This window comes from Sceloporus occidentalis, unplaced genomic scaffold (assembly GCF_023333645.1).
Source record: "Sceloporus occidentalis isolate IW3139 unplaced genomic scaffold, rSceOcc1.0.p SCAF_20, whole genome shotgun sequence".
Lineage (NCBI taxonomy): Eukaryota > Metazoa > Chordata > Lepidosauria > Squamata > Phrynosomatidae > Sceloporus > Sceloporus occidentalis.
This window is the reverse complement of record NW_028317000.1, coordinates 194,418-743,709: the sequence shown is the minus strand read 5'-3', so window position 1 is coordinate 743,709 and position 549,292 is coordinate 194,418. Positions and strand designations below refer to the sequence as shown.

At 41.2% G+C, this 549,292-nt stretch overlaps 5 protein-coding genes, 1 non-coding gene and 2 pseudogenes across 16 annotated transcripts; 4 read left to right on the top strand and 4 right to left on the bottom strand.

Annotated features, from left to right (window-relative positions):
• Nucleotides 1-40,270: 40,270 nt before the first annotated feature.
• On the bottom strand, nucleotides 40,271-40,411 carry LOC149301693 (U4 spliceosomal RNA). Its single transcript, XR_016272183.1, has one exon. It is a non-coding gene; the product is annotated as a U4 spliceosomal RNA (small nuclear RNA).
• A 12,709-nt stretch (nucleotides 40,412-53,120) lies between these two features.
• On the top strand, nucleotides 53,121-70,916 carry LOC149301692 (matrilin-1-like). Its single transcript, XM_089483581.1, has 8 exons — nucleotides 53,121-53,175; nucleotides 57,112-57,458; nucleotides 62,706-62,928; nucleotides 63,051-63,058; nucleotides 63,687-64,131; nucleotides 67,025-67,177; nucleotides 69,065-69,145; nucleotides 70,864-70,916. Exons 2-8 carry the CDS (start codon nucleotides 57,207-57,209, stop codon nucleotides 70,914-70,916), a joined length of 1,215 nt encoding a protein of 404 aa, XP_089339707.1. The 5' UTR covers nucleotides 53,121-53,175; nucleotides 57,112-57,206.
• Nucleotides 70,917-116,795: 45,879 nt separating this feature from the next.
• LOC149301690 (receptor-type tyrosine-protein phosphatase U) lies at nucleotides 116,796-448,989 on the bottom strand. 9 transcript variants are annotated; one of them, XM_089483669.1, is made up of 32 exons: nucleotides 448,794-448,989; nucleotides 326,264-326,392; nucleotides 306,978-307,249; nucleotides 304,193-304,274; nucleotides 300,181-300,296; nucleotides 295,524-295,698; nucleotides 292,883-293,176; nucleotides 268,759-269,067; nucleotides 242,408-242,517; nucleotides 234,569-234,770; nucleotides 220,888-220,990; nucleotides 219,069-219,342; nucleotides 214,433-214,469; nucleotides 212,223-212,361; nucleotides 190,357-190,386; nucleotides 184,063-184,220; nucleotides 181,644-181,834; nucleotides 175,357-175,429; nucleotides 173,230-173,306; nucleotides 169,392-169,409; nucleotides 164,815-164,851; nucleotides 163,724-163,821; nucleotides 163,507-163,623; nucleotides 160,305-160,459; nucleotides 158,184-158,319; nucleotides 154,063-154,212; nucleotides 150,972-151,148; nucleotides 143,887-144,027; nucleotides 136,391-136,516; nucleotides 129,805-129,962; nucleotides 123,822-123,957; nucleotides 116,796-118,801 (listed from the first exon to the last, which is right to left on the bottom strand). In XM_089483669.1, the coding sequence occupies exons 1-32, from the start codon at nucleotides 448,864-448,866 to the stop codon at nucleotides 118,739-118,741; spliced, it is 4,356 nt and encodes a 1,451-aa protein (XP_089339795.1). In that variant the 5' UTR covers nucleotides 448,867-448,989; the 3' UTR covers nucleotides 116,796-118,738. The 9 variants fall into 9 exon arrangements, with proteins under 9 accessions (XP_089339795.1, XP_089339796.1, XP_089339804.1 ...); XM_089483670.1 differs by having other exon boundaries at nucleotides 150,972-151,145; XM_089483678.1 differs by lacking the exon at nucleotides 448,794-448,989 and adding an exon at nucleotides 337,165-337,212.
• LOC149301691 (uncharacterized) lies at nucleotides 285,848-291,447 on the bottom strand (annotated as a pseudogene).
• Nucleotides 448,990-481,073: 32,084 nt separating the features above from the next.
• LOC149301689 (enoyl-[acyl-carrier-protein] reductase, mitochondrial-like) lies at nucleotides 481,074-505,579 on the top strand. Of its 2 annotated transcripts, none has more exons than XM_089482728.1 (10): nucleotides 481,074-481,291; nucleotides 484,754-484,851; nucleotides 485,958-486,089; nucleotides 486,423-486,566; nucleotides 487,566-487,668; nucleotides 494,898-495,000; nucleotides 498,759-498,832; nucleotides 499,698-499,758; nucleotides 499,983-500,055; nucleotides 505,495-505,579. In XM_089482728.1, the coding sequence occupies exons 1-10, from the start codon at nucleotides 481,119-481,121 to the stop codon at nucleotides 505,509-505,511; spliced, it is 978 nt and encodes a 325-aa protein (XP_089338854.1). In that variant the 5' UTR covers nucleotides 481,074-481,118; the 3' UTR covers nucleotides 505,512-505,579. The 2 variants fall into 2 exon arrangements, with proteins under 2 accessions (XP_089338854.1, XP_089338853.1); XM_089482727.1 differs by lacking the exon at nucleotides 505,495-505,579 and adding an exon at nucleotides 501,129-503,835.
• LOC149301687 (putative transmembrane protein 244) lies at nucleotides 505,508-521,810 on the bottom strand. Its single transcript, XM_089482729.1, has 6 exons — nucleotides 521,647-521,810; nucleotides 520,500-520,585; nucleotides 517,646-517,719; nucleotides 511,911-512,036; nucleotides 507,516-507,560; nucleotides 505,508-505,602 (listed from the first exon to the last, which is right to left on the bottom strand). Exons 1-6 carry the CDS (start codon nucleotides 521,680-521,682, stop codon nucleotides 505,508-505,510), a joined length of 462 nt encoding a protein of 153 aa, XP_089338855.1. The 5' UTR covers nucleotides 521,683-521,810.
• On the top strand, nucleotides 505,815-506,872 carry LOC149301688 (cilia- and flagella- associated protein 210-like; annotated as a pseudogene).
• A 3,918-nt stretch (nucleotides 521,811-525,728) lies between the features above and the next one.
• SRSF4 (serine and arginine rich splicing factor 4) lies at nucleotides 525,729-547,133 on the top strand. Of its 2 annotated transcripts, XM_089482772.1 has the most exons (6): nucleotides 525,729-525,910; nucleotides 536,047-536,189; nucleotides 537,076-537,188; nucleotides 538,920-539,134; nucleotides 544,589-544,678; nucleotides 545,705-547,133. In XM_089482772.1, exons 1-6 carry the CDS (start codon nucleotides 525,804-525,806, stop codon nucleotides 546,507-546,509), a joined length of 1,473 nt encoding a protein of 490 aa, XP_089338898.1. In that variant the 5' UTR covers nucleotides 525,729-525,803; the 3' UTR covers nucleotides 546,510-547,133. The 2 variants fall into 2 exon arrangements, with proteins under 2 accessions (XP_089338898.1, XP_089338899.1); XM_089482773.1 differs by lacking the exons at nucleotides 525,729-525,910; nucleotides 536,047-536,189 and adding an exon at nucleotides 536,546-536,718.
• The last annotated feature ends 2,159 nt before the right edge of the window (nucleotides 547,134-549,292 follow it).

The window sequence follows — 549,292 nt, the reverse complement described above, 5'->3', positions numbered from 1 at the left end:
ACATGGAATAGATAGAGAAGAAGACCTCTCTCCCAAATGGTGCAGGAAACATCTGACTGTTTGGTTGACAGGTCATCCATAATTACTGGGGTCCAGAGGTGTTTCTACGCTGCAAAATTAAAGCAGTATAATGCCAGTTTAAATGTCATGGCTCCATTCCATGAAGGTCTGAGATGATGATGATGATAATAATAATAATAATAGTTTTTATTTATATCATCCTGCCTCTCCCGATGGATCGAGGCAGGATCACAACGGAGTTAAAAACAATTACAATATTACAACTTTAGTTACCACATAATTAAAACCACAGCTAAAAACATGAAATCACAGGGTCAGGTGCTCTCGTTCCATACCAACAGTCTTCATAGGAGGTCAGGAGGATATGCGCGGTGAAAAAGCTCTGTCTTTACCGCCTTCTTGAAAATTTCCAAGGATGTAATAGGGCGAGTCTCCTCTGGGAGTCCGTTCCATAGTCTAGGGACAGCTATGCTGAATGCTAGAAACCATTTTCCTGAAGAGCTACAGGGTCCCTTTTCCCACTCCTCCAATGCTGGACCTCTGAGTCCTTGGGTCCTTTCCATAGCCTTATGGCTCATTTCAACCTAGTGGGAATCAACAATATAGTCTGAGAAGGTAATGAAAATATTATAAGGCTTCATCCTCATTGCAGAAATAATCCAGTTTGACACCACTTGAACTGCCATGGATCAATGCTATGGAATTCTGGTAATTGTAGTTTGTGGCACCAGAGCTCTCTGACAGAGACATTCTCTTAACTTGTTAGAGAAAATTCTATAGCATTGAGCCATGGTAGTCCAAGTGGTATCAACCTGGATGTATTTCTGAAGTGCAAATGCAGCCTATATCTACTTTCCTAGCCTAGAACATTAGAGTTTACTTGCATAGAGTATTAACTACTTCCTGAAGTTACAGCTAAGCTCCAGCACTGTGAGTACTGCTATGGCCTAAGTGTGAAGTGTTGCTAGGACCCTAGAAAATGCCAGCTGGAAGGAAAAGCAATCCTTGCTGTTCAGTCATTGCCCTTCCTTCCTTTCCACTTCCATGGCCATTTAAGGGCTGTAGTAGTATCCCTCCCCAGATTGAGGGGATCGAGGAGAAGTATAGTGTTGTAGGCATGCAGTGCTATGCTCCATGCCAGCAATGCAGGATCTTTGTCACAGCCTCATGAGGAGTTGGAATTCCCTGTAGAAAGCTCTAATGCTCCTGTACCAAAAATTATTCTGGTGGGCAATGATCAGCTGTTACTTGGTTCAGTCAGCAGAGGGAACAGTTTAGCCAGCAATATAAGTGATAAGGAAGCTGGGGAGGGGGGAAAGGGGGTTGAAAACAAGCCATAGAAGAAAATTAAACAGGAGGAAGAAAAAGTTAGGGTTGAAGTGTTCAGTCTGTGTTCCTAATGGATTTCTGTGAAGCCACCCATGCTAAAAGGCAGCAAGGTTCACTCGGGGGAATTTCCCAGGCAATTGTAGGCCTGAAAATTCCCCAAAAGAATTTTTCTGAAATTGTTTTCTTTTTCCTTACATGCTCCTGAAAACATCTTTTTGCATTATGGAGAATGTATTCTCCACAATTCAGTAGCAGCGGCTATCCTTAGAATCATAAAATTGGAGGAGACCACAAGGTCATCTAGTCCAACCAATCTGCCATGCAGGAACACACAAAACACCTCTGGCAGATGGCCATCCAGCCTCTGTTTGAATGCCTTTTACCTGAAAAACTATCATGAAACAATCCAGAATTAAGTTATCCCTCCCCTCCCAATCCCTCATTATCTTATGATGCTGCTACAAGTCCAGGCAATTGTGGAAGTTGCAAATGGTGACCAGCCTGTTAACTAAAGTGCCATCAACACAAACAAAGTAATAAAGAAAGAAGCTCTACTCCTTCCACTGCCAGTGGTAATAATTTTTAATGTTCCCCATCCCCCAGTAAATGCAGTGGAATGGTCCTTCCAATATTCATTCATTCATTGTCTCACAGATAGATGTCATATTCTATTCACACAATGATTGGCTAGTTGTCTACGAGAAGCCTACCAGTAAGGCATTAATGTGAAGAATCCTCTGCCTCATGATTGCCTACAATAGATACTCTACAGAATAGTGTCTCTGATGTGGGAGAGGATGTATAGCTGTCCTAACTAGTCACCATTGATGGTCCTAAATTCTGTTAACTTATCTAATGCACTTTTAAAGTCATCCCAATTGGAAACCATCTCTATATCTTGTTGCAGTGAATTTCAGTTAAGTACATTCTTTAAACTATCCTGAATTTACCTTCATTGGATGATCCCAGGTTGACTATGAAAGAGGAAGAAAGGCTTCTCCCTATTTTCTCTACTCCATGCATAGTTTTATATACATTATTTTTTCCACATTAATGTCATAAATAGGAAAAAAACAGTATTTGTAGGGGAGTTCCCTGAGTTCCTTGATAATTTTGGCTGCCCTTTCTGTACCTTTTCAACTTCTACAGTATTTTTTAAAGATGTAGTAATAGTAGGGGTGAGGTAGTGGTTGTTTTTCTGCCATAGTGACCCTATCAGACCCTTTCAAAAATTATGTATGTCTTTTGGATACCTGTTAAGAATGATTGATGATGGGAAGGGGTGAGGTCACTGAATAAGTATGGCTGCCTGAATAGAGAGCTTCTGTGCTTAGGCATTAAAATCAAGTGAAAGCTACCATCAAAATACTCAACTTAACTTACCCTGCATTTTTCACTGGGGGGGGGGGGGAGGCTCAAAAGAAAAAGATCTTACTTGTTATTTTGGATCTTGCTTTTAGTTTGAAAGAAGAATAAATTGTGGAGAGTGGTTCTAGACTTGAAATGGTTCAATCAGTTTATCAAGAGAGGCAAATTCAGAATGGAGACTCTCAAAACAATTCTGAAAGCTGCAAGACCCCCCTCCCTCCCAGATTTTCTTGTATTCCTTGATTTAACCAAGGCGTACTTACACCTTCTGATTCCTCCACCACACCATGGGTTTCAATACAACTTCAAGTACAAGGCTACCATTTGGCCTTTTCTCTCCTCGAGGGTGTTTACCATGTTTATGTTGCTTTGGTGGCACATTGGAGGCAGCAAGAGCTCCATGTCTTGCTTTGGTGATGTACTAATTAGATCTGCATATCTTCCACAGGGTCTCAGAAATGTAAAATTTGTGCTCTCCACTCTTTCCAATTTCTGATAAATTGTTGGAAGAGCCACCTCATTCCATCACAGTGCCAATAACATCATGGGGCTGTTATAGACACATCACTGGGGCAAGTTTTTCTACCTGAGAAGAAAGTAAAACCTATTCAGGTATGTTGTTCCAATTCATCATGTCTGTTGTTGTTGGGATGATGATTTCTGCAATAGACTGTGTGCCTTGGGCATAGTTTCATGCTATAATATAGAGAAATACATTTGCAAAGAACCTGCAATGGTTCTTACTTCTATACCAAATTATTATTATTAGCCAATAGCACAAGCAAAACATGTGCATCTTCCTGTTCCCAGCCTGGTGAAGGGAACGGATAAATGTCTACGGCAATCCAGATTGGTCATTCCATTTGAACCCTCCCAGAACTGCAAATAAAGCTAGATTGCAGACTGAGGGGGTAAGGAGCAATATGCAATTCACATTATGCTTGAGGAAGATGGGATCACCAAAATCTATTCCACAGCAAAAATTGACTGAAGGCAATACACCCAGAGTTATTAGCATTCTATCAGCTAGTCTGGAAAAGAGAGGTTCTCATCTGGACAGAATATGTGACAGCCAAGGTGCATGTGAACTTAGAAAGGAGAACATGATCAAGGACTCTGATGCAGGAGGCAAAGTCACTGGTCTCATAGGTAGAGGCGAATCTGCTGGCTCTAAAAGCAGACCACATAAACAAATACATTCAGATACCCGAAAGCACTGAGTACACTCAGTATAGACTTTCAGTGCTCTCCATACATACAAAGTGTGCCTTAACTTTTCTAAGTACTTCTTTAGATTAGGACAAAAATATGATAAAATTATTTCTTGAGCTCTGTGAAAGGTTGTATTAATGAAATGAATGTATGATTTGAATGTAATATCACAGTCCTGATGGAAATGCATAATTCCTTCCTAACTGAAAGAGCTCCCCAGGCTGATGTGATGGCTATCGGAAATCAAAATTCAAAATGACCTTAAAAGATTAGAAAGCTTGGCCAAATCTAACACAATTAACTTCAACAGGGAGAAATGACTCAGAATCAGATCCATTTGTGGAAATATGGTCCACTTTTATTTGTTTTACAAGTCACATTGTCTCCCTGCATCTCTCCCTGCTATAATATAGAGAAATACATTTACTTATTTTACTGTCTCTTTGTCCCATACAATGATATGTAATTGTAATGCTGTATTTCTGTTGCTTGTTTTTACGGTTCATATTTGTACTGTATTTGTAATTTGAAACTTTAATAAAAGGTATTTTTTAGAAAGGAATAATTGATGACTGTCAAGAACAACTGATACCTCCTCACTTGAATGTTTTTCCTGCTAGGGTAGGACATCTAAAATTAATAATAATAATAATAATAATAATAATAATAATAATAATATAGTTTATTTATGCCTCTCCCACGGATCGAGGCGGGATTACAAACTTAAAATACACTTAGTACAATTTACAATCAATATAACAATAAAATACTAACACTGAATTTACCAAGAATTCCTATTAGTTCTCTAAAAATTAGAATTCGTCCATTAGCCAACAATCAGAGTAAAGAAAGAGCAGTCATCATAACCTTTTTATATGCAATTCAGTGGATAAACCCTCCGGAAGAGATCCGTTTTGAGTACCTTCTTAAAGGCCTCTAAGGTAGTAATCAGATGGATCTCTTCCGGTAGGTCATTCCATAATCTTGGGGCCGCGGCAGTGAATGCCTTATGTGAAGTTGTCATTAACCTGGTATTATAATATTCTAGTAAGAACTTCCCAGATGTTCTGAGAGTGCAGGGTGGATTATGTAGGGAGAAGTGCTCCCGCAAGTAATTCGGGCCCGAGCCATGTAGGGCTTTAAAGGTAAAAACCAACACCTTGTATTGCACCCAGAAGCTAATTGGCAGCCAGTGAAGAGGTTTCAGTATTGGTGTTATATAGTCAAACCTAGATGTCCTGGTGACCAATCTGGCTGCTGCATTTTGAACCAATAGAAGCTTCCGAATTTGGTACAAGGGTAGCCCCAAGTAGAGCGCATTGCAGAAATCTAAACGAGAGATTACCAGTGCAAGTACTACTGCTTCAAGGTCCTTTGGGTCCAGGTAGGGACGCAGCTGGTGTATCAACCGAAGCTGATACCAAGCACTCTTGGCTGTCACATCTATTTGGGATGTCAATTGTAAGGACAGATCCAGGAGTACTCCCAAACTGCGAACCTCGTCCTTTAGGAGAAGTGTGACCCCATCCAGGACTGGGTGACAAAACTCCATCCCTGGACTTGGGGTACCTATCGCGAGTACCTCCATTTTCTCTGGATTCAGTCTGAGTTTGTTTTCCCTCATCCAGCCCATTACCGATCCAAGACAGGCATCCAGAGGAGAGATGCCATCCCTAGTCACTGCAATAGTCGGGGACATAGAGAAATAAATTTGGATGTCATCAGCGTACTGATGACAACACGCCCCATGTCTCCGGATGATCTCTCCCAGCGGCTTCATGTAAATGTTGAAAAACATAGGGGACAGAATGGCGCTCTGAGGGATGCCAGATGTCAGCTCTCTCTTGGAACAGCAGCTGTCCCCCAGCATCACCATCTGGAATCTGCCTGAGAGGTAGGAATGGAACCACTGGAGTGCAGTGTCCCCAATACCTAACTCCCTCAGGCGTTCCAGAAGGATACCAAGGATACCAGGCGTTCCAGAAGGATCATATGAGCCCTCCCAGAACTCACCCCCCCAACACATAGGAACTGTTTTTGGATCCCTCAGACCCATGTAGTCCAACCCAACCAATCAAGATGGATTTCCAGTTTGTGCACAGATTGGTCCCAGCAGCAACATGTGATTCTTCTACCACCCCTAGCCAGTAGGGTCTGGTTTTGGACCCCTTGGAACCTCTGGTGACACTATGGGGGGTTCAAGGGTGTGGCCTGCACTCGGTGTCACCCCAGAAGGAAGGTGACACCTGGTCCAACCCTCCACTTCATGCTGTCCCTGCACACGTTCCCATCTCCTCTTCATGTACTCCCACCCCTGTGCTGTCCCTGTCCTGCCCCACATGTGTTTGCACCCCCGTATGTGCTTCCACTATGCCCTCTGTACACTCCCACCTCCATGCACTGTTTCATCCTTTTCCTGAACAAGAAAAGCATGTGATGGCATGGGGAGAGGGATGTGTGATGCCCCCCAAAACATCACCCTTTGCACCAGGTAACACCTGGTGCAGGGACACCATTGCTTGTAATCATGGGGGCCAATCTGGCCAATCAGTAGAGAGCCTGCCAAGACATCTTGGCCTCAGAGGGAGTCATCAGGCAGACCCAGCAACATCAGGGACTGCCTGAAGGAAGAGGCCCCTCCCTCCTCAACTGTCATCTTGGCCTCAGAGGGAGAGATCAGGCAGACCCAGCAACATCAGGGACAGCCTGAAGGAAGAGGCCCCTCCCTCCTCAACTGTCATCTTGGCCTCAGAGGGAGTCATCAGGCAGACCCAGCAACATCAGGGACTGCCTGAAGGAAGAGGCCCCTCCCTCCTCAACTGTCATCTTGGCCTCAGAGGGAGAGATCAGGCAGACCCAGCAACATCAGGGACTGCCTGAAGGAAGAGGCCCCTCCCTCCTAAACTGACATCTTGGCCTCAGAGGGAGCGATCAGACAGACCCAGCAACATCAGGGACTGCCTGAAGGACGAGACTTCTCCCTCCTTTGTCACCTTGTATTTTGTATTGCATTATGATTTTTACTGTACACCGCTATGATCATTGCGGAATAGCGGTCTATAAATAAAACATATTATTATTATTATTATTATTATTATTATTATTATATGTTCCAGAGGGAGAAGCCACTAATTTTGCCTTCCCAGACACATTCTGCAAGGACAATATGGAAGTGCTAAGCACCCCTCAGACACTTACAGAGGCAACCACCCTTCCAACAGACCTGAAACCTAAGTTCCTAAAACACTATATGATCAAGAAAACTGTAAGCCACAGTTTCTACAAGAAGAAATGGCAGACCATATTGGAGAACTCTATAATGGAGGTAAAAAAATGTCTGGAGATTTTTGTGCTACCTTGGTGGAGACAAAAAACAATAATCAGTGTCAATTTGTAGAAGTTTGGAACAAGTTGTGGTGTTGAAACAAATGTCCCAGGATGAGCCACAATTTATGTTTTCATCATTTTCTATGTTCTAATGAGAATTGGCATGAAAAATGTTCCACATAGCAAGGATTCATTAGGCCTCTTTTGCAGGACATGAATGTGAATACATCTTCGGTGGAGATGTGCATCACTGGATATGTGAAGCTGGGACTTTTTGTCCCAAAATGCATCAATTTATAATTGCTTACATTGAATTTTATTTACCATTTTGATGCCCATTTTTCGGGTTTGAACAGATATTTTTGGAGTTGTTCACAGTCCTAAATTGTTCTCGTTACCCTAAATAATTTCAAATCATCAGCAAACTTGGTACCTATGTACTGTATGTCTGTTCATTTACAAATGAAATAAAATAAAAAAAAATCACACTGAACACTGCAAGGCTGACAGCTCTGTTATGAGATCTAACCATTTGCAACAATATTCTGCTTTCTATTCTTTAAACAGTTTTCAACCAAAAAGAGGACTTTGGCGTGTTACAGAGCGCCGAAGAAGGGCACTCTGCGGCCGCCGCCTGCTGCTACGTCCGGGAACCGCAGCGGCCAAACTGCGCGGCTCCCGGGCACAGCAAGAAAGAAGCGCCGAAATGGGACTTCTTTCTGTGCCCTGGAAGTGGCGCCGCGAGGCGCTAGTCGCGCACTCACGGCGTCACTTCCGCCGTGCGACATCCGGATGCTACGCGTCTGCGACGTCAAAATGGTGGCATCTGTGTGGACGGGCGCTGCCATTTTGTACGGACTCGGTCCGTATTAGGGTTGAGGGGCGTCCAGAAGGGACGCCCCTTCTCAACCCTAACATGCCCCTTTCTAACCCTAGTACACCCCTTCGGCGCATCTGTAACACGCCTTAGTCTGTTTTACCATGACTGCTAAGTACTGAAGGACTTTTTCAAATTGCTTTTAAAAGTCCACACAAACAATGCCTACCGCTTCAGTTTTATAGATATTGTTTGCTTGGATTTCCAACTGGTGACCTGAACAAAACCCATACAATCTAAGAAGTATGCTGTTTAAAAATCAAAATGTGGTGAATTGAAGAATATTTCATTTTTTCATGATTAGCAACATCCAAATGCCCCTAAGTTTGCAAGCTTAACTATTACTAAATACCACTATTTATTTATTAATAGTTAAATTTCTATCCCACCATTCCTCTGAGAAGTCCAAGGTGGTTTACATAGCTCTACTGTTCTTCACTTTGTCATCACAACCACTATGGTAATGTAAGAGAGGCTGAGAAAAAGTAATAAGTTCAAAATCATTCAGCTTCATAGCACAGTGAGCACCTGAATCTGGATCTCCGAAGTTCAAGCCTAGCACCCTAAGCATTACATACTATACCACATTAGGGTAAGTAGATATACAAGTGGAGGCTATAAGCAGATGAAAAGGTCAGTGGGGTTGAATAATGCCCACCAGGCCTTCAAAGGTCTCACAGAATCTGTTCCTTGTTCAGTGAAAGCAGAAAGGATCATATGTCCCATTTCCTATTTCCATGATCTGGATCCAAATACACAGAGAGCCAAAGGGGTATGAGAATATCTGCTATCAATCATAGATGTAGGCATTATTTGAAAATGAAAGGATGTAAAAGCTTGCCTAAATTTTGGAAATGTGAGCTTTGCCAGGTAAACAGCTCTTTGATGGTCAAATATATAGAGCCTGTACCTTTTTGAAAATTTTGGCCCGTTACAAACGGGCCGTTTTGTGCGTGCAGAGTGCGCACTAAGGTTAGAAAGGGGCGGTCCTTCTGCACCCCCCTAACCCTAGTGCGCACTCCGCATGCACAAAATGGCAGCGGCCGTGAGGATGTCACGACCGCGCCTGCTCTATCCGGGGCGGTGCAGACGTGACATCCTAGCTCCGCACCAGGACGCTTAGCGCGGAGCAGGAAGGAGCTCCGTTTCGGAGCTCCTTCCTGGTTTGGTCCGCTGGGCGCAGCCTTCAGACGGCTGCGCTCAGTGGACCAAAGGAGAAAGGGGCCAAGCAGCCCCTTTCTCCTCCTCCCCGCCGCCGTGGGGTGTCCTTGGGGCTTGAAGCCCCAGGGACACCCCTTTCCAGGCTGCGGGGAAGCGGCCTGTTGCCGCTTCCCTGCAGCCCGGAAAGCGGCGGATCGGGGCCTCAGCGGCTGCCGTTTTGGCCACTGAGGCCCCTATACTCTGGGGAAAGGGGTGGGTACAGCCCGCCCCAAATGGGCAGTCTATAACCCGCCTTAGAGTTGTTAATTGCCATGGTCACAAATGTATTCACAAAATTTCTCTTTTGAATTCAAAATAGAAAAATTGTCAAATGGAGTGGGATACAATTCAAGCAACTTTGTGATATCTTGAACTCCAAACTTTGCAATTTGACAGCTGTTCAAAAAATGACTTGGGGGAAACCCTAACTGAGGAATCTTTTACACTTCTCCAGTAGTTAAATAAAATAAAATGGATATGAGCTCTAATGGAAGGAAAACCAATATCTGCTTGGACCAGAGCTGCAGGAGTACCAGGTGAATGCCAGTTGGAAGAATGAACTGTTTCTTGAGAAATGTATTCTGCAGGGCCATCGGATGAGCCATCAGAGAGTCATCCCATCTCTGAACAGCATCAGAATCTGGCAATGATTTTGCTCTGAAACAAGCAGGTGCCCAACAGATAGATCTCAGGGCCATGGTTCTGGTAGTCTCTATACGGGGCTTCCCCAGGAGAGGTTTTCTGTAAAATGAATGCCAAGGTACTTAAATGCCCAGCATGGTTCAACCTGGTGACCACTGACAGACCATCAAAAATCTGAATGTCTAAAATATTTAGGAATAAATATAACGAAGGATTTAAAGGAAATGGAAGGGAAAAATTTAGTAGCATTAAGGAAGGAAGTAGAGAAAAAATTGATAGAATATAAGAAAATCCAATCATCATGGTTTGGAAGAATAGCATTAATTAAGATGAAAATACTAGACTTCCGGTTGCGAGGCGGAACGAACGGACGTACCTTGAGGTTGTTCTCAAGGGCGCGTTCCGCGAGATGCGGTGTTGGGGTCGCCCTATGGCCGACTAAATCTTTCCCAGGCAAGGGAAAGTCGGACGGGGCTCTACGAGGACACCCGGTGGCTTAGAAGGGACCGAAGGGCTTTTTATCATCAAGCCTCCTTCCCAAAGCCAAGGGGCCGAAGAGATTCCGCGGCCGCATCTCTGCTGCGTTCCTGGTAACGCGAAGAACCGCCTGCAATTTTTCCTTTTAAATTTTTGTTGTCCGCCGTGATGCGGATGTAAAGCATGAAGTTTGGCTATTTGACACATGGACTGAGGAGTTATGGGACATACTAAGTATATTTACTAGTGTGGCTTTCTCATACTATGTTTTTGAACTCTGTGGTGAAGCTTTAAATCTGAGAAGCGTTGCTCTGAAATTGGCTATAGAATACAACAATGTGGCGGCTGTTTCCCTTAAGGAGGATAAACTTTTATTTCAGTTAGAAGATTATTCAATCCAGTGAAATTTACTTTGCTCTGCCTTGTTTTGTTTGGAGTATAACAACATATGTTCTGTGCTTTGATGCCGGTGTTTGCAAGGGCTGAGGCTCTAAGAGGATACAGCTGAGGTGGCTTGATGATTCAGCTAAGGACTTGAATAATTAACCAGCTGAAAGCACTGGGCTTGATAGTGCTCTTTTCAATAGAGGCAGTGAAAGTAGCCTCTTTTGTTACTTTTTACGTTACTTAGTGGCTTTAAACAGTGAGTGGCTTTTAAGCTTCTGTAGCTTTCTCTTCTTAGCAGCTTGAGCCAGATGGATGTAAAAAAGAAGGCGCAGATAGCTAAACCTCCAGTGGCACCCTCCATCAGATGTCCGTCATTAGAACATTCTCAACTGGTTGGAGAAAGCAGTTTGTATAATATGACAGTTATGGATGAACTTAAAAAAATGATTATGGATTTGGGGGACAAGGTTTCCAGTTTGTCAACAGAGGTAACATCTTTTAAGTCTGAAATACGAATGGAAATGCGTGATGACTTTAAGATCATGCGGGAGGCTATGGACAAAACGTCTTTGGAATTGGCCAAGATTCAATCTAAACTGGACTCTGTAGAACAAAAGTTTAACCTACGTGAGGAGAGAATTAACGAAATTGGTGGAATTCAAAAGGCTCAAATGGAGGACAATTTAAGATGGGAATCTAAGGCAAGAGAAAAATCGATTAAAATAAGAGGCCTAAAGGAAAGTGAAAACGAAAACCTGATGGTCTCCTTGGTCCCAAAAATTGCAGAATTTTTACAATGTGACGCAACGTTTTTCTCCTTCGGTATTGATCGTATCTTTAGACTGAACTCTATTATAGCTAAACAAAAAAAGGTGCCTAGAGACGTTGTGATTGTTTTTTTGAGAAAAATCTCTCGGGATCTCTTGCTGAAGAAATGCAACGAGGAATCATTAATTATCGATGATCAAACCCTGCAGGTATATAAAGATGTCCCATCGAAAATTCTTCGAAAACGTAGGGATTACTTTTTCTTAACATCTCAGCTGAGAAGAGTCAATGTGCAATATCGCTGGCTTTTTCCTGAGGGCCTTTCGTTTTGGTATAAGAAAAAAAGACATGAGATAAGATCAGTAATGGAGGCTAAACTCATTATGCAATCTATATTCAGAAACTCAAAGAAAGATGATAAAGCCGATCCTACCGAATCTATGCCAGTGGCTAAAGACTTTAAGACAGTGGGGGATTATAATTTGAGATTCCCAAGAAGAAAACCTCGAGTTGAGGATACTCAGAAAGATTCGTCACAAAGCAAAACCGTGCGTATAGTTGGTAACCGGGAGGAAACAGAGGTGGAAGATCGTCTAATTTCTGATAAAAGCTTAGAAGAAGGAGAGGTTGCGTTGCATCAGGATGAAGAGGTAGTAATTGATCTGCAAGATAGAAATAGACCCGTGATGGAGGACTGCATATTTAATAATTCCCCTGTGGACTTACAAGCTTCTGATCTTTTAGCGGCTTCCTTGACTTATGGAACCGAAGACTAAGATTATATCTTGTGAAAGGTATTAACAGAAATGTTAAGCGAGCTAGAATTTTTCAATATTTGACAAGTTTGTGATTTTGTTTGCTTGCAGGAGACACATGTTAAAAAAACAGGATATACATTATTTAAGAAACCCTAGACTTGGTCAGCATTTTGTCTCCGCTAATGTGAAGCGTAAAAAAGGGGTTGTTTTATATGTTAACAACAAATACGAGGCTACTGAGGTTATAAATGATGAAAATGGTCATTATATTGGGGTCACGGTTGACCTGTTAAATCAAAAAATACTATTGCTAGGAATTTACGCCCCTACGGATAACAAAGATAATTTTTTTAGAAAAGTAGCATTGGCACTTAAAGATATTTCTTTTGATTCAGCTATCTGTATGGGCGATTGGAACGGGGTTTGGACTCCCTTGGTTGATAGGGCATCTGTTAAAAAAATTAAGCCAAAGCAAGGGAGATTGCCAAAAAGTTTTTTTCAATTGATGGATATGTACTAACTTAAGGATATTTGGCGCTTAAGAAATCCTGATGCCAAGGATTTCTCTTTTTACTCTCCAGCTCAAAAATCCTGGGCAAGGTTAGATATGTTTTGTATCTCGTTTGGCTTGTGTACTAAGGTTATAGATATTGAGATGCTTCCAAATTTTACCTTGGATCATAAGCCGATTACGATGACTTTGAAATCTGATCGCGGAAATTTTAATTGGAAACTTAATGATGCTCTTTTGAATAGTGAAGATGTGAGACTGGAAGCTAGTACAGTCCTTAAAAATTATTTCAAGGAAAATCTAAAGGAAGAGGTATCTATAAATTCTGTATGGGAGGCTTCTAAAGCAGTTTTGCGAGGTTTTTTTTTTTATAAAAAGAAGGGGCAGAATTAAAAAAACAAAGGGATAAAAATTTAAGGAGTCTTCAGCAACAATTAAAGGAAAAAGACAGAGAGCTCTTAAAGGACAGTGGCAATTTGAAAGTCTTAAAAGAACTACAATTGGTACAGAAGCAAATTTCCTTAATTTTAACTGACCAAGTAAACCGTAAACTTAAATTCGTGAAACAATTTTTTTTTTAAGCTAATAAATCGGGAAGATTCTTAGCCTATAAATTAAGAATTGAACAGAGTAAAAGAGCCATTTTGAAAGTAAAATATAATGATAAGATTTGGTCCAGACAAAAGGAGATTGAAAACGCCTTTTGTAAATTTTATACCAATCTGTTTAAGGCGGATTCTATACCAACTGAGGAGATTAATAAGTATCTGGGTGATAAATGGATTCAAACTATCAGTCAACAACAAAGGGAAATACTCAATAGAGATTTTACAACACAGGAAATTATGAATGTGATTCGAGGGTTAAAATCTGGAAAAGCAGCGGGCCCCGATGGCTTTCCTGCTGAATACTATAAAATATTTTCGGAAATATTAGCTGCACCACTGGTACAAGTTTTAAACCAGGTGGTTACAGGTGGTATACCAAATACATGGCGGGAATCTAATACCACCCTGATTCCTAAAACAGATGAAGAGATAAAAGAGCCAAAAAATTTCCGCCCCATAGCATTGCTTAATGTCGACTATAAAATTTTTGCAGCATCTCTTGCTAACAGACTCAAACCAATATTAAATGATTATATTAATCCCGATCAGGTTGGTTTCTTACCGGGCCGACATCTAAAAACTAATGTGCGTTATATGCTGGATTTAATTGAATATTGTGAAAAGAGATGTGATAAACCCTTGGCTTTGTTGTTCATTGATTTTGAAAAAGCCTTTGATTGGGTAAATTGGAAATTTTTGAATGCAGTATGTGATCGAGCTGGCTTAGGTAACAAATGCACTAAGTGGATCGAAACTGTATATAAAAAACAAGCCACCTCTTTAATCATTAATGGACAAAAAACCAAACACATCAACCTCCTTCGGGGGACTAGGCAAGGATGTCCGCTTTCGCCTCTGCTATTTATTTTACTTTTGGAAATCTTGAATAACGAAATCAGAACGAACAATAGAATTAGCGGCATTAAAATTAAAGAGTCAGAGATTAAGTTGCGTGCATACGCCGATGATTTGGTTTTAATTCTCTCCAAACCTGTGGATGAAATTATTGAGGTGACCAAGTGCCTAAACCAATTCTGTTGTGCATCTGGATTAACAATTAATATTGAAAAAACTGCCATTATGACAATGAATCTGAATAATGGCGACAAGAAAAAGCTGCAGGAAAATACAAAATTTAAAATTGTAGATAAAGTTAAATATTTAGGAGTTTAGCTATCAACAAAAAACTCAGATTTGTTTAAAAATAACTATACCAAAACCTGGCAAAAGATTAAACAAGACCTATCACGGTGGGAGAAAATAGGCTTGTCCTGGATGGGAAAGGTAGCAGTTGTAAAAATGATGGTCCTACCTAGAATGCTTTTTTTGTTCCAATCTATACCAATTCTGATTAACGATATTCCCTTTCGTTCATGGAACAAAGATATAAGCAAATTTTTGTGGGGAGGGAAAAAACCTCGGGTTCGTTTTAGATACATGCACAATGATTGTAGACGAGGCGGTTTGGGTCTACCTAACTTAAAGCTTTATTTTTATGCCAGCTGTTTTGATTGGTTAATCCCATGGTTTAATTTAAATGATAAAAGGTTGTTAAATTTGGAAATGGCAGGGTGCATTTTTGGTGCCCATGCGTATTTATTTTATGACAAAATAAAGGCCAACAATGCTTTTACTTTACACTTTGTCAGAAAAGTCTTGCTGAGAATATGGCTTAAATTTAAGTTTTTGATCTATCCCAAAATCCCGCAGTGGACCTCAATCAATGAGGCATTTCATCGAAATGACGAAATAATAGGCAATCGATGGGCCACATATAAGGATATATTAATTCGTGATTCAATAACACATCAGTTAAACTTAAAATCCCTGGAACAACTAATGGGAGAAGGTTTCTCGGTCAATTGGTTTCTATATCGACAATTAAAAGAAAGATTCACAGCAGACTGCAAAGTAACTGGCATTTATTTAGATTCTCAGGATTTTGATAAAATCATTTTAGGAAAAAATAAAGGAAGAATTTCAAAATTATATAAATATTTGTTAAATCTTGATTTGCAGGGTGAGTTAATCAAACCCACCATGGTAAAATGGGCACAAGACTTAGGCGAAAATTTAATGTTAGAACAATGGGAAAAGAATTGGACTACTAGATTGAAATATACGGCCAGCGTAGCAATCAGAGAAAACTACTTAAAAATGCAATATCGATGGCACTTGACTCCCTTAAAATTGGCTAAGATATATAAAAACCAAGACCCAACTTGCTGGAAATGCAATAAAGCTAGTGGCTCTTTTATTCATTTGTGGTGGTCTTGTGATTATGCGAAGTCATATTGGAAAGTGATCCATCAAAAGGTGCAAATCATTTTGCAACAGATGATTCCGCTTGATCCTAAAATGTATCTCTTGAATATGATTATGAATGATAAACTTGAAAAAGCTCACAGAAAATTACTGTTTTATATAATTGCAGCAGCTAGAACTGTGTTTGCCTTACATTGGAAAACAACCCAGCATCCTTCATGGAACGAGTGGGCTATGAAGATGTTAGATTATGTGCAGATGGACAAACTGACTTGTTACATAAGAAATCTGGATTGGAATAAGGAAAAAAAAGTTTGGGAACCATTTATGCAGTTAATGAAAAAAGAAGATCTGCCCTTAAATTTTGTTTGGTAATTTTCATTGTTAAATTCTTATTTGCTAAATATACGTTAGGGCAGAAACAACATAGCATAGAGTCAAATACCTAAGAAATGTAGCTGATTGGTTCTCTTTTTGGAATATGTAACGCTTATGAGAATTGAGTGAGACTACTACGATTAATATGTAATAGGGTTTATTTTTATTTGAAGCTTCTCATCTGCTTGTCCCTTCCCCTCAGAGGAAGTTTGGATTATAGATAATTGATACCTATAACGTATAGGCTATATCTTGTTGTATCTGCTTTCTTTTTTAGGCATCGAATCGGAGCCTATATGTTATTTGTAGATTTGTCAGTGTGACTCTTTCTGTATTTAGACTTGCATTGTTTTTAAAGAGAAAACTCAATAAAGATTATTAAAAAAAAAAAAAGAAAGAAAGAAAATACTACCAAAATTAAATTTTTTATTTAGAATGATACCATTAAAAGTGTCAGAAACTGAATTGAATAAATGGCACCAATTATTGAATATATATTGTGATGGAGGGAAAAGAACTAGATTAAACAAACAATTTTGGTATAAATCACAAATAAAGGGAAGGTTAGGCCTTCTCAAAATAAGAGGATATTATGAGGCTAATCAATTGAGATATGGGATAGAAGGTATGTTAGGGGTATCAGATTTGGAATGGTTAGAATTAGATAAAGAGGAAATAGATATGAAAATATAGAATATTTTTTAGGGAAAGACATTAAGGGAAGTGGAAATCCACTTATGAAAAATATATTAGAAATATGGAGTAAATATAAAAAGGAATTAATGAACAAAGACTCAATGATAATACCAATAATAATGGAAAAGAAATTCCCAAAGAATTTGAGAGGCTTGTTAGATAAGGAATTAAAGGAAAGGAAAATAGATAGAATAGAAAATTGGATAGATGTAAGGGTAGAAAAAGAAAATATGAAAGAAAAACTTATGGGAATAAAAATGTCTTGGTTTCATTATATTGTCCTGGACTGCAGCCAGCACACACAAACAACGCCGATAAGGATGGCTCAGCTGGGTAATTAGCAAGCAACTGGAAACAGTCCACAAACCTGCAAGGAGTGATAGTTAAGGAGCAAGCCGAAAGCCAGAGCCGAAGTCAGGAAAACAGAGGTCAGAGTAGTCAGTCCAGTCCAGGGTCAGGGCAACCAGAAGTAGCAAGAGTTCAGTCCGTTCCAAGGTCAAGAGTCAAGGCAACAAGGAGTCAAGATACAGGGAGCCTGTGCAGGCAGCAATCACACCAAAGGATCATGCAATAAACTCTGGAATTGAATTGGTGTCTCCCTGCTTCTTAAAGAGGAGATTCTCTCCTCGGTGCCAGCTGAGGCTTGTTTGCCAATTGTCTCTCAGCAATCCTCCTGGACCTGCATCTGCCAGCACTCTCAGCCCTGCGTTGTCTAAAGGAGGGAACCTCCAGGCCTGGTTCCTCCCCAGAGTCACCACTAGGCTGCTGTGCCACCAGAGGAATCCCATCAGCACTAGGACCTGGCTGTAGGGGTCATAGTAAAGTGTTCCATGGAACAGGCTTCATTGGACCTGAACAGATAGGCCAAAATTAAGCTGCTTCGGGTCACTTTGGAAATCACTTTTTAAATGAGGCCTGCATCCTAAGAGGCCAGAAGCCGCGCCAAAGCCATGCTTCAGTCCTAAGGACTGGAGTGCCTCTTAAGACGTGTGTGTCATTTAAACAGCATACCTCCCAAAGCTGACCCAAAGCAGCTTTATTTTGGCCTGTCTGTTCGGCCCATTATCAGAACAACCTCTCCCCATTTCTTCCACATTGTTACAATCATAAAAGGGTTACCCAAGATATTTTGTGGCCTAAGGCAAAGGTCAAGATGACACCTTCTCCCATCTCATGTGTCAAAGTCAACAGAGCTTTGGAAATGTTACTGTTTTGGACAATAACTCCCAGAAACCCCAGCCAGCATAGGCACTGGACATACTGGCTGGCAAATTCTGGGAGATGTAGTCCAAAAAAAGAGAAATGTTTGCAAGCCCTATCTTCCTCCTCCTCAGTGTAATTCAAGCAGATAGCCATGTTAGTCTATATTTTAACATGAAAAGACATAAAGGAATAGCAGTTTTGAAATTAACTGGGAGGAAGTGATTTCTAGTGTAAGTGTTCATGGACACAGACAGTCCATGTGATAGAGAGGACTGCATCCTCAAAAACTTAAGCTAGAATTTTTATCTTTCTAGTTAGTCTCAAAGGTACTGCTCTTGCTTCTTTTATGTTATTTGGGGGGGGGGGGCAGGGGCCTTCCCTTAAGACAGTACTCTAGTTCACAGGACTCTGGGGAATCAATATGGCACACAACATGCTCCTCCAACACCTTGCTGCCACCTCACAGCATCAGCCCATGCTGGCCCTGGTCATATGCCCACATCAATGAAAGGATCATGTGAGATTGCCCACACCTAGAGAAGTCCTGCCAGGATTCTGACTCCCCAAATATTCTGCTTTACCCATGAAAAATTGAGATTACTGTCTACTCACTTGATTAGAATCCAGGTGCTTTATTTACATTTTGTCTGAAATTAATTCAGTTGATTCTTTGAACTGCAAATGGTTGGAATGCTATCATGAAAGGAAAAGTGGAGATTTGTCCTTTGAGGAATGATGTGCCTACTATTTATAATTAACTGGTGGTTCAAAAATGCACAGGTAAGTGTATTCAGCATTGCTGTAAAGCCCTCCAGAAAATGGGAGATAGCTTGATGTCAACAAGAAGTGAGAAAGCCTATAACAAACAAGGTACTGTTGGTAGCCCTTCCTCCTAGGTTGCTTTCTGTAATGAAAAGAAAGGCAGAGAAAAATGTGTGATTTAATCTGCAATCACCCCGATCAGCAGTGCAAATTTAAAGAATGTTTCATGTGCTCAGAACAGAACACAACCAAGGTAATATTTGCTCTCCACTATCTCTGCTAACACTTTTTTTCTGTTTTGAGCCTTAGTGTAGAGGGATCAGACAGCAGACAACTGAAGAACCCATGAAGACAGCTCCCCTGTTTCAGGGGTGGGCAAGCTCTGGACATCTGGAAATGAGGTCAGCCTCTCAAAACAAACCCAGAAATAGAAAAAGTGGGGCCTTGTGGCATATTTTAATGCAAAATCAATACTTCTGTGGGCTTCAAGAAACAGAATTAGACTTTCTTCTCCCCTCCCCCCCCATCCAATACATCCAGCTTATGTGCCATACTTTGCTCATTAAACTTTCCCCAATGGTGCCAAAAAATACAGATTTAGAAAGTTCATAAGCATGTCATAAAGGCAGTTGCAACTAGTTGGTACTTTTGTTATACTGTTTCTGGTATTCAGTGGCAATGTTCTCATCCAGCTGAAGATACATGGTCTTCATTCTCTCTGATTACGATATTGTTGTTCCGCATGTGGTATAAGTGGTATAAGATACATACATAAGATGGAGATTATTAACAAGTGTAAAGGATACTAAAAGTTTTTGAAATCCATAAAGTTTTCTTCCCTGGAACTCTCCAATGTAGACTAATGAGGATTCATTGGTTACAGAATAGTAGCTGACTGTTGGTAGGAGGCAAGAGAAAAGAAAGCCACAGGTGGAGAAGGGATGGAACGGACTGGCTAAGAGACTAAGGAGCAGTATTTTAAAGATCCCAATTATAAACAGGAATAATTGATTGAATCTCTATAACATTGTATAATATACAATGTTGTATAATATGCACTTTAAAACCTTCTACATCTGTAATCATATATACCATTGCTTGAGGGTATATCCCATTGGAACAGTTCCATATGTTTAGTTATTTATTTACTTGGTGTAGATGTTATGTTTACTGAAGTAAGCATTGCCATGTTCTGGAATATATAAACATGTATAAGAAGTAAGTCAGGACCAAAGAACAACCCAGGAAAGAAAAACATGTCAGCGGTCAGCAAGGCTCAGGCAGAACGTGAAGTTCTCCTATTCTCCTTTCTTTTTAGGGAGACCGAATGCCTAGTCAGGGTGGGCAGCATCAGTCCATAACTTGAACATATTTCAAAGTATAATAGAATTATAGATTTGAATGGAACTGGAACTCCAGTTAGACCCTTTTTTATGAGACCCAGGGGAAAAGACCCCCCTTCCCCCCTTTTAAAAATAATTTGTTCCATTGCAACTCATTCTTACCACCAAGAAGTTCCTTCTGATGTTCAGACAAAATTGTATTACTTTCATCATCTTTGCTTCGGGTAGCAAAATTCTGAGGCCAACCCCACTGAGAATCCAAATATTTGGAACCCTATATTTTAGATTGGATGCATAACTCTCCTTGGAAGGATTCCAAATTATGTACAACAGCTAATGCTTCAAGAAACAGCACTATGCTGAAGAAGATGACACAAATTAGGTTTTGCCATTGAGTCAAACTTAGGTGTATGAGCTACAGAGATAATAACTTATCAAGTGGTGGAAACAGCAAGTGGAGAGTATAAGAAAAAACAAAACCCTGAAAGTATACAATTGTTTGTGAAGTTGAAAGGTTTCACAGCAGGAATCTATGGACAATATACCAACACAGAGACCAACATGTACATCACTTCCTTTCAACCAAGGGTCCCACAGTATATATAAATCCCAATCACTTCCATGCCAGCATTCTTTGAAGACGCCAGCCACAGATGCTGGTGAAACATCAGGAAACCCCCCCTCAAAAAACCCTTATATAATCCTTTGTGAAATTGAAGGCTTTCATGGCCAGCATCCATAGTATTTTGTGGGTTTTTAAGGCTATGAGGCTGTGTTCTAGAAAGGTTTTCCCCTGACATTTTGCCAGCAGCTGTGGCTGGCATCTTCAGAGAAATCCTTGTTTGTATACTGTCCAAATATTTTAGGGAAGGAAGGAGTGCTTGGTATTCTGGGAACTGTAGTTTTGTGAGATGTTTAGATGCCTCTGTCAGAGAATTCTGGTGCCACAATAAACTACAACTCTCAGGATTCCCTCACACTGAGCCAGGGCAGTTAAAGAAGTGTGAAACTGGATTGTTTCTGAAGTGTGTTTTGGAGCATAGATAACCTGTACTTAATCATTTTTGGCTGGAAATCACTATCAGTGATTTTTGTCTTCCTGGGCTGAAATTGGTTTGGCTGGACGGAAATCACTACTAAGGTCCATCTCATATTGGCTGTGAGAACAGAAACCCACCCAGTTCCAAATCTTCCTGCAACTACTTGGTGATTGGTGTACTTAGTACAAAATACTCAACCTCCTTTTCCCTTCCCTGAAAGATACTACTGTGCTCTCAACTCTACATCTAACTCTGGGCCTGAACAGACAGGCCAAAATAAAGCTGCTTTGGGTCACTTTGGAGGTATGCTGTTTAAATGATGCATACATCCTAAGTGGCCAGAGGCCATGCCAAATCCAGGCTCCAGTCCTAAAAGCACTAGAGTGCAGCTTTGGTGCAGCTCCTGGCCTCTTAAGATGCATGTGTCATTTAAACAGCATACCTCCAAAGTGATCTGAAGCAGCTTTATTTTGGCCTGTCTGTTTGGGCCCTCTATTGCTGTTACCTGCTGGCTACATCCTCTAATGCACACCGGATTTGATCTTCTCCTCTCCTGCTGCCACTGAAGCAAGGTTATGAAGCCTTTGTCCTACAGTATGCATGCAGCCCTCCTGATGGCATCCATGGATTTCATCCCATTTCCCACTGTGAGACACACTGCAACTTTCAAATAACACTCCCCTTTGATGCTTCTGCAAACTTACTGTGATTACCAGCACTTGGAAAAGTTTATGGGGGGGGGGGGGATGGCCCCTGAATGCTCCAGGCCCTATGAGCAGAGTGAACAAAGGACAGAGTCCCCTCAGTACACCTAGATTTGGGAACAGAATTGTAATTATTGGATTAAGAGGCATCTTTTGTAGTTTCATATTATTTGTATCGTGTTTTGTTATGTTGAATAAATATACCTGCTGTCAAATATCCAAACTGGGATTGTGGTTTCCTGTGTAGAAGGGCTTGAGCCAAAACTTAATAGGGGAAAAAAAAGAGTAAGAACTTTGTTGTGTCTGTAGAGTTATGTAGGACCTGCTGAACATCAACATGACATTAGTATCAGCCTTCCAAAGCAGTGGGCACAGGCTGATCTTGTACCAGGGATAGTCTGCTGTGCTTTGCATTTATTTGGCTGTGTAAGGGAGGGGAAAGAGGGCTCTGACAGCAGTTGCATTCAGGCATTCCCCAAATTTATTAGGAGATGCTGAAAAGTGGGGGCATTTCCGACAGAACACTTGGCAGAACATACTGTATGAATACCAGCTGGAACATTCAAATATTTAGACATGCATAAAGTTTTCTTACTGCTTCCCGCCTTTGCAGACTTCCAAACTAGATGAGAAAGATGCATGTAAAGGCAGTATCCCACCTTTTTCTTTTTCAATAGCCTGGTATTTCCAAGAATGATCAGAAGGTTAGATTAAAAACATACAAGAATGGTTGTGTGCATATAAAGCATGCTGTACGTGACTAATGCCAGTTTGTATGGGGCGGTGGTTCATATATGTGGAATGAAGGATGCTCACACCAAACCTGTTTCTAAAACATGTGTATGGAGAGATTGCTGGTGCTTATAGTGAAGGGATTGCTTTAGCACTTCCTCCTTTTTCATCCACCCATCTGGATATTCTGTAGTTTTCCTTCCTTTCTTGACACACCTGCTTCTGCTCACCACGATTTTAAGTGCTTTCCTTAAGAGTTTTATGGCTCATTATGTACCCTGATACCTAGTTGAACATCTTTGTGGTATCAGATTTAATTATTTTAAGGTTTCTAGTCAATATGGCTAACATGCATGGCAGGGGCTTGAACTGGATGATTCTTGTGATCTCTTCCAACTCTATGATTCTATGTATGTAAAAAAGCCAGAGAAAGGCCAGATTGGTGTTTGCAGTAGTCAAATAAAGTGTAGGGCATCAAGGCTTAGTTTAGAAATGACATCAGCCTCTTCTTCTATCCAGGAATCACCTAGTAAACCCAAATGTCCAAATCTGCAAGGCCAGATGAATTGCATCCCAAAGTACTGAAAAACTTGCTGATACACTCTCTGAACCACTTGTGTGCGCACATACACTCACACACAAATACATACATACATACATACATACATACATACGGGGAAGGACATGAGGGGGCAGCCAGCACCAGGTAAGGGGGGGGCATGACACCACTGCTTTCAAAACATTAACCTTTTGGCAGAAATAGCTATGGTGTTTGCCTGCATCTCTTTATGACTCTGGAGCCCAATGAAAGAGATGATGCGAGTGGGGCAAGGCTCAGTGGAACAAAGAAGAGGCCCCAGGTTTTAAAAAAATATTTTAAATTGTATTTTAAAAATATATTATTTTAAATTTTTCTTAAACATTACATCTTACCAAATGTTCACTTTAACCACATGAAACTATGTAAATACTTTTTGGCTGTGTGCGTGATATTTTAATCTAAAGGTATTATTTTAATTTTGATAGTTGTTTATGCCACAACGGTTGTCATTGCATTCAGTGGTATATGGGGATTACGATTTATTACTGTAATACAAAAAATATTACTAAGGATTCTGTACTGTGTGGTAGGAGGTCACATGGGGAATGGATGACACTATGAATTACTGCACCAGGTGACACCAGCCCTAGTCACACTACTGTGTGTGTGTGTGTGTATTTTATACACACGGTATTTTATGCCCAGGATGGTTTGTGGCATGTTCTGCTACTGCTGATTTTTAGAAATGAGGTAGCAATGGGAAGCCCTCTAAGCCCTGTGTTAGCAAACTTTTATATGGAACACTTTGAAAAGCAAGCCCTGGAAACAGCACCGAAAAAGCTGGTTCCGATACGGAGATGACACTTTCACTATTTGGAGCCATGGAGAAGAAGATCTGGCTGTGTTCCTGAACCATCTGAACAACATCCACCCCAACATCCAATTCACTATGGAAAAAGAAAAAGAAGCAACGCTGCCATTTTTGGATGTCCTTGTCATCCGCAAACCGAACCTACACTTCTTGGGTCACACAGTATACCAAAAACCCACACATACAGACCGATACCTGCCCAAGAATTCCAACCATCACGTAGGATAAAAAAGAAGCACAATCAAAACACTGGTAGACCGAGCAAAACGCATCAGCAAACCCCACTTCTTGGAAGATGAACTGAAGGATCGGGCTCTACAGGCCAATGGATTCCAGCTCAGACATCAGAAGGGCTGCCAGGCCCAGGAAAACCCAGAGAAGTGAAGACAAGCAGCCACCCAAAGGGAAGGTATTTTTACCATACATCAAAGGAGTCACAGACAGAATAGGCAAAGTGGTGAGGAAGCACAACCTTCAGATGGTTTACAAACCGATGAAGAAAATCTAGCAAATGCTTCACTCAGCCAAGGACCAGAGAGACCCTCTCACAGCCGCAGGAGTTTAACGCGTACCATGCAACTGCAGACAAGTCTACATAGGCACCACCAAATGCAGCTTGCAAACAAGAATCAAGGAACACGAGAGACATTGCAGACTGAGCCAGCCAGAAAAATTAGCAGTAGCAGAACATGCCACAACCATCCTGGGCATAAAATACTGTTTGAAAACACTGAAATTCTGGACCATGCCAACCACTACCATGTCAGGATGCACAGGGAAGCCATTGAAATCCACAAACACCTGGACAATTTCAACAGAAAAGAGGAGACCCTTAAAGTAAACAAGGTTTGGCTACCAGTCCTGAACGATAGCAAGATAAAGACTCAACAAATGCAAATGAGAACTCTCCCAGCAGACAATGAGAACCATCAAGCAGACATTAGTCCTCTTGTGCAGACCCTCACACCCTGAGGACTGCCATGAGCAACAAAACAATATACATGCAAATCACTCCTGCCTTTCCAGGTCACACAATATATATAGCCAAGTCCTTTCCAGGCAAACATTCTCTGAAGATGCCAACCACAGATGCTGGCGAAATGACAGGAAGAAACTCTGCTAGAACATGGCCACATAGCCCGAAAAACCCACAAAAAAACTACCTACTAGCTGGTCACAAGTGATTATAATCCCTATTTATAGTAAGGGAGACGGGAATGATCCATCCAACTACCATCCTATAAGCTTACTTTCAGTTGTGGGTAAACTGTACAGCCGATTTCTTTAAAATCATCTTTCCAAATAGATAGAGAATGAGAACATTATTGGTGATGAACAAATGGACTTTAGGCCTGTTACAGACTGCCAAAATAAAGCTGCTTCGGGTCTCTTTGGAGGGATGCTGTTTAAATGATGCATGCATCCTAAGAATCCGGAAGCTGCACCAAAGCTGCACTCCAGTGCTTAGGAATGGAGTGTGGCTTTGGCACGACCTCCGGACTCTTAGGACCCATGCATCATTTAAATAGCATACCTCCAAAGAGACCCAAAGCAGCTTTATTTTGGCAGTCTGTAACAGGCCTTAGAAAGGGTAAGTCAACTTATGATCATTGCCTGGTCTTGAACCATCTGGTTGAGAAATATTCTAATTTCCAAAACAACAGTTTATACGCTGCATTCATTGATCTGAAATCAACTTTTGATCTAATCCCAAGAGAAAGATTACGGACCTAACTTCTTGCCTCCTCTATTGACAGGAGATTATTATGGCTTATTATGAATCTGTATAAAAACAAGACTATACAAGTGAAATTTGGTATCTAGGGTAATCTCACAAAATCTATTCCTGTTGATATGGGTGTGCATCAAGGTTGCATTTTGGCACCTTTATTATTCAGTCTATATCTTAATGTTCTCTCAGCCTTTAGATGATTGTTTCAGTCATCTCAGAAGCCCATCACCCACTCAAACTGGGCTCAGTTAGAATTCCCTTCTTGCTATATGGAGACGATGCAATTCTCCTCTCATTTATTAAAATAGGTTTGAAACAAATGTTGAGAGCTTTTTGGGGTTAGTGTAAAACTAAAATCATGTTTTTTCCAAAAACTAAAGTTGGTCCAATTGGGTCATAAATGGAAATAAGTTAGAGCAAGTTAAACACTTCAGGTACTTAGGAGTTATATTTCAGTCCACGGGTGGCTGGGTATTCCAGTGGTCTGCTGCTGTTCAGTCAGCAACTAAAAGTGCTAAAGCATTAGTTTGGGTTTTTTACACTAAAGGAGGCCAATTTTTACATGCTGCAGTTAGGGTGTTCCAGGCTAAGGTCTTGACACAATTGTTATCTGGCATCCCAATTTGGATCCTAGGTTTTTCTTTAGTATTAGAACGGATCCTTTTGGCCTACCATCAGAAATTATTTGGAGTACCCAATTGTGTACCATCAGCCGTTTTACGACTTGAAGCAGGTTGTCATTCTGTACTGCCTGGACGTGGGCCTTAAAGTATTGGCTCAAACTTTTCTATGCTGGCCCTGAGTCTGGATATTTGTAACTTGTAAGGTAAGGAAATACAATTGTACCACCCTCTTGTCTAAAATAACAAGGAAAAATGGCAGAGATCGGGCTTTTCAAAGAACTTCCTCATTACACATGATTTGCCCAAGGTGCAACAGATTCTGGCATGCTGTATAAAAGATATTGATATACAACATCTCTGCCCACACAACTTGTTCTCCCATCAGTCTAGGGTTGCAGTTCAATCTTGAGAGGGAGGCACGTTATTTACAAAATTTGACCATGCCAAAATACCAAGCTATGTTTACTAGAGCACAATTTAATGTTACCCCCTCTGCCTTGTTAAAGGGCTGCTTTAAGGGAATCCATTATAATGAACATGTCTGCCCTTGTGGTGAAGGTTCTGTTGAGTCTCTAAATTATGTTCTATTTTCCTGTATTTTTTATAAGGATGGAAGACTAAGGGGCTGTACACACAGCCCTGTTACAGCCAGATTGGGGCTGCGGCAACCACACGCCACAGCCCCGATCTGGCCATTGCAAGGTGCAAAAGGGAGCCACAAAAAGCGGCTGCTTTTTGCGTCCTGCAGTGTGTGATAGCTGCATTGCTGCAGCTTGGTGGCACTCCTTCATATGTACCATGTGGTGTGGTGTGCGGCATCACACCACCCTGGGGGCAGAGCTGGGGCATGCATTGTGGAGACACTACGCCCCTACTCTGCCCTCAAGCTGGCCCAAACTGTTGGTCTGCACAGCCCCTAAGATTAATTTCAGTCCTCCTGCTCAAGTTTCCAGGTATACCATTCAGTTGGTATCTGGTGTACTTGTTCAATGACGCTGAGAAAAGTAAAACAGAAACAGTGGCAAAGTTCTTTGTCTCCGCTGCTGAAACTCATAGGATTATGACCCATGCATAACAAACAGCCCTGTCTATTGTTTTCTAAGTACCCATACAAATATCCACTTTGTCCCAGTGTCATGCAGCATAGTAACACCTAATGTATCTGTAAGTGACTTTATATATGTATACATACGTGTGTGTATGTGTGCGTGTATACGTGCGTGCATATGTGTATATATAATTTATATATTATTAACACTCTATTAGGATTGTAAGTATGTTTGTCTTGAATATTTGTTTTTATAATGTAATTTCAATATTTAATCATCATTTATTATTACGAGTATGTTATGAATGTTTGTTTTATAGTGCTATTTTAAAATGTTTTATATATATTCTGTTGTCTATTGGCTGAAATAAAGGTATGGCTTGGATGGACAGAGTGCTGGGCTAGATGAACTGAAGTGCTGACCTAGACTAAAGAAGCTTCCTATATCCTTGTGCAAAAATCAAAGAAAGAGGAACCAATCTCTCAGAACTCATTCATTTAATGAGCTCCTTGGCAAAATTCCTTTGCCTCTGTTTATTTTCACCACTGTTCATTGGTATGACCCAACCTTCAACATTCTTTGGGATCTGTTAATATTTATTTAGTACTTTTCTACTGTGGCTGGAAGAAAGACAACACACACCAGTTAAACACTGCCAGAATGTTTGGACTGGCAGAGGGCTATCAAAGCCTCACTTCTCTCTGTGAATTTCAGCATTCATTTGCATATATCTGTGATTTCATGTTCAGTTGAAATGAGGACAAGACAGTCACCAGCCAAAGTTAGTATCCTGATGGATAAAATGGGGCTCAGAGTACTTCCACAGATATTGCAATATCAAAATGGTGGAAACAAGGGTGTTTTATGATATACTGATCAACATGTGTACAGTGGCCTAAATCCAATGTAATGTTAGCAGAGGAAAACAGTACTATACTGAAACCCAGCTCATTTTTTTTCCCCAGCTGAGCAAGTCGTTTTTATGGTCCATCTATATGATGCTTTGTCCAATCCCCATTTCATTGTAGGATCTACAGCTAAAGAATCCCCAGAAGATAGTTGTGTGACCTCTTTTTGAAGGCTTCCAGAGAAAGAGACCCCACCACCGCTCCAGGTAATTGGTTCCATTGCCAAACAGAACTTACTGTAAAAAGTTACTTCTAGTATTCAACTGAAGTCTGCCCTCCTGTAACTTAATACCATTAAACCTGGTCCTACACTCTGCTGGAGTGGCAGAGAAAAATACTTCACTCTCCTCTCTGTGACAGCCCTTTAGATAGTTAAAAAGCTGCAATCATATCACCCTGTAATTTTTTTTATTTGCATCATGGGAAAGTGCAATTGTTTCCCCCCTTCTATGGAGTCTGAAACCATGAGCGCAATGTTATTTGAACAAGTGGAGTGGCACCATTGGATACCAACTCTTACTGCATAGGAACTCCAGAAGAAACAGAAGAAGAGTATGTGGCAGCAACCTGGGAGGAGAGGAGTGAACTGTGGAGACTGGAAGATCTACTATGACTTGAAAGCACACAACAACAACCACCAAGTATATAAGGTATTGAATTAGATTTAAGACAATCTAAATCTTGTTGTTGTTGTATGCCTTCAAGTCATTTCCAAGTTATCCTAGGGTTTTCATGGCAAGATCTGTTCAGAGGAGGTTTGCTGTTATCTTCCTCTGAGTCTGAGAGAGTGTGACTTACCCAAGGTTTCAGGGCTGAGCTGGGAATTGAAACTAACACTGGGTTGAACACTGAGCTGGGTTCATAGTTCAACACTGAACTATGCCACCTTGGCTCTCAAATCATACTTTGGACATATCATGAGACAACATGACTCATTGTAAAGATGATAATGCTTGGCAAAGTAAAAAAGGGAGACCACACTACAGGTGGGTTGATATAATGAAGGAAACCATGGCCCTGAGTTTGAAAGCCCAGGGCTCTGAGTCACTCATTCATAGGATTGCCAGAAGTCAAAGGTGACAGCAAATAACAACAAAGTGAATAACTAGTGCAGAGTAAAGTAGCACTCTCATTTTCAGCTATTTGCACCTTGCTCTGGAACCAGGTGTAGTTCCAGGCTTTCCAAGAGTTCTCTCAGTGCTGAATGTTGCTGCTATAGTATAAGCTTTATTGACGATAAATTATGTTGTAGGTGCTACAGGACAGATAATTATTCCAGCCCTTTTGCTGATAGGGTCCAGTACTCCTCACATCGGACAGTAGCATTGGGCCCCTACACAATATTACACTGACTTATCCCTGAAGCTGGCAATGAAATCAAAGCTCTGTCACTGGACAAATGGAGCACCTAGATTGGTGTACACTCCCAGGTTGAGACAAATAGATGATAGACTCTCAATGGTTATATTATGTAGAAACAAACAAAAGAAAATAAAAGTACTCAAGTGTGACTCATCTCTCATTAGTTATCTCTAATAACTATGAGAACTGTGCAAGCAGATTAGTAACAGAGAAAAGTTAACTGTACCATGTATCCCCAAGCCTTCATATCTTTTTCCAGCCTCAAACTTCAAAGCAAGTGCAAAAAGTATTCAACAAGGTCACTTATACAAGTGAATCCTTTCATGTCACTGCTGTTAATGTTTGGGTATGAATGTGTAGTCATCTATTACAGGATCTGTAGTACACTCCCAAATTGACATCACCATTGTTTCTCTCCCACTTAATTTTTACCCAGTTCCTCTCAACCTGGCTTCTATATTGATTGTTTCCAATCTGTCGACCATTGTTTTGTTTTCCAAATTTGTTGGCAGATTTCCGTGAGAACTAAAGTTGATTTTGTCTCTGTAGATTGTAGCAGTTCTATTGGTGTGTCATCTGGTCCTGCTGCTTTATTCTTTGCAATTGCTAGCAGTGTTGTTTTTACTTCCCTTTCTAGAATATGGGGCTTGTCTTCCTATTATTATTCTTACCATCTGCCATTCATCCCTTCTACTCTTTTGTATAGCTCTTCTGTGTATTACTTCCATTTTCTTGTACTGATCGAAGAGCATCTCTATTCTTCATTTAAATTACCTGGATCTTGTGGAATAGGTCTCTTTTTTTCTCTTGCTCTTCCTATTTTGCTGTTGGTTTCTATTTCATAGGACTCTGGTGGCCCTCAGTATCAATTCTGGTAGAAGCCCTATATGCCTGTTGAACAATTATATGTGGGGGCCCAAACCACCTCTTTATTTTTATTTCAACTACTTTCTCACTATAATTGCTCACTCTCCCTATCCACAGATTTTTTATTCATGGATTCAAGCATCCACAGCTTGAAAATATTCAGAAAAGCATAAATTCCAAATAGCAAACCTTGATTTTCCATTTTGTATAAAATACACCATTTTGTTATGCCATTGGATTGGATGGGACTTGAGCATCAATGGATTTTGTTATCCGTGTGTGTATGTGTGTGTCTGGGAACCAAGCCCCATCAGATAACAAGGCCCCACTGTATATTCCAAAGCGTGTGCCATATCAGATATGACAAGACTGAATTTTGGGGTTTCAACTTTCTAGTCCTACTCTTTTCAAGTTTCTAGTTTATAAAGCTCAAAAGTTTGCCATTTACCCCATTGTGGGAAAATAAATGGGGCAAAACAACAACTACAGCTTTTAAATAATAAAATAAATAACATGCTGTAATAAGATAACAAAGAGTTATAGAATGGAAAATAAATAAATAAATAAATAAATAAATAGGCAATCACTATGAATGAAATTAGAGAAGGGAGGAACATATATATGCAATATACCCTAAACTGAAAAGATTAGGAATTTAGGTAAGGATTAGGTATGTATATATGATTATGTATGCATAATATACTATATATGGAATGCTGTTATTTTACTTTATTCCTTTTTTAATATAAAAAAAATGCATAGCTGGGAATATGAGCTGGAAATCTGAGAAATAGGAAGAAAAGGAAGAACATAAATTATAGGAACAGTATCAGTGGAAAGAAGAACAGAGATGAAGAGATATAACTATTAGCATTAGTATGTATATCTAAGCTGATGTGGTTTATGATTTATAGGGTATAAGAATATGAATTATTATTTAATTTAATTATAGTTTATTTCATTTCCTGGAGTTTTGCTGGAGTTTTCCTATTGTTGTCCTGTCTGCATCTATTTGTTCCTTTCTTTTTGGGTGGGAGTGTGGTCCCTGTGTGTAGCACTTTGTTCAGTCTGCACTAAGGCTCTTCCAAAGGTGTTTTTTCTTTCCCCATCCCCAAACCAGGGACTAGTGGTCTTTAGGATTCAATGGCCAAATTTCCTCCACTTTGACTCCTTTTTTTCTTTTCATTTTAGATACAGTTATTGTTAACTGCCTTTAAGTCGATCGCAACTCATGGTGACCCTGTTGATGAGACCTCTCCAAGACCCTCTGTCCTCCACTGCTCTGCTCAGCTCCTGCAAACTCAGACTCATGATCTCTTTAATAGAGCCCATCCATCTTGCATGCAGCCTTCCTCTCTTTCTACTTCCCTCTACCTTTCCCAACATTACTGTTTTTGCCAATGATTCATGCCTTCTCATGCTGTGTCCAAAGTACTACAACCTGAATTTTGTCATCTTGGCTTCTAAGGAGATTTCTGGGTTGATCTGTTCCAGGACCCATTTGTTGGTCTATTTGGCTGTCCATGGAATCCTTAACACTCTTCTCAAGCACCACATTTCAAATGAGCTGATTTTCCTCCTATCCTCCTTCTTAACTGTCCAGCTCTCATGGCAATAGGGAATACAATGACTTGTATGATCCTAACTTTTGTGCTCAGTTGTATATCCTTGCATTTTAAGATCTTCCCTAGTTCGTTCATTGCTGCCATTTTCATTCTTAATCTTCTTCTGATTTCCTGGCTGCAGTCTTCATTTCTATCAATGTTTGATCTGAGGTATGAGAATTCTTTTACTACTTCTATTTCTTCATTGTCTAATTCAAATTTGTGTAGGTTCTCTGTGGTCATTATTTTTGTTTTCTTTATGTTCAACAATAGGCCTGCCTTTGCACTTTCTTCCTTGATCTTTCTTAGTAGTTGTTCCATTTCTTTGAGGTTTTCTGCTAGTATTATGCTGTCATCTGCGTATCTCAGATTGTTGATATTCCTTCCCCCTATTTTCACTCCTCCTTTTTCTCTGTCCAAGCCTGCTTTTCTTACAATGTCTTCTGCATATAAGTTGAACAAGTAGGTTGATAAGATGAAGCCTTGTCTGACTCCTTTACCAATTGGGAACCATCCTATTTCTCCATGTTCTCTTCTGACAGTAGCCTCTTGTCCTGAGTACAAATTTATAGGATATAAGAATATGTGCTTTGGTGCAAAACAAGCATTTCACTGGTGCACATTAACTCTGAAAAGTTAAATACAAAGGCGCAAAGGATACTTTTTTGTTGTGATATGTCTCAGAATTAAAAAGAATCTCATTCAAGAGTGGGGATATAATGTTGCAGCAGGTGCCAGAAACTGACAGAAAATGGGCCAGTAAAACAGAAATGTCAAATTCTGTGCTGCATGGTTTGCACTGAAAACTGACACTGTATAGCTGAACTTGTGTTAGAGGGATGTTTAAACATTTAAGGATCAAAACCTGCCAGAATGTTCAAAGCCAAGTTTTACTGAGGGAATGGAAAGTTACATTTGGTTATGAACAAGTTCTGAGGAATTGTTAAAAATCATTCCCTTGCAATCTCATGACTGGTGCAACTATTTCTTGGTGGGGACTACAGGATGAATTTCATATACTGATTTGACCAAACCAGCTAATAGCTTGATTTCAGACTTTGAATAATTTATAGAATTAGTGTGCTATGAAGAATCAAGAGCTACATTATGCATAAAGATGTATTTTGATTTTTTTTAGCCTAAGATTACTCAGTAGTTTAGCTCTGTGTACTTGGCTTTATAAATGGACTTCATGTTCTATGGACTTATGAAGCCATGTGATTGCTTCATTCCTAATATTATTTTAGACCCAGAACTGAAAATAGTTTCTCATACACAGCTGTCTCAAAAGAGTCTTGCAAAATCTGATAAAAATGTATGGATGTATTGTACGTTTCCCAGTCAGGTCAGGGGCTTGATGCTAGACAGGAAATGATTTTGGTTTCACGAAAGGTTGGATGGTTTGGCCAACCCAAACTAAATGCAAGCTGTCATGAATCTGCTAATAGTAATTCAAACGGTGGGTGTATCAATGCTCTATGTGAGCATGATAAAATGGTCCCTTTTGAAAGTGCTACAGTTACACTGTTTTGCTTGCTGATTGGATTTTTCTTAAATGATAGCTGGAAGCAGATCTTGGGTAACCAGTTCTGGAATAAGAAAGAAAGAAAGAAAGAAAGAAAGAAAGAAAGAAAGAAAAGAGAGGGGGATAACCAGCTGTTGAATATCCAAAATGAAATGAAAGGCAAGTCATGTAGCTGCTTTCCTAAGCAACTGAAGATTTCAATGAAAAGGAAGTTGAAATGGCAAAGAAACAATAATCTTTTTTAATAATTATATTATCTTACTTCAATACTGAGGCCAGCCATTCTCGATGGTGGTGGAAAGGACCCCAAGTGATCTTGGGCAAATGTGTGATCAATCAACTCCCATGTATTAATTCTAGATACTAACAATTTATTTTCTTGACCCAAAAACATCTTAGTATTTCATAGATGTTTTAAATGTTCCTAAAAAGGAGATTAGTAGCTGGCATGGTGTCGTAGCTTCAGTGCTGGACTATGCTGGACCCTAGGGACCAGGGTTTGAATCTCAACTTGGCCGTAAACCCACTGGGTGACCTTGGGAAAGTCATACTCTCTCAGCCTCAGAAGTTGGCAATGACAATCCTCCTCTGAACACATCTTGCCAAGAAAACCCCATCTTAGGGTCACCATAAACCAGAAATGACTTGAAGGCACATGACAGCAACAACGGGAGATCAGGAGATGCAAAGAATAGACTCAAAGGGATCCATGGTTCCAGACTTCACCTGTAATATTGTGTCCAATTCTGGGCTGTACAGTTCACAAAAGATATCAATAAGATGAAAGATGTTTAGAAAAGGTAACCAAGGCCTCATACAGACAGGCCAAAATAAAGCTCCTTCGGGTCACTTTGGAAGCCACGCCAAAGCCATGATGCAGTCCTAAGCAATGGAATGCAGCTTTGGTGCAGCTTCTGGACTCTTAGGATCCACGCATCATTTAAACAACATACCTCCAAAGTGAACCAAAGCAGTTTTATTTTAGCCTGTCTGTATGGGGCCTAAGATAATCAAAGATCAGGAAAAGAAGCTTTATGAGGAATGACTGAGGAAGCTTGGTGCTTGGTATATTTAGCTTGGAGAAGAGAAGACTGAGAGTAGACATGATTGCTATCTTTAAATATTGGAAGGAATGTCATGTAGCTGATGGAGGCAGCTTGTTTTCTTCTGCTCCAGACACCAAGGGATTCACTTTACCAGAAAAGAGATTCCAAACCAAACATTAGGAAGACTTTTTATTTTGTTTGTTTGACAGTGGATTGCCTTGGAGGCTGGGGGACTCTCCAGCTTTTAAATAGAGGTTGGATGGACATCTTTCAAGAGTACTTTAGATGTGTATTTGTCATGTATAGGATTATTTGGAACGACCTGCCCGATGAGATCCATCAGATTACCACCTTGGAAACCTTTAAGAAGGCTATTAAAACGGATCTCTTCCGGCAGCAGGCCTTTCCAGACTAGGTCCACCTCTATTTTCCTGCCTCCCCCCCCCCCCCACTTCTCTCTCCTTTTCTCCATCCCTTTTTCCATCCTATCTGGTCCCCGCTATACATTTCTTTTTTACAAATCTTCCACTGATTTTAACTGTGATTTTAACTATTGTTTTAACATCTTTCTGTTTTAATCTCTTTTTAGTATCACTACGTTTTTATACTGGGGGGGGGGGGGGGAGGGACAGGGTTTTTTAGAATTTTAACTGTGGCCGGTTACAGACCGGCACTTGGGACGTCTGCAGGACGTCCCATTTTAAAAAAGGGGCATCTCTTCTAGACGCCCCTGGCTCTAATACGGACTCTGTCCATACAATATGGTGCCGGCCGTTCCACACGGCCGGCGCCATCTTTACGTATCGGATGCTGTGCGTCCGAACGTGTCGCGGCGTCTGTGACATCGCGAATGCACCCCTGGCGCCTCGCGACGTCACAGAGGCTCCGCAAGAAGCAGCTCCATTTTGGAGCTTCTTTTTCAGTCTGTGCGGGAGCCGCGCGGTGTGGCTGCTGCGGCTCCCGCACGGAGCAAACGGCGGTGGCGGCAGACCGCCTCAAAGCGGCGGTCTATAACCCGCCTGTATCTTGTTTTATTGTTGTAATCCACTTGGATTCCAAGTGATTAAGCGGAATATAAATTATTATTATTATTATTATTTCAGTTCAGAAATTCAAGCTTCAGTAGTGGGAAAGGTGGAGGGAAGTAGGAGGAGAAGAAGGCTGCATGGCAGATGGATGGACTCTTTTAAGGAGGTCACAGGTATGGGTTTACAGGACCTAAGCAGTGGAAGACAGGGAGTCTTGGAGATATCTCATCCATAAGGTCACCATGGGATGAGATTGATTCATGGGCAGTTAACACCAACAAAATGAACTAGAAAACTTTATTCAGAAACCAAGGATGTTTTCCTTAGACTTATGTTCTGAGTACAAGGGGTTACCCAGCAGAACTGAAACACACAGCACTTTAAACTTTGAGCAGGCTGACACCTTATTCACCCATAAAGCAAAACACTTTCACATTCTGTCTTTCCCAGGGTTTCCTCTCCTTCTGGTCCCATAACAGTTGTTCTCATGAGGCTGGCCTTGAAACTCCCTGCACAATCTTTACTCGCCACACATTTGCTTGTTAACTGTCCCAAGAGATTTGAAGACATCTTGTAGCACCTTCCAGACTAAGGAGATTATTGCATGGCCCCCAAAAAGTTACTTACCCCTTTTGGGATACACTCACTTGTGGGATGCAGTTGGGAATTATCAAATTAAAAGTGCCTCTGGGCTACTGCTTCCTGGCTGCATCCCAGCAGCACTCAGCCATCTGATTTGTAAACAGGAGTTTTTTAATGTGATAATTCCTGACTGCATCCCATAAGTGACTGTATCCCAGGGTAAGTTGCTTTTTTTACCATGTGATGAGCTCCTAAATGTGTGAAAGAAGTGTATCATAAGCTTTCATAGGCGCGTTACAGACCGCCCAAAACAGGCAGTCTTGCGCCGCTGCCGGTTGCTCCGCTAGGGAGCCACAGCAGCCAAACTGTGCAGCTCCCTCGCAGAGCAAAAAGAAGCCCCAAAATGGTGCTTCTTTCTGCGGTGCGGATATGATGCCGCAAGGCGCCAATGGCACACTCGCAGTGTCATATGCACTGTGCAATGTGTGGACACAGCACGTCTGCTACGTAAAGATGGCGGCCCCCATGAGGAACGGGCGCTGCCATTTTGTACGGACTCAGTCTGTATTAGGGTTAGGGACATTCAGAAGGGAAGCCCCTTTCTAACCCTAATATGGACCCAGTCCGTACTATTACGCCCATTTGTAACGGGCCATAGACACTGGAGATTATCACACTGATGGTAAGAATTGGAGCAAAGAGGGTTGCTCCCATCCTTACCCCTTCCCAGTCGCACGATCAGGGCAAAGATTATCACACTCCACTCACCTCTCCCATCAGTGAAGTGTAATGGACCCGTCATTTGGTATTAATAGAAACTCCTGTTAATACCAAATAGGATAGGAGCAATCTGCTTTGCTCCCATCTGAATCCCTCTGTGTGATAATATCCTTTGCCTTGCATCTTGCTACAACTTCACCAGGCCTAGCCTAGATAAAGAAGAAGAGCCGTCCCTCCAGTCCATCAGCCATGGTCCAGCTTCAGAAGGAGAGAAGAACCACTGGACGTGATCCCCTTCCCCACTGGTATTCTCTTCTCCTTTTGTGTCATGTCTTTTTTAGATTATAAGTTTGAGGCAGGGAACTGTTTAATTAACAATTTGTAAGCTGCTCTGGCAGAAGAGCATGGTATAAAAACTCAGAATAAATGAATTAAAGGTGCTACAAGATTTCTTTACATCCCAAGGAATGTAGCCAGTCAACACCATCAACCCTTCTCGTCACCCGATATTAACTAATACAGCTTTAGAACAATACAAGCAAGCAAAACATTTTTCTGTCTATACATCATGGAAGGAAATCTGAGGGACTTGGATCCTGACATACCTCCAAAATATATCTCCCCTTTTCATAAATGGGTGTCATCTTAATTTTTAAAAGTTGCCATTTATTAATATACATTTACTCCAGTCCTAAGGGTTGTCCACACTGGCAAAATAAAGTGGCTTCAAAACAACTCAAAGCATAGCTGTCCAGATGGCATACAAGGAGAAACTGAGTAGAAATCAAAATGAAGTCGCACACTGGGGCAAAAATCCAGAGCAAAAAGAAGCCCAGATGCTCCTTCTCAATGCGGAAAAAGTGCATCATCACACATGCATATATACAGCAAGGTGTGAGCGTAGGAAGCATATGAAAGCAATTTGGAGCATGTGGCCTGGGACCGGAGAGATGTAGCCACCAGTGCCATTGCTCACTATACATTTTCCCCCCAGTTTAGCATATAGGCACATGAATGGCCAGCTGCACCATCGACTGATCACACCACCTACATGCCACACACCTCAAGATGCGAAAGTACAACAAACACAGCAGGTCACCAGTAATGCCATGTATATGATTAAAACTTACACAAACTAGAGAATCCAAGAGGGGGTCATGGAGCAAAGAGGGAGAAAGGGGGCATGTATGGCTTTGCTGATGTGTTATTGGGCATACTGATGCACAGTATGGGTGGTGTATCACTTGTGTGACTGTGTAGGCAGTCAAGCAGGGCACCCAATAGGATGGCAGCTGGGCAGGAAGAGGTGTGTTCATCCTGTAGTGCACATGCATGGTAGAGAGGCCAGGAAAAAATCCAAGAGGTGCAGTTTAATGCCGCCTGGTGCAGATTGGCCATGGGTGTTTGGTCCTCCTTGGGAGCAGCCATGCAGACAGCAGGGTTTAAAACCAGTTTTGGTTTTATCAGTCTGCTTTTTCCTGTCTGTCCTCTCAGCCCCCTAGTTTGTTTGGATATCACACATGGCTTTCAGGTGCTTTCATATGCTTAGAGTTCACCCACTCCTGTTCCCCCATCAGAAGGTGTTTGATCTTTGATATTTCAAAGATATTTGATCAAAAACTTCGATATTTCAAAATTCAATCATAAGAAGAGGCAAGGACAAATCCTTTTGATGCCACAAACTGTTCTCTGAGGCTGGTTTAAGTAGGCTGAAAGGAAATAGAGGATGAAGGTGATTATAAGTCTTAGGTAATATAAAATCTGCCATCACTTCATTGACTAGTCTTTTCACAATAAATGGACCCACAATTTTAGGAGCCAGCTTTTTAGAAGGCTGTAAAGTTTGTAAAAATTTGGTGGACAGGTATAGACAGCATATTTTTATAAGTGTCTCTAGCATAGCCCAATGTGGCCACACTGTGAAGCAAGACAGCTCAAATTCATTGTGTCTGCTCAGCTAAAGGCACCAGGTCAGACTGGATGACCTCAAGACTCAGCAATGTCTGAAGCCCCAGACTGCACATCATTTTGTATGATGAATGTCCCATACTTTGCTGTACTTGAATTGTTCTAAGCCATCTCCACTTAGGGGAGTAATTCTTGTTGGCTCCCCTCTGTGTGCTGCAGGTGTGCAGTGACAAAAACAAGCTAGGCCCAAACAGAGGTGCCAACATTCAGCACTGTCTGAGATGCTTAACCTCATCAGTAGCTCACAAAGCAGAGTGCAGAAACGCAACCCAGTGTGCAGTATCTGGCAACCAGGCACTGACCAACCTGAAATAAGACACAGACATGGTTGACTTCTTCCAAAGTCCTTGGAGGCTTTTATTATCAAGGTGCAGTATGTACAACAAAAGCCCTGACATATACTGCCTGTTATATTTACAATCCACACTATCCAAACTCACCAAACCAACTCCTTTCTCCAATCCATTCTTCTCAACCCACACCTGTTCTGTGTTTCAGTGTCCACACACACACACACACACACAACTAATTACAAAGGATTGGCACTTGGTGTTGCAAAATGGATGAGCAACCTAGTTTGGGAGCAGCATTTTTCCAGTTCTATCTTACACATAAATTCCCTAGTCAACCATTGTTAATGCCCCAAATATTAAGACTTCTTTGGAGTTTTTTTCCTCACCTCTACTTCCATCATAGTCATGTTTGGTGGGGACATGGAAGAGAACATTCTCAGTGGCTGCTCACAGGCTGTGGAACTGCCTTCCACTGGAGGTCAAGTTAACCCCCATCCACTCTCCTTTCCAGGAGGCAAAGGCCTTTCTATTAGAATCATATAATCATGGTGTTGTAAGAGACCACAAGGGCCATTCAGTCCAACCTCCCATCAGACAAGAACACAGTATCAAATCACCCTGAGAGATGGCCATCCAGCCTCTGTTTAAAGACCTCCAAAGAAGACGACTCCACTACACTCTGTGGAAGGAGTGTGTTCTACTGTCAGGAAGTTCTTCCTAATGTGAGCTGGAATTGGCTTTTCTGAATCCATAGCTCCATGTCCTATTCTCTGGAGTAGCAGAAAACAAGCATGTTCCATCCACAATATGACATCGCTTCAAATATTTAAACAGCGCTATCACATCACCCCTTAACCGTCTCTTCCCCAAGGCAGACCATTAATTTTTAATCACATGACAGAAAGTTGTTTGAAAGTGGTGTGCTGTGTTTTTTAAATCTTGCATCTTTTCAACTTAGTTTGAAATTGCTATTGCCGACTATATTTCAAGTCGTCATAGTGGGGTATCGGGAAAAGTTTTCAATTAGCAATAATCATGCCTCGGATTAACCTCATTGGCTATGATAGTGCCACTGCGCAAAGCTAGTTTTAAAGATATTTTAAACTGTTTTTAACCATGAGCTTTCAATAGAGTCCCTATATTGGGAGAAAGGTGGGATAATAATAATAATAATAGTAATAATAATACCTTTTTTAAAAAAAATCAAATTAAAATTTTAGATAAACTTTTCTTTTTAAAATATAGTAGGCTGCTTTGATTTCCAGGCTGAGATATAAGGTTATAAATTGAATAAATAAATAAATAAAAAACAAAAGAGTATTGTATTGTTCAGTCTTTACATTCAGCATATGTTTACACTATGTCAGGGTTGCCAAAATTATGGCTCTTCAGATGTTAGAGTTTCACAGCATAGCCAGCAGTGGCTATGGACTTGTGGTCTAACAACACAGTACTCCATCCTGCCGTATGAACAATCATTCGTATGACTGAGAATCTCTCTGCTTGCATCCATTCCTGATTTTTATGCAGGTACTAGAATCCCAGAAAGGATACACTACGTACTTGTATTATGTAGCCAAGTATATTTGGGATGGAAATAATGGGGCCCTCCAGAGATCCTAAGTGTGCAACTGATTAATTGGGCTCCATCTCCTATTTTTTTGTTTAGTCTTGAGACTTAAAGTTCTGTGAATTGTTCTACTCATTCCCTCCTTCTTTCCTCCTTATTAAGTGAAGCCTTGTTGACAAATGTTTTGGCTGGTCATTGACAGTTCCATCTTTAACGTTTAATAAAAGTGTTTTCAGTGGATAGATAAGTTTGACTATACCAGAGGTAGGCAACCTTTTTGAGCCGGGGGCCGGGTTGCTGTCCCTCAGACAACTGGGGGGCCGAAGCCAAAAAATAAATAATTAAATATATTTTTTTAAATTAAATAAATAAACCGGGACAAATATAGGACAACATTTTCAAATGGTGGACACTTTTTTTAAAAAAGTGGAGGACACGCAAAAAAATTTGCTGATTTTTTAAAAAATGTTAATATAAATGCATGTTTCTGAGGCGTCTATAGACAATTGCCCCCCTTGCCCCTGCGCGCAAGAGGCAAAAGGCCCCAGCGGCAATTGGTGGCAGGACCAGGCTGGGGCCGGTCCCAAGGCCTCGCCAGGCCGCATCCGGCCCGCGGGCCGCAGGTTGCCTACCTCTGGACTATACCAACCACAGTGCAAGTAAGGATTACAACATTCTGTCATACAAGGTGAAGAAATGCCCTTCACCAGAAAAAGGAAACACTCTGTACAGGTACAATATACACATTATTATATGTGACCAGCTGTCTGTGTGCACATATGAATAATTTACATACAGTGTATACATGTTGAAAACAAGACCCTGTTTTTAGTCATTAAGAGAAGAAGTAAAATAAATACTATTCTAATCCCCCTCTGACATAATTTCTGTCAATCTGTTTCTTCCAGGAGTCTTCCCATGCAACCCAGTATCCTAGAAATGTAGCATTCTATATCAAATGAAAAATTTTGTCAGATAACAATTCCCTCCCCTTCATACAGTCACTTTCATATGAAGAGAGCAATATCATAGGGGGTTCTTGCATGTTTATTTGATCTGCTTTGTATAACATCCTGAAAAGTGGTTAACATAAGACCGGGCAGCCATGGTTGCATTCAAGGGTTTGCACCTACTTCCATTTTGCACAATCTCTGGGTCTCTCTTGGGCCACACTGATCTATTTCCCCAAAACATTGACAAGATAGTCACTTGAAAGATTTGAAAAGTCTACTTGGGTCCCCACAAGGTGTAAAATATTCTTAAAATGGAGACTCACATCCTACAAAGGTTTGAAGGGGAGATGTTTCTCCTTTTCAATGGGATCAAAAATTTGGGCAATAGTACAAGTGTAAAGATCAACAATGTATGCACACATGCACACAGACTTTAGACATGTGGGATATAAAGCTGTGGCTGTCATTTTCAATTGTTTCATGTCTTTATTTTGGGATGTCACAAATGCACATGTAAAGTAAAAGGTCCAAGTTCTCTGCACAAATGAAGTAAAATTTTAGATTGTACATCGCAGGCAGGTTTTTAATCTGTATCTTATTTGATAACTATGTAAAGCACCGTGTAAAACGTACAGTACTATATAAGTAAACTTTAATAATAATAATAATAATAATAATAATAATAATAATAATATATTCCTAGTTCTCATTTTAGTATCATCGTAACAGGAATTAAAACAACTTCCCAGTCTAAATGTTAGAGAAAATGTTATATATCCTGCCAAATGTGTTGGGGCGGTTTGAGGGAAAGAAAGCTATGTTTGCTATTTAGTAATGCTGAAATGTTTTTTAAAAACATGTTACATTGGCTTGGCTGGAGAAAACCAACCATTCTTCCTCTTCCACCTTGGTGGCCAATTAGCATGGCCCAAGCATACCTCAGCATTCCTCTTCAATGGTATTTATCTTGGTGGGCTGAAAGCACAGGCCTTGATACATCCTGCTAGGACTGAGCTGGCGCATAAAATTAGCAGCGTTTGGCTTCAAAGGTCAAAGCTCATTCCCATCTGCAATGGTGACACTTAAAAAAGGGGGTCAATTTTAGAAAATTAGAGAAAAGCCACTTTGATCTATGAAAGGCTTTCCTATTACCTGTATGTTTATTGATGCACCCCCACATCTTTGAAGCAGAACAGTGTTGTGACTATTTTAATGTTTAGATTAACAGCATGGCTGAATGATTTACATGTTGAGACCAATGAGGCAGAAGAATGCAGAGTCTAGATATGCCCACCTAGAAATAAGTTTAGTAGGGATCTATATAAGTGTTCTTAGTACTGTAACCTGGTACTCCATGAACTCAAAATATGATCAAGATGTTATTACTCCATCTATTAGTCTATTTTCACATATGCCTTTTATACTTATCAGTCAGCCAGGGACGTCACTAGGATTGGTGTCACCTCGTGCGGTAATTCATGGTGTCACCTCCCCCCATTGACCTCCTCCCATACTACTCCATACAGAACCCTTAGTAATTTTTTTGGTACTAATGTTACTCATAGGTTGTAATTCCCATATATCACTGAATGTAATAGCAATAGTTGCGACATAAACAGCTAGCAAAATTAAAATTATACCTTTAAATTACAATATCATTCACACAGCCTAAATGTATTTATTTATATGTACATAGTTTCATGTAAGGGATGCGAAGGCTCAAGTAGTTAAGAAGCTGACTCTGTTGATTGCAAGATTGGCAGGTTGGCAAATTAAGGCCCAAGTGCCACTTGATGGGGTGAGCTGCCATCATTTGTCCCAGTTTCTGCCAACCTAGCAGTTCGAAAGCAAGCAAAAACAAGTCGATAAAAGGTACCACTCTGGTGGGAAGGTCAACAGTGTTCTGTGCCATCACAGATCACAGATCCACATGATCACAGAGTAGTCTCTGATAATGCTGGCTCTTCGGCTTAGTAACGGAGATGAGCATCACCCCCTGTGGTTGGACACGACTTGACAAGCTTGCCAATGGGAATACCTTTACCTTACCTTTACCTACATGGTGGCTAAAGTGAACATTTCGTAAGATGTTAGGTTTTTTTTTTAAAAAAAGAAAATGTTAATAGTATAATTAAAAAAAATAATGTAAAATTTAATTATTATTTTTTTAAAAAATTAAAACCTGAGGCCTTGCCTTTCTCCTCCCGCTGATCCTTGCCCCACTCACACAATGTTCTGCATTTTAAAGGGATGACAGTGAATGTTACAGCATCTTTCTGCCAAAAGGCAGATGTTTGGAGAGCAGCGGTGTCATCCTAAAATGGCTTAGGTTGTCACCTGGTGCAGCCTGCAGCCCTGTAGTGATACTACTGCAGTCAACAAAGGGAATATCCTGCTAATACCCACTACAGAGATTGCACTCTTGGTCCTGGCCATGATGTTGAGCATAGTAACCTGCACTGGATACAGATGTCTGTGTTTAAGAGCAGTAGTTGGCAAGTAAAATTCCATCATATGAACAACTGTGCATATAGATTTCCATGCAATTATCTTGTTTTCAGTTGGCAGCTACCATAAGTTGACCTATTTGCGCTCATACTAGGGCTGGATGGATGAGAGAGTAGGAGGTTGGTGCTTCCAGGGCAGATTAAACTCTTGCCTTTCATCAGGGGATGGTGTTTGTGTGTGTATACACATATACATATTCATATGATTTAAAGTACAGTACTTACATTGACCCGTGACTAAGTCGACTCAGTTTTTTTGGTTCAATTTCTTAACCTAAATTTCTAGACTTATACATGAATATATACAGTATGTGATAAGCCGGCAGAATCTTGTTAGAGAGGTGGAGTAGAAATAATTTTGTTGTTGTTGTTGTTGTTAAGATCAGTGAGAAGACAGTTCTTTTTTCTTTTTTTATTTATTTTTATTATTATAGTAAAAAAACATATAGAAACACTGTTCACATAGCAAAAGTTATACATTACAGAAGAAGAAGAAATAAAAAAACAAAAGAGATAAAAAGAGACTTAGAGGCGTTACAAACCGCCGCTTTGAGGCGGTCTCCCGGCGCTCCTGTTTGCTCCGTGAGGGAGCCGCCGCAGCCAAACCGTGCGGCTCCCTTACGGAGCAAAAAAGAAGCTCCAAAATGGAGCTTCTTCTGGCGGTGCGCTCATGACGCCGCAAGGTGCCAATGGCGCACTCATGACCTCATTAGCGCCGCGCGACGTGCGGACACACAGCGTCCGTTACGTCAAGATGGCGGCGGCCGTATGGAACGGCCACCGCCATTTGTTACGGACAGTGTCCGTAACAGGAATAGGCGCATCTGGAAGAGACGCCCCCTTTTTAAACTGGGACGTCCTGAGGACATCCCAAGTGGCGGTTTGTAACCCGCCATACTTACTCACATCTAAAACACTTAACTAAAAAGTACTCCCTTACTTTACTTTGGATATTATATTATAGACTTTTGACTTTCTGATTTTCCATATTCTATATTTCTATTCCTTAGTATTAGTTAAATATATTATTTCCTTTTTTAAAAATTCATTGACCATTCAACAAGCCCCTATTCTTATATCTAAGGTGTAGAATATTCACATAATTACCCACACATTTTATAATCATATAGAAACAGGAGAATTAAATTAATTTCCTATTCCTTTAAGGCAATTACACTTTTCCCTCCTTTTTCTTTAGAAAGATAGTTTACTACCGGTAATCAGTCTTTATTAAATTCATTAATGCTGCCTTCTCTCATCAGTATTGTCAGTTTGTCCATCTCCAGTATTTCGTAGATTTTTAAAATCCATTCTTCCTTTGTGGGCTCCTCCTTATTTTTCCATTTTTTCGCCAGTATTAATCGTGCGGCTGAGATTAAGTAGAATGTGACTTTTCCTGCTTTAGATTCTAATTCCTTATTGGTCATGCCCAATATAAATAATGAAGGTTCAAAATCCAACCTGATACCTATCATTTTTTGCATTTCTTTGTTGATGGTTGACCAAAATGTTTTTGCACGTTGACATTCCCACCACATGTGGATCATGGTGCCCTGTTGTTGCTTTTTGACAATTCCAGCATGTGTCTGTTGTGTTTTTGTAGATTTTTGCTAATTTTTCAGGTGTGAGGTACCATCTGTATTGAATCTTATGAGTCTTTTATGTCATAGCTTAATATATGTTTTATTCTTTTATGCCAATTTCTTTCCCATTCTTCAAGTAAAATTGGTCTTGTGCCCATCTGATCATGTATTGTTTAATCGATTCCCTTTCCAACTCAAACTTTAGTAACAGTTTATATAATTTTGATATTCGATGTTGTGTACCTTGTTGCATTAGTTTCTCCACCTCCGTTTCTTCTTTTTCAATGTGGTAAGTCTTCATCTATCTTGTACCTTTCATTAATTTGTCTATATAGAAACCAATTGTAGTTGAAGCCTTCTTGTTTTATTTCATCTGGTGATTTTAGACTATATTTTCTATCTTCTTTGATTATAAGATCTTTATGCATTATCCATTTGTCTTTTATCATGCGTTCTCTTCGAAAGAAAGCTTCGTTTACTGAGGTCCATCTTGGAATTTTTGGTATAAATCTCGGTTTATATTTAAGCCAAATCCAAATTAAAGATTTTCTAATAAAGTGGTTTTTGAATTCTTTGCTGACTTTTAATTTATCATAGATTAAATATGCATGCCAGCCATATAATAGTCCATATCCTTCCAATTGTAGTAATTTTTCTTCTTTTAATGTAACCCAATTGCTGATCCAATCCAAGCAGCATGCATGGTAGTAGAGTTTAAAAATTTGGTAGACGGAGACTTTCTCTTTTGTATCTTGCAAAATTTTTAGTCTAATTCGTGTTTTTTTCTTGTTCCATATAAATGCACTGAGGTCTTTTCCCCATAATTTGAAGGGGTTGTCATTTGTAATAATGGAAAGAGTTTGGAATAAAAATAACATTTTGGGTGTAACATTCATTTTTATTGTTGATATTCTTCCAGTCCATGATAATTTTAGTTTTGCCCATCTTTGGAGATCTTGCTTTATTTCCTTCCATGCTGATTCACAGTTGTTTTTGTATAAGTCTGAGTTTTTTGTAGTTATGATAATTCCTAAATATTTTACTTTTTTCTTAATTTTGAAATTTGATATCTGCCGCAGTCTCTCTTTTTTGGAGTTTGTCATATTCATAATTAGCATTTTTGTCTTTTTCTTGTTAATTTTTAGACCTGCAAACTTTCCATATTCTTTTATTGTTTTTAATAAGTGGTTGATACTTTCTTCTGGGTCAGATAGTGTTACCACCATGTCATCTGCATATGATTTTATTTTATATTCATTCTTTTTTATTTTTATTCCTGTAATTTTTTCTTCCTTTCTTATCATATTATTTAGAATCTCGGAGACTGTAATATATAAAAGTGGGGACACAGGGCAGCCTTTCCTTGTGCCTTTTTGTATGTTACACTTTTCTGTTGTATCACCGTTTATTAAGATTTTTGCATTCTAGTTTTTATAGATTGCTGATATCCAGTTAACAAAGTTTTCTCCTAATTTCATTTTTTTCAAAATTTCTATCATAAAGTCCCAATTTACGTTGTCAAATGCTTTTTCCAAATCAATGAATATTAAAGCAGCTTTTTGATCTGATCTTTTTTCCAAGTATTCCACTATGTCAATTATGTTTCTGATATTTTCTTTTAGATGTCTGTTGAGGAGAAATCCTACTTGGTCTTTGCTTACCCAATTATTTAGTACTTTTAAATATCTTTCTGTCAGTATTGTTGTGAATATTTTGTAGTCGGTGTTTAACAGTGCTGTTGGTCTATATTCTGGGGTTTCTAATAATTCTTTATCTTCTTTCGGGATCAGAGTTATGAAAGATGATTTCCAAGTTTCTGGTATTCTTCCTTTCAATATTTCGTTCATTGTTGCTTGAAGGGGTTGGGCAATAATTGTTTCAAATTTGTTATAGTAACTTGCTGGGAAGGCGTCTGGGCCTGGAGTTTTCCCCATTTTTAATTTCCTGATTGTTTCTGTAATAGTGATACTTTTATTTAGATCCTCTTTTTGTTCTTCTGTAATGTGTTCTATTGTTTGGTTACCTAAGAATTCTTTACTATCCTCTTTGAGGGGTTTTGAGAAAATAACTTTTTATAATAACCAAGGAAGTTTTCTTAATTTGTTTATGATCTGTGATGATTTTATCTCCTTCTTTAATTTTCCATATTCTTCTCTTATCCACCTTTTCCCTTAACTTCCAGGCCAGCAGTTTCCCAGGTTTATTTGCGAATTCGAAGGATTTTTGTTTAAGTTATCTAAGTTTTTTCTCCATCTCTTCAACAAAATAATATTGAAATTTGTTTTTTCATTAATTGAATTTCTTCCAGCAGTTCTTTTTCTTTTGGGCATTTTTTAAATTTTGTTTCTTTATCTTTAATTTCCATTAGTAATTCGTTAACTTTTCTCCCTCTTTTCTTCTTTTCCTCAGAATTTTTTTGAATAAAGAATCTTCTCATGACTGGTTTAGAGGCGTCCCAAACATTCTGTAATTTCACTTCTTTATTCATATTTTCTTTGAAATATAAGTCTAGGTGATCTTTTGATTGTGAGGTTATTTTCTCATCTTTCAATAAGTATTCGTTCAAGCGCCAATTATGTCCTCTGGAGATATCGCTCAACTCCATTGTTATTGGGTTATGATCTGAAATTATTTTAGGTAAGCAGTCCATCTTATCAATTTTGGGAATTAATGATGTCGAAGTTAGAAACATGTCTAATCTGGACCATGATTTATGCGCCTCTGAATAATATGTAAATTCTTTTTGAGATCCATATTTTACTCTACAAGCATCCATAACAGATAAAGTATTTTTTAACTCAAAAAATGAATTTGGCAGTTTGCCTTGTCTTTTTTAAATTTTCTTAGATCAGTGAGAAGACAGTTCTGAGGTACAAACTCAGGATGAGCATATGAAGCAAGGTCTAAGAGCTGACTTGGGATGTAGGAGACCCATGGGATTCTGTTGTAAAAGATCTACTTTGCATTGTGCAGAATGATGAGGCTTCTTGTTCCAAAATAAGTGCCTTAACCTACATTTGTCTTACAAGTGGCCTTAACCTACATTTGTCTTACAAGTGGACTGGAAAGGAATCCATAAATGCACATTTTCCTTTAGATAAATTGGACATAACGTTCTTACCCTTTGAAACCTGTGGGGAAATTATGTTCCCAATTTTGATACCAAACATGTGTTTTTCTTTCACACACCTGTAAATACAGCTGTACACAAACTGGACCTCTCTTGCCCTTTCTCTCCTCCTGAAATACTTTTTTTACAGCTTTAATGTTTCTTGTGTACCACAAGCTGTGTTTCTGAGAAGAAGAGAACCCTCACCACTCCCAGAAATGTATTTATCTTTCTTTGCTCATTAGCAGAAAAATGACACAGAGGAAACTCAGATATTTTTTCACAGTAAGAAAGCAATAGAGACTTCATTTATAGCAGGATGTGAATGAACCCCTTTCATGCCTATATGTCCTGTCTATACCAAAAGGGCTTTGTGTGCAAGGTGGTGGGTGAAAAAAAATATCATATAGCTTTGGAATAAGGGCAGTTGTTCCGTACATTTGGAGATCACTTTGTCCCCTGATAATAAAGCAGAGTTTGTACTAGCAAATTGGTAGAGTTTGTTCTAGAAAATGAGTGCTGTATTCATATGGTTAGAACAAGTGTCTCGTATCATGCATTCACCAAATATTCAAACATACTTTTGTGAGAGAATGTAAAGCACAGATTTCAGAGAGAGAAAGTAATGAGACCCCCTACACAGTCCTGCCTGTGCTCAACTATCATTTTGCTTATACTTTACCAGAATTGCTTCCAGCAGTTGCCATTAGTGTAAAATTCATCTCAGACTAAGATTGAGGTTGCATCTATACTGTAGAAATAATGCAGTTTGGCATTACTTAAGTCTTATAGTGCCCTCCTATGAAATCCAGAAATTTGTCGTTTTACGAGGTCCTTGGCCTTCTCTGTCAAAGAGTGCTGGTGCTTCACAAAACTACAAATCCCAGGATTTTGTAGGATGGAAGCATGGCAGTTAAAGTAGTGTCAAAATATATTCTTTCTACAAGAAACCAGGATGGATGACTAAAGAACTGAGCTAACTTTTAAACGTAACATGTATAAGAAATGGAAAAAGGGGGAAAACACCAAAGAGGAATTCAGACAAATAGCAAGCACATGTAGGGGTAAAGTCAGAAAAGATAAAGCGCAGAATGAACTCAGGCTTGCTAGAGAGGTTAAAAACAATAAAAAGGGATTTTGGGGTATGTTCATAGTAAAAAGAAGAAGAAGAGGGAAATGGTAGGGCCACTAAAAGGAGAATATGGCAAAATACTAACAAAAAACAGAGAAAAGGCAGAATTACTCAAGACCTCCTTTGCCTCAGTCTTCTCAGAAAAGGAAAAGGGAGCTCAACCTGAGGATAATGGAGCTGAGGACAGAATAGGGGAAATTCAGCACAGAATAAGTAAAGAGATAGTACAGGAATATCTTGTTAATCTAAATGAATTTAAGACTCCAGGACCAGATGAACTACATCCAAGGGTATTAAAAGAACTGGCAAATGTAATATCAGAGCCATTGGCAACTCCTGGAGAACAGGAGAAATGAAATGCACAGATATAGGATGGGTGACACCTGGCTGAATGAGAGTACATGTGAAAGGGATCTAGGAATCCAAGTAGAACACAAGTTGAGCATGAGTCAACAGTGTGATGTGGCAGCTAACAAGGCCAATGTGATTTTAGGCTGCATCAATAGAAGTATAGTGTCTAGATCAAGAGAAGTAACAGTGCTACTCTATTCTGCTCTGGGATATTGTGTCCAGTTCTGGGCACCATTATTTTAAAAGGATGTGGAGAAACTGAAGCGTGTCCAAAGGAGGGTGACTAAAATGGTGAAGGGTCTGGAAACCATGAAGCCCTATGAGGAACGACTTAGGGAGCTGGGGATGTTTAGTCTGGAGAAGAGAAGGTTAAGAGGTGATATGATAGCCCTGTTTAAATACTTGAAGGGATGCCATATTGAGGAGGGAGCAAGCTTGTTTTCTGCTGCCCTAGAGACTAGGACCCAGAACAATGGCTGCAAGCTCCAGGAAAAGAGATTCCACCTCAACATTAGGAGGAACTTCCTGACAGTAAGGGCTGTTCGAGTGGAACAAACTCCCTCAGAGTGTAGTGGAGTCTCCTTTCTTGGAGGTCTTTAAGCAGAGGCTGGATGGCCATCTGTCGGGGATGCTTTGATTGAGATTTCCTGCATGGCAGAATGGGGTTGGGCTGGATGGCCTTTGTGGTCTCTTCCAACTCTATGATTCTATGATTCTAAGGCATGAGCTTGTACTGATGTACATGCCATTGTATTCCATATTACCATGAATGGATGTGAGAGCTGGACAGTTAAGAAAGAAGATAGGAAGAAAATCCATTCATTTGAGTCGTGGTGCTGGAGAAGAGTGCTGAGGATTCCATGGACAGCCAAAAGGCAAGCAAATGGGTCCTAGAGCAGATCAAGCCGGAAACCTCTCTGGAAGACAAGATGACCAAACTGAGGCTATCATACTTTGGACACATCATGAGTAGGAAGGACTCACTGGAAAAGACAGTAATGCTGGGAAAGGTGGAGGGAAGTAGGAAGAGGGGAAGGCCACATGCTAGATGGATGAACTCTATTAAGGAGGTCACAAGTATGGGTTTGCAGGAATTAAGCAGAGCAGCGGAGGACAGAGAGTCTTGGTGATATCTCATCCATAGGGTCGCCATGAATCAGGATCGACTTGAGGGCAGTTAACAACAACAAGGCATGAAAACTGGAGGAAGGAACATTCATAAAGACCAGTCTTAGAATGATGTGGTTTAGGCGCCTGTGTATGATCCGCCTGAGGAAGAGAAGGTCAAGAGGTGACACAATGGCTATCTTTAAATATTTAAAAGGATGTCATATTGAAGATTGAACAAGCTTGTTTTCTGCTGCTGGACACAGAGCAATGGACTGATACTACAGCTGAACTGCTCCTTATGCGGGCTTGCCTTTCACGGACTTGAGATCACGCGGAAGGCAAGCCCCAATCAAAACAATGGGATGTTTGCCCATAGCGCATGCACCACGATGCACTGCAGGAGGTATGCTTTGGAGGTATGCTGTTTAAATGACACACACATCTTAAAAGGCCAGAAGCTGCGCCAAAGCTGTGTTCCAGTCCTTAGGACTTGACTGTGGCTTTGGCGCGGCTTCTGGCCTCTTAGGACACATGCTTCATTTAAACAACATACCTCCAATGTGACCCAAAGCAGCTTTATTTTGGCCTGTCTGTTTGGGCCCTATATCTCCTGGTTAATTTGAGATTAATTGCTGGGAAGGGTATTGGAAGTAGCAACCATTGCATGCCTATACTCATTAACTGAAGTTTGTATCTTTGCAGCCTTGCTGTTTCTTTGCATCACTCATCACTCTTACATGCTGCCACTTTCTCTTTCCCCCATAAGACCATGTATTTGAATATGAACAGGTTATTTCTAAGTAATGTTGCCATGGCTTGTATTCTTTAGCTAGTTTTACATCCTTTTCCAGCTCCCTGTTGCAACCCCTCACCCACTCTTCTAAGACCACTAGTAGTAATAAAAACAACAAAACCCACAAGAAATCTGCTGGTTTGAAATGCCTAATGTGTGGAATACATTTCATATCTCCATGTGCTTATTTACACAACTCAACCCAACACGTCCTGTCCCAGTCCTCCGAGGTTTCAAACTCAGGGGGGACATTGGCCAAACACACTGGAGATAGTTTACTTACTGTGGCAGACTCTAGATTAAAGCTCTTGATTGGCAGGTAAACTCCTTTCTTCAGGTTGATTTGACTGGCTTCACTGTTCAGATCCAAAATTCCTCACATTCCAGCCTTTTGCTGGTCACTTTTACTACTTCCCACTTCCTAGTCAATGCAACTGTTGTCACCAATCCAGGCAATGGAAAAGGCCAAGGGACCTTTCCTTGTCAATATCTATCCTTCCATCCTTTCATTCAACCTCCTCCCTCTCAGCTCCACCCCGTCATACACCCGTGTTATAGGTTGGCCCGCTGCCCTTCTAAGGAATGGTCCATTAATACCTCAAGGCCAATGCCAGAGCCTACCATTCGACACTCTGCCTGCATCCCAGCAACCATGGCAATGCCTTTTTCTGCCTTCTTCCTCTCTTTACTCCTTTTTGTTCAGGACCAGGGAGTTAATGGGGTCCCCCCACAGCTGAAAGGTAAGTAATGCCATATATTAGTCTTTGTGGTCCCATTTGAGCCAGCATGCTAGGATAACAGGGCAAAGGACACAGAAGGGAATTCTAATTCTAATACAGAAAGATTTGTAAATCATGGGGGGAAATTACCACCCAAGGAACAGCAGCTGAGATGAAAGTATACATACTTATATCTAACAGAGTAGCACTTTTCTCAGGTATAACATTTTGTTCTCTCCCTGTTTCCTCATCCTCATACAAGAACTTCATTCTTGAACGGTTCCTCCAACCTTTGCTTTGGAGTGGGGTCAGGAGTCTCAATAGAATGACATCTTTGTAGAAATTTAGCCTATTCAACTGAGACACTGTTACATTTTGAGTCAGCAGTTTCCCCACCTGTTCAGTATTAATCCTGTTAATTTATGGAAACTTGAGACTTTTATGCCTTGAAAACCTTACTCATATTGTACTCATGAACTGGCATCTTGAAATACAATTAAACGAATTGAACGAAAATCTCTTCAACTGCACTCTTCATCTTGATTAAACCTATTGACATTCCCATGTCTGATTTGGCTTTCTGATAGCACAAATAAGCTCCCCATACCATAGTCATTTTTATCAACTAACTTTGGAATTTGGACACCTAGGATTGTCTATATTTTGAGATATGATTTACATTCAAAGGAATCATCCCACAGCAGAAGGTCATATAGTGAAAAAGTTTATAAATATAATAAAGAAATGAATCAGTCTGGAAGATTGTGTAACAGAGAGAACAGGTTGATCTATACAAATTGCCTGAGGTAGCCTCTCTTCCTTTTTCCTTCTCTCTGCTTGATTTTTGTTTTGTTTTGCAAGATCTTGTGATGAAAATGTTGAATATTTGTACACGTTGCGCTTCATTGGTTGCTCCACTTCACAAAGACATTAGTATGTTATAGGTATAGTCAATTTGTAAATTTACAGTCAGATCTCCATTTTCATGGGGAATCTGTTCTCAATCTCCCCCTCCCCGTGAAAATAGAAACTCACAGATATTCAAGCCCTATAGGCGGCAGCTAAAAAGGCCAATGCTATTTTAGGCTGCATCAATAGAAGTATAGTGTCTAGATCAAGAGAAGTAATAGTGCCACTGTATTCTGCTCTGGTCAGGCCCCACCTAGAATATTGTGTCCAGTTCTGGGCGCCACAATTCAGAAAGGACATTGAGAAACTGGAGCGTGTCCGAAGGAGGGCGACAAAAATGGTGAAGGGTCTGGAAACCATGCCCTATGAGGAACGACTTAGGGAGCTGGGGATGTTTAGCCTGGAGAAAAGAAGGTTAAGAGGTGATATGATAGCCCTGTTTAAATATTTGAAAGGATGTCATATTGAAGAGGGAGCAAGCTTGTTTTCTGCTACTCCAGAGAACAGGACCCGGAACAATGGATGCAAGCTACAGGAAAAGAGATTCCACCTCAACATTAGGAGGAACTTCCTGACAGTAAGGGCTGTTCGACAGTGGAATGCACTCCCTCGGAGGGTGATAGAGTCTCCTTCCTTGGAGGTCTTTAAACAGAGGCTGGATGGCCATCTGTCAGGGATGCTTTGAATTGGATTTCCTGCATGGCAGGGGGCTGGACTGGATGGCCCTAGTGGTCTCTTCCAACTCTACGATTCTATGATTCTATGATTCTATGAATGGGGGCATGTGCCCTTGAGCAGCAAAGGGTGCGCACCTCAGGCGCATGCCCCATTTCAACTCCCTTCATTTGCTCCTCGTGATGTCCATGAAAATGGAGGTGCAACTGTAATCACAGAAGTACAAAATGGTAAACTTCTAAAGAGGGTAGTGGTTCAAACAATAAAAGTGATAGGGGAAATGTGATTGTGCAGGTTCAAGCAAGGAATGACGCAAACTGTCATCTTTGCTTTCTTCTCCACGCAAAGATTTTGAATTTCATGTTCTTTCCATCCTAGGTATGAAAAGTTTTTTTTTAAATTAATTCTTCCAATATTAATGGAAACAAAATGCTTACCCTTTGGGGAAGCCAAATTGAATCAAAACAGCTATTATAGCCTGAATGCTGAGAACCAGGTTGTACCTGCTGATTTACAGATGTTAAAATATGCAGGCTTTCAGGAGGGTGGAGTCAGAAACCCAAATCAGCATTAATATGGTTTAATATTTAGAGATCCAGACATAGACTTGAGCTAGACTGGACAAATCTGTCAGTTTCAGTTTCTCCCACATTTGTTAATTTTTTTTTTTTAAAACCTATTTCCATCAGAAATACGAAGACATTTCCAGATGCTGGTAAAATCTTACAAAAATAAAATTTTCACTCCTCTCTAGTTTTATTTCCTATAACAGAATTCCTTTTTATTCAGACCAATGTATTAAATCAGCATCTTTTTTAAAAAACATAAGAAGGCCTCACAACAGACAAAGTTTATCACTGGTTACTAAGAACAATAGCTTAATTTTCAGAGTAAGTCTTGATTTCCAGACTCAATATGCTGCTGATATCACTAGCAACAAACAGGTCTGATAGAGGATTATTGCCATTATGCTCTGCTTCTCCTAGGCTGCATCTGCACTGCAGAAATAATCCAGTTTGATACCACTTGAACTGCCATGGCACAGTACTGTGTAATTATGAGAATTGTAGTTTGTTGTAGCACCAGAGTAGAGCACTGGTGCCACAACAAACTACAATTCTCAGAATTCCATAGCATTGAGCCATGGCAGTTCAAGTGGTGTCAGACTGGATTATTTCTGCAGTATGGATGCAGCACCAGAAGCATCTGTCTGACCACTAAATTATATAGGACTGGATTAGGAACACAAAATGTTATTTTATCCTGTATCAGACCATTGGCTCATTTAGTCTATATGTGGTATGGAAAAACTGTACCCCTCCAGATATTTTTGGATTTCAGTTCCAATCATCCATTGCCATTGTTCACCACTGATAATTTTACTAAAATTGGTGGAAGTCATAGTCTAACAACATTCGAAGTATCACACATTTTCTACCCTTGTCTACAAAGCAGCTCTTCTGGTTCCTTTCAAGTTTCTCATGGGAATCTTTCCTTGGTGGTGCTAGGGACTGAAACACCTTCTGCAAACAAAACTATGGCCTGTTACAGACAGCCAAAATAAAGCTGCTTCGAGTCACAGTGGAGGTATGGTGTTTCAATGATGCATGCATCCTAAGAGTCCAGAAGTCGCACCAAAGCCATGTTCCAGACTGGAGCATGGCTTTGGTGTGGCTTCTGGACTTTTAGGATGCATGCATCATTGAAACACCATACCTCCATTGTGACTCGAAGCAGCTTTATTTTGACTGTCTGTAACAGGCCTATGGTCTTTATGCCTGTTGGCCAAGGGAGTGTGCATCTGCCCATTGCAAGGCAGAGGGAAGACATTCACAAGAAGCTACTGAATACCTCTTTGCACAACAAAAATTGAGGGATATGTGTGGGTGGGAAAGTGTGCCTATTTCACTAACAGGACTCCAGCCTGTCTTTGGTTGGGGTATATATCTAGCATTTTCTGAATTATAAAGTATGTCTTGTAACACATGCACCGCATTCTAAGAGGTGTCATGGATCACAATTCAAACATCCCGAGGAGGCAAAGATGTTTTTATTCAAGCAGGCTTTTAGTATATGATCATGTCAGGGAGGCTTTCATATAGGGGGTGCACTTCAGTTATGTTTTTAACTTTTGTATGTTTATGTAATTTTATACTATTTTTAGCTAGTTGATTTTGATATATTTTTTTTAAAAATGGTAAAGTTTTTAAATGGTTTTATTTGTGAGCCGCCTTGGGTCCTTTTCTGGGAGAAAGGTGGCATAGAAATAAAAGGAAATAAATAAATGATCATGAAATAAATAAATGGTCATAGCACTGTACCATAAATTTCCTTCTTGAAGTTTGAGGAGTGCTGTTCACTTTTCCCACGCAGGTGCAAACTGCAGGACAAGGCCCACAGACCTGATATTCATCATTGACAGCTCTCGAAGTGTGCGTCCCAATGAATTTGAGAAAGTCAAGGTGTTCATGTCCCAGGTCATTGAGTCACTCGATGTAGGGCCAGATGCTACTCGGGTTGGTGTTATCAATTATGCCAGTGCAGTCAACAATGAATTGTCCCTCAAGACCCATCGTACAAAGGCCACCCTACTGCAAGCCGTACGCAGGATTGAGCCCCTCTCCACTGGGACCATGACAGGTCTGGCTATCCAGTTTGCAATCAACAGAGCATTCAGTGAAGGAGAAGGAGCCAGAGTGCGATCGCCAGAGATTAACAAGGTATGAAGACTTTGGGCTTTTTGTAACTCTGTTCCACAAGAATCTTCCATTATTTTGGTTTTCTGTTCCTACATGAATAATATAAACGTAGATTGCATCCACACCGACTACAAGACGCGCTCAGATGGCTGATTTGCAAAGTTCCCAACTTTGCAAATCGGCCAAGAGTGACTTGTGGGCAGGTTTTAGGCGAGTTGCAGTCGAGCGGCAGCACTGGTGGCATTTTGCATGAGATAATACCCGACTGCATCCTTGACTTGAACACGGTGGGGATAAATCGGGGGGGGGGGGGGGGTTTGGAGTTCAATAAACTCCTTAACATGTATATGGAAAATGGATTCCAATAATTATAAAGTCCTTTTGGAAAAACTAATTTACATGTATTTGGTTGGGGAATATGGTATGGGCATCTGCACTGTTTACATACATATGTGTCCTATTAAGTTAAGTAGGCTTTAAACCTAACTAAATGTTCCTTTCAACTCTATATATTTCTATTGATATGGGATACCATTTCTTAGCAGCTATCAATATAGAAAGCATTGCAGTATAATTTTAAAAAGCATGGTATCAGTCTATATGCAGCTCATAGGATCATAGAATCTCAGTAGCTTATCCCACTACACCCTTAATACATTGCTAGTCCACTCTGACTGCTCCCTGTTGCATTTTGAGGTTTGTAGTTCAGGGAGGCCTGAGAATTCTAAATGCCGCTTCCTAAACTACAGGTTCCAGAATGCAACAGGAGGCAGGTAGAGTAGTTAAAGTGAATTAGTAATGTTTTAAGAGTGTAGTGTGATAATCTCCATAGAGTCTAATCCCCTGTTCAATGAAGGATCTCCAGTTAGAGCATCCCTAGCAGGTAGCTATCCAGCCTCATTTTGTAGACATCCAGAGAAGGAGATAGAGCACCATTGCCAAATTACTCTTACTGTAGAAAAAACAACACCTCTTTCTGATGCTTAATTGTAATCTAAACTCATGTAACTTAAAACCATTAGAGCTGGTTCTGCCTTCTGGGGCAGTAAAGACCAAGCCTGCACCTTCCTCTTTGTGACAGCGCTTGAGATATTTAAAGAGTTCAACTGTGCCACTCCTTAGCCTTCTCTTCACCAAGTGGTGGGACGAAGACTCTCCTGCAGATCTTAAAACATGAGCTGGCTTGTGTAGGGAGAGACAGTTGTTCAGACAATCTGGATCCAAGCCATGTAGGGCTTGAACAGTCAAAACCAGCATTTTAAATTCTTCCCAGAAATGGACTGGTAGCCAGTGAAGCTGTTTCAACCCTGGAAATACATGATCCCTGTAACCAGCCATAGGCGGGATACAAACCGCCATATAGTACGTATAGGATACGTACTAGGGTTAGGAAGGGGCGGTGCTTCCGCACCCCCCTAACCCTAGTACGTATCCTATACGTACAAGATGGCGGCGCCCCTTCCACATGGGCGCCGCCATCTTTACGTACTGGACGCATAGCGTCCAGACGTGTCGCGTCCTTTGTGACGTAGTGAGTGCGCCCCTGGCGCCTCGCTACGTCACAAACACGACTCCAAAAGAAGCTCCATTTTGGAGCTTCTTTTTTGCTCCGCGCGGGAGCTGCGCGGTTTGGCTGCTGCAGCTCCCGCGCGGAGCAAACGGCGGCGGCGGGGGAAGCGCCGCAAAGCGGCAGTTTGTATCCCGCCATAGTCAACAAGTTAAAAAACAGCCACAGGTAGAGCATCTTACTGTTGTTCTTATTCCAAACAATACTAGTTTTGACTAATGATGTGCCATTTAAACAATAGCAGAAATATATTTTAAAATTCATCTAGCAAGGTAAGATTCCCAAAATCAGATTTAAAATTTTAGAAGGCAGAAAACAGAGGGATTGGAGTCTTGGGCTCCCAGATTCAATATTGTATTTTTCTGCCTGCTGTTCAGTTTGGTAATAGGATTGGATACATCTGGAGAAAAAGAGATTACTACAGTTGGACTGGTTTGATTTGAGACTTGGATGGGATGGTTTTTCTGATATGGTAAAATTAAGGCAAGTACTGATTTTAATAATCACTATATCAGAAATTCATTTTTTTTATATTGAACAAATATTGAACAAATAGCAAAATAAAAATAAAGACTATCGAACAAATATCAAATACGTAAGACTATATCCTAACATGCCTTTATGGATCTCACCCCATGAAGCTTTATATAGAATAGAAACAGTATTTAAAGGCAAATGGGTAATTTATTGAGATCTTTTAAGAGGAGCATCACAGAATAAAAACAAATGAAGAAATAGAGTCAAAAGAATATAAATTTCAATGGCACTTCTATAGACAGGTATTTGAGAGATCCAAGATATACAGGAATTGATATGGTTTCAAAGTAACAAAATCAGAATATTAAACACAATTGTCTACAGATGATGAGTATTTAATTGCTAAAATGTATAAACTACTGTTGAGAATGGAAATGGAAGATGAACAAGTAAAAGAATGCATGATAAAAATGAGCCCAGAATATAGGTCATAATAAACAGATGGATCAATAGGAGAGAATGTGGACAAAGATTCTAAAGTTTACCTTAAGTTATGATCTTAAGAAGGGTTTTTATATAATGATGTATTGATGGTATTTGACACCAGACAGACCAATCTAACTTCCCATCATGCAGGAATAGACAATCAGCATTCTCCCAACAGTTGGCAATCCAGGCTATGTTTAAAAACCACCCAACAAAGAGACTCCACTACATTCCTAAGCAGTGTATTCCACTGTCAAACAGCTCTTACTGTCAGGAAATTTTTCCTAATATTTAAGAGGAATCTCTTTTTCTGCAGTTTTAATCCATTGCGCCATGTCTCTGGACCAGCAGAAAACAAACTTGTTCCATCCCTCAATATGGCATCCCTTCAAATATTTAAACATGGCTATCATGTCATCTCTTAACCTTCTCTTCTCCAGTCTAAACATACCCAGCTCCCTAAGCTGCTCCTTATAGGGTTTGGCTTCCAGACTTTTCACTGTTTTGGTCGCCCTTGTCTGGACATGTTCCAGCTTGTCAATATCCTCTTGAATTGTGGTGCCCAGAATTGGACACAGTATTCCAGGTGAGGTCTGACCAAAGCAGAAGAGAGTGGTACTATTACTTTACTCAGTCCAGATACTACAATCCTATTGATGAACCCTAGAATTATATGGGGTTTTTAGCTGCTGCATCACACTGCTGACTCATGTTTAGCTTATGGTAGACTAGATCCCTTTTTATAAATCCAGGTGTCACCCATCTTATCTCTGTTCATTTCATTTTTTTCTCCATTAGTGTAGTACCTTACATTTCTCCCTGTTGATATTCATTTTGTAAGTTTTGGCCCAAGTCTCTAATCTGTTATGGTCATTTAGAATTCTGGACCTGTTTTCTAGGGAACTGGCTACCCTCCTAATTTTGTGTCATCTGCAAATATACAAGCATTCCCTTGTTGTCAATGATGTTAGAAACAGGGTCAGAATCTTGAACACAACTGTTCAGCAACTTGTGCACAGGGACAAAGAAAACTACTATAATAATTAGAGAAACATAAAATAACAACCAAAACAAGAGATTTTATCTGCAAGATCTGAGAAATCATTGGAAAAATTAAACCAAGAGCAGGGATGCTATATGACCAGCAGGAGAACACACAGCATGATCAAGAAGGAATAAAAAAAAAAGACGGAAACAATACACGGAAAACATGTAATACAAAAGATGAAATGATGACATAATCATTCAAGGAAGAACAATGTGATGATGAACCCACACTTTTAGAAAGTGAAGTAGAAGCTGTACTCAAAGTGCTTGGGAAAAATAAATTACCAGGAACAAATGGCAAACCAATAGAGCTGTGTGGAGCGAAAGATAGAGTCCACTCAAATCTAACTAAAATGTTCCAAAAATTATGGGAAACTAAACAATGGCCTAGAGGCTGAAAACGTGCAATATACAGTCGCCCCTCCCAACTCATGGGGGATACGTTCCAGGCCCCCTCCCCATGAAAATGGCAGCTTGCACATATGTGAGTCCCACAGAGAATGGTGTGCGCATCTGTGGTGCACACACAGGACTGTGCATGGGCGCGGACACCCATTTTAAAGATAATAGCTCATCCCTCCCATGAAGAATGAGACTGCAGACTCTAAGTCCGAACATATGGAGGGATGACTGTACATGCAAATCTTCAGGAAACAGGACACCAGTGATTGCAATCACCTTTGGACCATTGGATTAATCTCTGATGGAAGCAAAGTGATGCTCAGAATTTTAACCATATATGAAGTGAGAAATGCCAGTTATCAAAACTGAGTTCAGAAAAGAACGAGGCACTAGGAATCAAATTGCAAACATATATTGGATGAATTTCTCTCCTTTAAAAAAAAGCATTACTGTAATTTAAATGTGTTAATCCATCCCTTTTTTTCTTTTTTTATTGTAATATTTATTCCGTTCATTAGTTTAATTAATTAGTTAAATTTTTTACTGATGTCATTATATATACAAGTTCAACAGAAGATAACTTTTGCTATCTGCTTTCTTTTCTGGCCATTATTATTATTTGATTTACTTCATGATTATTACTGAATCCTATTTTGGGAGAAAGGTGGGATATAAATCCCTTAAATAAATAAATAAATAATAAATACTGAAATTAAGAAATGAGTGATTAAAAATATTCTGCACCTGGTGTTTAAGTATGCCATTGGTTGGGACAAACCACTGGGATTCCAGCCATGCAGTTTCACATTCTTGGATGGTGCCAAACTATTTGTCAGTGCCTTCAGTGTACCACTTTATTCACTGCAATTGGAGAAACAGCCATGAAACCAACTTCATAATTGGATAATAAGTAGACACATTGGCAGATACACAGTCAGTTGCATAATGGTGGTATTCACTAGAAGGATTATATAGCACAACCACTGTGTTATTATGTGATCACAGATTTAAATCATGCAAGCATAATGTAGGATTCAGCAAATGTTCTTGTTATAGAATTATAGAATTGTACATTGAGAATTTATGCAGTATTAATTATTCCTGATAGTATGAAATGAGTAATTTTCATGAATGATTGGATTGCTCAGTTCTGATTATAACTGAGCAGCAGGCATCAATCTAATTGCATCTGATGCTTTCTGTTGGACACCATCATAGTGAAAACAGAATTAGGAAACAATCTTAGGTTGAGATGCCAGTCTGTTGAGTCTTCACTCTTTTACCCTTAGGTGGCTATCATAGTGACTGATGGGCGCCCCCAGGATGGGGTAAAGGATGTAGCAGCAAGAGCAAGAGCTCTTGGAATTGAAATCTTTGCTATTGGTGTGGGCCGTGTGGATATGCACACTTTGCGGCAAATGGCCAGTGAACCCCTGGATGAGCATGTGGATTATGTAGAAAGCTACAGTGTAATTGAGAAGTTGACCAAAAAGTTTCAGGAAGCATTCTGTGGTAAGTCCTAAAGGGAAATTCAACAGTGGAAAATAAACACTTCCCTTGATTTTGGGCCATGCTAGGGTCACCTAGGGATGCAGTGGCTTAGTAGTTAAGACACCAATTCCGATTCTCATAAGGTCAGAAGGTTGGCAGTTCGGGGCCCAAGTTCCACATAACGAGTGAGCTCCCATCACAAGTCCCAGCTTCTGCCAACCAAGCAGTTTGAAAGCATGCAAATACAAGTAGATAAATAGGTACCACTTTGGTGGGAACGTAACAGTGTTCTGTGCAATAATGCTGGCCACATGAACACCAGAGTTGTCTTCAGACAACGCTGGCCTTTCGGCTTAGTAATGGAGATGAACACCACCCGTTATAGTCAGTACGACTAGACATACATGCCAAGGGGAAACCTTTACCTTTAGTTTTACCTTTAGGGTCACCACATCAAAAGAGATTCAACAGTGAGGCAAAACCACTAGCACAAAATTATATTTATTGGTATATGGATGAATCAGGTATTTACACGAGAGAAAACCCATCACTAGGCAATAGCCAGGTGCAGGAAGGTGGTGAGACAGTGCCAGAGAACCCGTTAGGACACAGAGAGGCATATCTTTCACATGCCCTCAAGCCAACCTCAACCTGTGGTGGCCCCATGAATTCAAGTCAAGACCTCCAAATAGGACTAAATCCAGATCCAAGCCCTATGTTTGATAAGATGAGCATTTCAAAATTATTCTTATTTTTCAGTGAGGAAGTAATTGTCTCAGCCCCTGCTTTTTGTTTCTGTTGCTTGCTTCTGCCCAGCCTGCACTGGAGGGACTGCCACTGACCTTGTGTTCCTGATAGACGGATCAAAGAGTGTGAGGCCTGAGAACTTTGAGCTGGTGAAGAGATTTATTAACCAGATTGTGGAATCTCTGGATGTTTCGGACAAAAATGCACATGTGGGCCTGGTCCAGTATTCTAGTTCAGTCAGGCAAGAATTCCCACTTGGGCAATACAAGACTAAGAAAGACATCAAAGCAGCAGTAAGAAGGATGTCCTACATGGAGAAAGGCACCATGACTGGCCAGGCTTTGAAATACCTAGTGGACAATTCATTTGCCATCTCCAGTGGAGCAAGGCCTGGAGTTCCCAAGGTAGCAGTTGTATTTACTGATGGACGGTCACAAGATTACATCAATGATGCTGCGAAGAAAGCCAAAGACCTGGGTATGCTTACAGAAATAAGTATTATTATATTAGTCCAATTCAAACATAACCTGTTTCAGCTTCATTTGTTGTTGTTAACTGCCATCATGGTAACATTGATTTCAGGTGAAACTATGAATAAGTGACCTCTCAGTCACTCTATCATCAATGGTTCTGTTCAGGTCTTGCAGACTCAGGGCCACAGTATCATTTATTGAATCTATTCATCTGCAATGTTATTTTCCTACCACCTTTCACCATGCCAAGTGTTATTGTTATTTCTAGTAAATCATATTTCTCATGATAGTCTCAGTTTGGTCGTCTTGGATTCTAGGGAGAGTTCAGGCTTGATTTGCTCTAGAACACATATATTTGTCTTTTTAGCTGTCCATGGTATCTATAGAACTCTTCTCCAGCACCACATTTCAGATGAGGTTTTCTTCCTATCAGCTTTCTTCCCTGTCCAGATTTCACAACCACACATGGAAATAAGAAATACAATGGCATGGATAATCCTAACTTTAACATTCAATGACATATCTTTCCTCTTCAGGATCTTGATAGTTTACCTTCCAAGTCCTAGTCTTCTGCTTTTTGACAGCAGTCTCCATTCTGATTAATGACTGAACCAAAGTATGGAAAATCTTTAACTATTTCATTGTCTTCATCATCTACTTTAAATCTGTGGCCATTATTTTTGTTTTCTTCATATTCAACTGTAAACCTGCCTTTGCAATTTCCTCATTGATTTTCTTCAGTGATTGTTCAAAATCTTTGCTATTTTCTGCTAGTAGTGTGGTGTTTGTTGACAGATTTTAACTTACAACTAGAGTAGATTCTGTCTCTGTAGCTTGAAGCAGATTTATTAGTATTCCATATGCTTCCAGCGATTTATTTTTCCCAAGTGCCCTGAGTGCAGTTTCCATTTCACTTACTAAAACTTCAAATTATTATTCTTTGAACGACTGTGTCATCTTTACTTCTCTTTGATATAGTTCTTCAGAGTATTGTTTCCACAACTTTTTATTTGTACTTGGTCATGTAGTGTGTTCCCCTGACTGGTCTTGGTTTAAATTGCCTTCACAACCTTGAATTGGTCTTTCTCCTGCTTCTTTTTGTATCCTACATAAAATTTAGCTACAATTTTTGAGTCTGCTATTTCCTACTTTTGCATTTAAATCACTTGTGATTACCAAGAAGTTCTTTTTTGATATGTGGTCAATTTACTCCTTGACTCCAGGGCGAATCATTCAATTTCTCTTTCTTCTGCCTCTATAGTTGAAGCATAAACTTGGATTATGGTTATATTGATATGTTTTCCCTGAAGTCTTGATACTTTTTGGCCAGACTTTGACTGCTTTTGCTACATTTTTCCTCACTATTAATGCCACCCCATTTCTTCTTAGATTTTCATTTCCGGTGTAAATCACTATGTAATTATCTGACTCAAAATGTCCCTTTCCTGCCCACATTAGCTTGCTTACACCATGTATTGCAATGCTTATATGTCCATGATCCTTTAATATGTGATGTGCACCTTCAGACTTTCCATTCACCTCTGAGTATGTCAACAGCTGAATGTTCTTTCAGACAGAGTCCGGTTGCAACACAGAATCATAGAATAACAGAATCATAGAGTTGGAAGAGATCACAAGGGCCATCCAGCCCAACCTGCTGCCATGCACGAGTCCATAACTAAAGCACTCCTGAATGATGTCCATCCAATCTCTGTTTTAAGACCTCTAAAGAAAGACTATACCATGCTCCAAGGCCATCCATACCAATGTCAAACAGCTCTTACAGTACTTTCCAATGTTTAGGTGGAATCTCTTTTCCTGCAGCTTGAATCCATTGCCACAGTGCTACTTGTCCTCTGCTGTTCCCCAGTAGTTTGTTTAGTGCCTTCAAACCTCATCTTCTGGCACTATATCCTGTTTCATTTTGGATTGTTTCATCATAGAGTTTTCATGGTGAAAAACACTTAAAAGGGGTTTATCCTGCCTCCTTCTGTGCAGTACTAACATGTGTTAGTCCTTTCTGTTGTCTCTGGGTGATCCTTTGTCAGTGTCACTCACACTACTGGTGCTACTCAGTAGCTGTTGGGTATTTAGTCTGGCTCTTCAGCCTGTGTTACATAGGAGACTCTACCACAGCACTGCTACTGTCTGCATGCCCTCTTACCTGACAGGAGCATGTAATGCCATCACCATGGAAAGGTAATATATTTCATATATTCTGTAAGCATCTGATGCATTTGGACCGTAATCTGTATCAGTCATTGTCAGCATAGCCAGTGGTGAAAGTTGAGGATAATGTGGGATGTCCAACAGCATCTGGATGGCCACATTTCTCATGCCTAAATTACTGTTCATTTCTATGGGAATGAGTACAAACAAGCCACAGGTTTACTTGCTCCCCAATCCTCTTCTGATGAGATAGGAGGCCGACTTCCTACTTGTAGGCTTCTCTATGCCAGCCTATGTTGGAAACAAGATATGGATCATTCTCTGATTTTCTTGACTGTAATGTGCTCCTGATTCATACCTTCATGTATCTGCACCTTATATAGATCACAATCACAAACAGTCCTTTATGTCCAGGTTGTGAGAGCTGTTGGTTATGTAGTCAAAATGGTGCCACTCATGCATAAGAGGATGCAAAAGCATAAAATATATGGGGCAGGGAGTCCCTGTGGATGGGAGACATGAGAACTGACCATGCTCAATGGCCATGGAAGGCTGATAGACTAACTGTGGGTGAGGATAATGAATGTGACAGAGTCCAGTAGAGTACAGCTGGCTGGCTGGAATGGTGAACAGGAGCACTGTACATAGCAACATTTCTTTTCATTGTGTCTTAACTGAAAGAGAGCAGAAATGACAACAGATATATTAGCAATCTTTGTCCATTTCAGGTTACAAAATGTTTGCTGTTGGAGTAGGCAATGCTGTTGAGGATGAACTTAAAGAAATTGCCTCTGAACCAATAGCTGAGCATTATTTCTACACTGCTGATTTTAGAACAATAAACCAAATTGGGAAGAAACTACAAAGTAAAATCTGTATTGGTAAGTTATATTTAGCACGGTGGTATTTACAACACAGCCAGTACCCTACTGTCATGGCAAATAAAAGAAAACAATAACCTCTATTGCATGTCAACCTGTTGTTGTTGTTGTTGTTGTTGTTGTTGTTGTTGCACCTGTTCCTTGGGACACTGGATCTGGCTTCAGTGGTACATGCCTTGGTGACATCCCATTTGGACTACTGTAACGTGTTCTACTTGGGGCTGTCTGTCTTTGAAGACTGTTTGGAAATTTCAGCTGGTCCAAAGAGCTGCAGAAGGTTACAGAAACCACACACTGCCCCTGTGGAAAAGAACTGCACTGGCTGCCAGTTTGTTTCTGGGCACAATTCAAAGTGCTGGTTATGACCTATAAAGCCATAGATGGCTCAAGTCCAAGCTATTTGGCAGACTGTACCTCTCTGTATGAGTTGGCCTGAGCTCTGAGATTATGTAGAGAGGCCCTTATTTCAGTACAATCACCATTGCAAGCATTGCTGGTGGGGACATGAGAGAGGGCCTTCTTGGTGGCTGCTCTGAGACGCTGGCACTCCCTTCTCAGGGAGGTCAGAATGACTCCCTCCTTGACGTTCTTCCACAGCTGGTTAAAGCCTTCTTATGCAGACCAGCTTTTAAAACAGAAAGTTTTTAAAGTGAGGGCTGGGGTGTTGTATTGTTTTAAAGTGTTTTAAACACTTTTATCTCTTTTAACTGTATTTTATTCTTTTAATCAGCAATCTGTTTTAATATTGCAATAATTTAATTCTATTTTAATGTATCCTTTATGTATGCTTTTCATTGTACTTGTTCTTTTAATATTGTGAGCCACTCTGGGTCCCAGTTTTGGAGAAAGAGTGGGATACACATAAATATAACAACAACAGCAACAACAACAGTTGTTAACTGCCCTCCTGTCAACCTTGACTCATGGCTACTCCATGGATGAGACATCTCCAAGACCTCCTGTCCTCCACTGCTCTGCTTAGGTCCTACCCATAGCCTCTCTGACTGAGTCCAGCTCTCTGGCATGTAGTTGTCTCACCCTCTTTCCACTGTCCTCTGTCTTACCTATCATTATAGTCTTTTCTCAAAGTGTGATAGCCTCAATTTAGTCATCTTGATTTCCAGGCAGAGTTTGGGCTTGATCAGTGTTGGAAATTGGTGGGACACACTGGACTGCAGAGGAAGTTTATATGGCTTGTTCTTTCTCAGTTGAATTATGGTGGAGGGTCCCTCAATTTTTTAGGTTTAAGGGCATACGCAAGGTACTACAGAAAGAAGAGAGAATCAGTTCCATTGGCAGTTTCCATTCTACTGCACTGGTCTTCATAGGGTATGTGTTTCTTCACACATCAAATTCATATATCCAAAAGTTAAACATGAACGTTAAACAGTTAGTGACCAAAATCCATAAATTTCTTTCTATAAAAAAGAGTTTAAAATGTACATTTGCAGAAAAAAGAGCACAAATTTATAATCTTTAAATATTAGTACTTTTTGGAAAAAATGTGCACAAAACATGGTAATCTAATCATTCTTATTACTTGGGAAAATGCTACAGTTGAAATGTATACAAGAAAGCATATGAAAAATGTGCTAAAATATTTTATTCAACCTTTAAAAAAACACCCCAGTCTTATGCAGCAATTGGAGAAAGCAGCATTTAGAGAAATTACAATCTGAATAAAAACTGAGCAGAACAGAATCAGACACTCTTAGATATGGCACAGAAACATTGTGTTACTTTGGGTTCATTGTCTAAAAACATGTCATACTGTTCCCTTACTCCTGGCTTAGAGAGAGAGAGATTTCATTAGTGTCCATTACTGTCCTACCAGAACAAAAGTACCCTGTGATTCTTTTACTGTGTTTTCCTCCACAGAAGAAGAAGAAGAAGATCCATGTGAATGTGGAGCCATTGTGAAATTCCAGAGGAAGGTAGATAACCTCATAAAGGCATTGACACAGAAGCATATCCTTTGAAATGGGGTGCAAGAGAAAATGTTTATGTGGGGAGCAGGATGGAGGAGAAAAAAGTGGCCGGGCAAGTGACTTGTCCAGTCTGCTTTGAAATCCAATGGGAAGAAGCAAGGATATTACTCTTGCTTCTTCTCATGGATGGGATCTTCTGCCTTCAGAATGGCATGGAAGAGACAAGCCTAGCATTGACACCTTTCTTAACTACTGTATATAGAGGCCCCTTCATATCTGTAACTCTAAGGAAGGAACTTATAGTAGGAAATACTCTATAAGGTAGGTAGCTTTGGTAAAGACTATTCAAATCTAGCTGAATGGATACTTTGGATGAGGTTGTGTCCACACTGCAGAAATCAACCAGTTTGACACAACCTTAACGGCCATGGCTCATTGCTATGGAATTCTGGGATTGGTGGTTTTGCGAGGTATTTAGCCTTCTCTGTCAGAGAGATCTGGTGCCGCAACAAACTACAAATCTCAGAATTCTGTAACACTGAACCATGGTAAATAAAATGGTGTTAAACTGGATGATTTCTGCAATGCGGATACAGCCCCAGTAATAGGTTTGAGTGGCTTGGCATTCTCAATCAACAACAAACTTTATTACAGCCATTTGGCCAGCACAATTACACAATTCCAATTTAAAACATAACTTAGTTTTATACCATAGGTTCATGTACAGGCAGAGAGTATAAACAAATGATAGTCTGTAAAAAGTAAGGATAGGACTGCACGATCAGGTAAACACACAACAATAAGCAGGCTGCCATCACCTCGCAAAAAATTCTATTATATTGTGTTATAGAGCACCACATTCAAGACATATTAGTTCAAAACCACAGTCATATCCCCTGTCCAAGTAAGAGTTAAACTACAAAGTGCCATTAATCAGATGCAACTGGTTGGGGTAACTTCATTAGACTTTGGTCCCCAACTAGGTTAGTTTGATGGTATGGTAAAATATGGTCATACCTCCTCATTTGCAAATTTTACCATTAAATCAAGCCATCTATACAGATTTTGAGATTATATTATAACATATTACAGCTGTTTAACAAACTGTTTACGATTTGCAATGGCAGCTGCAAAGAATTATGCAACTGCTTGCGCTATACCTTCCTTCTGATCTGCAAGTAGTAAATTTGTATAAAATTTCTCTTGTCTGCCTGGAAACTGCAACCCAATTGGTGTTTTATATATAAAGCACGTATTTCTGTGTACAAAGAACAGCCAAAGAGAACATGATTAATATTTTCGATTTCCTCCAAGCCACAGGGACAGGCATTCTCAATCATGCATGACCAGGACTTGGAAAATATGCTGATTGGAAGTTTCTAGAAGCTGTAGTCCAAAACCACCCAATATTTCCAAGGTTTGGAGCAACCTTTGGTAGTTGCTTCATCCCATGGGCTAGAGAGAAGCTTTAGGACCATGGGCAGAAGTCTTGATGGATAGGAGAACAATAGGAGCAAAGAGCAGAAGACAACTGTTGTCCTCACACAAGTAGAGGCATCTTATTTGCAAGGGTGCAAAAAGGGACTGGATGGATGCTTGGTCTTAATTCTGCAGGGCTCTTGTTATATTGCCATTACATGCTCAAGTTTCATGCCTTTGATTCAACCTGTCTGTATTGGCATGGTTTGGAAGGAATCTTTTATCTTGTTCTCATACTTCTCTGAAGTTGTCCACTGTTATTCCTTAATCCTTGTTCACTGGAAGCTGTGACAAGAAAGCTTGCTGCACTAGAAAACAGGATCACCGTTTAAAAAGTAGAATAATTTGATTCCTTTGCAACTTCAAATTACATATCAGAGGACTTTGGCTACGGCAGCTCTTCTTCCGTGTTACGTTAACCCTGACTGGGTCAGCTGCCTTTGTTTTGAGAGGTGGAATTGTGTAACAGTAGAAGTGTAAGCAATGATAAAGCACTAGAAGTCATGTACCAAACTACATTAAACTCTCTTTGCATCATAGAATATACAAATATGTTTAATACCTGGAGAACTGGTTTTAAACTAAAGCTCAATATAGACATCTAAGATATTTAAATAACATCTTTTTAAATGAGTTCTGTGAATGCTCACTTGATTCTTTCACAGATTTTATGTTTCTCTATATACTCTCATTGTCTTTAAGAACTGAATTTGACTCATGTGACTCTGAATATTTTTTTTCTAAGAAGAGTAAATATATAATTTATGCTAAAGCATTTATCTATAAGTAGATGAAATAATTATGGAATGTTAAGTGTGGCATACTGGACAATGTGCCTCCTGTTGCAAACTCTAATTTTGGGTATAGGAAGAAGGAAGGTACAGATGTTCAGAAAGCTGTCGTCATTTTCTGCTCACCAACAAGAGTAAAGTCAAGTCATGGACTCATTCACAGTTGAGCAAATTATCTTAACTAGTAAAATGGGATTTTGCTCTTTTTGAGTTCTTGCCTAAATGTTGCCTAACATCAACAGTAACCAAACTTCAAACAACCAATAGCTTCATACACAAGACAAACAGTGCAGGTCACTGCTAGTGGCGGAGACTCGAGCCATGATCCATTTTTAACATTAACCCTTTGGAATGGCACCACATTTGCATCATTTTTGTCATAGCTGATGGCTCTGTGTTTAGCTTATATTGAAGCCATACATCAACATAGGCACAGCCTGGGGTATCCAATATTCAACATGAAAAAATCCCTGCCCTCCATTGGTCAAAAAGTGACAAGCACCCCTAAAAATGTGATCACAAGTTGTTGGCCTTTGGTTAATTCTGTAGGGGTTTATAACAGAATATTTATACACGATAATGTAGAAAAGAGTTTTTGGAATAATAAAATATTGAAAAATGTCATAATAAAATATGATTTTATGAGTAGAAAAATAAAAATTTGAATTGAATTTGGTGGGTTTTGTTGAGTTTTCTTTTAAACATCATGGGGACTAGCTAATAGGGCAAATTGTGTTAAATATTATTTGTGCATAGCTTGGAATGGTTACTTTTGGGGGCTATGATGCCACAGTCTTGAAATAGGCATGGTTCTCCATTTCTATCTCTTTAGACTGAGAGATTGAGGGTTCTTTGCCATTTTCCAGCTCCCTTGTATCTGTCTTGAGTTCCTTTATTCACCTTCTTGTTCCCTGGGCATCCCACCTATGACCAGTGGGTAAAATCCAAACAGGCAAACATCAGTACTTCTCTTAAGCATTCTTAAGTTTTAGAAACTCAGGATATTTTTATGGGGAAAGGAGTAGACTCCCTGTTTGTCTTTTTAGCTATAATATGCAGTCATTGGCTCTAAGCAGACAGGCCAGGATAGCATAGTCTGAGCCTGTGCTATTCTGGCCTCAGTGCTCACTTGGGTCAGCTCCTGGGCTGGTGCAAGGATGGGCAGGTGTTTCCTTGCCCATCCTCACACTGACCCAGGGACCTAGAATCATAGGATCGTAGAGCTGGAAGAGACTGCAAGGGCCATCTAGTCCAATCCCATTCTGCCATGCAGGAAATCTCAGTCAAAGCATCCCCATTGACAGATGGCCATCCAGACTCTGCTTAAAGATCTCCAAGGAAGATCTTTAAGCAGAGTCTGAGGAAGAAGTGTGTTCCACTGTCAAACAGCCCTAACTGCCAGGAAGTTCCTCCTAATGTCGAGGTGGAATCTCTTTTCCTTTCATCCATTGCTCCGGGTCCTAGTCTCTGGAGCAGCAGATAACAAACTTGTTCTCTCCTCAATATGACATCCCTTCAAGTAAACAAGTCTATTATATCACCTCTTAACCTTCTCTTCTCCAGGCTAAACATCCCCAGCTCCCTAAGTCATTCCTCATAGGGCTTCATGGTTTCCAGACCCTTCACCTAACCCTAACCCTAACCTGATTCTGGCATGTGCTCTCCTTACCTTTCTGTGCTGTTGCTTCTACAGAGAAGTCCCTCATTGCCACATCTGATGCGGAAACGGGACAGCTGGCTGCATTTGACCGCATTCATGTGTCCTGGTACTCATTTCCACATCAGATGCAGTGATGGAGGGCTTTTTTGGTAGGAGCAACATTCCAGGAAAGGTAAGGAGCCCAGCCAGGGGACATTTGAACTGCCAGGGTTTTCCATGGAGTTTCCAGGAAACTCTGTGGCAAACCTGCACTCAAATTGGCCCAGGGTAAAGGTTGTTTTCCCCAGGATCTGGCTGAATCCATTAGTCCAGTTTGCCAGGATCAATAATAATAATAATAATAATTTATTTGTATCCCACCCAATCAACGAGGAATCTGAATGGCTAACAACAGTGGAAGTACAATAAAAATACAACAAAACAGCAAACTCATCCCTTCCCAGCCGCCCCAGCCATATAAAGCAGACAATAACAATAATCAATATCAGTACAGTGGCAATCAATAGGAAAACATAAGAACGTTACAAGTCAAACAGGGTTCATAGAAAATCCTTTCCCCAAACCCTCAGCACAGGTCCACATAAAAACAATATTAAGCAAATTAAATATAAACATAACATAATACCTGGCCCTGGGGTTTTGGCTTACGTCATCCAAGCAACACGGAGCTAGGGGGGAACACGGGCCTTTTGGCCTGTACAGGCAGCCCTATAGATATACAAACATATGCACTCCCCATAGGGAGAAACACTAAGAAATTCCACCTCATCTGTTGACACACTATATAGCTCTAAACTGGCATATGTGAACACACAGGCATCCAAGGGTTAATACACCTGGGCATTGCTACATCAAGCAGCATCCATTACTACATTGGCTTGGGCTATCTAACAGCTGCATCTGTCTGTCTCCTTTCAGCTTCTTTGATATCTTTTTATGGACCATTCAGCTGACTTATCTTGTCTAATGATATAAGAGACACTCACTGCTCACAGCTTCTGTAAACAGTTAGTCTCCTCCCTAGAAATGACAACAACATGTACATCAGACATCTGGTTGCATCAACCCATATTCTTTAACACAACATCTGTTTAGGTTCATTATGGGTCAAGTCACTTTTGGTATTTTCTTATCATTGTTTATAGTTTTGTTGGTTTTTTTGAGGAGGACAAAATTTGTACATAGGATCTGTATGCTCCCCCCCCCCCCCCCATTCACACCTGAATCTGATGCCATATTGCAGATGTAGGGTATAATTCTTCACTCATTTAGTTACACAATGGTTGTACAATGGAAGAGCTCATGCAGAGATCACCCAGATCGATGTACAAATACTGGGATATTAACCCCAATCCAAGGAGTGGGGGAGAGGGGAGTGTTCACTTAATTCTCTTAATTTTGTGAGTCCCATTGATTTCAATACATCCTGCAAATCTCTGTGCCAAGCCTCTCATTCTCCTCCTCCTGTGGCTTATATATGCTTTCCATGATCAGGTACAAAAAGAAGAATTGGGAAAGAAGAGAGGGAATTAGACAAGAGTGACAGGAATATTTGCAGGATTTATTGAAGTCAATGGCCCCATACAAACAGGCCAAAATAAAGCTGCTTCAGGTCACTTTGGAGGTATGCTGTTTAAATAATGCATGCGTACTGAGACCCCGGAAGCCACACCAAAGCCACGATCCAGTCCTAAGGAGTGGTGCACAGCTTTGGTGCCACTTCCAGACTCTTAGGAGGCATGCATCATGTAAACAGCATACCTCCAAAGTGACCCGAAGCAGCTTTATTTTGGCCTGTCTGTATAGGGCCAATGGAACTCGTAAATTTAAAATGGTGGGAATCAAACTAACACCATCTAACCCCCCCCCCTTCCTCCTCCACACTAGTCAATCTATTCAGAAGACTCAAAGATCAGTGTATGGAAAACCCTATCATCTGGATGTTTACCCCAATCTAAGATCTTTGGAGCAAAATCCCCTCTTCTTCTCTCCCCTTCCTCCACCGCCTCCTCCTCCTCCAAATTAGTCCATGAGAAGCAGAAGTCTCCCAAATTATCATTCAAATAGTGGAATATTAACCCTAATTGAGGAGATTCTGTTTCATAGAAAATGTATTTCAGAAAAGTGCTGCATTGACAGTGAGAGGAAATTGTGTGGCTCTCTCCAGAAGTTGTGGAGTTTCCCCCAAAAGCTGTATAGTTTTTCAACCAAACAGGAATAAAATATCCCTGTGTTTCTCAACTTTTAGGGGAGGAAAAATTGAATTATGCTTCCCAACAGATTTACCGTCACTAGGTCAAACCCTAAGAAAGAATGATTTGGACCCTATTTGTATGAACTCTGGATCAAAATGGAATGATCCAGTTTGTTCTGGAGTGCAACATTTTGCATTGATCTAGAGATCCAGATATAAAAGATGTGAGAAAGATCCAAACAGTATGTCTCCAATGTGGCCACGTAATGAATGGACTGATACAGTGGGGACGGGAGCTGACAGCTCTGGCGAGGGAGCAAGAATGTCATCAGTGTGCACCAGTCACTGTGTCTAAGGGACAGAATTTTTTATGTGAAGCCATTAAAATTATATAATCCCTTATGTTGCCATTCTATATCTGATCATTAAAGAGTTGTGGGGAGGTATGTACATGGTTTCTGAGTGTCATCCAAGCTTCTTCCCAGAATAGGACTCGGCCACGTAAAGGTCCCCCCACAGACATATACAAGTGAAGACTCTGCCCACCATTATTCTATTATTCTATTATTGTTTTTAGATTTTATTATCTGTAATTTTAATGGTTAAAATTGTTTAATCCTTTTTTAAGAGTGTGTGTGGAAATTGTATATATTGTATTTTTTAAAGGTTGTATGCAACTTTGATTGTGGCAACAAAAAGCAGGATTTAAATTAAATTAAAGTTTTATTTTTTTATTTTATTTTATTTTTTCTCGTGCTGAGTCTTTTTATTTCCCCTTGTTTTGTTGAATAGCGGTACTTTATCTCCTGTTTGCTGTTCTTAATATGTCTGATTTAATGAGTGTGACTGTAGATTTAGATAGCAAAATAAATTCTTCCCCCTTTCCTAAGTGTCTCCACCATCATCTCCACCGGCATCTCTTCTTCTTTCTCCTCCTCCTCCTCCTTAAATGGAAGGCAGGTGGTCTGAGCAATCACCAAAAAGACAGAACATTATCTGGCACCATGTTGAAGCCCCAAGATGCTTTCTGCTTTCATTGTAAGCTGCAAATGAATTGGGATAAACACTAGTAGTCTGTTCAGTGCAGCATCAAAGTGATACTCAGAACGGAAGCAGCAGAGGAACAATCCATGAGACAGAAAGAAGGCGTGATGAATCCCTTGGTTGCAGCAGCTCTCAGTGTCTTCCAATGACTACCCTAACAGGTGTATGTAGGCAACTCTGGAAGAGATAGGATGGGAAGTCTGGGACCATGAGAGCGAAGCTTCTAATACATCATCAAAGAGGGAGTAAGGAGATTGTCAGGGCAATTTCATCACTTGAGCTATCAGTAATAAATAAAGCCCACGTCACCAAACAACTTAAGAAGGAATAGGAGGATTGTCAGGGTAATTTAATCAGTTGATTAAATTATAATCAGTTATATATGTGTCTTCAAATCACCTGTTGACATATGCTGACCCTTTGAATTTCATAAGGATTTCTTAGGCAAGGAATAGTCAGAGGGGATTTGCCAGGTCTTTCCTCTGAAATATAACCTACATCACAAATTCATACAAATAGGGTCCTACATCACTACTTCGCATTCATTGGCAGTTGGCCATACAAGTCCTAATAAGGACTGACCCTGATTAGCTTCCAAGATCTGATGGGATCTGGTGCTTTTAGGGTATTTTGGCCCTGTCATTAGTTTACGTACCAGTAATAAATAAAGCTCATGATCATTAGCCACCCAATTTATTATGGTGGCATTGGTTTGCTGGTTAAAAAAAGGAAAAAAGCACCCAAAAGTATCCTATTATGTTGCTATCATTAGCAATAGCAAGTACATTTCTATACCACTTATCAGTGCACATAAGCACTCCCTAAGCGGTTTACAATGTGGAAGCTAATTGCCCCCAACAAGCTGGGTACTCATTTTAGCAACCTACAGAAGAATGGAAGGCTGAGTTGACCCTGAGCCCTTGGTTGGTATTGAACTCACAACCTTGTGGCTTGTGAATGAATGGCTGAAGTACAGGTATTAATCACTGCACCACCAGGGCTCCTTATCATTATCACATCTCTTACTTTTAACAGACTTAGTTGATTGATGCTGCAGGGGACTGTACCAAAATAAATGCAAAATGAAATTGATTGTCAAGGTTGTGACATCAATAATAGCGTTTAAGAATAGTTTTTGTTTGTTGAAAATCAACAAAATTTATAGATGTTCAGTACAAAACCCCTGGAAATGGTCCTGTCTTAATCTTCTGGTTTGGATCTACAGTGGAACCTCGCCATACGCGGGGGATCCGTTCCGGATCCCGCCGCGTATGGCGATTTCTGCCTATGCTCGAGCCCCATTGTAAACAATGGGGCTCGTGCATGGTGGCGCGGAGGTGCGCGGGGCGCAACAGGCGCGCCCGCGCCCATTCAACTGAATGGGACGCGCCACCCCTTCCGCCCCGTGCGCACCCAGCGGCTTGAGCGCATACGCTCAAAGCCGCTTAAAAAAAGTCCGCGTATGCGGAGGCCCCCACTGTATTGTGTCCCCAGATTCTGTGCAGATGTGTTGAGAAATGGCTTTCTGGATCCATGAATGTTGTTCTCATGTGCCTTCAGATCAATTCTGACATAGGCAACTCATAGGGTTAACTGATGTTTTAAAGGAGGGTGAGATATTGGGACATGGGATTCTGTATGTAATTTTTAAATTGTAAGATGCCTCGATTTTCATGTACAGAGAGGCGGGATATAAATAAAGTTTTATTATTTATTATTATATTAATCAACCAGCTGCAGTGTCTGCAGTTCCAAACTTGGCACAGAGGTAGCTTAATGTAGAGTGAATTGCAGAAGTCCAACCTTGAGGTCAGCAGCACATGTACTGCCCTCTTTAGGTCTTCCAGCTCTAGATAGGGGCACAGAGCCAAAGCTGATAGTAAGCACTCCTGGCCATTGCATCTATCTGAGCTGTCATTTGGAGCGACATGTCCAGAAGCACCCCTAAACTGTGACTACAGTTTTTCAGGTGGAGTGTAACCCCATCCAGGACTCTTTGACATACCATTTGGAAGTACCTTATAGTGGATTCCCATTTGGAACTGCTGTTGTGTATGCACAACAGCACTTCTGGTTTTTCTGCTCCCATATATCATAGGAGCACATTTTCTAGCAAAGCAACCAAGCAACTGATTTGAGTTTGTCTGAAAGGGATGGGTATCACACACTCAGAAGAACAATATGCAAAATATATGTTTGTCTGAAAAGTGTTGCTGGCAGTCACTCATTCAGAACAACAACAGGTTATAATGTGTAAGAAGATAGGAATAATATCTTCAAGTAATACATTCCAAGTGGTATCAACATTATTTTTTTAAAAATATGCCTCTTTAAGACATGCCGTGTTGTGAAAAGCTGCTCTTTTTCCTGCTCTATTAATTCCAGTTTTCACTGACCACTAGATGGTAGCCTTGGAATATAAATATTGGAATGGTGCTTTCCTTCTTTCCAATATAAACTAACTCTTATTGTTCTCTCTCTCCGGTGTCACTGTGATTAGTTGTCATTCTTGCAGAGTGCTTCAGAAGAGAAGGGCCAGACTGTATCAGCCCAAAGGTCTATCCAGTGAAGCATTCTGTTCATACAGTGGTCAACCACATGTCTGTGAGACACCCATAAGCAGGACACAAGAGCAACAACACCCTCCACTATTGGACAGTATATATCCATCATGATTGTCTTATTAGATCTGGGTCAGGGTCATAAGTCCTGCTATGCTTGCTAGCCATTTATTTTGTATTTGTATATGTTTTGTAATATTGGATGATGGGATCACTAGGGCAGTGTAGCTCCTGTCAAAAGGTGATTTGTGGCTTTTTAATCACTTGTCAAGAATGATTGCCTTGTCAAAATGATTGACTGATGACCTGTCAAAAATGATTAAGGCCTACCAAAATGATGGGCATGCTCTCCCTCCCAGAAGTACTCTGATGAGACATTCAGAATGAGTCATATGAACTCTCTTGGATCTATGTCACCAAGCAATAGAATCATAGAATCATAGAGATGGAAGAGACCACAAGGGCCATCCAGTCCAACCTCATTCTGCCATGCAGGAAATCTCAATCAAAGCATCCCTGACAGATGGCCATCCAGCCTCTGTTAAAAACTTCTAAGGAAGGAGACTCCACTACACTCCGAGGAAGGAGTGTGTTCCACTGTTGAACAGCCATTACTATCAAGACGTTCCTCCTAATGTTAATGTGGAATCTCTTTTCCTGTAGGAAATGGTTTCAGACTCCTCAGACCCACAGGGACCAATTGTGGTAGATTTCCAATGCACACTCCAATTAGCCTCAGATAATGGTCATGTCAACCATTGTCCTAAAGTGCAAACATATACAATTGAAGTTAGAATTGTCCAAGCCATTATATTCCTCACTACCAAGTATGCATTTGAGAGCTGGACAGTGAAGAAAGCCAACAGAAAGAAAATAAACTCATCTGAGATGTGGTGCTAGAGAATAGTGCTGAGGACACTGGACAGCCAAAAAGACCAAAAAAAAAAGGGGGGGGGGTCCTTGAACAGATTAAACCTGAAGTCTCCCTAGAAGCCAATGTGACAAAACGGAGACTGTTGTACTTGGCCACATCATGGGAAAACATGACTCACTAGAAAAAATGATAATGTTAGAGAAGATAGAAGGCAGTAGAAAGAGAGGAAGACTGCATGACAGATGGCTGGACTCAATCAGGGAGTTCACAGGCCTGAATCTGCAGGACTTAAGCAGGGCAGTGGAGGATAAGGGTTGGGTTCGTTTGGAGATTTCTCATCCACAGGGTGACCATGAGTCAGGACTAACTCAAGGGCAGTTAATAGCAACAACATAGATGCTGGGGGAGGAGGGGCTGTTTCCAGAAACCTATCATAGCAATAAATGGGGGTTCAAATCCCTCAGTTAACCTTTCTGATGCAGCTTACCCACTGCACTGTTGACTTATGAAGCTGTACAGTGGGAGCTTAAACACCAGAAAGCATGCCTTCCAAGCAACAGAAATGTGCCTCAAATGTCACTGAGCATGTTTTTTTTTAGGGGTGGGGGAAGAGTAGGTGAGGGTGCCTCCCTTCCAGGCTGACTGTAGCAGCGAAAACCCCTTTTCCTCTTGTGTTGGCATTTGTTGTGCTCCACAATACAAATATTTGCAAAAGAAGGGGATATGTGTTACATCATAACACTGAGGCTCCTGAAGAGCTGGAGCTTGCTCCTACTCAGGAACAATAGGCGGACAAGGGAGGGCAAAGCAGTCAGATTTGCAGCTATAGCTGCAACGTTGGCTGAATGGTGACGGGCATTTTCAGTTCTGCAGAGTCATTACATTGATTTGCTCGGTGTTTCCATTTGCTACTTCTGTTATGTTTGTTACAATGTTTGACCATAAAGCATTTTGTGTATTAAATCTGTGCCTAATATTGACTGCAAGAGTCCCTGTGGGAGGGGAGTAGCTAGAGATGAATGGGAGTGAGGGGCTGAGTTGATAGATGGGGCACATGAACCCTAGGGACTATATAGGGAGTCCCTCACCATACTGCTCCATACTGCTTTGCCCTCCCCATAGCTGTGACCTCCTTAATAGAGTCCATCTATCTAGCATGCAGCCTTCCTCTCTTCCTACTTCCCTCCACCTTTCCGCATTATTGACTTTTCCAATGAGTCCTTCCTTCTCATGATGTGGCCAAAGTACGACAGAATGCGGCCGCCTGATTCATCGGGCAGGCTGTGTTGCTGCCGGGAGCTTTGCCGCTGCAAGGCTGCGAATGATCTTGGTCGCACCCCAGTGTGCCTTGCTGGGGTGCTCAGGCCTGGGATTGGTGGCCAGGGTGGAAATGGGAGGGACATCCGCCTCTCGAGGCCTCTCCAGGAGGCGTGGGGTTCCTCTCTATGGTCGCTCCGGGATCTCCAGGGCGGCCAATTCGTCGGCTGGCCTTGGGGGCAGGGTGATTTCCCTCCTGGCTCCTCCCACATACTGGCTTTTTAAATGCCATGTGGCTTCCTTCTCGGAGCCATTTTGTTGCTCGCTGCTATTGCTGCTCGGTGCCATCTGCTGCTCGGCTCACACACCCTCCCTCCCTTGGGTGCGTGGTTTTTCATGTCACAACTTCAGGGGTGGCAGCATAGGTCAAGGATCTGGTGGGCGTGGTTTCCAGGGCTGCATAGCACTGGTTCGGAAGTCCCTTTGGGACACGGGAGCCCTGAGGGCATGTGTTGTGGCCATTGCGGGGCCACAGCATGACAGTATCTCCTGGTGACTAGGGGCTTGATTAAATACATGTGATTGGATGGTTGCATGGACGGATATATGGCGTTCCCTTAGCCCCTAGGCCATCCCGAAGCCTGGTCATTACCAGGTATTACGGTTCATCATACAACAGCGGGTTGTATGATGATCCAGATCCAGACCTCATGCTTTGGGCCAACTCTACTTTGCTTGCTGGTTGCTTAATAAAGTTGTGGCCTTTCCTCCATATTGCTGGCTCCTGTTTTTCTTGTAGCGGTGGCCTCCCAGGCAACCTCAGTTTGGTCATCTAATTGTCTTAAAGCAAACTTTGTTTTAAAGTAAAAATGCTAGGGAATATGTCTTGGAAGCTGTCAGAGTGTGTCTCTTTTCTGCTTCTGATGCTGCCCCTTTTCAGATCAGTCTCCAGTCTGCTCCCATTCTTCCTCCATCAGTGTGGAACTTGAAGGATTTATTGCTATGACCTGCTCTGTCTTTGAAAACTGCATTTGAGGAGTGTGTATTTTTGAGAACAACGTTTGGGCAGCAATCTTTTTTTACAGTTTACTTTGGTCAGTTTTGGAGCTTGGTGTGTGCCAGGGCACACGGAAGCAATGGCTGAGGCAGTGTGACTATTTGGGAATGGACCAACTGTATTTACATCAATGGTTGTATGCGGGTGCAACAAAGGAAGCCTTTTGTGCTCTCATTAGGATTTTTGCAATTTCTATAAGAGAGTGCATGAAGTCTATCATCTCTCTTCTGTCTTCCTAACTGGCCCTTGAATCCTTTCTCAGGATTTTCACTACATATCACAGAACGTTAGAATTGCTATCCATCCTCTTCATGTACCTTTTACAAGATTATTGTTGGGCTGCATAAGCTTGACATGCTCAATGATGGCCAATATGATTGCCTCCCCTCTGTGACCCCTCCGATCCCTGTTCTTTGGCTGTTGCATATGTGTCCCTAGGGACAGCTATGCTACCGATGGACTGTCATGTCTAACTGTTTTTGGGGTGAAGTGAAGTAAAACATGAAAAGGAACAGAAAGTGTGAGGTTCATACATATACACGTTCTTCTTTGACAAGTCTCCAACATGCATGACAACGCAATAAATTTCTTGTAAGCAATGCATTTACAATAAGGCTTGCCTGATGGGTATTGCAACAGACCTTAGCAGAGGTATGATAAAGAAACAAATACAGCCCAAAATATGTACTACTGTTCATAGAATAATCATAGAATCATAGAATCGTAGAGTTGGAAGAGACCACAAGGGCCATTCAGTCCAACCCCCTGCCATGCAGGAAATCCCAATCAAAGCATCCCCGACAGATGGCCATCCAGCCTCTGCTTAAAGACCCTCCTCAATATGACATCCCTTCAAATATTTAAATAGGGCTATCATATCACCTCTTAACCTTCTCTTCTCCAGGCTAAACATCCTCAGATCCCTAAGCCATTCCTCATAGGGCATGGCTTCCAGATCTTTCACCATTTTAGTCCTCCTCCTTTGGACACACGGCTCCAGTTTCTCAACATCCTTTTTGAATTGTGGTGCCCAGAACTGGACACAATATTCCAGGTGGGGCCTGACCAGAGCAGAATATAGTGGCACTATTACTTCCCTTGATCCAGACACTATACTTTTATTGATGCAGCCTAAAATTGCATTGGCCTTTTTAGCTGCCGCATTGCACTGTTGACTCATGTTGAACTTGTGGTCTACTTGGACTCCTAGATCCCTTTCACATGTAGTTTCATTCAGCCAGGTGTTGCCCATCCTATATCTGTGCATTTCATTTTTCTACCCTAAGTGCAGTACCTTACATTTCTCTGTGTTGAATTTCATTTTGTTAGCTTTGGCCCAGCTTTCTAGTCTATTCAGGTCATCTTGAATTTTGATCCTATCCTCTGGGGTATTAGCTACTTCCCCTAGTTTGGTGTCATCTGCAAATTTGATAAGTATGCCCCCAATTTTGTCCTCCAAGTCATTGATATAGATGTTGAATAACATAGGGCCCAAGACAGAGCCCTGTGGGACCCCACTGGTCACTTCTCTCCAGGATGAAAAGGAGCCATTGCTGACCATCCTTTGGTTTCGGCAGGTCAACCAATTACAAATCCATGTAACAGTTGCCTTTTCTAGCCCACATTTTACAAGCTTGTTTGCAAGAATGTCATGGGAAACCTTGTCAAAGGCCTAACTGAAATCAAGATATACTATATCCACAGCATTCCCTTCATCTAACAAGCTGGTAATTTTATCAAAAAAAGAGATCAGGTTTGTCTGGCATGACTTCTTTCTCTGAAACCCGTGTTGACTTTTTCTGATTATGGCATTGCTTTCTAGATGTTCACAGACTCTCTTTTAATGCTCTGCTCTAGAATCTTTCCTGGTATTGATCTCAGATTAACTGGATGATAATTGTTGGGATCCTCTTTTCCCCCCCTTTTTGAAGATGTTCATTGTAAAATGACTGAAGTGGTATATCATAAGCTTTGTGTAGGTACGAACCTCCCATCCATCAATCCATGTGTTGTTACATATGTGTTGTAATATTGCTAAACTACACTCATGCACAAATACAGTCTGCACAGTGTTTGTGCTGGTAGGATTAATAGACACAAGACAACAGCAGCTTGCTTTGGATCATAAAGTCTGAACAAGACATTTACACATATCTTTCTCTGTCTCTTCAGCTTGCATTTCCTACTCTTCTTCTTCAGTGGGAGAACAATCATCATCATTGTCATACCCTACCAATCTTTAAAAAGCATTAGATAAGTTACATAAGTCTTGTAATAATAAAGTTGGGAAGCAAAACTCAAGTAACTGTCTGCTTTCTTCACTCCAGCAGCATGTGACAACAATTTGCGGGGAGAAGAATTAAATAAACTAAGGATACTATATTGCATAAGTAGTCTCCTTTCTTTGGGAAACCAGCGCTGACTTAGAGATGTTTGTGAAGAACAGTCTACAGTCTATAGATGTAATAGACACTCCAAATGTGAATTTCACATTTTTCCTATACTGACAATCTGTGCATCAAATTTGCAGCCACTTTAGCCAGGATTGTTGTGAAGGACCCATGGGTATAATTTGAATCCATATTTTTGGCAGCCTTTGGTTCCTCCAACATAATGTCATGAGAGAGGAGTTGCATGTGGTAGGGAGAGAAGGAGTCAAAGAATGGAGGGACTGGGAATGTCTGGTGAGAAGTGCTCACCCAAGGGCCTTCTGCACCCATGTTAATCTTTCTCTACTCATCTCTTTTAAGGTGCCTATGAGGAATGGAGGGTTGGGATGGATTTCATGGATCAGGACCCAGCTTATCTGGAGCCTTTAAAAGAATGGGGTGCTAGAGAGGGCATGGAGACCTCCTGAGAGGGGACAAAGAAGGGTCAGAGGACAGGAAGAGGGTAGACATTGCTACCTGCTTGAAGCTTGGTCAGCCAACATGTTGGAAGACAGAGGAAAGCCAGTGTGTGAGAGAGAGAATGGCTGATACCTCTCCTAGCTGCAGTGGGCAGATGTGATGGGTTCATGGGGACAGTTTTTGGCCCCTAGGGCTTTCTGGGGGTGCATAGATTGTCAGAAATGCCCCAAGCAATCCCCTCTGGATTTTCTTGGAGGAATATTTAATAGTACATGGCAAGCTGCAAGCTATTAAAAAGGCAAATTGTTGCTCCTGGACCCTTCCAAGAGAGGCAGTTTATCTTTTCTTGTGGCCACAAATGTGCAGCCAGGACAGACTAGAGAGGTCAGTGGACACAAAAAACAGATTTGGTGGGACACATATGGCCCCAGGTAGTTTGGCAGTGAGCCTCATGCAGCCCACTCTTCATACTATCAAAATATTAATAGTTATTTAAAAATTTTCCAAATGTTCACTTTCATAAATTGCTGTATTACCACTGATGTTGCAAATATGATATGTATGTATATTGTTGTTTTTGTGATATTGTTTTATGCAAAGGCCATTGGCCAAAAGCAATAAAATCTGACTGACTGGCTGACATTTGGTCCTAGGGCCAGATATGGTCCACCTGGCTCCAGGGGCTGCAGAAATTACAAAGTGTGTATGTGTGTATGTGCCTCCAAGTCATACATCAATTTTCATAGGTTTTTTTTAGGCAAGCAGTACTCAAAGGTGGTTTTGCCACTTCCTCCCTCTAAAATATAGCCTTGAGCACCAGGTATTTCCTTGCTCAAAATGAGTCCCATTTGGCTTTAAAAAGGAAAAGCTGTATATTATATCTCACATCTGTATTGTCCATTAAGTTTCATATATTACAGTATCCAAGGAAGAGAGACAGAGAGAACTAGAGCTTGGAAACACTGGACTACAGCTGCCATAACCCCGCATCCAGCTATGATAGCTGTAGTCTAAAAATGCCAGTTTCCAAGCTCTGACAGATATTGATCAGTACAACTGCATGAGTATTTGGGGTCTCTTCAGAGGAAGCTTTGAGGACTAGTACTATGTTACAATGTGTGTGTGTGTTTCCTAAGCGACACAGAACACTTCTTCAGCAGACCATTTTGACTTGGTTTACAACACATACGGAGCTGAAGTGGAAAACTGATACTAGCCTGTCTCACCATATACCTCCACTATACCAAGATACCTTCCCCCTCCCCTGTGTGATATTTTCTGATTTCGAGTTGACAAATTTGAATCCAGTCATTTGCAAACAACAACAACACACATTTTCAAAATATCATTGTCAATATACCAAAATGAGCTTCCTATGTTGCTGTATCTTTCCAGCATGAAGATGCATATACGTCAATGCACCCACACTGTTTAAATGCTCAACATACATAAAGTACTGAAATAATAAAGCTATAAAAACATCCAGAACATTGAGTTTCAAATGGAAGTGCATGCCTGTCACTACTACCAATTGGATGGTTTAGTGAGGTCCTCGGAATTGGAATGGATCAGGTCTGGCCCAGGTAAGAGATAAGGCTTTCTAATTATCTCACAATTCATATGTGGGTGAACAGTAATAAAACCTCCCATCCTTCTTCAGAGATGGGAAGAATTATGAGAGCAGTTTATACCACTACAACCACTACAAGAGAATTCTAAGTGAGCAGTGACCAAATTTGTATCATGCAAGCGAGATGGAGTCAAAAATATCACGATTTGAAATACATGGGCTAGTCACAATATGTTATCAAACTCTAGGCAGAGATTTTTCAGAAGCATAATGTACAATGTTATGATATGTACACCAATTTGTATTCATACTGGCTGAGACTTGGGACCAGAAGGCAAATTATGTCAGTGGAAGATTTACGGGAAGTTAAAATGATTTTTAAGAGCTGGAAAAGAAGATTGGTTTCATGCAGCACCAGTTGTCCCAGTTGCCCTCTAGGTCAGGAAGAGATAGGTTTATGGATCTATGCCTGGATTATCCACCACTTTAAGGTCTGTTAACTCACATTGTCCCTGTGGAGGCAGAGGTGCTTGGAAAGCCAGCATACATGGCAAGAAGTGCTGTTCTTGCCGATTATTGAGGCTATTGTTTGTTAAAAGATTACTTCTGAAAATACGCTCCTGAGGGATTAGGGGAGTTTCAGAGATAATTAAAACTCTGATTATGTTTCTTCCTCAGAAAGCTGATTTTTTTTTAAGTTAAAGTTCATTTTATCACTTTGGGTTCAGAGATGTGGAATAAAATCTAGATTGAAATCCCCCCCAGGTACTTCTATGGCTGTTCATAAGATGCTTCTCTTCTTTTCTACTCTCTGCACACACACACACACCATTTTAAGGCTCCAAATGCTCATTATATTATTTGCCCCAAGCTTTTCAAATAGAATGACTAGCAAAGAGGTAGAAAATAGCTACCATATATACTCGACTATAAGACAACCTCATGTATAACTTGAGGGTAGGTTTTGGGGCCAAAATTATGGATTTTGATATGACCCTTGGGTAAGTTGAAGATAAAACTCAGACGCATGTAACAAAGGATGTAAAGGATGATGAAAAGGAAAATGATGCCAAATTCTGGCAGGCATAACTGTTTGTGCTCATCCTAAAGGCTGGATGGATGAGAGAACAGAGGGGATCCATGCTTCTGTTTGGTGTTCTCAGGATGGATTACGCTCTTGCCTTTTACCACTCTGTTCAGAGAAAGGGGATGGCTCCTTTTTCATACATATAAGAATTAAAGTACAGTACTTACACTGACCTGTGGATAAGTCGACCCAGGTTTTTGGAGTCAATTTTTTTACTAACATTTCTAGACATATACATGAATATATACAGTAAATATGTATGCAGTGGTACCTCGGGTTACGAATTTAATTCGTTCCGCGGCGCCGTTCGTAACCCGATACATTTCGCAACCCGAAAAGGCGCTGGAAACCGCTAGCCGCGGCTTCCGATTTGAATTTCGCGCCGAAATAAATTTCGTAACCCGAAAAATCCTTCGTAACCCGGAACAGTTTTTTCCAATGGAACTTTTTCGTACCCCGGAAATTTCGTAACGCGGTGAATTCGTATCCCGGGGTACCACTGTAATTGAACGTGTTAATAGCTGTGTGTTATTGTTGGTTGTTGTTGTTGTTATCCAGTGGGCATATGTAGCTGCTGAGCAAAATAGAAGGGTAAAACCAGAGCTCCTAGTGAAGGCAGGTACTGGAAGGCCAGACCTGCTGTGCAACCCGGGATGGGTCTGCGGACTGCAAGAGACCCCTGAATCAGTGAGGAAAGGCACTCATATACTATCTTTGATCAAAGAGTCTCCCAGCCACAAGAACAGAATATTCAGGCTGCTTTGTCAAGAGTCAAGAGGAACAGTTTATTAATTTCAAAATAATTAATTTTTAAGTTCAAATTGCAGTGACTTAATTTTGATTGACAGCACATATGTTTGCACTTTTGCTTTCCTATGATTAGTTAAAATGAATGAAAAGTTGAAAAGTTACAAAAAAGTTTCAGGTGGGCAGTCGACATGTTCAGAATGGTTACAGTTTTGGAGCAATGGTGGAAATATAATGTTCTGTTACTAAAGGAAATAACAGGATTTCTGGAAATTGCTTTTAGCATCTCTCATCCCTAAAATCTGCAGATTTTCTCCTTCTTTCTAAAGTAGGAAAAAGCTGGACACACTGAATGAGGTTTGTGTTGACTAAATGGAAACACATATTGCTGGACTTTGGTTCAGATTAAAGATATAAAAACTAGCAAACTCTAAATTAAATTATCTTTGGCAAGAACCTAATTTTCAAGTGATAACAACATTAATTAAAAATTCTGTTATCAGCTGCAACAAATATAGTGCACATTGGCAGGCAGATATGAAAATGAAGGCAGCTGGCACAGCTTTGCACATGAATTAAAAAAACCAATGTCATGAAGTTCAAACATCTTCCAGAACAATTCCATCCGTTTCTTTTTGGAACTGTAGAAGTGTGGTTGGGCAGAACTAAATCTTTCTGTTCCATTGTTTTTGTGGAAGAATCACTCCCACATTTAACAGAGCTACCTCAGACCAGGCATCAGAGAGGCATCTCCAGGAAAGATGCCAATGTAAATTGTGAAACCATTGCTTCTGGAAGTATTACTTCTAACCAGATTATCACTTTTTACAAGGCAAATATTTGACCTGCACATTCTTTGTGAACTCATAGCTCCATCTACAGGCTGTCCATTCAGACACAAAAGGCAGGCTGCTTCTGCCTAGATAACCCTAAGAGGTTTCCAATGTAAAGTTGAAGGCTTTCATGGCCGGCATCCATAGTTTTTTGTGGGTTTTTCGGGCTATGTGGCCATGTTCCAGAAGAGTTTCTTCGTGACATTTTGCAGGCAGCATTTGTGGCTGGCATCTTCAGAGAATGCTTTGCCTAGAAAAAGTTGGGTATATATATACTGTGTGAGCCTGGGAATGCAGGAGTGATTTTCACGTGTATTGTTTTGTGCTGATGGCTGGCCTCAGCCTGGGAGTCTAATGCAAAAGAGGATTAATGTCTGCTAATTGGTGATCATTATCTGCTGGGAAAGCCCTTGACTCTGAATGGTTTCCCATCTGCATTTGCTGAGTCCTTATTTTGCTATTCTTCCTGACTGGTAGCCAAATTTTGTTCACTTTAAGGGTTTCTTCTTTCCGGTTGAAATTGCTCAGGTGTTTGTGGAGGGGGGGGGGGGTCCAAAACACACAGGAGAAATAATCCTGGCTCAATGCTAGGGAATCTTGGGAACTGTAGTTTTGCGAAACATTTAGCCTTCTGTCAGAGAGCTCTGGTGCCACAATAAACTACCATTCCCATGATTTCCTAGCACTGAGCCAGGTCTTGAACTGAATTATTTCTGCAGTGTGTTCTGGGCCAGAGAGAGAGAGCATGCTACAAGTCTTTGGTCTGCTGCTTTCTTTAGGTGATGGACTGATTCTGGCCACCATCGCCCCTTGAATTAGAAAGATTTCAAGGGTTCTAGGACAGGCAAAGGCAATCTAACAAGAATACTGTTTCCCTTTGACTCCTGCCTCTGATTCATGACTGCTTTCTATTCATCTCTCAGAATGAAGGATGGGAAAGTTCACAGATAGATAGGATGGAATGTGGCACCACTCATCTAATCCACACATAACACCTCAGCAAAGAGATTCAGACCTTTCTTTTACATTTCCAACTAGCCCTAGGAGATTATTGCATGCCTTTTTTCACAAGATGGGCACAGGCTGGGCATGGGCGTAAACCCCTAAAAAACTAATGCTATCACATGCTTCCATGACCAGCTCAGAGGCATTGCATGCCTGATCCAGACTTCTCCTGGACCTCGCAAAGAACAGGAAAGTCTCGTTCTTTGCGAAGTCTGGAAGAAGTTTGGCTTGCTTACGCGATGCCTCTGAGCTGGCCACGGATGCATGTGATAATATCTGTTTTTAAGCGGTTTAAGCCCATGCTGAGCTCGGGAAAAAAAGATGTGCGATAATCTCTTTAGTATTGAGAGGGCTTCAGAGAAACAAGTCAATTTCAAATAAACATTTACAGTCCTGGCTTGTTCCCCCAGTACCAGCAGATGTCCTTAGACTGTTGTGTGACAAGCAGCACATGCTGAAGTTCCTTCTTCCACACAACCGTTAAAAGTACCGGATCCCTCTCCAGTTTTCAATCTGGCAATCCTGTTTTACTAATGTTATTTTACCTTTTAATAGCTGTCTGAGGCCTCAGTTCAGACAAAGGTCCCATGGATAAGAACAAAGCATAATTCTGTGATTCAATGAAACATGCAATAAGAGGCAATTTAAACAAAAGAGACTACAAAAAAGATTATAGTAAAATCATAGCTTTTCTCTACCTTTCAATATCATTTGGAAGAGTATAGAATTGGACCGGAGTTTGTGTGTGTGTGTGTGTGTGTGTGTGTGTGTGTTGACCTATGCACAGGGCACCACCAGCCTATAAAATAATGCAGATATTTAAAAATACACTTGAAGGCTAAAAGCATATTCACATTAAAAATGGCAAATACTGTACAGAATCAACATCTTTTCCATGAGCCAGTGAAGGGTTTAAAGCCATCCAATTACTGTAATGTGAAAGAGAAATGACCCCATTGATTCAGCTCATTACTAAACAAAAAAGTAATTTCACACAGGACTTGGGGCAATATACAAAAATGTAAAGAAACCCTCTTTCTTTAGAAAAACAAAAACGAAAAACAAAAACAGTCTTCACTTTTGCTATGCCTAGTTCAGGTTGAGAACAATGGGCCTGAAATCTTAATCTTCCCAGTTTGCAAGACCCGGGGCATCCTTAGGGGGCTGTGGGCCACACTGTGTGATACCCTAAGTGGGGTAATAACACTGGTCTCCAAACATCTACCTTTTCCTGTTTACCACATTCCTTTAAATGCAGAAGAGAAGGTGTTGGGTGAGCAAATGAGGCATCTCCTTTTTTCCACCATGAAGAAGTGGGGTGCAATGAGGTGAGCGACACTGTGCTGGCAGACAGTGTGCAAGTGTGTGTGTGAGTGAATGGGAGAGACGGAGGGAGGTGACCCCTGGGATTCCCAGGTAGAAGTGACAGCGATGAGGGATGACAGAGGCCATGAGGGCTGGTGACCCACCAGGGGCATGTGCAGAAACCCTGGGGAGCCCCAAGGGCACGGGTGGGCAGGGACATTACTGTTTAGAAAGTGGCAGGAACAAGGCTGGATCCCCTCTGGAGTGGCGCCCCCTGATTTGGCTTCATTCTGTGGTCAGTCTTCTACAGCAGGCCAGGTAGATTATATTCCAGCAGAGGGAACTGTCAGTTTACTCATAGTAGCTTTCCTTTATAGTGACCTCTTACTGGGCCAGTCCTAGGAGCTTCTTAATGTTTTTCTCCTTATGCTTAGGTATTATAGGAGTTGGAGTTTTGTAATTCTCTCCCCACTCCCCGTCTTTCCTTCTATTTTTACTATTTAGTGCTTGCACCTGCTTTTCAACCCCCCCCCCTTTTTGTATTTTTGCTTTGCTGTTTTCCCAGGACTGCTGAAATAGCTTGGATACCTTATTCTTTCCCTGAATTCAATTCTTCATCTCAGCACTAATTCACTCTGCATTTCAGCATTAATTCACTGTTTGGTTATTCATATTCTCCCCAGATGACATCCGATTTCATGTATATTCATCCTAATTATTCTAAAGAATTTATATTTATTGTGATTATTCTAACAACTTAGTTATTGCTATTTGACTGTTATAACTAACCAATTTGCAGTAAATACTTACAATTAATTAATTTATCTAGGATAAAATTTCAACTTGGTCCATTCTGATTTGTATAATTAAATGATGTTCTGATTATATTGTGAATAATCAATCTGGGATGAGTTGTATACTAGTTGAGGTAAATTTCTTGCAAATCAATTATAGTTATGTTATTATGTTGGGAATTATTTTCCACAATCGTTTTCTAAAGAAAGCTTAGAATTGTTCCTCTTCTAAAAGTAAAAAGATGGTCTGCAACACAGTAAAAGTGAATTAAGAAACAGGCCAGCAGGGGAAAATCTACCAAGTCAGCATTCAGTTTTACACCCATTTCCTTTGTATTGTACTGTTGCCATCCGTGTTTTCAATAACTATTAAGCCCTGTCTTCATGGGTCAAATAAAACAGCCCCCCCCCCCTTCTTGGCAGTGAGTCCAGATGGTGCAGGACCCATTCCCTGAGTCTGCTGCAAACAATCTGGACAATGTCTAGACTGTTCAGCCCCAACCCATGTATAGCATATTTACTCTTAAAACATATTTACTGCTTGTTTGCTCTGGATCCCCATGGAAGATCCGAAGCCCTCCACTGTAATGTGGGCAGCTTATGTCCCACTGTACCTTTCACTTGTCGCTAGCTCTGAGGTGAGAACAAGGTGTCCAGTCATGTGATTGAGGCTGGCTGCCTTTCTCTGGTCTCAGAGTGATGTGACATGCCATGGCAGTGGCTCCGCTGGATGGCACAGAGGGACACGTGTGCAAATAGCCACCCCATGTCAGAATGGAGGAGAGGTCAGGGCAGCTCCAGGGCAAGGACACTCTGGGCTGTTCCCAAAGTGCCCTTGCCAGGCACACACCACTATAGTTCAGGCTCTTGATATTGGCATTCTTTGAACTTCCATCATACTTATGCAGTACATTAATTCTGAACATGATTTTAAAAATTGATTAAGTACTCTTTATATTCTGTTTTTTTCTATCTCTAGACTATTGGAAGAGTAGAGACCTGTTGAGTGTTCATCTTCAGGTACATCTATATCTTCTCATATCAGGAAGTAGATCAGGAACTTCCTGATCTAGACTAGAAAGCTGGGCCAAAGCTAACAAAATGAAATTCAATACGCAAAAATGTAAGGTACTGCACTTAGGGCGGAAAAACGAAATGCACAGATATAGGATGGGGAACACCTCGCTGAATGAGACTACATGTGAAAGGCATCTAGGAGTCCAAGTAGATCACAAGTCAAATATGAGTCAACAGTGTGATGCAGCAGCTAAAAAGGCCAATGCAATTTTAGGCTGCATCAATAGAAGTATAGTGTCTAGATCAAGGGAAGTAATAGTGCCACTGTATTCTGCTTTGGTCAAACCCCACCTGGAATATTGTGTCCTGTTCTGGGCACCATAATTCAAAAAGGATGTTGAGAAACTGGAGCCATGTGTCCAAAGGAGGAGGATTAAAATGGTGAAGGGTCTGGAAACCATGAAGCCCTATGAGGAGAGACTTAGAGAGCTGGGGATGTTTAGCCTGGAGAAGAAAAGGTTAAGAAGTGATATGATAGCCCTAGTTAAATACTTGAAGGGATGTCACATTCAGGAGGGAACAAGCTTGTTTTCTGCTGCTCCAGAGACTAGAACACAGAACAATGGGTACATGCTCCAGGAAAAGAGATTCCACCTCAACTTTAGGAGGAAGTTCCTGACAGTAAGGGCTGTTCAACTGTGGAACACATTCCCTCAATGGAGACTGTGGTATAGTCTCCTTCCTTGGAGGTCTTTAAACAGAGGCTGGATGGCCATCTGTTGGGGATGCTTTGATTGAGAGTTCCTGCATGGCAGAATGGGGTTGGACTGGATGGCCCTTGTGGCTTCTTCCAATTCTATGGTTCTATGATTCTATGAGGAAGCTCTTGGATTCCAGCAGAGAATTAGGACATTTGCCTCTATCCAGTGGTTGGGCAGATGTGGGATCCGGGGGGAGCACTGTGGTTAGTCTAACATCCTGCTTTCCACAAAGACCAACTGAGTGCCTCCGAAAACCTGATAAAACACCACACTCTCATTTGGAAATATCTATTGTCTCTTCTTCTAAATTTGTTTTTCTTGAATGGCAATCTAAGGAAGAGCTCAGTGTAATGTTGCATTACAAAATTATTTGATTGTCATAAAGGCATTATTATAATTATAATATTATAATAATATAAATTCCAAATCAATTGGATTTATATCAACCCCACTGTGCTGATCTAATTTGACTAAGGACAGTTGACATCCCAGTAGTAGTCACATTCCTGACACCTTCCTTCAATATGTTGGATGTGTCTAAATCCCTTCCATATTTATACCACCATAACAGAAAGAAAAATCAGCATTTGCAAAACAGCATGAGTTCCTGGGAGGATGAGAAAGTAAGTTCTTTTGGAAGCCATAAAAAGTGAACAAAAGGATAAAAATAAATTTCTGTGCTGTGCATGATTTTCTCAGACTATGTTAATCATCATCATCAACAACAACAAAAAGAAAATTGCAATGATCTTTTTGGTGAAATGGTTTACTGTTTGCTTCATTTATATACAGAGGGTTTACATTTGAAGGAATCTGACAGGCAGAAAGGTTCTTTTCAGACTATTGAGAGACAGGGAGGCAGAAACCTTCAATGCTTTGTGCAACTGTCTTTTTACTTTTTGCTATTTGATGGTTCATTATTGTCAGGGGCATCGGTGCTATTGTTTGGAGCCCATAATCCAGAATTGTGCATTTGCTTTTCTTCTTTACTCTGCCAGTCCTTTTTTATATCCTTTTTTCTCTACTGAATGGATCCTTGTATCTTTTTTTCTCTACTGTTTGGATTGTAGCATTCTTGTTTGTCTGAGTTCAGTTTGCTTTAATGGGTGGATACAGCCAACTGAAAGGATAGTCAATGTATGAAGAGAAAATATGCAGATGCATATATTTCTACTGTAGCAGACTATTGCACTGAAAAAATACTTGAGATCAGCCCTACCACTGAGTAAAGTGAGATATCTCAAGGAGATTTGGGCCAGCAATGGCAGCACCATCACTATTTCCCATGGGATCCCTGGTTATTTGTCTCTCTTGAAAGCAGGGTTGTCAGAAGGAAAAGTGATGGCAGCTCCTTTACTTTTAATGATTGTATTAAAAAAGGGAAATTCAGTGGGCTGCTTCTTACCTGGTGAAATTGCTGAAATTCCCTCTTCTGCACAACCATTAAAGATACAGAAACTAAGTCCTGTTTTCAGTCTGGCAACCATATTTGGAAGACAAGGCCAAATGTTCCCTATGCATTATCCTGCACTGCCTAAACCTGGACTGCTGCTCTTGGATGTGGCGGAGGATGCTATCCCATTGCCAGTATTGAAGTAAGGGTCATCTGTGGACTAGAGGTCTATGGATTTGTCCTTTGCTTTGAAAGTATGAGAAAACATTTTCTTAAAAACCTATTGCCTAAATTATAGTAATGAGTAAATAAGTAAATATATTATGATGGTCATAAACCAGTGTATAAAAACCAGTTATAAATATGATTGAAACATTTAAAACATTCTAAGTAAGTAAAGCAAGGTAAAATTACATATTGAGTAGATAAAAGAGAAAGCAATACCAGATAACATTTAGCTGACAGGGATGAAGTCCTACTCACCTAAAAGAAACCAGCACTTAATTATTATATTAATCCTTGATGCTAATCATTGTTTTGATCGCTGCAGAGCACAGTTTGGCCACCTTGCATGTCATGGTAAGATTAGGACCAGAAACTCACAGGAAGACCAGAAACTGCTCAATGTGTCCAGAATACATATGGAGTATTGGCAAAATAAGAACAGATCTTAAATAACTATAGAACAAGCACTAAAGAAACACATGTTCCACAGTTCAGTTTGGCCAGAGTCACATAAGCAGTATCTCTCCAGATATAGTATTTTCCTATAGTATCCTTTGAGAACATCTGAAGGAAGAGCACAGCATTGAGCCAGGCTGAAGGCATTACAATGCTTAGGTGGTTCTAAATTGCTTAAATATGCCACAGGAGTTGTAGGATACCTGCAGTATTCACTGACAAGAAAAGAAGAGAATCACTGTCAGTAATACACTATTTTGTAGTTGTTTTAGCTTGGTCAAAACTCATACTTGGTAAAAACCCAGGGGAGAAGCCCAAAGCTAGAATTTTAGTTGTAACTGCTTGGTTCCACTTAGATTGAAATTCATCTTTCAAGACAAAGGGAGCAAGCCCAACAGGAAAAATGATACTCTGAACCAGTAATTGAGAGTGATGATTCCAACTCTGGGCTCAGAAAACAAGCCACAAGATAGAATTGGAGACACATCTGGGGACCTGAAGAACTGATCTCAAGAATTTAGATTGTATACATTCCAGTGTTGCAAAATTAGAGAAGGACCAAGCTGAGCACCATATAAGAACAGAGCTATTGTCTTTGCTACAAATAATTTCAGAGCTGCCACTATATAGTAGCCGCCTTTAGATCTTTTTGTTTTTGTTTTGTTTTTGTATAGCCAATGCCCTCCTCTGAGCATTGCTGGCAACATAGTCACAGTGCAATTTCCTGCTTCCTGAAGCATGGAAAACTACACCCAGGTAATTGAAGCAGGAGATCTGTTCTCTCTTGTGACCATCTATAGTCCAGGAATGTCCCCTAGGCTTTCTGACAAATGTCATAATCTTGTTATTTTGATAGATAAGCACTAAGTGGTCTTTTCTGCAAAAGAGAAACAGTGCTCTCAATGCTCTTTTGAGACCAATAGGCTGCATCATCTGCATAAAGCAGCACAACAATGGAGCTTTTTGCATGGACAAAAACCCAACTGCACCCCAATGGGATGCAGCCAGGTTGTGGGATGCAGGCGGGAATTATTACATGTAATTTGCCACTGATTCTACCCTGCAAGTGCAGCCCGGGTGCATTTCAGAGACCACTATTCCAAGTCAGAAAAACTCCCCGGCTTTAAAAAGCGGCCTCCAAAGTGTGCCGGGGAACCAGGATGTAGCCGGGCTGCACTCGGAATCAGCGGCAAATTATGTGCAATAATTCCCACCTGCATCCTGCAACCCGGCTGCATCCCATTGCGGTGCAGTCATGTGTTTTTGTCCATGAGATAAGCGCCAATGTTTCTTCCACCTAATTTTGAAAGATGAAAATTAATATTGTGGAGGTAGCCCACCGTAAAATTAATGTAAAAATTAAACAGAAGTGGTGCCAGTATGCAACTTTGCTTTACTCTTTTCTCTGCTTTAATTGCTCTAGTAAAATGGTCTGTAGTTTGCTGGATTGTTCTTAGACCCATTTCTGAAGATGGGGACAATGACTGCCAGCCCCCAATCTGAGGGAGATTGACCATGTAAATCAATGCAGGTGAAATGAGAAGCCAAAATAGGAGCCCAAAAGTCTATATTGTTTTTAATAGCTTTTCATGGAATTAGGTCTTCACCTGAGGCCCTCACAGTTGGGTGACTAGACTACTAATTTTGGACACAGACACTGCAGGCCAATGTAGGAGATTATCTATGGGTTGTCTAAGATCATCATTGCCAGCATCAGAATCTGAATATAATTCGTGAAAATGTGCTTCCCAAGCTTTTGGAGAAATGAGACATTCTACCTGAATTGCGACATTACACTGTATACCTGATGTAATGTGCCAGAAAAGCCATTGGATTTAGCAGCCAGAAGGCGACGATAGTAATGAGAATGTCAAGCAGATTTCCCTGAAGGCATTTCAGAAATAGGGAGATGATATCACTGGCACTAGAACCACTACGTTGCATAGTGGCCACTATCTGACAGTCTCTTAGTGTCATTCCCAGGGTGTTGGGTCTCCAGGTGACCACTACTGAATAGGTTGGAAAACATTCAGAGGAAATCTGTCCCTCCAATACCACAATACTGTACTATAAACAACACAACACTATAAACACAATACTATAAACAACACACACAGGAAAGCCCCTTTCCCCTGAACACGTCAACCTTCAAAGGCCTGCTGGCACAAAAATATATCCCCCTGCCTATGAAACCATGGCAAAAAAGACATCAGTCTAGGAAGAGGGTTCCAGACCCTGAGAGCAGCCACTGAGAAGGCCCTCACACTTGAGAGACAAATTGTTTCTCTGTCTCACACCTTCAAGCCTTACCTGTCAGTGGAATGAGAACAAAGAGGGGATCAGCCAAGCATGCAATGCAAGGAAATTACACGGACTTGGAGCAGTCACCAAAAGGCTCTCTCCTTACTAGATGAGCCTGCTATGATTGCGGGACTGAGAGAAAGCTGTCCCCTGAGGAAAGTTTTGGAAGGTTCATACATGGGAATACAGTCTCAGCCTAAGCCATATGGGACTACATAGATCATAACCATCTCTTACAGTTGTGCTTGCAAATGCTGCTCTAGCCAGTGAAGCTATTTCAATAGGGGAATTATACGATCCTTATAACTGGCCCTAGTAAAAACTTTAGCATTTGTGTCTATTTAAATTGTAAGATGCTCTTGCACTTATGTGCCAGTCAAAAATATCAAGTTTAGAACCCACTCAGAATTATGTTTGAGGTCATTGTGTCTACCCAAAGATGCTTTAACTCGCATGGTCAGGTTGGAAACTTGCATGCTAAGCATAGAGAACCAAGTAGACAAAGGAATTACATGTTATTGGCTTAAGGTACAGGGGATGGATAATACTAGGCTACCCAAAAAATGTTTGATAGAACTATCCAATGGCATACCTATTAAAAACTGGGTGCATTATGCTGCCCAACTGAACATCAAATATGGAGTTGTATCAAATGAGCTTAAAGGACTTCAACCAGATGCACAGAAAAACAGCATTAAAAATAGAATAAGGGAAGTAGTCACACAAAAAGATTTAAATACTGTCTATTTTCCCCCATGTGCACCATTATATCATAAATTAAAGGAGATTTGTGAACATGCAGACTACCTAAACAATTTAACATTGTACAATTGCGGAAAGCCTTCACAGAACTAAGATTGAATATGATGGACACAGCATAGAGAGTTGGGAGGCATAGAAGCATCCCAGTGAAGGAGCACACATGCATGTATGGATGCCTGGAAATAGAGGACCTTGTCCACTACATATTGTTTTGTCCACTATATAGTGGACCTAGGGAGCGATTTGTGACACCTTTAATTGAAACTAACCCTTGCCAGAGTCCACAAGAAGTGGGTTTTTACCTCCTAGCAGATTTGGACAAATATGTGATCTGGAGAGTAGCTTTGTATGCCCTAGCAGCCAAAAGAATTAGGAAGAAATACATAGCAGAAATAGCCATAAGTTGTAAAGGTGATGATTATATTTAATAAGTTTATACTAGCTATATATAGTTACCTTAAATTTTTCTAAATGTTCAGTTTTATAAATCATAAATTGCCGTATAACCACTGATGTTGTAAATATGATAATATGTACTTTGTTGTTGTTTTTTTATACTGTTTTATGCAAAGGCCATTGGCCAAAAGCAATAACATTTGACTGACTGATTATGTGCCAGTCCTAAACACACATCTAGTTAAGAGTTTTTCTTGCTTGGAGGTTTCTATACTCCTTTTCTACTCCTTTTCTAAAAATTCCAGCTTCCCTCCGTTTGTAATGTAGCAATGTTGGCCCAATGTATGTGCTCCAATAAAGGCCCCTCATTACCATTCCCTTCTTTACTGATCTCCCTGCAATCTTCCTGTCTTCCACATTTGCTAGACCAGTCAGTACTTTGAATCACTCATGATCATACTTTGCAGAGCCTCCATGTGTTTTTTCTACTGTGGGAACAGAAAGGCACAAAAGAGATGGTATCCAAATACAGATTCAAATGCAATTTCTAGTTTGTGATTTTGATTTCATGACATCATTTGGGAAATGCATATACACTATTGGAAATATATTGGGAAGTTTCCTGTCTTTTAAAAATATCCTTAATCAATGTGGGAAAGCAAGTGTGCATATTAAAAATGTGCACAGAAATACATGCAAACTTCCATATAGTTTTGGGGGTGAGGCTCATGACGCAGTCTGGATCTGAATCAGAATGAACTTGACAGTCAACAAAGGAAAACTTTGAGCAGTTTGAGCTTGACAGATTTATACATCCCTTGTTGCAAAACAAATAGCAGAAAAATAATCAGGCTTGATGAGACAGTTAAGCATTAATTCCCCTTTGTGTTTGGTTCATAATTTCAGTTCCACTGGTTTAATTAGCAGTAATTAGCTCTGATGCAATTTTACGGAGGTGGAGGAGAGATTAAGAACAGAGGGAAAACTGATACTCTAACTCTGCACTCTTCAACTCAGACATTTTCTAGCTAGTGTCTCTATCCAATGATCAGAAAGGTATTATTTCCACATAAAAGGCAATGGGATGGGGGAGGACACAAGGAAATATGAAACAGGCCCAGTGCCTATGTCACATGCTAATTCTCCTTTGGAAACTCTGCTTACTGGATTTCTATGCTTGAATTAGAACAAGAAAACTAACACAGATTCACTACCATTTATCACTTTCAGTAACTTTAATGCTAGTCCAGCATGATTCTTCCCACTTTGTTTGAAAGTTCTGTTATATTATTTAACTGATGCTACCCTCTGCTACTAAATTCTAGCTACTAAGGTCTTTTTTATTATTCCATATTAATCTGAATTTTTTTTTTTGGGGTGGGGGGGCAACTAGAAGCCACTTTCCCAGGCTCTGCAAGAGTGACCCACCAGCAACCGTCCATCAGGCTGCAGTAATTTGAGAGATGGGACACAGGACATCAGCTCTGCTGAGACAGCATATTTGGATAGCACTTTATGTGTAACACAAACCAGGATTGTTTTCCTATTACCTCATTTTCAATTGCTTATATTTTGTGTAATATGTTTTAGACAGTAATCCTGAGGGCAAAATCTGATGTTTATTTACCCACACATTTTTTATCTCAAGGTGTCCAAGTCTATCCGCATGATTCCACCACTCATTTATCCTCACAACAATCTTTTGAAGTGGGTTGGATTGTCGGTGACTGGCTACATGCTACTCTGCATTAAGCAGAACATTAATGTGGTTCCTTTCCAGTATTCTCTCACCAGTACATTTTCTGCGCCTTTACTGTTCAGTTGACATTAGCGATGTGACGATGAAAGCTGGCCATTGTTTGTTAAACTTGTGGAATTTTGGTTTCTAGATGCTTGAATCAAGTCTTTTATAAGCTGTGAAATTTGGCACCTGCTTGACCAAGGTGTAAGAATTTTCATTTTACATCATTTGCCAATGAAGCAAGAACTTCAAAGGAAAATTCGATGTGCAGGGTTAGTACTTTATGTAAACAGCCATTCAGTCAGGGTCTTAAAATCAGAGAGTGCTGCTATTAATTCTGCTTCCATAAAGACAAAAGGATCTGTTTGGTTTAAAGCTTATTGCTGATCATCATGTTACCCTTTTCCTCTGTGTCTCTGGAGGGTCCTGTCTGTGCATGCAGAGAAATCGCATGCAGAGAAAATTAAACTTTATCCACACTTGGCTGCAGAAATTAGTCCCATTGTGTTTATCTTTACAATGCAGTTCCTCCCCTCACACTTTTAGTTCCCTTATAGCTATCTGGAAGCCCTGAACTGGAAGAGTGTGTAGCTAACAGTCTTGTTTACTCCAAAGTAAATTTCAAAGCAAATTGAAAGCAAACATAACAAAGACCTGACTGCATGCCAGCCTACTCAGAATAAAGCCTCTAGGCTTTGCCTTACTTCTGGGTAGACCTATGTAGGATTGCATTGTATTGTAATATGAAGCAGGGCAACTTGGGCAAATTACACTCTTTCAACCTGATAAGGCGGCAAAGGCAACAACACTCCCTACACACACACTCTGAACTAATCTTGCTAAGAAAACCCCATTGGAAAGGTGAATTGGTCCAGGGTACATGTCTTAAATATTTCTACTTGCAAGCAAGTTTATATCATGCCAATAGGGTGTGCACTCCATGTCTTAGTGGAAAATAAGATGCTGACATTCCTATATATGCTTTGCTGTTGTTGTTAACTGTCTTAACCTTAATTTCGACTCATGGCAACCTTGCTGATGAGACATCCCCATTGTCATCCTGGCTTCCAGGAGATTTCTGGCTTGACCTGCTCTAGGACCCATTTGTGTGTCTTTTTGGCCATCTATAGGATCCTTAGCACTCTTCTACAGCAACCACTTGCAGTATTATGGTGCTGTCAGCATATCTCAGATGGTTGATATTCCTTCCTCCTATTCTCACTCCTCCTTCTTCTGTGTTCAAGCCTGCTTTCCTTACAATATGTTCAAGGAGCCCTTGTGGCACAGTGGTTAAATGCCTGTACTGCAGCCACTCACTCAAAACCATAAGGTTGCGAGTTTGAGACCAGCAAAAGGACTCAAGCTCGACTCAGGCTTGCATCCTTCCGTGGAGGTCACTAAAATGAGTACCCAGATTGTTGGGGGCAAATTAGCTTACAGTTGTAAACCGCTTAGACACTGATTAGGCGGTATGAAGCGGTATATAAATGAAGCTTGTTTGTTTGTATATAAGTTGAACAGGCAAGACAATAAGATGCAGCCTTGTCTGACCCCTTTGCCAGCTGGGAACCATGCTGTTTCTCCGTGTTCTCTTCTATGATTCTATAATTCTAAGCTCTGATTAGGACCAGCTGGTGTCAAGCCATTTAAGAGCTGAGTCTACCTAAGGCTAGTGCTGGAAGCAACTCATCTGTTTCCTGGCCAACATTCCTAGTACCTATACCTGTTTCCAGAGTCCTATTTCATACTTTGGACTTCCTGGCTTCTTCTATCCTTTGATCGTAATGACCTTGATTCTAGTTGCCTCCCTTGACCTGGACTGCTTGACGATGCCTTTTTCATAACGGACTCCCACAGGCAACAGGAGTTGGGTGAACCAGGACAGAGAGAATCCAAGGGGTTTGGGAGGTGGACAAAGACTAGGTCAGTTGTGTGTGTGTGTGGGGGGGGTGTCTTTCCCCTTGTACTCAGCTGTCTTTCATTGCCCTAATTTCTCTGTGTCTGTGAACCATAAAGCCATAAAACCCTCCATAAAACTCTTACAACAAAAATGATAGCAATGTAATTTGATCATTGGTTGTCCCTCTTATCATTATTCGGGAATTTTTTTGGAAACAGGTCATCTCACCTGGGCAAGGAGAGCCAATGGAATTTTCTTACAACACAGAGAAGCCGAGAACAGCAATTAAACTTTTTCCGCCACCTTCAGATTTGGGAAGAATAAAGCCAGCAATTTACATCACTAGCTGACACCATTTATTTCACATAATTCTGCTCTCCAAGGAAAATTTTAGTCCAGTACATAATAATTTATGCAGGCTGCTTAATCAGCAGATTTTGTAAGCATACTATTAAAGCCTATTCAATTATCATTTATTTAATCTATTATTACATCCCTGACCCCCTTGGGAATGGAAACCTTTCACCTCAGAGTATCAAAATTCTCCAAGTACCTCATCTTTCATTTTCCTTTAAAAAAAAAAACATTTCAGGAACAATAATTCATATTCAGTACAGCAGAGTTCATTAGTTCCCCCCTTGCGTTCTGTGAGAATGTGAAAAATATACAAATAATATTCCAGAAAAATGGGGTCAGCTCAGATTAAGCCTCCTTCCTATTTGCCTTTAGCCATTAGCATTAATTATGCCATAAATAGTAGGAGCAAATTTTAATTTTCCACAACATTGGGCAATATCTTTTCCTTAAAGCATAAAAGAGCGTTCATTAACATTCTCAACTACTAATTCAGCATGTGATAGCCTCCTCATTTGCAATTAAATGTAAAATCTGCTACTAATGGAGAATCAGGTGAACAGCTATAATGTATGTGTGAATTCAAATGATCCGACCTTATGTTTGGAAATGCATCATTTAACTGGAGTTAGAGGAACATGTTCACAGGTATTCAGGATACCTTTGATGGCAACACCAGCCATGTATCAGGAGCTCTGGGCTTGCAGTTAATGTTCAGATTTTCAGGCAGTACTGTGCCAGATCTGGCTTGCCATGCCTCCCCATATGGTCTGCCATTTCTCCTACCAGGTCATTCCACTTTTCATTATGCCCCTATATAGCATTTACATTTCTATACCACTTCATACTGAACTAAGCAGTCTCTAAGTGGTTTACAATGTGTAAGCCAAGCTTACCAACTTTCAAAAGGATGGAAGGCTGAGACGAGTCTGGAATCCTTCAAAATTGAACTCACAACATTGTGGCTGCAGCACTGGCATTTAACAATTGTGCCACCAGGGCTCCCCTTATGAGCCCTTTTCTACATAGAGCTGACTGTTTTCATGCCTCAAGTCCAGACTGGGCAACTGGATAGCTAGGGGGCTGTTTTAGCCCCCCAGGGCCATGCCTCTCATTACGCACCTTGCAAAAATTTTTTTGCCCCCTTTCCATTTTTCCCCTTTAGGGGGCATTTTCACTGTGCTTTAAGGCTTTTTTTGGGTCATTTTAGGCCCGAGAAAGGCTTTAAAAAACAGAATGTGAGCAGCCCAGCATGGCCTCCTATATGCCTAAATTGTCCTGCCCTACCCTGTCCCACGTAGTAGAAATGTCCTGGCAGCCCCACAGGGCATTTTTTTTATTATGGAGGTCTCAGACATTGTGGAAATACCCTCTACCTTTGGGGGCAAAATGTTCTTTTTTGGGAGTAATTCTCCTCCCCGGGGGGTCTGGAGCCACAAAAATTGTTATTGGGGCTGTATGCAGCCTTTTGGGCCATACTTTGCCAACCCCTATTCTAAATGTATGGAGAAAAGCTCTGGTTGCTTTCTTGGTACACCAAGAGAAAACCATAGTGATTTTCTTTATGTTCTCAATCCCAGCCTTCCCCGAAGGAGGTTACGACATAGGCTTAGGAGCAGTGGCGTCCCTAGGGTTGGTGTCACTTTCATCCCTCCTCTACAACGTCCTTGGCCGCATTCTATTCTACAAAAATAGACCTGTTTTTAAAATGGGAAATGTCAGGAATGAATAGGTATCCAAAGCGTGCAAGGAATGTTCTCTCTCACGGGTGTAGATTCACTGCTTCAGTGCATAGGCCCTTAGCTGAGCTTTTAGGCCATTGTGCCCATGTGTGCTGGGGAGCCGTTTCCCTTTGTCCCTGGGAATTTGCTCTGGGAACTCATCCAGGGCCTGTTCTCTCTGGCCTGGTTGCCCTTTTGTCCTGAGTACTTTGTGTCTATTGATACTCAACTTTAACCCAGGTCAAATCTCCTTAGAGCTACAGCAAGCTTTGTCAAAGAATATGTGTCCAAAGATATACATGTCTGCATATCCTACCAGGATTTTTTCCCTTTCCCAGCCCAGAGAATTTTTTTTTCAAGCATGGGTCAGTGAACCAGAAATTATTCAAGTTCCATCAACATGAATAGGAATGGAATCTACTGTGGTCTCTACGTGAGGATTTGAATATATAAGCATGTACCATTTGTAATCATTGCATGGGGCCCCTGTAATTCCATGCAGGAACAAAACCAACTTTTCCTTCTACACCAACTTTCTCCACCTTGGCATCCTTCAGATCTGACTACAATTCCCATCATATTTATGATGTCCCAGGATTATGGTAGTAAAACACATGGTGTGTGTGCCAGGTTGGGGAAGACTGTCTTAAATTTAAAGACCTTAAAAATATAGCTTTACTTTCTTGAAAGAAACCAAAGCCTTCCTCTTTGAATAGAAATCAACTTGCCATTTTAAATTTCTGGAAAGGGTAAAACTGCACACGTCTCAAGTCACCCATACGGTAAATAATGTACTTCTACTCTCTGAATTGACTTCCCTTCATTGTGCTGGAAATGATTCTCTGAATTCAAATGCTTCATCTCTTGGGAGGGAGGAGAGAAAAATGTTCCCTGAAGATACAAAGCATAATAGTCTATTTTATTTTCCATTTTCTACATCAGTGATGAAAAGGGACATCCAGGGACAGCTGCCAACATTTGCAGCTCTTACCTCAGCAGTATGAAATCTGCCATCTGTACTGGTGTCTCCAATACATGGTCATGAAATACACCAACCTGATTAAAAATTATTATTTTAAAAAAGCATGTCTAAGGCCACACTGAGCCTGAGGTGGTTTGATGCCTGAGTCCCCAAGAAGTGTCTCCTGGAAGGCTGGTATTTGAAGCAGCTTCATTTTATTTTAAAGAATGAATTTGGTAACTGCATCACCTATGGATACAGAATGGAACAGAACTTGAATCAAGAAGTGATATGCTGAAGCAAATGCCAAATACAGCTTTTTAGAAAGGTAAAAGATTTCATTTGGTGGTATTAGCAGGTGTCAAATGCAAAGGCTTGCATTCCACCAAATTTCGCCATTGAACTGTATTGAAAGTTCAAATTCAGTTATTTACAATGAAATTCTATTCTATCCTTGCTTCAGACTTCCACTCAGCAATTGAATGGACAGTTGCAGGTACACATTATTAGGCAAGTCTCTTTATCCAGCATCTCTATCTATCTATCTATCTATCTATCTATCTATCTATCTATCTATCTATCTATTTTCCAGACAGAGGTCTTTCATGTCATCTGATGATATTTTTATGGAGATGCCAGATATTGAACTAATACCTCCTATCTATGTGTAAAGAATATAGTCTAGCTACAGTTCCTCTGTCATGACCAGCCACGAGGAGGACTCGGAGGACTCGGAGGAGGACTCAGCTCTTCAGGTGCAAGAGTAACCTGGGGCTGTGCCAGGCCCCAGTTCTGCCCTGCCAGATCGCAGCTCTGCTCTCCCAGCCCCAGTGGATTTGGCTCTGTGGGGTCTTCTCCAGTGGAGCCTGAGGCTCAGCAGCCCAGCCTTGCCCCAGTGGAAGTGCCAGATTTGGGAGACATAGAGCAGCAGAGCATTGAGGTTCCTACCTTTAGCTAGAGGAGATCAGAAAGGGCGTGCTTTTGGCATTCCAAGAGGCTTGCTGAGAAATGCTTATTAGCCACCCAGCAGCTGTGATAAGGGAGCTAGATATAAGGCACCTGGCAGACGCTGAGCTCTCTTATCAGAGTTTATTGGTTCTCATTAGTGAATGCTGCTGGATCTGACTCCTTGATTCGCAGACCTTTGACTGCCTTTGATTCTTTGACCTCAGACTGGACACCTTGACCAACCCTCTGGCATTCTTGATCTTGGATTGGCCTGGTAGTATTGCTCTCTGTAATCCTGAACTTTGGATTGGCTTGTGGCTTATTCTATTTGGATGTCATTTGGCATTGTTGCTTGAGGAACTGCTTCTTGGCAGCTCAGCGTGCTTTACTTTTGCCGAGCAGGCTCTTGTTACCCATGTGAGTGTGTGTTAGCAGCATTCCCAGACACCCTCCCTATACTTTCAGGAGACAAACTGGAAAGGGAAATGGTCAGAGAAATTATCTGTAACAACAAGAAGGACCACATGAACACTGATCATTTTAGTACATAAGCCAATATATGAGTCCCCCAACCATGTCATAAGTTGTAGCTTTTTCTCTTCCCTCCATTTTCAATGCCATAAATATGGGTGAGAGGAAAGTGGAAAAATAAGGAAGGAAAAATGAAAGACCTTTTATCCTTTTCCTTCTCTATCATCTGGTATTAGTATCTGAAATATTGAGAAACTGTCATTTACCTACCACAGTTAATAGGTATTGATGAGGCTCCCCCCCCCCATGCATTTCTCTAAATGTTTGAAAAGTGGTCATCATCAAGTGCTCACTATTGCTCACCATCATGTTTTGTGGTGTATCTCCACAAGTGACTGGTGCAGTTTTAAAAAGGCAGTTTTATTGATGCAAATGTGTGACCAAAGGATAACAGGAGAGGGAGTAAGATAGACAGTTGGACCTAAATACTCTAAAGGCATCAGATCCTGATTGCTTTTGGAATCTAAGCATGGTCAGTCCTGGTTACTACTTGGATGAGAGCCCACCAATGAATGTCAGGTGCTGTGGGCTATATTTCACAGGAAGGAAATGGCAAACCACTTTTTAGTATTGCTTGCCTAAGAAACCCTTATGCATGACGCAGTACCGCATCCTTTGAGTTAACAAGCAAAGTTTCACTTCTATAACCTTTGCAGATTCACCCCCCTTCTCCGTTCACACTCCATTCCCATAAACAACTAGGAGCTCTATGATCTTGGCTCACAAACAACAGTTCTACTGTGCACCCATCTCTCACACTGAGACTCCCAACATGGCTACAGCATGGCAAAAAGACCCAGCTTTAATAGCAATAGCAATAGCCGTTTAATTGCAAAAGCAAGAGCTAAAAGTACATTTCTATACCACTTACTGATGTACAGTACTAGGCTCTTTACAAAGTGTAAGTTAATTGCCCACAACAAGCTGGGTACTCTTTTTAGTGACCTATAGAAGGATGCAAAGCTGAGTCAACCCAGGGCCCATGACAGGTATTGCACTCACAACCTTGTGGTTTGTGAGTGAGTGGCTTCAATATAGGCATTTAACCACTGTGCCACCAGGGCTTTAACATGGCAGAGGGAGCTATGGGATGACTCTGACATGAGGCCACCATACACACAAAAAACAGAGAGACAGATGACATCAAGAAAAAAAATCTATGTCAAAGGTTTATAGGGAAGATGAAGATTGTGGATATATATCTAGATCTAGGACAAAAGTAGAACTGTTATTATAGGATCCCCCCCCCCCCCAATTATCCTTCAGTTAATTCCTCAATAGGACTAATAGTACTAGGGATATGGTTTGGGAATCAGTATTCTGAAGCAACATAAATAGCAAAGACTATTTTGCTCTGCATCTGGACTAGCTCTCAGTATCCCAGGTAATGAAGTTTTATCATCCCTAGAGAACAGCTTGAAGACTAATGCAATTTCTTCAGCATCAATGGGTGTCTAGCAATATGACACAATGCATGCTGTTTCCCAAAATGCAGCCTCGTACAGCTCTTCCAGTGATATACATGGGAAAACACAGAAGATCTCCAAAGCGAGAGATTTTGTCTCAAGGGAAATACAGAAAATGAAATAAAAAGGAGGCAATGAAACACTTATTTGCTAGAGGGTAGAGCAGCTTTCCACCAAACTCTTTCTGCCTTGACATTCTTAACTTCTTTAAGGTCTATAGTGCTTTCTCGTGGTAAGTATGATGCACTAAAAAAAAACTGTGTTAAAAGGGGTAACCAGGACAAAGAAATAGCCCAAGGTAGGGGTTATATACCTTAACAAGGCTGTATTTCTAAAAGCTACAATGATTCTTACAATGATCCTGTTCTCCAGGAGTCATAGAATCATAGAGCTGGAAGAGACCACAAGGCCATCCAGTCCAATCCCCTGCCATGCAAGAACTCACTATCAAAGCACCCCCTTATTATTGGCACTGAGGATGCCTTGATCTAATATGGGATACACAGAGGTTTTAGATTACATCTCATAGGTAATGGGAACTCTTTAGGGCTACACAAAGTTCAAATAGAATAAACTAATCCTAGATAATAGCATATGTCAGCCGCAAAACAATATAATACATAAAACTTCATTATGAAAATAAGACATCTTACAGAAGAAGCCCAATAACTTGCCAATAACCTTCTGAAAAATACAATACAGTAAAGATCCATGGGCGGCAATTGTGCATCATGCTTAAGTAGTGTAAATGTATTGTCATGCAGTGATTGTGCTACACCACCCCTCTGCTGCATAACAATCACAATGAATTGTGGGTTTACCAATACTCCAGTTTATTGTCCCATTGTGATTCATACACAGTGACTGTTTTTGCAATCCTTATCAATAACATGACATATTATGCCGAAAAAAATAATTATGTGCCACCAGTCCAAGAATGTGCAACAGCATGGCTGAAATCTTGTTGTTTAGTCCCAACTAACCAACTGAATTAATTGCAGAATGCCAGGTCAACATATAGCTAAATCCTACTGATCAAATTCAGAAGAATAGAATAGAATTTAGGCCCATGTAAAATCAAATACAGAACTCTGTTTATCCAATGACTTACTGAATACCAAGCAGAATTCCAGCCAAAATCTGGAAAAAGGAGTATTTTCTGTTTTTGCTATATTCGGGAAAGAAAGAAGATGAGATGTTGTTTTTGTTTAATATAGGATGAATATGAAGGGATTATGTGGTAGAAAAGTGCAAAAAATTGTGGGTCTGAATCTGATGGCGGTGGTGTCATCTGTGGAATTACTTTAATAAGCAGAATTAGGAGGAGAGGTATCTGCTACCATTGTAGCCCCCCAGCACCCCCCAATAACTGGAGAACTGGAAATAACTGGGACAGGAGAAACCCTGAAAATCTTAAATATGACAATGCTGGGTGAATTTGATTGTAAGCACTCTCTTGTGCTGTATTATAGTACTTGCAGAACCCTTTCCAAGACATCACTTTGCAGAAGGATATAAAATGAATATGGTTGATTTTGTGTGGCGATAATAGGTTTGGATGCTGGCATTAAGAAAGATACCAGCACCCAACCCCACTCTGGCTACACAAAAAGCAGAAAGTAAAAAAGAAATATGCCACTTCACTAAACACAAGATCAATTTATTATGATATCTACCATGATGAAAAATGTCTAAGCTTTGTAATGACTATATCATTTGATTCGTAAGTTTAAATGTCATTGAACACTGATCCATCACACAAAAGCTTGTGATGACAGATCAAATATGTTAGAGGAACCTCCCATTATACCAGTTTATGAACCTTTCAGGCCATTATGGAAGGTGGTCCTATGCACACATGGAATCTCAGCAGATATGGTGAATCCTAACACAATCAGTGCCCAGTGGATTCAACAAGGGGGCTCCCAACACCATCCCACTGCAGTTTTGAAGTGGGAGGAGGAACCGGAACCATCACTATATTGATGTTCCAGGGTGTATCTCATCCCCATCCATTACTTAGTGTATGTACCAGCTTGGATTGTGAATAGACATAGAATGGGAAGCCTGGGAGATGAACAGTGACAGAACCATAGCAGTGAAAGAGACCACAAGGGCCATCCAGACCATTCCCCTGCCATGCAGGAATATACAACGAAGAGTGAAGGCACTCTTGACAGATGGTCATCCAACCTCTGTTTATGAACCTCAAAAGAAAGAGACTGTGGGAGCCTGTTCCCTTCCACTAAAATGTGCCTTACAATGTGATGCCTTACAAGCAAGCAGATGTGCAAATTACCGTCACATCTCTATTCTGTTTATCACGATCTGGTGTTCAGCAGAATTACATACTTCATTAGTTCTGCTCCATATTACTCTTGGCTGAATTTCTGAGAAATCTCAGAAAAAATAAGATCAAAAGCCAAAATAAAAGGCCGTTTTTATACTCTTTCCCAAATAAGACATATTTGCTAAGCAGCTAGACTCTCCTGAGAATGTCATGAGAATCTGTGGGAAATATGGAAAAGGAGATTGCAAAGAAAAATCCTACTTATCTTACTAGTGCTATGCACACTGTGGAAAAGGAAATAACATTTTTTCCCTCCAGTTACTATACTAAAGAAAGAACATCTTCCCATGCTCACCTGCTAGAGATGATATAATTAACAGTGCAATTTTCTACATAATTTATAATTGGACTTTACTCCCAGGTAGCGGAATCTTAATGATGCTTTCAAAATGTTTCACTTACTATGTCTCCCTTGATACCCAAACTTCTTTGCTATTTTATCCAAACTAGAATGGGAGTACTGATACATCTTCATAGAATCATAGAGTTGGAAGAGACCGCACGGGCCATCCAGTCCAACCCTGATTCTTTCAATGCAGATTCAGGTAGGAATCCAATAGAATTGTTACAATTTGTCTCGTTAGTTTTGGACCAGTTCTCAAAAGAGTTAAAATTGTTATTTCTGCTCTGCTTTGATGTGAAGCATACATAAATTCAATTAACACCTGGTGACACCTGATTCAGTCCTCCTCCTTCCTCAGGAGTCACCCAGTGCAGTCTGCACCCACTCTCTGCACACTCCTATTGATGCCACTGAGACTTTTCCCATCCATTACTTAGTGTATGTAAAAAACAAAAACAAACAGCTTCATTTATATACTGCTTCATAGCGACTAGCAGTGCCTAAGTGGTTTACAACTGTAAGCTAATTGCCCCCAGCAATCTGGGTACTCATTTTAGCAATCTCTTCAGAAGGATGCAAGCCTGAGTCAAGCTTGAGCCCCTTTGCTGGTCTTGAACACAACCAGCTTTTCTCTTCAGTTTCTCATTATACAGAAGCTAAACTGCTTTTCTGTTTTTGCAAGCAAACAGACTAACAGAAGAAGTGAGGAATCCAGCCCAGAAAAATTCTTTAATTCCCCCTCCACTTCCACCTGAAGTAAAAGTCAAGGTTTGCTTTTGGGATTTTCTCTCTCTCTTTCTCTCTGTGAATGTGAATATTTATGAACCATGGTTGGTTGAATCCATGGATGTAGAATCCATGGATATGGAGGGCTGATTACCTTATATACTTGCATACAAGTTGACCTCATGTATAAGTGGAGGGAAGGTTTTGGGACCAAAATTTTGGATTTTGATATGAACCATGGATAAATCAAGGATATAACTTAGGGGCATGTAACGAAGGAGGTAAAAGACAAAGCCCAAACACACACACATGCATCCTCTCCCCAGCTCTTTCCCTGCTCCCTGTGAAGGCAGGAACACTTACACAAACTTCTTGGCTGAGCAGCAGCTGCTGGTAAAGAGAATGGGATATTTGGCGGTACTTCTTTCTGAACAGTATTACTGTATTGCCCTGTATATAAGCTGACCCAGGATTCTCATACACTGAAATGGCCACCTAGATGGACACCAATTCCACAATTATTAAGACCCAATTCCACCAATAGAGTCCTCAAGGTTGCCTTCATGCTTTCAGATGTTTCAGGTTCTTCTCCCTGGTCCTGGTCCTTGTTCTGATAATCACTGATTAAGGGAACAGCTTGAAATTGATTGTGACATTCTAAGCATGAAACATCATTCTTCATAGTTCTGTTTCTGCTTCACATTTCCTTCAAGTATCTCCCTCATATATTTGGGAATTGTTGCCCTCCCTGGAAGAGGAAGAAATCCTCCTTTTCTTCCTCTTCCAGGAGAGTCTGTTCTACTCTTTCCAAAAAAGCATCATCCTCCCTAACATATTGAAGTATTGATACATGGGCCTTGAGCTTCCGCATCTTTTCTTCCGTCAGAAAAATCAGTTTGCACTTGTTGCATGTATAGCACAGCAGATCCTCTGATAAGAAAACAAAGATTGCACAGATGTTGCAGATGACTGCAACAATTTGGTCACTATCCATGTTTATTATCTAAACTCCTCCAAAAATGTCCACCAACACACCTGTTTCCCTCTTCCTGTTTATTAAAGTCCAGCAACTGAGACAACAGGGAGCTGGAGCTAATGGGTGCTAGGTCTGCCCCAAGGGAGTGACTCAGTAGACGCATTGCCTTCTTAGGCCATGGGCTCAGGGAATGCAAACAAGCAAAAACACCTACATAAGCCTCCAAACAATGCACCCAAACAATAACAACGTCTCTTCTCCAAGATTCATAAGTTCAAATCAGGTAATTTCATATAAAAAAGGAATGGGACTCATGTGACTTTCTCTATGATATTGGTGTACAACCACCAGGAGCCTTAGGCAGGATAGCCAATGGCAGGTAACGCTGGGAATTACAGCCTAACAATTGTAGGGCTTCCACCTAACATAGAAATTCACAAAGAACCAATTCCTTCAAAACAGTAGCAAGAGAAAGGGGCAGTTTAGGGTCAAGGTTTGGCCCTGTAGCTACTGGTCCCTTCTTAGTCTGGAAAAATAACAAAATTAGACTACCATGTACTTTCTGAACTTTGATCTCAATGATATAAATGGATGGCACAATTATTTCCCACTCCATAGAAATAAATTTGAGCCTACCTCCCATACATTTCACACTAATTAAATGTGAGATGAAATGATGCAATTCCCTTTTGCTGACAACAGGGCAGCATGTCACACTGGTCCACCTTCTCAAATTCTTTCCTGCTGATAGTTTTTGGTGGTGTTTTCAGGCTTTGTGGCTGTGTTCTGGAAGAGTTTATTTCTGACGTTTCGCCAGCATCTGTGGCTGGTATCTTCAGTTTCCTGCTGAGGTATAGGACTAGAAAAAGCTCAGAAATAGAAACTGATATGCACCTCTGATGTGGTTGTTTTTCCTATTTAGTGTCTTACTTTTTAAAACTTTCTCTCTTTAGAACTAAAACACAATCCCCTGTAACTACCAAAATGAAAAATATTAAAATAATTTTGACAGGTAATTTTCACTGCTGAGGAATGCAAGGCAAAGGTCTGTCCCTGTTAGACAGCTGCATATGAAAGTTAACAAGTGGGCAGATGGCGAGAACAGTTCTATCTGTAAAAGGAAGCTCTCTTTCAATGAATAGGGACAATCCTTTTCACAAGCAGTGTTGCCAACAAGCCTTGAAGATATTCCCTGGAATATTTTACCAAAATCCCTGGAATTCCCCAATATTTATTATTATTGTTCAGTCAAAATCCCCAAAAAGAAATCAATTACATTTCTCAGATTCTGGGGAATTCCCTGAAAATTGGCAACACAAGCAGCTAAACACTGACACAGGCAGTTTCTATCCTTGTTAAGTATATCATGAGAAAAGACCTAGTGCAAGAATACTTGGGAAATGGAGGCTGAAATCCTGAATCAGGAGACAGCTATGCCAAAGTAGCTCTGATGTCATCGCTACATCTTCTGACACCCCCCCCCCCCCCAAAACCACCTTAGAAATCAGGCAGCCATTCCAACAGAGTGATGTGGCAGCTAAAAAGGCCAATGCAATTTTAGGCTGTATCAATAAAAGTATAGTATCTAGATCAAGAGAAGTAATAGTGCCACTGTATTCTGCTCTGGTCAGGCCTCACCTAGAATACTGTGTCCAGTTCTGGGCACCACAATTTAAAAAGGATGTTGAGAAACTAAAGCATGTCCAAAGGAGGGTAACTAAAATGGTGAATGGTCTGGAAACCGTGTCCTATGAGGAACGACTTAGGGAGCTGGGGATGTTTAGCCTGGAGAAGAGGTTAAGAGGTGATATGATAGCCCTGTTTAAATACTTGAAGGGATGTCATATTGAGGAGGGAGCAAGCTTGTTTTCTGCTACTCCAGAGACTAGGACCCGGAGCAATGGATGCAAGAAAAAGAGATTCCACTTTAACATTAGGAGGAACTTCCTGACAGTAAGGGCTGGTTGAAAGTGGAACAAACTCCCCTGGAGTCTAATGGAGTCTCCTTCCTTAGAGGTCTTTAAACAGAGGCTGGATGGCCATCTGTCAATGGGGATGCTTTGATTTGGATTTCCTGCATGGCAGGGGTTTGACTGGATGGCCCTTGTGGTCTCTTCCAACTCTGTGATTCTATGATTTCAGAGACCCTGGGGAGTTGGTTGGTGCCTGGAGAAACATCCAGCCCTCTTCTGGTACTGAGACACTTTACGATGGGAAGCTATAGCAGTTGCCTGTCTCAAAGTGCTTCACTGACAGAAGAGGGCTGGACACTTTGTCATTCACTACCTCATTCCCCAGTGCCATGGAAATTCTGTTGTTGAGGCTGTCTGTCTTCTAAGGTAGGTTTTGGGGGGCCCATTTTGATCATTGCATCAGTGAAACAACCATAAGCATGAATTCCAAAACATATGATGTTGAGTCTGGTTTATGTTATTATAAATACTGAACAAGACGCAAGCCATGGTTTTCTTATTGTCTACTCCTATTAAGAGATCACATTACCCTGGTCAATTTGCACCTGATGCATTGACCAGACCGTGGAGAAGAACTTCTCTTTGCTTCTTCCTAGATTCCACCTCCAGAGCAACAGGAACCGCCACCACATAAGTGAGCGGAAGAGGGCTTAGATGGTCAGAGATGAGAAGAAGAAAGTGAAATGGCTTTACATTTTCTTCCTGTTCAGACTTTAATCTGAACCAGAAAATAATTATGGAGTCACAATTTTCTGTATTTGAGACAAGCATTTCAAATTCTCCCAAACTCTCTCTCGAGTCAGGAAATATGAGCTGTGGCCAAATCTGCAGAAATACTTGCTTCTCTTTTATTTATAACACAAAAAGATACTGAACACAGTGGGAAAGTGATGAATTCTAACTAGATGCTTTCAGGAATTAATCTGCTATGCATATAATGGAGTCTAACGGTAACATAAGGAACATTCTTTCACATTTATCAGTGAGGATACAAATGCCTCTTCCCCTGGATTGTATTAAATCCTTTTTGTAAAATTGACTTGTATGTAATTTTTTCAGCAAAATCTTAACTGCCAAGGTTCTGAATTTGGCTATCTCAGTGATGATCTTCATTGCTATCTCTAGAATAACTTCACCTGAAAAACTAGAACCTGTGATAGCTGCTAAAGTTAAAGCACAAGTAAAGCACAAATAGAGATTGTGACAATGACTTGCCAAGGTGCAGCTATTCCTTGGTTGATTTGCTTGCAACCCCCCCCCCCCCCCCCAATGTACTGCAAGTTAGCATTATACAGGCCATCACCATTGACAGAATGTGGCAGATGCCATTTACAACACACTCTGCTTCTTTAGATGTTAATTTTAGTATAAATTCCTTCCAAGGAGAGTTGTTGTATGAACTATCTGACTTTATTGAATGGTCTAGCATTTTCATACAAAACGTGTTTCTTCAATGGGAGCCCATTGCATCTACTCATATTACCAAGTGTCCATAAAGAGAATAAAAGCTTGCAGCAACATGACAGAACGGGTAGAATTGAGGAATGTTATTTTCATCTATGCATCTGACAAACACAAGATAGAAAGAAAGGAACAAGTATATCAGAGGAGGCAACAAATTTCATTTTGTTATCTCATTTTCTGTGCAAGTGATCCAAATGGTTAATTTCCTACATCTTTAAAATGAACCACTGGCACTGTTCTTCATTGTATAGGACCTATGGCAACCCTAAGGTGAACCTAATCATGCGGTTTCTTGCCAAGATTTGCTCAGAGGGGGTTTGCCTTTCCTTTTTCTGAGGCTGAGAGAATGTCACTTGCCCAAGGTCACCAGTGTGTTGCTATGGCCAAGCAGGGATTCATAGTCCACTACATCACACTGGCTCTCTAACTCATCACAATTCTCTCCTCTTAAGTTCTGACTCACTGCAAGGAGCCAAACTGCACAAAGGAAATGTATAACTATTACTTCCAGAACACTCATAAGCCAAACTCATCTGTTCCAAGGCAAAATGACCTCCAACCATATTAGCCCTAAGTGCTGAAATCAAGCAATAAAAAGCAGGGCCAGCAAGCACCCTGAGACTTAAAAAGAAAATCTCTAGATATATTTAACTCTTTACAATATGAGCCAATCCAATGAAGAGGAGGGAGAATTCTGTTTAACTGCAATCTGATGATGGCCCCAAACACTGTGTGTGTTTATGAGTGTGAGTCAGAGATTTTGAAGACTGGTGTGACATTTAGGATGCTTCAGGGTTGGACAACCACCTAGAAAGTGACTTGAAAGGACTGGAGGAATGAAACCTACCCTCTGAAAAATATGGTAAGTCACTTTCTCACACACACTTGATCTTAGCCAAAAGGCCTTGAAGCGATCTCTTTCTCAACATCTGAAGTTTAGAGTGGATAATATGTACAGAAAGACGTAGTGGTTACTAAGAAAACCTGGTCTGTAACAGATCCTTTGAGCAAGCAGCCTGTATGCTTTCCATTTATTAAATGTCCACCAGAATTGAATCATTGTTGGTGATAGGGAGAGCCATGGTTCCTGCCAACTGTTGGACAGGGAAAAAATCAATAACTCTTTGGAAGTAGGCATTAAGTCTAGAAACAAGAGACCTAGGGATATAAACAGAGAGCAAAAACTGTACAAGAGCCATTTAGTACTTCTAGTTCATGTCGTTTCCCAAATAAAAGTGACTGTGAAGATCTTAGAGCATCACTCTTCATAAAACTTCTTCACTTTTTAAACATAAGATCCCAGTGCTTTTTTCAATGTTGTGTTGCCATTTTATAAGATTTTAGCCTTTGCTGCTCCTCATGTTCTCTGCAGTCCATTTCAGGCTGTGACTGGTATGATCACAAGGAGATCCAGTTTGATGTATGGGATCTGCACACCAGGTCCCATACATATACAGAAACACACAGTTACCAAACTCCCAGCTGGCACATACACACTGATGTGTATATAGGATGAGTTTGTGTAGGCTTTGGTCTGCCAGCCTCTACAGAGGCAGGAAAGAAGGTTAGGAGGAAGGATGAAGGGAAGAAATGGTTGACATGCCCCATGTCTTGCTTCTGAATTTTTCATTCTTTTCCTTTTCTTTTCTTTGTTTTGTTTTTCTCCTCCCTCTTGCTCTCATGCAAACATCTGGGGTCAAAATGCATATTGAGCCCAAACCTTGAAACAAATACATGGCTTTGTGTGTTCTTCGTAAGGTGCTATCTTGTCTCCAAGGACTCCAGATATTCTAGGGCTATCTCATAGCAGAAGTGGTACTGTTCCTATAAGAGAAAGAAGAAAGGAAAAACTGATAAAGAAGTGGGCTTCTTGTTTTGCCAAGTTAATAGTAGCAAATAAATAAAATCATCATGGTCTTTGAACACATCTCCTTTTTGTAAACCTGAGAAAGGGTCTTTCTTGTGTACTCATTTATGTCTATAGGGCTCCTGATTGTCCCTGGATGAACCTCTTGTGTGAGGCTTTCTATTCACATAAATGTGTGTAGGGCAGGATGTCCACATGTCCTCCTTTTTCTGGATATGTCCTACATGTCAACTTTCTGTCCAGGAGGAATTCCAGAATATCCTCCACTTTGAATATGACTAAAAAGCCATTGAATAATACCACATTTGCTGTTTCCATTAAACAAATGCATCTACTTGGCAGCCTGTTTTTGCTGCAAATAGGGGGATAGGATGGATCCTTCTGAAGTTCTTTATTCCTATAAGTAGCAGCAGACAAGACTTGCACTCAGAGCTCAGGGCACATTTGTTGCTAGTAAAGTACAACTTTAAGCATTTGTCTTGCTCAGAGTTCTATAAATATATTGCAAGGCAACAAGATATTTTAAAGAAGCTAAGTTCATCAGAAAAATATCACTGAGTACATAATGTAATACATTATACATAATATAGCTGTAAATAAACCACTTGAAATGAATTTAAATTTATATTTGTGTTTTTAGCTTTTATTTTGTAATGTCCTATACTGTATTCTTCTTGAATGGCCTACATTTTGCAGTGCCTTGTTCTCCTTTGTGGTCACCCTGGTGTAGAGACCTTTTTTTTGCTCACAAGTTGGGCAGTTGGTAAGCATGCCAAATGACAGGGCTACAATAGCTCCACAAACCATTTGCATGTGCTATGAGCACAAGGAAGAAGGGGCATTCTTTCAATTTCGATTTCTCTATGTTTCCATTCTTATATTCTGTTCAATTTTTACTCTAAATTTTTTTAAAGGCTGAATGGACATTTGCATCCATTTTTCTGCAAATACACGTATCCTGGTGTGCAAATTTTCCTAGGAGGAAAGCAAGAAGTTTGAGTTGCTGTGTGCAAGAGGCCAGCTAGGTGTGCATTGCAAGGGCACAAGATGAGGCAAGGCAAGGAGTAGGAGAGATGAGAGAGTGGCAAGAGCAGAAATGTGTAAGAAGAAAGCAAGGGCCATTCTACTACAATGTGAGCTAGGGCAAAAGAAAGAGTAGGAGAGATGAGAGAGTGACTGGGGTGAACAACAGTGAACAAGAAGCAAGCAAGGGGTGCACTGCACAGGTGAGAGATGAGATGAGGGAGGGAGTTGGAGAAACAGGAGAGTGAGCTGCATGAATGATGGTGGGCAAAAAGCAGTGGAGTGGCACATGCAATGCTGCAAAGTAAGGCAAAGAAGGAAGTAGGAGAGATGAAAAGAGGGAGCTGTATGAACAACAGTGTGCAAGAAGGAAGCAAGGGGTGCACCTTGAGGGTGCAAGGTGAGGTAAAGGGAAGAAGGAGGAGAGATAAGAGAGGGAGCAGTGTGAGCAGTGATGCATAAGAAGCAATCAAAGGAGGAGGAAAAATGAGAAGATGCAATGGAGGGAGTAGGGGAAATAAGAGAGTGAATAGTGCGAGCAGTGGTGTGCAAAATGCAAGCAAATGGCAAGTGACTCACTGCAAGGGCATGAGTGAGACAAAGAAAGAAGCAGGAGGGGTGGGAGTCAGCTGTCTGAAAGAAGCAAGTGATGGGCACAGCCTAAGGGTGCAAGTTGAAGGAAAGGAGGGGTAGAACAAACAAAGTGAGCAGTGTAAGCAGTGCACAAAGCAAGTGAGGGGCATATTACAAGGGTAGGAAAGGCAGAAAGTGGCAGTATAAGCAGCAGTGTACAAGAAGCAAATGAGGGGCACACTGCATGAGTTCAAGGTGAGGCGAGGGAGGAGTAAAAGAGATGAGAGAGAGAGGAGTGCAAGCAGTGGTGCACAAAAGCAAGTGGGGACTACTGAAAAGATAAATAAATGAGTCCCAGAGCAAATCAGGCCTGAACTCCCCCCTAGAAGACAAGATGACTAAACTGAAAGTGTTGTACTTTTGACAAGTCATGAGAAGGTATGACTTACTAGAAAAGGTGATAATGCAGTAGTAAAAGAGGAAGATCACATTCTTGATGGATCAACTCAATCAAGGAACCCACTGCCCTGAATCTACAAGACCTGAGCTGAGTGACCTGGGGTCTCTCATTCACGAGGCCACAATAAATTGCAGTCATCTTGATGGCAGTTAATAACAACAAGATATCTCAGATGAGAATGTCTTCCAGCAAAACTCTACCTAGGTATATGATTCCTTGGAATGCTGATTTCCTTTCAAATGGAATCCAATTAGTTTTGTGTGGGTTTGAAAAGCAAGACCCTAATGCCCCAGGTGTAGGGAACACCAGAAGGGAAGAGATCAACAAGGTTAGTGAGATTAAAAACACATAATCTTTTTTTATTATAGCAATGAAGAAGAAAAAATAAAAAGGTCTGTGCCAGAAAGGATGCACAGAGGGGTCAGATCTTCTATGGCTGAAGATCAGTAAAGTTCCAGTAATAGCAAAGAGCAAAAATTGTATTTACTCATTAAACTGAGTCTCACAAAATAGATTTGCAGGTTCAACTGAGGTTGGGAGAAATTGTATTCTGGTTGAAAACTCTTGTTTGCATTAGTTAATACCCAGCAATTTAGCTCTATAGGTTGTATAGTTCCTTGCCAGTTACTGCATTTTTATTGCTTTTACTTAATTCTACTGGAGTAGAATTCCATTTAATTCTACTCCTGTTGTACTCTCCTCCCTCCCTACATAATTACATCCATCTTAAAATATACTTCATTTTGCAAGGTAGATATTTGATAATTCACGCTTTAGAAAAATGTCATCTTCCCTCTCCTTACGTAATTCTATTACTGATATGTCTCCTTATAGAAATACTCCTAGTATTGTAGAGAATACTGAATAGAAGAATATTCCTAGTGTTGTAGAGAATTTGGTTGTCTTGAGAGGGCATCCACAACCAATATTTAATAGGGGAATTTTATTAGCTTAGTTACAGCAGCTAAGGGGGCTTGGGCAAATCAAAGCAGGAATCAACCCTCTGTATAACAGTTCCAAGAAACAAAACTCTAGAATGCAAAGTCCAAATGTAGTTTTATTTGTAAAAAGAAATTACTACTCACACAAAAACACACTCAAAGAGATATTTACAACAACTACTGATATAAAAAGTGGTAGCAGAGAGCACTTGGATTGCAAAAGGTAATACTATACCGATTCCAGAAGCAAAAGTTCCAGTTGCGGAATTCTGTAAAGTGAACTGGCTCAGCAGTCGACAGCGATGCTGAGGAGTCAAGTAAGATACTGACAGAGTGTCTGTCTGAATCTCAGACAAAACCAAACTGGAGGTGCTTGGCAGTCATATTTTTAGGGCAAAACATATCCTGGGGCAGAGTTTGGGATTAAAATGAAGTTTCCAGGAGAAAAGAATGAGAAGGGAACTTGCAAATGAGTGGACAAACAGTGCAAATGTCTCTGGACAATGGAGTTTCTCCTCTGAAGGAAAGTATACTAGAGATTCTGTTCATTTGTAAGCACAAGCTCTATCACATGACTAAAACATCCCTTTTAATATCAACTTGATATTGAAAAAGAAGAGGGGTGTAAGGACTTAGACCTTGGGGTAACATGGCTATGAGAAATATCATGAGATTGAAATGTCATGATGGTCTTCCACATCTCAACAATTATCAACACCACACTGCAGATGGATGAAACTGTATTCTTATTTTTCCACATTAAGTTCATCTCATGCTTTCTTTGTCTCTGATTATGGTTGGGGTTTTTTAAGGCATCTGTGAAAATCTACACATATATTGTACAAACTTGTCCTGACAGACACATTTCCATCTTCTTAAAGTACATATTTTCTCCAAGAAAAATGTGGTTTTTGTGTGTTCTTTCCTAGGGTGTACCCCTCTAGGGTATATGTTTTGGTTTTAAAACTACAGTAGATCAAAACATTGGGGGATATTGACATATAACTGTTTAAGGAGAAATAAAATATTGCACATGGAGTTCTTGCAGATGAAGGAAAAAGGGGAAAAAAAGAAAGATTACAAGTTTTTGCACATATTCCCTTTTTTGCATTTGGATATTTTTGGGCTGAAATTTCATTTTTTTAAAAAGCCTAGTGCTTTCACAGACACAACATAATTTTATTCAAAAGCTCTATATGATGTGTGAAAATGTTTTCATGACAAAGTCCCATGATATAAAAGAGAATCATTGAAAAATGTACAGTAAATCTTATGCCAGACATGGCAATCCAATGTCAAAACATCCTTTCTTACAGAGAACAAGAATATCTGACCTTTTTTTTTAGTTTGTTCTAGCTTTTGTATAGGATTTAGAAATTGTGAATTTGAATTGTGAATTTTTCTTATCCCTACAACTGGGATTCAATGCTATAAAAAGTAAAGGTTTCCTCTTTGATGTGATTGTCTAGTTGTGTACAATTGTATGGGGTGGTGCTCATCTCTGTTACTAAGCTGAAGGCGCCAGTGTTGTCAAGAACGACTCCATAGTCATGACTGCATGGAATGTTGTGACCTTCCCATGATGGAAGTGGTACCTATTTATCTACTTGCACTTTTACATGCTCCTGAACTGCTAGGTTGGCAGAAGCTGGGACTAGTGATGGGAGCGCACTCTGTAATGTGGCGCTTTGGTCTTGCGCTGCTAATCTGCTGACCTTGTGGACGTCAGAATTGGTGTCGAAACCGCTAAGCCACCACGTCCCACTCAGTGTTACACTGCCTCTGCATAATGATATTCCATAGAACCACCATGTTTGATAGCTACTAATCATTCATATTTTTTGTCCAATTCCCCTTTTAGGATCATTCCTGCATTTTATGGCAGAGTGATTTTCATTACTTCAAGAAAATTTCATAAAATGTTCAGAAATTTCATAAAACTTTAAAGATCAGGAAAAGGAAACACTTCTTGCTACTTACAAAAGTCTCAACCATATTTGGTTTGTAGTTTCGCAGGGTCTTTGCCGCAAAGAAAACATCCACCAGTTTGTGAAACTTGATCATCTCTAGGATCATGGTGCAGGCACAGAAAGTGCCACTCCGGCCACCCCCATTCCTGCAAAAGAAATAAAATGCATGGGGATTGTCAGCACATAGAACCAACCCATCTCTCATTTCTCATTCAGTTGCAGCAGTACAAAACAGTACAGAGGGAGGTGAGCCCACAGGAAAATAGACTCCACCTCAACATTAGGAGGAACTTTCTGACAGTAAGGGCTGTTCGACAGTGGAACAAACTCCCCCGGAGTGTAGTGGAGTCTCCTTCCTTGCAGGTTTTTAAGCAGAGGCTGGATGACCATCTGTCAGGGATGCTTTGATTTGGATTTCCTGCACGGCAAGGGGTTGGACTGGATGGCCCTTGCAGTCTCTTCCAACTCTATGATTCTATGACTGATTGGACTATGACTCTGGAGACCTGGGCTCAAATTTCCACTCAGCCATGGAAACCCACTGGGTGACCCTGGGCAAGTCACATTCTCTCAGCCTCATAGGAAAGTAATGGCACACACACACACCCCATATTGCCAAAACCCTGCAAAGAAAACCCTGGGTCACCATAAGTCGGAAATGACTTGAAGGCACACAACAAAAACAGGGTGAATGAAACCAAGGCAATTAATGATGATGATGATGTCAAGCTGAGGCCTGCTAGAGTGCAGAAGTGGAAAGAAGGCACAGAGGCACTTGATTTTGGTGTTTTTGTGGACACCTACGCTTTCCCTGCAGACAGGTGAGCAGTGGGTAGAAGCTGCCTCTCATGGACCACTCACACTGTGAGCTGGAGCGGGCTGTTGGCGAGAAGGGAAACAGAAAAAAAAGAACGGCAAGGCTCAGTCCTGCCATGGCTGCTGTAAAAATCTCTTTTAGTGTTTCTTCTTCAAGGACATGTTACCAAGTTTGGTTTTAATAAAATTTTGGGTACATGCGGTCTGTCCTATGTCCCCTGACTGACCCCAGAAAGGACCCGCCATTAACCTAAAGGCGAGGAGACCACGTAGACAGCTCACCTTGCAGAGGCAGAGCCCTAGAAAGAGATGGAATTGGAAATTTTCCTCAGGAAGTTTGGGAGTCGGCAAACCAGAATTGCCACTGCTTGTCCAAGTAAGACAATAGACTTGGCCTCACACCTGATGAACCAGTGATCAGCTTAATGACTTAGTAATTAAGTCGGATGCCCCTCTGAATTTTGTCCAGACCTACTAAATGCATTGTGCAACACTTTACTTGCTCTCGGCTTAACAAAGCCCAAGCAATCAACACCTTTGTCGAGCAGATTCCCATAGCCTCCAGATACGTTTCACACTATAAAAACCCCGGGTTTTCGAACCCTCCTTGTGCTAGTTCCTGGGTGCAAACTGGTCCACGCCAGTTTGAACTCTGCTCTTAGCTCCTGCGGCCCTCTTCCCCCACTCCCGCGGCCGTGATTCACTGTCCACCCAAGCTTCATCAGGACTTCCCGGAGAAGACTTCTAAGGTAGTATTCCCTAGTGGTGCCTCTCTTTCTCAAACCTATCTCCCGAACTCACCCCTCCCCTGCTGTAGCATTGAGTGTGAGTGTGAGTGTGTGTGTGTGTATGCTCCCCTTTTGCTGTGTGATTTTCCCTGTGCTGTAATAAACGATACCCTTTTAATTGGACCTAGTTGGTATCAGCGTCTCTTTCTCTTGGGGCTTGCTGGTGACCTCTGGTATACACTATTGGGACTCGATTCCGGCACGTGGCGTTGTTGGGGCCGCCTCTCAGCTATATTTGAGCTAATTAAAATTCCCCTAATTAGATCCTTCCTAACAGACAGCAACACTGAAGGAGATTTTTGCAGCATTGTCACCATCCTAGGAGGTGCAGAAGGGAAGGCCAGGAGGCAAAGAAGGGAACAAAGGGACAGTGGAGGCAGCTTAAGAGCAAGAAGTATATTTTTGCAGCAGCAGTCTGCAGCATGCATTGTGTGTGTGTGTGTGTGTGTGTGTAAATATTAAGGTTTTTTTCCACTTTTATTGGGATCCTCTGACCCAACCCCCATGAATGTTGAGGGCTGTCTGTACAACACATGGATAGGTTATAGTCACATAAAGAAGGACAGTTTGCAAAAGATATCTTTTTGATGGTAATTTGAGTATTCCAGAGCTACCGTGGCTACTGGTCATGCTGGCTGTAGACTTCTGGGGCTCTATTCCAAACAACTTGCTTTCTGCTGCTCCAGAGAACAGAACATGGAACAATGGATTCAAACTACAGGAAAAGAGATTCCACCTCAACATTAGGAGGAACATCCTGAAAGTAAAAGTTATTGGGCAGTGGAACACACTCCTTCAGAGAGTGGTGGAGTCTCCTTCTTTGGAGGTTTTTAAAGAGAGGCTGGATGGCCATCTGTCGGGGATGCTTTGAGAGTTCCTGCATGGCAGAATGGGGTTGGACTGGATGGTCCTTGTGGTCTCTTTCAACTCTATGATTCTATGTAATTATCCCAAGCATTATACAGAGTACCATTTTTGACTCTTGAAAGCTTTGAACAAAGGAGTTTCATGTTAGTTTCCCCCCCTTTGATATTTAGTTTTCTCTTTTTGTCTTTTTAAAAGCTCTGTTTAGTAATTCCACCAAGTCAGGCAGGGAAGAATGAAACCTGCCAAAGTAATCCTGTTTTCCTACTTCTTCTCTAGAATGATGATGATGATTACTAACTATTATGATAAATTATTTAATAAGATATCTATCTAAAGGTTTTCAGAAACTACAGTTGTGGTTTACACATGGAACTGCCATGACTGCCTGGCTGAATGTTTTCATCGAAAGCATCTTATGTCCAGACTGTTCTCTCATCCCCTTGATGCAAGCTGGCTCTAGATTAGGGTAACTCATTTCAACACACTGAGGCCAGGGGTGCCTATCTTTCTGATCTAATGAAGTATCAGCTGGTGGCAAAGACTGAGAAATAATCCTTGCTAAGAGATTAATTTGCTCAGCAAGCTTTGAGAGAATATTTTACGTCTATGAAAATGCATATAGGATATTACACAGTATCTAATATTCTCTAAATAAACTTGAGCATCTCCATCTATTCTTTCTCAAGCACCTATCTGGTCTCACATAAACTAATGGCACTTAGTAAAGATCAGTCAGTCTTTCTGTTTTCCCCAGAGTGTACAGGATAAGCATGTTGCCAATTTACACTATATATTTTGCAGGAATGAATTCTTACCAGAGCTTATAAATCCTTGACATCTGATATAATTAAAATAGTGTGTTGTATCCAAAATTGCTGTTTGTATCCACTACTGCAGCTTTCTATTCTTGTCCCGTGGAGAACTTGGATATTGCAAAGGGTCTGCAAGGGAAGACACTTGGCAGTACTGCCCAGATCCTTCACCATTATTGCTACTATCTTACAATCACTTTGTAGCTACAGAGATTATGGGTAAGGTATTGTGGATGAGGTGGTCACAGACTTTGATTGTGCTACTGCAGCAGAGGGCTAACTCAGCCACAATGCCTTGACCAGAAAAAAAGCCTGCCTCATCTTAAAAGAATTCAAGTTTAGTTTGTTCTTTGGAGAGTCATGCCAACTGCTTTTCTGGGTTAGCATTACTTGCCAGCAAGTGTGCACAGCTACTGTATAGCTCTGAGGGTGAATTGTCAGGTGCTTTGGAAAAATGTGTCACATGCTTGCATGCTATAGATTTTGCCACAATATTAGAAGGGTCAACACTGCACAGCAGTGGCAGAAGATAACAGAAGGCTCTTCTGATGGCACTATTATTTGAACTGCATTTTCCCATACCATCCAAAACATGCAGCTGTCATTTAATCCATGCTACCTAATATATTTTCATATCCTGGTTTATAATGATGGTTTACAAGGATACTGTATTTACCTGATTTGGGGTGTAACACGAAAGTGTGACTTTCCTTAATATGAAAGTACTGTATCAGCACTGAAGAGAAAAGGGTGAGGGCAGAAGATGTACATAGAATCATAGAATCGTAGAGTTGGAAGAGACTGCAAGGGCCATCCAGTCCAACCCCCCTTTTACCATGCAGGAACTCTCAATCAAAGCATCCCCAACAGATGTCCACCCAGCCTCTGTTTAAAGACCTCCAAGGAAGGAGACTCCACTACACTCCGAGGAAGGAGTGTGTTCCTCTGTCGAACAGCCCTTACTGTTAGGAAGTTCCTCCTAATGTTGAGCTGGAATCTCTTTTCCTGCAGCTTGCATCCATTGTTCCGGATCCTGTTCTCTGGAGGCTTGTTCCCTCCTCAATATGACATTCCTTCAAATATTTAAACAGGACATGGGTCTTTTCAAATTAATAAACCATAGCTTATCAACGCAAGGGCCTATATACAAGGGCAAGATGCCACAGACCAACCCTATCCCATCCATTGCTCTGAACCATTTCCATTGCTTGGCTGGTGCATGAATGGATGTGTGTTCATATGCCCATCACTTCTGCACCGTGGAGCTGCCATTGTGGTGAAGCCCTTTCCAGTGTGTTCCCTCTGAAGGCCCCTGCCATCAGTCATAAGGGCAGGAATGGGGCACCTAGCTTCATCCATGTGGCCAAGGGCCCCTCCGCATATCACAGGTGATGCAGTGATGTGGTAGGGAATGCAGTGATGTGGTAGGTAAAGGGACAGTCACCTGTGTGGTCTGCTGGCTGTTGTGGCAGAGTTTCCAAGAATGGCTAGAAATGTCAACCCACAAAAAACAGTTGGCATGGCTCTCCAAAGAACAAACCAAACTTGAATTCTTTGAGCGGAGGCAGGCTTTTTTCTGGTAATGCCATTGTTTCCTGGAAACTCCACCACACACAGCCAGAGACTAATTGCGGCCTGGGCCTATTGGCTATTGGCCTGCATGATCTGTACTGGATGGCACCATCCAGTACATGATCTGTACTGGATGGCACCAGACTCGAGGGATCATGGGCCTTTTGGTCTGTGTGTTCACCCCCCAAGCCAGTTCTTATCTGAACCAAGGCAATATGTAGATAGTTAATTTTTTTTAAAAAAATATTTTAAGTATTCTTTAGCGCCCAGATCGAAATCTATAACAGTTTTGCTTCCCAAGTAATTGTTTTTGTGCTACAACTTAAAAAATGATGATACACTAGGAATTATTATATGAAATGAGTCCTTACTCAAACCAGGACTCAAAAAAGTTTAGGATTTCATTATTTTAATATTCAGAAACAGAAGTGCTGAGTTCATTTTCTTTTACCACTCACAGCTGAAAAAGATTAGACAATAATAGCAGGAGGCAGGCAGAGATATAGGGAGCACATTGTGTCAAATAAAAGAAGATTCTATCCATCCCATCTACCTCATTTTTCTCCACAGGTGGCCATGGATCACACCATTCCAATTCCTATTTGTACACCCAGGTCCCACTCATTAAAGGGTTTGGAATGCACAAATGAAATAGGAAACTATAACAGCACCATGATAGAGTTCACCTACATTACTTACTAGGGGCAGAAAATAATTCTCTTGGCTTCAAAATTCCTCATGAAGGGTACCCACACTTGCAGGTTTGTTTGAGAAAACATGCACACATTTTAAAACAAACAATTGAAACAGCATACAGTTGCAAAATAAGAATAAATATGTGGGGGTATTTTTTTTCATTTCAAAAATGAAAAAATTCACACAAATTCTCAGATGAGACTTTAAAAGAAAGCCTTACAACCTGATATAAACTAAGTACAGGACAAGAATATGGTGGGATCTGGGGAAATGTTACATCCCAAAGGAAAGATTTTCACATCGTCATTTCTTGCACATGCTGAAATCTCAAAGACTTTTGTTTGTATTCTCATGATGAATGATATTATTGGTCAAAGTTAGCTGGTAAACACCTCTCTGCAGTTGAAAAGGCCAGTAGTTGTCCCCTTCAGGTGATACTTACAAACAATGCACAATTGTCCTTCCGTCACCACTCTCCCCCTGCCACTTTCCCACTTGCGTTAATAAATGTAGGAATGACTTCTTAGAATCAGGAGTATCTCTGTATGCAGACCACCGCAAGTACTGGAAATGTCGGACCATCAGGTGTCCCTCCTGTAACTAAAGAAACACCATAATTATTTCCTTTCAGTAGTATCACGCCTGATAAGAGCCTGCTGGGAAAGATAAACACGCTGAGCGGTTCCTTCACAACGCTAAACAACGTCCAATAGAATAAGCCACTAGCCAGTCCAAAGTTCAGGATTACAGAGAGCCACATTACCAGCTCAGTCCGAGGTCAAGAGTACCAGAGGGTTGGTCAAGGGTCCAGTTTGAGGTCAAGGATTCAAGGGTCTAGGAAGCCAAGAGTCAGATCAAGCAGCATTCACTAATGAGAACTAATAGTCTCTGGCAAGAGCACAGCGTCTGCCAGGTGTCTTATATCTAGCTCCCTTATCACAGCTGCTGATTGCCTAAAGAGCATTTCTCAGCAAGCCTCTTGGAACGACAAAGGCACACCCTTTCTGATCTCCTCTGGCTAAAGGTAGAAACCTCAATGCTCTGCTGCTCTATGTCTCCCAAATCTGGCACTTCCACTGGGGCAAGGCTGGACTACTGAGCCCCAGGCTCCACTGGAGGAGATCCCACAGAGCTAGGGTCTGGCTGAGCCAAATCCACTGGGGTTGGGAGAGCAGAGCTGGGACCTGGCAGGGCAGAACTGGGGCCTGGCGCTTCATACACCTGAAGAACTGAGTCCTCCTCCTCCTCCTCCTCATGGCTGGCCATGACACCTACGTTTTGTCTCTAAGAGCTTGTTGCTGGTTGAGCAGCGATATAAACTCTGTTCTCCATAGTCCTAGTCCAATGCTCCAACCACCACACCATGCCTGCTTTCTAGAGCAAGCCATAATTCATTTCAAAGTGTGATTGGTCAGCCTTGCTGCTGGGCCTCATTCTGCTGAGCACAACACTGGACCTTTTCTCTGAAATTCTTTCTCTGATTTTGCTAGCCACTACTTTGGCATGCAGGAGGTGCCTACAGAAATCCCCCTTTCTGTGGGTATACTAAGGATTCCAGGATCTGTGTGTTTGGATTTCATTTAATTGACAGAAAAAGAAATAATTGAACATTGGGCCAGGTGGAGACATGGTGCAGGTGCTGCATAACTTATCTTGGGTTACACTGTGGTTTAGATCAGCCATCCAGTTCAGCTGCTGAAAATGTATGCCTTAGTTTACATTATAGCAGAGAAGATTGTGTAATGTTTTATTTATGAAAACAGAAAACAGTTATTCAGAACAAGGTGAGCCACAGATAGCTATAGTCAGGAACTCCTAGACTAGACAGTAACACACTCAGAACTTGGAAAAATATTTTTCGGATTATAAATTCCACAAGTAGCTCCAGACATAACTCTTCTAAGCTTGGACCAAACTCCAATCCCTCTAACTGAAACATGAAAATAAAAATCTAAATTTGATAGGCAGCATTGTCAGACAATGAGAGAATGATAAGTGTAGCAGCTTATCAAGAATCTTTCTGCTGGATGTGCTTTTGTACATTGAAAAAGGGAGTGGGGACAGCTGATAAAAACAAATAGAGGGAAATTAAAATACTGCACTCTCCCTTTCTTCTGATTTAACACAAAGCATTCCTAAAATTAATTCTCCAACCAGTACATGAGTACATGTGCATGTACTGGTTGGAGAATTAATTTTAGGAATGCTTTGTGTTAAAGCAGAAGAAAGGGAGAGTGCAATACTGGGCCACGTGAACGCATGGAACAACAGTGGAATGAAAGAATAGAGATCGGTGTTCCTGTTATCTTGCCCATATGTTTTTCTCACAAAAAAACCCACAGGGCACAACGTAAGAGTTGGCTGCAATGGATGGCAGCAGCACCTACCTCTATTAGATTTCACTTTAAACTTTAAAAATGAAAAGAAATCTTAAAAGGCAAAGAAGAAAGGGAAAGGGAAAGGATGCCCTTTAATACAGTGGTAATCTAGTTAGCTTTGCAATCAAATGTGGTCAGAAAGAGAGGGATTATGTATGCATAGTTATGTAAGCCCATGGTTTAAAGCAAGTGGAGGCAGAGCTTCAGCACCAAATCAGAAGCTTCTGTGGGCAGATGAAAATACTAAGAGAATCAAAACTGGTTTATGGAATGGTCTCTGGGGCTAGCACTCAAACTGTCACTAATCCTTTAGTAATGGGACTGGGACAAGAAAGTGTGGGACTGGAAAAAAGGTGATCAAAAACAAATTTCAGAGTGATCAACAAAGAATTTTGGATCTATTTCCTAAGCTTAATGTCTGGTCCACTTGGAAGAGTTAGGATGAATTTTCAACTAAAAAAGGGATGCAACAAGGAATAGGCAGTCAAAGGAGTTCAGTAAATCAAACTGAGGCCCAGTACAGACGGGCCAAAAGCAGGGTGGTGCCGCCAATACTAGGGTTCGGGAGCGTGCAGCAACTGCATGCTCCCAAATCCTAATATGTATGGGCACCGCCATTTTGGTGCACGTGTGTTTAGACAGCCGATGATGTGTCTTGTGCGATGTGTCCAAACAGCACGGCGCACAAGACACATTACCACAACGTCCCAGGTCACAAATGGCACCAAGCCGGCTTCGTAGGAAGGAGCTCCATTTCAGACCTCCTTTTTGCAGCAGATCATTGTCGTGGCTGTGCGGTTGCCGTCACAATGATCCGGAGGATCTGTAGCGGGCCTGAATTATCTTTCCTGTACTAATGAAAGCAGTTATCCTTTGATTTTTGCTGTTCTCTAGATCTTGGGATGCAGTTCTCCACTAAAAATACATTCAATTCAATTCAATCTTTATTTATAGTCAATAGCCCAGCAAGACATGCTATAACTTAAAACCATATAAAATAGAGGGTTACATATAACTTAAAATCATATAAGAAAATGATAGTTGGGGCAAGGGCCAAAACAGGCCTTGGGGACTCCATGCACCACTCTATGCCCATACTCTGACAAAAATGAAAACGCTTGAAAAACCTCTGATAGCACTCTTTTCTAGTTGATTGTGGTAGTAATCTGTTTGTTGCACTTGGATATTTTTGTTTGTATTTCCACTCTACTGTTTTGTGTGAAACATAAACATAGCCCTGCTGGCTATGCAGCAAAATACAATAAAATCCACAAAACAGATATACCTTTATTGGACAAGCAAAATGCAGAAAATAATCATGCAAGCATTTTAAGGTCCACAAGCTTCATCAGAGAAAAGATGTTAAAAAGCATACTGGAGAAGAAAAATAAGCTGACGACAGAGTCACAGGCTTACATTTTATATCAGATGTTGTTTCTATTGTACTTCAGTTGTTCTGGAGAGATTTCATTGTAAGCAGAGGAGTGGTGTCCCCACACCAGGTGTCACCCGGTGTGGGGTAGTGGTGGAGCTTCCAGGGGTGGCACTCTCTCCATTCCTCTGTGCTGCCTTGCCCTTTTCCTAATGAGGAAAAGGATGGGGGGGGAGCATAGGACTGGCACAAAGGGAAACCGCAAGGGGCACTGTCACTCAGGGAGGACTGTGCAGGGACAGCATGGGGGAGCATGTGCAAGGACGGTATGCAGCACAGATTAAATATTTGTCATTGGAACTTATCACATGGGGAAAATCAGGGGGAAATTGGAGGTTTGAACAGCAATTATTCCGTGCAATATCGCAACTAAGATTTTCAGACACATCACTATTAAACAGGCAATAGACAGCAACAAATCATTTTTGGGATTTTCCCATTAATGATTTGTTGATGTTTATTGCTTACTGACTGCCTGTTTAATAGTGATGTCGTGTGAAAATCTTAATTGAGATATCACGTTTTGCATGGGATAATCACTGTTTAAACCCCTGATTTTGCCTGAATTTCCCTGTGCGATAAAGTCCTAAGTATTCTCCCAAAAGGAAAACAGGAAAACAGAGACAAGTTCTGATTGGTTATTCTCTCCCTGGAGAGAATTGTATCAAGCTTGTTACTATCTGTGGGACGTCCAAGTTTCTGTACCGCACAAGGTCCATATTGGACAACTACTTGCTTACTATTACTGGATGTCTCCACATATTTTGATATACAGTCAGCCCTTCTTATACACGGATTTTTTATACACGGATTTAAGCATACACGGTTTGAAAATGTTCCAAAAAAGTATAAATTTACCTTGATGTTCCATTTTTTATTAAGGACACCATTTTGCTATGTCATTATATTTAATGGGACTTGAGCATACACGGATTTTGTTATACACGGGGGATCTTGGAACCAAACCCCAGCGTATAACAAGAGTCCACTGTATATATTTCAAGCTGTAACACCAGTTAATCCCAACCACTGATGAAGACTCTTAGTTGAAACGCGTTTGGTCTTGCTTGGTTTATTTCTCAGTTGTAATGGGCTTACTGTGTTATCCCTTTTATTCATCTTCTTGGAGGTGTAAAGAACCTTATTTGTATCTGTACTAGTACTCTGTATGTATGACACTTCCATACATCTGATACATTATTTGGGATTTACAGTTTTCTAGCCTAGTACATATTGGTAACACCAGCCTTTTATTTACATTTGGGCTTTGCACACAGACCAAAACAAGTCAGTCTGTCTGCAGGATTGTATACATTTTATCTTTTTAATTCTTCTCACATGCTATCGCTTCATTTAGTCCTAATAAAACTACTGTGTTTGCTTTCAAACTTGTTGTTTTTGGGTTTAGGGTATCACCTTTTTGCTCTTTTCAGCTTAACAATGGATAACTGGTAGCAGAGGATACAGGATAGTTTGCTAATGGAAAAATTGTCAGACATGATAAATAACTACTATTGTACTTCTTTTGAAGAGAAATAGTGTCCTTTTAAAGAATACATTAACAATCATTTTTGTCAGCCAAAACTGTCAGACCAGCATTTAAATCTCTGGAAAAGAGCGCTTAGGGAAAACTAATAATAATAATGACTTATACTTAAATGGTTGTCTTTGTAAAACAACTTCATATATCCCTCCTTAGTAGTGTTTTGCCTGTGCCCTATCTTTTTCTGCTCTATTATGATTTCTTGTAAATTACAATAAAGAAAAATAAAAAACAAAATTATAATTATAATTTTAAAAAATGTCAAAAAAGAAGGCTTGAGAACCTTGACTAATCAGATGCATCTGAGGAAGTAGATTTAAGTCTACAAAAGCTCATGCTGCCAACTTCTTTCAGGTGCTTTCTCTCAAAGGTGCTACAAGATCTCTCTATATAATGATTGTACAGACTAACATGGCTATATCTTTGAATTCTGGCTAATCAGTGTGTTAGTCTCAAAGGTGCTCTAAGATCACTAGACAAGGATGTCCTATATTTAGCTACAATAACTGCTCCATTTATCCAACGTTAAAGGAATTAATTATAAGTAAGGAGTTCCATGCGACTTGCTATTTCCAAACTCTGATCATCTGTATGCCCAACCAGTTATGCCCAATATTGACTAGAGTAATCAAAAGGGAAACAGAAAAGCTCACCATGGGGCAAAGAAGACGGGGCAAAAGGAGTGGCCAGAGACCACTCCCGCCCCAATCGTTCAGGACCGCGACAAGCAGACGGTGCAGTCCTGAGGGCAACCACTGCCATGGTCCCGAGTGGGCTGTGAAAAGGAGCAGTAAGAAACCACTCCGGATGGCCCTTGCGGTCTCTTTCAACTCTATGATTCTATAAGTTTGGGCCACATTAGATGGCCCTTGTGTGGTCTCTGCACAATCTGGGAGTATGCATCATGTGCACGTCCCGTGCCTGGATTGGCCTAATGGCAGCCCTTTGAGGCCATGTGTTTGAGCCCCACGATCGATTATTTAAGCAAACTAACAGGGTGGATGGGGGGGGGACAGTTTTATATTATTCTGTCAAATGGCGAGGTCATTCCATAAACATCTTTCACCAAGGTTTTGTGATGTTCGGAAAGGCATGTGTGTGCATGTGTTCAGGTTGCCTGTCAACCTATGGCGATTCCATGAATTTCATAGGTTTTTCTTAGGCAAGGAATATTCAGAGGTGGTCATGCCAGTTCCTTCCTCTGAACTGTACCATACAGCACCTGGTATTCATTGTTGGTCTCCCATCCAAGTACTAATGAGGGTTGACCCTGCTTACCTTCCAAGATCAGATGGCATGTAGTGCCTGTAGGATTTTTAGGCTGTGGGAAGGCATATTGTGTAAGAAACCTTCTTCTACAGCCTTTCAGATCCAGATTTGACAAAAAACAATATTTGCCACAATCACTATGCAAAAAGGCCCATGAAGGAGGGGAGATATATCACACTCCACACATGTACACTTGGGAGGATAATCTGTTCTGAAACGCTGGTAATCTCCCTGTCGATTAAATATCTAGAACCATTCTTTTAACACTATATTTAAGAACAAAAATCAAATTGAACTCATTTGTTGTTAATGCAGGGCAAGTAAGCAATTTGGATTTTTTTTAAAAGGCGGCAGGAATAAACATGCTCTGAAAACCAGAAAAAACATGGTATTTCAAGTTTCTTACCCGTGTTATATTTTGCACCCGGAAAAGACGCGTAATAACATCTTCATCAGCTGTTCTAGAGATGTATTCCACTTCCACTGGCCCATACTGCTGCAGTCCTGGCTCAGGCCAATACTGTAGACAAGGCTACAAGGAGAGAATAAATACAGAGGCATGGGCATTTGGCACAATTTGCAATCGGTTACACTACAAGTCTTGGAAAATAAAATCCACAGAGGTCAAAACATTCTCTTCTGTCTTTCTAAGATGAATTTGAACTTAATAGTTAATAGGAAATTGTTGCTATAAGAAAATTTAAGAATATTATCTGCCATCCAGTTCTGACTAAAGATATATCTCACAGCAACTTGTATGTTCAGCAACTTGCATGTACTGACATGACAAAGAGAACTATTATAATAATCCAAGCAGAGAAATAGAAGAAGACAACAAAAAGGTAGAACAAGAGATCTTTTCCATAAGATCTGTGAAATTAAAGGGAAATGTAAACTATGAGTAGGGATACTATGTGACCAGTAGGGAAATATGATCAGGATAAAATAAAAAGATGACGGAAAATACACTGAGTATCTAAAGTACAACAGATTCCTACAAGGAAGAATATGTTGTCAATGAACCCACTATTTTAGAAAGCACTTGGAATAAATTACCAAGAGAAGATGCACATCTATAGAGCTATTTCAAACTGTAGAAACACAATCCATTCAAATGCCAACAAAAATCTGCCAACAAATATGGAAAACAAAACAATTCCTGCATATTTCCAAGTTCTATATATTCTATATATTGTGAAAGCCGGACACTGAGGAAAGCTGACAAGAAGATAATCAACTCATTGAAAACATGGTTGATGAGGGGAACCAGACACCTCCCTATTGAACATCACCCCCAGCCCCAAATGCACTGAAAAATATTGGTTAACAAGAGAAATTCACTTTGTAGTTAGAAAAAAGAGCCAAGACGCAGAGGCAATGGGAGCCTGAAACATCTCCCAGAACAATGGGCTAATCTGCATGATCCATTAAAATCTAGGATAGTTCAAGAAACACTGTATGGGTGACTAGAAAGACAATCTACAGACTGGTAATACAATGGGAAGTCAAGAATATATCAATGAATGGAGGAGGTGTGGTTTGCTGTTTCTGGAGATGGTGGCATAATCCTATCTCTCTGCTCTCTCCCTGCCTAATAACTAACTGTTAAGAGAGCAAAACAGAATAGGTCAGCGAATAATTAGCAAAGAACAGAGGAAGGCTGTGAAGGCAGAATAAATCAGCAACAGTACACTGGCCAGATGAGGCAGAGTTGGAAGATGAAAGTAACTTTACTGACGGAAATGATGGAAGGTAAGATGACACGAAGAAAGTAAAACTGCAGCGTAATGCCCCATCTCTACCTAACTCAATGAACAGACTTCATAGATGAAACCAGAAGCTTATTCAAAATCTGGTTCAGCATAGTAGCAGTGCATTGTCAGAACTAAAGCTATTTCTTTCAGCGCTTTCCAGATTTGTCAACTTGCTCAACTAGTTAGAAATGATTACACAACCAAATGGGTAAGACTAGAATTAGAACATGACCTCTCTGACGGACTGGGAATTCTTTTTCCCCAAGTTAATAATAAAAAAACCTTTTTTAAAAAATAAAATCCATTTTTACATCTACACTGTCAGCATGGGAGGAAATGCTATCATATTTTCACTCCTTATTCCAATTTACTCCTCAATTAAGCCTTTTTGCCTCAATCCAAATGTTCATAGCCCTGATAAAATTTGTCAGTTTAACGTCTGGAAGGACAAAGGGCAGGAGATAAAGAGAGAATAGATAGGAGAGAGCCCTTCCAGAAAAGAGTACACAGAGAGATCTTGTACCACCTTTGAGACTAACTGAAAGAAATAAATGCTTTCTTTCAGTTAGTCCCAAAGGTGCTACAAGTTCTCTCTATATACTGATTCTACAGACTAACACGGCTATATCTTTGAATTCTTCCAGAAAAGAGGTTAAAGAAGTTAATAGAGAGGATAATCTTAACTGATGTAATAAAGGTAAGGAAGAACTATGGTTAGGGGTTAACAGGAAGTTAAAGTGAGCATGGAGGAGGATGAATGAGGGGTGTGTGGATGTGAAGGAATGGTGAAGGGTAGATGTGATTAGTAAGAAAAGGTGAGATAGGAAATGTTTATGTAATGTGTAATAGATGTATGTATAGAAGAATGAAGACAAGAAATCTACAGAAGCCCCAAGATCAGAGGAAGAAGTAAGAAGAGAAAGGATCTTATGACTGAAAAGAAAAGAGAAGAGGATGAAGAAAGATCAAGAGAAGGAAGAATTGTAGAATGAGTATGGTTTTTGTTTTGTCGTTTTACTCTAAGATAGAAAAATGTAATAACAATCAATTGGTGGGGGCCGGGAGGACTTTATACTATCCATGGCATATTCTACAACTCACGTGAAACCATGAAATGAACTAATACAGATTTTCTTTACACATTTTTTTAAAAACACATTCAAAAATTCAATATTTTTATACACCATTGAAATAATAGGGTGTAATCCATAAAGCTTATAACAAACTAAAATGACAAAGATGTTAATGTATATTTAAGGTAAAAATGTTCAGATGTGACAATGGATGCAGAAGTCTAAACTGGCTGCAGCTGGAGCCCAGAGGCCAGAGCCACAGATGGACATCCAAGGTCAACTGAACAAGACTAAATGTAAACATGATATGTCTTGAGTCTGAACAGGGATTGGTTTCTATGTTGCATAGCAACTTGTACAAAAAGGAGGCTGGACTTAGTAGTCACATCGTGGGAATATTGTATATGAGAAACAAACACTGTTCTAGTGAATTCTGGGAGTTTGGAGTCTGAGGCCTGTTACAGACTGCCAAAATAAAGCTGCTTCGGGTCTCTTTGGAGGTATGCTATTTAAATGACGCATGGGTCCTAAGAGTCCGGAGGTCGCGCCAAAGCCACACTCCATTCCTAAGCACTGGAGGGCAGCTTTGGTGCAGCTTCCGGATTCTTAGGATGCATGCATCATTTAAACAGCATACCTCCAAAGAGACCCGAAGCAGCTTTATTTTGGCAGTCTGTAACAGGCCTGAGAGTTGAAGATAGTGTGGTGTGACAGTAAGAGTTTTTGTATAGTAGTAACTAGCTCGTGTTATTTAGAAACAAGAAATAAAGCCCTCTAAGGAGTGAACTGCTGGAGTCTGATTCTTTAATTAAACAGTTGTTTCACTAGGCATTGTTCCAGCAAACTGAAAAGCCTGTTTGGAGTTTTGCTTTGATCCTGAGTTGCAGAGGAGCCTGCATGTGCATCCAGTTGGCACCAGACCACAGACCACAGGCAAGGTTCATCACCCAAAATATCAACAAAAGAATTACACCCAAGTAATCTCATGAAAAAGCAATGGCATGAAAAAATTGAGCCCAGATCATAGACCAACAATAAATGAATTGTTTTCAGTAGTAAATAGCTGGGATGTTCCTGGCTTTGTTCTCATAACTTCATAATGAGCAGCCAAACTGGAGAGGAATATCACCCAAAGGTCTGAACTACAATCTGGTTTAATGAAGAAAGTTATAGTCTTTATCAACTGCAAATAGAAATGAATATGAAGTGTCCTTAGAGATAAGCACCAATATTGAGTAACAACACTACTCTTGAGGATCCATGGACAGCAAGGTCCACAGAGTTTGTTTTATCATAGTACACATATCTTTTCATATTTAGACTTAATTCCAGGACATTTTTGTCTGAGAAAAACCATAAAGATAGTGAGAACTGCAACAAAATTCAGGTTATACAGAAAAGTCTAAAGGTGGGTGGGGTTGGCAGATGGTGCCACTATTCTTGCTAACCAAGAAGTCCTCCCGTCTATATCTCCCAAACCTTGCTCCACTTAACTGTTGACTCTTTTTTGCCAGTTCCAACTTGGACATACCTCAGCACTAGGAAATGCCCAGCAATAGACATTAGAAATGCCAGAGGAAAATGGCTGATAGGAAGAGACTCTATCCTTCCTATCTCTCATCCAGCAGAACAGCTGAGGTATTGTTCAGTTCAAGGACCATATATGTGATTGCTTTCATGCCATGACATCCAGAAAGGGGGCATCATTATAAAATATATGATGTTTGTCATTGCACTTTTAACAGAACATTTAGCATTTTGAGACACCGAGCCATTCACGCCTTACTGTGTAGCAAGTGTGCTTGAGAAATAATTGGTTATTAATAGGAGCTATAAATCTCTGTGATCTCAGTGCCTTCCAGACTCAGGGCTATAATTTGGATATTAAAATTTCCTCCAGCAAGTCCAAGGGAGGGATATATACTTTAAGACGCCTTTGTAAAACTGTTTGCCTGTAAAGACATTTATTAGCTGTTGGCATTGTATTCCCCTATGGAATACTGTCTCTCTTCCCTATGTATATGAGTTTAAAACTCTCCTGGTCAAGATAAGATGCCTTCCAAATTGTCTGCTCAATACAATTTTAGAAATATATAACAGAATGATGGGGATTTACCATGTGATGCAAATCAGATTAAGAATATGGAATTTGAGAACCATCCTAAAACTAAGCCACATTAATCACTGAAAGACTTTTTTCCTACTCTTTTCAAATTTTAAGCAATCCAAACTCTAAATATTCCCTCCTGTAGCAGTTAGCTGCCTGAATGTCCCTTTTTACGCCAATTACTCCCAGAGTTAATTTCACTCCTGAGTAAATTCCCTATGGTTTTGCAGACCTCCTTGGTATGGTAGCACAAAGGATAATATTTAATTCCTCATTCTGTTATCCAAGCACACAGCAGCCCTCTTTAACTCAGCAAGTAAGACTGATGAAGAAATAGCTCTCTTCACCCAGAGTGCCTTTGATTCATTCATCTCTGTATTTTTATGTCAATGTTACAACTGTATATTTGGGCCATTTGCACCAAAGTCTCTGATCTTGACACACAAAGGGCTGAAGCACATGGCCTGGAAGAAATGGCTTCATGCTAGGACCACAACAACTGCCCGACCTGCTTCCAAAGTGGGCCACTACCGCAGCTCTTGCCGCCTTAGTGCAGCCTTACAGCAGCTTATAGCTGCTTTGGGGATGTGCGTCATCTAAACACCATGCCCCCAAAGTGCCCGGAAGCCACTTTATTTGGCCCGTGCGTTTCAGGCCACAATAATATTTCATGATTGTCAGAGTATTTTATATCTAAATCCACAGTTTTGTGCAGCTTATCATTAGAGCATGCTACTAAATCCACAAGAAGTTTTTTTGCAGCTTTGCTCAGCAAACCATATTAATTTAGAAATTTACTTCACCATCATGCCTTACACCTTGTTGCCTTATCAAGATAGGAACAACTACCTCTTGGCCTTTGCTTTCCCTTCCCATAGCATCTCCATCTGCTGTTACTCCCTTTGACTTATTAGAAGGAGTGATGAGATAACATGGCCTCCTCTACTAGCCTCCTTTTGGGTCGAGTAGAAGGCAGTGAGATATAGCTTAAGATACACATGATTTTGAGAATTGTTGGCTTCAAGGGCCAGCTGTTTTAGGACACATATATTATGGTCACAGATGGTACCATTTGAAAACCATATCTGTATCATCTGAAGTTCATGAGCTATTTTCTATGCCACTTAGAGCATATTATAGTAAACTAATCTAGAAATGACTAAAGCATCAATTATGGGTAGAAGACCGTTGTCTCTCATAATTTTTAATCAATCCTGTTGTGTTCCAGCTTAATTCTATGCTGTACATGGAACAGGTGCAGAAACTATTTTGTCACACTGTGCACGGTCTTGCAGCCAACTGCACTTATTTGGTAGGCGTAATATTGTCCCTAGAATAACAGAACAAATTGGGTGTGTTTACTGGATTGAAATATGTTTTGAGAAACCAAACAGCAATTCGGACAAGAGTGTTAAATGATAATTAAATATACACATTATGGAAAAGAAATGGAACTTCTTTTTGGTCTTCTTTTGATCATAGAGTTGGTCTTTTCCAATTCTATGATTCTCTCATACTCCCTGTATATTGAAGAGATGAGCATATATCTTGAATATCTTGAATATATTTTCTCCTAAAAAATTTTGCTACACAATGGCACTACTGTCTGCTAAAAGTGGATTATTCATAACAATACTGTATTTATTCAATAATCTTCTGGGCTGCAATATAGACCAATATCCTCACAAGGCAGTTTGCAAACACAATACAGCCATCACAAAAATAAATAAATACAACAAAATAGTGCATATGATGACATATGAGAATCAAAATGTGTAATAAAAGAGAAAAACATAGCAACATATCTTTTAAGAATGTTCATTTTAGCTAAAATATAATTTTCATATACAATCCAAAATCTAAATGCATAGCATAAGCATGTTGGTGGCAACAAATCATCACACCTGTGAACGACTTCTTCCAGCTAAATAGTGTAAACAACAAGTTAGATATGTGACAGACCACAGGACAATGGCCATGGCCACTGAATAGGAACACCACAGTACCAACTGCTGAACTCATCCCTTTAGGTATAACCATAGTTCTCTGACTGTGTAACAATACTGATACTGTTAAGTAGTGTAGCTCTACCAAACACAGAAGTGCAAAGTCTGTATGGTATGCACCTCAAACAATCTGAAATGATTATATAAAAAACCAGGGCTACCAAGGCTTTAAAAACACGGATAGGTAGTGCAGTCCTATGCAAGTTTACTCCAAAGTACATCCTCTGAGTTTAGTAAGAGCTCATTCCTAGGTACATGTGCATACAACTGCAGCTTTTGGTTTTGTTGTGCATTTACAGGAGCACTAGAAGGTCAGTGAAGATGTACAGCCATCCATCTCCTGTCCACAATAACTTAAAGCATTAAGAAAACCTATTACCTTTCAATTATTTTGGGCATATTTGGAACTAGCATTGGTGGCTATTGGAGGATCATGAACTTTTTTTAATCACAGAGTTGGAAGAGACCATGAGGGCCATCCTATCCAACCTCTGTGACTCTGTTTAAAACTTTCAAAGAAGGAGACTCCACTACACCCCAAGGCAGTGTATTCCACTGTTGAACAACACTTATAATCAGGAAGTTCTTCCTAATGTTGAGGTGGAATCTCTTTTCCTGTAGTTTGCATCCACTGCTTTGGGTCCTATTCTCTGGAGCAACAGAAAACAAGTTTGCTCCATCCTCAATATGACATCCCTTCAAATATTTAAAAATGGCTATTATGCCTCTTAAATTTCTCTTCCCTAGGCTAAGCATACCCAGTTGTCGGTACAAATTTTTAGGTTGCTTTATTATAAGTGTGCACTTCAAAGAATAGGAAGCAATGGTTGGAAGGCTACTAAGCAGATTCACTTTTGAATAAATGTGAAAATTTTAGTAAATTCTTATTAAAAAAATTAACTGAAATGACATCCTCAACCATCCTTACAGCAGCAATTGGCAAGTTATTCACTGTCACTCACCCAGGCAGAATTGGATTGATTGAGCTGGTTGAGCATGATGATGCAGGTGCAACCATAGTCATACACCAGCCTCCAGAAGTCTGTGGTGGTGTTCTGAAGGGGATGTAAGGTCACAATGAAGGCAGCACTCTTTGTATAGCTCTAAAAGAGAACAAAAAGAAAGGGAATAAAAACAGAGCACCACATTAGAGACATGAGCCACAGCAAAGAACATCGAAGGGTGACATTGGGGATTTGGCAACACCATGCAAGCTAGTAGTGGTAGAGAAATCAAACATCCACAGTGTGTAACTTTGGGCATGCTTCAGGGAATCCATGACATTATGGCATTGTTCATATCAGTGAGAATAAGGGACTTGTGTTATTCATTAGAGTATTGGCCTGGGATCTAGATGATCAAAGTTCTAGTCATGACTAAGGCACTGGGAGCCTGTAGGCCAATCAGTCTGACATACCTACATGAAGATAAAAGATTTTCATACTTGGCTGAATCATCGCTCAAACATCGCTCAAAGGTGGAGGAAGTGCATGTGTGTGGAAGCCAGGTGCGCTTCCTCAATTGTCGTGGAAATGTTGCTCCCTCTAATGCCCCTGAATCATCTCAAGGAGAGTGGATTTCCTATGAATGCAAAGTTTGCACAGAGGAAATCTACTCCCCTGGATGGAATGATTCAGGGGCGCTAAGAGGGAGCAACGATTGCATGACGATAGAGGAAGTGCACCAGCTTTCCACACACGCGCACTTCCTTTTATTCCTTTTAGATATCCTTAGAAACAATACTCACTGGGAGTAATAGTAAGTTTTATTTTTAGTAAGCTACCCTCTTGTACACAGAAAATATCACGCGAACAGCAGGTTGAGACTCTCAGAAGAAGGAAAGTGTAGGTATAAGGAAGTAACACTAACAATCTAAGATATGCAGATGATACCATACTACCAGTGGTGAACATCACAGACTTGAAACAATTACCGAGGAAAGTTAAAGAAGAAAGTGAAAAGGCTGGCTTACTGCTGAAAATAAAGAAAACAAAAATAATGACCATGGAGGATCTACATAAATTCAACCTAGATAGAAGAAATCAAAATACTCTAAATCAAATATTGATCAGAATTGAGACTGCAGTCAAGAAATCAGAAGAAGGGCAGCTATGAAAGAACTAGATAAGATCCTAAAGTATAAAGATATACAACTAAGCACAAAAGTCAGAATCACTCAAGCCATTATACTTCCCAACACCATGTATGGATGTGAAAGCTGGATAAAAAGAAAATCAACTCATTTGATATGTGTTGGTGGTGGAGAAGAGTGATGAGGATACCATGGGTCCTAGAACAGATCAAGTATTTGATCTGGAAGCCAAGAGTATTATTATTATTATTATTATTATTATTATTATTATTATTATTATTATTAACCTTTCTTTATAAAGCACTGTAAATTTGCATAGTGCTATACATACAATCTTTTAATTAGACGGTTCCCTGCCCTCAGGCTTACAATCTAAAAAGACATGACACAAAAGGAGAAGGGAGAGGTGGTGGGGAAGGGGATGAGGTCCAGCAGTTCATCTCTCCCTCTGAGGCCTGGACCAAGGCAGATGGACTGGAGGGAGGGCTTGGCTTCTTGGAGCTAGCCTGCCTCTCTCTTCCTCAAGATGGTGGATGAAGGGAGGGCTTGTCTTCTTCCAGGCAGGCCTTTAGGAGCTAGCCTGTTCTGTCCACATCATGCGAAGGCATAACTCATTGTGAATAATGTTAGAAAAGATTCAGGGTAGTAGAAAGAGAGGAAGATCACATGCCAGATGGCTAAACTTAACCAGGGAGGTCACGGGCCTGAACTTGTAGGACCTAAGCAGAGCAGTGGAGGATAGGGGGTCTTAGAGATGTCGCATCCACAGGGTCACCATGAGTTGGGGTCAACTTGAGGGCAGTTAACAACAGCAACAACAATTGTCTTGGATGACAACTTGCTTGACTAACAGCTGGGGAGATTCTAGGAACTGTAGTCCAAAAGGCTAGCTCCTAAAGGCCTGTCATTTTTTCGAAGGGGTGTACAGTATTCCTTTGCCAACTGTTCCATCCATACAACAAGGCATGGCGAGTGGGTTAATCTGAGATATAGTGACAATTCCTAGCTAGGGTTCCAATTTATAGATGATAGCCTTCTATTTGAAGACAACTTTCTAAAAGATAATGAACCAAATGAAAGAAGAGAAGTGATACTGATGATGCCCATCAACCCATTGAGCATTTTGATAGCATACTGAATAGGTGGGCACATGGGTCAAAGTCTCTCCACTACAAGGAAATGTACTGTATTGATAGATTTAAACAGATAGTTTGAAAGCAGCCTATGTGTAAGGGTTATGCGCCTCTGTTTCATTGTTCATCCTCTTTTTGCTGAATCATTTCTTCTTTTTTCTGTTTTATTTACTTTTAATTGGTCTAACAGGATAATAACACGTAGTTCCATATAATAACAGAAAAACACTGAAGCAATAAAGTCAAATAGTAAACAACAACAATAACAACAACATGTGGATTTCTTGAGGAAGAAAGAAGAGATACATAATAGTCCATTATGTTGATTGTTAAAGTTCTGATTGATAGCACATCTTTCCATTCTCTTCATTTGATTATTTTAATTGCTGCAAGTTACTAGCAATACAGCCAATAAAAGGAAATAATTTCTTAACAGAAGATGTCACTTGTGATGTCTTTTGTGAATCTTGAAATATCAGATTATTTCTCCATTAACCATGCCCCCCACACCCAGCACCACCAGTTTCTAAAGAGAGGTCTCCTGTTTTCCAGTGTGTGGCAGTTTCTAATCTGGTAACAGCTAATGGAAAACAATTCGCAGATTTAAGTTGCAGACTCTTATTTTCTCTCAGGAAGACAGTAAGTGCCAAAAGCCCTGGACAGAATTTGATCTTTTGTTTCATAATATCTGAGATAATTGGAAATACAGCAAGCCAGAACTAATTTACCTTTGTGCATTCTACCCACATGGATAAGTAAATCCCCTTGGTGTCACAAACCTCTCCAGCACTTTGTGTTTGCAGTCCATGTGTTACTTGCCTCATGATTATTGATTGTGTGGCCCCTTTATTTTCAGGTTGTCTCTAATATAATTTGCTAATGACTCTACTTCTATGACAAATAAGAATGGCAAGAGGGAGCATTCATGTTTCATCCCCCTTTGCAGTCTAATTGAATCAGAATCTCTCCTATTAACATGAGATTTTATACAGACTTTTAACAAGCATCATAAAATTCACAAGTGTTCTTTGGGTCTAGTTTTGCCACAAGGTGGGAGAGATAGCTGGGTAACTTTCCACAGCATGGTTAAATAATACTCACAATGAATGACCTAGAGCTGACATCCTTTGTCTATGTATGTGGGGGCGACTGCTCCTGTACTACCATCTTCATGCAGAGTATTCCATACTCAATGCATGTCTACACATGCATGTATCAAAGTAGATATAACCATAACCAAACTAACAAAAACAGATACCATAGAAACTTAAACCATGAGGAGGAGAAACTTGTCTAACTGAAAGTGCTCAACTAATACTCTGGGTACCTAAAATAAATTGAAGTGAGACTATGTTGCTACAGAAATGCTGGATCGTAACCTCTGATACTTCATAAAGCATCCGAGTTGAAGTTTGCTTTAGAGAGGGGAAGTAAGACTAAAATTTAGCAACTTTAAATGTTTAGAAGTAAACCTGGTGCATGAAGCTTTTCAGCTACTTCTTCTCCATTCTTCCCGGGAATAAGATCAAATTGCTTGTTTATTTAATGATGATGGGAAGAGTCACTACTTTATGCTGGCAGGAGAAGAGCCTGTGAAAATGGTGTCTCTGAAACCATGCACCAGGGATAGCTTCATATCTCACACCCCCAACTGTAACTCACATTGCCCATGCTCCAAGCTGTCGATACAGAGAAAGTCACTCACTAAAAATTAGCAAAAATTAGCAAGGAAATATATGAAAGCCTTGGTTGTCAATTCCTCCAATAAGAGTCCAAGGAAAGGGTATTTGTAGAGACACATTTCTGTAATGGTGAAAAAGTTGTTATCATGCATCCAGCATGTCCTCTTTTAAAAAATGTTTGATTTTTATAATAGATACAAAAGTGAAGGAAGAAAAGGAAGAAGAAAAGAAGGGCAAAAGGAAAGGGAAATTACATGGATTTCTTATGGATATAGGTTAGGAATATAGATTAATATATATTAACCTGATCCTACTGATGATGGAATGGGATGTAGTGAGAGAATGTACTTTCTCATCCAATGTCCTTCCTCATGTTATAGGAAAGTTAATCCCTAGAGCCTCTTGGCCTTTCTGCTTCTTCCCCTCACTGCTGACCTTTTTACTTTCTCTCTCCAAAAGAGCAAGGAAAATAACAATTTGCAAACCATATACTTGCAAACCATGACCTATTTTACTCTGGGAGATGGTGTGGATTGGGCCCAAAGAAAAATGTAAGTGAATATTCAGGCAATGAGCAAGGGCCACTTTCTCTAAATTCTGCCCAGTCCCTTCAAAAATCTGGAACAGAAATATTTCTCTGCTATGGAAATGAGCAACTCTTCCTGGGCAATTTTGAATACACTGGATATATTTTTTTTTATCATTTCTCACTGAAATCTTTGATTTTAGGCTTTGTTCCTACCCTGTAATTCTAGGCCTGTAACAACTAGTCTACAGGGAGAAAACCTACTGCTGTGATACTGAGCAGAGCCCTACTGTGGGTCAAACTAAATTGGGAGTAAAGCAAGCTCAGATATATGAAACCATCTAGTTCCCACAGAGAATCTTTAGATGAGATTCTAAATTGTACACACACACACACACACACACACACACAGAGAGAGAGAGAGAGAGAGAGAGAGAGAGAGAGAGCAATGACCTGTCTTTACCTAACTTGATAAATAGACTTCATGGATGAAACCAAAAAAAGGTTATTGAACATCAGATTTGGCACAGTAGCAGCCCATTGCCAGATCTAAATCTACAGGATAAGTTTCACTTCGATCATCCTCTTGACCACTCCCTTTCCCAACAGACAATATTTTTTCCCATTTGTATCAGACAGCTATATGACCTTGGTTCTCAAATAACAATCCCTTGCAACTGCTCTCTCTCCACACACCTCACATACTCTTACTTTTAACAAGTCTACAGCACAGCTAAACTGGCCTGACTTAATGAGGCAGAGAGCCAATATTTTGTGCAATAAAAAAGCAAAGCATCGAAATTGATAACAAAGAAAAAGAGACACTCTTAAATGAACTAGACAGATCAGAAAAGCAAATATGACCAGAACATATCAGCCAGGTTTGTCAAAATACTTCCCATGGAAGTCCGGAACCAATTTAGGGGCCCAAATGTTCTCCAACCATTCTGAATTTCCCATGGGAAAATCTTTCCTTTGCACAAAATATCAGGGATGGCCATTGTGTTGTCTGGAGTCCAAGATTTGCTTGCCCTTGAAGCATTGTTGGTCAATAACTGTCAGAAGGGGTGGAGCAGAAGGAACGTGATGCCACACATTCAATATGTTCACAGGCTTCAATAGGCTAGAATGAAACACGGGATGTATATGATGGTAGGCTTGGGCAGGACCAACTCTACTGCCACAGCATTGTTAATCCTCTTTGTGGGGAAAGGGCCAACGTACTTAGGCCCAGTTTCTTTGAGGGTTGAAAACATTGTTAAATTTTGGTTGACAAATAAACCAAGGGCTGAAACAAATGACCCTAAAGGAGTGGCTTGATGTTATGTCTTTTATCATCGGATTGGTGCTACAGTAACCACACAGCACGGCCTTGATCCAGTGTTTTTCTGGCACAAAAAGAAGTGGCAAAATGCTGTTCCTTTTTGCACTGGAAAAAAGGTACTCTTTCCTCCACTGCCGTGGCTTTTTGGCACTCCTGCAGTGTGCAGTGTCTAAACACTGTGCTGCCAGAGTGCTGAAAAGCTGAAAGCCGGGTGGCTTCACGGCAGCTTCTTGTTGGCCTGGTGGCATGTGTCATGCATATACCACACCCCCAAGCTGCTGAGACATCGGCTTTTTTCGCTGGTCTGTTCCAGCCCCAAGACCCTTGCTTTAAATTTCCACTCAGGTGTCTTTTTCTGGTCTGCTTATTTTTTGTAAGTGTCTTTAGCAAAGTCTAGGATGCAATTTTTGGCCAGGAGTTCTTAATGCAGTTAATTCCACCTCACTAAGGGAATGGGGTCAGAATGCTCCATTATCCATCTGGAGAAGGAGTTTAACTCCTGTCAATATACAACCTGAAAAGGTGAATGTCCTATATTCTGGTATAGTACAACATTATTATAGGCAACATCTGCAAAGGGCATGAAATCCATCTAATTATTCTACTGAAAATTAATATAACATCTCAAGTACTGCTCCAAAACCTGATTAATTCTCTCTATCTGACCATCCATCTGTGGGTGGTGAGCTCAACTCAAAATGTGCTCAGTGCCTAACAGCTTCACAAACGTTTTCCAAAATTGAGGTGTTAATTGGACCCCTGGCTTGAAATGGGTTCTCCTTCAGAATTTTGCCCTCAGCATGGTGGACCAGTATAGCCCTCAGCACAGTTGGTCATTGCAGCACTGTTGGAGGTACAGTGTTCTTCATTGCTGTAACAGTGTTCTAGGTGCCGCCACTTTTTCAGCTACTGCATCACATTATTGACTCATGTTTAGCTTGTAGTCTACTAAGAATATTGTATGTATTGTTGTCAAATGAGGTGTCACCTATCCTATATCTGTGCACTTCATTTTTTTTCCTGCCTAAGTGAACCATCTGTTAAGGTAATTTGAAATTCTGTTCTCTAGGGTATTAGCTCCCCCTCCTAATTTGGTGCCATCTGCTAATTTGAAAATCATCACCTGGTACTAGAAAAGCATTGTGAAGATAGAACTGTTTTGATGGCTCCAATCTTGATTGGGTGTTGTATTGTTTCTTGTACCAGGCAATGCTTTTTTCACTTCCCAAACAGTAGGTACAAGTCTTGGCACTTTCTAATTCTTGCTACTACCTAGTAGAACATACTTACATCAGTTAAGGCTGCATTGATGTAGTTGTTGCTATCTCCATCCATGGAGATCAAAAAGGGGAGGCACCAATCAGGAGGCAGCACATCCATACTGCGATTCTTTTCCCGATTGCGTGGTAAAAGGGCAATGCTGCACTCCTCCACATCTAGGTGGGGTGTTACAGAATTCAAAGTCTGCTGGACACAAAGAAACCAGGTTAGGCAGCATTTCAAAATTTCAGGGAGAGGAGAGATTCACAGAAATAATGACGGGCAACCTTCTTTTATATTACCAGTGATATTAAACAAACCATGAGCCCCAGGCATATTTCTGGAGGGGTTATAGCTCACTGGCAGACCACATGTTTTGTGTGGAAAGCATTACGTGTTTTCATTATTGTTTGACTTGTGAATCTAAGGGGTTGTTCTCACTAGGTGAAACCCCGCGTTCTGAATCGAATCCAAGGAGTGGCGTTCCTATTAGGATCCGATTTAAACCTAGAACGGTTCTAGAGCAACCCGCAATCGTCTCCACTACAAATCGAATTGTAGAGCGGAATAAAATTTTGATTCGAGTTTTCCTCATTTAACACGTGTTAAAAAAACACTAGGGTCTGACCTACGTTTTTCCATTGATTCGATTTAGGAACCGGAGCATTTAAATAGGAACGACAGCCTTTGAAAGCGTTAGATGAATGGGAGGAGCGGAGTGCGATGGGGCTGTCCTTGGGGGAGTTGCCCTTTCTGTCCCCATCTGTCTGGCTGTCGCCATTTTTGCTTCCCTCACCCCTTTGTCCGCTGTGGTCTTTCAATAAGAGATAAGGATTATTTTTATTTTTTATTTTAATGGTTTACAGGCGCTTAATCTCTTCAGCGCTTTAAACACCTGAAGTCCCGGCTGCTCAAGGCTTCCCCCGGTGGATTGCAACCTCCCCTCTGTGTGGGGAGAGCCCATTTCTAACGGAGGAGAGGCAGGGAAGGGATGGCTCCTCGTGAGGAGACATTCCCTGCCCGCTTGGGCACTGATCTCGCCCAGACAGGGAAGGGAAGGCTCCTCGCGAGGAGGCATCTGATCTCACCCAGGCAAGGAAGGGCACTGATCAATGGGGGGGGGGGGGGGATAGAGCCTTTCTCCCTCCATTTCTCAAATGGAATCTGCCTTCTCCTCCAACCCTGGAAAGAGAATCTTTGGGAAGAGTGCTCCCTCCCTGCTTTTCCAGCAGCCTCCTTCATTGATCTCTGTGCTCTCTGAAGGGATTCTCCCTGGCTGTCTTGGGAGAAAGGATGCTGCCCTCCAAAACCTATCCCATAGTTCCTCTGGAAAGAGCTTCGCTTTTTGCCAGAAGCCTCCTTCTTCATTGATCTCTGTGCTCTCTGAAGGGATTCTCCCTGGCTGTCTTGGGAGAAAGGATGCTGCCCTCCAAAACCTATCCCATAGTTCCTCTGGAAAGAGCTTCGCTTTTTGCCAGCAGCCTCCTTCATTGATCTCTGGGCTCTCTGAAGGGATTCTCCCTGGCTGTCAATGAAATGGAAACGATGCCAAAAGATAAATCGCTTCCAAATATTCCGGATTAACGTTACGTCATTCTGACGTACTATTGATTGACAGCTCCAAATAAGGTATGGAGGAGAAGAATCGCTTTATTTAAACACCGATTTCATGCCAAGTAGGAACGCTTGCAGGTAAAAACTTCGATTTAAACAAACAGATGGGAACGATGAACAAAGCGATTCGGATGGCGGGATAAGAACAGTGTTATTTTGAATCGATTTTATTAAAAACGTTGTATTTTAAATCGTTTCAAATCTTAAGTGGGAACAACCCGTAAATGTATCACAGGCCAATTCAACAAGGAAGGCCTATTTGAACACATAATATATATATATTCCTTACATTGAGAGGGAATATTGGTCCAACTAGCTCAATAATGTCTAAGGTGACTGACAAAGGGTGCCCAGGATTGAAGACAGGCACCTTTGTTAGTCTACCTGGGGATGTCAGGGATGAATTTGGGACTGTCAACATGCAAATAATGTGATTTAATGTTTAGCTTGGGTTAGTGATGGAAATATGATATGAGCTAGGGGAGTTTGGATTACATACTCTTCCCATTTGAAAAGCATTGTACAGTTTCAGCCCAGCATGGAGCCCTTCCAATATAGCTTTAGTTCAGCAATGGATTTTGTTCTTAATACCACTTCTAAACAGCCCCCTTGTCATTCTTCCACCACCTGGATGCCATCCACCAATAGTGATGGCCACCTCCCCAACTCAAATTATTTTTAACTTTATTTAATGCTGATTTCTATAGCACCTTACCACAAAAATCATCTTACCACAAAAAACACCTTACCACAAAAAGATCAGATAAACAGCAGCAAAAATTGAGAGTCAGAATAAAGTAGAAGCTCCAGTGCTAGACTGGGACTTGGGAGATCTAGTTGTGGACACAACTGAAATAGGAAATCCTGGAGACTTGAATTCATTTAGAGTGACTAGGTATTCTTTTACCTACCCTCCTACCTATTCTGAGTTGCAGTCCCCTTACTGAATGATATATTATATTCTCTCTAGTTAGATCACTATCTTCTTGTAGATTCAAAGCATCTCCCAAAATAAAAAGGCCTGCAGAAGTTACCCATCCTTTCTTTGTACTTTTCTCACTGCTTGATCATCCACGGATGGCAACTAAAGAGACAGCAAAAACATCAGGCCTGTGATGTCCCAGAAATTGGTAGCAGAACCCCGCAATGGTGTGCAGACTTGGTAGATGCCTAATGATGCCATCTGTTGATGCTAAGCCTGCAAATATTGTCATTTTGTTGTTTGATTTATCCCACTTTAACAGTACATGAAAGGGCTGAAATTCAAGAGTGTTGTCCAGTCATTGCATCTTAACACTGGAAACAGCTCTGAACATTTGCCAGTCATGCAGCTGGTGTCCTTGTCTGGAAATAAGGTTGGATCTCAACTCAAGTGGCTGCTTCTGATTAATATTTAAGCTGCATGCACATTAGACTTCGGGTGTGGTTATCTTGGGCCTATGGACTAAATACGTATTTTGAGATTGTTTCTTATATTTAGGAAAGCCTCCAGTTTTCATTCACTCACCTGGAACTCTTCCCGTAGCTGTGATGAGTTACTCTGTGGATCTATCCTGACCATCTCTTTAAATGCAGATCTGAATTCACTGACAGGGATGCTGGTTTCTCCACATAGGCAGGCTTCCAAGATGGCATCATGGATGAAGACATATTGCTCCTTTAGCAGCAGTGGAAAAACATATCAAAGCATTATGTATTTATTATATTTATATTCCACTACTCCGTTATAATTTTTAAGTTGTATACAACAAAACTAAACCAACAGTTGGGGCTCAACCCAGTAAACACTTTAAACATTTAAAAAAAAAATGATCTAAATGACTGAACAGACAAACAAACCAGCTCTATTTTATTTTGTTAATTTCTTCATTAAATCATTTATTCCATGTATGAGTCACATCTTCCACAAACATATCTGGAATAGCCATGTTGACCATGTAGCAAAGCACAATAACATTCAAACATAACAAAACAGCAAGGCCTTTATTGGCACAAAACAAAATACATGTTTCAAGCTATATTAAAGGTAATAATCTATAATTAATTTTACAAAATAAAACAGCGATGTATACACAATCAATAAAACATCATTAAAAATTACTGAAAATGCCCTCAAAATAGTCATCTACAATGCTGATATTTACATTTCCTCCTCATCCCCATCAATAACAATCCAGCATGAACATCGCAAGGGTCCAAATACCTAGGAGAATATGCTGCCTTGGAGTGTAGAGGAGCCTCCTTCTTTGGAGGTTTTTATACAGAGGCTGGATGGCCATCTGTCGGGAGTGCTTTGACTGTGTATTCCTGCATGGCAGAATGGGATAGGACCGATGGCCCTTGTGATATCTTCCAACTTTATGATTCTAGGAGAATAAATATATCTTCAGCTTGTGCTGAAAGGATTACAGTATCACATCCAGGCAAACTTTCCTGAGGAAAGTTTCCTTATCAACTTTCCACAACCTTTTCATTCAAATATTTTGGACTATAATTCTCCAGCTAATATGATTCATATCAATAGATAGATATGGAAATTATTGACAAACAGAACTGGAAAAAATATAGCATAAGCAAAATGTTTTGGTTTCCACCTACTTCCGTTGTGAAAGAGGAAACTGAGCTACATACAACATTCAGAACATTCTGTTATCAGCATTCTTTACTGGATGATAGTATTATTCTCTAAAGTAAGGTCATTTAAGTCTATAAATTCAAAAATCCTCCCTTTTGTCCAAAATGTCTGAAGGAGAAGGCACCCACTATCAAACAGGAAAAAAACCTGAAGGGCCATGATGTTCTAAATTGAAATGCCTAGCCACTGATTGCTCTATTTTTCTGGTCAGGACTGCAGATTTATGGCTGCATCCATACTGCATCCATACTGTATTTTCTAGTGTATAAGACTACTTTTTAACCCAGGAAAATCTTCTCAAAAGTCAGGGGTCATCTTATACACTGGGTGCTGAAACCTCTGAGCTGAACTGGAGAATCTGCGGTCACCGCATATGATGGGGGGAGCTCAAAAACGGCCGCGGCCACATCCCCGTCATATGCGGCGATCGTATGAAAGCAGGAAGGGTGGCACTGTACATTTACGGTAGAAGAAAATCCACTCACTAGGATTCATAGAAAGAAGTGACTTAACGCGGTCCCGATGACAAGGTGAGGGGGCGCCTCACCCAGAAGGTGTAAGTGAAGGCCAGAGCAAGTTGCAGGCATCCGGGATGCTTGGGGTATGAAAAAAAGAGCCGTGTTTGCATTACCGCTCTGATAGTCTTGGAGACAGGGAGGGCTGGGCAGGCAGGGAGAGCTGACCAAGCCAAGCAGGCTTTGTATACAACAAGTTTTCCTGCTAAGTACCTGCATGTCATAAGCATTTGAATTTAAATTACCATATTGAAATCAAATCTGATGTTTTTAAAAAAAATTATTTGGTGTGCGCTGGAAGAGGGGTAGTCTTATACGGCGAGTATATCCCAAACTCTATATTTTAACAGGAAAAGTTTGGGGTCGTCTTATATGCCGGAAAATATGGTAATCCAGTCTGACATCACTTTAACTTCCATGACTCAGGGCTAAAGAATTCTGAGAAGTGTAGCTTTGTGAGTTGTTTAGCTTTCTCCATCAAAGAGCTCTGGGACTACTGTCACAGTTTTGTTGTACTACTTCAACAAACTACAGTTCCCAGAATTCCATAGCATTGAGCTATGGCAGTTAAAGGGTGTCAACCTGGATGATTTCTGCAGTGCAGATACAGACTTATGATTTCTGAAGCATGTATGCAGGCCAATGGCTATTTTGCCCATGTACCACAGATGGCATCCTGTACTTGGCATTCAATCACATAACTAAGATTGCAGGACCAGCAGGTGATGTGCAGGTTCTGCCAGTCACTGTGTTCCTAAAAATGACCGTCTGGTTAAGGTATTTACAGGTGATGCAACACTTTGAATCACAAGGCTGTGATCCTGGATTACTGACTGGTGTTTTCAGGACAGTTTTTAATCAGCTATTTCTGGTGATTTGGTGGCTGGTGAAAAAATATAACTTGAAGCTATCTGATGGTTCTAGCAAGATGTTAATAATTTGTTAGCAATGAATAGCTTTCTCTAATTGCCATGCAGTAGCTGACAGATGCTGATGGCAAGCTACCACCAATGGAATGTGTTATTGATGGTTACTTCTGTGGAAAAGATTTTCTCTCAAAATGATAGTTGCTCTACTGATGTTGTCATCAATTATATAAGGATATCCCCTTTGAAGCAGATGTTGCTTGAGTTTAATGGCCCTTTTACAGTAGTTTTCTTCAGCATTACAGATGTGTCTGATTCTCAGAGCCAGCTTGTAGACACTATTTCTTCTAATGTGCTTGGGGTGGTGGGACCTCTAATCCATGTCATGAGGATCAGTGGATTTTCTAAACCACTATCTTTTAGGCAGTTCAGTTTCAATTTTAGCAACCCAAGGTGGAATCCAAAATATTTTCCCTATATTTTCCACTTCTGTTTGTTAATTGCTTGTGTGTGTGTGTGTGTGTGTGTGTGTGTGTGTGTAGTAATAGCATCCCTCTCGGATCCAGGACAGATTTGGGAAAAGTGTAGCAGGTTTGCATTTTTAATCATTTATAGTATATATACAGATGATGATCCTTATACCATTCTGCAGGCAAGAGAACACATTCTGGCACATATACTGGTTTTTGGATCTCATGACCTTGAGAAATAATATTTAAAACCTTATATACTTTGAGATGTTCTATAGTGAACTGACATTTAGGGGCAAAACAGATGGCCCCAATGGGGTGTCTTGGAGCCGGCCGATTTAGACTGGATTGGGGCCATGGCAAACAGACGCGCAGTCCCCATCCAGCCATCTTCCACCCCACATAGGAGCAGAAAATATCCTTTCCTATTTGAGGCAGGAAAAAGCTGCTGCTTTACCTCTGGAGCCAGATTTTCGCTGGCTCTGGGGCATGTGGCATCTAACTGCCACGCGCCCAAGTCACCCGGAAGCCGCCTAGCATGTAATCACTGGTACGACTTCCAGGCTACTTGGGGTGTGGCACGTGTGAACACTATGCGCCCAACCTGGCTTGAAGCCAGCTGCTGGTCTGTTTTGGCCCTTAGTTATTTTCTCTTGTAAAAATATAGCATACTTTAGATTAAACAAGATGGCCAGTAAAACACTTGAAAAAAAGATAGCTGGATACAAACTGGATGCAAATTGCTTGAGTATATATGTATACAAGTAATTAAAGGGCAAACCAACAGCACTTTTCCCAGTTTTTTCCTGGACCCAAGGAAGATGCAGTTAATCACTGAAATATATGTTTCTCTCTCTCCCTCTCCCTCTCTCTCTGTTATAGGTTATTAACAAACTGAACTGGGAATGCACTCTGTATATAAACACAATTTCCAAGACTTAGTAAAATGGAACATAGTGCAAGGCAGATGTACATACAGTATCTGGTCTTTAATCCTCAGTCAGTCCTCTGAGGTGCTGCTTTGCCAAAACTGTGTAAGCCAAGCCTCCTATTAAAATAACCCACAGCCAATCCCTTCTAACTGTACCAGAGTATATAATGAGCAAAGCATATAGGATCCTTTCCTCCCATTCCCAACTCACCTCAGTCTGAATCATGTTGATTCTCCGTGAGCACAACGTCTTCACACAGTTGTAAATATCCACAACACCTTCACACTCTGCCATATCCAGCATCACATCCAGAACAATGTAGCAACCTGTCCTCCCAGTCCCAGCACTATGGGCAATTGGATGTAAAAGGGAAAAAAATGGTAGGGCTTAAATTTCATTTATTTCTCATTTATTAAAACACTATGCACCCCTTACCATAGGCTCGTAGGGTATACAAAATGCATAGGCTGAACACTTGTTCAAAATTCATTCACTTCTGTTTGCACCTTACTTTAATAGAAATGGGTTAAAATTTGTCGGGACAGCATTTCAATGTGACTTGTTTACACTAATGGGTTCAAAAATGGTATAAAGGAAGAATGCATTTGTGCATTTCAAAAATGCACACAAATGTCACTCTTTGTGAAAATTGTTTTTGCTCACCCTAAAAGCTAGATGGATGGAGAGGGAACTATGGTAAATGGTGGCTGTGCCACTTTTGTGGGAAGCAACCAGAAGCAAACGTAGCTATGAAAATCTACAGTTGGCACCTCAGTATCCATGGACTTGCCACCTACAGATTCAAGCATCTGCAGATGGCAAGTCCACGTTGTCCCCAATGGCAGTGCATGCACATGGCTGCACCACCATTTGGGATAGCCCCCCTTGTCCTGTGGCAGTGCATGCACACCGCTGCACTGCCATTAAGTCCTGTTGTCCCTAATGCGGCCGTGATGCCCCTGGGGACAGTGGGGGCTGTGCCTAATGGCAATGTGGGCATATGCATGCACTGCCACTGACATTCTGTTGTCACTAATGGTGGTATGGCTGCAAGCACATGCTGCCATTGGAGACAACGGAACTTGAGCATCTGCAGATGTTGGCATCTGTGGCAGGGTCTGGAATGGATCTCCCCTGGGATACTGTATGCAAAAAGAAAAGAAAGGGGCAACTACATTAGCAATGGTTATCATAATGTGATAACTTTTCCCAATTTTAACCCAGAAAAGCTGAGAAGCATACACAATTTATTCAAATCCTTCAGAATCCACTTCCTCTCAACATTCCTTTGAGGGGGGACACCAAACAGCTGCCATCACTTCTTTGAGGTGCTCCCTGGACTGATTAAGCTCTCACCTTTTGCCACTCTATTCGAAGAAAGGGATGGTTCCTTTTTTGATAAGCATTAAGTTCCATTGACTCCTGGATAACGCAACCTAGTTTTTTTGGATCAATTTTTTGGCTAAAATTTCTAAACTTATATGTGAGTATATACAGTAAATAACTATCTTTCCCCCTTTCTCCTTACTGCTATAGCTTGATTTTTTTAAACCCACATTCCCATGCTGATTAAAACAACATCCCTCTCCCATGTAAAGCCTGCCTGTTGCACAGGACTGAATCCAGATTTCCCCTCTCACAGAAGATCAGCCCTTCAAAGCTGCAACAGAATCATAACACAGCAAAGTGGAACCCCTTTTCCATTGAAGCTTTAACAGGCAAATACACTAATTTCTAGGGCTGCTGAATCACTTGTTGTGATTATCAATGATTACAGGCTGAGGAAAATAATTACATTTGTTCCTGATGAATGAATCCTGATGAAGCAATTGAGAACTTTTTTAAAAAGGTGTGTGTGGGTGAGAGGAGAATTTCCCTAGCTTTCATTCATCAGTCTTTGTTGTTCTTGCATAGAAAGAAGTGTAATACAGAATTTATGAAGAATAGCTGTATGGTGAATATTCAAAGAGAAAGAGCAATTTTGATGGATTCTCTTGTAGCTAGGGGTTGCTTCACAAGCAAGCAAAAAAAATGAAAAGCAGGTTTAAGAGCACTTGTATAAAACTGTGTGATTTTCATAGTCATTTGTTATTTTAGCAAAATAGCTTGTGTAGTAACTTTGGACGTGAAATGGGTGCAATTTTTTGGAGCTATTTCTTCAGAAAGTTAATCAATGATACAAACTGACAACATTTAAGTTCATCTATAAAAAGCATTAAGTAACTATCATCATTAGTATTCATCAACTAATTCAGAAATCAATAACATGTGGATGCAATTAAAAAGAAGAAGAGAAAGGAGATAAATGTGATGTGGTATACTTGCTTTTACCTGCAGTGAATAACAATGGGTCCTGCATCTGGAGGCGTAGAAGCCTTCACCCTGCGAATGAATGCCAGTAGCCCCGTTGCATGGTAAGGCACCCCATGTTCAGGCCATGATGTGAAGTGAAACTGCTTTACCTCATGCCTTGCTGAGTAGCCCCTCTGAAAAAGATTGAGTGGGGGGACATTTCCATTTCTGCATCCATTTCTGCTGAGAGATGGAAATCAATGCTTCTGGAATTTTCCTCTCTGGACCTTCAAACTATTAGGTCCTGTTTCTCAATTCAAAATACAGTTCAAAACACTGATGACAAACAACCAGACGGAGTAATTGGAGTGGCCTTGAGGACCCACCTGTGTTCGTGGAGAGTGTGGTGTGTCAAGGAGGAGGAGGAGGAGACGTGGAACTATTTTTTAAACTATTTAATAAAATTTAATAAATATTAAAAAAAATTAAAAGAGGTGTAGGATCTCTGGTATATAGATGAAATATTACCCCTCCCCAAGAAAGAGACAGTAAAATTAATACTTCCTGTTCAGGAAAGCAAGATTTTAGAGAAAGTGGGTAAGGTTGGCAGAGTTTGGAAATGTTACTTTTTTGAAAAACAACTACCAAAAGTTTCCCTCTAGCAGGGCTTTCCGGTTTTGGAACAGCATTTATCTGCATTGACAAGTGCTACCCTCAGGACCAGAGCTGGTTAATCTGTGCCAAATGTATCACATCCCCTGTAAATGGGACAGGGTGGCACTTTCCAGTGTTGATACAGCTCTAACAACCTAGACTATGTCTGCAAACGTAATGGAAGAGTATTTGATCCTGCACCTTCATCATGTAAAAAACTGTCTCTTTTTCATATATGCTTATAAACTATAAAGTATATGAATTATAACATGCATATTCCTATATGGAAAAATACACAGTTTCCACAAACAAATGGAAAGAAATGAATTTACACAACCAAGCAATCCAGGAGCTGCAGTTAATCAGCACTGGGAGGCAGAATTAAGTTTGCAGAAGAATTTAATAGTGTGGAATTCTGTGTCTCCTGCAAGGGAGGACATTAAAGCAAACATAATCATAAATACCAGTTTTTACCCGTGATGACTAATAGCATGAAATAAGCATACAACATGTTCCCCTTATTGAACAATAGCAATTGTGGAACAGTGCCTAAACAGTTTTCCCACACTGAAGTCATGATTTCACTTTGCGATTCATCCCAGAAAATGTCTGTCTCTTTTTCCATATTGATGCTTCCCCAATTGAACCAGAATGCTTCTGGGCATGACTCTGAGCAAATCTAACCTGCTTCACCAACTTTTAAGAGGTCTGGGTCATGAGTCAAAATCACATATATTAGACTGAGTTCACTGAAGGAAAACTGGGATATTAATTTAATAAACAAAGTAAAAAAAATCATTTGCAAAATCAGGCTCACCCCCATGACTGCCTGCCATGCTGCCTGCTCTTCTTTACATATTATACCTGCCTTCATCCTTGTCATAGTAAGTTGAGCTATTATCATACAGGTTTAGTAAAATCGGAATACTAGCTTGTAGGTTCTTAGTAACTATTTTATGCTGGCTGTATGCCGTAATAAATTCATTCAAGTCTTAGTAACAGAATTAGCATTTCTTGGTAGAAAAATCCCAGACTACTGATTAAGGGGTCTTTGTACTGAAGATTTTGGCAAGTGCATTGGAATTATTCTGAGGTAACTAGATCCCCAAGGCTCTTGGCATTTCACTTGTAACAAGTCTGTGATTTAACATTCCTGAAGATTAAGGGGTGAATGACAGTTGTGGATATCCCAAGATACAGTACAACTGCTCAGTAATTGCCATGGAGCTTTCAACTGCTGTCTAGAAAACAGAATAATTGCCCATCATTACATGATGCTTAGCCTGAAATCATCAAGAAAAACCACATTAATAGACGCTGCTGTCATACTGCAGAATTAATGCAGTAACACCGCTTTAACAGTCATGACTCCATGCTATGGAATCCTGGGATTTGTAGTTTGTTGTTGTGCCAGAACTCTCTAGACAGACACCAGACAGAGAAGGCTAAATTTCTCACATAACTTACCAATTTCAGAACTGAGCCATGACAGTTAAAGTGGTGTCAAACTGCATTAATTCTGCAGTGGAGTTGCAGCCAAAGTGTCACTCTATAGTATTATTTTACTGAGAGGACATCCTTCAATGGAGTATGTAAAAGTACATATAACCCAGGAAACCTGAGATGGTGGAATTCTGACCATCAATGTACAGTTTTATAGGAGATGATGTTAGGATGGATCTTAAAGCAAAGCAACAGAAACTTTGGATAGCATAATAGAAGCTTTAAGCAGACAAAAGAAAACCCTCCCTGTAAACCTCAGAGACATTTGTTCTATAGCATAAGCAAACGTCATGGTACCCAGGCACACAGAAGACATGTAGAGCTGCTACTAAATTTGCAAGCTCCTACATGCTATAGTCATGTTAGAGATTTTTGATCAGCTTAAGTAAACTGATTTAAATCACACATCCCAGACTGATAAGCTATACTTGTGCATTTTTCTGAAATTTATGATATGAAAACACATATTTTAGGAGTAATGTGCACAGAAACTAGTATCCTAAGAAGACATGTGTCCATATATTTATACTGAGGAGAAGCATAAAAATATTTTACACAAAAACGTGCTAAATTCAAATTCAAATGTGAATTTCCATGAGGTTTTGTAATTACAACATGATGGAACTGATTTATGATTCAATGTGTCTACACCTAATATAAATCAGAAATAGAGTGATCCATTTGCAACTAGCAAATAGGATGCAGAATTCCAGTAGGTACATTTCTACTCAGTCATGAAATATCCACAAAAATAGTAAGGAAGACCTTATGCAGAAGTGCTGCATGTTCTTCCAAGCACAGCACAGTAGAAAAGAAAGAGCCTGAGCTGAGAGATGATTCCCAGGCTGTGTGTTGACTTCACTCTAGTGAAAATGGCTCCTGACTGCTTACTATTGATAGCTTAAGTATTTTCCTTATAATCCTTGCATTCTTCTAATAGATTCACCAGGAGAAGGTCTCGGAGAGATAGCTCTCACACTCTTGTAAACTATTCTGATTGTAGAAGAAGCATGACTAATATAGCATGATTCACAACATTTCCACAGCAAGGAGAGTGCCTAATCTGGAAGCGTGAAGTGCTTACCCGCTCCATAGTGAATGTCCTTACGACATATTCTGCCAGGGTTTCTGACTTCACCTGGGTAATTTTAATGTCTCCATACATCTCTGAGTCATCTGGCCAGTATTTGGAGCACTTCACCTACACAAAATAACAAAAACAGAACAGTGTGTGTGCCTGTGGGCAGAGGCAGTAAGAAACATCCAAAGATCCATCTGTAGCCACTTATTAAATCACTTACCCTCCCCACTTCCACCAGTTTTGTTATCATCACAATGCTGCAACAGTGTTCCTGCCACACCATCCTCCAGAAATCATAAATCATCTCCTGTTTGGGTCCTGAAAAACAAAGGGAGAGAACTGAAATGTCACAGTGGTACAGGGAGTCAAAGGGGATCTATCAAAACACAGTGGTGATATATCTCAGAGTGGCTTTGAATCACAGAATCATAAAGTTGGAAGAGACCTCAAGGGCCATCCAGTCCAACCCCCCTGCCATGCATGAATACACAATCAAAGCAACCCTGACAAGATGGCCATCCAGCCTCTGTTTAAAAACCTCCATAGAAGAGACTCCACCACACTCTGAGGGAGTGTCTTCTTACTGTCAGAAAGTTCTTCCTAACGTTTAGGTGGAATCTCTTCTCATTGCTCTGGGTCCTGTTCTCTGGAGCTGCAGAAAACAAGCTTTCTCCATCTCAATATGACATCCCTTCAAATATTTAAACAGGGCTATCGTATCACCTCTTAACCTCTTCTCCAGCCTAAACATACCCAGCTCCCTAAGTCTCTCCTCATCAGGCATGGTTTCCAGATCCTTTGCCATTTTGGTCACCCTCCTCTGGAAACACGCCAGCTTCTCAACATCCTTTTTGATTTGCATTGCCCAGAACTGGACACAGCATTCCATGTGAGGCCTGACCAAAGCAGAATAGAGTGGCACTATTACTTCCCTCAATGTAGACACTATACTTCTCTTGATGCAACCTAAAATTGCAATGGCTTTTTTAGCTGCCACATCACACTGTTGACTCATGTTCAATTTATGGTTGACTAGCACTCCTAGATCCCTTTCAAATGTACTGTTTTCAAGCCAGGTATCTCCCATCTATGCATTGGGAGAATTTTGTGATGCATTTGGTGACCTATAGGAGAGGAGGAATAATTTCCATTAGCTGTGTTTACAGTGAAACATCTGAGCAGTGCCACATTTTGGGACCTGCACACCTCTTCTTGTGCAGCTTTCTCTGAGGAAATGGAAAGAGGGGGGAGGAGAGGGAAAGGGAGCAAGTCACTGGCATGTCATAGCAAGAAGTTGATGGAATGATTTACCTTGGGTTGCTATGAAGTGGTTAGATCTGTGGTAACCCTGTGAAATAATAAAATGATGTGTTATGATCTCATGAAAGAAAAACAGTCCCCCCCCCCAAAAAAAAACTGGTCAAAAACATGGAATTTGCTTCAACATCTGCAAGCTTTCAAAACTGCATCTGAAATTCTCTCTTGCTAATTCCTTTTACCACCAAATATTTTAAAACCCACAAGGATCCAAAACACAATGCAGAAATAATCCATTTTGAGACCGCTTTAACTGCCCTGGCTCAGTGTTGGGAATCCTGAGAAAGCCGCAGCAACCATCTCTTTGTGAGTCTCTTAAGCAATACTATTTCCCAAACCCTTTTAGAGTCCATGTATCCCACTTCTTTGCCACAGAATGCTTTTGGCTTTTAACGGGGGAGGTTGCAGCCATCACTCCAAGAGTATGTTGTTTTTGCAAACAGCCTCCTAAAAATGAATATTTCTTTTAAAAATATAAAAGTATAGTAGCACCTTAAACACTATCAGGTTTTATTTGCCATAAACTTTCATAGACTGCAGCTTACTTCATGACATGCAGCTGCTCATGCGGCAGATATTTGCATGGATGCTTGGGTAGGAGGCAAGTGGGAGGAAACTGAAATGTAAACGATATAAACACTAATACTTAAAATGAATATTAATAAGCAGTAGTAGCTGGGAGGTAACATGAATGTCCAAGCATAGAAATGCAGATGAACATGTGATGAAAATGCTCTGTTCTATCCATGTTACTTGTTAGTCGGTCGGTCTGTCTGTCTATCTAATCTTTCAAAAATTAAAATTTCATGTCAAATACAGATTCTTTATATAACATTTACAATGACATAAACATACTTCTCAACTTCAGAGAATCAGTGTTTGATCCCTTGACTCCAGTTTCCATTTCTTTCTCCTCATTTTGGCTTCTATTGAATCTTGAGAGATTATCACACTAGCGAATAAAACGAGAGCACAGCCGTATGCTCCCGTCAAATCATGTACAATAACGAGAAGATTATCACATGATATCAGGATTATCCCATGATTACCCTGTGAATAAAAAAGAATTCTAACACCACTTTTTATTCACTGGGATTTTCCTAGAATTCCTGTTTATTCATGGGATTATCGCGGGATACTCACAATGTTGTGTAACAATCTTCATGTTGAGTCGAAGGCTTTCATGGCCGGCATCCATAGTTTTTTGTGGGGCTATGTGGCCATGCTCTAGAAGAGTTTCTTCCTGATAGAGAATGCTCTGCATTCTCTGAAGATGCCAGCCACAGATGCTGGCGAAACGTCAGATGAAACTCTTCTAGAACATGGCCATATAGCCCAAAAAACCCACAAAAAACTATAATCTTTATGTTTTTAAGGGATAATGACGGGAGTATACCACTATGCTCCCGTCTTTTTTGCAGGTGTGATAATCTCCTAAATTACTTAGCCTAGCCTCTTCATTGGTTTTGTTGGGACAGTTTAATTTGGCTCCTATCATGGAAATTGTCTGTTTTATATTTATTAATGTTTCAGGGACATCTTATGGGTTCAATTCCTGCTAGTTCAGTATCAGCAGTTGGCATCCTTGGGCAGATACTGGGCTCCAGGAATCTGGGTGCCTATCACTGACAAATGTCATGTCCCTCCCTGCTTTAAATCTCTCCCTTGCTCTCATCAGTACCAGCTCTATGGGCCTGGAAGCCAGGATTTAAATTTATTTTTCACAGTGTCCCAAAGCAACACTATGTCAGAGCATTATGAGCACCAGGCAATTACACTAACATACAGTGCTCCTTTCTGCCCACCCCCCAGCGTAAGGGGGAAATCGTATGCTTGTGCCCCATTGAAAATAATGGGGCGCAGGCATGCACACCATTCTCCCACGGCTTCAGTGTATGCTGAAAGCCATAGAAGTGAGACCTGCGTACGGCGCGGGCTCATTGTACCACTGCAGTGTCCTTCCATCTTTCATGTTGAGCAATCTTTCACACATCACCATATGCATATGCCCCTTTAGCTAACCAGCATACATGTACATGGGCCAGAAAGCAGGATCACAACACAATTCATGCCGTGAATAACACAGATATTTTCAAGGTGTTTTTGTGTGTAGTGGGGAGGTTGTCTGATCCACCTTTTATAAATGTCTACTCAGAAGTAAGTCGAATTTAGCTTAACAGTCCTTACTCTTAGGACTGCAGCCCAAGTATCCATGAACTATTGTCATAAGAAATATATAATTGAATAAACAGCATTATTTTTTAGTCTTCGGACCATTTAACATGTTTTTCTTGAACACCACCCCTTAAAACATAAATGTTAATTTAAAAATGGGTACAGTGGATGACATTTTGTAGTCAAGTAGAATGACAAATTAAGTACAAACACCTTCGTGGAAATGCTTGGTGTCTTTTTTTCTTGTTTATAAGAATTAAGAACATTACCAGTATACAATGAATAAGGGTTAATAAAAACATATGAAAGTCACATATACTGTATATACTCATGTATAAGTCTAGAAATTTAGGTCAAAAAATTGACCCCAAAAACCTGAGTCAACTTATCCATGGGTCAATGTAAGAACTGTATCTTAACTCTAATTTAAAAGAAGGAACCATCCCCTGGTGAAAAGCAAGAGTATAATCTGCCTGGAAGCACTGACTCCCTCTACTCTCTCGTCCATCCAGCCTTAAGAGTAGGCACAAAGAGTTATGTCTGCTGGAATTTTGTAAGTTCTTTGACATTGTTTTGCTTTGCTTCTTCCTTTAAAATCTTTGCTATGTGCCTTTAAATTTTACCCTCGACTTATCTGCAGGTCATAGCAAAATCCCTAATTTTGGCCCCAAAATTTGCCCTCGACTTATACATGAGGTCGACTTATAGTGGAGTATATATGGTACTAATATTACGAAGTGAGAGGAAAAGTTATAGCTCAGTTATGCAATATTGGGTCATCTTATTTCACAGGGCACATTTTAAAAAAAAGATTAAGAGTCTAATCCAAACAAAGTCAAGCCTCTTCAATTCCCTTTGTTTCAATGGGGAGTGGTACTAAGCACAATGACTTGCTCCTGAATATTTAACTTCTTGCAAGACAGATTTGTTTTGCCTAGCAACTGGAAAAGGCATTCTGCTGTGCACTCATTCTAGAAGAGATTTAGGACTTGACCACACAGACACCACAATTGTATTAGTGTAGGAAATGCAAACAGGCTATACTAGTAGACATATAGCCTAAGTTATTGTGAAGCAATGTGCCCCCTGCCACTCTGCACATGCATGCACATGTGCATACATACACACAGCACACACACGGAAGTTGCATGGCTTGATGTATATGGAATAGCACATTTTGCTAATCCAGTAAACAAATAAAAGAAGTATGCAGCTTAATTTGCCTTAAGGACCAACTTTCACATTTGCATAACTCAAGTGGACTGCATCGCTGTAGTTACTATGAAATGGCATTTTGTCATATTTTTCCAACAGAATTTGGAAATCCCTTGTTAGATCTCCTTCCCAGTAAGCCTTCCTGCATCATACTCACTGTACTCCACTGCATCCTAGCTATGTTCAGGCATTCATCCCTCCAAAAACGTTTGCATATAGAAGAGGTAGTAATGGTGTGAAGCAGCATGTTTGAGAATAAAAGCATGACAAGAGGAGTAGAGAGGCACCTCCTGTCTCTGCAAGCATCTCCTGCTGAATCCTTATTCCATAGAATTAAAGGATCATAGAGTTGGAATGGGCTTCATGGGTCATCAAAGCTAATCTTCTGCTCAATGCAGGATCTCCAGCAAATGCATTCCCAGCAAGTAGCTGTCAAGAGTCTTTTTGAAAATGTCCAGAGAAAGAGACCTCATCACTTTCTAGGCATTTGGTTCCATCGCTGAACCACTCTTATTGTGAAGAAGTTCCTTCTGCTATTCAAATCTGTCCTCCTGTAACTTAAAACCATTAGACCTGGGACCTACCTTCTGGGGCAGCAGGGAACAAACCTGCACCCACCTCTCTGTGACTATTTAAAGTCTGTTTTAAATAGACTTTAGAGTATTTAGAGTATTTAAAGACTGCAATCATGTCATCCCTCAGTCTTCTTAATGCCCAGTTCCTTCAACCTTTCCTCATATGTTTTATTTTCCATAACTCTGGTCATCTTAGTTGCTCTTCTCTGACTCCACTCTAACTTGTCTATAACCTTCTCAAAATGAGGTGCCTAAAGCTGAATGAAGTACTCCAGATGAGGCAAAATGTTGTCAGCTTCATGCACAGGCTAACGCAGGGCACATCCTGATTTTATTCCTGCTCTTTCCAATTTTATGATGGATTAAAACCAAGTAACCTCTGATGCTACCAGAAGCTGACAGAAAATATTATGGGATAAAGAAAATGGATTGTCAAAATAAAAACAGAAAAAATGGGAATAAAATTTGGAATTTTATATTCTTTTCATTCATTCTGGATGCTCCCTTAGTAAATTAGAAGTGCCCCTCTTTCACTCCAAGATACATTTTTAGAGTCATAAATGGAAGAAAGCTGAAAGAAATGAGAGGGATACAGCATATACTTACTTCTCGGTTTATCCGAATCTTAGAAGCCCAATTGGACACAGGTTGAAGAGAAAGAAAGATCAGAGACAGACAGATTAGTGAGACACAATCAAAGGAAGACTAGAACATATTTAGTAGAGGGAGTGCATTAGAGAAGCACAATGAAACACAGATGAGAAGAAATAAAGCAGCAGCAGCAGCAAAGCACACAAGAAGTAAGCATGGCTCCCTTCAGGTCAAGCTAAGTGATTTGGAAAACCTTTAATAGACGAGATCAGAAATAAATATTGACAAATATTGATATTTATATCAGAAATTCATTTTTGTCTGCCATTCAATATTTAAATTTAAATTCAAATGTGAATGTTGAATCTGACACTGGAAAATTTCATTTTTTTTTAAATACTGGCATTTTTAGTTTAAAATTTAAGTTATCAGTTCTCAAAGACTATCATATCCATCAGATCTTAATTACCAAACTAAACAACACTGATTATTGACTTTATTTATGAAAAACTCCTGGAAAAATCATAAAATATTTATAGATTATCAAACTTTTTGACATCAAGATGGGCAGAAGGAACATCTGAGATATTTGGGGAGAAAATTAGATTCCATTCTAGAACAAATTATTCCAAATGCTTTGCACTATTGCTAGCAATTCAGGAATCTTTTTAAATCTTTTATTTTCTGTATTATGGTTTTAAAACTAATATATTTGTAGAGATGGAGAGATTAGCTTATTTCCATTTCATCTTGAATTTAATTCATAAGCCTTTCAAAATCCCCTTTCCACTTTAACCTGCTTTTTAAAATGTCTATATGCAGCTTATATACTAAAATCATATTTAAATGTGTATTTTAAACATGTTTCCACACAAAGCATATATGTACAAATGCATTTTATATCAAGGTTATGAGTTTTGTTGTTGCTAAGTGCCCTTGAACCAACTTCAACTCATGGTGACTTTGTGTAGAAGACATCTCCAAGACCTCTGTCAGATCTTGGGAATTCAGGCTTGTGACCACTCTGAGTCTATCCATTTCTGTGCAGTCTTCCTCTCTTACTACTACTCTACCTGTCCTAGCATTATTGTCTTTTCTAATGAGTCCTGGCTTCTCGTGATGTGACCAAAATACAACAGCTTCAGTTTGATCATCTTGGCTTCCAGGGAGAGTTAGGCTTGAGTTGTTCAAGGATTGATTTGTCTTCTTGGCCATTCACAGTACCCTCAGCACTTTTCTACAGCACCACATTTCAAATGAGTTGATTTTCTTCTTATCTGCTTTCTACATTGTCCAGTTCTCACATCCGTACAGGATGATGGGGAATACAAGGGCTTGGATAATTCTAACTTTAGTGCTCACTTTAGTGCTCATTACACTTTAGGATCTTGTTTAGTTCTTTCATGTCTGCCCTTCCTATTCTAAGTCTTCTTCTGATTTCATCCCTTCTGCTCCATTCTGAGCAGTTTGATACAATTATTTAGGCTGAATTTATGTAGAGACTTCATGGTCATTATTTTTCTTTTCTTTATGTTTAGCATCAAGCTGTCTTTGTACTTCCTTCTTTGATCTTCCTTAGTAATTGTTCCAAGTTTATGATGTTTTCCACTAGTAGTATGGAGTCATCTGCATTTCGTAACATTCTTCCTATCTTCACTCCTCCTCCTTCTAAATCTAAACCTGCACTTTGCATAATATTTTCTGTGTACAGATTGAACAAGTAGGGTTCAAGTAGCAACACAAATCCCTGCCTGACTCCTTTGCCAACCGGGAACCATTCTCTCTTTCCATATTCTGTGCTAACAGTAGCCTCTTGTCCTAAGTACAGATTTCTCATCAGGACTATCAGATATAGTGGCATTCCTATGTCCTTAAGAACCATCCATAGTTTTCCTGGATCTATGCAGTCAAAGGCTTTGCTATAGTCTATAAAACAGGGGTAGGCAACCTGCGGCCCGTGGGCTGGATGCGGCCCGGCGAGGCCTTGGGACCGGCCCCAGCCCGGTCCTGCCGCCGATTGTCACCGGGGCCTTTGGCCTCTCGCGCACAGGGGCAAGGGGGGCAATTGTCTATAGTCGCCTCAGAAACATGCATTTATATTAACATTTTTTTAAAAAAATCAGCAATTTTGTTTGCGTGTCCTCTATTTTTTTTTTTAAAAAAAGTGTCCACCATTTGAAAATGTTGTCCTACATTTGTCCCGGTTTATTTATTTATTTAATTTTGAAAAATTATTTAATTATTTATTTTTTGGTTTCGGCCCCCCAGTTGTCTGAGGGACAGCAACCCGGGCCCCGGCTCAAAAAAGTTGCCTACCCCTGCTATAAAACAATGCTGATTTTCTTCTGGAATTTTTTGGTGTGCCCCATTAACTGTTGTATGTTTACAATGTGGTCCCCAGTGCCTCTTCCTTTCCTAAATCCTTCTTGCATTTATAGGATGTCCTTCTCCATGTGTGATTGGAGTCTATGCTGCGGAATTTTGAGCAAAATTTACTTTTTTGGGAAATTAATGCTATGGTCCTATAGTTGCTGCAGTCTTTTGTGCCTCCTTTCCTGTGGGTAGGGATGTATATTGAACATTTCCAGTCTTTTGGACAATGTTTTGTTTTCCATATCTGTTGGCATATTTTAATTAATACTAGAGTTGTTTCTGTCTGTGTGGATTGTAGCAGTTCAACTGGAATATCATCTGTTCCTGGTGATTTATTCTTTCCGATTTCTCTTATTGCAGATTCTATCTAGCTTGCTAAGATTTAGGATTCATCTTCATATGGTTCTTCATTCCATGTGTTATTCATTTTTCATCTCTTTTATATAACTCTTCTGTGCATTGTCTCCAGTGTTTTTGTATTGCTTGTTTTTTAATTTCTTCTTGATCTTGCAGTATGTTCCTCTTCTTGTTAAAGAGCATTCCAGTCCTTTGAGTTATATTCAAACTTCCCAGCTGCCCTTTGAGTTCCAGGATCTTTTGAAAGAGGTTTCTCATTCTAGTCAAAAACATTCTTATTGTTCATATCAGGGTGCAAAAATCAAATTTTACTCTATCTGGCAAATGCCCGCTTTAAAACATATTTTGATATATCTTTGTATAAGAATTGTACCACAATATTTGGAGAATTCCAAAATTGGTCTAATAATTATGTTCTCATCTGCACATTAGTCTGGGAAATTCAGACAGCATAATTTGCAGAGGCTATTATATCCAAACATCAGTGCTAGGGACAAATGGGTCGGCTTGCTTCTTCATTGTGTCATGAGTTCGGTTTAAGCAACCTTTTGGACAATTCCAATTTAACTAAAATAATAATAATAAATTAATTCTGGAACTAATTGATCCTGCAGAGATGACTACACTTTCCAGTCCTTTTGGTTAATTGCCATGGTTTTCAGACTGATATGGAAATATTATGCAAGTCCACTCTTCCATGTACACACATGGATTTTGCATATAGTTTTGCACATATAGCTGTTCCTAGCCTGATCTACTTCTTCATCTTAATACTCCATTCTTTGACTAAAATCAAAGACAGGAAAGTGCAGGAAAAGGTTAGCCTTTGGGGCTGAGGAGAATTCCAAACCAGAAAATGAAGAGACATAACATCAAGCTGAGTGAGAACCATAAATTTGTAGGTTGTGTGAGAAAGAGAGTCACAGGGAACAAAGAAGACAAAGATTGCCCCACACAGCTAAGAGGGCACCTAAAAACCTCCCCAAAACACAAAACAACCCCCCAAGCAAACAAACCTGGAACAAAAGGGTGGGGGAGTTCAAATTTTTATGAAGTGAGATTTTGTTGAACCAGAAGCTGTTGGTAAAACAAGGAAAATTGGTTCCAGCATCAATGCACTTACATCAATATAGTTGGCATTGATATAGTCTGAGTTTGGATCACCAAGAAGTGGATGCAGTTTAACTCGATGTCGATCATCTGGGGAGAAAAATCAGACAAGAGCCATCAGTCCACAGTATGCAAAAGGACACTGGAAGACCTTAATCTCATAATTCCTCATGGTTTATATCAGGGTGATTTTTCCTTTAAACTTTCAAGCACTTTCTTGAGACAAGGCAAATGAATGTTTCTATAAAATCAAAGACATGATGATTGAAATTCAGTCTTGGGTTACATGTTAAGACAGATAGAGGTAAATCAATTTAGTAAGCCATGGGATAAGCTCCTGCAATTCTAGTACAGATTTGCTATTAGAAAAACAACAATAGGCAGTGGGCTTCACCTGGCACAGATGAGCTTTTTTTTTGGCCATGTTCTTCTTCATTATATGAAGCAGGAGAAAATAGGCAGCCTCTTCAGCAATGGCAGAATGTACTAGTATCTGAAGTGAGCATATGTCTTTGGCAAACCTGGCAATATTCTCTGAGTCATGATTTCTCATAAACAGCTATCTATAAATGATTTATAAGACATTCATACACCATGAACGGATGTCTCACATAAATATTAAGAGTCTATGTTAAAGCCTATTAATGACGCAGAAGGAAGGCGTTAATAAATTACCTTCCTAGTTAGAGATACTCTCTTTAGATGTACACTAGGATGCACATAACGGCAAGGGTCCAAAACACACTGCAGAGATGTGGCACCAGAGCTCTGACAAAGAAGGGTAAATGTCTCACAAAACTACAGTCTCCAGAATTCCCTAGACCTGAGCCAGGGCAGTTAAAGCAGTCTCAAACTGGATTATTTCTGCAGTGTGTTTTGGACCAGAGATGATAAATGTGGTGGTGGTGATGAGAATGATGTAAATTTCTACTAATGAGCCCAGGGCCAAAAAAGCATGCCCACTAAAATTAAACTGTATTAAAGCTGTTAATATTTGCAGAAGTAAGGATTGTAAAAGTACAAAAATATACTTAAGCCCTGCTCTTGATCTCAGGGTATTCAGTAAGCAGGAGTACTGAGTGATCATGAAGAAGGGGGATCATGGAGGAAGAATGCAATGGAGCCTCCTAGGAAGCTAGCAAAGTTGGCTGGCTAATTTGAATCCTGAACATGAGTATAACATACTGATTGATTAGACCCATTTAACTCATTATCATCTGCAGTAAAGGTTCTCCAGTCTCTCCTTTACAAAAAGGTCACTTTTCTTCTGCAAAGAGATCAAACTGGGAACCTCTCAGAAAGGCTTCACTCTACACACAGACCTCATATGAAAGCACCTTACAATGCCAAGTAAGTAAGCCAAAAGGAAAAGGGTTAGGGGAGGGAAGTGCAAGAAACATTCAACAAGGAAGAGAGGGCATAGATGCACTGACTTCTGTTTGGTCCAAGCCCAAGAAGAACTGGAAAAATTGCATGTGGATGTTTATTTTAATAATACATTCTGTCTGTTTTTAACTCATGACATCGTATGTGGCTTATGTATTTTTATTAGTATTTGTTTTAATTTTTGAATGCTGCTTCAGTCCCAGTTTTGGGGAAAATGTGGGATATGCGTGAAGAAAAGGAGGACTTATGACTGAACATTTTGATGAAAATCAGTGTTTAAATATTCTAGTTAGACAGATAGATAGGCAGGCAAGCCTGTAGACAGACAGACAAATAGCCTAAACACGTACAGTCATTCACTTTTGCATTCTGGAGGCACCAAATCAGATTGCTAGCACTTTTACCCCAACATGCAGAGTTTCATCATGTTATAAATTTGAAGCCCATAAAACTCTGCTGCCAGTGCACTGGAGACTTACTAATTATAGACAAAGGATGACATCTGTCAAACCACATGGAACTCCAAAGGTGTGAACTGAGTTCTGTGGGCTATTACAAAATGATTGCTTTTGCAGACTGAAGCAAGACTGGACTTTTGTATATCTGACAGGAAATCAGCAATTCTAGCAAATGACAACTCAAATGTAAATACTTTCCAGGCTGTGAGAATTTTCAAGACATTTTGGGATCCAGAAATGAAAGAAAAGGATATACATTTTCTTTTTCTTTATTTCAATCTTTAAAAGATACTTACAGGTAGGGATGTGATCCTGCCTCCCCTTGGTCTTGTCTTTCTTCTTTGAAGCATCCCAACCGTCAAAGAAACTCTAGGAATAAAAAAAAAAGTCTATTATGGAGAACTAACAAACATTAATTTATTTAACAGCACAGATGCCTAATGGCTTCCCTGTGTGTTGATTTCATCATGCAGACCTGGTTATATAGGCACAGTGTGCAGGAACATTACTGTGGTAATGCAGAGTATTAGGAGGTGCTTTAGTCTTAAACTGATAATTAATATCATTAGCTTTCTAAAAGACTTATTATTGGTGGACATGAAAACGTGGTTGTTATGGTTTAACACAATTCTCTTTAAAATTTATTGTTAGGTTTTAGGTGCTTCTTTTTGTGAGTCACCTTGAGTCCACGCGGGGAAAAAGGCAGCAAATAAATAAATATATAGCAATCAGTGTAAACGGACGAACTTTGGGGACTAACATGATGAATGCCTGCAAAAACAAACAAACAAACACTGACCACGGAATATATTAGCTTCGATACACACCATATAGAATATCTGTCACAAACATCAGTGTACTTTCTATGTGTTTAGTGGCAATAATTTATTTTCACATAACTGGGGGAGGGGGGATTCTAAAAGATGGAGACTGTTATTTCAGTAGCTTAAATAGCCCAGGGATATTTACAGATACGATTTCTGTCTTGCAGGGACAGAGAAACCTGCATCTCAACCCAAAGAGGGTCAGTTAAGGACTGAAGATGCCAGCCACAGATGCTGGAGAAACGTCAGGAATAAACTCTTCTAGAACATGACCACATAGTCCGAAAAACCCACAGAAAACTATGGATGCCAGCCATGAAAGCCTTCGACTTCACATCACAGGGATCTTCTGCAGAGCATGGAAGGGGAATAAATGTCCTTAGATAACAAAGAACATAAAGTGCCAAACTCATAGTTTGCATAATGATCCCAAGGAGGACTGATCCCAGCAAGGACAGTAACAGAAATTTCAGGAAACTTAAAAATCTAGGATTGACAGAGCAAGAATTGGCAAGAGGACCTAGTAATTGAAAATCCATAAGTTTATTTCCAATTGTCGACAAAGGAAAACAATGAACTCAGTGGAATTCAAGTTCCAAAAAGCTGAGACCCCGAACAAGACAAAATGGCTCTTTTTATATTATTCAAGACAAAAAAGCTTCTTCAATACACCTGATTGGCTAATTACAATTTAAACATACAGAATTCTTACAATCAGAACAGAAATACATGCATACAGTGAGCGCTGGGGCCAGGATAGCACAGACTCAGCCCATCATATTTGGCTGATAGGAAAAAAATAAATTCCTTTGAGAGTGCATCCAAGCTGGAGTATATCAAGGAAGGCAACGAAAATGGTGAAACGTCGGGAAACTATGTCCTATGAGGAACATTTTAGGGAGCTGGGTATATTTAGCCTAGAAAGTATGATTGAGAAATGACATGATAGCCCTGTTTAAATATTTGAAGGGATGTCATATTGAGGATGGAGAAAGTTTGTTTTTGCTGCTCTAGAGACTAGGACATAGAGCAATGGATTCAAGCTACAGGTAAGAGTTGTTCAACAATGGACCATGCTACAGTACTAACTCTTATTTAAAAAGAAACCATTCCCTTCTCTGATGGTAAGAGCTTTTCAAAAGTGGAACATGCTGCCTTGGAAAGTGGTGGAATCTCTTTCTTTGGAAGTTTTAAAACAGAGGCTGAATAATCCATAGGGGGTCACTTTAATAATGGATTCATTCCACAATATTTATTTTGTAAGCTACTAGAAATTCCACACATCCCCCGAAGGATTAAAAATCCACTACCCACCAGGATTCTTTCCCCCACCTTTATTCTGCAGAGTAGTCTCTGAGCAAAAGACTGAAAGTGTTGTTGGTGGTGGGGAATTTTCCTTCCATGCTTGTAATATTCAAATACCTGTACTTTGTAAAATGTATAGTATCCAAAAGGAGACTCTCAGACAAGCACAACAACTGAACATCACAGTAATTTTGTGGTAAGGAAGGGGGATTTCAATAGAAAATCCTGTGAGACACAAAACATATTGTGATGATAGTGTTTTAAAGCATAGGCACAGCAAATGTTTTCTTTTGACATAGGATAATAGGCAATGTCATTGTTTAGGAACACAATGTCCTTTCAGCAAAAGTTTAAAAAACTACAACCTATAGATAGAGGCTTGCTGCCAATTTTTAAACTGAGCCTGCATCCCGGGCACTTTGCCATGATGACACAAGAATTCCTGACAAACAAAAGTAATTTGCCACGCTGGGGGGGGGGGGGGGCAGCTGAAAGTACATCTTCACAATGCAGATTGGAGTTTGATGCAACGAGTATTGCTATTTTTTCTTTAATAAATATTAACTTTTTCCCCCAACCATTCTTATTCAATTTGAGTGAAAGAAAATGCTTTTTCAAAATTCAAAGGATACAAATATTCAGAGAAATTATAGTGGCTGTGTGGCAAAGTTCTTAATTGTATCTAAATTTCATGTGGTCAAGGTGAATGTGTGGACCCAGTCAGCATTCTCGCTGCAGTGTTCTGCATATGCTAAAGTTTCTGAACAGTTTCCAAAGGCTATACGGCCATGTTTCTAGCTGTATGCAGCCTTCCCAGCTTCTCACATTCAATGCAGTCCCAATGGAAGATGTTATGAGGTAATGCCTCCCATGGTCTTTTTAAACAGGTGTGCCCCCCCCCCCCCCGACCGCCTGTTTAAAATGACTATAGGAAGAGTTATCTCATGACATCTTCAATTGAGACTGAATCGAATGTGGGACGCCTGGAAGGCTAGTCTCTAGAGCAGCAGAAAATAAGCTTGCTCCATCTTCAGAATGACATCCTTTCAAATATATCCTTTCAAAAGCAACCTTAACTTCTACACGCTAAATGTACCCAGCTTCCTAAGCCATCCATCATAGGGCATGGTTTCCAGACCTTTTACCATTTTGGTCGGTTTCATCTGGACACACTCCAGTTTGTCAACATCCTTTTGGAATTGTGGTGCCCAGGACTGGGCACAGGATTACAGGTGATGCCTGGCTAAAGCAGAATAGGGTTGTACTATTACATCCCTTGATCTAGACACTATATTTCTATTGATGCGGCCTAGAATTGCATTGGCTTTTTAAGCTGCTGCATTACACTGTTGAATCATGGTCATCTTGTTTTCTACTAAGACTTCCAGATCCCTTTCACATGTACTGTTGTCAAGCCAGGCATTACCCACCCTATATCTGTGCATGACCTGTTCTGCCTATAGACATCTGAGAGAAAAACACAGACACGTCAATGTCCAGATGTTTGCTTTCATCCTATTACATTACACTGCATGTAAGGCATCATATGGCCATTCAGGTCCTTTTATAAAGCCTTTCATAAGGACTTTAATAAGGACAGAACCTTCTTTCTTTAACAGTCTTTGTAATACTTAATACATACAGTGGATCCTTGTATCCATTGGGGTTTGTTTCCAGGACCCACTATCGGATGGTCAAGACCCATTAAGTACAATGGCATAGTAAAATGGAGGGGGAGAATCACTGTTTGTTTTTTGGAGTGTTTATGTGCATGTGTGTGTGAATATACAGAGAGAGAGAGAGAGAGAGAGAGAGACAGAGAGAATATTTTCAAGCTGTGATTAGTTGAATCTATGGATAATGAATCCATGGATACAGAGGGATGACTGTATATGCATTTTATCATCCTGTAAATAGTATAGTTCAGCCATATATCCATCATCATCATCATTAGGTTCTTTCATACTTTTCATAGTGTCTGTTCAGGCATTTTACAGACATTTAATAAAGGCTTTCATATGTATAGAATCCTGTCCCTTGTATCGTATCCATCAAAGAATTAAATCACAGGCATTCAAGGGTTTTCCCTCTTTATCACTATTAAAATCTTAACAACCTCTGTTATAACCATAAGCATCTATAACAGGCTTCTGTTATGTTCATACTGAACATATATCTATTTCTTCTTATCCTAGAAATTTATTTATACATGTTTGGGCAGATTATCAGCCTATCAGGAACAGCCCAACTGTCTGCGACAACAGTGTTTGTTGGTGACAACATGCCTAAAGGCAATCTGATATGTAGATTCATTTATTCTCATCTTATCCTTGTGCATTATCAGTTGTCCAATCAAAATAAATCAAAACAAAGGTGCCGACTATACCTGGCTTATTCTTATTCACTCAAAGCAAAGATGTTTAGATAAGGGGGTACTTCAGGTCCACTTGGATCCTTTGGCTGGCTGCCCTTCTAACATCAACTACAACAGCTCTTGGTGATACGTTATTCTTGATCAGATCTTTTTATCTCAATAACAACTGAGCACATTACATCTACTAAAAGTATTACATATCACTTCTGCTCACATGCACAATATGTTTTATTCCCTGTCATGTCTTATTGATATCTGAGTAGGTGTCTTCCCACACTTAAGTTGAAGCCACATTTTTACTATATCTGGCTTTATGTATTATATTTTACATGCTATACTTTATATGATATACTAGGCTACACTCTGTACTTTACAAATATATTCCCAGGCCTCAAAAGATGTCAACCAATACATCTGGCCTGTAACACTTTCTCCTCCATGGGCAGCTGAGGAGGTGCAGAGTGAGGAAGACATGCACAGCTGAAAAAAAATATATGTGCAGAAAGCACACACATGTATAACATGCTTAGCTGCCTTAACAATAGCAACAAATGCTTAAAAATCTTACTAGAAAAAAACCATACTAGATTCTAAGCACCCTGAGAACGGGGGAGAAAAGTCAGAGGCTCTTTTCACAGTCACACTAGCCATGAGATGAAAAACCAGGCTTCGATGGGTTTTTTAAAAAGAGGAGGCAAACTGTGGAGGGGTTGGGGTTAAATTGAATTTATAAAATTCTGAAGCAATATGATTTCTGAAAATCAGTTTCTAAGTTGCTTCCCTTCTTGTACAGCCAGCATAGAAATTGAGCTTATTGTCTCACGAGAGACTGGACAGATCTACACTTACCAGAATACTCTGGGTTGTCTCCAGAGATTTCTGGATCCTAATCCCTCTCCCCTTCTACACAGCTGCTCTCTTTTGCTGTGGGTTTCATCTCTTGCAATGAATAACCAATAGCTGCCTTCCCATGCACTCATTGCTCAGCACTGCTTCCCCAGCCTTTTCTTGCATGACACTGCTGCTGAAGTCTGAATGAGACACCCAGCCACACTATTGATCCTGAGCGTCTCATTCTACCTTAGAGCAATTTGTGCCTGCAGCAGCAGCACTGGATAGTGAAAATGCAGCTGCCATTGTTGCTGCAAAAAAGCTGGAAATCCACAACAAAAAGTGAGTTGTTTAAATGTGGATTAGGGGGAGGAAGTCTCAAATCAGAAACGAGTGTCACCATGATAATCCAGATATGATTCAAGATTTTGATCCTCTGTCATGTAAACAGTATACAATGAAGGGGGGGGGTGTCCAGGTAAATCACTCATGCAGACAGGGTCAAATACTCCCATCTCTTTTTAGCCAGTTCAAAGTCATGTCCTTACACTGACTGATGTTGGCCTGTCTGGAACAGAGTTGTCCTTGCCAAACAGAATCAAGAGCCGATCAAACAGTCTATCAAAGCAAACAAACACCCAGGGGCTCCACTTGTTTTCCAAATTGAAAAAGAATTCAAGTTATAGTCACTCTTTTCTGGCTTATTTTTTAATATGCAGTCATAAATGAAGTAGCTGAATAGAAAAGAAGCCAAGAGAAGCAATGTAGAAAGATTGGTTGATAGAAGAATAAGACCAGGGTGACTAGAGGTTCTCCTTTTCCAGGACATGTCCTCCATTTCAACCTTCTGTCCAGTAGGAATTCCAAAATGTCCCTTATTTTGAGCATGACTGAGAAGCATGAATTTATATTTATATGAGTGTTTTATTTTGTAATATCCTACATTTGTCTTGAATGTCCTACATTTCACAGTACCTGGTATTCTTTTGGGATGAAGACATCTGGTCAAACTGAGCAAAACTGAGGATCTATGTCTGCAGGTTCATGGAGAATTGAGAAACGTATCAAATAGTATCCAGTTTGTTGTATTGGCTGAAAAGAAGGTAAGTTGTTTCCCTATTCTGAGTAGAGATAATAGACCAAAAACTGACTTTTTATGAGTCAGTCTTAGAAGAATGGGGTTGAGGGGTGGGCCTTGTACACTATTACAAGGATGAACTTCAGGCATGGTCTGATGTTAAGTTCTCACCTCATATTCCTGTTTGAAGCCATAGCCTTCTGCAGTCTTCATCTGGTTTATGTGCTGGAGGAGATCAGCTACTCGAACAGCAGGATGAAGTTGCCCAGTGTGATAGGGAGAACCTTTGCGCCCACACTGCCTTCGAGGGGAGCCCCCTAACAAGCTGCTTGACTCATTGATGATACTACTACGCTGGTCACCTGTGAATGACAGAATGAAATGTGATAGGAAAGTATGAAAGAAATCTCTACAGCTGGACAGGTTACAGGGAGTCTCCCTCCTTGGAGGTCTTTAAACAGAGGCTGGATGGCCATCTGTCGGGGATGCTTTGATTGAGAGTTCCTGAATGGCAGAATGGGATTGGACTGGATGGCCCTTGTGGTCTCTTCCAACTCTACGATTCTATGATTCTAAAAAGCTATGCAAATATTAGATATAGTAAATACTTGAATGGAAGCTAAATGCTCTGCTAGAATATTAGATAGAAACACGTGGCCTAAGCATTTTCGTAACCTTCAATCTGTTGACTCTAACCATCTTGGTCAGACCCTGGATTCATCTCTCTCTTCCCTAAATCTTGGGGATTCTGCTGACTCAGCAATGCCTTTATTTAACTCCACTCTTTCCTAGACTCTTGACCGCTTTGCCCCTATCTCTGTACGCACTTCTTCCTCCAAGACTAGGCCTCAGCCTTGGATTACCCTCATTATCAAGTTTCTCCGGTCCTGCTCTAGAGCGGCCGAACGTCTTTGGAGAAAGTCCAAACAGTGGGCTGATTTTATTCATTACAAATTTGTTCCTTCTTCCTTCTCATGTGCCCTGTCTATGGCTAAACAAACTTATTACAAATCATTGATCTCCGCCAATGAGAGGCGCCCGCAGCGTTTGTTCTCCATCTTCAACTCTTTGCTTAAACCTCTCTCTCCTCCTGTCTCTTCATCATTCTCTCCTAATGACTTTGCTAATTATCTTGTCTCAAAGATTACCACTATTCGCTCTAAGATAGTCCCTCCTGATTCTTCTTCTGCTCATAATCTTCTATCGCCCTCGCCTAAAAAAATTTCTGTGTTTCCTCCTGCTTCTTTGGATGAACTCTCTATACTTCTGAACTCTTCCAAACCTGCAACCTGTTCTCTTGACCCAATTCCTACTCGTCTTCTAATTTCTATAGCTCCCTCTTTTCTGCCCTCGCTTCTCCATATCTTCAATCTCTCTCTCTCTACAGGCTCCTTCCCTTCGGACTTCAAACATGCTCTCATTTCCCTAATTCTGAAAAAACCTTCTCTTGACCCCTCCTCTTTGTCTAGCTATCGTCCGATTTCTCTTCTTCCCTTTCTTTCTAAGGTCTTGGAACGCGTTACTTATTCTCGCTGTCTCGAGTTTCTTGAAGCCAACTCCATTCTTGGTCCCTTTCAGTCTGGTTTCCGCCGAAGGCATTCCACAGAGACAGCTCTCACTAAGATCTCGAATGACCTTTTATGGGCCAAGGCTAATGGCCTTTACTCTGTTCTCATCCTTCTTGATTTGTCTGCTGCCTTTGACACCGTTGATCACTGTCTTCTAGTTGATATACTTTCTGACCTTGGGTTCTCAGACTCTGTTCTCAACTGGTTTAGATCTTACTTGTCAGGCAGATCTTTTGCAGTGGTCGCAGGCAGTCAGACTTCATCTCCTGTTCCCTTATCTGTTGGAGTTCCCCAGGGCTCTGTTCTGGGTCCCCTTCTGTTTTCTCTCTACACACTGTCCTTAGGTAAACTCATTAGCTCTTTTGGTTTTTCCTACCATCTGTATGCCGATGACACCCAGTTGTATCTTTCCTACTAGAGAGGCCCCTTCCCCACCACCACTCCCTTTGTGTCATGTCTTTTTAGATTGTAAGCCTGAGGGCAAGGAACCATCCAATTAAAAAGATTGTATGTACAGCGCTGTGCAAATTTACAGTGCTTTATAAATAAAGGTTAATAATAATAATAATAATAATAATATGCATCCAAACAATTTTACTATATTCAGTCTCTATGTCATATATAGTCATGACCACCAGTCCTGAGCCCCAATTTATTTCAGAAATTTTAACCCATTTCTTGGGATACTGCAATTAACCAAATAGGAATGAACACAAAACAAGTGCCCCTGCTCCATTAGTGACACAGTTTCTAAGCAGGCAGAGCCAACAAGCATCTGTTGAGAATGAGGAATTGTTACTTTGCAAAGTAACTTATTATATAACTAGACACAAACCCCACAAAGTAATTTGTTAACATTGTTCCTCAAAAGGTACATGCACTTTTGGGATCAGGCCCCATTCCTTATTGGCCTTCATCCTGCCAAATGCTGCATTGTAACCGCTCACCCCAACAGGTTATGCTTGTGGCAATCCAGCCTTCTTCAACTGAACAAACCTGCTCCCTGCTGGATTACAATGTACCTTTGTTGCTGTAGTTGTGTGCATCCATGAAGGACAAACCCAGCCGTTCATCTTCTTGCAGAGTACTCTGATCTGTGAAACTCCTATCAATTGCACTCATCATGTGTGTCTTCTCATTGCGATAGTTGGTCGTAGCTTTGGCCTTGTTGACTGGTTTCCTAATGCAAAATTACACATAATGGGAATATGTCACACTAAGTCATCTGCTTTGACACTTACCTACAAGTATGTTTTTTAATAGTGAAAAGAAAAAAGAAAGAAAGAAAAGAAATTCAGAGGTATATTTAGTGAAAGTATTTTTCTCTGCTGTCATGGACTTTTATATTACAGTAAGCTAAGAAACATAGTTAGATTCGTAGGACTTGTCTGCACTGGCCTGTAAGTCCAGGGCCAGTCCAGTACATTATGCTCTGGAACTGGACTGGAATTGGCCATGAGACAACTGCATCCCTTACCTACAGGAGCTCTGCCATTTTTCTGGAGAGTGTGTCACCTGTGTGATCAATTAGACCAGAGGATATGGGGACCCCCTGTCAAAGGCTGCCGATAGATGCGAGATGTAACTTTAAGAAGGTGGATTTTATCACATTTCCCTGTCACCAGGGAGCACGCAGCCCATATGCAACCCAGGTTTCTCCAGGCCTCCCCCCCCCCCCCCCCAATCTCTTCAAGAATGGGATTTTCCCATTCTTGAATAGATGTGGCAGAAGTCTGGGTTGCATATAGGCTGTGTACTTCCCAGTGACAGGGAAATGTGATAAGATCGCCTTCTTAAAGTTAAATCCCATGTCTATCATGGGAGCAAAGCTAATATGTGTCAGGGTGAGCATAGGACTTTTTTTGCCTGTGCAGACAAGGCCTTAGTTTCACTTTTAATGGAGCTGCCAAACCATGAAGATAGAGGCTGGTAGAGCCAATGTACTGAGCTTAATTGGGGATGTAGAATTCAAAAGCATCGCCAGTTCCTTTAAAACTTGGGCCACAACATGGAGCTGGTTCACCATCTCAATGACATCAGTCACCAGCCTCCAGAGCTTCATGACATCAAAATGAGCAATCGAATGGCACTCACTCTGTAAACCAGTCTCATTCCTCAGAGATTACCTGTGTGAGTCCTTTCAGCTGCTTCTGAAAATAAATCTTAGCTTCTTTTTTATGTGATACAGGAACACACAGAAACCTACATATGGGAATATGGCTAATCCCTTACCAGGGAAATTTAAATATACCAGTCTCCAGCAAGAAAGAAAAAAATATCTTATGGAATGAACATGCAAATGCAAAGCCAAAACCATGCTGCTGCTGCTGCTGCTAGATCCATTTCCAAAAAGGAGGTGCCGGCTCCCGTTTACCTCCAGTGAGTACACAGAGCTTCTTTGAGATTAATGATAGCCAATGTGATGGCCAATGCATATGAGGGATGGCACCAGAAGCAGTGCAGTATTATTTCCCTTTCATTCTTTTAATTACTATGTAAGAAAAATGTTAAACAATTTATTTAATCTGCAACAAGCATTGATTTAAAACATCCAACATTTTCAACCCAGCACACCTTGGGTGACAGGGCTCTGCTTTCCTGAGCCAGGTCTTAAATGATCTATGCCTTTTATCACCTAATCTCCTTAATGGAGAGTCAAAGGGTCACCTGACTGCTCCATTTCTGTTCCACACCCTCCCTTACTATTGGATAGTATTTAGTATTTAGCAGGGAAAGGTCTCTAGGTCAACTCCTTTTCCTTGAAATATCCAGCAGTGAAATACAGGAAAGTATGGAAGTGGCTGAAGAAGATGCTCAACAGGAGCAAGCACTGATCTTAATCTCCTTTTGCATCTGCACTACTCACCAGGTGTGATCAAAACAACTGTGCTCTCTACATCCTTGCTTGCCTTCACATTATGGAATAGGTGGAAGAAAGATTATCTCTTTGCCCAGTTATTAAAAACATCCAAAAATTAGCAAAAATTCTGATCAAGTGCCAGCTGAGATTGAATAATTCCCCACTGCTATACTGGAAGGGATTGCCATGCTAGATGCAAAGAGGCTTAGTGTGGAAGGGCTAAGCATTATTTCTCAACTGCAAAAATTAAATTTGATTTTAATAATACTGAGGTGACAAATAATTTTAAACAGTTTTTTAAAAATATATAGTGTATTTTTCATACGTCTTTTCTCACCCCATAGCTACCACCACAAAATTTCTGGCCACTAGCCTGGTTCTCATCCCAAGAAAACTGCATATTAAAATATTTCTGTTCTGAAGGCAACATGGCTATTTAGAAATCATTAGGACTTTCCCCATCTCATTCTTCTTTCCTTGCAATATTACCCCCCCCCCCATAATTTTCTCCTTGATGTAGATCGACTAGATGAAAATATGCAGTTGTCAATGTTCATATTTTGCCAAATTTTTAGATTTCTATTTCAAACTCTCCTTATGTCAATAGAAAAGACTAAGCTTTCAAAATGGCAAAAACATTGTAACAGGAGGGAAATCCTTAAGGTTTACTAAGAGCACTAAATATGGTCACACATCATGGGGAGGATGAGCTCTGTCCAATCTGGAACTGCCTTATGATGTAGTTGGTTCAATTAGGAAATTTGTAAAAGATGAGAATTCTCTTGCTTGGATACAAATAGAGAGAAATACGTTATTGAATTATCTGGTTGGAAATATTTTTAAAAAACAGTTAAGAACTCATTTACAGAAGGGATGCTTAACATATAGCTACAAAAAGCAGTTAGTACCAGCACCTGCACCCCCTGTCTGTTCTGGAACACCCTCTATTTAAATAGGAAGATAAATTTAATCAATTTAGGGCGTGGAAAGAAAGAAGAGTATATAGAATAACCCATTTATTCCCAATGTGTAAATCTATAAAATTGGACTAATTCAGAATTAAATTGGAACTAATAAAAACATCACGGCAGCAATTAATGTAAATAAATGCTTTCCAGGCTAAATCAAGTAGAACAGAGGGACCCTATACAACAATAGACTAAATAATACAAGAGGACAAATTTCCAAATTCTATTAATCAAGACAAGAAGTTAAATTTGGCAAGTCTAAAGGAATAAGATTTGAGAATCAGAGTTGGGGACAAAAATAGTTAAAAAGAAATGGATTTCAGTTTGGTAAACCTGACTTTATAATTCAGTATGTACTCAAATTAGAGAGAACATATTTAAAATTATCCATAAATGGTACTATTACCCACTTAAATCGCACAGGATTAATATTGGAGTAGCTCAATTATGCTAGAGAGGAAGTGAAAAATTCAGAAATTGGAATCATATATGGCTTTTATGTCCAAAGATATGAAAATTTTGGGAAGAAGTCTTAATATGGTTAAGGCATATAATAGGAGGAAAAAGTTCACTTCAGAGGAGCATTACTTCTTATTTTTTATATGAAAATGAGAATTTACCAATGAAGACTATATTATCTTGGGTCTGTGCTACAGTGATGAAGATAGTCCAAGTAGGAGGCTGGGATTGGAGAACTTTTAGATACAGAATTGGTTAAATAGAATATAGGCCACAGCTTTATCTGAAAAATTAACATATAACATAAATTAGAGAGAGGAGAAATAAAAGAGAATTTATTCAAGCCTGTATGGAAACTATTTTCTAGTTATATGTGATGGAGTAATAGCAGATTCACACCAGCATTAGATCAAGTGAGATTTTAGATAAATGACTAGTGGAATATAGGAATAACGTTAATGAAAACAGATAATAAGATAGAAGTAATTTTTAAGTAAAAGAATTGACAGGGAAGTGTCTTATACATATATATGATTGGGGGAGGGGAAGTTTTAGATTATAATTTTATTGTATTATTATAGTATATGTAAACAAAAAAAATAAAAAAATAAAAATGGTATTAAATAGACCCACTGCTTCTTTGATTAGATCTGAGAAACTCTCCATGATAAGGCATTTACACATTGTGTACAACCACTGATTCACCAACAGTATTTTATCAGTTTTTAATGAGACAATTTACCCCAAAGTTGCCCCAAATTAAACTTAACAGAACCTATTAGTTTATATGTCAAATGTTAATTTATTTCCCCAGCATTTCAGAAGATACAATTTGTTTTGCCAGTTTTCCAATATTTATTATGAGATGAATACTTAGAAAATAGGAACTTCAGAATGTGAACTCTACTGTTCAGCAACTGTCCCCAATTCAATTCAGGTCAAGTCTTCTAGAAGATGGATCTGATTGAACAGAGATGCAAATTCCACCTTCATCATGTTCTCTGATGCTTATTTGCTCCCCTGTTTACACAGCTCAGTGGCAGAACATATAGGTTGCATTCAGAAATTTTTTGGTTCCATCCTTGGCATCCAATCCAAAGAGAGTGTTTTTGTGCCTTTCAACCTGACCAGACTCCCCAGACTTTCCATTTTCTGACAAAAGCGGGAAAAATGGATTGTACACCTGGAAGCCTCAGCAATTCATCTTATGAACAAGTTTTAGGGAACCCTGTACTGTTTAACATTTTAAAATTTTCAGTTGTCCAGAACTATTTGGGGGGCAATTTTGGAAGTCTATATGGCCTGGGGCAAGGTTCCTCCATTCAGATCCAGTTTTCAGATCTGGCACAGCTGCTCAATGCTGGGTTTAAAAAACTGGGTGATGGGAAAGACCCTACTTGAGAATCAGGACAACTGGGGCCAACCAGAGGTGACAATTCTGGGCTAGATGAACAAGGTTTGATCTAGTATGATGTGGCTTCTTGTATTTCTATTCCAATCCAGAAATACTAACTTTGGAGTCATGCAGGCAGACTTGAGAAAGAGTTGTGCGCAGCCGTGGCATGCTGGTACTGATCACACAGGGGCTGGGGCAACCGCATGCACCAAGCCCCGATTCGGGCCACTGCCACTGTCCTCAACCTGGCTGCAGGCAAGGAGTGGCTTTTCACTACTCATTTTTGTGCCAGCTCTTCTGGGTTGGGGTTGGCTTAGTGCAGCTTCCAGCCACGTCAGGGTATGCATCATGTAAACGCCACACCCCGACATGGCACTTTGGGCTATTCTGCTTTGGACCAGGAACTACTAACAGTTTTCAGACATAAAAGGACCAGCACTTTGGCTGCAAATTACATAAGCACCATTATCTCCTACTGAGGACCATAGAAATTGTTTACTGTAGATAACCTTAAATCCATAGACCAACATGATATTCCAAATGTCCTGAATTAAGACCTTTCCAATCTGGAAGGCATCCTTTCAGCACTTCACCAAGGTAAAATGTTTCTGGCTTGGGAAAGAGAGTCTAACAGGAGATATGGGCTAGTTAAGAAAGGGAAATGACAATTATAGTGTGTTTTTTGCATAGTCCCATGAAACGCTTCAAAGGAAAGCCCAGCTGACTCTCAGATTTTGCTGGCAGAGGCACCATGTATCTCTTATCCAACAAGTTGGCTATGAACTGCATCTACTCGCTTTTTAAAGATTTTAAGGATGTGCTGAGTTGCCAGGTCTGATACATTTGAGGCAAATGTGCTACGAAAACTTATTTTTCTGTTGATCAGTTCACAGCATCTTCTTTTTAAAATGCCTTGATTTGTTTATTTGATTCATACTCTGCTCATAAGTATTCAGCACAGCTTCTGCATGGTTGTCATCCTGACAAAAAACTGATATGATCACTTGGAAATCTAATTATGTTAAAAGCCCAAAGAAAAACCACAGGTTTGCCACTCTGTACCAAATATACCTGAACTTCTGAAAATATATTCACCTTTACTGTCACCACTGTCAGCTCAGTAGCAATATTCTTGTCAGGGTTCATTTATCCAGGAGGTAAGAGAAGGACGTCTATGTCTTCCTTTCATGCATCATGAATACAGTAGGAAACATGGGTTCAGAGAAGAATGTCAGAAGCTCATAAACATGACCTCAAACAGAAGGTGAGCTTTCAAACTCCCCAACGCTAGGATTAAAATCCAAGCTAGAAAAGAATAACTTTCTGGCAGCAGCTCTCTAAAATACATGTTTGTTTCCTAATCCCCTACCTAGAGAACCATGATAGTCCCTGATAGTTGCGCGTTCTGAGAGCGTTCTGGTCACTGTGGATATAGCTGGATATTCTAAAGGGGATTTCAGGTTCTGATAACTTGTAGCTGAACACTCCTTTCTCCCTCTTTTGTTCTGGATTGTCTACATTTGTTTAAAGCAGCATTACCCTCTATAAACACAAAAAGGTACTTTTAACATTTACGAGACATGGAAAAGAATCAGTTGGGAACAAGGAGCACAAGTGGATAAGAATTACTTACGGGTAATAGGAATAGGAATAGTAGTTCCTCCTGGCAAGCGTGCAGACAAAAAGAAACATCAGATATTGCATGAGCAGGTTTTTTGGCAAATAAAAGAGGAGAAGATGGGGGTATCTGGAACCTTAAAATGACAACAGACTAGAGACTTTCATGCAAAGGGAGGAGAATGGAGTAGGAGACTGAGGAAAGAAGACTGAAAAAGCAATTGGCTAGCAATGACTAGAAGCTTTCCTACATGCTCTATACCTGAGGAAAAGCAAGGTCACTTGCCAACCAAAGCTTTGGACAAGATGATAGGCGACATGCAGTCCTTAGCCTATGTTTGAAAGACTTCTGGCAATCAAGCAGTTAGGAAACCTGCAAAGCGATACACTCCTTCCATAGAAATTCACAGGGCAGGAAGGAAAAAGAAGAGAGGGAATATAAGGATTTCAGATAGGATAATGGCAGAGAGAGAAAGAAGGAGGGGGTGGAGGATAAGTGTTTAGTGAAGAAAGATGACAGAAAACATTATGGGGGGGGGAGATGTCTCCACACATTCTGGTAATGACTTCAACCCCACGAACAGGCAGCATGCAGCCCCTCATAAATTATCCCCGAAGAAATCAGGAGAAAACCAACCATTCTTGGTTGCTGCTCCCTTTGCACCTGATCACCTTGGGAGTGGCAACCAAGCAACTGGCTGAGCAATGACTAAGAAGCCTCCAAACCATGCCAGCCTTGTGGTAAAGGCCAGCACAAGTGAGAGGCTTCTTAGTCACTGCTCAACTCTTCCTTTGCAACTGGGCACCCTCAGAGCAGCAACTCAGAAGAGGGCTGAGCAATGACTGAGAAGCCTCTCATCTATTCTGGCCTTGGTTGCTGCTCAGCCAGCTGCTCCATTGCTGCTCCCAAGGTGAGCAGGGGCAAAGGTAGAAGCTTCTCCTTGGCAAGGAAGGACTCTTAATCCTTCTTTCATGGGGTGCAGAGGATCACGGCTGATGTGTGTGTAATGCCACCTGCTCTGGACTGGAGACTGGCATGGGCAGGGAAAGAGAGATATTTTTATTACAGGAGCTGCTCCAAGATGAAGGATACTTTAAAGAAGCAACACCAGATAGTCTTCCAAATCTCTTCCCAGGTACATGGCTTCCCCACACAGCTTCAAGTTCCACACACAAGCACTGCTTCTTCTGCTACCTCTTCTCTCAGCCTGTCCAATGAAATAAAGCAGGAGCAGGTTGGAGTGCAGCTCCAACCTGCCAACCAAGTCCTGTCACAAAAGCTTAAGCAGGGCTTCAAATTTGAAAGCTCCTTTGTGCTGCCACTTCTTCCCCACTGCCACATGCCTTCTCCAGTCAGTCTGTCCCCAAATGGTGCCATTCCAAGCCACAGAAATGATGCCCTATACCCAACCCTCACAAGAGTTTCCTGCCACTGTTAATGAAAGCAGATGCTAAGAGCTTGGGTGGCCTTGTGTGGACAGCTTTTGTGGACAGGTGAAGAGTGGGAGATGCCATCACACAAAGTGAGGCTTCCTACTAGATTTAAGGGACACTGAAAAGGAGTTTCATGTATTCTTCATCCTCACCATGGTTCTAAAGGCCTTTGGTTCCCCTTGTCTCTCTTGCACACCATTACTTTAACTGAAACACCCCCCCCCCCCCGCTGTCCCTTTTCCCTTCAACAACCCATTTCTGCCCTTTTTGCCCTGAGCACCTCCTGAATCTTTTCACCACCCTCAGGGAGGGTGCACTGTCCACTTTGGGGATCACTGTTATAGACGTAGGTGACTGTGACCACGTTCCATTTTTAAATCCTTTCCTTGAAGTGTCTCTCCCTGATTAAACAACGTACTTTTGCACAGAGTTCGGAAATACAGGGGTTAGTGCTAATACATTATCATTAAATCATCTACACATTTTTATTAGTTAACCTTAAAGTATTAAAAATGTATTAAAGAAACATCTTTAATTTTTTATGTATTTAACTCACTGATTGATTCACTAATAGAATCATTACTAAACAGTAAACAGAAATATAATTTAGAATGACAGGTTGAGCATCCCTAATCTGAAAATCCGAAATGCTCCAAAATCTGAAACCTCAAGAGGAAAATTCCACACCTGACCTCATGTAATGCTGAATTCCTGATATATCAAATGGTGTTGGGCATCAGTGGAGATGCTGGTAGGTGCATTTTTGGGGAGTCTCCCAGCCACCCACTTCCACCTTTAAGGCAGTGGCTGTGGTGCACCTGCTTGTTTGTTTGCAAGGATGAAGCAGACATATAGGATGTATATAAAACATAAATTAATTTTGTGTTTAGATTTGTGTCCCATTTCCAACATATGTCATTATGTATATGCAAATATTCTGAAATTCAAAAAAATCTGAACTCTTAAACACTTTAGTCCCAAGCATTTCAGACAAGGGAAATGCAGCAAGTACTTATAAGACTGGCTGATTATTAGGAACAACAATCTTAGGAAGCAATCCAACATCTCCTCACTGTAACATAATATTCACCTGCAAGACACTATGCCAGTACTACACAACCTCCATACAGAATAGCACCATTGTGCAGCGTGTCATAACTGGGTGCTGTTGTACAATGAACAACATGTAATGTAAAATGTGAAATAATGTGTAATGCACAACCCTAATGTGCAACATTGCTGCATATGCAGATCATCTTCTGCTGCTGTCAACAGAGAAAGTTCATTGTAGTAATTCGCTCCACACCAATTTTCACAAATAAATAAAAGGAAACAAAATTTTAGTGGATTATTTTCAAGTTCAGATCTTGACTGCCGAGACTGATATCTTCCAGATTTGGGATATGGGGCATCTAATAGCTAGCACTGTGTATTTCAATATCATTGCAGAAGACAAAAGAGAACAGAAGCCTGCAATATCACACCAACAGCACTGTAGTAACACTTTGCTCTTCCCCATCCACCAAGAACCATCCCCAGTCTTACAGGCACCATTTCTCAGTACACAGGCTGTATCTCTGACCGTCATGAGAAGATCTAATTCAGAGCTTGAGAACTTACTTTTTCAAATGACAACTCCTAGAATCCCCTTGCCAACATGGGTGTGTTGCCAATGGGATTCCAGAAAAGTAACATTCCCAGAATTTACCCCAGTTCTCCAGGATTTCATGCACTATTTGAATATTCATGCCATAAATATTTCCTCTGTTTATTTTAGTCCATTTATGAACTTAGATATCAAGTGTAAAGCAGTATACAGCAAAAAAAATACAGAAAAATGCAAAAGATTAAAATATAATATGTATGGGGAAATGTACAAAAGGTGCAAAAAAGGGGTGAGTCTATAACTTGTGTCTAAGAATAAAAACAGTTAGAATATACTGTCTATCAAAAGGAAGGTTGTCAATGACACTAAACGCCTTACTCCAAATTGTGGTGCATACCTCAGGAGCATGAGGCATAAAATAAAAGCAGTAGAAAGCATGGTAGATGAAGAATGGAATTAAGTCTGAAAACAATGCAGAAGATTCAAGTAATGCAAGTGATTTCTACCTCCAGGTGAAGATGAAAGACCTAGAGAATATGAGGTTCAGGCTGAATATTTGCTGTTGCAACCTGCTTTCATCTGCTGAAGGAAACATGATTTCATTCCTGGCTGTCTGGGTTGCAGAAATCTGCTCTGACATAACACTAAATGCAGGAGACAGAGAACTCACTGGTTTCTGGGAGCTTGATCATAAAAAAAATGGACATAGCTCACAATGTGGTGCTAAGTTTGTCCACTTTACAAAGTAAACAGAAGTCTTCAAAGTCCTCAATAGTCTGGATACTATTGAATTTAAAGGTACCAAATGACAAGTACTTCAGAAGCTAGCACTTTAATCTCGACGAATATGGCAAGAGGTTGCTGTGTATACCAGAAGCTTCAGAGCAGCAAACACAAAATGCAGCTGAAACTTTCTTTATTGGCTGCCAGTATGAAATGAGGACAAGTCTACATTGCTGAAATCTATGATGCAAACCCACAGGTGAAGGAACCCTCAAAGGAGGCTGTGCACAAGAGGAATGAACAACAGTCGCCAATACAAGACTAGTAAGTAATATAAATGGAGGGAAATAATTGTTTCTACATAAGTGGTCATTTTGGGTTCATGGTTTATCTCATTGGGGTGTTAAATGTGGAGTTGCTTCTTACATTCATAATTTTCCTGCTGAACAGCAGGCACCATTTTATTTTCTGAACTCAATACACTTCCACTGTAAAGAACTGGTTTAGTTAAACTTTATAAATGTTGCACTTTCCAAGTACACAACTGAACAGAACAATGTATAACTTGATTTCTATAAACTTGAATTCAGAAGCTTTCTGACTGAGATGGGGAATATATGTGGAAATGTTATGTCCCATGATCCCCCTCTTCTCTCCAGGGCCACTAAGACCAAGCAAGCTAACTGTCTAACCACTCTGCTATGCTATGAAAGGTATTTTGGTTATGTTGATCATAATGTTTGCATTTTGTTCTGCTTTACATGTTATGGAGTATGGCAATTCCTTTTGATCTCCAAACATCTATTAATCCAAATGATTCTGTAAATTTTGAAAAGGTTTTAGGCAATCTCCTTTGATCTTATTTAATTCCTTTAATCAAAGATGTATCTTTGCTAGTATTAGTAACTCCATTCCAGTCCCCCATACGGATCAAATTTTGAAAATCCAATTTTGACATCTTTCTTAATAATTTTTCACAGAACATCACTTTCTCATTATTTGGGGTATAAATACCCAGCAAAGGCACTATCTTGCTATTGCAAATTATTTGCACAATTATATATCTACCTTGTTTACCTTGAAATATCAATTTTGAATGTAATATTTTATTTATAAAGAAGACCACTCAATTTCTTTCGTTCTTATTTGCAGAAACAAACTCCAGATACCTTAATTCTGCAAAAACCTGCACTCACTATATTGTATATGCATTTCTTGAGGCAATTCATGGAGGGAGAAAGTCAGAAAAGCTAAAGCACAGAATGAGCTCAGGCTTGCTAAAGAGGTGAAGAACATTTTGATTATGTCCACAGAAAAGGAAGAACAAGGAAATAGTAGAGTCACCGGATGGAGAAGGTGGAGAAATGCTAACAGGGAAAAAGGCAGAACTGCTAAACAGTTTGCCTTGCTCTTCTCTGAAAAGGAAAACAGTGCTCAACCTGGGAGAAAAGGAGCAGATGATGCAGTAGGAGAAATGCAGCACAGAACAGATAGAGAGGTAGTACAGGAATACTTGGCTACTCCAAATGAATTCAAGTCTCCAGGGCCAGATAAACTATACCCAAGGGTATTGAATGAACTGCTAGAAGTAATATCAGAACCACTTTCAATAAACTTTGAAAATTTCTAGAGAATAGAAGAAGCCCCAGCAGACTGGAGGAGGGCAAATGTTGTCCCATGTCATGCCCTGCTTCCAGAGCATAGACTCTGACTCAGCGACTGGAGCAGTGGACCTGCTGCTGAACCAGAGCTAGATGAGGTTCCAGAGCTACATGTCTCAGAGGCAGACCAGATCACAATGCCAGCTTTGCAGAGAGTAGTGCCCATTCAGATACAGAAGACCACTTAACCCGACCTTCACTGAGTGGAAAAAACAAAGGGAGGGGTTGGGGATGTCTCAGAGGATTTTTAGGAAGCAGCAATTAATTAAGCAGCAGCTGTATTGAGCTTTATAAATTCCCAGCTCTGTCCTCCAGAAGTTATCAGAGATTATCTGATCTACATGGCTACCTGTCGGGTTCCTGAACAATGTGCTTCAGATGGATTACATCTGTTGACTCTGGATGCCATGCACCAGACCAGGACTGTGTTTATTGACTCTGGATGCCATTTACCTGCCTTGGACATTGCTGAACTCTGTTTGTGAATTATGGCTTATATTGTGATGAACTGTGACATGGCTTGCTCATTAGACGCAGGCTATCAGTTGTGTAGTCGTCAGTCTTTGACTGGTTGCCTGGACTGTGTTTGGAACATCCTCATCACCAAAAAAAAAAAAAAAAAGGGGGGGGGGGAGGACGACCCAAATAATTACTGCCCAGTCCACCTGCCATCACCATCTGCAAAGATTCTAGAACAGATCATTAAACAGACAATCTGTAAGCACTTAGAAAGGAATGCCGTGATAACTAAAAATCAGCATGGGTTTCCCAAAAATAAGTCATACCAGACTAATTTTATATTTCTTTCTTAATAGAGTCACAACCTTAGTAGATGAAGGGAGTGCTATGGATGATTTCAGAAAGGCCTTTGACAAGGTCCCACTTTATATCCTTGCAAAAAAGCTAGTAAAATGTGGCTTAGGTAATGAGACTGTTACGGTGGCTTAGTAACTGGTTGACCAATTAACCAAGAGAACTCAAAAATGGCTGCTCCTCATCCTGGAGAGAAGTGACTATTGACAGGGTTCTGTCCTGGGCCCAGTGCCCTTCAACATATTAATCAATGAATTGGATTATTCATGTTTATCAAATATGCAGATGACACTCAGAGGTGAAACTGACCACCCTGAAGGGGCGGCTTCAAGCTTTCCCTTCCAAAGCCTGATTGGGGCCACGGCAACCACACCCCACAGCCCCAATCTGCCTTTTGCCTGGCTGAAAACGGAGCAGCAAGGAGTCACTCCTTTTTGGGGTGGCAAAAAGCTGGCCCCCATGTAAACAACCAGGCGGCCTCTGGGTGGCTTGGGAGTGTGGAGCATGTAAACACCATGCTCCCATGCCACCTGGAAGGCAGCGCAAAGGGGCGGTCTGTTTCACCACAAACTAAGAAGGGATAGCTAGGGAGCTGGGTGTGTTTAGCCCGGAGAAGGGAAGGTTAAGGGGTATCATTGGTTAAGGGGTATCATGGTATCATTGTTTAAATACTTGAAGGGATGTCATATTGAAGATGGAGCAAGATTGTTTTCTGCTGTCCCACAGACTAGTACCCAGAACAATGGATTCAAACTACAGGAGAAGAGATTCTACCTAAAAATTAGGAAGAACTTCCTGAAGGTAAGAGTTGTTGAACAATGGAACATGCTGTCTTGGAGCAAGTGGAGTCTCCTTCATTGGAGGTTTTGAAACAGAGGCTGTTGGGAGTTCTTTGATGGTCTAGTATTCCTGCATGGCAGGGGGTTGGACTGAATGGCCCTTGTGGTATCTTCCAACCCTATGCTTCCATGAACAAGCATCACCATTTGGAACCTACCTGAGAAATAAGATTGGAACCACTGAAGCACAGTGCCCCTAAAATTTCTTGCACTGAAACCCATTATTGTGTTTTAGGACATAACCTTCGTTTGTATTTGAGCCAACCACCATACTTCTCACATAATGATGATTAAAGTCAGCATTAGCCTTTTCTTTATTATACCATAAACAGCCATGCTAGACAAACCTTAGGTCATGTCTCTCTAATTCCAACATTCTTTTGTTCTATAACACTCTTTCAACCACACCAAACAAGAGAAAAAGTACAATGTTAAGTTTGCTAATCCTAACCCTCCTTTTTGTTTAGAATCTTGAAGTACAGTGGACTGTTCCGGATGCCCTGCGTAAGGCGAATTCCGCCTATGCTTGAGCCCCATTCACTTGAATGGGGCTTGTGCGTGCGGTAGCGTACGTGTGCCACGGGAACGCACCCAATTCATCTGAATGGGATGCAACACCCCTTGTGCCCCACATGCTCCCACGCGGCTTGACCTCATAAGCTCAAAGCCGCGTATAACGCGGGTGCACTGTATTTTTAAAATTTAATTCTCAGTTTTTCCCCTGCCTAATACATTCTGATAAGTCTTTTTGCCATCAATTAAATGGCACATTGGAAAGCCTGCATGGCATAGTGGTTTGAGTGTTGTTCTATGACCACGGAGACCAGGCTTTGAGTCCCAGCATGGCCATGAAACCCACTAGGTGACCTTGGGCAAGTCACAGGCTTTACCCTCAGGAGAAGGCAATGGCAACCCTCCTCTGAACATATCTTGCCAATAAAACCTCAGGATAGGTTTGCCTTAGGATCGCCATAATTCAGAAACAACTTGAAGTTACATAACAATAACAAATAACAAATTTGTCAAAATCAGTGCTATCTGAAATAGGAATACTGTAACATTTTAATTAAAACTTTTATTTTTATCACTGTGATTGAACCTAACAATTTTCAATTTTCCCCATTTATGGATTAATAATAATAAGAAATAAGAAAAAATATTTATATTTTCCTGCCTCTCCCAGGTGGATCGAGGCAGGATCACAACCCAATTTCTTTTAGCAATAAGAAATCTAAAGATGTAAGAATCTGTGGCTATGGTTATTAGTAATTTTAGTGGGATTATTTAGTTGGATCTGTAATGGTAGATTTCTTTCTTTTTTCTTTTTAAATTACAGTCAGGATGGAGAGGAGGTTAGAGCTTTACTGTATATTAGTTGTATGGCTTTTTCCCCTTTTTTCTTCATGTTCTCTTTTTCTTCTCTCCTTTTCTTTTTCTTTGATTGTATATTACTTTCATTGTAAATTAGATTGTTCATGCTGAAAATTAATTTTTTAAAAAAACTCCTCTCTCCAAAAAATGGGTTTGGGTAAATTCTTACTATTTTTTAAAACCCCCAAACTAAATGAAAATTTCATCCATCTCAAGCCTAGAAGCAAATACAGTGGGCCCTCCCCTTATGCAGGGGATCAGTTCCGGACCACCACCACCCATGTAAGGGGAATGCCACCTATGCTTGAGCCCCATTAAAAATATGCCAGGGAAAAAAGTATGCTGAAAGCTATGTATATTGCGCTCACGTATGATGTGGGCACACTGTATGGCATTTTAACATGGATACTACATGGAATGGAGAAAGGAAAGAGTGGTAAATGCAACTCTCATGTTAGTGTTGCATTCGGTCAGTAGCTACCTTAGAAGTCCTGAAGACCAGATAAAATAAGACATACATATTTTATATAAATGCACACACAGAGAAAAAAATCTCTTTCTCTCTACTTATTTGCACTGAGTACTCTTCCTCACCAGCAGCCTGAACCTTCTGTCTTGCCTAGCCAACATATTGTCTAAAACTCTTTGCAACAATTATTTTCCTTCTGCCACAACTAAACCTGTGGGAATCCAACAGGTATTATTCCTTGCTTTGGGGGGAAACTGCCCATAATCTTGGATAGAAATAGCTCAGCAACTCTTTTCCTTTTATACCCACTCATAAGCTAGAGGTCTATATTTCCCAGGCAATTTGTTGGGTTCTGTTATTTCCCTCCTATTGTCAACTTCCCCACATGAGAAGTATAACAAAGCCTCATATGAGGTCACTCTGAGTCCACCACTGCCTCTGGCAATACAGTTATGAATACAATAAAAGATTAGGCTCAACTACATTTAATAGTATTATATAGTAGAAGGAAGTAGAAGAAAATATTGCTGCATGTAGTGTTCTAGACAGCCACGCATTTTTATAGGATACATCCTTTTCTTTTTCTTCTCCACTCCCAACACACACTTAGACTTTTATGTTCACTGAACATGCTTGCTCCCTACCCCAACTGAAGCTCTGTAAATGGCTCAGCAGGGACATAGCCGGGGGGGTTCTTGGGGTCCGGACCCCCCCTTCCATTAGAAAAACGAATGGTGCGTGCTGCTGCGCTGCCGCACCCAAGCCCCATTATAATGGTGGCACTTAATCTGGACCCCCCCCCCCTTCCTAAAATCCTGGCTACGTCCCTGGGCTCAGTCAATCCACTAATACTTCCAGGCTGTCCTATTATTATTAAAAAGTTTTCAGAAGGTGAGGAATTCTGAGCTGCAGAACAACATAGTCCTGGATTGGTGCATTCCAAGTAGGTATAATTTTTCTTCCATCTGCTTCATGAAAATCTGTTGAAATCATTATTCTAATTTAAAAAAAACCTGGTGGTGAGAACCAAGAGAAACGTCAACAAAGAAATAATTGTAGGGTGTGCAGGAGTGCAAAAATGTGGAGAAGAAAAAATAAAGAGGTCAAACACTCGTGAGTCCAATTAGAGCAATTTGGACATACAGAAGACAATTTCAGAGGTTGGATCCAGTGTTCCTGGTCCAAGTTCTGGATGTGTTCTAAATCTGGGTTCAGTCACAGAATTACTAGAACAAACCATTATTTTTCAGCCTCAGTCCCCTGGTGGTAAAATGCAATGATAATTACCTTCATAAATTCTAAGGCAAGATGTTAAAGAAAAAGACGGCCGCCCGACTGAGCGGGCAGGCCATGTTGCCACCGGAGCGGCGACGCAGGCTCGGTGGAGTGCCCCAGCATGCTTTGCTGGGTGCTTTGCTGGGGCGTGCTTGCTGGCGATTGGCTGCTGGGGAGGGAAAGGGAGTTACTTCCGCCTCTGAAAGGCCGCTCTAGGGGGTGGATAGTCCCTCTCTACAGTTGCCTCGGTCCTCCAGGGCGACCGATTGGTTCAGCTACTCTGGTGGCGGGGCGACTCCCTTCCCAGCAACCCCCTGGGCATGGCCTATTTAGGCCCAGTTGCCCAGTGCACGGTGCCATTTGCTGCTTGGCTCTCCCACCCGCCCTCCGCCAGGGTGTTGGTGTTTGTCACAACTTTGGGGCGGCAGCAGAGGGTCTGGATCTGGTGGTCTTGGTCTATATGGTTGCATAGCACTGTATCAGGAGTCCCTATGGGACACGGGAGCGATGAGGACATGCGTTGTGGCCATTGCGGGGGCCATAACGTGACACCGCTTCCCGGTGACTAGGGGATTTAATTTGAATGCAATCACTAGGTTGCATGGATATGAGAGGGCGTTCCATCAGCCCCTAGCTCATCCCGACATCTTGCTGATATATGACTGGCCAGTATCTTACAACAGCGGGTTGTACGATGATCCAGACCTCATGCTTTTGGCCCACCCTACCTTTTGGCTGCTGGTTTTGCGTGAATAAAGTTGTGGCCTTTCCTCCACATATGGCTCATGTCTTATTGTGGCGCCGCCCAGGCAACTATCCTCTCCCAAAGAGTTCTCTCTCTCTCTCTCTCTCTCTATATATATATATATATATATATATATATAATTTACCCCCCCCCCAAAAGGAGACACAAGAGAGTGCAGCAACTATAGGACCATTGCATTAATTTCCCATGCAAGCAATCATACTTAAAATTCTGCAGCAAAGACTCCTACTATATATGAAGCAAGAAATTCCAGAGGTGCAAGCTGGATTCAGGAAAGGAAGAGGCACTAGGGACCACTTTGTAAACAAACATTGGATAATGAAGCACACAAGAAAACTCCAAAAGAAAACCATAATGTGTTTTATAGATAACAGAAAAACCTTTGACTGCATCGATCACAATAACATATGGCATACTCTTAAAGGAATGGAAGTGCCACTACATTTGAGTGTCCTGTCCATGTATAACCTGTACTCAGGACAAGAGGCTATTGTTAGAACAGAATATGGAGAAATAAAATGGTTCCCAATCAGCTACAGATTCAGGCAAGGCTGCATTCTACCACCCTACTTGTTCAACTCATATGCAGAGCAGGTTTAGATTCAGAGGAATGTTGAGTGATGATCAAAGGAAGCAATATAAACAATCTAAGATATTCAGATGACACCTTACTACTAGCAGAAAACATCAGATTTGGAACAATTACTAAAAAAATTGAAGGAAGTGCTAAGACAGGTGTAATGTTGAACACTAAGAAAACAAAAAATAATGACCACAGGTGATTTAAATAAATTCAAACAAGATGATAAAGAAATTGAAACAGTAAAGGTTTCCTATACCTTGGATCAATCATTGATCAGAACAGAGATTGCAGTCAAGAAGATTAGGACTGGGAAGGGCAACTATGAAAGAACTAGACAAAATGCAAAAAAATAAAACTGAACACTAAAGTTAGGATTGTCCAAAGCATCATATTTCTCCTCACCATGTACAGATGTGAGAACTGGACAGTGAAGAAAGCTGACAGGAAGAAAATCAATTCATTTGAGATGTTGTGCTTGAGAAGAGTGCTGAAGATACTGCGACCAGCCAAAAGACAAACAAATGGGTCCTAGGACAGATCAAGCCTGAATGATCCCTTGAAGCCTAAATGACTAAACTGAAGCTGTCATGAGAAGGAATTACTCACTAAGAAAAAACAGTAATACTGGGAAAGGTGGAGGGCAGTAGAAAGAGAAGAAAACTGCATACCAAATAGTTAGACACCATCAAGGAGGCCATAGATTTGAGCCTGAAGAATCTGAGCACAGCAGTTGAGGACAGGGAGCCTTGAAGTTGACTCATTCATGGGTCAACATGAGCTGAGGTTGACTTGAAGACTGTTAACAACAACAAAAATGGGGCAGAACAGATGGGCAAGAAAAAGCTGCTCGATTCTGCTTTTTCCAAAAGTGGGTTGAAATCCTGCTGCCCACATGGCCATCTCCCAAAGCAGGCCAAATAAGCAAAGGTCGCTCATGGTGTCAAGCCATGCCACTGGGTATTTTGTTATTGTTGCCTTCCCACCATGTATGTGCACCAGCACACAAACATACCAACTGCAATCTCCAAGTACCTCCTGTGTCTGCCCAGATGCCATCTATTTGCATGGCTACCCCTTTGATTGGCCACAGTCGCACATGCAGTGCTCTGCCCTACAGGGCATTGGTGCATCAGTGTCCAAAGCACCATCATGCAGCCCTCTCTTATATGCCCTCTTCATTCCATGCCCCCCTGTTGGACTATCTAGTTTGTGTATGTTGTAATTACATCCATTGGCGTTGTCACACTTTCATTTCTTTGCTTTGCCACAGCCTTGCATTAGCCTTGGGGCATTTCTATGCAGGCACAAAGATGCACATTTTATGCCTTGAGCTGAACTATCTTGGATTCTTTTTGCTCCACTTTTTTGGCCCTGAGCATGGCTTTGGTCCAGTTTCCAGCCACTATCGAGGCATGCCTTGTCTAAATGCTCCACCTTCATCTGGAAAACACATTATTTTGCCCTTCTGTTTCACCCCCAAAACAGGAATGTAGGATGAAATGTGAGACCTCCTACATGCAAATTAGAAGTGATTAAATCTATTTTAATGCCTGAAGACCCTACTAAACCACTTTATGCTCTTGCATTTAAAAACCAGACAGGACAAATTATAACATCTTGGACCAGTGGTGGCGAACCTATGGCATGTGTACCAGAGATGGCACTCAGAGCCCTCTCTGTGGGCACATGCACCATCGTCCGAACACAGACTTTACTAGAGTTTGTCACTAGAAATCCAGAGGGACGTGGCACTTTGCGATAAATAAGTGGGGTTTGGGTTGCAGTTTAGACACTCGGTCTCTAAAAGGCTCTCCATCACTGCGCTTGGACTCTTGGTCGTATGTTGGAACCCAAGCAGCCTGACAGTGACACCTCCTTTGGCTCTTCTTCTAACCATTTCCCCACCTGTAGGGTTATGTGACTGCCATACCTGAGTTTGGAAAACCATCCACTATTTCATTTTTTCCCAAAATGCTGAGGAGAATTTGCTGTTAACACTGAGTGATGCAGCAGCCAAAAAAGCCAATATGATCCTAGGCTGCATCAATAGTCATGTAGTGTCTAGATCGATCCAAGTAATAGCACTGCTGGAATACAGCGTCCGATTTTGGAGAGCACAATTCAAGGGGGTCAAGGCCAACCAAAACAGGGGGGAGTGACGTAGGGAGCTGGGTATGTTTAATCTGCAGAAGAGAAAGTTAAGAGGTGATATGATAGCGATGTTTAAATATTGGAAGGGATTAATAAAAAATAATAATTGTAAGGTGCTCTGAGAGCCTTTAGGGTGAAGGGTGGGATATAAATACCATAAATAAATAATAATATCATATTGAGGGTGGAGCAAGCTTGTTTTCTGCTGTTCCAGCTGGGCCCAGCTCCACCATAATAGGCCTACAGCAGAGCAAACAGAATTGCTGCATTAGGAGAGGGTAGCTCCTAAAAGTATCAGAGTTTTCTTGTTTTTATTATTAAGTTATATTTATTGAAATTCTCTACCTGATCATGGCCTCTGTGTCCCGTTCTTGCTATTTAAATTCTCCCCATTACACACAGTGGTCAACATAATGTCACTGTGGGACATTATGGAAAATGGAACAGCTCAGCACTTCTGCTTCCACCAGGTAAACCAAAGCTGGTACCAAAGCAAATGTCAATGCTGGTAAGTCCTGCTAGGGAAAAAGGGATGCTAGCATCTTCTAGTGATGGTGGGTGGTGATCTCCCTAATTTGTTTTGTGTTAGAAAGGCTAACAAGTTTGTTTTTAAAAAGGACTATCAAATCTAAAACTGAACTCCTCAACTGATATGGGTACCCTTATGGAGCAGCTGTCTCAGGCCTGCAAAGATACACCACAGGAGAAGGCTTGGCTTAAAGCCCAGGTGAAATAAGACAAAACCTCATCTTCTTTTCCCTTCCCTTCACACCAGGTTGAACAATCAACTTCAAATTCTGCTTTGGTAAAGCAAAATGCTGTTTCATATGCTTCTCTTATTAGAACAATTTGTTTGATAGATGAAGAGGAGTCAAAATTCTGGAAACAGTAAGACATGCACAGAAAATATTCACTGGCATGTTGGTAGAAGATATCCACACTTTTCAAGCATATAATTGCTCTTCATCAGAGGAAACAAACCGAAAGACATTTGTTTCAGGAAATATCTTCTGGGTTTCTATATTCTGTATAAAATATAGTGTGCGTAGTCTCCCTTTAATCTTTCTCAATATAATATGAGCAATCTCCTTTCCAGATACCCATTTTTAACACCACCAGAACCAATTGTGGTGTAAACATGCACATGTGTGCGCACACGTACACACACACAGTTACTGCTCTCCTTCACAGGTCTGTAGCTATAATATTTTAAACTCTCTATCCGGTCATATCTTATTAGCCATATGAGGCAATCAAATCAGATCAAACTGTTACTTGAGCACCATTTATTTATTTTTATCCATAAAATTTAATCTTACCCAGAGCAAGAACAGGGAACGCTTCACACTCTCAATTGACTTCAAATGACATATGACATTTATTAGGAAACCAATATCAAAGTGAAGGCTGTATTTGCTGCCCCTGATTTGGAGATATTTGGATGGAAAATAAATAGCAAAATCCCTATTCACTTTATTTTCTCCCTCTGCTTATGTAACCTGGGGCCATGTTAGAGACCCCTCTACTTTTAGGATGCTTATGTAACTTGGACACAAAGTAGAAAGCTGATAAAGAGTGGCCTCTGGCTGTTCTGGCCATGATTGCGCTGGGACCACAGTGACCACATGGCCCACTTCCAAAGCAGGCCGCCACTGCAGTCCCAAACTGACCACTGCCAGGAACTAGATTATATCCACTCCTTTTTGGTCTGGCTTTTAGCCACCTAGTGCATGGCTTCGAGCCACTTTGAGGGTGTGTGTCATGTAAATGGCAGTGGACAGAAGCCTCTTTATTTGGCCTGTGCATTTCAGGCCCTGGGGTCACATTAGAGCCCCTAAGAGAACTCCTCTTCTGATGATGATAGTCACAATGATATCCCCAAGCTAAAAAACATCTGTGTCGGAAGAACTTGAGGCTCCAACTGACAGATCTCCTCTGGAAACTCTAGAAATTGATGCACAGCCTGAGATCTCCAGAGACAACTCACCCCTTCCAGAGAAGGCCTGGAGACTGACTCTAATGTGAAGCTACAAACCCTAGGGAGAGAAGACATCTGAAGCTAAAAGACATCAGGGCTCCATCCTGATAATGATGATAATAATAATAATAATAATAATGATAATAATAATAATATGTTTTATTTATATACCGCTATTCCAAAGATCATAGCGGTGAACAGCAAGTAAGCTAATTAGCAAGTAAGTGATGAAATACAAAGCTCCAGCAGCAGGTTACTTTGGGAATAATCTGTTATCAACAGCTTCAGGTGTGTGAGGACCTGTTCTCGGTGGTGCTGAGAACAATATGACATTTTTGCCCAACTTATTCCCCACTCTCACCACTCTTTTGATTTCTGTTCCATTTATCTCCTGGCAACCTGGCATTGACATGCTTGTTCCTATGAACTACAATGCTCTGTCTGTTTCCTTGTACCAACCTAGTTTCTTTGTACTGACTGACTTCCTCCATCAACATCTGAAAACTGTTTATATGCTTGGCATATTCCTTGGCCCTGCTGGGCACATACATCCATAAACCAGGACATCCTACCTGTACAATATCTCCAAGTTGGGGATTCTGAAGTTGGGAGGTCATTTTAGCTCTCTAGCATAAAGCAGCATAAGATTCATATTCCTATGTATGCATGTAGGCATCCAACAAAGTAGCTATTTATTAAAACACTCCAGCAGGCATGTTTGCAGTTGAAGAATGAACATTGAGGCATTTCTATCATCTTGGCTCAAGTCTCATGTCTTTTTCCCACTCCCCTCTTTCCTTTTTCTCTGTGCAGACACCTCCACTTCCGGAAGAAAAATAGTTACAGAAGAGTCCAATTTATCCTAATCCTAAAACATGAGGACTGTCAGGAACTAAACAGTATGCAACACAAATATATGCAATGCATGCAATGAAAATCATGAAAATAATTTATGAGAGACTCGTGTGTGTGTGTGACTCCATCCAGTCTCAGTCGCTATTTCTCCCAGCCTAACCTCTTGTGTCTTACTGACTCTGGGCATTCCCTGGTGGACTAGTTCGAAAAACAGTTCCTTTGCCTAGGACTTAATGTTCCTTAAAGGGCAAAAGGTTCATGTCTGTCCAGGTAGAATACTAACTAATGAAATATAGATGAAACATGAAGGAGTCGTTGCTGAGCTGCTTCCCTGCTAGCCTTTGATTTGCAGCTCAGAGGAGTCTGCAGGATCCATGCTGAGCAGCTGTCCAATCTGCTAGCAACAAGGGTGTAGCAGTGGCACTATCTTGGTGGCACCAAGAACCATGCTGTGGGGAGCTATGATCATAGAATCATAGAGTTGGAAGAGACCACAAGGGCCATCCAGTCCAACCCCCTGCCATGCAGGAAATCCAAATCAAAGCATCCCCGACAGATGGCCATCCAGCCTCCGTTTGAAGACCTCCAAGGAGGGAGACTCCACTACACTCCAAGGGAGTTTGTTCCACTGTCGAACAACCCTTACTGTCAGGAAGTTCCTCCTAATGTTGAGGTGGAATCTCTTTCCCTGCAGCTTGCATCCATTACTCCGGGTCCTAGTCTCTGGAGCAGCAGAAAACAAGCTTGCTCCCTCCTCAATATGACATCCCTTCAAATATTAAAACAGAGCTATCATATCACCTCTTAACCTTCTTTTCTCCAGGCTAAACATCCCCAGCTCCCTAAGGTGTTCCTCAATACAATATACTGTATTGTTGATATTTATTGTTTGTTGCTCTATGATGTTGTAACCCGCCTTGATCTCATGGAAAGGCGGGCTAGAAATAAACGATTTATTTATTATTATTTTAAGGTTTCCAGACCCTTCACCATTTTAGTCGCCCTCCTTTGGACACGCTCCAGTTTCTCAATGTCCTTTTTGAATTGTGGCACCCAGAACTGGACACAATATTCCAGTTGGGGCCTGACCAGAACAGAATATAGTGGCACTATTACTTCCCTGGATCTAGACACTATACTTCTGTTGATGCAGCCTAAAATTACATTGGCCTTGTTAGCTGCCGCATTACACTGTTGACTCATGTTCAACTTGTGGTCTACTTGGACTCCTAGATCCCTTTCACATGTTGTCTTCTTAAGCCAGGTGTCCCCCATCCTATATCTGTGCATTTCATTTTTTCACCCTAAATGCAGTACCTTACATTTCTCCATGTTGAATTTCATTTTGTTAGCTTTGGCCCAGTTTTCTAGTCTGTTCAGGTCATTTTGAATCTTGATCCTGTCCTCTGGAGTATTAGCTATTCCTGCTAATTTGGTGTCATCTGCAAATTTGATAAGTATTCCCCCAATTTTTTCCTCCAAGTCATTGATAAAGATGTTGAATAGCACTGGGCCCAGGACAGAGCCCTGTGGAACACCACTGGTTACTTTTCTCCAGGATGAAAAGGCGCCATGGCTGAACATCCTTTGGGTTCGGCCGGTCAACCAATTACAAAATCCACGTAACAGTTGCCTTGTCTAGCCCACATTTTACAAGCTTGTTTGCTAGAATGTCATGGGGAACCCTGTCAAAGGCCTTACTGAAATCAAGATATACTATATCCACAGCATTCCCTTCATCTACCAAGCTAGTAATTTTATCAAAGAAAGAGATCAGATTTGTCTGGCATGATTTGTTTCTCTGAAACCCATGTTGACTTTTTGTTATTATGGAATTGCTTTCTAGATGTTCACAGACTCTCTGTTTAATGATCTGCTCTAGAATCTTTCCTGGTATTGATGTCAGACTAACTGGACGATAATTGTTTGGATCCTCTTTCTTCCCCTTTTTGAAGATGGGGACAACGTTTGCCCTCCTCCAGTCTGCTGGGACTTCTGTTCTCCAGGAGTTTTCAAAGATTATTGCCAATGGCTCAGATATTACATTTGCCAGTTCTTTTAATACCCTTGGATGTAGTTCATCTGGTTATGGAGACTTAAATTCATTTAGATTAACAAAGAATTCCTGTACTATCTCTTTACTTATTTTGTGCTGTAATTCCCCTATTCTGTCCTCTGCTCCTTTATCCTCAGGTTGAGTTCCCTTTGCCTTTTCTGAGAAGACTGAGGCAAAGAAAGTGTTGAGTAATTCTGCCTTTTCTCTGTCCTCTGTTAGCATTTTGCCATCTTCTCCACACAGTGGTCCTACCATTTCCTTCTTCTTCCTTTTGCTGCGGACATATCCATAGGGACTAAACCCATTCCTAGATCAAGTCCAGAAACCTGCACTGGAGAGGAAATGTCCCTGTTCAATCTCTTTCCTCTAATTTGGGGACATCATCTTTGGGCTTCAGTGCTCTCTCTTCCACCAAAGGCATGATGGCAGGACAGGTCGAGTCCTACTACTATCCCTTCCCTCAGGAATTGCTCCCAGCCCAGAGGCCCAGTCTGATGAATCAAACCAGGAATACAGTAGTCACGCCAGTTGCAAAAAATACAAATTACAGAGGAAGCTGGAAATCCAGGCTCATCTCAGTTTACCCAGCAAATGGGGGGATTAAGGGAAAACTATGCTATGTCCATTTTTCAATTGATTTGATTAATTGGCAAACACCCCTCAACTGAAGGACCGTCTGGATCTGAGCCTTCCTGGGTTCTAGACCATCATCCAAACTGGGTAGATCTTCAACAATTATTAGATGAACTCTTAACAGCTGAAGAAAAATATCAGATAGCCAACAATGTTAATTACCGACTGTGGCAAATATTGGTTGGTAGATCAGAGGGAAAGGGGGAATATCTGAAGTTCCCTCTGTTGGAAATGGAAATACAACGAGGAAAATTAAAATAAGTAATGAAAACCACAACACATGAGGGTATAAAAGCATCTGGGACTCACATGGCCAATTTAAAACTGTCCTCCAGGATCCTAAGGAACACCTCAGTGACTATTATGGCCAATTAATGAAAGCTCGCAGACCACATGGAGATATAGATCCAGAAGACACAAGCAATCAGTCCATGATAGTCCTGTTTGTGAACCAAGGAGATTATCTTACTGGCAAAAAAGACAGGAGCACAGTGGTATTCTCCCATCAATATTGTGTGATAACACAACAATTACCACACGATATCGTGCGACATCACAATGACCCCATGTTATAAAGAGGGATTCTAGCACCACTTTTTATTCACGAAAAATGCCAGTGAATAAAAGGCAGCGCTAGAATTCCTTGTTATTCATGGGATAATCACAGGATAATCACAGCATCACATGACATTGCATGATAAGCATTGCATAATATTGACAGGAGCATACGGCTATTCTCCCGCCTTTTTTGCCAGTGTGATAATCTCCTTTGTGGCTAAAGATTTAAAAGAATATTTCTACAAACGTGCCCCCAAGTGGCACCTCTACATGAAATCCTGAGCCTGGCCACCTATGTAATGAATGAGCTGAACCAAACAAGAAAAAGGAAGAAAGAAATGGAAAATGAAGAATCCCAGGAAATCAAGATTTTAGCCACTGCCTTACAATATTGAAAGCCTCTGAATAATGCTGCAGCCCCGATCTGGCCTTTGCAGGGCACAAAGTGCCACAGCAGCACTGTAATGCTGTGCACCATGTGGGGCAGAGTCGGGGCATGCATCATGTGTACGCTATGCCCCAACTCAGCAGCCAAGCCAGCCTTTAAGGCCAGTCTGCACAGGGCCCATGTGCCTTATGACATGTGCCAGTTCTGTAAATGATCAAGACAGTGGAAGAAGGAATATCCAAAAGACCAAAAGACAAAGACTCACCTCCTAAGGCAGGACTTATCAACCTTGGGGAGGACGACAACTGGACAGAATGGCAGTTTCATGGGGATTCTTATCTCATTGCTTTATTACAGCCCCGACTGGGGAAATTGTGTTCCTATTTCTGCTGCAGAAATAAAGCTCCCCCCCCCCCCCCACTAATCTCTGCTCATGTTGCTTTGCAAAATTGGACCAATCTGCTAGGCAGCAAAACTCAATCTTGTGAGTCAGATTTTTGTGCAATTCTGTAAATACATAAAATTTAAAATGCAATAGGCGTTCCTTTGTTGTATGTAATATTAAAAAGTAGCATCATTACAATTTTTTTTGCTTAATCAACTTGTCTTTTTGTGCGGTGATAGGGGAATCTCTATCTCAAACAGGCTTTTGCTCAGGAGCCAGACTAAATGTGACAAACATCTACTGTGCAGCAGTAGTAGTGAAAGGTTACACTGGCAAAGGAACCCTCACAGGCGTGATGGTGGCATCATAACTAATTCTGGTTAGTACTTTGCAGAGGAAGGCACAGTAAACCTCTTTTTGATTATTATTTTTTACCACAAAAACTCTATGATGAGACAATATAAAATGAAGCAAGAGAGAGTGCTAGAGGATGAGACTCCCAGGGCCAACGGCTCTCAACTGGGGTAAAGGAAGCTATGGCCTTGAGTCTGCAAGGCCTGAGCAGGGCTCCTGATGATAGGGTGGTTTGGATGTCTCTCATTCATGGAGTCACCATAAGTTGAAGTCAACTTAACAGCAGTTAACAACAACAAATTTTTGTACATGCTCTGTATCTTCTACAGAAAGGGGGAAAAGCTCTATGCATAGACCTTTTCAGCAAGCTGGGGAGAGCACTCTCCTGCTGGACACAAGAACTCTAACAGGAAATGGATATTACTTGACAATTATGTTGCTGTGCTCAGATTATGTATCTTGACCAAAATATTTTTTCATATCCACAGTGGTTTATGATGCCATTACAAATAGTTAGAAATGAATGCCTATGTCTCTTGCTAAAATCCCATTTTTCCAGTCAAATTTTTATGCTATCCTATTTCTACAATATTTTAAAATGTTTGTTAAAGTGAATGTGAAAATCTGGACATTTATTTTGAACAATATATATTTATATATTTCAAATAAAAGCCTTTCTGCACACAGCTTTCTCAAATGTATACATTTCTGTACACAGTGTTTTCACTAGCGAGCTGGACTGAAAAATTCAAGGATATGCAAAACAAAGGTTAAGTTATTTTCAGTTTACATATTAGATCAAAATGTAGTCAGCAAACCAAACAAATTTTGCCACGCTTGTTACTTATGGCTCAGTTTGTCTTAGCAACAACCAACAGAACAAGGCTCCTGGGCTCAAATGGAGTGCAATGCATTTTATGGCAGAAGAATGAAGCATGTGAAAGGGCAGAAGTTAGAGTTGAATGCAAAGGAATGTCTCCTTACCCTTTCCGAATGACAACAATAATTGCCCCTAACAGGATGATCAGTACCACGAGACCTCCAGCACAAATGCCCAGAATGAGACCCATTTCCTCAGAGTGCTGGGACACTTCCAGTGGACGCTTAGTCTCTTTGCAAGCAGCTGCAAAAGATGAACACAGAATAGGCATGTTGAAAAAGTAGAAGCGACAGTGGTGAACCTTCACTTTTTCCCTGTCATAAATATCAATCGTATATTTAAAATTTATTGCTTGAATTTATACCATGCCTTTCTCCCAGTATAGGATCCAAGGAGGCTTACAGAAATATAAAACAAGATTACATTAAAAAAAAACCTGTTCTACAAACGTTGAAACGAATCAAATGCTAATACTAAAACCCTGATTAAAACAGTTAAAATATATTCAAGACAAAAACAAAATACAGTACATCACTTCACATGTACTACTGCTAATGCAATTCACACCTCAAAGGCTTGCATGAACAAAAAGGGCTCCTCCACCTGCCATCAGAAATAGAATAGGGAGGGGGCCAAGTGGACCTCCCACTGAAGAGTGTCCCACAGCCTGGGAGCATCAATGGAGGACGCCCTATCCCACATCCTCATCAAATATGCCAGTGGAGATGGTGGGACTGAAAGAAAGTCCTTCCCTGCAAATCTTAAAACTCATCGTTGGTATAGATAGCTATGATCTTTCTGGATCCAAGCAATTTAGGGTTTTAAAAGTTAAAACCAGCATTCTGGGTTGTGCCTCGAAATAGACTAGCAACCACAGAAATTATTCCAACTGGACACATGATCCCTTGTAAACAGTCCCAGTCAACAGTCTGGCTGCAGCATTTTGAAACTGCTGAATTTTTCAGACAGATTCAAAAGGCAGTTCCACAAAGAATGTTACCCTAGGGTCAGGCCCCTGATCACCCCTCTCATATTTGATATCAATTTAATATTAAAAGAGAAGCTGAGGTGGGTAGCCTGAGAAGCACCCCCATTGCAGTGACCTGGCCATCCCATATTTGGAAACCCAGATGGCTCTAGCAAGGGACAAAGCAAGAGCACACCCCCCCCCCCCCCACAATGAGATTATCCAAAGGCATCAGCACAATCCCTTTGTCTATAGAGGGCGATGGTGGGATTCTGACCTGAGAAGGTGGTTGTGCATATACAGAAAAAGGGTTTCCCCCCAGTAGAAGTAGTTTTCCTTTGTCTGAAATATTAATGCCAACTGTCCGAACATCTCACTCTCCCAACCATTCTTCTCCCTTGGGAAAGCAGTTTAGCACTGAGGAAATCCATTCATCTCCGAGTGGCCCGCCCCAGGATATAATTTTGAGTATAAATATCACTGCCTGCACACTGCCAGTTCGGTCTAGTGTGAAGCAGGACAGAATCTCTGTTTGACTTATACTAGATTCCTCAATAAGCCGGCCACCCCACTTGCCACGGCGGCTACTGAGCCATCTCCATTTCAGACACCCGCCTTGATTGGAACCACACTTCAGAATCAGTACAGTATTACCATTAGCAAGGCCTCCACTTCACATTTTCCCACCTTTGCTTCATTAGTCCTTGTGTGTCTGCTGTGTGTGTTGATTATTTCACTAATAAATTACAAAACCTATTTGGTTTGGCAGTGATATACAAAGGGAAAGATCCCAGGTTGAACGTTGCCCCAGCCAAGGAGTATTCTTATTTGAGCTATTTAAATTCCCCTAAAAATATATTAATTTGTGGCTGCCCTCCTGTGCCCTCCAGGTTTCTGGGTGACAAGAGTGTGTTACAGTAGTCTCAACAGGATGATATACACACTGGGGGTAATACTTGAAGATTTTCTTTCATCAGCACAAGAGGAATGTCATATACTGCATTCAGATAAAGTAAAGAATAATTTTTACCCCAACTCATCCTTGTAAAAACAAAATCAAGGCCTTCTCGAGCCTACTTCATCAGATGCATGTGGTGGGATGGAAAGCCCAGGGACAGACCTATATAACATTGTTTTAATTTGTTCATTGATTTAGGAGCCCTTATGGGCTAAGAGGCAACACAGAATTGCTTTAAATAATAAATGCTTGCTTGCTTTGCAAGCAGCCATCTTGCTGCTAACCAATACCCTATTATTACCTGATACACATTATTCAGCAGCAGAGTACAAAACAAAGCCCAGTCAGGAATGGCAGTAATAAGCAAAGCCAGAAATAAAAAGGCCTACCTTTACGGGCTATTCGGATACAATTCAGCCTTGTTTCCTAAAAGAGAAAAAAAAAAAAACAGACAGGCAGGTTTTACTTGCCCATGAAGATGATCATTTGCTATACTACAAAAGCAGAAGAAAGGATAATACTCACACAATGTCTTCTGTGAATTTGGTGGATGGAGATATATATATATATATATATATATATATATATATATATATATTACTATAGGTAGGAGGTTTTCTGCTAAATTTTACTTTATACCTTGTCATAGGGATTTGAGGTCAGGCCAAATCAATTATATAAAAAAGGAAGCCTCAAACCTCCCCATTATGCCTTTTTGAATAATTGTTATGGATGCTCAGAAGTCCCTTTAAAATATTAGCATCATAATGACGAAACAAAAATTAAAAGAAAAGCCCAATTTATTTTCACATGAAATGCTGAAGTGCAGCCCTAAAAGCAAATATCCATACAGAACCAGTATCTAGCTTCAACAACCTATTATGACTGGCCCAGAGTTTAGGAAAGGGGATATCATTCAACAAGACAGCACATGCTTTACACCCAGAAACTAGGTTCAACAACTCCAAGGGCTCTTTCACACGGAGGTGGCAAGCACCATTAAAATGTGATTAAATCATACTAATAGCTCGACTGGGGGAAGATTATCACACCCCTTTGCGCCTCTCCCATTCATGTCCCTGTAACAGACGCGTCACTGAGTAATAACGGGAGTTTCCATAATTACCCAATGGCACGTCCACTACAGTTTACGCACAGGTCATGAACGAGAGAAGTGTGCGGGGTTTGATAATCTTCCCCCCCAGTCACGCAATTAGCATGATTTAATCACATTTTAATGACACTTGCCTCTCATGTGAAGATCACAGGTCTGAGGGCTGAGAAAAAGACTTGTGCTTAATATACCTTAGACCCATTGCCAATTCTGTGAAAGGTAAACCAATGTTAAGCCTCACTATAACATAGAAAGACCAATGAGCTGATTCAATATAATGCAGCTTCATATTCATTAGAGATGGAGAAATTTGTTTCACTTTTTATAGTTAAGCCCATACTTGTTCTGTCTCATTCCTGTGTTTCTAGCATATGTGAAAATGCATTATGAGCCCACGTGGTGCTGTGGTTAAATGCCAGTACTGCAGCCACTCACTCACAAACCACAAGGTTGTGGGTTCAATCCCAGCCAGGGGCTCAGGGTCGAGAGCCATGCATCCTTCCAAGGTTGCTAAAATGAGTACCTAACTTGATGGGGGCAATTAGCTTACAGTTGTAAACCATTTAGAGACTGTGAAGTCAATGGCTTTCATGGCTGGAATCCATAGTTTTGTGTGGAGTTTTTGGGCTATGTGGCCGTGCTCCTGAAGAGCTTATTCCTGATGTTTCGCCAGCATCTGGGGCTGGCATCTTCAGAGAATGAAGATGCCAGCCACAGATGCTGGCGAAACGTCAGGAATAAACTCTTCCAGAACACAGTCACATAGCCTGAAAACCCCACACAAAACACTTAAAGACTGCTTAATGTGGTATGAAGTGATATATAAATGAAGATGCTATTGCTATTTCCTTTTTGTGTCTATATTTTCATATGCACAAAAATTCAGAAATGCTTGTGTACATTTGTCCTTTAATATATATACTTTCTCTACCAGGACCTTGAATAATGCCATTTTATACATTCTTCTCATGACTATATATTTATTTATTTTATTTATTTAGATATTTATATCCCGCCCTTCAGCTCTAATGGCTCTCAGGGCGGCTTACAATATTATTTTTAATCAGACAGTTCCCTGCCCTCAGGCTTACAATCTGAAAGACAGGAGCAGGGAATGATGGAGGGAAAGGGGATGAGGTCCAGTGGTTCTTCTCTCCCTCTAAGGCCTGGACCAAGGCAGATGGATTGGAGGGAGGGATCTTCCTTCTTCCATATATATATATATATATATATATATATATATATATATGCAGTTTTTCTGAATTCACACATATTTGTAGGCACTTTCTACTGAACAATTCTGTGTCAAGATTTTACAACAAGTGCACAATTTCAGGGAAAGTGTGAAATGTAAAACATGGACCAAACAAATTTCTACCCGATTCCTGATATTCCTATGTGTCCTATGCAGGAGTGTATTTCTTTCAGTCTGTGGTTTTGTTTTTTCAATGACAATTTACCAACAATTTGCACAGAGGTGAAATGAATTTGAGATTTTTAAAAACTGGGAGAAATGCAAGAGAAATCAGAAGAGATTCATCTTCCCAATATAAGGCTTTGAGTTCTTAACTCTTAAAAATTCTGGCTCTGAATCCCTTCAACCATGTTAGTGCTGAATTAAGGTTGATATTTAAAATCTTGGCCCTGTCATTTCTGTACCCACTCCTTGCTACCCCAAAGAAGGGCAATGACACCATGATGCTGGGTATCATGACATCAGAGCATGGAGTGGAGCATGACAACATACAGGCCACTGGCACACCCTCAGCTCTACCCTTTCTAGATTCTTTGCTCAGTCCATCCATATCCCCTGCTGAGCAGTGCAAATTTTGACTGCTTCATTGAGATAGAGGAGGAATTTTTGCTTTCTCTGGTAATTTCCCCCCCAGTGTTTCCTGCCCACCTACTCAGAAAACACTCAGGCAACAAACCTGGATGATTGTTGGATAATGCTGTTAAACAGTTAGACTTACTAGCAAATAATGAGAAGAGGCAGGGGTATGCCCAGTCAACAAACTGAGCTCTTAGTGCATTTATATACTGAAAGTCTCCTCTCTAACTCCCCTTTAGGTTTTGGTGCCCAGGAGTAGAAGCTGGCTTTGGGAGTCAGCTTAGGGAATTTTCTGCTCCTGTATGTTCGATCTTGGAAACAGTTTAGCTGTGAAGATTCACTTAATACATGATGGCTGGCCAGTGAAGAGCTATTAGTTATGGCTAGCCGCCAGAGCTTTGTGTGGTTCTGCTGTAGGACACTTGGGAGAAGACTGAGGAGAGGATCAGGGGAGATCATGGTCACAACAGAAGCCTACACTGTCTGAGTCCTTTTGTAGATCACTGTCAATTGCAAAGAAACTGTTGCTCTGTTTCACCCAGTCCTTGAGTGATGTTCTTTCTTCCCAGTGGGTGAGAACATAAAAATATGGAAGAAATTGAAATAGTCAGATTTTCCCATTGTCATGCCTACTATATGCTACGTTAGTTTATTTCATAAAATGATAGAAAGATGGGGTTGAAAAGGACCTCGTTGGCCATCAAGTCCAACTCTGCTCAGTGCAGAATCCCTATCTAAGCATCCCCAGAAAGTAGCTGTCCAGTCTCTTTTTGAAGACATCCGTAGAAGAATGCCCCATCACTTCTCTTGGCAATTGGTTCCATTGTCAAACCACTCTTACTATCAAGACATAACTTCTAATGTTCACTTGAAATCTACTCTCCTGTAACTTAAATCCATTAGACATGGTCCTACCCTCTGTGGCAGTAGAGAACAAACCTGCTGCACCCTCATCTCTGTGACAGCCCTTGAGCTCAACCAAGCTGAACATGCCCAGCTCCTTCAAGCTTTCCTCTTTTGTTTTGTTTCTTCATAGCTTTTGTTTCTACAAGCCTTATGTTTTGTTCTTCATACCTCTTATCGTTTTTGTTGCCCTTCTCTGAACTCCAACATGGCCATATCCTTCTTAAAATGAGGCACCAGAACTGAATGCAGTATTCCGGGTGGGGCCTGACTGATGCAGAATCGAGTGCAACTATTACTTCCCTTGACTTGGAAATTATGCTTCCATTAATGCATGCTAAAATATAATTTGCCTTCTTGGCTGCAGCATCACACTGCTGGCTCATGTTCAATTTATGATGTACAATAATCCCCAGGTCCTTTTTGCATGTAGTACTGCTGAGCCGTGTATCCCCCATTTGTTTTTTGTGGCCTGAGTGTAGAATTTTGGCATTTGTTTTTTGTGTCCTGAATGTAGAATTTTGCATTTGCCCCTATTTAATTTTATTTTATTAATTTCTGCCCAATTTTCTAGTTTAACTGTGTCCTTTTCGATTCTCTTCTATCTTCCAATGCATTAGCCACCCCTCCCAGTCATCAGCATACCTGATAAGGTTTCTTTACACCACATCATCTATGTCATTGAGAAAAATGTTGAAGAGTAATATCCCTAGGACAGAACTGTAAGGCACTCCATTCAAGGATAACATCTAGTTTGAAGTGCAGCCATTGATAACAACTCTTTGAGCATGGTTTTCAAACCAATTATGGAACCTCTGACAGTATTCCCTCATGCAACTAATCAATTTGGTATTCAAAATTTTAATGGGGACCTTATCAAACGGTTTACTGAAATCCAGAAAAATGACATCCACAGCTTTTCAACCATCTACTAAATTAGTGACCTGATTGAAAAAAAGATACAAGATTACTTTGGCAAGATTTGTCTTTGACAAGCTGATGTTGGCTCCTCCTATTCATTGCATTGTCATCAAGATATTTGCAGACAGACTCCTGTATAATCCATTCTAATAGTATTGCCTGGCAAGGTCAGGATGCCTGATCTAAAGGTGACCATATTTACTCTTGGGACAATGTTGCAACAATTCCCAGTTCACACCAAGAGTTTGCTACTCACCCCTTTGAGATTGCTCATTGCTTGGAAATAGATGAGATAGGACTTCTTGGGCTCCAGAGGTGGATTCCAGTAACCACTGTATGTTTGGTTGTCCCCTACAGTGAAGGGTTTGGCTTCTGGAAGGCTGCTGGGTGGAACCTCAGCTCCAGTGTAGTGAACTGAGCCACGAGACAGGGCTTCAGAGAAGGTGAGTGGCACTGGAAAGCACTCTTGGCCACCCACCTCTCGCTTGATCTTCTTGGGTCTGTCTTCTTCCACAATAACTTGGTATGCGCTGAGAATACAGCACCAGGGAAGTAGATTGAGGAGGAAAAACAGAAAAGGAAGAGCTGACATCAGAGTTAAATGAAAGGTCCTGCTGCCTTTAAACTTCCCTGGAAAGTAACCCAGATATTGGTGCAACTAGGTGAGAGATAGAGATTATGTATGAACTAGAGGTCTAAAAAACAGTGTCACAAATTTATTGCTTGTTGATAATTCTTTACAACAGGTGTGGGCAAAGTGTAGCCAATGAGTGACATGTGGCCCTTGAGACCTTTAAGTGCAACCTGAGGGATCCCTCCAGAAGCCTCTCAAACCCATCAGATTCCCCCCAGGGATGATTTTGTTTTACCTCACACCATCCCAAATCTCCCAAAACCATAAGAAAAGACAACAATTTGCTCCCTTACCCACCCAATCACCTCCAGGTTTGTAGGTCTACTCAGGGGTTGAGTTTATACAAAACTCAGCATCTACCTGCTATTTTCATGCACAAGCAAGAATTAAACTGACTGTAGTCAAGACACAAAGTAATGAGCCTCCATCCAACCCCAGGGAATCTGTAAAAGTCTAGCTGGGTTAGTAAGATGGCATATTAAACTTATCAAAGAAGACGTGAGGTTAAGTGGTGTGACATACCACCCGTACTTGAGATATAAAATAATCATTTCATCAACAACTTCACTTCTTTATTTTTATTTTTTAAGATGATTTTTTCATTATTTGTTGCTATTGGTAGTTACCACATTTTTGCATTTTTAATTTTGTCTGCCCTGATCTGTAAGTCACCCACAGGATATTTGTTGATGGGTGGTCATCTGAATATAATAAAGCAGATCAAAGTTAAAAAAAAACTCTGCAAAATACATTTGCTGATACTCCAAACAGTCTTAAATCAGGGACTTTTAAAACAGCTAGTAAGAGAGCAAGAACTCTCACAAAGATCATAGATCAGTACTAGGGTTGATTTGGAACAAATATTAGGCAGGCAGAAAAGCCTGAACTGAAAATCATGAACAACTGTGGAGCTAAAAAAAATTACAACTTCAGGGGCATCACTAGACCAGAGCCAAAGACTCATTAATGGGATACTACAGATGTGTCAACTGATGTTTTGTGGAGTACCGGGGTTAACATTTTAACCTACATACCTTTTTATTTTTCTGATTAAAACACACAGAGATTCACCCACACTCTCATTACTATTAGACAGAGTGGGGCAGGAGTGGAAGCAAGGTGTTTGGAATTTAAAATGCATTGCTCTGCTCTGCAAAACAGAAATGCTTTACTCTCTGCGTATGTGTAACTGTGGTTGAGGAAGGTGGGGTGTTAATCAGGAAAATAACACAGGAGACAAAAGTGCAGGGCTTCCCAAGCAATGCAGTTCTGACCCAAACTGCACTCTCTCCCATGACTGCAATTCACATGGTTAAATGTGGGGAATAAAAGAAACAAATAAAGCAAAAATTAAATATATTTGGTTAGAAAGATGAATTTCCACTCCTTGAAAATCAAAGAAGGTGCATGAGTCCCTGGATTAGAATGTGATTTCCTGTACCTTATTGGGGCACCTCTGCCTTGTGCCGGCCTCAACAGAACAGTGATAGTTCTCTCTGATTCTCCAAGCGGGGAGGGCATGTCCCCATAATCGAAACTGGGAGCTGAAAGGAAATCCAAAAGACAATGATCAAATGGGATATATTTTCAAAGTGAAAACCCATCCGGCAATGATAACTCTGAATCTGCAATAGAAAAGCACATACTGAGCTCCAGAATCTGAGGCTCGGGAATGTGTGGCCTTCTAGGCATTTTTGGACTCCAGTTCCATCAATTCCAGACACCTAAGCTAGAAGTAAAGGATCATGGGAATAGTAGTCCATCAACACCTAGAAAGCGTTAGTTTCTCCACTCTTCAGGAGTATACACATTCAATGAACCTGATTTAATATAACATAAGATTGCTATATCTGTTCTTCCATCTCACTCAGTGGGGACTAGCTGCCATTAGAATCCTTCTCTCCAAGAACTGCCTTTATCTCCAGCCATCCCATCTGGATGAATCAGATGTTGTTGTTGTTGTTGTTGTTGTTGTTGTTGTTGTTGTTGTTGTTGTTGTTGTGTGCCTCCAAGTCTTTTCTGACTTACGGTGACCCTAAGGCAAACCTATTGTGGGGTTTTCTTGGCAAGATTTAGTCAGAAGAGATTTGTCATTGCCTTCCCCTGAGACTGTGACTTGCCCAAGGCCACCCAGTGTGTTTCCACTGCCAAGCTGAAAATTGAACCCTGAAAGAGAGGTTAAAAAAAGTGAGGTTTCCTCAACCTGCCTGACAAAGGCTAACTGTAATTTGGGTAAACCATCCCAAAAGTCAATCAGCAGCAAATCCAACTTTGTTATGCAAAACTATAAGAGCTAGGAGTAGAATATGCTTATTTCCCTTTTTCATCTTGACATTCCCCCCCCCCAAAATGTGGTAAAATCAGAATTGAGGAGTTTCAGATATTCAGAGATTTTCCTTCTCATGCTTCAAGACTATTCATACCAGTAATAGCAATATAAAATCCTGAGGTCTGTAAAGTAACTCTGAATGCTAAAAGTAACTAAAAGGTCTCTCCTTCTGATATTTCAACATGAATAGAATGGTACAGGAAGAGTATTTTGAACCCAAGCCATTTGAGACTTTAAAGTTCATCACAACACTTTGCATTACAAGTTGGCGACCACTGCAGACATGACAACAAGCAGGGCCAGATTAAGGCATGGAGGGGCTCCAAACTATGTCAATTTCAGGAGATCCCACAACATTACACCCTCCAAAAAGTATTATGCTAACTTACTTTGGGTGGAATTTGAACCCCCTCATACTCTGAGGCACTGAACTGGGTTTTCTTTAGCTTTTACATCAATCCACTACTAGGATCCTCAGCGCTAGAATCCAGCACAATGGCCCCCATGGGGCTGAAGCAGCCTGGAAAGAGCAGCCTCCGGCCACTCCGGCCCCAATTGGGCCAGGACCACGACAACCACACAGCCTGCTCCCAAAGGGGGCTGTCACCAATGTCCCCAACCAGCAGTTAGCAGAAGTGGATTAAAGGGCTGACTCTTGCCAACTTGGTACACCCTCAGCGTGGCTTCTGGCCACTTTGGGAGCATGGCGTTTAGATGATGCATGCCCCCAAAGCAGCCGCAAGCCACTTTATTTGGCCTGTCTGTTTCAGGCCATGGTTTTCCTGAATTTGGGCATAAATCTAGACTAGGAAATGGAGCCATACAATTGATTCTGATGAATCCTGATTTTCAATTTATTTCTAATTTTTCATTTTATTAATTTGTACAATAGCTATTGCTATTTAATTAAGATTGAAACCAATATTTTTCTCTCAAAAGATAACTTAATACCAACCTGCACATTACTCCAAAAGGTGCAGATCACACCATTTCCACTGGAATTTGCAACAACAGTATTCCTCGGGTAATTGCTTAAGTAAGTATACACGTTTCCAGATGCCTAAAATAGCATCTCAGTGAAATAATTAGGTGGTTATGAAAGCCAAGGGTACAATGCATCAGAACAACAGATTCTGTTATTTTAAAAATTACGCAGCTTACTCAATTACTAAATTTCATGGGGAAAAATTCCATAGCCCTTTTTTGGATGCATTACAATTGCCTTCTTCCTAAAATGATGAACTAAGCTAGTCAGCAGTCTTCTATGTGTCTTGTGCTCAGAAGAAAAATGAAACAAAAATGAAAATCCTCATCCATCTCATTCTTTCATGCATGAGTGAGAAACCACAAAATTTCCGTCTTGGCATGCAAGAGCTTTTTTCATTTGTTAGCAGGGATGTAAAGACTATGTTCAAACATTCTTGTCTTGATGCATGGAGACACCCCATTCAAAAAATGGTCAAACACCATTATTCTTTTTGCATATTGGAACTTTTCTCTTTTTGCAAAAAGAATGTGCTGGCAATGAGCACATACAGGTTTGCACTGTGAATGAACTGCTAGCTTCATTGGCTGTCTAAAGCTATTTTGTAGAAAGGGAGCACATGTGTGCAATAAATAAATCCAACTTAAATAGTCACTGTATATACTCAGGTATGTCTACAAATTTTTAATCCAATCCCCCCCCCCCCCCCCAATGCCTTGGTTGACCTATCTATGGGTCATTGTAAGTACTTTACTTAATTCTGATGAAAAAAGGAAACATCCCCTTCTCTGAGTAGAAAGTGAAAATCAAAACCTTAGTCCACACCTGGACAACCTGACAGTAGGTAGGGGCCAAACTTAAAATAAGTTAAACTTCCTTGGGCCACAAAGAGGTTTTAATTACATATGAATTAATTGATTAATAATAATAATAATAATAATAATAATAATAATCTATTAATTCCCTTCTTCTCCCCATGGATCTCTCCTCAGGAGGAGGCCAAGTGGTGGAAGAGCCTTGAAGTCAACCAACATCCTTGCGGGTCTCCCAAAATCCTTTGGCAGGCCGCATGCAGCCCCCAGGCCAGGCCTGACTTAGTCCATTCCAGGAAAACAAAAAAGAAGTACTGCCCCCCTGTCTTCTCTTCACCGTGGTGCCACTTCTGACCCTTTTGAACGCCTGTGTGTGAAAACAGCGGTGGTAGCATTGCCTCAAAGAAGTGCTGAAAGGAATCTGGCTTTGAAGGATTTGTCAGCTTTTCTGGGTTAAAATCAGGCAAAGCTGTCACATTAAAGTTAAAGAATATAATCACTGCAAACAAAGTCACCATTTTCTTTGCTCTGTCTTTTTATCCTTTTTATATGTGTGCATTTTCTTAGCCCTACCTACACCTCCCACACACATCACACACCCCACACATCACACAGCCAACATTCAGTGTAGTTCCCTCCTCATTCACTCAGCCTTTAGGGTGAACACACACAGTTATGCCCACTGGCATGTTGTAGGTTCTTTGACATCTTTTTCCTTTGTTTCCACCTTTACATTTGTAGTTACATGCTTGTAAGTTTTACCCTTAACTTATCCAAGGGTCATATCAGAACCCATAACTTTGCCCCCCAAATCTGCCCTCAACTTGAACATGAGGTTGACTAATAGTCGAGTACTATATATGATATATATAGCATTGTTTTTATTCAAAAGCCAGCATTTTTACATAGAAAAGTGTGTCTTCTATAGAGTATATTGTGTTCTATGCAAAACATTTTCCCCATATCATAGCAAGTCCTGCTCCTACTCCTGAGGGGATCTCTGAAGATCACCTAGCTGTCACTACCACTGATTTATCCCATGTGACTCAGTGATTCGGAGGAAAATTATTAATGGGCTCAACTTGCACTTTCAGTGAATCATAGAGCTTTATCACACTAGCAGGCAAACAAGATTTAAACAAGAGTTAAACTAGAGAAAACCAGGAAATGTCATGTGATAAACTTCAGGCATTTCCTGGTTTTCTCTAGTTTAACTCTCATTTAAATTCTGTTTGCCCGCTAGTGTGATAAAGCTCATAGATTCATAGAGTTGGAGGAGCCCACAAGGGCCATGCAGGAATATACAGTCAAAGCACTCCTGTCAGATGGTCATCCAACCTCTGTTTAAAAACCTCCAAAGGAGGAGACTCCACTGCTCTCCAAGGGAGTGCGTTCAACTATCAAACAGGTCTTAATGTCAGGACCTTCCTCCTAATGTTGAGGTGGAATCTCTTCCTGTAGTTTTAATCCATTGCTCCAGGTCTTGTTCTCTGGAGCTGCAGCAAAAAAGCTTGCTTCATCCCCAATCTGACACCTTTCTCTACCTCTGACTCTGCAGAGACTTTTCTCTCTTCTCCTCACGCACGCAGTCTAAGCAAGGTAGCTGAAAGAGTGTGGGGAGAGGAGACATTATTCTCAACAAGCAATCTAACACTAGCAAAAGTCTCAAAGGTGCTACAAGATCTCTCCACTGATTCTACAGACTAACACAGCTTTATCTTTGAATACAGTCGGCCCTTCTTATATACAGATTTTTTACACACTGATTCAAGCATCCAAGGTTTGAAAATCTTCCAAAAAAGTATAAATTTCAAATATCAAACCTTGATTTTCCATTTTTTATAAGGGACACCATTTTGCTATGTCAATATATTTAATGGGACTTGAGCATCCATGGATTTTGTTATTCATGGGGGATCTTGGAACCAAACCCCAGCAGATAACAAGGGTCCACTGTGTTAGCAAAAGGGCACCTTCCTTCAGGTGTTATTTAGGAGAAGTGTGAAAGTCAAACACTCTAGGTCATATTCAGCCAAGGTTAAAAATAAATATAAGCCCTTAATGTGACTTGCTAAACATTCGTATTCTACTCACAATGCAGATGCAGATCTGGGTTTTGGATGTTCATGTGAAAGCTGGGAGTCTGGACCTCCTTTGCCCAGCCTGCAACCAAGCTTCTCCTAAGTGAAGCAGATGCCTCCCATTGTGTGTGTGGGCCTCATGGCTCTCTGAGGTTTTTGTGGCCTTTTACTCAGAAGCATCTAGAAGCTTCACACTTCAACCCAACTGACCACTCTAATTGGGCAATTGTCTGTTGTCATCTCTGCTGCTTGTTCTGTGATGCTGAGCCTCAATAAATATAACCTGAACCAACACTCTAGATAGATAGATAGATAGATAGATAGATAGATAGATAGATAGATAGATAGATAGGTTAATAATAATAATAATAGGCAGGCAGGCGTGTCAGTGTGCCTTACCCACTTAACACACTCTCTCTCTCTGCCACAAAATGCAAAACATCATTACAATCCATGTATAAACTCATAATCTCATCCAGCAGAGACAAAAAAATGGAATTGTTTATTCCTGCCTGGACATCCCTATTTATGAGAATATTCTTTTTGCACAAACTGTGATTGCTGCTGCCTTTCTGCATGGAGGGCCTGTTTGATGTCTTTTGATTAGCATGCAGAACAGCTAGATAGGTTGTTTCCCTCTCTTGATCAGTAAGCCTATGCTTGCTTTGTGGTACACTTTGCTTCACAAAAGGGTAAGATATTGCTTTATTACAGAAACAAACTGCACAAATCTTGAACAGCATGGCCAAAAATAAAGGGCCGACTGTCATGCTCTTGCATGGAAAGCAAAAAGTCTCAGTGGTGGCTGACTTCTTGATATGTCTTGCCAAGAATGAGGAAATTTGTGAATATCTTCAGAGTCCTAGCTTGAAAGAAGTTCTAAACATTCCTGATGAAACAGAACATGAGGAGGAGAGGGGAAATAAAGATATTTTGGATGTGGGGGAAAAGTTTTTGATGAGAGGGTCTTTGGGGGGAAAAGGAAGTACACTTTGTTCAAATAGGGTAGCTCAGGGTGTCTATCCACTTAGTCTCTCTCTTTTCATAGTCATGTCCCTGACTCACTCAAACACAAACAAGCAATGGTTATCCCACAGTAGTCTGTTATGATGCAAGACAGAAGGAAGCAGAAAGGAGAAGAAAGGAAAGATGTGTGAATTAGTTTTTCCTGACAGAATATACAAATGGAAAACCAGGAACCATTTTTCAATCTAAAAGGAAAAATGGAATATAAAGTATAATAATTACAGAGAAATTAATTTTGGTACCCGTTTTAATACAAACCAACCAAATTCTCAGTTCCTGATTTCATATGTGAACTGAGTTCTCTGAAAATTTGCAGAGCTCTGAATTTTGCAATGCAATTCTCTCTAATCAAAAACTGATGGTAAAACACACATACTTTATGATAGACTGTGTTAACAAATAAGTGGGTTGAGGTAAATTGCACACTGAAATGCATACATTCTGGGGAGCAGCTTGCAAAACACCTCTGTACTTAGAAAATCTGCTTATCTATACAATAGTGCCCAAGACTTTCCACCCCACAAGACTTGCACATGTGCTCAAGATAGGACCTTTAGCAACCTGGCTAAAAGAATGAAACTGATGCAAGAATAAAATCATCACATGGTGATTGAAGCAGATCAACCACTGAAAAGCAAGACAGAATCATTGCCTTCATGGCTTGGTTGTGGGGTTTACAAAGGCAACTGATGGGCCACAGCAAGATCATAGATTCATAGAATCATAGAATTGTAGCGTTGGAAGAGACCACAAGGGCCATCCAGTCCAACCCCTTGCCATACAGGAAATCCCAAGATCCTTTGCTGTGATCCATTAGGGCACTTCCTGTGCTCTTTCGATTTCACAAAAACAACAAAAAAATAATTACTTCTAATAGAGAATGTGACATCATTCATACTCTACAGAAAAATAATTACCAATAGTATGTAAAAGCTCTATTGTGGTAGGAATATTTGTAACTGCCCCTGAACCTTTACTATTTAATAGATATGTCTCTAGCTCATTTATTTATTTACTGGGTTGCTTTACATTCTGCTCTATTATGTGGCATGAAGGTGGCTTACAGAAAGTTTTTTAAGGATGCACTATCAAAGAAGAATTAGAGAAGAAAATGGTCTATATAGAATCTAAGGCCCCATTCACACAACAAAAATATTCCGGGATAAATCCAGGTTATTTCCTTGGTGTTTATACTTGGCCTGAATGAACTCATTGCACTTTTTTTGGGGGGGGACTACCAAAACCCCCACTTAACCCAGGATATTCAATACCGGTTTTTTTCTCAAGTTCTCCTAAAAGATCTAGATCGTCAGCAATGTGAATAATCTCTCGAATGGATTCGGATCACTTGGAACTGAAAAGAAGGGAGGGGTTTTGTAAGCAGGGGAAGAATACGCACATCCCACCTGACTGTTGCCCTCCTACCTGGGGACCCTCTCCTCTTCTTCTGGCAACATGATCCTCAGGACAAAAAAAATGAGTGTGAATGCCCCCTTAGGTTGCCCCTGGGGACAACTGACAGAGGAGTTTATCACACTAGAAAAATCACGGGTTAAAAAGACATTTTCCAGGGACAGTCACATGCACGTGGCGAAGATTTTCACATGATGTCATGATTAGAGAGGACTTATCCTGGGAAGAACCAGGAATGCTCCAGCAACAAATCATTCATGGGGAAATCCCATGCGGGAGAGGGAGGATGGACTCTATTAAGGAGATCACAAGAATAAATTGACAGGACCTAAGCAGAGCAGCGAAGGATAAAGGGTCTTGGAGGCTCTTATCCACAGGATCAACTTGAGTCAGGATTGACTCAAGGGCAGTTAACAACAACAAAGTTTCTCATATGGTCAGGTAATCCAAATTTGAACCTAGTGGAGAAATGGATGAATCCCTAACCTTCTGATGAAGTGATTGAATCTTCATTCCTGGACTCTGGAACTCTGATCTCCATTCCTGCAGCAGATCCCACTGTCAATGGCAGATGTTGGGGGAAAGGAGTTAATTACACTTGTCCCTCCATATTCGCTAGGGTTAGGGGCACAAGAGCCCCGTGAATATGGAAAAACTGCAAATAACAAAAACACCATGTGTTTACCTGACAGGACACCTCTCTAGGAATCTCTAGGTCCTCCAGTGCAACTCTGTGGTCAATGTCTGACAGACACTGACCATAGAACTGCACTGGAGGAACCACAAATGCCTAGTAGAGTATTCCCTCTAGGAATCTCTAGATCTTTCAGTGCAACTTTTAGTTAAAGTTGACCACAGAGTTGCACTGGAGAACCTAGATATTCCTAGAGAGAACATATTAATCAAATCCATGATTAATCAAATCCGCAAATATCAAAGCCGTAAATATGGCAGGATGAGTGTAGTTACAAGGAATGTGGAAATGCAACTACCCTGTTTACCTAAATAAGACATACCCATAAAATAAGCCATAATAAGATTTCTAAGCATTTGCGCAATATAAGCCATGCCCCCAAAATAAGATATACTGATAGGCCCAGCGTGGAACAGTAGGAGGCGGGAAGGGAGCGGAAAGATTAGGGCCAATGGTTCTAAAGGAAATGGAGTCGCAAGAAATTCAGGATGGAATTCCGGGTTTGGAGAGTTATGACAATGTTTCAGAAGAAGACGACTTAACTATATTTGAATAAACGCAGATTGTTGTACCATACTTAATAAAAATAAGACATCCCTGAAAATAAGCCATATTTTTCTTGAGGAAAAATAAATATAAGACAGTATCTTATTTTCAGGGAAACACAGTATGTAGATTTATTTTACTCAATGTCATCTTTCAACTGCTCGAGCAAAACATATTCCTCAGACCCCTTGAAAAGCAATCCCTGCCCTCAAGTTCCTTTGCAGACAGTCTGCAGAGCCTGATTAATTAATAGTTCATCTCCTGATGGTTTTTAATCCTTGTGGCCAGAGAAAGGGGTAGCGCCAGGATGATTTGAGTGTTAGACTAGGACTCTGGCGATCAAGATTCGAATCCCTGCTCAGCCATGGAAATCCACTGGGTGACCTTAGACAAGTCACACCCTCTGAGCCCCAGAGAAAGGCAATGGCACTCTCCCCCCAAAGCAAATCGTGTCAAGCAAACTCCATGATAGGTTTGTCTTAGGGTTGCCTTCAGGAAGGACTTGAAGGCATACAAAGATGAAGGGGAGCCTGTCATCTCTGTGGGGCCAAATAAATAATGCCTACTTTCTGAATAATACCTACTCTTTTTTTTCCTTTGGGCCTGTCATGTTCTCCCATCCCACCCATTTTCTCTGGGTGTCCTTGTTGTGTAACACAAATTTGGAATGGTTCGGTGTGGCTCAGTGTGCTTGAAATATTTGTGCATGCCATACACTGGGACATAAGAGCATTCATTCCAGCATTCTCAGCTTGGCAGAATGACATTTCCCTGTAATATCTATTAGAAATTCTGGGCATTGGTTTCAAAATGACTGGGTATCTCTGCCAAAACCAGGAGTGAATGGTAGGAATGCAGATTTTCTATTCATTCAGTGACAGTATTTGACTTAGAAATCTGACACAACTTTTAATGTCGGAGATCTCACTGAACAGAATCCCATGTTTTAGGGGAGAGGGGGGGGGAGAGAGAGAGAGAGAGAGAGAGAGAGAGAGTAGTCCTACACAACCAGCCCAGTCTGCACCTCTACAGCTAATGTATGTGTTGGAATTTAGTGGTCTACAGGCTCATGGTTCCTAAATGTTTTGATATAAATCGTAGGCTAAAAAAAAATCAAGACTTGTCATTTGAGAGAAAAATATTATTTTTTATTTCAAAATTATATCTTGAGAGACCATAAAGCAATAAATTATAAAATAAACAATGCTTGGAAAAAAATTATTTGGGACCAGAATTCCTCACTGAGTATGATGAAAAAAAGTAATATTTATTTTTAAAGAACATATTTTTAAAGTATCTATTTAAATCCATATTTAAATTCAAAAGGTCTGCAAATTAATTACAAACCAAGCAAAAACACATGGCTGAACAGATGAGAATGTACTATGGACCTGATCCCCCTACTGCTGACAGCATCCAGATGTAAGGTATATTGGAATTTGTGATTCGTCACATTGTACTTAGGCCCCAAGTTCAAAGATTTTGCACAGCAGGTGATGGGAAACCCCTCCATGGGACAACTGCTGCGAGTCAGAATAGACCATGCTGGGTTAGAAGGACCAATTGCATGACTCAGTGTAAGGCATCTTCATGTATGTGTCCCCCCCCCCCCCCCCCAATCCTTGCTCCTTTGGTTAAAAGGACACAAAATATGATTCTCCACATCTGTGGTAAAAGTACTCATCTGACTTAGACAGTTCTATCTTGCTAAATAAACACCTTACCCAGTAAAGAAAAAAAGCAGAATATTATTGGGCCCTGTCCTGCCTAAGAAAAGACAGATTCTCCTCACTCAATGATGCACTCTTATCTATTCCACCTCAGACAACACTTCCCACTCATGCAGATAATATAATTTCTCCAAGACCATTTCTAGCAAGACACGGGGTTGGCAGTGTTCAATTTTTCCTTTCCCAGACCACCCCTCTAATAGATCCCATCAGGTCTGCTCCACTGAGTTAGGAAATGTGTTCCAGTAATGTAAACAAGACAGCTTTTGAAGCACCATGCAAGTAAAATTATCTAGCAGGGTTGTAAAATGTAATGCATACTGTTTTCCATTTGAATTCCGATTGCAGTGAAGCTAGGAAAGGGAGGGGACCTTTGGAGCATGAAGAATCCATTTCAAGGGAAGCATATTTAAAGATATCAGTTCAGTGGGATATGTGGTTCCCCTTTCAGCCACATCAGGTTGCCAGTTGTCCTGATTCCTACAGAGCAGTTTGTCTCCTACAACACACACTGTACCACGATCACCTATCCTAATTAGGAATGGGGGGGAAAATTAAAGATGCTCATGAAAATTAGCATTTTGTATTTCCCAAGACTAGATGTGCGACAAAGCACACCTTGCCTCAGAAACTAGCACATCCATTAAGCCTTAAGTGTTTCAGAGGGAAAAAATGCACTCAAAGTCAGGCATACATTTTTAAAGATATGCACAAACATGCTTTAACCAATGGCGATTGTGTGAAAAATATGTGTACATTAGGGAAATGCATTAAAATGCTTATATTGTTGAAAGTAAGTACAAAAAATGTCTGTGCATATGGGCATAAAAAAACAAAGTCTCACAACCAGACCTGCAAAGAGAGTGGGACAGGAATACAAATTCAGAGAAATGCAGTTAATTCAATATAGAGTTTTGTACACATGCAAGAGCTGTCCAGTATGAAGGAAATGGAAGAGCTTTCTATACGATTGTTACAACCCACAAATCCTAGCCTGATCCAGGAAGGCTATCCATAGAGGAGTAAACTGAGGTAAAAGAGTCTTTGGGCTCCAGCACCGACCCTACATTCTCACCGTAGGGTACAGTAATTGCAGGAGCAAGTACAAATATCATATAAGAGAAGGAGAAACCTGAGAGCAGTTTATTATTTGGAAGGCTATGATCAAACTTTTGGACCAGTTTTGAAACAGACTAAAATAAGAACATTCCTGGGCACTGCAGTAGCAAAAGAAAAAAAAAAGATGTATGTTGAACATTTAGACATTAAGATTGCTTTTCTACATGAGGAAACAGGAGATATTTATCCGGAGCAATCGCCAAGTTTTGAAGACAAAAATAACAAACATCGCAGTTTATCAAGCCCCTTTCAATTCTGTGATTATATGATCCTGACAACCTGACTGTCAATTGCTCTTCTGTCTCTTCTGGCTACTGATCAATGATGTGGTAGGACTGGACTATGTCATCTGACTTTCTCTTTTGCCTGATTCATTGAACTACAGTACTTTTCTTCCATCTGTGTACTAACTCTAGTCAAACTCTCATTTACCCTGTCAGTCCCACACACATCCACAAACCAGGACAGGAAAGATGACATATTTTTTCCAGGAACTATATATAACTGTTAGCTATGCATATATATAAAACAGAGAGAGCAATGGTTCCTGTATTTTTATGCTCTCCTTGAGGTCATGACTATGGAGACTATCATGATGAGTTCTGACACTTCAAGCATGATCACTACAGCACTGGCATCACTACAAGGACATCAGATGGGGGCAGATAGGATTTTGTTCCATTACTTTGGTATTTAAATTCTTCAAACTGTCTCAGGTGTCTGGCTCCCACCTGTTCAAAATGAAGACCAGGTTGAGCAGGGATATCCTGATCACATCTAAAACTATTCCCCCCCCCCCCCCGCACTTTCCACAGGGAGAAATAAAAACTTCCACTCTTTAGAGAGAGAATTGTCCAGAATATTGCTCAACAAACCAAGCTATTTTTTCTTTTAAAGTCCCAAAATAAGACTTTTTAAAGTCCTGAAATAAGGGTTGCTTGTTTGTTTTCTTGAGCCTAATGCTACAGTTAGATCCTGTTGCGCTTCTAATGCTATTATTGGGAACAACATGTGGATCTTCCAAACTCCACCTGAAGCAACCATATTTTCAATCCCCTTCTGTTAATTGTTTAACTTAGGGAAATACAAAAAAAGATAAGAGAATGGGCCACCAAAAAAGAGTACTAAAACGGTAAAAGCAATGTAGAAGAGATGTTGAAAACACAAGTACATTTATCCAGAAGGAGCAGCAGGAGGAAAACCTGGAATAGTTACTATCTTCCCCAAGCATCAACAGATAGCATAGAGACTGTGCCATGATTACGTACATACTGATGTGTTTGTCAGCAGAAAACTAGCTCATCACACTTAATAAATTTTAAAAGAAAATAATGAATCACTTCCATCAGCTTACCAGATGTCACTACATTCAAATCACTGAGAATTTTATTCCCCTCCAGACATTGTTAGATTGCAGTTCCTAGCATGCCCCACCAGTAGCTATGCTGGCTACAGATGCTGGACAATGGCATCCCTGCACTGGATTTCACCTGGTGTGGGGGGAAGGGCTTCCAGGGGGCACACGCTCCCTTCCTCTTATGCCACCCCATCTGGGATGGCAGGCAGGGCAGCATACGTGGGGGAGTGCAGGATGGTGCAGGGATGGTAGGAGTGCATGTGGGGGAGCATGGTGCAGAGAGGGTGAGAACACATGCAGGGGAGGGCAGGGAAAGTGCAGGGAGGGGGAACACAGGAAGGCACAGAGAGAGTGTGAGAGCATGTGGAGGAGTGCAGGATGATGTGGGGAGGATGGGAGCATGCATAGAAGAGCGCAGGAAGGCATGGGGAGGGGGAGGACATGTGGGGACAGCACAAAGGGGGAGAGCAGGGGGAGGACCCAACTAGGTGTCACCCCTCTTCTGAGGTCTCACCCGGTGTGAGCCATACCACCACACACCCCTAGTGATGCCACTGATGCTGGGAGCTGCAGTGCAACAACATCTGGAAACTTGCATGATTCCTTTCATTGTCATCATCTGAACTTGCAAGGCAAAAAATCCAAAAGGTTCAAGTATAGACCTATTTGTTTATTTCATTTTTATGCCTTTCTCCCAAAAAGGGACCCAAGGCTGCTCACAAGACAAAAACATCTTAAAAACTCTAGAATTAAAAAATAATAATAATTAAAATAACCCATTTAAAACAGTATAAAATTAGTATTAAAAATATACAAAAGTTAAAAACATAGCTAAAACAAACCCTTTATAAAAGTCACCCTGTCATGATTTATAAAAGCCTGCTTGAACAAAAAAATTTTCTTGCCAGCGAAAGGCAAGCAGGGAAGGGGCCAGCCTAGCCTTCCGTGGAAGGGAAGGGAGACTGATAAAGAAAGCCAAACTCTTCTACACAAAAAAACCCAGCCTTTCACTTCTCCACTCCACACCTACCTGAGATGTTGGTGGTGATCTCAGTCACAGCTGTTTGCCCAAAGCCTTTGCCAGTTCGTGCCCTCACTGAGAAGAGGTAAGTTGTGCCAGGATGCAGGTTGGAGAAAACATGGTAAGTTTCATTCCGGAGCTTGGAAACGGTGCGTCGTGGGCCAGGCACATTGACTGCAGGGTCAGAGGACTCAATGCTCTGGTAGCTGATCTAGGAAAAAGTTCTACTTTAAGAAATTGCAGTTGAAAAATATAGATGGCGGCTTTGCAAAATTTGGATGTCTGGGCATGTTTTCACTGATTCTGTATTCCTGCACTGTCATAGATGGGTGATATGTTTGAAACATGCATTTGTAAGAACCAACATGACATTTTCACAGAACAAGATTTTCCAGTTTGTTATTTTTCAGAGCATGGAAGGATTGGTGTTAAAGATATGAAATGCTGTTACTATTATTTTGAAAATTAATTGGTTAACAGTTTTCTGACTACTATAAAATTCATTTATGTTAATAATTAGTAATTTATTAGTGATGCTACTTTAAAAATGAACATAACTAAAAATGATTACTTTGAAAGTAACAAATTAAAGCAGTATGAATTTTTAAATGTCATTAGAACTAGCAAAGTAATTGAAACAAGGTTAGACCAGTTACTAAAATCATTATGGAAAATTATAATGAATTAAAGCTAACAATTTATTTTAAAAATAATTCCAAATATTGATTATTGTGCCTATTAATTTAGCTCAGTGTTATAGGGCAATCCTAACTCAGCAGGAGGACCAGCTGAAGCTGTGCTGAATCTAAACCTCAGTCTTTCCAGGATAGGTGTGGATGTGGCCAACAGATTAGGATCCAAGAATTTTATTTTGGAAGAGCTCTTATTTGTTTCCTTGTGTAACTTAGACCAATGTTAAACTCGCCTGAACTTTGGGGCTGGCACACGGTTGTGTCTTTGGGCTGAGTGAGGTGTGGGTGTGGTATAACTTGGTTCCTTCCCTGTTCTGCCCCTTTTCGGCCCTTTAATCAGCTGATCTCAGTCCTTGTGCCCCCTGATCCCTCAACTAGTTGATCTCTGGGATCAACTGGCACAAGGGGAGTTCAGCCCATTTAGGGCCACTTCAGCCAGCACCAGTGCCTTACATATCATCCTCACTCACTCCAGCCAGCCTACCTTTGGGGTTGTTCCCACTTAAGATTTGAAACGATTTAAAATACAACGTTTTTAATAAAATCGATTCAAAATAACACTGTTCTTATCCCGCTATCCGAATCGCTTTGTTCATCGTTCCCATCTGGTTGTTTAAATCGAAGTTTTTACCTGCAAGCGTTCCTACTTGGCATGAAATCGGTGTTTAAATAAAGCGATTCTTCTCCTCCATACCTTATTTGGAGCTGTCAATCAATAGTACGTCAGAATGACGTAACGTTAATCCGGAATATTTGGAAGCGATTTATCTTTTGGCATCGTTTCCATTTCATTGACAGCCAGGGAGAATCCCTTCAGAGAGCACAGAGATCAATGAAGGAGGCTTCTGGCAAAAAGCGAAGCTCTTTCCAGAGGAACTATGGGATAGGTTTTGGAGGGCAGCATCCTGTCTCCCAAGACAGCCAGGGAGAATCCCTTCAGAGAGCACAGAGATCAATGAAGGAGGCTGCTGGCAAAAAGCGATGCTCTTTCCAGAGGAACTATGGGATAGGTTTTGGAGGGCAGCATCCTGTCTCCCAAGACAGCCAGGGAGAATCCCTTCAGAGAGCACAGAGATCAATGAAGGAGGCTTCTGGCAAAAAGCGAAGCTCTTTCCAGAGGAACTATGGGATAGGTTTTGGAGGGCAGCATCCTGTCTCCCAAGACAGCCAGGGAGAATCCCTTCAGAGAGCACAGAGATCAATGAAGGAGGCTGCTGGCAAAAAGCGATGCTCTTTCCAGAGGAACTATGGGATAGGTTTTGGAGGGCAGCATCCTGTCTCCCAAGACAGCCAGGGAGAATCCCTTCAGAGAGCACAGAGATCAATGAAGGAGGCTTCTGGCAAAAAGCGAAGCTCTTTCCAGAGGAACTATGGGATAGGTTTTGGAGGGCAGCATCCTGTCTCCCAAGACAGCCAGGGAGAATCCCTTCAGAGAGCACAGAGATCAATGAAGGAGGCTGCTGGAAAAGCAGGGAGGGAGCACTCTTCCCAAAGATTCTCTTTCCAGGGTTGGAGGAGAAGGCAGATTCCATTTGAGAAATGGAGGGAGAAAGGCTCTATCCCCCCCCCCCCCCATTGATCAGAGCCCTTCCTTGCCTGGGCGAGATCAGATGCCTCCTCGCGAGGAGCTTTCCCTTCCCTGCCTGGGTGAGATCAGATGCCTCCTCGCGAGGAGGCTTCCCTTCCCTGCCTGGGCGAGATCAGATGCCTCCTCACGAGGAGCTTTCCCTTCCCTGCCTGGGCGAGATCAGATGCCTCCTCGCGAGGAGGCTTCCCTTCCCTGCCTGGGTGAGATCAGATGCCTCCTCGCGAGGAGGCTTCCCTTCCCTGCCTGGGTGAGATCAGATGCCTCCTCGCGAGGAGGCTTCCCTTCCCTGCCTGGGCGAGATCAGATGCCTCCTCGCGAGGAGGCTTCCCTTCCCTGCCTGGGTGAGATCAGATGCCTCCTCGCGAGGAGCTTTCCCTTCCCTGCCTGGGCGAGATCAGATGCCTCCTCGCGAGGAGCTTTCCCTTCCCTGCCTGGGCGAGATCAGATGCCTCCTCGCGAGGAGCCTTCCCTTCCCTGCCTGGGCGAGATCAGATGCCTCCTCGCGAGGAGCCTTCCCTTCCCTGCCTGGGCGAGATCAGATGCCTCCTCGCGAGGAGCCTTCCCTTCCCTGCCTGGGCGAGATCAGATGCCTCCTCGTGAGGAGCCTTCCCTTCCCTGCCTGGGCAAGATCAGTGCCCAAGCGGGCAGGGAATGCCTCTTTGAGAGGAGCCTTCCCTTCCTGCCTCTCCTCCGTTAGAAATGTTATTATTGCAATATAACAGAAGAGGAAAACAAGAAAAGTTCCATTTTGTTGCTCTGTTGTTCAAGTTCTCAGTTTTTTTTAAAAAAAACAATGTTTTCCTTTTCCCAGAGCAGTTCCAAAAAAACAAAAAAGGATTAAAAAAAAGAAAACAAAAGCTCTCCCAGCTTGTTGGGAGCAATTGGCTTACACATTGTAAACCGCTTAGGGAGTGCTTAAGTGCACTGATAAGCAGTATAGAAATGTACTTGCTATTGCTATTATTATATAAAAGCTTTTTAAAATGTCAGGATAGATTGCAGGGGGAAAACATTACATAGACAACACTATTCATAGAGATTTCTCTTGCAAAAGCTGGAAATGTTCCTCATATGGCATGATGAGACTTTCTGGACTTGTGTCTTTAAAAGGCCATATACAAGAGGAATCTCTGGGTAGGTTTGGGAAACAATCAATATGGGCCAAGTTCAGACAAGCTCTCGGGCCAGTTCTCACCCTCCAGGATATACATGGCTCATTCCTCCAAACAAGTAGCTAAACATTTGCTTGTTTTGTGAAAATAGCAAGCAATAGCAATAGCAAGTACATTTCTATACCGCTTAACAGTGCACTTAAGCACTCCCTAAGCAGTTTACAATGCGTAAGCTAATTGCCCCCAACAAGCTGGGTACTCATTTTAGCGACCTTGGAAGGATGCAAGCCTGAGTCAAATTTGAACCCTTGGCTGGAATTGAACTCGCAACCTTGTGGTTTGTGAGTGAGTGGCTGCAGCACAGGCATTTAACCACTGCACTACCAGGCTTACTACCAAAAAACCCTTTTATTTGGGTAAAACAAGATGTGAAGAGGTCCTGCACCTTGTTTTAAACTGAATTAAAAACTTCCATAAATCCAGGGCACACAAATAAGCAGGCACTTCAAGTGATCTGCATGCTGTGTGTCACCCAGCCTGGCGTAGACAATACTGAGCTAGGTACACTTGGTAAAGGTAGCTTCCTACATTGTATATTGTTTTCCAAAATCAATCTAGGTCTTTGTCCTCTATAGCTTGGGTACTATGCATCTTGACTGCTTGAGTGAAGGAAGACTTTGATGCTCATTCTCAGGTCTTAAGTCTTATTGCACCGTTATTTAAAAACAGCAGCTATAGGTGTGGTTGCGAAAATCCAGGTTTAGACTATGTGACTGAGAGTTATCACCATTTTGACAATTTTTGTGTCAGCTCCCCCTTTCACCAATGCAATATAAGTTTGGAAGAGGTTGTCATACCACAGCATCATCAATTCAATCTGACTTGTGTGTTTGGGGTGAAAAGGAATGGATGCTTCAAATCGTACAATTTTAGCATGGCAGCACTTTACCAACTGTATTTCCTGGGTATTTGGGATTCAGATGCTGCTCAGATGAGATGTTTGTTTTTCTAATATACACACACAAACAAGCAGTGACATCTGGTGAATGTGACGCTTATGAAACATCACATCTCAGGCATAAATTGGTTCAGAGGTTTATTTTTGCCTTTGAAAAAAAATTTAAAAAAAACTTGAGCTGCAACAATTCATAGACTGAATTCCTCAATTTTTGAAAAATATTTTGACTGATGGATTACAATTTTTTTCTAGTAATCGGACAGAAGATATTTTTTAAATGTATTCACACGTAGTTTTAAAAACTAGTTGGCAAGCTCAATCTTTAAAAGAACCATTCTCCCCCTGAAATTAAGCCTGAAATGCCTGAGAAGTACATCATCTAAAAACAAATTACTGCTTCTATTTCAGTATTTTAAAAATTCATTTATAGTTAACAGATTTTAAAATGTATAAATATAAACAAATTAAGATAGTAGGTATTGCAAATATCCAAATTGATCTCTGCAGCCTGACTACTAGAACAGGTACTGCATGGAAATGCCCATGAAAAAGACTTTTTGTTGTTCCTTTCTTACCAGAAATTGGGTATCATCATGAGCAAATTATCTTGGGATATGGCTGCTCTAATAAAAGAGACTATACTGCATCCAAACTAATCTCTAATGTTCTTCCAACATTTCTATCCCCATTTCTGTTGCTTTGAATTTATTAAATTTATGATGCTGTAATAATCTATATTTTAACATCTCATTATATGACTGAAATAACTTTCTGCATTCTATGTGTGCTATTATTTCCTGCTCTACAGACATACTCTTTGATATTTCTTTGTTGGTAATCATCTCAGTCCAGGAAAGTTCTAACATCTGCAATAAATCCAGATTTCAAATATTGTTTTTTTTTAAAAAAAAAATATAGTCTGTGTTAAAAGTCTGCAGTCCCATGACATACAAAAGAACCATATACCCTCCACCATTTCACAGATGAGAACTGGGAAACATGTGGCCAAGCAACATAAGAGTGTGGTCAAGAGGGCAAAGGTTATTAAAGATGAAAAACACACAAGCCAGGAAAAGCTTCAGTTTGGTTTTGCCTATATGTATTGGGAAGGGCAAGCTTTTGCAACTCCTCTCCTGTCTCCACATTGCATTACTGGAGTTGAAACTATTTAGCAGTAATCAAAGTAAGTTGGGAATAAAGGGGGAAATTGGGAAGAGAAGAAAGAAATTGGGATATATATCTTAGGCCCTCTCCAGACGGGCCTAAAGTGCGCCCCTGTCACGTACTAGGGGTTGGCCGAGGGCGCACTGTCCATATTAGCCTCAGCCCTAGCACATGATGGGGGCGTCAAAATGGCGGTGCCCTGTACACACGGGAGCCGCCATTTTGACGCAATGGACACTTAGCATCCGCACGTCCCGGTGTTGTTGTGATGCCACAAGTGCGCCATTGGCGCACTTGCGGCATCACAAACGTGCCGCAAGAAGAACCCGCTTTTTAAGGGTTCTTTTTGCTGCGCAAGGGAGCCGCACGGTTTGTCCGCTGAGGCTCCCTCGCGCAGCAAAACAAGGTGCGGACAGACCGCTCTTTTTGGGCAATCTGTATCCCACCTAAAGCATCTTATTTAGGACTCTCCCTGACAAAGCAGGACAGCTGGAGAGTATGTAGAACTTCAAACATTTATTTATTTATTTATTTATTTATTTATTTATTTATTTATAGTATTTATACCCCGCTCTTCACCCAAAAGGCTATCAGAGCAGCTTACATTATTATTAATACCAGACAAAGCTGACTCTCAAGTCTAATTTCAGTTTTGTTCTACATTATGTTTTACACAGAGCTTGGGTCCTCAATCTTACCTGTGGATCCCATATATGCTCAGAAAAGAGGCACTGAGCAGTGGCAGGTGTCCATCCTTAAAGCAATGCATTGCTAGAGATCCATGTGGTTTTGATAGACTTTCTTGAATCATTGGGCTGGCCAGCTAATCAGAGTTGGCACTGTTTTACAGGGAGAAGGCAGGCTTACCCAGAGGACACCGACAGATGCTCCCGGTCTGGACCTGTACTTAAAACTTCCCCCCTAACCAGAATTCAGGCATTCAGGCCTAGTTAGTAATTTCTAACCACTGATTTTATCCCCTTCTAGACCACACAGGTTGTTGCTTGAGTCAGGAACTATTTTTCTATTGCTTTCCTTTAGATGTTTTTTTAGGTGATTTTTGACATGAGCTTATGCTCTACCGTTTCACAGATGAAAACCAGGACATGTGTTGCTTGTCTGAGTTTGGATAAGATGGCAAACAATGATTCATGAAGAAGAACACACAAGTTAGGAGAGGCTGCAGCAGTTTGCTTTTACCTGAGCCTACTGGGAAGGGCCCTTCTCTCTCCTCTGCTGAGTTAATTGAGTGCAAACCCCCCTTTCCACTTTGAGCTCAGTCTGCCGTAACCAAAGTAAGCTGAGAAATGAGACGGAACGTGGGGAGTGGGAAATAGAAAGCAAGACCTTTTAAAAACTGCTGAAAAAAGTGGGAATGGCAGAGAATTAATTAGAATTGTTCTGTCAAATCAAGACAGTTGAAGGGTATGTATGAGGCCAAATACAACAGATAGGCATCCTGTACTGCTAAAAAACATGCCAGGTTATAATTGTCCATGATGCCTATTTGTTTCCAAGTTTAACTCAGGCTGCTACTGGCTCTTATTCTAAATGCTTCAGGAGGTTCAGCAGCTTCTACTAGGAGAAGAAATTTCTCTGTAGTGCCAAAAAAAAAAAAAAAAAAACCCTTTACAAAATGTCCATCCAAGGTATGCTGTCCTCTGATTGCTATTTGTACATTATTTGTAAATTACCCATCACATGGCAAAATAATGAAAGAGGACACAGATTCAAATAATATACATGTAAAGATGTAAATGTTACAAACAGTAAATTTAATTAAATTGAACTATAATACATCCCACTGTAAGTGAGGAAGCCTGTGACAAGTGAACTCACTTTACTATCTGGACAGTACATGCTGACAGCCAACTTCAAAGCTCCTATTCACATTTTTAAGTTCCTTTTTTTTTAATGGGACTTTGACTGGACAACCCTTCAAATAACGGGTACCTTCAAACAAAGAGCTGTCGTGTGGCATACATGACTACCCTAACTCAGATATTGGCATCAGAAAGTTCCCTCTTTGGGATATTATTTGAAATTAGCTGATATCATTGTGGTCTTTCTGTTCTCCTTGTCTCTTCCTTTTTGTGATGATTCCAGCTGTTTTTATGTGTCTGTATCATTCATTCTGCTTAAACATTCTGTTGTAAATTCTCTCTTCTCTCCTCCCCCATGCCCCACTGAATATGTTAACACAGTTTTTGTAGTCTTTATAACAATAGTTCCGCTAGTGTTTATAAAAACAAAATGGCACCAATAATCCATTTTTAACTACAAAAGAATTTTGGTAAACTCCTCTCCCTGCCCTCAAAGGGCTTGGCAACGTACCTCATACTGAGTGATGAGACCATTGGGCTCCGCTGGTTCCTCCCATTTCAGGAAAATCATGTCTTCCAAGGGAGTGAATGTGAGGGACTCTGAAGCAATGCCTCCAGGGACTTGAAAGGGAAGAGTTGGAAGAGAAAATGGGAAAATAATAAAAAGAAAGTTTGTTACTTACAGTAGCTTCTTTGCACAGTTGAGAAAGTATTAGGAACAAACTGCACCCCCCCCCCCAAAGGCTCTATCTCAGTTCCACCCATCTAAGAATCGTCTGCTTGCCCCAGTGCTTCTTAAACTGATGTTTTCAATGTTTTAGCCACTTCATGTGGCTAAATAAATGGGAATTATGCTGAGGAAGATACAGGGCAGTAAAAAGAGGGGAAAACCACACATCAGATAAACAGACTCAGTCAGGGAGATCATGGGCTTGAGGCTACAAAACCTGAGCAAAAAGGTAGAGGACAGAGGGGCTTGGAGACGTCTCCTTCACAGGGTTTCCATGAGTCAAGGTTAACTCAAAAGCAGCAAACAAGAAACAAAAGGGAAAGGAGGGGAACTCAAAATATATCAGTTGATCCCATCTCTTCTAGCTGGTAATCATGGGAGCTATATTTTCAGCACATTTGGACAGCATCAGGTTTAGAAAGGCTTGTGCATTGACAGTGATACAGTATTTACATCTTCCATTCTGCAGGGTTATGGATGAGAAAGAAGCCATATTCTCTCATTCTGAAAGAGAGCTGAATCAACATATAAAAAGGGGAGAGTGCTACTTCTGCCCTGTCTGCCCCTGTTCCATCTCTCCTCAACTGAATCACAAATCTGCACAAAAGCTTCTCCTATAATGCATCTCCTAAGCAAAAGTTGGGGAACTTTGTTCATCTTGAGGGCCGAATTAAGTTTCAGAAAATCCTTGGGGGGGTACATTCTAGTGCTGGGCAGGCGAGAAGAGAGTGATCAAGAATATATGCATATTTCACCTTTCATTATTGTCAGTAGCTAAGCCTTAGGAGAGGCATTCCTGCTTTCTAGAATAGTGGGGGGAAAAACTGTACAAAAGCTGAGAAATCATAAAATGATATTATCCTGACAAAGGGCATTGTCATTTGGAGAATCCCAGAGAGCTCATTTCAGACCTACAGCTGAAGTTTCCCAGCTGTATCCTCAACAAATCTGTTGCCCTCGGATACACTTGAAAACACATGCCAAACACTGAATTCATATTGAATGGCCAGTCTGGTCAGCGCCCACACATGAATGGGAAATGAGCCAGCCTTTGAAAGCTTATGCGTGCATAGACAGTGGAGATTATCACACACAGACTCGATAGGGATGGGATCACTCCCCCATCCTTATCCCATCATTAACCCATCTGTGGCTGTAATAGTGGGAAAGGCTTTCAAATCATAGCGCAGATCCTGCCATTAACCCGTCATTAAAGGGGCATTGCAATAACATGAACTTCCATTATTGCAAAATACCAGCCAATGTCACTTTAATGACAGGTTAATGGTGGGATCTGCACAATGTCATCTGAAAGTCTTTTGCGCAATCATGGTCTATCATGCTTTTCAGATGGGTTAATAACAGGATCTGTGCAACGTCATCTAAAAGTCCTTCCCACGATCACGCAGGACAAGGATGGGATAACCACCATGTGATAATCTCCAGTGCTGAGAAAATGGTAAAGAGGAGGGAATTTCCTTCCATCCACTTATCTTGCCAGACTCTTCAAAAAGATAGACAGAGATAGACAGACAGACAGACAGACAGAGTGACTATTAATTTTCGATAGCTCCTCCACTCAGTTACCGGTAGTACTTGAGCTGATATAGAAATACACATAAGAGAAGGCTATGAATACATCATACTGAAACATACAAACATAATCAGAGGCTGACCAGAAAGAAATGGCATTACAATCAAATCAACACAGTGCCAATAGAACTCAATAATGATAACAACCACTAAACGTTTATTATTATCATTACCACTAGTGATCTATCATTATCATTAGCTGTCTCTAAAGGAGGAGATAATCTAACCTAACCTGGCAGGAGGAGTGTACCAGATCATAGACTGGACATTAAAAGATTAGAGTGTGAAGACTGCTTTTTTGAAAGTTAATTCCATAAAACTCCATTGGCTTTAGTTCAAAGAAGACGTGTTCAAGAATGGAGCCATTAATAAGAGCTAGACACTTATTTCTCTTTGAGAAACCTAACATTTGAGACAAAGTTCCCTCTACTCTTCATCTGCCCTCTTCTGTACATACAGTATTTGTGTGTTTTTCCCTGATACCGCCACTATACAGATTGAATGTATGGAGGCTCAGAGAGACAGACAATCAAATGATGACACAGAACTTTTTTTAAAAAGCACTATGAGTGCATTCCTGAACCAGGCAGTTTGCACCCCTAGACCTCCATGAGCTGCACTTTGAAAACAAAACAAAAAACCAGAAGTGACCATTTGGACAGTCCCTCCAAAATTTCCACAAAGGGCCAAAACAACATTAGGATAAAAGGGGCCTGTCAGCTGGGATGAATGAGGGCAACCAGATGTCATAACTGCAAAGGAGGGCAAAGCATTGCAAAATGCAGGACATTCAAGAAAAATGTAGGGCGTTATGAACTAAAAGCTGAAAATGTTAATATGAATGTAAATTCATGCTTCTTAATCATGTTCAATATGGAAGACATTTTGAAATACTTCCTAAACAGAAGATTAAAATGTAGGACATTTCCTGGGAAAGAAGGATGTCCGGTCATCCTGGATGGGTGAGAATTTTTGATAAGAATTTGCCAAAATTGACAAATTTCTTCATATTGAAGACATCAGAAACTTTGACACATGGCAAAAACCCCGAATCAAGTCCAGACTGTTTTAACATCTGCATCTGATTCAGGGCTCCCACACACACATTTAAATAACTCAACATTTGCTGCATGTTTTCGACTGGTTTTCAGTGACAATAGCTGCTGCCGTTTTTCTTGCGACCCCTGCGAGTTGCCCAGTGCCGCTACAGCAGGGACAAGTCGCTCTGAGATCAGAATGATGTATCTAATCTCAATAATGTGACTGGGCACATCATACTGACCTCAACAGTGGTGCCAAGTAACAAATGGGGACCGCATGGGCGGGCAGCTGCCCATTGTCACTGGGAAGAGAGCCAAAACCATAAAAGATAAGGGGCAAAATTGGGATGAATTTTGAGCCAGAATAATCCAAAGGGAGACTAGAGAATTCTGGCAAGTGTAGACAGTGCCTAAAAAATCCAAATCTGAATCCCAGTGCATTCAAGAATATCCACAAATCTTCAGGTGAAAGAGTATTTTTTTAAAAAAACACCTGTCAATTGCTATGAAGTATTTTGGCACAGCATGAAATCAAATCTTTCTTCCATGTAACCCAATTGCTTTTGAGCTACAAATTGCTGCCTTGTGAGACAAACTATTCCTGCCATCACCTGAAAAACCACAACTGTGTACAAGCTACAACAAGAGACAGCACCTCAAGCATGTGATATCCCTGCATTTAGAGAGGCCACTATTAAAAAAAAAAACCCCAAAGTTACAATTATGCTGCAAAGACAGTAAAATTATTCTTTTGTTACAACCATAGTGAGATGTAGATGCATCTTCATTATTGTAGTTACATCTTAATTACTGCAGGAAATGAATCAACTAGTTATTGGTGACTAGTTACTTCAAAGCTTTGTTATGATGGTAGAAGCATGCTGATGACTGAAATGTACACTTTTGCTTTCACAGCTAGGAAAATGAGCTTTCATGTAGTCATCAAACCTTTTATAAGAGGTAGCCTTTTGTCTTTGCCACAAGAAATTGCCAACTTGTGGCAATGACAAAAGCTATGAAGCAAAGTGGTTTTGAAACCTTCAAGAGGATTCCTTAACTCTTTGATTCTAGCTATGAATTTATTTATTCACTATCTCTCCCTTCCTATAAGAAACAAACAGGTTTTCTTTATGACCATGGACTTTCATCTCTCAACCCATCTCAAAGGGCCATTGGTAAGATAACGGCAGGCCCAAAGTCTGTTAGTGAGCTTCATGATAAAAATACTTTGAGCTTGAACCTCTCCAGCCCTAGTCAGACATTCTAACCACTGTATCAGACCAGCTTCAGGAAACTCATCCTGAGCTGAGGAACCAAACTTTTGTGTCAACTTTGGAAGAACAACTGAGAACAGAAATGTTAACAGCCAGGGGGAAAGCTGAAGGCATTTATATAACCCAGAGCACTCTGGGTTGATACATGCCTGGTGCATCTACATGCGATTGTTGTTCATATATATTTTATAGGGGTAGTTTAATTGCATTTTGCTGATCCAAGGCAGTTGAATTACTAACTAATGGCAAAAGAGGAAAGGCTGAGAGACAGGAGAAAAACACTGGACACCAGCTCAGATTGTATTTTTAGCCGATAACCACTGGTTGGATCACACATCTCAATTATTCTGCTATAAAAACTAGGTCAACCAGTGTAATGCATATCTATGCCCAGCACAGGCAAAGGGGAGTAAAGGTAAGGTAGTCCCTTAACATGAATGTCTAGTTGTAACTTAGTGTAGGGGGTGGTGTTCATCTCTGTTACTAAGCTAAAGAGCCAGCGTTGTCCGAGGACTGTTCTGGTGGTCATGAGGCCAGCGTGACTGCAACCGAAGTGGTATGCAGCACTCGGGCCTTGAACTGCCAACCTTCCAATCCTCTGATTATCAGAATTGGCATCTTAACCACTAAACCACTGCATCCACAGCATAGGTAAAAGGTATATACTAGTTGATCTCTGGGCAACCAACAGTCAGTTAGAAAGGACTTCTTGATCCCAATTGCTTAGCAATAACAGTAAAATGATCCATCTAATGAAGTTCACTGTAGCCCACAAAATCTTGCTGTTAAGAGAGATGGCAGCATAAAAGCCTTGATCACCCATAATATATATTTAAACAAGAGTCAAGCAAATACACTCAATAAATAAAACTTGAAAAATGTACAAGCTAGTAAAATGTGGGCTAAACAATTCCACTGTTAGGTGTATTAGGGTTGACTGGCCAAACCCAAAGGGGGCTCAGCAAAGAATCCTCTTCATCTTGGAGAGCAATGACCAGTGGGGTGCCACAGGGTTCTGTTCTGGGCCGAGTGCTATTCAACATCTTCATCACCATCTTTATCAATGACGTGGATGAAAGAATAGAGAGCATACTTATCAAATTTGCAAATGACACCAAATTAGGAGGAGTAGCTAATATTCTAGAGGAGAGGATCAACATTCAAAATGACCTGAACAGATTAGAAAATAAGAAAATTAATTTCAACGTAGAGAAATGTTAGTTATTGCACTTAGGCAGAAAAAATGAAATGCATAGATATAGGATGGGGAACACCTGGCTGAATGAAACTACGTGTGAAAGGGATGTGGGAGTCCTAGGGGACCACAAGTTCAACATGAGCCAATAATGTGATGCAGCATCTAAATAATCCAATGCGATTCTAGGGTGCATCAACAGATGTACAGTTAGTGTCTAGATCAAGGAAAGGAATAGTGCCGTTCTATTCTGCCTTGGTCAGGCCTCACCTGGAATACTGTGTCCACTTCTGGGCACCACAGTTCAGAAGGGATGTTGACAAGCTGGAGCATGTCCAGAGGAGGGTGGCTGAAATTGGTGAAGGGTCTGGAAGCCCTGCCCTGTGAGCAGAGGCTTAGGGACCTGGGTATGTTTAGCCTAGACAAGAGAAGATGAAGAAGTGACATGATAGCCCTGTTTAAATATTTGAAGGGGTGTCATATTGAAACTGGAGCAAGCTTGTTTTCTGCTGCTCCAAAGAACAGAACCCAGAACAATTGATGCAAACTACAGGAAAAGAGATTCCACCTCAACATTAGGAAGAACTTCCTGATAGTAAGAATCCACCTAACAGTGTTTGACAGTGGGACACACTTCCCTGGAGAGTGGTGGAGTCTTCTTCTTTGGAAGTTTTAAAACAGAGGCCAGATGGCCATCTGTCGGGGTTATTTTCACTGTGTCTCCCTGCATGGCAGGGGGGGGTTGGACTGGATGGCCCTTGAGGTCTCTTCCAATGTTATGATTCTATGATTCTATAAGAAAACAGAAAGAATTAAAGAAGAAAACTTATACTCCCCCTCAGAAGCAGAAGATCAAATTTCTTTAAACAAGTTTCTGTACTTAGTTCAAACAGGATTTAGTTCAAAGAATAGCAATATGGCAGTTGATAAAACGGTGCAGAGGAGAAGGTAAAAAACTGGCGAGCCAACTTAATGAAGACATGGGAAAATGTCCTGAACACAAGCCAGCAAGAACCTGAAGAATTAGGTGGTTGGTGTGTAAGAGCTGTTGGACAGAGAGTCCAGTCCAAGTCAGTCATGGATTATCTGAGAAAGATGAAGGGAGAAGCTTATGGGTGGTGGTCAGCAAGCCAAGACAAGTTAACAAGTCAGCAATTCAGATATAAAAGTCATCAAGGAATAAACAAAGTTGTCAAAGTGTAGCCTGTCCAAAGTCAAAGAAACACAATTATAGAATCACAGAGTTGGAAGAGACCACAAGGCCATCCAGTCCACCCCCCTTTTGCCATGCAGGAAATCTAAATCAAAGCATCCCCGACAGATGGCCATCCAGCCTCTGTTTAAAAACCTCTAAGGAGATTCCACTACATTCCATTGTCAAACAGCCTTTCAGAAAGAGTTCAATCACTCACCCAGACAAAGCAGATGACAACAATGAAGACATGGAGAAGGTGCTGGGAGATTTATGGCAAGATTTCTCAACAACACCTGGGGCCTAATTAATTAGCATCTTAGATTTAATCGATATGGGCGTGCCACTTCTCTCTTTGCCATTCAACAAAGAATGTGGAGAGAGTGTCATCTTTAACTTCTTCGGCCACTGCCATCTCCTGCTGGGGTTCCCCCACTGTCCCAGTTCCCATATCTCAGAGACAAATCCAATATCAAGAGCTGCAGCTTCCTGGTAATCTGCCTCTTTCTCTTCCTCCTCATCCGAGTCATCCAGGGGGTGATTTATGACAAAAAGAACAGACTTAAGAGCAGTTGTAAATGTAGCCTTGTATGTGTGCCTTCAAATTCCCTGCAGATTTACAGCAACCCCATGAATTTCATAGGGTTTTTAGGCAAGCGATACTAAGACGTGGTTTTGCTAGTTCCTCCCTCTGGAAGCAAATACCCCAGAGGAGAAGATCAAAATTCAAAATGACCTGCATAGATTTGAAAGCTGGGCCAAATCTAACAAAATGAATTTCAACAGGGAGAAATGTATGGTACTACGCTTAGGCAGAAAAAAAGAATTGCACAGATATAGAATAGGGGATATCTGGCTTGACAACAATCCATGTGAAAGGGATCTAGGAGTCCTAGTGGAACACAAGTCAAACACAAGTCAAAGTATGATGTGGCAGCTAAAAAAGCCAATGCGATTCTAGGCTGCATCAATAGAAGTATCTAGCTCAAAGGAAATAATAGTACCGCTCTGTTCTGCTATGGTCAGATCTCAAATGGAATACTACATCCAGTTCTGGGCATCACAACTGTAAAGGGATGTTGACAAGCTGGAGGGTGTCTACAGCAGGGTGACTAAAATGGTGAAGGGTCTGGAAACCAAGCCCTATGAGGAGTGGCCTAGAGATCTAGGTGTGTTTGTTAAGGGCAAAACAGACCAGCAACTTTGAGTGGCCTCTGGCTGCTCCAGCTCTTATCAGCCCCGAATTGGCCAGGGACTGTGGCAACCAGATGGCCCACTCTTAAAGCAGCCCATTGCTGTGGTCCCAAACAAGCCACCAGCAAGGAGCGACTTTTTGCCACTCCTTTTGTTGGTGGCCTCACACCATCTTAAGCAGCCTTGGAGCCGCTTCTGGCCATGTCGAAGGCCTGTGTCGTCTGTACACCACACACCCACAGCAGCCAGAAGCCGCACTGTTCGGCCCGGTTGTTTCGGACTCTAATATTTGAAAGGATATAATACTGAAGATGGAGCAAGTTTGTTTTGTGCAGCTCAAGAGAACAAGACCTGGAGAAATGGATTCAAACTACAAGAAAAGAGATTACACCTCAACATTAGGAGGAACGTCCTGACAATAAGAGTTATTGGAGGTTTTTAAACAGAGGCTGGATGGCCATCTACTGTGGGTGATTTGTTGTGTCTTGCTGCATGGCAGGGGGTTGGGCTGGATGGCCCTTGAGGTCTCATCTAACTCTGTGATTCTATGAAATATAGCCTATAGCATCTGATATTTATTGGTGGTCTCCCATCCAATACTAACCAGGGCTGATGCTGCTTAGCTTCCCAGATCAGACAGGCTCTGGTGCCTTTAGGGTATTTAGGGCCTCAAATGCAATCTTTGCACCTGAAATACAAAACAAGTATCTGAGAAGTTTTTAAAAACAGCAAGTTAAGCCTTTGCTCTACCTTGGAATGGGGGACTAAATACTAAATAGAGAAAGAATGAATTGGCCTGACAGATAAATTGGAGGAAGACGAGAACTGTGAGTGTAATTTTACCATTCCTTTGAAAATTGTCAAGGAAGAAACAGGCAAAGAAGAATTAATGGGCAAATTGGTGAAATGGATATAAGGCTTATGCCCAGAGTTAGGAATTACAGTGAAAGACATGGAGAGCATTCAGTGGGTTGAGTCCTAAACAAACTCATATGGATCATGACAGAGCTATCATTTTGAGATTTGCTCCTTATACAAAGGAATCTACCAGGCATTATCTAGTATTGGTTATTTACAGTTTGAAGGACACAAAGTGGAAGTATTTCAGAATTTTGCAAATAATACAATACAAACCAAAAGAAAGAACATGTGAAGTATATACTGCAGCTCTTAGAGATCATAGAATTAAATATTTATGGGGATTTCCTTTTAAACTGACCATATGGTTTGAACATAAAAGAATTATAACTACCTTTGAACAATTGCAAGACCTTTACAAAGAATTAAAGATTTTTGTGCCTGGCACCAGTTCATTGAATACACAAGCTAAAGAGGAGTTCCAAGGTACAGTGAGGGAGGAAATCTGAAGGTAAAGAAAAATTGAAGTAAGAAAAACACTACAGATAAGGAAACCCATTAGACAACCCCCCTCCCTATGAACCAAGCACATTGTACTTATTCTGCTGTTCTGTGAAGGTGGGTGGATGATTAGTTCTTGTAGATTACACTCCAGGACCCTATTCCTATCTTGGAAAGAAGTGCAGTAATTGAATATTTGACTCCTGTTTTTGATGTTCAAAAATATTCATTATCAGTTTTAAGGGTGGGATGGTGGAGGCAAGGGAGAAATTCAACCTCAAGAGCTCTTGGCCTCTTCTTGGAGCCCACAGTGGCACAGCTCTGGTCATAGAGCTGGAGGCATTTTGGCCCTAACACCAAATGTTTGGCAATGAGAGTTGGGGAGGATGAGGAGGGAAGGATTGGGAAAAGGAGGGGAGAAGGGCGAATATGGCTAATCAGACAACATTGGTAAGCATATGTAGTTGGAGGAGCCCTGGTGGCACAGTGGTTAAATGCCTGCTCTGCAGCCACTAACTCATAAACCACAAGGTTGTGAGCTCAATACCAGCCAAGGGCTCAGGGTCGACTCAGCCTGGCATCCTTCCATAGGTTGCTAAAATGAGCACCCAGGTTGTTGGGGACAATTAGTTTACATATTGTAAACTGCCTAGGGAGTGCTTAAGCGCACTGATAAGTGGTATAGAAATGTACTTGCTATTGCTATTGCTAGAATGCCTTTAATGGATACAAATACCATTCATTCCCTGCTCATTTTGCTTTTAGCTTATACTTGTTTACATTTCTAATTAAGATAATAAGCTGATGGATAGTTTAAATTCCTTCTTATGTTAATGGAATTGGATCTCCAGCAAAGTGCTACCATATCATTGAAGCTATTAAGTCTCTGAAACCTGACATCATTTTGCTTCAGGAAACACAAGTAGGAAAGGACACGCGGAAACCTCCATTTGGGAAACAATTTAGTGCAGCTTGGAATTCTAAATTTTAGGGAACTGTGATAATAGTTTCTAAAACATGTCAATATGAAGTTCTAGACTGTTTAGCAGACCCAAAGCGTAGGTTTGTTTTTCTTAAACATAAAAGTGGTGATAGAAATTAACTTCTGGTGTTTACTTTTATCCAAATTATGGACATATTATCGGTTCTTGATTAATTTGCAGTTAGGTGGTATAATTTGGGAGGTAAAACATAACTGTATCTTTGATCTAAAATTGAACAGTACAGCTAAAAATAAAAGACAAAATATAGAGTGGGAAAAGATGCAACAATGTCTTAAGAGAATATGCTTAGTAGATATTTGAAGGCAGCTCTGCCCCAAATTTGGAGACTATGGCCCCATACAGACAGGCCAAAATAAAGCTGCTTCGAGTCACTTTGGAGGTATGCTGTTTAAATGATGCATGGGTCCTAAGAGTCTGGAAGTTGTTCCAAAGCTGCGCTCCAGTCCTTAGGACTGGATCATGGCTTTGGTGCGGCTTCTGGACTCTTAGGACGCATGCATCATTTGAACAGCATATCTCCAAAGTGACCCGAAGCAGCTTTATTTTGGCCTGTCTGTATGGGGCCTATGCATTCTACCCAGGTAAATATCACACTTATTCTAGACTATTACTAGCAGAAACCAACTATCATATATATTCAATTATAAGTTGCCCCCATGTATATGTAGAGATGAAATTTTGGGACCAAAATTATGGATTTTGATATCACCTATGGATAAGTCAAAGGTAAAATTTAGAGGTATGTAATGTAACCAAAGTTTGTGTCTAAAGATGAAGCAAAGGAAAGCAATGTCAAAGGATTTGCAAAATTCCATCAGGTATAACAGATAGGGATAATGTTTGCCCTCCTCCAGTCTGCTGGGACTTCTCCTGTTCTCCAGGAAATCTCAAAGATTATTGCCAATGGCTCCAATATTACATTTGCTAGTTCTTTTAATAATCTTGAATGTAGTTCATCTGGTCCTGCAGACTTAAATTCATTTAGATTAACCAGTTATTCCTGTACTATCTCTTTGTTTGAATTCCTCCTTGATTATTTCCCCCTTTTTCCATTTCTTATACATGCCCTATTTAAAACATAGCTCAATTGAAAGTTCCTTAGTCATTCATCTTGGTTTCTTGAGACACCTCCCATTTTTCCTCCTTGTTGGAACAGTTTGAAATTGAAGCTCCTCTACATACTCTATTTTTAATTGTTGTTTTTAATTGTTGCCTGCTTATTTTAACCAATTCTATTTTATATTATTACCTATTGTTTTATATGCATTTTGTAGACTGCACACCATTGGCAGGTTTTATTTTTATTTTTATTGATTTGATCATTTGTATGTACAGCACTGCATACATTTACAGCACTATAGAAATAAGCTATAATAATACTCTGTCACTGACTGGGCATCTTGTCTCAAAATCATCAGGAAAAGTGTATGCCTTTTGCTGGAATGGGTCTTCAAATCAAGCATGTAGACCCAGCATGAATGCTTTTAAATAATTCAAAATTTGTGCTCCTTCATCATATAAGTGCACCAGCTATTCCACTGCTTCCCCCTCAAGCTGCACACTGATGCATCTCACCTTGGAAACCTCCAATGGGAAGGTATGTTCCCATTCAGCCATAAATCCAGCCACCCGGGGTCTAGAAAAATGGGAACCTCCCAGTACTCCCATCAAATGTAACCCCCAACTCTCTATTGCTTCACAGTTGGGGTGGTGTCTGCAGTGCCAGCTGAGATACCTGAGGCTGATGGGCTTCTTCCAGTGGTGGATGCAGGCCTGGAAGTTGGGTCGAAACCACTGTGGGGTTCTGCCCATCAGATGGTACAACTGGGGGGTGGCTGCTGGGCCCTGCATTGCCTGTTGCTAGCACCCAGCTCACCCCCATTGTCCCATACCACACAGCATCTTCCCTTCTTCCTGAAGTCCCCATAGTTTGGCTTCATGAACATCCTCCTCCAAACTCCTCACTAGACTGCCAAAACCTGCATCCCAGTCAGAGAGCCTGTACGTCACTCCTGTGGCTGTAGTTGTGCCCTTTGGCACCATTAGGGTAATTCTCCTACTGAAAAGGTGACCACTGCCAAAATCTCTCCTAGCATCACCACCTTCAACTGGGCCCCATATATTCTGCCAGTCACTACATACACACGCACACACACACACCCTACCCTCAAGTGTAAGCCACTCCTTCCCTGACTGAACACTGGCAGCCAGAAAGTCAATCCACAGCCAGAGGGTGGAACTGTTCAGTGTGCCATCTGGCTACTGCTACACAGCCAGGAAAAAGAGAAAGGTGCTGGATACTCCTTGTGCTACACTTGAAAAAGTTGTTCTGCTGGTGGCAGGTTTTGATGGTCCTTGTGGTCTCTTCCAACTCTATGATTCTGTTGTCTAACTGGGGTGAATGCCACCATAAGTTACCAAAAGAATTTTGGCCAATATATCATAGAATCACAGAGTTGGAAGAGACCGCAAGGGCTACCAGTCTGACTGCATTCTGCCATGCAGGAATACACAATCAAAGCCCTGTCAACAGTTAGCCATCCAATATCTGTTTAAAAACCTCTAGAGAAGGAGATCACTTCACACTGCGAGCCAGCAGATTTCACTGTCGAACTGCTCTTAATGTCAGAGAATGGAATGCTTCCTTTTTATAAGGGTTAATATGGTACTTTACCCTTACTCTTTTGTCAGGAGCAGAGTGCTTCAACATGCCTGCCTTGGTTAAGAGAGATGGATTTGTTTGTCACAGCTTTGCTTGCTCATAATATATTATGCTGCTGCAAAATGATGGGGACTGCTAAGCCATGCAGTAGTGCGTTGTTGCCCACATTCCTTTGTGGTTAACAAGGAGATGGGAGGAGAGTAGAGGTTGTGCCTGGAGATCCAAGGTAAGTCTCATGAGAACAGATGCCATCAGAGCAGAAGGAGAGGTGTGAGAGGGGAAAGAGTGTTTTGGTATAATGACAAATGACAATGTAGCCTGCTTAAAATTTCAATTTGTGTATGCTTTAATTAGGCCTTGCTAATGCATAATTAGCATAATTAACTGCCGGCGTTGCTCTTTATTCCTGACAATACATGTCTGTGGTGAACCACTATAGTTTTTACTAATGAAAGCCTAGATATCTGAACTGAAGTGTTCCAGTACAGAACAAATTGTCATCATTGTCCTGAAATGATGCAAAATTAATTTGCAGGGGGATGACAAGATCCAAAACCCAGGGATCAAGGATGATGACTCAGGCATGGAGTTCCTGGAATGTGGAGTTGGACTGCCATAAAATAGCGAATATTATAGATTTATATATGAGGGTCAATGAGAAAAATCTCAGATAAGAGATTTACCTGGATAAACTCCAATTGGATAAACTACATCTAAAACAAAAAGCAAAATTTGAATGGGCCTGTGACAACTATGGAGCTTTTGAAGCAATTAAAATGACAGATTATCTGCCATATATTACAAGAAATTTGAAGGTGAATTGCTGCAGCCATTAAATATGATGTGTGAGGAGTTATTAGAAAGAGGGCAGAAGCCAGAGAAATGCCTTGGAGAAATACCTATATTACACGACTCATTAAAAAGAGAGAGATTAAACAAAAATTACAGACCCATTTCATTCCTAAACAATGATTACAAGAAATTTACTACTATTTGGCAAGCAGATTGAGAAAACATATTTCTCAGAATAGCCATGAAGATCAGAATGGATTTTTGCCAAAAAAACAATTAAGGAGTAATGTTAGAACTCTTCTTAATATAATTGAATATTTGGAGCATTAGAATGATAAAAAGCTGTTTTGATTTATTTTTTAAGATGCAAAAGAAACATTTGATAATATTTCTTGGAATTACTTATTTCAGGTTTTGGAGAAAATGGATTTTAGTAAAAAATATTATTTGATCAATAAAGACAATATATTCATTTCCAAAGGACTAAATTTTAGTAAATAGTAATGCAACAACATCAGGTGAAATAAAAAAGGGAACTAGACAAGGTTGTCCACTGACGTTTGCTGTTTATTTTCACCTAGGAAACCCTGTACCAGCTGCACCCTAAATGGTTAGTGGCTTAGTTGCTTCCCATTTAGACTAGTTTAATGTGCTCTGTGTAGGGCTGCCCATGAAAAGCGTTCATAACCTTCAGCAAGTGCAAAATGCAGCAGGCAGACTGGTGCCAGGACTGATGTTAGAGACCATGTACGAACAGTCATATAAAAACTGGCTGGCTTCCAAATTGCTTCAAAGATCAATTGAAGGTGCTGGTTTTGACCTACAAAACCCGAAATGTCTTGGGGCCAGGATATCTGAAAGGGTACCTTTTCCCATATGAGCCTGCTTTGAAGTTTGAGATCCTCAAAGGGGGCAGTTGCTTGTGCCAACATCTCATAAAGGTCGGTTGGTATGTAACAGGGCATGACATTCTCTGTGGCAGCACCCTGACTGTGGAACTCCCCACCTTTGGTTGGCCCCATCTCTTTTGAACCGCTTGCAGTAATCAAAACAGCACTGTTCCTTATGACCTCCAGTTTTTGAAATCACTGTTTTAACTGTTCTAAAATTGTATTTTAGGATGCTTTTAGATGGCTTTTAAAAGTTTAGAGGGCATTTTTGGTGTGTTTTTAAAATGTTTTTATTGGTACTATTTTAATTGATTGGGACAAATACCTTAAATAAACAAATGTAAATTAATAGTTAGTCCAATGAGCAATGACCACAGAATGTTAAAGGATTGTTGGCTGGAAGGATAGAAAACCAAAATGGAGGGCAATGGGATAGAATATTCAAACAGCGATAGTTACTGGCTGAACAACACCCTGGAAGAGATACTGTATATTTCTGGAAACCATGAATCCCTATGAGGAATGACTTAGGGAGCTGGGGATGTTTAGCCTGGAGAAGAGAAGGTTAAGGGGTGATATGATAGCCACGTTTAAATACTTGAAGGGATGTCATATTGAGGAGAGAGCAAGCTTGTTTTCTGCTGCTCCAGAGACTAGGATCCAGAACAATGGATGCAAGCTCCAGGAAAAGAGATTTCACCTCAGCATTAAAAGGGCCTTCCTGACAGTCAGGGCTGTTTGACAAAGGAACACACTCCTTCCTTGGAGTGTAGTAGAGTCACTTTCCTTGGAGGTCTTTAAACAGAGGCTGGATGGCCATCTGTAGGGGATGCTTTGACTGAGAGTTCCTGCATGGCAGAATGGGGTTGGACTGGATCAGGGCCCTTGTGGTCTCTTCCAACTCTATGATTCTATATTCAAACTGCTATACTGTAATACAGTTCTCAGTTGCATTTGTATAATATCCAGCATCTTCACTGATCCAATTCACCTGATGAAGAAAGCTTTTCTTCTACGCAAACACAAGCTGTGCTGTCACACTGTGGGTCAACTTCAATTGCTTCAGTAAGATTTCAAGTCCTTCGTATGTCCACAAGCACACAGTAAGACACCCAGGAACCTTTTAACTGGCAATCTCCAGCACAACAGCCACTTATATTCAGACATACAAATGCCTTTCCAATGTTACCAACAGATGAAGTTAACTTGCAGTGAATCTATGGAAACACACAGTTTGCTGCAATGTGTGAAAAAGATTTAAGAACCACATAATTACACAGCTGTGAGAAAGGAAGAGATAGAGACAGAATGTATCTGCACTGCAGAAATAATCCAGTTTGACAATGCTTTAAGTGCTGTGACTCAGTGCTATGGAATTCTAATAATTGTAGTTTGTTGTAGTAGTACAACAGTACCGACAGAGAAATGTCTCATAAAACTACTGTTCCCAGAATTCCATAGCATTGAGCCATGGCACTTAAAACAGTGTCAAACTGGATTATTTCTGCAGTGCGGATGCAGCCAGAGAGACTTTGTTGGAGCCACAGATTCTTTGGAATCTGAAGACCAAAGAAACGACAAAACTGTCCTTTAGCAGCCCTAATTTTAAAAAACAGGTTGAAGATAAACAAAAAGTTTAACAGATGTTCTCCTTGTTTCACTTCAAAGCCCTTTCTTCTTTCTGATTGTTTTTAACATGAAAAAGGTTTAACAAGCCCAAAAAAGCATGAATTTATAATGAACACTCCAGGACAGCAGCTATATATCAGACACTGAGCTTCATAAAGCAGTCTTGGGCAGATTCAGATAGCCACATTAAATAAATTGGATAGGCAGATAATTGAAACAGACATGTACAATTTGCAGCATCACCTTGCTCAGACAAAGATGTATCGATCCCCTGAGAAGCATAGGCAGCACACTATATTAGACATCAAATTCAGCTCAAAGGATAAGAAGAAAGCCTTGTTTCAGAAAAACAGCTGGAGTGCTTAAAATACAGCAAGGGTACAGCCAGAGCTACTGTATGGGAGAATAAGAAGAAAACAGCTGGAGGAATTATAGCATACTTAAAAACAGCAGGAGAAATTACAGATTGAGAAAAATAGGCTAAGAATGCAGAACTGGACACAATGACATCTCTAGATTCAACCTTTGGTTCTGAAGAAAGGATATTCACAGGGCGGGTTGTTCTACCATGTGGCAGAATGCAGACAGCGCAGATAGCAGATGCAGGGTGAGGTAGTAAGGTGTTTGAGGAAACATATTGGACAGCTGCCTAACTTAGCCTGTTGTCCTCAGATATAGAGGAGAACACTGTTCCTTTAGCAGTGTTGAAATAAGTGTCATATACAGTCTGCCCTCCATACCCAGAGATTTATTATCCATGGATTCAACTATTGGTGGCTTGAAAATATTGAAAATTGACGAGTCTCCATTTTCACAGGGGGGTGGGTGGGTCTGGAATGGATCCCCTCTGAAAACGGAGGGCCAACTGTACATATTTTTGAAAATATTCAAAAATACATACAGTGGATCCTTGTTATACGCTGGGGTTTGGTTCCAAGATCCCCCGTGTATAACAAAATCCGTGTATGCTCAAGTCCCATTAAGTATTATGACATAGCAAAATGGTGTCCCTAATAAAAAATGGAACATCAAGGTAAATTTATACTTTTTTGGAACATTTTCAAACCGTGTATGCTTAAATCCATGTATAAAAAATCCGTGTATAAGAAGGGCCGACTGTACAGTTGGCCCTCCATTGTCCTGCTTACCTCTATTGAGGGCAGCACAACAGGGGAATATGCAATTGTCCACAGTCCAGTCCAAGGGTCACACAATACCAGTCAGTCACAGCAGAGGCAAGAGCAAAGTCTAGAGGTCAGATAACTTGAATCCAAGAGCAAGGAATATAGGAACATCAGAGCTGCAAGGAATCTCTGCAGCTGGAGGTCTTTTAAAGGGCCTGTGCTTCTCTCAGCTGAAACCTATTAGCTCTCCTCTTGGCATCTAGCCTGGAAGAATGCCTCAAAGACTCCTTGATCTGCCTGCCTTCTTTCCATAGGTCCTAGCACCTACAGCCTAGAGTCCATAGAGTCTGTTTCTCCCTCTGCAGCTTCCTGAGCCCCAGATCTGCCTTTGTCTCAGCCTACTCCATTTCTTCATAGTCTGAGTCCGCTGACTGTGGCTCTATGTCAGGCCCAGGGCAGTCCATGACACCCATTTTCACAGGGGATCCATTCCAGACCACCACCACCACCTCCTCGAAAACGGAGACTCATCAATATTCAAGCCCCATAGGCTTCAATGGAGCATGTGCCCACGAGTATGCACCACAGGGGGACGCCCCATTGAAAACTACAGAGGTCACCCTCCGTGAATATTGAAGACCGTGAACCTCAAGTCCGCGGGAAAAGAGTTGCGACTGTATATAAATTCCAGAAAGTAAAGCTTGATTTTGCAATTATACTGAAGGGACACCATTTTACTACACCATTGTATTTAATGGGACTTAAGCATCCGTGGATTTTGATATCCATGGAGGCTCCTGGAACCAAACCCCAGTAGATAGCAAGGGCCCACTGTACAAATAAAAATGCTTATGCAGAGTGTCTATGGCAGGATACAGATCGCCCAAAAAGGGCGGTCTCCCACCGCCCTAGTTTGCTCCACGAGGGAACTGCAGCGGACAAACCGTGCAGCTCTGTCATGGAACAAAAAAACAGCAAATAGCAGGTTCTTCTTGTGGCACCTTTGTGATGCCGCAAGGCGCCAATGGCACACTTGCAGTGTCACAAAGGCGCCAGGACGAGCGGATGCTACGCGTCCATTGCGTCAAAATGGTGGTGCCCGTGTGTACAGGGTGCCACCATTTTGATGCCCCCGTCACATGCTAAGGGTGAGGCCGATATGGACACTACGTCATCGGCCAACCCCTAGCACGTGACGGGGGCTGCGCAAAGGCCCATTTAAATCGGGCCTATGTTAACTTTGCAGGTCTGGGTTTAACCAGCATCACAAACTGGGCACCCAAGTGGCTAGAAGGAGATAATGGGACCCTAGTCAGAATCCAGATTAGCAGGTAAGTGACAAGAACCCTCAGCCTAAGCACTCAGTGTCTGTACTGGCCAGGAAACTCCAGAGGACAGCCCAGAGTATCCTGGTCCCGCATCTGCCCTGATTTCCCCCAGTACTTGTCCTTCTGTTCCTGCACTATAAGATTTGCCTTAATCCCAACAGTCTTGTCTACTACCTGTGTCCCACAGAATGAGATGAACTTAAAACAGATGCATTATACATTTGGTAATAAGCAATCAAAATGGCTTGATTGCCCTCTAGAGAAGAAACTATTTAAAAGAGTATTAATTTGAGGCATACCAAACACAGCAATGTCACCTGGGACACAAAACAAATAAGTAATGAATTTAGTTACCTCTCAGACAACTCATCATCTCAGACTACTGATCATTATTTTAAACACATGCCCCTAAACCAGTTAAGTCCTTAATATTCTAATATTATCCACTGGAGAATTACTGATCATGAAATTTGCCAGGTAATAGCCAAATCTCCAGGAGCTGCTAAATTTTCTGGAGACTGCTATAGAAAACAGAAAGAAATAAAGACATGTTTGCAGTGAAAGTATGAAATTCTCTATAATTATACACTGGTGGAGGGAATCAGGGGGTGGAGGTGGAGGTGGGATCCAGTTTCATTATAACCAATTAAAGATCCTCAAAACTCTGATTTTTTTAGACCTATAGGTCTGAGAAATCAGGATATAGGAGTTTATCAAACAAGGGAAATTGGAAGTATAATCCAATGGCAATCCAAAGGCAATCATGGGGTTTCACGTTATTGCATGATAGACTACCACACGCAATTTTGGGCAATGGCATGCTATTTTCGAGCAATGGGAAGTCAGTTCAAACGCAATTCGCATTCACGTAAATTTGCTGAACTAGCAAATTCACATGAATGCGTTCTGGCCCCACTTTCTTTTCATTCAAAATTAAGAGAAATTCCTCCGGTGTGATAAACTCCATAAAAATATAATCAGCTGCTGTGTTGGCATTTGAGTTAACAAATTTATTTCTGAGTACACGGGATCAGACCAAGCAGGTTTCATCCACACAGCTAAATTGTAAACCTCATCAGATGTCTTCTCCGTGTGTTACAATGACGCAAGTCAAACGAAAACTGTCTGGAAATCCTCTCTAGGGATTCCTGCAAGGGTTTTGACAAGTTAAAATGAGGCTTCCTGGAAAGAGTACTTCAGGAAATGTTTATGGGAAACAAGATCATACAACTGATCTTTTGTATGTATATGGTCTTTGTAGCAACAGTATGGGGGGACTTAACTCCTTTGAATCACCCGAATTCTGCCTACCAAGCAAGGGAATAAGCCAGAGTTGCACTCCTTCCCACTGGCCCTTTGCAAGGGTGAAACGTCTCTAGAAATTTTACAAACAAATCCTGAAATATGTAGGGTAGAGATGAATGGGTTATGTTGCATCTGCACTGCAGATACAATCCAGTTTGACACCATTTTAGCTGCCATGGCTCAATGCTATGGAATTTGGGGAACAGTAGTTTTGTGAAATGTTTAGTATTTCCTCTCAAAGAGTTTTGTCAGTCTGCCATATGTGTAAGAAATAATTGGCCCATGAAAAGTATGGTGAAGAATCACAAACATAGTGAGACATTAGTGAACTTTCCTTTTATCAAAACTGCCCTTCGGAATACAGTACAAATACAGTGGGCCCTTGAAATCGGCAGACGTTTGGTTCCAGGCCCACTTGTAAATAACAAAATCCATGGATTATCAATTTCCATAAAAATACAATGGCATAGTAAAATGGTATCTGTTATACAAAATGGCAAAATCAAGCTTTGCTTTTTGGAAATTATGTATTTTAAAAATATTTTCAAGCCATGGATGGCTGAATCTATGGATAAAGAGTTTGTGGATATTTTGGACAACTGAACTACATAGAAGGGATGGAGAATGTTTGGCTTTCCAGGTGTTGCTGCACTACAGCTCCTATGATCACTCACCATGGATTATGACTGCTAGGGAACACAGGAGTTGCAGTCCAAACAAATCTGGAGGATCACACATTTCCTACCTATATGATTTTATATGGGATCACACATTTAGAACACAGATCCTGTTATCTGGAACCTGAGTTCTAAATGGAGCCAGTGCTTGATAAAGTAGGAGAAGCAATGTGCAAACATAAGAGAGTTCATCCACACGATTATCCGATAGAGAAGAAGTGAGAAAGCAGGTGAAACAGTCTGTTTAACAAACTGATAGCCATTAAGGACAGATACAGCCACCAGAGGACAACTACTTCAGTACCAGGAAAGCTCCCTGCTCTGTTGAGATGGAGACTCTGTGGTTATTCAGGTGGTGCTGCACTCTAGGTCAAGTCTGTAAGGCCACCTGGAAAAGATCATGAGAGTTATAGTCCAAAAACATCTGGAGAGCCTCAGCTTCCCACCCACTGTGTAAATGGCAAAGACAAGGAATGGTTGAATATGAGTGGGATTAATAAAAAGTGCACCCTTGGTTTCTTAATTTACTTGTTTTTGAAGGAAGGAATACTGAAACAAATGGGGCCCATTAATTTATTCCACCTGCACTTTTTAAAAACAACAACAACAACCTAAGATTCAAATCTTCACACTTTCTGGACTAATACATGGATTACAATGGAGTTAATACTGCCAATTGTGCATTTCTGGTTCTACAAATTTCGTAATACAGTTCCTGGCACGCATACAACAACAACAACAACAACCTGCACAAAAATGTACATTTTAGAAAAAAGTATACTTCATGTTCAAGGGGGAAAGCATTCCATTTAAATGCACTTTTAGTTTATAGACTGGTGGTAAAATAAGATGGGAATGGATTTATGAGTAAACATGTACAAAATCAACACAGTTTGCAAAGGGGCAAACTGTTGGTCCCGACTTGGGCATGGATCAAGAGATTATGGTTGAATTCGAACTAGCTACCACTGCTCAGTTGAATTGTTATAAGAAGTACTTGGAAGCAAACTAATGGCAAGACCTTAAATTTATTGTTGCTGTGTGCTTTCAAGTAGTTTCTGACTTCTGGTGACCCTAAGGCAACCCTATAACAAGGTTTTCTTGCCAAGATTTGTTTGAGGAGAGGGTTGCCTTTGCCTTCCTCTAAGGCTGAGAGCATGTGACCTCCCAAATTCACAAGTGGGTTTCCACACCTGAGCAAGGATTTGAACCCTGGTGTCCAGAATCATAGTCCAGACCACTACTCCATATTGGTTCTACCTTAAATTTAAGCATGGCTAATTCTGAATCTGTACAGAGATGAAGTTTTCAACGCCAACATTAGCTGTGCAGCCTCCTGGTATTCAAGTACCAGCTCGATTTGCTGTTTTGATGACTCTTGGCACAAAACTGTTGCACATGGGTCCATCTTCTACACAAATGCACCACAGGAACTTTTGATTTAAAAATGCCAGTCAAAAGCTGTGCCCCAATTATCAATGGAAGAATTGGGAAATGTCTTACGTGATGTGAAACAGCACTTATTCAGGTCAAAAGTAATGAGCCATCTACACAGAGCAAACATCAGAAGCAGGCTGAACTCTGGGCCCTTTGTCACCATTAATATCTACTTCACAGAGGTGTTGTGAACCTTAATTAATTGGGATTTGAGGCCTACAGATGAAAAGTGCTGGGTGAGAACAAAGAAGTAATTAGAATAATTGTTGTTACTGTTATTAAGCTTTGATATGCTTTACACAAAGATGAAAGGAAAATAGCCTGCTCTGAAAATAAGCTTCTGTAATGAGATGTAAACTCTGCAAAAATAGAAGGTCGGAGGAGGGATTTAACCCACCACCGCCTAATGCTCACATCCTTGGGACAGATCGACACATACAGCAGAACCATGAAGAGCTCAATAAACCACTTCAGACTGGAGTCTGCAGGGAGAGAGGGATGCCAATTTCCACTAATCCTCCATTAGAAAATGCCTTGTAAGTAAAACAAAATAAAAGAGACAAATCCTAAAGGGTACAGATATACAACTAAGCACGGAAGTTAGAATTGTACATGCCACTGTATTCCCCATCACCATGTATGGATGTGAGAGCTGAATGGTGAAGAAAGGGGTTAAGATGAAAATCAACTCATTGAGATGTGGGGCTGGAGAAGAGGGCTGGGGATACTGTAGACCAGGGGTAGGCAACCTGCGGCCCGTGGGCCGGATGCGGCCCGGCAAGGCCTTGGGACCGGCCCCAGCCCAGTCTTGCCGCCGAGGCCTTTGGCCTCTCGCGCACAGGGGCAATTGACTATAGACGCCTCAGAAACATGCATTTACATTAACATTTTTTAAAAAATCAGCAAATTTTTTGCGTGTCCTCCACTTTTTTTAAAAAAAAAGTGTCCACCATTTGAAAATGTTGTCCTACATTTGTCCCGGTTTATTTATTTATTTACATTTTTAAAAAATTATTTAATTATTTATTTTTTGGCTTCAGCCCCCCAGTTGTCTGAGGGACAGCAACCCGGCCCCCGGCTCAAAAAGGTTGCCTACCCCTGCTGTAGATGGCCAAAAAGACAAACAAATGAGCCCTTGAACTGATCAAGCCAGAAATCTCCCTGGAAGGCAAAAAGATTAGGTTGAGACTGTTTTACTTTGGTCACATCATGAGAAGGCACAGCTCATTGGAAAAAACAATAATGCTAGGAAAGGTGGAGGGAATAAAAAAAGAAGAAGGCACATACTAGATGGATGGACTCTATTAAGGAGGTCACAGGTATGAAGTTGCAGGACCTAAGCAGAGCAGTGGAGGACAGGGGGGCTTGGAGATGTCTCAGTCACAATGTCGCCACGAGTTGGGATTGACTCAAGGGCAGTTAACAAGAACAAACAAAACAAACAACTAGCTTATTAGGAAGTAAAGATTCTGGTCTTGCACATACTCTGCTGCGCTCATTTTCTACTTGCGTGGAAGTTTATCTCATATAGGTGGGCATTTAAAAGACTGATCCCCAGACCTACTGTCTGAAGTGATATAATCATTTCTACTCTGCTCTGCTCCCTCCATCTCATTCTTTACTCATTCTGATGCATATGTAAATCACACATTGGTTAGCTTGGGAAAGCGGACAACCTTGGCAGATTCTCCTTGCAGCAATCTACCGTGTCCGTGACTTCAAATTCCTTCATTCCTTTATATGTGCATTTGTGGAGAATACCTGCCACAATCATGTAATTTAAATCAGATTTAGAATAACCCAAGGACAAGCAAACAGATTTTCTCTAGCTTATTTCCTCCTTTCCTCCTCATTACAGTTTTTGCAGCCCAACCATACTTTTGCCTTCAGGTCGTTGATTTGCTATAAGAACCCTGAGATAAGACACCCCCCCCGCCCCCAAAAAAATATTGAAGCAGGACAAGGTGCAGAAAAGAACAATGATCCACTGGTATCAGGCCTATATAGCTATGGTTGAATAGTAACCATGGTAACAACAGTGAATTGCTGTCCTGCTCCACAGTATCACACTATATTTCCATAGTTTCTCATCAATGAACAGTCCTTGAACGAATGGACTTACTAAATGCATGGAGGATGGATTCAAACCCTTAAATGGTTCAAACTCTTAAATGCTGACCTGACACCAGGACAAAGATCACCCAACTCCGAAAAATGGGGTACAGGCACAAAACATTTCCCTTAAAGCTTTCAGGATGCCTGGTATGACCTGGACTGCACCTACACTGCAGAAATAATGCAGCTTGATACCACTTTAAATGCCATGGCTCCATCCTACAGAATTCTGGGATTTGTAGTTTTGAGAAGCCCCAGCATTCTTTGGCAAAGAAGGAGAAACACCTTGTTAAATTACAAATCCCAGATTCCACAGGATGGTGCTACAGTACTTAAAGTGGTCTCAAACTGCATTATCTCTACAGTACAGATGTAATTCTGGTTGTATCAATCTGTCTTTCCCTGTCTTTCATTCATTCCACATCTAACCTTCCATGCTGTAGCATTTTTATTTGTTCTGTCCTTCCAAATACTGACAGTTTGCTTCATATGCCATCTGCCTTGTAGCATATTACTACTTACAAAATGGCTGATTTTGGCAAAGTTCTTGTTCTTCCAGCACCAAACTGATTTCCCTCTCTCCACACAAATTTGTATAGATTCCTTTGTTGTTGTATGCCTTCAAGTCATTTTCAATTTATGGTGACCCTAAGGCAAATCTATCATGGGGTTTTCTTGGCAAGTTTCTTCAGAGGATGGAGTTTAACACACAGCTAAAAACACAACTTACCATTGTCAATTTCAGTTTGAATTCAGGATACATTCAGATTTTATCCCATGCATTTTGCTGCCGATGCCGCTGGCCGAGTGCAGGCCGGCTAACTTCCAGCTAGAATCCGAGCTCAGCCAGCCAATTTGCAACCGGGAGCTTCCCGGTTTTGAAAAGATAAAATTGAAATCAGCAGTGGTAAGTCACATTTTTTAGCTATGCACTAAACTCCTGTGACTTGCCTCTGAAACCCGTTATGATTTTTTGTGATTATGGTATTGCCTTCTAAATGTTCACAGACTCTGTTTAATGATCTGCTCTAGAATCTTTCCTGGTATTGAGACTAACTGGACGATAATTGTTTGGATCCTCTTTTTTTCCCTTTTTGAAGACGGGGACAACGTTTGCCCTCCTCCATTCTGCTGGGACTTCTCCTGTTCTCAAGGAGTTTCCAAAGATTATTGCCAATGGCTCCGATATTACATTTGCCAGCTCTTTTAATACCCTTGGATGTAGTTCATCTGGTCCTGAAGACTTAAATTCATTTAGATTAACAAGGTATTCCTGTACTATCTCTTTACTTATTCTATGCTGAAATTCCCCAATTCTGTCTTCTGCTCCATTATCCTCAGGTTGAGCACTCTTTTCCTTTTCTGAGAACACTGTTTGTGTCAGTGTCAAGTCATTTCTGACTTCTGGCAACCCTAAGATGGGCTTTTCTTGGCAGAATTTGTTCTGAGCCTTTGCATTCCTCTGAAGCCCAGAGCAGGTGACTTGCCTAAGATAACTCAGTGGATTTTCATGGCTGAGCAGGGACTTGAACTCTGGTCTTCCTAGTTGTAGTCCCAGCACTCAAACCACTGCACCATGCTGGCTCTCTTTCAACCATTCACACTGACCAAATTCACTAGATTGGACATGCCAGTCATGGAAGCTGTCAGAAAAAAGAGGTAGCAACCTACATTCGGTACCACTGCATTTAAAGCTGAACTTCCAAAAGCCTTTCTCAAAGCCTTCTGTCTGGATAGATGACATGGTCAATTTTACTTTCTACTTCAGTACTGGTGAAGGTACAGCATTCTCTACCACATGGAGGGAAAATAGGTAAGGTTAGGGGCTTTTGGACACAAAACATGGTGGTCTTGCCCCTTGCTCTCTGTCTTTCATCATCTGCTGCCTGAGGCATCTACCTCATTCTGCCTACTCATCCGTCTCTGTTATGAACTTTTGTCTTCCAATGTGATACAGAAACTGTTGTTCCTCCTGGGTGCCTGACAAAGTAGCTTTTGTATGCCTGTTCCTCTCTCTGGTGCTTCAAAGCATCATAGGTGCTATGTCATAAGTGACAGCAAGCTCATTTCCTTCCCTCCCTCTTCACCAAGACTACTGAAGAAGATATCTGGAAGAAATCAGCCATTACACTACTGCTTATATCTCTGTGAAGCATTCTCAACAAATTAGCTTTATTAATCCAGAAGTATGTAACTCCATCTGTATGGATTTTGAATAAGCCATTATCCTCCAACTCCCATACGAACAAGATTTCTTGATACTAGAGGACAAAACTGTCTCCATCCCATCCTGCCCTCCACACCCCTGTCCTTTTGACTCACCATCTTCATCGGTCTGAAATATCATTTCTTTGCCTTCTTTCCGTCCCTCAGGGTTAGAGAGGATGAGCTTCACATGGACATTTTTATAAGGCAGTAGATTCTTGATGGTGTAGCGGTTGACACTGTGTTCCATCTTCACACATTCATGAAAGGTCTGGTTGTGGCTGGTGCGAACCACATAACGATAGCAGAGTGTGACAGTGTATGCATGACAGCGTGTCAGGTTGTAGCCCACAGGCTCCCACTGAAGGGTCAGCTGCCTGGATTGGATCTCAGCAAAGGCAAGGCCTTTGGGTGCCCTCATGGGTTCTGCCATGGAACAGAAAGAGAATAGAATGAAACCAATGGCAAAAGAAACATAATTAATTCTGGAAGCAAGATGCGAATGCACAAGAGCACCAGGCTTAGTAGGAGAACATCTGCAGTCATTCACGTTTCTAGCTCACAGGAGATCTGGCAACAAACAACAGCACAGATCTCTATCTCAAGCCCTGGAAAGCTGCCGTGGAATAACTTTCGGCATTCTTATGTTCTAAAAAAGAAATGGAAGCCTCTTGCCTCAAGGCAGCATATTTTTTTAGCATTTTACACTTATTCCTCCAGTAAGCTCAAAGTTGTGCACACGTCTCTTCCTTCACTTTTCCTACTCTGATCAACAGTCCTTTGAAGTAGTTCAAGCTGTGACAGAGTGGTCACTAGGTACATTTAACAGCTCAGAGGTATTCAAACCCAGAATTCTCATGTGCAGTCCAACATTTTATTGGCCAACCAGAAGTACACAAATAGGGCACAAATGCAAAAGACATCTCTTTCTACTGCTTACTAATAACCGATAGTCAGAGACTTCTAGATCTGGAGGTTCCATCATGCCTGCATTAGTAATAGTCACCGATGTCCTTGAAAGAGCAGGCCTAGTCCAACTCATAAGCCATCATCACATCTTGTAGCTGAAAACACCATACATGAATATGGGATTCTATCAGTTATGACCATGAAGATTTAGGTGAAATAGGGGATGCCATTCCTACAGTTCAGGGAACCTTAAATAATAGTTCCTTCATTTGGATGAAACATGACCTACAATTTTTGTTACAGTACAATGTAATCGGAATGCTGCCCAATCCTCACAAGTGGGAAATGTTTAGTCACTCATGCTTTGTAGCAATATTTCAGGAAATGACAACTCCCCTGTTTCTGTGCACTGCTTCCTTCCAGTTAAATATATTTTTTAATTTTTCATAAATGTTGAAAGAGATAGCACTAGCTGATAAAAAGACTTAGCAAAATGGAGCACTAGCTTCCTTCCTCTGGCAGCACATCTGGACTAATCAATCTGATCGCTTGATCTCTTTTTTCTCTTGTAATGATAAAAAAAATCTACCAATTTTATGATGGTTGTTTTTCTGCAGCTGTTATTTTAAAGGTTTTTTAGTTGTCCACACAGTGTCTGAATTTACACTGCCATGGTGATACATCTCAGAGATATTACCATTTCTATCATTACTGTTAAAAATGAGAAACTGTGTCCCACTGGATTTTATCTTCATATTCCAAGCTGTGCTGCAGAAGTCTTGTTTATGAATATACTCTTGACAATACGAATGCCTCCCAAACTCTTTAAAGTTTGATTTTGAGTCCTTTCCTTGATTTGCAGTGTGGAGAACACAATACTTTTAAATTTATTTATGTGTGTCTTATACACTACTGTTAGACAAAAATATATATACTTACTGCAGTTTTCAATACAGATGACAATATACACTTAAATCCATAGCAATGTACAAAACACAACAGCACCACCGAGCCAGATAAAATACAGTCATCCCTCTATATGTGTGGACACGGAGTCCACGGTCTCATGGGAGGGACGAGCTGCTATCTTTAAAATGGGTGTGTGCACCATTATTCTCTATGGGACTTGCATATGTGTGAATCGTCATTTTTGCAGGGATCCAGAATGGATCCCCCGTGAGTTGGGAGGTGCAACTATACACGTTAAGAAGAGAAATATGAGGCCAAATTAGATGAGACTAGTTTGCCCTAACAAGACTAGTATCTTTGCTTTGCTTTCCTTACCTGCATCACAGTCAGAATCCCCATCTCTGTATACCTGCTATTTACAATGGGAAGAAAGTTTCACACAGAATCACTTAGAGGTAATGAGGGGAAACAGTTCTTGTACTACATGTTTCCTACACCATTCTGTTCTACTTAGAATTTCACCAATAAATCTAGATATAATGGAAAATTGGCAGGTTATGTGGGGACTGAAGGCCATCTAGATGCCAAAGTGGAAATCATATTTATTTGTTCACATGCTTGTTCTCTCTACTCATAAAGTGGAATGGATATTGCCTGTTGTAAAGGGCACATGAGGGAGGGGAATTGAATCCTTCCTCCATCTTTCTTCCCTGCAGGCTACAGCCTGAACCAATCCTCTCATCATAGTCCTGATCTCACAGCTAGGTTCAGAGAAAAGAACATAAATATGGGTGAGTGATATGTTTCATTTGGTTTGTGGTGTGTGTGTGTGTGTGTTCTAACATCCAAATTTTGTAGATGTCTTCATAATTCAGAACGGTGGCTTTTAAAAAAAAAACAGTATTAGAAAAAAAAGATTCACCTATTTAACTTTGATCAGTAGTAGTTCACAGCTCCAATGCCAGTTAGGGAATGACCTTTAGAAATGTATCCAAGATGTTGAACCTTTCCTGAGGATTATGGGAATGGCTGGGCTTGGCCCAGACTTGCTCACCTGTTCTCAGTTCAGAGGGAGTAGTAGCACTACCAGCAAGCTTTTGCAGATTTGATTATTTGTGGTTTTGATTTATATGTTCTCCCTAGGAATCTCTAAGTCCTCCAACAAAAATCTGCCCAATGTTGACCATAGTGTTGTGCTGGAGAACCTAAAAAGTTCTAGAGAAAACGCTTCTCTAGGCATTTGTAGATCCTCCAACATGATTCTGTTATCAACATCTGGCAGATGTTGGCCACAGATTTGCACTGGATGACTGGATTCCTAGAGAGATGTTCTCTTAGGCCCCAGACAGACAGACCAAAATAAAGCTGCTTTGAGTCACTTTGGAGGTATGCTGCTTAAATGATGCATGCGTCCTAAGAGTCCAGAAGCTGCGCCGGACTGGATCGTGGCTTTGGCATGGCTTTTGGACTCAGGGCACATGCATCATTTAAACAGCATACTGTATCTCCAAAGTGACCAGGCTTTATTTTGGCCTGTCTGTATGGGGCCTTAGTTAAAGAGAATAGTGTTTTTTTTATTTGCTGTTTTTCCACATTCACAGGGGTCTTCCACCTAACCCCAGCAAATGTGGAGGGACCACTGTATTTGCAGAGTTCCTGGCAGACCTTCACTTGGAGATATGTGACCAGAGCTCCCCCCTCCCATTCCTTCAAGAAACAAAGCAGGCTTTTAAAACGTGAAAACTCTTTTAAAAAATTTAAATGGCATGCTAAGAGGTAACCAAATATATATCAAACAAAACCAACGAGCTTAAAGCACAGAGTGTCCCATGCCCTTCCCACTGGTTGCAAGAAAAAGAACCAAGCTCACTAGGGATGGACATTAAAAACAAGTGGTTCTCCTGTCACAAGACTGATTCATTGCTCAGCAGAGGATCCAAATTAGCAGAGGCAATGTGAGCAAGGTGTAGGGAAAAGGCAGGTTGATTTCTGCCGCAGAAATAAAGGTGCAGATTCTAGAAGTCCAGAGTGAGGCAACCAAATAATTTTCACAGTCCAGCTCATATACCCTTTTACAACTTGTAAAGAGTAAGATGAACATCAATATCTGAGATCAAAGCTCATCCTGTCTGACCACCATTCATGCAACAAGTCTGTCACTTAAGTAAGGAATCTTGATTAACACTTGTAAAACGGGCATTAACACATATAAATCAAGGAGTAAGTTCCCTTTCTAATCTATATCTTAAATACAAGATAAAGAGGTGTGTGTGTGTGGAACAAAAGGTCACTGTCTACATGACTCTCCCTCTTCCAAATAATGGAGATTTCAGGGTCATGAGTCCAGATCAAGAATAGGGAGTTTATAAATTAACAGTGAGAGATTCCATTTGTATTATTTTCATCACAGTCCAATTCCATGTGTGGCAACTCCAATTCCATTCCTGGCTCTCCAGTCCCTTTCAAAAGAACAGAAAACCTAACACATCTGGCTAGATGGTCCCTGGTTTCCTTATAATCCCTTCCTGGGAATCTTTTCCTTGCTGTTACCTGGAGATATTAGAAGAAGTCTTCAGACCTCATGGAATTGGTGGGTTATTATGTGAGAAAGTACCCTTCAGGCATTCTAGTCCAATGCCATTTAAAGGTCTGTGTCAAACCCAAGAACGTGGTCTATAGGCACATGATACAAGAAAATTTGCAAACTATGGAATTGATCACCAATTTACATTACTTTCTTGGGGGGGGGGGGGATTAGAAAAAATCATTCAGGGTAAGGCTATCAATAGATACTAGTGAGTATGACTATATATGACCTGTAGCATGCATCTGAATATAGGTATATTAAATATGCTGTATATATTAGGGCTACTGTGTGTAAAGATGGTTTGTCTTTTTTGAAGCTGGGTAATGAGCAGATGTGGAGGGAGGAAATTTCAGCTGTCCCAGTTCTGTGGGAATGCTTGGTCCAGGGAGAAAAGGAATGACAGTCCTGGGAAAAGGAATGTTTTGGTGTGAAGATGAAAGGCATGTTGGTGTGCAAACATGTTTGAATTTCTGTCCCATTGATATACATGGACCTTTGTTATTGTTAAAATATATTTCTATTTGTATTGAAAATGTTCAGATGTGTCAATGGTTAACTAAAGTTTAAAATGGTTCCTGTAGAAGGCCAGAAAGCCTAGACCTGGAAGAACAAGTGTTCAAGGACATTGGCTGAGACAAAATATAAACAAATTATGTTATTGTTATGCTCTTGTGTTACATGGTGACTTCATGAGAAAGAGGTGTGACCACTTGGTGGGAAAGTTGATCTTTTGAGAGAACAAAGACTGATGTCATATTCAAGTTTTTTTTCTTCTAGCATGGACTCTGAAAGAGAATAGATGTATAGTAGCCTGCTGTGAATGTGTAAATAGTAACAAAGTCAATAAACCCTCATTTGAGTGAAAATCTGTGTTGAAGTTACTTTGTTCCTGAGTTCCAGAGAAGACTGCATCTGTTCCAGTTGGTACCAGTTCAGAACCACCGGCAGCAAGAGACATCACCCATAACAAAGTTTTTTCTAACAGGTAACCGCTGGGGTTTGGTTCCAAGATCCCCCGTGGATAACAAAATCTGTGGATGCTCAAGTCTCATTAAATATATTGACATAGCAAAATGGTGTCCATTATAAAAAATGGAAAATCAAGGTTTGATATTAGAAATTTATACTTTTTTTGAACATTTTCAAACTGTGGATGCTTGAATCTGTGTATCAGAAGGACCGACTGTACTTTGTAGCTGAAAGTTCTTCAGTTCTGGCAACATCATTATGTTGTGATAACTCAGGCCTGGTACAGACTGCCGGAAAGCGGCAGTCTGGAGCCAATTTTAGGGCTCGGGAGTGCAGAGCGTCTGCATGCTCCCAACCCCTACTACACACCACTGGCGCCACCATGGCTTGGCCCCATCTACATGGGGGCTGCTATGATGATGTAGGCATAGTGCAGCATCCAAGCATTGTTGTGCGTGCATCATCGGTGCGCACCCGTGTGCCAATGGCACAATAATGGCGCCTGGAGTCCTGATGGTGGCCTTGCCGTTTGGTTGGTGCATCACCTGATCTGATGCTGGCGAAACGTCAGGAAGAAACTTTTCTGGAACATGGCCACATAGCCCCCAAAAAAACACAAAAAAACTATGAATGCCGGCCATGAAAGCTTTCGACTTTACATTGTCAGGTCTGTCTCTCCCTAAGGGGAATGTTATCTTATATATCTATGAATGCTTATGATAAATAGCCTGAAATAGTACTACTAGAGCCTGGTCATTTCCCATATAAATATCCTGAAATTCCAAAATTTAAGGATGTTTAACTGGAATTTTGATGTTAATTCAGGCTGTGGCCAAAGGTTGATTTTTAAAAAGCACTGATAGAACCCAGAATTAGTGGCAAGGACCCTCAATCCTTCAGTCCAAGAAATGGGGGAGAACCACACCTGTTACTGTTGGTGTCGATTTCTGCCCCACCTGCTGCTTGAGCATACTCTTTTTTAAAAAATGGCAGTGGCAGCCTGTTCAGTGTTGCAATATCATAGGCTGCGCATACAATGTCGTAACTGCTGGGGATTCAAGTTTTTAGAATAATTTTCACTAAGCTCTCATTCAAACCCTTTCAATAGGGCTGCTGGGAGCTTATGCTTTGTCTCCAGTGTTGGAAAATGAGTTTTTGGGGATAGCAATGTACAAAGTCCCCCAGCCAATATGGCCAGCATTTGGGGAATCAGAGAGTCCAACCAAGTTCCACCCCTTTCCTTGTTGAAAATACACCACCAAGTTGGCCACCAGTGTATTCCCAATTAGCTATGAATATCTTCTCTACCATTCCTGTGTCATTCACTGTTATTTAGCCTGTAAGCCTGACGACAGGCATGGGCCAGTATCTCATTTGATTTGTATACGCAGTGCCTTATTAATGTAGGCATTTTATAAACAAGCAAACAAACAAACAAACAAGGAAGATAACAGACTGGCAGATTGCCATTAATGGTGCTATGCAACAGACAAGGAAGCCTTGAGAAGAATGTTTTCCTAGGAATCAAAGGCATTATCCAAGTTCCACGGTCCAAGAAGTAAACATCCTAAGATAAAACATACTCTCTTATAAGAAGGCAGCCAAAAACAGTGAAGCAAAAGGACACCACAAGACAGAGATGGCCTGCATACTAAATAAGGTCTTTCCTGTATTTTCTCTCCAGGATACTAAATCATTACATTCTTTCAAGCTGTGCTGGACCATTTTCATGACCCCATCTGTAGCCTGCAAAAGCAGGATAGCTTTTTTCAGCAATGGCCTGCAGTGAGAGCAGGAGTAGGTGTGCGTGTGCGTGTGTCCTTTGGTTTTGGTTTATTTGTAGCAAGAATCACTGTGGCATGGATGGGACTTTCAAATTCATGTCTCTCTTGAGATATGGAATAAACTAGGTGACCTGGGACTAGTCCCCCCTTTTGTCAGCTTAGCCTACCACAGAGCATTATTGTGATGATACAACAGGGAGGATACTGCTTTCATCTTATTGGAGGTAAGGAAGGATATAAATGTAGCTATGTCTCTGTGGGCTGCCATGGCTCTGGAAAGTCTCTGAGAATAAAGGGCACTTTCAGAGGAAACCATGCCCCCCACCCTCATTACTATGGACATAAATGATTCTGTGTCCTGATGTAGAGCCATTCCATAGACAGTGGTCAGTAGGGGTGCACAAAAACAGAATAGTAAGTTACATAACAAAGGATGAATCCACACCTGCAAAGTATTTCACCTCCAGTGTGCAGTATCCTGCACCCCATTTGACCCTGTTAACACTGTACTCATGAGTCTTAATTTGAACTCAAATTGGTCTTAAACACATTTCCCCCACCTAAAGTAACAAAGTCAAGCATCCACAAAAGGGTATTCCTACCATGTCCACATGTTAAACAAATTTGATTATTTTAGGTCACGTGACTGCAGCGGCTGTTTTTCTTTCTAGCATGCTACATGATATTGATATGTGGATATACATATATTTACATATCCATATCAACCAATAACCTTCTATTGTTTTCCAGTCAATCTCCATCTGCATTCCCACTGAATGGCTCCTGTGCCGGGTTCCTTCACCCTGAAACGCTTCCTCATTCAGTTTAACCACTGACATTTAAAGTTACCCACATGATCTTTCCTCAAGATTAACAGGATTAGAAAAAAAAATTATAGAATGGAACAACTAGTTTGTAAGCCTATCATCCCCAGTCCAACTAGTTTATAAGCCTATTATCCCCAATCCAACAAAAAATATAGCCGGATTCTCCCCAAATTTCTTTGAATCTATTTTCTGCTGGGTCCAAAGGAATTTATTCTCAAATAAGGCTCTAATCCTCTACCCTCTTACCTGGGAGTAAGTCCCACTAAACCCAACTGGACTTACTTCTATGGGGTGAAGCAGATGGCACCATAGGAGACTTACTTCTATGACACCAATCTTGTCAGGACTGTGGCTACTACATGGCCTGCTTCCAAAGTGGGCCACCACCACAGGTCCCAAACCAGCACCACTAGGAGCAGATTATGTCTTCTCTTTTTGGGGTGGCTTTTAGCCTCCTGGCGTGATTTCTGGCTGCTTTGGGGGCATGCATCACCTAAATGACACTCCCTCAAAGTGGCCAGAACCCACTTTATTTGGCCTGTGCATTTTTGCGCTTATGTAGGAATGTATAAAATCATGGTACTCGGAGGTGGAAAAGAGATGAAAGACCAGACAGTGTCCCCCATTGCAGGATGTCTCAAGGGAGACACTGGAAGGTCTCCCTCCAGTTTTACCCATTCCTCTCTAACCCTCCCTAACCCTAACCCTCTCTGTTTTCTTGTTCTTCACCCCACCACTCCATCCTTCTCCTTCTCTTTTTTCTTTTTCTATCCTTCATGGGCTTTACTGAGACTGCAGCTGGATATCAACAACAAAAATGACAACACCATGCTTGCTAGACAAGGATGCCAAGGTACCATCCCAACGGTTCCTCCCTTCTACCACCCCAGTCTTGATTCGAAGTTTAGGGCTAACATTAAAAAAAAGCTTTCTCCAAGAAACTGTGGAGTTCATCCTTGTTAGTTATCTGTGATAGAAACACTCCGAATATCGCTGAATACTGTATATCCACAAAATTTGAGACCTTCCAAACTTTTCTATGCTTACAGGTGCTAATACCTGTACAGCTGTAGTGCACTCAGATATGGCCCCATGATCCATGTCAATCACAACATACCTACAGGGGCATTGTTCTGTGTTCTTGTAAAAATCGGTAAGTGTGCACTTCAGAAAAATTGCTACAGCTAGATATGCCTTTCTTATACAGAAATAATTGTAGATGAGTACTACTGGAAGAAAGGAAGGGAGCATTTTTATTATAAATAGCGTTGTTCAGATCTATAAAGACTGTACCTGTGGACATGCTCTTTTTATCATCTCCATGTATAATTTGCTGGGATTTTCCTATGAGACAAGAATTGTATTTTCTTCTTCTTCTTCTTTGAAATGTGCAAATTTGGGCAGAGATTTTAAATTGTAAGTATTGCTTCTATGCATTCCTCTCACTGACTGAAGTCCATTAAAGAGTTGTTTTGCACATATCCAAAATGAGCATTTTTCCATGTGCCTATTTCAAATACAAACCCCTTTCTTTCTTTCTTTCTTTCTTTCTTTCTTCAATGTCAAGGCAAACTGCATATGACATACTATTTGATTTGCTTTTTTAACTGAAGATCCCAAAAGGTGGAACTGTAAGCTGCTTTGGCCTGTTACAGACTGCCAAAATAAAGCTGCTTCGGGTCTCTTTGGAGGTAAGCTATTTAAATGATGCATGCATCCTAAGAATCCAGAAGCTGCACCAAAAGCTGCACTCCGGTGCTTAGGAATGGAGTGTGGCTTTGGCGCGACCTCCGGACTCTTAGGACCCATGCATCATTTAAATAGCATACCTCCAAAGAGACCCGAAGCAGCTTTATTTTGGCAGTCTGTAACAGGCCTTTGAGTCCCAATTCTAGGAAGAAGGTGAGATAAAAATAAATATAACAACAACAAAAAGAACTGTGGTGGATTGGCAGCTGATGGGTATAACAATTTAGGATATATCTACAGTTGGCCCTCCATTTCTGTGGGGGATCCATTCAGGACCCACACACACACACAAACAAAGGCTCACGCATACTCAAGCCCCATAGGCTTGAATAGTACAGTATGTGTGCCTGTGCATGCACAGGGGACAAGCCTCATTGAAATTGCAGAGGTTGCCTCCTCCATGGATTTCCAAGGCGAGGCAACTGTATTTCCTTATTTCTGCATATTGCTCATATGGGGTAGCACGGTAAGGATATTTGTCATACCTCTTCACTAGAGCTTAGCAAAATTACTTCTTTGGAGTACAATTCCCAGAACTCCCCCACCCCCAGCTGTACACATGTCCATGATGGCCAGGAATTCTGGGAATTATCACCCAAGAAAGTAATGCTGCCAAATCCAGCTTTTTACCCCAGACATGCGGGGTCCTGCAGTGCAGTCCAGTTCCACTCTGAACATTTCAACCTTTTTGTGCTCCAGGCTGGATATGACAGAAAAAGAGTGCAACACAATTAGTACCAGGCTTTGCAATTAGATTATTAATCAATCTAAGCTGCCTCAAACCCCAACTCTTCCAGTTCAAGAAAGAAAGAAAGAAAGAAAAAGAAAATACAGAGGCAGCATCCTTGACCTTCAAAGAGCAATTAGGGTGACCTTGGGACACGGGAGGCTGTCACTACGGTGCTAGCCTCCTTCACATAGCACCGGAGTGGCAAGGCAGCTTGTCATCTCAGGCGATACTCCATACTGTCCATAAGGTCATGGCAGTTCAAGCAGGAAACACAGGCATGCACACGCACACACTGTGCCCTAAGAGCAGAAGGGAAAAGTGACAGCGATGGGACAAGCCAATTGTGCTCCCAGCATCCTCTGACATGCTGTTATGTCTCCTTTGTCCCTCTACTGATGCCAGTCTTAGCTCCTAGGAGAATAAGCCACTCCTGCAGGGTGAGAGGACAAGGTCGTATGCTCTGGCAGAGTGATTCCATTACTGTGTGTTCATTCACTTTCTGCTTGGTAGGAACAGCCTGGATGTCCTAATGTATAAAATTACAGTAAATCTTCCGAGGCACCATCTTCTTCCATTGCTGACGAAATGCAAGCCCACACTTCCACCAAAGAAAGAGTGACAGTTGCAGGACACACAATGAACTATGGGGAGTGTGTGCATCAAGGAACATGTGGCAGGGAGCTGCCCAGAAAATAAAATGAAAGGGAGAGACAAAAACAACAAAGGGAAGATGAAAGAAAGAAAGAAAGAAAAATAGCAAATTAAAGAAATATTGCACCAGGAATCACGCAAAAGGAGTCAGTGAAGAATCAAGGAGGAAAGGAAAGCTTTGATACCTGAATGATCCAGCAGGATGTGAGATCTTTCCTCTCCCCTGTCTTTGTGTTATTTCCCCCCCAGATATTTAGAGCACACAGTGATGGATTGGGAAAGACTGCCTCCCAGTCATTCTCCCAATGCAAATAAACAGAGAAAACTAGAAAGCATATCTAAAGATAGAACATCCTTTTCACCCTCCTACTGTGACCCCATAAAGGGAGGAGGAAGAAACAAGGAATCCGAGTGCTAATTTCTGTCCTCAGCAGAAGCTGTGGCACATCAGGCAGGCTTCACACAGAACTCTTGCCCAAAAGGACATGGCGATGGAGGCTCCAAAAATAGGGGACAGGTTAGTGGGGCTGATGCGGTGTCAGTCCAACTAGCTGATGTGCACAAACAATGTGGCGTCACACTGAACTCAGCCTAGTGCATGTAGTTGCCAATGCGATCAGTCCGAGGCCATTCTGGAGCATAATTCTCTGGATTGGACTTGAATTAAGGTGCCAGTGTAGCTGTGCCCTGAGTCTCAAAGGTGCTGTTAGATCCTTCCTTTCCTTACTGCTTTTTTACTTTACAACTGTAAGCTTTTAAGGGATACAATAACTGTAAAGTGTAAATATCTATAAAGTGCAGTGTGGCAGCTAACAAGGCCAATGTGATTCTAGGCTGCAACAATAGAAGTATAGTGTCTAGATCAAGGGAAGTAATAGTGCCACTCTATTCTGCTTTGGTCAGTCCCCACTTGGAATATTGTGTCCAGTTCTGGGCAAAACAATTCAAAAAGGACGTTGAGAAAATGGAGCGTGTCCAAAGGAGGGTGACCAAAATGGTGAAGGGTCTGGAAACCATGTCCTATGAGGAACGACTTAGGGAGCTGGGGATGTTTAGCCTGGAGAAAAGAAGGTTAAGAGGTGATATGAGAGCCCTGTTTAAATATTTGAAGGGATGTCATATTGAGGAGGGAGCAATCTTGTTTTCTGCTGCTCCAGAGAACAGGAACTGGAACAATGGATGCAAGCTAGAGAAAAAGAGATTCCAGCTCAATATTAGGAGGAACTTCCTAACAGTAAGGGCTGTTCGACACTGGAACACACTCCTTCCTCAGAGCGTAGTGGAGTCTCCTTCCTTGGAGGTCTTTAAGCAGAGGCTGGATGGCCATCTGTCAGGGATGCTTTGATTGAGAGTTCCTGCATGGCAGAATGGGGTTGAACTGGATGGCCCTTGCGGTTTCTTCCAACTCTATGATTCTATGATTCTAATTGTTTAGTTACTTTTATATTTAAAGAGGTAAGGCTCCGCTAAATGATGGAGGAGGAATATTTATTTATTTATTTCATTTTTATGCCACCTTTCTCCCAAAAAAGGACCCAACACAAGACAAAAACAGCTAAATTTTAATAAATAAATAAATCAACTCTGTTAAAATAGTATAAAATTGAGATTTAAAACATACAAAAGTTAAGACACATAATACCTTATGGTTCAAGTGTTATCTCTTGTTATGACTTCTGCAACTGCCCCATGCTCTGTCTACATGCTGAGGTGATGACCATATGGATGGGAGGAGAGTGTATTTTTTACTACAATCCATGTTGCTTACAGCATTCGTATGTGCTTTAAAAAAAAAAGTACAGTGGGCCCTTGGTATCCACTGGGGTTTCGTTCCAGGACCCCTCATGGACACGAAAATCCATGGATGCTCAAGTCCCATTAAACACAATGGGGTGGTGAAATAGTATCCCTTATATAAAATGGCAAAATCAAGGTTTGCTTTTAGGAATTTATATTTCTTTTAATATTTCCAAGCCATGGACACAGGGCCAACTGTGTCTTAAAAGGAACATGTTATCTTACCTCTTTAGAAATGGGAAAGTAAAGAGTGTCTATCTGTGTGTGTATAGGTATGTATATATGTGTATATATTTGTTTGGGGAGGGGATGTGGGTTTATTGTTGTGTGCCTTCAGGTCATTCTCAACCTTTGGTGACCGTAAGGCAACCTATCATGGAGTTTTCTGAGTGTGTGTGATGCACCCAAGGTCACGCAATGGCTGAGTGGGAAATCGAGCCCTGTCCAATGCTCAAACCACTACTCACATATACACAAATACATGCAAACACACATATTTTAAAATCAGCTAAACTACTTTGGGCACCATCAAGACAGGATAGTAATGTGTTAACTTTTACAGACTGCAACCCACAGTTAGAAGCTATTAGAAGTTAGATGTAAACATAAAGAACCATAAGAAGGGAAAATCAGGGCAAAGTTGCTCATCCACAGTTAACAATAGTGAAGACTGAATGCTGTCGGTACTCTATGCTGGTATCCATTATGTTCATGGCTGTATTTTTGTTAGGGCTGTGCAACGGCAATAAGGGAAGGCAGATAAAGTTGTCACTGTTGTTGGAAAGGGAAGGCTACCAGTTGCAAGAGGGCTATTTCTACAACAATGGCTTCTAAAGGTATCCTCAGAGTCAGGGTATTCTGGGATGGATTTTCCAAGCCTCTTTCCCTAGAATTTTCTGATGCCAAGAACCATCTAGAAATCAAACACTGAAGATACAGACTACAAATGTATTGTTTGTTTGCTGTTATTTAAGTGATGTTTTAAACTATTAACTGTTTAATTGTATTTTAAGGGGTGGGTGGGATATAGAATGTATTTTTACTGGAATGTATATTTTAATGTTGTAAGCCAGCCCGGTTGTACAGAGGGGTGGGATAATAATCATAATCATTATTATTATTGGAGCCAACAGCTTTCCCCTGCTAACAGTGTAGCGGCAACTTTGTCTGCCTTCCCTTGCCTCCACTATGCCCATTGCTATTTTACTGCTACTGCCACATCACCATCTGTGTTGATGTAGTGGACAAAGGTTTCTGGCCCTGGATAGCAGACTAAACAGGAACATAGGTTACTGGGTCATTTTTTGCTCTTGCAGGTAAGATGAAATCATAAGCATCTTTTTTAATTCTGCCTCTCTCTATATAAACTACCACATGCAATTTTATACAAATATGTGCACCCTTTGTCCTGATTGTTTGGGATGCATGTCTTCTTTTTGGTGATGTCAAGGGCAATTATACTTGGAATTATAAATCCCCAGTTAGCCACCAGTCTTCTTTTCATACAGTAGATGAATATTCTGACAGCTCAGTTTGTAATCTAGCAGTCTAGACATATAGAACATTGTTCCTTGATTCAGGCACAAGCCTCACTACCATTTTTTGTTGCTGCTGCTGAGTAGGGTGACTCACATTACCCACAACTAGGGAGGACTGAATAGCTTGAAGAGACAAGCAAGCATGAAGTCGAAGACTTTCATGGCTGGCATCCTCAAAACGCCAGGAATAAAGTCTTCCAGAACATGGCCACATAGCCCAAAAATCCCACAAAAAAACTAGACAAGCAAGCATTTGGAACAAGGAGGCGCTGAGGTCAGTAACGGAGATCACTGCTCACAAAGCCTGTGTGATTACCAAACTCCTTGTGAATAATCCCAGCTGAGATATCGGAAAGTGTAATAGAGTCATAGGATGCATCTGCACTGCTGAAATAATCCAGTCTGACACTGCTTTAACTGCCATGGCTCAACGCTATGGAATTCTGGGAACTGTAGTTTTGTGAGACATTTAGTCTTCTCTGTCAGAGAGCTCTGGTGCCACAATAAACTACAATCGTCAAAATTCCATGACATTGAGCAGTTAAAGTAGTGTCAAACTGGATTATTTCTGCAGTTGGATACAGCCCTAGAATCATAGAAATAGAAGATGTTTCATGGATCATTAAGTCCAACTCCCTGCTCAATGCAGAATGTCCAACTAAAGTATCCCCAGCACTTCTCTAGGCAACTGATTCCATTGCCAAACTACTCTTACTGTCAAGAACTTCTTTCTAATCTACTTCCCTGTAACGTCAGACCATTAGACCTGGTCCTACCCTCTGGGACAGCAGGGAACAGGCTTCCTTCCTCCTCTCTGTGAAAGTCCTATCTAATCATGTCACCCTACAGTCTTTTCTTCACCAAACTGAACTTGCCCATCTCCTTCAGCCTTTCCTAATATATTTTGTTCTCCATACCTCGCATTATCCTTGTTGCCCTTTTCTGAACCTGCCCCAACTTGTCAATATTCTTCTTAAAATGAGGCATCCAGTACTGAACACAGTACTGCAGATGAGGCCTGACCAAAGCAGAATGTAGTGGGACTACTACTGCTTGTATTCTAATGTTCTTGTATTCTAATGTTCAATCAAAATCTACTCTTCTGTAACTTAAAAGAATCAGACGTGGTCCTACCCTCTGGGGCAGCAGAGAACAGGCCTGCTCACTCACCCCATGTCCAGCTCCTTCAACTTCTGTCATATGGATTTTTTCTCCATATCTCTTTTCATCCTTGCTGCTCTTCTCTGAACTTGCCCCAACTTGAGTATATTGAGTATATGTTTCTTAAAATGAGATGCCCAAAACTGAATGCAGTACTCCAAATGAGGTCCCACTAGAACAGAGTATAGTGGAACTATTACTTCCCTCAACACATGTGCACACTCACATATATGCTGTGAAAAATGTTATTTCCCTGGTAAATGGAGAAAGCTCAAAAGGGACGAAAGGAATTCCTTTCAAGCAGTAACTTGATATTCCACATTGTAATTTGTTGGGGGGAGGAGGATTGTTCACCTTTACCTTCTTCTGAGGTTGAGTGTTTTACATGCCCAGCCTGCCCTTCTTCACATTACAATATAATAGAATCCTAGATAGACTAAATAGCCTACCCATAAATAAGTCTTGTAAATCTGTGGAATACTAACTTAGAATTGTGGCCTTAAAGGTGCACAAGGCAAAGTCCAAAGGCTTTATTCTGAACAGACCAATTGTCTAGCATGCACTAAATTGCAAGAAGAAATAGTAAATGCCTAGGCAGGTCTACTATCAAGAAGATCCCATTTCATGCAATGGGCATCATTTCCTCAGCCAAGTGTAGATACTATTTCTGTTTCTCTGTGCACAGTTGTAAGGGGCTATGATTCTATAAAACACTTTGCTGCCTTTCTCCCACTGAGCTAACTTGTAGATCTCTGTGCTGCATTTTCTGTACAGATAGGGCACCCCAGACTCAAAGGAAAAGGGGTAAGATGGGCAGGGTACAGACCACCCAAAAAGGGTGCCTTGTTTTGCTGCGTGAGGAAGCTGCAGTGGACAAACCATGCAGCTCCCTCACACAGCAAAAAGCAGGTTCTTTTTGTGGTGCCATTGTGATGCCGCAGTGCACCAATGGCACACTCGCAACGTCACAATGGCGTCACGATGTGTGGACACTAAGTGTCTGTCACATCAAAATGGCGGCGCCCATCTATACAGGGCGCTGCCATTTTGATGTATGGAATACGTGGTAAAAGGCCCGTCTGTACTGAGCCATGGTGATTTTTTTAAATAAGATTTAAACCAAACAGATGTTGATTTTGTTTATATGGAAGCAGAATGAGCAGCACCCCCCTGTTGTTAAATGCTCAACTAAGGGCCTATTCAAATGGTTATTTATCTACAGTAAAGTATGCAATCCTTTACATTTTGTTTGGCAATTTTCACTTGAAATGTTTGTCCCTTATTTCACTTGCAAAAGAAATATAAAAAAATCTGGGTCAAGGAGGTGCCACATTTCACTGCTTGTAAAAGTAAAGCAAAATCCATATGTTTAATGTCATCAGCAACTTCAGCCACATCCTACTGGGGAGCAGGGACTTCTACATTCAGACCTCAGCTCCAAGACTAAGAGGGGCCTTCATTATCAGGACCAGTAGATTCCTGGCAAGCTGTCTCCTCCTCCTCCTTTTCATCTGAATCATCCAGAGGGTAAGTTATCTTTCAATGGCACAAAAATACTACCTGTGCCTCAAAGCCCTTTAGTTAGTCAAAGGTGTTCATGTCAGTGTTGTTGGTGTCCACAAGTAAGGAAAAAGATACTGATCTGTGCTTTCGACGAGCTTTGTCAAGTTGTCAGTGACATCCCAGATACACAATCCAGGAAGACAGCAAACTTCCTTATTCAGTTTGTCAGGCTGGCACATAGGTGCCTCTATACTCCAGAGCAATGAGTCCTCAAATGCCAGTGCATTTCTTTTTTTCTTGTTGTGGTTGGTGGTTACCTTGACTCCTTCCTTGGCATGTGGTATCTGTTCTTGCTGGGTTTTGTAACAAGTGTTAATATGTTTTTGTTTGTGAACTGTCTTGAGTCCCTTCTGGGAGAAAGGTGGCATAGAAATTAAATAAGTAAATAAAATTCCTATCTGAGCATCTTCTCTGCTACTATCCTCATGAAAATGTAGGAAGTAACTGCTTAGTTGGAGAAGTTCTGAATGAAAGACTTGGTTGAGGAAAGAGCTAGCAGCCACTAGGTCTCTATATAGTTCCTGCCATAGTCCCTGGAGCTCGGTGAGAATAACAGCAAGTGAGAATAACAGAGGTGTTTTACATGAGTCTTTAGCAGAGGAGTTTTGAGGGAGAGGCCCTGAGTTCTGTTTTAGTGCCTACTTAAGGCCACTGAATATGGATGGTGTGAAAGATGCTGCAGTTGCCTGCAACAGCTGTGATATGTTTATGGTCTTGCCAAAGGATGTGGGTAATTACATCTGCAGCAAGTGCAGGTTAGTTGCCCTGTTGGAAAAGAAGGCACAACAACTTGAGATCCATTTGTCCACTCCGCATCATATTAGGGAGCAGGAATGGAGCAGACTGTCTTGATTGAAGAACACATGGGATGCATTTGGGGAGGCGGTCAATTCCCATACACAGGAGGAAGTCAGCTGGAGGAATGTTACATGAAGAAGTAGAAGGACCAGGTATCATTCTGTGAGTTTGAAGCTGCAGAATTGATTTAAAGCTCTCTCCCTTATCAATGATGATGAGAAGAAGCAAGAAGAGCAGCAGTTTTAGTCCTCAGAGAATGTGCATAATGTCTTGTAAGGTTGAACACATGGATGGTTTCTTTCAAATCTTGGAGGAGATATGTGGTTTGGTGGTAGGAGACTCTCTGCTGCACATAATCAGTAGTTTGTGGGCCTGGCAAGATGTCTCAAGGTATGTGCTATCTTCCTGGGGCAAAAATTTGTGAGACTGACAAAGCTCCTCAATCCCACTTACTGTTACCCCTTCTTTTTGGTTCACGTGGGAACTAATGACACTGCAAGGCATAACCCTTAGAATATCATAAGGGATTATGAGGCCCTGGGTAGTAAACTGAAGAACCTGGATGCACAGGTTGTCATTTCATATTCTCTCCCAGCTGAAGGGAAGAAAGCGAAAAATAGTGGAGATGAACAACTGGCTCCCCAGATGCTGCCACCAGGAATAATTTGGTTTCTTGGACCACATAGTGTATGGTTTCAAGAAGATGGACTTCTGACAAGGGATGGGTTGTACTTCATGGCAGTTGAAAGGATTAAGGAATAATATAATAGCACAAATGCTGCAGGAGGCTACAACAGGAAAAATGTCAATTAGCAGCAGAGCCATGCATTGGTTTGTTTCAGCTGAATATCCCAGTCACCCTTTCAGTTTTTGCCATCGCGTGCAGCAAAAAGTTTTCTAAGCTCCACTGACACAGCTCCCTTTTAGGCACTTTTTGCTTAAAAGCTATCATAATGCATGGCCTGGGGAAACAGATGAACATGCCTATCACAATCAACTCAAGAGATTCTAATATTAACCACCAGAGTACAAGTTTCCTATAGCCGTAGAGGCTCAGATTGCCGTTCCCTATTGTCTGTAACCACAACTTCTCAAGTTAATACAGAGAACTATTGCTGCACTCCTCCATTAATTAGCAAAGAATCCATCTATATGATGGATTTTATGTACTCCCTTTCTCATCTTGATCTCAGGAACATCTCAAAACATGCTGCTGTCTGAGCACTAACAAATGACACTAAGTCCACAATCCACCAAAAGAAAAGTCTGCAGTACCCAAAGCCAGGCAAATTATTTGACCGAGGCCCCCTCAGAGGCCGGGAAGGAGCCCGCAGGGTGCGCGCAATCACAGTGATCGCAAGTGGCCTCCTTCTCCTTCCCGGCCTCCTTAGAGGCCGGGAAGGAGCCCACGGGGCTGCCCGCGATCATGTGATTGCGGGCGGTCTCCTCACTCCTTCCTGGCCTCTGTGGAGGCCGAGGCCTCCTCAGAGGCCGAGAAGGAGGGAGGAGGCCGTGGGGAGGCGGAGAGGGTGGCGCGGCCGCGTGCAGGAGGTTCCGCCTCCACCTCGCCTCCTCCGCCCCAGGCCTCACTGCCCTCCTCTTCCTCCACCTCCTCCGTGCGGCCATGTGCGTTGGAGGAGGAGGGCAGCGAGGCCCTGCGGGCCGCGGCCAACCCAGCTGCAACCTGGGTTGTCCCGGTTTTGGGCAGTACCCAGGACGGGAGGGGCCCGGTCCCGCCAAAACCGGGAAAATCCCGGTTGCATCCGGGGGCGGCAATCGGAGGCAGGACCGGGCTGGGGCCAGTCCCAAGGCCTCGCCGGGCCGTATCCGGCCCGTGGGCCGTAGATTGCCGACCCCTGCTTTAGGCCATCTGCTAGATTCTCTTTTTTCTGCCAAAGTACAAGAGCAGAACTGTCTGTTCCTTCTTTTGTAATAGTCAAAACATACATCCTTGGAGATGTCAGAGACCAAAACTGAGACCCTCTGCAAACAAACCATGTATTCTGCCACTGAACTATATTACTTTTGATGTCTGAAGACCTATTATCCATTTTTATTAAAATGCGTAAGTACTGCCAAGATGCTTTATGCTTTTGAATTTATTTATTTATTTATTTATTTATTTATTATTTATATCCTGCTCTTTTCCCAGGACTGGGACTCAGAGCGGCTTCACAGCATTAAAAAACAATACAATTAAAAACATTTTTTAAAAAAACCAGCATACATTAAAAAGGATTTTTAAACTGGTCCACCATCCCAGGCTGTCCTTATAGCAATTCCTTAAACATCTGTGAACAGATAGGTCTTCACCTGCCGGCGGAAGACCATCAAGGAGGGAGCCGTTCTGATCCATTCCCTGGGCAGGGAGTTCCAGAGTCTAGGGGCAGCCATCGAGAAGGCCCTCTCTCGTGTCCCCACCAACCGTGTTTGTGTTGGGACGGAGAGAAGGGCTTCTCCAGAGGATCTCAGAGTCCGGTCCGGTTCATACCAGGTGAAACGGTCTGCCAAACAGTGTGGACCTGAGCCATATAGGGCTTTGTAGGTAATAACCAGCACCTTGAATTGTAACAAACTAGCAGCCAATGAAGCTGTTTCAACAGGGGCATTGTATAGTTTCTGTAATCTGCCCCTGTTAATAGCCTGGCAGCAGCTCTTTGAACCAGCTGAATTTTCCAAACACTTTTCAAAGGCAGCCCCATGTAGAGCCCATTACAGTAGTCCAAACGTGATGTAACCAAGGTATGTACCGCTGTGGTCAGATCTGGTTTCTCAAGGAACGGGCACAGCTGGCGCAAAGTTTTAAATGTGCGAAAGCGCCCCTGGTCACAGCAGAGACCTGGGCCTCCAGGTTCAAAGCTGAGTCCAAGTGTACCGCCAAACTGCAAACCTATGTCTTCAGGGGGAGTGTGACCCCATCTAACATAGGCTGGATCCCTATTACCCAATCTGTCTTCTGACTGACTAGGAGCACCTCTGGCCTGTTACAGACAGCCCAAATAAAGCTGCTTCGAGTCACAGTGGAGCTATGGTGTTTCAATGATGCATGCGTCCTAAGAGTCCAGAAGTCACACCAAAGCCACGCTCCAGCTGGAGCGTGGCTTTGGTGTGGCTTCTGGACTCTTAGGACGCATGCATCATTGAAACACCATAGCTCCACTGTGACTCGAAGCAGCTTTATTTGGGCTGTCTGTAACAGGCCTCTGTCTTGTCTGGAATAAGTTTCAACTTGTTTGCTTCATCCAGTCCATTACTGAAGACAGACACTGGTTTAGGACCAGGACAGCCTCCTTGGATTAAGGTGGGAAGGAGTAGGAGAGTTGAGCGTCATCTGCATATTGATGACACTGCACCCCAAAACTCCGGACAACCTCTCCCAGTGGTTTCATGTATATGTTAAACAGCATAGAGGACAACACAGAATCCTGAGGGACCCCACAGGTCAATGGCCAGGGGGTCGAACAGGAATCCCCCAGTGTAGAACAGTACCTCCAAGCCCCATCCTAGACAGGCAGTCCAGAAGGATATCATGATTGATGGTATCAAAAGCCACTGAGAGATCCAGGAGAACCAATAGGGACACACTCCCCCTGTCCAGTTCCCTGCGTAGGTCATCCACCAAGGTGACCAAGGCTGTCTCTGTTCCATAGCCAGGACTAAAACCAGATTGGAATGGATCTAGATAATCTGTTTCATCCAGAAACCCCTGGAGTTGGGAAGCCACCACACATTCCAAAACCTTGCCCAGAAATGGTAGGTTAGACAGTGGCTGATAGTTATTCATTATTGTGGGATCCAATGATGACTTTTTTAACAGAGGCCTCACAACAGCCTCCTTTACGCAGGATGGAATTCTGCCTTGTTGTAGGGAGGCATTGATGACCTCCTTTACCCACTCAGCCAGTCCCCCTCTGGCCTGTTTAATAAGCCAAGAAGGACAAGGGTCCAGGACACATGTGGTGGCTCTTACCTCTCCAAGGATTCTGTCCACATCATCAGGCTGCACAAGTTGAAAAGTATCCATTAACACTGGACCAGCAGGAGCCAAGGTTACATCCACTGACACTGTATCAACTGTAGCATCTAATTTGGAGCGAATCTAAGCAATTTTATCTGCAAAATGCCATGCAAATTCTTCACAGCAAGCCTCCGAATGGTCTGCATTTTCTACTTGAGGGTGAGTGTGTAAAAGACCCCTGACCACTCAGAACAGTTCTGCTGGCCGGCTCCTTGCAGATGCAATGCTGTCAGCAAAAAATGATTTCTTTGCTGCCCACATTGCCACAGAGTAGGTTTTCAAATAGGCTCTAGCCCTTGTTCGATCACATTCACTCCAAGTCTTCCGCCAACGTTGCTCTAGTCTCCTTCTCATTCATTTCATCAACATCAAATCCCTAGAGAACCAGGGGGCTGATTTGGCTCCACTCCGTGAAAGGAGACACTCAGAAGCGACTGTGTCCACCGCCCTAGCCATTTCCCCATTCCAAAGGCAGGCCAGAGCTTCAACAGTATCATCTACCAAAGTGACAGGAAACTCCCCAAGAGCCCTCAGGAATCCTTCTGGATCCATCAGTCTCCTGGGGCGGACCATCCTAATCGGTCCCCCATCCCTGCAGAGGTTCTGAGTCCCAGTAAGTCTAAACCTGACCAGATAATGATCTGTCCATGATAATGGAACTGTGGAGAGTTCCACCACACCAAGATCATCATCATCCCACCAAGCACAAAAAACAAGGTCCAGAGTGTGCCCAGCAGCATGAGTAGGGTCAGATACTACTTGGGATAGACCCATGGTTGTCATGGAGGCCATGAAGTCCTGAACCACTCCTGAAAGGGAAGTCTCAGCATGGATGGTGAAATCCCCCCGCGCTAATAGTTGCGGAGACTCCAATACCAACCTCGAGACCACCCTGGTTAGCTCAGGAAGGGAGAGTGTTGTGCAGCGGGGTGGGCAGTACACCAGCAGAATCCACATTCTGTCCCGGCTACCCACCTTTAAATAAACACACTGAAAACCCTTAGATTGTGTGAGGGGGCATCTGGTCAGGGGGTTGGAATCATGATAGACCACTGCAACTCCACCTCCCCACCTCCCAGGTCTCGCCTGAATCCACCCCACCTCCATTAGTATAAATCACTGGAGCAGCTTTGGGTTTTTCTCCCAAAGAAACAGACTTTTGGATTCACAGTGCTCACTAGGATCAATGTGCAAATTGCAAACTCTAGGTTTAGCCTCTCTAAGATCTCAGCCACCAACACCAAAAATAGAGCTGCAGTCCAGAACCTCTCCTCTTCAAAATGTATCTAGCTGGCAGCTACATACTTTGCTGTGAACATGATTTGAGCAGTAAACTAGAAGCACAGAACAGAGTATCACACACAGAAACACTAACACAGACTGTTCCAAAACTGCATATGATTTTATGTTACAATTCTTCATGCTGTAGTCCCCCAGACAAGAATGAATACATACTTCTTTGCAAACCAAGACAGGGAAACTTGTGGTCCACCAGGTGTGGTCAATCTTCATTTCCTATCAGCCCTAGCAAGTTTGGACAATCATGAGAACTGACAGGAATAGTAGCTGGTCAGCATCTGAAAGCCACAGGTTTCTGACCACTGCCATAGCGGTCTCTGACCACTGCTTTTTACTGAACACTTTTATACATATCAGAAGTCTGAACAAGGTTTTCTCATTACAGGCAAGCTATTTGAAAAGCACAAAAGCAAAGACAACTAGAGAATAAACATGGAAGAATTCTACAGTATATGTTTATAGCTGTGAGAATTGTGTAAGTGCAAAAGTGGAAGGAAGCTGTTATGACAGCACAGCACAAAAAGTTTGGCTGGAGAAGATATATGAACTTGCTGAAATGGATACATTGACAATTTTGATTAAGAACAGATCTTTGGTAGATTTTAAGGATCGGGATATGTTTGGGTTTTTGTTTTTTAGAAAACAATGGAGGTCAGTATCAGGTTTAGGTTTCCAAAGATAATAAAAATGTGCAAAAACAGGATAAATCACTCATAATCAGGAAATACCATTAAATAACAACATGCTCTATTTTCCAGTGAGAGGAGGGAAGTCAAGTTGGTAGGTGTTTTCATGTTCGGTAATTTTTGTGTATGCCTTTTTGTGGGTTTTTGTTTGTTTGTTCTTTTGTTTTGTGGTTAAATGTAGTTAATAAATGTTGTTTTATATATTCAGGTTCTGTGTTTAATAAAAAACAAAAATAAAAAAGCAGAAAAGCAAGAGAAGCTCCTACCTGCACATTTTGTCCTGCTGATGAGAGGAGGCCCAGGTTTGCCAGTCCCTCCGTCCCCTGGCCGGGTAAGTAGGACACTGATTTCATATTCTGTGTCAGGGTCCAGGTGCCACAACTTGTAGGTCTGAATGTTCACCGCATGGACTTCTGACCATGGTCCAGAGGTCATACGGTATTCAATTTCTTTCCTTATGATAGGACCATCCCCAGTGATGGAGTTGGTATTGAGCTGAATGATCAAGTATGTCGAGCCTGCTCTCAGCAACTGTGGTGGTGCAATGGGTGTGGGGGGTTCTGTTAAAAAAGGCAGACAAGTAGTTAGTGGAATGGGCTGTCTTATAAGATGGCTATCAAGATGCATTTGTATGTAAAAGGTAGTAAGTTTGCTAACTTATTGAGCTAACAGGAAGGCAGAGAACAGGGGGAGCATCCCTTTACGTATATTGGCCCAAGCCAGTGTAATGTAATAGCCAGAGTTAGGCCTCACATTTGGGAGACTGAGGTTTATGTCTCCACTGCGAGATGAAATTCACTTAAAGAGCTTAGACCAACCAAAATTTCTCTCAGGCAACCTCACATGATTGTAGTGAGGATCAAGTGAAGACAAGAAGAGCCATATGTACTGTCATGAGCAAACTAAAAGAAAGGAAGGACATAATAAATAAATACACTGCATTAAATTTCCTTCATTTTTAACTTATGAGTTTACTGTTAGTGAGAAGGTTATGCTCTTCTTTTCTTTTTAATAATTACTGTTAGGATTGTAAAACCACTTTAAAATGTTTAAGGTGGAAAGGCAAAATCATTCTGAAGCAAAATCACTGAGCAAAATAATGATGAGATCACGGTATTTGCATACGAAAATTAAAATGAATCTGAAATGCAGACAATATTGTATTGCTCCCTACAATTGTGATTGTCTTCCCACACTGGCTTACTCCATTGTTGCTATGGAAATGCAACCTTAATTAATTCCAAGTTATTTTTTAACTGTAGCTCCCATCCTCCCCCATAATTAATTATGCTGGCAAGGCATGAGGAAAACTGCAGCCTAGCAGTGGCATTACTAGGGGGTGCAGTTATTCAAGCTGCACCAGGTAACACCCTAAGGAGTGTGACCGCACTGCTCCCCAACCATCTATCTTTTGGCAGAAACAAGTGTGGCATTTGCCTCATTCCCTCTAAAATTCTGGAACTCAATGGAAGATATGGGGTGAGTGGGGTGGGGCTCAGTTGGAGGAGAGCAAGACCTCTGTTGTTGTTCTTGTTTTTAAAAAATAAAATTTAAAAATTTAAAATTTGTTTTATTATTTTTAAATTTTCTTACATCTTCATCACATCTTATGAAATTTTCACTTTAACCACATGAAACTATGTACGTGTAAATACTTTTAGACCATGAATATGATGGTGCAATGTAAAGGTACAATTTTAATTTTGTTACTTATTTATGTCACAACTATTGTCATTACATTCAGTGATATAAGGAACAACATTAGTACAAAAAACATTAATAAGAACTCTGTATGGTGTGGTATGGGAGGAAGTCAATGGAGGGGGTGACACCATGCGTTGCCACACCTGGTGATGCCATTCCTAGTGACATCACTGTAGCCTAGAAATCTAAAAATCAAAACAAATCCTTCCAGTGCAGCACAATCCTATCATGTCTACTCAGAGGTAATTCCCACTGAGTCCAATAACTTATTCCCAAGTATGTAGTACAGGATTCCTGTGTTAATGCATTATAACAAAATGGGAGGGTAGGTCATACGCTAATCAATTTGAGAGAACAGAGAATATGGTTGCATAAATCAGTCTCCTTCCAGCTCATGTCACTTCAGTATTGTGTACATATACATGCTTTCCCTCACATTTCAGCATTAAAAAGCAAAACAAAAGCAGCACAGGTCCCTCTGTACCCTGTCTACCCACCCAAGCCACCCAAAGGTTCAGTGGTATCAGTGCAGATGATATGCTTTAAGGATGCTGCAATGTTCCTCATAAATAAGTAACTCACAACTACATTTGCCAAAAGAAAAGAACAAAAGATATGCAAGGAAAGCATCTGCCTTCCCTTTCTTCCCCCACCTCCAATTCAATTCATTATTGACAACTGGAGGGGGGGGCATGCATAAAGCAGGAGCCATGAGTTCAAATCTTCATGCTTGCTTGTTTCCAACTTTAAAGCATCCTTCTCCGTGCCCTGGTTCAGTGACATGCATTTGGAAAATCAGCATTTGCTAGGCCCCAAATTTTCAGGTCTCCTGCCTCCCATCAGGACTTTAGCAGTTGTGTCAAGCAACAGATACTAGGAGGCATCAGCAAGATGGTGGAGGAGAGTTGTGTAGAAGAGAGTTGTGTGTTGAGTGTGTTTCCCCAAACCGGGGGAAAAGAGGGGATCACCACTACCACAATCATCATCATTATCTTTGCTGCCTTCCAGTGTAGTGGAGGATGTAGTCCCACTACATGTGTTAAAAATTCAACTGCCTGTTCTGCTAGCTTCTGTGTAAACAATGAGAGAGGATGCTATTTTGTTGTTCTTGTTGTTTTTATCTGCCCAAAGAAGCAAAATGGCTCATGCTAGCCTTAACTCCCATTATGATGAGCCAAAGTCCCAATGCCAAGTGATTCGTACCTTTCACAATCAGCTCTGCAAAGTTGGAGACACCAGAGCCCTTGCCAGAGTAGGTAACACAACGATAGAAGTCCTGGTCATTCTTGGAAACTTTATCCAGCTGAAAGGTAGCCAAGAATCTCCTATGGCTGATGTGTTTCACTGAAGCAGCTGGTACAATCTCTCCATTCTGCCTCTGTCATTCAGAATTTTTTTTAAAAAGGTAAATGACTTGATCAGGAAGAAGTTATTACATTCCCTTGTGTCATAGAACAACTATATATGAATTACTGAAAGACTAAAGCTATGGGTTTTGGCATTTGTCTCCCTAAACATAAATCAACATTGAATAAGTATTGTTTTACCATTTTCAAAGTGCAAAGGGGGGTAATTTAGCTGTTCCAGCCATGAGTTTTGTTTTGTATTAATTTGATTAAAGGTTATCCTACAGGTTACATAACTGAAAAAATATTCACTAGAGTCAATACATAACTATTTTATAAGATGGGTCTCCCATTGGGGGCACTCCCTATATGTAGACAGAGGTTGGAATACTGCCAAAAACATACAGCTGCCCTTCCTACACATTTGAGGACCCACCCTCCCCATGGATATCAAAATCTGTGGGTGCTCAAGTCCCATTAAATACAATGGCATAGCAAAATTGTATCTCATATAAAATGGTAAAATCAAGGCTCACTTTGGAAGAAAAAATCTGTGGATATGGAGGACTGACTGTATTCTGTTTTGATTGCCATTTTATTTTATTTTATTAAAGTGCATCATTCAGCCAATGAATTTGTAATACATTGTGTAGAAGAGCTACAAAATCATGCTTCCAAAAGCAGGTGAGTAGCAAGATTTAAAGAATATTTGAGGAAGTTTGTTTTTGACCCTACAGCTTGGTATCCAGTGGGATACAGAAAAGTCATAAATCTATGAAACAGCAGTTGCACAAATATTATGGATATCAAAGCAATTAGGGTATCTAGATTCCCCTCATTTTCCTTTAAAAAAACATGTCATGGAAACTATGCTATGTTTAACTAAGGCCCAATTTAAATGGGTCCTGGCACCGCCCCCGTCACGTGCTGGGGGCTGGCCGAGGACGTAGCGTCCATACTGGCCTCACCCCTAGCACATGACAGGGGCATCAAAAGGGCAGTGCCCTGTACACACGGGCGCTGCCATTTTGACGCAACAGACGCATAGCATCCTCATGCTGCAAGTGTGCCATTGGCACCTTGCAGCGTCACAAAGGCGCCACAAGAACCCGCTTTTTGCGGGTTCTTTTTGTTCCGCGACGGAGCTGCAAGGTTTGTTCACTGTGGCTCCCTTGCGGAGCAAACCAGGGCGGCAGGAGGCCACTCTTTTTGGGCAGTCTGTATCCCGCCAAAGATTCCTCTGCCTTTCCTTTACAAGGCATTTACAGCCTTGTGTTTTCAGACTATGAATTTTAATTTTATAGAAGGTTATAATAATGTTCCCAGAGAACAACAGCTCTGCATCTGTGGAAACCAAGGGACTGAGGACACCATGTATTACGTGTTGCATGTAAATTATATGAAATCCTAAGAAACACATATTTGTAATAGACCAATTATATCTTGATAATTCACTAAAAGTAATGGTAAATGATGGGATAACAAGTGAAATAGGAGTGACAAGAAGGTACAAGACAAGGGTGTCCACTATCACCAATATTATTTGCAATGGTTATAGAGTTGTTAGCGAATGTTATAAGAAATGATAATAGTTTAGAAGGAATAGGACTTTAAAAAAAACCCATAAAATTAGTTTATTTGCCGATGATACATTATTAACTATTAAAAATTTATTGGCTAGATTGGGTAAAATAAAAGAACATTTAAAGATATTTGGAGAAATGACAGGGTTACAGATTAATTGAAATAAATCAGAAATGATTATATTTAATTATACAAAAAAAGAAGAATCTGACTTTATAAAACAAAAAAGTTTAGAGATAAGATTAAGAAGTGATATAAAATATTTAGGAATAAATATAATGAAAGATTCAAAAGAAATGGAAGATAAAAATTTGGTAGTACTAAGGAAAGAAGTGGAGAAAAAATGGCATAATATAAAAAAGCCAACAATCCTGGTTTGGAAGAATTGCATTAATTAAGATGAAAACATTGCCCAAATTAATTTTTTTATTCAGAATGATATCATTAAAAGTGTCGGAAACCGAACTGAATAAATGGCAACAGCTAATAAATATATTCTGTAATGGAGGGAAAAGAACAAGATTAAATAAACAATTTTGGTATAAAACACAAAGAGAGGGAGGGTTAGGCCTTCCCAATATAAAAGGATATTACGAGGCTAATCAATTGAGATATGTGATAGAAGGCATGTTGGGTGGGATAGATTTAGAATGGTTGGAAGTAGATATAGAGGAAGTAGATATGAGAATATGGAATATCTTTTTTAAGAACTTTACTAGGAAAGAAATAAAAATTATAGGAAACCCACTTATGAAAAATATAATAGAAATATGGTACAAACATAAAAAAGAGTTAATGAACGAAGATTCAATAATAACACCAATAATAATGGAAAATAAATTCCCAAAGAACTTGAGAGGATTGTTAGATAAGAAATTAAAGGGAAGGAAAATGGACAGCATAGAAGATTGGATAGATGTAAGAATAGAGAAAGGAAATATAAAAGAAAAACTTATGGGAATAAAAATTTCATGGTTTCACTATATGCAAATAGAACAATGGATTAAAAACTGGAGGAAAAGGAATGTAGAAAAGAAAAAGATTACACAATTTGAACAAATAGTTCAGAAAGGAAGAGAATTGGAAGAAAATGAGAACATAAAAGGAATTACTAGTAAAATGTACAAAATGTTGATGGAGAATAAAGGAGGAAAAATAAAAGGAAATATTTTAAAGGGATTATGGGAAGAAGAATTAGGAAGTAAAATAAATGACAAGGAATGGGATAGAATTTGGGAACAAAGACACCTGAAAAATTTATCGGTTCGGATAAAAGATAATTATTATTAACTGATTTGGAAATGGTTCCTGACTCCAGTGAGATTGCATAATATTAATAAGAATAATTCAAAAAATTGTTGGAGAGGCTGTTAAGAAGTAGGGTCATATATGCATCTGTGGTGGCAAAGTAAATATATACAAAATTTTGTGGGAAAAGTGATACTAGAAATATAAAATGTTATGAATATAAAAATAGATAGAAGACCGAGTATTGTTTTGTTATCGTTATATAACTCAGAGAAATGGAAAAAAGAAGAAAAAGATTTGGTAACAAGTTTGCTTACAGCAGCGACATAGCAAGGTGTTGGAAAACGAAAATAGAGGTAGAAGTGGAGGACTGGTACAAAGAGGTATGGAGATTAGCTATTAATGATAAACTGACGTGTAAACTGAAAGTAAAAAAAAGATTATGGAAAAGAAATGACTTTGAGGGGATTTGGAAAGAATTTGTCGAGAAAGTATTGAGAAAAGAAGATGGAAGATTACCTCCAGAAGACAAAGTGAAATTTTGGATGGAATATAAGGATGGAAATGGCTCCGGGGAAGGGGGGCACTGAGGGGTTTATAAAATGATGTGTAAAAATGTAATAGTATGTAATAGAATGTAGGGAGATATTTGTTTATGGAAATATTATAAAAAATTAAATTAAAAAAAATCCCTAGCCTGAGGGGGGGGGGGGCAGGAAGAAACACATATTTGTTTAGCACCTGCAGCTGACCTGAATAATCAGAATAAAACTTTATATTTGTTGTCTAGTTCAGTTAAATCAACCCTGGTTAATGCCCAGCTTAGCATTACCCATGAGAATAATTGAGTTTAACTGTTTCTGATCACAAGAGTGAACACAGAAAATCTATTTGTGTGTTTTGTATTTTCATTTTATTCTTGATATTTTGATACATTATTTAACAATTTTAACTCTTCTCTTTTCCTCTTTTACTGTACTGTTTGATTCATTATTATTTTTATTTCGGCTATAACCTGCTTTTGGTTATCTAATAATAACAGAATTGAAAATTGGTAAACATTTTCACCTTATATTTCATCCTACACCAAATTGCCATTCATCACTCAGTTGAGAAGTTGCACCAGTGGTGATGGGAAAAAGTTTTATGAATTTGTTTTGTCTCAGCCCACGGTTTCCTTTCAATCTTATTTTATCATGTGCTGCCCATTCTACATTCCTTTCTTCCAAAGCAAAAACCCAGTACCATAAAATGCCTGGCTCTTTATGGAATCATGCAAACCAAAAACAGAATCAAAGAGTGTTTGTAGAAGGTAAATTGCAATAAAGTGCTCCCTCTGCCAGCCTAAAATTGATTTTCTGGGCTTCAAAATGTGAGGAAGAATCTGTCAGCATAGTAGCAGTTCTGGAGTTCTAACTAGAAGATGGTTAATCCACACACTTTGGGGAGATGGTTGCTGACAATGGGAAAGACCCATTCTGTCTTACCTCCATGTTACATAACATGAATGCTTGTAGATAGATTCTTTGCTTTTTTCATGCATTTATCATTATTTTAAGAAACTAATGGCATGTGAAAAGGGTTCAACTGAACATATAATACAAACAACAGAAACAAACTGGGCAGAGACATAGACATGACCATGATGAGTAACCATGACAGTTGCTCCATTCAACACCCACCTGCATGAGGAATTTCCCCGCTTCGGAAGCTTTACCAGCAGCAACACAGTGAAAAGAGGCATTCTGTCCAGCATTTACTTCCACATCACCCAGGCGGGAAAAATGAGGTGCTTTGGCTGCCAAAATATGGAGAGAAAAGAAATAGTTTGTCTTACCTGTAAGACAGGCATTTCCAGTGGAAGAGGGTGAACATCCTGATATGGTTGTGCCTCTACCCTTCTCAGGTAGGTAGCAATGCATAAGCTTTTCCAGAGTGGCCACTAGGTGAGCAGCCCCCTTACAAGGCTACTTATGTGACAGCTCAATGCTCCAGTGAGAATCTCTTCGTCGCACAAAATACTCTCCTCTTACAGTTCTCCTATCTTATATTTTTTCCTCTTTTTTGATGAAGACTAAAAAGGAAATTGTGAAGGTGAAAAACAGCAAAAAACAAAAGAGAAATTTGGCAAACATGTTAGTTTGGAAGGTAGGCCCCCTAAGCTCTGCCCTTGTACTGGAACTATTAACATGTATTGGCTTGAGTGCCAGCCCTGAACTCAGGGTAGAGAGGATGTCCATTCCCTCTTACACTAGAAATGACCATCTTACAGGCAGGACAAACAGTTCTTTTCCCAGAGGAGAGGGAAGGAACATCCTGATGTGGGGTATCCAAAAGCTCTCTCTGGTTGAGTGGAATGGCTAGTGCTAGAGGTCTCCTGCAGCAAACTACCTGTTAAAGCTTCTGCCTCCCAAAGGCACCCTCAGCCATGGCAAAAGAAAAAAAAGACAAAGAAAGTAGAAGACCAATTTGTTGTGTCTGAGGAACATGGAAGGGGCTTCCAGGCAGCTGCCCTATAAATCTCAGCTAAATGTGCCCTGGTTGCCAAAGACATGGAAGTCGCCATGCCCCTTGTAGGAAAGTACTAGTACGGTGCCCAATGGACTTAGTCATCCCTATGGACTTAAAATCTGCAGTTAATTCAAGGAGGATTTGGTGGCCTTCTTCCCAAGTGAATGCTGGATGGAGGATATGAAGAGGGAGTCCATCCAATGAGAGCTGCCCTTCAGGTATCCTTACTTAGTTCAACACACATCCAATGTGTTAGACCTTTTCCAGAGGATTGGAAGGTTTGGCATAGAAGGAGAGGCATATGACCTCTTCATCTCAAAGGCAAGAAGAATTTACTTTCATAACAAAGGTATGGCTGTGCCCCACAGGAGCTGAGTCCAGCCTTACCACACCAAATTCCTTTTGTGCATACAGGTCCCCAACGCAAACCTCGCAAGCTGAGGTTATTACTGTCAGCAGGAATAGCCTTCCAGATCAGATGTTTTCATGAAAGCTTCTTGATGGGCTCAAATGGAGATGCTGTGAACAACTTCAGCAGTACGTGGGGAGCTCAAGATGTCAATCTGATTATCACTGGGGGCAAAGAAAGCGACAGACCCTTGACAACTCTACAGATATGTGGATGCAATAAGATCCCAGCATCCCTTGCCAGAGGACAGATAGATGTGATGGTAGCAATCTGCTCTTGATAGCATTGACCTCTGACAACTCATTCTTGAACGAACTCCAGATTCCTGGGAACCAAAGCCTTGAGGTAGTCTTAGGAGCTTATCAGATGAACTTTAAAACCAGCTCAAGTGTCCCAGGCTGCAGCCAGGACACAGGATGGAGGCGGGGATTATTGCATGTTAAATCGCCACCTAATCGCCACCTGCCATCAGCCAAAGGTCCCAGCTGCACACCGCCAACACTTTTTTGAACCCAGAAAGCTTCCGACTTTGAAAAAGTGCTGGTGGTGCACAGCTGGGACCTGGCTTAGTGGTGGGCTGATGGCGGGCGGCGATTAGGCAGCAATTTAGCATGCGATAATCCCATCTCCATCCTGCGTCCCAGCTTGAGCCAGTTTTAAAGTTCATCTGATAAGCTCCTTACTTCTTGAATCTAAATCACCTTCTGAACACTCATATATTCATAGACTGTTGGTGGAAGGCCTTCTAGAGGAAAGGATGGTATCCATAAACTGGCAGCTTACGCTTCTCAATAGTCACATGTGAAGCTTGAGCCAATCCAGATGGTATGCCTTCCCCTGTGTGGAAAAAAGTCCACTGTTACTGGAATAGGAAGAGAGTCCACTGCCATGCTGGCTACTTCTGTGATTCAAGGTCTCTTGTCCAAGCCAGAGCTACAGGTATCATGGTATCACTATCTGTGAGGAGGATTGTTTCCCCTAGTGTGCACTTTCAAAAGGCTTACACATCCATTCCAATTGAAGAAGGGCAGAGGCACAACTACACCGAGATATTCTTCCCAGCACACTGGGAAATACATATATACATACATATACACATACACATACAAAATATAACATTTGCAAAACAACCTTGAAATTAAATTTCTTTATCTTTTCCTTTCTGACTTTCCATGTTCATATTGTATGTGGCCACCTTCTATCCTGTACCGGGAGAAAGGTGGGATATAAAGTAGAACTAACAGGCAGCAAGACCAAAATGTGTTTTGCATGGACATTGTGGAAGACACAGCACAAGATGAGCTTTTGTCTCTTGCATTAATCCTCCCTGACAATCTTTTGGGAGAGTTTGTTGGGATATTGTTGTGGTAAGGCAGTTGTTTGTGTAATCTGGGAGGAGGCTTGCTTGTGTGCTCACTAGTTTTCTATTGTGATTTGATGACCTTGTGCTTGTATGTTTGTAACATCTTGCCTGATGAAGAAGCCAGTGGAACTTCAAAAGCTTGCAACAAGTATATTGTACATTTTGACTGGCCAATAAGGATATCTCTGTTTGGTGGATTTTTGTTTGAATCTATTCAATAGCCAATACACTTATAGAAGTATAAGGACCAAGTAGAAGGATTATTCTGTGGATTTGCAGCTGCAGAATTGATTTGAAGCTCTCTCTTTTATGGTGGGGGACAGCAAGAAGAGTAGCAGTGTCAGAGAATGCGCACAAGATCTGGAAGGTTCAGCACATGGGATGGACTTTGCCAAATCACAGAGGAGGTGTGTGGTGTTGGTAGAGAACTCCCTGCTGAGGAGTACAAAATCAATAGTTCGTGGGCCTGACAAGATGGCTCAAGAGATGCACTGTCTCCCTGGGCCAAAAATCCATAATGTAATGGAGACATTGCAAAGATTTCTCAATCCAACTGACCATTGCCCTTTCATTTTGGGTCACGTGGGAACCAATAACACTGCAAGGCATATTCTTCAAAATATCATAAGGGATTATGAGGCTCTCAGTAAGAAGCTGAAGAATCTGGATGCACAGGTTGTCATTTCATCTCTTCTCCCAGCTGAAGGGCATGACCCAGGCAGGAAGAGAAAAATGAATATGATGAAGGAGCTTTAGGCTTAACCTTAATCTGACAAGAAGAAAATCCTTGCAATCATCAGCATTCATATTCCAGAACTCCCACGACATGTTTCTACCAAGTGTGACAGATTCCAAAGACATAACTGAAAATTAACTTATGAAGCCACTTTATGTGGAATATGACTATAAATCTATGCAACTCAGAAAGAATACTTAAGCTAGCCATCAGACCTGACCCAAGCCATTTTGCTCCCTAAATCAGAATAGCAAATGCCTTCCCCTTCCATCCAAGTCAAGATGCATACCAGCAAAGTCATGCTGGTGCACAAGGCAGAAAACTCCAAAAAGCACTTCTGCTGCTCCATCATTGTAAAATAATAATAATAACAAACAACTAACAATTTACCACTCCCCCATGACTCCCTGGATCTTCTACCAGAGCCAGCCACCTCATTCTAATTCATGCTCTCTGCATCTATCCTGTTTTACAGAGAACACACGTCTCCATTTAAAGGACTATCAGAGGCCACTCCTCTTTTGGAATAATGTATTTCTAATAATAAGTCATTAATAGGTCAGTAGCCAACTAACTGAATACAGTAATGGGCTCATTTAATGCCTAGGGGGGAATGTGAAGAGCCAGTGGTCCCTCTCAGATTAGAAATGGTGAACAAGGTACAGCAACACTTACAGCAGGGATAATTCAAGAGCAGAATGTCATCCAATCCTAAATATCCTCGGCGTTCACTTGAGATCACAGCCTCAAAGAGGACCTGAGGAAGAATCAGACACATGTCTTGTTATGTTTTTCTAATACAGAGGATACTGTGCAACTTGTGACTCAGATGAGGTCTTCTAATGTTATCTTACAAACATGCAAATGTATTTACAGTTGTCCCTCCATATTCGCTAGGGTTAAGGGCAGAAGACCCCCGTGAATATGGAAAAACTGCAAATAACAAAAACACCATGTTTTTACTGAGAGGACACCTCTCTAGGTATCTCTGGGTCCTCCAGTGCAACTCTGTGGTTGATGTCCGACAGACACTGACCATAGAACTGCCCTGGAGGAGCTACAAAGGCCTAGTAGAGCATTCTCTCTTTAACTTTTAGTTAAAGTTGACCATAGAATTGCGCTGGAGGACCTAGATATACCTAGAGAGAACATATTAATCAAATCTGTGAATAATCAAATCCGCAAATATCAAAGCCACAAATATGGAGGGATGACTGTATAATAATTTTGTTAGCTCTTAAAATAAGGATGTGAAAATCTGTCTGTCTCATTCTCACTGAATTTTTCACATTCCCATTGATGTTGCCCATTCCATTTTCATACTGGGTCACAAAAGTTTGTTTTAATCTAACATAGAAATCTTTGCATTTTTTTCAGGAAGTACCTTGTTTTGTATGCATTCTTTTTATGAATACATTTTGAACACAATTTTTAAGTTTACTAGAATATGCACATGTACTTTTTTCAATTTTTTTCAAATTCACACATAATCTCAAAAACATCACAACCTTCACAAATGTATGCATTTCTCTGAACAGATGTATGCAACAAATGTATGCATTTCTCTGAACTCAGAGTTGAGTCTATGGGCTATTAACCTTTGTTAATACCATTAAATGAACATTATACCTAGAACTGTCTGTTATTCATTTAATTCCTTTACTTATATCTTGTAAATAGTATCAAAAATTTATTCCATTGTTTAAGGAATTTTTCTGGGATCTTCTCCCTCTAGAAAGTTGTTAAAAAGGATGCAATGGCCAATTAAAGGTAGGTTTGGTTTTCCAGATCTTGCCATACAGCATTGGGCATATTTATTATCCTGCACTAATTTTTGACCTTCTTCCCTATATTGGATACTTTACTTTACTTTAGGCCGCTTTATTTAAATGGATGGCATTAAGTTTTTCATTTGTTAAAACAGATAGAGTACTGCCTATATTATTTACAGCTAAAACTGTGCGGCAAATATTGTTGCACCAATTACACTTTGATCCATATGCAGACACTAAATTGATGCTATTCTTATGAAAGACATGTGGGGGATGGGATTTTTACTTTAAACCAATCAGTTCGCATTGATTATGAGTTTTTGTCCTTTTCAATTTTACAAGATCAGTTGTTTTACAATTTACAATTACAACATTATAGTTTATATTTGGTCCTGAAACTCTCCATCCTTCTGAGATTTCCTTAATATTACAAACACTAATATTGACTAGAACATTTTTTTTTCAAATTCACACATAGTTTTGTGTCTCAGAACAAGAAGTATTTCCACAAGGCAATGCAAACCCAACTAATTTTCTCATCTCTAATTTAGGGCAAAAGTCCTTCATGTCACCTTACATTACTAAATTCAAGAAACACCAACAATTAATATACATAGTGTATCTTGCCCAAAATACACTAAAAATTAACATATAACTGTAGTGAAAACCTGCCCAATTTCAACTTAGGTCCAAACTATCTGAAGGACTATACTATCCCACATGAGAATGTCTGGGATTCAAGTTCATGACTGGAGGCCCTCCTCTGTGAATTGCCACCAAGAAAGTCTACTTTCACATCCAAACATATGTGAAAGAAGGCTTTCTTGGTGGCAACTCCCAAACCATGGAACCCTAGGCTAACCTTCTACCAAATTCCCCTACTATGTGCACTACAGTTATGTGTGTGTTCTCTTATTTGGCTCCACAAAGAAAAATAGAAAGATGGAATTCTATGATTAAAGAATTTAGATCATGTCTCTTGTTTCATGTATTATTTATATTGTTTGTTTGTTACACCCTTCCTATCTGCAAAGCAAAGAAAGACAGGGAAGATATTATATATATATATATATATTCGAATCTTTTATCTATGATGTCTGTGTTAGTATGCTGCAGCAAAAACAGCTGGCACCTTTAACACAAATATATATTTAATAAGCTTTAATAGAGAAGGCCCCACTGTATAAGATGCACGGGGAGGAACTGAAAACCTACTGCATTTGAAACAGACAACGGCATATGGGATCTGGGAAAAGATACTGTTAAGATATTAGTAGTTGTGTTAGAGCAAGCCTTGAGCTTTCCCCAAGCCTGCTAATACTTCCTTGTAAGTGATGCTATTTTAATTACCGTACATAAACAATAGTATAATGATAATAATAATAATAATAACTTTATTACGGCCATTTGGCCAGCACATGAACAATAGTATTCACACTCCAACAATGGAGTCAGAGTCGAGAACAGAGATTCTCACAGCTTCTTTAAAAATGGAATCTCAAAGATCTTGGAATCTTAAAGAACACTGGGGGCAATATGAGAAGAATCATCAACCATGCTCCATAAAGCAGCCTCATCTATTCTCTAGATTTGTTTTGTTCTGTCTTTGTTTTCTTCTCTTGACTATGTACTCCCAGCTTGCTTTAGCATTGTTCTCTTTCTGAGCCTGAGAGCAATGACTGACTCACCTGATACTCATTGGGCCAAAACATACTGACAGCCAGCTCCACTTGGTGCCACTGCCGCCCATGGGATCCAGAGACATTCCACACGACATTGCCCAGTGGGCCTCCATTCACCTTCACATAGGCATTAAGGGTCCCAGGGCTATGGCCATCACGGCTGTACATGAAGTAGCTGAACTGGAGGCAGTGGGTGTCATTCTCACTCAGTGTCTGGAAGAGTATATGGGCTTTCTGTCCCTGAGCATGCTGGGAGGAGTTGACCATCAGGTAGGAGCCTACAATAGAGAGAGAGAGAGAGAAAGGAATTATTCATGTAGCAGAGTGAGCATAACAAAGGTTGCCTTCAGAATTGTTTGCAATGTATGAACATAATTGGAAATGAACATTTTTCTTAGGACTATGGAAAAGAAATGACTTTGAGGGGATTTGGAAAGAATTTGTTGAGAAAGTACTGAGAAAAGAAGATGTAAGATTACCTCCAGAAGACGAACTGAAATTTTGGATGGAATATAAGGATGGAAATGGCTCCGGGGAAGGGGGGCGCTGAGGGGTATATAAAATAATTTGTTAAAATGTAATAGAATGTAATAGTATGTAGGGAGATATTTATTTATGGAAATACTATAAAAATTAAATTAAAAAAGCAAATGAACATTTTTCTTATGAACTCATGATAATTCTGTTCAGTCTTCCTGTTTCATGCACCACAAAATACATTACACACTATAGCAGAGGTGGGCAAAGTGAATGCTTCTCTGGCAGTAAAGGTGGCTTGATGCCATGGGATCCAGATTTCTTCTTTACCAGGAAGAAAATATTTCTGGCCTAAACATATAGGCGTGGGACAGACCACCTGAAAAGGGTGGCTTGCCGGCGGCCTAATTTCCTCTGGAGGGAAGCTGCACTGCAGGGCCGCCGTAATGAGTGCGCCAATAATGCACTCGTTACGTAAGTGATGTGCGGTGATGTGCAGAGGCCGTATGGCACTTACGTAACAATGGCAGCATCAGTATACATGGGACACCACCAGTGTTATGGCGCTGCGCCGTGCTACGGTTACAGACCGTGCAGTTGCCACGCGGTCCCTAACACTAAAATAGGTGCCAGCACGGTGCATTTGCATGGTCTGTACCACGTCAGTGTCCCCAGCCTAGCAGCCTCCAAACTGTGAACTACAAACTGTGAACTACAATTAATACTGGCCTGGCAGCATGAGAGTACTACTCTAACAAAGCTGGATGGTGCCAGACTGGGGGAAACCAATGGAGGATCTGGGACTGATGCCTGATAAATTGCTCTGTAAGATATTGTTTCTGTCTGATAGTTTCGCTGCTTTGAATCTGGCATTCTCAGGTAACACATTCCAATCCTTTGTGGGGCTACCAAAGCCATCCCTCTCCCCACTAGACATTTTTTTTTACCAGTGGCTGCAATGCAAGGTCTATTACCTGAATGAGAAGTCATTCAGGGATCTCTTGAGTATCACCCATATATTTTCCAACAGGTAGAATTCTCCAGTTATTCTGCCTCACACAGCTTCCCTCACAGAATGACAGAATCATGGAACTGGAAGGGACCAAAAGGCAGGAATATACAAATCACACCTGAAAGATGGTCATCCAACCTCTGTTTAAATATCTCCAAGAAGTAGTGTCCATCACACTCTGAAGCAGTCTAGAACAGCTGTTCTAGTAAGAACGTTCTTCTTAATGTTTTGGCAGAACCCCCTTTCTCATAATTTGAATGTCCTAGTCCCTGGAACAGCAGAAAACAAACTCATTCTCATCTGCTACGTGACATCACTTAAAAATCAATTCATAACCTTTCAGTCTTCTCTTCCACAAGCTAAAATACCTAACTCCCTAAGTTATTCCTCATAAACCTTGATTTCAAGATCTTTGATCCTCATCATCACCCTTCTCTAGATATGTTTTTGTCTTGATCTACCTGATCTTTCTTGAACTATGCAAATCAGAATATAGAAGAAGAATGAAATGTCACTCCTGTCGATTCAGTCTAGAACTGCATTGGTTTTTTTCTGACAACCACATCACACTATTGACTCATGTTTAGTTTGTGGTCTGCTAAGGGCTTGAACAGACAACAAATTGGAAAACCCACGGTACACATGGCCAGCTTCCTAGGCAGTCATGGGCAGTCAACACCACATGGCATCAAGCCACACCTCTTAGTGTTTGGTGGGGGGGGGGGTTTGCCCCCACCATGCATGCCAACCATCGCAGGAACACACCACTTGAGACTGGTAATTACCTCCTTCTTCCTGCCTAGCTGTTATACCATTGGACACCCTGTGTGACCAACCATGCATGAGTGATAGACCATGCATGAGTGATAGATAGATAGGCATACAGTGCATTGGTGCGCCCAGTGACACAGTGTCAAAGAACAGTCATTGAGCCCACCCATACATGCCCATCTCCTCCTCTTCATCCCATGCCCCCTTGTTAGATTGCCTGATTTTTGGATATTTTAATTACATTCACTGCATTATTGGCAACCTGCCATGTTTGCTGTACAGTACTTTCATCTCATGGGGTGTGTGACCACTTGATGGTGCAGCTGGCCACTTGTGTGTCTGTATGGTTAAACAAAAACGTATTGCGAGCAGTGCCACCAACAGCTGCATCTCGCTGGCCTCAGCTTTCCTGCATTTCTGCTGTGCCGTTTATATGCCAGTGCAATGATATACATTTTCTGCATCAAAGCAGAGTATCATAGCTGCTTTTTGCTTTGGTTTTGAGCTCTAGAGCACTGCTTCATGTCTGTTTCCTCCTAATTTGGTCCCATGTGTCATCTGAGCAGGTAGGCTGCAAGTCCGTTTGAAGCCGCTTTATTTTGCCTAAGATCCCTAGAATCTTTTTGCTTGTACTACTTTGGAACAAGATGTCATTCATCCTATATCTGTGCATTTCACCTTCTTAATTTAGCAATTTACACTTATTCTGGTTGAAATTTATTTTTGTTATTTATGGCCTAGCTCCTATACAGCACAACTCTTCTTTAGTTCATAGCAGCTAGCATGAGGGTTAGTTGTTTTTTTTTATTTCTTTGGATGGATGTGCTGGTCAAGCTTATTTTGGCAAATCATTGATACTGAATACTTTGTCATCCCCCAGATTTAACTAGCAGCTGCAGCACCTTGAAAAGGTAATTCAAGACCTGAACTCTTTACCTATTTATGTGTAGAAAGAAATGGCTTGGGCCTACTCCTTGATCAGTTTTCTCTTTCTCTGGCTATTGAACTGAAACAAATGTGTCCTTTGATGTCAAAGAGACAAGGCTCATCTGATTCAAAGCACAGTCTTTGTAGGATTCTTGCCACTTCTATGTAGCGGACTTCTTTGTGCTAGTAGTATCTAAAGTTCTGTATCAAGCCCAGATTCCACGGGAACATTCTATTCCAGAAGCAGTGGGCCCAGTAAAAAGGGGATACTGGGCAAGATTTAGAGTGGACAACTGTGGTAGGGTACTTTTCTGGTTGACTGGTGTGACTTTTTAATTTAAAAAAAAATCCAGTTGACTAAATGCTGGGGTGATCTTTTGATTTTTTTAAAGTATTCCATAAATTAAATAACACCATTAAAGAAATTCTAATTGAATGTTCTCCTTCCATCTCTTTCAGTCTTTGCTCCAACTCACCTCTCCCAATAGCAGTATATAATGTTATCTTACTTTCTAGTAAACAGGGATATGTTTGCACCAGAGGTGAACTACATAGGGATCACCAAACCAGTGTCCAAACACGAATCAAGGAACATGAGAGACACTGCAGACTGGGTCAGCCAGAAAAATCAACAGCAGCAGAACACATTATAAACCATCCTGGGCATAAAATGCTGCTTGAATACACTGAAATTCTGGACCATGCCTACAATTATCAGGTCAGAATGCACAGGGAAGCCATTGAAATCTACAAACACCTGGACAACTTCAACCGGAAAGAAGAAACCCTTAAAGTAAATAAAGTTTGGCTGCCAGTCTTGAAGAACACCAAAACCAGGACTCAGCAAATGCAAATGAGAAACCACTCAGGGTAAGGAGCTTTCCCAGCAGACAATGATCACCAATTCGCAGACACTCATTCTCTTTTGCATATCCTCCTACCCTGAGGCCTGGCCATCAACAACAGGACAATACACAGATTAACATGGGAATCACTCCTCCTTATCCAGGATCACACAGTGTGTGTGTGTGTGTGTGTGTGTGTGTGTGTGTGTGTGTGTGTGTATACTCATTCTCTTCTAGGTCAGCATTTTCTTGGCCCCCGGGTTTTCTTGATTTTCTTTTTTGTCTTTAACAGATCAGTCAATGGTAGCACCATTTGAGCAAAACAGAGAATGAACTGGATATATAAACTGATGAATGAGGAGAGTTTCAAAACTAACCCAGATCCCACTACTGAAATAAAAAAAAGTACTATAGCCGTGGGGCTTGAGGGCATTTAAAGTACAATGCAATTGTAGTCACAATTAAAAGAAATGTACCCTTAGGTCATAAACAAATAAACATTGTAAACCAGATTCTATCTGAAGGGTTCACCACAACTAGTAAGGAAACTTTATAATCTAGGCTGGTTGCAAGGGAGGTGGAAGCCACCAGTGAAGCAACTACTATGTTAAACTGTATAGACAAGACATGGTGTGACACCCGCTTTGATCTATTGGAAAAGCGGGTTAGAATATATTATTATTATTATTATTATTATTATTATTATTATTATTATTATTATGTCACTAGTGTCACAAATAAATTGTGATTTTGAACAAAAAGTAGTATTAAATGGATAAAATGTATTAGCTCTAAGAAATACTGGAATTCAGCTATGTGGATTAAATCCCATCTCATAAACCAATATATAGAGGCGGGAGGAGAACAAGTTATGATTAATGGCCTAGAAGGAACAGCTTTCCCAGTGCCAGTAGCAAGAGTGAATATCAGGTATAAAGACTGGGAAGGACCCTAAACAGGAACAGCTTTTAAGATGAAATTCAGAAGTAATGGTCAGCAAGGAGATGATTATAGATCATCTGAAAAAACTAAATTATGTCATGAGCTAAAGGGTTTAGACTGTCAGGATTTGATCAAATTTAATTCCTCCAGAGAGAAGGGGTCCTGTGAATTTATTAAAGAACAGAAAATGGATGGAAGTTTAAAACCTCGTAGGGAATTAGTAGGTTCAGACCTAAAATAACTGAGGAGAATCCAATCATACACATATATACAGGGTGGCAGACTATACCAGGAATCCCTGTAACATAGACATAAAATATGTTGGAATAGTATCAGCAACTATTAGTACTGTGAGAAACTGGTGAAGGTGGGTCATTCAAGTCCATTTGGTGAACGTTTAGGGAGAACCCAAACTACCCATCATTTGACTCAAAACTTCTATTAGTCAAAAATTGTTGGCAGAGGCTCTTCCCCTTCTTGGCCACATAGGGACTAGGAACAAAGGGTAATAAAGAAGAAATAATAAAATTTCAACTCCATTAGCAACAGAAAAGTCAGTTCCTTTGTAATCCAGGCTGTCCCTGGAGCTCAAGGGGTACGTGTTAAACTAATGTGTTATATAATAAATCTTTATTTTTTATTTTCTGCAACTGTGTCTGTTTACATTTAAGGTTTCAAATAGAAGTCTGGTCATGCTTTACTACACTGAACCCACTGATTAACACAGCCACTTGTCCAATACAGAGATTGCCTTAAAGCCAGAATACCAAGAAAAGGTCTTGTAGGTAAAGAGGCAAGTTGAGCGACAGAAGCGCAAGGGTGACAACTGCGGAGCCATCCAGGCTAAGGGATCAATCATAATGAAGATTCGGGAACCTGGTTTCTGACATACCCTCAGTTCCCATTATGATGCTGGAGGGATGGAGCAATGATATCACTGTACAAGACCCTACAGAGAATGGAATGCACCTGATGTGGGTGAGTTGTACAGTGTGGAGATTTCCATGTCGTAACATCTACCTTTGGGAAGAACTTAGCTTATCTCCTCACTCAACACCTGCACATTGTCATTCAGTTAGCAAATGCTTTCATCTGGAGAGAAAAGTTCTTCTCCCCAGGGGCTAGTTCTCTGTCTAGGAATCCAGCGCTGCAGCTGTTGTCTTAAAAGTGGAAATCCTCACATGAGTGAACAAGCTACAATGCTTCTACAAACCTGTGATTAAAAAAAAATATTTTAACACCATTAGGAAACAGCTCTGTAAAAAGAAAATCCACCGAGTTAGGAGAAAACTTATTCACAGTCTTCTACAATATTTTTCACAGGCACAAAGTATCTGGAAGTAAGGATGTCTGAGGAATTCAGTCTTTATGTATGTCCCGCATCTGAACTGCAGAAATAATCCGGCTTGACATCACTTTAACTTCCAAGGCTCAGTGCTATGGAATTCTGGGACCGGTAGTTTGTTGTGCTATGCTCTGGTGCCTCAAAAAAACTACAAATCCCAGAATTCCATAGCATTGAGCATTGACGGTTAAAGTGGTGTCACTGCAGATTATTTTAGTTGCCTGAAGAATGTGTTTGCACTGCACAAAAGTGAATCGATCACTCTCCTGCTCTGTCTCTTGATCCTAGGCCAAATTCTCCAACGGTGTTTGGTTTTGCTCTGGTTCCGACATGTCCTGTCTGGGTGTGTGATCAATTTCCCCCCTGAAATTCAGCACACGCTATTTCAATTTCTACCTCTTCTGCCTCTCTAGTAGGGCATAATCTTCAAGCTCATGCTAAAATATAACCCAATTAGATTTAAAGAGGCTACTAGATTCCATTTTCCACCTCCTTTTTCTTTACACTGCAACAGGCTAGCATGCTACTTCTTTGAGGATGAACAGTTTCATTTTCAAAAGGAAGCAGCACCCACTATTCCTCCACGCCCTCATCTTCTTCTTCCTTCTCTGTTTTATTGAAGGAAATTCCAAGCAAGGGCTGAGGGAGTGGGGGAGATTGGTTTGCCTTGAGGCAGGTTCGATATCTCCTGTTCAACTCACATTCCTTGTTCCCCACAGCAGATGCCTTCCCTTTTCTGGTGCCTCTGTGATGGAAGGAGGGAGGAATCGCACACAGGCCAGGCGTATGGTGAAAAGGCTTCACAGTTCGCCTGATCTCTGAAATGCTCAGCTGCAAGGTGAACACTTCACCAGCCCCAAGCACTATGACACCATATCCAACTCAACATGACTATTATGGATCTCATGAGCAGAATCCAAAGAACAATAGAAGGTATGCTTATGAAATTTAGAGATGTGGTGGCTTAGTGATTAAGGTGCCAATTCTGACAAGTGGGACATAAGAAAGTGGGTAGTTCGAGGCCCAGGTGCGGCTGGGGTGAGCTCCTGTCACTAGTCCCAGCTTCTGCCAACCTAGTAGTTCAAAAGCATGCAAATTCAAGTAGATAAATAGATACCACTTTGGCAGGAAGCTAACAGCATTTGCTGCTGTCATGATGGCCACATGACCACCAGATTTGTCTTCAGACAACGCTGAACCCCTACTGTCAGTTACAACTAGACATTCATGTCAAGAGACTACTTTTACCTTTTACCTTTTTATCAAATTTGCAGATGACACCAAATTAGGAGAAATAGCTAATACCCCAGAGGAGAGGATCAAAATTGAAAATGACTTGAATAGATTAGGAAGCTGAGCCAAAACTAACAAAATGAATTTCAACAAGGGGAAATGTAAAGTACTTCACTTAGGCAGCAAAAAATTAAATGCATAGATATAGGATGTCCAGTATTCCAGGTGAGGCCTGACCAAAGCAGAATAGAGTGGCGCTATTACTTTCCTTGCTCTAGACACTATACTTCTATTGATGCAGCCTAGAATCACATTGGCCTTTTTAGCTGTCATATCACACTGTTGACTCATGTTCACCTTGTGGTCTACTTGGACTCCCAGATCCCTTTCACATGTAGTCTTGTTAAGACAATATAGCAGAAGTGTGAGCCTTAACAACCCAAATCCCACCACTCAAATGTATTATAAGACTTCCCGTTCACCTGTATTGAGATTCTTACATAATATCATGATACTACTCCTCTTTAAAAAGAATTATCCTCTCCATTCCATTTCTCCTATTTTCTTCTAAAAAAAACTTTTAATAATGACAAATTAAATCTCGATATTACTATGTCTCTTCTTAAACCTTTAACATAATCCATAAAAGGTTTTCAAGTTCTAAGAAATAATTTATGCTATTGCCTTCAACAAGATTAGTCAGTTTCGCTAATTCAGTGAAGTCCATCACCTTTTCCAGTCTTTCTAAGATATCTGGAGTCTCCTTTTTCTTAATATTTAGCATAAATTACTCTTGTAGCTGTAACTATATACTGTAATTAAGTAGGGTTTTATATTTTCTTTCAATCTTATTTTCAAAATCAGTCATGTTTAATAAAAATAGTTCAGGTCTAAAGACTATGTTATTTCCCAAGATCTTTTGTATGTTGGTAGTAACAGTATTCTGGAAGGCAAAAAGGCTGGAGAAAATAGTCAAACTGTCATAGAGGGAACAAGGCAAACAGTGCAAGGACCCAAAAGTGGGAGGCAAAAAAACTTGCACAGGCAGCAAGTAAAGGGAACACATGGTCTTCAGTGTCTCTACACTAATGCACAGAGCATTGGAAATAAGCAAGATGAACTCAAAATCCTAGTGCAACAAAGTAAATATGATATAATTGGCCTCACTGAAACCTGGTGGGATGAGTCTCATGATTGGAATGTATAGGGGTATAACCTATTCAGGAGAAATAGGCCAAACAGGAAAGGTGGAGGAATAGCCTTACATGTCAGGGACATTTACACCAGTGAAGAGATCCAGGACATCAATCCTGGAAGCCAGGTGGAGAGCATCTGGATAAAAATTAAAGGGCAGGGAAACAACAAGGATGTTATTGTGGGAGTCTACCACAGACCCCCAAGTCAGACAGAGGAATTGGATGATGCCTTTCTAGAACAGATGACCATACACTCAGAAAGGAGAGATGTAGTAGTGATGGGTGACTTCAGCTATCCTGATATTTGCTGGAATTCGAACTCAGCCAAATCCTCAAGGTCTAGCAAATTCCTCACTTGCCTTGGAGACAGTTTCAATGTCCAAAAGGTGGAAGAGGCAACAAGGGGGCCAGCTATTTTGAATCTGATCCTAACCAACAGGGATGGCCTAGTTAATGGAGTGCAAGGGGTAGGATCCTTAGGTGGAAGTGACCATGTTCTCCTGGAGTTTGTTATACAGTGAAAAGGAGAAGCCAGGCATAGTCAGACATGTCTTCTAGATTTTAGGAGAACGGATTTTCGTAAATTTAGAGAAATTCTGGGGGTGATCCCATGGTCAGGAATACTAAAAGATAAGGGAGTTCAAGACGGATGGGACTTTCTCAAAAGGGAGAACAGGAGAAGTCCCAGCAGACTGGTGAAGGGCAAACGTTGTCCCCATCTTCAAAAAGGGGAAAAAAGAGGATCCCAACAATTATCGTCCAGTTAGTCTGACATCAGTTCTAGGAAAGATTCTAGAGCAGATCATTAAACAGAGAGTCTGTGAACATCTAGAAGGCAATGCCATAATCACAAAAAGTCAACATGGGTTTCAGAGAAACAAATCATGCCAGACAAATCTAATCTCTTTCTTTGATAAAATTACCAGCTTGGTAGATGAAGGGAATGCTGTGGATATAGTATATCTTGATTTCAGTAAGGCCTTTGACAAAGTTCCCCATGACATTCTTGCAAACCAGCTTGTAAAATGTGGGCTAGACAAGGCAACTGTTACATGGATATGTAATTGGTTGACTGACCGAAGCCAAAGGGTGCTCAACAATGGCTCCTTTTCATCCTGGAGAGAAGTGTCCAGTGGGGTCCCACAGGGCTCTGTCCTGGGCCCAGTGCTATTCAACATCTTTATCAATGACTTGGAGGACAAAATTGGGGGCATACTTATCAAATTTGCAGATGACACCAAACTAGGGGGAGGAGCTAATACCCCAGAGGATAGGATCAAAATTCAAGATGACCTGAACAGACTAGAAAGCTGGGCCAAAGCTAACAAAATGAAATTCAACACGGAGAAATGTAAGGTACTGCACTTAAGGCGGAAAAATGAAATGAACAGATAAAGGATGGGCGACACCTGGCTGAATAAAACTACATATGAAAGGGATCTGGGAGTCCAAGTAGTCCACAAGTTGAACATGAGTCTGTTCAACGCAGCAGCCAAAAAGGCCAATGCAATTTTAGGCTGCATCAATAAAAGTATAGTGTCTAGATCAAGGGAAGTCATAGTGCCACTATATTCTGCTTTGGTCAGGCCCCACCTGGAATATGGCGTCCAGTTCTGGGCACCACAATTTAAAAAGGATGTGGAGAAACTGAAGCATGTCCAAAGGAGAGCGACTAAAATGGTGAAGGGGTCTGGAAGCAATGCCCTACGAGGAACGAGTTCGGGAGCTGAGGATGTTTAGCCTGGAGAAGAGACGGTTAAGGGATGCTTTGATTTGGATTTCCTGCATGGCAGGGGGTTGGACTGGATGGCCCTTGCAGTCTCTTCCAACTCTATGATTCTATGATTCTAAGTAAACCGCAACACTGCATCTCATTTAACTCAGGCCTGAACTTGCATTTTCATTTTCTATTTATCCCTCTGTTTCCCATTAAATGCTTCTGGCTTACAGAATCAAGTGCTCTTAATAATACTTGTTCACCTATGAAAATATAGCCTCCCATAATTCATCCCTTTAAAATTAAGAATGGGGTGAGTTGAGAAAGTAAGGAGGACTTTAAAGTCAAAAAGACAAATTATCTTTATCAAATGAAGGAGAAACTGAAACATAAACTGAAAGAACAGAAGGAAAACAATATGGGAAAGGAAGACAGAGGAATGATGGCCAACAGCCAACCTCTCTTCAAATAAATTCAATGCTCTCCGAAACTGGCAGACAGCCATTAAAACTCATTTTAATCTAAGACCATGATTCTCCAATGCAAAGCACTCCTGAGTGAGCCCATGTGAAATATTATACCTCTACCTAACAACTGGGACAGACTGAAGAGAAGTGATAAGGCTGCAGTAATGTCCTCCAAACTTCCATGTCCACCCACAGCAAACAAATCAAAAGGCGGGAAGTAAGGATTATCACACAAAACCTATATAACATACCACAGAGTTCTACTGGTTGCTCTAGCAGCACAAAACCTGGGGGTTGTCTACACTAAGAATAGCAATAGCATTTACATTTCTATACTGTTTAATAGTGCTCTATAAGTGGTTTACAATCTGTAAGCCAATCTGAAGTCGAAGGTTTTCATGGCCGGCATCTGAAGATGCCAGCCACAGATGCTGGTGAAACATCAGGAATAAAGTCTTCTAGAACATGGCCACATAGCCCGAAAAAACCCACAAAAAACTATGCAAACCAATTGGCTCCAACAAGCTGGGTACTCATTTTACTGGTCTACGAAAGAATGGAAGACCGAGTCAGCCCTGGATCTCTGGGCTTGAACTCACAACGCTGCAGCTGCTGTACCGGCATTTAACCACTGCACCACCAGGGCTCTCTAATAGGATATTCAGCCCAATCCAGCTATCCAAACAGGAAGCACAGGACAGTCTCCCTTTCCTGCACTGAGCAAACTGCCCCATTGAGCAGATCGTAGGTGGCATAGAGCAGCAACAATCTCCTAGCCAATCCCCTTTGTTGGAAGAAAGAGCTAATGTGTTCAAGGCAGCCCACCCTGCAGCTCCAAATTGCTGCCCTCAATTGTGGTGAAGGATGCCATCCCATCATCACTGTTAAAGTAAGGTCTAAACTGACTGTCCATCTGATTGCTGTTCTTAGATGAGGCAGGCGCCACTTTGTCCTTCACTTCTGGCACTGAAATGCCAGAGAAAAAATCCTACAAGATGCTTACTAGAAACCTATATGTGCTTCAGTGACACAAGGTCCTCTCCAAGGTTTACATTTTTCTTCTCAGCATTATGGAAAAATCACAATGGAACATTTCTCAAATACATTATAGTTGAACATGATCATGGCTTTGTATACAAAAGCAATCACACAATGTTCAAAATCGGGGGGGGGGGGGATTCTCTCCTGTGTGTTTGATCAGCTTTGTGTGAACTGGGTGCCTAAATAATATCTACACTGGCTACAGTGTGAATTAGGTTGCTCTCTTGACTCTTCTCCTTCAGTAACCATGACTATACATTAGGAAAGCAGATGTATGGTCCTCCAGGTGATGTCTGACTGCAACATCCACCAGGTCTAACCAGCATAGCCAATGGTGATGAATGATGGGAACACAGTTCCCATACTTGCCTTACATTATATGAAGAGCACAAAAAAGGTTCAAATATGATAGGATCTGAACCAAACACAATCCAGGCAACCAGCCAAAGGCTGATTGCTCTGCAACTGATAGCCAGAAGCTAATGAACAAGCCCAGTCACAGAGGAGCTTACAGTTCATCACTTATTAGTAAATATAAACCTTCTGTCCCAAACAGAGTTCAGCAATGTCCAAGTAAACAGCATCAACAAACACAGTCCAGGTCAAGGCACTAGTCCTTTAAGGCCTGAGATTGGAAAGCACTGAGGATCAGAGGGCCATTTATATCTCCTAGTAGGACACACTAGTGCACTTGGCCATGAGAATAAGTGATTTTTTCTGTCTCAGTATCAGCGCAACCCTGAAGGGTATTTTCTTCTGAAAATAGTGTATGTTATGCCATTTTTAAACTGCAGCTTAGGGCTCATTGAAGGGCCACACAATTATCTCCCCTGTGTTAAGGCAGACCACAGGCAATGCATCTTCTACCTTGTTTTAAGCTGCCACTCTTGGTCAGCCTGAGTCAGAAGCAAGTGTGCTTGCTATACAGCACTGTTACTGCTTGGTCAGGAGGCCTGTAAATTCAACCAGTCTCCAGCTGGGTAAGTCCAGAGACTGGCTGAGTTATCTTTGCAGAACAATGGAGAACTCCCCCTTGGGGCTTCAGTAGAAGCCACCTCTGAAATCCCAGATCCAAGTTGAAAAGAAAAAGAAGCAAGTAGAGACTTTCAAAATAAAGCAAACTTGTCGGTCTGTGCTAAGTACTTTGAGGACACCTTTAACACATAGCCCACTTTGGACCTTGTACTATCCTGGCTATCAAAGACAGATATTTTCTCAGGGTCTAAGGATTTCTTGTTGCTTTTGGAAGATCAGTCCATAAGGTTCCCTTATGAACCATTTTCATCATCTCCTTTCCTTGGTATCAAGGCTGTTTCTTTCCTAGATTACAGGCAGACCTCTGACATTCTAATGGACACACAGTGCCCATGTAAGCCTGGTATCTCCTGTCATCTTGGTCACATAGAAGACAACAGCTTAGTTTTTATCTTGACGCTCCTGTTATGGACTTTTTTTCTGGTGTGGTTCTTGTGTAAGAGGTCGACCCCCAGCCCCCAATGTAGGAGTATCTGAAGATTTATTTCATTTTATTTTATTTTATTTTATTGGCTTCTTTACTTGAAATAGCCATTTGTTTTTGGCCTGGTGTACCTTAGATCAGAGCCAGTAGACAGCTGCTGTTCTTCAATAGCATTCTGTACCTACACACACCAGCAATTCATAAATAATTCCATTCCTTTCTAAACCCTTTAACAATCTTTAAGGCATCAGTATACTCAGTTCACTATAGACCATTTTTCTATAACCAAATGGCTGGAATCTCATGAAGCCACAGATTTTCTTCTTACTCTTTGGGGTCATTAAGAGAAGAGACAAGCTGTTCCTCATTTAATATCCTTTTTTGTTATCCATTGTCCAACAACTAATCACTCAAGGGGCCTCTTTCATGCAACAGTGTCTAGTTCAAATTTTCAATTCTTAAAACTGTAGGTTATCACAATATAAAACAAAGAGCTGATACAAATGTTAAATAACAAAATTAAAATGTAAAAATGTAAAATATAACATAATATTTCAAACACAATTTCTAATACAACTAAACCTACCAATAAGATATACAAAATATACAAATGAAGCCTTGAAAACAGTAAAGCTTCATACTTGGGGAAATGTCTCATAATAAATTGCACAGCCTTTAGCTAATGTCATTTAAAAAATACAGCTATTCTAGTAATAGTATAATCTTTATTAAAAAGCAAAAATTCTAATTTTTTTGGGCAGACTGACAAATTGTTTTTAAAAGATATCAACCACACAAGATATTTTTCTCTAATACCCTCTGACAAAGAAAAACTAAATAAATAGTGGGGGATAACAAATAGTGGTGGACCCTGACAGTGTGATTTAAAGATGTCTCAATGGATTTCACATGCTTCAAACTGGGGGTTAAAACTGGGGGTGTACTTAGATCTGAATACTACGTCTTATCACATATATCATTTTTACAGGGAGAACTCTTTACCACTTTCATTTCAGATGCAGAACATATTTGTACAGACTCCAGCTATGTCATTTCTTGCATATCAGTGTTATCCATTGTGCTGACATATTTCTATCTGCACCTTTTACACATTCACAAAAATTGATTTACTATTTACTATTTGACTGTTCCTTTCCATCATGACAGTGCCTTATATGATCAATGTGATTTCTCCTCATCATGGTGTGCATATATATGTGTGTGTGCGTTGTTGTTGTTGCTGCTGCTGCTATGTGCCTTCAAGTCATTTCTGGCTTATGTGATCCTAAGGAGAACCTGTCACGGGTTTTCTGAGACTGAGAGGGTGTAACATGCCCGAGGTCACCAGCAAGTTTCCATGGCCAAGAGGGGAATCAAACCCTGATCTCCACAGTTGTAGTCTAACCCTCAAACCATGCTGACCTGCCTCTTATATTATTTCTTCCACTTGCATTTTTTTCCCAGTAGGATTTTCATTACTTTTTTTAAAGAACCCATTTTTTCTAACGGAGGCTTAAGCTACATGTATTTGTATGCGCTCATTTTTCTTAGGCTTGCTTTTTAGCTGTTGCAACAGTTAATCTTTAGTCCTCTCACTGGGGATGCTCAGACTGCCTTACAGCTGGCAGCTGTCCAGGCTGTAGCCGATCGTTCCTAGAAGCGCTGCTTTTGCTTCAAAGTGAATCTTTACTATTGTTATTCTTGTGCTCTTGGCAGCCTTTGAGCTTATCAGCATTTGATGCCAATGTCTCCACTTCTCCAACTCTTCTCTGCCCTGCTATTGGGATAACATTCTGTGTGTGCCCTAGGCATCTGCTGATGAACCCAATTAATCTTTATTTCATTGCAAAACATTATAGCTCAGGCTCAGCCACACACTCACTTTATGTATCTCCCCGATGGGTCTCATCTCATTTTGTTTGGATGTTATCTGTACACAGTTTAGTAGCATTCTGTCTATTAGATGCAGTGTTCAGTTTTTCCAAACTTTTTCTCTCTTCCTCTCACTCTTCTGATTTCCATTCAGAGAAGAGGAACCTTCTTGGCCACTTCTGTGCTCTTCTTCAGCACCTCAGTTTGTCACTCTAAGCATTTTGGGTTGTTTTCCTAGCTCTGCTCATGTTTTTTGGTGGTCTCTTCACTTGCCTCTTCCTTCAGGTTGATCTTGTCCTGGAATCAGTCAGCAATTAGCAGGTCTCTCTCCTCTGATTCTTCAGAGCTCTGGTACAAATACAACCCATCTGGAGCAGAAATGGTCTTCCATATAGAGAAGAAACTGACTGCAACATGAGGAGTATAATTATTTGGCCATTTGAATAAAACTCCTCCATGAAGGCCAAATTCTGAAGACCATTAGAATCATAGAATCATAGAGTTGGAAGAGACCACAAGGGCCATCCAGTCCAACCCTCTGCCATGCAGGAAATCACAATCAAGGCATCCCAGACAGATGGCCATCCAGCCTCTGTTTAAAGACCTCCAAAGAAGGAGACTCAACTAACTCCGAGGAAGGAGTTTGTTCCACTGTCGAACAGACCTTACTGTCAGGAAGTTCCTCCTAATGTTGAGGTGGAATCTCTTTTCCTGTAGCTTGCATCCATTGTTTCGGGTCCTGTTCTCTGGAGCAGCAGAAAACAAGCTTGCTCCCTCCTCAATGTGACATCCTTTCAAATATTTAAACAGGGCTATCATATCACATCTTAACAGTCTCTTCTCCAGGCTAAACATGCCCAGCTCCCTAAGTCGTTCCTTGTGGGACATGGTTTCCAGACCCTTCACCATTTTAATCGCTCTCCTTTGGACATGCTCCAGTTTCTCCACATCCTTTTTAAATTGTGGTGCCCAGAACTGGACACAATATTCCAGGTGGGGCCTGACCAGAGCAGAATATAGTGGGACTATTACTTTCCTTGATCTAGGCACTACTATTGATGCAGCCTAAAATCGCATTGGCCTTTTTAGCTGCCACATCGCACTGTTGACTCATGTTCAACTTGTGATCTACTTGGACTCCCAGATCCCTTTCATGTGTAGTTTCATTCAGCCAGATGTTGCCCATCCTATATCTGTGCATTTCATTTCATTTTTCTGCCCTAAATTTTCCACCCATTAGTTTCTTTCATGAGAGACTCTGATTTTTACATTAAAATTCCTCAGGAAATTACACAGCAATTGTGATTCTTAGATGTATATCCTTGATGTTTGGTGACCTTAATGCATGTATTGTTGGAACACACTGAGTTTACCAAACAATTCACATTGCATTGTGCATGACTGCCAGCTCCTCCTCCCTATTCATCACTAATCTCTCTTATCTTCGTGTCACTTGCAGAACTTTAACTTAATTTGACAAAGTCCCCCATCATATTCTTACCAAAAAATGGTAAAATGTGGGCTAAACAATGCAATTGTTAAGTGGATTTGTAATTGGTTCACTGACCAGACCCAAAGGGTACTCAAAAATAGATTGTTTTCATCCTGGAGAGAAGTGGCCAGTGGGGTGCTACAGGGTTCTGACCTGGCCCAGTGCTATTCAGCATCCTTATCAGTGCCCTGAATGATGATATAGAGGGCATATTTATCAAATTTGCAGACGACACCAAGTTAGGAGACGTAGCTCCAGAGTACAGGTTCAAATTCAAAATAACCTTAACAGATTAGAGACTTGGATCAAATCTAACAAAATGAATTTCAAAAGAGAGAAATTTAAGGCAAAACAAGAAAAAGAAACACTTGGGCGAAACAAGAAAAGGGAAAAGAAATAAAGGGACAGATATAGGATGAGTGCCTTCTGGCTCAACAACAGTACAGAGATCAGGCCCACAGCTAGGCCTTTAGGGGCCCTGGGGCAGAAAGTAGGGGTCGGTAGGGCGTAGTGTTTGCACGCTCCCGAGTCTTACCAAGCACTGCGGGTGCCATCTTGTCGCACTGCCGGTTGGGGGGCCCTTTGGCTGGGGGCCTCGGGGCAGTGCCCTGGTTGCCCCAGCCAAGCTACGGGCCTGACAGAGATCCTGAAGTCTTAGTAAACCAAAATCAGAAAATGAGTCAACAGTGTGATGCACCAGCTAACAAAGGCAATATGATACTAGGCTGCATCAACAGAAGTATACTGTCTAGATGGAAGGAAGTAATAGTACAACTCTATTCTGCTTTGGGGAGACCTCACCTGGGATAATGTGCTCTAAATGTTTGAAGGGATGTCATATTGAGGATGGTGCAAGCTTGTTTTCTTCTGCTCCAGAAACTAGAACACAATCTATTAGATTCAAATTAATATAAAAGAGATTCCACCTAAATCTTAGGAAAAATTTCTTGACTGTAAGAACTTTAAAAAAAACCCAGAGATAGTTTGCCTCAGAGGTGGTGGATTCTCCATCTTAGGAGGTCTTTAAACAGAGGTTTGATGGGCATCTTTCAAGAGTGCTTTAGCTGGGTATTCCTGAGTGGCAGGATGTTGGTGTAGATGCCCTTTGTGGTCACTTCCAACTCTAAGATTCTATGAAAATGTAATGTGGCTCAAATCCAATGAAATCATACTAGCGTGATAGATGATACTTATCTGGATTTGGTGTTAAAGCACCAAACAGTACATATAGAAATCTCCCATACAGAACAGCCAAGCAAAGGTCAAAAAACATTTACTTAAGAACTATTTCTGCATAGTTGGGGAGTTAGCATACAAAATTCAGGATTGATCTTGCTGAGTATTCCTTGCTAAGGCTACATGAGTCACAATCTAGAGGTGAATAAGAAGTTTGCTAGGTCTCTTTTAATATAACAACTAACCAACACTTACAATTTTTTTCATAAATGGATGGGAAAATGTGTAATTTAACAAAAAATTGTGAAAGGAAGAACAGGACAGATTTGTTCATCCCAAGTCACAGCTGCCTTGGCTGGATCTTTTATTCCTTTAATTAGATCTGGGTTTATTTGCTTAGTACTGTGATATTCATTTTACCATGTGCATCACAATTCACTGGGGTTTTGAGCTCACTTTATAAACTATTTCTTTTCCTTCCTCTTTCTTTTTGGGCATGCATATCCGCTCACTTAAGGTGACCACTTCAACAATAAATGAAGTGCAGCCAAAGTTGGTCTAAGATATTTCACTGCCTGAGGCAGCAAACAAGATGGCACCTCCTTTTTCTATACCCTATGCCAACTGTTATACCTCAATAGTTTGAGCAATCAGATTTTTCTCCTTTTTTCTTATACAGGGTGATATGGTGAACTCACCATGGGTCAGCGTAAGAGGGGCGTCCCAAAGAAGAGATACAAGGGCTCCCTGAAACAAGATCTCAGGCTTGGCCAAATCAACCACCAACAATGGTCCGCCCTGGCCTTGCATCAGGAGGCATGGAGACGCACTATCCACGATGCTGCAGCCTTCTTTGAAAGCTCACGCCAAACGAGTCTCAAAGAGAAATGACAACGCAGAAAGAACCATGACCCAGAAACATCACCCAAGGAGACTTTCCACTGTGTTTTCTGCAACCGGACTTGTTTATCCCGGATTGGCCTTTTTAGTCATCAGCGCGCTTGTAGAAAGCGTGGGATGAGTCCTTCCTGAATTTTTGTTCACGAAGCAAAGCCAGAGAGAGATGCCAACTGGACTTTTTGATGGCAGAGAATCTTCCACAACACTCAAAAGCTGCAGCCAAGGTTATAGGGCACAGAGTAAGCCAAGTAATACACATCTCCTTCCTCTAACACCTTGCTGATGCCCACCCAGCATCTGTTACCTGAGATGACCATCTCACTGTGCACGACAATAGGGCCACACTCTGACTGATCATTATGCCACAAATACATTTCTCAGTCTACACAACAAAGGTGACTCTTTGTTGTTCAAACTCACCATGAGGAAGATCAGAGGTCAGCTGAGGAATGAGGTAGCTCCGGATCAGCTCCCAATCAAACTCATCCTCAACACTTTGGGTGTATTCACAATGACTGAAATCCCCATCTTCCTCAAATGTACAGCCAGCTGTGGGAAATCAGTAAAGAGACATCAGTATGAAAGATAAAAGCTTTGTCTGTAAAGACACATAATCAAACAAAACAAGATATATAAAGAATAACAAACAGTATATGGGATACTCCCAACAGGAATTTTGCCAGTTTCTGAATTTTCTCCTAGACTTCAAATTTCCAAGAATTATAGCCTCGTAAGTTTAAAGAGCAACTTAGGCATCAAGTAGACCAATCATCTATTTGGCAGATTGTATCTCCTTGTATGAACCAGCCCAGGCTCTGAAATCATCAGGAGAGGTGCTTCTCTCAGTCCCATCACCATCTCAAGCAGGTTTGGTGGGGACATGAGAGAGGGCCTTCTTGGTGGCTCCCCCTCGATTCTGGAACTCCCTTCCCAGAGATGCTAGAATGTCCCCCTCTTTGTTGTCCTTCCGCTGGCAGGCTAAGACCTTTTTGTTCAAACAGGTTTTTAAAACAGGACGTTTTTAAAGAACATCCTGGGAAGCTGTACTGGTTTAAAGTGTATGGTTTTTCATTGTATTCTGTTTTTAAACAAATGATCTGTTTTAATATTGTAATAGTTTAATTCCATTTTAATTGTCACTTTTGTAAGTTTTTAATTATACTGTGCTTTTAGACTGTAAGCCACTTTGAGTCCCAATTTTGGGGGGGAAATGGGATACAAATAACAACAACAACAACAACAACAACAACAATCTGTTTAATGTAGGAAATACAAAACTAGAGCATCTCCAGCAGGAAGACTGATGATTCAAGTTCTTCAACAGTGGAACATACTGCTTAGGAAAATGGAAAACTATCCTCCATTAGAGATTTTTAATCCTGGAAAGGCACCTATGAGGGGTGCTACACTGTCATCTGCTGGGATCTATCTATCTATCTATCTATCTATCTATCTATCTATCTATCTGCCTGGTATTGTGCTTGATATCATGCAACTCCAAGCAGTTCAAATTAAGTATGTTACACACACACACACACACACACACAATTATACAATCTTAATTAATAATTTTTGTAAATGATTAAATATGTTTTAAGACTACAGAATTATTAAATAACATTCCAATAATCAGCACATCAAAATGAACAGTGAGAACAATGCCTCTATAAACAAGTTTTTAGCATGTTCTTGCAGCTCCTTAAGTATAAAGTTGCAAGGGGTGGGGTAGATTCAGAAAGTCTTTGACTTTATGATTCAATTAAAATCTGCATTTCTGTACCTTAACCCCATTAGACCTAGTCTAGCCCTCTAGTACAGAAGAAAAAATATTTTTCGTTCATTCTGACATTTTTTGAAAAGCACTCATTCAAGCATCTATTCAAACATCTTACCTCCATTATCTAATTAAGATGACAAAATTCAAACAGAGAAAAGTTATAACAATTCTACAGTTCCAATCTGTGAACTACCCTACAACTGAAGGATGTTACACATTCCCTAATGAGGACATGTGGTGGTGTCAATGTGCCTGAAAATCTCCCTTATACCTTTTTGTCTTGGTGTGGCTTTATCCAAGGATTTGTGTCTATAATCTAGCAAGCCTATTGGGCACATTATTAGTTTTTCGTTGAGGGACCAGATTCCTTCCCTTTCTGAAATGGTGACCTGCTTTACTTTTAGAGAAGAAAAGTTCGTAATGATAATAAAGAAAATTGTTTAGATGTGTCACTTTTATCTGTCTCAACATCTTAATGTCTATCTTAATTGGCTCCATCAGAAGTTTCTTGACTCTGGGCAGGTCTGCAGTGACAAAAACAATCAGCCTCACCTTGCATTTTTCTGGTCTACAGGCACCCCACACACAAAGCACTTTAAAACAACACTGGTACAACTGGCCACACATTTCTGCTGGTAGACCTGCTTCTTTCTTCATTCCCAGCATGTATCAACCAAGAACCCTTATCAATTGCCTGTCAATCCATTGGATCCACTCTCAGTGGATGCTTCCCCATTCAATCCCTTTTTCTCCTTTGCCACCCCAGTGCATGAAGGAATTTCAAATGTACACACACACACACACACACACACCATGGAGAAAAACAAAAATGTATTTTTTTTCATCCTTTATGTATGAAAATGTCCAGCCATTAGATTGGGTCACCACCACCACCCTGCACAAGTGTCACACTCATGTTTACTGCTTGTACTTAGTGATGTGACGATTAGTCAATTATTCGATTATTCGTCATGCTTTGCTAAACACACTAATTGTGGATTTCTCAGTCCCCTTTAATTGCTTTCTGTACAAGCCCAGAAATTTGCCACCTAATCGTGGCAAAGTGTGAGAATTTACATGTTTGACTTAATTCTGCATAGGATTTAATACTTTTTTAAGGAGGGGAGGGCACCAGGGATTTTATATGTGCTGTATTTTTAACTTTGTTAGCCGCCCCGATTGTTCTCAGAGGGGCGGGATACAAATAAATGTTATTATTATTATTATTTATTAAGTGAAGTAATGGAATGGGAAATTTCTTTTGAAGTTCATGCTTCCAAACATCAGTGCTTTACGGCATTATTGCAAATAAAACCCCATGGGTGCAAGAGGGTGTTAATTTTCACACACTAGTGAAGGTAAAGCTGTCTTGCCAATGAGATGTTGAGATTGTGTGTTGTTCTTTTTGCAATGACCGGATTCAAATTTGCCAAGCTAAAACAGAAACTGTCACACAAGGAAAGGGAAGGGCGACATAGCTTGGCATAGTTTATGAAGAAGACAGAGTGAAGAAGACAACTGAAATCAGTTTACTCTTCAAGTCCTATAGCTAGAAGAGGGATTGTGGGAGCTGTAGTCCAAAATTTTTCCAAGCTGTAATTTTCTTTGTCTCCAGCACATACTATAATGCATTGAACTCAGCAGACTGCAAGCAGCTCCTAGCTGGTGTAGCCAATGTCTTTGACTTTATAATTCAATTAAAATCTGCACTTCTGTACCTTAACCCCATTAGATCTAGCCTATCCCTCTAGTACAGCCAATGGTGGGAGCTGCAGTCCAAGAGTTTGGAAGCCATGCAGGGTCAGTCAGCCCTGATCATTCACTCATTTGCTCATGCAGAGATCTGCCATGTATGGATGAGAGGATGAGGGAGAACCTGTGCGAGATCTCCACATGAGTGAATGACTGAAGGAGGATTGGAAGAGTCGGGAAGAGTACAAGCAGTAAACATGAATGAAATAGAGTGTCAGATACAAGTCCCTCAGATCTCCTGCCATAGCTGCTTAGAAATTTGTTTTGAGACGTTGAGAATTTATACTATTATTAATAATGGATGATAGGGTGATGTTGGTGATTTATATTCCTGGGGGTGGTTAATGAGTAGATACGTGGGGGGCAAAGATCACACTGGGAGCTTCAAGGCCAGTCTCATGAGAACAGCTGGTACACGGTTGGAAGGAGAGGAGATCCTGGGAAAGAGAAAATGCAAAATTTTATTCTACGGGAGAATGGGGTCCAACCCATCCATAGTCTCAATTGCTATGTGCTTTTATTATGCTGGGTAACTGCAATTACTTTAGACTTGACAATATAGGTCTGCTGTAAACAACTTTCATTTCTGAATTAAATTTTCTTGTTTTACTGTAGGAAATTTCTGGATTTCTGAACTGAAATGGTCCTGTATGTGACAGGGAGGAAGAGGGAAGGGGTGTCCCAATCTAACCTATCACCACTGATTTCATGGCTGAACATACAGTACACTAGGAACACATGGTGATACACATCAGGCTTGCCTGGCCCAACCAGTCCCACCCACCAAGAACTTGTCTCACCCACTAACTTTACACTGATGTTGTTATGGAGTGCCATCCACACACATAAGCAAATATGACATTTTCCAACCAAATCCAGAGTAAATCCCCACATTTTTTCCCCTCTCCAGATGAAAGCCCCAAGTGCTGGAAGGGCCATATTCAGCCAAAATTATCCTATACATCATCTGGACAGCTGACAGTGATAACAAGGTGAGACTATTTTATTTACCCCATCTAAACAAGCCCTGAGTATTGCTATTTTCAATTGAGATTGATTTTTACTGTTTTGTTTTAGAGCTTTTTAAAATATATTTTGTTACATTCAAATCTATACAAATAAATAAGTATGCAAGAAAGCACAGGGCAGTTTATTTCTTTATTTCATTTATGTATGTATGTATGTATGTATTTTGAGAATACAGTTGGCCCTTCTTATGCACAAATTTTTTGTACACAGATTCAAGCATCCACAGTTTGAAAATGTTCCAAAAATGTATAAATTTCAAATATCAAACCTTGATTTTCCATTTTTTATAAGGAACACCATTTTGCTATGTCATTATATTTAATGGGACTTGAGCATCCATGGATTTTGTTATACAAGGGGTTCTTGGAGCCAAACCCCAGCGTTTTATTATTATTATAACAAGGGTCCACTGTATAATCCCTGTAGTTTATGTCCCTGCACTTGATATCTGAAAATCTCCTCTGAATCTTCCCACCATTTAAAGTTAGCTATCTAGAAACTGGGAAAGGGGTCTTCTCAGTTGTGCCCCATCTCACACTCGTATGGCACATTCTTCCCTAGCAGGCTCACCTGCTGTTCACTGTGATGCCAGTCTGACATCCAGGCTCAGACATTTTCATTTGCCTGGCTTTTAAAATGCAAAACCAATAGTATGAAGGTTTGACATGGTTTTCAGAAGGTTTGACATGGTTTGAGTGGTTAAGCCTGTTGTTTTTGCTTTGTCACTTCTCTTGCTATGGTTTTTATGTTTTATATATTTTGCATTTACATTTTTCTGTCCTTGTTATATTCTGCCCTGACAACTTTGTAGGAGTGTGCCCTAAAAATCTTTTGAATAATATTAAATTTTAAATAAGTTCAGGTTCAAATACCGTGGAGAAAGAAAAGAGTTCTGCTGTCAATTATATTTGACACATGACAGGCTGAACATTAAATTCCTTCTCAGGCTCTATTAATCCATAATAAAGTCTACTATAAAGGAAAATAAAGTTAAGTCAGTAAGTCCTAGGGGAAAAAATCTAATCAGTAAGAAACAGACTCCTAAAGAAATGGGAGATATATCCTGTGAAATCCTGGGATTTGTAGTTTGGTGAGGTATTAAGCCTGCTCTGTCAGAGAGCTCTGGTGCCTCTCCAAACTACAGCGGTCCCTCCACATTCACTGGGGTTAGAGATGAAGGACCTTCGTGAATGTGGATAAACCGCAAATGAAAAAAAAAACTATTATTTTTACTAATTTTATTTAATCTTATATCAATCAATCAATGTTTATTGATTAGCCCTCAGGCCATATCAAAATAACACAAAAGCAGATAAAACACACTATAAAAATTCTATAGAAATTAGAAAAAGCTAAATATAATAAATCTAAAATATGAATAAAATACCGTACAGATACCATGTGAATGCCATACAATTTAAGTACAAAACCCATCAATGAAACAAAATTATAAAACTTGATTATAAAAATCTATATAAAAGATTCAAAATACAAAAAATAGAGAAGGGGGGAAACGGCTTTAAACTGATAGTACATAAAACAAAAGATTGAACATCAGTTACACATCAAAATTCCTCATCACCAATTGCCCCCACACATCTAGCTCTCAACTGTATTGCTTTACATAGAAACCGAGCTGTGATAATAGATACTTTTGAATCTTGACCACTCATGAAGTATGAAGTTCTAACATGGGTATCCCAGAGCATTGATCTCTGATATAGGGACCAAGATACTGGTCTCTTTCCTGTTGGTACAAATCACGCTTGAATAGAATATGAGCTAAATCTTCAGTCTCTTTGCCTCCACAAATACAAGTTCGCTCATCGTAAGGAATACCATTAAATCTACCATATCTTACCATTGTGTCAAGTTGATCAAATCTAACTTGAGTAAATGCCTCCCTCAGGTATTTTGGCATTTGTATTTTTAGATAGTTAGGTCTTTGAAAAGTGCATTTAAAACAGCTCAGCCATTTTAAATTGCCTACCTTACTACCTTACTAAGGGTGGCTATATCTTTTTGGACCTCGATATCCTGGATTCTCTGTCTCGCATCCTTTTTTGCTTTCTCATTGACTGTGCAGGTTACAGGGAGACCACAGCTCTTAACAAAGTTTGTTATTTGTCTAAGCCAAGAGGACTCAAGATGGGATTGAGACTGTTCTAAGAGACATAATTTTGGTAGGCTATCTGGCCCCATTTCATTGATTTTACATCAATAATTAAACACTTTGATTTTGGCTTGCGAATAACTTGAATATATTTCTAGTTCCACTCTAACAGCAACCACAGATGTCCTCTTATCTACACCCAATATACATCTCAGATGTTGAGACTGAGCTAGTTCAACTACTGAAATGGGATTTAGACCTCAAACTTCTGCTGTGTATAAAAGCATAGGTGTAACTTTAGCTTTATAAACATTAATTATTGGGGTTAGAGAGCCAGGGTAATTGTGAGCTTTTAGTTTAAGTGTGAGATTCAAGCGGGCCTTTGCTCTAAGTGAACTCTTTTGATGGTGGCATGACCAGGATCCATTTTCTGAGAATGTTACACCTAGATAGGAGATGCTCCTTACTTGATCTATTGGCTCACCCTCTAATTACCATCTATGACTCTGCATTCACTGAATTCCAAATACCATTATGATTGACTTAGATTTGTTAATAGTCAGAAAATTATTCTGACAATAACCACTAAGTCTTTTTAACAATCTCCGCATACCTACTTGAGAATATGATAACAAAATCATGTCATCAGCGTAAAGCAAAATGTTACAAGGAGTATGTAGGACTGTTGGCATATGGACTGCAGAATCTTTCATTGCAGATGGCAGGTCATTAATATATAAACTAAATCATAAGGGAGCTAATAAGCACCCTTGTCTTACCCCTTTGCATGTATCAATTTTATCTGTCAAGGCCCCGTTTAAACCAAATCTCACTCTCAAACTAGTACCTGTATAAAGGGCTTTGATTAATAACAATCGCAATTCAATTTTAAGGTCAATTAGTTTGTTCCATAGAATTTTTCTGTTCACTGTGTCAAATGCTGCGGAAAGATCTATGAATGCAGCATATAGACGTTTTCCTTTGTTAGTATATTTGGCAATCATATAGTTTAGAATAAAGCAGTTGTCAATGGTAGATTGATTTTGTCTAAATCCAGCTTGTTCTTCCGTGAGTATTCTATTATCATTAACTCAGCTTTTGAGTTTATTCAAAAGGAACCTCAAGTATATTTTGGAAACAATATCTATTAAGCTAATAGGCCTGTAGTTACTAGGATCTTTTTTGTTACCTTTTTTGTGAATAGGTACCACTATGGCTATCTTCCAACTACTAAGAGAACATGTCTCTAGGAAACTCCAGGTCCTCCAGTGAAACTGTATAGTCAACATGAAGATGAAAGCTTTCACATGCAGCATCCATAGTTTTCTGTGGGTTTTCTGGGCTATGTGGCCATGTTCTGGAAGAATCTATTCCTGACGTTTCGCCTGCATCTGTGGCTGGCATTTTCAGGGGTTCAGAGATCCTCTGCCAGAAGTTGATTATAGAATCATGTTGGAGGACCTACAAATGCCTAGAGAAGTGTTTTCTCTCGTAATCTCCAACACAACTCCAGCAGAATTTTACTGGAGGACTTAAAGATTCCTAGAGAGAATATACTAATCAAAACCACAAAAGTCAAAGCAGCAAATGTGGGAGGCCAGCTGTACAAATACCAGGATTCCACAGCATAGAGTCATGGCAGGTAAAATGAATCATAGAATCATAGAATCGTAGAGTTGGAAGAGACCACTAGGGCCATCCAGTCCAACCCCCTGCCATGCAGGAAATCCAATTCAAAGCATCCCTGACAGATGGCCATCCAGCCTCTGTTTAAAGACCTCCAAGGAAGGAGACTCTATCACCCTCCGAGGGAGTGCATTCCACTGTCGAACAGCCCTTACTGTCAGGAAGTTCCTCCTAATGTTCAGGTGGAATCTCTTTTCCTGTAGCTTGCATCCATTGTTCCGGGTCCTGTTCTCTGGAGCAGCAGAGAACAAGCTTGCTCCCTCTTCAATATGACATCCTTTCAAATATTTAAACAGGGCTATCATATCACCTCTTAACCTTCTTTTCTCCAGGCTAAACATCCCCAGCTCCCTAAGTCGTTCCTCATAGGGCATGGTTTCCAGACCCTTCACCATTTTTGTCGCCCTCCTTTGGACACGCTCCAGTTTCTCAATGTCCTTTCTGAATTGTGGTGCCCAGAACTGGACACAATATTCCAGGTGGGGCCTGACCAGAGCAGAATACAGTGGCACTATTACTTCTCTTGATCTAGACACTATACTTCTATTGATGCAGCCTAAAATAGCATTGGCCTTTTTAGGCCAATGGTATCAAACTGTTTAATTTCTGCAGTGTGGCTACATTCAAGAATGCCACTAGAATGGCCATGGGCAACTGGAGAAGGAGCTGAGGTCATTAGGCATGCTTAATATGACCGGATGTGAAAGTCATGTTGTTTGTTTTTGAATGCTCATCCTGTCCTCTGGGGTATTTGCTACCCCTCCTAATTTGGTAGTCATCTGCAAATTTGATCGCACTGGCCCTAAGCAGAATTCCTTGGCATCCCACTAATCCCTTCTCTCCAAGATGAAGAGGAGCCATTAATGAACACCCTTTGGATTCAGCCACTTAATCAGTTGCAAAGCATCCTAACAATAGCATTTTCTAGCTCGCAGTTTACTAGTTACTTTTCTAGGATATCGTGGGGGACATTGTCAAAGGACTTACTAAAATCAAGTTATACTACACCCACTGCATTTCCTACCAAGTTTGTAACTCTATAAAAAGCCCAATAAGATTAGCCTGGCATGACTTGTTTTTGAGAGACCCGTGTTGATTTATAGTGATCACAGCATTATTTGTTAAGTGCTTACAGACTGTCTGTTTAATTATATGCTCTAGAATCTTTCTTGGTGTTGATGTCAGACTGACTGAGCAGTAATTGAGTCTTCTTTTTTTAAAAAAGAGTTGCCTTTATCCAGTCTGCTGGGACTTCTCCTGTTCTCCAGGAGTTCTCAAATATTATTGCCAATGGTTGTGAGAATATTTGTCAGTTCTTTTAATACTCTTGGGTTCATCTGGCCCTGCAGACTTGAATTCATTTAAAGCAGCCAGGTATTCTTCTACTATCTCTTTATTTATTCTGTGCTGCATTTCCCCTACTGCATCACTTGTTCTGTTTTTCCCAGGTTGAGCACTGTTTTGGTTTTGAAATAAGACCGAAGCAAAGGAGGTGTTGGGTAGTTCTACCCTTTCTCTGTCTCCTATTCACATTTTGTAACCTTCTCCATGCAGTGCCCTACCATTTCCTTGTTCTTCCTTTTGCTATGAACATAACCAAAAAAGCCCTTTGTATTGTTTGCAACCTCTCTAGCAAGCCTGAGCTCATTTTGTGCTTTAGCTTTTCTGTCTTTCTCCCTACACGAGCTGACTCTTTCTTTGAATTCTTCTTTGGAGATTTGCCCTTTTTCCATTTCTTGTACATGCCCCTTTTGAGTTTTATCACAAAAGAAGTTTGCTGGGAAAAATCAGGATTAAAAAGGCATTTTCCCAGCAAAGTCCCGAGATCACGGCAAAGATTTTCAGACACATCGTAATTACAGAAGATTTATCCCAGGAAAAAACAGGGAACAACCAGCAACAAGTCATTTATGGGATTCCAGGGATAAATTCTCTGTTATCGCAATATCTCTGAAAATCTTTGCCGCAATCTTGGAACTTTGCTGGGAAAATGCCTTTTTAATCCCAGTTTAAATCCCAACAAACTCCCCATGATGTTTAAATAACATTCAAAGATAACTTTGAATGTTATTTAGACATCAATCCTAGTTTCTTTAGACACCTCCCATTTTCCCCTCCTCATTGAAACTGTTTGAAATTGTGCTTCAAGAAACTCCCATGCTTTCTGAAACCCCTTCTTTTAGTATTAGTATTACTATTAGTATTGGTGTGATGGAGAGGAATGTCGCTAGCAATCTGCAATGGTAAACGGCTTTGTGGCTCAGCTTCATATTCACCAAAATTTCACTGATGAAAACTAGGACACACGTGAGCAAGCAAAATCAGAGTGCGGTCAAGATGACAAAAGTTATTAATTCAGAAAAGCAGATAAAGCTAGGAGAGGCTGCAGCAATTTTCTTTTGCCTGAGCCTACAGGGAAGGGCAAGGTTCCCCCCCCACCACCACTACCTTTCCCCCCTGCTTTCCTCTCTTCCACCCCACCATCAGGAACATAACCAGGATTTTGGGAAAGGGGGAGCAGACTAAATGCCACCATTATAATGGGGCTTGGGCGTGGCGGCACACACCATTTATTGTATCTAATGGAAGGTGGGGTCCGGACCCCATGGACACCCCCCCTTGGCTATGTCCCTGCCACCAGCATGTTAACTGAGTGCAAACTATGTTTCCACTTTGAACTCAGTTTGCAGCAATTGAAATAAGCTGGAGACAAAGGGAGAAATGGAAAGAGGAAGAGAGAAACTGGAACACTTAAAAATAATTTGAAAGATTGGGATAACAGATTAATTAAGACAAAGTGGGGCAGTTGGAGGGTATGAGATATATTAAAAGAACTAATTCTCAATTCCAGCAAAATCTTCTTCCCAGAAAATGATGAAGCTTAGCAGCCAAGCTGTTACTTTCATGCAATGAATATTACACACACACACACACATTTGCCTTTTGACAAAGACCCTGTGATACCTTTCTGCTCTACACTTTCTTCTCTGGCCAAGTCCAAAGGGTCTTCGGTTTGTACTTCTAAAAGAAAAATGATATGGCATGTTCACTGGTACAGCCAAAGCATGACGTTCATTGACTTATCATTCTATTAAGACCATTTTCTGCAGGACAGTTTCAGTAATCACTAAGGCTGGCTCCCCTGGGCTGACAAGAACAGGCACATTAAAAAAGCTCTGCTCAAGCAAAACTAACAATGGCAAATCTTCCCTTAAACACCCAGCGAACTCTCAGAACCTATTTATTATTTTTGAAACATTAATGTTGGTCATTTCTTCTCCCTTTCTCTGAATTTTGAAAGATGCATGGCAAGGAATTAATCTGCCACAAATCAGTGTGACTGAAATCATGAGCCATAAATCAGACAGTTCCCAGTTTGAACCTTCCCTCTGCTATAAATTCACTTGATAGCATCATTCAGGTCCAGAACCAGTACATAATGCCCTCAGGTGGCTGTTAATGCCCCAGAACTTTGTCATGGGCTACCAAGGTTACCTGGTCCTTAATTCTTTTTCCCTCTTGCTACGCCAATGAACGTTGGACAGCTGAGTTTAAGGAGCCACAATTTTAATTTCTAACAATGACACCTCATTTTTAACAACATAAATTCCCACTGAATTGAAGGCACTGTGAGAAATTCAGGCGCTCACTGAAATCCTGTTGCTGCTCTCTACCACCACAGGAAGCATTCCACCAAAGGCGTAATGCGAAGAAACTCTTCAAATTGGAGGCAAATCCTATTATTATATGGATCAGGGCTTGGCAATTTATGGCTCCCAGTTGTTGTTGGACTGTACCTCCCATCAGTCCTAGCCAGTATAGCCAAAAGTGAAGGATGATACAAGTCATATTCCAACACTTAGAAGTCCACAAATTGTTCACCCTAATATAGTTCTTGCTTCTAGGTAGTATTACTGATTAGCATTACTGATCACACAAAGCTTAACTTTAGCCAATGGTCAATGCTGGAACTAAATCAGAGCTTGAAAAAAATATTAACTTCTCTCCCTGCCCCATCCCACTGTAAGAGGTATTCTCTATCACATATGTTGCTAGTTTTTGGATTATTTTAGGATTATTTTGTACTTAACACTTTTATTAAGTAAAAAATGAATGGCATTCATGAACTGACATCATCATAAAATGTACAAAGTCAAGTCTGACAGGATACTAAGTTCAAAAATCCTACCTTCAGTTTTTTTAAATTCAGAAAACCTTTATTAAGAAGCTATAGATCCATTCCAATTATGTTTATTGGCAGAACTGACCAGCAAGCATTAATATATATATATATATATACACACACACACACACACACATACATATATATATCCCGCCTCTCCCTACAGATCAAGGCGGGAGAACAACACAAGTATAAAATTACAATTATTTAAAATACATTCTCAAAATAAAAAGAAAAATTTAAAACACATCAAAAACCTATACATGTGCAATATCAATATCTGATTCCCCATACATGTTCCGAGTGGAGTGTCGTCTTAAAGCTGTTATAGCAGGTCTGGGGGATAGGCTCGCCAGAAGAGATCTGCCTTAAGTGCCTTCTTGAAGACATATAAGGGGGTAATAAGACAGATCTCCACTGGCAAGCCATTCCACAATTTGGGAGCTACCACAGTGAAAGCAGATCTTAATCTAGTCTTTGGATAATCCAATAGATTATTCCCAGTTGTTCTGAGAGTGCAGGGCGAGAAGCGTTCCTTCAAGTAACTCGGGCGCAAGCCATGTAGGGCTTTAAAGGTAATAACCAACACTTTGTACTGCGCCCGGAAGCTAATCAGGAGTCAGTGAAGGGATTTTAGAACTGGTGTTATGTGGTTTGACCTAAGTGTTCCGATGACCAATATGGCTGCCGCATTTTGCACCAATTGAAGTTTCCGAACTTGATTCAAAGGTAGCCCCATGTAGAGCGCTTTACAGAAATCAAACGAGAGATTACCAGTGCAAGTACCACTGCTTCAAGGTCCTAGGCAGTTTAACAATGCCTAATTAAACAGCACACAATTTCAAATTCCAGGCAGGCTTAATTCTTACTTGTTATAATTAAAAATACATTTTCCCCTCTCATTACCATACCACTCCTTTGTAGTTACAGCCAGATTCTTTTCACAGAAATGATCTTGAACAGGCTTGACTCATGCTTGCCTCCTTCCCATTGTCATCTCAGCACTTGTGTCTGAGGTCACCATGTCTTAGCAATAGCCTTTTGTACTGTATAACCCATCACAGCAACTTCCCAACATTTTATGGCAGGAGAGGTACATATGCAACTGCTGGCAGATGATCTAGTAATAAAACTATCATGTATACTACCCAACTTCAATGATTATGATTATTGTGAGGCTGAAGGCTTTCAGGGCCGGCATCCATAGTTTTTTGTGGGTTTTTTGGGTTATGTGGCCATGTTCTAGAGGAATAAATATTCTAGGACATGGCCACATAGCCCGAAAAACCCACAAAAAAGATTATGATTATTAATAAATAAGACCAATTATGATATTGGAAAACTGTTTTGACATTATATATTTTATGAAGTCCAAAGATTGCATACTAATAAAATGTATCTTCCCCAATATACCATCTTTACTAAGGACTGAAACAATACGCAGGCATCTGACTATAATCTCCAAGTGTTTTTTCCCTCCTGTTTGGTTTGTAACATCTTGGCTGATGAAGAAGCCCATGGAGCTTTGAAAGCTTGCAACAAGCCTATTGTGACTTTCGGCTGGCCAATAATGGTATCACTGATGGATTTTTGTTTGCATTTGTTAAATGGCCCACACAGCTACCCCAGCATGTCCAAGTAAAATAATTAGTTTTATATAGTTAGCAAAATAACTCGGCCATAAATGATACTACAGTAAGATCCTATGTGTATTTATCATTGCTAAATCCCAAGTTTAGTATGTAAATGATTATATCTTTAAGAGTCCTGAACAAAGATCACTCAACCAAATCTATCAGCTTATACATCAGTCTTCCTCAGCCTGGTGTCTTTCATATACGTTAGACTGCAATTGCCATCTTCCCAAATAATCAAAATCACTATAGCCCAACATGTGAAGGACAGCAGGTTGGATAAGACCATTGTACATGTTTTGCTTAACTTTCAGTATTTGGGTTCTAAAAGAAAGTACAAGTTCCAGAGACTAGGGACTTTATCACACAAGGTCAGAAAGCAGAATTTCAACAGGATAAAGACATTTTGGGGTAGTACTTATCACATGATATATTGTCTCTCCTGTTGCTGCTTTGCATTTAAATTGTTGGTGGAGTGTACCTTTTCATTAGGAGCCCTGATGGCACAGTGGTTAAATGCCAGTACTGCAGCCAGTATTGCAGCCACAAGGTTGTGGGTTCAATCCCAGGGCTCCAGGGTTGACTCAGCCTTGCATCCTTCTGTAGGTCGCTAAAGTGAGTACCCAGCTCACATGAGCAAAAAGGTATTTCTGTTTCATGGAAATGTACATCTGCTTGTGGACATGGGGAGGGGGGTGTCTGCAATGGGGAGCAGCTTTATTCTGTTGCTTTTTGAGGGTATGATCTTATCCCTGCTTTGGATCTGATTTTAAAGAGAAAATCACCTCTATAGTCTTTTAAATTGAATTGGATGCAATTAATTTGTAAGGAACATAGCATCTCCTGAGGGAACAATTCCTGCCAAATTTTAGACAAACAGATGCTGGGGCTATTGTGCTGGGCACTTGTCTTTTTTAAAAAATGTATGTTTTTACAAGTTTTTACTCTCTCGCCTTCCATTTTCTTGTGTTTTTGTTTTAAATACTGTACTCACAGTTTATGCAGAGGGACGCTTTGATCTCTGCAAAACACTACTTGGAAACTTGCAAGAGGCAGGCACTATCAGGTATCACTCCTTGGAAACTCACTTTAGGTCCAAAACACACTGCAGAAATAATCCAGTTTGATACCGCTTTAACTGCCCTGGCTCAGTGCTAGGGAATCCTGGGAACTGCAGTTTGTTCTGGCACCAGAGCTCTCTGACAGAGAAGGCTAAATGTATCACAAGCACTTTGCCAGGGTAGTTAACATGGTTTCAAACTGGATTATTTCTGCAGTGTGTTTTGGACCTCTAAAGTAGTTTCTGAATTATGGTAACCTTAAGGCAAACCTGTCACAGGTTTCCTGAGGCTGAGAGTGTGTGACTTGCCGGAATCATAGAATCATAGAGTTGGAAGAGACCGCAAGGGCCATCCAGTCCAACCCCATTCTGCCATGCAGGAAATCCAAATCAAAGCATCCCCGACGGCATCTGTTGGGGATGCTTTGATTATGATTCTATATTCTGAACTAGTTGGGGCTTCCGGACATGGTACAAAGTTAGCCCAATGTAGAGTGCATTGCAGACGTCCAGCCTTGAAATTATCAGCACATGCCCTACCATCTTTAGGTCCTCCTGTTCTAGCATGGGGTGCAGCTGGTGTATCAGCCAAAGCTGATGTTTCACAATGGTTAGAGTGTTGGACCAGGACTTGGGAAATCCGTAGTCTGATCCCCACCATGAATCTGTCTCATGACATTGGGTCATTCATTCTTTCTCAGCCTCATCTTCCTCTAGCCAATCAGTACAGAGGTTTCTTTAAAAAATTCAGTGTTCTCTGCCTAAGAAGGGGGCTTGTGACTTCACAAAAGAGAGATACCCTGGAATTGTTTTATTGCTTCTGATGGAGTTTAAAATTTACTGTTGTTTAACTTGGTCCCATGTGGCCAAAAAGGGGGAATGTCTGCTTCCTGCATTGAGTTCCCTCCAAACCAAGTGAACTGCAACAGAAAAAAGATCTGATACAAAATGTAGGCCTGTGACACTAACACCATCCCTTTTCTTCTCACGTCTGATTTTAAAATATCTTTCACTTGATGATAAAGCCAGTGGAGTTTTGAAAGTTTGCATTATGCGTTCTGTGCATTTGGTTAACCAATAAAGGTATCAATCTTTTGTGGATTTTGGATTTTGTTTTATTTTGATGTATAGCCAATATGGTTACCCCTGAATATGCTTCCTTTTATGAACTGTAACTGCCTTGCATGCATAGCACAACTTATGCTGACATTCTGTTAATATGTTAATGCATAAGTTGTGCTATGCATGCAGGGCAAATAATTCGCCACTGCGCACCAGACATATTCTGCTGACAGCATCAGGATATGAGTTGTGCATACAACAACATTATGCATTGTATTTGTGCACTGCATATTGCACAAATGCTTCAAGCCACAGACATGTACTACACAATATTGCTATTCTAAATGGGGGCTGCACAGTGCTGGTGCAATATATCTATGCATCCAGATATTTATGATATGCTGAACTCCCACAACAATTACTGTAATTACCTTTAAAAAAAAACCTTCCATAGCTAAGCTATTTTACTTTGCACTGAGAAAAACAGCCTTCCCTTCCCTCAGGGAGTTAAGTGAGTTTCTAACAGAGGCATTACAAGGAAATCACGGTCATTAAAAGAATCAGCTCCAGAACACAATGCAAACTGAAGTATCTTAAAGGGTCTTGTCTAGTCAAGCATAATGTCTCCCTCCTCCTCTTAGCATTTCAGATATGATTAGAGGTGGAAATGTCTGTCAGGAAGATTAACATGAATAACAGCCACACACTGGGGGGAAACATAGCCATGTTGGCCATGCAGCATACATAATCAATTAAAGAGCAACAGCTCTACTGGCCAACCAAAATGCAGAAAATATACCATGCCACACTTTCACAAGTTGCACTGGCTTCTTCATCAGGCAAAGATGTTAAAAATCATGCCGAAGAAAAGTGACAACGTTACAGTCACAGGTTTACATTTTGTCTCAGACAAGTACTTCTGTTACTTGTCTCAGAAGTCATGTTGTGTTACTTCTGTTGTCAGTTAAGACAATCTAGAGATATCAATGAAGCTACACCATCTTAACTGACAATAGAAATAACATCTGTTGTATTATGCTGAGAAAGGCTATTCAAGCCTAAATCTTTTTCAGTAAGGAACCCCCCCGCCCGCCCGCCAGCTGGGCACCACCTTCAGCACAAATTGTACAACAAACAAGATTTTCACGACTAAAGCACTCATTATTGGTTGGGTGCTGGGAATTAAAATGCATATAACCCTAAGCTGTTATATGCATTTTATATAACCTAAGAGGAGAATAACTCTTTTGAGATGTGTTGCTGGAGAAGAATTCTGAGGATACCATGGACAGCCAAAAAGACAAATAAGTGGGCTCTTGAGCAGACAAAGCCAGAAATTTACCTGGAAGCCAAGATGACCAAATTAAGGCTCTCAGACTTTGGCCACATCATGAGAAAGCATGGCTCATTAGAAAAGACAATAATGCTAGGAAAGGTAGAAGGCAGTAGAAAGAAAGGAAGGCTGCATATCAGATGGAAAAGCTCAATCAGGGAGGTCATGAGCATGAACCTACAAGACTTAAACAGAACAGTGGAGGACAGAGGGTCTGGTCGTAATGTAATAAAATTTATTCAGTCTTTGACTAGTATAGGGACAGAGGGTCTTGGAGAAGTCTGATCCACAGGGTTGCCATGAGTTCAGGACAACTTAAGGGCAATTAACAGCAGCAACAACAACAACAACTATTATTATTATTATTATTATTATTATTAACATTTATTTATAGAGTGCTGTAAAATTTACACGGCGCTTATGACCAGGGTCATAAGAAAGCACAAGGAGGGTGATAGGGAGAGACGAGGACTGACAAGTAAGAGGGAGCTAGTCCATGAAGAGCTTTAAAAGTCAACAAAAGAAGTTTGTAATGGATTCTGAAAGGAATGGAAGCCAGTGGAGGGTAGGAACAAAGGAGTGATATGATCGAAATGACGGGCAGAGAAAATGACCCTGGCCACCGAGTGTTGTACAGAAGTTAAGGGATCAAGGTGGGAAAGAGGAAAACCCACTAGAAGTGAGTTACAATATCCAAGCAAATGCACTAATGTCTTGGTCGTCGAGACGGGGAAAAAAGGTCTAATTCTGGCAAGATTATAGAGAAATAAATCTACCTGACTTGGCAGTGGCCTACATCTGCAGAAGAAACAATAGAGAAGAATTGAACAAAAAGCCCAGACTATGAGCCTTGTTGACAGGTTGAATAGAAACATCGTCCACAGTAATTGAGAAAGAATATTGCAGAAATAGCTTAGGAGGGAAAACAAGTAGCTCAGTTTTGGCCATGTTAAGTTTCAGATGCCGATGAATCATCCATGCAGAGACTGCAGCAAGACCTTATGAAATTGCAGCTCAGCATCCAGGGAAAACTCAGGAGCTGAGAAGTACAGCTGGGTGTCATCAGTGTAAAGGTGATATTGAAAGCCATAAGAGCTAATAAGTTTTCCTAAGGACAAGATATAGAGGGAAAACAATAGAGGATCCAAGACAGAACCCTGAGGGATTACAACAGATAAAGAACAGAGGATCAGAAACCTGGTTTCTGGTGACCACCACAAAAGAACTGTCTATAAAGTAAGATTTAAACCAGTTTGGGTGAGAATGAATGAATGGCGGATAAGAAGGTTTGAAAAAAGAGTTAAAAGTGGAGAAAAGACACTGCTGCTGTTGCTCATTGGCCCCAGTCACAGTGTTATAATAATTCTGTTTTGCCAGGGAGATAGTACATAAGAATGAGAAAAGAGCAAATTTATAATGAATAAAGGCAGCCCATTCCCTGGTCTTTTCCCTCAAATGTTCAGCAGCTCAAGAGCAAGAACGAAGAAACCAAATGACGTTAGTGAGCCAGGGCTGTGGCTTATTGGAAGAATTTGTGCATATCAATAAAGGGGCAAAACTATCAAGTGTTGCAGATAAAGTAGAATTGATTATGGAAACCGCTGGATCCACAAAGTCTCCAAGATCTAAGGAAGATAAGGAGGAGCCCAGAGCCTGGCCAAAAATCTCAGGATTGATGGAATGAAGGTCACAAAAATGGCAGTGGACAGTTTGATGAGAAGGTGGATTATGAGCAAGAGCGAAAGAAATAAGATGGTGATCAGACAGTGGAAATTCGATAGCCACATAAACAGTTTTTTGGTAAGAACAATATTGAGGCAATGACCAGAAGCAGGGGTGGGTGCATTCGAACAGCATTTGAGACCAAATGCAGACAACACAGAACTAAGATGAGTAGTCGCAGGATTATTAAGATCATCCATGTCCCCCATAATCAAAGAGGGGACTTCATCTGCCGAAAAGAAGGTCAACCAGGTCTCAAAATCTGGTAAGAATACCCTCAGCTTCTAATCTATGGTGATAGCATCCACCACTAAATCTGATATGGAAGACTAGTTGTGGAGTGTAGAACAGGTTGGATGGCATACCCATTTATGTCCTCTAGCAGAGAAGAATGTGAGGAAGTTTTATTGGAACATTCAATCCACAATCCAGGATTAATTCACACAGGGAATTTTGAGAACCTTGAACTCAAGATTAGCATAAAATTGATTCAGAAACTCATCAGGCTCCTAGCAGCCTCTTCACACTGTATACCACATAGTTTCACTCCACCACAGACATCCCACAACACCCTGGCTCTTTCGCTTGCCTAGAAGAAAAGCCACTTGGAAATAAATAAATAAATAAATAAATGCTTTGCCAGTTTATACAATACATGTTGCTTAGTTCTGCCTGTAGCTACTAGACAAGATTATCAAGGGACACAGCCTCATTCTGTCAATGTTGAAGGCCATTATTATTATTATAAAATATTGGCCACTGTGGGAAGCAGGAGATGTTGAGCTAGTGTGACACTCCAACTGAGTGGTAAAAGGCAGATTTCAATAGATTGCAGCTGTTGTGGAGTTCTTGCCAATAATCATGTTCAGAAAGTTAAAACACCCTGAGTAATTTTCTTAGATGACCATAGGATTCTCCTCTCATTCACTTTGAAGCTATGCCTATAAAAATATACACCTGTTCAGCCAATACAGTAGGAAGGAGCTATGCTGTGATCTATTTGCAAGCCAAAGTACATTTGCAAACCACTCCCGGATTATCACTATACCCACATCTGAGACCTGGTTCACGTGTTCAAACAAGTAACTAAATAAGCATCGCAAGTGGAGTGGTTGTAACTCAGTGGTAAAATGTGTGCTTTGGATGAAAAATGTCTTCGGTTGATTCATTTATATCCCCAGCTAGGGAAGGAAAAGATTCATATCTCAAAACCCAAAGAGATAGTGTCAGTCATTGTCGCGTCATGGGATGGACAGCAAGGTACCCAAAATGCTTTGGACAACAATTTCCATAAACCCTAATAGGAGTTATTAAAACATCTGGAGAGTGCTGTTTTGTCTACCTTAGACTAGAAAATATTGAACTTATTGGACCAACAGCCTGATTTGTCCATTCTGATGGGCATCTCTTACAGAAAGCCAAGTCTGGGTCTTTCCCACGCTGCTTTTAATTGAAGAAGGCAGGGATTTGGAGACCGTGCCTGATAATGGTTATGTTGTTAGTCTGGGATTTAGGAAATCCTGTTTCAAGCTGCTGCTCAGCTCTGAATCTTAGTCCGGCTTGACCTACCTCTCAGAGTTATCGTGATGTTAAAGTGAAGTGCAGGAGAGTCGTGCTGTCAATAACTGCTGAGCCCAATAACTATTGGCAGAAAAACTGCTGGGCTTATAAACCAATTCTGGAATATAGCAGAATAGTTGACAATTTTGCAGAAACGTGGTTCACAGTCCTCAGTGAAGATGATAGGCACTGGATGTCTTCCAGAAGTGAAGGAATTGTAGGAATCTCGGGAACTCTCCAGCAATCGCTGCTGCTCCGGCTCCAGCTGAATAAACGACTGGAGAAGCCAGGCTCCCGAAAGTGCTATCTTTATTTACAGAGTGCTAACCACAAATCACCAATGCTACTATACAGATCAAACGAATACCAACTCCTACTTAAACCCACAAGCAATTACTGGAAGCCCTTGAGTTTATATACACTCCAAACCATGCAGTCTCCCAAACTCAGTCACTTCCTGTCCAACACTGTAAAGTGTCCTCTTGTCCATGCAGACACATGTTTCATCATCCAGGCTTTGCTGCACGTAGGCAAACAGAGTGACCTTGTGCCTATGAGCATCAGCTGTGGCTAATCAGCCTTGTCCTTCTGATGCTGGATGCTCATGGTCACACACACATCTAAGTATTTCTCAGTTTGCTGGCTTTAACCCCTAACACATGCATACTGCCTTGAGCTTACTGGGGGGAAAGTGGGACATAAATGTAGCGAATAAATAAAGTTAGATGGATGACTGATTCATGCAGGTACTTTGCATCTTCAGTTAGATGCTCCCTCAGTGTCACAGCCCTTTTTGTCTTCATTAGCAGTTTCTTCCAGTTGGTTCTGTAAAATCAATTCTTTCTGTGTTCTGTCCAGGAAGTCCTTGTATTCTCTGATGTGTTGAAGAGTCTCAATATGTAGCCGCAGTACATTGACTTTCTCTTCCAAGAAAGGCATTAGTTTGCACTTGCTGCAATTATAATCTGGGAGGATTTCTGACAAGAATAACAGAATCATAGAGTTCGCAGAAACCACAAGGACCATCCAGTCCAACCCTATTCTGCCATGCAGGAAGACATAATAAAGGCACTCCCAACAGATGGCTGTTCAGCCTCTGTTTAAACACCTCTAAAGAAGGAGACTCCACCACACTCTGAGGCAACATATTCCACTCTCAAACAGCTCCTACCATCAGGAAGTGCTTCCTAATGTTTAGGTGGAATCTTTTTGTAGTATGAATCCATTTTTCCATGTGCTAGTTACTGGAGCAGCAGGAAACAAGCTTGCTCCATTCTCAAGATGACATCCTCTCATTGGCGGGATACAGACGGGCAAAAAGGGGTGTATTCATGACGTCATGAAGGTAGAGCCTTCAGACGGGCCTTACCTGAATGCCGCCATGAACACGCCCCCCGCACGCCCCAAGCGGGAAGAAGCGGCATTAAAAAGGTGCTGCTTTTCTCCGCTTCTTTTCCGTTTGATGCGCAGCTGCGCAGCTCCGTCTGTAAGCTGCTGCACCGGTACGTCAGAATTGCTACGCCGCTAATTTAAGTTGCCCATTTAAAAGCTCCGAGTCAGCTGCGTCGCATAATGAGTCGGGGTCCTGGAACATGCGCAGTTTGCAGTCAGGCTTTAATTGCAGCGTCAGCTGCCATGCAGGTGTGGAAGCTGCAGCACAGCTGCAGCGCATTTTAAGACTCGTAACCCTAACCCTAACCCTAACCCTAACCCTAACCCTAGAGCAACATGTACGCATGCGCTGCTTGGAAAGTTTGGACTTTAAAGTGAGCCCCTACACACATTCCTGTGCCATTTTCACCTAACAATAAAAACCCCTAAAACTGTAAATATTTACATATGTACAAGGGAGGTGATGGGGGATGGCAGGGGGACAGCGGTGGCAGCGGCGACAGCTGTGGCTGTGCATTGCAGATTCAGCAGGAGCGTGGGGACCAAAGGAGAGGAGGCATCCATGATGCTGGTGACACTGGCAAAGTGCAAGCGGACAAGGATGCCAACACCAGCTGATCACCAGCTAGCAGGAGACCACCATTGTTCTTGGGCAGAGCGGGAGTAAAAGTTTTAAAGGGGCTTGGGCACTTTAAATGTGCACATAGGCTTTCTGTCGCCGCTGCTTAGCGCTGCAGCTGCGCAGCTGCGCATCCGCCAGCCGGCAAAGGGGAAAAAAAAGCCCCGTTTTTGGCCGCCCGTGAGGAAGCTGCCTCTCTCTTTGCAACGTCCTCCGAGGCGGCGGTTTGGAAACTGCGGGTCAGAAACGGCCCCAGGTGAGGCGTCTTCACTGCCCCCCATGTGGAAGCCCCATCTCCTGAGCCACGCCCCCGGGGCGGGCGGTCTAGAGGCTCTGTATTCAGCAGAATACACCTCCAAGACGTCTTCCCCTGCCCGTTTGTATCCCGCCATTATGTTGTTTGCCTTCAAGTTGCTTCTGACTTATGATGATCCTAAATTGAACCTATCACAGGGTTTTCTTGGCAAAATTTATTTAGAGGTTTGCCTTTGCCTTCCTCCTAGGCTGAGTGAGGATGACTTGCCCAAGGTCACCCAGTAGATTTCCATGGCTGAGTAAGGATTCAAACCCTGGTCTCCACAGTCCTATTCCAACACTCAAACCACTATCCCACATTGGCTCTCTCATTATGACATCCTTTTAAAGAAGACAAACACTGCATCTACATTGCGGCAAACAACAACAAAGCCATCTGTCTCCATCCCTGCAGTCATTTTTTCACAACTTCCAGAACGTAATAATTCTTACTAATACAGCTGTGTGCACTGCAAGGTGCACACTAGTGGCTCTGAGAGACTGAGCTCCAAACAGGCGGCACTTTTATAGAGCCATTGGGTGCTAGCTCCACCTCCAAGCAAGTCAGTGACTCCAAGAAGCCCTGCCTCCTTAGAGAACATGTTCAAAACCATATAAAAGCCCTCACACATGCTTTTAAAAAACAAACAAACAAACAAACACATAATCAAAGAGTCAAGGCTGACTCCCAAAACATAATTCACCTTCTCCTTTCTTCTCAGAGACTGAGCTCCAAAGACTGAGGAAGCAGTTATATACAGTGAGTGGCTGCCAGCTTCCTATAGCCTCGTGGTGGCAAACCTATGGCACACGTGCCCTCTCTGGCATGCGAAGCCATTTTTGAGGGCACATGGAGAGACAGAAGGGTGGGGGAAGAGTAGGGGCTGGTGCGCGCCTGTTCCTCCTCTTCCCCTACCCTCCCATGCCTTTGGCTGCCTCTCAGGAGACAGCTAAAAGCCCGGGAGATGCATGCCTATTCCTCTTCTCTCCCCCCCCCCCTTCATGCCTTTACCTTTCTCCGAAGAAGTCCCACCCCTGGAAGTCCCACTCCCCAGGAGCTCTGCCCCCTCCCCGGCACCAGGAACACCCAGTGTGGGAACACCTTTAAGTTTGGGCACTCAGTCTCAAAAAGGTTCGCCATTACTAACTGGATGTAAGGTAATTTTTGTAACCATTTTATTATTTTATGCTGGCTGTATGCTGTAAAAAATTCATTCCAAGGAAAAGGTTCGCCATCACTACTCTAGCCCCTCAGAAGCAGCTGCTGCTCTGCATGGGATGGTGGTGGTGCTCAGGGCATCACCGGCTTTGCCCTATAGCTTCAGAGGATCCAATCCTTTCCTCTCTTCTGACCTTCTTACCCCTCTGCCCTCCTCGTCTACTCCAGTCTCTTCCTACTACTGCTCTATCTCACTACTCCTGACCCTCCTTTTAACATCCCCAGCCTGTCCAGCTTTCAACAGTTTTAACAACCCGTTCATACAAATCTATGATATGATAGGAATGAAGAGAGATATTATGCCTAGGGACTTCGCTGGCTTCTCTCTGCCACTGTGGAAACAGATTGCTGGAATGGATAGGCCTTTCTTCTGATCCAGTCGAGTTCTTATTATGTTCTTAATGATGAAAACTAAGGAAAAGAGTACTTCATGAGATAATGGACACTGTGTATTTTCAAAGGGAGAATTTGAATGGGAATCGTAAGATTGGGGACACATATCCAGATTGCTATTGTAAATCAAATTGAACCTACCCTGCAAAATCCTGTATGGAATTAAGGAAGTGTTTTGGGTTATGTGGCTATGTTCTGGAAAAGTTTATTCCTGCTCTTTTGCCAGCATTTGTGGCTGGCATCTCTAGAGAATGCTGGCATGGAAGTGAGTGGGGTATAGATACTGTATGATTTACATGTTAATCTGTGTGTTGGTCTGTTGTTGAATGGCAAAGCCTCGGGATGCCTATTTAATAAATGATCCATTGTCTGCTAGGAAACATCAGGAATAAACTCTTCCAAAACACAACCAACTAGCCTGAAAACCCCACAAAAAATATGGATGCTAGCCGTGAAAGCCTGCCACTTCAAATTGAGGAAGGTTCCTTAACTTCTCCTATTTTAATGCTATATCAGTTAAGAGTTGGAGGTACAACATTCATGCTGTGTGAGATGGGGGGGTGGGTGGGAGGAAGATGCATAAGGCAGAAACCTGAGCACTTTCGTTATAATCCAACCAAAGATCTTGCATATTTAGTATGAAAGAAATATGCAACACAAGACGGTAGGGGGAGAGCTGAAAAGGAGAAGGAGAAGAAATATCGGAACAAAAGGAACAAAAAATGACTTAGTGCTGCCCGAGAGGCCTAATTAAATACTCCACAGTAACTCAAGAACATGGCTAGTTGCCCAGGAGTCTGCCCTAGTGCTTTTTGATCTGTTTAGTCTGTAGGCCTTTTTCTCCAGAGTTAATTACACACTTAAACCCTGTCTGTTTAAGCAAATGCACCATGGGAAATCTTCCGTGGACCTCCCCCACTTCTTGTTTTCTTTGTACTGAGCATCCTTTTAAAGTGCTCCTGTGCTTGAGGGAAGCTTGGTGCCCTTGTTAACCGGACCACGTGAACCTCTTTATTGTGAAAGGGTTTTGTTCCCTGGGATACAGTGTGCCGCTTCCTGGTGGGCAAGGCAAGGACCGAACACAGCACCTTACCAAATGGCCTTAGGCAACAAGACTTAGCACATACACAACAAGCTTTCTTGTGATTTCTTGTAAAGTAAATAAAAAGGATGCACATGGTGGGGCTGCAGTGGAAGCCTGCTAGGCTTCCGAATGATATAAATCTGGAAGACACACTTCCTAAACAGATAACCTGAATAACCAGATCTGTTTTTGTAAGCTGCTATGATAGCCATTAGGGCTGAAGGGCGGGGTATAAATACAATCAATCAATCAATCAATCAATAAAAAACCAGTATCAACAATGTTTATTCCAGTCCTTTAATGTTTTGGAGCTCGGTAACCTATACATCTGTTCTCTTCCCCACATAAGTGTGAGGCCCTACTCTGGTATCAGGATTGAAGCTGCCAAGACTAGTACCAGGAACCCTTAAATTCTGTGAGCAGCTCCCTTGTAGGGTGAGCAATAACTTGGAACATCTCCCTAGTGTGCAGAGATATGGGGCTCTCCCAGATATGAAGGACTAGAAAAACCTTTGGACCATGACTTTCTTTGAGTTGAGTATCTCTGACTTGTTAATGGAATTTTAATTTTATTTTATGGACATTGCAACCCTTTGTATCTGAGAACCCACATGGCTAGAAGGAGGAGTGGCCTCCCTGCATGGATCTCCCTCCATACTGTCTTAACTGAAAACAGCAACATCTTGACAAAATGCCTGCCTGTGACTCTAATATGGTCATAATTTTCTGTCTTGTATGAGTTTTAATACCATTGCCTGATGAAGAAGCCAGAGGAGTTTCAAAAGGTTGCAACATTTTAGTTGGCCCATTAAAGGTATCGCTACTCCCAGTTATAAATTGTAATGCATGATCAATTTATGGATGATTTTTTTTAATGGAACCTGTTAACAGATTAGATGGAAAATAAGTGAACCTCTGCAATAATTTTAGGTTTCTGAGAAATATCGAATGTTTTATTTGTAGAAGTTGGGATAAGATTTTATTAACTTTTTAGGTATGGGATTCTGAAAAGCAAGGAAATAGATTCAGGCTGAAAACATTTGAGTAACATAACTATTGACAGACAAATTGGAAGCCACAGTTGCCTTGTCTTTGGTGATATGTTAATTTTTAGTAGTTAGTTTAATTGATAAAATTAATTTATTTAGTTTAGATGAGCTTTGTCAATATACCCCATTAGACCATTTGCTCAGGCACAGCAGATGGACTGAAGCAAACAAAAACACCCACACATTCCAAACAGCTCAGCCAAGCCAACTTTGATGATCTTCTCAAATGTTCACTTTTGTCTCTCTCTGCAGAGATTCCTGGATATCCACAGTCAGTCTTTTGATTTCTTCCTCTTCCTCTTTTGCCTCAGTGGAGGGACCACAAATTTGAATTATACTTATTTTTATAAGTATAAAATTATACATTTTGTAATTTGAAAAATACTTATATTTTATGACATCCTATCAATATTATGTGTTCAGACCCTGCATTATATCCCCTGCTTTCTTTTGCTACATATCACCTCACTATTTCTTTTTAGATTTAAAGCCCTACATGGCTTGGGTCCAACCTATCTGAGGGATCGCTGCTCCCATATAATCCGCCCCACACCCTCAGGTCCTCTGGGAGGAATCTATTGCAGCCTTTAAAACCCAGACTAACTGCTACCTCCCAGAGGGCCTTCTCTGCAATTGCTCCCAAACTATGGAACGGCCGGATGGACGAGATCTGTCAAATTGCCTGCTTAGACAGCTTTAAAAACGCTGTCAAGACTGGCTGGCCTTTCCTGTATAAAAGTGCCCAGCCACAGAATGACTGCCCCATACATCATGTATTAGCCCACCGCTCTGTCCTCGATATATTTTTTATTGTGGGTTTGTGTGTGTGTGTGTTTAATAGATATTTTAATTGTAACATGTTTAATCCTGTTTTAAGGGGGGGGGGAATTTGAGACATAATGTAAATGTGGATATTTTAATATGTGAGCCGCTTTGATTGTCTCATCTCAGAAAAGTGGGATAAAAATAAAAGTTTTATTTATTTATTATTTATAGATTGTCATTTTCAGACTTAAACACTATTCATTTCCAGCTGAAAATGACCTATTCCTGTCAATTAAAGCTCACTCACCACAGGTTTGACTATTTTTTTCTATTTCATTCTTTTATGTTTATACATTCGGTTTCTTTTTTTATGGTTTCTAGGCTTCCCTGATTCATACATCTCTCTGCCTATGCTCCTATTATGTTCATTGTGCAGCATTGGACTTTCACTTCACATCTGAGCATTTCAGTAGCTAAAAATCCTTTTGGCTTGGCACTACTTATGTCCTGAGACACAGTGCAATTCATACCTCTCCCCTGCTCTTCTCCAGTAGCTGTGTACTGCTTTTAACTGCAACCAGGTCCAGAGTTATGGGAATTTTGAGTACTTTACCATTACCTTCTTCTGTGCTGTACTAAAAAAAGGTTTGCTAAAGTGCCACTGTTGTTGTCTCTGGAAGATCTTCTACCAATCCCTCCCCTATCTACTGCTCCTGAGGTGTTTACTGCATTTAATCCAATGGAACTGGGTTATTTCTGTGACATTCAAACTAGCCCCGAATGCACCCGGTGCCATGGAGGGGGGCACAGAGAAAAACAACCCAGTGTATTCGACACCGGGTCCCGTGCCGCATCTTTTGTAAAGGTCCAGAGTGATCGGGATCTTCAGTAGTGTGACTACACTACCAAATCGATCCAGTTTGTGTGGGATTGTTTCCGCAAATGGAGGTGCCTCCATTTTGAATCGATTTGGGGTGTGTGTAAATGTCAACCAGGGTTTAAATGCCATGGAGAGATTTGGGCCCCCTAAACAGCAGTGGGAACATTAATCCGATATTGTGTCACCACAGAGATCTGGATCTCTGCGGGACAAAAACATAAATCCCCCCTAAATTGGGAGGCCCTGTCAGTAGCAAAGTTATTAACAGTACAGCCTCTTACCTTAAGGAAGAAGACAGCCACTACCACCACAGAAAGATAGTACCAAGACGAGGTTTTCTAGTTTGGCAGCGTTTAAGCACAAATGTACTCAAATTTACTCAAATGGAGCAGGCCCCAGTCACGCTTCAATATGGCTGTCAGATTCACAATCATCCTTCATTTTGTGCTACCACTTGTTCCCTTTTTGCTGTGTTTTCATCCAAGCTGATAGACTAAACAGCTCCATATAAATGACAAGCACTAAAGCAAATATAGCTAACCTTTCACAACTGTGATTAAATTTTCATTCCTGGCCTTTCACAGAAGCTCAGGCAATCATCCTATAACAATAAAAGTGGACTTTGGTCTACTCCTGGTGCATCTTGAAGATAACATAATCAAAGCTTCTAAAAGGTATTGCCTGGAACTGCAAAAATTGTGCTGCTTTGAGCCAGTAAAGAAGTGCAGATATGTTCTGATGCATCCCCTCCTGGTATTATACCACATCCAAATGCATGTAAAGAATTAGTCCACTGAACCCAGCATTCTAAGCAAAGTGGTTATAAAATTCTAAAATGAAAAGGTTTAATATAGGCCTCTTGCATAGAGGGCCATTTTTTGTAAGGGTGGGCCTTTTTTTTGTGGGATGGTATTCAAATATGCAGTTATCTACCTGCACGCTTTAGGAATTCGTCCATGACACATGCTTCATGTTGGCAAGCTCTTTAAGAGTAGATTTTATTCTCTTCTTATGGGGTCAGTTCTTATATAGATATTAGAAAAGTTTGGAATTGTTCTTTTTTGGAGCACTACAATTATTATTATTGTTATTATTATTGTAATTATTATTATTATTATTATTATTATTATCTTGCCTGCCTCTCCCCATAGATTGAGGTGGGGAACAATAACAGACCAACAAACACATAACATCGGTTAAAAACAAGACATGAGTTAAAAACACAACATGAATTAAAAGAAAAGACAAGACATATACATATTAAAAGAATCCACTTTTAAAATTCATCATTTAAAATGTTTGATTTAAAACCATCCAGATAAGCCGGAAGAGACTGGTCTTTAATACTGTTTTAAATTTGGACAGCCTATTCAGCTGTCGAATCTCTCCCAACAGTCGCCACCTGGAGTCCCTATACTGGGAGAAAGGCGGGATATAAGAAAACAAAATGATAATGATAATAATACAAGTGGCTGAAGAAAACATCCTCTGGCTGACAGTTGCCAACCTAGTCCTGGCTGACTGGAGTAAATATCCTGCAAAGGATCTGAGTGTATGGGGCAGATTATACAGGAGAAGGAATCCTGTAAGTAACCTGGACCCAAACCATGTAGGGTTTTAAAAGTAATAACCAACCCTTTGTACCTTACTCAGGAGCTTACTGGCAGCCAGTAGAATACCCTAGGCAGAATGGCTACTGACCATACTGACTAAGGAATTCTGTGACTTGCAGTTCAAAAAAGTATTTTTTTCAAACTCTGGACACTGGGCGGAAATAGCAAATGGCCACTTAATGATAAGAATTATAATGATCTCACGGGGAATATTGAGAGAGAAGGGCGAAGTGGTTCAGGTATCTGAGCTTTAGAGCACTACATCTTTTTGGTGAAAAGGAAGATATAAACACTATCAATTAAAAAGGAGAAAATGCCTTGTTCTAAATTAACTTTAGAAATGAAAGCTAATGTATATCTTATATGGGTGCATTGAACAAAATGTAACAAGCTTTAGAGCAGACATACATAGCATCCCAATGTTGAACAGCTGCTTTACATTTAAAAAAAAAACCTGGGAGGGATCAGTGTTGGGCTGATAAACCTACTGTCCCTTTCCCTGGCTATGATCTTTTGTAAGTGTGTGTGGGCATCAATGTTTGAGATCTACTTTCTTTCTCTTTTTCCTTTGAAAGCAGCTGGTGCCAAGTGTAAAACAGAGGCCTCAAAAGAAAGGCACCCCTGTGTGCCACTGTAGCCAGAATTTTATTTTCAGTATCAGAACTGAACACACAGTCCTTTCACACAAAAATCCATTATTTGTTCCTGTTCAAGGTTTCATCCTTTCAGCAAAGGAAGAAACTGCTTTTGTGGAGAGTCAGAATGCTTTGGGGATCAATGCAAATTGCCCAAAGATCTATGAACAGATTCCTATCTACTATCTGTCCATTCTGATCTTGTGCATAACCATTTTGTAGAAACATCTGCATGTATTATAGACCCATGTAGAACCCCCCCCCCCCCAAGACAACTTTCAATAGAGGATCATAAGTTCATGTTGCCACGGATGAAGACATTTCCCAGAATAACTAAGGCAAATAATTTGCATGTAACATTAAACTTGTTTGCTTGGGGCATATGGGGCGTCCGTTGTCTTTTTCTTTCTTTTGGGGGGGATTTGTTCACTCCCTCTCAACCTACGAGGGCCCCTAAGGTGATGTACAATGAATTAAAGAAATCAGAAATTAAATATGTGACAAAAACAATTAAAAATAAACTAAAATTTCTTTTAAAATAATTTTGGAACCTCAAATATGTAAAAACTAAAGACAAAAGGAAACAGCACAATTTCTTTTCATTATTTGAACTTGGTGAATAGGCCCATAGGTGTGACCTTCCATGCTAATTTAGGCTCTATAGAGACCGGCAGAAAGCGCTGGCCTCTGGACGAAATCAGGGCACAGTGTCTTCACGCTGGATGCCCTAACTCTACCCCCATGGTGCAATTTTGGCGCACGCCTGTTCACACTTCTCACGCCATCATGACGCACCTACATGATGCAGCACCAAAGGGGCATCATAAACTGCGCTGCGGCAGCTATGGCACTCCTTAGAGGGCACAAAAAGGAGCTGGTTTTTTGCGTCTCCTTTTTGCGCTTTCCAGAGGCCGGATCGGGGCCACAGCCTGAGGTTGCCATGGCCTTAATCCAGCCAGGAAAGGGGTGGCTGCATGCTGCCCCTTAGGGTCAATCTGTATAGCCCCTTACTGACATATCCAGAGTTAGCTGTGTTGTCCATGTAGCAAAGTATAGTAACATCCAAAATCCACAAAACAATGATACCTTTATAGGACCAGCCAAAATGCACAAACTACATGTTGCAAGCTTTTGAAGCTCCACTGGCTTCTTTGTTAGGAAAAGGTGTTAAATATATTACAGGAGGAAATTTTTTTTGTCAGAATGCACCTGATTTCAGTTCAGGTGGTATACGTGGACATAAACGCCAGAACACTGTGGATACATATTCAGGTATATCCATGCTTGCCGTAGAGCAAAGTAAAACAAAATACAAAATCTGCTAAGGAGTGATACCTTTATTGGCCAGCCAAAATGCATAAAACACAATGCAGGCTTTCAAAGTCCTCCATTCCTCTCTGAAATGGCCCCAGAGGGAACTCCCACAGGGGAGTGGGATCCCCTACAGTGTGAAGGAATCCGCCTTGGCCCAGTTCTCAGCCAAAGGTGGTCACAAATCACCTGAGGCCAGCTTGGTGCTCCCTCTCAGGGTGCCTCCTGGTGCAATTTGCACCAGCCGCACATTACTAGTGGTGCCACTTAACTTTAAACTTACCAGTGAAACTTTTGAGCTGCAGATTTTTAGACAGTTTTAATTCTCTCAGTATTTGCAACACACATAGAGGAACAAAAAGATGTTGAATTAATGACAATTATTTCAAAGAAGAAGCTTGGTATTTATATGCAATGCTGGTTACAATACATACTCCTCCTCTTCAGTAAAAGAGAAATATTTTTAAAGCCATTACCAGTTTTCAGCAGCTGATATAAGCTGATTATAGGGCTGTGGGATGTGGCTATATTAAAAACCTTGTCAGTCATTTGTTTTCATCTTCTAAGCCATTTTAAATACTGCATTTAATAGAAAAATAATTTGCTCAGTTCGAAGAAGCATCAATTTGCTACGTGAAGCCTCATATATTAAGCCAAAGAAGCTAATGTGTAAACATCAGCAGTTCCAGTAAATGCATGGTGTTATGCCAATTTGATTCCAGTTGGGAGAAGAGTAAAGTATTAAAGGCAAAGGATTTGCATAATAAGTCACTTGTCCTTGTTAACCTTACCATTTAAAGATGCAAATATGAAAGCAGCCCATCATGAAAACTAAAAGTAACCTTGTGTTATATATGTGCTAGTGCAGAGAGCAACTGGAGCTGCAGCATACAGCCTCTTCCTAGCTGGTGAAGCAATCACAGAATCATAGGCTGGTTAGGGAAAGTGCGTGCCTTACGCACGCACCTAACCCTAATACGTCCCCAGGACGTACAAAATGGTGGCGCCCGTTCCACACGGGGGCCGCCATTACGACGTCACGAACGCGCTGCCTCCATATGGGGCAGCGCGGACGTGACGTCTTTGCACTGCGCGAGGGCGCATAGAGCGCCCTTTCCGCGGCGCTAGAAGGAGCTCCGAAACGGAGCTCCTTCCATGATTTGTGTCACTGGCACAGCCTTTAGACAGCTGCGCCAGCGACGCAAGGGAGAAAGGGGTCAAGAGGCCCCTTTCTCCTCCTCCCCACCGCTGTCGGGTGTCCTTGGGTCATGAAGCCCCAAGGACACCCCTTTCCAGGCCGCGGGGAAGCAGCCTTTTGCCACTTCCCCGCAGCCTGGAAAGCGGCGGATCGGGGCCCCAGAGGCTGCCGTTCTGGCAGCTGAGGCCTCAATCCGGTGGGGAAAGGAGCGCCTACAAGCCGCCCGAAAGGGGCGGTCTGTAACGCACCATAGATTCATTGAGCTGGAAGAGACCAAAAGGGCCATCCAGTCCAACCCCATGCTATGCAGTGAAACACAATCAAAGCACTATGACAGTGATGGTGAACCTTTTACAGACCGAGTGCCCAAACTGCAACCCAGACTCCATTTATTTATTGCAAAGTGCCACGTCCCTCTGGCTTTCTAGTAACAAACTCTGGCAAACTCTGTGCTAGGGCCACAGCATGTGTACCCACAGAGAGGGCTTTGAGTGCCACCTCTGGCACGCGTGCCATAGGTTCGCCATCACTGCACTATGAAGTCGAAGACTTTCATGGCCAGCATCCATAGTTTTTTGTGAGTTTTTTGGGCTATGTGGCCATGTTCTAGAATAATAATAATAATTATTATTATTATTATTATTATTATTATTTCTATCTTCCCGCCTCTCCCCATGGATAGAAGCGGGATCACAAGGTTAAAATCACAAAGTTAATATCACAACAGAATTAAAGCCACAATAAAAATAAAAACATAAAAAATATCCGAATCTAAAAACAGTAGCATCCATCAATCAAGGGGTCAGCTGGTCTCGTTCCATACTCGTGATCTTCATAGGAGGTCAGGAGGATAAGCACGGCGAAAGATTTCTGTCTTTACCGCCTTCTTAAAGATTTCTAGAGATGTAATAAGGCAGGTCTCCTCTGAGAGTCCATTCCAAAGTCTGGAGCAGCTATACTAAATGCTTTTGGGGAAGTAGAGACATGTTTGGATGATGGTATTTCCAACAAATTCTTCCCACTTGTTCTAAGAGTGCGGGGCAGATTGTATAGGGAGATGCCTTCCCGTAAGTAACTCGGGCCCAAGCCATGTAGGGCTTTAAAGGTAATAACGAACACCTTGTACTGTGCCTGGAAGCTAATTGGGAGCCAGTGTAGATCTTTCAAGATAGGTGTTATATGGTCAAATCTCAAAGAGTTAGTGACCAGCCTGGCTGCCGCGTTTTGCACTAATTGAAGTTTCCGAACTTGATACAAGGTAGCCCCATGTAGAACGCGTTACAGAAATTGAGACAAGAGATTGCCAGAGCATGTACTACAGCTTCAAGGTCCTTTCGGTCGAGGTAGGGTCACAACTGGCGTATCAACCGAAGTTGGTACCAAGCACTTCTGGCCATCGCATCCACTTGAGATGACAAATGTAGAGACGGATCCAGAAGTACTCCCAAACTGTGAACTTCATCGTTCAAGGGAAGTGTGATCCCATCAAGGAGTGGTGGACAAATTTCCCTCCTCGAACCTAAGGAACCTATGGCAAGTACCTCCATTTTCTCTGGATTCAGCTTGAGTTTGTTTTTCCTCATCCAGCCCATTACTGACTCAAGGCAGGGATTCAGAGGGGAGAAGTCATCCTTAGTCACTGTAGCAGTCGGGGGCATAGATAAGCATATTTGGGTGTCATCAGTGTACTCCGGATTACCTCTCCCAGCGGTTTCATGTAAATGTTAAATAGCATGGAGGACAGAATGGCACCTCGAGGGACGCCAGATGTCAGCTCTTTCCTAGAAGAGCAACTGTCCCCCAGCCTCACCATCTGGAACCTGCCCAAGAGGTAGGGTCGGAGCCATTGGAGCGCAGTGCCCCCAATACCCAACACCCTCAAGCGTTCCAGAAGGATACCATGGTCGATGGTATCAAAAGCCACTGAGATGTCCAAGAGCACTAACAGGGTCACACTTCCCCTGTCTGTGCCCAGACGGAGGTCATCGATTAAGGCGACCATGGCCGTCTCCACTCCATATCCCGCCCTAAAGCCAGTTTGAAATGGGTTCAGATAATCGGTTTTGTCCAAGACAGCCTAGAGTTGGAAGGCAACTGCTCTCTCGATCACCTTGCCCAAAAAAGGTAATAGGGAGATTGGTCTGTAGTTGTTTCGCTCAGGGGATCTAGGGAGGGCTTTATTAAAAGCAGTTTAACCACTGCTAATTTTAACTGTGATGGAAATTTGCCCTCCCTAAAGGATGCATTAATTATTGATCGTAATAACGTAGTCATAGCATCCCCTCCCTGGGCGGTCAACCTTGATGGGCAAGGATCGAGAGCGCACGTCGTCCTCCTTACACTTCCAAGGAGCTTGTCCACTTCATCAGTACTCACAAACTCAAGGTAATCCAGTCTAACATGGCTCACGGAATCTCTGGACACCTCTCTTACTGATTCTGTAAGAAAGCTGGCATCACGATCAGCCCTTATCTGAGGGATTTTATCTGAAAAAAAGTCATTGAAAGCGTCACAGCAGGCTACAGTTGGTTGAAGCAAGGGGTTCAGGGTGGGAGGCGGTTGCGTCAGCTCTCTAACCACCCTGAACAGCTCTGCTGGACGGGACTCTGCAGACGCGATACGTGCAGCATAGGAAGAATTCTTTGCTGCACCTATCGCCACTCCATAAGACTTCAATCAGTTCTCAAGGAGTGTCTTGTCGGATAAGCGCTGATGTTTCCACCAGCCACGCTCTAGTCGTTGCACAGCCCACTTCATCCTTCGAAGATCTTCTGGATACCAAGATTTTTTACTCGAAGCGGGTCGGAAAGGACGCTTGGGAGCGATACTGTCTATAGCCCTGGTAATGTCGTTGTTCCAGGTATCGACCAAGGCTTCGACAGAATCGCCATCAGTCCCAATCATAAGTCCCTCTAGAGCTTCCTGGAACCTTTTGGTTCATTTTCCAGACAGGTTTTCTGGTCAGGGTATAGATGTTGTTATGGACTAAGGCAATCCCTCCCCCTCGCCCACTTTCCCTAACCTGCTCCTTAACAGTATAACTGGCTGGAAAGGCCTGGGCCCAAACTGCATTACTCTCACCCCCCCAGCCAAATTTCTGTGATACAGGCCAGGTCAGCCTTTTCATCCTCCAAAAGATCATAGATTATGTGGGCTTTATTCTTGACCAACCTGGCATTACATAGGAGCAGAGAAAGGGATTGTGGTATTGTGGAGAATGAATCTGAAGATGCCAGCCACAGATGCTGGCAAAACGCCAGGAATAAATTCTTCTAGAACATGGCCACATAGCCGAAAAAACCCACAAAAAACAGTCAAAGCACTCCCAACAGAAGGCCATTCAGCCTCAAATCTCTGAAGCCATTGGGCCTTCCTAGGGAGGAAGAATTATAAACAGATTTTTAAGTAGAATTTGGCCTGAGTAACAACACTCTGTTTTCTTGATACTTATTTGGTTGCCATCTGAAAGCTGCCCACAGCTCAGCCCTGACTGCCTGTAAAAGTCCAAAGAATTTAAGCACAGAAGCATGGAAGGTACTATGGGATTATCACTCCTGGTTCTGCCTCTTACTTCCACTGGGTCTTGAAGCATCTTCACAAGGGTCTTGTGAAGGGATGGAGAATGTGGTCCTCCAGATACTCTTGAATTGCACTTCCTATGTTGCACCATTGACTGTGTCAGTGAGGACTGATAAGAACCGAAGTCCAACTGGAATCATATTGATGAAATACAGGCATATAACAGGTTTACACAAGTGCAAAACACCCTGCAGAAATAATCCAGTTTGAGACTGCTTTAATTGCTCTGGCTCAATGCTAGGAAATTTTGGAAACTGTAGTTTTTCTGAGACACTTAGCTTTCTCTGTCAGAGAGCTCTGCTGCCACTATAAACTACAATTCCCAGGATTCCCTGGCACTGAGCCTGGGTAATTAAAGCGGTCTCAAACTGGATTATTTCTGCAGGGTGTTTTGCACTTGTGTTTTGGACCAAAGACACATTTCTTTTAAAGCCACTGTGTGAGGAGCTATCCAGGAGTTCTCTGTAGAACACCTTGCAAGCAAGATGCAAAGGTTGCTCCCTTGGCCATTTAGAGGTTGGGGATGGTGTGGGATACCTGTGCAGTAGACACCTGCTGCTCAGAGAAGAAAGCAGTCATCTCCCTCTCAGATCTCACTGAAGATCGATGTGTTGGGGGGGGGGGGGGACCTGATGCTTGCTCCCAGCTGTACAAATACAGTTGGATGCTGGCTGGCCACCCTGCATCGTCCTCTGGCCACCAAATGCCTGAGGGAGCATGCTCCTCTCTTTTTAAGCAGAACTGCATGCTGAGGCCGCAGTAATCTAGGTGGAACTACAAGGGCAGAGCACTGCACTACATTCTGCCCAGCATAATGCAGCATCTAAGCCATGACTAGAAAACAGAAGACACAGATTGCGCTACAAGGCATTAAGTACAGTGGGACCATAGCTTCTTTCCACCAGAGATTGCCAGGTGATTATTCACCTCCCAATCCCAGTTTAAGAAGAATAAGAAGAGTAAATTTAGCAGTTATAGTAGTAGTATTTCTTACCCACCTCTCCCCATGCAACAAGAGCTTGGAACAGCAACAAGTTAAAAAAACTACACATATTAATTAAAACACATAACTGTGTGTATTAGATGCAATCTTGAAGAGGCATTCCTAACTGTGGACTTTATCACAGGGAGAAAATCAGGGTTTAAACAGAGATTATCCCATGAAAATCGTGTAATTGCGATTAATATTTTCATACACATTGTGATTAAAGTGCCATTATCCCAGGAATAGACAGGCAATAAACAGCAAGAAATCATTCATGGGATTCCCCCGTGAATAATTTGTTGCTGTTTGCTGCCTGTTTATTCCCCGGATAATGGCACTTGTGAATGGCACGTGTGAAAATGTTAAACACAATTGTGCAATTTTCATGTAATAATCACTGTTTAAACCCTCAATTTCCCCTGTGTGATAAAGTCCTGTGTGAGAGTTAAAGGCCAGCGGGCCTTCTAAAATGATGGTTGTGATCTGGAATTTTTAAATAAACACTTATATTTTAAAAATAATTAACTCCTCCCTTTTTAAAAATACCGTTCTCTGATTAATGGAGTTACTTTTTTGATGGAGTTAGCTTTTTAATGGATTTACCTAACTGATTCAAGACAGCATCTCTCTATATTCTTGAAGGAATATGGGAACCACTTACTCTTTCAATGAACATATAGTGGGTGATGTGTGGCATCCTAATGTTTTAGACTATGGCTCTCACAGTCCTTTACCGTTGGCGATGCTGGCTGGGGCTTGTGAGAGATGGAGTCCAAAACGTTGGAAGGCCAACGGTTTCTTATGCCTGCAGTCACAGTCTGAAGGAGGAATCCCACAGTGCAGCTATTGTTGTGACTCCTCATTACCAAAATGTTGCCCTTTCTCCCTCCATCCATCCCTTCCCTCCTTTCAGAAGACGTTTGTAATGAGAAGGGGAGTGATTAATATAACTCATATTTCCAGATGGTTTATGCAGGCAATCAGAGCATCACTGGAACAGAGCACAAGACAATGCAGTAACATTTTGAACTGTTCCTTGGACTTAACTACAAGAGTGCCTTCTCCTTGTTTTGGATGTTTTCATGCTGCACTTGAGATGAAAAAATGCACTCTTTGTTCAACTCTCATTGACATGAGACTTCACGCATTGAGGTTATTAACTGCCAGTAAATCTACATTAATAATTAACTTCCACTTCATTAGCATTCAATGACTGCCCAACTCCCACAGATCTTTACCATCTCAGGCATACCATCGGCATTTATTATTTACCATCAGAGTGTTGAAATACTTATAGTGACTTCATAAGCATTTGGGAGAGAAGAGGGAGGAAGTTCTATACTTGATTTCAAACCAGGTTCTATACTTGAAATTCTCTGCCATGCTAATTTAGAAATCAATATTATTCAATAACATGGAAGGCAAAACTACCCTTATTAGTTTCTTCATCAAAGGATCTTGCATTAAAGTTTTCAGATGCCTCATATGTACTGACTAGTGGTGTAATTTTCATTGGATTTCAATTTCACGTGCAGGAGCAAAACAAATCAAAGGGTGCTGTTAGAATCCTGGCTGTATTCTACCAAGTGTATGCTTTATGTTGGGTTGGTGGGGATGATGGCATGCTTTTGCTAGGCTTAGGTTAGTTAGAGCATGTGGAGGCTGGGCAGTGCCAGGTGCTGATTATCTAGTGTCCTTGAAGGTTTCTCTCAGAGGCTTGGAATGCAGCTTGGGGCAGAGTGTTAGGAGCTGAAAGGGGAGAGAGATGGGGGAATGAATAACGGTGAGAAAGAGGTGGGGATGTTCTTACGGGCGCTTTTGGCTGAGGGTGGAGTAGACAAGCTTGGGGTTTTAGCTATTGCTTCTGCTGGGAGGGGTCAGTCTCAGCTAAGACGCTGAATGATGTGCAATTGCTGATTCTGGAGCTATCAATAAAGTTCTGTTTATTCTACATGAAGCTGACTGGTTGATTGTCCTGGATTCTGGTCCCTCATTCTGACAGCTGCTCAACAATGGCTCCTTTTCATCCTGGAGAGAAGTGACCAGTGGGGTCCCACAGGGCTCTGTCCTGGGGCCAGTGCTATTCAAGATCTTTGCCAATGACTTGGAGGACAAAATTGGGGGCATACTCATCAAATTTGCAGATGACAGCTTTGACTTCAGATGGTGTCTCGCCTCTCATTGATTGTCTTAAAGCGGTAATGGATTGGATGAGGGAAAACAAATTGAAGTTGAATCCAGACAAAACGGAGGTACTTACAGTAACGGCTCCGAACCTAGGCATCAGGATACAACCTCCAGTCCTAGAAGGGGTCACACTCTCCTCAAAGGACTGTGTTCGCAGTCTGGGGGTGCTCCTAGATTTGTTGCTTCACATGACAAATCAGGTGAATGCGACAGTCAGGAGTGCCTGTTATCAGCTTCGGCTGATACACCAGTTGCGCCCTTTCCTGGAAGTAAGGGACCTAGAAACTGTAGTACATGCACTGGTAACCTCACGCCTTGATTTCTGCAATGCACTCTACATGGGGCTACCCTCGTGCTTGGTCCGGAAACTTCAATTAGTTCAGAACATGGCAGCCAGACTGGTCCCTGGTACATCCAGAAGAGACCATATAACACCGATCCTAAGATCACTCCACTGGCTGCCCATCAGTTTCCGGGCCCAGTACAAGGTGTTGGTTATTATTAATAATAATAATAATGGTGGGCTTCAGAAAATGGCCCAACTCCCCCTTTACACATGAGGAGGGAAAGCAATTATATGCAAGGAGTGTTAGCAACAAGGCCAACAAAAGACATTTTATAGACATTTTATAAGAAATTGACTTTCAACATTGGTGAAGGCACTGTGGCCTTTATCTCACCTGTGGGCAGCCGGCCCTTAGAAAGAAGAGGGCAGACTATGGGGCACACACTGATCTGTCTTCCAACACCTCCTCACCCCTCAGAATTGGCTCCCTGAAGCACCTGCCTCAGATTGCGTAACTAGCCCTTATAAGTAACATCAAAAAAACCAACATATAAGACGTTTGTGACATAAGCACAACCAATGCTGAGGTCTGCATTGGGGAGGGACAATGTTTCACTTTGGAAAGCAAGTTTATTTTGAATCTCCTAATATACTTTTTCTCCCATCCCTAACATACAACATTTGCCTTACATCCAGCAGGAAACCAGGTTTAAAGAATTAATAATCTCAGTTTGAGTGATGAAGGCTGGGATCAGAGTGTTTCTGAATAATAATAGTTAATTTAGGCCCTGAGTATATAAGTGATGGGATACACTCAAAGAAACCATTAAAACCCTGAACAAAATTCCCTGTGATCGAACATGTGCCATATCCCTTTTGCTGCTTAGAAAAACAATCAAGCAATGCATATTTATGTTCTTCTAATATGTACAGCAGCACCATTTCCATTTCCAAATGATAGCCATTTCTCTTACAACTCCCCAAGCATTTCCAGTTATGAAAATGGTGGGCACCATTTGAGTACACCTGCTGCTGTGGGAAGAGGGTCAGAAAAGCCACTTAGGAACATGAGATCATCCACTGGAACCCTCCCAACAGCTCAGATCCTAAAAGATTACCAAAAATAAGGATGATCTAGTACTCCTACCAAGGCACTGCTGGCACAAGTCACTCCCTCTGAGGTCAGAACAGGTTGCCCACCCTTGTATTCAATGATGGGTCACATGTTTTTTACCTGAGATGGAGTGACCTGCATTGCTGTGAGCAGTGATAGGCAGCTAGAAGTTGTAGCATAAGTGTTCATACTTACGAAATTATCCTGAAAGGCACATCAGGACTTTTTTTGGATAGGCTATACTTAGCAAAGTTAATCTCCCAACAGATATCAGGGGAACTGAATTATCCCTCCTAACTACTAATTCTTGCTCCTTCAAGATTTCTGGGATTTCTTTCTAAAAAGCATCCTCCACTACAAAGAGACACAGTTTGGTGGCCTACAGTAGATTACTGATTTTTTTTTTCTTTCTCAATTTATTTTTACCCAGATGCTCTCAACTCGTAAAACTGAATTTGTCTTAGACATAGAATGCTAATTCCCCTCATTTTCTGCCACATCTATTCTTTTTGAATAGGTTATACCCTTCAATTGTACATTTCCATTATGGGAGACATACATGCCACTAGAATAGAATAAATCTTTATTATAGTCATAGACCAACACAAAGGAAGGGGGTATATTCTATTTTAAAAATAAAAATAAAATATACATGTGTTTAAAACATAAAATACATGTTAAAAATATTAAACACATTAAAAAACAGTATGTGGAGCACCCTAACCATCTGTTTGCAGAGCAATATTGATAAAATGACGCGTGCCCCCAGAGTGCCCAGAAGCTGCACCCAAGGTGCCAAAAACCAACATCAAAAGGAGCAGCTCTTTTCCATTCCTTGCCATGTTCCATTTAGGATTGTAGCAGGAGGTACCACAGTGTGTGTTTGCCATGGCTCCAGGCTAATTGAGCCATGGGTGGCTTTCGGCCACTCCTGGATGGCCGTCTGTTTTGCCCGTCAGGTTATCAGCCAAAGACTTTTAGCATTGCTGCACAAAATGGCAACTTCATATGTTATATTAGGATTAATCTCTGAAAGCAACAGGAATGTATAAACCTGTCCTGTGCATCCTGAATATTTATACAATAAGGATGAAATAAGACTAATATCTATATAGTCATCCCTCCATATTTGTGGCTTTGATATTTGCGGATTTGATTATTTATGGATTTCCTTAATATGTTCTCTCTAGGACTGTCTCGGTCCTCCAGTGCAACTCTGTGGTCAACTTTAACTAAAAGTTGCACTGAAAGACCATTTGTAGCTACTCCAGTGCCATTCTATGGTCAGTGTATGTTGGACATTGAGCACAGAGTTGCACTGGAGGACCTAGAGATTCCTAGAGAGGTGTCCTCTCAGGTAAAAACAGTGTTTTTGTTATTTGCGGTTTTTCCATATTCACGGGGGTCTTGTTCCCCTAACCCTAGCGAATATGGAGGGACAACTGTAGTACAAACACTGGAGTAACACAAGCTCTGTTGTTTCTATATGACCAGATTCACAGGGGCACTGTCTCTCTGAACAAGGGATTTTCCTATATTGGCCTTCAAGGACAGCATGACATTGTGATAGAATAAACACCCTCCAATGTTTAGGTACTTCTAGATTAGTTAAATATGCCATAAGTCTATAGTGTAGGTTTTAACCAGCCTCCCAACCTTATTTCAATAGTGTTGCGATCTAACTAATCAACCTGCTCTTATCATAAATTATTATCATTATTATTATTATTTACTTTTCTAGTACTTGACTATATCCTTTATTGAAGAGTGAGCAGTACAAGAATATTACAAAAAAAAAAGACTCTGCAGAATGAAAAAGACCTTCTTATCATTAAAATATAAACCTCATGTGACTTGTGCCTGGATATGAATCCCCATGTAAAGAAATATATAGCTTGGCTAGTTGGAACACAGTTAGATGGCAGCATTTCCTGGAACTGCTCATTCATCAAGCTGAATGGGGCTGTAAAATATTTGTTGTATTGCCAAGATATTACTAATTGTTAATCTATTCCAATTCAGTTATTGCCAATAATCAGCTAGTGCCAACTGTCAATTTATTCAAATTCTACGGAAGTTACTTCAGTAAGCAAGTACTGTATAGAATCTGTTGAAGGAGACAACGAAAATAAAACTGGAAACCTGGTCTTAACAAAACTGGAGGTCCTGAATCTTCACTGATTATACCAAAGGCTTCTTTCATTGCTTGGAGAGTTTTCTTTTTCTTTTCTTTTCTTTTCTTTTCTTTTCTTGTACTTCTCTTTCCCTTTTACAGTGTATTTTGGAAAAATATATCCCAACTTACTTGACTGGTAAGAGTTTTAAGTACATGATAGCTGTGATTTTTGCACTGTGAATTTCAAATTTTTGAAGTGTGCTGATTATCTTGGGCTGCATCCACGCTGCAGAAATAATCCAGTTTGATACCATTTTAACTGCCATGACTCAATGCTAAGGAATTCTGTGAATTGTAGTTTGTTATGCCACCAGAGCTCTTTGACAGAGAAGGCTAAATATCTTACAAAACTACAATTACCAGAATTCCATAGCACTGAGCCATGGCACTAAAAGTGGTGTCAAACTGGATTATTTCTGCAGTGTGGATACAGCCTTAGTGTAATATGCCTTAATAATTTTTCTGCTTTTTAATGCACTCCTGAGATAGATTTTTTGTATTTACTTTGTTTATATTGTTGGTATATTTTAACACCAGTTTAATATGAGTTTTCATTTGGTTTTATTTTTCTATTTTTATGTGCTCCTTTTTAAAAAATCTGAAAACCAGAAAAGAATCTTAGCTCAGAAATCAACTGATCAGAGTAAGACTTCAGATTATTTTACTTTCATGACAAAATGTAAAAAGCCCAACCCTGCACTAGAGTTCATGTCACCTGTGATGGAAACAAATGCTATATCACTTGGGATGGAGCTGAACTTTGTGTCATCTGTTATGGAAACAAATATTCTTACAATAGAAGCAAATGTACACTAGGACATCCCAGTACTTCAGGACTATCGTGTCACCTTAACTTAGGGTTGCCATAAATCAGGACCTCCAAACCAGGACAAATGTAGGATAACATTTTCAAATGTAGGACACGTTTTTAAAAAGGAGGATGCATGAAAAAAATCTATGATTTTTTTAACAAAAAATATTGATATAAATGCATGTTTCTTAGGCATGATCAAAATGGAGGACATTTTGGCATTAATCCTACACAGATGGCAGAAATGTACTTCTCTTTCTGGCCAAACACACACACACCCCAATTCCAAAACACACAACAGCACATTTGGGCATTGGACATGGCTTCTTGCATATTTCAGAGGCTTACTGCATAACCAATCCCTTTGGGTTTAACATTTAACATGGTTATATATTTAACATAGGTTATTACATATTTCAGTTGCTTATTCCATAACCAAGGTCGCCATAAGTTGGAAAGGAGTTGAAGGCACACAGAACAGCAGCAACAACAACAGAGGAGGAAGAAGGGGGAGAAGAAAAATGAAGGCGAAGGAGAAAGAAGAAAAGAAGGAGAAAGAATAGAAAAATAATACAGGAGGAGGAGGAGGAGGGGAAGAAGAGGAGGAAGAGTGGAAGAAGTAGAGGAAGAGGAAGAGAAGAAGAGGAGGAAGAAGAGGAAGAAGAAGGGGAGGAAGAAGAGGAGGAGAAGAAGAGGAGGAGGAAGAGGGGAAAAAGAGGAGGAAGTAGAGAGGAAGAAGAAGGGGAGGAAGAGGGGAAGAAGAGGAGGAGGAGGAAGAAGAGGAAGAAAAGGAGGAAGAAGAGGAGGAGGAAGAGGAGGAGGAAGAAGGGAAAAGAGGAGGAGGAGGAAGAGGAAGTAGAGAGGAAGAAGAAGGGGAGGAAGAGGGGCAAAAGAGGAGGAGGAGAAGAAGAAGAGGAGGAAGCAGAGGAGGAGGAAGAGGGGGAAAAGAGGAGGAGGAAGGAGAAGAGGAAGTAGAGAGGAAGAAGAAGAGGAGGAAGAGAGGATGAAGAGGAAAAGGAAGAAGATGTAGAAGAAAGGGAGGAAGAGGAGGAGGAGGAGGAAGAAGAAGAGGAAGATGAAGAGGAGGAGAAAGAAGAGGAAAGGCTTTTTTCCCTGCCTGGGCTCCGTCCCCGGTGGCGGGGCCCAAGAAGGGAAAGAAGTCTGGCCTCGACGAGGCTTCTTTCCCTCTCTCAGCTCCGGCGGAGCCAAAGAGGGGAGAGAAGCCCCCCCACCAAAGGAGAGAGGCCTACACAGGCCTCTCTCTTTCCCCTGCCACCGCTGTTGCAGACTTTGCAACAAAGCCCGGGGGCAGGGGAAATCCCGGGACAAAGGGCAAACCAGGGCGAGACCATGCAGACCCACCCAAAACCAGGAAAGTCCCGCCCCCAGGCAGGATATGGCAACCCTACCTTAACTGATTTAAAAATTCCAGATTAGAACAATGATGCAGTCTTTTACCTTCAAAAGTGGAGAAATGCTCTGGATGTGATGAAATTATGGTATTAAAATCATGATCATATTTATCAGTTAAGGTGATACAATGGTCCTGAGGTACTGGGGTATCCTAGTCTATATTTGCTTCCATTGTAAGAGTATTTGCATTGTATACACTGTAGTTTAAAAATTATAGATTAGAACAATTTTGCAGTGCATTAACTTCAAAAGTGGAGAAATGCTCTGGATGTGATGAAATTATAGTATTAAAATCATGAGCAAGGGCATCTGGTGCAAAAGCTTGTTTAAAGAGGATGCTTCAAGATTTAATGGTAACAGCATATACAAAAGCTCATTCCCAGGATAAACTTTACTTAGAAGGGGGTTTCTTGTAACTGACCAGAAGATACCAAAAAGAATGCATGAGATCAAAAACTAAGAATCTCCGGTTCAGATTTTAGGCACATCCTCTGTTGAAATGTTTCAAGTTTTGCACCAGACAAGGATTGAAGGAGATTTTTATGAAACATCCAATAGTTCTCTGTAAATCAGCTACAGCAGAAACTACTTTTCTTACAGATCCTGAAGCAGGTGTCAGTGGGTTCAACAGTGATGCTAGATATATAAAGATATATATTTTATGCATTTAATATTATTATAATGCTAGAGCACAAGTAACATGTGCTAATGTCCAAATCAAATATTGTATTTGGAGTTAGAGCTCTCTTTGATAGAATCAGAATAGGAGTAACATGTTATTTCAAACAACTGCATCCACTCCACCACTGTTTCCACTTCACAACATCCATAGAAAAAGGTCCAGGATCCTTTGAAAATTCTCAAGTTCTAGAGCAGAAAGGTAGGGAAGAAACTGATAAAATGTTTAGTGGCTTATGTGATGGATACAAATGAAGAGACAGATGACACAGACGTAGTTGTTTCACTCCTATACCTTGTCGAAGTTTGAAGGTTCTTTGCCTTATACACATCGGTCTGAATCTGTTCAGATATTCTAGGAATTGCTGTGTTAGTCACCCAAGTTCTCAAGGTTACAAAAACCATTCTATCCAGTAGTCAGATCAACATCAGTATTCCTCTTAAGTATTCTTAAAGTTTGGACTATCAGGAAATTCACAGGAGAACAAGATGAAGCTTTTAGCCTAAATGTATTCTTATTAACACAAAGAGCACAGATAAATACACTGTCTTCAGTGACACAATTTAAACAGAACTTGAACCAGTCTAGACACAATCTTAAATCTCTATTAAAATTATATAGAAAAGTGTTATACATACCCCCTCTCCTTTCATATCTAGTTAATCTAATCTGTACACCAGCATTTGGTTGGGTCCTAAATAAGCTTCCTCAAGAAAGGAATATTTACCACATATAGATTTCTGAGTTATCAGGAATAACTTGGTGGCAGCAAGAGAAGTGGACCAGCGTTGCCTAAAAGCAAAATCTGGTCCTTTGCTGCTCAAAGGCATCTATTTTATACCCTTCTTAGCCTTCATTTGGCCACTCCTCCCTTGTGCTCTTATCCAATAAAAAGAGGGATCTAAGGCAAGGTAGCCATCATTCCTATTCTACCTGTTTCAGGAAGTTTATTTTTCTCACTTTTCCTACTGTGTCTCATTTTCTTGTGTACAGGTTTTAACGTGTTTTGCTGACATTAGGCCAGTAACCTTACACTGTCAGGATTGTTGATATTATAAACCAGGATTCAAATCCCATGGAAACCCACTGGATGGTCTTGGATGAGTCACACTCTCTTGGCTTCAGTGGAAGGAAAGGGCAAATCCCCTCCAAACAAACCCTGACAAGAAAACCCTGCGATAGATTTGCCTTAGATTCGCCATAAGTCAGAAATGACTTGAAGGCACACAACAGAAACTACTACCATGAACAGTAATAAAAATAAAACTGACACAAAGACCCTCTTTCAAATTATTGGCCTTTCTTCCTTTCAGTTCGGAGGTACAGATGTCTACACTCCAAACCATTCTGCTGCAAAATGAGATATAGGAACGCAAATGCGAAAAGCAATAGCAGCTGAGATTTTCCTACAATTGTCCGGCTCTCAAACAGGGCTAGAAGATTTGGCTTTGAGTGACAGCTCCTATAATCCCAATGATAGGGCCCCGCTGGCCGGGTCTGATAAGAGTTCTAGTCCAAAACCTCTGCAAGGCACCAGCAAGCCTCACCCTGTTCTCTCCCCAATTCTTGGTTCCAGCTGCGCTCTTTCTAAGATCACTGTGGGGCTTGTGATGTTATTGCAAAAGCATCTCCTAGCTCTTTGGAATTTAAGATTAGACAGCCTTGGAGAGAAAAGCATCTTACATCTGTGTTCCTGTGTCTTCTGGCACTCTGACTCTGTCAGATGCAGACACAGTAGTACTGTGGCACTCTTCAGGTTTCAGGCTCTTTTATTTCAATAGCCAGGGTGATGTAGTGGTTTGAAGCACTGGACTATGACTCTGGAGATCAGGGATCAAATTCCTCCTCAGCCATGAAAACCCATTGGATTACCTTCCGCAAGCCACCCTCTCTCACCCACAGAGGAAGGCGATGGCAAACCCCCTCTGATTAATCTTGCCAAGAAAACCCTGTGAACCCTTCGGCTCACCAAAAGTCGGAAATGACTTGCTTGCACGCACCAACAAAGAAAAGGAGCATTGAGAAACCTGTACTGTCAGTAGTCTAACAGGAGCAAGAGGTTCCAGATGGAAAGATGTATGTCCCGTAGCAAAAACTAAAGCAGTTGCAGCTCATTATCTTTGAAGGGAAAATTATGCACAGTATGTGGATAAAGCAGAGAGAGGCTTTAATGTAAGAGAGGCTTTAATGAATGTAAGCCACTTTAATAATTCCTCTAATGCTATATATGCTTTATATTTAAAATCCTTTGCAATGTGTCACAGGCCTGCCTCCATATATAAAATATGAAGATGTATCTGTTAATAAACACACACACACACATGTTAGGGATGATGGGAGTTGCAGCTCTTCTCCTGGCTTTCACTCTCACCCCCCTGGTCAGAGGAAGAACAACCAGTTTGACCAGTAGCTCTGAGAATTGGCTGAAGATGTCTTCCAGTCTTCTCTGAAGTCTGCTGGTTCTTGTTCAGCTCTCAAGACACCAGTCAACACAGTAGTCTTCTATAAAAGATCTACTTTTATTCTAATATATACACTATGCACAAAACAACTCACTACTCACAAAACTCACACTACTATACTCCTCAATACCCACAAAAAGTATTGCCATACATTATTGCTTATATAGACATGTGTCTCTCTATTCATTATACAGTTGCCACCTCCTGGGCGTGTACATACATTATGATTGACATATCATACTTGGCTCAATCTTTACCTCACATTGCATCATACATTCCTGTCCACTCAATGACTTTCAGGTGATATCAATTTGCACCTTTTCACTTTGTCCTTGCCACATGTGTCCTTCTAATTACATTATATGCAACACCTATGTGCCATTTCAATTGCTTTTGCTGTGTCATGTTACTTTCAAATACATTCATATACATATTATATTTCTTGTGACTATATATCCCATGTTGCTTTTTCCTGACAACACACACATTCCCATCACTAACAATTTATTTAAAAATCTACACAGGGTTACCAGTGAATATTAAGAAGACAAAAATAATGATTACAGTTTATAATGAAGAAATAGTTAAAAAATACTTTGAAATAGTTACAAGATTTTCATTACCTTGCCTAAGTCATTAATCAAAATGGAGACTTTAGTCAAAAGTCAGAAGAAAACTAAAGGCCGGAACAGATGGGCAGAAAGGAGTGGCCTGAGCACCCAGAGCGCCAAGGGTCCGCAGAGATGACATACCATGGTCCCAAATGGACCGTAGCAAGGAGCCCAGGAACAACCCCGGCACAGCTTCCTCATGGGTTGGGGGTGTGCAGCATCTAAACGCTACATCCCAAGCCACACAGATGCCAGCTTTTTGCGCCCATCTGTTTTAGGCCTAAGACATGGCAGGGCAGCTATGATGGAATTAGATAAGGTACGCAAGTGTAAAGATATATCATGAAATACCAAAGTCAGAATCACCCAGGCCATAGTATTTTTGAATGCTATGCATGGATGTGAAAACAGGACAGTGAAGAAAGCGAATGGGGGGAAAAGTCAATTTCTTTGAAATGTGGTGCTGGAGAAGAGTTCAGATAAAGTGACAGCAACTGAAAACAGTAATACTCTGTTTGCAATGGTCTCTAAAGGGGCAATGCCAATGTTGATGGGCTTCATGGTACCCCTTCTGTCTCTGGTATATTAGGCTTCTTCTCTCCCCATAACAGCACCATAAAATGAGCCAGCCTAGCAAGAAAGCACTGCTGCTGGTGTCCGCCATTTCATCTCTCTGTGGTGCCTCTGAGGCCCTGACATAGCTTCAAGGCGCTGTGTAGGGAACTGAAATAATGAGCACCAGAGTTGGGCAGTCATTGGTTTTCTTTTATCCAGTGCTGAAGCCCTGGAGTCTGTAGCATTTGAGGCTGAGAGCATTTCAGGGCAGAAGCTGCACCAGCAATGAGCCCCCTAAGGACTCAGGTTCTACCTGACAATGCTGCCCTGTCGCCAAGGCTGTTTAGATCCTTCTCCTAATGTTAGAGAGAAAATAGGAATTCATTCTCAGAACTACGTATGTTATATAATAACAATGAACTACCTGTGGAACCTGACATTTGTCAGTCTCTCATGCTTGGTGAAAAACAAAGTAATCCTGCAGGAACTCATTGTTTGTTGGCATCACAAACCCAGCCTTGTTTAGAATTCCCTAACACATAAGAAACCCTGAATCTAACAGACTGCCAGTAATATCCATTTTATTCCTTTTTTTTTTTTTTGGCTACATGGGTAGTATTTATGATCAATCAGCCAAAATTCAATATCTTGATCATATTGCTCATCCTTTTCTGGATATGTTCTACTTTGTTGATATCCTTCTTGAACTGTGATGCCCAGAATTGGGAATTGGGAATTTCAGGAAACAGGGAATTTCATGGAAAGTCTTACCAGCAGAATAGAGTGCTATTACTTCTACCTTCAATCTAGACACTCTACTCCTGTTGATGCATTGTAGGACTCATCTACTGGTGCTGCCCTGGATTCCCCCTGCTATCTCCGCACTCCGTAGCAGCACCAGGCTGCAGTCTACACATGGCTCCCTGCAGTGTCACCTGGTGCCAAAGCCACTGGTGCGAGTCACTCCAGGTTTTCAGAAACATGGGTGTCAGAAACAAGACACTCAACTTTGATCACATGACTTAATGTCTCACTGTAACTTAAGAGGGTGCAACTTGCACCAGCGGTGAGTACATGTGTACATAGCTGCCTGATGTTGCTATGGAGTGCTGTAGGTTTTCCTGCAAAATCCAAAGCAATGGGTAAGTTTAAAAAGAATTAAAAGAAGGATAGGGAAGATTCAGTGTAGAATTGGCCTTACGTTATGAAGACAGACTGCGCTTGAATCAGGCATTTGGCCTTGCATTGTGAAGACAGATCACCATGAGGACGGACGGGGTGAGACCATTTTATTTGGCCTATGAGGACATCTCCCAGTACTGCACTGACTTTTTTGGATCCTTCATCACAGGGTTAACTCATGTTTATCTGCTAAGACTTCTAGATTCTTTTCGTATGTATTGCTTTTTAATAATAATAATAATAATAATAATAATAATAGCTTATTTCTATCCCGCTTTTCCAATTCAGATCAAAGCGGTGTACAAATCGAGATAAAATTACAATAATCAATAAAACAGATAAAACAAGATATAAAACAGCATATAAAACTAATACTCAAGTAGCTGAGTAGGGGAATCCAGAAAAACATAGCCAGAGTCGTTACCAAATAGAGGGGGGAAACCAAAGTCACATCTCATGGGGGGAAAGCTTGGGAAAAGAAGAAGGTCTTGAGATACTTCTTAAACAAGTCCAAAGATGTGGTGGAGGGGAGCTCATCAGGGAGATTATTCCATATTCTCGGGGCCGAGATTGAAAAGGCCCGTTGCGAGGTCCTCACATAACGCGCAGTTGGGACCTCCAGCAAGTTTTTCCCTGCAGACCTGTGTGTGCAGGGCGGATTATATGGGGAGAGGCAGTCCTCCAAGTACCCTGGGCCCAAGCCATTTAGGGCTTTATAGGTAATAACCAACACCTTGTATTGTGCCCAGAAGCAAATAGGCAACCAATGGAGATCTTTCAAAATAGGTGTTATATGGTCTGACCTGGAACCACCAGCGACCAATCTCGCTGCCATGTTTTGCACTATCTGCAGCTTCCTGGTTTGGTACAAGGGTTGCCCCATGTAGAGCGCATTACAGAAATCCAATTTTAATCCTTTGTTAATGTTTTTATTGAAAAAATAATTCATTGATGTTGATAATTAGAAATTGAGAAAATAATTTATTGGCAGTGGCAAAATTTTATTTATTGTGTTATCATTAATTAATTGTTAATTGGTTTGTAAAGAGACCATGAGCTTTACACAGAGGGGATTATTAGACAAGGCACGTCTCATCCCTGACCTGTCATTTCCTGTCCTTCCCATGTGGTCGCGCTTATTCTGTCTGGGAAGCACAAATGACAGTGATAGCACGAAAGGCTTTCAGATGAAGTCACACAGATCCCATTATTATCCCACCATTAACCTGTCATTAAAGCAACATTGGCCAGCATTTTGCATTAACGCAACTTTGGGTTAATGAAATGCCACTTTAATGACAGGTTAATGGTGGGGTCAGCACTACGATTTGAAAGCTTTTTGTGCCATCACAGTCATGGATGGGTTAAGGATGGCATGAGGACAGGGGAGCAATCCCATTTCTATCCTGTCCCATGTGAAAATCTCCAGAATTGAATGTTTTGCCCCCTAGTGGTACATTTTATTAATGGCTCTTTCAAAGATGTTAGTTTGAAGTTCGCACTTGCTTTCCTATTCTGGCACTTTCCAGATGCCTCTAGACTACAAATTGATCGATCATATGGTTGGGGATGCTGGGATTTGTAGTGCAGTACATCAGTACACTCCCAGGTTGGGAAAAGCTGTCCTAAGCATAAATCAAGCTACTTAAGTAAGTTGAAATACCATGGATTATTTATTTGGATTTTAACAGGTGACCAAGGAATTATGTGTTCATTCCAGTCTAGGATACTATTCTGTTGCAATACTGAAATGCAGCAATAACTGGTTATAAAAGTCAGTTGGTGAATCCATGGCACCTTCTTAATTTAAGCATATGCAGAATATTTTGTAGACTAGTGAATAACTACAGTCTCTTAACCTCCCTACTCAGTATCAAGAAGTGTGACTTTCAAAATTCAGTGCTAGTGCACACTTTCCATACAGGGTCCAACTACCAATTCCAGTTTCCAATCCCCCTCCTCCTGAGAGCATAAATAATAAATAAATAATAAATTGCAATAGTGTTGAATAAATAATGATGCAACACTCCTTATTCATTTTGCACAGGGCTCATTAAACTCCTAGTCCAAAAATTTACTTAAGTTCTACGGAAGGGAAGGGGAAATGTCAGTATCTAAGTAATTAAAATTAACTATTTATTTCCAAATTGTGACAATTAACTATGTTAATCTCAGTGGGGATAGGAGGTATGTAACTAGCCCAAAACAAGTTAAAATTTAGCTCGTTTTTTACAAGTCTTATTGTCCCATCTTTTGCTAGAATGCATAACTTTAGCAAGTCTTGGCCATAGTCATGTGGACTTCAACAGGGAAAGCATCCTTGGTTCTGCTCTAAACTGTGGCTGTTGCCAGAGCAGAAGCAGATTAAAATAAACCAGGAGTACCATCAACAGTTGTAGGCTTCTGTTTTCAGAGCACATTTCTTTTCACACTTGCAGATTGTTTTCCTGGGGCCCTGGGCTCTAATTCTCCCATCCAGATGTCATCCATGAAAAGACTGATGCTTGAGATGGGAATTTTGCTAATCCCAAAATGTGAGGGAACGCCTAATAGCTGCTGCTTTTAACTGCTTGTTTATTGTTAATATTTCACTCTGTTGCTCCAAGCAACAACAGAGAAAGCTGTGTTTTGTTTGGATATGTTCTGATTGCTTTCACCATTTGTCAACAATTGACTTCCCTTCCCTTCCTGAATATTAACAAGGCGCTTCTGTTCATTTATTGCTTTCACCGAAATCTCTACGCTTCTTGGAAGAGCTGAAGATTAATTGTTCACGCACAATCACCAGAGGGAGCTCACAACCCAGCATTTGGCAGAGCCTTTAACTTCTATTTTTACCCCACTTCTTTTGTCTAAGCCCTAACACTTGCTCTTCATCCCATAGGAACACTAGGCAAACAAAAAATAACCCTTAAGCCATTAAATGGAAAACTTGCATGCATACACATAAACATATCCTCCAATGTACAATGGCAAGAAACTGAAGAAGATTCTTGATTTTTGTAAGAAATGTGCTGGTTTTGCTCCAGATTAACAGTATATAGTGCACTCTTCCCATCCATGGGAGTGGGGGGTTCAGTTCTGCCACCACCCCTCATAGAAGTTAAGAAACACAAATGGTCACATCCCATATTATTCAATGGTGTGATATGAACACACTGCCTTAGAGTAACATGAGGCATCACGATGCATAGGCAGTCAAATCCACAGATTGCCAGCCCACCAATACAATACACTGTATTGCCACCATCTTGTATGTGTATAAAGCAGATGGAAGCCAATTACCTGGCACCTAAGTAGTCTCATAACATGACATGAGAATGGAATTCTTTTTGTACTATAGAATAATGTAAGGTAGAAAGGAATGTCCCCACTCACACTTTGCAGAAATGAAAAAACTACTAACTGCACAAGAACATTAAATATGTTGGGTTCATGGGCATCCTGGTTAGACCCTCTCCTGCTACCATTTCTCTTACTCCTTTCTCATTCAACAAGCCCTCCCTGTCTCTTGAGGCCAGAAACAGATACTGTACTTCCCTAGGGTTGCCAGAACACTGCAGCTCCTATACCTTTAATAGCTGTGTAAAAGAGGGAATTTCAGCTTGTCAACTCCTTCCTAGCATTTTCCTTTTCCTAGGCCAGTGGTTCCCCACCTGTGGGTCAGGGCCCATTTGGGGGTCGAATGACCCTTTCACAGGGGTCGCCTAAGACCATCGGACAACACATATTTGCATGTAGCAATGAAAACAATTGTATGGTTGGGGGTCACCACAACATGAGGAACTGTATTAAAGGGTCACGGCATTAGGAAGGTTGAGAACCACTGTCCTAGACCATTTCCACTTTGATCTGTAGGTGCCCACGTGTGTCATCATTTCCAGGTACCAAATGCCACTGTCAAACTAGGTTGGATTCCCAATAGCTCAAGAGCATCCCAAAAGCTCTTGATCAACTCTGCATGCACTCTTGTTGTTGTGTGCCTTCAAGTTGTTTCTGAGTTATGGTGACCCTAACGTGAATCTATTATGGGGTGTGCGTGGCAAGATTTGTTCAGAGGAGGTTTTGCCATTGCCTTCGCCTGAGGCTGAGAGTATGTGACTTGCATAAGGTCATCCAGTGGGTTTTATGGCAGAGCTGGGAATTGAACCCTGGCCTCCAGAGTTATAGTTCAATGCCCAAATAATAATAATAATAATAATAATAATAATAATATATTTATTTATTTATTTATTTTTATACTGCTTTTCCAAAAGATCAAAGCGGTGTACACAAAATTTAAAACCAGTTACAAACACATCATAAAATAGATAAAACCAATAACACAATATACAATATACAAATCTAAAACAATCATTTGAAAGGGTGAGGCAGAAAGTTGATGGGATCAAAGTTGCCTCACTGGCTCTCATGCATACACTCTAACTCTGCCAGTTTCATAGCAAAAGTACCTGGTTTTGGCCTTAACAGTACAGGAAGCCAATATGGAATGAATTGAACTTCCTGCCCCCAAAGGCTGAACCATATATGCCAATGGTACTCATTTCTCCTGGAAAATGTATGTCGGGCAGAAGGTGATCCATTGAGCCTCTCAAATCTGCTTGTATGTATTGGATTTGGACATTCTAAAAAAAAGAAACTAGTCATGGCAATCAGGCGCTTTGCTGGAGTATTAAAGTATTCAAACTAATTTTTTAATGCTTATTTAAAAAGAGATCAATGGGTTAAAATAAGCATAACTTTGTCAAAATGCCAAATTATGTGCTATGGCTGTGAAAGGGAGGGTCATGGCTACCGATGTTCCCAAGGGAAATAACTGGTAGAAACATAATATACTCCTCGGGTTTTGTGACCATTTTTCCCCAACCTCATTTGCCTTCTCAGTTCAAAGCTTTAATATCCTTTCTTCCTAAACTGGCTTATTTCCTTCCAGGTGTGGTAATGTTATTAGCCACAGGGGAACAAGGCTGAGATTTGTTGAACGTGGGGGGACAGCAGGCTTTACTGTTTTAAAATTTCTACTGGTCTTCCTGGTTAACTTTCTACAGGCCTCCCGAAACAGGAAAACTTTATCATAACTCCTAAATACCTGCAGGTTGTGTCTGAAGTAGTTTTCAACAGGATAAGTCCAGCCTCAAGCCATGTAACTCATTCCTCCTGTGCAATTTCAAAACTCTGTGCACCACATCTATGGTAACCACATGTCCTGCTTTTACAAAGCATAGTCCTCTGTTTGAAGGGCTATCTGGTTTAAACCCCCCCCCCATTTAAAGACAAATGCCATACAAAGGGAGAATCGTGGGGCCACAAGTATCAACACACTGTTCCTGGATAGCAGGCTGAGATGGCACACAAGCCACCTGCCGATGAGATGTTTTATGTTTGCATTTAAATTAGGAATAGGAACAGCATGACACTCTGGATATTTTTGGACTGCAACTCCCAGCAGTTGTCATCACTGGCTATGCTACTTAGGGCTCCTGGGAGTTGCAATCCAACAATATTTGAAGGGCCATGCAATTCCTACTCCTAATTTAAAGGAAAGCAATTATTTCTAAATGCACACCGTTATGTATAATTTAATGTATAAATATTTCTGTGTGCTCATTTTGGGTGCTGCATTTCCTCATTTTTGGCAATATGACAGTACTCACTACAACAGGAGAGACATAGACAGCCCACTCATCAATCTTGTCCCTTTAAAAAACACTCTATCTTGGGCTCCATATCACTACAGAAGCTCAAAATACATAGTGTCAGCATATTCACACCATTTGTAAAACTCTCCAGATGAAAAATGCTAATACAAACTCAGGGGGCATTTTTTGTTTGTTTGTTTGTTTGTTTGTTTTGTTTTTGTTTTTTGGCCAGGGATCAATGTACAAGGTCCTACCTTCTCTGCCATAAAAAACCCTCTACTTATCCATCCATTTGCAATCTATGTTTATTCTGAACAACCACCTAAAAGCTAGAAAAGTATTGTTGCTGTTATTTCAAGATCACGCCCGAGCTGAAAGTTGTTTTTTTAAAAAATAAATAAATAATTCACCCAAAATTTGCAGACTTTCAGAGTGAAAGCTTTCTGCACCTTTTCTCTCTCTCTCTCTCTCTTTCCCCCACAGATACCTCCTTGCACATTTTTTTCTGTGACACCTGTTTCTTTATCATACACTCTCAGAAATAATATATTATCACCTGAAACTACAACTGAGTGATATGTAACTATAGGTACAGAGAACTCAACAGAATATGAATCACTTACTGGGCAGAAAAATCTTGCACTGTTTTGGTTATATTTGCACCTTGCAAATGCAAGAAATTTTAAGTGGTGTGGACCAGCTATGGAGATTATCATACTGAAAATTGGAAGTTTAAATAGGGTTTGTCCCATAACAATTGTGCAATTACTATTAAATTGCAATTAAGATTTTCACATACATTATTAACCAGGCAATACACAGCAACAAATGATTCACAGGAAAATCCATGAATGATTTGTTGCTGTTTATTGCCTGGTTATTCCCAGGTTAATAGTGCTTTAATTGCTTTGGATCATGATCTCATGTGAAAAACTTTATTGCAATTGTGCAATTTTCACAGGATATTCCCGGGATAATGGTACTTTATTCACGACGTCGTGCGAAAACCTTAATTGCGAATGTGCAATTTCACTGGATATACCCTGTTTACACTTCCAATTGTCCCCATGTGATAAACTAATAAGAAAGCCAAGTGGATTAATTCTTCATTCCTTGTTCCATGACATGTGAAGCAAAAGCCATTTTCGGGCTTCCATACTGTTGCCACAGTCATCTCCAGAGCATTCGTTGCATAACCAACCATCAAACTGATAGCACCGATTTATGCAGAACAGATGCTAAGTGGGTGCAAGCTATACATTCCACTTCAAGTCACTGCATCTGAAATCTGAGCCCTGGTCACCAATTTTAATCCCCAGTTTGGTCATTTGTAGCTATTTTTACACCAAAACAGTCCACATGGTGTCAAAAGGAGGAAACTGAATCTAACAAACCTTGAGATGGGAGACATCTGAATGAAACAACTTGTTTGAACAACTGTTTATTTGGTAATAGTTTGTGTATCCTGATAGACAAAATGTATATATGCTTCAGCATGGGACTTGTTGTGGTTATTTTAGAACAGAACATGGAGCTTGTAGTTCCAGTGGGAAATGCATATATAATTGCTTCAATGAGGAGCTTGTAGCGCTTCCATTGTAAGGCCTGGCATTTCCCTGATGAAGCATTCTGTTTTCTCAGCTAAAAGATAAGTCAAAGGACACCCAAGAGGTAAACAATTTGTTTCTCATGACAGTTGGTTTGTTATGGGACTGATATCTGGGAGCTTAAAGGAGCTTACATTCTAGGACTGATAGTCCCATGATGCTGTCACCTGGAAGTCTTAAAGAATCTCACATTCCAAGATGGATAGCAGACGTTTTGAGAATCTGACTTATCAGAGATGCCAACAATTTTACTCAGGGCTGGTAATACAGACTCTATGCTGAGAAATCAACTATGTATGCCTGTAAACAAGTATGCTACAAATTGTACTCCATACCCAACTGGCAGGGTTCAGACAGGCCCATGGTTCTATGCAACACTTCTGTTTGTCTGATCCTCTTTATTGTGGCAAAAGCATGTACATGCTCCAGGTTTTCTCAAATAAAGATTTTTCTCCTTTTAAGTAAACCTGCATCTGAATCTCCAGACCCCAGAGATAAGAGCCAGATGCTACAGTGCTCCTCTGTGAAATGTAATGAAAGATAGCTACCATAGTCAGGGAACAAGACAGCTGGCTAAATATATAGTAGACTTTCCAGTATTATGTAATAACAAGTATCATTTAGTCAACTGAATAATCAAACCAATTAATAAGGGAAACATTTGGGTTACTCAACAGGTTAATTAGATTGTTTTAGTTTACCCATTTTAATTTATAGGATGACTTCAGATGGTCATATTTCAGCTTAACAGATCAACAAAAGAAACAAACCAGAAACTCTTCAGTAGGTTTTATGTTTTATCTATCCTGGTTCACATTTAGTTCACTTCAAATTTTAATGGCTTATAACCACAGGTCACAATAGTATAAAAGCAAAGAGGTTATACAAATATCAAATAGCAAAGTTAAAAGATAAAAATAACATAGAATTCCCAACACCAATTCTAATACTACTAAGCTTACCAGTAGTAATTCAAATATACAAAATGAAGCCATGGGGAGGTAAGACTCCATACTTTCAGGAATGCCTTACAGGAACTTACACAAGCTTTAGCTAATACCATTAAGAAAGTTGCAGCCCTTCTAACAATATTGGGATCTTTATTAAAAAGCAACGGGTTTTTTGTTTTGTTTTGTTTGGGGGGGAGGGTTGGCAGGCAGACTAATTGTTTTTAGTATAAAACAACCCTACAAGATATTTTTCCCCTAATTCCTTTTGATAATTCCTCCCTCTAAACAAATAATGGGGAGGTTCTCAACTTCATCCTGATCACAGTGACAATAGCATAAAGCTAATCAGTGGTCCAGAATTGTGAAAGACATTAGCTGAAACCCATCTAATGTTAGTTCCCTCTTTAAACAAAACTTTTCAATTTTAAATAGGTAGTTGTCTAAGCCTGAGAGGTGTTTCAGTAAATGATACCATGGGGGTATTTTAACTGAATAGAGATGTAAAGTTTTGATACAAGAGCATATCATTGGCATGTAATTTGAACTTGCTCTTTCTTTTGCACTTTACTGATTCACATAGAATCATAGAACTGTAGAGCTGGAAGGGATCCTGAGGGTAGGGTTGTCATAATTCTCTACTAAAAACCAGGACTGTCAAAGACCTATAGGATTAAGAATGGAAAATGCTGGAAGTGTAAAGACCACACTGGAACTTTTTATCATATGTGGCGGACATGTAAGAAAGCTAGAAGAAAACTTCTTCTTGGAAAGAAGTTCACAAGATAATACAAAAAATATATAAGCAGGATTACCCCCTAGAACCAGAACTATATTTATTAAATATAGTAGAGAATAAAAATGCTAGGAAAATTCAAAAACCACTATTTTATATGGCAACAACTGCAAAAATAATGCTAGCTAAACACTGGAGGAGTAATGAAATACCGAGCATTGATGAATGGCTCCAAAAATCACTTGAGGTAATAGAAATGGACAAAATAACGTTGCAATTAAAAGAGGAAATGGTTCAAGTGGATTGTATATGGGAACCTCTACTCAGGTTTTGTGAGCAAAGATGGTGCAAACAAGGAATAAGATTTTGTATAAATACTCTCACTTTACAATATTATGATACTGTATACTGTATATTGTATTGTATTGTTTAAGGAAAGATCAGCCCTAAATAGAGTTCAGTAATATGTAAGCAAAAGAATGACTAGAATATACACAGCTCCTAACTGTAAACAAAATATTATTTTTGAAAACGTGAGATAAAGGTGTGGAGCAAAGAAGGTCAGAGGAATATATGAAATGTGGCTGTAAATAGGTGTAGCTAGGCAATTTTAGAAAAAGGGGGGAGGGAGGGGGAATGTGAAACTATATAAGATTATATGAGAATATATATAAACTATTGTATTTTATTTGTAAATATATTAATAAAGAATATTTTAAAAAAAGAATCTCCACACTTGTATTTTGAGTCCAAGGGAATGGGACGTACCTTGTGGAGCAGCAGGAAACAAGTTTATTCCATCGTTCACCTGACAATCCTTCAGACCACCTCTCAATTTCTTCTCCAGAATAAATATAACCAGTTCCCTCAGCCATTCCCAGCACAGATCGGTTGCCAGATCCTTTACCATCTTGGTAATCTGCCTCTGTACATATTCGATCTTGCTAATATCCTTTTTAAACCAAGGTGTTCAGAGCTGAACAGAAACCCCAAGTGTGTTCTGACCACAGCAAAACAGAGTGGAGTTATTTATTTCCTTGATCTGAATATTACAAGCATCCCCTTTTTCAATGACATGTTTTTGGACATCCTGCTATTCCAACAGACCTACTGTATATACTCATATATAAGTCTAGAAATTTAGGTCAAAAAATTGGTCAAAAAAACCTGTCGACTTCTTAGTGTAAGTACTGTATCTTAACTCTTATTTAAAAGAATCCCCTGGTGAAAAGCAAGAGTATAATCTGTCATGTAAGAACCAACCCCTTCTACTCTCTCATCCGTCCAGTCTTAAGAGTTAGCACAAAAAGTATGTCTGCTGGAATTTTGTAAATTCTTTGACACTGTTTGCTTTGCTTCATCCTCTAGATCCTTTGCTATATGCCCCTAGGTTTTACCCTTGACTTATCCATGAGTCATAGCAAAGCCCATAATTTTGTCCCCAAAACTTGCCGTTGACTTATACATGAGGTCGACTTATAGTCGAGTATATATGGTGAATTATAGCCATGTACTGCACTTTCAACCCCTGGTCTGCTCTTTCAACCACTATTTAGTATGACACACACACCCCAGCATAGGCGACTTGGCATCTACTATTAACTCTTGCATTTGCAATCTAAAAAAAAAGAGACGACATTCCACTTTCCCATGGATTTCATTTTTTGACAGTCCTCTGATCTCTAACCCATCAGATAAGTGGGGGTTTCCTGTATACTTTAGCTGACGCACCCTATAACTGTATCAGGAGTTTTTACCACTGCATCACAATGATCCCTATATACATTTTATATACACCAATTCAAGCCAGATGCCATGTATCTGTGCAACATCTTTTATTAGTGCATCCAATTTTTACTTCCAAATCTTCCCTTCTCTGTGTACAGATATTATCAATGGCCAGAGAAACAGTCTCTTTCTGTTGGAAAAGCAAAGCATAATAAAATAAAACAAAAAATATATTTCTCCTGACACTTGAGGGGAGGTTCTTTGCTTGTTTTTGTCGTAACAAAAAATAAACTAGGATTATAAATGGGCACTAAAATCAATAAGACATTATTGTGTAGGCTGAAAGTGCCAGAAAGCTGGCTACTACAAAGAGTTGTAAATACCAAGCCAGAAGATCCTGGGGGGAAACTGACAATAAAGCCAACTTGCTGTTTTGGGCATTAAAAAAAAATGCCACTGCTAAAAAAAATTATCATTTAGAAGGAGAATATGCAGTGACTTCACACCTAACATGACTAATTAAACACTATATTTAACTCTCCTAGCTTATACTACACTGTGAAAATATGTATTATATCTGGAACATTTTCCTTAGACAAATTCAGACACCTTCAAGGAACAAACACCAGCTTGAAATGCCATACTGCAACTTTTTTACATTAAATCCAGCTTGTAATTGTTCTATTTCTTGGTTGCAAAAATAGAATGAATATAAGTAAGACCTGTAGCAAAAAGTGGCATTGTGGAATTCAGGAGTCCAGCCAGCAAGCAATAACCTTTATTTATTTATTTATAACCTTTATGCCCTTTCCACCAAAAGGCAAAACATCAAATATATACAATCAGAAACAGACAATAACAATAAAACTACTATAAAATGGTACAATTCTAAAATATTAAAATAATATACTAACGCACAGTACAGACCGCCAAAAAGCGGTGTACCAGCGCCGATATTAGAGTTAGGGAGCATGCACCATCTACACGCTAACCCCGTGTACATGGGCGTTGCCATTATAATGTCACGGCTGTGCTGCGTGAAAACAGCACGGCATGGGCGTGACATCTTCGTGCCACATCAGGCTGCTTGTGGCGGCCTAACAGCAGCGCTGAAAGGAGCTCCAAAACAAAGCTCCTTCTTAGGGAGCGCCTCATTCCCGCAGCCACCAAACGGCTGGGGGAATGAAGCTGGGGGAAAGGGGCCGAGCGGCCCCTTTCTCTCCTGGCAGCGGCTCCCCAGGGTGTCCTGGGGCATGAAGCCACAAGGACACCCATTTTCGGGACCAGGGAGAAGCGGCAATTTGCTGCTTCTCCCTGGTCCCAAAACGCGCCTGATTGGGGCCTTTGGGCTGTCGCTGTGACTGCCCTGGCCCCAATATGTGGCACAAAGGGGCGGCTACCGGCCACCCCAAAGGGCAATCTGTATCCCGCCAAAAATACTAAAACAAATTCCTTATCATCATGTCCTCTTCTAGGATACTCTATTTGATTAAACACCTTCCACATTTTTCCATTTCCCAATCCTCCAATAGTTTGCCAAAATTCCATGGTTGCTGGCCATGTTCAATAATCCTTGGACTGTTATTATACTATGCACACCTCCAGTTCAAACATCCTAAACCTTTTCTCTCTTTTTACTTGTGTAAACTTTCGCTTCCCTCCAACCTGTTGACCCTTACTTTTGGTGTAGGGATGGTGCCATTCTTCACTCTGTGGAGAAACTTGCTATTAGTATACAGAAGAGCAGGCAGCTGGCATGGGTGAGAGTGGCAGAGGAGCAAATCACACTGATGTCACATCCAGAAATCCCAAGGTAAATTCTCCAGTGCCTCAACACATTGATTCTCTGACACTCCAGATGAGCCAATGATGATTGTGGGAACCAACCACAAAGTCCTCAAGTCTGTTTCGCTCAAGTGTACATGCCAGTCAGAAACCTGCCAAACTGTAGTTAGCCATCCTTTGCTCCCAGGCATATCACATGCCATCAAATGAGAGGCATCACAGAGGAAATTATTCTGCGACTCAGATGAGGCTGCCAGGCATGCTAATCAGCATTCATTAATGTCACTATTGTTTTAAGAAGCTGCAAATCAAATTTTTGCTGACATGCTTCCAATTCTTCCCATCTTTCAGCTAGATCATCATAGAACTCACAATTTTGAGCACCTCAACCACCCTCACAAAAAGAAACCTCAAACTGACAAGAGGCCCCCAAAAGAGTGAACAACTTCAGAAAGTCAACTATTATAGGGGAAGCTGCTAGGCTCTCTGAGACTAGGGGGTCATTGACACTTTTTTTGTAGTCGAAAAATGCGAATAACCTCATTCACGCATTCCAGTGTTGTTATTCACACTGTGAAATGGCATTCATCCGCATCTCTTCAAGTTTTCCGTGGGAGTCGGCAGCGGAGGCAGGGTGGGTGGGGGCCTATTGTCAGTCCTGGACTCAGCTTCTGCAGTCTGGGGTTGGGGGGGAAGATCCGCTTTCCTCCCAGGAAGTCTCCAGAAGCCAGCCCATAGCAATGGGTGTGGAGGGAAAGAGGAAGAGGGGAAGTGTCTCCTCGTAAAGCCAGTAGGGAAGAGTCTCATTCCCACAAGGTGTTAGTGATGCAGATGTATTTGAACTGCATTCAACATATGCTGGGGAGATACAGGAAGGCTCATTTTTGGACCCTTGAGGGCTCCGCCCACAATGGGTCATAGTAGAATGCATCTGAAGCCTTGGATTTGACCAATTCCATGCAGGATCAATAGTGGTGAACCTGACATACGGCTTGTGGATATTTCAAGAGTAGTGATGAATGGCATGGTGTGTGGCTTACTGTGATCGGGACTGTGACTGCTGAAATCTGAATCAATCTGTTAATGATCAGGGTTGAGGTGTCTGATAATGGGACCAAGAGTTCTGAGACTGGGGTCGAAATTTCTAAGGCCAGATGAAGACCAAGGACAGTAGCAATGTTGCTCTGTATGAGACCTTGGTTGGCAAGAGTGAGAATTAGTGTCGAATATGGGACCTGGATCTCGAAGATCAAGAGTGAGGTTGCGCCCTAATTGTGGGATCAGCCTGGTCCTGGAATGTCTATGATCTCAGGTAGAACCCATGGATTCCATAATGACTCCCAATGTGAGGATGGAATTCAAAGGTGAGGTGACAGTTGTGAAAGTTGTTATGCCAGTACCTGCAATTGTTGTAGGGATTCCACTTCCTATACCTGTATCATTGAGGACTGGCAAGAATGAAGATGTCCTCAAAGTACTTCTTGGACTGGCTGGTCATCAGTGAGTGTGCCCTCTATGACAACTGATAGAGGAGGGGCTAGATGCACTCGAACCATGGCTTGGTATCAATAATGGCATGAATGCCGACCAAGGAACCAAATACTGCAGAGCCAGTTTGTTAGCTTTCTTGTTCTTTTTTTCACATGTGTAGCTGTAGTGTCAGTTAATAATCATTTCTATCCCTTGCCAGACTTGTGTGGTAACTGGATTGATTACCTTGTAATTGGTGGCATTGGGAAGGCGGCAGGGTTGATGCAGTTTGTCAGGGCTCAGCGATGGAGACTGAGGAATAGTCTCCCAACACTGATGAAAACCTAATGTTGCTTATAGCTGTTGAAGAGGTCAGTGTCTGGCCACCTCTTTAGCCACTTTCACCACAGAAGTAAGTTTGGAGTCTGGAGTATTGGTTCTTCAAGGCCAGATTAATGAAACCTCAGCAAACACAGCATGAGTTCACCAAATGGCCTTCTCTAAGGCAAAAAAGGGAATGGTCATGAGCATCCGTATAAGGAATTTTTCCATTACATAAAGTGCAATGTTTGAACAAAGCCCTGGAGGCCATGCAATACTGAAACTGATGACCAAGGAAAAGACAGAAAAATCTGTAGAAAACAGAAGCTACTCAATGGCTGAAGTACTAAAGTGGATTGTATGACAGTCAAAAAAGAATTGAGGGGAGTAGCTAACTGGGAGTAGCTACCTGCCACCCCAGAGTTACCACCAAATAGCTACTGAACTCTGGAACACTCTGTGAATAGATCTACACAAGTGTGAGACTCACAGAGACCACTAAGAGGAACTATTGTTTAGGAGAGCACAGATGCAAGTTTATGACCTGTAGCTTACATTTTTCTGTTTGCCAGCTCTCACTTGGCAAAAGGCTGCCAGCTTAGCTTTGACAGAAACAAACATATATTCCAGGAATCCACCGCCTACTAGCATACCAGCATCTGACCTATGAGTAGAAATGGATATATAAATCCAACTCACAGTCCAGAAGTCTTCTGATTCTACCCACGTAGCTTGCAAAATAAGACTGGGTGAGACAAAGAACATATAGAAGGCAGCTCCTTGCCTTCGGTCTTATTGCCACAGCATTGCTTTCACCTTGTAAAATAGGTGAGGCACCATTTCACCTTCCCAGCCAGTTGATGTGCTGGAAACCAGAAACCCAGATAGTATTTTGAACCTATTTCACAGTCTACTTTTCTTAAAGTATGTTCTAACCTCTAATCAAAAGGTCTGAAAAATGCCACTTCAAAGACTATTATTTATTCAGACACCAGAACTCTGAAGCCAATCTGAACTGTGTCACGTTGCTCCTCTATTTGGTCAGATCATCTCAGGACACAATTCTCTGGATCACTCAAGCCCTCTTGGGCTTGGAAGTGAGGTGGATGCTTACCAGAGTTAGGGCTTTTCCTGTGGTGGTCTTCAGAACAGCCTGCATAGTGAGGGCTGCTTGGAACCAGTTGCTTTACGATATTTTAAATACCAGTTGAAAAGTCTTTTTATTATCCTGTACCTGTTACCCTTGTTATTCTTCTGTGTTGGACCTTGAACTTTTCATTGACGTTTACCGGATTACATTTTTCTACATCATGTTTTTCAGCAATCTGGAAGACTCTGCAAAGATAAATTCCTGCTACATCACCACTACCCTATAGAATCCAACTTTATTTTCCCTCTCCTGGAATACTGTACTAATTTCTGTCTGGAATACTGTACTAACTGAGTACAAGGGTACTCATGTCTTGAGGAATTCATTGTTTGTCAGTTCTGATACAAACTGAACTATTTACACCCCTTGGACTAACATATGGATTAAAACCTGGTTATCTATCAGCTCCCAACCTTCCTAATACTAAAAGGGGGGCTGAGCAGGGACGTAGCCAGGATTTTAGGAAGGGGGGGGGGGGTCCAGACTAAGTGCCATCATTATAATGGGGCTTGGGCATATCAGCGCAGCAGCACACACCATTTTTCTAATGGAAGGGGGGGTCCGGACCCCAAGGACCCCCCCCCCCTGCTTGGCTACGTCCCTGGGCTGAGCAAACAGGCCAGGTTAGCACCCAGGTTCTAATATATCTAGAAGGGATGAGGTTGTGGAATGCTGCCTTAGCCATTACTATTTGATATAGGAACACGTCCTTGTTTGTTTAATTATTTATTTTTCCAGCTTTCTCACTCTTCCTTTGATCATGCATAGCTCTGATACAGCATCACTGGCCAGAACGGCCGCAGTGGCATTAGTGCAAAGCCAAGATTAATGAGCCAAGCTAGGGTAGCATTTATTTGCCTTTTCCATTGGAAAGCACAAAAAGAGGCTTACACATTACAAACATTACCTGTTTAATATTGAAGGCATGTACCTTGAGTTAGGAAGCCCTGGGAAAAAAATTGCTAATAGGCAAAGAAAAATTGATGGGTTAGAACAGAAGTGGAATGGAGGGGATGTCAACTATCCTTCACCTAATTAACTCTTCCTGTTCCATGTTCAGCAGGTAATTGATAGATGCCTCTCCTCCTGAAATGCTCCACATTTTTCTGTTGCATTAAATAGAAGGTGAAATATCACACCCACTCACTATGTGGGCAGCAACTACATCTTGAAGATAGTACTGACCTACCATTATGCAGACTGAAGCAACTGTTTCAGGTAGATTATGCTGGTGGTCTCAGCCATTTCTGTCTTGAACAAGCACCACCAATGCTGCTAAAACATTGAAAATGACATGGAATTCTTCTTCATGGTAAGAGCTCTTCAAACATGCCATAGGCTACCCGGGAAGGTGGTGGATTCCATTCCTTTGGAAGTTTTTAAACAGAGTTGGAAGGCTACCTGTCAGGGATGCTTTAGTAGTGGATTCCTGCAGTAGCAGGAGACTGAGTTAGATGGCCTTCATGGTCCCTTCCAGCTCTGTGATTCTATGATACTATGATAGTATGGCACAGAGGTAGCACCATCTCAGGCAGTAAGTTCTACTTCCAACTTTATCTGTTTTTGTTGTGTTTTGTATTAAGAATGAATGAAGTTTATTCAGACCTAAATGCTGTACTGAAGGAGTGCCGTGATGCTCCCTGCCATGTGGTCGGACACACGGTGTGATGCCAGCATTGGGGTGGAGTTAGGGCATGCAGCGTGTAGTCACCATGCCCCCATTCCACCCCAATGCCGGCGTTTCTAGCCAGCCTGTTTTGCTCCTTAGACTCTAAGTAATGGATCTCCACACAGATATACATATCTTTGATGTATAATGCTACTCCTCCTCCTTTCTTATTTGGGCTATTTCTTTGGAATAATCCTTTTCAAGACAATTTAGATTATCAGACAGGGGATGAAATGTCCTTGTCCCATGATTTTCCCATTCCTGAGAGGATTTTCATACAACGTCGCACAGATCTCGCCACTTGAAATGGCATTGCCCGACATTTTGCATTAATGGGAGTTTGCGTTAATGCAATGCCGCTTTAATGACAGGACAGTAGTGCTGCAATCTGAAAACCTTTCACAGGATTGCAGTCAAAGATGGGATAAGGACAGGGGAGCAATCTCATCCTAATCCCATCCTTGTGTGATAGTCTCCTAAATCTGAGAGCCTGAAAGACAGGTTGAGAGTCATTGAGCAAAACTAAAAGTGGGGAGAAACAACAAGACACCTCATTTTTGGTGTGTATGCAATAAGTCCCCAGCCAAACAGAAATATAGCTCCTCAGCAAAAGCCCATCTCACATGGGAGACCCTACTAGCAACACTGCTACTGTCAGTGGTAGTGCCATAGTGTGGGGATTGATAATCTATTTAAAAGATTATAAAAAAGATTATAATCTTAAAAGATTGAGGAAGAGGCCCCTCCCTCCTCAACTGTCATCTCGGCCTCAGAGGGAGCCATCAGGCAGACCCAGCAACATCTTGGACTGCCTGAAGGACGAGACTTCTCCCTCCTTTAACTGTATTTTGTATTGTATTACGATTTTACTGTACACCGCTATGATCATCGCGGAATAGCGGTCTATAAATAAAACATATTATTATTATAAAAAAGATTGAGTTCTCTCTCCTAAAAGCTTCCAGACATAGCCATTCAATCTTTTCTTCTGGTCTGATGAGCGATGATCCATGAAGCCTAGAAGCGTAGGGGGCCACAAAACAGCCTTGGAGGAACTGTACTTTGGCCATCCTTATCTACTGCCATATATTATGTTGTTCAGCACTCCCAAACCTATATTATATTGAATAATTTCTCCAACAACTCTAATGTCACTGACAAATTCTTGACAAACGTCCAACATCTTGACAAACTCCCAGCATCTGAGCTTTTAAGCCTCTTCCCTTCCCCCAGAGAGGAAACATTTTCTCTGCTGCACTGGACCAAGAGTGGAATTTAGCAGTGAATGCTAATCCACTGAAAACCTCTGTGAGCTCAGTAGATACTGCTGACAAGCCAGAGCTAGGAAATGATAGGGGAAGTTAAATGCCAGTAGGAGCAAGGGGAATTAAAGAGTAGAGGTGTTCCTGGGCTCTGTTTTCGAGTGAATACATGGATGTTTCCAATTTAGTTCATAGAAAAAAAACATACTGCGGAGTCCTTTACTGTTCTCCCACTCCCCTGTGCTAATTTTAGCCTTTTTCCTATATCAGATCTCAGAACAGAATTGTTATCCTGTTTTGTTTGTTTTGTTTTAATAAAAATCACAGCTCTCTCAAGACTGTACAGGGCACTTGAAGGCCATTTAATTCACATTTTGGCTCAGACAGAATCAGCCAAAATACCCTAAAACAACAATTCAGATAATCCAGATAAGAAGGTTTAAAAAAAATTGGAGGTGGTGACTTATAGGCCAGGATGCCACTCAGTTTTAGGAACTGACAGAGGGCACAAATAAACTATGTCACACATACTGCAAGTAGTGCTGAGCCAAAGAATCAAACCTTATCCAGAAAAGATGAAACACATTACCAGTGGCTGAATGAGGTTGGTCACAGATCTCTATAAAATGTGCACATGCTAACTGATATGTACAGAGAAATGTTTCTTAACTTTTCCTCTACCAAAGATCCCCTTTAACTATCTTTTGTTGCCATAGGACCCCCCCAACTTAACTCAAGATGATGATGATGATGATGATGATGATGATGATGATGATGATGATGATGATGATGATTGCCTGAATGCTAACCCATTAACAGTTACACCATCTGTTAAACCTTCCCTTAGAGGCATCGCAGGGGGATAGAAGATTTTTCTCCTGCTTCTTCCCAGCAGTTTGCAGCTATAGTGGATTGGATGGCAATGTGCATGCCCAGCCACACATCTGGATCCTGTCATCTGGCCACTCTGCTACAAGGAGGATGTGGTCCAAGAAACCTTCAAATCTTTATAAGGGGGGGCTATGAGGTCATTGTGGCCACTGGGGCCTGTGGACCACAGACTAAGAACCACTGGTATAGATGACTATTTAGCAATAATTATACACTATTCAATTAAGTGAACAGAGACTAATTCATTATATGTAAAGATGTAAAACATAAAAAATACCCATAATATCCAAAATTAGGAGCTTGCCAGCTGCAGTCAGGATTCATATCCAGTCATGCTTACAGTAGACCTACTGATATAATTAAACATCTGCACATCTACCTTACATTGCACTGAATCAATGTTTCTGCTTCATGCTAAGCATAACGAAGCTGATCAAACTCAAATGATAATGTATGTATTTATATTATGAGAAAGGGATACTTTAAAGGGTAGTAAACGTTTTAATTTTGTTGTTGTGTGATTTATGGGAAACCCATCATTTCTGATTTATGGTGAAAGAGGGTGGTTTTTTTGTTTATTTAGAGGGGATTTGCCTTTGACTTCCTCTGAAGTTGAGAGTGTGTGACATGCCCCAGTTGCCTGTAGGTTTCCATGGTCAATTGGGGATTCAAACCCTGGTCACCCAGTGTCCTAGTCCAACACTCAACCCTAATATTACTGTTTAACAGGTGAATAAATAAATACTGTTACTCTCATCTTCAGCACCTCCCCACCATTTTCCAACTTGCTCAGTTGGAGTCCTTGGAGCATCCAGAGATATATCTGGCATTGTACTATATTGTCTTTTTGTCACCAGATAATGAACCTTTTTATTTGCCCAGGTCTCTCAGAATATTATTGAGCATTTTAACTCTATACCCTTTTACCTGCTCTAAGCCATATTGAAGTCAATAGGTATATTTCTGAATTAAACATATACAGTATCATGCTGTAAAGGTGATTGCTTCATTTTTTTAGATTGGGGTGGCAATCATGTAGCCCTCCAAATGTTGAACTGCAACTCACAGTATTCTTCTCTGTTTTTGTTGTTGTTGTTCTGATCTTTATTTTAGCAATCAAACAAACATTTTTATGCAAAAGATGTTTGTGCATTTGTGGATAAGTTAAAAGGAACTGAAATAGATAATATTCTTCTGGTCCTTGAGTTATAATTATTTGTCTGTCACTTATTTCTTAATTTAAAATAGAATTAAAATGGATTATTAGACTGCTGGTGCCTCATGCATTGTGAAGAATAGCATTTTTTAAATTTTACTTATAATGTTTGTTTGTGGAAAGTGTCTCATGATTAAAGCCACTCTGAAACTGATAAGGTGATTAAAAACCTTTGTTGATTATTATCACTTGATTACTTATTATTATGGTTACTTGATGACTTGTTCTGGTCTTGCACACTGGATTGTTTTTAAAATCAGTATATTAACTTGCTAAAGCTATGTGGTAATAATAATAATAATAATAATAATAATAATAATAATAATAATAGGATTTATTTATATGCTGCCTAATCACTGGGAATCCGGGCAGCTTACAACAGAGGGGATAATAGATGGTTCCCTGCCCTCAGGCTTACAATCTAAAAAGACACAAAAGGAGAAGGGAATGGGGAGGGGAGGAGATCAGGTCCAGCATTCTTCTCTCCCTCTGAGGCCTGGACCAAGGCAGATGGACTGCAGGGAGGGCTCTTTTTCTTAACCAGGCTGGGCCTGATGGCATTGGGCCTGTCCTTTCACTCCCTCCCAGACCAGAAGATGACAGCTGGAAGGAGGGAAGGGAGGGCTCTTCCTTTCAGGCCCGATGGCATTGGGCCTGTGCTTTCGCTCCCTCTAAGGCCAGAAGGTGACAGTTGGAAGGAGGAAGGGGAAGGCTCTTCCTCTTCAGGCCCGATCGTAAATATGCTCAAAGTCTGATTTTACACATACACACAAAGTATAGAATCATAGAATCATAGAATCGTAGAGTTGGAAGAGACCACTAGGGCCATCCAGTCCAACCCCCTGCCATGCAGGAAATCCAAATCAAAGCATCCCTGACAGATGGCCATCCAGCCTCTGTTTAAAGACCTCCAAGGAAGGAGACTCTATCACCTTCCGAGGAAGTGCATTCCACTGTCGAACAGCCCTTACTGTCAGGAGGTTCCTCCTAATGTTCAGGTGGAATCTCTTTTCCTGTAGCTTGCATCCATTGTTCCGGGTCCTGTTCTTTGGAGCAGCAGAAAACAAGCTTGCTCCCTCCTCAATATGACATCCTTTCAAATATTTAAACAGGGCTATCATATCACCTCTTAACCTTCTTTTCTCCAGGCTAAACATCCCCAGCTCCCTAAGTCGTTCCTCATAGGGCATGGTTTCCAGACCCTTCACCATTTTTGTCGCCCTCCTTTGGACACGCTCCAGTTTCTCAATGTCCTTTTTGAATTGTGGCGCCCAGAACTGGACACAATATTCTAGGTGGGGCCTGACCAAAGCAGAATACAGTGGCACTATTACTTCTCTTGATCTAGACACTATACTTCTATTGATGCAGCCTAAAATAGCATTGGCCTTTTAGCTGCCGCATCACACTGTTCACTCATGTTCAACTTGTGGTCTACTTGGACTCCTAGATCCCTTTCACACGTAGTTTCATTCAGCCAGGTGTCACCCATCCTATATCTGTGCATTTTATTTTTCCGCCCTAAGTGCAATACCTTACATTTCTCTGTGCTGAATTTCATTTTGTTAGCTTTGGCCCAGCTTTCTAGTCTATTCAGGTCATTTTGAATCTTGATCCTGTCCTCTGGGGTATTAGCTGTTCCCCCTAATTTGGTGTCATCTGCAAATTTGATAAGTATGCTCCCAATTCTGTCATCCAGGTCATTGATAAAGATGTTGAATAGCACTGGGCCCAGGACAGAGCCCTGTGGGACCCCACTGGTCACTTCTCTCCAGGATGAAAAGGAGCCATTGTTGAGCACCCTTTGGGTTCGGCCGGTCAACCAATTACAGATCCATTTAACAGTTACCTTGTCTAGCCCACATTTTACAAGCTTGTTTGCAAGAATGTCATGGGAATCCTAGCTAAGAACTAGTGTGACAGCCATGCTTTCTGGTCTACATGAATGTAAGGCAAAGTCTGGGTTACAATTTTTCTGTCAGCCTGCAGCCCACACATGCATGTGCATAGAAATATCTAGACTACAAACAGCCCGGCACATGCACGATGCTTAAAAATCTAGTGAAGTGGAATTTCAGAAACATCCTCCTTGTTGAGCATGACTAAGAAACATGAACTTATATATATATGAGTGTTTTTAGATTTTCTTTTGGAATGTCCTACATTTTTCTTGAATGTACTTCCTTTCTTTTGTGGTGCCTTGTCCTTTTTTGCTGTTAGGACATCTGGTCACCCTGCCCTTGACATATTTGTTGCCACTGATTCCTAAGACTCAACTCAAGATTTAAAACCCTAAAGTGAATCCAATACTGTACTTACTATGCACCTTGACTTGGGAAGGCTGGAAGTTCTTTTGCACCGCATGGAGCCCAGCATTGAGAAAAAGAGGCAGGGAGGGCAAGCAAGCACCCCAGAAAGCATGGTGGTGGTGGCTGCACCCAGCAGAGAAAGAAAGGAGAGAGGAACTCTGCTCAACACCATTTGCTTGGGCCACACTCTTGGGCGCCTTCCCTCCACTGAGCCTGGCACATGCGCACTGACTGCAAGACAATGAGGCAGAGAAGGAAGGAGGGCAGAGAAAAGGCCAGGAAAGGTAGAGCGAACATCACTCCAGGACCTGGGGAACCCCTGTGAGGACATTGCGCATCCCCAGGATTCTGTGGAGCACAGGAAAGAACCACTTTTCCAATCTACCAGTTTCTTTGTTAGACAAAACAAGCAGTGTGTTCAAATCCGCAATACACGGGCAACAATAACTGTTTGAATCCACCATCTGCTTCAGGCAGAGCTGGTATCCTGCAGTTCTTTGAGGAGGGAACAAGCTTGTTTTCTGCTGCTCCAGAGAATAGGACCCAGACCAATGGGAAAGAGATTCCACCTGAATATTAGGAAGAACTTCCTGACAGTAAGGGCTGTTCGACAGTGGAACACACTCCCTTGGAGTGTGGTGGAGTCTCCTTCTTTGGAGGTCTTTAAGCAGAGGCTGTATGGCCATCTGTCAGTGGGGATGCTTTGATTGAGATTTCCTGCATGGCAGAATGGGGTTGGACTGGATGGCCCTTGTGGTCTCTTCCAAGTCTATGATTCTATGACCCTAAGAGACAGAAAATGAGGCATGGGTTAGGGACTTTAATCATTTTAGTGTATCTCCCATCTTATCTTTTAATGAACAGCATGCCATAACATCATTATTAGTGTAGAACAGCAACTAAACTGCAAACACAAATAGCTGGGAAATGTCACCAGAAATGGAATATGTCACACAGGGTACTCATAGCTGAGATAACTGTGTTGGATTTGCTTTGTTACAGAGAAAGCAGCAAGCATTTCTGACCTCCCAGGATATTAAAAAGCATTCAGGCTAGTTAATGAAGTCGGCACAAATGAGACTTAAAGACTTTTCCCCCCCTGAAAGGACACTGGCCATGTAGAGTAGCCACTTACACATCTACAAAGTAACAAACAAGCCCTAATCTGTCACCAAAAGTGGGACCAAAAGACAACACCAATTTACATTAAAATTGTACATGCTAGGGTATACAGAGAAATGGGGGGGAAATGGGAATAATATTTGAAATAAAAATCCAACACCCCTCTCCGTAGTGTGAAAGACTGTAACCAGATGACTTGTTCCTTTTCATTTCAGCTCCTTACTGTGGGAGGGCAGCTTCAAAGTCTCTGCTTATATAAATTATTTAGCATTTAATAAGATTTCAATGTGACAGTACTTCAAATGGACAATGTTTTGAAAAAGGGTACTGGCTTCCCACAACCCTTTGAAGTGCAGTAAAGTGTAACACATTGGCCATGATCCTACATCACTCTCCACAAGTGCACTTCAATGAGGGTTTTCTTCTGCCTCCACTGAGAGCAGTTTATCAGCACCAGTGCATGACCCCACAGCCAATTCATATAATCAAAGTGACAACAGAATTATTGGCGATTCCACCAATGCATACAGTTTTGTTAAGGCTGCAAGCCTTTCAGGATCTGGCTTCACATTTGTGGAACAGTCTTCCTTTGTACATCCAGGTGGAGGAGGATCTTCCCTGTTTTCTTAAAGGATTAAAGACCTCCCTCATTGATTCACCAGATTAAGCCGCTGAGTGTGCCTAAAATTGCTGAGATGGGCAGAGACTAGTGGGGTGTGGCAATCTTATTTTTAGTATATTGTAGTATTATGGTCTTTATTATATATTTTGTTTTGTTCTTGATTATATATGCCTGATGTTCTGCCCTTTGGTAAAAAGGGTGTTATAAATAAATGTTGTTGTTATTGTTGTTGTTGTTGTTGTTGGCTAACAGAGAGCAGGGGGCACCTGGTGTCATCCAGTTGCAGTTGTGCAAACCACAGAAAGAGCACACATTGCCCTCCAGTGTATATCCTATAAATACGATCCTATAAATACAATCAAACCAATGGGCTCATACAGCAGTGCTAAGCATTGGGAGTGGGGGATGGAAGTGTACAAGAAGATACTCAACACCTCCTTCTGCAACATTACAGAAGTTGTATTCATGTGCATATATTAGACTGAACAATAGCATTGTGGCCATAACCACCTACTTCAATGTTGCACATTCTTTTGGGGTGGGATTAAAAAGATGAAAGTTGCTTTAAAAACTCAGTCTAAGGCACTGTACATACAGCGCCTAAGGGGCAGCGTGATACTGCCCCTTTCTTAGCCGGATTGGGACTGCAACAACAGCATGCCACAGCCCCAATCCGGCCTTTCCTGGAAAGGGTGCCATAGCTGTGGCGGCGCATCTTGAAGGTGCTCCTTCGGTGCTTTGTCATACTGACGCAGCATCAGAGGAGTCCCATGATGACGTGTGCCATGTGGAGTGGCTCATAGTGTCACGGCATCCTGGGGGCAGAGTCAGGGTGTGCGTCATCTGGACGCAACACCCCAACTCCACCCCCCCTCCCGGAGGCTTTTAAGGCCGGTCTGTACAGGCTCTAAGACTCAGAAACCTGGTTTTGCTTTATGCCTAAAACAGAGCTAAATGGCCACAGGAAGAAGTAGAAAGAAAGCAACATGGTTCAACATGGATGGGTAAGCTGTAGGCAGCAGGGGCAAGAGCAATGAAAACAGGTTAGATATTAAATTATATATATTCCATGTGCATATTTGTTCATTCATACCCACCATGGGCAAATCTCACAGGATCAAACTGGGTAACACTCTCCCATGCTCTGGGCCACTTAAGTGCTGGGAGGTGAGGGAGCATTTGTCCTGTTTGCCCAATGGGTAGCTTGACAGTTTCCAGGATGTGCAGGTGCCTTATATTGATCTACTGCCAGAAGCTCCTCCTAGAATCTGCATGACGGTGTCCAATGTGATGAAGCTCTCAACTACAGATGGCAGTTTCCCAGTAAAACTCCTTCAGGAACCAAATTGATTACTTGCACTACAACTGACCATTCTGGATGGGAAGGAGTAAAGAAGACGTCCTGTTCCAGCCCATTTCTGCTCAAGTGGCAAGGTCTTCCATACCTCTCATGGGTAAATGAGTGCTGTTTGCCATTTTGACCTAGAATTGCACTGTAGTCCTGTTTATTTCCTGATTACTTCTCAAACATCTCCCCCAATTGATCTTTATAACTCAAAGTATTTGTTCCAGACTAGAGATGGACAAATCTGTGAATTTCAATTTCTGACAGATCCCTATTGACATATCCCTCAGTTTCTTCACCACTTCTTATTATCCATGTCACTTTTCTCCTCTCCCAGTGAAAATTATGATAATTGGGTTCTATGAGTGAGATCATGTTCAGTGGTTGCACAGTGTAGATTTACTCAAATGTAACTATGCCAGAGTTATACCAGATCACACCATTGCATGACCTTATTGTTGTGCTGTGGTGTGATTGGAAGAGCCTGGCAAAACTGGAATGGCTTGTGCAACACGTCTACTGGCTAACACATACTATACCATGTGCACAATCCAGATGAGGATACCTCCCTTGTTTCACCTTCTACATAGTTCAACTACTGTGCCACAGTATTTATAGCAACTTAAGTCATGAACAGAATTCCAGCCTATGGGGTGAAGCAGACCAGTGGCTTGGAGTGGCCTCTAGCCGTTCCAGCCCTGATCAGCCAGGGACTGTGGCAACCAGACAGCCTGCTCTAAAAGCAGGCCACTGCCGCGGTCCCAACTGAGCTGCCAGCAGTAGTTTTTTACCGTTCCTTTTGCCGGTGGCTTTAGGCCACCTTAGGCAACCTCAGAGCAACTTCGAGTCAATCTGGGAGCATGCATCATCTGCACACCATGCCCCCCCCCAAAAAAAAAAACCAGCCAGAACCCACATCTTTTGGCCTGCATGTTTCAGGACTGTGTTTACAGCTCATTATGGCCTATTTGGAGGATCAATCCAGACACAGATATGGACCAACTGTAAATGGACTGCAAGTTATGTTTGAAGAGGGAGAACTCATGTTTTTTACACACACACACACACACACACACACACACACACACACACACTTTCTGAAATATCACCCATTCCATAAAAATATTTACAATGTGGGGAAGAAATAGACCTGGGTAGTATCTCCTTCCAAGTTCCTATTGCTGCTTTAGCAGCTAATGCTGCCGTTTCTAGCATCAGCATCTTTGGTTTCCTGCTATACTTCCTTCAGCCCTGGGGCTAGTCTGTAGGCCTAAATAAAAGACAAGGTAGCGTAACATATTCTGTCATAGGAAGACCACACAACACTGATGTGTTTCAGTGAAGCAACCTAAAGCAAAGCCAGCAGCAACACAAGTCCTGGTATCTTGCTTGTCTAACATGACTTGAACTTGGTGAAACCTCAAGAGTTTTTACTATGTCGTTAGTTCAGTTTTTAACAAGTCTGCAAAAGTGTAGGCCTCAGGGAAATTAATACACAATCATCCTCCTGCTCTGAACAGATTTTTGCAAGCAAAATTCATCCTGATCTTCCAACAATTACTCATTTCTTGACAATATCCAGGTTAGATCATTACACTGAATTATACCTAAATGTTTACTTGAAAATCGGTGATCATAGGAAGCTATCTTATGAATAACACAAGTTGCTCACCTGAGGAATTATAAAAGTTGTTATTCAATGGAGGGTGGACATACAAGTAAGTTATGCCTTAGTTGTAACAGAAAAGAATTAATCACAAGATATTCTCAATATTTCTATTTACATCTAAATTGTCTCTAAGATTTCTGGTTAGTGGGCAGTTTAGACAAACTCTGCCAAAACTTTAAGACCCAACAAATTTCTCACTTGTCTTGCAGTCAATCTGACTGTCCAGAATGGAAGAGGTAGCAAGGAAATCAGTTATTTCAGATCTGATCCTAACCAACAATGCTGATCTGGTCAATGGGGTGGAAGTAGTGGGAGCTGTAGGTGGCAGTGACCATGTTCTCCTGGAGTTTGTTCTACAGCTGAAAGGAGAAGCCAAGCATAGTCAGATACTCATCCTAGACTTTAAGAAAGCTGGTTTCAGTAAAATGATGTCTAAAGAAACTAGATAGATGTCTAAAGAACTTTCAGTTCAGCTGAGATTTAAAAGGGACATGTACAAGGAATGGGAATTAGGGGGGAGGGTACCAAAGGCAAATTCATACAAATTGCCAGCAAATGGAAGGAGAAAGTCAGAAAAACTAAAGCACAGAATGATCCCACGCTTGCTAGAGAAGTTAAAAACAATATAAAGGGGGTTTTGGGTAACATCTGTAGCAAAAGGAAGAACATGGAATGGTAACACCGCTGCGTGAAAAAGATAAAGAAATGTTAACAGGGGACAGAGAGAAGGCAGACCTACTCAACACCTTCTTTAACTCATTCAAAGGAAAATGGAGTAGATAATCATAGAATCATAGAGTTGGAAGAGACCGCACGGGCCATCCAGTCCAACCCCCTGCCATGCAAGAACTCTCAATCAAAGCATCCCCAATAGATTGCCATCCAGCCTCTGCTTAAAGACCTCCAAGGACAGAGACTCCGGCCCCATACAGACAGGCCTAAGTAAAGCTGCTTCAGGTCACTTTGGAGGTATGCTGTTTAAATGATGCATGCATACTAAGAGTCCGGAAGCCGCGCCAAAGCCACAATCCAGTCCTAAGGACTGGTGCGCAGCTTTGGCGCAATTTCCAGACTCTTAGTACGCAAGCATAATTTAAACAGCACAGCTCCAAAGTGACTTGAAGCAGCTTTATTTTGGCCTGTCTGTATGGGGCCTCCATTAGACTCCAAGGGAGTGTGTTCCGCTGTCGAACAGCCCTTACTGTCAGGAAGTTCCTCCTAATGTTGAGCTGGAATCTCTTTTCTTGCAGTTTGCATCCATTGCTCTGAGTCCTAGTCTCTAAAGCAGCTGAAAACAAACTTGCTCCCTTCTCAATATGACATCCCTTCAAATATTTAAACAGGGCTATCATATTACCCCTTAACCTTCTCTTCTCCAGGCTAAACATCCCCAGCTCCCTCAGTCGTTCCTCATAGGGCATGGTTTCCAGGCCCTTCACCATTTTAGTTGCCCTTCTGTGGACATTCTCCAGTTTCTCAATGTCCTTTTTAAATTGTGGTGCCCAGAATTGGACACAATATTCCAGGTGGGGCCTGACCAGAGCAGAATATAGTGGCACTATTACTTCCCTTGATCTAGACACTATACTTCTATTGATGCAGCCTAAAATCGCAGTGGCCTTTTAACTGCCGCATCGCACTGTTGACTCATGTTCAACTTGTGATCTACTTGGACTCCCAGATCCCTTTCACACGTAGTTTCATTCAAGTAGGGAAATCCAGTACAGAAAAAGAAAAGAGGTAATGCAGGAACACCTCACCACTCTAATTGAACTGAAGTCTCCTTGGTCAGATCAACCACACCCATGAGTATTAAAACAACTGGCAGAAGTCATCTCTGAACTGCTGGCAATAATCTTCGAGAATTCCTGAAGAACAGGAGTCCCAGCAGACTGGAGGAAGTCAAATGTTATCACCATCTTTAAAAATGGCAAAATGTGAACCCAAATAATTACTGCCCAGTCAATTTGATAACACCAGGAATGATTCCAGAGCAAATTATTAAACATACAGTCTGTAAGTACTTCGAAAGAAATGCCATTATCACTTAAAAGTCAACATGGCATTCTGAAAAACAAGTCATGCCGGACTAATCTTATCTTCTTCTTGTTGTTGTTGTTTGTTTGTTTGTTTTTTTACTAAATTACAAACTTGATAGATGAGGGGAAGGCTGTGGATGTAGTGTATCTTGATTTCAGCAAGGCCTTTGATAAGGTCCCTCCATGATATCTTTGCAAAGAAGCCAGTAAAATGTGGGTTAGAAAATGCAGTCCTTAGGTGAATTTGTAGTTGGTTGATTGACTAAACCCAAAAGGTGTTTGACAATGGTTCCTCTTTATCCTGGAATGAAGTGACTAGTGGGGTGACACAGGGTTCTGTCCTGAGCTCAGTTCTATTCAACATCTTTATCAATGACTTGGATTATGAAGAAGAGGGCATGCTTATGAAATTTGCAGATGACCCCAAATTAGTAGGTGTAGCTAATAACCCAGAAAACTACCCCTCCAAATTTAATGTCATCTGCAAATTTCATAAACATGCCCTCTATTCCATAACTTTAACAGATTAAAGATCTGGGCCAGAACTAACAAAATGAATTTCCATAGGGAGAAATGCAAGGTACTACAGTTAGACGGATGGCACCTGGCTTGACTACAGTACATATGAAAAGGATCTAGGAGTCTTAACTAAACATGAGTCAACTATGTGATGCAGCAAATAAAAAAAGCCAATACGAACCGAGGTTACATCAATAGAAGGCTAGTATCCTGACTAAGAGAAGTAATAGTGCCCTATTCTGCTTTGATCAGACCTCACTTAGAATATTGTGTCCAGTTCTGGACATTACAATTCATATTGTGGTATTGACAAGCTGGAGTGTGTTCAAAAGAGAGCAACCAAAATGGCTGAAAGGTCTGGAAACAAATGAGGAACAGCTTAAGGAGCTGGGTATGTTTAACCTGGGAAGAGAAGGTTAAGGACATAATAGCCATGTTTAAATATTTGAAGGGATGTCATACTGAAGATTGGAGCAAGCTTGTTTTCTGATGCTTCAGTAACTAGATGACACAGCAATGGATTTAAATGATAGGACAAGCAATTCCACCTAAACATTAGGAAGAACTTCCTGATGGCAAGAGCTATTCATCTGTAGAATATGCTACCTCAGAGTATGGTGGAGTCTCCTCCTTTGGAGGTTTTTTAACAGAGGTTGGATGGTCATCTGTTGGAACTGCTTTGATTCTGTATTCCTACACAGCAGGGCATTGGACTGGATGTCCCTTGTGGTCCCTTCTGACTCTATGATTCTGTAACACATGGCAACCCTTCAAATGGGAGACCTCCAAGACATGCTGCCAACAACAGTCCTGCTTGAGTCTTGTAGCCATTGCTTCCTTGCTTAAGTCTATCCGGCTGTAATGCTATCTTCTTTCCCAATTGCCTTTTTCTTTACCAAGTATTATTGTATTTTCTAATGAGTGCTTTCATCTCATAACATGTCCAAAGTACAATAGCCTCAGTTTAGTCATTTTGCCTTCTAGGGAAAGTTCAGGCTTGACCCACTTATTTGTCTCTAATTCAACTTCTCTAATCCACTTTTTAAGTCATCTAAGTTTTGGACCAGAAACAAGTACCAGAAAACAGGGGCAGCTGGAGGGTGTGCTACGGTTACACATTGCCAAAGACTTTTCTTTGCCAGCTATGCACTGCAATCATTTACTCAGCAAAAAACAAAAGAACAGCAACCACTAAAGAGTAAATGAGTGCAGCATACAGCTGGTAGAAAAAGTCTCTGGTGATATGTAATCCTTTTGGGGGTGGATGGGATCTCTCACTGAGGCAAGAATTGGAATGTTATAAGCTGAGACAAATGTCCCTATTTTCGCCTATTTTTCAGATTTGTTGGGCCTACGATTAGAGATACAACATTTCTCAAAATTCTACAGTCCTGGGGAAAACAATTTTCTTGCTCTTTCTTCCTGGAAAAAAATTGAAAGGGAATTAAAAAAACAACATGAACTGTTACTTTAATATCAAATCCACATGTATTTTATTGTTTTAGCAATGCAAAGTGCATCAGTTGGTTAGCATACGATATTTTACTATTTGTCAAATATATGGAATTAAAAAAAAAAAGCCTTGATGTACAGGCAAAGCCATGGTCAAAGACTGTAAATAAATAAATTACTACAGGCAAAGCTGTGAATATACCCTATACAAAAGTAAGCCTCCTGCACCTTGTGCTACCTAAACGTATCTTGGTTTTGTGATTTGAGAAGCAGGGGAAGAATTTTTCTTTACAAAAAGATTATGAAGAATCATGATGTGTGTCTATGGCACGTTACAGACAGCCCAGAAGGGGCAGTCTCGCACCGCTGCTGGTTGCTGCGTCCGGGAACCGCAGCATCCAAACCGCACGGTTCCCGGACGCAGCAAAGGCCGGAAGAGACACCGCGAGGCGGTAGTCGTGCACTTGCGGCGTCACTTCCGCTGCGCAACGTGTGGACGCAGAGCGTCCGCTACATCAAATTGGTGGCGGCCGTGTGGAATGGCCACCGCCATTTTGACGTAGTCATTACGCGCAAGTGGCAAGGCGTGTCAGGAAGCACAGCCCCTCACGCGTGATGATGGCACCTTATGGGCCCGTCTGTAACGTGCCTATGTCTGCCTTGAAGCTGCCTGTCAACTTATGGTGATCCCATGAACTTCATAGGGTTTTCTTAGGCAAAAAATACTCAAGAGGTGGTTTTACCAGTGTCTTTCTCGGGAATATAGCCTACAGTACCTGGCATTCATTGGTGGTCTCCCATCAGGCTGACCCTGCTTAGCTTCCAAGATCAGGAAAAGAGATTCCACCTCAACATTAGGGAGAACCTCCTGACACTATGAGCTGTTCAACAGTAGAGCACACTGCCTCAGACTGTAGTCCTGGTCCTGCCGGCATTGTTTTGCAGGTAGGCAGCAATTTGTCGGAGAAAACAGATGGAGGCAAAAGCTGACAGAAAGGCCTTTCCCTTCACTGAAAGATGACAGTGGTGATGATCTTTTCTGTGCTGTTTACATTCCCATTTCTCAAAAGTAAGCAAACAAGTTACCTTTTAGTGACTTAAAAAAGCAACCATCTGAATGCTACCAACTGTGCGATACAAACTCTTCTATCCATTTTGCTGTCATCTCAAAATGTACAACAAAGCATGAAGCAACAAGGGAGAAAGCATAAATCAGCATATGAACCGTGTAATATAATCCTCCTTTACCATTTTATTAGGCCACATCCCAATAACTGTAAGAAGCCCCTAAAATGTTGTGATTATAACACATAAGGAGTGAAATTATCCCTTGCTAAATAATAATAATAATAATAATAATAATAATAATAATAATAATAGTTAGAACTTTATTATTGGAAATGAAGGCCCTGTATAGATGGGCCCTTTGCAGTGCATCCACAACGTGCTAGGGTTGCCTTGGGGCGGCGCGTGCACACGCCCCGCAACCCTAGCATGTTGTCAGCGTGCCACAGTTGCCCAGCGCCATACAAATGACGCACACAATGATTATGTCGCAGCTGGGCCACCTACAAACAGCGCTACGCAGCCGCGACGTAATGGAGCTGTCTCTGGCGCTTTGTGGCGCCACAAAATGGAGCCGCTTTTTACAGCTCCTTCTTTGCTGTGCAGCACCGTATGTAGGTGGCGGCCCTCCTGTGCAGCAGAGAGGCACCGAAGAGGCGCCTCTTTTTGGCGGTCTGCACCCCACCGAAATGTTTGACAAGTAACTAATTACTTTGAACTAATTACTTCCAAGCACTATGCAAAACAATTAATGTGGTACAATAAGATGTCACTTGAATTAGGGGATAGTGCAGAGATCCATCAGGTTCCTCATGACGTGTTCCCAGTTGCTTTCCCAGGCATGAAGTAGTTGACAAGCTCTTTTATGAAGTTCTCCCAAGGTTTTCCTAGCACTGCAATGAAATCCTTTGGTACAGTCCCACTTGTGATTCCCCACATCCTGCAAAGCAGAAGTGAGCAAGGGTTGGCAAGCCCTTGCTTGCTCTTCTTTCCTTTGCCTGTTAGCACCTGCCTGCCATTGCTGTGCTATTCTGGGAACTCATCCTGACCATTTAAACTGACAGCTGTTATGGAGCTAGCTTGTGTGTTTAATTTGTTCTGGAAACCAACTGCAGTGTCCTCTTGGCTAGAAATGCAGTGCCTTCCATCAGAATTCTGTTGGCTACATTCTGCAAAGGGCAGGTCATTCTACCACAGGATCTGACTGGCTGCAAGAGGCACCCAGGGAAGAACACCTGACCCAACATACCTGAACTGATAACAGCCACATCTTAACAAAATGCAGGCTTGTGACTAACACTGCACCATTTCCCCCTCCTGTATGGGTTTTTAACATCTTTGCCTGGTGAAGAAGCCAGTGGAGATTCCAAAGCTTGCAACATTTATTTCTGGAGTACTACAGGTCCAGAAGGAGGAGGGGCCAGCCTGCATGTATGTCCCTGAACCAACAGCAACATTTTGGCAGGGTGACCAGATGTCCTCCTTTTCCAGGACATGTCTTACATTGCAGCCTTCTGTCCAGGAGAAATTCCAAAACATACTCCATTTTGAGCATGACTAAGAAGCATTCGTTTATATTTATATTGATGTTTGTAGTTTTGTATTTTGTAATGTCTTATTTTTCTGGAATGTCCTATATGTAGCCTTGCCCTCCTTTGCAGTATGACATCTGGCCACCCTGGCAGGCTTGTGATATTTAATACCTTTGTCTAATGAAGAAGCCAGTGGGGCTCTGAAAGCTTCCAACATGTATTTTGTGCATTTTGGCTGGCCAATAAAGGTATTTTGGGGAGAACTGTGCAATGTGAGCTTATCAGGTGGCTGAGACACATGGCCAAAGTTTTGCTGAAACTTGCCACTTGCCTGATTGCTGTGGGTAACTATGTATTAGTTGCAACTATGTATTAGGTTTATCAATGACTTATGGCTTAGATGACAGAATTGGGGGGATACTTATCAAATTTGCAGATGACACCAAAATAGGAGAAGAAGCTAATACCCCAGAGGACAGGATCAAAATTGAAAATGACCTGAACAGACTAGAAAGCTGGGCCAAAGCTAACAAAATGAATTTCAACATGGAGAAATGTAAGGTACTGCTCTTAGGGCAGAAAAATTAAATGTATAGATATACGACGAGGGACGCCTGGCTGAATGAAACTACATGTGAAAGGGATCTGGGAGTCCAAGTAGACCACAAGTTGAACATGAGTCAACAGTGCGACGCAGCAGCGAAAAAGGCCAATGCAATTTTAGGCTGCATCAATAAAAGTATAGTGTCCAGATCAAGAGAAGTAATAGTGCCACTATATTCTGCTCTGGTCAGGCCCCACCTGGAATATTGTGTCCAGTTCTGGGCACCACAATTTAAAAAGGATGTGGAGAAACTGGAGCATGTCCAAAGGAGAGCAACTAAAATGGTGAAGGGTCTGGAAACCATGCCCTATGAGGAACGACTGAGGGAGCTGGGGATGTTTAGCCTGGAGAAGAGAAGGTTAAGGGGTGATATGATAGCCTTGTTTAAATATTTGAAGGGATGTCATATTGAGGAGGGAGCAAACTTGTTTTCTGCTGCTCCAGAGACTAGGACCCGGAACAATGGATGCTACAGCAAAAGAGATTCCACCTAAACATTAGGAGAAACTTCCTGACAGTAAGGGCTGTTCGACAGTGGAACAAACTCCCTTGGAGTATAGTGGAGTCTCCCTCCTTGGGGGTCTTTAAGCAGAGGCTGGATGGCCATCTGTCAGAGATGCTTTGATGGAGAGTTCCTGCATGGCAGAACGGGGTTGGACTGGATGGCCCTTGCGGTTTCTTCCAACTCTATGATTCCATGATTCTAGGGTCAGGTGGCATAGATGGCTGCCCTTTGTCTCGAAGTCTAAGGAAAAACTATCAGTCATTTTCAGTGGGGCTAGTTTTGCATTCTCAGAAGATTTCAGAGTTTTTACTTTGAGTGCAAGGAACGTTCTTCCCTAGTAACAGGTTTTCTGTTTTGCTTTGCTTTTATACCTGTCTTGGACTATAACAGTGGACTAACTAATTCCAGCTTTGTTTTGTGGCATGCTGAAAAGAGGGAGAAGAATAGCAGCATATAATAATAGAGTTGGAAGGAACTTTGGAAGTCACTGAATCCAGCACTCCCATTCAGTGTAAGATATACCAATGCCAGGTAAAATTAAATAATTCCCAACATATGCCTGTGCAGCCTCCATTTAAGTAGCTCCCTCAGATGATGGCAGTGACAACCCCCCTCTGAAGAAACTTGCCAAAAAAAATAAGCCATGATAGGTTTGCCTTAGGGTCGCCATAAGTTAGAAACAACTTGAAAGCATACAACAACAGCAATAACAGCAGCAGCGGGAACAAAAAGACAGTCAAGAACTTTCTAAGGAAACCCATTGCAGGAGGAGGAAATTGTGATCAAATTTAAATTAGCTGAAGCCTCCTTCCCCACAGTTTCTACCCATTAATTCTAGTCCTGCCCTTTGGAGCAACATAAGTTTCTGTTTCTTCAATGACAGTCCTTTAAATATGTGAGAACAGCCACCATGCATCTGGTCTAAATACCCTAAAGGTACCAGATCCCATCTGATCATAGAATCATTGAGTTGGAAGAGACCCCAAGGGCTATCCAATCCAACCCTCTGCCATGCAGGAATGCACAATCAAAGCACCCTGACAGATGGCTATCCAGCCTCTGTCAAAAAGTTCCAAAAGAGACTTCACCACTCTTTGAGGCAGCGTGTTTCAGTGTCAAACAGCTCTTTCATCATGCAGTTCTTCCTAACATTTAGGTGGAATCTCTTTTCCTGTACCTTGAATCTATTGCTACATGTCCTAGTTTCTGAAGCAGCAGAAAAATGCATGTTCCATCCTCAACATGACATCCCTTCAAATATTTAAACATGGTTGTCATATCACTCCTTAACCTTCTCTTCTCCAGGCTAAACATACCCAACTCTGTAAGTTGCTCCTCATAGGGCATTGTTTCCAGACCCTTCACTGTTTTGATTGCCTTTCTATGGACACGCTCCAGCTTGTCAACATCCTTCTTGACCTGTGGTGCCCAGAACTGGACACAGTATTCCAGTACTGTCAACTGTCCGGCTAACCAACCAAACTAACACCTGTCCCCTTCCTGGAAAGGGATATAATGCTCCTGCCTAATGCCAGGTTGGTGAATGGACAAACAGGACCTGATCCTAGATCAGCATGCTGACCTGACTTGTATCACCTGGCTTGATGAAGCTGGTGTGGGGTTAAATTCTAAATTGTATGCCAGGGCTTTCAGTGCAGCAGCAGGCAAGGCCTGCGGGAGACATAGAGGTGGAGTTGCAGTGGTCTATCAGGATTCTGCCTCACTGAACAGCTGCCACATGCCACAGTCTACAGGGTTTGAATATATGTATCTGAAGGTGAGTGGGCAGGATAGAATAGGGATTCTTGCTGGTATACTGCCCACTCCACTGATCAAGTGTTCCTATTTGAACTGGGCTCAAGCTGTGGCGCTGGCATTCCCCAGGTCTGGGAGACTTCAATATCCATGCTGAGACCACTCTGTCAGCAGCAGCTCAAGACTTCATGTTCTCCATGATGATCATGGGTGTGTCCCAAATAATATCTGGGGCCACCTACAATGCAGGACACATTCAGCCCTCGTTTTATGTACCAGGTGGGATGGTGGGGATCTGGGAGTTGAGAAACTGGAGTTTATCGCACAGGCCCCTGGAACGGACCTTGTGTGTTACAAAAGGGGCCAGGATGGGGCCGGAATGAGTGTGGGACGCATTTTACCGCACACAAAAGTCCCCGTTCCGTTCCGTTCCGTTCCGTTCCCCATCCATCCCACAGGAGGCAATTATTGTTTTTTCAATTAGTCTTTATTAAGTTTCAATTAAAATCCAGCTTAACTTTTAAAGCAAATAAACCGTAATATCTATGTATCCATTATGAACAAAACAATAGGATAAAAATAAATTTCTATACAACAGTTTGTCTCTGCATATATATCTTCTTGTCTTCTTGTACCCTTCCCTGGTATACTTCCTTCTGTCCCGGATTTGGAAAATAACTCTTCTTAGTTACAAACCGAAACAACTTTGCTACAATATCCAGTATGTATTACAATTATCATTTGCTCTCATCTTTGTATGTTTGCCCAATTCCATTAGCTACGGTAATGATTTACAAGGCTTACTCCAACACAATCCAAAGGTAAAACAGGTATAACATCTAATTACAATATCATACAACCCCAAGTTGTTTACAACTCATTAAAGCTAAAGGTAAATTCCCTGATTAAATCTGTTAACTTTTTCATTTTCCCTTTTCTTTTCAATTTCTCATTTCAGAGCTTGCTTCTTCTTTGAGGTGAAGCTAACAATATCAAAGAAAAGAGGGGAGAAAGGACCATTATCACCGCATCTGCAAGTATATCGCTTTTACTTTACAGACTAAAGCGATTAACTGCCCTAATTCCCCTCATTTATGTTTCATTGAGCTCTATCTTCATGTCCCATTCTTTTTTAAAAAAACTTGTTACTTTCTCCCAGTCTTCTTTCATCCTTCTCCTACTAAAATTCTTAACCTTACAGGAAAGTATATCCAGTATTCTATAATCATTAACTTTCACTAACCAGCTCTCCCGTGTGGGGATTTTTTTTGATTTCCACAGTTTAGCAATCTCTACCCTTGCCGCTGTGACCATGTAAAGCACTATTCTCCAATAAACTCTCTCGACCTCAGGTTTTAATACTGTTGTCATGTTGAGAAGATAAATTTTGGGATCTAGAGGGAGTAACCATTCTCAAAACTTGCCTCCTGTGAGGCGGATGGGGAACGGAAGGGAAGGGAACGGAACGGGGGCTTTTGAGTGCAGTAAAATGCATCCCTGACTTGTTCCGCACTCATTCCCAGCCCCTTTCGTTCCATTCCCAATCCATTCCGGTGCGATAAACCTTACGGTCTAACATTCTGTTATCATAGACAGATCAGCTCTTGGTCAGGTTTAGACTTACTGGGACTCAGAGCCTCTGCTCTAAGGTGTGGGGGATTCATTAAAATGGTCTGTCCCAGGAGGCTTATGGGTCTGGATTGATTCCTGGTATCTTTCAATGTATGCAGCCTGAGGATGTGGACAGGTTCCTGGACTGGACTCTTCCCTTTCTGGCTTATAACAGCAGCTTGAGGGGGACTGGGTAAATGAATGGGAACCAGGAATAGCCAATGCCTCACTGCAGTGAGGCAGAATTCCAACTTGCCTAAAAGAAACTCTGATGAGGCCTTACACTGACCCATGGATAAGTCGATCTAGGTTTTTTGGGGTCAATTTTTTTACTAAAATTTCTAGACTTATACATGAGTGTATACAGTAATACATAGCTTTTATATTTTAAAAAAATCTCTAAACCCAATTACACAGGATAGCTACCAGCCAATCTCCAATATTTGTTTTTTGGGAGCATGGTTCTAAGGTTTAGTACAGGATACCACTTCATTGTAAGACAAACAGTAAATCGAAAGGTGAAATAGTACGAATATAGCATTTTAAAAGTTTGTTTTTTTTCTCCCCAGGGCTTGGGAACCAGCTGCTATGCTGATGGTAATTTTGGAGAAATATAGTCTACAGTGATAACGTTTTCCAGCTCTGCTTTTTGTTTTGTGTTTGTTTGGGGGCATATAAAGAACTTTTCTTACATTAGCTCAGTACTCTTTATACTAACCCTAAGTTAGATTAGGATGATTGTATCTACTTTGGAGATGGGAGCACAGGCACAACTAGATTTTATTAGATAGCTTATGTAGGATCCTCAACACTGTGGAATTCCCAGCCCTGTCAAAGCTACACAACATACTGAATATCCTGCAGCTGTTGAAAGCACAAGAGGCTGCTGAGGAGAAAAGAATGTAAAGAAAAGGGTTTGTGGAGATGCAAAAGCACCCTGGGCCACAGTGTGCCATAATACTAGCGCACTGACTCATCCAATGGAAATTATAAGGAACAGTGGTATCTGCTCCAGTAACTTTGCTGCCTGAAGCAAAAGACAAAACTATCTCCCTCCTTATTCTACATTCAGAATCTAACTGGACTGGGAACTCAATATTACTTCAGTGCTGGCGAATGTTCCTGAGATACCTATCTCCTACATAAGAATGATAGGGTAGCCTAGGGGGCACGGAGCAAGCCCTACAATGTGCACAAAATTCAACAGTATTACAGTGTAATATTACAAGAAACTTGGTTCATAGGACATATCACTCTGGTAGGTTTCACTTCTGCTATTCTCAAAGACAAACCATTGACAGGAATTAGCTTTGACAGGTAAAATGAAACATCCAGATTCAGAAGCAACCTGCCAGAATCTCTGTTCGATAGGAAAGCATGGAAGGGATGTAGGTCTCAAGGATGGTGTGTGGGCTTCTGATGATTTTACACCTTGGGAGATCAGAGGTGAGAAACAGGAGCTTTAGTGTAAATTAACAGAGCTCTCCTGGTGTATTTAGATGCCTGTGTTATTATTATTACTACGTTTATTTATATAGCACCATAGGCTTTACATAGCGCTTTACAAAGGAGAAAAACAATCCAAAATGAAAACAAATGCCTGCCAACGGTGCAAAATCTAAAACCACAAACAAGATTATAAAATTAATAAAATATTACTATAACAAGAATAAAACAATACTATAAAATTATAAATAAATACAAATAATATGTAGGCACCATAGAAAGAAATCAGGCTTTTAAAAAAGGATTTGCTTTAAACATTTATATATTGTTTCTCAGGTGCACAGTTTTCCAGAGTGATTGACGAAAGCTAAAACAATACCGCACCATTTTTAAAACTGTAAAGCAAAAAAGTCTCCCTTCTCTGTTATCTTCCCTCTACCTTTCCAAGTATACAGAAACTGGGCCACATCGCTGCCAATCACCTAATCCAATATTTTCATCTCCCTTGAGGTCAGACTGCATTTTTAAAAATTGAAAGCTGAGGAGAGCAATCCAATGTAGTGGACAAGGACACCCTTACGGCAGAGCTTTGGGGCAGAAATCCAGAGCATATCATTATTCTGAAGAAGGCCTAGGTCCAGAGTCTAAAATTAAACTAAGCGAACCACTGATGCTGAGCATCTATTGAAACAGTCCCCTAAGTGTTTAACAGTCCCCAACAGGTGACTCATAACGTTTCTATGGCATGGCTTGCTGCACCTGTGCCAAATATTTAAAACCTGTTTCTAAAAAAATGTAAATAAATACAAGCCAATGTTCGGCACACCACACCGCAGGCTCAAGTTGCCTGGAATGTCTTGTCTGCACAACTGCAGAAGCATTGCTCTCCCCATCCAGTTTATGACCTACCTAGATTTGCAACAGGAAACCAGCATGATGTAGTGATCTGTGCTGTATAAGGATTCTGAGAGGCCGGGGTTTACAGCTCTGCTCAACCATGGAAATCAGCTTTTTCTCAGCCTCAAAGGAAGGCAATGGCAAATCTCCTCTGCACAAACGTTGCCAAGAAAACCCCATGATAGGTAATTATATAGGGTCACCATAGGTTAGAAATGATTTGAAGGCAGAAAGCAACTATAATGAAGAGTTGAAGCCATTAGAAAACTACAAGAAGATTAATTATTGCAACTTGTAGGTAATAAAGCTTAATCTGGAGACAAAATATTTTCCCCTATAAAATCACCTGGGAAATTCAAGGCCTCGGGGTGCCAGGAAATAATAAATAATAATAAATAAATAAAACTTTTAGTGATATCCCGCTTTTCTGTAACAAGACAATCAGAGCGGCTCACGCTAAAACAAATAGCACACAAATAACAGAAGAATCAGACATTTCAAAGATGAAGAGCCATGTCTGTAATTATACCAACAAAGTTAGCAATTCAGATATAGCCAAATTACAGAGAAGGTTGCTAGGTTCTGTGCCTGTGCCATTACTACTCATACAAAATTTTAGGGGGGTAATTTTAACAAAGAAACTTTAGTTTTAGCCGTGAAATTTTAACATTTTACCTTTCTCAGCTATTAATTTTAGAGTTTGAGCTAGAAATAGTATCTGTATTTAGTGGCTTATGAATTTTAGCTGTGTTTAATTGTATCTGTACATTTTAGGAATTTTATGCACTTTATTTTATATTTGATCTATGACCATAAATAAATGATTGATTGATTGATTGACATTTCTAAGATGAAGAGCCACATCCATAATTATACAGTCGGCCCTTCTTATACACGGATTTTTTATACACGGATTTAAGCATACACGGTTTGAAAATGTTCCAAAAAAGTATAAATTTACCTTGATGTTCCATTTTTTATTAGGGACACCATTTTGCTATCTCATTATACTTAATGGGACTTGAGCATACACGGATTTTGTTATACACGGGGGATCTTGGAACCAAACCCCAGCGTATAACAAGGATCCACTGTAATAACAAAGATAACAATTCAAAGATATAGCCATGTTAGTCTGTATAAACAGTATGTAAAGAGACCTTGTAGCAACTCTGAGACTAAATGAAAGAAAGAAGTTGGCAGCATGCGCTTTCGTAGACTTAAGACTAGTTCCCCATATGCTTTTGGATCAATGCATCTGAGGAAGTAAGTCTACAAGAGCACATGCTGCCAGCTTCTTTCTTTTATTTAGTCTCAAAGGTGCTACAAGATCTCTCTACATAAAGATAACAGTTGTAAGGCCAACAATCCTGCATGCCTTCAAAGACAAAACTATCTCCAGCTGTTCAGGAAGATGTCTCTTCACTGGTATGCAGTTGAAGGAGCAGCTGACATTAGGAGCATTGAGCCAATACACACACTCCTTTTCATCTCAGAAATTACCCAGAACTAAATTCAGGGACAGTATCACCTTTGAAGGGCACTGAATCAACTTACTCCAGGTGTGGGCAAAGTACAGTCTTTGAGCCAAAGCACAGCGTTTAAGCCCTAGCCCCAAAAACGTGACCTCCAAAGCCTTTGAAGCTCCCCTGCAAAGTGGAAAGACCCTTGATACTTCAAACAGCTAATAATGTTTGCTGTGTTTTGGCACAGACAAGCCTTGGCTTGCTGCAGCAATCAAATGTTGTACAAATGTTCTCGCCTCTCCTTCTATCTCTCTAGCTCACTCCAGTCCCAGCTCGTCCCTTGCTTGTAAATGCTTCCACTCTCTTTCTATTCCTCTCATTCACATCAGTCCCAAATTAAATCTTCCTACAAACTCTCCCATCCCCTCCGTCCATCACCTCACTTACTCCATCCAGGTTTAAAATCTTGTCCCCTACTTGTAAATGTTCCTACAACCTCCTTGCATCCCCTCACACAATTCAGTCCTGGCTTAAAATCTCATCCCTTGCTTGCAAACTCCTCTCTATCAATCCCCCTCATTCACTACAGTTGCACCTTAAAATCCCATTCCCTCCTCCCATCCCTCATTTACTTTAATCCTAGTTGAGCATTTCATCCGTCTCTTGCATATGCCCCCACTCCCTCCTTCAATCCTCTCATTCAGTCCAGTCTTGACTTAAAATCTTGTCCGTCACTTGTGAAGAAAATAGTAGGGAAATGTTTTTCTCCTTTTCTCATAATAGAACCTACAGTAAAGGTGAATGATGAGCGATTTAGAGCAGAGAAAAATAAGTACCTCTTCACCTGGTCCACAGCTAAACTACGCTTAGAGTTGGAAGAGACCGCAAGGGCCATCCAGTCCAAACCCCTGCCATGCAGGAAATCCAAATCAAAGCATCCCCGACAGATGGCCATCCAGCCTCTGTTTAAAAACCTCCAAGGAAAGAGACTCCATTAGATTCCAAGGGAGTGTGTTCCATTGTCGAACAGCCCTTACTGTCAGGAAGTTCCTCCTAATGTTGAGGTGGAACTTCTTTTCCTGGCGCTTGCATCCATTGCTCTGGGTCCTAGTCTCTGGAGCAGCAAAAAACAAGCTTGCTCCCTCCTCAATATGACGTCCCTTCAAATATTTAAACAGGGCTATCATATCACCCCTTAACCTTCTCTTCTCCAGGCTAAACATCCCCAGCTCCCTCAGTCACTCCTCATAGGGCTTCATGGCTTCCAGACCCTTCACTATTTTAGTCGCTCTCCTTTGGACACGTTCTAGTTTCTCAACATCCTTTTTAAATTGTGGTGCCCAGAAGTGGACACAATATTCCAGGTGGGGCCTGACCAGAGCAGAACATAGTGGCACTATTACTTCCCTTGATCTAGACACTATATTTCTATTGATGCAGCTAAAATCTCATTGGCCTTTTTAGCTGCCACATCGCACTGTTGCCTCATGTTCAACTTGTGGACTACTTGGACTCCTAGATCCCTTTCACACGTAGTTTCATTCAGCCAGGTGTCCCTCATCCTATATCTGTGCATTTCATTTTTCCGCCCTAAGTGCAGTACCTTACATTTCATGCATTGCAAGCATGTGCAGTATAGATTAGCCATTCTGTGCTGTTCCCCCAGCCAGAAGGTGTTGATATTTTTTAAATCCTCCTGCAACTGAGCCTGTAAGGGGCACGTTTTATGTTAAGAGAGAAAGCCACTTTATAAACATTAAAACACTGTTTAAATATTAATGACTATTAATTCAGCCTGGAAGTCTGGCCAGCTGCAGCAATTTGAATGTTCACAGCCAGCCCTCCCTGAAGACAAAAATCTCCTTCCCCAACACAGGCACTTTGTCGATGTCTAGCTTTTAACAGCCACACTATGCAATTCAGTGGCTCAGCTTTGAGATGTCAGCAGTAACACTTTCTGTTATTCTCCTCTCTGAGCTAGCACTTATTCACTGAAGGAAGATGCTACACTGGGGCTAAACTTAGCAGCCCAAATCCTTGTTTTCAAATCAGCAACCAGAGCAAAGGGGGCAGCAACTATGCTAGTTAGAAAGACAGAGGACCTTATCACACATGGGGGGGTTGCAGCTTAGATCCGCAGTCACTCCTGTTCTAGCAATGCAAAGTGTGATTTTTTTTTACACCAGATCCAGAGTCACTCCTCTCTAGCAATGCGGATTGAGGTTAAAACGTCATGTTTTTCCACACCTGGTTGACTTTCTGTTGTCCTTCCGAAGTGAGAGGCAAGTGAAGTCAGTTCGATTCCAAGCAAGTCACGTGATGCGGACTCAAGCAAAGGGGAGTGAGTGCACATTGTATTACCACACCAGAGCATACTTTGAGGGCTCAACGATTCGGATCGGCACCTTTGCACATGCTCAGTGGGGCTCTGGATGCTGTCCTCCTTCCCTGCCCCCTCCTTAGCTGTCATCCTTTATCGAGGTGAAGGAGGAGGCAGGGGATGATGGGATCAGTGGCAGGTTGAAGGAGAGGAGCAGATCGGGGTCTAGGAGAGGGCAGGGGATGATGGGATAGGTCACTGGAGGTCCCTGGGGCCAGGATCAGGATGCAGGAGCAGTCAGGGGATGATGGGATTGGTGGGAGGCTGAAGGAGGGGAGCAGATCAGGGTCTAGGAGAAGGCAGGGGATGATGGGATCGGCTGGTTGGCAGAGAGGAGGAGGGGAATGACGGAGCAGGACGCAGGGGCCAAGGGGGGTGGCATCGGAGTACTTTTCCACACCAGAACAAATCGCAGTGCCATTGAAGTTAGCCTGAATGTGAATTCTCTGAAGTCACTTTCCCCCCGTTTTTACCAAAATGAGGGGTGACTTCAGAAACGCTGCTGAAGCAATTCGCAAGGGGCTCCCATAGAAATCAATGGCGTCTGATAAAACAGTCAATTTATGAAATGAAACCGCATCAATTGGAAGTGAAATCACTTCGGAAGTGAGCTGGAACTGAGCCACAACACCACCAAAAAGCTCTGTGTGATATACTCCAGACTCATCTTTAGAGGGCACCATCTGTTCCTCTCTTTCTGATATCCAGGTGTGAGTCCTTTTGCTCTTAGAATCTGAGAACTGGAAAAGACAGCAAGGGCCATCTAATCCAAACTCCTGCCATGCAGGAAGGTGCAACTAAAGCCCTCCTGAAAGGTGCCCATCCAACCTCTTTTTAAGACTTCCAAAGACAGAGAGTCTGCCACTCTCTTGTCGCCAAAACAGCATGAGCCAGGCTAAAGAGGGAAACTTTTTTAAATAGAGTTTTATTATTTAAAAAATATATAACAAAGAACAGACATACAAATAAACAAACATCACACATAACATAAGACAACCATTACTAAAACACATTGACATCTCTTCTCTTATCTTTTTAACCCATCTTATAAACGTAACTTCCTAATACATTATAAATATCCTGATTCCAAGTAAATTTCCTGATTTTCTCTTCAACTGAAATTATTCAGGTCTCTGAGCAAATAAGATAAGTTGCAGATTTTAACAGTTTCTAGAATTTGTAATAAAAATAACCCTAGCAATAATAACTTCTATTATTTCTCCAAGCCTTGTTACTATTCCATCCTAAAGAGGGAAACTTTAGCAGACTTGAGAGAAGCCCAAGGTTTACCTATAAAGCCCTGCATGGCTTGGGTCCAGCTTACCTGAGGGAACGCCTCCTCCCATACAATCCTTCCCGTACTCTCTGGTCCTCTGGGAAGAATTTATTGCAGCCAAAGAAAACAAGATTGAGAGCAACTTCCTAGAAGACCTTTTCAACTGCTGTTCCTAAAATTTGGAAGGACCTGCCGGAAGAGATCCGCCACATTACATCTCTTGGCGCCTTTTAAAAAGCAATAAAGACGCATCTCTTCCAGCGGGCCTTCCCTGACTGATCTCCAAAACAAGAACAGAACTATTTACCCATCCAAATTTCCCCCCTCCCACTACGGTCACTCCGGCTTAATTTTGTTGTAATTAACTGTTATTGTGGATTATATGATTTTATTGTCTTATTTTATGTGCGGGAGGGAGGGTTGGAGGATTGAGATTATTAGGGAATGTTCTTGTTGCTGTTTATGCAATTGTTATTCAGTTTGCTGTTACCCACCTTGATCCTCAAAAAGGAAGAGGAGGGATATAAATTATTATTATTATTATTATTATTATTATTATTATTATTATTATTCAAAAGTTTAACCCCTTTAAACAGTCCAGTAAGTACATACAGTTGCCAAAAAATACTGACTGGCTGATAAGGGGGGAAAAACATAATGTTGTCAGATGGGTCACCAGATGCAGTTGTTCAGGAAAAGAGCATGACTGGTTTGCTACCTAAGATAGGAACACCCCATACTGCAACTTTTCATTGCAGTTTCCACTAGTGATGCTAAACAGCAGTTGTTGGAGGGCAAATAAAGGAAGTTGATTGCCTTCATGCCTATCGCAGCTCTAAATTCCCAGAATGAATCAGCTAGCCACTATGAGAATAAGAACTCCAGACAAGGCAGTTCTGATCCATCGAGGTTTTTCTGTATATTCTTGCCAAAGGAATTATATGAATGCCATGCCATAACAAACACATCCTGCAGGAGTTACAAACTCAAGAGGACAAATCTCAAACCTGCCAGTGTTAACTGATGTTATTGCTTGTCTGTCTGTCTGTCTGTCTGTCTGTGTCTCTCTCTGTAAATAAGCAACAAAAGAAGACAGAAGTAATAACATCTAGGGCTGGACTGTTTTTAAATTGTTGTTTTCATCATGTACTGGCATCATACATGTTAAAAATATTAATGGAAAGTATTACATATTTTATACAAATCTTCTTGTTTATCTGATGTAGTTTATCTTACAATAATTAGAAGTACCTACAGTATATTTAGATAAACTATGTCTACAAATTCAGATAAAAAGAAAATAGCTCAGACACAAGTACACATACATATATATACACACACACACACATACATTTTCTGCAGACATTAATATTGAAATAGGATAAAATGGAATTTTTAAGCAATGCACATGAAATTGGCTGGTTCTTCTGTCCTATGTACAGCTCTCAGGGATAACTGTCTGCCTTTGATCATGCGTTTCCAACTTTACTGTCTCCGCATTGTTTCCAAATTGTCTGGCTCTCACTAATCATCTCTCCATTGTTAGTTTTTTAAAAGCTCTCTTACATGCAAAAGAAAACAATAGAACACTGTCTCATGTCGTCCAAACAAGACCTTACAGAGGAAGTAACTGCAAAACAAGAGACTACTCCTTTCCCTCCTTTGTTCACATTCATGGAAAGATGGACTTGTCAAAGCAAGTTAATTATTTGGCTATTGATTTTCTTCATAGGTATGTCAACATAGTCCTGAGATTGCTCTTTTGACATCTCCAGAAAAAATTCCAGGTAGAATAGATGAATTTTAATTTTTTCTCTCTCTGATCAAGATTTTTAAGTTACAGATAAAATGGCCACTAGAAACTACTTTAATATGCAAACACTAGCAACTGCTCTAATTCTTTGGTAATATAGTGGAATCTATTAATTATGCTGCCAAATGTGAACCACTTTGATCAAGAAGGAAAAGCGGTATACAAATAAAGCTTTTATTTTATTTATTTATTATTATTTATTATCATTATAATATATATTTTATGTTTGTATATTTTATATGCTAGTCTTCAAATGTAATAGATTTCTCTTGATTTTCCCATCTCTGCCATTATGTGGAGGGTAATGTGTCAGACCTTCTTCTGTTATTCTAAAAGGCATAATGCCAACAATGCAGCAAGACAAGCAAGACCAAAAGGATTACTCTAACCTTTATCTCATGTTATGTACACAGTGGCCACTGGAACCCATAGTAATAACTGATGTCATACTTACCCAACCAAATGGGCAGATTCACAATCTGGAGTGAATTTGACACATGTTTTTTATTTGGCAGAGTACTGTATTCTAATAATATTTTCATCATAACATAAACATGTGCAAGAATCTGCACATGCGAGAACAGTCTCACCACCTCTGTGTAGAATAATGGCATACCTGTGATGCACCAATATGGCCATACAGACCAGATTTGGGTTTCAGCCTATCTTGATCTCAGAGGATTTCACAAAAACTTAAAGAGCAAAAACAACAACCACAAGGGCCTACCCTGCTGATTCCACAAAATCTGAAAGCAGGGATCAGGTTTAAATAAAACAAACTAACCAGTTGTAAACATGAGTTTAATACCTGACATTTAATGAGAGCAGAAAGCTTACCAAGCAAATTAATTATGTTACATGTGTTAATAAAGGATTATTAAGAGAGTATATTTATGGGGTTCTTAAATGCCCAAGGCTAAATGAAATTCACTCCCTGGCCATTCTGTGGCACTGTGTGTGCGCGCGCACCTTCAAGTTGCCTGTCTTATGGCGATCCCATGAATTTCATAGGTTTTCTTGGGCAAGAAGTACTCAGAGGTGCTATTGCCAGTTTCTTCCTCTGAAATATAAGTTATACCACCTGATATTAATTGGTAGTCTCTCATTCAAGTGTTAATCAGGGCTGGCCCTTCTTAGCTTCCAGGTTCACACAGGATCTGGTGCCATTCAGGTATTTAGTTATTATAAAATCCATGACACAGTAGTTAGTTTTCTGTGTTTAACATGTTTTACCTTCAGCCCACTTCCCTCTTAACATGCGAATAATGCTCCCAGATTCATTTCAAGCAAGGGCTGTTCTATTTATGGGAGTTATGACTATGTAAAGCATAGTTTAAACTTTAAAGACAAAGAACACAAAGAGGGAAGAGCTAAGATCTTTACGCTGTCATCCAGAGTTAAAGCAACAGCCGCAAAAAGACCAGTCACTTGGTCACAATCTTCTCTACTATGGCACAATCTGTTTTGTTAGAAATGTATCAATTATTTCCAAATTTGTACCTATGCACACAAATTATCACATGCAAATGTTAGGCAAATCTTGTTCTTTTTGGCAGGGATGATAAATTTCCTCTTTTTTTGGCAATGTGGACATGTTATCTAAGCCATAAGTGGACATGTTATCTAGGCCATAAAATACCAGGCTTATTTGGGTGGCACACTTAATAGTGGTTGCAGCTGTAGCCAGGAAGAATGAATGGAGGGAAGAGTTGGATTGCATCCATCCTCCAAGGGCTGTAGTCCTACTTCAATCCACTGTCCTTCTACACCTTTCATAACATAATTTAGTTGTCTTTAAAACAGCTTATATTCTTAGGATATTGAATTCTGTAGCCAGTAATGAATAGTTTGGTTTCTATAGCCATATCAGGAGCCTTGAAACTAAGTACTGACAAGTCCTAGAAATTAATCAAATTGGAGACATTTGTGACAGTTGTAGTGAGGAGGAGGCTTGAATCATGAAAGAACAGAGATTAATTCTCCCCTTTCTTCTGCACTCTGAAAAATTCCAGTAAGAAAGCTGGCCCTTTCTGGTAGCTACTGCAAGAATTAGTAAAATCAATCCATAATCTAAACTCAGATTAGTGGGTGGTTGCATGTATATTTACTCGAATCACTATCCTTCAACTTTCTCCAGCTTGTGCTCAGTTTACATCAGGGATGTTCAAAGCAGCAGGCAGTAAGACACCCCCCCAACCCCTGCTGGAGACAAAACAAATTTTACAGGTTATAAAATAAATAAATGTAAGATATTCCAGGGTGAAATCACTAGTGCCTTCCAGTGAATCATAGTATTTTAACTGCTATGGCTCCACCTATGGAATTCTATAGTGTATAATTTGGTTAGAATTCTTTGCCCTAGTGCCTCACCAAACTACAAATTCTAGGATTCTCCGTTGCATGCAACCATGACAGGTAACGTGTTATGAAATAATACAATTATACAGTGGAGGAAAAGGACCATATGTCCATCTGCCGAGGCTTCATTTTTTGCATCTAAAGAAATGGACTGGAGCCCATGAAAACTTATGCTAGATCCTCTCTCTTTCTCTCTTTTCCTTTTTACTGTTTATCGACTCTGTAGGCTTACAGTATTATTAATAATGGATGATGGGATGTGTTGCTCTGTGTTAATGATGATGTTGGCTGCTCTCATTCCTGAGGATGGTTAACAAGCAGATGTGTGGGGAGAAGCTGGGAGCTTCAAGGCCAATCCCATGAGAACTGCTTGTACAAGGCTGGAATGCAGGGTGGCCTTGGGAAAGCAAAAATGTAAGTGTGTTTTGCTCTATGGATAAATGGGATGCAAGCCCACTCTAAATTTGAATTACAGTGTGCTTTTATTATACTCTGAACTGTCATTAGTTTAATTCAGTTTGCAGATCACTTTAATTCAATCCTTGCCCTTCATGGCTGGCCGCCCAGGGAGATGATGCTGTAAAAATATTGTTACAATCCATAATTAACACATCCTTTAGGGAGGGAAAACTTCCAGCCAGTTTAAAACAAGCGGTGGTCAAACCACTTTTGAAAAAAAACCTCCCTTGATCCCCTTGTGAGAAATAACTACAGACCTTTTACCATTGTAGGCAAAGTGATCGAGAGAGCAGTTGCCTTCCAGCTCCAAGCTGTCTTGGAGGAAGCCAATTATCTAGGTCCATTTCAAACCAGCTTCAGGACGGGATACGGAGTTGAGACTGCCATGGTCGCCTTAGTCGATGATCTCCATCTGGGTATGGATAGGAGAAGTGTGACCCTGTTGGTGTTCTTGAACTTCTCAACGGCCTTCGATACAAGTGACCATGGTATCCTTCTGGAACGCCTGAGGGAGTTTGGAATCGGAGGCACTGAGATCATCCAGAGACATGGGGCGCGGTGTTATCAGTACACTGATGACACCCAAATATGTTTCTGCATGTCTCCGACGGTTGCAGTGACTAAGGATGGCATCTCTCCTTTGAATGACTGTCTTGGGTCAGTAATGGACTGGATGAGGAAAAACAAACTCAGGTTGAATCCAGATAAAACAGAGGTACTAGTAATAGGAACCCCAAGTTCAGGGAAGGAGTTTTGCCAACCCGTCCTGGACGGGGTCATATTTCCCTTAAAGGACTGTGTTCGCAGCCTGTGAATGCTCCTGGAGTCATCCCTTCAGTTGTCATCTCAAATAGATGTGATGTCGAGGAGTGCTTGCTATCAACTTGGGTTGATACACCAGCTGCTTCCCTACTTGGACTGGGGAGACCTTGAAGCATTGGTATATGTGCTGCTGGTAACCTCTCGTCTTGATTTCTGCAAAGAGGGGCTATCCTTGTGCCAAGTTCGGAAGCTTTAGTTGGTTCAAAATGTGGCAGCCAGACTGGTCACTGGCACATCTAGGTTTGACCACATAACACCTGTTTTAAAATCTCTTCACTGGCTGCCAATCAGTTTTCGGGCATAGTACAAGGTGTTGGTTATTATCTTTAAAGCCCTACATGGTTTTGGCCCAGGTTACTTGCAGGAACACCTCTCCCTACATAATCCACCCCACACTCTCTGAATCTCTAGGAAGAATTTACTACAATTACAGAATACTAGATTAGCGATAACTTCCCAGAGGACCTTTATCTCCGCCACTCCAAAATTGTGGAATGACCTGCCGGAGTGGAGCCACCTTATTACCACTTTGGACGCTTTTAAAAAAGCCATCAAGATGGATCTCTTCCGGCGGGCTTTCCCATCTGACCCTGTGTGAGATAGCCCCATCCACCTCAATGCTTCAGCTCACTGATTATGATTAGATGAGAATTTTAATTGTCAATTTTATTATTGTATTGCAGGAGGGTTAGGGTTTTTGTTAAAATAATTATTGTTGATTGTAATTATGTTTGTATTAATGACTACATTTTATCTGGTTGTAATCCCACCTCAATCCGCAGGGAGAGGCAGGAAGTATAAATTTTTTATTATTATTATTATTATTATTATTATTATTATTATTATTATTATTAACTGTCATGCAAAAATAATCCAGTTTGAGATGGCTTTAACTGTCCTGACATACCTTGCAGGCTGGTGCCTCCTCCTTCTGTCCATGTGGCAACTGGGAGATTCTCAAGATCTAGAAAACTGCAAAGGAAGTGTCTTTGTTGTGATGCAAATGGATGTTAAATTTCCTGGTCTTTGAGAATCTCCCAGTTGCCACATGGCTAGAAGAGGGAGGTGCCAGCCTGCAGGATAGGCCCCTCCATACCATCTTAACTAAGAAGAGAGACGGCAAAATGCAGGTCTATGACTAACATCTTCCATTGTTTTCCTCCTGTTTGGTTTGTAACAGTTTGCCTGATGAAGAAGCCGGTGAAGCTTTGAAAGCTTGCAACATGTATATTGTGCATTTTGGTTAGCTAATAAAGCTATCTCTGTTTGGATTTTTGGCTGGATTTACCTCTTCTACATTGGGCTCGTACATGCGAGGCCAGAAGCTGAGCCAAAGCTGTGGTCCAGTCCTTAGGATTGGAGCGTGGCTTTGGTAGAGCTTTTGGCCTCTTAGGACGCATGCATCATTTAAACAGCATACCTCCAAAGTGACCCGAAGCAGCTTTATTTTGACCTGTCTGTATGGGCCCATAGTTAACTATGGGTCAAAATGACTTTTGAAGTGTGAAAGAAAGCATCTTTGAAAGAGACCTTGGCATTCAGTTGTTAATGGAGACAGGCTTAATTAGATGATTTAAAAAAGGTCTCTTTAACTGTTAAGGAGGCAACTTAGCAGCCAATGAAGCTATAACAGCAAATGGGCTGCACTGGCACTTGTTTATGAGGCATTTTCAAAATCACTGGGAAATAGTGAGATGTGAGAAACTTGCAAGAAATCCAGATGTACCTTCTCTGGAAAAAAAAATGAGGAAACCAAAAAAGAAAGAGTATGATTTCACTTCTGATCAATAAACAGAGAGAGAGAGAGAGAGAGAGAGAGAGAGACCGAGAGAGAGAAACCATGAAGTAGACCAGTCAACGGTTTCATTGTCCTGGAGCACTAACAACAGTCTCTGGTAGTTTTCAGTTACCGTATTTTCCAGAGTATAAGACGACTGGGCGTATAAGACGACCCCCAACTTTTCCAGTAAAAATATAGAGTTTGGGATATACTCGCCGTATAAGACCCTCTCCTTAAAATCCAAGGAGGGAGAAGGCCGGCGGTCCTCGCGCCAGGCCGCGGCGCTCCTTCCCAGGCTCTGCGGGGCCTGGGAGGAGGAGAAGACCGGCGGCCCTCGCGCCGGCAGCGGCCCTCCTTCCAAACCTCCCTGGGGGCCTGGGAGGTGGGCAAGGCCAGCGGCCCTCACGCCAGGCCACGGTGCTCCTTCCCAGGCTCCGCGGGGCCTTGGAGGAAGGCAAGGCCGGCGGCCCTCGCACCGGCAGCGGCCCTCCTTCCAAGCCTCCCCAGGGGCCTGGGAGGAGGACAAGGTCGGCGGCCCTCGCGCCAGGCCACGGCGCTCCTTCCCGGGCTCCGCAGGGCCTAGGAGGAGGGCAAGGCCGGCGGCCCTCGCGCCAGGCCGCGGCACTCCTTCCCAGGCTCCGCGGGGCCTGGGAGGAGGGCAAGGCCAGCGGCCCTCGCGCCAGGCCACGGCGCTCCTTCCCGGGCTCCGCGGGGCCTGGGAGGGCAAGGCCGGCGGCCCTCGCGCCAGGCCGCGGCGCTCCTTCCCGGGCTCCACGGGGCCTGGGAGGAGGAGAAGCCCGGCGGCCCTCGCGCCAGGCCGCGGCGCTCCTTCCCGGGCTCCGCGGGGCCTGGGAGGAGGAGAAGCCCGGCGGCCCTCGCGCCAGGCCGCGGCGCTCCTTCCCGGGCTCCACGGGGCCTGGGAGGAGGAGAAGGCCGGCGGCCCTCGCGCCAGGCCGCGGCGCTCCTTCCCGGGCTCCGTGGGTGCTGGGAGGAGGAGAAGGCCGGCGGCCCTAGCACCGGCAGCGGAGCCTTCCCAGCGTATTAGACGACCCCCCAACTTTCAAAAAGTTTTTAGGGGTTAAAAAGTCGTCTAATACGCCGGAAAATACAGTACTTTGAAACTTACAGTGGTTTGTAACTTGGAAGATGCTATAAAATTTCAAATACGTCTAAGATTTTAAAATAGGAAGGCCACTTCTGCATCAACAAAAGAGAGAAAAAGCATTACTAAATGAGATGATCAAAGAGGATACAGATTTGCACAATATTTGCATATACTAATTTATATATGGTTGCAGATTTTGAAATATAGTTTCAACAGAAACACATCACAAGCTTGTGGCCAGGTGGCCTGTATACCTGCTCAGCCTGCTGTGCTTGGATTAACTCTTTATGAAACAAACTAGAAAATCTCCAGTACGTTTTCTGTTTCATCTGTACTGGTTGACTCAGAATAACAGGCTGGGAAGGGATCCCCCCCAGGGTCATATAGTCCAAACCCTGCCAGTGTGGGCACCCACTGCTCAAGCAAATGGGAAGATTTGATCTCTGTTTAAATACTGTGCACCAACATCCATTGTCAAAGAGTTCTTACCATCAGGAAGTTATTCTAAATGTTTACTCAGAATTCCCCTTCTTGCAATTTGAATCCATCAAGACTTTGCAGCTCATTATTTTGAAATCACACCTGGGAGTGGATAGCCTTTTATACAGATTACTGTCTTCTGTAAAGTGGGATCCTGCCTTAGAATGATGTAGCTCTTGCTCTGCTGGGCTGGAGGGAATCTAAAATGCAGAACACTTGGCTCTTTCTTTTTATTTATTTACGGTATTTATTTCATGAATGATAGTTGTTCTTTGCAGCACTATTACAATTGGGCGTTCATATCTGCAGGGGACCCATTCTGGACCCCCTCCAGGCAGATACGAAAAATGTGGGACCTCAAATCCTGTGGTCCCTAATGGCATCATGATGTGCACACAGCTGCAAGCACGGCTGCATGCACACACCACCATTGGGGCAATGGGGCTTGTGGCCACAGATGCTTAAATCTGTGGATAGCAAGCCTGCAGAAAGCAAGGCCACACTGTATTTCAGGAGCCTTAGTGGCACAGTGGTTTAATGCTGGTCCTGCAGCCACAAGGTTGTGAGTTCAGTCCCAGAGCTCCAAGTTGACTAAGCCTTCCATCCTTTCATAGGTTGGTAAAATGAATACCCAGCTTATTGGGGGCAATTGGCTAACACATTTTAAACAACTTAGGCCTTATTTCCACTTATAAATAAATCGATGTGCAATCCAAATAGATGGATCAATTCGACATCAGAGCATGGTTCACACTACATTTGCCCCAATTGCATTTTCTTGCTGCAAAATAAAATAATCCACTTGTAGTTTACAGTGACAGAATAATCACTTCAAAATGAACTCACTCCCAGCTGGCCAAAGGGCAAATTTAAATCTGTTCCGATCTGCATCTCATTCACTCTTGTGCAGAATCGATTTATTCAAAAAGATGCAGAGAAAATCAGCGTCAAAAAGACACAGGTGAAATGGGTCTAGCGCATGGACCCCCTCCCCGATTTGCGATCCGGTTTAAAAGGCAGTGGGAATCAGGCCCTCAAGAGTGCTCAGTTCACTATTAACCAGTATAGAAATGTAAATGCTAAACGCTATTGCTATTTACACTGAGTATTGACATCCTCTTCCTTTGGTCCTGTTTTGCTTAATTTTCTATTTTAAAACTAAACAATGCTTCGTTTTTGCATGGGTTTTTGCACAAATTAGCAAAAACTGTCAATGCGGGATTTCCTTAGTTTATTTCTTGCTGTTTTCCTTGTTTCGTTTTTGTGCCTTTTACAAAACTTAGAAACGTTAACTTGGTTGTACTACTTTCTCTTGGTCCCACCAGCATTACAGGTTCGCTTGGTGAAGACATGAGAAAGCCTTCTTACTGGCTGCTCCCACTCTCTGGAATTCCTTTTCACGGGCGGCTAGGCTGGCCCCCTCCCAGCTTACCTTTCGCCAGCAGGCAAAAATGTTTCTATTCAAGCAGGCTTTTAATATATAATCATTGTCAGGAAGGTTTTCTATAAGCAGAGTGACCAGACATCCTCCTTTTCCAAGACATGTTCTACACTTCAATCTTCTGTCTAGGAGGAATTTCAAAATGTCCTCCATTTTGAGCTTGACTAAGAAACATGGACTTATATTTATATGAGTGTTTTTAGCTTTTATTTGTAATGCCTTACATTTTTCTTAAATGTCCTACATTTTGATGTGCCTTGTCCTCCTTTGCAGATGCCATCTGGTCACCTTGTATACGTGCGCTCTTCATGTTTTTCACTTTAGTATGTTTTATGTGATTTTATATAGTTTTTAGCATGATGATCTTAATTGCTTTTAAAAAATTTATTGCAAACTATTTTTTGTAAGCCGCCTTGGGTTCCTTTCCGGAGGAAAGAGGACATAGAAATAAAATAAATAAATAAAATGTCTCACACAATTCCCCAAGCCAGTGCAAAAACTGTAGTTACAAAGGGCCCAAACAGACTGGCCAAAATAAAGCTGCTTTGGGTCACTTTGGAGGTATGCTGTTTAAATGATGCATACGTAGGGATGCCATATCCCAGTGGCCCCTGGGACAAACCCGCTTTTGGGGGCCCCCTACCTGCCCCAGTCTGGTTCCCCCCCCCAACCCCAGCCTTTGTCCCGGCTCCGGGCCGGCCCCGCTCATGCGGCCATTGCTGTGGCCGCTAATGCGGCTGGCCGCCAAACCACCTCCTCCTCTTCTTGGGCAGCGCTGCCCTCCTGCTCCTGGGCAGCGCTGCCGCTGCCGCCGCACCACCCACGGTGGGGCTTTCCTGCCCGCGCGCGGGGCTATGACAGAGGAGCTTATTCCCTCTTGGGCCAGCCGGCCATTGGCCAGCTGGCCAAAGGGGATAGGCTCCTCTTCCCTTGCGCGTGCCGCCCCGGCTGCAGCATGGGCCAACGGCAGTGCGCGTGCATCCCCCACTTGCACACCCTCGCGCAGGGCTTCCCAAGGAGCCCTTGCGCCGAGGAGGAGGGGGAGGATGAAGAGGAGGCGATGGGGAGGATGAAGAGGAGGCGATGGGGAGGATGAAGAGGAAGCGATGGGGAGGATGAAGAGGAGGCGATGGGGAGGATGAAGAGGAGACGATGGGGAGGATGAAGAGGAGACGATGGGGAGGATGAAGAGGAGGCGATGGGGAGGATGAAGAGGAGGCAATGGGGAGGATGAAGAGGAGGCGATGGGGAGGATGAAGAGGAGGCGATGGGGAGGATGAAGAGGAGGAGGGGGTGGAAAGGTGAGTCAGTGGCCATTTCAGGTCTGCCTTGGGTTTGTTTTTTTTAATTAATTTTTAAAAATATAAAATACTTATTTTTTGTTTTTTTATTTTATTAATTTTTATTATTGCTTTTTTATTTTATTTCATTTATTTTTATGATTGCATGTTTTTATTTTATTTTATTAATTTTATTGCTTGTTTTTATATTATTTTATTAATTTTTATTATTGCTTTTTTATTTTATTTTATTTCATTAATTTTTATTATTGCTTTTTATTTTATTTCATTGATTTTTATTATTGCTTGTTTTTTATTTTATTACATTAATTTTTATTATTAAATATATACACCCCTGCCTTGTTTTTTATTTTATTTTTTTCATTATTTTTTATTATTAAATATATGCAAGTACATTTTCTGTGTATTTATGGCGCTTTGAATGCTAACAAGTCTGCCTTTCTTGGACAATTATAGTGATGATGATGATGGTGGTGATATTGATATCAACAAGTCTCTGAGGCACGGCCAATGTAACTTGCTGTGATTTTTACAAATTCATGCGCAGTGAAGAAAAACCACAGTCCCTTGACCAAGTACACACTTCTGAGAAGTACAGCTGAACCCGAGGGCAAGTACATTTCTGCCATTTGTCTAGGAATAATGCCAAAATGTCCTCCATTTTGATCATGCCTAAAAAACATGCATTTATATTAACATTTTTTAAAAACCCTCAATTTTTTTGCGCATCCTCCATTTTTTAAAAAAGTGTCCTACATTTGAAAATGTTGCCCTACATTTGTCCTACATTTGTCCCGGTTTGGAGGTCCTGACTTATGGCAACCCTATGCATATGTCCTAAGAGTCCAGAAGTGGCGTCAAAGCTGCACTCTGGTCCTAAGGACTGGAATGTGGCTTTGGCATGGTTTCCGACCTCTTGGGATACATGCATCATTTAATCAGCATACCTCCAAAGTGACCCAAAGCAGCTTTATTTTGGCCTGTCTGCATTGGCCCAAAGTAAGTATTCCAAGCTCTGTCTTTTCATTATTTATTGCATTATTGTCTTTTTTGGTCACATTAGTCATTTTACCATTATCCATTTCTCTATCCTCCCTTTAGTGAGCACTCTATGCAAACAAATATTCACTTTTCAGTGTGGAAACCTTAACCAGTTTAGCTTTGCATGCTGGGTTGTAATTTCAAACCCAGATTTGACAGAAGCAATCCATTCCAGAAGCCTTCAATCCAACAGAGGCTGCATCCAGAAATAATTGGGTTTGGAACCACTCTAACTGCCATGGCTCAAGGCTATGGAATTCTGGGAAGCATACAGTTAGTTCTCCACATTTGGGTCTTTGACTTTTGTGGCTTCCATTATTTGCGGATTTGATTGATATGATCTCTAGGAATTTCTAGGTCCTCCAGCTCAACTCTGTTGGAAATTGACCAGAGAATTGTGCTGGAAGACTTAGCAACCACTAGAGAAAATACTTCTCTAGGCATTTGTAGATCCTGCAGTGTGATTCTATGGTCAGCTTCTGCCAGATGTTGACCACAGAGCTGCAATGGAGGTGTTAGAAATTCCTAGAGAGGTGTTTTCTTTGGTAATAACATAGTGGGTTTTTTTTTATTTGTAGGTTTTCCACATTCACTGGGGTCCTGTGCCCCTAACGCCAGCGAATGTAGGGGGGCAACTGCAACTAATGACACTTTTCAGAATTCCACAGCCTTGAGACATGGCAGTTGTCTTGCAGCAGTTTAAAAGGCTTTAAAGTTGTGCTTTTTTTTTTTTTTTTTTTTTTTTTTTTTTGGTAGCACAGATTTTTCTGCGGGCTTAGCACCTACCCTCTGTCACCAAGCTAGGGAACTCCCCCTTCCCCGCATGTTTTGTAAATGGGAACCTGCCTCCCCCCACTGATGAAGGCCTGCCCTTTGCTCTTTCCATTTGTCACGCTAGATTTTAAGCACTGGGGGCTGAGCCCTTGGGGAGAGAACAACCGTTTGCAACTGAACTCTCCCCTGCTGGCCTATGAGGCAGTCAAGGGGAAAACACAACATGATCCCCAATCAATGGGCATTAGTGACGCTGTAATGACCTGGAAAGGAGAAGAAATTTGGGCCCCTGCAGTAACCTCTAGGGGAAACTGTAGAAACTGTACTCTCCTCCTCGTATCTGCTACAATCCAGCAACTGGATTTTACACAGTCAAATCCTTGCAAGAGGGGAAAAACCCAGAAATCAACAGTGATCTGTTCTCACAGAGGAGACACAGACCTCATCTGCACTGCAGAAATAATGTAGTCTGACACCACTTTAACTGCCATTTGCTGGAGGCTATGGAATTCTGGGTTTTGTAGTTTTGCAAGATATTTAGCCGCCTCTGGCAGGGAGCTCTGATGCCACAACAAACTACAATTCTCCAAATTCCACAGCATGGAGCCTTGGAAGTTCAAGCGGTGTCCAGTTGCATTATTTCTGCAGTGCAGATGCGGCCAAAGTTTGCTCTGGTTGGTCTCTTCCATCTTTAAACAGAGACTGGATGGCCATCTGTCAGGGATGTTTTAACTGTGAGACCCTGCATGGCAGGGGGTTGGACTGGATGGCCCTTGGGGTCTCTTCCAACTCTATGATTCTATGATCTTCACCTTCCTTTTGCTCTTCAGCAGGACAAACAGGGTTCAGCTGTTCTACAGGTTCAGTCCCAAGACTTACCATAATGCTTTGGGGTCCATCCTCAGGGCAGCTAGTGGCCTGCTAATTTCACGGATACCAATGAGTTTCTAATTACTAACTAAATATTTGGGAGCAGGGATTTTGTTGCAGTTTTATTTCAAAATGCTCTTTAAAAAAAATGGAAAGAAACAATGTTGAATAAGAAGTTACTGTATTTGCATCCATTTCCAACTTTTCCCATCACGAAACTAACACACCAAGCACTGTAGATGGCTACCATAGTCCAGGATATCACAGGATCCTGCCCTGTGACTCTCAGAATTCTTTTACCTGTTCTAAATGCCTCACAGTTTACTTCAACTGGACAAACCCAGGTTCTAAAATTATGAAAGAGGGAGAACAGTGTCCATGTATGTTGCCATTGTTCATGTGCCATTATCTCACATCTCTTGGGCATCTGCTTTTTTAGCTAATATTACAGAGAACAGAATCAGAATTAAGTCTGAATTAACAACCTAGAAGGAATGGGAATAAGAGCCTTGATGGCTCCAAAATTAGATGAAAATTCTGCCTGCCCAAGATGACCAAAGGTCAGCTAAACCCTCTCTAGGCCACATGAAGTTACACTGAAGCCAAACTTCTCCCAGCCCTATAGGACTGCAAGTTACTTAGGATGATCCTCAATTTCTGCCAGCATTATGACTGTGCTCATGGGCCAATGCAGATTGGGATAACTTGCTCTCATCCAATCTCTTCTCTGCTCCCTTTTTGCTTTTTCAGTGTCAGATCTTAGCCAGTTCTGTTGGCAGATCTCTGAGTTCAGCCAACAGACGAACAGTCCCAGTTGCTGAAAGGGATTTCTGATGCAGAAGAGGACTATACTTAACTTCTGACCCTTCAGTCAGCACACCTTTGAATCGGGTCTACACTGTTAATTATGAAAAAAGAGTAAATTCTATATTGAGGATCATTAGGAAACCAACTGAGAATAAAATCTACCAGTCCCATAAAGCTATGGTGGAAAGTAAAGGTTCAACCACATGTACAATACTGTGCATGGTTCTGGTCACAAAAATTGAGAAAACAATACAAACACTGCAAACCTAAAAAAGATGCAATCATGGAGATGAAATACTGGGTAGAGATGGAGTATCTCCCCATGAGGAAATGTTATGTTTGCTATTCTTTGGCCTGAATTCTACTGGTAGTCCCAACTATAGTAAACTACAGTAGTATTTTCTGGGGTTTTCATATGTTTTGCCTCTGTATTAAGCAAGTGGTTCAATGGATCTATTCTAGTTGGGGCTACCATCAGGATTCAGGTCTTTAGTTTTTAAAAAATCAGGTGATCTGTATAAGATTAAGAATTCTGTGAAGAAAGTGGGTAGGGAGAGATTATTTTAACATGGCTTATTCAAAAGAAATTTCAGGGTTGGAAATTCAGCATTCTCTAAGCGGTCGGAAATACTGTACTTCTTCACACACCACTTATTTAAATTTCAGTGCTCACTGCCAGAATATATAGTTAATTGTCATCGGCATAGGTGGATTTAAAAGGGGGTTAGAGAAATAATGGCTGCAGGACTATGAATTTATGGTCCTGTTGATAATATATTACCTCCAATATTAGAAGCAGTATGCTTCTGAATACCTAGTGCTGGGGAACATAAACAGCAGATGTCTTACTTGTAGATTAGTCATAGGTTGGTCTCTGTGAGAAGCATTATGCTGCCTTTGGTCTGATCTAGCACTGATCATTTTATGATTACATGTTCACAGATTACAATTCTAAGATTAATCATTGCAGTAAATCTTATCATCTGCAATACATACATTTCCTCCAAACCTGAATCCAATCCAAAGTCAACTCCCAATCTGACTATGTAACAATACCCAGAGTCTTCCTGGTTTAAGACACTACCAACAGGCTTTGGACCATCACAGCTGAAAGACTGTTCACTCTCACACTTCTGTCATCTCCAACAGCATTTAGATATTGGCTTGTTTCCACTTGGAAGCAGGAAGACGTGCACAGAACAGCATTTTATTTCCTGTTTGGGCTATGCAATAATTCCACAATATAGCATACTTTCTTGGACCACAATGCAACACATGCAATGGACACCATATGAGTTTGCTGTGCAGAAAGCAAAGCTGTAAGTTCTCAATAATAATTAACAACAATAATAACAGAAGAACAGCACAGGTTAAACAAAATGTAGAATAGCCACTTCCATGTAAAATTTGTTTTATCTTTTAAATAAACACCTTCAAATTCAAGCTTTCTCTGCTTTCTAAATGTCATGTGGCTTGCTTTGGCTATCTTTGGAATCTTTAAGTGCCTATAAAGTTCTACCTACTCCTTCTACCGGATTTAATTTGCTACTCTATAATTTACAAAGGAATGTAGCACAGTCCTATTAAATGCCTGTTTGGATGAGGTTCAGACAACATTGCATATGTCCTCCATGTCAAGGCATGCCTTTTTTCCTATCAGAGTGAGCAACATGTGGTGCTCTAGCTATAACTGGACAAGAATTCTTTCTTATCACTTGTTCTGCTGACCAGGGCTGGTATGAGTTACAGTCCAACATCATCGGAGAATGACAGTTCTGCAACCTGACTTTAGATGTTCCTGAGATGGGGGACAGACATTAATATTTATAGGGCCCTACTCCAGGGTTCTTGGGACTGCCCTATAACAATTGTCTCACAGGAAGGCAGGTTCTTTTAAACATTCCTCTTTCTGCAGAATTAAGATTATGGGGACAATTGTTCACAATGTAATTATCCCACTTTGGCAAACATTGGTCACAGCTCAGCAACTGAATCTCTGCATTGCATCCAGAAAGTTTCAGGTTTGATCCCAACATCCCCAGATAGGGCTTGGAAAGGAAAGACTCTCCTCTGAAATCTGGATGAGCCACTGCAAGCCCAGTGTGGACCAATGGTTTCTCTTCCTGTATTCGTTGTACAGGTTTTGAACTGACAAATGCATGAAGAGTCTATAAGATTTAAGGAGTCAACTTAAGCTTCTTCCTAACACAGGAATTATACAGGGAAAATATCTCGGCAAGATAGAGAGAGAGGACAACAACACAGAGCTTGATTGAACCTGCTATGATTCAGAACCCATTTGCAGCATCTGTTAATTAGTGCAGAGTTTTTCCCCCATCTAACATATATTTGCAGGAGATGAGGAAGGAGTGCCCTCTCTTCTTAGACCCCCCATCTGTTTTATCCAGAAAGCCCAGGGGAAACATTCAGACAATTCAAGCATAAATTACCAATAGAATTATGCTGGTGTGAATGACAGATGGGCCACTAGTTTGAGCAACCACCTGTTTCCAGTAGCACATGGCTCTTGTAATGGGAGAAGGGGCCTTGAGTTTAGTAGGTAAATTTGTGCTTTGTATGCAATATATTGACAACCAACATGGTGCAGTGGTTCGAGCATTGGACTACAACTTTGGAGACCACCATTCAATTCCTGCAATAAAATCCACTGGGCAAGTCACATACTCTCAGCCTCAGGGGAAGGCAATGGCAAGCTTCCTCTGAAAAAACTTGCCAAGAAAATCCCATGCCGTAAGTCGGAAAGGCACACAACATACACACACATGCAGTAGATCCCATGATCAATTTCCACCATCTTCAGGTAGGGCAGGAAGGCTCCAGGGCTTGGGAACACAGGACACCTCATACATTGTTGAACTAGTATTTTTTAGCCAGCACACTCAATGGAGAGCAATGATGGGAGTTGTGGTCCAACAACGTCATGACCATACATTTCCCATCCATGCCACAGTCTGAGGCAATAAAGAAGCATTGCAGTTAGTACAGACAATACTTAGAATCATAGAGTTGGAAGAGACCACAAGGGCCATCCAGTCCAACCCACTGCCATGCAGGAACTCTCCATCAAAGCATCCCTGACAGATGGCCATCCAGCCTCTGTTTAAAGACCTCCAAGAGAGGAGACTCCACTCTCTGAGGGGGGTTGTTCCACTGTCGAATAGCCCTTACTGTCAGGAAATTTCTCCTAAGGTTGAGGTGGAATCTCTTTTCCTGCAGCTTGCATCCATTGCTCCGGGTCCTGTTCTCTGGAGCAGCAGAAAACAAGCTTGCTCCATGCTCAACATGACATACCTTCAAATATCTAAACAGGGCTATCATATCACTTCTTAACCATCTCTTCTCAAGGCTAAACATACCCACCTCCCTAAGTATCTCTTCGTAAAACATCGTTTCCAGACCCTTCACCATTTTGGTGGCCCTCCTTTGGAAATGCTCCAGTTTCTCAACATCCTTTTTGAATTGTAGTGACAAGAACTGGACACAATATTCTAGGCGAGGCCTGACCAAGGCAGAATAGAATGGCACTATTACTTCTCTTGATCTAGACACTAGACTTCTGTTGATGCAGCCTAGAATCGCATTGGCCTTTTTAGCTGCCAGATCACACTGTTGACTCATGTTCAACCTGTGGTCTACTAGGACTCCTAGATCCACTTAGCTGCATAAAGCAATGATCTGACTCAATATAAGAGACATTTCTAATATGGGGGGGGGGGGGTGAATACCCTGACTATCTTATGTTTAAAGCTTCCTTTGGTTCAGAAAAAGTCATCTATTTTAAAGGGAAAACACATATGCCATGACTACTAAAAACAATAATATCTGCCATAGCAGTCACTTGAAGAAGATAAATAAACAAAATAAGGAAAAGGTAGCAGGAAAGGGCAAAGAGCCAGTATGGTGTAGTGTTTTGAGCACTGGACAAGGACTGGAGAACAGGGTTCAAATACCCATTCAGCCATGGAAATCCACTGGGTGACACTGGGCAAGTCACACACTCTCAGCCCCAGAGGAAGGCAAAGGCAAAGCTCTTTTGAACAAATCTTCCAAGAAAACCACTTGACAAGTTTGCCTTAGGATCACCATAAGTCAGATACATAAGGCACACAACAACAAAGCAGGCCAGGGCAGGAGGATAAATGGCCCCACTAACATACAACTACATTAAACGCTACATCAAATTGATCCAAGCAAATCCATAAGCTGAAGGACTGCAGAAAGCAGAGGAAAGTAAAGTTGCCAGTTCAAAACAAAGTATTTCCACTGAAATTGCTCCCTACTTTTAAACAGCATGATCACACAAATGACTGCCTGTTCTCCCCACGCCAACATGTGCCTTTCTTGGAAAAGCATTCGATGCTACTTGGATTGGGGGGCATCTTGCCATAGGCCTTCCCCTAACTCCATAATTGAGCCTTAACTTCAGCACCTTCCTCCTCAATGCACCAAAGAGAGAATGACTTGAAAAAGGAACCCCTGCTCACAAGTTACAGAATCCTGTTTGGTAAGTATCAGGCCATGGAGATTTATGAACTGTTCTCAAAACCTGTCTGATTACGGGTGACAATGAGGATGAAAGGAATAGGTCTGTTCATCACAAGAAATCCAAGCTTCCCTTAGTTCTGAATCTCTCTTGAGTATTTCTGTCTATCTCTAGGCACAGAGAACATTATTATTTGCTATTGTTAATGGAAAAGGAGCACCGTGAGGAGAAAGTGATACCTCTGATATACTCAAGGAAGGAAAGCAAAAATTGGAGAGCCATTCATCTTTTCTTCCTTGAACCAGTTCCCAGCTCAAAACCAAAAATCTCATAGTTGTGTTTTTTGTTGTTGTTTTTTTTTTTGGGGGGGGGGGGGGCTGGGTTTAAAAACTGAGAAAAATTAGACAATATCAACCCATGCATTCCCCCCCTCCCCAACAATATTCCAGTGCCATCCAGGGCCTCTGGAGTGCTGGCTGGAAAGGAGAACTTAGCAGGGTTCCCTCTGTCTTTACCACCATGTCCATTCCTGCTTAACATTAAACAGACCCAAACAGATTAACTTTTTTGTATTAAGGCTATCCAAGCATTCTATCTTCCTGCCAACATAACTGGCATTTTATCACATCCTGAGGGACAGGTGCCAGGAGCAACACTGTGCATTATGCACTTATTTTTTAAAAAGAAACAGCTACGCCAGCTACAGCTAAGGAAATGAAAGGCCCACCATAAATTCTTCCAGAGCATCGTAATTGTGGTACAGGCTGTGGCCAAGGGGTTTCTCCCACAGAAACAGCTATGTTTGGGTCAAATGACATTTACAGCCCTCCAGACACATTTCACAGATATAGTGGTCGATCATCCTAAGAAGCCTTTACAAACCCTTGCCAAAAATCCTTACAAAGTAAAACCGAATGTTAAAAATATAGAACTTCAGGGAGAGAAGGCAAAAACTCCCAAACTGACACTATTTTGGTTCATCACCATAGTCTGATTGTGAACAATACAGTGTAAGTCAAATGTTTTGCTTGCATAATTGGCTTGCAAGATTTGAATTACGATGGAAAAATTCAAAAAGCCTGAAAGCCAATCCAAATACTAACTTTTCATCTTAAAAAAGAGAAGCTTCCTTTTCAGCCTTGCTTTTTTCCCTCTGCTTTGTTAGTTTAAAGGGAGGACACAATTTTTGTTCTAGAGTGGAAAACACATAGGCATGCTCAAGACAGTACCACAGCATGTCATCCGTGGCAAACACAGCTTTGATCCTGCTGTTTGGTAAATCTGATGAAGCAAAGATTGTTATTCCCAGGTGCTTTTTAAAGACTTTGAAGGCCTCAGGATAATAAACTTTAGCCTTTGCTTCCATGATCAGGAGTGCACATGCCCACACATTCTCAGGTTTTGCTTATTCCTTTCAAAGGTGACCAAGAAAGGCAGTCAGTCACCCAACTGGTAGCATATTGTGCTGTGAAAGAATGGTTCTCCCCTTGAGATAGAAATGAATTCTGCAAATGCATTATCCAGCTACCAAGTGTTTCCCTGTTTGGGATCCTTTCCAGAGAAAGTTGGCATATAAATGAAATAAACAAATAAGTCCAAAATGCAACATGGGGCTAGGAATTTGACCACATGCTTAGGAGGCACCCAAACAGCACAAGACCCTCAGGGATGGTTCAACAGGATCAACAACCTGAGGGCTCCTTAGTACAACAACTTTTTAAAAAGTGCCAGTGAAACAGCACAATATGGTCCAAATGTCAGGATTTATGACCACGAGATGGAGTGCTCAGAAGCACTTTTTGGATCATGCAGCAAAGATACTACAGATGGTAAGATGACTTAAAGACCTCGTTTTAAAACCAGGTCAGCAAATAATTGGAAAAAACATCACTACATAGCAGTACTGAGAGAAGAGCAAACCACACATCTTCCTTGGATTCCCCACCACCACCACCTGGCCTTTCTCTTCCTAGAGAAAGAGATCTGGCTTTGCTAGTTCATAAGCCATCTCTTGAAAGCCAGTGTGGTGTAATGATTTCAGCATAGGACTTGGACTATGGAAATGGGCTTCCAGTCCCTGCTCAGCCACAGAAACCCATCAGGTGACACACACTCAACCCAAGAAGGCTTAGTGATAGGATGGCCTTAAGGCCACCAGATAGTTGGAAATGACTTGTAAAGTTATTATTATAAATCAGAAGGCACTCAACAACAAAACAAAAGCCATCCCTAGGAATCTGAAATCTATCCTTTGCTAACACGGAGGCTCAGGCTATCATCCTACACATGCTTACTCCTGAGACAGTGGTGTCACTAGAAGGGTGCAGGGGATGCAAGACCACACAGAGTGACACCTCAGGGAGTGTACACCTGGTGGTGCTGGCACAACAGTTAGACAAACAAGAAAGAGTATTCCATCCTTTTCTCGCTGGCACAGCAGTCATGCTGGATCCCAAATGGCCATCTAGAGCAGCAGCAGCACTACCCAACAGCAGTCTTGCCAAGGGGTAGGTGGCAGGGCAGGGGACAGGCAAGCAAGGCATTGGGGGGGGGGAGGGAGGGAGGGTGGCTGGGTGGTGGGACAGCCGGCCTCCCCCTGCTGTCCCCACATACACTGAGTGACACCAAGCACAGGGAGGCCACTGCCCAGGGGAAGAGCTATCAAATTCAAAGGGGCACACATCCAAGTTCGCACACAGAAGGGTTGCACTGTCAACCACTTCGGTAAAGTGGGAAAGAGATAGGGGCAAGCAAACGAGAATAAAATCAAAACCTACTTTTAAAAATAAAATGACATTTTTAAAGAATTGGGGCAGGGTGCCATCAGAAATTGGCCAAGGCAGAACCAAAGGATTCCTTCCTCCCCTGACCAAGCAAACCCTTCCTTGTCCAAGGTAATGGACGTAAACTGAGGCTGCAGAAACAGTCCAGTTTGGCAGGCTTGGACTGCCAAGGCTCAATGCTACAGAACCCTAGGATTTCTATGTCATTGTGTTTTGCCAGAGCTCTCTGCCAGAGGAGGCTCACAAACCAACAATTCCCAGAACCCCATCACATGGAGCCAGGGCAGCAAAAGTGGCACTAACCTGGATTATTTCTGCAGTGCAGATGGGAACCTGGCCAGTTCAGGAGGGCATCCTCTGACACACTGGCTCACCTCTGCCCTGGGGCTGCCACCAAAACAGCCCTCTCTCAGGGGTCGGAAAGAGGACCCAAAGAGAAGGGAGAAAAGAGATGAGGAAATGAGGAAGAAAAGTTTTATTTAGGGTTTTTTTTTCCAGTTGCTTACTTCAAGGGGTAGAATTCAAAGATATATCCATGTTGGTCTGTAGAATCAGTATGTAGAGAGGCCTTGTAGCACTTTTGAGACCAACTGAAAGAAAGAGGTTGGCAGCATGCGCTTTCGTAGACTGAAGAAGTAGATTGAAATCTAGGAAAGCTCATGCTGCCAACTTCTTTATTTCAGTTAGTCTCAAAGGTGTTACAAGGTCTCTCTATATTACTATTATTATTATTATTATTATTACTATTACTATTAATTTGTACAGAGCCATAAATTTACATGGTCCTTCACAGAAACAATCAGTTCAAAACATTAAGTCCTGCCAGAGGTGTACACTCTAAGGATAAAATATAAACTAGCAATAGCAGTAACATTTCTATCCCACTTACTGGTGTACTAAATGGTTTACAAAGTACCCAACAACCTACAGAAAGATGCCAGGCTGAGTCAACCCAGAGCCCCTGACTGGTATTGAACTCACAACCTTGCAGTTTATGAATGAATGCATAACTGCAGTACAGGCATTTAACTCCTGGCCACCAGAGCTCCAGGTTATAAACTAATTATAAACCAAATTATGCAAGTACTAGAGAAGCAACCAACACACAATCAAATATAAAATTATAAACCAATGTTCAGATAAAATTCCAAATGCAAGATAAGGGACTAGGTCAGGATCCACTCCTCTTAGGCACAAAGGAATCACACTGAAAAGTGTCCAGGTTCTCTGTGTCTTTGCCAGGGCTGGGGAGTAGGAGTAAGAGGTTTTTACAGGAGTAACAAATAGATTACTGTTATTGTACACTCGTCCCTCCACATTCGCTGGAGTAAAAAGATCTTACTCCAGAGTAGGACAAGGTAAAAGGTAATGGTAGTCCCTTAACATGAATGTCTAGTCATAACCGACTGTAGAGGGTGGTGCTCTCTCCATTTCTAAGCCAAAGAGCCAGCGTTGTCCTAAGATGAATCCGGTGGTTATGTGGCCAGCATGACTGCACCAAACGCTGCTATCTTCCTACTGAGAAGTGGTACCTATCTATCTACTTGCATTTGCTTGCTTTCAAACTGTTACGCTGGCAGAAGCTGGGACTAGTGAGCTCATCACATCATTCAGCACTTGAGTCTTGAACTGCCAACCTTCCGATCATCAGAATGGGCATCTTAACCACTAGTAACTTCATAATCACCACTACTGCCCAGCCTTTGCGCACCACGTTTTGAGTGCTGGGCATGTGGCAAGAGTTTCCAAGGACATGCCATGCTCCAGGACAGTGGGACAGGTTCAAACGTCAGTTTTCTGACCCTTCCCAAACGCCATTACCAAACTACACACTTCTATTGCTGCTCTTCCACTTTGACTGCTCTGGCTGCCTCTGAGGCTTGTAGTTCAGTGTGGCCTAAGAGCTCTCTGGATGAGGGTTCGAAATGCCCCTCCTTCAACTGCAAAACCTAGAACTGAAAGCTAGAGCCATGTTAATCAGTAGAATCAGTATGTAGAGAGATCTTGTAACACCTTTGAGACTAACTGAAAGAAAGAAATTGAAGTTTATTGCACGGGCCCTGAAACGGGCCCGTTGCGTTCCAAAACGGGGGTGCGCACGGCCATGCACGGAATGGGATGGGGCTAGGAATGCATCTTATTGCACAAGGGAATGCCGCCACTGCTGCCGGGCGTTCCAGTCGCTTCCTACATCCGTTCCAGGGGGCGCCATTTCTGAGAATGCTTTGGAACAGTTCTCAGAAATCGCGCCCTCTGGAACGGATGTAGGACACGATTGGAACGCCCGGAGGCAGCGGCGGCATTCCAGTGTGCAGTAAACTCCGTTCTTAGCCCCATCCCATTCTGTGCACGCCCGTGCATGCCCCAGTTTTGGAATGCAACAGGCCCATTTCAGGGCCCATGCAATAAACTTCATTGGCAGCCTGAGCTTGTGTAGACTTCAGTCAACGTCCTCGGATGCAATTGGTGTAGCAGGAGCCAGGTACAGACATATATACCAATGGCATATGCATGTCTGTCCCTGGCTTCCATTCCACCAAATGCATCTGAGGAAGTAGACTGAAGTCTACGCAAGCTCATGCTGCCAATTTCTTTCTTTCAGTTAGGAGTTCATCACATGAGGGAGACTGGGAGTTTCTCCTGTGAATATCCTGGAAAAATCACGTAATTACACAAAACGATTTCACATGATGTCGCACAAAGCCGGTCATTAAAGTGGTCACAAAGAAGCATTAATGCACATCTTTTTTTTACTTTTGGGATTTCAGCGACAATGCATTTCCAATAGCACTTTCTTTGAGCCATTGCGTGTGATCATTATTCGTGCAATTCCTCGCCATTTTTGCTTTATTTGCGGCATGCTTTCAATGCGCTCTGATCTCTCTTTAATACCAAAATGAGCCCCAGTGTGATAAACTCCTCAGTCTCAAAGTGCTACAAGATCTCTGTACCTCCAGTCAAACCTAGAATGCAACAGGAGGCAGCCAGAGCAGTGCAAGGAGCACAACAGTGCTATAAGTGTAGAGTAGAGCAGTAATCAGGTGCGCAGCCAGCACTGAAAACAGGGTGCGCAAAAAGGCAGAGAGCACGCACCTTGCCAAACTCTTTTGCAGAATGGAAAGACACAGAACTGGGGGGGAGGAATAAAAGGGGGGGATGAGTAGGTTTTCTGACCTGTTGGCGTTTCATTTTCCAAGGAGCAGATCTGGAAGGTTAAAAGGAAGATCAGAGCCTGGGTCTTCTGCATCTTTGCCTCCGGAAAAAGGATCCAGCTCTTTGCAACCTCCAACACCCTCCAAAAAAGTTCTCTTTCTCCTCCTCCTCCTCTGCAACGTTCTGGCAGGCTTGCTTTGCTTTGCTTTGCTTTGCTTTGCTTTGCTTTGATTCCAGCCCTGGCTGCTCTACTTCCAGCTGAACTAGCAAGAGCCGGAAGGAAAAAAATTCAGCTCCAAAAAAATAAAAATAAAATAATAATATATAAACCACCACCCAGCAGCGAACTGACGTCAGGCTTCCCCAGCGAAAGGAAAGGAAAGACAAGATTTTTGGGAAGAGAAGGAGTTGAAGCAGCTGGAGAAGCCAAGGAGGGTTGGGATGGAAGGGAGAGGCTGCCTCCTGCTGGCCGATCAGAGAAAGACAAGAGGGGATTAGGTGATTAGGTGGTTGTTGTTCACTGCCTTGGATCCTAGACTCATAGGAGTTTATCATGCTGGGGCTGGTTTTGACATTAAAGGGAGATTTAGGGAGCACATTGCAAACATGTGATGGCTAATGGAGTGCAGAATTCCAAAAAAGAATCGGCATGTGTTTCATAGACTACAGCCAAGCATTTGATTGTATAGATCACGAAAAGCTATGGAAGGCACTCAAAAACATAGAGATGCCACTACATCTGATAGCCCTGATGAGGAATCTGTACCAAGGACAAGAGGCCACCGTCAGAACAGAATTCAGGGAAACAGGGTGGTTCACAATAGGCAAAGAGGTCAGGCAAGGCGGCATCCTATTACCTTATTTATTAAACTTAGAAGCTAAAAACATCCTAAGAAAAGCAGAATTAGACTCAGAAAAAAAGAGGAGTGAAGATAGCAGGAAGCAACATTAACAACCTAAGATATACGGATGACACCGTAATATTAGCAGAAGACATTCAGGAATTGGAACAGTTACTGAGGAAAGTCAAAGATGAAAGTGCAAAGGCAGGTCTGATACTGAACATAAAGAAAACAAAAATAATGACCAGAGAAGAAATACACAAATTCAATCTAGACAACAAGGAAATTGAAATAGTTAAAGAATTCCCATATCTAGGATCAAACATGGACCAGAATGGAGACTGCAGTCAAGAAATAATAAGAAGGCTAGGAATGTGAAGGGCAGCTATGAAAGAACTGGAAAAGATACTGAAGAGCAAAGACATACAACTGAGCACCAAAGTCAGAATCGTCCAGGTCACTGTATTCCCCATCATCCCCATGTACAGATGGGAGAGCCAGTCAGTGAAGGAAGCGGACAGAAAGACAATAAACTCATTTGAAATGTTGTGCTGAAGAAGAATACTTAGGATGCTATGGACAGCCAAGAAGACAAACAAATAGGTTCTTGAACAGATCAAACCAGGACTCTCCTTGGAAGCAAAGATGATCAAGTTGAGACTATTGTACTTTGGCCACATAATGAGAAGGCACAGGTCACTAGAAAAAACAATAATGCTAGGAAAGGTAGAGGGTAGAAGAAAGAGAGGAAGTCCACAAGCTAGATGGATAGACTCACCAGGGGGTTGTGGGCAAGGGGCTGCAGGATCTGGGCAGGGCAGTGGAGGATTGGAATTCCTGGAGATGTCTCATCCACAGGGTCACCATGACTCAGAGCCAACTCGAGGGCACCTAACACCAACAGCAAAGTGCATTTAAAACAGCCCATAATGAAGCGGAAAGGACGAGTAATTGCATGAATGATTATCACATGCAATTCCACAACTAAAGTGATATCAGAAATGCATTGACGCTGAAATCCTGAAAGTAAAAAGATGACCACTTTAATGGCAAATTTTGTGCAACAAATCGTTATTACGTAATTACACGATTTTTCCAAGACATTCACGGGATAAACTCCCGATCTCCTTTGTGTGATAAACTCCATAAAGTTGGAAGATACCCCAAGGGCCATCCAGTCCAACCCCATTCTGCCATGCAGGAACTCACTGTCAAAACACTCCTGACAGATAGCCATCCAGCCTGTGAGAGATGATCCAAGCTACAGTCCAGCAATATCTGGAGGGCCATATTCTCCCCACCTCTGTTCTACCTGCATATTTACAAAATAATAATAATAATAATAATAATAATAATAATCCACTACAACATGCCATAAAGGCTTCCCATAAGAAAGCCATAGTCAAGTCAAATAGTCCCAGTATCATATCAACAGACATGTACGGTATATGCACACACAACAATACAACTGAGCAGGGAGGCAAGAAGGAAAGATTGTTCACCTGTAACAGTAATTCTCTGAGTGGTTATGTGTGCCCTCACACAACTGGGTCTCAAGTATGTGCAGATATATTCAGCATTCCAGAGCTGAATAGCCTTTTGGCAGTAATCCCACTCCACTCAGACTGCACCATAAATCATAGAATTATAGAGTTGGAAGAGACCCCAAGGGCCATTCAGTCCAACCCCCTGCCATGCAGGAACTATAGTCAAAGCACCCCTGACAGATAGCCATCCAGCCTCTGTTTAAAAACTTCCAAAGAAGGAGACTCCACCACTCTCCAAGGGAGTGTGTTCCACTGTCAAACAGCTCTTACTGTCAGGAAGTTCCTCCTAATACTGAAGTGGAATCTATTTTCCTCTAGTTTGAAACCATTGCTCCATATCCTGTTCTCTGGAGCACAGCAAAAAACAAGCTTGCTCCATTCTCAATATGACATCCCTTCAAATATTTAAACAGGACTATCATATCATCTCTTAACCTTCTTTTCTCCAGACTGAACATCCCCAGCTCCCTAAGTTATTCTTCATAGGGCATGGTTTCCAGGCCCTTCACCATTTTAGTTGGACACAGTCCAGTTTCTCAACATCCCTTTTGAATTGTGGTGCCCAGAACTGGACACAATATTCGAGGTGAGGCCTGACCAGAGCAAAATAGGGTGGCACTATTACTTCCCTTGATTTAGACACTATACTTGATGCAGCTCAAAATCGCCTTGGCCTTATTAGCTGCCGCATTGCAGTGTTCTGGTTTGCTGCTGAGCTTAAGAAAACAAAAGTAATGACCACAGAGGTTTTCCAGAAATTAAACCTAGGCAAGAAGGGAATTAGTCACAACCACAATGAGACCACTACTTACTTTATTCTCATGCCATCCGCAGAATCCTTCAGAATGTTCAGAAAACATTTCTTGTCCTCCAGAGAAAAGTACAGCTTTATGACATTTAGATCTAACAGTTTGTCCGCAAAGACTTGCTGATGTCAAAGTGGTACAACAGGGCCAGCCTTAGGCATTGGGCAGAAGGAAACAGCTCCCCTAGAGAGCAAATGTTGGACATAGCAGCAGCTGCTCTTCTTCAGTTACTACATCAGGGCCCCATAAGTTTTCCTAAAGTAATGTGTGCCATAGGGCTTGGCTTGGACACCCTGCAATAGCCTGCAACCTCATCAGCTCCTGGTCCACTAGGCTTCTGTATATAATCTTGGGAGCAGTTAATATGTATTCCAATACCTCAAGCAGCAAAAATGCCTGAGGCAAAGCTTAGGAAATATTTTTTATTAGTAGTACTGTAACTCCAAGAAATTCCCTTGCCAGCACGGCCCCTGGTTATGTTTCCAATTTAGCATTGCTGTCCAAGCTCACTAGAATCATAGACTCATAGAGCTAGAAGAGACCCCAAGAATCATTCAGTCCAACTCCATTCTGCCATGCAAGAACTCTCAATCAAAGCATCCCCATTGACAGATGGCCATCCAGCCTCTGTTTAAAGACCTCCAAGGAAGAAGACTCGGCCATTCTCCGGGGGAGTGTGTACCACTATCGAAAAGCCCTTTCTGTCAGGAAAATGAGGTGAAATCTCTTTCCTACATTAGATGTTCCTAATGTTGAAGTGGAATCTCTTTTCCTGGAGCTTGCATCCATTGTTGCTGGTCCTGTTCTCTGGAGCAGCAGAAAACAGGCTTGCTCCCTCCTCAATATGACATCCCTTCAAGTATTTAAACAGGGCTATCATATCACCTCTTAACTATCTCTTGTCCAGGCTAAACATACCAAAATCCCTAACTTGTTCCTCATAAAGCATGGTTTCCAGACCCTTCACCATTTTAGTCACCCTTCTTTAGACACACTCCAGTTTCTCAACATCCTTTTTTAATTGTGGTGCCCAGAACGGGACACAGTATTCCAGGTGGGGCCTGACCAGAGCAGAATAGAGTGGCACTATGACTTCTCTTGATTTAGACACTATACTTTTATTGATGCAGCCTACAACTGCATTGGCCACCAAGGGATTCTGGGTGTTGCAGTTCAAGAATTTTTAAAAAAAAAAAACCTCTGGTTTTGGGTTGGCCTTGAGTAAAAGCAAGTAGAAGCCCTTCTGAAAGCTATTTTCACAACACTTTGCTAGTCTTTCAAATACCGAAGGCCTGGAATTCAAATGCAATACTGATACCAGCTAAACATAAGCTGGACTGACAAGCTGGACACTTCACTTTGAAACCAGATGCTTTTAAACATGCTAAATTATTTAACATATTGTTTGTGACAGTGTCGGGAGTCAACTGCAAGGAGGGATCTGTCTCTAATCAACATATTACAGTTGAGGAGCAAATGTACGCTCAATGATGAAACATTCATTTTGAATTCAGAAGCTTGCAGGGTCAGCTCTTGACATCTCTAGATTGAAAAGGATTTGGTAGCAGATTGTTAAGAAAGACTGGGACACTCCAGAGAGCCGCTGCTAGTTCAAGTTGACAATATTGGGCTAGACAGACAAATAGACTGGCCTGGTGTAAAATAATTTCTTTTGATCTGTTTAGGTTATTGGCATTTTAAAAACACCCAGACAATACTTGTGCTTCAAGGCAGGTGTGGAACTTTCATCATCCAGATGTTTTGGATTGCAGCTCCCAGAAGCCCCATTCAGCATAGTAAAGGATTGTGGGGTTGTAATCCAGACATCTTGATATGGGAAAAGGAGGTTCCTCACCCCTGTTGTTGTTGTTGTGTGCTTTCTAGTCATTTCTAGACATAACAACCCTATGGAAAACATATCAAGGGGTTTTCTTGGTAAGAATTGTTCACAGGGGTTTTTTCCATTGCCATCCTTTGAGGCTGAGAGAGTGTGACTTGCCCAGGGTCACTCAATGGGTTGAGCAGATGCTGCTGGAGTGCATCTCCCATCAGTCTTGGCTAGCATTGCCAATGCTGAAGGGTGATAACTTCTGAAGAGTCACGTTTCCTCCCATCCTAATTTAACCTAATCCATCACCATCCTCTTCTCCTTTTGTGTCCTGTCTTTTAGATTGTAAGCCTGAGGGCAGGGAACCATCTAATTAAAAATAATAATTGTAAGCTACTCTGATAGCCTTTAGGGCTCAAGGGTGGGGTATAAATACCATAAATAAAATAAAATAAAATAAAATAAAATAAACCTGCTGAGACAGATGGAGGAACTGTTTCCTCATGTAAAACCAGTTTCTATGCTTTTTGATATAATGTGGAGAAATGCTTCACTCGGGATAAATTCAGAGTGTCTCACTATACTGTAACCACACAATTTTACTTAGGCACATAGGAACAGTGTGATGGGGTGAACTGGTCAAACCACTGGACTAGGAATGAGGGAGGCTGAATTCAAAATCCCCACTCGCCACAGTGTATTCCATGCCTCTAGCTTGGTCACTGGTCCCTCACTGTGGCTATACCCGAAAATACTTATGTTCCTGGGAGCTCCTTAGAGGACGGAACATATAAGTAAATGAACCTCTAGCCAGGAAATTATCTCCTTCATACTTTGCAATATTATCAGGCTTAGCAAATAGGAAGATGTCCATGCACAGACAAGAAACTGACTTGCATTGACTGCACCTCCCAAACTGGGGTGGGAGTGGAAGTCGCTGAGAAGCAGAAAGATTCACTCCCATTTGACTCAAGACAGTGATGTATGGAATAATGCTTTGGTGTGCTATCTGGTCTTGTTTCCTAAGCATCCCTAATAGGCAAGGCTGAGGAGGAGACACAAAACAAACCATTACGGTTAATTAATTAATGTTCGTTCCCTCTCCAACTAATGATGCCTGTCCCAGCTTTCAATGTGATGTTAAGAAGGTAGAGGACACGGTCTATTTGCATGCTGAGGAAATAAACAACTGGGGGGGGGGGGGAGGGAAGAAAACAGAGAAAAGGGAGGCAGGTGAAAAGAGTGGGCAATTTCTTTAAAGAATGAGTGCAGCGATTGTGTAATACACAAACCAACAGTGTGACAAGACAGAACATGAAATCAAACACACTGTTGTATAAATGTGACTGCTGCTCATTAGATACCGATGACAGGGAGCTGAGATAACTAAGAGCTGAGAAAACAAGAAAAAGAAATGAATGACAAAAAAAAAAAAAGGGAAATCTCCATGGTCTCAAAATGAAAGCGAGGGAGAGAAAAATGGAATCAGCAGCCAGCCAGCCAGCCATAGTGCAGGAGCTCCAAGCACCATGACCATAGGCAGCATCTCATCAGCCTCACAAACAAAAACAGTTCCACAATGCCAATTTCAAAGACAGGATCCATTCATTTGTGGGCACCAGGGTCAAGGACAGTCTCTTCTCCAAGGAAATGATGTTCCAGATTGTCATCATCTCCTTCCCACCTTCCCCCAACTAGATGTCAGTTTCATGGAATTATAGAGTTGGAACAGACCACAAGGGCCATCCAGTCCAACCCCTTGCCATGCTCAGATACACAGTCAAAGTTCTCCTAACAGGTGGCTGTCCAGCCTCTGTTTAAAAACTTCCAAAGATGCAGACTCCACCATTCTCCGAGGGAGTGTGTATCAATATCAAACAGCTCTTACTGTCAGGAAGATGTTGAGGTGGAATCTCTTTCCTACCTTAGATGTAGGAAATGTGAACGCGACCTGACCCCAGGCCGGCCTTAATGTCTGGTCCAAACAGAGCCATACTCAGTTAGAAGGACATATTAGTAAGAAATCTGGGGGGAATAAAGCCAGAATTTATGTTGTAAGTTTAGATGTCAATGGGAGAGCAAAACAACTTTGCCATAAAACAGAACTGGAGAACAAAATTGTTAGAAGGTTTATTTACTTTAAGGGAGGGGGAATTGTTTCCTTTCTTTTCTAGAGGTTTTTAATGAAAGATTGGACATTTCTAACTGTTGGTTTTATTCATTTTGTAGGAATGGGAAGTTTAAATATTAATTGTGTTTTTAAAAGTACGACAATATATTGTGGGTTTTGAAATTTGTAGGAATAATTAACAGGTAGAAGTACAAGACATTGTTATGCAAAGGGAGTAAGGCTGTATGTCACTTACAACCTTCGTCAAGAAAGCTGGAAACAAACGCTTTCTTGTTTTCTTTTTCTAATCTTTTCTTTTCTTTTGCACTATTTCTTACTTCATTCCCTTTTCTTTTTCTTTTATTTCTATGTGTACCATTCTAATGAAGTTAAAATCTTTAATAATAACATTTTTTTAAAAAAAAGAGATAAAATTAGTCTAGCCAGATTTGTTTTTGAGAAACCCATGTTTACTTTTGGCAATCTCGGCATTCCTTTCTAAGTGCTTACAAACTGGCTGTTTAATGAGCTGTTCTAGAATCTTTTATGATATTGATGTCAGTCTGAGTGGCAGTAATTGTTGGGGTCCTCTTTATTCTCTTTTTGATGATGGGGACAACATTTGTCCTCTTTCAGACTGCTGGTGATTCTCCTGTTCTCTATGAGTTTTCAAAGATTATTGCCAGTGATCTGAGATTGCCTCTGGCATTTCTTTTAATACCCTTGGATGTAGTTCATCTGGCCCCTTGAGACTTCAACTCATTTAGAGTAGACAGATATTTCTACTGTTATTCTGTGCCTTCAAGTCATTACCGACTTATGGTGATCGTGGAGTTTTCTTGACAAATTTCTTCAGAGGAGGATTGCCATTGCGTTCCCCTGAGGTCTAGAGACTCAAACTTACCCATAGTCACTCAGTGGGTTTCCATGGCTGAGCCGAGATTTGAACCCTGGTCTCCAAAGTCATCGTCCAATTCTCAGTGCTATGCTACCTCTTTACCAATTTTGTGCTGTATTTCCTCTTCTGCATCATCTGCTCCATTTTCCCCAAGTTGAGCACTGTTTTCCTTTGGGGAGAAGGAGGTATCAAGGAGTTCTGCTATTTCTCTGTACCCTGCTAGCATTTTGGCATCTTCTCCACAGAGTGGCCCTACTCTTTCTTTGTTCGTCCTTTGGCTATAGACATAACCAAAAAAATAAAAATCCCTCTTTTTATTGTTTTTAACTTCACTAACAAGCATGAGCTCATTCTGTGCTTTAGCTTTCCTTATTTTCTCCTTAAACGTCTTGGCCATTTGTTTGAATTCCTCTTTGGTGATTTCCCCCTTTTCCTATTTCTTGCAGACTGTGAACTTGCATTTCTTGCAGATTCCTTTGTAAATCTTATCTCCATTGAAAATTCTTTAGACTTCCATCCTGGTTTCTACTTCTCATTTTTCCTCTTCACTGGAACTGTTTGAAATTGTCCCTTCAGTATCTGACCTTTAAGAAACTCCCATTCTTCATGAACTCCCTTCTCTATTAATATACCTGACCACAGGATCACACCCAATATTTCCCTAAATCTTCTGAAATCAACTTTCTTAAAGTCTAGGGTGTATGTCTAGTTACACTTGTCTTCATCTTTCTGTTGTATAACAAACTCCAGGAGAACATGGTCACTCCCAGCTATGAATCCCACCATTTCCACTCCATCAACAAGTTCATCAGTGTTGGTTAGGAACAGATCTAAAACAGCTGATCCCCTTGTTGCCTTTCCCACTGTCTAGACAATGAAATTATCAGCAAAGCAAGTGAGGAATTTGTTGGACCTCATATTCTCAGCAGAGTTTGACTTATAGCAAATATTAGGATAGTTGAAACCTCTCATTACTACTGTATCTCTCCTTTCTCAATATTTGGTCAACTGTTCTAGGATGGCTTCATGCAAGTCCCCAGTCTCGCTTGGGAGTCTGCAGTAGACCCTCACAATGGCAATACTGTTTCCTTCTCCTTTAATTTTTATTCAGATGCTCTCAACCTGGCTTCCAGGATTTAAGTCATGCATTTCTTGGAGGATCATAATTTCTCCCTTAAAAAGACCAGAAAGTCCCAAATATTGTTCCTGCTATTTCCAAGTTTATTTTGGACATCCATATATGTTTTTGTTTATCTAATAATATTTTCTGTCAGCAACTTGTGCAATCAGAGACTTTTTATACCAGCTCCCCAGGTTGGTTTATTTTGCAAGTACCAAGACTTATCTGGGGGTCCCTATTTGCACCTGAGAGGCAAGTGGGAAGTGCAGCTGGGGATCTGCAATGGCAGCAGGACATGAGCATTTTTCTTCTTAGGGAGCTGTGCATTTTTGTGGGCTTCTCGGGAACAGCATGAAGAAGCTGGCCAACCGCATTCAAAATTGACTGGCAGGCTTGGTCAGGACTGAACCAAACAACTCAACTTGGGCAGCCTTGCCTCCTGCTCGGCATAAAGGCAGATCTACAAGGCTCATCCCATCATTCAGCTTTGGAGCAGATTTGAGGAAGCAGTGAAGAAAAGGAGCAGCAGCAAGTGGAGAGGAGAAGGGTGAATGGTAAACAGCAAGCAAGAAGGAGAGCCTACAGCAAGCAGTAAGGACCTGAGGCATAGTGATAGCAGTGGCAATGACAAGGGGCCGCATCAATGGACTGAACATGGTGTTGAAACCAATAGCCTTTGTAAAGGCCAATAAGCTCATCCCCAGGTAGAGATGTGAGCTGGGCTCCAGGCCCATAGCTAGGCTGGGGCAACCAGCCAAAGGGGGCCCCAAAGAGACACAGCTCCTTTGTCCACTGCAATAGAGGTGCCATAAATGCCCTGGAGTGGTGCTGTGATGTCCTTCATGCACCGTGCCGTTTGGACACGGCGCACAAGTCACGTCATCGACACACACTGCATGTAAACTAACATCACTAACTGCCAATGTATAGTAAAACAGATACATAACCATACAAGTATGTTTGAACATTCAAAAATATAGGGGCCCCGAATGTACTTTCTGTCCCAGGGCCCCTAAAGGCCTAGCTACAGGTCTGCTGGGCATTGGTAGCCTCCAACCCTCTCCTCTCATTTGAGCAAAGGGGGCAATACCCCACTGCCACCAACAACCTTCTCTTTCTTTCCATGGCCTACATGGTTAGTGTGGTAAAGTTGGGGGGGGGGGAGTAACGGGATTTATTTTAACTGTATGTTGTGTTTTATCTGATGTTGTGAGCCTCCTTGATTCTACAGGAAAGGCGGCATATAAATCAAACATTATTATTATTATTATTATTATTATCATTATTACAGCCCTTGTAGCGAGGGAACCCCTTAGGGATTAAAGGGTAGCCCCCTCTCTATGGTTGTAGAGGGGGTTAGAGGGCTAGGGAAAATACCCCCTTCCAGTCCCCCTCTCTTTTTTCTGAAAGTTGAGGAAATAAAGTTTCCTGAAGGAAGGGGTCAGAAGAATGCTGAGAAGCAAGGGGAGGCTTTGGAAGGCAGTGAGTAGGATGGAACAAAGGTAAGAGGGTAATTCCCATCTACTCCTATCCCACTCTACTTGTCACTAAGCCTATGGGGACCCTTCTGATTCTATCATTTTATAATAAATAACAATGCTTTATGTTATTATGTCCGTAGCCACGGTCAGCCCTCTGTAGCCATAGATTATGTATCCACAGATTCCACCATCCACAGCTGAATTTTTTTTAAAAAAAAATAATCAAAAAGCAAACCTTTATTTTGCTATTTTATACAAGGGACATCAGGGAATCATCTATCTACAATACTAATCTCTGTGGTCGCATGTTTTAGCCAAAATTAACAAGAATAACAATAAGAAGTGTTGGAAATGCGGAAAGGAAGATGGTACGTATTACCATTGTTGGTGATTATGCAATAAAGCACGAACCTTTTGGTCAGAAATACACATTGCAATGACAGAAATATTGAATATAAATCTTTAAAAAGACCCCAAGCTTTATTTGTTTACCATGATGGATCAAACTGAAGAGGAAAGAAAATATGGAAAACTTATTTTTATATGGTTGTAGCGGCCAGAATTCTTTACGTGGGGGATTGGAAAAATACAACAATACCAACTACGGAACACTGGTTAGTTAAACTTTACGACTATATGAAATTGGACTGTTTGATCTTACTCTTAAAAGGGAAACCAAAGAATGACCTCTCGATAGTGTGGAAACCCTATATAGATTATATGAAGACTAAAAAGGGGAAATTTGCAACTATTCTATTTGATGGCTAATGGTTTATACGATTGAGTAACTTTAGGAACAGAAGCAAGTACTAATAATCTTATCACATGGAAGGAATATGTACACTAGTAGATTAATGAGGTTTATTAGACAATATATTGATGAGAAGACAAGCAAGTTTTGAATGACAGTAGAAAGTAGTATTAGTCTATACAGTTAATAGGGAATGTTAAGGAAGTGATTCATATCAAGGTTGAGAATATAATCTTGCATATAGATGATGTATAGATAGAAAAGAAGAATATATTGTATTTGATAAGATGAATCTTTTGTATTTGTTAAGAAGTGTTGTATGCAAGAAAAATCATAAATGTGTTTTATTTCAAAACTGGAAAAAATACTAATCTCTGTGGTATCAGCAAATCCCTTCTTTCAAAAGGGAAAATGTGCAAAATAGGGATTAGGGAGCTGGTTCACTAATACAAATACCAGACACTGACCCACACTAATGCTGTGGGAAGCAAAAAGGGGGATCCTGTGGGGTGGCCTGTTTGTTTGTTTGCTTCGCACTAGGTAACAGTGGATCAAGCAAGTATACCAGCAAAGTGACTTGTCCATTACAATTTCTACACTTGTGTTTTACTCATAAATCATTATTATTATTATTAACCTTTATTTATAAAGCACTGTAAATTTACACATATCATGCATTTTATATGTTTCTAAGTTTTCAACTTGGGAATGGGTTCCTGACTGTTTTTAAGAAGAGATACACAAAACAGACATCTCTCCTCAAATGGGAAAAGTAACTGACAAGTGCAGAATATTCAGCCCAAGAAACTGCAAAGACAGCAACACCATCTGTAATCGTCCTGTTTTTGGCTCATTCAATGTTGATGGGGCATTTAAACAGCAGAAGACTTAAAACATTTCTTTACTAAGGAAGTGAGCACATAATTGTGTGAATGAAAATTCTTAATTCTCACAGTATGAGTTTGCAAAATGCTTCCCACCCTTTACCTCCTACAGCCTGTTTGATTAAATCTCTTTGCTTTCAAATCAATAAGACTGGGTTGAATGAAGGACATAGTTAACAATGTGAAATGGGGAGGAAAATAGATATATGCATCCTGGTGCCAAAGTGTTACTGGCTTGTGCTCTCACCACGTACATCAATATTCCGATTGGACAGGAATGCCCATTTTAATTAGAGTAACTAAAACTTCATTTCTATGGCCCTCAAAAGGGCATGGATCAGGTCAACCCTTTAAACAATGAAGGAAAGTCCAACCGCAGAGAATGAGATCTGACCTTGAATCCTCTCTCCTTCCAGGAAAGTTCTTATTCACTTATCTTCCAACATCAGGAGGTTACACAGGGAGACAGATGGGGGCACAGTATGGATGGATTGGCATGAGGTTTTAGATCTCTAGAACTGAAAACCGCTCTAGTCTTCAATCAACATTGTGGAGGGATATACGCAAGGGCAACCATAACTAGACAATAAGGGAGGCTTATTAATGCTTTTTTTTTTTGGTTAGGTTGATTTTAATGAAAAAAATAATGTTACATCACTGCACACACAAGCAGGGTAAAACCTCTAATGTTACGTTACATCATCACAGAAGCCTCTGAAGGGTTGCAACTGGCAAGCACTTCTGCTTTGTCATGGCTCTCCTGGTGCTGAACAGAATGGCTACCAAATTTTGGCAATCATCTCCCAGTTTGACAAGAGTTAGAACTTTCCAAAACTTTGCAGAAGTGCCATAAATTTGCTGGAGGGATTGTTGCAGCACTAGAATTTCCAGTCAGTGGAAGAATTCATCCACTGCAGGCAACTGCAAGCATAAATTTTTGAAAGAGACGTTTTTCAAAAATTACATACATTTGCTCTGCAACTCAGCTCTGTCTAGTTTCTAATGCATCTAGTTTTATTTCAGGGGCATGGATATTAGAAAGACTTTTGGCAAAGTGGACAGTGTGGCTGTGAAGAAGCCAAAGCCCAAGTCTTTCATATGATCTGCTAACAGAATAATAGGAGACTAACACATAAGAGGCAAGCGTCCTTCTCCTGTCATTAAATTGTGTTAATTGTACAATTGGGGGGAAGATTATCACACTGCTATGCACCTATCCCATTCTTTTCCCATCCGTAAACAGTAACAGATCCATCATTTGGTATTAACAGAAATTCCTGTTAATACCAAATGACACGTCCATTACTGTTTATGGATGAGAGAAGAATGGGTTAAGTGCGGGGGGGGGGGTGATACTCTTCTTCCCCGATCAAGCAATTAACACAATTTAACAACTGGAGAAGGATGCTTGGCTCCTCCATGTGATAATCTCCATAGAAGTGGCCTCTTAGGCCATTGAGTCACCTCAAACAAACACAAACTATAAACCTGGACCCTCCTCTCAGTGTCAACCCTTTAGATATGTAAAGATTGCAGTCATGTTAACCCTCAGTCTTTCTTCAGGATGAACATGCCCAGATGCTTCAAGCTTCCCTCATATATTTTGTTCTCCATATCTCTTATCATCCTTTTAGCCCTTCTCTGAAATCACACCAACTCTTCTATATCCCTTTTAAAATGAGGCACCCAGAACTGAATGCAGTAGATCTGCTTATGCTTGACTAGCGTAGAATATAGTAGGACGGTATAATCTGCAAACAAGGATTTATTCTACCCCATGATCCAAGCAATTGATAAAAATATTGAAGAGTGTCAGCCCCAAGACAGACCCCCTCAGGCCTTCAGTGAGAAGTGTCGCCATTGATGATGTCTCTCTGAACATGATTTTCCAAACAATTATGGATCTACCTGATTGTGTTTATTACTATTCCATATTTAACCAGCTTGCTAATCAAAATATCAGGGACTTTCTCCAATCCTTTGCTAAGAAACATAACTACAGCATTCTCATCACCTATTAAACTAGTGATCTGATCAAAACAAAAATTAGTTTCACAGGATTTCTTCTTGACAAGCCCATGCTGGCTCCTACAGCTCACTGCATTGTCATCTAAATACTTACAGATATCTTTATAATCTGTTCTAATATTTTACCTGGTATTCATGTCAGGCTGACTGGTCTGTGGTTCTCTGAATCTTCTTCCCCCTCCCCCTTTTGAAGAGAGTCACAATGTTTGCTCTTTTCCAGTCATCTTGCACTTCACCTGTTTTCCACGATTTCTCCAAAATGATGGCAAATGATTCAGACAGTGCATCTGCAAGTTTCTGGGATGCAGTTCATCTTAACTTGCATATTTGAATTAAGTTAATTAGGTGACTCCTATCTCCTTATCAATCTTGGGAGCAAAGCAGATGGCCAGAAAAGAGCGGCCTCTGGCTGCTGCGGCTGTGATCAGGCTGCAACCATGGTGAACGTATGACCCGCTCCCAAAGTGAGCCACCATCGCAGGTCCAAAGCCATGTGCCACAGAAGTCAGATTAAAATGACTCCTTTTTGATCTGGTTCTTTGGACTGGAACAGGATCTCAACCTGGCTTCCGGCCGGTTGGGGGCATGTGTCATGTAAACACCATGCCCCCAAAGCAGCCAGAAGCCGCTTCTTTTGGTCGAGTGGTTTGGGTCAACATTTGCAATTAAGATTCCTTACCAAGATCTCAAGGGCCCTTATCACACAGAGGCTTTTGCAGCTCAGATCTGGGATGACTGTGGGTTCGATGATCTGAATTCACATTATAACGTGAGTGTTTTATCACACCTGGTTGCCCTTCCATTGCCCTTCCGAATCAAGGGGGGGATCGAATCCAAGGCAAGTCACGTGCACGCAGTGGAGTGAGTGAAAATTGTATTACCACACTGGTGCATACCATGCGGATTCAATGTTTCGAATTGGGACCCTTGCGCATGCTCAGTGGGGCTCTGGACGCATCCTGAACTTTTGCACTTCCGGGGTGAAGAAGGGAGCCTGGTTCCACTTTCATGTGAATGCTAGCTTCATGTGAATGACAGCTTCACCTTTCTTCCTCCCTTCTATTTTCCCATCCCTGGCAGCCAAATTCAAACAGGGTCCTCCATGTCAGAGCCCCCATCCATTTCAGCTACATCTACATCTATCCTCCTATCATTCTCCTCATCTATTTCATCTACATCCCTCCTTCCCTTTGTAACAGTCGCCTTCTCTTAGGTTGCATCCACACTCGACAGATAATCTGGTTTAACTCCAGTTTAACTGTCCTGGCTCAGTGCTATGGAATTCTGAGAACCGTAGTGTCCTGAGACATTGAGCCTTCTCTGCCAGAGCGCTTTGGTGCCTCAGCAAACTAATAACTTCTTATTCTTATTCTTATTCTTATTCTTATTATTTTAAAAATTATTATTAATATCATTATTATTATTTTAAAATAATAAATTATTATTATTTTAAAATATATTATTGTTGTTGTTGTTGTTGTAGTTGGTAGGGTCCTTAGCTTGAGGCTGTGGAATTCTGGGAGTTGGAGCCTCCGCCCCAGCCTCCAATGGCCCCCTCTTTTGCTCCCATCTCTCCCTCCAGCCTCCTTTTTCATTCCCTTCACACCTGCCATCTATATGTAAATCTACCCTTCGTTTCATTACCTCCATCCCTTTCCAGTTTCACATGAATACTAGTCTCACGTGAATGCTAGGGAATGTCACCTATCTCTAAATGCCCTCTGCTTCATCCGAATGTATCACCGGCAAATTATTATTATTATTATTATTATTATTATTATTTTGCAGTGAAAGAAATTTTTAATAATAATAATAATAATAATAATAATAATAAATTTCTTTCACTACAAAATAATCAGTGTAGAAACTGCAGTTCTACTTGGAAGTAAATCCTTTGGATCTGAAGCAGGTTGCATCTGCACTGGGAAATAATCCAGTTTGACTCCACTTTAACTGTCCTGGCTCAGTGCTATGGAATTCTGGGAACTGTAGTGTCCTGAGAAATTGAGCCTTCTCTGCCAGAGAGCTCTGGTGCCTCAGCAAACTAAAAACTTATTATTTTCCAGTTTTTCCAAACACACAGGCAGCCTTCCCCAGCGGCATCGGAAACAGCCGCTTTCCCCCTCCTTGCCAGCAAGTCTGCTGTCCGTGTTAAAAGGGGAATACATTCATTCCCCAGTAGCTCTCTGCCCTTTCCCCAGTGACATCGGAAACAACCGCATTTCCCCTCAGCAGCAATGGAAGCGGGGGAGGGGAATACCGGAAGCAAATGGGGCAAAATTGCAGCATGGCATCATGGGAAATGTGGGACCTTGGAGGTTTGGGGTGGGGTGTACCAGGACGAAAGCAAAGTTGCATTCTACACCAGACCAATTCGGAGTCAAATCAAAGTGAGCTTGAATGCGAATTCTGAGAATTCACTTGTTTCCGAATTCATCGAAATGAGGAGTCACTTTGGATTCACTGCAGAAGGAATGCCTATAGAGAGCCCATAGAAAGGAATCGTGTGTGATAACACATCATGTTATCGCATGAATTCGCATCGTTGGACCCGCAGTCACGTCGGATCTGAGCTGCAAAAAGCTGCAAAAAACTCCGTGTGATGAATAAAAATAGGTGCTGAGCAGTTCTACCTTTTTGTTGTAATCTGTTAGCAATTTACCATCTTTACTGAGCAATGGCCCCATCATTTCCTTAGTCATTCTCTTGCTTTGAATGTTTCTGAACCTCCCCCTTTTGTTGCTCCAGCATTATGCTCTAGTTTTAATTCATTTTGAGCTTTTTTTTTTTAAACCCTTCCTCCTTGAGTTTATAGTGCAGCCACACACACTGGCTTTTTCAGATGTTTCCCTTTATTTCTTCAGTGTGATGGTTTGAAGTGTGCTTTTTGCAATTTGTTGTTCACAAACCCTCACCCTGGTTGGCTGTCTTTTTTCTTTAACATTTCTAGCAATGAGATTCCACTCATCATTCCCCCGTATGATTGATAAAATAATATTTCCTGAAATCCAAGGTGTATGTTTGAGTATACAAATAAAATAATAAAATTATTATTATTATTATTATTATTATTATTATTATTTATATCTCACTCCTCTGCAAAATGCAATCAGGGCGGCTTACAAAGATTAAGAAATATACAATCCCAAACTCTCTTCTTTGGCCTGTCTCACAGTTATGAATTCTAGCATTACAGGGTCAGTTTCCTCTAAAGTACTGCCTATTTTGTTTCTAGGGACTGACTTTTCCTTATTGGCTAAGATCAAGTCCAGGATTGTTCATCCCATTACTTTCTTCTACCTTTTAAAACAGAAATTATGTTTACATCAGAAATTTGATGAGAGTCTATTGTTAGCAGAATTCACCTCCTAGCAGGTACCAGGGTAACAGAAGTTCCCCATAACTTCTAATTCTTTTATCTTTGAGAATTCTGAGATTTGTTTCAGAAAGGATAATCAACCACCCCTTCTTGGTTTGATGACTTGTAGTAGATATAAGGATGCAGTTGGTTAGTGATTAAGACGCCAATTCTGATGATTGGGAGATTGGGTGTTCAAAGCCTGAGTGCTACATTATGAGGTGAACCCCTGTCACTAGTCCCAGCTTCTGCCAACCTAGCAGTTTGAAAGCATGCAAATGCAAGTAGATAAATAGGCACCACTTTGGTGGGAAGGTCACAGCATTCGGTGCAGTCATGCTGGCCACAGGACCACTAGAGTCGTCTTTGGACAACACTGGCTCTTTGTCTTAGTAACGGAGATTAGCACCATCACCTATAGTTGGTTACAACTAGACATTCATATCAAGGGACTACCTTTACATTTAGTAGATATTACTTTTATTTATTTCTCCATTTATTTTTACACAAATGCTCTCAATTAGTCCACTATGATCTCATGGACTTCTACACAGTGTAGTTGTGTGCATGAGTGTGTGTGGATATGTATGTGTGAGACAAAGAGAAAAGACAAGAGATACAGACTGCACTTGTCAATGGTTTGATATTGCAATTGGGATGTTTGGGGAAATGTTATTTATTCCCAATGGCCAGCACTATTTGGAAGAAGATTATCTGGTTTACATATAGCAACCAATGAATCACCCTAGTTCCCAGGCATTGAAATAAATAAATAAATAAAACTCATTTGGAAAGGTTCTTAGCAAGTACATGACCGAAAAGGAGATTTAAATAGAGTTGAGACACAGGTCAATTGAGCAGTGAAACATGATCAATTGACATCCTATAATTAGATGTCAGGAAAATATTGTCAGATGTTCCATGAAGTCAAAGCTGCTCTGATGTAAGTAGCAGCAATCTCTTTTCATTGCTTGGTGGTGTCATCCAATAGCTATCAGAGATTGCTGATCACATCCCCATATGGCAATCCATGAAATTTCAACCATTTAAGGGAGGGTCAAGAACTCCATGCAGTTGCCCCACGTGTTGACTTTCTGGATTACAAGGACAGTAGCAGTTTTTTGGCAAGGGACGTTCCAGAGATTATTTCTGATCTTTGTAAATTGGGAGAGAAAAATGACATTGAGATTTTAAAAATTCACATGCATACCATTATTATTATTATTATTATTATTATTATTATTTCTTACCCATGTCTCACCATGGATTGAGGCAGGGAATAACAACAGACTAATATACAACATACAACATCAGTTAAAAACAGACATCAGAAATAGTTTGCAGAACTTCGGATGCCCATGATCCTGGCCTTGTACTCTCAAATGCTATTAGGACAAAGGGGGGGGGGGTATCTAAACTACATGGATAGCCTCTATTTACACCTCAGCATTGCTCATTTTTACAGGCTCCCTCCCCATGGGCCTCATCAGCGCTGCTCATTTTATATCATGTGATTATGCTCCAACAGGCTTTTAGTGATGGTTACAAAACTCCACTGTACTATGGCTTCTGTAATATAACTATAGTTTCTGTAATGTGATATTGTATGTCTTTTATAGTAATAGTCCTCTCATTCTGTGAACATGCCCCCCCTCCATGCAGCACAAATTGTACCATTCAAACACAAGTCAGAGGCCACAGCAGATTTTGAACACCCCACGGTTTACAGAAGTGCAAAATTTCATTGTAGACTATGAGGAAAATAATGCAAAGGGCACAATGAGGAGTGGGACTGCTCAGTGGGCTGATATTGTTGACTGGCACTTCTGGGGTGCAAAAGATAGAAAACTGGGTAGAAGAAATTGTGGGATGGAGTATCCTGGAAAAGGGCACAATTAACCAGGTAGCTGGAATCCTGAAAAGGGTCTGACTAGCTGGTTGGCTCTCTGTCCTGCAAAATTTTGTTCATAGAATCATAGAATCGTAGAGTTGGAAGAGACCACAGGGCCATCCAGTCCAACCCCCTGCCATGCAGGAAATCACAATCAAAGCATCCAAGACAAGTTCTTCTCAACACCTCCAGAGCTATAAACTTCCAGCCAGATTTCCAGTCATATCAACCCCTTTCATCATCCAAAGGGCAGAAAGCAAAAGGCATTGATTATTGGGGGCCTAGAAGATAGGGGCTAAGAGTAGGGTTTCAGTTCCTCAAATCCAGGGTATCTAATTTGCAGATTATATAAATTTATATAATGAGCAAAATAAGCACAGTAATTGTTCTACCCCTTTAATACTACTGTAGTTTCAACTTTGGTGCCATTTATAAAGTAATCTCAGATCTTGGATAGTATAATGGTTAGAATATTGGATCTGGAACAGGTAACCCAAGATCAAATTACTGTTTGGATGTGAAACATGGTAAGGACTATAGCCTTTAAAATGTGGTCAGTTTTAACTTACGGTATTAATAACTTTCTTTGAAAGTGGAAAATGAGGCTAAAAAAGGAGCAGGATAATCTTCACTTTCACACAAAAAAAATTTTTTAACAACAACAGCATAAAACCATCCGAACTGGCTGGAGTTTAAAAATAATAATAATACCACACCTATCTTTCTCTGTGTCTCAAAGACACTAACACACTGTCTGAGCACTGGGTTACTTGACTACTCTAGGTCTTTTACTAACTATGCTTACTTTTGCCACCACCACTTTGCTAGTTCCACCTTGTGCCCATGCACCCCTTTTCTCTTCTCTTTCTTGTCCTCCTTGAGCATTTGACATTCTTAACAGAAGTCTGGCTATATGTCCCACCAGCTAAAGAAGTCAGGCTGGAGAGTTGGGAAGACAGAACTTTTTCTATAACAGCACCCTGACTGTGGAACTTTCTCCTAAGAGATGCTGGACCAGGTCCATCCTGATGTTTAGCAGACAACCAAAACTATACTAACCGGAATGATATTTAGAACTGGTGTTTAAAGCTGGCTGGTAACAATCATTTTTAGTCTCTTTATATTTTTATGTATAATACTGTACATTGCTTTGGGGAACCTGCTGGGCAGAAAAGTGCTTAATAAATATTTTATATAAATGAATAACATTTGTCAATGTGTCAAAAAGGATTTTGTCTGGAGGGATCTCAAATCCAGTTTAATCAGGCTTTTGTACATTTCTGCTTAAAATGCAGATTTCTGCTCAAGGACATGGCAAAGAATGTTGTCTGCCAATTAAAAGCTAAAACCAGTTGCTTGACTAAAGATGGGAACAGGTGTGTTTTCATGATACCACTCATAAAACAGCATATCTCTTTTAAAAAAAAACAGGTTGAGCAAATATTTTTTTAAAAATATATAGTCTGGGAGAATCCCAAGGGGTACTTCATCTACTGACTACATGACATGATACATAGGGCCACTTCATCTGGGATGCCACCCAAGATTGAAATCGCAATTCCACGATGCCCTCCTTGCATCAATTTCAATAGCTGCCAACTCTCTGAAATTGACAACAAAATGCTCCCAGGCAGCAGCATCATATTTCAAATTAAACAGCAACATAATGTACCACTCTTGGTAAGGCAGGCCATATATACTCTGGATGGCAGACTGTTTCAGGAAGCAGCAAAGTGAATAAATTGGCAAAACCTATACACTGGAGCCTTCCTTTATCATGGCTGCAAAAAATGAGAGTAGTGATTCAACACATGAGGGCACTAGAGTGGATAAAAGGTGTACCATGGGATTCATTCAAAAAGAGGGTAAAGAAAACCAACAGTGATGTGTTGTTTTTCTTTGGAATTGCCTGGAGACTTTATAAGGCAGGAAGTGAGCAGAGGCAGAGACCCACAGTTACTCTTCCCTGGGATCTGGCTTCACTTACATCTCCTCCTCATCTGGCATGTATGAAATTAATGCCAATGTCTGTGTGCTTTAGTCTACATTTTTAGTGATGTGTACATGGCCACAGAAGTTCTTACACTGCTCTATTTAATGTGTATTCCTTCAAGTGAGAAAAATATTACGAAGTACTGAATGTTTCCAGTGATTCCTCCTCCCAGGCAAATCAGTACCAGGCACATGTTGCTCCTGCAACTCACCACTTTAAAAAGCAGGACACATGTGTATTGCAACAAGAAAAACCTTCATAACCTGCACAATTGAGGCAAAATCTACACCAAGGATGGCCAACTGGACATAACAAATAATGACCAGATTTTGGGTTGGAATAGCACTGTGTCAACTGTGCCTCCAGGAACAGTGCTGAAGGCATAGCCACCAGCTGTGGAAGTTGTTGGTCCAATAGTAACAGAATTGGTGAGATTTGCTCCCCTGGCACAGAGAACTAAGAGGCAGCTCACAAAAGTCTGATTTCCATCCCTTATGTGCTGCTGTGAAAGCAGTAGGGCATGGTAGAATGTTAGGACCACAATGGCAAGGCCCAAGTCCCACCACATTTGGTTGTCAGAAGACAACACAAACACCACATCCAACCTTTTTAACATGCAAGTAACATCTGAATTAATATCACCTAACTGAAGACTGCATTATGTCAAATCCAGCATGATACCTAGTTCAGAAATCTAGGCTTCGGTGGTTAAAACTCGGAAAACCTGTATTAAGAAACTATAGATCCAGTCCAGTGATGTTCATTGTCAGAACTTACCAGCAAGCATTAAAGTTGCCTAATTAAACTACACACTATTTCAACAACCACAACTCAGCAATGCCATTACCATTGTATAACCCATCACCCCTACTTCCCAACAGTTTATCGCAGGCCAGTTGCCTACACAACTCCTGACACATTAAATGTCTGTAACTAATAGTTTCTACAATGGACTGAAAAGTAAGTGAGACTGTTACTGGAGAAGAACAAAAGGTGTAAGACACTTTTTAAAATAAAAAACCTGGGAAGACAAGCGTAATCAAGAGGTAAATACTTTTAAAAGATATTTTAAGATCAACCGGGAACATATGAGAAATTATTTAAGTTTTGGAAATTACTAACTGAACTAAGAAAAATAGATTGGGCAATAAAGAGTTAGGGCAACAGGAATTTTGTTTACTTGGATCTCAGATAAGGCGAAGGTTGCACAACATGGGGCACATATAACAGGAAATTAATCTGGAGTATTTGACATTTTGGGAATAGATTTCAATAATGATGGCTAGAGAAAAAGAGATTGAGTTGCAGCAAAATCATATGACCAAAGAAAGTAATTACAAGGGGGGGAAATATTTGCAGTTAAAACAAATACTGTAATGATCAAGTTGATGGAGGCCCAATAGTGCAGATAAGTTCAATCTATCACCCTTTCAGCAGTCTGCATTCTTGTCCTGGTGGGACAGTTATAAAATAAACCAATTAGGTATCAGCCCTGGGGGCAGGTAGAAGCTTTTTCTGATCTCCAGAATCCACCCATCTCTATCTGTGGCTTCTGATCCCCTTGGGACACACCACTGAAGGTGACATTTGGGTACCTGTACAGGCTAAGACTGTCATAGCATGCTCCTGCAAATAAGAATCAGGACTGTTGGTTGGGCCATGGCAATAACCGTCATGACTGTTTCAATTATTCAAAGACCTTGATTTGTATTCTATGCCATTGGTTGGATTTATGAATATTGTTATAACTCTATGTCTTTTTCTCACATTTTTTTCTAGATGAACACTGGAGACATTTGAATTGGGAAAGTCTGCAAAGTTATAAATGTAAACTTATGAACACTTCCTTTGTAGAGGTCCCATGCACAAAATTAGTATATTACTGAAATGTCAAGTACAAACTAGGGAAAACACATGCAAAATAACTAGGACAAGGTCACTTTCATTCTCACTCACTTTCTCTGGTCAAGCAAAGGTGGCAAATGCTGGGAAGCAAGATTTGGGAGGAAAGAAATGTATGACAAATATCCTGGAAGCTAGTCTTCAGATATGACAGGGAGTGCCGTATGATCACTAGTGTAGTAGAAACATTAAATACCATGGAATGGGAGAGGGCACTACCTTGCTTTTTTCTTCAGGTCTTGCATAGGTGTCTAATGATCATCGAAATACCAAGTGGCATTGCTGTGAGAAACACATCCAGGCACAGCACCATCACGCCTTCTTTCTAGCAGCTGATGAAAGGCCCTCCATCCATCCTAACTGCCACTGCTCTGGCCTCTGAGGGAGAGAACAGCAGCCAGCATTTTCTGGACTTAATCCCCACCCCATTGCCATTCCGTTTCTTTGTGTTTCATGTTTTCTTAGATTGTAAACCGAAGGGCAGGAAAAATGTCAAATTAGCCATTTGTAAACCACTCTGGAAGCCTTTTTGGCTGAAGGGTGGGATATAAGTGCTCCAAATAAATAAATAAATACAGGGGCTTAGTGATTAAGACGCCAGTTCTGATGATCAGAAAGTTGGCAGTTCAAGACCCGGGTGCTGCATGATGGAGTGAGCTCCTGCCACTAGTCCCAGCTTCTGCCAACCTAGCAGTTGGAAAGCATGCAAATGCAAGTAGATAGATAGGCTCTACTTCTCAGTGGGAAGGTAACAGCGTCTGGTGCAGTCATGCTGGCCACATGGCCACCAGATTAGTCTTCGGACAACGCTGGCTCTTCAGCTTAGTAATGGAGATGAGCACCATCCCCTACAGTCAGCTATAACTAGACATTCATGTCAAGGGAGTACCTTTACCTTTTAACTTTTAAATAAATATGATCACATATACATCCAATGAATGCAGAGAGCCTGATTAAATAGAGCCTACTGGCCCATTCCTATGTTGCATGGTACCAATGGCCAGACCTTCTACACATACATCCAGTGAGCAACATAAAACAGGAATCTGTGCTCTCTTCCTCAAGATTGAGAACCTTGACTTTGCAAGTTTCCCACATATAGCTGTACACGTGCAAGCTCTCCTTTCAAACCATGATGTATACATTAGGAACAGGTTACCCTCAGACTTTATTCACCTTCATTTTAAAACACCTCTTTTATGTGCTTCTGCCTTCCCTCTTCATCATGCATAGAGAATGCCTTCATAACTCCCAGAGTTCTGCTGGATGAACTCTTCAACGGCTGAGAGGTTCTTTGACACCATGATGATTAATGGGGTCACCCAGAACAGACAGTAGGTAACTGTTTACTTCGTACAGATGTCAATCTGTCAGAATCCATCTTACATAACAACAGGTGCTTCTATCAATTGCTAGACAAAGACTCTGTTTTTATTTAGACACATAATCATTCTTCATCCATCCACAGTGCCCTGTCAAATCTTTTCAGGTTGGCAATGAAACATTTTGGAGCAGTACAAATAAGGAGGTTGAGAACAGACTTGGAAAAGATTCATCTGTGTATTATTTTTGAAAACTCATTTGAATATTAAAAACTTAAGTGGAAAATGCTCATACTAATCCAAACTAACTGTCAGAAATAGAATGAGGGTAAGGTGGCCGCTTATTTGTTGCTCAAAAGAGGGCAAATATTTGCATAACATCTACATATACTAGTGCATACCTAGAAAGCTGGAAGAAATTACTGTATTTTAAATTGAAATACAGTACATCTCACTGTAGTGGGAGGAAACTGAAAAGCCGCTCAAAATGAGGCTCATTTGGCTTTAAAAAAGGAAAGGCTGAATACTGAATGCGACATTAATGTGCCTCACATCTATAGCCTCCATGAGATCAAGGAGGAATACATGAGCTTGGGCTAAGTCCAGTATACCCACACATATTATGCTAAGAAGGTAAGGTAGGCCATTATACTCTGACAAATTGCCATAAAGCCACAATGTAAATTTAGAGTTTTCTCAAGAATGGGAAGTTGTATCTTTCTACCTAAAGTCCAAGATACGACATTACACTGGACTGTATTTTCTATGTGTGTTATCTGATCCAAATAAGTTAGGCATTACATTATACACTGGAGAGAGAGGGAGGGAGAGAGAGAATTAGAGTTTGGAAAGGTTTTAGACTACAGATACCTTAATCCCCCCATTCAGCTATGGGAGCTGTAGCCCCAAAAGGACACATGTTTGCTGCTCCAGAGAATACTGTATATACTCAACTATAAGCTGACCTCATGCATAAATTGAGGGTAAGTTTTGGGGCCAAAATTATGGATTTTGATATGACAAGTTGAGGGTAAACCTTAGGGGCATGTGACAAAGGCTCTAAAGGATGAAGCAAGGAAAACAATGCTAAACAACTTACCAAATTCCATCAAGCACAACTGTTTGTGCTCATCCTAAAGGTTGGATGGCTGAGAGAATTGGGGGGGGGGGGTGTCAATGCTTCCAGGACAGATTATGCTCTTGATTTTCGCCAGGGCACATTTCCTTTTTAAATAAGAATTAAAGTACAGTACTTACATTGACCCATGGGTAAGTCAACTCAGGTTTTGGGGTCAATTTTTGAGTAAAATTTCTAAACGTATACATGAGTATATACAGTAAGACTGAGCAATGGATTAAAACTACAGGAAAAGTGACTCCAGCTCAACATTAGGAAGAACGTCTTGACTGTAACAGTTCTTTGACAGTGGAACACACTTCCTCAGAGAGTGGTGGAGTCTCCCTCTTTGGAGGTCTTTAAACAGAGGCTGGATGGCCATCTCTCAGGGTGATTTGATTCTGTGTTCCTGCATGGCAGGGAGTTGGACTGGATGACCCTTGTGGTCTCTGCCAACTCTATGATTCCATGATTCTATCTGACAGATATGGATAAATACAACTGCATGAGTATTTATAGTCTCTTCAGAAAACTGGCTCCGAGAACTACTATCACACCACAATGTGTGTGTGTTTCCTGAGCTATACAGAGAGCTTCTTCAACAGACCATTCTAGTTGAACATGTAAGGAGTTGGGGAAAAAACTGACCCATTTGTCCTCAGTGTATCCTCCTCATTGACTATACCAAGTTATTTCCCCCCTCCCCTGTGTGACATCACTGTTGTAGTTCCCTACCTCAATCCAGGGGGAGAGGCAGATTGTTGTTGTTATGTTTTAAGGTTGACAAATTTGAATCCAGTCATTTGCAAAACAACACAACACAATTTCAACATCTCATAGCCAATATACTAAGAACAGCTTCCTATATTGCTAGACCTTTCCAGTTGTAGCTGTCCATGTGCTACTCGGCCTGTATTTGTTTATTATGATCTAAGATGCCCCTGCCAAAGCACCAGGCTAAACTAGATCCATGTGAGAGACAAACTCAATTGCACTCCTGCTGTTTAACTGCTCAACTTATGTAAAATACTGAAGCAATAAAGCAACAAAAACATACCAAACATCCAATTTCCAATCCAAGTGCCCATCCCATTAGTTCATTTGCAAATCAACCATCTGAAAATTCTCACACCTGGGTGAGCAGGTTGCAAATTTCTTGTCTGATAAATAGAAATGTGAGGGCCGAGAAAATAAAAATTCATTATGTTTAGCAAACTGCAGTGAATTATACTAAAATCCCTACACCACCAATTTCCCTTCTTCCTCCTATGGCAGGAGGCTACAAGCAGAGGTTGAGATATATGTGTTTCCAGGGGAGGGGTAACAGGAGTACACTTAGAGAACTGCCCTAAAGCATGCTCAGGCTAAGATCTTGATAGATGTGGCAAGAGACCAGCTTGGGAGATCAGTCAGAACCCCACTGCTACCCTTAGATATAAGCTAAGCATGTTCAGACTGAGATCTTGATGGATGTGGCAAGAGACCAGCTCGGGGGACGAGCCAAAACTCACTGCTACCCTTAGATATAAGCTTGGAAGGTGTGGTGAGGAGGCGGTGGGCCATGGGGCTTCAAAAGGGAGTGTGTCAAGCAGATGGAGGAGAAAGACATAAAATAGGACCAGAAAGGCAGTGAGAGAGGAAACTTGATAGGTGACCAGAAGGCCAGTGTTGTGGAGCAGGAGTTGGCAGCCTTCACACACAAAAAATAACCTCTAGATTTATCCTACTGTGGGAAGACACTCAGCATTGGCAGGTCAAAGCACTGAGCCCATGTCAAGGACATGTGTAAATAAATGCAGCCGGATTTTAAAGGGGAAAAGATATAAAACATACGTGTTGCTTAGATGCCAACACCATCTAGTGGTCTCTTTGTGCCATAGCTGCTCAATGGAGTGTGTTAGAATCACAGAATTATGGAATCATAGAGTTCGAAGAGACCCCAAGGGCCATCCAGTCCAACCCCATTCTGCCATGCAGGAATTCACAGTCAATGCACCCCTGATAAACAGCCTCTGTTTAAAGACCTCCAAAGAAGGAGACTCGATTACACTCCGAGGGAGTTTGTTCCACTGTCGAACAGCCCTTACTGTCAGGAAGTTTCTCCTAATGTTGAGGTGGAATCTCTTTTCCTGTAGCTTGCATCCATTGTTCTGGGTCCTATTCTCTGGAGCAGCAGAAAACAAGTTTGCTCCATCCTCAATATGAAATCCTTTCAAATATTTTCAAATAATTAAACAAACAAACAAACAAACAGGGCTGTTATAACATCTCTTAACCTTCTCTTCTCCAGGCTGAACATACCCAGCTTCCCAATTCTCTCCCCATGTTACAAAAAGCATTGTGATTTATTTGGATATACAAATGTTAGTAGAGAATAAGCTTGGAATGACTGAAAACTTTTGATTTCCCCCTAAACAGAAAAGCTGTGTGCTCTTCAAGGAGACAGTTCTTGGATGAAGAGGTTTTCATTATTAAATCATTTATGTCACCACTAATAGCATTCCATGAATTTGTGTAAACTATGCCAATTGGTGTTTTCAACACCCCCCTCCCTATGGAAGAACAAGCTATAACAGGGTGTTGCCAGCATTACAGCACAGAACTGTTAACAGTTGCTTTTTGAAAAAGTGCAGACCTTCCAGGAGAAGTGTGGTGATGATGGAAGCAAAGGGCCCAGGTTGATCCTATTTTGATTTCATGGTTCAGGACGTCTAACCCATAAGCACTGCTTCTGAGAAAAAGAGTTTGCTTGGAGTCACCTTAGTACAAATTGATAAGTACAAAAGGGGAATAATGTGCCTGATACCTTGGTTTCTCATCAGAGCCAACATTTTGTGGGATTGAAGGGGTTGCGGTAGTGACTTTCGACAGGCCTTTCATCTCAATGTTAATTCAACTTTCCTCTTCGTTAACTCTTAGGAGTTTATCACATGGAGGCAAAATCTGTGCAGGAACTGGATTTTAAAATCTGCTAAACACTCGCAAATGGGTGGGTTGTTTTTCAGACACACTAGTGGAAAGAGAAATAACGCGAAAATAACCTGAATGGAAAGCTAACAAAAACCACTACTTTCGAAATTTCCTGAAAGTCATAGAATCAGAGAGTTAGAAGAGACCACAAAGGCCATCCAGTCCAACCCCCTATCAAGTAAAAAGGAGCAGGTTTTGTTGGCTTTCTGTTCTGGCACACCTCCTTCTCCTCCTCCGTTCCAGGCCGTGCGGCCACGTGGAGAAGGCGAAGGAGGAGGCGGTGCCCCTCCTGCGCGGCCTGCGCCCCCTTCCCACCTTGCGCGCGGCCGCGCCACCCACCTCCTCCTCCTCCGTTCCTTCCAGGCCACACAGTGAATGAAGGAGGGGGAGAAGGAGGAAAAGGAGGAGGAGGTGGTGGTGAGTGAGTGGCCAGAAGCTTCAAGGTGGTTTTTTTTTTGGGGGGGGGGTCTTTTAATGCTAACAAGTCTCCCTTATTTTGACAATGATAGTGTGATGATAATGATGATGATATGAGTCAGCTTCAGAGACATGCAGGCACTGTTTCAGAAGCCAAGAGAGTGTCACCTTCCAAAGTGCCTTTTCTGTGTGTTTTGGGTTCTTTAATGGTGATATTGATATCAGCAAGCGTCTGAGGCTTGGCCAATGTAAGTTGCTGTGATTTTTACAATCACATGCGCAGTGAAGAAAAACCAAAGTCCCTTGACCAAGTACACACTTCTGAGAAGTACAGTTGAATCCGAGGGCAAACCCACTTCTTGTTAAACCACCTTGACATATTCAGTGTGAAACCTAAAGAGTTTGGTTATGGAATAAGCCTCTGAAATATGCAAGAGATTGCCATGTTAAGTAAAGCCATGTTCAATGCCCAAATGTGCTGTTTGGAATGGGGGGAGGGGGGTTGGTCAGAAAGGGAAGTACATTTCTGCCATCTGTCTAGGAATAATGCCCAAATGTCCTCCATTTTGATCATGCCTAAGAAACATGCATTTATAGTAACATTTAAAAAAAAACATCAATTTTTTTCGCATGTTCTCCATTTTTTTAAAATGTGCCCTCCATTTGAAAATTTTGTGCTACATTTGTCCTACATTTGTCCCGGTTTGGAGGTCCAGACTTATGGCAACCCTAGGTGCGTGGGAACTTTTGAAATAAAGTGACCAATGGTGGCTGGTTTTAGAATATAGAACATGATTGACTTGTATAAATGCTAACAAGCCCTCCCTCCGGTCCATCTACCTTGGTCCAGGCCTCAGAGGGAGAGAAGAATGCTGGACCTGATCCCCTGCCTCCCTCACCATTCCCTTCTCCTTTTGTGTCGTGTCTTTTAGATTGTAAGCCTGAGGGCAGGGAACCGTCTATTATCCCCTCTGTTGTAAACCGCTCGGATTCCCAGTGATTGGGCGGCATATAAATAAATCCTATTATTATTATTATTATTATTATTAACAAAAACCCACCAGTCAAACCTTTATTGGCCAACCAAAATGCACAATATACTTGTTGCAAGCTTTCAAAGCTCCATGGGCTTCTTCACCAGGCAAGAGGTTACAAACCAAACAGGAGGGGGAAAAACAATTGGAGATGTTAGTCAGATGTCTGCATGTTGTTTCAATCAAAACAAAAAATGCTTGTTTGTGAACGGTAAACCCAGGTCCGTCAAAGAGCCGCAGCGCCTGCTATGTTCTGTTTTCCTTTCCCCTTCAATAAACTTGTCCTGTCTGACGAAGTCCAGGAGCCGTGTGACTGTCTAGGGGAGAGCTTACGCAGCAGTGAACCTGAGCAGCTCCTTGGACACCTGTCCCTCCAAAACCTCCTGAACTGAGAACATCTTGACCAGACAAAGCCTTAGCGACTGACTCAGGGTAGCCAGATGTCCTAACCGCAAGAGAGGACAGTTGACCTCAAAATGTAGGACATAAAAGGTAAAGGTATTCCCCGCTGACAAGGCTGTCAAGTCATGTCTGACCATTGGTGACAGTGCTTATATCCGTCATTAAGCCAAAGAGACTTAGGCCTGTTACAGACTGTCCAAATAAAGCTGCTTCGGGTCTCTTTGGAGGTATGCTATTTAAATGATGCATGGGTCCTAAGAGTCCGGAGGTCGCGCCAAAGCCACACTCCATTCCTAAGCACTGGAGCGCAGCTTTTGGTGCAGCTTCCGGATTCTTAGGATGCATGCATCATTTAAACAGCATACCTCCAAAGAGATCCGAAGCAGCTTTATTTTGGCAGTCTGTAACAGGCCTCAGTTGTCAGAGATTTAGTTGTCAGAGACTACTCTGTGTTCATGTGGCCATCATGACCTTCCCACTGAGAAGTGGTACCTGTCTATCTACTGGCATTGGCATGCTTTCGGATTGCTAGGCTGGCAGAAGCTGGGACTAGTAATGGCAGCTCACTCCATCAAGCGGCAGGCGCTTGGGCCTCGGACCGACAACCTTCTGATCTTGCAATGAACAAAGCGAGCGTCTTGACCATTGAGCCTCTGCATCTCGGCAAGGAAAACCTAAGACATTAGAAAAGAAAAGCTAAACGTATTGACATGTGGCTCGTTTCCAGCTCCATTGCCTAAACTGTAGTTTGTTATATGCCCAACCATATTTTTCGGACGAAGTGACCTTCGTGGAAAGGCCTTCTTGTCTTGCAAGGCGCTGGTAGGATCCTGAGAAAGACAAAAGGGGCGGAACTGCCCTTTACTGGCAACGGACTCTTGACGCAATCGACACGGACGCAATTCACTTGTCGTTGTGTAGAAGTCAAGGGGGGATCTTTCAACGTTGGGATCGTGCTTTTTGAAAGGACACTTTGGAATTGGAAAGGACACTTTTGGAAAAGGAGGGCCTCCAGTGCCCTGATGCTGGGGATTATGGGAAGTGTAGTCCACACACACATTATATATATATATATATATACACACACACACACACTTACAAACACTTTATATACACACAAGCCAATTTTATATGTGTGTGTATATATATCTATATCTATATCTACACATATTTTATACACACACATACAATTTTATTCCAAGTTCCGCCTGTAATTCAGCAGCAGAGAACTCAGCCTCTGCCCCAAAACACCTTTTCCTTCTCACTTTCTTTCCCCTCAGAGAGAGAGAGAGAGAGAGAGAGAGAGCGCACTGGGGGCGGAGCCTCCTGCCACTCAGTCGGTCACGTGCTCCCCCTTGGGATTAGCCCGCGAGGGGGCGGGGCCTTGACGCCACTGCCGCGCGGGGGCGGAGCCTGCTCCGTGTCACGTGGTACCCGTCCTCCTTACCCTGTGAGGGAGGCAGGGCTCTTACCGTCGGGCGGAGCTTCCTCCCGGGGTCACGTGATGCCCACACGGATTAATCCGCGGAGGGAGGCGGGGCCTTTGACGTCACGCGCGCGCGGAAGGCCGTTTGGTGACGCGTATCCGGAGCGACGCGGGTGAGTCGTGGTGTCGCCTTCGAGGAGTTCTTAGTGAGTGAGAGCCATGGGCTTCGCGGCGGCTGCTGCTGCTGCTGCTGCAGTGCGGAGTAATGGTTCCCGGGCGCTTCGGCTTTTGGGCGGCAGCGTCTTCGTCTTCTCAGCGGCGGCGTTGACGACCGGAACGCGGCCTCGAGGGCTGGTCTATGAAGGGCACGGGGATCCTGCTCAAGTGTTACGGTAAGGGAGGGAGGAGAGGAGGAAGGAAGGAAGGAAGGGTCTGGCTGCTTTGGGCTTGGCCTGGAAGGAAGAGGGGAAGGAGGCTTTGATCAGGCCACAAGTGAAGGGGGTCTGGGAGTCCAAGTAGAGCACAAGTCGAACATGAGCCAACAGTGTGATGCAGCAGCTAACAAGGCCAATGCGATTCTAGGCTGCATCAGTAGAAGTATATTATCTAGACCAAGGGACGTAGTAGTCCCACTCTATTCTGCTCTGGTCAGGCCCCACCTGGAATACTGTGTCCACTTCTGGGCACCACAGTTTAAAAAGGACATTGAGAAACTGGAGCCATGTGTCCAAAGGAGGGCGACTAAAATGGTGAATGGTCTGGAAACCATGAAGGCCTATGAGGAATGACTCAGGGAGCTGGGGATGTTTAGCCTGGAGGAAAGAAGGTTAAGAGGTGATATATGATAGCCCTGTTTAAATATTTGAAGGGATGTCACATTGAGTACGGAACAGGCTTGTTTTCTGCTGCTCCAGAGAACAGGACCCAGTGGAGCAATGGATGCAATCTGCAGGAGAAGAGATTCCACCTCTACTTTAGGAGGAGCCTCCTGAGAGTAAGGGCTGTCCGACAGTGGAACACACTCCTTCCTCAGAGATTGTGGTGGAGTCTCCCTCCTTGGGGGTCTTTAAGCAGAGGCTGGATGGCCATCTGTCTCAGGGGATGCTTTGATGGAGAGTTCCTGCATGGCAGAAGGGGTTGGGCTGGATCAGGGCCCTTCTTGGGGTATCTTCCAACTATAAGGTTCTGGAGGCTGCAGCTGCTTTTGCTGTAGTAGATTCAGCATCTTCCTTTCACTCTTTCTTGACTGACTCGGTCCCTGCTGACTGGAGAATAAAACCAGCTGATTTTTGCCACTTTATATATTGCTGTTGTTGTGTTCCTCCAAGTCGTTCCCGATTTATGGCGACCCTAAGGCAAACCTATCATGGGGTTTTCCTGCCACGGGTTTTTTTCCCCAGAGAAGGTTTGCCATTGCCATCCCCTGAGGTCTCCTACTGGGTTTCCGTGGTTCAGAGAGGATCTGAACCATGATCTCCGAGGTTGTAGTCCAACACTCAAACCACTATGCCACATTGGCTCCCATTTTTTATAAGGAGCACTATTTTACTGTGCCATTGTATTTAATGAGACTCGCGCATCCACAGATTTGGGTATCCACAGGTGGTCCTGGAACCAAACCCCAGCGGATACCAAGGGCCCACTGTACAGCTTTAGTGCCCAAGACAGATAAGAAGTAAACAGGTGAGAAGTTCCTTCCCTTCTTTCCTGAGACATTACTTCACTTTTCTCTGCCATACCAAGGAAGCTGGAACCTTCTGACTACCTGCTATTCAATTACTTAAGAAATGGGCTGCAGCCAGAATAGTAGGTACATGAGGGAAGACATTTTGGGGAGGAAGCCAGGGTTGTTGTTAGCAGATGCTGGGGAAAAGTGACGTAAACATCACCTTGCAAAGGGATTTTGTAGCACCTTTGGGACTAACTGAAAGGAAAGTACTTCCAGTAGGCTACAAAAGCTCATGCTTCCAACTTCTTTCTTTCAGTAAATCTCAAAGGTGCTGCAAAATCCCTTTGCAGACTGGTTTTCCAGACAAACACAGCTGTATCTTTGAATAAGCATCACATTGTTTTGCTTTTGACTGGTGCCTATTGAAAGCAGAATGTGAGATTAAGTGGACCTTTGCCTGATAAAGAAAGCAATTTTTTGTTCGTTGTTGTTGTTGTGTTTGCCATTGGCATCCTCTGAGGCTGAGAGAGTGTCGTTTCCCCAGGGTCATCCAGTTGGTTTCCATGACCAAGCTGAGATTGTCTTCCAGTATCCTAGTCCATCTTCAAAGCATTACACCACACTGGCCCTAGACTCAAAGTTGGAAGGGGTCCCATGGGACATCAAGTCCAACCCCCAGCCCTACCCTCCTGGGCAGCAAAAGAACAGGTCTGCCCACTTCTCTCTGTGACAGCCCTTGAGGTATTTAAGTAGGGCAATCTGTCACAACTCATAGTTTTTGAGGGTTTCTTCAGGCTGTGAAACCATGTTCTAGAAGAGTTTATTCCTGATACATTGCCAGCATCTGTGGCTGGCATCTTCAGAGAATGCTGGCATGGAAGAAAGTGAGGTATATATACTGTTGGTTGAGAGGAGGTGATTTGCATGTTAATCTGTGTATTGTTCTGGTGTTAAATGGCAGGGTCTACAGGGTGTCCATTCAACACCAGAACAATACACAGATTAACATGCAAATTGCTTCCCCTCAACCAACAGTATATATATATACCCATTCTCTTCCAGGTCAAGCATTCTCTGAAGGTGCCAGCCACAGATGCTGGCGAAACGTCAGGAATAAACTCTTCTAGTACACAGCCTCACAGCCCAAAAAACCCACAAAAAAGTATGGATGCCAGCCGTGAAAGCCTTCGACTTCACATTGTCACAGTTCAGTTTTCTCTTCACCAATCTGAACATGCTCAACTCCTTCAACTTTCCTTATGTTTTGTTCTCCGTACTTCTTAATATCTTTGTTGCCTTTCTCTGAACCTGCTCCAACTTTCTTACAGTGAGGTGCCCAGAACTGAACACAGATAAGGCTTGACCAATGCCGAATATAGTAGTAATATATTGGGACTATTATTTCCATCGACTTTCTGAGATTTCAGGGATTTGTTATAGAAAAGCATCATCCACCACCTTTTATTTCTTTGGTTGCCCGTAGCAGATTGCTGCCACAATGTTGCTTTTATTTCTTTCACCATTTATTTTTACCTTTTCCACTGGTCCACTCTGATCACTCTTATGGATTTCTGTACAAATGAATTTATTTTTGACATGCGATGCTATTCACCTTCCTTTTCCTCTACAACTATTCTTTTTGAATAGGTTATCTCTTTCAGTTGTTACATTCCAGTCACTAGATCTCCATTTATAAAGTCATATTTGCCTTCATGTACTAGAACTTCAAGCTCATTGGTGAATAGACATCTAAAGCCTTGTTTGTGCTTAGGGTACCTATTAATTTACTGTGAGCTTTACTCTGAGTCTCATTCCCTTCCTCAGTTTCTCCTGTAGAATTCACCTCCTTGCATATGAAGCTTGCCTTTGGGCTGATGCTTCAGTTATCATCTCTAGTCCCCCAAAGATTTAGTTTAAAGCCCTCTTGATCAGACTTCCCATTGGTAAAAATTACTTTAAAAAAATTAAAATGTTCATAAAACAGCTGGTTTCTCAAATGGTAGGATAAGAATGCAGACAGAGCGGTTTAAGTGAGTATGAAACTTAAACAAGTACATGTGTTTTCTGTTGTGTAACAGTTGTTGGAACTAATAGACAAAGCTTTAAACTGCAGTATTGACTCCAGTGAAATACTTTGCGGATCACAGTAGAGGGAATATTACATTTCGTCTGTCTTTTGTTTCAGCCTAAAAGACATAGATCTGGGAGAAGTGGGAGATTTTGGAGTCCATGTGAAAATGCTTGCAGCTCCTATCAATCCTTCAGACATCAATATGATTCAAGGTAACCTTGCCTTGTATGAAGACTGCATCATTATTCTTCTCTATAATATTTATTTCTGTAATCCTGTCACTATTCATATCATTCTTTCATAATATGCTGTCAAATGGCTATGACACAAAAGATTTTCCAAATGTAATGGTATACAATGAGCTTACACAAGGTTTCTTTGTTTCACCTCCTAAACAGATGTTCTGTCATCTAGTGCTCCCTGTTTAACCTGTCTATCTACCCTAACCATATCAAACACTTGCTTAGTGTCATTGTCTGTTGTGGCAACTAATTTATTTCATTTTAATTTCTTTAAATATTTGACTTTTAAAAATTCATATCCTGCTTGTGGACTTAACAAAATCAGCTAATTGCCACAGTAGAAACAGAAAACTAGACTATTTAGGTCTTTGGTCCAACTGAGTTCTTCTTGTATTCATTCTGAATCATCTCAGAAACCATAGTGACTGAAAGGAGACTGATGATAGAATGTAGGGTTAATTTCCCAACAACCATGTAGTCCAAGTTCCTACTGGTGCAGAAAATCCATGGCTAACGCATTCCTAAAAGGTGACCACCCACTTACTGTTTTATAAACCTGCAGTGAAAAAACATCTTCCAATGTAGGGGTGATAAATAAGGAATACCCTGTGCTGCATATAGTTTCTAAATCCAAAAAAATAACAAGTTGAAACAAGCCTGAATATTAATTTATAATACAAAGCCGAATATAGTAGGAATATATTGGGACTATTATTTCCATCGACTTTCTGAGATTTCAGGGATGCCCGTAGAGCTCCGCTCAGCCCACTCCCTGGCCCAGTTCAAGAAGGGATTAAAGACCTTCTTGTTCAAATTAGCATTCCCAGACACAGGTTCCAGTTAGTCTTCCCCGCCTCTGACAGCAGTGGCAAGCTGGCCAGAATTGGTTTTAATGTGATTTTTTTTTAATTGTAAAGTTTTAATTGTATGTGTTATAATTTGTGTATTGTTTATATAATGTTGTACACCGCCCTGATTGCAAGAAGGGCGGTATAGAAATAAAACTTTTATTATTATTTATTATTATTATAATTCAAAACTGTTTGGATGTTAATGACATTCTGGTGATTTTGCAGGAAGTTACCCTATTCTTGCTGACTTACCTGCAGTAGGTGGAAATGAAGGAGTTGGTCAAGTGGTGAAAACTGGACAAAGTGTAACCTCCCTGAAGACAGGTGACTTTGTGATCCCAGCTGATGCAGGACTTGGTGAGCAAGACTCATTTTATTAAAACTGACAGTTATAATTATAACCCCTTAATGTTAAGAGACACTTAGGCTGCATAAGGAAAGAAAACACATTCATCAGGTAGCAGAACTCATCTGACAGTCTCATTTCTCCAGTTCAGAAAATGTTTAGCGCTCAACAAACAGGAAGAACTTTTAATTCTTATTGACATGCATAAAGGCAATGGAAAAGGTTTTGACACCACTGGAATTTTAGAAATTGTATTTTATGAGCTCCTCTCCATGTTACTTGAGCTGAAAATTTTAATTTAATGTGCCTTATAGCCTGAATTGTACTTTTATTTCTCAAATCAGGAACTTGGCGAACAGAGGCAGTATTTGCTGAGGAAACACTCCTGAAAATGCCACCTGATATCCCATTGGTTTGTGCTGCCACCTTGAGTGTCAACCCCTGCACAGCTTATCGCATGTTGTCTGACTTTGAAATCTTGAAGCCAGGTGTGTACAGTGTGCCAGAGTAATATACCAGCAGAGCATTTTCTACAGTACTGTTTACCTCAGTAGTCCACAGCCTTTGGTCACCAGAATTGATTGCAGTGCTTGGAGAAACAAATATCTTTTCCTCTGCTGCTCAAAGTCGTCTTCCTTCTTCATCTACTCCTACCGCTATTGTATATTCTCTTAGCAACCCCACATTATTTTCTGCATCTGTTTTATTTTTGTTCTGCACAGTTGATTAAATTATTGGTGGTCTAGGACTGTTTACTTTGCCAAAAACTGTCCTCACTGATGGAAATAATAAGGCATTTAAAACCTTTAAAAGAGTGACTGACACAAGATCTAGCTTTGCAAATTAGTAAAAAAAGGCTGTTGTTGCTGCTGCTGTTGGTGTCTTAACAGTAATTTCTGACTTACGGTGATCCTAAGGCAAACCTACCATGGAATTTTCTTGGCAAGATTTGTTCTGAGGGAAGTGTTTTTGCCTTCCTCTGAGGCTGAGAGAATGTGACTTGCCCAGGTCGCCCTGTAGGTTTCTATGGCTGAGCGGGGTTTCAAACTCTGGCCTCCAGCATCACAGTCCAGCACTCAAACCACTACACTGGCTCTAACAAAGAATGTTGGTAACTTTATATTAGCAAACATTGTATATAAGCAAGATGCTTTAAATAATCTGAAATATTGCTCATTGGTGACTAAAAATAATCTTATTTCAGATACCTCATAGTTGCTAATAAACTATACTGGAGACTGCTTTATCAGGAATTTCTGGACTCACTGAAAGAGGCCTTAAAGTATTTATAGCTTAAAATATGTTGGACATTTTAACAATATCTTACAATGCTTCACTTTATAGCATCTTGAACTGTGCCTTCTCCTTTTGTGGACCTCCCAAAATAGTGTGTATTGAGTAACAGACAGAAATGAAAAGCAACATCTTCAAACAAATGGGCAAATAAGGACTCTTTTACAACTCAAGATACATCTGTTTGTCTGCAGGAGATTCTGTCATCCAAAATGCAGCCAATAGTGGAGTGGGACAGGCTGTTATCCAGATCGCAGCAGCCAAAGGTATCAAAACAATAAATGTGGTCAGAGATAGGTGAGTGTATAATAAAACTGGGGGTTTGTAGGTCACATCTCGTACTCCCAGTCTTTTGGTTAGGCCCACCGGCTTCCTTAAGATACTGGTGTACTTGGTCTACTAGGTATGGGTATTTAGAAGAATGAGTAGGGAAAGGAGTATCTGTGGCCTCCTAAATGTTGCTCATCTGGAACTTCTACCATCCTCCTCCATTGGCTAGGCTATTTAGTCCTGATGGGAGTTGAAGTCCAACTTTACCTGTAGAGCCACACAGTCTATACATTTTTAGTCTTCCTTGCTTTTCTGCATAAAAGTACTATTAAATAGTAGCATCCTATTTATGAAGGCATTATAACTTGCATTTTGAATTAGACATAGAATGTAACCTTTGTTTTGGAAGTGTTCTTCTGTAGCCCTTTACAGTATAATTTCTTTTTGACCTGCTGATTTAAATATAGGTGAATGTAATAGCTGAGAGATGCCACATGCCTATCTCCCGAATTGTAAGCATGGAAGAAGTTAAGGGAAGGTGCAATCCAAAATGCCAAACATTCTCCGAACTTACTAGGTTGTGACCTAATGGTTCAGCAGTAAATAATAGCCTTGGCTAGAACTGCAGGGGGAGGCTTTGTGATTATTACAGCAAGTCAGCAAAATGATTGTCCTGCAAGTGGAGCGTTGCAGAACTGACTTTGGTTAGTGGCAACTGGACAATATTTTTAAAAATCTCAGTTGGTTGCACTTGGCAGTTCACATGTTCTGAACAGTTTGATAAATAAAGATAACAAAAGTCCAAAACACACTGCAGAAATAATCCACTTTGAGACTGCTTTAACTGCCCTATCTCAGTGCTTGGGAATTGTAGTTTATTGTGGCACCCGAGCTCTCTGACAGAGAAAGCTAAATGTCTCACAAAACTCCAGTTCCCAGGATTCTGTAGAATCAAGTCAGGGCAGTTAAAGCAGTCTCAAATTGGATTATTTCAGCAGTGTGTTTTGGACCAAAGTCACAGAATTGAACTTACTAAAATCTAGCCAAAGCACTGAGAAGAATTTCTGTATACTTAATGCATAAGTCTTCTCCCAAATAGTTCATTTCTCCAAGGAAGAAAGGCTGATCTTCTTTGTCCTTGTGCTTGGTGAGATCTAAACTTTTAAACTTGGGCTGCTGCTGTGGGAGGAGCTAGAAGCCTAATTGCAAAACAGGCTGGGAGAGGCGCATGCCTAACGGCACACAGATTTTGGATTTTTCTTGTATAGTCAAGGAGATTTTGGAGACCAGAGGAAAAGCTGACCTGAGAACATTGTTGGAGGCAAGGCTCCTTTAATTTTCCACATTTTCTTTTCTCTTTTATCCTTAAGGGGCTTGTGGGAACTTTGCTCAGAGGAAGTGCATCAGAGACTTGCCTCTGAACTAGCTAGTAGCCAGGAGCGCTGTTCATAACTAGAGTCCCAGTTGATTGAGCTCTTTAACAGAGGCCCACAGGGGTTCTTTACACTGGTGTTTAGCAAGGGAAGCCCACAGTCTTGTTCACTGCCTCCTTAAGACTTTTCAGTATGGACCCTGAAGGCCCTGCTGCAGTCACCTGTGACACTTGTGGGATGTTTGTATTCTTGCCTAGAGATGTGGGGAACTTCACCTTCACTAAGTGCAAGTTGGTGGCCTTGTCAGAAGAGAAAATACAGCAGTTGAAGGCCCAGGTAGCTACACTTCAACATCATAGGGAGAAAGAGGTTTTCCTGACCAGAACAGACCAGACGGTCCTGAGCGGGAAACACACAGAGGAGGTTGCTGGGGAGGAGGAGGTCACTTCACATACTACAGAAGTAGATGGTTGGAAGAAAGTCACACACAGAACTAGGAAAACCAGGGAACATTCTGGGAGATTACAGCTACAGAATCAATTTGAATCTCTGTCTGTTATCAGAGATGATGAAGAGCAGCAGGGACAGAGCAGGGGACCCTGGGAGTACCACCAAAGAGAACAGTCGCTGCTAAGCCTCAGAGGAGGTGTGTGGCGGTCATGGGGGACTCCTTGCTGAAAGGCACTGAAGCAGTGGTTTGTGGGCCTGACAAGATGTCTCGGGAGGTGTGCTGTCTCCCTGGGGCAAAGATCCGTGATGTGACAGAGAGGCTGACAAGACTTGTCAAGCCTACTGACCATTACCCCTTTCTTTTGGTTCATGTGGGAACCAATGATACTGCAAGGCACAGCCTTCAGAGTATCATAAGGGATTATGAGGCTCTGGGTAGGAAGTTGAAATAGGTGGATGCACAGGTTGTCATCTCGTCTCTTCTCCCAGTTGAAGGGCATGGTCCAGGAAGGGAAAAGAAAATAGTGGATGTAAACAACTGGCTCCGTAGATAATGCCGCCAAGAACGGTTTGGATTCTTGGATCATGGACTGCAGTTCCATGAGGAAGGACTTCTGGCAAGGGATGGGTTGCATCTCCCACCAGTTGGCAGAAACGTTTTTGCCAATAGTCTCAAGAATTTGATCAGGAGGGCTTTAAACTGAGTTATGTGGGGGAGGGAGACGGCAGAGATGGAGAAAATAGCCAAACTGTCATAGAGGGAACAAGACAAACAGTGCAAGGACCCAACAGTGGGAGAAAAAATGTTTGCACAGGCAGCAAGTAAAGGGAACACATGGTCTTAAATGTATCTACACTAATGCACAGAGTATGGGAAACAAGCAAGATGAACTCGGACTCCTAGTACAACAAAGCAAATATCATATAATAGGCATCACTGAAACCTGGTGGGATGAGTCTCATGATTGGAATGTAGGAATAGAGGGGTATAACCTATTCAAGAGAAATAGGCCAAACAGGAAAGGGGGAGGAATAGCCTTACATGTCAGGGACATTTACACCATTGAAGAGATCCAGGGCATCCATGGAAGCCAGGTGGAGAGCATCTGGATAAAAATTAAAGGGGAGGAAAACAAGGATGTTATGGTGGGAGTCTACTACAGACCCCCAAGTCAGATGGAGGAATTGGATGATGCCTTTCTAGAACAGATGACCATACACTCAGAAAGGAGAGATGTAGTAGTGATGGGTGACTTCAACTATCCTGATATTTGCTGGAATTCGAACTCAGCCAAATCCTCAAGGTCTAGCAAATTCCTCACTTGCCTTGGAGACAGTTTCATTGTCCAAAAGGTGGAAGAGGCAACAAGGGGGCCAGCTATTTTGAATCTGATCCTAACCAACAGGGATGGCCTAGTTAATGGAGTGCAAGGGGTAGGATCCTTAGGTGGAAATGACCATGTTCTCCTGGAGTTTGTTATACAATGAAAAGGAGAAGCCAGGCATAGACATGTCTTCTAGATTTTAGGAGAGCGGATTTTCGTAAACTTAGAGAAATACTGGGGGTGATCCCATGGTAGGAATACTAAAAGAGAAGGGAGTTCAAGATGGATGGGACTTTCTCAAAAGGGAGATACCGAAGGCACAATTTCAAACAGTTCCAATGAGAAAGAAAAATGGGAGATGTCTCACGAAACCAGGATGGATGACTAAGGAACTTTCAATTGAGCTAAGTTTGAAACGGAACATGTATAAGAAATGGAAAAATGGGGAAATCACCAAAGAGGAATTCAAACAAATAGCAAGCACATGTAGGGGTAAAGTCAGAAAAGCTAAAGCGCAGAATGAACTCAGGCTTGCTAGAGAGGTTAAAAACAATAAAAAGGGCTTTTATGGCTATGTCCATAAAAGGAAGAAGAAAGAAATGGTAGGGCCACTGCATGGAGAAGATGGCAAAATGTTAACAGGGGAGAGAGAAAAGGCAGAATTATTCAACAACTTCTTTGCCTCAGTCTTCTCAGAAAAGGAAAAGGGTGCTCAACCTGAGGATAATGGAGCAGAGGACAGAATAGGGGAATTTCAGCACAGAATAAGTAAAGAGATAGTACAGGAATATCTTGTTAATCCAAATGAATTTAAGTCTCCAGGACCAGATGAACTACATCCTAGGGATTAAAAGAGCTGGCAAATGCAATATTGGAGCCATTGGCAATAATCTTTGAGAATTCCTGGAGAACAGGAGAAGTCCCAGGAGAATGGAGGAGGGCAAACGTTGTCCCCATCTTCAAAAAGGGGGGAAAGGGGATCCAAACAATTATCGTCCAGTTAGTCTGACATCAATACCAGGAAAGATTCTGAAGCAGAGCATTAAACAGAGAGTCTGTGAACATCTAGAAAGCAATACCATAATCAGAAAAAGTCAACATGGGTTTCAGAGAAAGAAGTCATGCCAGACAAACCTGATCTCTTTTTTTGATAAAACTACCAGCTTGTTAGATGAAGGGAATGCTGTGGATATAGTATATCTTGATTTCAGTAAGGCCTTTGACAAAGTTCCCCATGACCTTCTTGCAAACAAGCTTGTAAAATGTGGGCTAGAGAAGGCAACTGTTACATGGATTTGTAATTGGTTGACTGACCAAAGCCAAAGGGTGCTCAACAATGGCTCTTTTTCATCCTGTAGAGAAGTGACCAGTGGGGTCCCACAGGGCTCTGTCCTGGGCCCAGTGCTATTCAACATCTTTATCAATGATTTGGAGGACAAAATTGGGGGGATACTTATCAAATTTGCAGATGACACCAAACTAGGGGAAGTAGCTAATACCCCAGAGGATAGGATCAAAATTCAAGATGACCTGAATAGACTAGAAAGCTGGGACAAAGCTAACAAAATGAAATTCCACATGGAGAAATGTAAGGTACTGCACTTAGGGCGGAAAAATGAAATGAACAGATAAAGGATGGGCGACACCTGGCTGAATGAAACTACATATGAAAGGGATCTGGGAGTCCAAGTAGTCCACAAGTTGAACATGAGTCTGTTCAACGCAGCAGCCAAAAAGGCCAATGCAATTTTAGGCTGCATCAATAAAAGTATAGTGTTTAGATCAAGAAGTCATAGTGCCACTATATTCTGCTTTGGTCAGGCTCCACCTGGAATATGGCGTCTAGTTCTGGGCACCACAATTTAAAAAGGATGTGGAGAAACTGGAGCATGTCCAAAGGAGAGCGACTAAAATGGTGAAGGGTCTGGAAGCCATGCCCTACGAGGATCGACTTCGGGAGCTGAGGATGTTTAGCCTGGAGAAGAGAAGGTTAAGGGATGCTTTGATTTGGATTTCCTGCATGGCAGGGGGTTGGACTGGATGGCCCTTGTAGTCTCTTCCAACTCTGTTATTCTATGATTCTATGAAATAGGCTTGCTCTTGTCCTCAATTTTCAAGGCTTCCCAGTTCCACCTCCAATTGCAGTGTTGGAATGTTTACCTCTATGTTTTTCTGCTCAAAATGAGTTTCTTCCATTTCTGCACATTTATATTGATGTCTACATTCTACTCTGCAGCCTTTTTGTTTTCTAAATATTTTAACTGTTTGGGGTTTTTTTTACCTAATATGCTGGCTGTTCCTTGCAGCTCTAGTGATGTTGATGGCTTTGTTTGTTTTCTAACAAGAATCCATTTTAAAAACTGAATGACTGAAAGACAGACTCCTTCTGAACAAATCTTGCGAAGAAAACCTCATGATAGATTCATCTTAGGATCACCCTAAATTGGAAAAGTCTTCAAAGCACACAACAACAGCAACTTTGCAACTTTGATCATTTTGGAAGAGGTCTTCTCTGTCTACATATGTGACAGGGAGAAGGGGGAAATGGCTCTTAAACACTTACATCTCAGTGGGCAATTTTACTGCTGCTTGAATTGTTTGTTATGAAATATCTTTTAAGTGTTAGGTATTTTATGCTGCTGATTTGTGGGGGGTTTTTTTTGTTTTAAATAAATGTTGCAGACTCTAAATTTTATAAACTGTTATTGTAATTAGAACCTTAATACCCTGAAGGCATCAAATTTGTCTGACCTAGGAGGATAAAGCAAGTTAGGCCTAGTTAATATTAGGAAGGCAGAATGCCAGGGAATACCAGATGCTGTAGACTATGTTTATAGGAACACAGTGACACCCCTGCTCTGAATAAATCTTGCCAAGAAAACCTTATGATAGGGTTGCAATAAGTCAAAGTTGACTTGAAGGCACATAAGAGCAAAAAAATGAGATATTATGTGGGATTAAATGTTTTGAAATGAAGCCTAGTCAATATGAGACATCTTTTTTATTAGTCAAGACGGATCTCTTCAGGCAGGCCTTCCCAGACTAAAATATCCCGGCCTCAGGATCTCCCCCCTCAGTAATGTCTCCAATGCCCCCTTTTCTTTTCTTTAGAACTGAAGTTGCAGTGGTTTATCGGTTGGTATTATTTTGTTTAATTTATTGTTGTTTTAACTAGTTATTGTGGTTTTAATTTAGATATGCAGTTTAATAACTTTTTAAGGGGGGAAGGAAATATATTGTTTTTATGCTGTAAGTTATTTTAATGTTGTAAACCGCCCAGATTGGTTCTCCACAAGGCGGTATATAAATAACATTTATTATTATTATTATTATTATTATTAGTCAGTCAAAAGGTTCGATGCACAATAATTCCATGGTCCTTTTCACATGTACTGCTGCTAAGTGAAGTATCCCCCACCCTGTCATTTGTACATCTGGTTTTGTGGCCTAAATGTAGAATTTTGCATTTGTCTCTGTTTAATTCCACTCTTATTAGTTTATTATTAATTAATTTATCAAGGTCCTTCTGCATTATGTTCCTATCTTCCAATGTGTTAGCTACCCCTTCCAGTTTTGTCATAGTATTGCTATATGCTTGTCCCAAAGAGGCTTCAGCTTCTTTGAACTTTTATGTTTATGCTCCAGTCTCCTCTTCTTCCACTTTATATACTAAAAATAGCCATAGAAATGGCTGGTTTTTGGAGGAAGAAAACAGTGATAGAAGTGTTCTGACAGGTAGCTGCCACAGTCTGATTTCTGGAGCTCAAACATTTTAAATTGATCTAATGTTTTTATTTATTGTGCATTGCTTCATGGGCTCTGATAATCAATTATAGATAATGCTTTGAATAAGTAATATAAAGAAGAGAAGTGGAAATTTATTCTGAGGAATCTGCTATAACCACTAAATGCCAGGTATGCAGGAGAGATTCTCATATCACTGATTGCTGTCTTGTGGTTATCTGAACAAGAACACTTACAATAACTTAGGCTTTTAGACCAATAAAGTGTTCTCCATCCATTCTCCACAGCATGGTATGGTAAAATGCAAATTTTGACTTGATCCCTTTTTGTTTTTGTCTCCATACTTTCCCAACCTGCTTCCTAGACCCAACTTCCAGGAGCTAATGCACAGATTAAAGTCTCTTGGAGCAGACCATGTCATCACAGAGGAGATGCTGAGAAAACCAGATGCGAAAGACCTGTTTAAGGTAGATATGAGAATTATTTTCTGGGAGTTTAAGATATGGAGGGGAAGATAGGGTTATTATTATTATTATTAACCTTTATTTATAAAGCGCTGTAAATTTACACAGCGCTGTACATACAATCTTTTTAATTGGACGGTTCCCTGCCCTCAGGCTTACAATCTAAAAAGACACGACACAAAGGGAGTGGTGGTGGGGAAGGGGCCTCTCTAGTAGGATAATACATATAAAATACATAGCAATACAGGAAATGATTCAATAAAACAGACAACAAAAGAACATCGAATAGCAAGTGACAATTATGCAATGCCTGGGAACGCTGCCCTGAACAGGATGGTCTTCAACTCCGTTTTGAAGCTGGTTAAAGAAGTGATGGCCCTTGTGTCTAGCGGGGGGAGAAGGTTCCAGGAGTGAGGGGGCAGCGAGTGAAAAGGGCCGAATCTGAGATGGGGCAGAGGAAATCCTGGGCTAGGACAGCAGACCTTGAGTACCAGAACGGAGGGAACAACGGAGTGGGAAGGTGAGGAGAAAGAAGGTCAGATAAATAAGGAGGGGCCAGCCCATGGAGGGCTTTAAACGTCGACAGCAGGAGCTTATACTGAATACGGAAAGGGAGCCAGTGAAGGGATGACAACAAAGGAGAGATATGGTCAGAGCAGTGGGCGGATGTGATAATGCATGCAGCTGAATGCTGGACACAAATTAAAGGGCGGAGGTGAGAAAGAGGAAGCCCAGCCAGGAGGATGTTACAGAAATCAAATCATGATACCACTAGGGCATGGACCAGGATCTTGGCAGAAGAGGCAGAGATATGGTCGGATTTTGGCAATATTGTATAAAAAGAATCTACAAGCCTTGGCTGTGGTCTGGATCTGAGGGATACACGACACAGAAGAATCAAAGATAAAACCAAGACTGCGGGCTTGCTGAACTGGTTGAATAGAAATGTTGTCCACAGAGAAAGAAAAGGAGTGTTGAAGGGTGGACTTAGGAGGAAAGACAAGAAGCTCTGTCTTGGACATGTTGAGCTTCAAACGCCAATGGCGCATCCACTGCGAGACAGCTGTGAGGCAAGACGAGACTTGCTGTTCAAGCCTTGGAGAAAGGTCAGGGGTGGAAAGATACAACTGGGTGTCATCGGCATACAGATGGTAGGAAAAACCAAAAGAGCTAATGAGTTTACCTAAGGACAGTGTGTAGAGAGAAAAAAGAAGGGGACCCAGAACAGAGCCCTGGGGAACTCCAACAGATAAGGGAACAGGAGATGAAGTCAGGACATCTTGTTAATAAATGACTGGATATTTTAGTCATGACAGTATCTCAAAGAAAGATGCAAGATGAATGAGAGAAATAACATTGCAAGAGATTTCGTGTGGCCACTGGATTCAGCTCAGAAACAGAGAAGGGATCTTCTTCCCTACAATAAACTTCTGGATTTAATCTGACTATGGTCCTGAAGCAGCAAATACAAGATAGGTGTTCCACTGTGAGGTGCTTGCTTAACCTTTTTGTTCCTACAAAACTGAAAACTCTTTTCTTCAAGCTTAATCTGACTTATTATACCTTTGACTTTTTTGAGATGAAGTGGTCCAGATGGATAGTCAGGTTACTGCAGCACTAAGAAGTTGTTCCAGGGTAGCTAGGGAAATTGTAAGGCTGCTTGACACACACCTCATTGTGAAAACGTTATGTTGTGGATAAAAGACATAAAGAGTTGGTATAGCAACATATCCACCCATTCATACAAATGTGAATCATTTTGTTTATTATTTATTTATATATTTTCTCATCAGCAAAAAAACTAAAGGGGTTTATAGTTTAAAATTTCAGCTTTAGTTACAAGACACAAAGAGAATATGGAGGGGGAAAGAAGCAAATATATTTGAGTATCAGGGTTTATTTTAAAAATTATAGCTTCATAACGAAGCTCAGTAATGCAGAAGTCTTACAAGGCAAAATAGAATTTTTACTATCTTGGGTAGTAACATTAGCTGTGGGCATTTTTGGATAGAGGTAACTTTACTATAGTGATCAGTGCACTGAACCTCAAGACTTGAGTGTTACAAAGGAGGGCAACTAAAATGCTGAAGGGTCTGGAAACCATGTCATATGAGGAATCACTTAGAGAGCTTGGGATGTTTAGTCTGGAGAAGAGAAGGTTAAGAGGTGATATGATAGCCCTGTTTAAATATTTGAAGGGATGCCATATTGAGGAGGGAGCAAGCTTGTTTTCTGCTGCTCCAGAGACTAGGACCCAGAGCAATGGATGCAAGCTGCAGGGAAAGAGATTCCACCTCAACATTAGGAGGAACTTCCTGACAGTAAGGGCTGTCCGACAGTGGATCACACTCCCTTGGAGTGGAATCGAGTCTCCTTCTTTGGAGGTCTTTAAACAGAGGCTGGATGGCCATCTGTCGGCGATGCTTTGATTGAGAGTTCCTGCATGGCAGAATGTGGGTTAGACTGGATGGCCCTTGGGGGTCTCTTCCATCTCCATGATTCTGGAGGCAGCGGCTGCTCTTGCTGTAGTAGATTCAGCACCTTCCTTTCGCTTTTTCTTGACTGACTTGGTTCCTGCTGACTGGAGGATAAGACCAGCTGGGTTCAGTAGGATTTATTTGCAAACCAGGATACACACTGAACCTCAAGACTTGAGTGTTACAAAGTGTAGGGTCTCTCTTAAGGATAGTCCAGAAGCGACTAGGCATCTAAGTGGGGCAGCTTACTGATAATGTATAACACCTCTTCTAACGAAATTGCTCTGGCTGCCTGTTTGCTACTGGACTATATTCGAGCTTTTACTTATTTTTTTAATTCGATTATATTAGAAGGGAAAGAAATAAAGAGGAAAGATATAGTAAAAAAAGAAGAAACAAGAAAAAAGGAAAGTATCCCTGTTCACCCATGAAAACCTACAAGTCACCCTCTCTGAGCCCCAGAAGATGGCAAGGACAAACCCTCTCTGAACAAATTTTGCCAAGAAACCCCCGTGATAGGTCCACCCTATGGTTGCTGTAAGTCAGAAATAGCTTGAATGCACACAGTAGCAACATAGGATGTGAACAAGGGCTAGGCATTGATATAGGCTGAGCATATTTCCAACAATACATTTTCTTGAAGGTGATTGTCTATAAAATATACTTTCATGTGTATCATATGCAGCTAAAGCAGTAAGACCTAACCATTGAAACTAGATGGTGAATATTTTTGTTTCCAAACATAAGTATAAATCTTATTGCAAAGCAAAAACACAGGATGCAACAACAGTGTTCATCAGTTGAATTCCACATTACAAGAATATAATTTAAAAGAATATATGCAATTACAAATGTCAAAGATTTTTCTAATACAAAAGTAATGCATCTGTCTTATAAAGCCATTCATTCCTTGAGGCCATCTAGAAAGACTCTTGCCATGACACTCTATATTTCCAAGGTCTGCTCTGCTGCCATTTTTGTGTCAATGCCAGTTAATGGAAGACTTCTTTCTAATATAAGATTTGATTCAATAATTTTAATTCTTTCTAGTGTAGTTAACCTTCTATTTGTAAATGTATGATAATGTAAATGTATTATGGTTGGATGTATCATTTTCTGTTGTATGGTTTACGACTATTGTATACTGCTTTGAAATTTTTGGATACAAATGGTTTATAAATACTAGTAAATAAATAAAGTTTGATAAGATCTAAATATTTCAGCATGAGCAACAGCTTGGTGGTCCAAAAATGACTTTGTCTCCTGTTAAATCTGTTTCTCCAGAAAATCCCTAAGCCTATGTTGGCTTTGAATGGCGTAGGAGGGAAAAGTGCTACTGAGTTGCTGCGTCATTTGCAGTAAGTGTAGTTGTTGTCAGGTATTCAGGGACTTTTAACTATTTAATTACCTGGGCATGAGCGCTACAAGCAGCCCCTTTTTGGCTGTCTGTTTCAGCCCTTAGTGATGCATAGTGTAGGTCCACTGAAATTGATGGGGCCAGAAAGTAACTCAAACTCCACAATTTGAAATGAGATATTATAATAATAATTAAGCCTGGGTTTATTCAATTTTAAAAATACTTGTTTTATGTTTCTTAGTCTTTATAAGTATTGTATTAGTTTATTTGTATTTATTTTAACTTACATTGCAAACTGCCCTAGTATAAATATTTATGAAACTTGGGATATCAATGACTCATATAAATAAATGCTGAATAAAGAACTATTGGTTGCTGCTGGAACCATCTGTTCACTGATGCAGCTTTGCAAAATTTTGATGTTTGTGCATGCATGAACACATGTCCTTCTATTTTTGAAGAAGTAAGATACTGGAAAAAATGGAAAAGCATAATTTAGATGTCAAAAATACTTTCAAGTGATACAAGACTCCATCTTCTAGCTATCTTGATTGCAGTTGTGTTAAGCATTATTGCGGCTGTTTAGCTTGGCTAGCATTTGGAAGGGAATATAAGGGAGGCAAAAGGAATGCAACATCTTCCTTGCTGAGCTGACAACCCCCTAAACTCCAGTCAGTGCTAATGGGCCTGTTTCCTGCTGTTTTCTCAATTAAGATAAAGGAATTGCATAACTTCAGGACAGCCATAAAGGGCACCTTTGTGCTATAGCTGTTTGAATGTGGTGCATGGAAGGTATTGTTTATTCCTCTCTTTAGTACTACTGTTGATACTCCTGATCCTAAAGTTATAATTGACTCTTCCCATAGGCATAAAGGGACCATGGTTACTTACGGTGGGATGTCAAAGCAGCCTTTAACAGTTCCTGTGGTGAGTAGCTATGTGACGTCTGGTATATTTGATTTAAATGCATTCTTTTGTCAGTAGTTTAGCCTTATTGTATATATCCATCATGCTTTCTTGACAACATGCTTTCTTCTGAAGAATAACCAGGTCTTAGAGCATCTTCTTGCATGTAGAATTAGTTTATACTTAGATTTCTGAAAGACTATTGTAAAACATTTGTGAACTATAACTCTTCATCATTTCTACAGAGTGCATTGATCTTTAAGGATGTGAAGCTCTCTGGCTTTTGGATGACCCAGTGGAAAAGGGATCACAGCTGGAGTAAGTGACATCATGTGCAGTAGTAAAATAGGACTATGGAGGAAAGAAAAGGAGGAAGTCTCATAGTGCAACGGAAAAGCATGTGTCATGTGTGAAAAAGATCACAGATTTAGCCTCTGGCATATCCTCATAGTAAATCCAGATGGAGGCATTGGTTGACTATCAGTTGGTTGACTTTGTATGTCTCTCCTGGCCAGCGTAAGATGTTTGCATAAGAAAATCTGCACTGCATTAACTGATATGTGAACTTGTACTTTTACATGCAGGCTGCCCCAGTGGGCAAGTTCATTGGGTCTAGTACTGCTCTGAAACAAGTGTCCCAAAGTCTGCTTCCAGTTTTGTAAAAACTTTATTTGAAGACAAAACTGGTTGTAGGGATTATGCAAGGGGAAATAATGCTTTCTGGCTACTGAGAATAGAGTTGTTGTTTTTTAAAAAAACACTGAAGAAGTATTTATAATTGTGTAAGAGTGGGGATGGGGATTCATTGAGTTCTAAATGGGGTGGGAGCCCATAGGCTGTGTTGTCTCTCCAGGATGAGGCTCATGGGTTGGAATAAGTAAAGTTCTACTTCCCATGTACCTTTTACATTTCGGATCTGGTTTCCCCAACCACCACTTTGCACTGCTATTGTTTTTTTTTATTATTAACATAAGGTTGCTTTTTTATTTTAAAAAAACAGCTGATTACAGAGAGAGAGAGAAGGAATTGTACAACAACAAGTAAAGATTGATTTTGGTCGCTTAGAAGCAGGTAAGTCAAAAGTGACACAAGATTTTCAGAGTATAAATTCAAATTCCAGAGCAGTTTGAGTTTGGGCATAATGCAAAGGACACATGGGCAGCCCTTTGAACTATGCCCAAACTCAAAATGCTCTGGAATGTATACTCTGAATAGGTGGTGTCACTTTTGACTTGCCTGTTTCTAGGTGGCCAGTTACTGGATGTTATTATTGTACAATTCCTTTTTCAGAGTCACCCTGCTCTGAACTTTTTTTTTTTGTTCTAAATTTAGTAGTCTTGAAATGAGGAGTTATTATCTGTCTCTTCTGTACTTTGTTTCCTGCATTACAGACAAGGAGAAGCTGAAAGACATGATCACAGATTTGTGCAATCTCATTCGTATGGGTCAACTTACTTCTCCAGCCTGCCAAGAGGTCCCACTGGCAGATTATCAGGAAGCTTTGAAAGCCTCCATGGAACCATATGTATCAGCCAAACAGATCCTCCTTATGTGAAACAGATGTTACAGGATAACCTTACAGAACTGGTTCCAATGGAATTCAGTTCCCACTAGCCTTAATGCTATTGGGCCAGAAAACTGGACAATTTCATAGTCCCAGGACCTGTGGCATGATGGAGAGAAAAAGAAGTGGACTACAGATGTATAAATGACCTACTCTGTAGGTTTTCAGTGTATAAACTCAGTAATAATGACACCCTTGTTCAGTCATATGCAAAGAGATGTTACAGGATCTTTGAGACTGAGAGAAAAAAAACGTTGCAGAATAAGCTTTTGCAGACTGGGTCTACTATTGTAGATTGCATTGATGAAGTCGACCCAATCTATGAAGGTTTGTGCTACAAACTTTTTTCTTCTCAGTCTCAAAGGTGCTATAAGGCTCCTTTGCATACTATTCCTAACTAGCACCCCTATTCAATAGTAGTAATGATACAGGAGATAAAAGCTGTATTCTACATAATCAAGGAATGCTCATAAGTCTTGTGGCAAAGTGATAATAGGGACATGTCCTTGGACTAGTCTTCACCCTGATCTGCAATGTGTATAACATACAGAGTGCTCACTACCAATGTATGTGATCAAATTTCCTCAGTTTTGGTGTTGCACAACTCAGCAGTTCATTAGAAGTGGGTTGCTTTTCATTCCTCATGTAAGAGATTTATTTTGTTGAATTTGCTGAGTTCTGCACATCTAACATATATAGAAAATTGATTCTGCAGACAGATTGCATTTTGTACATTGAAATGTTACTGTACAAATAGCACGTATTCCCTCTTTATCCACCAAGTATGAGCAACTGTATGTGGATCAAGAGCCAATTTTCCTCCCTGATTTCCTTATGGGTCCCTCTCCCCTACTGTTTTGAATAGGGTTTCTGATATGGTTTTCAGGTAAATATTGCCTGAAAATCCTGCATTAAAAAGAAAACTTACGGACACTTTCTGCAATATAAGAGTGCTCTGACAAGTCACTTCTGTAACTACAAAGTGTTACGTAAATACTTCAGTGTAAATACTGTTCTAAACTATCTTTGTGTCCTCATCAGACACATCTTATATTTCATATTTGATGCAAGGTTGGAATGAATTATATAAGACCCAGAAAGTGTAACAAGGTGCAGAACAGCTTAGGGAATGTAAGGCATATCTGATTGGGCTTTCATTAGCTTTTTGTGCCTGAAGCAGATTATTAATCTGTGAGGAACAGCATAAGACTTAGACTGCTGCTTCCAGTCCACCAACACTTTTCTTGCATTTCTCACTTACAAGTGACTTTTCAGGTGGCTGTGATGTGAAAGTGCTTGGTCTGAAAGATAATTTTGATGGGGTTAGGTGCAGTGTGTGATCCTCAGGCATTTCTTCCTGATCTGTATATAATACAGAAAAGCAGTATTCAGAATGGTTATTTATACCAAGATGGCTGTAACTGGAGACATAATACTTGGTTGCAAATCTGTTCCTTCAGAAGCATACAGTGGACATTAAAATGTTAATCATATTCATTTCCACTAAAACTCTAGTTCTGATCAATGGTAAAAATTTTGCTTTGGCTTAGTGTCACTCTTGAAGCCATTTAGTCACACAGAGTTGCTGTATCAGGCTCAAATATATATTCGGGCACTGATTTATTAGCTTAAGTGGTGCTTTCAGGTATAGGAAAGTGTGTGTGTACATATGCTTAAAATGTAAATTCCTTTATCTTTTGTCAAACTGAGTACATGGACTGATTGTGATGACAAGATAGAATCTACCATGGCCAATCCTACCCACTAACAATAGGATGAACAATCCAATGAAGAAACTTTGCCTTCCATTGAGTGCCAAACTTAGCAAAATCATCTAAGAATAAATCTGCTAAGAGTTCTTTTACTACAATGAAGTTTCTTTGATTAACAAATTACAGTGGACCCTTGTTATACGCTGGGGTTTGGTTCCAAGATCACCCGTGTATAACAAAATCCGTGTATGCTCAAATCCCATTAAATATAATGAGATAGCAAAATGGTGTCCCTTATAAAAAATGGAAAATCAAGGTTTGATATTTGAAATGTATACTTTTTTGGAACATTTTCAAACCATGTATGCTTGAATCCGTGTATAAAAAATCCGTGTATAAGAAGGGCCGACTGTACTGTTATTTATCCAGACAGTTCTACCCTGCAAAGAATGGCATCCAAGATGACTAACGATCAAATCAAATAAAGCACAAACAACCAAAACATAAAATTAAACATACGATTTAAAAATATTAAATACAATAAAGAATTATACATCCAGTTAAAAAGGGGGAAGGCTTTCTCTCGGACCCACCACTATCCAGACTCTTTTGGTGATGACACGAGAGAGAGAGCCTTCTCGGTGCCTGCACCCAACCTCTGGAATTCCTTTAACTCCCTTCCATGGCAGACTAGGCTGGCCCCCTCCCTGCTTGCCTTTTGATGTCAAGCTAAGACATTTTTATTTAAGCAGGGAGTTTAAAACAAGCAGGCCACAGTGATATTTATATTGAGCATGTGTATTTCAGATGATTTTAACTTTTTAAAATTTTATTGTAATGTTTTTTAAATCTGTGAGTCGCCTCGGGAGAATTTCCCAGGGAGAAAGGCAGCATATAAATGAAATAAATAAAAATAAATAAAAGTCCCATTCACAAGATCCTGCATGAAAAACAAAAACAACGGGTAAGGGGCCAGTCTAGCATCCCTTGGAAGGGAGTTCTGCCATTTGGGAGCAGCCATTGAGAATTATGTTTGTATACCATTGTACATACAGATATAATTCAATTAATAAAGTAGATTCTATCAAACATTCTTTATATTTTATAACACCCTTGAGGTAGATGGTGAGGTTGGCTTACTTGCTGTGCCTTTTTCTCTTTGAAGATTCTCACACTTGCCTGCATCGCTAGGAAATCACCAGTTGCTAAAAGGAGAAATGAGCCTCTGTCTGAATGCTGGAAGTGCTCATTAATCTTTGCGTCTAGAAGAGAAAAAAGAAATCTCCCTGCTTTCCTTGCAATGACTGAAGAACGCTACAGAGGGAGCTCCGTTTCCTTGAATGATTAATGAGCGCTTCCAGTGTTCAGACAGAGAGGCTTATTTTCCCTTTTAGCAATTTTTGGAGGGAGATTTCCCAGTAATGCAGGCAAGTGTGAAAATCTTCTTTGTCTTCCTGTTCATGCATTCTCAGTAAGAGATTATTTAGGCAGCTGCTGTTTGCCTAACCTGTTGTAGGCAGGCACACCCAATTACAACAGGATCAACTACAGACGAATCTAATATCCACCTCATTCTTTACTGGATTGTTTACTGCAGACATAGTACTGCAACTCAACACTGCAAATCTGTGTTACTCCAGCCCAACTTCACCATCCTTCCAGTACCAATGCAGCTTAAAATGTCCAGCTGGGCAGAAGGCAAGGTAGACAAGGGAGGGGTTGGGCAGGCATAGAAAGAATAACATGGAGTATTTTGACCAGAGGCTTTGTTGAGGTATGCCCGTATTCAGAACTGCAGTTTGAGATTGGGCAAATTTAGTATATGTGTGTTACAGGAGGTAGTATTTTACAGGCATTTGTCTTTCTCACATGCACACATTCTGGAAGAAATGTTTCCAAAATGGTGTTTTCCATCTTCATTTTTAGAAGAACTTGGATTTAAAGCAATTATTGTTCTAAATTAAAATATGCCTGATTGAGCAAGGGCACCATTTGAATTATTAAGTGAATCAATTAATCTAATCAAATAATTGTTAAATACTGGAGACTATTGTGTCACATTCCGTTTAGCCTGGAACTGTTTTATACCTCATCAGGATTTTTGTCCCTCTAGTCAATACTTGACAAGCAACAATTCTCCAACAGAAGTCTTTTACATGTAAGCCTTATCTGGAGATCCTAGGGGCTGAACTTGGAACTTTCTGTGTTCCAACTATGTGCTCTGTCACTGAGATATGGTTCCTTTCTCAATGGAAAGGGGTGCCATCAATCGTTTATATCAGCTTGTTTTGTGTTGTTTGATAACTTGAGGATATGCCACTTCCTGCTTGCAGTTTAGAAAAATAGGTGTCTCCTTGTTATTTATGTGGCCTCAAAGGTTGAACAATTCTTTTTATTGATAATAATGGAACAACTTGCCTTTGTAAATTCAGTTGGGCTGCAAGAGCTGATATGATATTCTTTCTTTCATCTTGACCTAAGGTTTTCCACAAGATTAAGACAAGCTGTCCCCACTAAGGTTGTTGGCACTGCAGCAAGCTAGATAAATCATGACCTCTCCACTACCAATCATGAGGAAGAGACCACTGGCTGCAAGAGAGGAAACAAGATAAAGTAGCATACAAAATATTTCACTCAACCTTCCCCTAGTTGATTTATTTTCAATATTTATTTCTCCCACATTCTGTCTGGCAAAAGCCCTTTGAGGTGACTTAACATTTTAAAAAATTAACACAAGACAGACTTTTTTCTAAAAGGGGGGGGGGGGCAGGTAGCTTTAAAAACTTGCTGTTGTGTAACGGATGCCTCCATTATACTGTGATACCCCTGTCTTAAAGGAAAAAGATGCTCAGATTGAATATAACAAGAAAAAAGAAATCTATACCTCTATAAGTTTGAAGAAATAGAACGGGAACATCAAAAAGCTATACAGAAAGAGGAGGAAAAGGCCAAGGAACGCCGCCTGAAAAGACTGCAGCTTAACAAGGATCAATTAGAACAAATAAAAGAGCATGAACATCAAGCAGAAATGAACAATATAAAAAGATAAAAAAGGAGAAACGATCCAGGTACTGGTCAATTGGAAATGCTGCAGAAAGAGGAAAAGGAGAGTGAGAAGAAACTTAAGCGTAAGCACATCCATCAGGCATATGTTGCTGAGCAGAAAATTCTGAGAGCTATAGAAAAGCAAAAAGAAGAAGATAAAGTTCAAGCTCATTATCAAGCAAAGCGAGCTATGGTTAAGCTGAGAAGAGAAAAGGAAGTGGAACTGCTCAGGTTAATGGAGGAACACAGAGAAAATATCAGCAAGCACCATCAACAGATGAAACAAAAAACTGATGATGAAGACGAAAGAGAAATTGCAGAGACAGAAGAGGAGCTTGAGAAGGAACGTGAAGCTAAAGAAGAAAAGGACAAAGCTGATCTCAAATCCATCAAAGATTACAGAATTAGTGTGATAAAAATGAAGGAAGAGAAAGAAAAGCAGGAAAAACTGGAAGCTCAAGCTATACTTCAGGGATTAATAGAAGCAGACAGGATCTATCAAGAACTGGAAAAGGACAAGAAACACAGAAATCATTGTTCAAACTTAAAATTACAGGAAGCCCATGTCATGCAAATAGCTGAAAATCTGTCAAGAAAAGAACATGAGAAGCAAGACCTAGAATATCAAAGACAAAAAGAACGTATTGCACTATGGAAGGAACAGGAATTCCAGGAGTATGCAAAGAAAGTCATTGATAAGGCATCCAAGACAACTCACCATCGTTACCCGCTTTATAAAGCAGCAAATGAAGGTACTGCTGGTGTGAGTGGATCCATTTATCATAAACAACAGCTTCAGTCACAGGATAAGTAGTTTAGCAATTTAACATTTATTGGTGACACAGCTCAAGAAATGAGGCTCTTAAATGAACATGAATACGGTAACACTAAGGGACGACTAGGTTTTCCATGGTAACACCCCTCTCTTGTTTTGAATGTTAAAATTATGTCTAATGCATTTTGAAATATTCCATTTTGTGAAAAAGAGAGTAAGAAATTGGCAAGGTTGGGGTAATTTAATAAAGGTTGTAAATGGCTAATTATATTATATACTCCTCCCTCCATAACTGTCTTCTTCCGGCCTATGAGGGGGTTGACCAGGCAGGCCCAGCTCCACCATGGCTAGCCTGGAAGAAGAGCCCTCCCTCCAGTCCATCTGCCTTGGTCCAGGCCTCCAAGGGAGAGAAGAATGCTGGACCGGATCCCTCCCCCCCTCACCAATCCCTTCTCCTTTTGTGTCGTGTCTTTTAGATTGTAAGCCTGAGGGCAGGGAACTGTCTATTATCCCCTCTGTTGTAAACCGCCCAGATTCCCAGTGATTGGGCAGTATATAAATAAATCCTATTATTATTATTATTATTATTATTATTATTATTATATACAAAAAAATTGGAAAATCAATCATAATAAACAATGTGTAGAATTTTGAAAGAAAAAAAAGAATATGACATCCTTACCAAGAGCTAGCCACCACTGCCACACAAAAGGTATTTCGTTCATCACTGTAAAAAGAGAGAGAAGCCATTAGAAAAGTTAGAATTGTATGCCAGCAGGACTATACTGGAAACTAACTTGGTAAGGAAATAATAACCATGGATGAGGACTGGGACATGTTCTCTTCCTACCTCTGCTGCTTATATTTTAGGGAAGCGAAGTAGAGGTATTTGGCTCTCTTGATATTGCTGGAGTACAACTCCCATCAGCCCCAGTCAGTTTAGCCAATGATGAAATATTCTGAAAATTGTACTTCTTCTTTGTGGTCTCTCTGACTCACACAAATGAGCTATCTGTGCCTGTACAATGCATAGCTCCAAACCTATTACCTAAGCTTTTTGGTGGTAGCCCCACCTACTCTCTACATAGCTATCCAGTACACTTCCACCTAAGCCCTCAATTCATCTTCATCTGCTGCCTCAGCAGCAACAGCATTGAAAGAACCATTGAGCTATTGCATCTCTGGATTTTCAGCTAAACTATCTTTGACCCTCTCTTATAGATCTCAATATGGCTTTGTTCTGGACTCTGTTTTTGGCTTGGCTTGGACTGCTCACTTGGTAACATTTCTGTGGCTTGGCAGTTTGGCTTACAGCTGCTTATCCAGTTCCTTCAAAATGTGTCCCTCCTGTGGAGCAAAAATCCCTGAAAGGGACAGACATTTGCATTGCCTTTTGGGCCTTGACAAAGGTCACAATGCGAAGACTTATGTTCATTGCAATTTTTTCACACCTCAAACACATAAAAATTGCTTGTCTAGGTTCAAAGCCCTCTTGTATGAACAAGCAGTGCCAGCCTTGGACAAACCTTATTATTCACACCATGAGTGTTAACCACCTTGATCTTCTTTGGCCCTGATGGCTTCTGGTTCCTCAGTCTGGGTGACTCTGAAAAGATCTCTTAAGATCCAGCCAGAGAAGATATCTCCTGGACAAACACTATCACACTCTTCTCAAAGCCACTTTGAGATGTTTATGCAATCACCCGGTCTACGCCAAAGATGTTCCAGCTAAAACGATTCCTCCAAAGCCCACAGTAGCAATCACCATGGGATGCCTCCATGGAAGAATGGGGAACTAGCCTGGGAAGCTCCTCCATGAGGAGTCATTGGTCACCTGAGAAGAGATGCTCTCATGATGCTTGCTGTGGACAAGGCATTTTAAGCCTTGGAAACTCTTTTGTATAGCAAAGTTGTTCAGGTAGTCTCTGACAACACCACTACTAGCTTAACTAGCAAGGAGCCACAAAATCAACCATTTTGCTCTGGTTCACATTCCATCACTGAGACTGGTGTATTTCCATCTCGGCAATCCACCTGCCAGGAGACGAAAACATATTGGCAGATGGTCTCAGCAGGTCACCAGTCTCGTGCCACAAGTAGAGAGACCATCTGGAGAGACCATCCTGACACTCTTTGAGAAGTCGTCAAGAGATAGGGCACTCCAGAGTTGGATCTTTTCATCTCAGCCAAGAACAGCCAGTACTGGACATTATGTACCAGGACAATAGCGATAGCAAATACATTTCCATAATGTTTATCAGTGAACTAAGCACTCCCTAAGCAGTTTACAATTTATAAGCTAATTGCCCCCAACAAGCTGGGTTTTAGCAACCTATGGAAGTATGCAAGGCTGAGTGGATCTTGGAACCCTGCCTGAGACCAAACTCACAACCTTGTGGCTGAAGTATAGGCATTTGACCACCAGGGCTCCCTTAAAAAATGCTGGAAGTTGGGGAAAGGGCTTGCAAAGCAATGCCTTTCTGTTTCAGTTGGGAGGCCCCATCATGAATGCTTTTCCTCCATTTCTCCTCATCACCAGACATCCATGCTTTGACATCCATCCATGGAACTGTGGGTTTAGGCAGGAAGTGTGCTGGATATCTCCACAGAGGATGAGTGGGCAGAGGGTGAAAGCTAGAAAGTTTAAAATGATGCACTGCACAGGTGCAGATAATCCATTTGTGGGAGTTTACATATCACCACTCAAATAACTATAGTTACAGGTATGCAACCTGTCCTTCAAGAACTTCTGGAGAGTTATGCATTCTCCTCCATGTTCCACTGGTACTACAAATAATAATAATAATAATAATAATAATAATAATAATAATGATGATGTTTATTTATATACCGCTTTTCCAAATTAGATCAAAGTGGTGTACAACAGGAAGTACAATACAAAGTCAAAATAAAACATAACAGGCCTCTCTTCCCTCCAGATGGTGGTCGGAAGGAGGGCTCTTAGTCTTTCAGGCCAGGCCTCTCTCCCCCTCAAGATGGTGGTCAGAAGGAGGGCTTTTTCTTCTTTCAGGCAGGCAGTTGGAGCTAGCCTGCCTCTCTCCCCCCAAGATCGTGGCTGAACGGAGGGCTTTACATCTTTCAGGCAGGCAGTTAGAGCTAGCCTGCCTCTCTCCCCCCAAGATGGTGGCTGAAGGGAGGGCTTTACATCTTTCAGGCAAGCAGTTGGAGCTAGCCTGCCTCTCTCCCCCCAAGATGGTGGCTGAAGGGAGGGCTTTACATAGTGCTCTTTGAGATAGAGAGAGTAAGGGACGATGGAACTAGGTAGCTACGTGACAACTATGGGCCCGAACAGACAGGCCAAAATAAAGCTGCTTTGGGTCAATTGGGAGGTATGATGTTTAAATGACGTGCATCTTAACAGGTCAGAAGCTGTGCCAAAGCTGTGCTCCAGTCCTTAGGACTGGAGTGTGGCTTTGGCACAGCTTCTGGTCTCTTAGGACACATGCATCATTTAAACAGTGAATCTTCAAAGTGACCCAAAGCAGCTTTATTTTGGCCTGTTTGTTCAGACCCTAAGTTATGTACTTCTAATGGATGGAGATGAACATAGAATCATAGAATCACAGAGTTGGAAGAGACTATAAGAACCATCCACAAATAAATAACTCCCATCCAGCCTCTGTTTAAAAATCTCAGGAGAAGACTCCACCACTCTCCAAGGAAGTGTGCTTCACTGTCAAACAGCTCTTAACTGTCAGAAAGTTGAAGGCTTTCATGGCCAGCATCCATGGTTTTTTGTGGGTTTTTTGGGCTATGTGGCCATGTTCTAGAAAATTTTCTTCCTGACATTTCGCCAGCATCTGTGGCTGGCATCTTCAGAGAATGCTTTGCATGGAAAAATTGGGTGTGCATATATATACTGTGTGAGCCTGGGAATGCAGGAGTGATTTTCATGTGTATTATTTTGTGCTGATGGCTGGCCTCAGCCTGGGAGGCTAATGCAAATGAGGATTAATGTCTGCTAATTGGTGATCATTATCTGCTGGGAAAGCCCCTGACTCTGAATGGTTTCCCATTTGCATTTGCTGAGTCCTTATTTTGCTATTCCTCAGGACTGGTAGCCAAATTTTGTTCACTTTAAGGGTTTCTTCTTTCCGGTTGAAATTATCCAGATGTTTGTGGATTTCAATGGCTTTCCTGTGCATCCTGACATGGTACTGATTGGCATGGTCCAGGACCTCCTGATGATAATTTGACAATGGAATGGACAGTCTCAAAAGGCAAAAGACTTGTCTTCACTTGAGATTTTTAAACAATGGCTGGACAGCTGGTGGTGCTTGAGCTATACATTCTACTTATTGACAAGGGAGTAGCCTGACCTTAGAATCTCTTTCAAGTCTACAATTCTATGAGGGTTGAGCTCCTTTTGTCCCTGCACTGGGCTACTGATGTAGGTAGCTTGGCATGGCAATTCCAGTAATCCTGGTTCATCTATCTATCTGTATGTCTGTCTATTTGTGCAGCGGCTCCCCATTTTGTGCGTTCAGTGCTTTCTTAATTTGCCTATCTGACTCCTTTCATCCATTCATCTCAGTTTTGGAGCACAGAAATCTGTCTCCCTTTAAACTGTGAAAGAGAGAGGGCACACTTTGTTTCTGCAGCAGAAGCAGGGACAGTTTATCATGCTGCATCCAGTTTGCACAGCCTGGACAATTTAGAGACTGATGCAGTGCTCCTAAAAAGAAAAGTGCACAGTAAATTCTTCCACTCCTGGTTGCTTGCTTCATTTTCTGTAATATAATTTGGGTAAGAACAAAAGAGTCATTTAGATTGTAAGCCTGAGGGCAGGGAACCATCTATTATCTCCTCTGTTGTACACCGCTCAGATTCCCAGTGATTGGGCGGTATATAAATAAATCCTATTATTATTATTATTATTTGTTGCTCCTCAGTGAGGAGTAGGAAATACTTATTAACTACTGGAAATCACCCAGCTATTTACCAGTACATTTGGGCTACCCTTACTCTCAGAGAGGGGTGAAAATCATGCAGCATAAGAGGAAATTGGACTACAACTCAGACTTTCCTATTTGGCCTTTTTGGTACTTAAGCTCACCTGCAGATGTCAACAGAATGTGAGCCAAAGTCACGGTGATGGCATAATCCCAGACCCATTGTTTCAGGAGTTGTGCAAAAAGGAGACCACTGGTGAGAAAGGTGAACTCCATGGCCAGCATGTTTGCTAAGGGAGAAGGAAAAGGAAATAAATAGATAGGCTATTTGGATCTGTACAGATCTCTGAATCTTAAAGGCGGTACAAACAACCTGACTGCAAAAGAGTCTTCAAAGTGAGTTTCATCAGACCTCATCCCCCATGTTTTAGGAAGCTAGACAAAAATATATTTCTTTAATAATGTGTTTTGCCTGAATCTTTTTAATGAGTTTCTCTAGTTTAAACTGTTGTCCATGGAAACTGTTGTCTATATTGTCCTTTTATAATTCTTGTTACTAAGAATAGGGAGTACAGTATATGTTATTTTATATGACGGAAGTCCCTTTTGGATTTAAGGTAACGTAGAGTTTTAAAATAAAAATAATAAATGGAGCATAAATGATGCAGTTTTTAAAAAGAGATGAAATAAATACTAAAATTGTCAAGGATGTATCTCGATATAAACTCTATCACAATCCCAGTTCCTTACTTAAAAAGATATTATATGCCCATATAATGAGGGAATGAGAGCTCAGTTACAGGAGGGGGGTACAGTTTGACTGGAACTTTCCTCACATCCCTTTATTGCATTCTCGGATAGGATATACAAGAACATTATGAGAACAGTGTTTGTGAAGAACATGCATTAGCTGTTGATAGAACCGTTGTTGTTAACTGCCCTCTTGTCAATCACGACTCATGGTGATCCTGTGGATTAGAAATGGCCATGCCCCCTGTCCTCCACTGCTCTGCTTAGCTCCTACAAATTCAGGCCCATGGACTTCCCTAACTGAGTCTAGCCATCCAGTGTGTGGTCTTCCTCTCTTTCTATTTCTTCTACCTTTTTCTAATTAGTCATGTCTTTTCACGATGTTGCCAAAGTACGACAGCCTCACTTTGATCATCTGATAATAGTCTCTGAATTGCTTGATTTTAGCTTTTATAAAGCTTTTGTTTTCAATTCAATTGTTAAAAAAAAAAAAAAGAGAGGAGGCTTATACTTTTCTACCAACTTGCAATTTATCAATAATAGATTCTGTGCTCACCCTCCTGGTATAACTATATAGAACAGAAAGAAAGGGCTCCCATTGGAATCTCCCCCCACCCACTATCAAGGGATGCATTCCCATAGGGATTAAATGGCTAGGTGGGACTAAGTCAGGGATAGGCTGGGTCAGTGCAAAAGGTAGATGGAGAGCCAACCCATTTTCTTTGTTGTTCATTCTTCGTCCATGCTTGGCATGACTGTTCTTGCCAGACATCTAAAAAATTACTTACAGAAGACTTTTGAAAAGAAGTTGAGGCCACAGCAATTGACAGTGTGGCCTGGAACAGACAGGTGGGAAGGAGCAGCCTGAGGCCCCTCCAGCCGCAAACAGGCCAAGACACCAGCAACCACACAGCCCACTCCAAAAGTGGACCGCCGCTGCCGGCTCCAACCCACACATACTAGGAGCTAGATTATAATGGCTTCTTTTTGCTCCTGTCCAAAGGGCTGGGATGTAAGAATGGCTTTGGGCCACTTTGGGGGCATACATCATACAAACATCACACCCTTGAAGCAGCCAGAAGCTGCTTTATTTGGCCTGTCTGTTCTGGGCCAGTGTCTTTTTTGATAGATGGGAGTCTTTTTCAGCCCTATTTAGAAGTATCTGGATAACTATGTTTTAACTTTTGTATCTTGTGAATTTTAACATTTTTCATCACTGAAAACTACTTTGCGTCCCAATCTGGGGGGACAGGTGGGACAGAAACAAGAATTTATTAAATGTATTATTACAGTATTATTATTATTATTATTATTATTATTATTATTATTATTACTAGAATAATAGAGTTGGAAGAGACCGCAAGGGCCATCCAGTCCAACCCCATTCTGCCATGCAGGAACTCTCCATCAAAGCATCCCCGACAGATGGCCATCCAGCCTCTGTTTGAAGACCTCTAAGGTAGAAGACTCCACCACACTCCAAGGGAGTTTGTTCCACTGTCGAACAGCCCTTACTGTCAGGAAGATCTTCCTAATGTTGAGGTGGAATCTCTTTTCCTGTAGCTTGCATCCATTGCTCCGGGTCCTAGTCTCTGGAGCAGCAGAAAACAAGCTTACTCCCTCCTCAGTATGACATCCCTTCAAATATTTAAACAGGGCTATCATATCACCTCTTAACCCTCTCTTCTCCAGGCTAAACATCCCCAGCTCCCTAAGTCGTTCAGCGTAGGGCATGGCTTCCAGACCCTTCACCATTTTAGTCGCTCTCCTTTGGACATGCTCCAGTTTCTCCACATCCTTTTTAAATTGTGGTGCCCAGAACTGGACGCAATATTCCAGGTGGGGTCTAACCAGAGGAGAATATAGTGGCACTATTACTTCTTTTGATCTAAACACTAAACTTTTATTGATGCAGCCTAAAATTGCATTGGCCTTTTTAGCTGCTGCGTCACACTGTTGACTCATGTTCAACTTGTGGTCTACTTGGACTCCTAGATCCCTTTCACACAAATAAGTCTCTCATTCAGCCAGGTGTCCCCCATCCTATATCTATGCATTTAATTTTTCCGCCCTAAGTGTAGTACCTTACATTTCTCCGTGTTGAAATTCATTTTGTTAGCTTTGTCCCGGCTTTCTAGTCTATTCAGGTCATCTTGAATTTTGATCCTATCCTCTGGGGTATTAGCTACTCCCCCTAGTTTGGTGTCATCTGCAAATTTGATAAGTATCCCCCCAATTTTGTCCTCCAAATCATTGATAAAGATGTTGAATAGCACTGGGCCCAGGACAGAGCCCTGTGGGACCCCACTGGACACTTCTCTCCAGGATGAAAAGGTGCCATTGTTGAGCATCCTTTGGGTTCGGCCAGACAACCAATTACAAATCCATGTAACGGTTGCCTTGTCTAGCCCACATTTTACAAGCTTGTTTGCAAGAAGGTCATGGGGAACTTTGTCAAAGGCCTTACTGAAATCAAAGTATTCTATATCCACAGCATTCCCTTCGTCTAACAAGCTGGTAGTTTTATCAAAAAAAGAGATCAGGTTTGTCTGGCATGACTTCTTTCTCTGAAACCCGTGTTGACTTTTTGTGATTATGGCATTGCTTTCTAGATGTTCACAGACTCTCTGTTTAATGCTCTGCTCCAGAATCTTTCCTGGTATTGATGTCAGACTAACTAGACGATAATTGTTGGGATCCTCTTTTTTTCCTTTTTTGAAGACAAAGACAACGTTTGCCCTCCTCCATTCTCCTGGGACTTCTCCTGTTCTCCAGGAGTTCTCAAAGATTATTGCCAATGGCTCCGATATTAATATTTGCCAGCTCTTTTAATCCCTTGGATGTAGTTCATCTGGTCCTGGAGACTTAAATCCATTGAAGGGCCATTCAGACTACATTAAAAACCAGGTTTGAAAGTGATTCTTCCACGTGAAGTTCATATTGGGCCCGATTCATCACAATCCATGTCGGGGCTTGCACAAGGAAATGCCCCTTACCCCGGGGTATCCAGATTCGGGCTAAAATCTGTCTTTTCTCAAAAGACCCAGGTTGAGCGAAATTGAAACTTGCCCTCGATCATGAATGGGGCAAATTTAGGGAGGGATTAGGGTCAGGGGGCGGGCAGAGGTCGGAGCATTCCCTCCCATCATCCGAAGGGAGGGGGGAGGAGGAGGAGGAAAGGGCTGAAAAAAGGGGAATCTGGATGCAAAGGGTGACAGGAGGAAGGGGGAAATCAGGGGTGACTTTTGGGCTGCAGAGGGCTGTCAGAGAAAGGTGAGGGTGGAGAAAGTGATGAAGGAGGAGGAGGAGGAGGAGGAGAAAGGGGCCGTGGGAGGAAGGGAGCCATGGAGGGGATCCTAAAACGGAGCAGGAGAAGGAGGAGGATGAAGGAGCTGAGGGAAAGGGTCAATGGGCATCCCCAAGGAAGGAAAGGGTCTGAAGGAAGGAGGAGGAGGAGGAGGAGGATTTCCAGGGGAATTGGGTTGCGGGGCTACGCTGGGGCATGTAGGGAAATCAGGCTGCTTATTGTCAGAGGGAGGTGGGGGTGGTGGAGAAAGCTCAAAGGGAGGTGAGGGTCGGAAGGAAGGAGGATTGCCCAGGGAAGTAGGGCTGTGAGTCCAAGCTGGGGTATTATTTTTGACCAAATATGCGCATGATTTTTTTTTCTTGAGGCAGATAGAGCAGGGCTAGCGGCTTGTGCACTTTCCCTTTCATCTGCTCGCTTCCAGCAAAGGGGAAATGTCGCAAATGCAAATGTTACAAAGGGCAAGACTTACAATTCGAATGTTACATTTTTTGCTCTTGTCAATTAGACAAAATAATACATGCTTTTGCTACTGAATTCAGAGGCAGCCCTGAATTGCTTTTAAAAGCAAAAAATAGAATGCATGGCAATTGCATCCTTTTCTGGCATTTCTGAGGTGAGGAATTTATTACTATTATTATTATTATTATTATTATTATTATTATTACATGTGTAAGAGGCATTCTGGGGGGCAAGGAGTGGGGGATGCATTAGCTTGCATGGGATTGAAAATGGGGACAGGGGCAGATCTGACCCAAATGCCCACATATACATACAACACACAAAAAACAGTTTTTTAAAAATGGACAATTTGGGGCATTTTGTGCATGGCTCTTTAAAAAAAAGGAGGGGGAGGACAATTCCGATGCCCCTGCAAAACGTCACCATGACGATCGCTTGATTGACAGCAGGCACCTTTGACAGCAGGCACAGAATGCATTCGATTTAAAATGCCCCTCTTTTGTAGTGGGCACTTGCTAACTGAGAGATTCGGGGAGGGACATCCGAATCAGCCCAGTTCCTTCCAGATCTTTGATGCCAGTCTGAATGGGGCCTTAGATTAATAAAATATTCCTGTACTATCTCTTTACTTATTTTGTGCTGAAATTCCCCTATTCTGTCCTCTGCTCCATTATCCTCAGGTTGAGCTCCCTTTGCCTTTTCTGAGAAGACTGAGGCATAGAAGGTGTTGAGTAATTCTGCCTTTTCTCTGTCTCCTGTTAGCATTTTGCCATCTTCTCCACGCAGTGGCCCTACCATTTCTTTCTTCTTCCTTTTGCTGTGGACATAGCCATAAAAGCCCTTTTTATTGTTTTTAACCTCTCTAGCAAGACTGAGCTCATGCTGCGCTTTAGCTTTTCTGACTTTACCCCTACATGTGCTTGCTATTTGTTTGAATTCCTCTTTGGTGATTTCCCCATTTTTCCATATAAGAATACATGTTCCGTTTCAAACTTAGCTCAATTGAAAGTTCCTTAGTCATCCATTTTGTGAGACATCTCCCATTTTTCTTTCTCATTGGAACTGTTTGAAATTGTGCCTTCAGTATCTCCCTTTTGAGAAAATCCCATTTGTCTTGAACTCCCTTCTCTTTTAGTATTCCTGACCATGGGATCACCCCCAGTATTTCAATAAGTTTACGAAAATCTGCTCTCTTAAAATCTAGAAGGCGTGTCTTTAACTTACTGTTAAAGCTTCTATGTTGATTGTAAAATCTTAGATCATTTGCAGGAATCATTTCATTTGTTTACATATCTTCATCTCTTTCTGCTCCCCTCACAAAATAAAAGCATCATCTTCTCCCTCTCTGTAAAAAATCCCCGCTCCCCTCAAATATATCCTCACCCAGATAGTTGGGATCTGAATATGATGGCTCTGTTTTAAATTCAAAAGGTGTATGTAGACTAAAGGTGTTGAGCCTAGAAAGAAGAGAGAATAACTTGAGGTACAAAACGTCAAGTACAGCCTGCATTTCTATTTCAGTAACATATTACTAACATTGTCTTCTTTGCCTGATGAAGATGTCAGTGGATCTTCGAAAGCTTGCAACATGTATTTTGGGCATTTTTCCCCAATAAAGGTAGCACTGTTTTGTGGATTTTGGATGTTATTGTACATTACGAATAGAGCCAGCTTGGTGTAGTGACTGCACTGGGATTTGACCATGGAAATACACTGGATGATCTTGAGCAAGTGATATTCTCTCAGTAGATTACCACACTACACTCTTATAGTGCTACTATTCCACTTTAACTGCTCTGGCTGCCTCCTGTTGTATTCTGGAATTTGCAATTGAGGAAGGGGCATTTAGAATATTCAGACAAAGAGCTCTTAGGCATCACTGAACTACAAATCCCAGAATGCAACAGGAGGAAGCCAGAACAGTAAAAGTGGAATAGCAAGGAAATCCCTTGACAGGGTTGCCTTAAGGTTATCATAAATCAAAAACAACTTGACAGCTCACAATAATCTGTTATTTGGATTACCCAGAATCCTTTAGACAGTATGGGATAGTAGGAGTTGTAGTCCAAAAGCTAACTTCTAAATGTTCTGTCACTCTGTATATAGAGACACATAGAGAAAAAAACACATGCATGATCCAGAATTGCCTTCCTAATTCCATCCAGTGAGTTAGGATGGTGTTTGTCAATTACACCTTTAGTTTTCTGGCTAAGATTAAAAGGAAATATAATAATATCACACAGTTCCAAGTGTGGTGGTCAAGACTTCTAATCTCAACTTTATTATTATTACCTTTGCAGTTCATACCAAAGTTCAAGGTATGCTTTTTCTTTTGATCAGAGAGCAGATGTAGGGTTATCTCCTCCACTTACTGGCCCATATACATAGCTGCTATTTAAAAACAAATAGGTAAGCCAAGGCCAATGAATAAATTCAGTTATTCATTTAAACAACAATGTAGCTTGGCCCTCTGTTAAAAGCCCTTCTTTTTTAGTTTCTGTGCATGTACACACATGGGCACAAGTACACACACCAGGGAATAATAATAGTGATCTATTTAAAAATAGATTATTTGTAATGATAATACATGTAATATATTGGTAATAAGATAATATATGTAGACCTAGATATACAACGTGCAATGCCCATATGGAGTCATACTTAACTTCAAGCAACTATATTCTGTACTCAGTGCTTATAATTTTTCATTATTTTATTATTACTGGCCAACCAGATGCCTCTGGAAGCTATGTCTAATGTTGCTTCCTCCTCACAACAGCCCAGTGAAAACTGTAAATACAGTACAGTATTCAGTGACTATAGAATGGGAGGAAGAGATAGAAAACTGGAGGCAAAGATGAAATGCAGTACCTTGGACATTGACTGTGCAGGTTACAGGGCGACCACATAGCTAACTGACAGGAACAGGGCTGGCACCCTACACCACATTGTAACATTTAGTTACAGACCCCATTTATTTTGTGCAATTGTTATCATTTTCATCATTTTTCTCTATACAATTTGAGTCCCAGCTGACAGAGATTTGTTGCTGTTAATGATAATTAATAGCCACAAGTTACCACTGAGTTCAGTGGACCTACTCCAGTTGAGACTAAAATTGGATGTAGCATTCAGTTTTGAATATGCTACCAACTTTGTCAGATTTACTAACACTTGGTCATTCTGAAAGCTAAGTATGTTCCTCCCCTGGCATTCATTCCACTCTGGGCAGGTCAGGCCAGGCCATTAAACAACAGCATTTACTTAAAAATAAGTCTCATTGATTTAAAGTGTAAATGGACTTGCTTTTTCAAGTTAAGGGCTTTGCATGTATGTTTCCTAGGATTGATTCCCAACCCAACTTCAAATTGTGTGGGTTGGGAATCTGAGAACAGCATTGCTAAGTGCTCTGTGGTGTGCTTTCTACTTGCTGAATTGGATATGCTACCTGCTAAATTTTGAAACAAAGCAAAACCAAAAAATTAAAGTGCCAAATTTGCCTTTCTCCTCCTCTCTCCTTAACCCTTTTCCTTTGTAGGCATGGGGGTCCACTGTTCACAATGGGTTGGCTAAGTGCTGTCAGGATCCAAATCCCTGATTTTCTGCCATAGTATATAGATATATACTTTGATACACACATGTATATACATATGCATATATAAGAGAGAGCCAGTACAGTGTAGTGGTTTGAGCAATGAATTACAACTCTGGAGATCAGAGTTCAAATTCCCGCCCGGTCATGGAAACCCACTTGACTTTGGGCGAGTCGGACACTCTCCGTTACAGAAAACCCTATGATGGATTCGCCATTAAGTTGGAAACAACTTGAAATTACACAACAACATATATATTGTAATTAACTACTGGATGATAAGATTTTTTGTCACAAAATATGGACAATGTTGGCTATCTACATTCTTCGGGGTGGTTAACAAGAAGATCTGTGGGGAGTAGAGATTGCATTGGGAGCTTCAAGGCCTGTCTCATGAAAATGTCTGGTATGGGGTTGGAAGGGGGGATGACTCTGGGAAAGAGGGAATGTGAAAGTGTTTAGATATATTGGTGAATAGAGTGTAAGCCCACTCCAAGTTTGAATTGCTACATGCTTTAATTATGCTGCATAACCCCTGTACCAAGGGGTTATACCTTGTCTTCTGGAGCAGCAAACAAAGATTGGCTGTGGAAGATACTGCTAGAAGATACTGACAATAAAATCTCTAATTTATGACAGTCTTACCTGAACAGTCCACACGAAATGCTCCCAGTCATGTAATACACTGTGTAGAAAATGAGGAGGCAGAGAAGGATATGAAGAATGATGTCCTGAAAAGTTAAACAGGAGAAAGAAATGAAACTACATGTAAAGGATCAGAACCAGGGGAAACTGATGGATTTAGATTTTACCACAGCTACTCCTAGCTGAACGGGACTCAACTAGTCAACCAATTAATACTCATATTTTATATGTGGGATGTGAAACAGAGACTGAGAAGCAATGACCATAAAGACTGCCATATCACAACATTTTAATATCTATAGCTCAGTAATTTTTAAAGCATCAAATGGCAATTAAAACCACCAGTTTATTGTGAATTTCAGAAGGAAGCAGCTACTCAGTTAAATCATATTTACTGTATATAATCATGTATAAGTCTAGAAATTTAGGTGATAAAATTGACCCCAAAAACCTGAGTCGACTTATGCATGGGTCAACGTAAGTACTGTATCTTAACTCTTATTTAAAAGAAGGAACCATCCCCTGGTGAAAAGCAAGTGTATAATCTAACTGGAAGCACTGACCCTCTCTACTCTCTCATCCATCCAGCCTTAAGAGTAGGCACAAAGGGTTGTGTCTGCTGGAATTTTGTAAGTTCTTTGACACTGATTTGCTTTGCTTCATCCTTTAGATTCTTTGCTATATGCCCCTAAGATTTACCCTCGACTTATTCATGGGTCATAACAAAATCCATAATTCTGGCCCCAAGACTTGCCCTCGATTTATACCTGAGGTTGACTTATAGTCGAGTATATACGGTATTAGCATATCTAACACAACAGAAATATTAAATCTGGAAGCAAAAACTGAAATGTTTTACTTTATGTATGTAACATTTCTGTTGCTTTACTTTCTTGTGTGAGTATAGTTAAACAAGTGGGAGTCAAACTCTTGTGAATCTGTTGCAAAATGTTTTCAAGCAGATACCAGCCTACCTACCAGCTGATCCTGTGGTAAAGAATCAGCATCTATTGCAAACTCCCTACAAGCTGATCAGGAGCAGAGGATGTCACTAAATCCCTGCTTGACCTCCAAACCCAGCAGCAGTCAATTTTATGCCTGCTTCTTGGCAATACTGTGCAGCAGTCCTATCCCCAAAGACCTTTACCTTGATGGCTGCTCCTTGACTACCTTGCCAGACCATGGTCAGGTAAGATTAATAACAGCAGAGAGAGTATTTCATGAAGCATAGCCATAGCCTGATGAGACCTGCAGCAAGGACGAAGAGTGTCTGATCTTTTGTAACAGGAGATTAAGAAATGAACTGCAACGCCTTCTAGAGGGAGAGCAGAGAAAAAGCAACTTGTCAGTTTCTTGACTGGCAGAGTCAAGAAAAATGCAAAATGTTCATTTTTGCAGAGCTTATAAACTGTAGCATTCAAAGACTGCTGTGACTTTTACAGGCCTCAGCAGATGTTTTGGAATATGGCTTTTTTTCAGTGAATTTTGTCAGTATTCCATCCCAAAATCCACGGATTATCAAATTTGCACGTTATCACGGGATACAAAACTAGAAGGGTAGGCTAACACCTGAAATGAAAGGACCTTACAGAAGAGAAATTATGCTAGAAGTAAAGAAAAGGAGATTGAGCAGAGGTAAGTTCTGCATTCATCCAAAATGAAATCCAGCACATTGTTATAGGCTGTTGGGTGCATGAATACATGTGAAAAAATGGTTTCAGAAGAGATTCCAGTACATCATGAGCTGATCAAATGTTAACAGCATGGTGCCAATACCCAAAATGCAAATACCTAACCAGAACTGTAGTTCCCAAATCACAAGTAGCTATCATTATATACTAATATAACAAGTACATGTAGCTCTGCTGCCCATCCTTGAATGCTGTTTTTTTAAAAAAAAGGATGTAGGCAAATTGCAACTGCTTGAAAGGAGGGAAACAAATCTTGGTGGAGGAAAAGGAAATATGGAGGGGGGAAATGTGTTTTGCTTGGCAAACTTTGGGAGTATCATACCTGTTAAATGCCCTTCTTGATCACATCTTACTCTCAAGGAGGTTTGATCGTAGAGCCTTCGTATAAGGGTCAGTAAGTGCCTATCAATATTAGTGGGCCTCCAGTTAAAATTTTATTAATATTTTTGGGTTTTAGTTGGTCATGTCCTCCATTTATTTATTTAATTAATTTAATTTCTATCCTGCCTTTACCCCTGAAAGGAGCCCAAGGCAGCTCACGATAACAATTTTTCTCAAACATCCCTACATTTTGTCCCCTGCATTTCTCCCGCTTTTGTGGTAGACAATTATGGCAACTCTAAGCAAGAAACATGAATTTATAGTTTTGGTGTGTTTTTCGGGCTATGTGGCCATGTTCTAGAAGGTTGAAAGCCTTCAACTTCACAAACAAGAATTTACATTCACTTAGGTCCAAAACCACACTGTAAATACAATCCAGTTTGAGACCGCTTTCACTGCCATGACTTGGGGCTAGTGATCCTGGGCACTATAGTTATAATATCTTTTTATTTATATGCCGCCTCTCCTGTAGGACCGAGGCAGCTTACAACATTAAGTAAAACACAGTATAAAAAATACAAAATACAAAATACAGTTAAAATACATCCCATTAATTCCCTCCCAGAGCTCTCTCTGATAGAGAAGGCTCAATGTCTCACAGACACTACATTTCCTAGAATTCCCTAGCCATTGACCCAAGGTAGTTCAAGAGGTCTCAAACTGGGTTATTTCTCCAGTGTGGCTTTGGACCATAGCTTTTAATTTAGCCTTCAGGTCACTTTGTCCTTCCTTTGTGGTTATAGGGGGCCATCTGCTCACAATCCCCTTTCCTCCCTTTAAAAAAAACATTTTAAAGTTATAAAGGTTACAACATCAAGTAAAACAATACATAATCCACCCCGCATGCTCAGAAACTCTGGTAAGGACTTACTACAATTACAGAAGACCAGGTTAATGACCACTTCCCAGAGGACTTTTGTTTCTGCCCCTCCAAAATTGTGGAATGACCTGCCAAAGGAGATCCACCTTATTACCAACTTAAACGCCTTTAAGAAAGCTGTCAAGACAGACCTCTTCCGGTGGGACTTCCCACCTTGACCCCTTGCAAAACAGCCCCATCCGCTTTAACGGCCCAGACCATTTTGATCATGACTTGATGAGAATTTTAATTGTAATTTTATTATGTAAAATGGGAAGGACAAGAGTTTTTATTGTAATTATTAAACATTTTGATTTTGGCTTGTGAATGAATTGAATATATTTCTAGTTCTGCTGTGTAAAATCAAAGAAATGGGGCCAGATAGCCTACCAAAATTATGTCTCTTAGAACAGTCTCAATCCCATCTTGAGTCCTCTTGGCTTAGACAAATAACAAACTTTGTTAAGAGCTGTGGTCTCCCTGTAACCTGCACAGTCAATGAGAAAGCAAAAAAGGATGCGAGACAGAGAATCCAGGATATCGAGGTCCAAAAAGATATAGCCACCCTTAGTAAGGTAGTAAGGTAGGCAATTTAAAATGGCTGAGCTGTTTTAAATGCACTTTTCAAAGACCTAACTATCTAAAAATACAAATGCCAAAATACCTGAGGGAGGCATTTACTCAAGTTAGATTTGATCAACTTGACACAATGGTAAGATATGGTAGATTTAATGGTATTCCTTACGATGAGCGAACTTGTATTTGTGGAGGCAAAGAGACTGAAGATTTAGCTCATATTCTATTCAAGCGTGATTTGTACCAACAGGAAAGAGACCAGTATCTTGGTCCCTATATCAGAGATCAATGCTCTGGGATACCCATGTTAGAACTTCATACTTCATGAGTGGTCAAGATTCAAAAGTATCTATTATCACAGCTCGGTTTCTATGTAAAGCAATACAGTTGAGAGCTAGATATGTGGGGGCAATTGGTGATGAGGAATTTTGATGTGTAACTGATGTTCAATCTTTTGTTTTATGTACTATCAGTTTAAAGCCGTTTCCCCCCTTCTCTATTTTTTGTATTTTGAATCTTTTATATAGATTTTTATAATCAAGTTTTATAATTTTGTTTCATTGATGGGTTTTGTACTTAAATTGTATGGCATTCACATGGTATCTGTACGGTATTTTATTCATATTTTAGATTTATTATATTTAGCTTTTTCTAATTTCTATAGAATTTTTATAGTGTGTTTTATCTGCTTTTGTGTTATTTTGATATGGACTGAGGGCTAATCAATAAACATTGATTGACTGTAATTATCACTGTTTTTATTGTATTTACTTTGTCGTAATCCTGCCGCGATCCGTGTGGAGAAGCGGGAAATATAAATTAATTATTATTATTTATAATAATAAATTATTAATGATTAAATTATTTATAATTATTTATAATAAATCAATTATTATTAATAATTAATTAAATTATTGATAACAATTAACTAATTTATTATTATTTAGGATAATAAATTAAGTTATTAATAAATTTATTATTATATATAATAAGTTAACATTGCTAATTAAATTATGTATTGTTATTTATAATAAATTAACTAATTAATAATAATTAAATAAATTTATTATTTTTAATAATAAATTAATAATAAATTAACTTAATAAATAAATTTATTATTATTGTAATAAACTTATTAATCATAAATATTTATGATTATTTATTGTAAATTAACTTATTATTAATTTAATTTATTATGTATAATAATAAATTAACTAATTAATAATAAATTACTCATTATTATAAATTAACTTATTAATAATAATTAATTAAATTTATTTTATTGTATATAAATTATTATTAATAATATATTTAATAATAATAATAATAATAATAATAATAATAATAATAATAAAGCAGTGGTTCTCAGCCTCTGGCCCTCCTTAAGTTTTTGCCTTCACCTCCCAGATTCCCTCATCGTTGGCCGTGCTCGCAAAGGATTCTGGGTGCTGAAGTCCAAAACAACTGGAGGAGGGACTCAGAAGGGAAAGGAGGGCGCTAAGAGGAGGAGCAGTTCCTCCCAACTGAGGTAAAGTCTGGCAAAGAGGAGATAAATATTCCCGCCTTTTGCGCGCGACGTGATGACGCACGCCGTGGGGGGGCGTGGCCCAAGTTTTGGTGCAGCGCTTTCGAAGTTGGAGCGCGCTGCACCAAAACCTGAGCCACGCCCCCGGCGTCGTGCGTCGTGACGTCACGCGCTTGCGTGCGTGAGCGAGCGAGGCCTGAGAGCGGGAGGCGGAGGCGGAAAGGGGAGGTCTCTCTCCTCTCGCTGCTGCTGCCGTCGTTCTGGCGGCGGAGATGCCGCGGGTCTACATCGGCCGCCTCAGTTACCAGGCCCGGGAACGGGACGTGGAGCGGTTCTTCAAGGGCTACGGGAAAATCCTGGAAGTGGACCTGAAGAACGGGTGAGGCGGCGGCGGCGGCAGGCCGGCTTCCCTCTCTCGCAAGGCAGGCCTGGGCCTAGTCAGGCCCTCCTGCTGCTGCTGCTGCTGCTGCTGCTGCTGTCAGCGCGGGCCGGGCCCAGTGCGCATGCGCGCCCTTTCTTCGTCCTTTCCCGCGCGGAATGGATTGGGAGGGAAGGCAGGGAGCGCGCCTCCTCCTTCCTTCCTTCCTTCCGTTGGGCTGGAAGCGAAAGGGCTGCCAGTTCAGTCCCAGCCAAGAACTCCAGCCTCGACTTAGCTTTGCATCTCTTCAAGAGCGCTAAAAGGACTACCCAGCTTTATTGGGGCACTTAGCTTTGAATTAGCATGACAACCGGCTTAGGCACTGGTTCTCAACCTTGGCTGCTCCAGGCTTTTTAGACTCCAGCTCCCAGAGTCCCTGATCACTTTTTGGGCAAGCTGTCTGGGAGCTATGGGCCTTGGGAGTCCAAGCGTTTAGGAGAGCCTTCGGGAGCGCACTGATCAGCGGAGTAGAGATGTCCTTGGCGTTGCTCCGAGGAGAAGGGCAGTCTCAGATAGGCTAAGTGGGTCCAACAGGAGAGCTTGGGCCGCACAGTCATAGAGTTGGGAGAGCCACAAGGGCCATCCGGCCCAAGGCCCTGCCATGCAGGAACTCACAACCCAAGGAGCTCATTGAATGCTAATATGGCATCCAGTTCTAGGCACCGCAATTCAGAAAGTATGTTGACAAGGCCAATGCTGTTCCAGGTTGGATCACTGAGAGTACAGTGAAGGGAAGAAGTAAATGAAGGAATAAAATACAGTGGAGCCTCGCCTTGTGTGGGGGATCCAGTCCAGACACCCCCCCCATGTCAGACAAATTCTGCCCATGCTCAAGCCCATTCAAGTGAATGTGCTCATGCGCAGCAGCGCATGTGCGCCATGGGTTCACACCCCATTCATTTGAATGGGACATGCCACCCCGTGCGCTCCCACACAGCTTGAGCCCCTATGCTCAAAGCTGCGTATAGCGCACCCGCATATAACACAGGCACACTGTAAGTAATAGTGCCACTCTATTCTGCTTTGGTCACCACAGTTTCAAATTATGAAGCCTTAAAATATATGGGGAATCATTTCCAGCAACAGTTATCACACTGATTTATGTCTAATGTAAGTCTCATTAATTTCAATGGGCCTATTTCTATGTTTATGGGTGAATCTGAATCCAATCCATTGTTTCAACACCATTCTATATCACCGCAGAGAGCACACTGTGTTGTACTATCCACAAAGCTGTCAACAGTGTTATGCAGCAGCTAAAAAGGCCAATGCGATTCTAGGCTGCATCAATAGAAGTTTAGTGTCTAGATCAAGGGACGTAATAGTGCCACTCTATTCTGCTCTGGTCAGACCCCACCTGGAATATTGTGTCCAGTTCTGGGCACCACAATTCAAAAAGGACACTGAGAAACTGGAGCGTGTGAAAGGAGAGTGACTAAAATGGTGAAGGGTCTGGAAACCATGTCCTACGAGGAAAGACTTATTTATTTATTTATTTATTATTTATAATAATAATAATAATAGTAATAATAATAAGAATACATTTTATTTATAGACCGCTATTCCGCAATGATCATAGCGGTGTACAGTAAAAATTGAACACAATACAGATATAAGATGACAATTAAAGGAGGGAGGGGCCTCTTCCTTCAGGCAGTCCCTGATGTTGCTGGGTCTGCCTGATCACTCCCTCTGAGGCCTATGGTGTCTATACCCCATCCTTCAGCCCTAATGGCTATCAGAGAGGCTTACCATTATTATTTTTAATTAGATGGTTCCCTGCCCCTAAAAAAGACAGGACTCAAAAAGAGAAGGGGATGGTGGTGGGGAAGGGGATGAGGTCCAGCAGTTCTCTCCATCTGAGGCCTGGACCAAGGCAGATGGACTGGAGGGAGGGCTCAGCTTCTTAAGGGAGACTTAGGGATCTGGGGATGTTTAGCCTGTAGAAGAGAAGGTTTAGCCTTGTTTAAATACTTAAAGGGATGCCATATTGAGGAGGGAGCAAGCTTGTTTTCTGCTGCTCCAGAGAACAGGAGCAATGGATGCAAGCTGCAGGAAAAGAGATTCCAGCTCAACATTAGGAGGAACTTCCTGACAGAGAGGACTGTTCAACAGAAGAACACACTCCCTCGATGGAAAGTGCTGAAGTCTCCTTCTTTGAAGGTTTTTAGGCAGAGACTGAAAGACCAGCTGTCACATGAGGGTGCTTTGATTTAGATTTCCTGCATGGCAGAATGCGGTTGGACTGGATGGCCCTTGGGGTCTCTTCCAACTCTGTAATTTTATTATTATTATTACTGCTGGGTTGGGTTAAAAAAGATTGTGTGTGTTATTTGTTACTCTATCATATGTTAGTCAGAATTATTGTGAATGTTTTGTGACCATTATTAAATAAATTGAATATAAAAAGCATCACCCTACATCTCACCTAAAGAGAATTCAAAGCTATAGCCCTGTTAGTCTGTAGAATCAGTATGTAGAGAGACTAACTGAAAGAAAGAAATTGGCAGCATGAGCTTTGGTAGACTTCAGTCTACTTCCTCAGATGCATTTGGTGGAGTGGAAGACAGGTACAGACATATATACCTAAAGAGGATAGAGAAATGATCTGGGGCTGAAAGGAGGGTCTGGAAATAGGTATTGTTTATTGTTGATCTGTGCCTTCAAGTCATTTCCAATTTAAGACAGCCCTAAGCCAAGCCTATCATGGTGTTTTCTTGGCAGGTTTCTTCAGAGGAGTTTTGCCATTGCCTTCTGAGGCTGAGAGAACATGACTTACCCAGAGTCACTCAGTGGGTTTCATAGCCAAGCTGAGATTCAAACCCTGGTCTCCAGAGACAGAGTCTAAGGTTCAAACCATTACACCACACTGAGTTGGGATCAAAATGAACCTCTGTAATTAACATATTTACAATAGTATTGGGAGCTGGGTTATACTGAGTTGCTGTTGTCTTAGATCAGTTTTTCCCAGCCCTGGATGTGTTGTTGATTAAACCTGCATGAGGCATACCACTGAACTATGTCCTTTCTAGTTTGTTTTCTTTTCACTTTTCTTTGATAGCCTTCCTTTTCTCCAGCATTTTTAGGGCTGCACACCAATTCTAATAGCAGCAACCCTGACAGGTAGGTCAGTCAGTCTCAGTAACTGATGCAGGGTCAGCTAGTGACTTGTATGGCTGAGTAAGGATTTAAATACTTCTGTTCTATCTTCCAAACCAGTGGTCCCCAAACTGTGCTCTTTGAGGGGTTTGGGACTTCAGCTCCCAGAATCCCAGACTATTGGCCAACATGGCTGAGGCTTCTGGGAACTGAAGTCCAAAATATCTTAAAGAGCACAGTTTCAGGGCCACTGTTCTAATCTCTCCATTGCTTGCAGTTGTGCAAGCAAGAGAATAAGGCTCTGCCTCACCAGGTTGATGATGAATCAAAGGAGCAATTACCATTGGAGTTTGGGGTTTGGGTCACAGAGATGCCATGCCTGTTTGCATGTAAAGCATGTGCTCTCACTGAATCCTTCCCCAAAACTGAAACCTAAGGACCAAGTTTGGTTCCCCCCCCAATGTTTTTTGTATCTAAAGTGGAGCAAGGTGTTGCCAAATATCCATAGGTGACTTAAAGATATATATAAAGCAGGACAATCACCATTGTGCATAATGCAAAAACAACAGAAGACTCTTGTGGCATTTTAAACACTAGCATATTTTATTTGAAAGAAACTTTGTGGACTGCAGCCTACCTATTCAGATGAATGGCAGATATTGACCTACATGCTTGTGTGAGAAAAGGATTTGAGGAAACAAATGTAAAAGATTCAGTACTGATAATTACCGTAACAGGAAAAGTTTTGGGTGATAAAGACATCCCAGCATAGATAAATAAATTAGTAATGTATAGTATTAGAAAATATTGCACTAAACTGTGCTGAATGAAACTTTATGGTAGGTGTATTTAGGTCTGATATAGCAGCTGTACTTCTAGGTTATAATACATCCTATGAAACTTAATAAAAGGTACGTCAGAGTAGAGATGCTAGAGCCAGAAAACATATCCACCAGTAACCACAGCAAAATACAATAAGATCCAAAATCCATAAAACAGTGATAATGACATTGACAATGACAATCAAAAATACATAAAATATATCATTCAAGTTTTAGAAGCTCCACTGGCTACTTCATCAGGCAAAGGTGTTAAAAATTACACAGGAGAAGAAGAAGAAATGAGGAGGCTGCAGTCACAAATCTACATTTTGTCAAGATGTTATTTGTGAGATCTGTCCAGACCATCTTAACTGACAACAATGAAAACAACATCAAAAGATTCTCAGAGCCAGAAGAGGTATAGGAAATGGCAAACAAATTTCATGGGATTGGAAAACCTTAAATTTGTTGTTGTTAACTGCTGTTAAATCATCTTCTATGAATGAAAGACCCCAAACCACCCTGTCATCAACAGCCCTGTTCAACTCTTGCAGATTCAGGACTGTGGCTTCCTTGATTTTCCTACTTTCTTCTACCTTACCAAACATTAATGTCTTTTCTAGTGAGTTATGTCTTGTCATACATCCAAAGTATGACAGCCTCATTTTATTCATCTTAGCTTCTAGGAAGCGTTCAGGCTTGATTTGCTCTAGCATACATTTATTTGTCTTTTTGGCATTCATGATATGTGAAGAACTCTCCTCCAGCACCACGTTTCAAATGAGTTGACTTCTGTTTCTATCACCTTCCCTCACTGTCCAGTTGACCTATCATTTTTCACGAGCTACAAAACCAAAGGCTTTGCTATAATCTATAAAGCACTGGCTTACTTTCTTTTGAAACTGTAAGGTTTGCTTTGTTATTCAATTCAGTGCACCTGCGTCATATGCGGGTGTGTCTTATGTGGCTTTCAGCATATGCTGAAAACCATGGTGGGAAAAAGGGCAACGTTCCCATAAGGGCGCATACGCCCATGATACATGTGCGCCACCGTGTGCACAAACCCCATTCATTTAAATGGGGCTTGAGCATACATGGAATTCCCTTTACATGGGGGGGGGGCACGGAATGGATCCCCCACGTAAAGGAAGAGCAAACTGTATATGTTTGCAATATTATCCCTAGTGCTTCTTCCATTCCTGAACCCAGCATGGACATCTGGCATCCTCAGATGCATCATACTGGCTCACTCTCTTCTGTTCTTACTAATTAATTAGAAGAGCATGGGTTCATGCCTCATAGTAAATTTATAGTGTAGACACAGAAAAGGTTGCTAGGTGACTTGATTGCCAGGCAAAATAAATTGTAATTTGAATTTGAAAAATAATGGGCCTGTAGTTCAGCCATTCTACAGCAATCAGTTGTATATGAGAAAAAATAAAATAATTATTTAAGAGTTTGCAAGATTTTTTTCTCTTCTGGAAAAAAGTATTTGTTGCGTTTTTTTTTTAATTCCCACTTTATCACTGTATTAGCTGTTGAGAAATCCAAGCCTCAATGTAAAACAAAGCATTGTTTGGAAGACTAAAGTTATCTACAGTATGCCAATGTTGTTACAACTAAAGCAATTTAATTTTAAAAAACAGAAGTGTTAAAAGTCATTTGTTTTAAACTAGCCAACCCTGCTGGCCACCAATATTGCCTTTTCACCAAGTGCCAGGTTTTCACAAAACCAAAGCCCACTGCTTTTTACATCATTAAATTGTTGTAACACCTTAAGTCTAAACAACAACAACAACAACAACAACAACAATAATAATAATTATTATTATTATTATTATTATTATTATTATTATTTATGTTTCCCCGCCTCTCCCGGTGGATCAAAGAGGGGTTACAGACTAAAAAAGTCTAAGACACTGAGGTACATAGATTTTATCACCCTTACATCACACCCCATTTTTTTTTTATTACCAGTTCATTCTTATGTTTCCTTATTCATTCCTATGTTCTTATGTTTCCTTATTCACCCATTCTGTTCTTGATATCTTTTAAGCATTGCTGAATGAACTCCTCCACCTGAGGTGTTCCCCTAGTCTGGCTGCATGTGACTGCCACCAACCCCAGTTGCTGGGGAGAGAATTCAGGTAACACATTCCCCCTCCCCAGCAAATACTTCACTTGGAATTTGAACTTACCATATACACTTGTCTATAAGTCAAAAAAATTTATGTCAAAAAACTGACCTAGAATCCTGGTCAACTTATATACATGTCAATGTAGTACTACTGCTCAGAAAGAAGTGCTGCCCACTACCCCATTCTGCTTACCTCGGCTGCAGCTGCTCACCTAAAAAGTGTGTTCCTGCCTTCCCAGGGAGCAGAGAAAGAGCCAGTTGGTTTTACAAGGGGTGCACTCATTTGTGTGTGTACATGTGTTCCTACCTTCCCAGAGAGCAGAGAAAGTGCTGGTTGGTTTTGCAAGGGGCAAGCGTGCGTGTGTGTGTGTGTGTGGGAGCTTTGTCATTTACATCCTTTGTTACATTTCCCTACGTTGTACCCTCGACTTATCCACGGGTCTTATCAAAATCCAAAATTTTGGCACCAAAAGCTTCCCTTGACTTATACACGAGGTTGACTTGTAGATGAGTATACAGTGGTGCCCCGGGTTACGAAATTAATTCGTTCCGCTGTCAATTTCGTAACCCGAAAGGCTTTCGCAAGCCGAATTCCCATAGGCGCTAATGGGGAAAAGCCGCGATTCCGTGTGAAATCGCGCCGAAAAGCACCAAAAGTTTTTTCGTAACCCGAAAAAACTTTCGTAACGCGGAACAATGTTTTCCAATGGGATTTTTTCGTATCCCGAAAATTTCGTAACCTGGGTATTTCGTATCCCGAGGTACCACTGTATACAGTATAGAAAAATTTTGCCCACCCAGCCTCTTTTGATCTCAGCCTTCTGAGTGGTGCAGCACTTCCACGGTTCAATGATCCATCCAAGCCTCAAAAGAAGCTTCTGCCTCTGCCTCTAACAAATGCCACTGTGGGGTGAAACATACAAGCAGGAAAGAGTGCCTGAAGCTGCTTCTTCCACAAGCGGGATGAGACCCCACTGCCCTCAGCAGCCACTCCCAAGGCAGCCCACTTGTAGATGGCATGGCATCAAGCTGTGCTGCTGGGTAATTTTTTAAAAAATCCCTAACATCCATGTGCACAAAAACACAGCTGGTGACTGCCTGCTACCAAGGTGCCATCCCATTGGATGGCTGTCCCCTTTGATTGTTCACACAGTTGTACTTGCAACTTGGGACAGGGCATCAGAGCAGAGGTTTGCCCAGAAAAACACTGGCAATGTCCAGTCATATCCCCCCTACATGCCCCTTCACCCCATGCCTCATCGTGGACTGTCTGGCTTGTGTATGTTGTACTTAAATCCATTAGAGGGGTCACACTTTACCTTTTTTGCATTGCCGCCCCAAGCACTGGCTATATCCTTTTTAAATTTTCACCTGCACCTATGCATTTATATGCAGCTTTAGGGTTAGGGTTAAGATGGAGCGCTCCTTTGGGCCTGGTTTTGCGTTGAGGTGTTTATGTGCAGAGTCAAAGGTGCACACTTTCCAGGCTAGAGTAGTTTATTTCCACTTTTTATTCTAGCTTAGCCGTGATGTGGTTTCCAGCAGCTTCAAGGGGTGTCATCCAAACACCATGCCCCCAAAGCGGCCGGAAACTGCTCCTTTTGGCTTGTCTGTTTCACCCCTATGTCTCTAATCTTCATTTGATTCCCATGGTGTCATTTTCCTATACTGGTCAGTGCACTTCAGGCCCAGGGAACTTTTTAGACAAATAATAATACACATGGTCTCAATGACCCATTTGTCTTTCTGCAACAAAACAGTTGCCAACACAGCACCACTTGCTTCTGCCTGCACCACAAAAGACTGCATAAGGTATGGGTGTTTAAGAATAGGTTTAGAACTCAAGAAGTTTTTCAGTTTGTCGAAATCCCTTTGGCGCTTGAAAGTCCACGACACATCCCTTTAGTTGGTTTGGTTTGGTTTGGAGTTTTTGTCTTTAACAAATCAGTCATTGGCAGGGTTGGCTGATTTAAACCTGGTTGGCAGCTGATTTAAACCTAGTTGGCTTAAATCAAACGACTTTTTAAAAAGTCATGTTTTTAAAAATTGATTATTCATAAAAAAAATTCAAAAAATCTCACTGTTATTATTAATTTCCAGCCTTTTTACTGGAACAATCACTGGTTGAATTCAAACATTTTAACTTCAACAGTTTATTGGCAGTTGTTCATTGTTAGACCAGTATCCAGTGTCAGTTGCTTCTTTTTAATCACTTCTTTTTAATCACTATATGATAGAGTGCCCTTGATACTCTAGACGTTGTTTATAATTCTTCAGATAACAGTGTCTAACCTGTAGGTTTTGTTTTGTGTGAATTTGGCAAATTTGAGTCTGGTGGACTTGTGGGTTAAGGCTTCGAAATTCTGCATCAGGTTCCTTGTTTTTCATTGACAGTCTGGCAGAGCCTTTCCTGCAAATATCAGTTAGTTCTACTGGTAAGTAAGGCCCCATACAGACAGGCCAAAATAAAGCTGCTTTGGGTCACTTTGGAGGTATGCTGTTTAAATGATGCATGAGTCCTAAGAGTCCGGAAGCCATATGGCTTCCGGACTCTTAGGACGCATGCATCATTTAAACCGCAGACATCCAAAGTGACCCAAAGCAGCTTTATTTTGGCCTGTCTGTACAGGCCCCAAGACTGTGTACTATAGATTGCTTTCTTGGGGTCACTTTTTTTCTAGCCTTAAAACCATAGCTCTTAAGGTTCGGTGAGGAAGCAGCAGCCATGTGCAGAGGCACTGGACATCTTTCTCTGCTTCATTGGCTAAAGAACAGAAGGAGAATGCAGAAGTTAACAGTTGCCCTGATTTATATTTCCGAATAGAAAACATAGTGATATGAGGTGTGCATTTTCCTAACACCAGAGATGGATACTGAACATATCTGAGTTGTTACTTGTTCCCCAAGCTACCTCGTGTTTTTTTATTTGCTTCATTTGGAACCAGTTGAATACTTTTTACCTTTTAATTCTGTCTAGCAAATGAGTTGAATGTTAACCTAATATGGTTAGTGTGTAAATTTAGAGGGAGAATCAGCGTGGCGTAGTGGTTTGATCATTGGACTAGGACTCTGGAAACCAGGGTTTGAATCCTGGCTTTTTCATGTAAATCCACTGGGTGACCTTGGGCAAGTCACACTCTCTCAGTCTCAGAGGATGGTAATGGCAAACCTTCCCTGAAGAAACTTGTCAAGAAAACCCAATGATAGATAGATTCATCTTGGGGTCAGAAACAATTTGGAGCACACAACAACAACAACATTTAATGGAGTAGTCTTAAAAGCTTTCACTTCTGCAAACTTTGCAGGATATGTTTCTTGTACTAGTAAGAAGATTTGCTTTCTTTCCTATGGATTGATGAAAAATAAAACTACACCTTCATCTCACCAGTTAGTTTTTAAAAAAAACAACCTTGAGAGCCCCTCTGCATAGTGTTCATAGGCCTTGCTAACTAAAAGCTTTACTTTGTTTTCCATGAAACAATAATCAACACCTTCTTCATACGATTTAATATACAGAGGGCCTAGCCATGCATACTAATAATCTGAATGGTCCATAGTCAAAACAGCATATTCAGAGTGCAAGAGGATGGTATTCTCAGAGTTAAGACGATCCTGAGTTTTTCAAAAGTAGAGAAATAGTCCGGGAAATCCCTCCAACTTGTATAGGGGACCAATGGGATTAAATGGCTGGAATTCTAAAGAGGGATCACTCCAGACTGCACTTGTGTGTTGCACTATCCCTTGTCCCTTATAATATACTTTAGATGATTTGTCATGAAACTATAAAGGCATAAAAAAGGAACAGTACATTTGGCATAGTCTTATGTCTAGTGTATAATATATGTTTTTCTATAAGTGTTTCTTGATGGTATATTGATTGCTTCTGAAAAATGTGGCACTTTCATGGCTTCATTTTCCCATGTTCAGTTTGTGCTCAGAGAACTTAGACAAATAAGCACATGGTTTCAGTGCTCTCTTGTTTGTCTTTCTGCAACAATTGTTAACACAGTTGATATTGGAGCAGCTTTTGTCTTCCCCAGGTATGGCTTTGTTGAGTTTGATGATGTGCGTGATGCAGACGATGCTGTTTATGAGCTAAATGGCAAAGATCTTTGTGGGGAGCGTGTAATTGTTGAACATGCCCGGGGCCCTCGCCGCGACAGCAGTTACGGTTCTGGACGCAGTAAGCATTAACATAACTTTCTATTAGTGACTTTTTTTCTTTATAAAATGTATTATTGTAAAGCTGTATTTTAAAGGGGGAAAAACCCAAAGATATAAAGTTTAACTACTGCATTTTTAATTAAATTAATATTATTTAGATGTTAATTTATATTCAACTTCTTAAACATAATTAAATAATTGAGTTTTAATATTATTTTATTTTGGAAATACTGTATATGAATGGTTTATTTGTAATGTGATTGTTTAACATAGACTTAACAAAGACTCAATGTTTCAATTAAGAGTCCTTTGAGGCTAAGATGACTGCCTGTTCCATTTGCTGACCCTGGGTTGCCTTTCCATGAGTGGCTCTTTGACCTTTGTGGCCCTTGGCTGACCAAAAAAAGGAAGCCATGTGACGACCGCAACCTTTTCCCATTAGACGTGGGTGGTGAGGACCCCAAGGGTTAGAGAAAGATGTGATTAAACTGAAATAGGTGCCTGAAAACCTTTGTTCATGTCAGATATTCAGAAAACTTTAAAACAATGTAAGTAACATTAGTAACTGATATAGTGATTTGGTTATTATGCTTTGAAAACCATTAATTTGTTTTTAACTTAAACTTAGTTGCATGTTCAATTTTAATAGTAAATATCAAATATAAAGTCTTGTAATTATGTGCTAATGTTTTAGACCTATGTATATAGACCTTCTTAAATGTCTGACTGTTAACATGTATTTTTAAAATAAGGAGAATGTAGTTTAGACTAATGGGTGTGGGGGGAATTAAATGTATTGCTGACTGCTTGGTAGACTAGTTTTTATTTTTATTTTTCAGGGGTATACATTTACCCCTGATTCCACTACCTTAGTTGAAGTATTGCATCTGTTATCACCTCTAAAGGTGGATATGGTTATAGAAGAAGTGGACGAGACAAGTACGGTCCTCCAACCCGTACTGAATATAGATTGATCGTTGAAAATCTGTCAAGCCGTTGCAGTTGGCAGGACTTGAAGGTATGCAATCTTTTTGCTTCCACCAGTAGCGATAAAGGTTTGAAAATAAAATTGTAGACCTCTTTTGAATTCTTGCTCTTTGGGCTACACAACAGAAAACAATTACTTGTTTGTCATGGAAAGGCTGCCCAAAATAGCTCTACTATTTGAATGTACAGTGTTGAATAAATTATGAATTTCTTAAGCATGAACCTATGCAAATTTTACTGAGTGTCATATACATATCACTAACTCAGAAGGTTTATGCTCTTAAATGCGGAGAAGATGCTTCCAAAATAGCAATAGCAGCTTCATTTATATACCGCTTCATACTGAACTAAGCAGCCTCTAAGCGGTTTACAACTGTAAGCTAATTGCCTCCAACAAGCTGGGTACTCATTTTAGTGACCTCAGAAGGATGCAAGCTTGAGTCGAGCTTCAGCCCTAGCTAGTATTACTCGTAACCTCTGAAATAATACAGAAGCCTAAACCTAATCCCCCATGTGGCTCTGACTTCAGAGAAGCTGCCACAGACAGGCCAACTTTAATGCAAAAAACAGAAAATTTCCTGTTTCCTTACAGCAATGTTTGCCTTATGTGTCATTGGACCACTCCTTTTGATGTTACTGGGCCAAAATGTGCTCTGCTGTGGTCTCGATTCCTAGCCACAATTAAAGAGGAGATTACTATTATTATTATTCTTTATTTATATAGTGCTGTAGATTTGCACAGCGCTGTACATAAAACAATAAATATAAAAGAGTAAACCTGCCTATGGCGTACAATCTAAGAAATAATAGGATAATACATATGAAATACATAGCAATACAGGAAATGGTTCAGTAAAACAGGCAACAAAAAAGAACATAAAATAGCAAGTGACAATCACGCAATGCCTTGGGAACACTTCTCTGAACAGGATGGTCTTCAACTCCATTTTGAAGCTGGATTACACTTTTCTCTTTACGCTTTGAGGAGATGAAAGCTGCTTGACCAGATCTTTGCCATGTCCCAAACTACAGTGAAGAATAACATGCACAGAAACATTACTGTGCACTCCCTCCATCATTAACTTTCTTCTTGGACTCTCGTCATCAGAGGTTTATACAGTATCCACAGATTCAACCCTCCACGACATGAATTATTTTTTTAAAATAACAATTCCAAAAAGCAAACCTTGATTTTGCCATTTTATACAAGAGCAACATTGTATAACTAACCCATTATATATAATGGGACATGATATCTACAGGGTGCCCTGGAACCAAAGCCCAGCATATATCAAGGACCGACAGTACTTAGCCATTGTTTTCTTAGATGTTCATCTCTGTTCTCAGCCTTTTTTGGCCCATAGCAACAGAGCAAATATGGCTGAATTTGTGTGTCATATGAACTGAAAAATACAATAGTCCTTACATTTAAGACCTTAGGGTAGATTTGATGCAAACTCCCATTTCAGCCTTTTTCTACAAGAATGAGGACCAAAATATGAATGTTGTGTTTTTATAGGTAAATGTGTTTTTGTGTGGTTTTTAATCTGCAAAAGTATCCATGCCAAGGGCCATGGCCACTTGAAATTTGTGTATCTGAGAGGAGAATTAAGATTAATCAAGGTCATCTTTATTACATACACACATCTACAGGAATATAAATCACGCCTATTTTTCAGTGGCTTAATCTAACAGTATGAAGTCTGGTAGAATTTGAAAAAAAGCACAAATGTTTTATATTTAATACTCTGTTCTTTTCTAGGATTATATGCGTCAAGCAGGTGAAGTGACATATGCTGACGCTCACAAAGGCAGAAAAAATGAAGGTGTGATTGAGTTCAAATCTTATTCTGACATGAAAAGAGCCCTTGAAAAGCTGGATGGGACAGAAGTAAATGGTAGAAAGATAAGGCTAGTAGAAGACAGGCCTGGGTCCAGGCGCCGCCGTTCCTATTCCAGAAGTAGGACTCATTCAAGGTAGGTGTGCGCCTTGGTAGGCCATTAGTTGGATAATTGTTGCTTAAAAATGCATTAGAACATTTAAGGAACACCATGAAACTGTGAGGTTTTTCTGGTGGGTTATGGTGATAGCATAGAAATAAAGGTGTGTTGTTGCGTGCCTTCGAGTCATTTCCAACTTAGGGTAACTAAGGTGAACTAATCAGGTTCAAGATTTGTTCAGAGTGGATTTGCTTTTCGCTTTCTCTGAAGCTGAGAATGTGGCTCACCCAAGGCACCCATTGGGTTTCCGCCAAGTCCAAGAGCTATGACTGGCACTGTGGGAAGAGGCCAACCCAATCAAGCTTTTCCCAATTGCTCTGTTCCCCATCTATTCTCAGGACATTATCTGTTAATCAGATTTGCTCTTTGAGAGATGGGGACAATGGGTGCTTCTGAGATGAGGTTGCTGTCCAGTAAATATGAGGTGTAGGGTGAGGTTTGCTCCTTTGTTCAGGAACAGAAGGCTTGTATGTAAAGCTCACCCCAGACTGATACAATACAAATTTTATTGTAACAATTTTCATAAGCAACTTTTTATTGCTGCAGCCATTTGAAGAATTTTATCTGTAAAAGTGGTGTATATTTTTTGTGAAGTAACAATAAACTGACATCTCCAAGTAGGGTTGGGAAAGACTGTTGGTTACGACAGTGCTGAGGCAGAAGGACATGCAATCTTGACTTGATTTTTCGTATATGGTAGCACTTCAGTGTTTCCAGTACATTGCAAATATTAAAATATTAATTCAGCACACCTGTAATCATTGTTTCTGAAATTATTTCTGACTCTTTATCTGTTAACTGATATTTCAGTCAGAGAAAATTAAGAATTAAATTCCAAGTATTCTTATTCTATATTATGTAGATTGTAAATCAGCACAGAAGACAGCTTTGGTGTAGTTGCTTGAGAGTTAACTAGCAAAATCTACTGAGATCAGACAGTCTATATAAGTGTGTTTCCCAGTGGAGAAAGGAGGAACAACAACCTGTTGTGCGATGCTCCTCCCATTCACTCTGATAGGCAGTAATGTGAAAGCCTCTTTGAGGCAGAGCAGCCCTCCATATAGGCCCAGTCTAGTTCCTGCCTTTAGGTACAGTAGCACACATTCAGCTTTGCTCAATTTTTCTCTATACTACTTCTATCTCTATCTATCTATCTATCTATCTATCTATCTATCTATCTATCTATCTATAAAATATCCCTTTCTTACACTTGTATCCAATCCTCTCTTTAATACTCTGAATCTTTCTGTCTCTCCTCTGAGTGCTGAGAGGCAAGGGTAGCAGAAATGCACTGTTCAGCTCAGGGCAAGGAGGGAAGCCGTAGTTGCACTGGATATGCAACAGGTCTTCTGAAGCCTTTCTGCTCCATACGTTTGGAGCAGGAGGCCCTTATGGATATAGAAGCCTGAAGCCAGCAGGGGAGGTTAAATGTCTCTGTGTCATGGTACAGGGATGCCACCAGCACCCAGCCCAAAACAGGCCAGGGATAGAGATTGGAAAGCAAGCACTGGAGGATAGGGGGCAAGCACTGGAGATTAGGGGACACTGAGGGACTTTCCACCCCCCTGACCGCATAATGACAGAGAAAGATAATACCCTGGAGATCACAGCCTTAATTTCTGAAATTGCAAGACAAAAAGCCAGACAGGCAAGAGCAACCCCTGCCAGCACTGCCAGAGTGGCCAGCCTTACCAAAGGAGGACTAGTAATCCTTTCCCTTTTCCTGTGGTCTGCTATTGCCATGCCCTTTCAGGTGATGAAAGAATCAGTGTGCAGGCACCATGCCAATTACACAAGAATTTTCATGCCAAACTGCTCTCTGGCCATTTTGGAGAATAAGGAAACTTTCTCATCTAGTATAGATGTCCTTCACAACTTGGTTTGGGTAGCAGGGTGTTACTCTGCTGGAATTGATTCATCTGAATCCAAGGACCAAGGTTGTACCTGTCCCTTCTAATTAGGAAGCATTTAAAGGAGGGTCACCCCTATGAAGAGGAGTATACAGTGGATGACCTTCTGGATACTTACCCAGATTCAGAGGAAGGTGAGCGCTCTTCTGAGGAAGATCAGGACAGTCTAGATGTGTCCCCATCATGCTTTTCCAGCCACAGGACTTTAACAGTGAGAACAGTGGTTAAGACATTGGGGCTCAGCCTGCCCACTGAGCAGCCCCAATCCTGATTTGCTCCTGAGCAACAAGGAATGCTTTTCAAAGGCTAATGCTTCATCTTTGGACCTCTCCACTCTAGTGGACCTGTATGTGAGTAATCAGGGAAGAATGAAGCAAGGCTGCCACCAACAGGCCAGATCCAGGATATGTCAAGCAATTTTATAGCTTGCCTGACAACATGGTATCAAAGCTGCACATATCCTTGGTCAATGCCCCAGTGTCTTTGCTGGTTTCATTCTCAGTCTATGCCAAGGATGATGAGGACTCTCTCAAGGTTGCTAAGGATAGAGAAGCAGAGGCAGCCCCTTAAGAAAGCCTACCAGGCCCCCTCATTTTCAGCACTAAGAGCTGCTGTTTCAATCTCTAAAGACTGGGGCATCTTTCCTGTGGGCCAAGGAGCTTATACAGGATTACCAGGTGATCAGGTAGCACTGAGGCAAGATTCTAAAGTTATTTTCCTTTGCCATAGATAAGAGCTTGGGTGGAATCCAGTTTAGTGCCAAAGCAAAGGCTGCAGTCATGGTGGTGAGGCATCAGATTTGAGTAAATCAAATGTAAACACAAGGTTCAAGCACAGTCCAACCTTTGCACCCTTGCTGGGCACCAAGCTTTTCAGGGTGTCACTAGATCCAGTACTAATGGATACCAAAGACAAGCAAAAGGTGCTGGTTCTAGGGAGAAGGAAGGAGGATTGGAGACTTAGCAGACACTGACAACTCTCACAATTTCTTATCACACTTCACTTCCTCCTGTAGCAGCAGGAAGTTCAGACTCCATTCAGGTGAACAGAGAGCAGGCCACAAGTGGGCAGCTCTAGCAAGGGGCAGTGCAAGAACCAGCAAGCCTGAAACCAACTTTGAGTAGGGGATAGACCTCATAGGTTTGCAAGGCCATAGGAAGAGACAACCTCAGATGAACACCATCAAAGCACAGAGCCTGGCCTGGGACCGCGGCAACCTCACGAACCACTCCCAAAGTGGGCCACTGCTATGGTCCCATGCTAGCAGCCAGTAGGAGCGGATTAAATCCACTCCTAAAAGGGCAGGCTCTTGCCGGTTTGGCGCAACCTCAGCAGGTCTTCTGGCTGCTTTGAGTGCGTGCGTCATCTAAACCCCACACCCCCAGAGTGGCCAAAAGCCACTTTATTTGGCCTATCTCTTTCTGGTCACAGTTACAAAATCAGATTTGCACATCTATTCTGAAAACTTATCTGACATCACCAAAATTCAATAAACCTATCTAGAGGCCATCGGTCACTTAATCCAGATTGTGAGCATAGAGGCCTACAGATCAAACAAATAGGGCAATAAAATGCAGCCTTGCCTGCCCCCCTTGACAATCAGAAACTCTGTATTTTGTCCTGATGGTAGCCTCTTGACCTGAGTACAGGTTATGCATCAGGGAAATGAAATATTAATTTAGAAGTTCCTATGAAACGCCTAATCTCATGAGTAGGCTAAGGAAATGTTTTAGATAGAAATGTTAGGGGATTTACATTTATTTTTAAACCTTGGCTAAAAATGATATACCGTATATACCCATATATAAGTCAACCTCATGTATAAGTCGAGGGCAGTTTTCGGATCCAAAATCCTGGATTTTGATATGACCCGTGGATAAATCAAGGGTCAAACACTGGAGGATGTTACAAAAGATCTAAAGGGGGAAACAAAGCACCACTTCCCTCCCTATATTTCCCTCTCTGGACCTCTCCAAAGCATCAGTCTCGGCATGGGAAAGGAGAAACAAACCTCGACGCGCGCACACTCACACAAACACTCTTCCCCTTACCAAAAGCATCTCCAAGGCTCATAGCTTGCAAAAAGGAGGACAGACCCCACTTTCTTTGCTGTCCACCCCAAGGACTCCCAAGGCTCATAGCTTTGCAAAAAGGAGGACAGACCCCACTCTTTCTCTGCTCTCCACCCCAAGGACTCATAGCTTGCAAAAAGGAGGACAGACCCCACTCTTTTTCTGTTCTCCACCCCAAGGGCTCCCAAGGATCAGGGCTTGCAAAAAGGAGGACAGACCCCAGTCTTTCTCTGCTCTCCACCCCAAGGACTCTCCAGGATCAGGGCTTGCAAAAAGGAGGACAGACCCCACTCTTTCTCTGCTCTCCACCCCAAGGACTCCCAAGGCTCATAGCTTGCAAAAAGGAAGACAGACCCCACTCTTTCTCTTCTCTCCACCCCAAGGACTCCCAAGGATCAGTGCTTGCAAAAAGGAAGACAGACCATTCTCTCTCTCTCTCTCTCTCTCTCTCTCTCTCTCTCTCTCTCTCTCTCTCTCCCCCCCCTTTCATCCCAGGACTCCCGAGGCTCATAGCTTGCAAAAAGGAGGACAGACCCCACTCTTTCTCTGCTCTCCACCCCAAGGACTCCCAAGGATCAGGGCTTGGCAAAAAGGAGGACAGACCGTTCTCTCTCTCTGCCTTTCACCCCCAGGATTTCCAGGCAAAACGGGGTACAAGCCAGGGCATACTTTCTGTGTGTTTGTTTCCCTTGCCTCAACAGCAGCTTGTTAGCTTTGGCTGCGCGGGAAGGCTGAGAGGGAAAACAAAGACACACACACAGAGGGAGAGAGGAGAGCGTGTGAAGTCGAAGGCTTTCATGGCCAGCATCCATAGGTTTTTGTGGGTTTTTCGGGCTATGTGGCCGTGTTCTAGCAGAGTTTCTTCCTGATGTTTTGCCAGCATCTGTGGCAGGCATCTTCAGAGAATGTTTGCCTGGAAAGCTCGCTGGGGCTTCAAACAGGGAGCCGTTACAAGGCTACAGAGGAAGGTGGGCACTTCTTCTTTCAGGAAATTTATAAGCATTAACTCATTGCCCCGTCTATAAGTCTACCCAAGATTTTGGAGTCCATTTTGGTGCATACATTTTTCAACTTAAAGTCGAATATATACGGTAGGCTGTTGCAACTTTGTAGCTCTAAGTGACTGCCTGAAGGATATTATTAGAGATACTCTTTTACTAATGTGCATTACTATTTAGAATTAAGCTTCATTTATAGACTTCCTGTCTTTCACACTCTTTCAGTTCCACCTTAGTTTTATTCCCCAGAGGCAGAGGAAAGTATCTGCAGAGTCCAAGATGGAAAGCACAAGACAAGGTCCCCCAATAATTTTCCACTGAGTTATGTGAGTGGTGGCAGTTTAGATGATCTCTTTTGGTCCCATCCTGTTGAGCAGGAGCAGGAGCCTAGAAACAGCACATGGTTAACCTATAGACACTTAATAACTATAGCAGTTCTTTTACTTTCAGGTCTCGCTCTCGAAGCAGACACTCTCGTAAAAGCAGGAGTCGTAGTGGCAGTAGCAAAAGCAGTCATTCAAAAAGCAGATCACGATCCAGGTAAAATTAATTAGTAATTACTGTATTATAAACATACTTCAGACAGTATTGATGGAGTTTTGTTACTCTGAATTGACATCTACAAGCCTCACTATATAAAAGTGAGAGTCTGAGGCGTCTAGCTACTTAACCCTTGTGTATGATTTCAGGACTTTTGGTTTGTATAGTCAAAACCATCACTTTGTTATGTACTTCCCACTTAACTCACAATTATTTGCAGTTTATACAGTGATCTACTAATCAACTAGAAACATCAAGACCTTCTAATTATTGGAGTGATTTTTGTTTGTTCTATCATACAACAGATATTTGTACAAATTTGTAAGCAGACTTTAGCAAGGGTTATTGCATTGATCATTTAAAGGATTTTTTGAATTTTTTGATAATTCTGATTCCATTATTAGCTTTAAAACCTAGTCCCTGATCTGATCAAGTCATTTATCTCCTTTTGTGTTTTACATCTGATAGCACAGGAATGTCAAAGGAGTTTATCAGACAAGAGAAATTGGAAGTATAATCCAATAGCAATCTGAACGCAATCATGAAGTTCAATGTTATTGCATGATAACCCACTACACACAAATTCAGGCAATGGGAAGTCAGTCCGAGCGCAATCATGGGGTTTCTCATTATTGCGTGATAGACTGCCACATGCAAATTCGAGAAATGGCATGCTATTTTTGGGCAATGGGAAGCCAGTTCAAACGCAATGCGCATTCACATAATTGCGCTAAACTAGCGAATTCATGTGAATGCATTTTGGCCCCACTTTCTTTTCACTTAAATTTAAGAGAAATTCCTCCTGTTTGATAAACCCCAAAGAATGCAGCCCACCCAAAAATGTTTTGGGTGCCTCAAGGGGCCCAAAGCACCTTATGTTGCCTAGGTAGTGTAAGAGGAGCTCTGTGTGTATGCATTTGGAGAATCTTGTTAGAAAAGCATGTTAGACAGAGGCAGCATTTTAATACTGCCAGTTATTGCAAGAAGATTTATACAGTTCCTTTGCTGTTTGTTGTTGGTTATTAGGTCTGGATCGCATTCCAGAAGCAAGAGCCGCAGTCGAAGCAAAAGTCATAGCAGAGGCCAAAAGGAAAAAAGCAGGAGTCCAAGTAAAGATGATAAAAGCAGGAGCCGTAGCAGAAGTGTGGAGAAATCCCGAAGTAAAAGTAAAGACAAACCAGAGGATGTGGTTCACAATAATGATGATGATGACCAAGCAAAGAGCAGAAGTCCCAGCAAAGAAAAGAGTAAGAGTAAAAGCAGGAGTAGAAGTGGTAGTAAAGAGAAAATAGAGGAGGAGGAGAGGGAGAATGTAAGGAGCAGTAGGAGTAAAGAGAGAGAAAAGAGTGCCAGCAAGGTTAGAAGCAGGAGCAAAGAAGGGAGCAGGAGCAGGAGCCGTAGCAAGAGCAAGGATAAAAGGAAAGGTAGGAAGAGAAGCAGGGATGCCAGTAGGAGCAGAAGCAGGAGTCAGAGCAAAAGTGAGAAAAGCAAGAGGCGGAGTAAACGTGACAGCAAGTCTGGCAGCAAGAAAAAAAAGAGAGAAGATCAAGAGCGTTCCAGGTCTAGGTCTAGATCCAGATCTCAATCCAAGGGAAAGGAGCATGTAAAAGCAGAACCCACCACAAAGGAATCAAAGGGCGAGTGTGAGGAAATGGACACCAGTCGTAAATCCCGGTCAAGGTCAAATTCCAAGTCTAAGCAAAATGTCAAATCAGAATCTCGCTCCAGATCCAAATCAGTTTCAAAAACAAGATCCCAATCCAAATCTAGATCGAGGTCTGCCTCTAGGTCACATTCCCGATCTAGATCAAGGTCTTGTTCCAGATCTTAAAATTGCTGCAACCACACTTAGAGCTCTATGAGAAGTCTTTTGTACATGTTTGGTAGTTGTAGCACAAGTGATTGGAGTAGAACATGTCACTGCTGTACATTTTTAATACATCCCCCCTGTCCCGCCCCCCCCCCCCGCCCCCCCGGTGTGTCTGTAAATGTCCAGTCTGGTGCTTCCTCTCTGTTGCCCTTTCTGGTACTTGAGGCTGAGAACCTCATTTGGGCACCAAACACCACTGGGTTTCCAGAATAGCCATAGAGAATGAGCACTAGAGTTTGATGGGCTTCTAAGACTGGAATGATGACTCCTAGGTAGGTATGATAACTTCAACAATTTTCCCTTTAATTGATGCCCTTTGATGTATGTCATTTAGTGGGAAGTACAAAGTCTTAAATTTCATATTACTTTTTCATTTTAATACTTTGGACTTGCAGAGTTTGTGAATGGCACAGTCAGGAAAATAGATACCTACAGTAAACAATAGGGAAGGGAAAAAAGGTAGTTCCACTTTCTGGTATTGTGACAATATCCTTGTTTTATATTTTTTTTATTTTTCCCCGTATTGCAAAGTACAGTGGCCCCTGTTTCCATTAAATTTGAATAAAGACTATTTTTGCTTGACAACATGTTGTAATGGTTTTAAGTTATACTGATCTATCTCTTCGAGAGATGCTTGTGAGCCTCAATTACATACTTTAAAAAAATCGTAAGATAAAAAAAAACCTTGATCATAGACTCAGCCCTTCAGGCATATTCTGAATGGTGTCCCAGCAGAGCAAATCCTATTATCTATGATACTATTAACCTTCATGCAAGCAAAGGATAGGTCTACTAGGAGAGCTCAAGGTTTTGCAGCAGATCAGCTGTAACACTGGCTTTAGTAATGGTTTCTGTTAAGGATTTTAACTATTGGAGCATCTGCAATGACCAAAAGACCTCCCTTGTCAATTAAGCAAGAAATTCTTGGAACAACATAGAAATATAGTAATACTATTTATTTATTTGTTTGTTTATTTATTTATTTAGTGCCGTAAGTTTTACAAAGCACTTTACAAAGTCATTAAAACAACATAAAGCCTGCAGATGGCGTACAATCTAAAAGTCATACGATATAAAATAATATACAGTAACTAGCAATTTATCCCATTCACACAACTATAAAACTACAAAAATAATAATAATGCACCATTAGTCTGGATTATCAGAGAATATCAAAGTTCAGTCCAGAAAGCTTCAGAAAAAATAAAATCTTTAGTTTGGACTTAAAATTAATTAAAGAAGTAATAATCTGCAGATGATGGGGAAGAGGTTTCAAGAGTAAGGTGCGGCGAGCGGAAAAGGACGAATCTGTTTCCCAGCAGACAGGGTCCTAACCTCCTGTATTCTGGGTTTAGCTCCTCCTATTTGCTCCGGTAGGCAGGGACAATAAACAAAAGACCGGCCCCTATATAGGGAGGAGCTAGCCCCCCTGGGCCTCAATCTTGTTCCTGCCTAAGCTCCTAGCAGGATGTGTCTCTTCGAGCCAGCGAAGTTTTTCCTTTCTCCGAAAGCGGTTTGAGAGTTTTCTTAGCCTTCCCTTGTTCTCCTCTCTCCTGCCTTTCCCGCCTTCCTTGGTGGTGGCTATGGCAGAGGACCCCAAGAGCACTGGCTAAGGGTCATCCTTAGCTCAGGCTTCCCTAGCTCAGGGTCTGCCAGCTCAACAGAGGGAGCTGGCTTCAGAGGGAGACCCGTTGGGATGTGTTTGCTGTTGCTCTGCAGCTTCTTCTCTTTATTTCTCTTGCTGCCTTGGAAGCATGAAGAAAGACTTAATATGGCAAGGGCTCCCAGGACTGGAGAAAGGTCTTGGCTTTGCCAATGACTCTCCCTCTCCTCCAAAGCTGCCCCTCTTTCATGCTGGGAGCACAGGAGATTTCTGCAAACAGCATTGCAGCACATGGGAGCCATGGGAGCAGATGGTGAGGGGTATCCCCTCCATGTCTCTGTTTCTCCACATCACCTCTACCCAGCCTCTTTAAGGCCAGGGATCAGTGAGGAAACTGGCCAGAAGTCATGGAAACTTCCCTTCTCAACATCTCTGCTCAGCCCATTGGGGCCAGAGTTCAGAGGACAGGCCAGCCAAAAGCCATGGCAAAGGATTTCTCTGCATCATCTCTGCACAGCCTGAAACGGCTAAGGTCAGAGAGGCAAGCCAGCCAGAAGACACAGGAGAAGAGGTGAGTACCAGGGGCCCTCTCTCTCTAGCTGGCAAGGAACCTTTGCCACATCTAATGTCCTCGCTCAGGGCAGGCATTGCCATGAGGGCTCTCCCATGGCCATTGCAGGCACTATGCCTAGCATAAGGTTTGGGACTCTGCCAGGAGGGCAGATGGGAGCATAAACCCTTCGTTTCCCCCTTCCTTCTCATCTCTGGCCCCAATGGCACCCAGGACCCCAAAAGGTGTGGGGGATCCTTTTGCAGACTGGGAAACACATGGTGGTGTTGCCAGGGCTCCTGCACATTCCTTTTGAATTCTTATAATGAGATGGTGTGTAAGGAGGCAGAGGACTCTTCCATCATGTTGTACAGCTGCATGGCTGTAAAGGAAGCTGGACTTGGCCCAGCAGGAGCTGAAGCTTCCAACTCTAAAATGGTCTTTTTTGGCTGCCACAGAGCATCCCACAAAAAAGCACAAAGTGGCTTCATGTCCTCCCCAGAGAGAGCATGGCCTCTGCCACCCACTTCTAAACAGAGGCTGGAGGGCCATCTATCAGGTATGCTTTGATTGAGAGTTCCTGCATGGCAG

Bases quoted from the DNA above. Each gene is read 5' to 3' on its own strand.
- LOC149301692 (XM_089483581.1), top strand. From the start codon at position 57,207: ATGTCCCAGGTCATTGAGTCACTCGATGTAGGGCCAGATGCTACTCGG. The intron at 57,459-62,705 runs GTATGAAGACTT...TTTTACCCTTAG, and splicing joins GATCGCCAGAGATTAACAAG to GTGGCTATCATAGTGACTGA. The intron at 67,178-69,064 runs GTAAGTTATATT...CAGAAGAAGAAG, and splicing joins ACAAAGTAAAATCTGTATTG to AAGAAGATCCATGTGAATGT.
- SRSF4 (XM_089482772.1), top strand. From the start codon at position 525,804: ATGCCGCGGGTCTACATCGGCCGCCTCAGTTACCAGGCCCGGGAACGG. The intron at 525,911-536,046 runs GTGAGGCGGCGG...TGTCTTCCCCAG, and splicing joins GAAGTGGACCTGAAGAACGG to GTATGGCTTTGTTGAGTTTG. The intron at 544,679-545,704 runs GTAAAATTAATT...GTTGGTTATTAG, and splicing joins AAAAGCAGATCACGATCCAG to GTCTGGATCGCATTCCAGAA.
- LOC149301690 (XM_089483669.1), bottom strand. From the start codon at position 448,866: ATGCAGAAGACCCAGGCTCTGATCTTCCTTTTAACCTTCCAGATCTGC. The intron at 293,177-295,523 runs GTACGAATCACT...CTTTTTTAACAG, and splicing joins TGCAGAGCTGATTGTGAAAG to AACCCCCCACACCCATTGCA. The intron at 190,387-212,222 runs GTAAGGAGACAT...CACGCTTGCCAG, and splicing joins ATTGTTGTCATTCGGAAAGG to GAGGAACTACTATTCCTATT.
- LOC149301687 (XM_089482729.1), bottom strand. From the start codon at position 521,682: ATGGTCTGGCAAGGTAGTCAAGGAGCAGCCATCAAG. The intron at 512,037-517,645 runs GTGAGGATATAT...CTTCTCCCTTAG, and splicing joins TTCAGATCCCAACTATCTGG to CAAACATGCTGGCCATGGAG. The intron at 507,561-511,910 runs GTGAGCTTAAGT...CTCTTTTTACAG, and splicing joins CATTCTGTTGACATCTGCAG to TGATGAACGAAATACCTTTT.
- LOC149301689 (XM_089482727.1), top strand. From the start codon at position 481,119: ATGGGCTTCGCGGCGGCTGCTGCTGCTGCTGCTGCAGTGCGGAGTAAT. The intron at 487,669-494,897 runs GTGAGTGTATAA...CCTGCTTCCTAG, and splicing joins ATAAATGTGGTCAGAGATAG to ACCCAACTTCCAGGAGCTAA. The intron at 498,833-499,697 runs GTAAGTGTAGTT...CTCTTCCCATAG, and splicing joins GAGTTGCTGCGTCATTTGCA to GCATAAAGGGACCATGGTTA.